Source organism: Diadema antillarum, unplaced genomic scaffold (assembly GCF_040938485.1).
Source record: "Diadema antillarum isolate AM-2024a unplaced genomic scaffold, OU_Dant_1.0 seq00000488_RagTag, whole genome shotgun sequence".
NCBI classification, from domain to species: domain Eukaryota; kingdom Metazoa; phylum Echinodermata; class Echinoidea; order Diadematoida; family Diadematidae; genus Diadema; species Diadema antillarum.
Window position 1 is genome coordinate 775001 of NW_027271450.1, and position 405000 is coordinate 1180000.

Consider the following 405000-nt stretch of genomic DNA (forward strand, 5'->3'; position numbering starts at 1 on the left):
GCCCACTTTGATAGTCTTTTAGACGTGTGTCTCTGTGCGTCTCCGTGTATTTCAGATATTAATATTTTCATATTTTGGCTTTTATCTGGATTCCGATGAACATTCTAACAAGCTTTGGTTTCCCAGAATGTGTTATCCCATTAGTCCTCAATGGTCCTTATAATATTCTAACCAGTAATATTCTTTGTCCCTTCTTTAACTTCCGTCTGGTGCACAGCATGGTCATTTTGTTCCTAATGATATGAAAACATTGTTTACACTCGCAAACAATGTGAAAGTGAAATACATTGTTCTATATACATCAGACCAATAACAACAAAAGGATGAAAGAGAAAACTGCTTTATTTATAGAAAGAGAAAGAAATTAGCTTAAAACAATCAAAGCAGAAAGAAATGAGGGAGGGGGGGGGGAGTAGGCAAAAAGAGCGAGCAAACGACAATTTTGTATTCTCGTCCTTGTCATCTCGGAACACAGTGAAGACATGTCATGACATTTGTGATCGGACGAGCGCTTCAGAGAGAGATCGAAATCCATTTTCAAAAGCACTTGAGCAGCTGAATTTGGCCCGACTTCCCCTCGTCACTTCTGTCACTTTTTCCACCGTTCCGTCGGGAAAATGCGCCGTACTTTTTTTTTTTTCCAGGCGAGGACGGTGAATCAAGCCCTAAGCGAAAACGTATCGGTGACGGGTTACTTTGCGGTCCCGTAATGAATATGCACAATTTGACCTTGAATTTATTCTTAGGTTCTTTTTTTTTTCCAATTTCCACTTCACAGCATACAAGGCTATACTATATGCTCGCACTTAACATGCTAAACGCTAAGTTGTCTCTTTATATCAAGCCGCCCCCATCACTGCTAATATATCTGTATCATTCACTCCGCTCCTTTCTTTCCAAACCCTCCCGTCCCCCCCCCTCTCGTATTTCCTTCTCCATCTATTTGTTAAATGGCGGTTCTCATTTGCCTGTCGCAACGAGGCTTTGGAGTAGATTTTGTTCCCTGCATTTCATTCACTCATTCGACATCTCATGCACATCGTACTGCGCTAGGGATGTGATCGGTGACCAAAATGAAATACTTTCATAAAAACACACATCGGTTGTGTTTTTAACGTAAACGGTAGACGTGTCATGTCGGTTCCAAATTATAAGAGAGTTGACATGGTTGCCAAGCTTCTCTCTCTCTTAAAGCTGTTGAATGTCGCAAACTCGTGAGATGTAGAAAGTGGGAAACTTTGGAAAGTGAGAGCTGTGAAATCAACAAAGTTTAACCAAAAACACGGTGATATTTCTCTCATAATAGTGAAATGTCTGAATGTATTTTTCCGCACTTCCTGACTGAAGTTGCCAGGAGGCTTTAAATCCTTCAACAAGTTGTCATTTTGTTGCCACTTTATTTGTTGTTCCTACGAATGCATTTCTCGAAAATGTACTTGAAACCATGCGGAAGTTACTGACATATATACACTGATAAGTCAGGCACAGTAAATCTTGTACCCTGCGAAAACAAGTCTGCTGGGTAATAGACGGAGGAGAATGATCAAACATAACACATTTTCCACTTTCCACCTGTTGCTTCACGGACACCATACATGCTTTCAGCCGATCGATATTGATGGCTCGCTTCCGTCACGCATCCACGCTTGGTACGATCATCCGGGTCATTAACGCTAAGAGACTACAGGTAATTCAAAACGCTGATGTACAATGCATGCTGGCGTAGCATTCGAAATTTTCGTTGAATTGTTAAATCTCCCGTATTTTTCTTTGTACGCCAAATATTTACTTCCAAGATAAGCTTACCTACTTGTCCCTTTTTTCCAGAGGCACGGTGAATAATTGTTCATTGCCCGCAAGCTTTAACAGGACGTTGACATCTCACGTTTCACAAAATTAAGAAAATTTACCAGCTCCGTTCAGCAATGCTACGTGTCACACTGTGACTACAACAATCACCCGAGTTCAACGACGGACGTAAAAAGACACAAATACAAAGTTGCCTGCTGAGATGATTTTATCTCTGGTAAGACAAAATATCTCTGAGCAAGTCCGATCAAAGACACACAAACACAAGCACACACACACGCACACACACACAAGCAAATAAACAGCAGCATAGAATCTGCAATTAATGATTGTAAGCTGTTAAGAATCAAATGAATATTCCAATCGTAGGTAGGTGGGGAAATTAGTATTCTTCAACTTATTAATGCCATTGAACTTCTCTTGTCGAAAAGGATAAAATCGGGGGTGTAGGTGTGTTTGTGTGAGAGAGAGAGAGAGAGAGAGAGAGAGAGAGAGAATGTGTGTGTGTATGCTCGCGCGCGACAGTGTATGTACGTGTGTTAAGGCAAACTGCTTTTAATGATAACTTCTCATTTTACACCTTGTGATGCAATATACCCCGTGTTCTTCTCACCCCTTACCCTTTTTTAAATTTATTTTTGTGTGTCTTTTTTGTAATTACATACATGCCCTCATATTCAATGAGTGAAATTCAGAGCATATTTTCAATATCATGATTGCAAAATCATTTCCATCGTGCTCTCAGTCACCCTCTCAGGGTACTATGACATCACAATGTGTGAATTGTCGATTCCTTTCTCGAGTTTGATTCAGGCTTTCCACCTACCTATCATGTTTATCATGTAATCACTCAGTATCCCCCGCCTCTGCATGCCAGTAGAGTTTAATTTTGAACCGATCCAATCTATCTACCTCATCCTGTGCACGAGACTCACCATTCCCTAAGAGGTCGAACCAGCATCTATCCAATGATACTACATTCACGAGGATAGAATCAACACGGCCAGACATTTTCAGCAGATATATCACCGCTCTCGCCGCGTAACGTCAATTTATAGCGTTCAAGGCTGGCACTCGAGATTGATAAACATACGTTTCGAACGGAAACACGAATGAGAAAGCCGATAGTAGTTTAATGATTAAAAGAAAAGTAGCCCGAAGAGCGGGAGACCAAGGGAGTGGGGATGTCAGGTTTACGACATTCTTTACGCAATGTTGGTGTAGCTAAAAGATCCCTGAGAGAATAAACAAGGATTTCTCATCCTATCGTAAGTTTACTTTCAAGAGCTGTCGATCTTCTCGCTCTGGAGTATTGCGGCAGCCTGATGAACAGCAAAGTAATTTTCTGGTTACTTCTGAGTTGTTCCAGAAAGGAAGTCACATTTATATCGGGCCATTGTCCTGTGACTCGAACCTCTCGCGACAGCTTCCCTAGCAAGGTGGGAGTCTCATATTTCAAGACGGTCGTAGCGATGTCCACTCGTCACAAGACTGTGGCAATGTGTTCGGTGACGGTCACTTGGGTGTGACCAAGTGGCTGAAACTCCGCCTCAATGTCCTTTTCAGAGGAGGTGTTTTGGGGGGGAGAATGCGTTTGAAAGTAACATACACCTGAAGAAATGTAATGTTAAAGGAGATATTGCCGTTATTCTGACTGAAGTTCATGGAATAAATGTCACATCTACGTTGATGTTACACTGACATTAAAACGGGCGAACAATCTGTTGTCTAAGTATTTGATTCCGCTAAAATGACAGTAGATCTATCTTCTTTCACATTGCTAACTTACATGTATTTAAGATGCAATTCCGGTCACAGCCAATCTTCTCAGCAAGTCGCTAAAAAGGAGATATCACTAGGTGAATTCTAATATATATAACTATATACTGAGGATAAAGCTAAAGATGATGACATTGAAAACGCCAGGAAATGGTACTTTATTATGGTGGTCGCTGAAATATTTTGATCTTTGTTTCTGGTTAGATCGATAACTTCAAGCGCAGTCTTACTGAGCATTTTACACAGGCAGGGTTATCAGTTATCTATATGTTTTAAAATTCATCCTTTACAAGAGGTTAGTGGGAAACATTGAATTGCTAGGACCTATTTAACAAAGTAATGATAAGACAGCCGCATGTGGATCCCGTATTCCTATTGTGTACGTCTATCAAGAAATTAATTGTTCTGCCATGAGTTTAGGCATGTTTACCCTTTAATATTACCAATCTCTTTAGACCAAGCATCTTCTTATGATTTAATGTGACAATATTCGATTCGACCATTATGTGCATTCAAGTTTTCTCGAGAACATCGTCACTTTAGGTCTGTGAATCAAGCTTAAAGGGGAAGGCTAGTAACTGATCAGTGGGAATCAGTGGAAATGCTGGGAGATGATTGTTCCAATCCTTATAGAATTCATTCAAGAGTTCATTGTGTATCTATTGTTGTGTGAAAATGATTTGCTTCAGAATGGTCTCATATTCAAGTAATGTGCAGTTTAATGCTTCCAGGTTAGCGTCCCTGGTCAGTGACGGGGCATTAATCTGCACATTACTTGAATATGAGACCGTTCTGAAGCAAATCATTTTCACACAACAATAGATATACAATGAACTCTTGAATGAATTCCATAAGGATTGGAACAATCATCTCCCAGCATTTCCACTGATTCCCACTGATCAGTTACTAGCCTTCCCCTTTAAAAACATGTCACAAGCTCTCCCCACAGGGAATGATACGATCGTGATTTTGTCCTCTATTCTTATTGACCCGATCTAGTTGTCTAATTTCGATGTCTTATTTCGTGACACTTTGACTTTCAAGTAACCCCCTGACATCGATAACCTTTCATGGGGATGGGTCAATTTTCGCACACGACTAAAGTTCGCCGCCTATCACGTCCTTTTTGGGCACGGCGGACGAGGAGACGCCATACTGACCTGGTAACGTGCTATCGATCCACGCCCAGAAAATGCCTCCTGTTCGTCCGGGCGAGACTCGAGTCGTTAAAAGTGACAGGTTAAGAGGATGTATATAATATTTCAAGATTGTTGACATTTCCGATTGGACAAGATTTTTTTCTCTTTACCTGTCTTCATGCATGACTTCGGTAGACCTGGGCGGCCAGGCGAATTAGATGCATAACCGCAAATGACAGTATGCGTAAATGAGGAAAATTACTGGCAGTTTGAATCACACTGTGGTTCGTCACCCTGACGCGAGGTTGTAGGGAAATGAAAAGGTGTGTATCGGGCACACTAAACTTTTTTGGAAAGCGTAATCATTTAGAGCATGGATACCCGGATATCATTTCCGCAGTAAAAGTAATGGAGAGGAAGTGGGAAATGCCATACACTGCTGGATAAGAAACATATAGTCGTTCTGTTGATCAGCTTTTCTTGCTTAGATAGTTTTGGGCCTCGAAGTGAATTGGAAGAAGCTGCACGAAACTCCATGAGAATACCTCATGAACACCCCTAACTAGTGAAAGTTTTTTTTTTTTAAAGTTCACTAGATCTAGTCATCATTTTATCATCAAAGCCATTTACAAGTATGCATGTGTATGTGCGTGTGTGCGTTTACTAAGTATATTATTATGATGCTTATCAGTGGCACAATTTACTGAGTGGGCCACATGAGACGTGCAGGGGCGGTCTTGAGTCTTGAGTGTCTCGCTCATTCACTGCGAATGGCTGTACAAGTTTTGGTGTCGAAGTGTTTATTAACCTGTTGAATTCGTGAAAATAATACGGTCGTAATAGAGCGGCGATACTTCATCTTCTCTTCAAACCATGCCGAAGTTCTTAACTTTCAACTCATTTCTCATGGCCCAAGCCTCTTTCTTGACGTCAAGTGTATCCAAGGTGCGTTTAAGAAGGAATACCTAACAGCATTAACCAACACGAACCCCTCTTCTCGCTGTCGGAGGCATCCTTTGTCTGTCATTTAACGGGCTTGTTTACTCCCAAAGAGTGAGACTTTCCGGGCGTTACGGTAAAAAATGCGCTAAACTTTTCTCTCCATGTCACACCGCCTAACGCGTTCACGCTGTCGAAAGTCAATCAGAAAAGTTATACATTAACAGAAACTGAGGTGTAGTGTGAGGGGAAAATATTATAAAAACTTACCAGCGGAACTCCTTCCGGGAGAAACATTTTCCACTATTCGCTGAATCTCATCGAAAGGTGTCATTTTCCTGTATAGCCTCGAGCTCATTCGAGCTCATAATACCTCTAGATAATGACATACTTTATTATACTACTGGATGATTCTCACATGGTCCGATGCACTCACTACATTAGTTGAAACAAGTGGATGGACTTTAACAAGAAAAATGAGCAGAGATGACACAAAAGAAGTGATTGTAGGTTAGTACAACATCTCAAGAGCTACACTACAATGTGTTGCGATATGGTAATAAGGATATGAGCGTGAACAAACAAGATTAGAAGGTACGTTCAGACTTTTCACGTGTTTTGATTCTAATTCAAATCAATTCAAATGAAACTGATAAATGTGGTGTATGGTGGCCACCTGCCATAAATTTTAACGCGTGGTCGCTATTTGATTGCGCATTACTAGTATACTGCAACCAATTCATTTCAGTGCCAGCAAGAAACAAAAAAAAAACAACAATAACAACAACAGCAACAACCAAACAGCAACAACACATCATCATCAACAACGATAACAACAGAAATTGCTTATTTCAATCACCATTTTTATAAATGAACATTAAGTATTAAAAAGAGCTGTTAATCAACATTAAAAGTTTATCCTTACATGAATAAACTTTATACGTATGATAGATTATTTTAGCCGTGCAATAGACTTTACCCGTACATGAATATATGCATTCACACCTATGTAGGGCCTACATATACACCTATATAATATGTCATTGTCTAAACTTTCAAGGAGCTTTGACTATATGTACCGCCTATCCATGAATTACTGAACAATCATCATTTTGCTTCGTAAGAATCCTTTACATTGTGTTCTTCAGGATAGATTCAAGATTTATTTCTATGATGTCACTCGTTTGTGGCGAAATACAACGCTGCAATCAACTTCTCAACCGCGAAATGACTGTACACGCTGCTCTTAACTTTTGTATGGTGTTATTTTGACATATTCTATAAGTTATCAGAAGCAGTGGCGTATCGGGGGGGGGGGGGGGCAAGGGGGACAAGTGCCCCTGGCACCACTCCTTGGGGGCGCCGAAAACGAAAAAAAACGAAAAAAAGAAAACGAAGAAGAAAAAGAAAAAAAAAGAAGGAAAAAAGGAAAAGAAAGAAGAAGAAGAAGAAGAAGAAGAAGAAGAAGAAAAAAAAAAAAAACTTCGCCCGGACCGGAAAGGGGGGAGGGGGGAGAAAACCAAATCAAACTAGATAAAACAAAAAATGACAATGTTTATTGTGTTCACACAAGAATTCCATGTTTTGTAGGCTGAAATTTTCGGAAGTTAGAAGGCAAAAATGTTGCACGGAGCAGCGGCTGCAATTTTATTTCTTTCGTTCTGAAGCGATCGCTCATTGGATCAAACGAGGGCGCCAAAGGTGTCGAACATACGGGGGGTGGGGGCGCAAAAAAAACACAATTAGTCAAACAAGATAAGAACAAAACGTAATGATGACGCGGAAATATACACATTTCGGATCACTCTCGCATACTAATTTAGAGTATTTTTTTCAAGTCCTCAGTTTGTTGGTATAAATCGTTATCTATAAGGCCGTCACTACTATCTTGATTAGAATTGTAAGATTTGATAAGCAAAAAATGACAAGAATTCCATGTTTTGTAAACTGAAAGACAGAAATTTTTGGCTCGCTCGCTGCGCTCGCTCGCCAAAATTTATATAAAAAAGACAGATAAGAACAAAACGTGATGATGGCGCGGAAATATACAAATTTCGGCTCACTCGTGCTACTAATGTGGAGTATTTTTTGTTGGTATAAATCGTTATCTATGATTAGAATTGTAAAATTTCATAAGCAAAAAATGGCAAGAACTCCATGTTTTGTGAACTGAAATACAAAAATTTTCGGCTCGCTAGCTGTGCTCGCCAAAATCTATCCAAAAAAAAGAAGAAGAATAGAACAAAACCTGATGATGACGCGCAAATATACAAAATTTTTCGGCTCGCTCGCTGCGCTCGCTCGCCAAAATATATCTAAATTTATTGCATTTAAATCGCCCTCAAAAGACCACTTTTTTAAGTGCTTGAAAAAGCATAATCACATGTGGACTGTTTTTCTAGTCCCTACCGGGATGGGGTTGGGGTTGAATACTTTTTCAAAAATTAGGGGCGCAATTTTCGCGCTTACCCCGGGCACCGTTTTCCCTAGATACGCCACTGATCAGAAGTTCCCGGTCAAGGGCACCATGTCAGTGATAGACCTCACCCTACCACGCATGTTTCCTTCTTCTTGTCAGACCTGACCAGATTTATGAACCTTCATTTGGTACATGTTTAATCTCATCTTCTATCTCTTGTATTTCACCTATCAACCTTCTACTCAAATCTCCAGAGGAAGGATGGCGTGTCTGTACTATAGCCGCCTCACCAGGGGTGGCTGGGAGACTCCCTCGAAGAGCAGTGGGCAGAACTTCGCGGTAAGTTGCGATAAAATACACTGAGAAAGCTCCGAGTACCATTATCTCTGATTTATTAGTACTAGTGCCGTGTTTGCATCGATGCTATCATGCAAAGGTCCTAACCCGACATTTCTGGGCTCTCTCCTCTCTCTCTCTGCCCTAGAAACCTACATGATGCTGAAATCTAGGCAGCCCTTCTAGGCGCCAATCATTCTCAATTGAAAATCCTCTCTCTTAAAAAGCGTTCAAAAATAAGAAAAGCACACAATCATTATTGAGCAAAATGCAGTTTGAGTGAGGGGAGTTTGAATGTGGGTTTGCTAGCTTTTAAAAGTGTTTGCGTTTCTGTTTGATCAAAGGAACTGATTTTCTGGTCACAAGGTATAACCATTCACTGGCACATGGCAATGAAACAAAATGATTCAAAATGAACATTCTATAGGTGCAATCTGCGGGCAACCAGGCTTTCGCTGAAATTCTTTTCGACTTGAAGGCAGGCAGTAGAAATATCCTGTAAGCGGGAGGTATGTCAGGAGAAACATCTCTTGACAATATTAGCTGCGTTCTGTCAAAATGCCTGCTATGAGTAATAGTAATGACAATAGTACTACCATGTCATGGGCTCTTTAACATGCTTTTCTAATTTTACAGTTTGTAAACATTGAGATGCTTTAGATGTTCATAATTGGCTACATAAATGTATGATATTAGCGCGATAGAGAACAAAGATGCATGCTAGCGTATTGCGATTCGACGTAAACCAATCGTCGAAGTGTGTTGTAAAGGAATGATGAATGATGAATATTGTCATCCTTCCTCGAATGGCGGTTGATCCCTCTCGCTATTATATAAACGGTCTGTCCTTGTTAAAGGCCGTGTCACACCTTTCCGGGCAAGCCTTGCGTGCGACTTGCGAAGAACAATTTTTACTACCTAGAGGTCCCCGCAGATGACCCGCACGTGACAGTACCTAGCACGTATCTCATGCGTAATCGCCTGGAGGTGTGCACGCAAATCCTTTTTCTGCATACCCGCAACCATGTTTAGGCCTTGTTACACCTTTCCGGGCAAGCTACGTGGGCTTGTTGCGTGTGGGGATTTTCCAACATACCGGACAATTTCTGAGTTTTGTATGTGTCTTACTTGCTGGACGTGTTCTACTTAAGTTCTATTTGCGGGTATTCTGTGTGACCAGCGTGCCGGGCGCGTGGGGGCTGACAACTCAATGAAGGAATTCCTAGTGAAGGAATGGCAGAAGTCCCACAGAATGTCATTATCTTGGCCGCATACGGGGACTGCGAAGTACCTGCGTGGGAGTTTCCTGCGAGGTGCTGCCGCTAAGGGCCTCGTACTGGCGTTCTGCGTGGACCTCTGCGGGCAATCCCCGCGACTCACCCGGAAAAAAGTTTTGGTCATGCTCAAAACTTGGCTGCGGGTAAATCGGACTTGCGTGCGCACCTCCGGGCAACTACTGGCAAGATACGCGCCAGGTACTGTCAGGTGCGGACCAACTGCTGGGAGGTCCGGGTAGCAAAAAATTTTCCCCGCAAGTCAACCCGCAAGGCTTCCCCAGACACGGTGTGACAAGGCCTTGAGCTTGCTCAAAACTCGTTCCGAGTGAGTCGCGGGGTTTGCCCGCAGAGGTACACGCAGAACACCAGTAGGAGGCCCTTAGCGGCAACACCTCACAGGCATCTCCCACGCAGGTACTTCGCAGCTGTAACGCAGGTATACTTCGCAGTCCCCGTATGTCGCTCGTAGCTGAAAATGGATCAGTTTCAAAGCTCTCACGCAGGTCACACGGAATACACGCAAGTAGCAGGTAAATAGCACGCCTCTAGCAGTAAGACGCCAGTACGGAATTCGCCAACATCCTTGTTCGCCCGCAGAAAATTCTCCTGCGTGCTGGAAAATCCCTTCTCGCAACAAGCCCGCGTAGCGAACCCGGAAAGGTGTGACAGGGCCTTAACCGACTCTATCTATCAAAGCTGTTATCGGCGCTTCCGCAACGATCGGGACGTGGAGATAAATGATGGCCGTCAACCAAGAGGTAATTATACGGTATACAGATGAATCCATCCTTGTCCTCCTTTAACGCGCTGCTCGTCAAGATGGAAACACTGCTGTCTACACCGAGGGTTCAATGAAATTTGGGACTGCCGATTTTGTTCTCTGTATGAGACAAATATATGATTCTTAATAACGGGACGGGGACAGTTTGTGCTTCTTTTTGTCCTATTCATCACTTTCGGACGAGAATTCACCTAATGGAAGTATCCATTTGTTCACTGAGTTTGGTGCTAACAAGATCCAATATAACTTCATCATCTTTAACACTCTCCTCAGTCAATAGTAAATTCGCTGTGACGCCAAGATGACCATAGTCTGATTGAATAATGGAGAAGAAACGCGATATATGGGAATTACAAAGATTTCTCTCATCGGGACTTATGAACCTAAATCTGACCGTAACCATGGTAACAGACCAAAAAAAAAAGGGGGGGGGGAATCAAACTGAAAGCGCTGCGATGTGAAGATGTCGTGCTTAAGTGGAAAATGAGCCCCTACTTTTAATTTTTGTCTATATCAAATTACCATTTCAAAATAGAAGTTCGGAGAAATTGTGTCTCTATAATTACATTCTGTGTTTTTTTTTCTAATAGGCCTATTTGATCTTAATAGTTTTGAACAAGAATTTTGGTTTTGTATATTGACTTGTTGTTTATTGTTATATACCATTAATGATAGATCGCTATATTAGACAGCATTCTATATTGCATTTGAGACGTCGTAATTTAGACTTGATATACTATATTTCAAACAGAGCAATCAATCTTGCTTATGAAGAGCAACAACAAAGATGATGTATTCTAAATTCACATCTCCCTTCGAAAAATACAATTATATCTAATAATTTAACCTCAACATAGGAAGAATATAATTTTCTAATTTCAGTTTTGATTATTTTCTATCCTTGACACATTGACGGGTAATAACGGTCTTCGGATAGCCTGTATTATTAGTCTAAACAGCGCAAATAGCAAAAGCCATGCCTCCTATACGAAATGTCGTCAGGGAATGAAGGTAATGTAGATCAAAAAGATCCCATAGAGATCTAACGAAACTGTTTCCCATTTCCTCCCTTCAGCACGCCCCGTGAATGGCACCTGGATTCGAGGACAGGGTACACAGATAAAAGAAGAAGACGAACATAAAAAGACAGGGACAACAAAAAAGGAGGGGAAGAAGAGGAGTCGACCTGAACTTATCTTCCCCTTTCCAAGTGGCTGATTACCCGCGAAACGTCACGTTCATTGAACGGAATCTGGAGCGGACAGTTTGCAAAAGTTGATAGACCCTGCCATCCTATCAGCTGAGGTGATGCTGATTGTGGCTTGCCTAAACGCCCCTACAGCTAGGAGCCAGACAGCGGACCCACGTACGAGTTTGCCCACTTTCATTATTTGAATAGCTCTTTGTAAAGGGGAATTCCAATCCATAGCGAGATGGGCTTTGCTGAGAATACTTAAAACGGAACATCTCATCTCGTAGACTTTGTATAATATGACAAATTGAAAAACTCATTGAGTTTTCACGCTGGAAGTTTTTGCTTTTGCGCAGCAGTAATATTGGCCACCGACCATCATGTGCAAGCTATACTCGTCTGTTTTATACACAATAGTAAAATCACTATACATATAATTATATTTCTCTGACTGTAAGCTTTCTCCCGTTGTACGACGTCATCACTGATAAATCGTTGCATTTCTCTGAAGAACTCGCTGCAAATGATGATTTTCTTCTTCTTTAATCTTCTTCAAACAAGAACGAGGAAATTTGTAATGATTTGTGTGCAAGAGCATGACTTGCAAATTACGTGACATAATAAACTCTTTGATTCTTTTGTGCAATTTAGTGCAGGTTTTCACTATTTCATGAAGAAATTATTTTCTTTTTCTCTTCTGTACGATTGTTTAAGGCGAACTTCCCATGTTTTGCTGACTTAAGACTGGTGTATTCTGTTTATCACAGTCAACTTGTCTATGGGGAGATAATGCCCATAGGTGTTTAATAGCATAATGCAATTTGCACGGTCATCTCTGGGGACGCTACAAAGATTTAAGAAGATTTTAGCTCCCTTGATACTCTCTATAATCATGCTCATGGAATTGTTTTCAAATTCGCTCTCTCTAAGTACTTCCGACCATTGTTAATAGGTTTAAAATACGGTGATCCCTGTAATAAGAAGTTGTAGATGGTGTTTTGGTTTCTATCCCCTAGACACACGATCACACGAGTTCTTCAATCGTCTACGGTTCGTCAGTTTGGCCTCAAATCTTCCATCTGAAGCTTCTTTGTTTTCACGCTTTTAAGATTATATATATATATATATATATATATATATATATATATATATATATATATCATTATTATTATTATTATTTATTATTATTTTTTTTTTCGCTGTGAGAAATTGGGAACACACCCCTGCACCACCACACTCGTATCCATTCCTTTTAAACAAGGCCCATTGTTCAATCAACCAGAGAGCTGCTTCGTTTTCATTATTATCCTTGGGACGTTGACGTCCGTTGACTCACTGCGTTTGCATCGCTCTTTAACATGAAACTTTCACAGTAGACCTTCGTACTCTGGCTAGACATATTGATGTCCAACACATAATTTGGAATAAGAATATGTTCAAAGTGTTGTTAAATAATGGAAGAAGCAAAGATACACTCGCCTACATCCACCTAGAGAAAGAGATCTTTGCTATTCCACACCAGAGTTTACTACCGACGAGACCACCATCCTGAGGTGTCATGAACATTGTGTACAATTGCGTTGACAATGGTGATGACAGGGTTACATTCCATGTTTGTTTCGTTGTATGTACTTGTTTGTTTGTTTGTTTGTTTGTTCTGCTTTATCAATGGGTTGGGTAATCGGTCTTTGGAGAACAGGTAATCGCAAAGATCATGACAAATAACCTTTCAGCGCTTGCTTTCGTGAAACAATGCGGATCTCATCTTGATTTCATAGAACTAATTGAACTGATACTTTGAAATGAGTAGATGGGAACACGCTCATAAATTAAAAACCGGAGTATTATGGCACCCGAGACAAGGGTAAAAATACACAAACTGGGTTGCTAAGAAAGTAGACCTTAGATTTCCACCACCAATAATTTCTTGCCCCATACCCCAGAGAAATGGCGAGAACATGGCACGAGACATCCTTGAGGACGTGTTTCTTGATAGTAACTGCATATTCATACACACATTCATAGACACACACAAGGAAGCTTCAGTGTCACCTGGAGTAATTATTTGACCTGTTATGTCGGTTATGCCCCCATTCCACAGAGATTTTCTCTCAGCGGTCACTCATTGGAAGCAAAGTCTGTTGCTTTCGGCCACCCACCGAAGTGTATCGGATCGCAGTCCGATGAATTCAGACATATCGGGCGGTGATCCGATGAGGCAAGATCGTCCGATGAGGATTACGCGGGCGACATGTCCGACACTGACCTGATAGTCGACCAACCAAGTCGGATTCATCAGACTGCGATCGGATACACTTCGGCGGGTGGCCGGAAGCAACATACTTCGCTTCCGACGAGTGACCGATAAGAGAAAATCTCTGTGGAATGGAGGTATTAAGGAGTCGAGAAGTTACATGCAACATTCTTGGTTTGATCGGAAGCTTAACAAGTCTCCATGCCATTCCGCAGCATATCATTTGGGTTAAGTATATGATTTGACTATTCAGAGAGTTCTAATTTCATCTAGGACATCTCTGTTCAATTCAGTTGCCTACTGAGTCTAAATTTCACCTTTGAATTTTCGTTTCCTTGTAGTGCTAATGATCATCATCCAAAGTATAGGCATCTTGAATCATGGCAAAGTGAAATCCTATAAATCAACACATCCAGAGATTCAAAGAAATTTGCAATAATTCTTACGTCAGTCTCATGATCTCAGTTATCGCGTCCCTTGCTAGTTTGGTACGTAAGAGAGTCATCTTTCAGGATTTGCTTTGATTTACAAATTACAAGGAATCTCCGAGTCAACTGTGTTATACTTTACTCGTTTGGAAGCCAAATTGTAGCATCTTTGGGTTCGTTATGTAGGTAGGACATGGCAGTCTCACTGTTATGAGTCGCATTTTGGTTAGTCTAGAATGACAGAGGTAAATTGTCCTTTGCAATATCTGACTGACAGACTTTTGTTTTATTGCTACCGAAGTTCCTTTTAATTGTCAGCGTTTTGTCCGAGTGTAGCATGTGTATAATGAGGATTTTGATTTTCCTGGTCACTTTTTTTTTCTCAACGTCAACATTACCACTTCAATAATGGATCAATTTAGTGTGAATCGGCCCTGGAGGTCCAATATCCATGACTCATATACTGACATTATGACGTCATGTCATTGGGAACAGCATTTAATAATTCAGAACATGATGGAAAGTCATGAATAATAAAGCAGTTTCTGACATGCCAGTATGAATCACGATACATGCAACTATGATAATCATGTATGCGCTGAAAAGGAAATCTAAACATCCGCGAAATATTACCATAAAATCCTTATTTAGTAGCATTAATCATCGTAAAACCATTACATTTTGTGTGAAGGGAGATTAGATTTTATTATTATCTTGACAAAAGCAAACTCGACTTTCGTCCCTTTAATAGCGAGAAGAAATTTTGCTGAACAAGACTTGGATACGTTTGATCGATCAGGTTCAATTGGTCTACGTCTAAACGAATATAATTCTCGTCATTTAGCTATTCTCCCCGATGCGGAAGCGTTATTAACCTCGTTTGCAATGAGTGTCATCGTAGCGATATGTCACATGGCTAGCAGGCGTTGCTTAGTATCCCACTTCGTTCTTCTAGCTGGGCGTTTAATTCACGCACAATGGCCCCGGGCCTTGAATCGGGTCCGACTTCCGCTAGGTCGTTGCCCCTTTGAGACGACCACGGCCATCTTTAGGGATTTCTTCGTTATAGGGTACGATGACCTGGTCGAGTACTTGGTGTTTTGTTTATTACCGGTACAATCTTTTGCGTTCATCATGAATAAGACGTGCATGGAAAAGTGTGTTCAATGAACTTAAACTTGAATACGCTTTGGATTGATATCACTTTTGATGTAAACTACATGACTAAAAAGCTTGTCATGTGATTGCGTAAGTTTCATATATAACAGATGGTAGGTAAAACATGGCACGGGTAATTAAAAGAACAATATTCCGGTATATTTCATGGCAACTTTAGATTACCTGGTAAACAAACGCTAATGAAATTCGTGAATGCAGGTAAAAGGAATGTCTGCAAGATATAGTGCAGCTGTCGTTTGATTATAGTAACTTTATGATCCAGAGTCTGAAGTGTATAGAGAAAATTACGAATAGTAAAGAGCACGTCTTTTGATTCATTGTTTTTCTTTATGTTTATTAGGTTAATTCAGGTTGTTTTACGTCATAGTTCTGTGATTGAATCTGTTACATACCCAATGTGCACTGTACATCACTTATCGTTTTGATTAGGGCTTATTTGTGACCCTGCATCTCAAAACCCACATAAACTATCACTGGTAGGTATTCCAATGTAGGCCGAAAAGAACATTTTGAGTCAAATCTCATCCTTTGAATTTTTATGTTGTTTTATAGAAGTTAACCATAAATAGTTTTTCTGTGTGTGCAGATATCTATACATCCAAAGTCTATCTCAAGTTGGTTTTCGCAGTTTTGCACTCACGATGAGTGTGAAACTGTGAATGAAATCCTCGTGGAAATAAAGAAAACAGAAAGCAATACCACTGACATTGTGTATCAATCATAAACAGGGTGAGGTTGATGAGTGTATGAAGTATTAGTCCCAATCCTTCATAGTTGTTGCCACGCCTTTTTCCTCAACCAGTAAAGGGTGACGTAGTGCACTTAAGCAGACACTATTACTTTCATAACCCTTTTTCTCACAAGTAGCGTTCCCACAGACACTTGACTTTCCACCAGTGATTTTAGTTGTTGATGAACAATCTTGACCAATGATAAAATCATTTGAAAGCTGAGAATCTCTCCTTTAAGAATTTAACCATGAACATAAAGCTTTATCTAGCGGCTTTTAGTTGGTGCGTGATGCAGAATCACATGCCATGATTTAGTGCCAATTAATTGATTTTATGCTTGCAAGGACCCCTGGAGACTATACAAGGCTATCAATTCTATTATACGTGTGGAATCAACTAACTGATTAATAAAATATCTACATTAAAAAGTAGATAGATGGATAGATAGATAGATAGATAGATAGATATAGAGATATCAAGATTAGGTACATAATAATGTATAACTTGATAATGTCTGAATAGGCTGATGAATTCATAAACGAAAAAGAACTAATGAATAAGTAACTATTTCGTCGCTGATTCCGCTTTTGGGGATGTACGTGACGACGCTTCTCAGCTACGCAAGTTTTTGGAAACAATAAAGGCTCAACGTCACATTAGGTTGTCCCATAGAAAGATAAAAAGACACATTTGATTCATAATGATGTACATGTATGTATGGATTTTTCTTTTGTATGTTAATGTGCAATGTTGTTTGATTGTGCACATCAGGCGTGTCAGGGCATCAGTGAAAGGAAGCAGATTTTAGCTGTGTGTATGGGGGGGGGGAGGGGTGTAAGGAATATGTGCAATATGTGTTATAATTTATGGATTATGATGTTGGGGTGGTTTGTATAAAGTAAGGTGTTTCAGAATTTGTGGTTATATACCTTTTGCAGCAATTGACTCTTCCATAGTTTTCTGTGTATGTACACAAATATATTTTCCCCCTCTTTGCACGTTCAACACATGATGCTAGTCTGTGTTGTGACGGATGTTTAGTTCCCTGAATTTTTTGAGTATTCATTTGATGTTTCATATGTAATGTAATTTGTTATTCATCTGTTGTCAATATGTGTTATGAAAGTGTGACAAAATCAAATTTCCATGTCATGTTTTATACATAATTTGGACAATAAAGAAATGAAATGAAATGAAAATGTAGTAAAATGTTTTTTTTTTTTTTTGGTAAGAAAGCGGAATTTCTGACATTGACTTTGTATCACTGTTCTATTTTTATTTAATGATAATCTTACTAAGTTCGTCGAATACGATAGTCCCATTACAATGCTTCATGAAACACCGGATTAATCACCATTAGAGAAATAAGACCAAACATCTATACGTCACATTAAATCATATTTAATGCGACATCACTCGGTGAGTGGAATCTGCGCTATTATGGATGTCACAATTATTTACCCAAGTCTGGGGGCCCAGTGTTCAAGTGAAGTGAAACTATAAAAAAAAAAATATGTCGGAAGCCAGAAGAAATATCTAAATGAAACTTGTTCAGCATCGCTAGACGGGCACCGATTTAGCGAAGCGTTGTTATCCCTCATCCATAGTTCAACAAAATCAGCATCTTATACACGGTCTACGCAGTTTTTTATTCCTTTAGGATTATCCCCGTTTTCCGGTTTTAAAACCGTCTCTACTTCAGTCCTGTGTATCAAGTAACAAATCTAGCCGAATTTGTTTGTGTATTGTCTGTTTTAGGGTAACTCTTTTCAGCAAGTATATAGCACTAGAATTTTCAGAGCAGTTTATACTCTCCGTCTTTCTCATCATGGTCTACATTCTTCTCACAACAATCTGTACTGAGTCCACAAGTCATAAACTCCATTTGCTCTCTTCTCTTTGCAACACAAATTGTCTGGATATTTAAAATTCTTTTGCACATAGACGTAGAATGTGATTCATGTACTGCACATAGTACATCGATGGGGAGGAAGGCCCGAGGCTTATAGTGTGATAGGCCTACATCAAACATTTCTTTATCCTAGCATCAAAGACTGTTGCAAAGTTAAAGTGCACAGATATGCAATCAACATGTGCCTTGGTTTTTATTGAAAATGTAGTCAAACCTGTCTATATCGACTATCCAAGGGAGACGAAAAATGACTGCTTTTTAATGGCCGTCTACGGCAGGTGGTCGCTATAGACAGGAGGCCGCTAAGGCGGAATTGAATGTACTGTATCTGTGTATCACTTGTTGAAGTGCCAAATAAGATGCCGATGGCAGTAATGCTAATTAAAATCCCGATGAGTATAACAAAAAAAAAAATCATTTTAATGATCACGGTAGCAGTGATAGAGGTGGTAGTAGAAGTGTAGTGGAAGTAGTAGAAGTAGAAGTAGTAGTCGTCGTCGTAGTAGTAGTAGTAATGGTAGAAGTATAATTAGAAGTAGTAATCGTAGTAATAGTAGCAATAGTAGTAGTATTAGTAGTAGTATATTTATACGAATAATAACAAAAGTGGGGTTTATTCAAATTACTAGTTCTTGCTCAGAGTTGTTTTTATTACCAATGATTGACATATTTCCCAGCATTGACGTAAACACCAATTATTCAGCGTTTTAATGGTAACCATGATAAAAAAAGGAGAAGAAACCATGGACATATATACTAGGGTTCGGTCTCGAACATCCTGATTGGCTAGACATGCGTTACATTCAAGCTCGGTAGTCTAGTGGACGCTAGGTTATGGGTGAGGCTTGAAACGTGTATTTTACATTTCGTGCCTAATGCCTGCCCTGCCTTGAATGCGGAGCAAATGAATATGGGCAGGAAAGCCTCGTTCCAAACTGTGGCATTCTTTCACAATCCGTATAGAAAACGCAGCTTGCATTATCCATTGTCCACTCCAGTCTTTGGAACTTCAATTCTTCAACCATTACTGTAAGAATACTTGGTGTCAGAGTTCTTTTCAGCGACGGATGAGGTCTACCAACCGGTGTATTGAAACTGCAATCATTATTCACAACTTATTGTATACAGAATTACTGGAACTCTGGGATAGTGGTTTCGATGGGGTTAAATCTTTATTGTGTAGCTCAGGGCGTTGTGGGCACTTGATCCGGACTATAAAGGGCTTTTGTCTCAACGCGCAAGTCTTTTTTCCTCTCACCTCCCTGTTCACATCAACCAACATAATGTGGTTGTGCTGTTTTGGACTTTGTCCTCTCTAGATTTTAGAGAAAACGGCTGGCAACAAAAGACTAGGCTACTCGGAAACCATTCATGCAGAACACCCAAAAGTCAATAAAAGAGATGCAACCCCCGGATGGTTGGGCGGAATTCTCCCTGATGGCCGCCATGAGTGGACGTGCAGCAAAGCCCCTCCCGCAACCATGGACACACCCACCACAGAAACACACATATAACATCCCACCATCATCCACACCCACGCCCACACACACCACCATCACGATCCTAAACAAACTCAATACAAATTCAACGAAACTGCCGAGAAGCGACACGCAAAGGACCCGTAGCCTCAACAAGCACAGCAGATACGCAATATTTCACCCTTCATACATTCACTGTACATTTTGCTATCAATATAACAAAATCAACATGGTCAGCAAAACACATTATAGTCTGAATGTCAAGGCGCCAGATGTGGGCCTAACTTTTTTTTGTGTGTGTATATATTATAATTCTTGCATGGTTTTTCATGAATGGTGAAAAATAAACTAAATCGATATTCACTGTACATTTTGCTATCAATATAACAAAATCAACACGGTCAGCAAAACACATTATAGTCTGAATGTCAAGGCCAGGTGTTGGGCCTAACCTTTTTTTATATATTATACATCATAATTCTTGCATGGTTTTTCATGAATGGTGAAAAATTTACTAAATCGAGGGTGCCATAAAATTTATCTATGTGCCAGACTTTCATCTCTTTAACTATTCCTATCTAATGTCAAACTTTCTCAGGAAACGCGTGAAAACGACCTTTCAAACGTTCATTATTGGGATATCTTAGTATAGATTACCATTGTATAGATTACCATTGGTTCCATAACTCGAAACTACAATACTATGTTCCATAACTCGAACCACTTTACAGTAGAATTACAGTACAATGTTTTTATCATTTGTAAGTATGGACCTAAATGAGCCTCAGATTTGAATATCTCAAAACTTTCAAGGGCACAAGATGTGAATCAACCAGATTCGCATTCAGCACCCCAAAAGGGATAACAACCATTGTGTTTATCTAATTTTCACGATTTATAAAGGAATAGGAAGGAATATCAGATATTGGCGCCATTTTGTATGTCAGTTCATCGGTAATCTTGAATATTGCTAAACATTGAAGCATTGAGGCAACATCATCCAGACTTGTATTCAGAACCCTCGAAATAGGGTTAAAAATCATATTATTTTTAGTCACCGTTTATAAGGAAATATGATATTACGGGAATTTCAGTTTTTAGCGGCCATTTTGGCGGCCATTTTCAAATCTCAAACCCTCAACGATGCAAGAGTTGCATCATCCAGATTCGGATTTAGAACCCTCGAAATGGATATAAACCATTAAAAGACATTGGGCGAAGGGCAAAACAAGGTTCAGCCTCCGGTAACTTCACTTCACTTCCTTTACCAGACCTCTTCCCGTATGACAACGGCGACGATCGAGGGGCGCAGCCCTGTAAGTAATAATCCGTGTCACACAACATCACATGTTATCATGGAAATAATACATGACATGCAGAAGATATCAAGACTCTAAATCTACCATAACGGCCTTAGATCTTTAACTTTCTTGCGTTTGCATACCAGAGTAACAACCATTTTCATATAAATTGAATAAGAACTACACACACAAACACACACACACATACAAACATCTATGAATAAAGAAAATATAGATCTGAGGGTGCCATCCAAACAATAGGCTGATAACACACATTCTGTATAATACCGTGTTGTCACATAAAACAATTTAATGTTGACTATTTTGGAATGTACACGTGGCATAAGCATAGTGACGTGAATAATTCACTCGATATACAAAGGGAATCAATAAAACACTAAAATTTTACATGACATTAATTGTTTGAAAGCCACACAAAGGCACTCCTATTTACAGTAATTGGTAATGACACAACGAAATAATACCACTGACTTTTCTCGAACCCGTACTTTCGTCCATAATAAAGACATGGATGGAATGGAATAACCGCCATTGACACAAACCAACAACAGCATAGGAAAAATCACACATCATGCTTTATATAAACGCATACAAAAATAATACTTTCCTCCAGTAAAACTGAAAAACATTGAGGAACTTTGGTGTGGGTGGTCAGGTTTAACGTAATACATCACTATGACATACAACATCCACTCTACAGATCTGAATGATCTATGTACTTTGGAACAATGGATTTCGGACATTACACTTGACGTACGAATATTTCGGTCCGTGTCATTATGTCAATTTTTTTCTGGTCGCATATTTGGCTCGGCGTTGGATGATGTACCTCTAAATATCTGCATATATTTAAAAAGTCAAGGTAAATGAATGCAAAATCTTGATCATGCAACAATTATTTGTTACATGATTGGCACTAACAATCTTCCAATCGCCTTTTTACGTGACTAAGAGGATTGTGTCCAGATACAAATAATCAAGAATAAAAATATTTGACACGCGTCATGAGAAGCTTCACTCCGTCCAATTCAAAGCAGCTTAAAGGACAAGTCTACCGTGATATACATGTGGACTGAGTGAATGCAGCAATATCAGTAGAATACATCAGTGAAGTTTGGGGAAAATTGGACAATCCGTTCAAAAGTTATGAATCTTTAAAGTATCTAAGCAGTCACTGCTGGATGAGACGACTGCTACAGTGTATGATGTCACATGCGTAGAACGATAGAAGGAAAATATAAAGAGAATTTCACAAATGTTTATTTTTTGAAAAAAAGTGCACATTTCCTAGACTTGTCACTGACGTATGTTAAGGGTATCATTGTTCCCCCTGCCTTCTGAAAGAGGCAAGTCCAGCGTTCTTTTACTATGCGAGAAAAGTGAAAATAATATTTGTTGAATTTTCTTAGTTTTCTTTATACAGTTGTACACATGTGACATCACAAGCTATACTAGTCTTCTCATCCAGCAGTGACTGAGCAAAAACTTCAAAAATTCATAACTTTTGAACGGATTGTCTGATTTTCCTCAAACTCTCAATGATGTGTTCTACTAATATCGCTGCAATCACTCAATTCACATGTCTATGAAGGTGGACTTGTCCTTTAAATAAAAAAAGACGAGACAACGTAAAGAAACAGAATGCGTCATCAAAATCGAACAAGAAGCAAAAAGGTCAAAGGACTTCACACTGCTCTTGAAGCAGGGGTATCGTTCACAATTTCACCTACAAATAAGAAGAGGGTATGACGTCATCACTTCTCAGAGCTGTGATATTTTCCATTCGCGTGTATATATTGACACCCTAAAATCTTCCTTTTCGTATGTCTAATTAACAACTATAAAATGAATTTCCATTACAAGTATCATATTCAATACATAATCACAACTTCAGATCAATTTGACGCGAAGGATATCAGTACATCATTTCATTTTTACTATACACCATCGAATATTACACAGCCTCAATATGACATTTGGAAGCGCACAGCTTAACATGGACGGAAAACTTTCACACAACATTTCGCTACTACAAACAATGTCATTATTAATAGCAAAATAATTGTTTAGAATAACACCGTGCATCAGAGTGAAAAATCACCATAGTACTTTGGCTATACGCAAGTTAAAAATACGTTTATAATCTTCAAACAACAAATGGCAAAACAACGAGAGAAAGTGTATCACAATGACTGCAACATACATACAATAGAACATTTTGGATTAGATAATCTATTTCTTTCAGTTCTGTCAGTATCATGTGAGGTGTTCATGACTAACCTTTGGTGCTTGACTGAACGCACTTTAATACATTAAACTGGATACGACTTACTAGTAGTTTTAAAGCAATACAATCAATTGTAATACATTTCTCACAGAAGACTATGCACATACCTCTCGGGTAGGCACAATTTCCTTATCACATACAACTTGACAAAACACGAGCAAAAAAAATAAAATAAAATAAAGATAAAAAATCGCATGGACAAAGCATATCACGCGTGCATTAATGTCCATTGTGTGAATATCAAAATGTATTATACTATTGAATTCTCTCCTAAATTGTTGAATACATTTCATATATCTACACTATCCTGCGAAGATAAAGGAATACCGACTCCATTTCCATTTTCATTTCATCACAAAAATGGAGGGGCACGGCGTGTTACGAATGTCAAATGCCCGTATAATATGTGTATACTGCTTGGTGAAACTGGAATAGTAAATTATTGTGCCAGTGTGGCCTAAAACGCTCTTAACGCGATAATCAATCAGTCGTACGTGTGGTGAGAAAAACATGGGGACATAACGATATACAAAACGACAAAAAATACCCTACTTTAAATTCAGGGGGAAAGACTCAACTGCGTTTATAATAAATGTCATATATTAATATTCACAAAGTTATGCGCGATTTCTAACAGGGGTTCAACACCTACCAATGGTATGTCTCCTCTTTTGGAGGAGGCAAACTCTTTATACGTCAGGCAACATTTTCCAAAATATGGCTAAAAGGACTAGCTGGCACTCATCAGAGTTGAGAAATAACATTTCTCCGTAGCCAGGACAGGAATTCGACTACCAACGACCTCTTCATCTGTGTGCTGTATTGTTTCGGTTGTCACTTTTTTTTTTTTTTTTTTTTTGCAATCATGGTCGCTTCAAAGTCCCTAACGTCGTGAGTACATAAAGTCGCGTCGCGCTGCTGCATGGAACTTTCGTACAAAATATAAATGTCGGTCGGATGCTCAGAACCCAACAGCGATGCGAGTTCGTAGCATTGCCGAACGCCTCTCTCACATCAATCCGAGGACAACTGCATAATGACTTTTCAGCTCATGAAAACTTTTGAAGAAAAAAAAAAGATAAAGAGAACGAGTTCAGAGAGAGGGACAGAAGGGAAACTTTTGAGGAAAAAAAGATATAAAGAGAGCGAGTTCAGGGAGAGGGACAGACGGAGAAAATGATCCAATATAGAAGAGCGCACGTCTTGGTGTGATAAACAGCTGGCTGCATGTACATGAATACACGCTGGGACTGTTTATCTTCATGAGAGATCGAGGGTCCTACTCAAACCAGAGTGCCTGGAACTCTGCAATCTCTAGCGGTGACGAAGACATGGAAAGAACGATACGATCGTGTATCTCGAGGAATGACTGTGCCTCAACACCTTGCAGTACAGACGAGGCCGCCAACCGACAGCTTTCGATATTAACGAGTTTCTCTCCGGTAGAGATGCGACTGAAAAGCGCTCGCGCACCGCTTCACAGGTATTGCCCCTACTCCATCTTTGTCAATCTGCTTATCTGTCTTCTCGGCTAATTAGCCCCCGTTAACGGCGGTCCGGCGCGGCTAAATGGTCCACACCGTGCCTAACATATTATCACCAATCACATCTGGACCGCGGGATGGATGTGGCAGTTTCAATTATTAGCGGGGTGTCAGGTGACTAACCACGTGATTGATATTAAACTCAATCACCCAAGAGCAATGAATAGCACTCACTTGGCGTGAAGCTTTATGCTCTCATCAACAGAGGATGCCACCCTTGAGTAACATCTATAAACTTACAAGGAAAAAAACAACACCAACAAACAATCAAAAACGACAACTTATACAAAAATGTAAAGTACTACTCGGGTTCACAAGTGTACAATATCTCATGAAACGCCGTATCAGTGACACGTTTCGCGAAATCAGAGACAGCGAGTCGGGTTATGGGCATAATTTCTTCGTTACTGATGCTGCGCGTTATCATTTACAGGTTACGAAGCCTTCCGGGTTAAATAATTGTCATAGTACAAACTGCCTTTATGATATATCGAATCCATCACTCGATACAAAATGCATTTCATGTCGTGTGTGTGAACGTGTCGATACAACGTGATATAATAATATTAAAGGCAGCTTCACATCTGTAGGTCTGTTTTATGTGTGCGTGTCTGTCTGTCTGTCCATGTGTCTCTGTCTCTGTCTCTTCTCTCAAAATATCTTTTTCTCAAAAGCATGTAAAACGCCACAAATTCAACTCTAGCTGAAGCCGAAGGGTTTTCGAATCACACCCTCGTAAGTCACATGCACAGAATGGGCAGTCGTAGCACTATACAAAAGCCTTTTTACTACTCTACGTGCATGCAAAAGGTGAGGCTATGACGGGGAGGAGCACGCCTCTTACGACTCCCAGGTACTGCTCTTTGGTCTGATGTTGGAGGAGTTCGGGCAGTGGGCGACTCGCCCCTTACAGTGGGCCGATCGATACCGCTCAAGAGCTGTCCCAATTTACAACGACGTGAAGGACGACTTTTTTTTTCACTTTCATGACAAGCACTTTCGCTAGGAGTTTCCTCTGATTGACATTTTAGTATCTTACCTTTCGATACCAGCCGATCTCGAGACTCAATACTCGATCCAAAACACGAATACACTGTGTGAAATCAACGAGAAACCATATGGAAGAATTTTGACTCGTGGGTGCACTACAAAAAGAACTGGAACAGAAAGTCATGTTGTCTGACATGTATGTAGGCTGGAAGCTGTTAATTTTTTTTTTTCAGAAATAAACTTTGATATCCTAATTTTCTTTCACGAGGGAAACCAATTATTGGTCTATACTTGATAACATGCAGCACGCAAACATGGAAGCCTTGATCTAGAACGTTATATTTTAACTTACAACAACAACAAAAACAACAACAACACACACTAATTAACATTCTCCATGTCAACAGATATATTGGTTGCTAAGCGACACGCACAGCTGCATGTTGTGCCTTCAGGTTAATTTGTTTTCCTCTTGTCAACACGCCTCTGATACATGCGAATAAACATGTAAGTGTATTTTGAAAATGGAACTGGAATGGCAAGGTTAGCAAACTGATCGCTCGTGAAATTCAAAATATATAGAATATATTATTCAGAGACCGAAATCTTTACATGAAGGTTTTTGATTTTGATTGAATCATTTCCATTGAAGCTACACACAGTGATAGCATCATATTCTCAGAGAGTAAGAGTTTGTATGCGACAGAGTGCCTCTCACCGCCAAATTACGCTCCAACACTCAGGCCAAACTTCACGGCAATGTGGCCAATCAGCAGTAGATACCAGTAGGACATGCGCAGAACATGCTACCTCCTTTGACCAATGCCTGCTTACATTAACATACGCGTTTACTGACCTCTACTCTCATATCGTGCCTTATTATCAAGGACAAAGCAACAAACATGCATGAACAAAGGGGAGTTAAAATATGAGAGAGTTAAACAGATTTGAATATAGCGCCACGTATTAACCAATGACAACACGTTGTGCATCTGTAGCATCAAACTTAATCTACAGTAGATGTGCTGGTCCCCTGCATTTGACAACTGGAATTCGTTGCGTCAAAAATGCACACAAACGCACAGACACACACACACACACACACACACACAAATATACATGTATACACCTCCTTTTGTCTCTCTCTCTCTCTCTCTCTGTTGCTTTACATGGAATACCCTTAGACGTTGATTGGTTGATGAGCTGATAACGTCACGACATACAAGACGACTTCATCTCAATTCACCTAATCAACATACCATCGGGTAACCAACACCGGATTCCAAATTCTTTAATCGTAGCACACTTAACTTGATATGTTACCTCTTAGTGGAGAAGAAAATATGGAATGAATTCGTGGCGTTCCATGATCAAAATAGCAACTTCGTCCCAACTGCTAAATTGACGTCCACAACAGGACGCAGAAATCACACACAAATCTAAATTAGCTATAAAGACTTTTATGGCAACACGCCAGTGAGCGGAAACCTTTCAAAGATAAAATTCTCTAATGTACTGGAAGAGCTGAAATAGGTTCAAAATACCAGCGCAAGCTACATGTTTATATATATATTTTTTTTACTGTATCGGCAAATAAGAGTAATTTTATCTGTTGGTCCACTACTCTGTCTCTCGTTTCTCCTCTTCCTTTTTTGGTGCCGCTGAGTCAGATCTCCACTAAATGATAGTAAACCACCAATTATCAATCAAAACTGTCTAATATCTATTAAAACAGACAAAGTACATGTTCTTACACTGTAAAAACATCGGTGTTAGATTTAACACCACGGGTGCTAAATCTCACAACGATCAAACTTCAATAAAGGACCACACCCACAGGTGTTGAAAATGCACTGTGATGGTGTTAAAAAGTGTTCACCTGACACTTCGTGGTGTTAATTTGACACTGTACTGGTGTTAATTCAAAAATGACACCACATGGTGTTGATTTGATATTTGTTGGTGTTAATATCAATAGTTTAACACCCGTCCGGCTTCAATAAGAGACCACACCAGCTGGTGTTACTGTGGTGTAAATTTATTTTCACATTTTTTTAAAAATCTAGTATTTTAATGTAAAATTCTTGATCGTATTGTTTAAATTAAAGATCAACAAGAAGTACAGTTACTAAGAAACTTTTCAAAAAACAGTTTTATATTTGGAAATGACACCCGGAGGTGTTAATTTAACATCATAAATGAGCACCGAAAATTTAACACCAGCTCGGTGTTCACTATTCAACACCGGACTTTTTGCAGTGTACATATCGTCATTATAACATTACATTGCATTTTCTTCCATGACAAGTGGCAGGTACATCAATATCTTATTAGGACACAACATTATTATTTCTAAAGGAATAAAAATAGGTGGAAACGAATTACTCTCGCACTTTCAGTGCGATCTCGATTAATATTTTATTGTGAAGAAAAAAAATGAAATGAGCAAAACGACTCCACATAGCAATGATATGACCAATGATGCTAACTGGACCACTTTCGGCTGGCTGTTTGAAGGAGGGAATCAGGTACAAACTGGCTAAAAGATACGTCCATCGGCGTAGGCTGGGTGGGCCTTGGCGTACTCGTGCCTTGCTTTGGACGCGGCGAAGCTGGCCTCCAGAAGTACCTTGTGCTCGGCAGCTTCCGCCGCACGCTCCTTCTCTCGCCGTGCCATGTCCTCGCTGGAAACAGGAACAAGAAAAGAGAAAGCAAAGGAGAAAAGGGAGAAGTCAAACTTGGTGAACCATTCCTTGTGGTGTATGAATAATGACATGGACAGTGGAGTATGAAGAGGAAGACGTGTGCATTAGCACACTGACCCATTTTCTATGAAGTTATTCGGGGAAAGTGCACATGCTGGTCGTTAGAATAGGCAAGGAGGGCGGCGACGAAACATTTGATACGCTGTATAAATTATCAATCAATCATTTACTCTCTTGTAGCTTACATTAAGTACACACACACACACACACACACACACACGCAAAAATATATATACACACAGACAGACAAACAAACATACACACACTAGCAAACAAACTAAATAATTATTCTGTTTTGTAGTTCGCCTCTAACAGATTAAAATTCATCACTGCCAGCAAGTGAGCGTGAAGATTAGTGGAAGAAGGAGCAGAAAGCGAAGCGATGTCCAATTATGAGGTCAAAGTATGATGGGAGGAGTGCAATGGTGTGAATAGATGAATAAACTCAACCTTTCAATCACGGCCAGATCACCCCCCCCCCCCCCCCCTCAACCGCAGCTTTCTATAACGCGCTTCCAGTCTACTGCGGGGGAGGGCGCGGGGCATCAGTTCAAAGACAAGGAGCGTTATCAACCAAAACCTATACATCGCAAATTAGAAGTTTGAAATCAAGCCCGATGGGGAGGCTGACATAAATCGTTATCCATGTGACATCACTTGATATGAAATGTGTGCATAGTTGCAAAACAAATGCCACCTATTTCTGTATTTCAAGTTTATACCATGCAACTTCCGCGCGAAAAACAAGCTTTGGCAACATTCATATTATCTCTCTGTAAGCAATAATCTACATTACGACATCAGAATCCGGCCGTCTCGTTTCTTTTATCCAGCAAAGCAAAGTGACATCTAAATGGATCCATTTTTCTTTTCATTCTCCTCCTTTTCCAAGTCTTCGTGTTGTCTTGGTAACTCACGACATGAGGTTTACATGTTATATGTGCGGCAGCAAACGCTGTGAAAAACCTGACAGTGGCTGAGACTTAGGGGAGATATTTTATCTTGGTAAACTGTTGGCGCTTTTGACAAGTATTATGATGTCTGGGTATCGTGTTTTGTGGACAAAGACGGTAACTTGGGCAGGAATCTATGGCTGCATTGTTTCATACTAAAAGCATAAAGCGCGAAAAACTGTACCAGCTTCGCGCGGAGCGGAACGTGTTGGGAAAGAACCGAATAATGACTGTCGAACCCAAGGATGGCGCTCCGTCAAACTTCCTCGCGTATCGGTCGGTAAACATTTCTATGCTCACACGCCTTTTTCCTTAGTAATTCCACAACGTCTATGCACGTGTATAACGAGCAAAATCGTTTAGTCAACTTTTTGTCATTCAAAGGAAACTCTCCATAATTTCTTGTTTGTATTTTGTATTTCATTTTGCTTTGTTTGGTTTTTATAGCCTAATGTGACTGCCTTTGACGCTGGTAATTTTATCAAGAAACAGCAGTATTATGTTTAAACTTGACAGTGTTTGAGGTGTGAATCTTCTTCAACTGGTCTCCCTCTACAAATGAAATTTGTAGCAACTGCTGAACTGTAATTTAACAAACATGTCGGGGTGGGGTGGGGTGGGGTGGGGTGGGGGGGGGGGGGGGGGAACGATGGGACTCGAACCTGTCATCTACTCCTTTCCGGGATGCGACACTACCACCAGGCTTTATCCCCTTGCCGGCAGTGACACAGTGAACTTGAAAGAAACTGATATCCTCTTGCTTTCATCACATTTTTTTTTAAATTCAATACTTACTTAATGACAATTGTTGGAGTAGATGACGACGCATTTCTTCAATGATTATAAAGACAAGCTGGCTCCACAAAGTCTTCATTATGATATATAGGTCTGTTAGACATTTAATCAGAATCTGCTCCACTTTTTTTTTTTTTAAATGGAGGAGGTTCCTGGATCAAGGTTTTAATGTGGGAAGAGATCAAAGTGCATTGAAGAAGGTAACGTTGGTAAATGCTGTGAATTGCAATGTTGTCTATGTTTTTTTTTCTTGAAGAACAAAACATGAGTTCAGTCCTATGGATATAATTATGACTCCGTGATGCTTGATATCTGACACTATGATACACCTACATGAATCAACACTCAACAGTTTAGAGAAAGCATCAACGTTCGTCATGAAAGGCCCTGTTGCCATTATATTTATTATTTCATCTGATGTATCACAATGCTCTTATAAAAGCTATGACCCGAACGCTAGAAGAACAACCACAAAAGAAATGCACAGTTGTCTTGTATATAAGTCATTGGTCTCTGTATTTATACAAGCAGTCTTTGATTCGAAAAGCAAGATATTTCGATGAAAATCGACGAAATTCATGTTTATGTTACCGTAAAAAGAGGCAATTATTCAAAGGTCAAATGTCAGCGGTCATTCCCCATGGCGCCACTGGAGAAGTCGTCGGACCTCGACCTTCGTGTCATCGCCCAGGAAGCTATTATTGTAGTCATTCGTCACGCGGGAAGAAATGGTTTGTGAAATATGGTAGTAAATGAACGCAAAAGCGTTCTACATCCTCAATCTTGGGAATATGTCCTTCCATTTCTTCTGATGCATCATCAGTAAAGGTCGAAATTCATCTTTTAAGATGTAAACAAACTGATATCTAGGGCTCAATACGAGGATGATTATGTCAAAGTCATACAATCACAGCTACTCTTTAATTGGGACGGCCATTTAATTTCCTTTGAGACAACCTATTACTTACAGAATGGTCTTATATTTCTTTACAGATTTCTGGTATCGCTCAACTTTTCAGAAATCAATTGATTTCATTTCATTTTATAGGTTTTGTAGAGGGATTTTTTGGTTCTTTTTCCTTTTTGTTTTTTAGTGTCAAACGGCATCTTTCTCTGTCGTTGCATTTTGGTCCCCGGTCGACGCAACTTCACACACTTCTGCGAAACCCGCGCACCAGGTATATCGCTGGTAATCCATATCTTTCAGCCGTGAGATGGGCGAATCTTGGCAAATACGACATATCCGTGCTATCGCACTCCCCTCTCATGCCAGTGGTGCACGGTTACGCCCGAGTCGGGTCTGGGAAGCTCAGGCACCTTCGCGCCTAGTTCGATTGCACTTCGTCAACAATGGGACGAAAGAAGAGCCCACTTCGCGTTTGCTTTCACTCTCTCTTCACGTCGCAGTCTCGTGGGTTTGGCAGTGAGCATGCACGTGGTTTAATTAGTAGCGAGAAGAAAAGAAAAGTGGGATAGGACCCTCGGTTGGGACGGATAGTTCACACCATGAGCAAGAAAAAAAAAAAGCAGACCAGAGAAATGTCAACGAAAACTTCTCTCCAGAGTGCGGAGAATGATATCGCTACGGTATGTCTAGCTTTGATTGCCGTACAGGTAGACAGCGTGAGATCATTGTTTTCAACATCGCTGCGAAAAAAAAAAAAAAAAAAGGTTCCCGCGATGATCTCCTTGCAATCCCTGAGTCAGCTCATTGAACAGAAGAGTAAAGAAAAGCAAGCCGTGTTGGATTCTTACCAGTCGATTCCTTCACCATGGGATTTACTTTTCAGGGGAAAGAAAGCCTTTAACAGGTCTCGCTCGTATAGAATCGTTCTCGTCTGAACAACAAACCATTATCTAGTTCATTGTAACAGTAATGGCAATCACGTCTAGAAAATGTTTTGTATGTACCGTTAAACACATCTTCATATAAACTAATTTCCTTACTTTCAGAAGTTGCCAGCCTACTCATCGTATGAAACCTTAAACTAGCACAGACGCTTATGAATAAAGAGCGGAATCTTGACAAATCAGAACAGAAGTTTAGTAGCTCAGCGTATAGTAATTAATGTGAAAAACGCAGAAAGGATATGGTTTGAGGGGCTTTCATATCGTGAGATTTTGAAACCACGTGACTACTCCTGATTTTACTTCATGCGGTGAAGACCTAAGCATTAAGACTAATTACCAAATTGCGTCAGTCGATGTTGTATACTGCACTCATTATTAAATGACCAACGGTGATGAATATTTAATTTTCCGCTCGTTTCACCACCGTGTAACATGCATTACACGTTAGTATGATTATCAAACGTCTTTACGTGACATGAACGCAGTATATAACACACACAAACACTCACGTTTATACATATGCACCGAACGGTATAATAATGCTATATCAGTGGCGGCAGTAATGACAATTATAGTTGTACTTAGAACAATATCATAACAATTGATATGATAATGCCTCGGGCGACACTTCGTGGTGGAGGCATAAAAAATAGAATGTTGCTGCCATATAAGAATTAGAGCCTGCTCTTAAAAAAAAAAGGGGGGGGGGGGGTGTTGAAGTTTTCACTGGCGCCAATCGTCCACGTGGGACTTTAATAGCGGGACTCTGTCATCCGGCTAATTGTTTTACCGCTCTTAATTCGTGGCACCAAGTGATTGTGTTGGCAGCAGCTAGACTATACGCAGAAACGACAGCTCGCTAGGATCGTCACCAACGAGTCTAGATGGTTGTGAAATAATCGAGGGTTTAAATGAAACCAAAGACTATTATGAAAGTGGATTGAGCGACGCAGCGATATTAGTAGAAAGTTTGGGGAAAATCAGGCAATCAATTAAAACATTATGAATTTGTAAAGTTTGGGTACCGTTATCGCTGGATAAGGAGATTACCACAATTCACAATGCCATTATGGATAACAATGTAAAGACAACATAAAGAAAATTCAACTTTATTTCACTTTCTAGCATAATGAAAGAGCACTTGGCTTACCTCTTTTGGAAAGCAGGGGGTATAATATACGCTTAACATAATGTGTCAGTAACAAGTCGATGGATAGTGTATTTTTCATAAAAAACTGAAATCTTGTTGAATTCTTATATTTTCTTCATATTGTCAAAAATTTCATCGTGAACTGCAGTAGTCTAATGGCGGCAGAAACTGTAGAAATCGATAACTTTCGCATCGGTTGTTTGATTTTCCTCAAACTTACACTGATGTGTTGTATGATATTGCTGCTTTTACTCAATCCACATTGATATTTGGGCTTTGGTGTCAGAGCACAGCGAGCCACGGCTACGCGAATGACGCGGTAATGAGACATGGATGCTGTCAGTGGAGCGTGGTGTAAGAACGATGATGCCAAAATGATGATGAAAATCTTTAACAGGGTGATGAGAAATTAAAAGTCGATGCCCCCTATCCGTAATGTTCCAGTCTGTGGCGGTAATCTAGCTTGTTAGCTCTTGGTTAGCACCCCTCCCCATGATGAACATTTTAAAAAGGGGAAAAAAGTAGTCAGACAATGAACCTCCCGAGTATCATCTGCAAAGGGAACGCCGCCAAAAATGGTATTCAGTTATCATGGCGTTAAATCCGGCGCTTCACTGGCACCACGTCCGAGAGAAAAAGGCTCATGGGTTCATTGAGGAGTGTTAACGGGCTATGATGCTTGTTTAAGTCACAGGCGGAGATAAAGGCAATTAGCGATAGCGTCTCCAGCGCTCTTCACTGGTTCATTCCTCCGCCAGTCACTGATGATAATAAGCACAGTTTGGATATGATGAATCCTTTCAGGAGCCCAGCACAGATGAGCCTCAAAATAGCATGAGGAAAGTATTTTGTCGCAATTAAAGTCATGAATAATGCTGAATGGCTACCAAAGAACCGTGACTAAGCAGATACGGGGCGTCCCCGTTATTGCCCGTTTCTAAGATGAGGGTACTGAACTTTAAGAAGCAGTGTTCCCCTCCCCCTCCCCCTCTTTCTCTATCTGTTTGCTTTCCATTATTAGCTCTCGTAATGTCGCGAATGTGGGTTGTTTTTGGAAATGTTTATGCCACTGGTCTTAATGTTCTTATGGATTCCTCGTACTGAGCTCATTACTGAAGCTCAGCGACTGGAACATTAACTAAATGTAATGAGGCAATAAATCAACAACATAATCACTGTTGCCGTCTCAGCTAGAGAGGCATGTGTGATGATGTCACTTTCGAATTATCAAGACCAAACCCATTAACATTTTCACCTCTATTTTTTTCTGTGATCTGTAACCCTATACAAAACAAGAACTACAAAACCGTGAGAAAACTTACCACTCACTCTTATCCCTCACCCCAAAACACATCTGACCATTTAGCGAGCAAAATTATACAATTATTCATGTTTTTCCCCTAATCTGGTCCCGAGATGCACAACACTGCACATTATCTTTTTCCTGCAATTCTTGACACCCCTGCACATCTATTCATGTACTGCTACCTTAAAGGGATAATTGCACAAGAAAAAAAAAACCAGCAATAGTGTTTTAAAATAGTTCTGAATTGTGAGTTAGGGATACAAACAACCACTGTAAAAATTTGAATCTGTATAACCGATGTTAAGTATTGTTAAATACACACAATGTGAACAATATTTATAATAAAAATGTTTCCAGACTAAACCGTCTACAGTTATGGTTTAATGAGAAAAATACTGATATCTCCTTATATTTTAGGCTTTATTGCAAAAAAAAAAAAATTATATGGTAGGACGTTTTGTGATACAACAGACCTACACATATGCCTCAAATGTGATATCTTGAACATTTTAAAATCACTGATCCCAAAGGTAAACAGGACCTTTAAAGGGATGGTAAAGTTTTGGTTGATATGTACCTGGCTTCAGGTTTCTGACTTTTTTGATGAGATAATGAGAAACCTCTCATGAAATGAGAAACCTCTTATGAAATATGAAAGAGCATGTAATTCCAAGAGGAAATTCAATGTTTATCTGACAAAAACTGGTTGTGAAATGGCTGAGATATCCAAAACAAAGGGATCCTAAGAAAATGTGGGACCCTCCTTTTATCAGGATCACTTTTTAGTTTTACTTTGTTTTTGGATATCTCAGTCATTCAAAACCCATTTTCATCAAATAAACTTTCAACTGCTCTTGGAATAGTATATGCTCTGCAACATTTCATAGGTGGTTTCTTAGTACACTGTATCCTGCAAAAAGTTACAAGCTCAATCCTCATCTCCATCACTACTATACCATCCCTTTGAACAACCCTCACATTCAATCCCTGTCCCTTGACCATAGACAACCCTCATCGTCCAGTTTTGTCATTTCATCTCACGTGCCCTTGCCACTCAGGATGTGACTACGGAGGAATTAATGTAATCAATTATCATACTGAGCTCTCTTAACAACTGTACAGTATGTCCTTTCAAAAAAATTTACAATCAGATTTCTGCATTGATAACTGTCAATATGATTAAACTGTCTGAATGCTACTTCAGGGTCTAAAAATATAACATCTTACCTATCTGCCGCAGAAAACCTCATTCAGTTTGGTTAAGTGGTCACAGAGAAATGTGAATTGTTGTAAAGCATGTCATAATTCTGTTTCTTCAAAGTTTAGCATTTGGATGCTCTTGGAACTGCATATTAATGTGTGAACACAATGGATAGAACTTGGAGGAAAGGAATTCCTGACATGCTCTACAAAGATCCTCATTTCTCCTTGACCACTGAAACAAATCATATGGGGTTTTCTGTAAGATGTGGGTAATAATTTATAGTTTAATACTGTGAAATTGTATTGGGATTGATTGACTATTTTCAAAGTTATCATTGTGGAGGGTCCCATTGTAATTTTTTTTGACATCTGGTACTATACCATTGTGGCTTGTAAAATGTGGCAGTGACTGTATAATACATACACATAGATTTGTAATTTGAAACTTACCTCTGAATGTAAGAAGGATATACTGTACATATATAATACATATATATGTGTGTGTGTGTATGTGTGTTAATAGGTATATTCCTCTCATTCAGACAGCCGAAAATAGAAAGCTGAACTTGTGTTTCAGCTGAATTCTGTCACCATTCCACTTGTAAGTTTTGTGTTTCTTATTCTGCAAAGTGACCTTGTTCTTAACACTTTCTGCATTATGGTCACAAAATGGAGAAGAATGGAGTTCATAGTCACCTCTTCTTTGTCTAATCCTCCAAAGTGCTTCGAAAGGAAGAATTGTGTATTTTCACTTATTGAGAGTACGAGAGGCACTTAAACGTTCTTAGTTGTAAGTCTGTGGCTGGGATGGGGATGCAGGGAGACTCGTATAGCTGCAGAAATGGAGCTAAGCTTGTAACTGATGCTGCCCCAAGAGCTCCCTCATTTTCCACATTTCTGGAGCACTTTGAGCCCTCTTCTAATTTGGGTTAATGGTCTGTCTAGCTTTACGGCTTACATTCAAGCTTCACTCAGCATGTCAGAGTATTAGAACAGGCTCCTTTGCTTGATGTGTAGATCTTTAATAGAAGTGTGAGACTTGTTGTCGAGGGCCTAGAGACAAGTGCTCCTTGATCTCAAAAGGATCACATAGGACCACCTACTTCAAATCCCTTGGTCTACCGTCTCTCTGTGTCAGCACCTGTGTGTGTGTGTGTGTGTGTGTGTGTGTGTGTGTGTGTGTAGGTGTAGGTGTGTTCTTTCTGTCTTAACCTGACTGTGTGTTTATGAGGAAGTCTGGAAGAGTGTGAACTAAAAAATCAATTGAATTTTGTGCTCTAAGCTCACACTTACACGTGTAAGGCGCAGAAAGAAGTCGGCTCACTGTATTTACTAAGCTCCAAAGGGGGTGTGGAGCAAGAGTACAGTTAATGCCTCCTGAGCTGACAATTCAAGCAAATGATGTTTTGAGGATTATTTACAACAATGAATGACTGATGCCGAGAAAGCCCATCAAAGATGGAGATGTCTTATACATGCAAGAAAATATGTATTCTTGTCTGTGTCTGGGTTTCATAAAGTCTTGCATTACAATATGTCAAAAAATCTGAAGACTGTAGTATCAGGTTAGAAAGGAAACAACCTGACGTGCATTAATGCATGCATTAAAGTCACAGATGGGTCTGTTTGTCCTGCTACTGTCATTTCACTCCTGCTAAAACAAGACACCTATTGCTCTGACAATTTTGTTTCAAGTATACATTATCTGGTATTATGGTGCAATAACCTTTACATTCTGTAAACAAAGTCTGCTCTTTCTCTGCAGCCATCTGGCAAATGACCATCTATCAACCATTAGTCAGCTATCCATCCGAGGGTCACACAGAACGCTGTAAACACGGCACAAAGTTTAATGGGCCAGTGGTGGTGGTGGAAATAAACCCTCGCCTGATGCATAGCATCGTCAGAATGCGTTATGATGCGGGCGATTTACGGCAGGAGGAGGGACTGCCCAGTGTCTAGCAAGGCACACTACCAGTAATTGGGTGATTAGTCCATGTACACAGATAAGAACAACCCATCTCTACACACATACTCACCCTACCAATCCATCCATCCATGTACAAACACATACACACATACACACACACACACACACACACACACATGCAAAGACACAAATTGCCGGCAAACATTGTCGTTTCTTCACCCAAGCCAGTTATGATTTATTCTCCCAGCACATTGACATACACGCATTACCCCCCCCCCCCCCACACACACACACACTACCATACTGACAGATAGCATAAATGCCACGTTCATTTTATGATCCATTACAGTCACACCAATCCATGACATATCACCTGGCAGTCAAAGTTGAAGTCAACTTCATATTGGTATCAGTTACAAATGATGTCTCCACAAATCACTCGATACTTCTGCCAAAGACACAATGTTAGTCTGGCAGTCATTAATCATAAAACACTGAACAGCTACTGTATTAATTTAATGATAGATAACCTGAACTGACAGGCACGTATGACAACACACGCCAGGCAACTGTGCGGTATATATGCAACATCTACGCATGAAGCTGGTAATACACCATGTATCTGAGTACAATTGTGCGGTCTATCAAAACTTATTGTTGCACATACAATATGTCTTAATCTACCCATTAATCACTCAAAATTACTCTATCGTGCACATTATCTCATAATTTTTGCAAATGATAACTAACAAAAAACATGTCTCTTGATGTGCACATTTTAAACACATGATCTTTGACTATGATTATATATCATGATGTATCTTTGAGTAACGGTATCTAATAAAATGATGGAGGAAATTTCAAAAGAGATATCACCTCCAGTTCAATCATCAAAACTTTTCATTTGGTTATTTCAGACTTTGTGGGAAGAATTATAGTTTCACAGCTACTTCTTTTATTTCTATTGTCATGAAATGAGAGTTTGAAAGGAATTTTCAAATATTAATTCTTACATCTGCTCTGATCACTCGGCTTTTAGAACTAGCTTTACTGCCTTGCTGCAAATAGCCTTAAGCTGATAGAATACATGTGAGTAGAAGGAAGACATTTTCAGTTTTCATGGGATTTTTATAAAGAGGAAAAGCTGAGGAATCTTTTTTTTTTTTTGTGGTGGCATTATAGATTCAGTAGTCGGCAGTGAAATTTTGCATGATTCTTGGATGCTGATAGAATTCTCTGTCGATGAGCTTATGTTGATGCCTGTTGACTGGTGTGTCTGCTATATAATATTCCAGGTATTGCAATACATGTCCTATTCTTTTCTCCCTCTTTACTTCCTAACTTATCAATGATCCATTTTTCTCAGTTTGTTTCGTAATTACCCTAGGAGTTGGCATTTCATTTGTTATTAAGAATTTTAGACTTTTAATGCATTAATGTAGCACGTGCAGTCTTTCTTCTTTTATATATTTCATTATTTCACATGCCCCATTTACTGTATTCAATTTGATCACATTCCAATCGAGGCTAATTTTCTGTGTATTTCTGTAATAGTGATTAATAAATGAAATGAAATCAAGTTAAATGAAGTAAAATAAAATGAAGTGAAATGAAATGAAGTGAAATGAAATGAATTGAAATGAAATATACGGATGCCCAGTTTTCTGTGATGAATACACGGAATAAGAAGACAGCAGACAGCAGATATTGTGTGTTAAACAGACAATGATTGGTCTCATTCATTCTCTATGTATCTCGGTCACAGTCTCATGTGAGTCAGTTGGATATCTCCATCATCACCAGCCTGACTACCTGCTCACTTTATCATGGTTCAATTCATGTCATTTGTAGTTCAAGACATCCATTCTCCCAAAAACTACAAACTATGCATCCCTTGTAAACACTCTGACATATTTCTGTGAACATTTTGTGTGTGAATGTATGTTTCTTCATGTTGCACTGGTTTCTAGACCTTGCATCTCAAGACTTATTTACTTGTCCTCATTCTAAACATATGATGTATAAGAGATGATCTAAGATTTGCAGAACAAGGATTGGGCAAGCAAGCCAAATTCTGACCCACTTACATGATATCTCTTATGGTGTGGTATATTAAGAGGTGAGCCAACTAAAGTCATATTAGCTGAGCTTTAACCCCTGGCAAGTATCTCATTGATCCAGCTCTAAAACACTTTGTATCAAATTTGATGACTTGCACTTCTCACAAATCGTTAAAACAATATAATTTGTCAAATGCATACTTTGTATTATGTACTACCTTTTTGTTGAATGGAAATATAATTGCCACTCGTATCTGAATCTCCAATTACTTAAACGGCATTGAAACCATACCAGTGTCTAGGATTTTGCCAAACGCAAACTTTGCTCCGTACAGATAATGCCTGTTATCATTATGTTTAGAATGTTGAAGATCACACAATATGGTAATAAGCAAAACCCAGTATACACAAACTATTCCTAAGTAGCTTTAAAGTACCACTTTCTCAATTCCTCTGACCGTGTTGGGAGTGAAGAATGGGGGTGCCTAAGCTGAAGTAAGTAACTACTACTATCTACCGCCTGTACATCCAATTATATTCCATGACATTATATAGGAGAGATGATTTAAGCCAACAAGAGATAGCCACGAACCAATATGACTCTGTTCATAGATGCATTTAGTAACAAACATTTTGCCCACACACAGAAGACGTGTTCTTCATTGGACTCCCCTTGGGAACAAATGACCCATTACTCCCCATTCCACACTGGAGTGGGTGGACTATCCTCCTGACATTCACTCCAATCACAAGTAGGGCAATGGAAACCTATTTCCTCTAATCTCGACGATCACTTTCCAAAGATTGCCAGTGAGCTCAACTAATATTCATGATTAACTGAGATTACTAAGTACTCAATTCGCCATCAAGCTTTCTTATGATCGCAGGTAAGATGCGGGGCTGGCCAGCACCCAGGAGCATTACCTGTGGCTGTGGAGAGTCTGCCATGCGTGCAGCATGCTTGGAGTAATCTCATCATGCCAACAATTAATGGAAATGAATGAAGTCAGGCACAAAATTAAATTGATAGATCTGAGAAGCTCTCCATCCACTTGAGTGAAGGATTAGAGAGGGTCATCCAATCAGTAATCACTCCAAGGCTTGAAGTATTACACATTGGAGTGGATCGACAGAAATCTTAAGTACCCTTTGTGACATTTTCTTCTCGGTATCACATTAACTGAATTATTTCAAGCTATTATCAGGTTTAAAGGACAATTTTTATATCTGAATAAATGTTTGTTAACAGGAGATAATCTCTGTCATGGCTCTACCATGTATTTCATATTATGTTATAAAATGTTGGCAGATGTATCACACTGACCCGACATCTAAATGTCAATGGTTTTACAGGAAATCCTACATCAAATGTGAAAACAAGAACTTCTTTGACATTTTAGCACTTTATGTGATACAAACTCATACAGTGAGGTTAGATACTTGGGTAGAATTTATGAAGACCAAGAGACAGATACACAGACGGACAGAACACACAGACAGATTGATAGAGAGACAGACTGATAGAAAGATGGACAGGTACACTGAGAGATAGATTGAGACTAATAGATAGACAGACTGATAGAGTGAAAGACAGACTAGTAGAAAGCCTGACAGTTACAATGTATACTGACAGACGGACAAACTGACTGACTAGAATAAGGACAGATAGACTAACAGATAGACAGTGACATTTAGACAGACTGACACACTGATAGAATGAAAGACAGACTGATGGACAGCCTGACAGATACACTCACAGATAGAGTGAAAGACAGACTGGCAGACTGGATAGACAGACTGACATACTGACAGATAGACTGACAGATAGAAAGAGTAATACATAGACTGAAAGACATACTGACAAATAGACCAACTGTCAGACAAATTGACAGATAGATAGTAGACTGACAGACAGACAGATAAACACACTGATGGTAAGAGAGATTGACAGATTGACTGACAGACAGACAAACTGACAGATCATGAGGCTGAGACACAGGAGGTAGCTGCAAAGAAATCCTAGACAGCAAGAAAACAGCAAAAGGCAAGCAGACTGCTGGGAGAGGAGGGCAAACTTACCTGATGCTTTCAGCCGTGTCATCCCCTTGGGCCAGGTCTAGCAGCTTCAGAGAGACGGTGGAGATTAAATACGGCTGACTGAACATCAGGGCCTGTAGTGGTAATGAGAAGACAGCAGGATTGTTGAGAATATAATCATATCACTCAGAAGGGATGAACACAGGGATACAGCACAAAATGAATAATATACTAATATGGGTGACAGGAGAAATTATTCAAGGGCAAGGACAGACAGAGAATGGGAGATAATGGGATAGATCAAGAGAAAAAAATGAATGACACATACAAATGGTATGGTTGGCAATGAAAGGAAGGCATGATAGATGTACAATACCAAAGAGGAATTATGTACACCTAATGTATTTTAAACAATTTTAGTTGGTTGTATGAAATATTTACTCACATATGAGGAATGTGTTATGTAGGGATTTTACATTTTTGATAGCACATTATTTGTTTTCATGATCCAATCAAGACCTTAGCATACTATCATTTGCACTAGAGCAATATTCACTCAGTATAAACATAATGCATGGAATACAATACATCAAACTTAAACAAATTCTTGGTATTGGTGCTAAATCTGACAAATCTAACACCAATACATTCACTAAACACTACCAATTAAAAGAAATGCCCCACACGTACTATGCATGTGAATGATAAACAGAAACCTTGAGTAATTGAAAATCAAACGTCTCTACAGTTTGACTGACACAGATGACATTCATTTCTGATTTCCAGTGCTCCACGCAGTGCTGAGTCATATCTGTTTTCTTGTAAGCCCTCAGCTGCACAGACATTTAAAGCAGAATCTTTTCCACATCTTACGCACCCTAAGTGCTACATCTTTCACAATTATACTAATAATTCAACAACATAAAAAACATTGGTTTCTGTCACTTAAGGCATGTGTTCGACACATCCCACCACACACAAACACACAAACAAACAAACAAACTGAAAGACAGTAAAAAAATCCCGCTCCTGGAGCAATGCCAAGTCTCAGACATCCATCTGGCACTGACTGTAAGAGGCTGTGATAATCCGAAGCCACGAGCTGTTTCTCTTTTGCCGCCACAGGTCCCGGCTGATGACAGCGGCGTCAACGCCGGCCCCAGAAAATAACCCCCACGTATTGTTAAAAGGTCAATGACAAACAAAGGCCCAGGGAAAAAGACGAGGAGAGCAAGAAGAGAAAGATACAGTCTCGGCTCATTCAATCAATATATCTTAATCAAAGATTTGTCATTGGGGTCTCGTGAGTAGAGCACCGGAGATCCTAAGTAGTCTATCATTGGGATGTGAGAAGAAATTTGGGCAAGTGTGCTCTGACTTGTGCTTAACCCTTTTACACTCATCTGTATTATCGCTAGTGGTAGACATTTAAACATGCAGTTTAATTACTGCTCAATGCTGTGTAGCTTAGGAAGTTCAAAGGTATGAGATTGCAATATATCTACCATCACAGTCTCAGGCTTTCAACAGGAGAACTTATACCAAACAGATTCTAAATGGGAGCAAAAATGGGATTGCCGTCCTAGAATATTCTTTCAGTGTTACTTTGAAAAGATCTACTGATTGATCCTGATTTACCCGATTTTAACCCTTTATGTTCTTTTATTTCACAGATACAGTGTAGGGAGAACTATAAAACAACGTTTAGGCCTACGCAAGCCATGCCATCAATCCAAACTTCTCACATTTACCAAGGGGGTGAGAGCACCTATGACAGTTTCAGAAAAGAAAGGTTAACCCATTGAGGATGGTTTGATTTTGCTACAACACACATTTCCCATAGACACTTGCCCGCGTATACTTGGGACTCGTCCTCAATGGGTTAAGATACAAGTATTCCACAGCATGGACTGCACAGAAACAAGCTATACTTTCAAACAGTGCAGCGGGGTCCTGATGTATTTGGCAACAATCCCACTAAACTTTTCCCTAAACCTAGCTATCAAATGCTTGAAGATTCTTACAAATATATTTCACACTTTCTCTCACCAGAGATACTTGCTAGACAGATAAAAACAAACAGCACTTAACATTGATTATGTACTGTTTATTCTTCCTGTTTGTTTGAAAGCCAAATATGAACAAGTAAATCCATGACAGCTATATTTCTGTTCAATCCCTTCCTCTTTTAAGGTAAGCAAGATTTCCTCTTGTTAAAATATGATAAAGAAATTGGTCACTAAGCTCAAACTCCTGGGGGGTGTTTCATCAACGTTTGTCAGCGCTGAAAATTTCAGCAAAATCCTTGGTTTTGATTGGCTGAGATGCTCTGGTCACTGACTGTTTCTATGGTGATTCAAGTTGTCAGCGCTGACAAACGTTGATGAAACACCCCCCTGTTCTTGTTCTCTGCCTCTTGAGTCTCCCTCCCTAAGCTACCAATTTCAAGAAGACTAGAAGCGACACAAACAAATTTCAATTGCAAGTAGACCGACTTAATATCCTCCAGGATGAAACACAAAGATCAATTTTAGTCTGAAAAAATATCTGCACTGAAATCCCCACCCCAAAAAAACTCTTAGTGTCAGTATTAGCAAAGGTAGACTGATTATCAAGATGCATTCCTTTCTGTAAGTATGTGTATGTGTGAATGCCTCAGTGTGTGCATGTGTGTATGTGTGTATGTGTGAGTGTGTGTGTGAGTGTGTGTGTGTGTGTGTGTGTGCGTGTGTGTGCTTGTGTGTGTATGTTTGTATGTGTGTTGTGCGTGATGGTATGTCTCCTTCCACTTGATATGTGTGCGTGTTTCAGTTGTCACACATTAGGCGGATCAGAATACTTTCACATCTAACGCTGACGAATCAGGCTGGCGGATTTAGGCATCTGACGAGATGTCTAGCTCGATTGGCATCGCCCAATAAACATGGCCTGATCACTGAGTGTGTTCACACCATTGCCCCCAAAAAGCATGGTGGTGTTAATGCTGATATTGTAGTTAACTCATAACAGTTATCTATTTCAAGGCCAGTAAAAGAAAATGAACTCTGTAATTATGAGTACCGGTATGTATGTTGGTTTTTTTTTCCACACCCAGAATGATGTAGTTTTCAAGTACCTCATAATTTGCATCTATGGACTCTGCTTTCATAAAGTCAAACACGTTTACTCTGTACAAATTTCATTATATGATAATTATATTATGATTTGAATGAAATCTTGATAAAAAGATAAGAAAAAAGCATGATATACGGCAACCCTTGTTACTCAAGTTGATTGGACGTTTGAGCCATTACCCTCAAGGAAGGCAATCTGCTAAAGAAGAGAATGTACTTAGCATGCATGAAAGAAATGATGGGAAGAGAATACCAGAAATTCTGATTTCCTTGACCAAATTTGCAGAAGAGAAGAAACTCCTTTCAACCTACTAAACATAACAAGTCATCAAAGTGTTTCAGTATTGACCAGGCACTCCAACTCAAGCTTTGTCTCAGGAATGATTCAGAAGAAAACATCTCACAGTGTTCCTAATGAATGCATTATCTTTAGATTCCCAATTCTTTTGTCTGATAATAAGGAAAAAAATATGTGACACAAGTACAGCTTCACAGACAGTGTTCACATGATTCAACAATGTACTATATTAATATCAAAGACCTTCTTACACAGTAGCCACAATCATTACCCCGTTGAGGACAAGTCCCCAGTATACTCAGGCAGGAGTCTATGAGAAACGCGTGTTGTCGCAAAATCAGCCCGTCCTCAATGGGTTAACAATCATCATGGGGAAAAAGTGCTAGAGAGAGAAAGAAAAGAAGTCCTCACTTGTTTACAACCCATCCCACGTGAAGTCAGTACCAAAGCTATTGACATCATCTCCACTGGGTAAGTGCCCACATATCACTCCTACAATGACCCATTTGTCACCATCAATCAAAAAGACACCCACTGCCTCTATGGGAACGGGATTGCACAGGTGTATGTAGGTATGCAGGTTGCAGCAGGGAGCACCTACTGTATACGCTATATATTTCGCGGGGGTTTTATTTTCGCGAATTTCGCGAGTCGGGAGCAATTCGCGAAATTAACAACACGCGAAAATATTACCTTCCAAAATGAATCCCTTGCCTTGATGATACGAACATTTCAGTACTAGAATACCATGTCACGGCTTACCGAACAGACCATACTGGCTAAGCTTGTTTACGCACGTCCACGTCTACTTACGAATACTGTAGAGAGCCAATCCATTATCGCAAGGGGACCACTCGTCAGAAATCTAGCGCGATGGACTTAACCACTTCAAAAATGTTGAATTCTAACTTACTAGTTCGCAGAGTTTGGCAAGTCTTTTTAATGCAGTGTATAACTAGTATCATTCTTATATGCTAGTAAGTTGAAATTCACACTTTCTTTGCCACTTCATATTTTCTCTGGTCCCCCAATCGCGAATTTAACCACTCGCGAAAATGTGTGACATTGGCAATTCGCGAAAATTTATGTACGCGAAAATTATAGCGTATACAGTATCACTCTCTACAAGGTAGGCAGGTATTCCCTATGACATCAGGCAAACAGGCATTCTTTTGTAGTGCTTTTATGCATCACTATATTCTTAAACTAAAGGAAATTTGTGATGACAGATAGAACAAGTTTAGAGCTATCTTCACATTTTATTTTTTTATCAACTTTACATGAACATTCATGAATCTGTATCCGTAACCTTATCATATCTATTGCTATCTTTCAATCTGCATAAGGTGTTAACGATATATATGACATAATATTCCTTTACATGCCTAATTTTCATTCTAAGCAGCATGCTATGGTATCATCAAATGAAACGGCTTTTCTACATTCGACAATTATCCACTACTGTGGTTCTTCCGCTGGATGACAAATTAATTCTCTTTGGTGAAAACACACTTGAATTTTGGACCCCTTTCCAGGCAAAGTTAGACAGTTTAGAGTGAGCGTGGCATGTTTGAATACATCAACCGATACACACCAGGTAGATTTATAAACAAATTACAGACACAGCCTTGAACGCGCAAGAATGCGGGACTTAACGAAGTGTGCGGTTGGGTAAGGGGGGGGGGGTGAGGAAGGGAGATACATGATTACAGATCAAATCCTGTCAGATTGGAAGGGATTTTGGAGCTGAGATTGGGAGCATGACACAGAACGGAGCAGAGAAGTGGCGGAAGAAGAAGGACGAGACTCGAGACGGCGTGAGGGACGTCATAAGAGAGTTCAGAAAACGAGAACAGATTTAGTCATCTCTGTCATCTCCCTCTTTGGAATGAAATTGGAACGTCGCAAAACGCTTCTCACTGGTGATGAAAATATTTTGGATGGCTACACAACCACATTACGATGTAACGTGATGTGTTCAATGTCTGACCCATCTACAGTCCATAAAAAAACCATGCACGATGCTTGAATGGGCACACACAAAAAAAAAAGAAGAAAAGAAATGAAAAACAAGAGAGAAAATAGATATGAACATAAGCTGACTAGTACTAATTTTGCTTTTGTATAGCTATTGTCATAATGAAGAAGTGGTCATCAAAAAATATTATGGTGTTCTGAATATCACTCATAACTCTAACAAGATATGCTTAGTGAAATTCCTGGCTGATGCAAACACCTGGACATAATGTTTTACTCACAATTTCCCCCTTGTTCATGGTGTAAACAAAATAGTAACAGTAAATATATTTTGGACTTACCATGCCACGCTCACAGGGTTGTAAACTGCTATGCATAAGACTTTGATGCATTACCCTCACCCTTCCTTACTAGCAGTGTAGTGTATAGGAAAATGCAAGAGTGTACCCCATTATTCAGCTTCTGATGGTGAGGTGGTCAATGATTGCACATATTAATGCCACTATATTCTCAAACCTGGATTTTGGAGGTTATTACCAGCAGAAAATCTGGCATAATTTGGAAGCTGCAGATTTATTTGTATTTAAGAGACATCAACCTATGGATGCAGAACCTTCTTAGCACATGTCCACATTCTATGTGATGCACTGCATATAAAGTCATTTGATTTGACTTAAGGATGGTTACAAGATTTTTTTTTAGCTCAAGTACTTGACTCATCAAGTGATGCATCAAGTTTAAATTCTTTCTTCATTCAAACACAGTGATACATACAATCACTGAGAAGTTCTCACTTCATTTTCCTTCGATAATCCTCATTCATAAAAAAAAAATGCATTGCACAGTACATATGATACAGTGGAAAATAAAGAGTGGCAATGCTGCATGCACTCTTGAGCACTCTATGTCTATATCCATAAAATGCATAATGTGGTACACAGGGTTTTCAACGAGAGAGTTGACGTGGATTTGTAATGGATATGATCTCTACAGTGAACATGAAAATTTCAGCATTGAACTCAAAGTTCACCACTCATAGTTGACAGGTTTCTCAGTCAGCCATGCAGACACGCTTTTGCACATCCATCGTAATTGCTTTTATCATATCTAATTAATTTCAATTAGCGCTGTCCTAACAAAACCTTGATAATCCTGTATAGTTTGTGGATAATAATCCAAGCTATCTTAAACCCCTACATAATTTCCTCTGCTGGCTACTAGCCACTGTATTTCCCGACAAACCACTTGTCTAACTGGTTCTCAGCATTTGTAAAATGAAGAGTACAGTAAACTCTACCTTTCAATAGGGGTGGGGGTATGAGGGACCAACAAGCTTTCTGCGATGAATACAATACAATAAATTAACCTCGAGGCCTAAGAAGCTATCAGTTATAACAGTAAGCCCTATATTTTCATGGAGAATGCATATTGGTCACAAACTTTACTCTCTTGTGTATGCTAAACATTCATGTTTAACATACACAAGAGTATGTTAAACATTTTCTTGAATAAACAAATTATTAAATCAAAACCTTAGAAGCTGAAGAAATTCCAACCTCAGAAACATCAGTTAGCTGGGTATTTTAACTGATACTTCTGTTGCCAAAACTTCCCACTTATCTTGACAGAATCCCTGTAAGTAGCTGGAATGCTTTTTGGCTAGAATGAGTTGTCTGTTGATATGTATATAACCTTTTCTTATCAGTTAATTGGAATAAGATGAATTCTATACATGTACAGGCAATGAGACTATTCTTTCACTCTTCAGCCATGTTTCGCAGTGAGCTAGGACTGATAGACTCACCTCTCCCTTGGAATGGAAGGGATCATGCTCTGTTTAAAGGGATCGTACAGTTTTGGTTGAGACCTAATTTCAGGTTTCCAACATTTTTTGGTGAGATAATGAGAAACCTCTTATGAAATATGAAAGAGCGTGTAATTCTATGAGTAATTCAACGTTTATTTGATGAAAATTGGTTTTGAAATGGCTGAGATATCCAAAAAGAGCGATTCTACTAAAGTGTGGGACCCACACTTTATCACGATCGCTTTGTTTTACTTTGTTTTTGGATGTTTCTGTCATTCCAAACCCGATTTTCATCAAATAAACTTTGAATTCCTCTTAAAATGGTATGCTCTGTACTATATCATAAGTGTTTTCTTGGTATCTCGCAAAAAGTTAAAAGCCCAATTCTCATCTCCACCAATACTGTACTATCCCTTTAAAGTGTTTGCTCATCTTGTGCCAATTAAACAGGGATTTAGGAGTCGTTGGTTTGTCTTTCCCCATCAGCAGCTCACGTCCCCTGTCTATTCACCAGGGTAGTAGGGGCAGGAGGGGGAGGGCGTAGTTGTGACTGACAGCTGCCCTGGGTCACACCGGTGCCGGCTGCACCTGTCTGCTTGAGTCAACCTGGACGTGTCAGCCGCTCTGTCTCGTGATGCTACAATGTCCTGGGACAGACACCTACAGGTACTAGCCCCATTATCCCCCACACCTCCCCCATTATTTCATCACAGATTATATTATGTAGGGAGTTTAGACTTTAGACCGGATTAACTTCCAGGCTGGTGAAGAAAACACCCTACATGAAAACAGATTTTGAAATGTTGTTGGAGCTCCAAAGCATATCAAAGCATTATTCATCAATTTCATTTCCAGCTTTTTTTTTTTTTCATACAGGTCAATTTGTACAGTGAGTGTTATCCTTGCCAAATTATGAGGCTACAAGCTGCCTACCAAAATGTCCGTATCAGTCTTTAAGACATAGCATAGTAACACAGCAGCTCACAGGAGACACACCCACAGTAGTCTACATGTAGTGTCCACTTGTGAATTGCATAATTAGGCAATGTAGTAAACCAGCTCATATTTTGTATATATGACAAATCTAATGATTAGATTAGCATGCCTTATCTAATCACATACTACAATGTAGCTCTTGTACGCTACACTGGTTCAAAATGTGTGTATTGATGAAATTGCAAGGTGATTATCTATCCCATGTGAAGTGGGCACTCCAGACAAGTACGTAACTTCGCAGAAACGTGTTGTCAAACCAAACGGCAAGGAGATACGTCCCCCGTGACTTCCTTCAATCCTCACCTATTCTGCGTCACATTTCTCCGTACTCTTCAATCACCACAGTGTCCGGTTTCAAAGGGCTCTTTATATTGGCTCGGTTATCCCACCACCTCGGGTGAGAGCTGCCTGATGGTGGCTGGTGGAATGACCACTGCCCAAAGGGGGGAATAACTTTGGAAAACCAGCAAATAATGGAGTAAAACTATCTCCTTATCTAATTCCAAAACAGATGACTGGGATTATCTCAACTGCAAAAGGCCTGTGTCTCATTGCCTGCTTTCCTGGAATGCTTCTGCTCAAAAGATACTGAGGGAAAAATGAGAGTTATCCGGATGGCGCATTATTCCGATTTCTCCGAGCCATCCATCTCACATTTACGTGACGTCATGGAGACGGCGATGATTGCGCACGGCGAGCGGAGAGTCAGTGGAATGTCCGAAGATGCTGGGAAGCTGCCCGGTAAATGTTTGATTGCCAGACCGATTAATCTTCATGCAGCATTCATGTCTCACAAATAAATGATGCTCTCTCATGCTTACTGGTGACGTGCAACGACCATCTTTGACTGAAGGAGGCTCAGTCTAATGTCGTCATACGGTTGACATCACAGTATGACTGAACACTAACCAAATGATATCATATGTAGTTGGGTTTTTTTTTTCTTTTCTGTTTGTTATATATTTGAAGATCGAAAGCATGTCTTGCTTATTAAAGTTGATAATATGGCAATAAGATAACATTGCGCCATGGTCTATACTTCACCAGAAAGAGAAAGGAAAGTGGGAGATAACCAGAATAAAAGTATGATGTCACACTTATCATCATTCTTCTGCTATTCCAAACTTTCAAGGTTTTAAGTTCTTTGTTTAAATATCTCCTTCTAAATGAAAACTATAACTATACCCTACAGTCTGTCAACTCATACTGAATTCAAGCCAGTATTGCCTCCCCCCCCCCCCCCCCACATACAATTCTTCTTAAATTCACCCTAGGATGCAACTTGCACTGAGACAGTACATTGGATCAATCATACAGTGGTCTGAAACCTTCTTAAAGGTGTTTGCAGCAACTGATGATTATTCTGTGTACATCCTGACAGTAGCAAATGTCTCAATTTATTTATAACCAGTGCAATTGATTGAAAACAATGTGCAGTAAAGAAGGGTGTGTAGCAAGAAGTGGACATTGTCTGCAACAATTTTAACAGCAGTCTATGGCAATGTAAACAAGTCAGCTTACATGGCATTCTACTTTGGGGGGACTTCAAAATGACCTTTTCCTACTATGTGACAATCATGCTACTTATATAGAAGTTATGATTTTTTTCACTGAAAGTGACCACAACTTGATTGTTTTTGCATTTGTACAATGGTAGCAAGTTTCTCTGTCTTGAAAGGGGTATAATTATTTCACATCCTCGATATATGTCGATATTTTGACATGTAACAATAACAAAATTGGGAAGCTGTGTTCATTTACTTACTGGTATTTAGATGGTCACAACTTCGCTTATAATTGCTATTACAAAATGAAAACTTTGCAAACTTTTGCTATTTTCTTTTTCTCTAAAAAACTTTCATGAAAATCATATCTAAGAAAACTAACTGTGCATTTCCCTCCCTATCTCCCTCACCTACAGAGAGACAAACAAACAGACAGACAAAGATTCAAACTAAGATCCAAACAAACAAAGAAACCAAGAGCACACAGCCCAATGAAGTTTTGGCCTCTGACTCATGGTTGCAGGTGGTTGCAATAAACATTCGTGACTGCCCAGCTCACAACTCATTATAAGTAGGCCAAAATGAACTTCCATTTGTCTAAATACAGTGTAGTTTGAAAGAGTAAGCTCTAATCTATAAATTTATAACTTATTAAAAACTGGACCATCCTATGAAATATGAAAGAGTTAGTAGGTGCAGTTTCTCAGAAATGGGAGCAAAGAAGATTTCAATATTAGAGTCACTCTGGTGAGTTGTATAGAAGTACAAATAAAAAAAGAATAGAGTCCATAAAAAAAAAAAACAGCTCACGTGTTGATTTCAGTTTTGTTTTAAAACTGCAAAATTTTGACAGCAGGGAGAGAAAAGTTTACTCTCGTGGTTATAAAGACAAACTTTACAAATTGGAGTTGGTCAATCCGAATGACATATTTTGGTCCACTACAGAGAATTCTAATCTGCAACTTTTTTTGTGGGTTTTGATCTGGGCGGTCACATTATCACTTAGACAGAAATCTTGCATGCAAGGCAAGTACCCAAGAATTATGGCAAGCCTTCCAATGTGGCCAGAGTGTCTCGTGTCTCAGAGAAGGAGAGAGCAAGAAAGAGAATAGTTGGTGTTTGGGATTAGGGGCGTAGAGAGCCCTATTTCTCCCTTGTTGAAGTTGAAGACATCTCAGCAACTTCATTATACATTCACCAAGCACGATGCCAAGTCATGAATCAATTGACATTTTTGGCATTAAGAGTTTTAATCACAACACACAGTATATCATGATGCCTCCCAAGTATTCTTTATTTCCTGCTTTGGCGTCACAGCAGAGTCGACAGCTAAAAATTGAAAACAATCGAAATCAACTTTCAGAGGGCTACACAAACAAACACCAATTCCAAGAAATGACCTGCATTCTTAAAGAGATTGGAAAGGGGGACAGGAGGTAAAAGTATGCCAAGCTTTTCAACCCACCCTCTTTTTCCACATCTCATCCTAATAGCTGTAGACAAATGACAAGTCCAGTGTAGACTATTAGTATTAAGGCAAATGTCCTTGCAATTTGTTTTACCTTCTCACTTGTTTTATTTTGAGGAATTCCTTAAAACATCACCTACTATCCAGCTTTAAAATCCCCAAATCATGTCTTGAATATCAATTCACTGTGGTCATCATGTGTATAAAAGATAATATTACTTGGCTGAAACTTATAAAGAACTTTGATCAACAAAGTTTTCTGTATAAAATGAATGTCATTAAACTGAAATGAACTGTTCCTCAAATTGTGCAGTTGCCCTGGCTTGCCAGCTTGCTACAAGTAGGCAATCAAATAGATATATTTTGCATGACTGTGGAAAGCCATGGGTCATTATGTCAAGTTCTGTTACATCTGGGCCCAATTTCATAAAACTTGCTATCAATAGTAAGTTACAATAAATGCTGTAAGCTACTGAAATCCTTGAATATGATTGGCTGAGAGCAAATTTGTCACAAAAATGTGGCAGTTGTTACTGATAACAAGTTTTATGAAACGGGACCCTGGAAAGAAAATAAAATGGTGAACGTACTTTGTTCTGGAATGTGTCTACTTAATCAATGTGGTCAACATGGCGACAACTTGTCAGACAGCACACACTCATAATACATATATTTGCAACTTAACCCGTTTAGGACGGTTTGATTTTGCTACAACACGCATTCCTCATAGATGCTTGCCTGAGCATACTCAGGACTCGTCCTCAACGGGTTAACATTCAAGTGTCACATCATATGTTTTGATCTATTACAATGTCTAATAAGCTGTGAAAGTAGTTTGCTCCATGAAAGAACTAACACATAAAAGCAGCACAAAACTTGCTCACCTGGCCAGAGTGGTAGAAGTCCATGGCCTTTTGGACAGACTCCTGGTCAGCCATCAGCACCCATGCCAGACCATTGGGCTTTCTCTGCACAGGGTCCTGTATTTGGGGGACCAGAAGGGGGTGGGAAGGAAAGAAATACTAAATTCAATCACAGATGTATAAGATTCATCAATGGCATCCATACCTGGTAAGTACACATGTGTACACATACATACATACACAGACTTTAGAAGGGATTGAACAGATCTGACTACTATGAGATGTACTACTATGAGATAAGACCTTTTCTTCATATTACATGTCTCTATTAATGCTTTCATTGCTCATTTATACTTACATTTATCATAAAAATACCTGAACTTGATCTGATTGCTTCCATATCATCTGTACATGGTATCCCCCTGCATTAGATCTGAATGCCTCCCCTGTGATTGCTTTAGCAGAAGAATTAATCCTCCTGAACAAAGATTAAGTACTTCGGACCAATCTCTGCATATATACACGAACACATCTCTGCACACATGTACACATTAGAAAAACATCAGTGAGCAAATGAAACAATATTACTTAGCTACACAGCACCTCAAGGCAATTGAAGTGTTCAAATATTGGTATGGGAGGGGAAGGGGTGAACAGAAAGGACACAATCACCCTATGCTCTCTTCACTGAATGTTTGTGTTAGCTCATGGACTGGTCAAAAGCCTTATTAAAATCCCTTGCATGATGTTATTCTCTGTCATGTAAAAAAGAAAACAATTACAGTTAGCTTTGCAAGTGATTGTTATATCTGAAGCATAAGACATTTCAAATTGTGATAATACTGGCGAGATTGAATACAGTCTTCTTGTTTCAGAGAATACAACTTGAAGAAGAAGAAGAGATGGGCAAACACACAGACCTGTCTTCTTAAGTTAGCCTCAGAAAATTACAGATACTGAAGATGGGAACATTGACAAACTAGGTAAAATGTGAGAAATGTGATACTTGTCACAAAAATTGAAAGTTGATGTCTTTGAGTACATTTGACTTTAATCTTATAAGTCTAAAAATGTTTATAAATTTGGAATTTGTTTGGCTACTTGGGCAAGCTTTTGGAGTGACATGTATGAAGAGATCATTGACAGTGTGAACAGAAAAAGTACTATGTCACATTCATATCAGAATGAGAGTTAACATTTTGCATGTTGGCAAATTCCAAAAGTCATGAAAGATAAAACCCGGAAAATACATGGCTTATACAGTGAAAAAAGAAAAGAAAAGATGGTAATGCTATGGTAATGATGATGATGATGATGGATATGACTGTAAAGATGACGGATATAGTTAAGAATGAGATGGCATTCTGAGTGAGCTGGTCGTGGTGGTAATGATGGTGGTGGCGGTGGTGGTGGTAGAGATGATTGTTGTTGTGGTAAATATTTATGATGATAGTGGTGGTGGTGATAGAAGTGGTAGTGGTGATGGTGGTGGCAGTGGTGGTTATAGGGGTTGATTGTTGTTGTGGTAAATAGTGATGGTGGTGGTGGTAGTGATGGAGATGGTGATGGTGATGGTGATGGTGATGGTGATGGTGATGGTGATGGTGATGGTGATGGTGATGGTGATGGTGATGGTGATGGTGATGGTGATGGTGATGGTGATGGTGATGGTGATGGTGATGGTGATGGTGATGGTGATGGTGATGGTGATGGTGATGGTGATGGTGATGGTGATGGTGATGGTGATGGTGATGGTGATGGTGATGGTGATGGTGATGGTGATGGTGATGGTGATGGTGATGGTGATGGTGATGGTGATGGTGATGGTGATGGTGATGGTGATGGTGATGGTGATGGTGATAGTGGTGGTGGTTGTGGTGGTGGTGGTTGTGGTGGTGGTGGTGGTTGTAACGGTGGTGGGATGATGGTAATAGTGATGGTGGTGATAGTGATGGTGTTGGTGGTGGTGATAATGGTGATGGTTGAGGTGTTAGGGTGTAGGTGGCAGGGAGTGATGTAAATGACGATAATGTAAAATATGGCTACAGTCATACTACAATCATATCACCTTTAAAAAGATAATGGCTGGACAGCCTCTACCACTGTCATGATCCTCTGAAATAATTAATCACCCTACTTCCAGTAGATGTCTCTCAAAGAATTTCCTGCAATGTCTCTTTAAACATCAAAATAACTCTGGGCACAGTTGTCCCATGCAATAAAGATGATTGTGTGGCTACAATATGGCAAAGTATGATTGACCAAATCAGTTAGGCCTGAATGCATCACGTATCACAAGAGAGGGGGAGTTATTGGGATTCGTAAAACGTGAGTTGAGTACTCAATATACCAAACTGCTAGGCCACTATTCATGACAGAGTGTCGAACAGACAAACAGCTGCTGCTTTTCTGGGCCTCATAGTTATTCTGTCCTACATTGTTTGCTTCTTTCACCAGGATTCATGTCTCCACCATCCAGTGCTGTGTTTTATCATTTCATCTCATTCTCAAATGCTATTGTTTGTATTATCTATATCTTATTATGCTACACGTGAACGATCTAAATCTCTTCTCATCCCGTCTCTTCTCGTTTCGAAGGAATTCCCATCACATTATTTGGTGGTCATTTCCTGCTAACACCATATCTCTTTCCGTGATATACGTCAATGCATACAGATATCTCATATTTTTGTTCTGCATCATTAATCTCCTCTTTCCACTTGTGCTCAGCTGTGAGAATTCCTGCTACAACTGATTTCAAAGCTCTATTTCACACCATTATGCTAACCTTTGACCAATGGAAAGACACACACAGACACAGAAATAGACACACACACACACACACACACACACACACACACCCACATACCCACACACACACACTAATAATGGGAGTTTGATGTGTCAGAGCAGCTCTCTAATCATTTTTTTCAAAATATGAATTTGGCAATCACCCCCCCCCCCCAATTTAAAAAAAAAAAAAAAGGATATCTGGAGATATATGAACCTTAATTTCCCTAAAAGTGATTAAAACTCAAGAATACACTCAGACATTAAAAAAAATAGAAAACCTTCACAATTTTCCACTGGCCTCTTTCAATATCAAAGCAACAAATTATTTGGGTTTTGAAATGGCTTGGCTACTTCTGACTTCAAGAAGAATATCTGAGAAGAGAAAGATGGTGAGATGCTGAGGACTGGCCCAAACCCGATGGAGATCACTCCTCCGGAGAGACCGCCCATTGACATGTCGATAGTCTCATGATCAAACGAGAGTTGTATCTATCATCGTCCCAGTACGCCAGTGATGTGTGCTCGCCCCAAGGTGTTCAAACATTGATGTCATGGATGACCGATGGGGATGACATCCCACGACTCCCTCACACGCCCCACCGGTCACAGCTGCAATTGATTCCGCTAAAGCTACCTAAACATCCTCCCCCTCCTCTCCCTTCTTCCTAATAATCCAGAACGATGTAGAAATTGTCTGCAACTTTCAATATCACCCAGGGCAGTATGATCAAACAAAGCGGAAAAGAAACAAAGCCATACAGAGTACAGAAGACAAACATAACTTTGTATTTTACACCATACAAGAGAGAAAACTTGTACAGTAATGACCAAAAATACTCTCCTCATCTCAAAATCAAATCATGGTTTAATCACTTAGCTGCTGATTAGGGATATCATTTAAAGTGCTGCATATCCCTTTAATTGAAATTGTCACAGACTATCCAATCCTGGATGCAACCGACAGGGTTTAATGCCCCCATCATGCCAACGTAGATACTGACCACAGATCAGAGTTTGCGTTTGGTACACGTACATGCACATACACATTCAATATAGGTTAGGGTCCATTAGACATCGACTCTCATGGAATATAAATTGATAGGAGATCACACGAAGCCCGCCATCTTTCTTCTCTTTCTGAGTTTTCCTCCTCCTTCCATTTCATGTAAATTTACACTAAATTCTCTAACTCTCCTTCATTTTGATATTCCATCCAATGTATATCCTCCACATTTGCAGTTTCCTTCCTCACCCCTCTTTTTTGTGCATTACTTTCCATCTTATCCTAACCCAAGTTTATCTTTTCAAAATCAAATTTCTACTTTAAGATGGCAGTAGTCACTCTTTATTCAATATTCTTGTTTACATTACCCTTCCATGATCTTGTCTTTCTCCCCCCCCCCCCCCCTCGTCTTCTCCTCTATGTACAATACAAATGGAGAAAAAAAAAAACTCAGGTGATATGACCACAAAAACAAACATGTAGGCATATTCACCGATATTGAATTGTCTGGTCTGCAGGGTTCATTTCTGATTTACCGCAAAGTTGCTTCCTTCATATTTCTGCCATTATTCACGGGGAAACTTGCCTCGAGCACTGATTTGTCTGCAAGGTGACAAGTTCCTTACATGTTGCCATGTTGTTGGCTCACCCCCTGAATGTCATCAACACTTAAGCTTCAAACCAAAGGTTACTGCCTCCAGGGTTGTGATCTTTTTTTTCTTTTTCTTTTTTTTTTAATAAAAAGACTAATACTTCAGCCTTTACTGTCCTCCTACCTAATCAACTCCAAAGGTCAATTATTGACAGTCTTAAATAAAAGGAGAACATTTTATACATTGACAAATCCGAAATATCCTAGCCTGTTTCCCGTCAACAGCTAATCATCTGTCAGTCTTTCTACTTGTGTATGATTCCATCACTCATCCTTTCCACCAATCTCTTTTCCTTTCTTCCTTTCACCCAAAGCATTTCTGTTTATCATGGAATATTTCCTTGACAATCATATCTGAACCTCCTGTATTCTGTCACCATAATTGCTGTGCATGTCCCCCTTCAAAAAAAAAAATCTTGTTTCCATCATTTGAGTTTTTTTCTCCTCCCTCTATTCTACCCATAATTCCACACAAACATTCCCCCCCCCCCCCAGCTGTATACATATATTTACACTGAGCACTGGATTATCAGTAACTGTACTGAATTCTTCTTCCTTTTTTCCCCATGTCTCTGGTCTTCATTTACCTTTCTGTTTGATAAGCTTGTTTCTCGGGAGGGAGGAAAATGACATCTTCTACTTCTGACACCAATCTTATACTAAAAGTGTTCTGCAGTTTCAAAACAAATGCTTGCTTCATTTTGTGTACTTTTATTCATTCCATATTGGAGAGAAGGCTAACAAATACAATGTACATGCAAAATGCTTTATATCAAATGGGTTAGTCAAATACTGGTTAGTGACTAGCTAAACACAGTCACGTGATGGAGGCATATTCGTTATGTTCGCTCATGGGCGAACATTTTTGTAATGTTCTCCCATGGGAAAGCATCTTCACGTAACAAATGACAGAAGGCCTAGGATCGACCGCGCGAACAGTGAATTTGGCTCTGCAACATGCGAGCGAGCGATCGAGTGCGTTGTGCTGGTGGTTGATGCTGACGTATTTGACTAACCCATATAATATAACAGATGATGACTTTTGTTGTCGGGAACATGTACCAAACGTTCCACCCTCAGGGTTTGAAATACTATTTCGGGAGGCTATAAGTCCCTCGAACATAACCTCCCTCAATAGCATTTCAAACCCTTCGGGTGGAACATTCGGTATGTTCCCTCCCCCGCCAGTCATCATCTACATAATCATCACTTTCTAACAGTCTGACAAAACAAAATGAAATCAAGCCAACGCTTGAAATTAATGTGAAGTGAATCATTTGTGTGAGAAAGAGTTTTCATACCTAGACAATTTCTTTTCCTTTATCATACTCACATACCTACACAATTTATTTCTTTTCCTTTATCACACTCACATACTTAGACATTTTTTTTTCTTCATCATAGTCAATGATCTCTTTTTCATGTATCTTCTTATTTGTTTGCTTTGTTTGTTTTTTTTACGTTGAAGTTCATGCATGGTATGGTGATGGTGTGGTGGTGGGGGAGGGGGTCAAGTTTTGGGAAGAGCTAGGCAACATGCTGTTCTAAAATGATCATACACCCCACATTCCTGGCTGGAATTATCACGTCTATAGTCAGCTGGCCACTGGAGTAACTGATGGGGCAAAATGCCAATGTCATGGTGAGTACATAGAAATACAGCCACGCACAGTGGACTGTCCAAAGTAATGATAGATTGTGCCCATCTGTACCATGGGGCAGAAGTTCAACAGCAGCTTCATATTTTTTTCTTCAAATAGATTGTTTGTGAGGGTAGATGTCCTTTGCATGCCTCCCTTGATATCCACATGATCAAGGTAGTAAAGTGAATCTGCTAAAGATCAGCAAATATTTGAGGCAAAAATTTGCTTATAATGCAGGTATTTTCTTTTTCGTTAGGCACCACAAAGTATAATTCTTCATGATAAATTTCCAAAGCACTGCCCACAAGTCTGACTGATGGCTTTTGATAAAGGGTCTAGGGAGTTACTCAACCCTGCCCTATCATCATTTGGAAAAAGAAATCTTATAGGAAAAATAAAAAGAGCATTAAAGAACATCAATACTCAAATGTTTGTCACATCTATAGCTTCCAAACAACTCATCCATGCATGTGTCTGACATAAAGATTTAAAGTCAACAGTTTATATGACCTCTGAGATATGTTGGTATGCATGACATACGGAGCAAATCTTGAATTATTTAACGCAAGATACGGAGAAGGAGGAAGAGAAGGGGTGGAAGTTTTATAGAGAAATGGGAGGCGACGTCTCCTTACCTTCATAATGCAGACCTCTTTAACCTGACAGTCAGCCTCGCCATCCAGGTCGCCTTCAAGCTTGTTGGCCGAGACGTTTCCTGGCAGGTTGCTGACATAAACGGCACAATCACGCATTGATTCAACCTGTTTGTCGGGTGGAACACACGAACGAGGTTTATCATTACACACGGCGGTAATTGTGAACTCCGGATTCTACGAAAATCATTTATACATGTTGCTAGGAAACCAATTCATGAGCAAGCTAATGAGGAGATGTTTTGAGACACTACAGAAGACATGTTTCGTAACTGGCACGCAAAAATCTAGTAAAAAGGCAGTAAATTTGATGTCATCACTTATTGGCATCATGCTCTGTTTCCAACATAGGATACAAGGGAGTTTATACTTGAATGACTCTGCTCCTTTTCCCCTTGCTCCTAATTCTTTGTCTAACACTTGTACTGTCTTCACCTGCAAAATTTTTATTCACTGCACTGTGGAGTGGAGGGATTTGTGAATTTCCTCCTGACATATTCTGAATCAAACTCGAGGCCAATACTATCCAATATGGTTACAGTAAGAAAAGGAATTTGGGGCATCTTTACATGATTTTGTGGCAAATTGTCAAAATTGAGAACACATTGCATTATGCAATATCCAAAAAAAAAATAAATTAACACTTCGTAAAGTTTGCCTACAAATTTTATTCATTTTACTTCCACAAGTTTCCAGAACATCTAGAATTAAGAAACCTAGATGATTAAACAAATTGATGAAATTCTTGCATCCAGTTATTTTTACTGCAACTGATTGACATCACAAACTGCCCTACATCAATGTAAATAAGCACAGAATTGACCAGTGTTTCAGTAGTAGCCATGACAAAAAAAAAAAAAATCATGATAGTTATGACTATTGTCAAACTAGTGAAGTTATCAAAAAGGATCGCTTGTAAAATAAATTGTAGTCAACACTTTCTTTTAATCTGCTCTAAGGATAAGCAAATGTAAAATATGCAGTTGTTCGAGCTGTTCAATTGCCAATATCTCAAATACCAACAGGAATTGTGCATTCATTCACAGGTATGACTTATAAAAACTGTGATTCAATGCTCCTTGGAATTTCATGTACAAAACAGTCAAAGTACAGTGTAAAGTAGAATTAAAATGGGGTTGGGGAAGTATAGAATGATAGCTATACAGCAGTGCTATTGGTTGTATCTTTTTCAATTATAAAATATATGCTTCTTTCCTTATCTCTTCATCACACTACTGTAGGTACATACATCTGACGGAAATTAATATGATCTCATACACAATGCATGTGAATAGCTCACTTTCCTGTACTAAAGAGGAACTTCTCTGTATTTTGTGTGGAACCCTCTTTTGCAAAGAAACATTTCTATTTCCTCACACTACGCAAAATCTGTTTTGGATAGTGAAATTGACGTTGATGCTGCCATTTGCTAGTTCCTGATTTTCAATCAAAACAAAGTATATTATCACAATTTCTCACAATTTACTGATGATAAAGACTTGATTTACAATTTACTGCTAGGCAACACAGAATAGCAAAATAGAGAGGGAGAGAGGAAGAAAAACCCAAGAAGTTGCAGCTTTAATGCAGGGGTTTGGTGCAACTAATAAGTAGTTCTCAGAAAAACAAATGTAACAAAACCTGCAGATATCATCAATCTGGTTAGAACAGTATCAGAATTATAAAAATAGTTCCTCAAAGAAGTAGAAGGGGGAAGGGGGGGGGGGGGCTGAGAGAGGAAACAGGAAAAAGTCACCTTGCTTAGCATATAATTATATACATTTAACACACTCAAGATCATCCTGGTAGTTAACCCGTTGAGGACAGACTGATTTTGCTACAACATGCATTTCCCATGGACACCAGCCCAAGTATACTCTGGACTCATCCTTAACAGGTTAACACGCCAGGAGGGTAAAGCAGACAATGCAGCTCAAAACTGGGAGAAAGGGTATGGGCAAACATATTCAAATACATCGCGATAGTGATGAGTTATCTACATTTGATGTGAAGATAACAGGACATAACCATAGAAGCATCTTGAGGAAGATTTATATACATTAAAAAAACCTACTAAAATTATGATAATATGGTAGACATAATTTTGGCAGTAACCCTAACCTCACATTTTATTCAAATGCTGATAATGAAGTCTAATTGCAAATTTGTACACACAAAGATTCTAAACATCTACAACAAAATACCAAATATGTCTAAGACTCACATTTCTTTTTCCAGATTACATTAATGAGAGTTCTTATTCTGTTTTTAATTTTGTTAGTTCATCATCCTCGTTCACTCTAATTCAAGCCACATGATATGCCCTGCACATTGTAGTAACTTTTCTCTCTCTCATGAATAATTTCAAGCAGACAAATTTGCAGAGTCAGTCGGGTTAAGTCAGTATGTATCTCGGCAAATTACCACTCAGCAACTAATCCCCTACTTCTGGATGCCACCAGGAAAAGTGTTAAAATCTGGGCTCTGAGGGGAATATTTTCTTCCAATTTTACAAGAGTGGTAGAAGAATATGAGATTATCCTGAATCTCATTAGGATTTCAGCAAAGTGCTCTTAGAGCATGGAAGCCTCTAATCTTATCAGAGAGATTTATTGGCTTTTCAACTACAAAACGACTCAAACTAACTCACAACTTTACTTGAGTCAGAATTTACTCCATGACCATACTCCATGCATATGAAAACCAGACCTAAAACTACATCAAGAGTGAAGTCATACTGAAATTAAAAATAAGACAACAGACACACCACTGAAGAAAAGAAGAGTGTAATATGGATAGTTCTTGTTTCATGGCTGACATTTAGTTCCGAGATGAGAACTAATATGCACACCTTGGGATTTATTTTCTCCTATACAACATGACCCTTAGAGACACAGCACAAAACATTCCTGCTGTACTGAATGTGTTAACATGGAGGCTACTTTCTTCAGGTGTGTCTGGCTGAATATCACAGTCGACATTATCATTCATTCCTAAGCACTCTCTTTCCCAGGTGACAACTTCAATTGCAAAACCTCTTAACTACTGCCCAAATGTTATGCGTAAAAAGATATGATGAATTCGACATGAATTTCAAGGAAGCTTGTAGCCAGAATGCACAAATGATATTCTGTTCCACCTCACAGTGCAGGTATATGGGTACATGTATCATGAGCTAGATTTTTGGGGAAAAAAAAGAAAAGTGTGGTGAAATGTAAGTATCACGAGGCAGTTTGCCTTTTTGACCTCTGAAGTGTGGCAGAGATTTACATTTCAGTCTGAAGTGGATGTGGTATATTTTTAACGGTATGGTCTTACTTTGGAGGTCATGAGGTGCTGTTGCCGGTCTCGCAAAGAAGATTGGATTTGTCGGCAGTATTGGGTTTCCCATTAGCTTCATTTTCTAAATAAACACTCATCCTACATCTAATCCCCACAACCCGAACTAATTGGGTTGTAGTAATTAATTTAATGTTGTATCAACACGCCACATTGTCTGTGCCAAACACAAGCATTCAATACTTCACACTCTTCTACTCGGAGTGGCTAATTCGACTTGTCTGATTAGTTTGCTGGGCAAAAGATAGGCCTACTGCTGCTTTACGATGCTTTTATGCTTCTTTACATGTTGGAATACTTTCATCTTTGGGACAATAGGCATGAGGCAAGAAAGCAGGAGATATTTTATCATGCATTTCAAGAATATGAATGGAGTAGTTGGTTACTTGAAACAAAATATCGAAGAAAGTACTGATTTCTGTAAGTCATATGTATATGACCATAGGCACGAATAAGATGCCATGTAACAGTGCTCTGCTGGTTGCATGAAGTGAAGAATTTCAATACAAAGTATTGCCAAAACATTGAATAGGAGAATAAGAAAAAAAAAGATTTTTAAACAGTTAGCATATAGAAAAAATCGAAGAAAGTTAAAAAATGTTCTTCCCTGTGCATTTGTGGCTTGAATAATGGTTTGGCGCATGAGACTGCATGAATTCAATTTTGAAAAGTCATTAATTGATGAAAACTGAAGAGGCTTGGAAAGGGTAGATGCTATATGAAACATACAAACTTAATATTCTCAGTAAACCCCCACTGTTAGAATTAAACATGAATGTCATGACGTCGAGATTGGAAAGTTAAGTTCTCTCCCTGGCATATCTCACCTTCTCGACACCTTATGAAACTAATTGTTTCTGTGAAAGCAACCAAATTCCCATACTCTTCATCCAGCACCACATGGTTGCTAATCAATCTACAAAGTCGTCAATAATATTGAAGCTGCTTTGCTCAGAGCATTCTCGATGAGATGCGTGACAGAGACTGTCTAAGAACCCAGGCTGACAAGTTTTCACATCAGCTACGAATGAAAGAATCCCTATTCCATAGGAATAATGCCAGTGGTTTAAAGGAAGTGTGGAAAGGGGGAAATCAGGGATGATGAATACCTTCAGCCATGATGGGACGCTTGGATCCTTCTTGATACCAATGACTGCTTCCCAGGAGGCTGCCGAGAGCTCGGGTTGACCTGGAAGAGTAGGGAACGTGAGATGAGAAAACTGTGAGGAGGAAAGAAAGTAACCCGTTCCATACTGAATTTTGAAATCCCCATAGACTTAATACACAGGCCACCAGGCTCCCGTATGGAAAGGGTTAAGATACAAATTTATATGCATCAAGAAACCAGGGTGTGGCTACTGGAACAAGGCTGATTGAAAACGTTTGATGCACCCCTTAATCTCCTTAGTATTCAATCCCTCAACCATAATTCACAAAGTGTCTTCACTGATCTCTTGCATAGAACATAAACTAACAAATCATATCCATGTCCTCCTCACCACTCCCACACATTCCTATAAATATGATTTATTATATTATCATCTTTTATTACTATTTTGTTAGGGTTGTGACAAGAAAAACAACTAAGGAGAGGTAGTATGTCAATTAGTTTACATATGTATGATACATTTTTGTCAGCTTTCTTTTTCTTCCCAGCAAGATATCATTTCACGACCTTTGTCTAAAGGCATTGACATTTGTGCCAAGGGCAACAGGAAAGAATCTAGAACTGACTTTTGGCCTTGATATGATCAGAGTGATTTTCTTTCCACAAATCCTGTCAAGTTCTATGTCTATGTCATGATGACATCAAACTTGATGAAAATCTTAATACAATCTAAGACACATCACCTGTGACGTGGGTCAGGGATAGCATGATAGATTTGGTGGGCAAACAAAAGACAGACTTTAACACTTATGCCCTTCTTGAGAAGGCAGATAGGAACAATTCAATCCCCTCATCTAAAATCAAAGCATGTCTCAACATCAATCCATTCATCACTATCTCCTTCATGCACCATCATCTCGCCAGCCCGATTTTTTTTTTTTTACTCTCTCTTTTCAAAATCTGCCTTGTATCCATCCATTCACCCATCTCATTTATCATGTATGTAACAAGATACCACAGCTTGGAAACTAACTGTATGTTGACTCCACTGTCAAGTGCTGTGACTTATTGATAGCAATGACTGTATCACAGTATCAATTCTATTGAGACACTCATTCTTCTTGGTTGTTGTTGTTGTTTTTCTATTTTCTTTGTGAAGACAAAGAACATCACCAGGCAGAACCTGTTATTTATATTTCGTTTAAATATAAGGCACTGATTCAATCTGTTTGTGGGCGAGGTAAGAGTGTAAATGTGACCGGCTGGCTCAAAACCCACACAAAGAAGGCCAAAATCAATTTTCATTGTTCTATTTAGTTTGAAAGAGTATTCTCTAAGTTTTAAAATGATATATAACTTGTTCAAATTGGACCATCCTAACTCATGTAAAAAAAAAAAGGTGGTTAAAATAAGAGAGAGTTAGGAGGTGCAATTTCACAGAAATGGGAGATACAATTGTAATAGGATTTACAGATGAGGGTCACTCAGGAGTGCTATGCAGAAGTATCAATAAAAATCAGCACGGAAGCAGTGCCTGTCCCAGAAAAGATGGTCCAGAAAAACTGCTAATATCTACATTTTGGTTTTGTTTTAATGTGCCAAATGCTGACAATACATAGAAAAGAGATTACTCTCCCAGGTAACACAAGCTTTAAAGCCAAAACATAGTTCTGGTATGCCAGCAAAAGTTGTCAAATTTCACTCCCAAATGTGCACGTATGCCTAAGAAATGTGTGGAATAACACTGTAATAACAAGATATTCGATGGGTTACGACGAAAATGCGAAATAATAACCAAAAAGGTTCGCCGGAGTTGCAGTCTCAAAACTTACCCGATCGGGGTCAGGCCAAACTCGGACTCGGGGACAACTTGGCCTCGCTTTGACGGTGGGACGAGTTGTCCCTCTGTATTGTATAGTGTTGTACATGTACTATGGGAGCGCCCTGAAGCGCTTCCTCACTTTCTGGCTAATCACAGTTATGGTCCGAGTTGATACCAAAGACGCTTAACTGAAAAGACAGGAAAGTGCGCGCTAATCCTGTACAAAACAAATGGACAGCACGCGGTCCTCAAGCGTATTACGCACATCATCTGAGACGCGCTGTCTTTGAAGTTGTTGTTTATCAAGCGTCTTTGATTGTCTTTTCAGTATGGCGATCACGAACTGCGTGTAAATTGTCTGAAATAGGGCCGAGTTTTCCCTGAGACTGAGTTAGTCTGGATCCTTCAGGAATAAAAGTCGGTTTACCAACTCTTATTTTTTATCTCGAAATACTCCAAAACAACTCCTCATCCCGGCAAATCGCGTCAGCCAGGGAAGTTTCTCGGTAGACTCTTTTGATATATTGCAAGCTACTATGAAATGGTGCCAGACGGGTTCTCAAACCCTTACCAAAACTATGTTTTCACTTTAAAGATTTAGGTCAGTCAACCCCAATGACTATTTTGGTCCATTACTGAGAATACTAATATGTGACATTTTGTGGGTTTTGAGCAGGGCTGCCACAAACATTAAAGAGAACATTGTGCTATTTAACATGTTTTTTTTTGCATGCTCATTATAGAAAGCCAATATCAGATGATTGCACCCAATCGCTATGATTACCACTTGATTGCCGTGCTTCATGCTACGATGCCCAAAGAAGCCTACGATACTTCCAACAATGCTTCGTATGGTTTCATTTGACTGATTTCACGCATGGTGTCTGAATCATTGCTCCATTGGGATACAGTCTACATTATGTTCTGATTACACAATTTACTATTACTTCAACAACTATACAAAAGACATTCCAATATAATCTAGGTAGACTATAGATTATAGTTAGGTAGCTAGATGTGCATACACGTCTATGTCTAGTTTCTTGAAATGTGTTTGATTGTAACAATGATGTTAGTGGAAATAATCATAAAAATGAAGTAAATAATCATAAATTATTGAAATGCAGACCAAAAGGACATACAATATTGAAAGAGATATGATTGCTGTTTCAACAAATTCAACAACTTCAAAGTGCCATTTAATATCAAATTTCTTTTTTATTAAAATTATTAAAAGAGGCAACATTCTACAAATAGATCAGTTGTTGTAGTGAGGCTAAATGAAAGGGGGCTTCATTAAGACGATGTCATGGCAGAGTGTCTTGAACAATTATTACAGTGTAAAATTGCCTAGTATGCTATAGCATACGTGACACTGATCCAAACTTAATTTTAAAAAAAATCTAAAATATTTGATATACAGGGTGGCCCAAAAAGAACGGAACACCTTTCTCTTTAATTACAGCAATATTGTTGCAAATATGTCATTACTTTGCATACTGTTGAAAAGGCCATTCTTTTTCCAATAGAATGACACCAAATTCTTTGATTTTGGTTAATGCGTTATGATTTTAGGACCATTTTTGTGAACCCTTGCAATTTTCAAAATGTGATCATTTTGCACTCTCAGAGATACCGAAATCAGTGATAATTCCGCTTATCGTAGAACCAGTAGCGTTCACAATGTGCGGAATGTGGGGCGGACGGTGTGATTGTCGTCAGGTCGTCTCATTCACAATGGTAACGGACAATGACAGCCACATTCCACACATTGTGAACGTTACTGGTTCTACGGTAAGCCGAATTATCACTGATTTCGGTGTCTCTGAGAGTTGAAAATGATCACATTTTGAAAATTGCAAGGGTTGAAAAAAATGGGAATAAAATCGTAATGCATGAACCAATATTAAAGAACTTGGTGTCATTCTATTGGAAAAAGAATGGCCTTTCCAATAGTATGCAAAATAATGACATATTGCAACGATATTGCTGAAATTAAAGATCTTAGGTGTTCCGTTCTTTCTGGGCCACCCTGTATATAACCATCTTTAATATCATCAACAGTGTGCACTATCTCAAACAATATACATAAATCTAACTTGAAGTGAAGCCAGGATGATATCGCTTCATTTGGCAATGTATTACTCTGTGTGACATCTCCAGCCTATGATATGCATGCATGCATGCACATGAGCCCGCTGAGGCTTTTTCTGTTTATTCAGCAAGAAATTCCTTCAGCTACATCAAGACATCTCTTTTTACCATGGTGATGCTTTTTATCAACCTCATCAAAATGCATCCTCAGTCATATATCAGCGCTGCCTGACAGACAGCCGGTGCTGCAGAGCAGCTGAGGCACGCAGTGTACCGTCCCGTCCAGCGTTAACTAGCTTCCTCAGTGTCTAATTACAGCTGGGCGGAGGATCGCCTCTGTGACAGCGAGAAGACACTTCATGACACCTTCATCCCCGAGCCCACCTAGACCCCACAGTCTCCGCCCGCAGCCCCTTCTTGCGCTCAGAAAGGTATCAACATGATCACACAACAACTCTCTATTCTCCTTGCTATGTGACACACACACACAAAAATGAAGCTGGTACCGGTACTTTAAGATGATCAGTAAAAGGTGTATTCACATCATGCAAGCTCCTGCATTCATACACATTATTGTCTCCGTGTTGTTTGGTTTGGTTCTGGTTCTGATATTCTCTATTGGCCACGTCTGAGATAAAGTTTTGGGAGGACAGAGTGAAGATGAAAAGAGAGAGCCCCTGGAAAAAATGATGATTGATGACACCCTGGCAGAAGACACTTGATAGATTGGGGCAGAAAGACGAGGGAGTGATATCGGGAGTAAACAGAGGCCACAAACACTCCCTTCCTCTCCTTCTCTTTCTCTTGGCATCTTTTTTTCAAAGATTGCCATTTGTACTTAAAGAAAACCTTCCTATATAAATAGAAAAACATATCATTCTACAAAGGCTGATGGAAATGAAATCAACAACTACACACTGCGATGGACATGCTTGGCATATTTATCAACTGAGTGTAAAAATTATGCCACGTGGATAAGAAAGTAAAATTTTCCTTTGACAGCTAACAACTGCATATTGTAAAATTAATCACACAAAATGGACAAATAATGGACCACAGCTAGAGGAAACAGATCAACATCCTGTTTAGCGAACTCTTCACTTACAAGTTTATGCAGAACTGCACCACATCTTTAAACAAGACAGGTTGACTTATATATAAAAAATCATTTACATGAAGTTGCTCATAACTGTGTGGGATTGCACAGTGTCTCTCGAATGCAGTAAGAGTACAGCATGCCATAAGCAACTCCTGGATACCTGACTATGAAGCCAATCTTGTGGTGTATCTACAACATATCATCAAGCTGTGCTACGAGAACAAAATATCTCATGTATTGATGCACTAATGGGTCTGCAGACAGACTAATGCCATGTTCACTGTCTCACAGGTGCTCACATCTGCTAAACTGACAGCAATCTGTCACATAGAACAGTTTAACTTCATGAGCACTGTCATCTACAATATGTAAGTCTTACCTTGCCGGGCTAAACTTGCTGACAATGATGTCAAACAAATGACAATCAACAATCCCTATTGTTGTGAATGTGACTACACTTGGGCCTAATGGACTCTGGAAGCTGTCATGCAGCAGTGTTACAGCTACCTCTGACATTAAAACTACCAGGGTAGAGCACAGAATGGACAGAAATCTAAAGATGTTAAATATCCACTCAATTAATGTACGGTACACTAAAACTCTGTCATAAGAGTAACAATGTCACTGGGACCACCCGATTCCTGCTCCTTATAACCGGCATCTCATTATGAATGAATTTAAAAAGAGACAAGCCAATTAAATACAATGGTGGAATATCAGGACTGGAGAATTCACCTCGTTAAAAACTCCTTTGAATTGCAAGCAAGCTCGTTAAAAGAGGTTTCCCTGCACAAACATTAAAACTTTGAAAGCATCATCCACTCAAGAGCCTGAAAGTAAATAAGGCCTCTTTATCATCAGACGTCTTTTTACTTCCTACTTACATGAATGCAGCATCTATGAATATGAAATGAAAGAGTAGATGTGGCAGCATGCTTCAGTTTGACCCACCATTCTCGGTGCAAGAGCGAACCCTCATGCTACAGCAATCACACGATGTATAACAGGGAACAACTTAATGATCTCATAGCAGCTCTCTACGTTTGTGAAAGGTTTATATTTCTGCATATCACTCAAGATTCAGTCTCTACTGCAAGAGCTGGTGGGGAAAAAAAAAAGAATCATTTACTACATGTGTGCATGGGTGAATCACTTCTCTAGCACTCCCAAAAGCCTGCATGCATTTCAAGCATCATACACACCAAGTGCACCGTACATAAATAACCACAGGCATGCATGCTGGGAACTAGGCAGGGCAAGTTCAATAAACTCTTGGTCGATCACCACCCCTCACTCGGATAGCCCTTTAAATCACGCACAGTTCTATTAAGGAGAAGCCAGACTATTCAAACTGTCTTCATCGGATCAAATGCTGAAATGAAATCTCTTGATTGCTTTATTTCTATGTGTAATATGTGACCCTGGATTTAAAATGTGCATACTCTAAAACCAGCAATGCTTGCATGCATTTTAATTTTTTGAATTTTGCAAGTGCCAAGATTCGCGAAATTAACCCGTTGAGGACGAGTCCCGAGTATACTCGGGCAGGGGTCTATGGGAAATGCGTGTTGTAGCAAAATCAGTCCATCCTCAATGGGTTAAAATGCATGTGAAAATTCTTGTCTACACTGTACATGTATGCATTGAATGTGAGAAACAATTTGCAAAAAAAAAAATTCGTGCCGTGATAAAGACCATTGACTCCAATTCGTGAAAATTTCATGCCACAAAAATATCTTGCCTCACAGTACTACTGTGTAGTAAATGCTGTGGTGGTATTTGATATGATTCCTATTTATCAGTGAAAAGGGAATGGTCAGCCTTGTCTTGTGGAATCCAAATTACAGGACTCTGATGAAGCATAAATCATATCCACAGGGAATCATTATAATATCTTGGAAGTAAAGGGTTGATATATGACTGGATGCATAATAACTTTGAATTAGCAGATTGAGCACCTATATTTCATATGCCTAATTCAGATACCGGGTATATACAGATCTAGTTTGTTTGAAACATAGCTGGTTGGTAAGATAGATAGCTAGATTGATTGACTGAATGAGTGATATATAGTTACATCTAAAGGATGGATATGACCAATGAGCACAAATTATTTGAATCCCTTATGATTTATACACCTGCATGGCTTGCATTTAATTGTCACCCTAATCTAGCATTTTAGCAAACTTACAGATACACTTTGAATAGATGTCACTAGAACGAAGTCCAAATGAAATGCTCTAAATGACTAAAAAACATTGTAATAGGCACATACTTGATCCATCACCACTAGGTCAGAGAGTGTTGTATGCATGCCGTTCAAACACTGTAAATCTGGTGCTGAATTTGAGACTGTTATGAATGATACCACCCACAGCGACGGCCTCTCTACGTGATAGATAAAAGTGAAAATACATATTGTATTTCCACAGTGGAAATTGAACATCTTCTGTTTCTTAGACAACTGAGCACATTTTATGGCGTTGTCCTTTTTTTTCATCCTCATTCTTTCCAAAACCCCATCCCCCCATGTTTTCATTTAACTATACGCACAGCATCTCACACTTAAGTGCCCACAGAAGCAAAACTGCGGGACATAAGGGCTTGATGATGGAAACCGAACATCAAAACCGATGTTCTCATGAATGCAAATGGGCCTTTCAAATCCAATATCTTACTCACTGCATAACCAGAATGTATTTCCTCGGGCACCAATCAGTCGGTTCAACCACACTGACAAGGCGCTGAATTCATATTTCGATCTCTGTAGAACAGCCAGCGTTGCAGAAGCAAATACAAAAGCACACAGTTTATAGCTCTCAGATGAAATTCAATAACCCAATATCAGTTCATGGACAACACAAACCATATTACGCCACAGACAACGGGCTATGCAGACACTGAAGTTTAAGCAAACATACTGATTTTGCATCTGTTGTTTGTGCACAAGACTATTAATCAATGCAAATAGACTTACCCCTCCCTACACGGCCTTCTCTTATCTTAAAGATGGCATTTCACAAATGAGGCAAATGCTCACAAGGGGAACATATCTCTAGAGCGGAGAGCCATCTGTTATTTGAGGAAACAAATACACGGCGGGGCCCATTCAATCTAATCTCAACTAAATTCAATTTGATTTCATCATGCCAGTATCTTCAGGTCCCAGAATGGGAATGCTAGGGACCCTACAGGAACCTGTAAGATGTCCACAATAAGTGGCTCATTATACTCTGCAGTCAGAAGTCACCTGCCACTGGTTTTAATGACGACATCAAAAAGATTATTTAAGGAAATAAAAAAAGGCACTAGGGTCCTGCTTTTTACACAAGTTGTACCAGCACAAGACCTCCATCTGTTTGCTTGAAAAAAAAAAGCTAAGAAATGAAAACCTGCAATCGATGATTCAAGCTGTGAGTATTTTCTATGAACTCTACACAATGGAAGAAAGTGAGGTCCTCAAAAAAACAGAGGGAAATTTCAGTGCTGTTGGCATTTTAAAGTAAATTGTTGTGTAATCATTAAAAGTAGGGCATGGAAAAATAAAGTTGTCTGTAATGCTTATATGGGTATGAACCATACAATATCCATACGAGTATCATCCTGTACAATATATTTATCCCTTTTTAAATCAGAAATTAAATTTTGTCCCTGCTTTTCTAGCATGAGACTTTGCAGAGCTATCCTTTGATGCAATTAACAAAGTATATAAGGATAGGTATTACATTCTGCTCCCAAACTTTGCACAGGTACTGTTCTTGATGATTGATACTTTTTTTAAATATAATTTGCCAATGCCTCCTTGTTCACTGTGAACTGCATTCCAAGGCAGTAGTCCTGAGTTAATTCCATTTAATCCTTATGTGCCAAGACAATCAGCTTAACTTGCAAAGCTTTTTCATCAGAATTCAGTAATTCATCAAATCTTGACCTAGTTGTAAAGTTAGTAAGCTCACTCAGATGTAGTAATATGTCTCAGTCTAAGAGGAATGCCAAGGTGGCACATTAGGGATCACAGGGATTAAATAATCTCTATTCATTGAGAACTAGACAAGCACTCTGAGAGCACAGACCTCCACCAAGCAACAACTCATTTCCACCACTAATCTTGTTCTTCTGTAGTGATCAGTGATTTCTACCCATACGTATGCATGCTCAAAATCGTCCAATTTCCCAATAATATGTACATACAAGTAGAAACCTTTTGTTATGTCATCAATGCCAGCTGCGCGGCGCACCTTGCCCTGGACCAGAAACTAGAGCATGCACTCTAATGCGCGTATGAAACCTCAAAAATATGCTGCTTGAACTCCCAAGTTCATTGACCCAAGCTGCCATAATATCGAAAATCCTTTATAAAATCCATACAAATTCATGGATCACCATCAAAATCTAATCATCATTTCTTGTGTCATTCTCAACCTTCCAGGGCTGCAAGTTTCATCCAAATCCGTCCTCAACTTTTTGAGTTATTTTGCACACGGAGTAACAAACCAACGGTAATGAAAACATAACCTCCTCTCTTGGCGGAGGTTATTAGTTTCATCGGTGCCAAAGTTTAACTGATGTCACACATTCATCTTTGAATAAATATTTTGAAGAAACATATGATGTGCTAACACGAAGACTTAGCACTTACTACAATAAGGCAACATGGCCACCCAAAAAAAAAGCCTGTCGGTTTGGGATGCTATAAGCATGTTTACTTTGTAATTCACACTGTTTTGCCATTTGAAGTGCACTTCAGAGGCACAAGGAGTGTTGGATGGTAATAGAGATGACAGAGCTTGGAAATAGCTCCATGAATTGGTCTCGACAATGTAATTTTCGCATACCCCGCTTCTCTCCTCCCCCTCTGTCAACCGCACACTGCCCTGATCACATTGTGACAACAGATAGACTCGTGGGATGGTTGTTCTTCTAACCAATCAGAGTTAGCAGCTTACCGTGCCATGCATACCATTGTGACTGCCCCTAACCAGCCTGTGTGATGTGGTGTGGATGGAACATTTGATCTGCTAGGAATTCACCCACTCCACATACTTTCAATCTACTTGTTCTCTAGCTGCACTCTTCCTTACCATTCATGTCTCTTTTTTACTTTTAATCTTTAATCAAATCTATTTCATTTTACCAAAATCTTCATTACTGCATCAGTTACATCATCAATTCTGAGAAACTTATATGTTGTGGCAATCATCTATTCTCTTTGTAAAATTCAGAAGACTTTAGCATACAGTACCTCAACAATAGAATTTGTGGTAGAGTGTATTTCATTGTGACAACGATATAACACAAAAATACACAAAGTTGCAAATTTAACAATGTGAAAACAATACCTTTGACATGTATCACAAAAGGGGGAGGCATATGTGTAAACTGAAGGATCTAATATGCTGTATATTTTGCAGGGTTTTTATTCTTGCGAATTTTTTGAGTCAGGTGCTAGTCTTAGTATTCGCATATTTAAGAACATGCAAAAATATAAAATCTGATCCCAAGATGAATGCGATGCACACATACATATCCGTGTGCAGTACATGAGAAGGTGCATGATGATACTGTACTCCACGATCGCATATTCAACCACTCGCGAAGTTGTCGGGTAGTCACGTTTCACAAACAATTGAACTTGCTAAATGTATGATACATACAGTATACTACCCGATGCACTACAACACCTCCTAACATGATATTACAAGAGACTATTTGTGTGTCAAAGTTGGGCCCATTGCTCCTGGATGGGATTAAGAGATCTGCATATCTTTCACCTCCACTTCAGGCAAAGGCATTGCTGAAATTCCCCAAGTTCATATATCTTGTACGCAACATCTGATATACTAGTTATTTCATATCAGTCTTTTTCTCTAAGCTACATCTAATGCCTTTACAAATTCTATTAGTAGGTGAAATATATATATACACACATATAAAGGAATGTTAATGGTTCACTGCAAGCCAAGTATCTGGAATGCTAATTGCGCTCAAAGCAGTGACATAGGGGGATGAACTTGGACTAACAAATGTCTCACCCTGCACTGATATTCTACTACATTTGATAAGAAAGAAGGAAGTATCCTTCTAAGGAGCAAACCTCCAAGGCTTAAGGAATTGATGACAAGGTAAGGGGAGCTGTAGGGAGTATCTATTAGTGACAGTGAAATTGAACGTTGATGTGACATCTCGAAAAGAGCTCCAAGTGTACTTCTGCTCCCACTTAAATATATCAGGAATATATTCCATCACTATCAACATATATACACAAGTGATACAGATGATGTTGTTTTAGAAGGATTCAAGTAAAAAGATAGTGTATGAGTGTAAACACCAAGACAAAACCACACATTTCTCTTTCATTATTTTCTCTTCCTTTGGCAGATCTTTAGTAGATATGAAAGTAGCCAAGCTCTTTTCTATCTATTCATAAAAAAATACATAGTAGATTCACTAGATTCACTCAGTATAGGTTCATTTTCTACAACAATGACTACCTTACTTTGTTCCACGCTCTTTCTTTCTCTACCTGATCTTTTTCTACATCTTTTTACAATTTCCTCGTTCCGGCTTTCATCTTACTTAACTCCATTTAAAAGAAGTAAGTGCTATTCCTTGTTTAATACTAGCATGTACCTTCACAAAGTGTCTGGCTAACATCGAAAAAGTTCTTAACTTAAAAAATTCCTGTGAATAATTTTGCGATGCAATCATACAATGAATGTATAAGACTGACTCCCCCTGCCCCCCCCCAAAAAAAAAGTATGTTCTATCAAATTGAATATTAAATAACAACTAATGAATAAATGAATAACATTTTTTTCATTTTATAAATAATTTCTTACTACTGGCAAAAAAACCCACAAAGAATTAAATGGTGTTCACATCAAAGGAGACAATTAAATCAGACAAATATTATTTGTTCATTGTCAATGACTAAAAGAAAAAAAAAAAACCAAGAATACATCCTCACTCAATTTACCTACATCAATAGGGCCTACCAGAGAAAAAATGCACAAAGTAGGTTACTCACAACTGAAGTTGGAGCATCTTCCACACACACATTCACATTCAGACAATCAAACGCTCTATAGATGTAGTTGCACTAAGCCACTTTGATTGGACATGACTAATTTGAAGGAAATGAAAAATGTCAACTGGGGATTTTTTATACTGTTTGCTGCTAACACCCATAAGATTAGAATGACAAGATCTATAAACTGTGGCATGTGAGGCTGTGCACACACTGTTGCAGATGTCATCCAGTCTTTTGAATTCAATGTATAGTGTGCAGAAATCCTGCCGGGATTATACAGTTATCACATGAGGGAACACTTTGCTTTCTCATCATACCCCCTGGGACGAGAGAGAGAGAGAAGGCCAACAATGTCCAACTTTCTAAAGTGACTAGTAAGTTGCATATCCTGTGGCTGGGAATACATTGCATGTTCTCAACATCGGCAATCCTTCACACAACTCTCTGAGTCTGCCACAGCTGGAGGTAACAGGTGATTCCACCGACATGTCACAGACTTCACTCAGAGAAAGGGGGATACAAGATGACAGTGTGTTTTTGGTTACTGTCAGACATGTCTGCAAGGCGCAGTGGCACCCTATCATCTACATTCTGGGAAACGGGCCGTGAATTTGGCGTTTCCTAATGAAAGGGTTTGGGGACACTGGAGATATCTAGATGCCTCTAATCACAAATTAACTCAGTAGAGGACAATCACCCGTAGCCTTGCTTCTCTTTTTAACTATAAGACCATCAAGGAAACAGACATTGGCTGAGCCACAATAAAGTCAGTGCTGCCATATATTCCTCACGTAAGCGTTGTTATTATCGCAATTTACCTTGATATTCATAGCAATGAACAACAACAAAGAACATCACACGTATGTGTATTTTCTCAAGAAGCAACCCAAAGGGAGATTGAATACAATGTGATTTGATTGAATCGTCAAGTTACGATCCTTCTTTTCAGCCTATTTCTTGTGTATGCCATGTGCACTTGAATTACTCAACTCATACAACATGCCATATTACATATATCCACTTTCAGTCAAATACTAGGACTGAAAACCAATCACCCATTGCCAGGCTTCGCTCTATACTGTAAAACATGATATATTCGCGGCATGAATTTTTCGTGAATTGGAGCCGACGGCCTTTTTTGCGGCATGAAATTATTGCAAACTGCCACTGGCATTCAATGCATACAGCGTAAACAAGAACTTTTGCGTGCATTTTAATTTCGTGAATCTTGGCGCTCGCGAAATTCGCGAAATTAAAATGCACGCGAAAATTCCTCGTTTTACAGTAACCCTAAGTCCATACATCATACATTTTATGATTTCTGTGCTTCTACTGCATGTATAAATCAAGATTTACATGAATGGACAGTCGTGTATCTCACAGATAGGATAAATGGACAATTCTAGAGCTTTGTGAATGCAGTAACACTATACTAGAGAGCCTCCCCCCCCCCCCCCCACCAAGAAGAAGAAGGAGGAAAAATGAAACAAGATCCTCAGTGACTTCCCCACGATCTGACCACCGTACCAGCCACAAGCTGGGAAGCAGGGGAACGCTGGGTAAATTCCCTCGGAAACAGGTTGATAAATCACCACATGCATCATTACCCACACCCTTAAATACCAGGAGAGGTGAGAAAACATGTATGCCTGCGTGGGAATCCCTCTCTACAAAGCACTGATTCGCACATAATGCCTCTCAGCGCTGCCAGTGCTCTTTACCCTTCTAATCACACAATTTGCAATTTTGCATGTGCGTGTTCACTAACCGTCCTACTTTCGACACCTTTGGATTGCACCATCTATGATGCACTTACATGTGGATGGTGAATGCACTGAATTTCATTTGAGTCGATCTTTCCATTTTTGTCCCAACATTCTTTACCTTTTTATCCTGCTGCATTGTATTCACAGCCAGAGTTTGAAGTCTCAAAAATATACGTTAGGTTTCATGACTTCTACTTAATAACAGCAGCACAAGAGTACACAGCGTTAGGAGAGATGTCACCATCAATTGCAATGTACTTCGTCGGTTGAGAATGAGAGGGGCGTTAACCCATTGAGGATGGTATGATTTTGCTACAACACACATTGCCCGTAGACAGCTGCCTGAGTATACTCAGGACTCATCCTCAATGGGTTAAGTTGTCTCGAACACTATGGGTTTAGTGGCAACTTAACGCCCTTATCATCTCACCCGACCATTATGATTGCCATGAACACAAAAACCTGTGCAGCATATACATTCATTGCCGGGACTTTGCCACAGTGCTCTGGGTTGATCACAAAGTATCGATTCATGCTTTTAAAATGAAATTCTTTGTATCAGAATGGCCAGAGTCACAACTGCAAGATTTTTCACAGAAACCTAGCATTTAAAGACGATTCTACACACTTCAAGAGCATACACATCATCATCAGAAGAAGAAATTAATAATGAATAATTGTCATACCTTCCATACAGTCTCCTTACCTCACAGAAGAAACATACACAAACGTATGCACAGAAAGAATAATAGCAGCAGTAGTAGTAGTAGTAGTCGGGGTTGCAGTGGTAAAAGTGGTAGTAGTGAAACAAGAGCAGCAGCTTGTTGGAAAAGTTAAGGTTTGTACTGTAGTACAGTAGCTATGGCAGTGATGCTATGTAGTCCATGTAGTTTTATTCTGTTCCATAACAAACTCCAGCAATCAAAGAAGATTTGTTAACTCCTCTCCCAAATGCAGGCCAGGACATTAATCTATGTCAGTGCCAAACATAAATATTTGAGCATTAAAACTTTTTTTGTTTTTGTTGTAGCAATTACTACAAAGATGAAAAATGTATAGAAAATAAGAACAACTTCCAGACAATTCACATTCATTTCTTCCACATAACCATTAATGACAGCTTTCATTATTTTTTGTACAAGTGTGGCCAAGTTTAACATTTCTGTAGACATCCTATTTTGGCAAAAGGGAAATTGCTAATGTTCAAATGATGGGCTGTACAAGAACACGACTGCCACAAAAAGATTTCTACATTTATGTCTGGACTTTGAAATTGCTCCATCATCATTAAGTTTATCAACATGGAGCCAGACAGATAATTTATGATTTTCCGTTTGTCTACCCCTGAGTCCTCCCTCCATGTGATGGTATTAGCCTCTAGATAGCAAAACTCTGAGCGCCTTGCTGAACTTCCGTCCTGATTTATTCCAGTGACCAGTGACGGCTGGGCATCACTGATTGGAAAATGGAATCGGGAGATGAAACCATAAACCGTAGGATTGATACGCAGCACTAGTTCATCGCCTCCAAGGACACATTTCGCGACAGCCACACATGCAATCACTTCTTACCCTTGTGTCAGGGGAGAGGAACCGAGAACGCTAAAATGCATTAATTTTGCTCTGTCACTGGCAGCAGTCATTGTGTCAATGTCACTGGTTTGATGCCAAGGCTGAGGAGCCGTGAGGTTGTCTCAAGGGGTGATGAAAGTTATCTTTCTAGCTGTGATTTTCATTATTCCCCCCCCCCTCTTTTCTTTCCCCTTGGCACACTTTCTAAGTCCATAAAAATGCAAAACAAGTTACCTCAAGAAATATAGAATGTCTGGGGTTTACTGAGTTAGCTTACAATTTCTATATTCTCCCCTCCCCCCCTTTCATTTAATCATACCATACTCTCTTTATGGCACAATCAAGCAGATTGACTGCCTGATTTACTTAATGCATCGAACAGTTTCATCAGCACTGCAGAAATCTGAGAGTGACAGTTTAATATTTAATGACCTCTCCCATCACTCTCGAGATAACAGGAAATTAATTCCGGGAGTGAAAGCAGAAAGGGAAATGTAGAAGCATACTAGCACTTTGAATGCATTTGCTACTGCCATGCCAAAGGGAGGCAATGAACTTAAAAGTAAAACTTGAGAATATGGGAGGGACTGCAGCTCACTTGATTTCAGCCAGCTATGAATCTGCCTTTAATCAAATTCCCTACACATTTTTGGCATTGCTATCAGCAGTCCAGAGAGGTTTAATTCTTGTTTCACATAAACCAGAAGTGTCCTTCATGTTTCATCTCCACAGGGGTGTGAAGGTTTCTGCTGTGAAAATCACATAACAATTTGTCAGCAGTTTAATCTTTCATAATGATTTTCAGTTGATAGCCACGTCATGAAGATTTTTGCAATATGAACATTTCAACTTCACTGATACAGCTGTAGTTTAGGATCTAATGTTAAATCATACTTATTTCTGATGTGCATGATATCACATTGCTATTTCAATTGAAAAAGGAAATAACAGTTGTCCTTATTCATCCATGAGGGCATCTTTTGCTGGTATTCAAACAGTAAAATGTAAAATACATTGTCAACATCAGATTTCAGTTATATTTATGCCTCTTTGGTTACCTACACTCTTTCCTTACTTTAGAGGGCAGTCATTCATAGCACTCATATACTTAACATGCTATATGCTGTGAAATGAATGTTTTATCACCAAGACTGAAAGGTTAAAAAATATAAGACTCAATAATCTCATCAGCTACAACTACAAGTTCTAGTGGGAATTTTGTTTTTGTTTTTAAATCAAAAGTTTATATCTCATCTGTGGAAACAAACACTAGTGATTTCCAACCACAAAATGTAACTGTACACCCTTTTGTTTTCTGTAATTACATAGGCCAAGTATCAATTGCATGCTATTCACCACATCTGAACCATCACATTTTTAGCATACATCCATGAATACAGAGAATAAACAGTATTACTACATTACTATTTTTTTTTTTTTTGCTGCACATTTTTCCTGAAGTCTGTCAGTGTTTGCCTAAAACTCATGCTATGCCAACCCCACGCAAAGTCAGAAGACTTTTAGCAGTCAAGTGGAGCAAATTTGTACATGCACCCCTGGCACTTTGGAGAGCTTGGCATCCCGTCCGATGTCTTCAGCCTCAATTAGAGTCCACTCTGGACATCGATTGAGACAGGAAGTGAGCAGTCCATCGCTGTGCTACCCCAAATACTGAATTCACGTCACCTTGCAATCAGACACCAACAGCCATCACTTACTGGAGTATCAGGGATTCACACTTCAAGCAGTGTAGTGTTATCTTGACAAAGCCCTCAATCCATCCAGTAATTGGCCTGACTAGTGTGCTTAATAACTCAATCCATCACATCCGTTCAAGACTGCCAAGTGTGTTTGACGTGAACCCATAATAGAGTTCTAAAACACCGTCTTGTTAAAAGCTATCATTGATTCATGCTCATCATACACTGTAAATGACAGCAGTGATTTTACTTCTCCCTGCATTTAGATGTTTCTTTCTCCTTTCTGTCACTGCTCGTATTTGAAAATTACACCTAAAACAAATTTATTTTAATGCACTCTGGTAATATCTAAAGCACAACGCCACTGATATTTTGGAAATGCAGGGCTGACGGATAGGTACTGTACAATCACTGCTGAGAAATTGTCACATTACATAAAAATATCTTTATTCTACTAACCAACTGCTTTCATGCAGACTGCCACAAACTTTTCTCTTTTTTTTCTTTGGAACACAAAACAATTAACTACAATATGAGACAGACTACCTCTGTTGGGTCTTTATCTATTTGATGGTTTTTTTTTTTCTCCTCATTGTTTGTTTGATTTTTCCCCCTGTATGACAGCATGTTTAATTCACTATGACTGTTACATGTAAGTGCTATTTCATGTACAGATTTTGACATAGTTGATAGGGTGTGGGGTAGAAGAAATGCGGGTCATGGTAATTGAGTTTACCTTTTCTTGCCCCCGGCAGCCCTTTTTTTTTCTACGTAGGTCACAATCAACATCTGTTTTTCCATTTGTGCTTTGTTGCTGTGTTATAATTTATCTTATTCTTTGTTATACTGAATCAAATTTGTTTTGTGTTTGTCTACGTATACATGTCTGAAATACCAAATAGATAATAATGATAATAATTGTTTTGTTATAAACCTTACATTTTATCCTATTCCATTTATCATCATCATTATCCTAATTATCATTATCATTATCATTGTCATTATCATCATCATTATCTTTATCATCATTATCGTCATCATTAAACTTTCTCTTATCATTATCATCATCATCATCATCACCACCACCCTCACTACAATCATCAGCACTACTACTCCTTTGATTTCTATTTGAAATTCTGAAAGTCATTATGTCATGTCAACTGTAATATGTTAGCTGTTTAATAGCCAATAAAGATACTCATGTGCTTGTCAAAAAAAAATAAAAATAAAACTCAGAATATAGCTGTATTTCAAACACAGAAGTGGCTCTCAATAGCACCCTGTGCCTAACTCATACATTGTGAATGTGAGACAAATGACAAGATTGACAAAAAAAGTTACTCCCTCATGGCACTTTTAACAGAAATGAATAGGCGTGGGGAAAAGACATGTAGGATATAAATGTCATATTTTTATTCCTGGTTTTGGTCTAATTGTGTGGACCAGAATGCCTCTTTGATTATCAGGGACCCTGGGCAATTTGCTTTTTTATTAGCCTCACTTTTGGCTTCCAAACCCCTCCCTCATCACACACACACACACACACACTCACACACACTTTTTTTATGATACACACACACACACACACACACACACAAACCACAGTGATATTCAAGACTTTAAGTAACATGCATAGAGTAGGGTCTTTTGTGGAAGGAAAAAGTTGAATGTGGCTTAATAAAAATGTTAAATGCGGATCAGTGTGATTGCATGGACGATAACCAAAGACGGAGAATGGTAATGCACTAATTAAGTTGCCTGAGAAGAACAAGGAGTAAGCAATTTAGCGCGTGGGTAGTTATGTGGAACGTGTGAATTTCTCTGCATCGGATGAAAAGGTTGACTGGGCGCATTTCATTATCACCGAGCCATCCCACTTCGCCCAAAATGAAATTACCAGATGAATGAATGAGAGACCCGCAGGGGGCTGAGAGATTTGTTTGAACAGATGTGTCTGGAATGTTGTTTTAAGCCACTTATCACCAGCTTGCTTTACAAATATTATCTATATGAATTGAGTAACTTATATTAGCTAACATTGTTTGCAGCATTTTTCGCTACACCATTTTGCTTGTGGCAATGTCATATAGCGGGGAAAAAAATATGTAGGAGTAAGTTCAAATTAGTCCTATGCTTGTTGTTAGCTGTCGTGAAGGATAAAGGTAGCGTGCCAAGAGCTTTTTCATCCATACATCAAATCAGTTCACTTAGTTCATTTGGACATTTGTAATCCTTTAGCAACTGCGAATATGACAGCACAGCAATTAACTTTTGGCAAACAATGTTTTCATTTTCTCAAACTGTCAACAGTAGTGACACCCTACACTGCAGTTGTATGAATGTTGCTGTATCTCTGATGTGAGAAATCAATATGTTTATCTCATTTTCTATTTTAAAAAAAAAAAAAATACATGTTTAGTACAAAAATTAGAAACATAAAGACAGATGGTGTTTGCAATGATGTAAGATAATACTGTATCATGATGATATGATAGCAATAAATGAAACACATGAGTGAAAATTAATTCTTTATCTGAAACCTTTTCTTTTCTTTCATTTTTGGTTCACATAAAGTAAACAAATACTAGAAGTTCACAATGTAATGTTAATGGAGTGAAATTAAGAAACTCTGAATTAACTTCACAAACTCTTACTTGTGGTAAAAGTGCAGTAACTTTGGTATTTGATAGTTAATGTACCATTCAACTGTTGGAAATGGATTGCATTCCTGGACTGCTGCTAAGTGGTATGTTACCAGGATGTCTTAATACTGTGGAAGAGGTTACTGATGGATGGCACATTTGTGACTCGCCGCAACAAAAGGATCCTTACGTCACTGACGGCTGAGCCACAAAAATTGAGTTTGAAGTCAGATCATCAAAATCAGTCAAAACCATCAAATATCTGTTTTTGACATAACTTTGTAGTCTGATGTTTCATATGTCATATGCTGAAATTTTGAAGCTAAATGATCAAAGAAAGAGCAAGAAATTATCAATTTTCTGAGCCATGATTTTCCAACTTTCAATAGAACGGAAACGTGCCCGAAGATTTGGATTTAGTGCCGCACATATACTCCGCCCCTAGCAAAGAGGGAGTAATCTTATTGGCCAGTGCGTGGCATCCTGGTTACTAATTGGTCGTGCGTAGACCGCTGGTGCTAAGCTTGAATGAACATCGCGTAGGTTGCTAGGAGCATACCTTCTATTGTCAAGAGGTGAAAATTGTTTTACCTCCCCTTCATCACGATTGTGTCAGAAAGAAATCTCTGAAGGCGGTTTTCTCAAAACACTGATTTCCTACACCACTTGACATGGTCTCATAAAATCACCAATATCTCCGCAACCGAGTAATTTTATGAGTTGTGTTATACATGAAATTAAAGTGGAGGAGAGGGGGAATAATATCATGTCATTTTCAGAAAATCGTCTTCCCCCACTTTCGGATCCTTTTGTTGTGGCAGGTCACATTTTTACTCTGTGGGTCTCATATCCCTACGCCAGTCCTTTTCCATTCTCCCACAGCAAAACACAAAGCGACGCAGCAAAGATGCACTGGATACAGTCCCCCCCCCCTCCTCCCCCCCCCCAAAAAAAAAATCTCCTCCCCATTCAACTCCTTCCCCCCCCCCCCCCCTTGCCCTGATACAATACAACACTATACCCTCCACACAAACACACTTATGACACATGGACCACTAGAGGGGGTACATCCACTCTGCTTGGAACTTACATGGAGTTTGGGGGTTGGACATTTCAGTGTAATCCACATTAATTCTATGCAAGAAGATTTCATCAACGTAACTTCTCCCTAATTTCTCTGGAATCAGCAAACGTATCAATAGTGCACTTACCATGATGAGGTGACCAACTTTCCAAGAAAAACATTTGAATTTGGCTTTAAAAATGCCCAGTGCATACACTTACCAGAAAAAAAAACAAACAAATGTACAGGAAGTCAAAACCTTGACATTCAATGCATGCCTCATCTATTCATCTGTGTTTTCACCGTTCTTTTTTAGTCTTCATTTATTCATCTTTGTCTATCAACACACAATTTTACTGGTATGAAAATGTGCATACAAAGAACACACAGTAAATGAAATGGTGGTTGCAGGCATGGCAATGCTTTGTCATTTGTATAAGCACACATTCTAATTCTCCCTATCACACTTGAATGGAAACATTTTGTTGCTAGTGGTCAGGTCCATACACTGGCCATATGCTACATTCAAGTTAAAGAGGTGCTCTTACGCATCCATGCACAACATGCAGAGGTCAAGTGGGGTCATGCTTTCAGTTTTGACTTCTGCACTTCCGGTAATGTGGAGTTTACCTGTACAGCAGGCATGGGCAGCACATACATGCGGTAATCACGCACAATTTTTTCCTTTATATCATGACTAAAACACTGTCTCAAACATAGAAATGCATTTTCAGAGCTTATAACTCGATATAATCTTTTTTTTTCACAACATGTAAGAATTGCTAGGAATATCTACAAAACTCTGTTACATGTAGTTTGGAGATAGAGATATCGATCATGCTCCATGTGTGTGTGTGTGTGTGTGTGTGTGATGAAATAAAGCTCTCACTGTGCACCGGCACAGATTTTCCAGTTATTTGCACTAGGGAAAATTGATGCTGGTACTTACATATCACAGAAACTCAGTATTGATCACTTCAAGTCAGATTTGACATAAAACCAAGGTGTAACATACTCTGATTAGAAGACTCTCAATCAAACACAAAACCAAGGTCTAACATACTCTGATTAGAAGACTCTCGATCAAACACAAAGACTGCTATTCACCATTCTTTCAAACAACATACTTAAGATATGTATATGCCATATCGTGAATCCTATTTTTTGCAAATCGGAGCTTCCCGACAATTTCACAAGTGATTAAATTCTCCATCGTGGAATACAGTAAACGAACAGAGAAATATATGTGTGCACCTCGCATTCAGAATCAGAATTTATATTTTTGCATATTGTTAAATTTGTGAATAGCATCCTACTCACTAAATTTGCGAAAATAAAAACCTCATGTGATATATGGTGTATACAGTAGGTAAAACACGACTCTACCCGCATCGTTAAGGTGGGAAAATACCATCACTTGAATGACCAAATTGATATCAACGATACTTTATGTACACCAGCTCCAGACACCCCCATCCAATCACACCCCACCAAGTTTTAACTGATGGTACTCACTCATTGGATCCTGTTCAGACAGCCATGCTCCAAGGTGTAGAGTGTGTTGTAGACCCAAGGACCGTGGGTGTTTGGCCCCATAATCAGTCTTGACCACAGCGCTGTCCAGCGCCCGACCCACTTCACCAATGTCCGCCCCAAGGCCGGTCAGAAGGATCGTCAGGTCTGAAGACTGAGCTGGCAGGGGTCCATGCCCAAGCCGCACTGCTCCATACTCATCCTGTTCCACTACAAATCCTGGGGCCAAAATAGAAGTTATTCAAAATGCACATGAGCGGGTATGAAAGTAACTATCTCTACAACATATGATGTCGCCACATTTACTCCTTTGGCTCATTTACATTTCGTAATTCTCTTTATCAATCAGATGAATGGACAGGCAGACAGACAAAAAGATAAACAGAGACAGACAGAAATAACTTGGAAGAGCTATAGATGAACACGGGAGCTGAACTTTGGCCTCCGATAAACCTTCTTCATATTGTCAGCATTCTGATTTCTTGTTTGACAGATGATTGCATTTCATGTTAACGATATTTAATTATATATTAAATTAAATATCACACAGTAATTTTCCTGCAATCTGCCTTCTCCTAAATGACAAGTGAGATAATCTTGCTACTGAGTTAGAGCTTAAAAAAGGTGAATTCCACTCTGATTATTGAAGTGATCTTCACTGAGGTAGGTATGAGTCATTGGCGTGTCTTTGGCAATAAGTTTTATTGATGCAACTTCAATATCTTGTGATCTAACCTTTACTAAGCTTTGTTCAAAAAGCACAAACAAAAGAGATCACTCAATCTTCTTTATCAATTTTGAATTACCAGATGGCTTCCAGGAGTACTGTCATATTGCTCCACCTGAGCAGATTTGTCCAACTCTAATTACAGCCAAGTTTAGGAAAACTACTTGTATAGATTGCCAATCATACAGCTCTGGCATATAATGCCTACATGTATGGAAGCATAGAGGGTGAGTGTCTTCAAAATTTACCTAACTTTGTGGCCAGATCCTTCATGAGCTCTTCCATGTCCTCATCGTCCAAGGATCTGTCCTGGTTCCGAAGGTCCAACATCCTGAGACTAGACGCTGGCTGTAGAGACTGCATCATGGCCTTTAGAGTCTCACAGCCAAGGCTATTTCTGTTCACTGAAAGGGTGTGTAGTTTGGGAGATCTTGCCAAGAGAAGACCTAATGCATTCTGACTCTCATCACAAATCTGAGGAAATACAAAGTTGATGAGACAGTTGACAATTTCAAACCAGGTCTGATGACGGAAGCATAGATGTGCCTCTGTTTGCCCCAAAAATGACAATTCATATCATTTCACTGAGGCTAAACATGTTTAGTTGGCTGCATCACTCTGTGAGCATATCACATGGAAAGTTTTATTATACAATCATATTTGAGATACCTGTGAGAAACTATGAAGTACACTAAACACTTGCATTTCTTGGTGTGTGAGGTAAAGTACCATTTTCAATTTCAAAAATGTTTATTGGATAATGATGCGCTTTGAACCAACTTTCCTTGTATTGAAAGAATGGCATCACCACCCTCTCAATTTCATCATTATACGAAGGACAAAAAAGCTTCACACTTCATTCCAATCACATTCAACATTAATCATACTCTCTCAAGTATGGTAACTACATTTCCCCTGTTTTTATGTTTTCACAGTCGTTCATGCTCGTTGTATTGGGTTTATACCTTTTAGTTTTGTTGCTTGCATGACAGTGTGTGTGTGTGGGGGGGGGGGGGGTGGAGAGAGAGAGAGAGAAAGTACTGTTTACACCATATATTTCGCGAGTCTAAATTTTAGCGAATCAGGAATTACAGACAATTTCGCGAGTAGTTAAATTCGCGATCATGGAGTCCTGTACTGAACGGAGAAATGTACACGCGTACGTCACATCCACATCGGGATCAGAGTCAATATTTTCGTGTGTCTTTAATTTTGCCAATTGCACCTGACTCACGAAATTCGTGAAAATAGAAACCTTGTGAAATGTTCAGCATATACAGTATACCCATTGTTTGGCGTACAAGAATCCTCAGAACTGAATACTGTTTTAATTTACCTCATTTGAGTTGAGATTAAGGAGCTCAATTGTTGGCTCTTCTGGTTTGAGCATGGCCTCCAGAAGTTCATTGACCCCTGAAGATGTTAGTCTGTTGTTAGCCAGGGTCAGGGAGGTCACACACCAATTGCTAGCCAAGGCAGAGGTCAGGGGTTGAAGGTCAGAGTCATTGAGAGTGCATCCAGCCAAGGACAGGTTGGTAAGACTAAGAGAATCTCCTAAAATACAAGATATGAAGTGAAAAATGGTTTATACATGAGTTGTAGCATGTTATTAACAGCTAAATGATTGATGCATCAATATGAACTGTTCATTCCAAACAAGTAATCATTCTTTCCATCAAACTACACAGAAATTCATCGTCTTATAGAGCAAACCGCCTTATATTTCCATGACAGCTGCTGACATTTCAAATATTCTGAGAGATGTTCATATCTCAGTTACACATAACTGATGAGCATACACAGCTGTTCTTGTACTATCTGAAAACATGCCCATGAACAAAAATCTGAAATTCTTTTCTCATTAACCCAGTCACATTCAACACCTGAAAATAGATTGACATTGTGTAGAAACAGGTCACTGACAATGATGCCAGCATTACAATGGAATCCTCAAAATCACATGGACAGAGATTCTTACTCTAAATTGTCATGGATAACATTCACTAAGTCTGTGAAACACATCCTTTTCATGGAGTTGTGCTTCCAGGCCATCCTGGGATGAAACATTTGAATACAAAATATCAATACTTTCTTGGCACCACGTAAAATAAATGTACTGACACGAGACGATAATAGCATGCATATGACATCTTTAATACCAGAACCTCCCCCCCCCCCCACAAAAAAAAGAAGAAAATGCTAGTTTCTCACCGGCACTCAATAACTGGGTAAGAGCTTCCGTCTCTGATAATTTCAATCCACTTAAGCAAAGTTCGGTGAGACCAGCTGGACCTCGCAGACAGTCTCCCAACCTGCCCACACTTGTTGACGACATTCGGGCTTTGCACAGACTGAGCATTCTGAGCCCAGAGAGGGCACTGTTGTTGGTCAATTGGTCAGACAGGTCATCCAGTGACTGCTGGTCGAGATGAATGTTGGTAAGATTTGATGCCGAACCTGCAGCATGATATAAATGGTAAATTCGATTATCAGTTACATTCAGCAATCTACTTTGTACTAAAATTAGAAATAACAACAACAATAAAACAGGCAGCATTTGTCAGTGATTTGTTTGCAAGGCAAATCATCACACTCTGAAGACATTGATAGTCATATGACCTAATGAGTCACTTTGACCAGTCTGAAAACAGAAGCTATTTGACTCACTTAAATTGTGAACCTGTCGGATCAATTTGTAAGGAGCAGATCACACTGTATACATAATTTTCCAAGCATTCATGGTATGCAACACTTTTGCACTTTAAGGCTATAAAAATTAGATGAAGTAACCAGTGCACATTTGATCACACGTGGTCATCTCCACATATCATACTAACATGCATCATAAAATATGAATAAAGTTGAATTCCAAGCATTCTCACATGTCATAATTCTGAAGGGAAGTAGTAAAGATATCAAACTTCTTGTGTTTTGTTTTGTTGTGTGTGTGTGTGTGTGTATTTTTGTTTTTGTTTTGGGGTTTTTTTTTTGGTCATCTTCTGTCATACCTATTTGGCTTAAATGTTTCCATCTTTATCAGGGTATTGTGGTGACACGTCACAAATATAAAATGCTGCAGTAAATGCAGTGATACCTACTCTAGGAGCAATTACTCCAGTATTTGAAATTGACACATATTTCTATTCATCAGAAGAGATACAATATCCAATTATTCATGCTACATTAATATGTTATGGACATTGCCCTGCAGCTGTTGTGCTGTAGAATATGAGATGCCCTAACATACATTCCATATTCTACCAAGCCATGTTCTAGGGGCTTTTATAACCCCATTCCAGAGATTTTTTCTCATCGGTCACTCATTGGAAGCAAAGATTGTTGCTTCCAGCCACCCATCGAAGTGTAACAGATCGCAGTCTGATGAAACCGACTTGGTAGGTCGACTATCAGGTGAGTGTGGTGCGTGATCCTCATCAGACGATCTTGCCTCTTCGGATCACCGCCTGACATGTTTGACACTGACCTGATAGTTGACCAACACAAGATGGATTCATTGGACTGTGATCCGGTACACTTCGATGGGTGGCCGGAAGCGATGAAATTTGCTTCCGGTGTGTGACCGATGAGAGAAAATCTCTGTGAAACGGGGGTATTAGACATAACAGAATACCTGTGCTTGTCATCTGCACTAGTGATTGTAGTGAGGCCACAGTCAGCTCTGTATTTCCTGACAAGCTGAACTCAGTCAGGTGTGGCAGACATCCTGGAAGATGATTGGCCAGTGCCTTCATGATGTCATCTGTCAGTGCACAGTTTGCAAGGTACAGGGCTGTGAGGGTGCTTTCCTTTTTCTCTGCTGCAGCATCGAAAGCTATCAAGGCACAGGGGAGAAAAACATTTTTTTTGATACAAATTATCTCACAATCATATTTTAAACTATTAGGGAATACTTTAATAATTACAAACTACTTGCTTCCCATTTAATTGTTATCTTTCTCCTATGCATACTTTCACATATTGGTGATAAAATTGATAAAAAGTTGAAGAAAACATGGGCGTCACCAGGGGGGGTGCGTTGGGTGCGAACGCACCCCCCTTCAGACCCTTAAAAAAACAAAAAACAAAAAACAAAAAAAAAACAAAAAACAACTTCAGTCTGCGAGCGACCTCAACGCCGGACACTGAATGATTATTATTTTTTATATATTTTTTTTTTTTTTGAAATTTTGCATCGGGAACAAAAATTAAAAAAAGAAAAAATCGTGGGCAAAAGCAATTCGCACCCCTGGTTCAATTCGCACTTCGACGCCACCTCGCTGGTCATACCTCCCCCAGTCATGAACTTAAACCGACACCCTTGACTACCAGTGGCGGATCCAGGGGGAGGGGCGCAGCGGGCGTCCCACCCCCCCCCTGCCCCATCTTAATTTTCAAAGCCAAAAAGTATAGCTACAAACGGCAGTTTTTGGACTGTAAAATGTCAAAATTTTCAAGCTCGCTCGCTGGCATTTAGTCGTAATGCCATTCTCCTGAAGTTGCTGCCAGTAATTGCCGGCAGTTCCACCCGGTGCGCCCCCCCCCCCCCTTACTGCAAAAAATATAACTACAAACGGCAGTTTTGGTACTGTAAAATGTCACAATTTTCAAGCTCGCTCGCTCCGCTCGCTCGCATTTAAATTCTCCTAATATTGATGCCAGTAATTGCCAGCAGTTGCGCCCGGTGCGCCCCCTCAATTTCGAAAACAAAAAAAGATATAGCATCAAACGGCAGTTTTGGGACTGTAAAATGTCAAAATTTTCAAGCTCGCTCGCATTTAATCTTTATGCAATTCTCCTGATGTTACTGCCAGTAATTGTCTGCAGTTGCGCCCGGTGCGCCCCCCCCCTTAATTTCCAAACCAAAACAAGGAAAAGTAGAAATTACGTGGTGCGTAATGTATGTCCCCGCCGGAAGTAGCATTTTGTAACAAAATGTGCAATATAGGTAAAAAATCAAGGTCAAAGGTCAAAGAAGTCAAAGGTCAAAATTCTGTGTAGAAGTTTTGAAGCCCTCACCTAGTGCCATCACAAAGCAAATGGAATCGAAATTGGGTTAGAAATGGCGAAGGAGTAGCATTTTGTAGCCAATGTACAATATAGGTCAAAAATCAAGGTCAAAGGTCAAAGAAGACAAAGGTCAAAATTCTGTGTAGAGGTTTTGAAGCCCTCACCTAGTGCTATCACATAAGGCAAACGGAATCGAAATCGGGTTAGAAATGGCGAAGGAGTAGCATTTTGTAGCAAAATGCACAATATAGGTCAAAAATCAAGGTCAAAGGTCAAAGAAGTCAAAGGTCAAAATTCTGTGTAGGAGTTTTGAAGCCCTCACCTAGTGCCATCACATAAAGCAAACGGAATCGAAATCGGGTTAGAAATGGCGAAGGAGTAGCATTTTGTAGCCAATGTACAATATAGGTCAAAAATCAAGGTCAAAGGTCAAAGAAGTCAAAGGTCAAAATTCTGTGTAGAAGTTTTGAAGCCCTCAACTAGTGCCATCACATAAAGCAAACGGAATCGAAATCGGGTTAGAAATGGCGAAGGAGTAGCATTTTGTAGCAAAATGTACAATATAGGTCAAAAATCAAGGTCAAAGGTCAAAGAAGTCAAAGGTCAAAATTCTGTGTAGAAGTTTTGAAGCCCTCAACTAGTGCCATCATATAAAGCAAATGGAATCGAAATCGGGTTAGAAATGGCGAAGGAGTAGCATTTTGTAGCAAAATGTACAATATAGGTCAAAAATCAAGGTCAAAGGTCAAAGAAGTCAAAGGTCAAAATTCTGTGTAGAAGTTTTGAAGCCCTCACCTAGTGCCATCACATAAAGCAAACGGAATCGAAATCGGGTTAGAAATGGCGAAGGAGTAGCATTTTGTAGCCAATGTACAATAAAGGTCAAAAATCAAGGTCAAAGGTCAAAGAAGTCAAAGGTCAAAATTCTGTGTAGAAGTTTTGAAGCCCTCAACTAGTGCCATCATATAAAGCAAATGGAATCGAAATCGGGTTAGAAATGGCGAAGGAGTAGCATTTTGTAGCAAAATGTACAATATAGGTCAAAAATCAAGGTCAAAGGTCAAAGAAGTCAAAGGTCAAAATTCTGTGTAGGAGTTTTGAAGCCCTCACCTAGTGCCATCACATAAAGCAAACGGAATCGAAATCGGGTTAGAAATGGCGAAGGAGTAGCATTTTGTAGCCAATGTACAATATAGGTCAAAAATCAAGGTCAAAGGTCAAAGAAGTCAAAGGTCAAAATTCTGTGTAGAAGTTTTGAAGCCCTCAACTAGTGCCATCATATAAAGCAAACAGAATCGAAATCGGGTTAGAAATGGCGAAGGAGTAGCATTTTGTAGCAAAATGTACAATATAGGTCAAAAATCAAGGTCAAAGGTCAAAGAAGTCAAAGGTCAAAATTCTGTGTAGAAGTTTTGAAGCCCTCAACTAGTGCCATCATATAAAGCAAACAGAATCGAAATCGGGTTAGAAATGGCGAAGGAGTAGCATTTTGTAGCAAAATGTACAATATAGGTCAAAGGTCAAGGTCAAAGGTCACAACTGAAATTCTGTGTAGAAGTTTTAAAGCTCCCATGTAGTGCTATCATATAAAGCAAACAGAATCAAAATTGGCTCATAAATGACAGAGAAGTAGCAAATTGAACATTTTGATCACACACGGACGCACACACGGACGCACGGACGGACGGACACACGGACGGACGCACAGACACACACACGTACGGAGCCCGTTTCATAGTCCTCTGCTCGAACTCGTTCAGCGGGGACAAAAATATAGCTACAAACGGCAGTTTTTCTACTGTAAAATTTTCAAGCTCGCTCTCTTCGCTCGCTCGCATTGAATCGTTATGCAATTCACCTGATGTTGCTGCCAGTATAATCGCCAGCAGTTGCGCCCGGTGCGCCCCCTCCCTTTATTTCCAAAGCGAAAAAATATAGCAACAAACGGCTGGGGTTTTTTTTTTACTGTAAAATGTCAAAATATTCAAGCTCGCTCGCTCCGCTCGCTCGCATTTAATTGTTATGCCTTTCTCCTGATGTTGCTGCCAGTAGTTGCCGGCAGTTGCGCCCGGTGCGCCTTTCCCCCTTTATTTCCAAAGTGAAAAAATATAGCTCCAGATGGTAGTTTTTTTACTGTAAAAGATGAAATCCTATCTACGCCGGTGCCCTTTCCCCGCTTGGTTTCCCTTAACAACAGTAAAAGTCTAGGGGTTGAGAGCTTCCTATATTCCAAATGTCTGTCCAAAAAAAAAATCTCGTTACATTAGGGTCAAAACGCACCCCCCTTGAAAAAAAGCTGGTGACCCCCCTGAGGAAACGATACTGACATGATCAGGTTTGAAGTGCTCTCATATGTGATGTATCAAAGAAAATAAATTAAAGAATACCAGGCTAGTAATCTTTGCATGACTAGTAGAGTTATTATTATCATACTCTGGACTGAGCTGTGATCTACATGTTCCCAATATGCAAAACATTATGTCCTGATGTACAACAAAATAATGCACTGACCACACAAATAAGTGCATTACAGAGTACATGAACACATCAAGGAAACCTTTATGAAACACAGATCGTGCAGTACGACTCAGCAGAGCTCACATACACAGCAATTTTCATGAACCATGCATGTGTCATTGCAGGAAATCTGGTTTTCCATGATAAATTTGAGTGGGTAGGTGTTTTGATAACTTGTGTGAGTTTGTGTTTATTTTCTCATCTATTTATATTTCAAAAGAGAGAACAATCACTATGCAGAATACCCACCTAGCTCTGGTGCATCAGTCGTGGATGGTCTGGTATCGTTCATGTTCAGTAGTTCCAGGGAGGGATGCTGCATGCAGCTAACGAGCATCTGGCTGAACACATCAAGGTTAGTTACCTTTGGGGGGAAAATAGATATGTGCACTTTAAGGATGAAGCATCACTTTGATGTTTAAGAGATTATTGACTAATTTCTCTCGTACAGAATGTTGAAAAAAATTGTATGTAAACAACATGGTGCTGGAATACAGAGTGATTATACACATTATTTTTCCCATGGTACATAGGCTTAACCTGTTCCATTTGGGAACCTGGTGGCCCGTGAATTAAGTATATGGGCATTTCAGAATTCAGTATGGAATGGGTTAACATGTGCAGGATACATCATGATACAAATTATGGACTTTTAAACATATTGCACACACATCAACAATGCTTAGTCCCCAGTATACTCGGGCAAGCGTCTATGGGAAATGCGTGTTGAAGCAAAATCAGCCCGTCCTCAACGGGTTAAATTTTGGTGGGAAATTCATAGCTACAGAGAATAAATAGGAAGAGAAGGTGGGCCATCATATCTTTATGTTATCTATACCACAAATTTCTCTTCACAAATGTCACTTGCAACTAATAGAATGAAAAATAAACATGTGGACACATAGAGAGAAGAGAAGAAATGATGTGGACACAGCCATCTTACCTCATTGCCCCCAGCATGAAGCTTTATCAAAGAAGTGTTTTCTCTAAGGCTTCCACCAAGAGTCTGCAGTCCTGAGTCCTTAATACCACAGTTCCGCACATTTAATTCCTTTATTGCACATGTTGATTTCTACAAAAATGCAGAGAATAAGATAGGTGGAGTTGGTAATCCTCAAATGAGTGCTCTTGCCTTATTTCTGCTTAGTTTGCTTTACATTCTTGGAGTGTATGGATAATAACTTGCTAACTCTGTAACACCAATTCTACAGATTTAGTTCAATTTTCTGGCAGCCCAGAAAACAAGAGCTACGCACCATTTCTCAGGATCTATGTTAATGTTTTGGTTGACGAGTGCCAAAAATGAAACTCCTTGTCTCACACAATAAGCCACAAGTGTGCTTACTCTCTTCACAGTTAAAACTCAGAGACAAAAGGAGTTCTTATAATGATGGAAAAACTAGAAGCTCTACTCAAAATAAGCATGAGGAGCAGATCTACACATCAAGTGGTAGTAAAAATCCCACATTATAAAAGGGCATCATCATTACCATCATCATCTCTTTCTGTAGATGCTCTATGATATCACAACCTTGAATTGCTACATTTTGCTCCTAAAGAAAAACATTCCTGCACGGCCAATATCTACACGAGACTAGGAAATGTTTACTCACTTTGAGGATGGTAGCCAGGCCTTCTATAAAGGCGCTACTATCTGAGATCTGGTTGTGACTGAGGTCCAGACTGGTCAGGGTTGAATTCTCTTGCAAACCTTCCATTAAGGCCTTCAGGTCTGTGGCCCCACAGCTAGAGATGCTGTCAGGAATTTAAAGGAGAAATAAATTTCAGAGTAAGTAGAATGGTAAATATAAATTTTCAGTGATAGCACCTGGTCTCATCATTTAACTTCATGACTTCCTCCAGCAAGTGAAATTGATTACTGGAAGTGCATGTGATTGGACTACAATAAGGTCCTTTGCATGCAATCCCTTTTCGTCTTTTTGTAATATCTTACTTGCCAGAAACAAACTTATGGAACACACATTCTGCATGCTCAGAACCAACAATCAGTCACAAATACTCCTACTGAATTGCAAGAGAAACATGCCCTCAGATTGATAAGTAGATAGGAAAACAGGTAAACATGGCGTTTCTGGATTGACAGAATCTCTAATACGAATGAAAAACACATTGACTTGACAACAACAAGAGACCCGCGGGTCTAGCGCTCACCTGAGTATCGCAAGTTCACCTTTTACGCAGTCACTAATCTAAATTATTCACAGCTCTACCAAAATTTGACGAGGCATTCTGAAGTGGAAGATGAAAATGTACAATAAGGGCCCAATTTTTTCAAGATTCCTTAATTTGGGGGAATTGGGGCCCCCTGGGGCCCTCTGGGTGGGGCATGGTGCCCAGTTTGATAAATTGAGATCCTGACCACCTAGGGATGCTACCTGCCAAGTTTGACAAAAATCCATCATGAGGTTTTCAGGAAGAAGATGAAAATGTACAATTCAGGCCCCCATTTGGACCCTTCCAACCACCCCCCCCCCTACCCCCAAGAGGGGCACCCCTGGATCTCCTATGAACAAACTTGAAACTACAGTCATTAATGTACTCACTCATAGTATTATCTCAGCTCTATAACTTCTGATTCTAGAGAAGATTCTTAAAGATTCCTTCATTTGGGGGGTTTGGGCCCCCTGGGGGCCCCCTGGGCGGGTCATGGTGCCCATTTTAACAAATTGAGATCCTAACCCCCTAGGGATGCTACCTGCCAAGTTTGGTGAAAATGGGTCATGGGGTTCTCAAGAAGAAGATAAAAATGTACAATTTAGGCCCCATTAGGACCCCTCCTCACCCCCCCCCCCCTGGGTCCCAAGGGGGGCACCCCTGATTCTGCCATGAACAAACTTGAAACTACAGTCATCAATGTGCTAACTCATAGTATTAACCTAGCTCTATCACTTCTGGTTCTAGAGAAGAAGATTTTTGCGGATTCCTTAATTTTGGGGGGTTTGGGCCCCCTGGGGGCCCCCTGGGTGGGTCATGGTGCCCATTTTAACAAATGGAGTTCCTAACCCCCTAGGGATGTTACCTGCCAAGTTTGGTGAAAATGGGTCATGGAGTTCTCAAGAAGAAGATGAAAATGTACAATTTAGGCCCCATTAGAACCCTTCCCCACCCCCCTCCCCTGGGTCCCAAGGGGGGCACCCCTGATTCTGCCATGAACAAACTTGAAACTACAGTCATCAATGTACTAACTCATAGTATTAACTTAGCTCTATCACTTCTGGTTCTAGAGAAGAAGATTTTTACAGATTCCTTAATTTTGGGGGGTTTGGGCCCCCCTGGGGGCCCCCTGGGTGGGGCATGGTGCCCATTTTAACAAATTGAGTTCCTAACCCCCTAGGGATGCTACCTGCCAAGTTTGATGAAAATCGGTCATGGGGTTTTCAAGAAGAAGATGAAAATGTAAAAAGTTTACGCACGACGCACGACGGACGACGGACGACGGACGACGGACGACGGACGACGCACGACGCACGACGGACGCCGGACGCCGGACGAAGGGCGATCGCAATAGCTCACTTGAGCCTTTGGCTCAGGTGAGCTAAAAAGCTGGCAAAGTTCCAATCACTGACATCAGCCAAAAAAGGTCAATTTGGATTTATTGTGGCATTCCTTGGTAATTCATGAATATGGAATTTAAAGTATTATAATTCATGAGACTACTTTCTACAATGCTACTGTGAAAGTCCACAGCTTTAATTTTCTTTCTTCTTCATATCAGGAAAGACTAAATTTAAGTTTTCACGTAGCATATTGGAAACCAAAAGTGAATTTGGGAGTTTCCTACATTCCACATTAAGAAAATAGAGATGAACCAATCAAAAGTCATGAAGATCACAGATTAACACTGCTAACCCAATATAGCTTACCCTAGTACTGAGTTTCCCATTTGTGACTATTTGACAGTTTCTCGCAAATGGCCTCATGTATTATCATGCAAGTCTTTGATGGTACTGTTGCTGCCACACAACATAACTTACTTCAGACACGTCAGAGACTCGTTGGTGCTCACAGCGGGACCAATACATCGGGAGAGGAAGTCCTTTCCTAGCTGATTATTGGAGAGGTCTAGACTCCTTAGTGTTTGGTTGCTGGTTAGCATTACCCCAACAGTCTCCTGCAATAAAAAAAGTCCCAGCAGGGTGGATCAAATCTCATTCACCTCTCACACACTCGTCTTTGTATCACATGACCTCTACCACATGGTGCATCAAAAACCTTAAATTTCAGCAACTTTAGCATTAGAATGCATCTTCATATAAATCAAGAAATGTTTTCTTACAGAATTTAAAGCCGCATATCATAATGATTTCTCTTTATTTCATTACCCTGGTACACAGATCAAGTAATATTGCTTTCTGCTGAGGGCACTGCATATAGAAATGAAAGTGCAAATCAAAACCATTCCTCTCAATCAGAATACCTACATTTCTACTGTGATCACCTCCACTGGCACAAAATTAAATAGGAATGAAATTGTATACAGGTGAATATACTCCAGTATAAAACAATAACAAAGAGTATTTTGGAGAATTATTCTACCAAGGACCAAGTATATGTAAACATGTTATCACACAATGTGTAGAATACCCTCCGGCAGGGTGTTTCATGAAGCTTTTTGTTGGATAATTTTTCTGACAAACTGTTATAAGCTACTGATATCCTCACATCTGATTGGGTGTGAGCAAATTTGTGCAACAAATTTGTCAGACAAAACACTGCATGAAATGTACAACGTGTAGCCCTGGTCATCCTACTTACAGCAGAGTCGGTGTCGGTCTTGTTGTTGGCAATGGAAAGAGTTTTGAGGGATGTGTTAGCTGACATGGCCCTCATGATGACTCGGAAGGCTTGGGGTCCCATCTGATTGTTGGCCAGGTTTAACTCCTTTGGGTGGGTATGAAGACAAAACAAAGAATGATGTCACAACCGCATCATGCTATGTCCCTTTTGATGTATACAATGTCAGTTTGATTTGTGATTAAATGTTATTCTTGGTATGACATATTGCTTAAGCAAGTAGCAGGTTCAGAAATGTTACACACACAAAAAAAAAAACCCACACATACATTCTCCTGCCTCTAATTTCATAACAGATAGACACACTTACTTGATCACTATGCATTCTTTGTATTCACAGACAAATTTACAAGGTAACTTGCAGCAGCTGATATACATGACCTCAGGAAATGGTATGAGAGAGGCAATGCAAGACAGGGGTAATTCCCTAAAAATGTGTCTTATATGGTGTTTAATGAGTAATTTTGGTATTTCCTAAGCACAGACTTGAAAATCTATGAAATCCTCGATTACAAGACAAACAAACACAAAACAAATGCCTCAACTACAGCAGCGACAATAATAGAAGTGCATTTACCTCAACTGTAGTGAGCTTGGTTAGTAACTCGGTGAAGGGAAACTTGGCTCCTGCTGGAGCATGTTCCAGTTGGAGACTATTGATGCCTGGACAGGCAAGATCCAGTACGTGTGAAGGATCGGCCAGGAGACACATGGAGCGAAGTGCCCTCTTAAGCCGCTCCTGTGCTTCCGGGTTCGGCTCACATTTAGGAGAAGAATCTATGACTGGCTGACAAGAGGGCAGGGCTTCAGCAGCATGATTTTCTGCATCTGTGACAGGTTTGGGTGCATCATTGACCTCCACGCTCTCAGGAGGGGCATCGCCTCCTGCGACAGCTGCAGGATGAATAGTAGGAGCCACATTACTGTGACCATGAGCATTGTCCAATGTTTCAACTGTAGCTGGAGCCGCTGATTGGTCAGTGGAAGAAGTGTTTACCATGGCCGCACCCTCAGGAGGAGGAGCATCAGAGGGTGGGTCACATGAAGACACTGTAACGTCTACTGGAGTACCTGGAGCATCTAGTGTACCACTGCTGGGCTCATTGGTCACACTGTCAGACACTTGTAAAGAGTCACTGGGCTCTCCATTCACCTGTTTTAAAAAAAAAAAAAAAAAAAATCAGCATATACAAGGAGTTAGTATAAACTTGATGATTATATCATCTTTGACCCTAAGGCACTCAAAACAAGATGACAATATCGTTAAATCATTGTGAAGCTAGGCAAAGTTTGTTGATGCCCATGACGTTTGTTCAGACTCAATGCATAAACAGAGAGTGCAGTTTGACTCCTGGCATTTTACGATACCATGGATGCTTTAATTCCTCTTTAAATCCGTTATGTACAGTTTTGTATTCAACTTCAAGGATAAAGATGGACAAACACTGCAAACCATTTTTGTAAACTGTCTATGGATATAAAATCAAAAGCTCTGCAGAATGTCAAGATTTTATCACTAGTAAAGAAATAAACAAACAAACAAAAACAACAACAAAACAAGAGGCATGCTGTCAACAAATGATGTTAATAATTACTCAATACACATAGACACATGAGAGAAAGAAACTGTTAAGAAGTTTGGTGTTTTGGACAACACCTGACCCACAAATTGTGATTTCAAATACCTTCAACTCAAAGCACACGTCACTTCCTCAACCTACAAGTAAATAGCTAGATAGCTACGACTAGTGTTTCTATGATGAAGCAATACGTGCAGTTTACACACCCTATGCAGAGGCCTTTAGAATCAGATTTCATTTAGAATTTCATGTAATTTCATGCACAAAAAAAAGGACAGATGACTGGAAATGCAACATCTGTAATTTCTTGTTTTTAAACCAATCATCACTATGATCCAAACACATTCTCATGCCTGTCTTGATTATATCCTGTGATAAAAAAATTCATTTCATGTATGCACACCTAACCAAGACTTCTGCAGCACACTGTCCTTGTTTCTCTGTTCTCCCCCTATTCTTCCTCCTCCCACTCACTCTCTCTCACTCTATCTATCTCTCCTCCATCACAAGATGTGTATTCCCTGAATTATGTCTAAATGGGTTGAGAATGAAGTGATCCACTGAAGAGCAACAATGAAATGAGTGATTCAACGGTTAAATATCTAAGACAAATACCAAATGTTGTTCAAACTGTTAGAAGCAATGAACAGTGTTATTTCAACAAGGACAGGAACATATCAGAGCACTGCAAAGGCACAAGCAATACCTCAGAACCCTCCTGCTTGCCAATCTCATGATCTTCAGGTCGAGCTTCTTTAGACTGAGTTTCATGGGCTGACAAAGACAGTGGGCCATCAACACTCTTCCCTGGCTCAGCTAGACTTGTGCTATGTGCATTAGCCTCAGACTCTGACTCAACAGCCTTTGTGATGGTCTCTGTATTGTCTTGTTTACCAGGATCAGTGCCCTCATCTAGGACATTCCTTGCCTGTTCCTCAACAACACCATTGTCTTTGGGGATGTCATTATCTTCAGCAGGAGTCTTGACCTCTGCTGGATCCTCGCCAGGCTTTGTTTGAATAGGAGTGCTGTCTGGATTCTCTTCCAGCCCTGTTGCAACCTTTTTGATAGTATCAGCAACAAAAACACGAACAGCAAAGCTGTCTACTGAGGACACGGCACTTGGAGGACGATTCAGACCACTTGGCGGACGGTCTTTGCATGGAATGTCATTAACTCCGGCAACTGTAGAGTCAGAGATAGGGGCACTGGCCCCTGGATTTTCTGTGAGTCCTGCAACAGCTCTGTTTATCGTGTCAGCAACAAGACCTCGAACAGCAACACTGTCAACCGATGAGACGGCACTCCACGGACGTGAATCTCCATTGACTGGATGTCCCTGGGAAGGAACCCCACCACTAAGAGGGAGAGAAGAGGTTTTCCCATCACCTACCTTTGTAACCTCTGCCTCATTTTCCTGGAGGGAAGATATGTGTGGGATGGGTACATTAGTGTTGTAGTCATCACTCTACTCCTTTCCATCCAAACACACACAGGCTTACACTTGCTGATTACATTCCATCTCACATGACATTAAGAGACTGAATCTGAAATTGAAATATGTTACTTCATTCCATGAGCGCATCACTCAGACTCTGCTCTGTGAATGTGATACACTGTCCTTCTCTGAAAAATGAACCTTTCACATAAAACTTCTCATGTCCAATGAAATCTTTGTCCTGAATGCTTTAATGTCTCTTGAGTTTGTCTGCATTTTTCTCTTATTCTCCAGTTCTTGTCAATTATTACCAGAGAGAACTGAAATTTTCTCAATTCCATCCTCCAGCTGTCAGAATGGGAAGACTTCAAAGGGTGCCCATTATGACAAATGCCAAAACATGTTTTAGTCAGTGCCTACTTTACAATTTCTTTAAATCAAAACATGAAAGGTATAAACATTCTTATTACTTTCTGTATTCCCTTTCCATGCAACATTACCAGATATCAAGACACAAGATTCCATGTTGCATTTCCAGACTCTGTGCATTTCAGCTTTATGAATTGGACACATACAGCCAAATTAAGGCCTAGCTAAATCTGGTTGGATTGCTTTCCATCATTAATGACATGGTGTGTCAATAACTGCACAACTACAACGGGGGTGGTATTGGTGCATTCCACACTTGATGTGGGAAATATATGTACCACTAAGGAAATGTCTGTATTGTTCTATACATGTCCTGCCATGTACACTGAAACAGGTTGCTCTTGGCAAATACCACTCATCTCATCACATTACTCAATGACATTCAATTTATATAATGCCATTGGCAAGTACAATATTGGCAATTAGGGACTTGTTAAAGACAATTGTGAGAGTGATTTTAAGTCATGGTTGATAATGACACTGGCATACAATGTAAGGAGAAAGAATGATTAACCTTGTTTTTTGTTGTTTTTTTCAAAAGAAAATTTTAAACATACACTGTATATGCTTAGGCAATGTTCACACAAGTTGATGATTTTGCTACACTGCATATTTCAATACTTAATGTATGTTGCTGGCTATGATATCCTACATACTGATACATGTACATTAAAAAATTATAGATTTCTGGACCATGCCTTCGTCTCAGACTCACTCATTCATACTCACCTTGCTGTTCTCTCTATTCTTTCTCTCTGCGTGGTCCTGGGGATCTTCACTATAGGTAAACTTCTCGACAGGTGTCTCCTCGACTACTTCACTGCTGGATGGCTTCATGCCTTGACTGTCGCTTCCCCCAGGCACAGCCTCGGTAGGCTCCCCTCCTGCCTGGTCCGATGGCTGACCATCTCCCTTGTCTGTCACTGCCTCTGCTCTCCCATCATTGGCTAGGTCGTGGCCACGGATGTCTTCTACAGGTGTTTCAAACTGCTGAGGTTCGTCTGGAGGTGGTGATGGCTGAGGTGGCTGGGGTGGCTGTGGTGGCTCACTTGCCACAGATTTCGAACCTCCGCATCCCATTATGTCTTCATCTAGATGTAGAACAATCACAAAACCACAAAGTTTACATAATTGTGATCTACTTTCACATCAATATCAGGGCATCCAAAAAGGACAACAGTAACAAATTTCAAGAATTTACAGTTATTTCAGAAACTTCATTGCTCTAAAATAGGCCTACTGACTGTATATGACTAACATTTTTTCATCTTTTATTTTTGTCAAAAACAAACAGCAACACATTCAGGGCAATGTCAAAACAAGTCCAAAAAGAATTAATGTATTCTGGGAAGTTTCATGCATTGCTATGCAGAATGTGACAGAGCCAATCTTGAAGTTTGGGTATCAGTGAATAATCCTAGCAAGATCCACTATTTGACAAATGGAGAGAATACACTGTATGTACAGGACCTAACCAAATCATCCTTTCATGGCATACATTGTAGAAAACCTTACCAATACAAAATAAATGAGAACAAACCAAACAAGAATTTATTAAACGATTTGAAATACTGTACGAGCTGAAATTTTCACGGTGGTTTTATTTTCGCGAATTTCGCGAGTCGCCTTTGAAGCGCGAAAATAACAAAATAATAAAATAATAACCCGTGAATAAGCAAGTTCAGTTAGACCCTCGCAACTGCGAAATTAACAACAGGCAGAAATGTCCTCCAAGTACCAATTCGTGAAAATATCTGTACGCAAAAATTTCAGCTCGTACAGTAATTCATTTGACATATTTGTTTGAAGCTTTCCAAAGGGTGTAACAAACACTACATACTGCACTACACAAGGTATGCAATGCAAAACCGTCTCACTTCCGTCTTGAATCAACTTTTAATCTGCTGCTCTGAGATGAGATGCTGTTGTATACAAGTTGTTGTTCATTAATAGTCTAGACAGGGGTCGCACTTAACTTTTTTTTTTGACTAGCCAGGCGGACTACTTGGAATCAATTTTGACACTGAAGCAATATTTGGCTAGCCAGACGGACTAGTAACTTCAGAATTTTATGATTTTTGGCTAGTCCGACGTGATTTTGGGTGGCCAATGGCCAACGGACCATCGCCAATTTCGAACCCTGCTAGAAATCTTTGGTTTCCAACTATTCTCTTGTGGTTTGGCATTGCCTGCAATGAACGACGTAGGAAATTATAATTCAGCATTAGCTATGCAGCAACTCTCTGGCTTGTTAATAAGACTATTATTTCTCATTTTAATCTTTTCAGAAATTCTACACCTGGGGAGAATTTTAAATGTCTCTAGCTAACGTTAGAGGGCATTTATATCGCGAAATAGGTCCCCACTCTATTTACCGCCATTCATTTCGTCATGGACACATAGCCGGGGAACTTCTTTCAACCTCCATAAACTTTCTTCTTTAGACTTTGGACATAATGGAGATGCTCACGCAGAACGAGAAGGGACCGATATCAAAATTTGGCCGCTAACGTTAGAGGCCTAGTTACGCATAAATATTTAGTAAGTTTTTAGGCCATAGAGTGTAGCACTAGTAGTAACACCTTAACACTATATACAGCTTGGCCTAGCGTTAGATGTCTAAAGTTTTACTGCGAATTTTGACCGCGTCCCACACCAGAGGCTGCTCTTGAAACTCCAACACTATGGTATACGGGGCTCCTTGCTGAAGTGGTTCCAGAATTTTCTCACCAAGCAGTCACAACGAGTTGTTGTGGATGGTCAGGCCTCAGAGTGGACTGACGTCCATTCAGGTGTGCCTCAAGGCACAGTTCTGGGACCCCTGCTCTTCCTCTCATTTATAAATGATATTGCAGACTCCATCCAATCACCCATACGCTTGTTTGCCGATGATTGTCTCATCTATCGGTCAGTTACGACAACTGAGGACAGCATAGCACTACAGAAGGACCTTGACATGTTACACTCATGGGCAACAAAATGGCAAATGAAATTCAACACCAGCAAGTGCCATCTCATGCGAGTATCTCATCGTCAAAACATCATCAATCACATGTATCACCTTGGTGAAGATGTCATAGAGTCTGTCAACAAATACCCATACCTAGGCCTCACTCTCACATCCAAACTCTCCTGGAAAACACACATTTCTAATGCCACCCTGAAAGCCAACCGAATGCTAGGACTCATCAAGAGAAACCTGAAACACTGCCACCCAAACCTCAAAGAAAAAGCATACATATCCCTTGTCAGACCCCACCTGGAATACTTCTCACCTGTCTGGAACCCCCATCATACAACTACCATCAACCAGGTGGAAGCAATCCAGAGGAGAGCTGCCAGGTTTGTGCAGAATGTATACCAACGCACAGAGAGTGTAACAGCTATGCTGCAGAAAATGCATTGGGCCACACTACAATCCAGGAGGGAAGCTGCCATCGATCAAGATAATGATGTACAAAATCACTAACAATCTCATAGCCATCAACAAGGACACCTATCTGAAACCAATGACCGACATCAGATTGCGGAATTACCATCCTTCCAAATATCAACCTCTCACAACTCACTCCACTAAAGATGTATATAGGTACTCCTTCATGCCAACAGCAGTAAGGCTATGGAATGCACTCCCTGCAGATGCCCTCACCGCCACATCACAGTGCTGGGCGTCTTCAGGACTCGCATATCCGCATGTTAGCTCCACACTGGAGCTTTTTGTTTTTAACTCGCACCATGTATAATATTTGCACAACCGTCCACCGGCATCACATGGTACTCAAGTTTCATCCTTAGCATCATATCCAGAATTGGACTTTGCTGAGTACCGACGTAAACGTAAACGTAAACGAATCTCGGTTTTCTTGTCACTCGAATTGCTGACGCACTTTAACATACACGGGACTGAGCTCCTACACTTGCTGCCACACGGGCTTCGGATCAAATATTGGCCACCCATTCAAGTTTCATACTGACACGATACAGAGTCTCATGCAGAAATTGAAAATAACATTGACCTGATCATTTTTTCAAAAGTATCAAAGTCTATTTACCTCAAATATGATAGGATAAACCAAAACTCCAAGCTCGATTTCAGCTACAGCGGCCCATCATCGCACAGTCTAGCCGCGAGTCGTTGGTTGCTAGGATAGCACAAGCTTTCGCAACGCCTCGTTCGCCCTTTTGAGGGCACTCTCCCACCACTAGAACACGTTTGTCGTCAATGAAATCAATCAATAATAGACGTACATGTAGAAAGATGTCAAGAACGGGCTTTAAAATGTTACTTCACCCAATATCTGTTGAATAATAGAATTGAAAGGCAGTTGTCTGACCTTGTTTTGCTGAAGAAGTACCGTGTTGTGGGCCTGTGTTATAACTGTGTGCAAGTGAACTGATAATAATTATGGCGTTTTCTGCTTTGAAAGTTGGTCGTTCAATCTGTGATATGGAGCAGATCAAATTCCTTCAAAAATTGGAGGGGTCAAAGAATGGCCAAAGGGCGAATGAATGAATGAATGAATGAATGAATGAATGAATGAATGAATGAATGAATGAATGAATGAATGAATGAATGAATGAATGAATGAACAAAGGAACGGACGAATGAATGAATGAATGAATGAATGAATGAATGAATGAATGAACGAATTGATAAATGATAGACTTAACGCATAAATAACGTGGTAGACGGATAGATAGATACATGATGACAGACATATTTATAAATAAGCGATCGAGGAAGATAAAAATCATAAATGAAAATTAGTTTTTGGGCTTGTCATTGTTTTATGTAAACATTTTACTCTTTTACTCTTTCTTTCCATGGGAGGGGGGGGGGGAGGTTGGCTGGTTGGGCAGTTCGGTAAAGCATGGAGGTTCCTATTATTTGTGCTTGTGTATGTTATGTGCATAGTCAACTGACCACGCAGCCACTGAATATCCGTCAAATTTTCGCTTTAATTTCAATGATTGAGGAAAATAATAGTTTTGTTGATTGACTGTTTGTTTGTTTGTTTGTTTAATTGTTTTGTGGGATTTTTTTTTCACAAAATAACAACATGAGTACTGTTTTTTGGTTTCCATTTTTGATGATATTTATATTTATGTTTATATTTATATTTATATTTATATTTATATTTATATTTATATTTATATATATATTTGTCTGTTTTACTGCATGGAGGATGCACGAGTATGCTAGTTGATTGATATATCTAGAATTGGCTTATTCATTATTGTCATTAAATCATATCTACTCCCTAATCAAGTATTACTTAAAATCGTTCAAGCCATATGTTGCAGTTGTGCAAGAACTAATAACAATATCACAATATTCGGCCTCTGTTGAAACATTGACGCTGATATGCATTTTGTGTGATAAACTTTGTTGAAACATTTATATTCATTTCAAATATTTTTCTTTCTTCTATATAGCACCATTTCTTTACGATATCACAAAAGCTGAAGCGTTTAACATAATGCATCTCAGATTCTCAAATTAGAAACTTTCCTTTTGGAAAATGTACTTTTATGATTGTATACACACATGTATATTTTCTCACACTTCTCTGATATCTTCTGTTGTTTAATTTTTTTTTTTTATCAAAGTGTCCCGAAAAAGTCAGTTGCAAGGCGCATGCATGCGAAACTTCAAATTAAAGGGATAATAGAATAGTGGTTGAGATGATGATTGAGCTCTTATTTTTTCGCGAGATACTAAGGACATGAAGAAACCACGTATGTTACAGAGCATACAATTCTATGATAGGAATTCAAAGTTTATTTGATGAAAATCTGTTTTGAAATGCCTGAGGTATACAAAAGCAAAGTAAAACAAAGCGACCCTAATGAAAGCTGGGTCCCACCTTTTATTAGGATTTCTTTGTTTTGGATGCCTCAGCCATTTCAACACCAAGAAGTATTTTCTTCAAAACTTTGAATCCTTATTATAAATTACATGCTCTTTCATAAGAGGGTAAAATCATGGTAATGTAAATGAATAATACAAACGAATGCATGTACTTGTGTACCAGTTATGTATATATATATATATATATACTGTATATACATCAATGTCACTTATTCAAATTCATATAGTCTCATCCTGAACGTGCGCAGCGTCTCATGTTTGTGTACGTGTAAAAGAAAGGGGTTGTTTATAGGATAGATGGACGTTGCTCTTGAAAAAATAAACACACACACACACACACACACACATAGGACACACACAAACACGCACACTCAGATACACTCACACATACTCACATAAATCATATCATTGATACATATACTACAGTATATGTTCCTGATCATACAGTGGTGTGGAGTAGTGTAATAAGATATTAAGACATGCATTTGATCCTTCTTAATTCAAAGTCAACTATAATACAATAAGCCTCATTTTCACTTCATGCATGCCTTTTCGTGTTGTTCACAATCACTCACCATCAACTGCCAGGAATGGTAACTAATCTGTTCTAAACCGGTGGTGTTCGTTATTCCAAAAATGGAATAAGGATAGTTTTTGCTTTTTGTTTTTCGAAGGTTCGTTGTTCCGAAACATACAAATTCCAGTGGTATAGATACAATCGTTAACCCGACAATGAAACAGGGTTTGTTAAGGAGAACATTTATATTTTGTCGTTATTCCGAAAGTCTTTTTATCCGAAAAAAATAATGCACACTCACTGGCGAAATTATTGTATTTTCTGATTTACGAACTTTTGGATAGCGAACTTTTTTTTCTTGACCATTTTCGAATTAAAGAACCTTCGGAATGACAACCCTTCTCTTTTGGGGGGAATAAAAACCTTTGGAATAACATATACACTTTGGAATAATGAACTGTAATCGTTCCAAACAGCAATCACGAGTCATGACGAGATATAAACGACACATGCAACTGTCAATTTGATGCGAAAAAGAACTTTTATCTTATCCTTTGCTGTCCTTCCAAAAATTAATCCAAGGAACATTTTTCATTGGTCTGCTTCCATAAGACTTTCTTTTTGGTATTCCAAAAGAAATTCCTTTTAATGATGCTTACTACCAAGTGAGTAAATCTTCCAGAGTATGACAAGTGTAGTAAAAAAAAAAGCTGCTGAAAACTGCTTATCCAATAGTGGTGAGCCAATGGAGTAAAATGGAGTCAAAAGGGGCCTGAGCTTTCGATCCTAGCAGAATCTTCGTCAGAGGCAAAATATTTTCATTTTGCCTCTGACAAAGATTCTGTAATAGGATCGAAAGCTCAGGCCTCTTTTGACTGTCTGAGTTTGATAACCAATATCGACATTCTAACGCATATTATTATTCACACAGTTATGTTAAGACCGAACGTGGAGTAAAATCATGTATTGGACAGAAAATGATGAATGCTGAGTACAAACAACATACAAAGCATGTTAATCCATTCTATCATTGCGCTTCGACCAAGAAAGAATTATTTACAGAGAGACTCTATAACATTATTGACTAACTGAACTAAAAGACTGTCTGACATTTCATGACCTAATAGTTACTGCTAACACATGATCATAAATTGCTGAAATCATTTTACTGCTTGCTTATAATGAGACTTAGGGGGTGTTGCAAGAAAGTTGCAATTGATTGCAACTCTCCTTTCTTGCAACACCCCCTTAGAGTCATTGGATACAAGACGAAGAAAAAACCAGCTTGTGTGTATACTTTGTCTTCGTGATCTGAAAGAACATGCGCTTATATACACGAAGTTATATATAATGTTTACGCATTGCAAATAAGTATACTCTTTGTTCAAATTAAAACATTTCCGAAATAAAAAAAAAATCAGAAATGCGCCTCATATTGTGGTACATACACTGTATATGTATCGAAAAATTACCTGTTAGAGCTTGAACGATTAGCTCCCGGACCCACATCTTGTTCAAGCTTACATGTTTTTGATACGCTGATGTTATGATATAATTTTAAATTCTGTATACCCATTTCATATACACTATACTTTACATGTTTCTCATATCTTAGCTTTCTCAGTGTGTGGTCGAGGGTTATTAATAGAAGCAAAGCCGTTTTAGTAGCTTGTGGCTGTTGTCTAGAACTAAATCGACAAATTCATGTCGCTCAAAATAGACCCTTTTCAGGACGGACTGATTTTTCTGATTTTGTCCTCCTGGTCATTGAAATAACATCGTTCTACATATTTTAAACTTGTTGTGGAAATCTCGGAAAATCTGTTGATGCCCTGTGGATTACCAATCAGTGTTTCTGAGTATTCCATTGTGTCTGTCATAATTTTGTTGTGTGTGTGTTTTTATACTCAAGTTTAAACAAAAGGAAGTGCACACGTAAGAATTATTCCATCTTCAATTGATGTTTCAGCAAGCTAAACCATTAAAACGTCAATGTGATGCTCCGGTCGAAAATCCGGCACTCTTTGCAGTGTCAACATCGGGGTATATCAATCCATCACAGGGTAGCTGGCGTCAGTGGCGATACCACACTGGTTGTTCTTGTTTCTGGACATCCAAATGTACCCCTCCATCCCCCAGATAGTGCCCCAACTGTATAGACAACACGCGAAGACGTTAACAGTATCATTTTATTAATGGTATTTTGCTTCATTAGAAATTTAATGCTGTGCGTCTATTCTAGCAGGCTTTAGATCTGCAAACGGGAGCTTTAAGACGACGCTAATTAGGCCAAAAATGCTTGGGTTATAGGGTTAAGGATAGAATTTGATGTATGGTTAGGGTTAAATATAGAGACACTATATGTTCCCATTGTCGAACAAGGGAGGCTATTTTTACGTCCGCACAGTTTGCAACGTAGAGAACTACTTCATACACCGATCGATGGGGGCGCGATTTTATTCTTCATAAAAATACGTTGCGTCCCAGCGTAATCTAAAGTTACTTTTCAACACGACGCAGGGAGAGGAGAACGTCCAGCGCACTCGCCGTCTCAAACGTCCGCGCGTTTAAATTCAAAGCTCCCGATATACTGTCACATTTGGGAAGACGAGAGTTTAAAGGCTTTGATTCACATAAAACCGTTCATGCAAGTTTATCTTTAACTGGAATTACTTTTTGACAGTGACTCACTTAAATTCTTGAAAGGTTAGTCTACGTTTAAACATGTTTGACCCGTCATCTGGAATTTAAAATAGGAGTTACTTCTTAATAGGGCTGCCGCGTAATGTTTATTTCTCTCGGGTGAGGGAGGGGCAAATATATATATATATACATATATATATATATATATATATATATATAACACATTTATTTATTTATATATTTACTTATATACACAAATAAAAAGGGGTTTGCAACTCCAACCCCGCCATCGTTAATTTGAACATGAAATAAATTACAAAATGTGAAGTCATTTGTCAACCTGAAGGGAGTACGGTTGGCAAAGGTTCTGGAAGCCAAACTATGTAAGGAGTGAAAAGAAAAAAAAAAGAACAAATAAATAAACAAACAACACTGGGAATATGCCTCACCTGTTCTTCACGATCCAATAGTCGTCACCCGAGGAAGTTGTATTATAACCAACGGCCAAGACTCCATGATCAAGCTCCTGCGTAGAGCATTTAGGTTCATCATATACACCTGTAGAGAAGACATGGCATTTTGGACGTTTCGTGCTCGGAAAAAAAAATGTTTCATGATTGAATAACTGAAGTGATAAAAAGTGTCATTTTTGTGGCTATTTCATACGTACAATAATAAATGTCTCTATTTAGCTTTAGTCATTATATTACTACTACAATGATATCCCCTCACTCCCGACCTAAATTACTGTATTACTCTCTTTTTCCAGTTGTTGCAACTGGAGGTTATCTTTTTTAAATGTGGGAGGGAGCAGTTTGTGGGAACAGGGATATTGATTCATTTTGAGATATGGAGGGGGAAAGACATTTTGGATAACATTATATAGCAAAGAATTACTACCAGAGTTATTTAGTCCATTATTTGTGAAGAATATTGATATTGATAATCACAATACAGGATTAAAATTTCATATTCTATTTTCATATGGACGAACTAAATTTTCACATTCATTTATAACCCATCAAGGACAGAAAGTGTGGATTGATTTACCAAGTAGTATAAAAGATTGTGTAACATTGAATTCATTGAAAAGAAAATTGAAAAATAATCTGTCGACAAAAATTTCATAGAACGTGTAGAGCTTTCTGCATCTGTAATGATATTTTAATTTGTTTGATTTTTTTAAGTATGTATGGTTAAATGACATCAAGATAATCCCCCACACACAGTAATACTCTCTCTAATTTCTGTACCCTTTGGGGATCATACTTATAAGTTTTATGGAATCTCAATAAAAACTTCTCATGATCCCTCCACAAATTATCCATCATGTTATTTATTATTTCCTTTCTTTGTTATTCACTTTGTGTTTGTTGAAACACCTTTTTGGTGAGCATGGTGTCTTATGTGTATTGTCCTTTTAGTTTGTATATCCCAATTGATGTTCATTATATTACATTTTATGTATCCTTTGTATCCTTTAATGATTATATGGAAATAAAGTTGAATTGAATAAATTTCTGACACCAATTCTGGTGTTATTCGGCTGACAAGAGAAAAAAAGGCTTAACTGCAATTGTCTGGTGCCACGTCCTGGTAAAAAACAAACGAAAACAACAACAACAACAAAACGTGAAGGGGGGTAGTGGTAAGACTATATGTATTCCGCAAAAAAAAAAAAGATGGGGTGGCCCTGTCTACATTTACTTTCAATCAGATATAAAAATCACATTTTCAGAGGATCAGAGTGAAATATTGGTCTTACCCGAGATGTAGAATTGGAAGGATAGATGGCTGGCGTCTATAGAAACTGAAATGGGTCCAACGTGAGCTACGGCTTTCTGCAGGGCTCTCTCTTTGGGAGGTGAGACCACTGTGAAGTCACTGCAGGTCGCTCCTACGCAGTCTTCTTTGAAGCGGCAATATCCATCCTTTATTTATGTGTCGTTGTTGTTTTGTTTTTTGTAGGTGAAACAGTGAAAGTGTTTATACTACGAAGCAATAATAAACATCATTCCAGAAACACGTATTGCGTGTAATGCAGTGACATACAAAATTACGACGATCATTTTTGCCTTATTTTTGGTCTCACGTGCAAGTTAATAAAGTGTAGGACGGGCTGTTTCGGTTAGGCAGTTCTTTCCGTAGACAGTTATGTCCGTTGTATTTAATTCCACCGGTTTATGATCACGCAACAGCCCATGTATAAAAACGTAATGGTAAAAGAATCAACATTAGCCATCTGTGTGTATACAAAATATGCCCAAGAGTTATGTTGAAGGATAGAGCTTAGAGTGTGCAGAAAAGAAGATGACACTTTTTTTTAATGAAATAGTTACAGAATTAGTGATTTGTAGACCTTTTCACGACAGCAGAAGTCAACATGAAATTGGACGCTGGGGAAATAATATGAAAACGAATAAATAGATAAATAAAGAGCTTCTGGCACTGAAGAAAGGAAGACATTGAATGACATTAATGCAAATTAAATGAAAACGTGAAAACCATAGTTAGAGAACATAATGTATGCCCAAACACGCACACACGCACACACACACACACACACACACGCACTACACTGTCAACTTCCAGACTGCATTTTCGTGACATTCGCGTGTTTCTGCTGAATTTCATAAAGGCCTATTCTTTGATTTAATTTTGATTTGATATGATGTGACTTGATTTTTAGTAACAACTGTATATTGATATCATTTAAATGTCGGTGTATCCCTGGGGTCGTCCCACTAGGCCGACACCCACGAGTCATACAGCCCACGAGTTCGACATTGAAAACAAGTTCATTTGTCATTACTCATACATGCAGCTCACGAGTCATACAGCCCACGAGTTCGACACTAGGTAAAACAGCCCTCGAGTTCGACAGATACAAAACGGGGCCTAATATGTCGTTCTTGTGGGCCTCGTTAGCTTAGTGTCGAAGTAATTAGCTGTGTGACTCGTGGGCTGTTTAACTCATGGGCTGTATGACTTGTCAGCTGTATGACTAGTGGGCTGCATGACTCGTGGGCTGCATGACTCGTGGCCTTTATGACTTGTGGGTGTACGTCTCGTGACGTGCACCCTATCCCTGACTCACCTTTCCTTCATACTCGTAACAGTCTTCAGTATCGATACCATCGTTATCGATAACGTACTGGAAGGCTTGCTCCATCAAACCGCCATTGCAGCCTTCGTTGCCCTCATCGTCGGAGCAGTCCACCAGGTTCTGCTCGCTGAGGCTAACCAGCTTTCCAGTTTTGGCGAAGTTCTGTCCCTCCAGGGAGCCCGTGGCACTGAAAGCCCAGCAGGACCCGCATAGCCCCTACGTGGAAACATTGCGCAGGATCGTATTGTATGCGAGAGACCAAGGCTTACCAATAATAAAGCTGACAACACCGTTTCTTTTCTTATATTTTCTTCTTTTTCGTTATTCCTGTAACTCGTATATAGCTTCTGTCAATATCGTGTATGATTTTGTCATTATCATTTTCTCGGGAATGGTATGGAAATACATTAAAATCAAAACGACGAAGAAACATCAGTTCATAGTGCCGAAAAAAAAAGGCTTTGCAGCAAAAGACGAAATGAGGTCAGAGGTTACCTGATCTTTGACCCTTGTGACGTATCCCTTGGTCCTCCAATCAACGGCATCGGGAAGATCGATGTTGGGCTCCATGGAGATGGTGGCGTTCGTAGTTTTTGCGGTCTTTCGTGTCCTTCGGAAACCATTCATCCTGGCTACAAACTCGTGGTTCTCCTGTGATAATGCCCCATCAGACACAAACGCATAGCTAGGCATGAGAGAGAAGGCAATAGTACACGAATTCGTGGAGAATCTGTTAAAGTCTAATTGTAATCAACAATACTTCTCCAGAATAATATGTATCTAGTATAACGATATTCATGTAGTCCTACATACCGAGATTAAGAAAACGACTAATGCAAAGGTTTTTGTTTGCTTGTTTGTTTGTTTGGTTGGTTGGTTGATTGTTTGTTTCTCTTCAAGCAGCCTTGTGATTCACAGATATTATTCACAGCTGTTGGTTATTGTATTTTTTCCCTTCAGGAGAATCTCTCTAGAAATACTAAGACGTCTCTAAGAAAAACTGTTCTAACGCTTTATATGTGGCAGAGCTGCAAGTTATTAGAATGGACTGTCCCAAACCTAGATACCCATTTTGTCTTGTACTGAAATAAATCGGAGAGCCTGACTAAAAGAAAATGCATCAACAACAGCATGATTAATACTGAGAACTTAATAGCTGTGTTTGATGCTGGTGAATCCTTGACAAATTACACCATCAATCTGGAAGTTAGACACTTTAATTTGTTTCGACGAAGATTCAGAAAACAAGTATAATTTTTTCTTAGCAGTAAAACATAGCAGACTTTCGATGAGGACCCCTGAGCTGAGTTTGAGTGAAAAAAAAATACATTTTAGGGCTGTCATGAAACAAGTTGATTCAACCAGGGAGGTGAGACGTGATTATCGAGACAAATTTAAGCATAAGACATTGAATCTTTTGTGTAATTTCCAGAATATTGTGTTCTTCTTTAGTGGGTAAATTTCAAAAGTGACCCATAAAAGTTTGTACACGGAGAAATGCTGGTGAACCACCGAAAAGAAATTTGAATGCGTGTGGAAAATAATATGTTGATAATGAATGATGCTTATGAAGAGCAAATTAAATGAATGACAATTTCCCCCAAAATTTAAAGCTCTTATAGAGAGATATACAGAGGAAGATAGAATTGAAACAGTATCTCAAACATCATAAATTAGTTATTGGTTTAAAAACAATATGCATGTTTTTGTTATTAAAATACAACTTTATCTGTTTAAGATGGTTCACATTTAATTCTCTTTTATCATCGAATTCGATATGTTTCGTTTTCCGTTATCACAGGACGTGAAGAGCCAAAATTAATATGAAATGTGAGTATCTTACTGTGGACATGAGTTTTCTCAGCACTGAATCTGAAATAGGTGGTAATGATATGTAAATCACATATCTATTCTGACTTTTCAAATTACTTTCCAATATTCTAATTAATTGGTGTGCAACATTAAGCAAGAAAGTCCACAAATTCTAACTAGCACATTAAAGTACCATGGATCGGACGTCGATTTCCTTACCTGACGACAATGAATGATACTTAATCAATTTATTTATTGATTTATTTATTTCAAACGCAGTTTAGGTATATTGATGTTTAACCAATACATGACTGACGATTTGAACATGTCGTTACTTATTCGATTGCTTCCCCTAACTATTCACTTTTATCATTCAGAAATGGACCAGGGCCCTGTTGCATAAAACCCTTACCGCTGGACTTACCGCTCCTTTATAGCGGTAAGTCTTCAAATTAGCGGTAAATTTTACAATCCTTGATGCTGATTGGCTGTGACACCTAATTTTGACGGTAGTTACCATTGAAATTCAATGGTAAGTTTTATGCAACGGGCCCCAGAACTTTGCGTATAGAACAAATATATTTGTTTAGATATCAGTTTAGATATATTAATGTTTAACCAATACATGACTGACGATTAGAACATGTTGCTGATATTATTCGATTGCTACCCCTTACCATTCACTTTTATCATTTATTAAAGGAAATGGCCCAGAACTTTGCGTATAGAACAAATATGACTGTACAACATGCATTATCTATCACATAAGCACAACTCACCACACAAACCCTACACTTTTTGCACTATGCACAACTGCGATTTTTTTCATATATCATTATTGATAATTTATTATCATTATCATTATCATTATCATCACCATCACTACTATCATTATTGTTAAGAATGTCATAAATGTCTATTGTGATTATCATTTAAAAGTTATCATTAATGATATCTTTAATGCTTCGTCGCACAGAATCATTCATTGCGGCCCGAGGCTGAATTACAAATGATTTTGCAAAGCATTATGTACACAGTATATTCATAATAAAAAATATTATACAAAACAAATCTAAGTTATCATGATATCAAACGATTCAGCATATTTATATGACATGTCATCTTTTAACCATTCTCAATCTTGTGTATGGTGCTTTGGATTTGTCGAGCTCACCAAGTCTCCAAACTTGTTCATCCCCAATCGGTAAGTAGACTCGCCCAAATCGAAACGGGCGTTGTGCCTGTTGATGAAGTGGTGATTTCGCTGCCAGATTGACCTCCTCATGGCTTCCTCGACGTCGTCCTGGTACTGCTTGCCGTGCCTCACCTTCCACTCTCGCCATTCCTCGTTCAGAGACGCGAGAGCCCCCACGAGACAGACGGAGAGAATTACAACGCGCAGGTTCATCATGATGACAGAGTACGTCGAATCCTGTAAGAGTAAGAAGGAATGTTAGCGCCTCTTACGCCAACAACTGTTAAGAACATACAGAAAATTGATAAAGGAGTAGGTGACCCATATATCATAGCCTCTTGGTAGGAACCCATACTGTTCGAAGTTTCAATAGCCTGTGCCAAACGTCCCCCTCTCTATAGTGAATGCAATAGGAGCGAGCAGAGGTATAGGTTCCGCGAAACCATGCAAGCCAACATCGAGAGTCAGCTGACCAAGGTAATGGGTAGCGGATAGCGAGAGCCGCCCCAACGAGACTCCCATACCCGCTTCTGCTCTCTTATGTTCTTCGCCCTCGATCATCAGTGCTATGCACTGCTAGAGTGCTACCGACATCATTACTCAGTTCCATTCAGTTCTATTCCACTGAATCAATTTCTTTCATCCTTGTGTATTCCAACTTTTTACATTTAGATGATCCCATCACTGCAATCCCTTGAGGCTTTTAAAGTACACCTTTTCTTTCACTTTACTTAATTTCTCTTTCCTTGTTCTTTTAAAAAAAAAATCTGATTTGTTATCGTTTTGTTGTGATGACCTGTGTCATTCCTCTATTGTGTATAAGTGTGAATTATGTTGCATTTTTTCTTTTTTAATGGTATATATTGTAAACGTTGAAAGACATTAAGGAGAGTTTTATGTTATAAATCGTATGAATATCATAACAAAAATTATCTTACATCCATCCAACGAAAAATAAGTATACATTATACAGATTTGGACAATTTATATCGTATAATAATTTAAGAAGTACAAATCATAAAATATAATACAATTAAATAGATACGATTGACAGATAATGGGAGAGAGAGAAGGACGGAGTGCTTACTTTGCGATGATGACAACAATCTCTCTAGGTCTAAAGAGCGATGGAAAAAAAGTGAGCTACTGAAAACGGGAGCTTGTGATGTTCGGATCACTCCCAAACATTATTAGGCCATATGTATTTCTACAACTTATCCATCTACATTTAATTTTCTCATGTGATAACTACAGGTGATATAAAATATATTCTGTAGGCAGCACAATACAGACAAAAATACAAATTTGAAAAGAGATCAATATGCCTGAGGATCTTTGTATAAGAACTAACTTGAAGGTTACTTCTTGCGTCAATTTTTATACCTCAGTCTATCTATACATAACTAATGCTTATAAAATTCTCGCAAGTCATGAAGAAATACTGTAAGGTAATTCTAGCCCAGACGCTTGGCTGTTCATAATAATCTCTAATCTTCAGATACATAATGATAGTCTTCGTGTTAGACGTTGTTCTTGCACTAGAAATGTAAAGGACTTTCATAAGCTTTACACATTCTATTGACCTTTTGCAATAATATTTGAAGGCAAAATGATTCTCCGCATCTTCCGGAGGAGCACTGTCAAATATCAAATTTCATAGAATTGTAATTTTGGGGTAAAATTCTGTTTATTTTGGCATCATTTTCTATATATCGTATTAGTTCTGTGACATCTCAGTAAAGTTTGCATATATAAAAGAGGTTGGCACATGAAACCAATACATTATAGTTAAGAGAATGTAGAATTTTCCTCTTTCAGCGTGTTCAGCGTTTTACCTTCTACCTAATCTAAGTTTGGAACAAGTATTATGTTTTGTTAATAGAACAACACCTTCTTTTCCTTGTTGTAATACATTAATTGAATGTGGCTTTAATCGCCGCTTGCCATGATTGGAATAGATTGTGTTTAAGCACAATAATGATGTTATGAATTTAAAAAAAATGAGCAAAGAAAATGTGATTCCATCAGTTTATGTTCGTCAACAATAGACATACTGATCTACATGCTACAATGTTATACTGCACTGACTGATTCGATTTCCTAGGAATCAAGAAAATAATAATTGACTTGAGTGAAAACAAAAACACTCTGAGTGCGACCAGGATGTTTAACAAGATAGTACAATAGTTTAACTCCATGCAGTGTAACCTGGTGAAGAAAAAAAATACAATAGATATCAGAAATAATTTCGAACCAAACAAAACTTCAAAATTGTTGTAAATTACAAAACTGGAATTGAAACTTGGAGTTTACACTTCGGCTGGGTGAATGATAATCACATCACTCAAACCACGACCTCTTGCTCAGCTTCTCTATCATTAGCACACATTTTGATTTATAACGAAGCATTTTCTTTTTACACGATGAAGAAGACGATATGAACAATCATTACAGTCTTTAGCTTTCCATTTCTTCTTCGATTATTTCCTGTTGGCATAGCCAGTTTGGTTGAAATAAAAGGCAGAGACTGTCCAACCAGGGAGGTAGAAGTCTTTGACTGAAAAATAATTCTGAGCGCGACCAGGATGTTTAACAAGATCAATGGTTCAACTCAATGCAGTGTAAACGGGTGAAGAAAAAAAAAACACACCTAATACACATCATAAATAATTTCGAACTAAACGACGACTTCTGCTCAAATTCTCTATCATTAGCGCAGATTTGATTCATAGCGAAGCATTTTCTTTTTACACGATGAAGAAGGCGATGCGATAATCATTACAGTCTTTAGCTTTCATATTCTTATACGATTGTTTCCTGTCAATATGGCCAGTTTGGCTGAAATAGAAGAAAGAGACTGTCCAACAAAGTGAATTCACTTACCTTGCCTGGACACTGGTCTCTGGCTCCGAGCAGATCAGCACTGTAGTGGGAAATGAACCGATGTGAAGATTTCACGTGCTTATCATAAGGAGCCGTAGGGGAAACCGTATATAGGCCTACCTATACATACAGGCAAAGACAACTAGACGTGAACGCGCGCGCACATACACACACATGCACACACACACCTCCATGCATGGATGCATACATTCTTATGATGCACAAGAAGAAAGTAATCATTTTGAAGAGATTATCACTAATCGAAGCATAATCATTATTATGATCTGTATTTAATGAACATGATTTCTATAAACAAACCTAAAGACGTCATTACTGATTTGAGACTCACATTAAAACCAGACTTTTTATCGTCTAAAATACCCTTGATGAGCAATAACAATTACAAGATTTGGTTTCGCATTCTTATTCGTAAGTACACCTTGGCAACCTAGCTCGAATTTCTGTACAGAAAGGTTCAGCTATTAATGACCACTTAGCATGAATTATTCTCCCCAAAACAAAACCAAAAACAAAACCATCCTGTCTATAGCTCTCACGTTGGTTTTGCTTACTTTTTCATTTTTCCCCAAGTTTTATTTTTGTTTCCTTTCTTTCATCTTTTCTCTCTTCACTGACACTTAAAAGATTCGCATGACACGTGACTATCAATATGCGCGTACCTACAAAGAGCAACGGATTAACGAACCTTCAGAGTAACGAACATCACCCGATGTATCAGATGTTTGGTAGATACGAAATATTCCCCTGAAGTGTCAATCTCTGATTTGATGTAATATGTTAAAGGTAAAATTTACCAAATATAAGATAGAGTATGTAAGATTACCTCAGCTATACGCAATTCCCCCACAATGATCGATTTGTTGTGTCAATAATAACAGCAAATTGTGGCTGTACGAAGGAACAGCTGATCACGGCGATAGCGCATCTTGAGCTGATTACGGTAGTTTTTGTGCTTTTCTAACGTCGTATTTCCGTAAATTCATGGGTGTAAAAATGATTTCCAATCAATTACAGCTCTTTGACTTAATATTATCCTTCATGAGTATGTAAGATTACCTCAGCTGTACGCAATTCCCCCACAATGATCGATTTGTTGTGTCAATAATAACAGCAAATTGTGGCTGTATGAAGGAACAGCTGATCACGGCCATCGTGAATCTTGAGCTGACGATAGGTTTTGTGCTTTTAAAACTTTAAATTTATGGGTGTAAAAAATGATTCCAATGAACACAATTTCACGACGTGAATATATAGATTTGGCGGACGATTTATTCTAGATTGCCAACAAATTACACAACAATTTTCTGAAAAGTGTACACAGTTTGCCTATAGATACGTAAATCCCACTGGGTTGCATACACATTTGGTGACGTCACAGATTTGGCACTTTTCGTAGCCGCATCAAACTTTTTCCAGTGCTCAAATTTGGTAAAAATAAAAATTCTTATATTCAAAGAAGAGACAACTTTATTGCATGATTTATGTCAGAAATTAATCAAAATAACATTAAATGATGGAAAACAGTGAATTTATATATCATTTCCTATAAATTTCAACTTTAAAGCTTCCTTTGTATACTTTGTTGAGTTTTTATATGCTGGGGAGCCCAGCGTCTTCTCGCCTTAGCTTTTATATTACTTTGTGAACTTGCAAAGGGTTCTGCATCGGGGTCTTTCCCATGTATTTTGTTAAGAGTATTTGAGAGCGTGTTATATGTAATGTATATATAGAGAGTAAATTAAGTCAATTGTACAAAAATGAAGTTTGAGTTAATGGGAATTAGTAAGTGTAATAACACATCTGGTGATAGAGTAACACGTAGTTATAAGTACTGAAGGGTAGTTTAGATATTATATTGTATGTAGTATGTCAGTGTACATAGTGTATGTGAAAATTGTGATTGTTGCGTTTTTGTAAACTGAAAGTATTACGTATCATGTTGAATGTGAATAAAGACTTTGCAGAACTGTGTTAATCAAGCCAGATGACTGTGTTCTCCCCCTACTCTCTGACAGGTGTCATATCTCGCAAGGTCAGGGACCTGTTCTTGCATTGTCACCCTTTTTTTGTTGAATGAACGCCCCCTGCATCCCCTTACCCACAAGCAGGCTACGACTATACACATAGGTGAGCAAGTGCGCTTTTAGCTGTCGCGCTTGCAACGAAACACGGGCATTACTTTTATATATATATATATATATATATATATATATATATATATATGTGGGCAAGCCCACATATTGCTAAGATATTAGCAAGAGGTAACTCCTCCAGAGATTGACCCTGGTACCCCATCTTCGAATGGAAGAGTCCAACGCTTTCTTTGGGGTTGTTATCTCCTCTGCGGGGTGAAAGCATTCAAGACTTGCTTTTCACCACAAGAAGTCCGCCATCTCTCTCTCTCCATCTAAGGTGAGTTCAAACATTTCATGGTATATTTGCTACAGTTACTTGGTAAAGATTTGAATAGTGGGCAACTAATATCATCAGAAGTAGACATTTTATCCTGAGTAGATGCTATTGAAGATAAAAGAATGGATTCCAAGAGAGCACTCTACACAGGTTACAAAAGTTGAGACATAAATGGCAAGCCTGAGAAATTCTACAAGTTCGATAAATGCAGCCGAGCTGGCCATTACCAATATAGTTTCATCGTGAATAGCCAGTAGCTTAATTGCTTTTAAAATGGACCACTTGGTCAGTTAAGCTCTACGTGTCTTGCGATTGTTTCATGAAAATAATGTACTTGGTTATGTATACTCTGTAAATTGACGGAGGAAACGGGATAATTATGTCAGTTATCAAATATGTTTCACAAACTATCCTATAACTCAGTAAAACTGAAACTTTACAGGGTATATAGTGTTGCATATTGTCATAAAAATGCAGTACTCCATGAGGCGTACAGGAAGGTATATAATGTGGGCCTGTCTGCCTGTTCAATAATTATTCTAGAAAATATTGCGAGTTGTTTTGTGTGTCTGTGCATGCAGTGATGGTATGCATGTGGCTAGTGTAATAATGTGGCTCAATGTGCATTGCAATGTCAGGGCATATAAGATTGTAGAATTAGACACTGCAGTGAAGAAAAGTCAGTGTACGCTTCAACAAACTCCGTCAAGACAAAGAAACCTCAGTGGTCTCCAAAGAAAGATACGCAGTGGAAAAGATAACAGTTTGATGGGCTAGGGGTACTTTCACACGGGAAGACTAACACACCACATGAGACAGCGTATGCGGAATGTCCCTCGAGGGAATACGTTGAGACTGGTGTTGAATGTTATAATTGTGTGTAGTGTAGATACCGTGTGCCATAATTTGACAGTCCAGGTTGAGGGATGAGTAATAGATGACTGTCTCACACAATTCTAAGTTAGATACCCCTCCTCTTAAAGTTTTGAAGTGTTACAGTATATGATAATACAGGATTGTATTTTCGCTAATGAAATTAAGTTGTGTGTTGTGGGTGTCAGCAGAAATAAGTAGGGTTATTATTAGGTATACAAGTTTGATGGGGGAGACGGAACTAGAATTAGAGTGTGAACACTCCTCCCACTGCCGGAGTGAAAACCACCGGTATGCACACCAGCGAGCCAGTGGTTCTCGCTCCAGCCCTGTGGTCGGATGTTGATGTGATGTGGTCACTCCTCTCCTGCCTCTCGCCAAGGTTGAGATAACTCTGTACCTCGGCAGTGTAGATAGCTTGCTACTTTCTTCCCCCTGCCTAAACAAAGTCTCTGTTTTAAGTTTTGGACACCACTTGGGAAAGTGAGAGAGTTTATCTCCTCTTTTGAGGAGCCATCTCGAAGAGTGCTGGGGAAAAGAGAGGAGGTGTTTTATTTTATTTTAGTTCAGGAAGACAAGTTAGAAAAGAACCAGTCAGTGCAGATTGGTAGTAGAAATATACAACAAATGTCAGTGTTATTATATGTAGCCTGAGAGAATCCAATCATTTGAGTCATCGAATTGTTTTGAAGTGAGAAGGAATAAGTTTAAGGGCTTTTTCCATATTGATTTTCATTTGTTTTGGAACAGAATGGCTTAGATAAACGAACAAACATTTTCTCAATTAGTTACATAATGAGTTGGCAGAATAAATTGGAATAATGTTTGAAGTTAGATTAAGTGCGTTGTAATTTTATGACTAATTATGATTTGTGTATTTGTAGCACCAATGAATTATAGGCATTGATATGGGTGTGACATAGAACTGCATTCTTACCTATCGCACAGCTCTATGGGATGTAATCGATAGTAGAGATAGGAAAGGGATCAGTGAGAGATCGTGTTATAACTCATATACCTAATGAGTAACCGCTTTACAGCTAAATAAAGAAGGGTGTATTAATTTAGTTGTTTACAGCTGGGGATAGGGTAGGCAGACAAATAACACAGTATATCACATGTTGTTTTGTTTCACACAGAGTGAGCAGTTCTCATTCGTAATTACAGGCTTGTAGCACTAAGCAGATGTTGTGTAAACACGGTGTGCTGACATAGAGGCCGTAATTGTTGTACATGATTTTGTTTATAAGTTGTTTTGTGTTTTATCATTTGAGTATTGCTAATATATAGTGAGAACTTTGAGCAAAAAAAAATGGGTTTTCATCGGGATTCGATATATATATATATAAACATATATATATATATATATATATATATATATATATATATATATCCGTTGGGTATATATCCGTCGGGAATATTATAGTTTGTTGAGGATTGAAAAGTGCTCAATGCTGTAAAGCAGAGCATAGATTATTAGGCGTACCTGTGTTTTGGTGTCTTGTCTGCTACCGGCGGTTTCACGCTGTCGCGATCTTCAGTCTGCCTGAAGATCGCGACAGCGTGAAACCGCCGCAGACAAGGCACCAAAAACACAGGTTAGCCTATATATATATATATATATATATATATATATATATATAAACATTTATATATATACATATATATATATATATATATATATATAAACATTTATATATATACATATATATATATATATATATACATATATATATATATATATATATATATTTATTCATCTATTCATTTATTTATTTATCAGTGTCACTTATTCAAATTCGTACTACTACTAGTCTCATTCTGAACGTGCAAAGCGTCTCATGTTTATTGTGTTTGTAAAAAAAAAAGGATTTGTTTAAAGGATAGATGTATTTACGTTGTTCCTTGAATAAAAAGCTTTAATGAAAACAGCAAATTTTGAGAGCTATATACGTGTGACTCACACCTATTATCACTGGTATTTCTTACACACACAGAAAAAAAACACACACACATAAACACAAACGCACGCACACATCGTTCATATACTGCAGTATTTTCCTGATTATGCAGTGGTGTGGAGTAGTGTAACGAGATATACTAAAGACATGCATCAGATCCTTCTTAATTAAAAGCCGATTACAATAATAAGCCTCATTTTCACTTCATGCCTTCTCGTGTCGTTCACAATCACTCGCCATCAACTCCCTCGTTATGGTACACAAGTCTGTTTTTAACTGGTGATGTTCATTATTCCGAAGGTTTCGTTAATCTAAAAATTAAACAGGGTTAGTTTTTTTTTCGAAGGTTTGTTATTCCGAAACACACAAATTTTAAAGGTATAGATACAATCGTTAATCCGACAATGAAACAGGTTTCGTTAATCAGAACAACTATATTGTGGCATTATAGGCCAGTTCACAGTTCCATTCTGAGCATGTGCAGATAAAGGTGATTTGGGACCTTCTCTTGAAATGAATTTACAACTGAGGTATTCAAAACCTAGATAGGGCTTCATAACATCTGTGTTAAAAATGAACCAGGTGCAGATTGGCATTTACAGGTGAATGTACATTCTTTTCAGCAAAATCTAACAAAAGCCATTAATGCAGCACTGACATGTAAATTACCACTTCCTGCATGGCTGTTTTCAACTGCTCTTCATGAAGACTATTCCATGTTTTGCAAAGTCTGTGGTTGGAGAGGTCATTTGAAACTAGTGCTAACTGTGAACTGGCTTATTCCGAAAGTTCTTTTATCCGGAAAAAAATTGCACACTCATGAACCTTCGGAATCATAATCCTTCTCTTTTGGGGGAATTAGAAGCCTTTGGAATAACAGACACACTTTGGAAAAATGAACTGTAATCGTTCCAAACAGCAATCACGAGTCACGACGAGGTATGCAACACTTGCAACTGTCAATTTGGTGCAAAATTTATTAATCATGACCCCTTTGCTGCCCCCCATTAATCCGATGATAAAGTTTTATTTGATTTTCTTCCATGAGACTTCATATACTAAATTTGTATTTCAAACAGAAACTCCTGTATGATTAATGCTTATACTACCAAGTGAGTAGATCTGCCTGAGTATATACATCTTAATGCATACTATTATTCATATAATATTATTAAAGGGGTGGTACAGTATTGGTGGGGATGAAAATTGGGCTTTAACGTTATGCGAGATACCAGGAAAACACTTATGACATAGTACAGAAATACCATTATAAAAGGAATTCAAAGTTTATTTAATAAAAATCGGGTTTGGAATAGCTGAAACATCCAAAAACAAAGTTAAATAAATCAATCGTAATAAATTTAATGTGGGTCCCACACTTTATTAGGATCGCTCTGTTTTGGATATCTCCGCCATTTCAAAACCAATTTTCATCAAATAAACATTGAATCCCTCTTCGAATTACATGCTCTTTCATATTTCATAAAAGGTTTCTCACTATCTCACCAAAAGAAAAATGATAAAAATCTGAAGTTAAGGCTCAATCAAAACTATACGATCCCTTTAACATTAAACGTGGGGTAAAAGCATGTATTAGACAGAAATGGTGAATGCTGAGTATACAACAATAACATAGCATGTTAATCCAATCTATCATTGCGCTTCGACCAAGAAAGAATTATTTACAGAGAGACACTATACATCACCCACTACTAAGAAACTGAACTAAAACACTGTCTGACTAATGACCTATCGTTATTGCTGGCACGTGATCACAGCTGAAATCATTTTACTGCTTTGGAGTCGTTGGATACAAGACGAAAAAACAAAACAAAAACAAAACCATTTTGTGTACTTTGTCTTCATGATTCGAAAGATCATAGTATTACACTTATATGTAAAGTTTTGTATAATGTTTACGTTTTACTATGACTATACTCTTTATTCAAATTAAAACTTTTCCGAAATCAAAATTCAGAAATGCGCCTGATATTGTGGTACACACACTGACTATGATAATGTAGGCCTACTGGAAAATTACGCGTTTAAGCTTGTACAATTTGCACCCTTGTTCAAGCTTGCTCGTTTTTAATACGCTGTTATGATATAATTTAAATTCTGTATACCCATTTCATAAACACTACGTGCTTCTCATTTAGCTCGGTTACTTATATCTTGATAAGCTTCCTCAGTGTGTGGGCGAGGGTTATTAATAGAGGCATATCCGTTTTAGTAGCTTGTGGCTGTTGTCTAGAACCAAATCGATAAATTCATGTCGCTCATAATACTGTATACGCTTTTATTTTCGCGTACAGATATTTTCGTGAATGAGGGGGACACAGACATTTTCGCGAGATGTTGTTTTCGAAAACTGACACACACAAAGGCCTTCATAAGTACAATATTACCAAAATATAGTAGAAGTGTCTTTGCACCTTAGCGCATAGTGACATTTTCGCGTGTTGTCAAAATCGCGGTCCAACCGCTATTCGCGAAATTCGCGATAATTTAACCCTCACAAAAATAACAGCTTATACAGTACACCCTGTTGAGGACGGACTGATTTTGCTAAAACACGCATAAAACAGACAGTTGCCCGAGTATACTCGGGACTCGTCCTCAACTTGTCATTGAAATAACATCGTTATACATTTAAACTTGTGGAAATCTCGGAAAATCTGTTGATGCCCTGTGGGTTACCCAGAAATGTTCTGAGTACCCCATTGTGTCTGTAATATTTTTTTTTGGTTGTTTTTTTACACTCAGGTTTAAACGAAAGGAAGTGCACGCGTAAGAATTCTTCCATCTTCAGTTGCTTCTTTCATTAAGACGTCAACGTGATGCTCCTGTCGAAAATCCGTAACCCTCTCAAGTGTCCACTTTATTCAATATCAATTCATCAAAGGGTAGCTGGCCTCAGTGGCGATACCACACTGGTTGTTCTTGTTTCTGGACATCCAAATGTACCCCTCCATCCCCCAGTCAGTGCCCCAACTGATAGACAAAATGCACAGATGTTAACAGTATCATTTTGATGTTGACATCCTGCTTCATTAGAATGTACATAAATGTATCAAACGCTGTGCGTCTACTCTAGCAGGCTTTAGATCTGCGACGGGAACGCTAAGACAACGCTAATTACGCCAAAAATGCAAGCGTTAAGGTTAAGGTTGAAATTTAATGTACGGTTAGGGTTAAATTTAGAGACACTTGTTCCCATTGTCCAACAGGGGAGGTTGCGTCATCTTAGCGTCCGCGTCGCAAGCTCGATACTAGGGAGCTTTAGATTTTAGACGCGCGGAAGTTGACCCACGCTTCTGCGCACGCTCAGAACATTTTTTTTTTCCTCTGAACGTCCGCGCGTCTAAAATCTAAAGCTCCTTATTGTCACATCAAGGAAGACGAGAGTTTAAAGGCTTAAACCACATAACATCGTTCATGCACGTTTATCTTCTACTGGAATCGCTTGTGACAGTGACTCACTTCGTGAAAGGCTCGTATACGTTTATACATGTTTGACACTTACTGGGAGTTAATTCTATTATATAGGGTGGTGGCGTAACGTACTTCTGTCGGGTGAGGGAGAGGCATATATGTAATATATGTATATATATTAATATATAACATTTATTCATTTAATATTTACTTATACACATACGTATATACATAAACAGCTAGTTACCCGAAGATTCGTCATTCCGAAAATGAAACGGGGTTTGCAGCCCGAACCCCGCCATCATAATTTGAACATGAAATAGATTGCAAAATGTGAAGTCAACCAAATTGAACTATAACTTCAAAAATAAAATGAGAAAAGAAGCGATTTGGGATAATCTCAGTTTGCCATGGCATTTATGATAAAGATATCGTGGAATACTTAACTACCTTTAAGAAAGGGACACTTTCTGTATGTTGGAAATTTTCGAGTGGGCGTACAAACTACAGTGAGAAGTCAGTGCCCTTTTTCGGCATATTATGACATGCTCCTGTATTGATGGTTGATTTAACAAATTTCTGTAATGCCTATAATTACTTGCCACATTTGGAAAAAAAGAGAGATGAAATAAAATCATTTCAGGTAAATCAATTCCAGGCACACAATTCAATTCAATTCAATTCAATTCAATTCAATTCAATTCAATTCAATTCAGTTCAATTCAATTCAATTCAATTCAATTTTTATTTTCCACTCATGGGGGGGGGGGGGGGGACACCCTCGTCAGGCAAAGGCTGTCTTGCAGAGGGGTCCGCACAGGTTAGAATACAAGCATTATACATACAGTATTACAAGCATAATATTCAAAGAACATGCAGAAAAATATAAACACCGTGGTAAGCCTGGTTTAGACAAAAAAAAAGAAGAAATAGGAAAGGAAAAAATAAACAAGGCCCTGGAATACGACATAAATAGAAACAAGAGCATGTGAGAATGAATTTCAAATACGGAAGAAAATCGGTATTGCTGATAATATATTTTGACTGTGGATTGATGAGTGCCAAAAAAAAATGGTCGCTATAATATATTCTCTCTCCATATCTTTCATACACAAATTATGAAAGACACAAAACGCAACTTTAATCAAAATGGACGTAATGACGTAATGATACATCGTGAATTCGTGGAGTGAACTCATTCATTCTATAATGTAAATCAAAATACCAGTCAACTATGTAGTGAATTACAAATTGACGTTCAAAATATTAATGGTCTAGATTGATATCTTGAGCAGCAATAAATCGTGGAAAGATTAGGCTGGCATCCGGACCGTCTGCTCGTAATGATTTTCTTCCCAGAATATTAACACCCTCTAACGACAAAAGAAGTAGCAGGCCCTTCGGCAAAGGTCGAGGGCGCATTTTGTGGAAGGGAGTATCACATTTGGCAAAGGGTCTGGAACCAGACTGTGGAAAGATTGAACAGAAGCAAACGAACAAACAAACAAACAACACTGGGACTAGGTCTCACCTGTTCTTCACGATCCAGTAGTCGTCACCCCAGAAAGTACTGTCATAGCCAACAGCCAAGACTCCATGATCAAGAACCTGCGTAGAGCAGTCAGGTTCATCATATACACCTGTAGAGAAGATAGAGCATTGGGCGTTTCGTGCTTGCAAATAACCGTTTCATGATTGAACAATGAAGTGATATTCAGTGCGCCTTTTGTTGTGGCCATTTATGCAATATACTTCTATTTAGTAGGCCTATTATAAATTACACAGATATCACAATGATATCCCCTCACTCACAATTTAAGTACTGTATGCACAACTCAAAATATGGCAATAGCCAACAGGCTGTTTTTTGGTTTTCTAGTTATTGCCACTGTATCTAACCAAGGCCGGCGATACGTTTTTGAAAGTGAGGGGGCCCAGTTTATGAGAACAGGGACCTCGATTCATTTTGAGGACGGAGGGGGAAAGACATTTTGGATAACATCCTTATTTCTGGTGCCAATTCCGGGGTTAATCGGCTGACAAGCAAAGAAAAAAAGACTTAACCCCAATTTTATAATGCCAATTTCGGGGTTAGTAGCAAGACCCTATGTATTCGGCAAAAAAAAGGGAAAAAGTGGAAGGCCTTTTGAGCCGGCCCTGTCTACATTTACTTTCAGTCAGATATAAAAATCACTTTTTTAGGGGATCAGAGTGAAATATTGGTCTTACCAGAGGAGTAGAGCTGGAAGGATAGATTACTGGCGTCAATACCAACTGAAATGGGTCCAATGTTAGCTACGGCTTTCTGCAGGGCTCTCTCTTTGGGAGGGGAGACTATTGTGTAGTCACTGCAGGTCGCTCCAACGCAGTCTGGTCTGAAGCGGCAATTTCCATCCTTTATTTGTGTGTTGTTGTCATTGTTTTTTGTAGGCGAAACAATGAAAGTGTTTACTTTGAAGCAATATTAAACGTCATTCTAGAAACATGTATTGCGTGTAATGCAGTGACATACAAAATTACGACGATCATATTTGCCTTATTTTTGGTCTTATGTGCAAGTTAATAAAGTGTAGGACGGGCGGTTTGAGTTAGGCAGTTCTTTCCGTGGACATTTATGGCCGTTGTATTTAATTCCACCGGATTATGATCACGCAGTAGCCCATGTATAAAAACGTACTGGTAAACGAATCAACATTAGCCATATGCGTGTGTTACAAAATATATCCAAGAGTTATGTTGAAGGATAGAGCTTAGAGTGTGCAGAAAAGAAGATGACACTTCTTTGTTAAATAGTTACAGATTTGGTGATTTGTAGGCCTAGACCTTTTCACGTCAGCAGAAGTCAACATGAAATTGGATGCTGGGGAAATAATATGAAAACGAATAAATAGATAAATAAAGAGCTTATGGCATTGAAGAAAGGAAGACATTGAATGAAATGCAAATTGAACTAGACTTAGAATTTGTCAACACTGACAAATTAGGTGATCCGATCTGTTTGGAAATCAATGATGTGAGTCCTGATCCAAATAGGCATGACCATACATGTTTTATCGGTGTTGAGGGGACATTGGCTGTGTGATGTTTGGATTCTCATTTAGAAAAGGGAGTCAGACCTGCCATCTTTGGTACCGAATTTCGTATACAGTAACGAAGATACAGAATGAAGTACAGTATACAATATGACCTTTGACCCCACTTTGCACACCCAAGATGACATCTGAGCAAAAAGTGGTTATTTTGTGAAATGATTCTTGTAACATGGTCTTTGCGTGTGCAAAATGTGGAAAAAGATAGGACATGTATTCACCAAGATACAGGATGAAACATTTTTTATCTTTGACCCTAATTTACATAACCAAGATGGTGTCCGATAAAGTAGCTGTTATTTTTTTGAAATAATGTATGTGACATGAACTAAACATGTGCAAAATATGGGGGTAATAGGGAATGTCTTTCTTGAGTTATTGCAAAGAAAGTTGCAAAAAGAAAGAAATATGAAAAAAATACATCGAAGCTAAGCTTTAATTTTAGCAAAGTGTTATGACGTGATTTCGATGTCGTATGAGTAAACGAAGGACACATAACGATAGCGCAAAGTCTCAGCTACAACATATTAAAATCTAGGAGAAACTCACCGAAGGGTCAGTGAGCTAGTGCTCAATAAAGACAATCATGTCAATTTTCACATCTAGAAAAATTCCCTCCCATAGAGATAACACGTCATTACGAAGATACAGAAAGAAGTACATATGACCTTTGACCCCACTTTGCACAGACAAGATGGCATCTGAGCAATAAGTGGTTATTTTGTAAAATTCAATACATCAAAGATAAGCTTATTTCAACCACGTTTTTTGACATGATTTCGTCTTCGTATGAAGAACAAAAGGCACACTAGCAATAGCGCAAAGTCTCAGCTACAACATATTAAAATCTGGGAGGAATTCACAGAAGGGTAAGTGAGCTAGTGCTCGATAAAGACAATCATGTCAATTTTCGCATCTAGAAAAATTCCCTTCCATAGAGATAACACGTCATATAGAGAAAAAGGTACATATGACCTTTGACCCCAATTTACACAGACAAGATGACATCTGAACAAAAAGTGGTTATTTTGTGAACTGATCCTTGTAACATGGTCTTTGCGCGTGCAAAATATTGGAAAGATAGGATATGTATTCGCCAAGATACTGGATGAAACATTTATGACCTTTGACCCTAATTTACATACCCAAGATGGTGTCCGATCAAGTAGTTGTTATTTTATGAAATAATGTACGTGACATGAACTAAACATGTGCTAAGTATGGGGCTGATAGTCATTGTTGTTGTTCATCTATTGCACAGAAAGTAGTAGAAAGAAAGAAAAATAAAGAAAAAATTATATTATTTTATAGAAATTTAAAGGAGAAGCATAAAAAAATCAGAGAAAGATGAAGCTAGGAAAGGAGATTCAGACGAACTAAAGAAAAAGAAGAAAAAAGTGTTTAAAAAATATAAAAAAAAAATATTGGCAGGAGTGAGCTTCGAACCAGGGACCTTAGGATTACGAGTCGGATGCGCTATGCAATGACCTATTTCATGCTCCATAGGCCCTGTGTATTAAGCAAAATGACGCTGCATCGAAACTACGTGCCATTTTCAACCAAGTTTTTCGACGTGATGCCGACGTCATATGAAAAAATGAAGGTCACATTAACGATAGCCCAAAGTCTCAGCTATAACATACTAAAATCTGGGGAAAATTCACCGAAGCATAAGTGAGCTAGTGCTCGAAAAAGATAGTAATGTCAATTTTCACTGCCAGAAAAACTGCTCTCCCATAGAGATAACACGTAAACTGGTCAAATTTTACAAGGATACTTTCAATCCATTTTTACGAGGTGATGACGTTATCCAATCAAAATGTTTTTATTACATTAATGAAAGAACATTTCGTAAGCTACAACATACTGAAATCTGGGTGAAAATTGGCGAAATTTAAGTGAGATACGCTCGAGTGAATTTGAAATTTGATGACGTCATTTTGAAAATTTACTTTTTTTACTTTATTAAGAAATTTGATATCTTTTCATCATTTTTTCAGTATCGCCAACCCATGAAATGACATGTACAACTCACCAGCTTTTAAAATATGTAAAGAAAATGGGGGGTCACCGTTCATCCTGACGAGTAAAATCAGATTTAAATTTGGCGGTTTTTTGGCATAGTTGCACTGTATATCGCCATTGACGCGCGCGCGGAATTTCAACTTTGACGGGCCCGTATGACGTCATATTGAGTCGGATTGACTTGAAATTTGATAGAAATATACCTTGGCATTTCAGACATGCGATGCGTGTGAAAAAACGGGAAATTTCTGTTGCATTTGAGCTGTGCGTGCGTATATATGCGCGCGCGTACGCGTCCGTCCGATTTTTTCAATTTTTCAAAAAATGCTCCAAATGGTCTGAAACGTGTGCAAAAAAAATTTGAGCTCGATTTGAGCATACAAATATTTCAACGCGCGCGTACGCGCACGTTTTAAGGCATAGATGAATTTTGAGAATATGAGTAGAATGCGCTTGACTTGAAATATATGTGACGTAAATTTCATTGAAAAACTCCATTCCATTAATGAGATATGATTGAAAATGTGTTTTCATATAATGACGTCATAGTGACGTCACGGTTGACTGATCACTATGATTTTACTTGCGCTGCCGTCTTTGCGATATGATACATATATGGTATAAGTTTGACATTGATAGGCAATGCACTTTCTGAGCTAACCTCTGCACAACTTTTGTCCAGAAATAAAGAAAGAAAGAAAGAAAGAAAGAACTAGAGATTGTAATTTGTCATCACTGACAAATTAAGGTGATCCGATCTTTTTTTTAATCAATGATTCGAGTCCTGATACTGCAAAGTCTCAGCTACAACATATTAAAATCTGAGAGAAATTCACCGAAGCATAAGTAAGATAGTGCTCGATAAAGAGAGTCATGTCAATCTTCACATCTAAAAAATTCCCTCCCATAGAGATAACACGTCATAGCGAAGATAGAAAAAGAAGTACATATGACCTTTGACCCCACTTTGCACAGACAAGATGGCATCTGAGCAAAAAGTGGTTATTTTATGAAATGATCCCTATAACATGGTCTTTACGTGTGCAAAATATGGGAAAGATAGGACATGTATTCACCAAGATACAGGATGAAACATTAATGACCTTTGACCCTAATTTACATACCCAAGATGGCGTCTGATCAAGTAGTTGTAATTTTATGAAATTATTTTCGTGACATGAACTAAACATGTGCAAAATATGAAGGTGATAGGGGCTGTTTTTCTTGAGTTATTGCAAAGAAAGTTGCAAAAAGAAAGAAATATTTCAATACATCAAAGATAAATTTTAATTTCAACCAAGTTTTTTCACGTGATCCCGACAACGTATGAAAAAACAAAGGGCACATTTACGATAGCCCTACATCTCAGCTACAACATATTAAAATCTTAGAGAAATTCACCGAAGCATAAGTGAGCTAGTGCTCGATAAAGATAGTCATGTCAATTTTCATTTCCATAAAAATTGCACTCCCATAGAGATTACACGTAAACTGGTCAAATTTGACAAGGTTACCTTCAATCCATTTTTTCAAGGTAATGTCGTCATCAAATCAAAATTGTTTAATAACATTAATGAAAGAGTATTTCATAAGCTATAACATATTGAAATTTGGGTGAAAATTGGCAAAGGATTAGTGAGATACGCTCGAGTAAACTTGAAATTTGATGACGTCATTTTGAAAATTTACTTTTTTTACTTTATTAAGAAATTTGATATCTTTTAGTCATTTTATCAGCATAGCCAGCCCATGAAATGACATGTACAACTCATCAGCTTTCAGAATATGTAAAGAAAATGGGGGGTCACCGTCCATCCTGACGAGTAAAATCCGATTTAAAATTGGCGTTTTTTTGGCATAGTTGCACTGTGTATCCCCATTGACGCACGCGCGGAATTTTGAATTTGACGGGCCCGTATGACGTCATATTGAGTCGGATCGACTTGAAACTTGGTAGAAATATTCCTTGACATTTCGGACATCCGATCCGTGTGAAAAAATTGAAAATTTCTATTGCATATGAGCTGTGCGTGCGTATATGTGCGCGCGCGTACGCGTCCGTCCAATTTTTTCAATTTTTCAAAAAATGCTCCAAATGGTCTGAAACGTGTGCAAAAAAAATTTGAGCTGGATTTGAGCATACAAATATTTCAACGCGCGCGTACGCGCGCGTTTTAAGAGAAAAAATGAATTTTGAGAATATGAGTAAAATGCGCATAACTTGAAATATATGTGACGTAAATTTCATTGAAATATTTCATTCCATTAATGAGATATGCATGAAAATGTGTTTTCATATAATGACGTCATAGTGACGTCACGGTCGACTGATCACTATGATTTTACTTGCGCTGTCGTCTTTGGGACATGATACATATATGGTATGAGTTTGACATTGAGAGGCAATGCACTTTCTGAGCTAACCTCTGCACAACTTTTGAGGAGAAATAAAGAAGAAGAAGAAGAAGAAGAAGAACTAGAGATTGTAATTTGTCATTACTGACAAATTAAGGTGATCCGATTTTTTTTTAATCAATGATTAGAATCATGATCACAATAGGCATGACCATACACGTTTCATCTGTGTTTAGAGACATTGGCCGTGTCATGTTTGGATTCTCATTTAGAAAAGGGAGTCATGTCTGCCATCTTTGGTACTAATTCTGTATACACTAGATAACGAAGATACAGCAACAAATACATATGACCTTTGACCCACCTTTACACTCCCAAGATGACATCTGAGGAAAAAGTGGTTATTCTGTGAAATGATTCTCACAATATTGTCTTTGCGTGTGCAGAATATGGGAAAGATAGGACATGTATTCACCAAGATACAAAATGAAACATTTATGACCTTTGACCCTATTTTACATACCCAAGATGGTGTCCGATCAAGTAGTTGTGATTTTATGAAATAATGTACGTGACATGAACTAAACAGGTGCAAAACATGGAGGTGGTAGGGGCTGTTTTTTTTTAGTTATTGCAAAGAAAGTTGCACAAAGAAAGAAATATCTCAATACATCGAAGATAAGCTTTAATTTCAACCACGTTTTTAACATGATTCCGACATTGTATGAAAAATTGAAGGCTGTCTTTCGATAGCGTAAAGTCTCAGCTACAACATATTAAAATCTGGGAGAAATTCACTGAAGGGTAAGTGAGCTAGTGCTCGATAAAGACAATCATGTCAATTGTCACATTTAAAAAAATTCCCTCCCATATAGATAACACATCATAACGAAGATAAAGAAAGAAGTACATATGACCTTTGACCCCAATTTGCAAAGACAAGATGGCATCTGAGCAAAAAGTGGTTATTTTGTGAAATGATTCTTATAACATGGTCTTTGCGTGTGCAAGATATTGGAGAGATAAAACATGTATTCACTAAGATACAGGATGAAACATTTATGACCTTTGACCCTAATTTACATACCCAAGATGGTGTCCGATCAAGTAGTTGTTATTTTATGAAATAATGTACGTGACATGAACTAAACATGTGCAAAATATGGGATTAATAAGCATTGTTGTTGTTCATCTATTGCACAGAAAGTAGTAGAAAGAAAGAAAAATAAAGAAAAAAATATGTTATTTTTATAGAAATTTGAAGGAGAAGCATGAAAAAATCAGAAAAAGATAAAGTTAGGAAAGGAGATTAAGACTAACTAAAGAAAAAGAAGAAAAAAAGTGTTCAAAAAAAAAAACTGGCAGGGGTGAGCATCGAACCAGGGACCTTAGGATTACGAGTCGGATGCGCTATGCAATGACCTATTTCATGCTCCATAGGCCCTGTGTATTAAGCAAAATGACGCTGCATCGAAGCCACATGCAATTTTTCAACCAAGTTTTTCGATGTGATACCAACGTTGTATGAAAAAATGGAGGGCACACTTACGATAGCCCAAAGTCTCAGCTACAACACACTAAAATCTGGGAGAAATTCACCGAAGCATAAGTGAGCTAGTGCTCGAAAAAGAGAGTCATGTCAATTTTCACTGCCAGAAAAACTGCACTCCCATAGAGATAACACGTAAACTGGTGAAATTTTACAAGGAAACTTTCAATCCATTTTTACGAGGTGATGACGTTATCCAATCAAAATGTTGTTATCACATTGATGAAAGAACATTTCATAAGCTACAACATACTGAAATCTGGGTGAAAATTGGCGAAATTTAAGTGAGATACGCTCGAGTGAATTTGAAATTTGATGACGTCATTTGGAAAATTTACTTTGTTTACTTTATTAAGAAATTTGATATCTTTTAATCATTTTTTCAGTATCGCCAACCCATGAAATGACATGTACAACTCATCAGCTTTTAGAATATGTCAAGAAAATGGGGGGTCATCGTCCATCCTGACGAGTAAAATCCGATTTAAAATTGGCGGTTTTTTGGCATAGTTGCACAGTGTATCCCCATTGACGCACGCGCGGAATTTTGAATTTGACGGGCCCGTATGATGTCATATTGAGTCGGATCGACTTGAAACTTGATAGAAATATTCCTTGACATTGTGGACATCCGATCCGTGTGAAAAAACTGAAAATTTCTATTGCATATGAGCTGTGCGTGCGTATATGCGCGCGCGCGTACGCGTCCGTCCGATTTTTTCAATTTTTCAAAAAATGCTCTAAATGGTCTGAAACGTGTGCAAAAAAAATTTGAGCTCGATTTGAGCATACAAATATTTCAACGCGCGCGTACGCGCACGTACCAAGAGAAAATGTGAATTTTGAGAATATGAGTAGAATGCGCATAACTTGAAATAAATGTGACGTGAATTTCATTGAAAAACTTCATTCCATTAATGAGATATGATTGAGAATGTGTTTTCATATAATGACGTCATAGTGACGTCACGGTCGACTGATCACTTTGATTTTAGTTTGATTGCCGTCTTTGGGACACGATACATACATGGTATAAGTTTGAACTTGATAGGCATAGTACTTTCTGAGCTAACCTCTGCACAACTTTTGGGGAGAAATAAAGAAAGAAGAAGAAGAAGAAGAAGAAGAAGAAGAAAGAATCCGTACAGATACAATAGGTGATCCGAGAGGATACTCGGATCACCTAACTAGAGATTGTAATTTGTCATCACTGACAAATTAAGGTGATCCGATTTTTTTTTAATCAATGATTCGAGTCCTGATCGTAATAGGCATGACAATACAAGTTTCATCTGTGTTTAGAGACATTGGCCGTGTGAGGTTTGGATTCTCATTTAGAAAAGGGAGTCATATCTGCCATCTTTGGTACCAATTCTGTATACACTGAATAACGAAGATACAGCAACGAATACATATGACCTTTGACCCACCTTTACACTCCCAAGATGGCATCTGAGGAAAAAGTGGTTATTTTGTGAAATGATTCTTGCGACATCGTCTATGTTCGTGTGCAAAATATGGCAAAGATAGGACAGGTATTCACCAAGATGCAAAATGCAAAGTCTTAGGTACAACATAAAATCTGGGAGAAATTCACCGAAGGGTAAGTGAGAGCTAGTGCTCGATAAAGAAAAGCATGTCGATTTTCACATTAAAAAAAAATCCCTCCCATAGAGATAACACGTCATAACGAAAATACAGAAAGAAGTACATATGACCTTTGACCTCACTTTGCACACCCAAGATGGCGTCTGAGCAAAAAGTGGTTATTTTGTGAAATGATCCTTGTTACATGGTCTTTGTGTGTGCAAAATATGGGAAAGATAGGACATGTATTCACCAAGATACAGGATGAAACATTTATGACCTTTGACCCTAATTTACATACCCAAGATGGTGTCTGATCAAGTAGTTGTTATTTTATGAAATAATGTACGTGACATGAACTAAACATGTGCAAAATATGGGATTGATAGCCATTGTTGTTCATCTATTGCACAGAAAGTAGTAGAAAGAAAGAAAAATAAAGAAAAAAATATGTTATTTTATAGAAATTTGAAGGAGAAGCATAAAAAAATCAGAAAAAGATAAAGTTAGGAAGGGAGATTAAGAATAACTAAAGAAAAAGAAGAAAAAAAGTGTTTAAAAAAATGAAAAAAAAAATTGGCAGGGGTGAGCCTCGAACCAGGGACCTTAGGATTACGAGTCGGATGCGCTATGCAATGACCTATTTCATGCTCCATAGGCCCTGTGTATTAAGCAAAATGACGCTGCATCGAAGCCACGTGCCATTTTCAACCAAGTTTTTCGACGTGATGCCGACGTCGTATGAAAAAATGAAGGGCACACTTACGATAGCCCAAAGTCTCAGCTACAACATACTAAAATCTGGGAAAAATTCACCGAAGCAAAAGTGAGCTAGTGCTCGAAAAAGAGAGTCATGTCAATTTTCACTGCCAGAAAAACTGCTCTCCCATAGAGATAACACGTAAACTGGTCAAATTCTACAAGGATACATTCAATCCATTTTTACGAGGCGATGACGTCATCCAATCAAAATGTTGTTTTTACATTAATGAAAGAACATTTCATAAGCTACAACATACTGAAATATGGGAGAAAATTGGCAGAGGATAAGTGAGATACGCTCGAGTAAACTTGTAATTTGATGACGTCATTTTGAAAATTTACTTTTTTTACTTTATTAAGAAATTTGATATCTTTTAATCATTTTGTCAGCATTGCCTACCCATGAAATGACATGTACAACTCATCAGCTTTCAATATATGTAAAGAAAATGGGGGGTCACCGTCCATCCTGACGAGTAAAATCGGATTTAAAATTGGCAGTTTTTTGGCATAGTTGCACTGTATATCGCCATTGACGCGCGCGCGGAATTTCAACTTTGACGGCCCCGTATGACGTCATATTGAGTCGGATTGACTTGAAACGTGGTATAAATATTCCTTGACATTTCAGACATGCGATCAAAGTGAAAAAACTGGAAATTTCAATTGCATATGAGCTGTGCGTGCGTATATGCGCGCGCGCGTACGCGTCCGTCCGATTTTTTCAATTTTTCAAAAAATGCTCCAAATGGTCTGAAACGTGTGCAAAAAAATTTTGAGCTCGATTGGAGCATACAAATATTTCAACGCGCGCGTACGCGCACGTTTTAAGAGAAAATATGAATTTTGAGAACATGAGTAGAATGCGCATAACTTTAAATATATGTGACGTAAATTTCATTGAAAAATTCTATTTCATTAATGAGATATGATTGAGAATGTGTTTTCATATAATGACGTCATAGTGACGTCACGGTCGACTGATCACAATGATACATTAGATTTGCCGTCTTTGGGACATGATGCATACATGATATAATTTTGAAATTGACAGGCAGCGGACTTTCTGAGCTAACCTCTGCACAACTTTTGAGGAGAAATAAAGAAGAAGAAGAAGAAGAACTAGAGATTGTAATTTGTCATCACTGACAAATTAAGGTGATCCGATTTTTTTTTATCAATGATTCGAGTCCTGATCGTAATAGGCATGACAATACAAGTTTCATCTGTGTTTAGAGACATTGGCCGTGTGAGGTTTGGATTCTCATTTAGAAAAGGGAGTCATATCTGCCATCTTTGGTACCAATTCTGTATACACTGAATAACGAAGATACAGCAACGAATACATATGACCTTTGACCCACCTTTACACTCCCAAGATGGCATCTGAGGAAAAAGTGGTTATTTTGTGAAATGATTCTTGCGACATCGTCTATATTCGTGTGCAAAATATGGCAAAGATAGGACAGGTATTCACCAAGATGCAAAATGCAAAGTCTTAGGTACAACATAAAATCTGGGAGAAATTCACCGAAGGGTAAGTGAGAGCTAGTGCTCGATAAAGAAAAGCATGTCGATTTTCACATTTAAAAAAAATCCCTCCCATAGAGATAACACGTCATAACGAAAATACAGAAAGAAGTACATATGACCTTTGACCTCACTTTGCACACCCAAGATGGCGTCTGAGCAAAAAGTGGTTATTTTGTGAAATGATCCTTGTTACATGGTCTTTGTGTGTGCAAAATATGGGAAAGATAGGACATGTATTCACCAAGATACAGGATGAAACATTTATGACCTTTGACCCTAATTTACATACCCAAGATGGTGTCTGATCAAGTAGTTGTTATTTTATGAAATAATGTACGTGACATGAACTAAACATGTGCAAAATATGGGATTGATAGCCATTGTTGTTGTTCATCTATTGCACAGAAAGTAGTAGAAAGAAAGAAAAATAAAGAAAAAAATATGTTATTTTATAGAAATTTGAAGGAGAAGCATAAAAAAATCAGAAAAAGATAAAGTTAGGAAGGGAGATTAAGACTAACTAAAGAAAAAGAAGAAAAAAAGTGTTTAAAAAAATGAAAAAAAAAATATTGGCAGGGGTGAGCCTCGAACCAGGGACCTTAGGATTACGAGTCGGATGCGCTATGCAATGACCTATTTCATGCTCCATAGGCCCTGTGTATTAAGCAAAATGACGCTGCATCGAAGCCACGTGCCATTTTCAACCAAGTTTTTCGACGTGATGCCGACGTCGTATGAAAAAATGAAGGGCACACTCACGATAGCCCAAAGTCTCAGCTACAACATACTAAAATCTGGGAAAAATTCACCGAAGCATAAGTGAGCTAGTGCTCGAAAAAGAGAGTCATGTCAATTTTCACTGCCAGAAAAACTGCTCTCCCATAGAGATAACACGTAAACTGGTCAAATTCTACAAGGATACATTCAATCCATTTTTACGAGGCGATGACGTCATCCAATCAAAATGTTGTTTTTACATTAATGAAAGAGCATTTCATAAGCTACAACATACTGAAATATGGGAGAAAATTGGCAGAGGATAAGTGAGATACGCTCGAGTAAACTTGTAATTTGATGACGTCATTTTGAAAATTTACTTTTTTTACTTTATTAAGAAATTTGATATCTTTTAATCATTTTGTCAGCATTGCCTACCCATGAAATGACATGTACAACTCATCAGCTTTCAATATATGTAAAGAAAATGGGGGGTCACCGTCCATCCTGACGAGTAAAATCGGATTTAAAATTGGCAGTTTTTTGGCATAGTTGCACTGTATATCGCCATTGACGCGCGCGCGGAATTTCAACTTTGACGGCCCCGTATGACGTCATATTGATTCGGATTGACTTGAAACGTGGTATAAATATTCCTTGACATTTCAGACATGCGATCAAAGTGAAAAAACTGGAAATTTCAATTGCATATGAGCTGTGCGTGCGTATATGCGCGCGCGCGTACGCGTCCGTCCGATTTTTTCAATTTTTCAAAAAATGCTCCAAATGGTCTGAAACGTGTGCAAAAAAATTTTGAGCTCGATTGGAGCATACAAATATTTCAACGCGCGCGTACGCGCACGTTTTAAGAGAAAATATGAATTTTGAGAACATGAGTAGAATGTGCATAACTTTAAATATATGTGACGTAAATTTCATTGAAAAATTCTATTTCATTAATGAGATATGATTGAGAATGTGTTTTCATATAATGACGTCATAGTGACGTCACGGTCGACTGATCACAATGATACATTAGATTTGCCGTCTTTGGGACATGATGCATACATGATATAATTTTGAAATTGACAGGCAGCGGACTTTCTGAGCTAACCTCTGCACAACTTTTGAGGAGAAATAAAGAAGAAAAACAAAGAATCCGTACAGATACAGAAGGTGATCCGAGAGGATACTCGGATCACCTAACTAGAGATTGTAATTTGTCATTACTGACAAATTAAGGTGATCCGATTTTTTTTAATCAATGATTCGAGGTCTGATCGCAATAGGCATGACTATACAGGTTTCATCTGTGTTTAGAGACATTGGCCGTGTGATGTTTGGATTCTCATTTAAAAAGGGAGTCATATCTGTCATCTTTGGTACCAAATTCTGTATACACTAGATAACGAAGATTCAGCAACAAATACATAATTTAGGCATGACCATACAGGTTTCATGTGTGTTTAGGGACATTCGCCGTGTGATATTTGGAATCTCATTTACAAAAGCGAGTCAGACCTGCCATCTTTGGTACCAAATTCCGTATACACTGTAACGAAGATACAGAATGAAGTATATTTGACCATTGACCCCACTTTGCACAGCCAGGATGGCATCTAAGCAAAAAGTGGTTATTTCGTAAAATGATTCTTGTAACATGGTCTTTGCGTGTGCAAAATATGGAAGAGATAGGACATGTATTCACTAAGATACAGAATGAAACATTTATGACCTTTGACCCTAATTTACATACCCAAGATGGTGTCTGACTAAGAAGTTGTTATTTTATGAAATAATGTACGTGACATGAACTAAACATGTGCAAACTTTGAGGGTGATAGACGCTGTTTTCTTGAGTTATTGCAAAGAAAGTTGCAGAAAGAAAGACATATCTCAATACATTGAAGATAAGCTTTAATTTCAACCAAGTTTTTTAACGTGATCCCGACATCGTATGAAAAAACGAAGGGTAAAATACGATAGCCCAAAGTCTCAGCTACATCATATTAAGATCTGGGAGCAATTCACCGAAGCATAAGTGAGCTAGTGCTCGAAAAAGATAGTCATGTCAAATTTCATTTGCAGAAAAACTGCACTCCCATAGAGATAACACGTCATAATGAAGATACAGAAAGAAGAATATATGACCTTTGACCCCACTTTGCACAGACATGATGGCATCTGAGCAAAAAGTCGTTATTTTGTGAAATGATTCTTGTAACATGGTCTTTGCGTGTGCAAAATATGGGAGAGATAGGACATGTATTCACCAAGATACAGGATGGAACATTTATGACCTTTGACCCTAATTTACATACCCAAGATGGTGTCCGATCAAGTAATTGTTATTTTATGAAATGATATACGTGACATGAACAAAAAATGTGCAAAATATGGGATTAATAGCCATTGTTATTGTTCATCTATTGCACAGAAAGTAGTAGAAAGAAAGAAAAATAAAGAAAAAATTATGTTATTTTTATAGAAATTTGAAGGAGAAGCATGAAAAAATCAGAAAAAGATAAAGTTAGGAAAGGAGATTCAGACTAACTAAAGAAAAAGAAGAAAAAAAAGTGTTTAAAAAAATTTAAAAAAAAAACTGGCAGGGGTGAGCATCGAACCAGGGACCTTAGGATTACGAGTCGGATGCGCTATGCAATGACCTATTTCATGCTCCATAGGCCCTGTGTATTAAGCAAAATGACGCTGCATCGAAGCCACATGCAATTTTTCAACCAAGTTTTTCGACGTGATGCCGACGTCGTATGAAAAAATGGAGGGCACACTAACGATAGCTCAAAGTCTCAGCTACAACATACTAAAATCTGGGAAAAATTCACCGAAGCATAAGTGAGCTAGTGCTCGAAAAAGATAGTCATGTCAATTTTCTCTGCCAGAAAAACTGCTCTCCCATAGAGATAACACGTAAACTGGTCAAATTTTACAAGGATACTTTCAATCCATTTTTACGAGGTGATGACGTTATCCAATCAAAATGTTGTAACAATATTAATGAAAGAACATTTCATAAGCTACAACATACTGAAATCTGGGTGAAAATTGACGAAATTTAAGTGAGATACGCTCGAGTGAATTTGAAATTTGATGACGTCATTTTGAAAATTTACTTTGTTTATTTTATTAAGAAATTTGATATCTTGTAATCATTTTTTCAGTATCGCCAACCTATGAAATGACATGTACAACTCATCAGCTTTTAGAATATATCAAGAAAATGGGGGGTCACCGTCCATCCTGACGAGTAAAATCCGATTTAAATTTGGCGGTTTTTTGGCATAGTTGCACTGTGTATCCCCATTGACGCACGCGCGGAATTTTGAATTTGACGGGCCCGTATGACGTCATTTTGAGTCGGATCGACTTGAAACTTGATAGAAATATTCCTTGACATTTCGGACATCCGATCCGTGTGAAAAAACTGAAAATTTCTATTGCATATGAGCTCTGCGTGCGCATATGTGCGCGCGCGTACGCGTCCGTCCGATTTTATCAATTTTTCAAAAAATGCTCCAAATGGTCTGAAACGTATGCAAAAAAAATTTGAGCTCGATTTGAGCATACAAATATTTCAACGCGCGCGTACGCGCACGTATCAAGAGAAAATGTGAATTTTGAGAATATGAGTAGAATGCGCATAACTTGAAATAAATGTGACGTGAATTTCATTGAAAAACTTCATTCCATTAGTGAGATATGATTGAGAATGTGTTTTCATATAATGACGTCATAGTGACGTCAAGGTCGACTGATCACTTTGATTTTAGTTCGATTGCCGTCTTTGGGACACGATACATACATGGTATAAGTTTGAACTTGATAGGCATAGCACTTTCTGAGCTAACCTCTGCACAACTTTTGGGGAGAAATAAAGAAAGAAGAAGAAGAAGAAAGAATCCGTACAGATACAGAAGGTGATCCGAGAGGATACTCGGATCACCTAACTAGAGATTGTAATTTGTCATTACTGACAAATTAAGGTGATCCGATTTTTTTTTTCATCAATGATTCCAGTCCTGATTGCAATAGGCATGACCATACAGGTTTCGTCTGTTGTTAAAAACGTTGGCCGTGTGATGTTTGAATTCTCGTTTAGAAAAGGGAGTCATATCTGCCATCTTTGGTACCAAATTCCGTATACACTAGATAACGAAGATACAACAAATACATATGACCTTTGACCCACCTTTACACTCGCAAGATTGCATCTGAGGAAAAAGTAGTTATTTTGTGAAATGATTCTTGCGACATCGTCTATACGTGTGCAAAATATGGGAAAGATAGGACAGGTATTCGCCAAGATACAAGATGAAACATTTATGACCTTTGACCCTAATTTACATACCCAAGATGGTGTCCGATCAAGTAGTTGTTATTTTATGAAGTAATGTACGTGACATGAACTAAACATGTGCAGAATATGGGGGTGATAGGGCGTGTTTTTCTTGAGTTATTGCAAAGAAAGTTGCAGAAAGAAAGAAATATCTCAATACATAGAAGATAAGCTTTAATTTCAACCAAGTTTTTTATCGTGATCCCGACCTCGTATGAAAAAACGAAGGGCAAATTGACGGTAGCGTAAAGTCTCAGCTACAACATATCAAAATCTGGGAGAAATTCACCGAAGGGTAAGTGAGCTAGTGCTCGATAAAGACAATCAAGTCAATTTTCACATTTAAAAAAATTCCCTCCCATAGAGATAACACGTCATAACGAAGAAGTACATATGACCTTTGACCTCAATTTGCACAGACAAGATGGCATCTGAGTAAAAAGTGGTTATTTTGTGAAATGATCCTTATAACATGGTCTTTGTGTTTGCAAAATATGGGAAAGATAGGACATGTATTCACTAAGATACAGGATGAAACACTTATGACCTTTGACCCTAATTTACATACCCAAGATGGTGTCCGATCAAGTAGTTGTTATTTTATGAAGTAATGTACGTGACATGAACTAAACATGTGCAAAATATGGAAGTGATAGAGTCCGTTTTTCTTCAGTTATTGCAAAGAAAGTTGCAGAGAGAAAGAAATATCTCAATACATCGAAGATAAGCCTGAATTTCAACCCAATTTTTTGACGTGATTCTGACATCGTATGAAAAAACAAAGGGCACATTTACGGTAGCGTAAAGTCTCAGCTACAACATATCAAAATCTGGGAGAAATTTACCGAAGCTTAAGTGAGCTTGTGCTCGATAAAGATAGTCATGTCAATTTTCATTTCCAGAAAAACTGCACTCCCATAGAGATAACACGTAAACTGGTCAAATTTGACTAGGTTACTTTCAATCCATTTTTACGAGGTGATACCGTTATCCAATCAAAATTTTGTAATTTTATGTTTGAAAGAACATTAAATAAGCTACATCATACTGAAATCTGGGTGAAAATTGACAAAGGACTAGTGAGATACGCTCGAATGAACTTGAAATTTGATGACGTCATTTTGAAAATTAACTTTTTTTACTTTATTAAGAAATTCGCTATCTTTTAATCATTTTGTCAGCATTGCCACCCCATGAAATGACATGTACAACTCATCAGGTTTTAAAATATGTAAAGAAAATGGGGGGTCACCGTCCATCCTGACGTGTAAAATCAAATTTAAAATTAGCAGTTTTTTGGCATAGTTGCACTGTATATCGCCATTGACGCGCGCGCGGAATTTCAACTTTGACGGGCCCGTATGACGTCATATTGAGTCGGATTGACTTGAAACTTCGTAGAAATATTCCTTGACATTTCAGGCAGCCGATAAGTGTGAAAAAACGGGAAATTTCTATTGCATATGAGCTGTGCTTGCGTATATGCGCGCGCGCGTACGCGTCCGTCCGATTTTTTCAATTTTTCAAAAAATGCTCCACATGGTCTGAAACGTGTCCAAAAAAATTTTGAGCTCGATTGGAGCATACAAATATTTCAACGCGTGCGTACGCGCACGTTTGAAGAGTACAGATGAATTTTGAGAACATGAGTAGAATCAACTTGATTCGAACTATATGTGAGGTAAATTTCATAGAAAAATTCCATTCCATTAATGAGATATGAATGAGAATGTGTTTTCATATAATGACGTCATAGTGACGTCACTTTCGACTGATCACTATGATTTTATTAGATCTGTCGTCTTTGGGACATGATACATATATGGTATAATTTTGACATTGATAGGATGAGGACTTTCTGAGCTAGCCTCTACACAACATTTGAGGAGAAAGAACTTTTTTGTGACAACGGGAAGTTTAACACTAGAACCGGAATTTGTCAACACTGACAAATTAGGTGATCCGATCTCTTCGAAAATCAATGATTTGAGTCCTGATCCCAATAGGCATGACCATACCGGTTTCATTTGTGTCGAGGAGACATTGGCCATGTGATGTTTGGATTCTCATTTAGAAAAGGAAGTCAGACTTGCCATCTTTGGTACCGAATTCCGTATCCACTAACAAAGATACAGAATTAAGTATATTTGACATTTGACCCCACTTTGCACACCCAAGATGGCATCTGAGCAAAAAGTGGTTATTTAGTGAAGTGATTATTGTAACATGCCCTTTGCGTGTGCAAAATATGGGAAAGACAGGACATGTATTCACCAAGATACAGGATGAACAATTTGTGACCTTTGACCCTAATTTACCTACCCAAGATGGTGTCCGATCAAGTAGTTGTTATTTTATGAAATAATGTACGTGACATGAACTAAACATGTGCAAAATATGGGGGTGATAAAGGCTGTTTTTCTTGAGTTATTGCAAAGAAAGTTTCAGAAAAAAATATCACAAAACATCGAAGATAAGCTTTTATTTCAACCAAGTTTTTGACATGATGCCGACGTTGTATGAAAAAACAAATTGCATAATACGATAGCCCAAACTCTCAGCTACAACATATTAAAATCTGGGAGAAATTCACTGAAGGATAAGTGAGCTAGTTCTCGATAAAGACAACCATGTCAATTTTCACATCTAGAAAAATTCCCTCCCATAGAGATAACACGTCATAACGAAGATAGACGAAAAAAGTACATATGACCTTTGACCCCACTTTGCACAGACAAGATGGCATCTGAGCAAAAAGTGGTTATTTTGTTAAATGATTCTTGTAACATGGTCTTTGCGTGTGCAAAATATGGGAAAGATAGGACATGTATTCACCAAGATACAAGATAAAACATTTATGACCTTTGACCCTAATTTACATACCCAAGATGGTGTCTGATCAAGTAGTTGTTATTTTATGAAATAATGTACGTGACATGAACTAAACATGTGCAAAATATTATGCTTATAGAGCTTGTTTTTCTCGAGTTATTGCAAAGAAAGATGCAAAAAGAAAGGAATATCTCAATACATCGAAGATAAGCTTTAATTTCAACCAAGTTTTTGGACGTGATCCCGACATCAAATGAAAAAATGGAGGGCACATTACCGATAGCCCAAAGTCTCAGCTACAACATATTAAAATCTGGGAGAAATTCACCGAAGCAAAAGGGAGCTAGTGCTCGATAAAGATAGTCATGTCAATTTTCATTTCCAGAAAAACTGCACTCCCATAGAGATAACACGTAAACTGGTCAAATTTGACAAGATTACTTTCAATCCATTTTTACGAGGTGATGCCGTCATCCAATCAAAATGTTGTTATTACATTAATGAAAGAGTATTTAATAAGCTACATCATACTGAAATCTGGGTGAAAATTGGCAAAGGATTAGTGTGATACGCTCGAGTGAACTTGAAACTTGATGACGTCATATTGAAAATTTACTTTTTTTATTTTATTAAGAAATTTGATATCTTTTAATCATTTTTTCAGCATCGCCAACCCATGAAATGACATGTACAACTCATCAGCTTTCAGAATATGAAAAGAAAATGGGGGGTCACCGTCCATCCTGACGAGTAATATCGGATTTAAAATTGGCGGTTTTTTGGCATTGTTGCACTGTATATCGCCATTGACGCGCGCGCGGAATTTCAACTTTGACGGGCCCGTATGACGTCATATTGAGTCGGATTGACTTGAAACTTGGTAGAAATATTCCTTGACATTTCAGGCATCCGATAAACGTAAAAAAACAAGAAATTTCAGTTGCATATGAGCTGTGCATGCGTATATGTGCGCGCGCGTACGCGTCCGTCCGATTTTTTCAATTTTTCAAAAAATGCTCGAAATGGTCTGAAACGTGTGCAAAAAAAATTTGAGCTCGATTTGAGCATACAAATATTTCAACGCGCGCGTACGCGCGCGTTTTAAGAGAAAATGTGAATTTTGAGAATATGAGTAGAATGCGCATAACTTGAAATATATGTGACGTAAATTTCATTGAAAAATTCCATTCCATTGATGAGATATGATTGAGAATGTGTTTTCATATAATGACGTCATAGTGACGTCACGGTCGACTGATCACTATGATTTTATTAGACCCGTCGTCTTTGGGACATGATACATATATGGTATAAGTTTGAAATTGATAAGAAGAACACTTTCTGAGCTAATCGATACACAAATTTTGTCCAGAAATAAAGAAAGAAGAAGAAGAAGAAGAACCACCAACAAAGAATCCGTACAGATACAGAAGGTGATCCGAGAGGATACTCGGATCACCTAACTAGAGATTGTAATTTGTCATCACTGACAAATTAAGGTGATCCGATTTTTTTTTTAATCAATGATTCGAGTCCTGATCGCAATAGGCATGACCATACAAGTTTCATCTGTGTTTAGAGACATTGGCCGTGTGATGTTTGCATTCTCATTTAGAAAAGGGAGTCATATCTGCCATCTTTGGTACCAAATTCTGTATACACTGAATAACGAAGATACAGCAATGAATACATATGACCTTTGACCCACCTTTGCACTCCCAAGATTGCATCTGATGAAATAGTGGTTATTTTGTGAAATGATTCTCGCGACATCGTCTATACGTGTGGAAAATATGGGAAAGATAGGACAGGTATTCACTAAGATACAAGATGAAACATTTATGACCTTTGACCCTAATTTACATACCCAAGATGTTGTCTGATCTAGTAGTTGTTATTTTATGAAATAATGTACGAGACATGAACTAAACATGTGCAAAATATGGGGGTGATAGGGCGTGTTTTTCTTGAGTTATTGCAAAGAGAGTTGCAGAAAGAAAGAAATATCTCAATACATAGAAGATAAGCTTTAATTTCAACCAATTTTTTATCGTTATCCCGACATCGTATGAAAAAACAAAATGAAACATGACGATAGCGCAAAGTCTCAGCTACAACATATTAAAATCTGGGAGAAATTCACCGAAGGGTAAGTGAGCTAGTGCTCGATAAAGACAATCATGTCAATTTTCACATTAAAGAAAATTCCCTCCCATAGAGATAACACGTCATAACGAAGATACAAAAAGAAGTACATATGACCTTTGACCTCAATTTGCAACGACAAGATGGCATCTGAGTAAAAAGTGGTTATTTTGTGAAATGATTCTTGTAACATGGTCTTTGCGTGTGCAAAATATGGGAAAGATAGGACATGTATTCACTAAGATACAGGGTGAAACACTTATGACCTTTGACCCTACTTTACATACCCAAGATGGCGTCCGATCAAGTAGTTGTTATTTTATGAAATAATGTACGTGACATGAACTAAACATGTGCAAAATATCGAAGTGATAGAGGCCGTTTTTCTTGAGTTATTGCAAAGAAAGTTGCAGAAAGAAAGAAATATCTCAATACATCGAAGATAAGCCTGAATTTCAACCCAATTTTTTGACGTGATTCCGACATCGTATGAAAAAACAAAGGGCACACTTACGGTAGGGTAAAGTCTCAGCTACAACATATTAAAATCTGGGAGAAATTTACCGAAGCTTAAGTGAGCTAGTGCTCGATAAAGATAGTCATGTCAATTTTCATTTCCAGAAAAACTGCACTCCCATAGAGATAACACGTAAACTGGTCAAATTTGACAAGATTACTTTTAATCCATTTTTACGAGGTGATACCGTTATCCAATCAAAATATTGTTAATTTATGTTTGAAAGAACATTAAATAAGCTACATCATACTGAAATCTGGGTGAAAATTGACAAAGGACTAGTGAGATACGCTCGAATGAACTTGAAATTTGATGACGTAATTTTGAAAATTTACTTTTTTTACTTTATTAAGAAATTTGATATCTTTTAATCATTTTGTCAGCATTGCCACCCCATGAAATGACATGTACAACTCATCAGCTTTCAAAATATGTACAGAAAATGGAGGGTCACCGTCCATCCTGACGAGTAAAATCGGATTTAAAATTGGCGGTTTTTTGGCACAGTTGCACTGTGTATCCCCATTGACGCACGCGCGGAATTTTGATTTTGACGGGCCCGTATGACGTCATATTGAGTCGGATCGACTTGAAACTTGGTAGAAATATTCCTTGACAATTTGGACATCCGATCCGTGTGAAAAAACTGAAAATTTCTATTGCATATGAGCTGTGCATGGGAATATGTGCGCGCGCGTACGCGTCCGTCCAATTTTTTTCAATTTTTCAAAAATGCTCCAAATGGTCTGAAACGTGTGCAAAAAAATTTTGAGGTCGATTTGAGCATACAAATATTTTAACGCGCGCGTACGCGCGCGTTTTGAGATAAAAATGAATTTTGAGAATATGATTAGAATCCACTTAACTTGAAATATATGTGACGTAAATTTCATTCAAATATTCTATTCCATTAATGAGATATGAATGAAAATGTGTTTTCATATAATGACGTCATAGTGACGTCACGGTCGACTGATCACAATGATACATTAGATTTGTCGTCTTTAGGACATGATGGATACATGGTATAAGTTTGAACTTCATAGGCATAGCACTTTCTGAGCTAACCTCTGCACAAATTTTGGGGAGAAATAAAGAAAACTAGAGATTGTAATTTGTCATTACTGACAAATTAAGGTGATCCGATTTTTTTTTTTTCATCAATGATTCGAGTCCTGATCGCAATAGGCATGACCATACAGGTTTCGTCTGTTGTTAAAAACGTTGGCCGTGTGATGTTTGAATTCTCGTTTAGAAAAGGGAGTCATATCTGCCATCTTTGGTACCAAATTCCGTATACACTAGATAACGAAGATACAACAACAAATACACCTGACCTTTGACCCACCTTTACACTCCCAAGATGGCATCTGAGGAAAAAGTGGTTATTTTGTGAAATGATTCTTGCGACATCGTCTATACGTGTGCAAAATATGGGAAAGATAGGACAGGTATTCGCCAAGATACAAGATGAAACATTTATGACCTTTGACCCTAATTTACATACCCAAGATGTTGTCCGATCAAGTAGTTATTTTATGAAATAATGTACGTGACATGAACTAAACATGTGCAGAATATGGGGGTGATAGGGCGTGTTTTTCTTGAGTTATTGCAAAGAAAGTTGTAGAAAGAAAGAAATATCTCAATACATAGAAGATAATCTTTAATTTCAAACAAGTTTTTTATCGTGATCCCGACATCGTATGAAAAAACAAAATCAAATTTTACGATAGCGCAAAGTCTCAGCTACAACATATTAAAATCTGGGAGAAATTCACCGAAGGGTAAGTGAGCTAGTGCTCGATAAAGACAATCATGTCAATTTTCACATTTAAAAAAATTCCCTCCGATAGAGATAACACGTCATAACGAAGATACAAAAAGAGGTACATATGACCTTTGACCTCAATTTGCACAGACAAGATGGCATCTGAGTAAAAAGTAGTTATTTTGTGAAATGATCCTTGTAACATGGTCTTTGCGTTTGCAAAATATGGGAAAGATAGGACATGTATTCACTAAGATACAGGATGAAACACTTATGACCTTTGACCCTAATTTACATACCCAAGATGTTGTCCGATCAAGTAGTTGTTATTTTATGAAATAATGTACGTGACATGAACTAAACATGTGCAAAATATAGAAGTGATAGGGCGTGTTTTTCTTGAGTTATTGCAAAGAAAGTTGCAGAAAGAAAGAAATATCTCAATACATCGAAGATAAGCCTGAATTTCAACCAAAATTTTTGACGTGATCCCGACATCGTATGAAAAAACGAAGGGCACACTTACGGTAGCGTAAAGTTTCAGCTACAACATATCGAAATCTGGGAGAAATTTACCGAAGGGTAAGTGAGCTAGTGTTCGATAAAGATAGTCATGTCAATTTTCATTTCCAGAAAAACTGCACTCCCATAGAGATAACACGTAAACTGGTCAAATTTGACAAGGTTACTTTCAATCCATTTTTACGAGGTGATACCGTTATCCAATCAAAATTTTGTAATTTTATGTTTGAAAAAACATTAAATAAACTACAACATACTGAAATTTGGGTGAAAATTGACAAAGGACTAGTGAGATACGCTCGAATGAACTTGAAATTTGATGACGTCATTTTGAAAATTTACTTTTTTTACTTTATTAAGAAATTTGCTATCTTTTAATCATTTTGTCAGCATTGCCACCCCATGAAATGACATGTACAACTCATCAGGTTTTAAAATATGTAAAGAAAATTGGGGGTCACCGTCCATCCTGACGAGTAAAATCGAATTTAAAATTAGCAGTTTTTTGGCATAGTTGCACTGTATATCGCCATTGACGCGCGCGCGGAATTTCAACTTTGACGGGCCCGTATGACGTCATATTGAGTCGCATTGATTTGAAACTTGGTATAAATATTCCTTAACATTTCAGACATCCGATCAAAGTGAAAAAACTGGAAATTTCAATTGCACATGAGCTGTGCGTGCGTATATGCGCGCGCGCGTACGCGTCCGTCCGATTTTTTCAATTTTTCAAAAAATGCTCCAAATGGTCTGAAACGTGTGCAAAAAAATTTTGAGCTCGATTGGAGCATACAAATATTTCAACGCGCGCGTACGCGCACGTTTTAAGAGAAAATATGAATTTTGAGAACATGAGTAGAATGCGCATAATTTGAAATATATGTGACGTAAATTTCATTGAAAAATTTCATTCTATTAATGAGATATGATTGAGAATGTGTTTTCATATAATGACGTCATAGTGACGTCACGGTCGACTGATCACAATGATACATTAGATTTGTCGTCTTTGGGACATGATGCATACATGGTATAATTATGAAATTGATAGGCAGCGGACTTTCTGAGCTAACCTCTGCACAACTTTTGCGGAGAAATAAAGAAACAAAGAAGAAGAAAGAATCCGTACAGATACAAGAGGTGATCCGAAGGATACTCGGATCACCTAAAAAAGAAGAAAGAATCCGTACAGATACAGAAGGTGATCCGAGAGGATACTCGGATCACCTAACTAGAGATTGTAATTTGTCATCACTGACAAATTAAGGTGATCCGATTTTTGTTTAATCAATGATTCGAGTCCTCATTGCAATAGGCATGACCATACAAGTTCCATCTGTGTTTAGAGACATTGGCCGTGTGGTGTTTGCATTCTCATTTAGCAAAGGGAGTCATATCTGCCATGTTTGGTACCAAATTCTGCATACACTATAACAAAGAAACAGCAACAAGTACATATGACTTTTGACCCACCTTTGCACTCCCAAGATTGCATCTGATGAAATAGTGGTTATTTTGGGAAATGATTCTCGCGACATCGTCTATACGTGTGAAAAATATGGGAAAGATATAAGGACAGGTATTCACCAAGATACAAGATGAAACATTTATGACCTTTGACCCTAATTTACATATCCAAGATGTCCGATCTAGTAGTTGTTATCTCATTAAATAATGTACGTGACATGAACTAAACATGTGGGGTGATAGGGCGTGTTTTTCTTGAGTTATTGCAAAGGAAGTTGCAGAAAGAAAGAAATATCTCAATACATAGAAGATAAGCTTTAATTTCGACCAAGTTTTTTTTTATCGTGATGCCGACAACGTATGAAAAAACGAAGGGCACAGTCATGGTAGCGTAAAGTCTCAGCTACAACATATTAAAATCTGGGAGAAATTCACCGAAGGGTAAGTGAGCTAGTGCTCGATAAAGACAATCATGTCAATTTTCACATTAAAAAAAATTCCCTCCCATAGAGATAACACGTCATAACGAAGATACAAAAGAAGTACATATGACCTTTGACCTCAATTTGCACAGACAAGATGGCATCTGAGTAAAAAGTAGTTATTTTGTGAAATGATCCTTGTAACATGGTCTTTGCGTGTGCAAAATATGGGAAAGATAGTACAGGTATTCACTAAGATACAGGATGAAACACTTATGACCTTTGACCCTAATTTACATACCCAAGATGGTGTCTGATCAAGTAGTTGTTATTTTATGAAATAATTTACGTGACATGAACTTAACATGTGCAAAATATGGAAGTGATAGAGGCCGTTTTTCTTGAGTTATTGCAAAGAAAGTTGCATAAAGAAAGAAATATCTCAATACATCGAAGATAAGCTTGAATTTCAACCAAAATCTTTGACGTGATCCCGACAGCGTATGAAAAAATGAAGGGCACACTTACGGTAGCGTAAAGTCTAAGCTACAACATATTAAAATCTGGGAGAAATTTACCGAAGGGTAAGTGAGCTAGTGCTCGATAAAGATAGTCATGTCAATTTTCATTTCCAGAAAAACTGCACTCCCGTAGAGATAACACGTAAACTGGTCAAATTTGACAAGATTACTTTCAATCCATTTTTACGAGGTGATACCGTTATCCAATCAAAACTTTGTAATTTTGTGTTTGTAAGAACATTAAATAAGCTACAATATACTGAAATCTGGGTGAAAATTGACAAAGGACTAGTGAGATATGCTCGAATAAACTTGAAATTTGATGACGTCATTTTGAAAATTCACTTTTTTTACTTTATTAAGAAATTTGATATCTTTTGATCATTTTGTAAGCATTACCACCCCATGAAATGACATGTACAACTCATCAGCTTTCAAAATATGTAAAGAAAATGGGGGGTCACCGTCCATCCTGACGAGTAAAATCGGATTTAAAATTGGCGGTTTTTTGGCATAGTTGCACTGTATATCGCCATTGACGCGCGCGCGGAATTTAAACTTTGATTGGCCCGTATGACGTCATATTGAGTCGGATCGACTTGAAACTTGGTAGAAATATTCCTTGACATTTCAGACATTCGATCCGTGCGATAAAACGGGAAATTTCTATTGCATATGAGCTGTGCGTGCGTATATGCGCGCGCGCGTACGCGTCCGTCGATTTTTTTTGAAATGCTATAAATGACCTGAAACGTGTGCAAAACAATTTTGAGGTTGATTGGAGCATGTTTAAATTTCAACGCGCGCGTACGCGCTCGTTTAGTATGAACGTGACCAAATTTTATGAAATATATCAATAGACCTTGACTTGAACTATATGATATCTTAATTTCATTCAAAAATTCCGTTCCATTAATGAGATATTGATGTAAACGTGATTTCAGATAATGACGTCATAATGACGTCACGGTCAACTGATCACATTGATACACTAGATCTGTCGTCCTTAGGACATGATACATACATGGTATAAGTTTGAAAGTGATAGGTGGGGGACTTTTTGAGTTAACCGCTGCACAAGATTTGAGGAGAAAGAAATAAAGAAGAAGAAGAAGAAGAAAGAATCCGTACAGATACAATAGGTGATCCGAGAGGATACTCGGATCACCTAACTAGACTTGGAATTTGTCAAGACTGACAAATTAGGTGATCCGATTTTTTTTAATCAATGATTCGAGTCCTGATCGCAATAGGCATGACCATATAGGTTTCATCTGTGTTTAGAGACATTGGACGTGTGATATTTGGATTCTCATTTAGAAAAGAGAGTTAGGTCTGCTATCTCTGTTACCAAATTCGGTATACACTATAAAGAAGATACAGAATGAAGTATATTTGACCATTGACCCAACTTTGCACAGCCAAGATGGCATCTGACCAAAAAGTGGTTATTTTGTGAAATGATTCTTGTAACATGGCCTTTGCGTGTGTAAAATATGGGAAAGATAGGACATGTATTCACCAAGATACAGGTTAAAACATTTATGACCTTTGACCCTAATTTACATACCCAAGATGGTGTCTGATCAAGTAGTTGTTATTTTATGAAATAATGTACGTGACATAAACTAAACATGTGCCAAATATGGGGATGATAGGGGCTGTTTTTCTTGAGTTATTGCAAAGAAAGTTGCAGAGAGAAAGAAATATCTCAATACATCGAATATAAGTTTGATGTCAACCAAGTTTTTACGTGATCTCGGCATCGTATGAAAAAATGAAGAATCACTGATGATAGCCCAAAGTCTCAGCTACATCATATTAAAATCTGGGAGAAATTTACAGAAGAGTAAGTGAGGTAGTGCTCGATAAAGAAAGTCATGTCAATTTTCATTTCCAGAAAAATTCCCTCCCATAGAGATAACACGTAAACTGGTTAAATTTGACAAGGTTACATTATATCCATTTTCACGTGGTGAAGACATCATCCGATTAAAACTTTGATTAACAAAACTTAAAGAGTATTACATTGGCTACAACATACTAACATCTGGAAGAAATTCACCGAAGGGTAATTGAGCTAGTCGTCGATAAAGACAATCATGTCAATTTTCACATCTAGAAAAATTCCCTCCCATAGAGATAACACGTCATAATAAAGATAAAGAAAGAAGTACATATGACCTTTGACCCTACTTTGCACAGACAAGATGGCGTCTGAGCAAAAAGTGGTTATTTTGTGAAATGATTCTTGTAACATGGTCTTTACGTATGCAAAATATGGGAAAGATAAGACATGTATTAACCAAGATACAGGATGAAACATTTTTGACCTTTGACCCTAATTTACATACCCAAGAAGGTGCCCGATCAAGTAGTTGTTATTTTATGAAATAATGTACGTGACATAAACTAAACATGTGCAAAATATTGGGCTGATAGAGCTTGTTTTTCTTGAGTTATTGCAAAGAAAGTTGCAGAAAGAAAGGAATATGAAAATACATGGAAGATAAGCTTTAATTTCAACCAAGTTTTTGGGCATGATGCCGACTCCGTATGAAAAAACGAAGGGCACATTAACGATAGCCCAAAGTCTCAGCTACAACATACTAAAATATGGGAGAAATTCACCGAAGCATAAGTGAGCTAGTGCTCGATAAAGATAGTCATGTCAGTTTTCATTTCCAGAAAAACTGCACTCCCATAGAGATAACACGTAAACTGGTCAAATTTGACAAGATTACTTTAAATCCATTTTTACGAAGTGATGCCGTCATCCAATCAAATTGTTGTTATTATATATCTGAAAGACCATTTAATAAGCTACAACATATTGAAATTTGGACGTAAATCAATTAAAGAAAAAGTGAGATATGCTTGAATGAACTTGAAATTTGATGACGTCATTTTGAAAATTTACTTTTTTAACTTTATTAAGAAATTTGATATCTTTGAATGACTTTTTCAGTATCGCCAACCCATAAACTGACATGTACAACTCATCAGCTTTCAGAATATGTAAAGAAAATGGGGGGTCACCGTCCATCCTGACGAGTAAAATCGGATTTAAAATTGGCGGTTTTAGGGCATTGTTGTACTGTATATCGCTATTGACGCGCGCGCGGAATTTCAACTTTGACAGTCCCGTATGACGTCATATTGAGTCGGATTGACTTGAAACTTGCTAGAAATATTCCTTGACTTTTCAGACATCCGATAAATGTAAAAAATCGGGAAATTTCTGTTGCATATGAGCTGTACGTGCGTATATGTGCGCGCGCGTACGCGTCCGTCCAATTTTTTCAATTTTTCAAAAAATGCTCCAAATGGTCTGAAACGTATGCAAAAAAAATTTGAGCTTGATTGGAGCATACAAATATTTCAACGCGCGCGTACGCGCACGTCTTTACGATGCGAGGAATTCTGAAAATATGGGTAGAATTCCCTTGAATTGAAATTTATGTGACGTAAATTTCATTGAGAAATTCCACTCCATTAATGAGATATGATTGAAAATGTGTTTTCATATAATGACGTCATAGTGACGTCACGGTCGACTGATCACTACGATTTTACTTGACATGTCGTCTTTGGGACATGATACACATATGGTATAAGTTTGACATTCATAGGCAATGCACTTTCTGAGCTTATCTCTACACAACTTTTGCGGAGAAATAAAGAAGAAGAAGAAGAAGAAGAAGAACAAAGAATCAGTACAGATACAGAAGGTGATCCGAGAGGATTCTCGGATCACCTAACTAGAGATTGTAATTTGTCATCACTGACAAATTAAGGTGATCCGATTTTTTTTTTTATCAATGATTCGAGTCCTGATCGCAATAGGCATGACCATACAAGTTTCATCTGTGTTTAGAGACATTGGCCGTGTGATGTTTGCATTCTCATTTAGAAAAGGGAGTCATATCTGCCATCTTTGGTACCAAATTCTGTATACACTGAATAACGACGATACAGCAATGAATACATATGACCTTTGACCCACCTTTGCACTCCCAAGATTGCATCTGATGAAATAGTGTTTATTTTGTGAAATGATTCTCGCGACATCGTCTATACGTGTGGAAAATATGGGAAAGATAGGACAGGTATTCACTCAGATACAAGACGAAACATTTATGACCTTTGACCCTAATTTACATACCCAAGATGTTGTCTGATCTAGTAGTTGTTATTTTATGAAATAATGTACGAGACATGAACTAAACATGTGCAAAATATGGGGGTGATAAGGCGTGTTTTTCTTGAGTTATTGCAAAGAGAGTTGCAGAAAGAAAGAAATATCTCAATACATAGAAGATAAGCTTTAATTTCAACCAATTTTTTTATCATAATCCCGACATCGTATGAAAAAACAAAGGAAATGAAACGATAGCGCAAAGTCTCAGCTACAACATATTAAAATCTGGGAGAAATTCACCGAAGGGTAAGTGAGCTAGTGCTCGATAAAGACAATCATGTCAATTTTCACATTAAAGAAAATTCCCTCCCATAGAGATAACACGTCATAACGAAGATACAAAAAGAAGTACATATGACCTTTGACCTCAATTTGCAACGACAAGATGGCATTTGAGTAAAAAGTGGTTATTTTGTGAAATGATTCTTGTAACATGGTCTTTGCGTGTGCAAAATATGGGAAAGATAGGACATGTATTCACTAAGATACAGGGTGAAACGCTTATGACCTTTGACCCTACTTTACATACCCAAGATGGTGTCCGATCAAGTAGTTGTTATTTTATGAAATAATGTACGTGACATGAACTAAACATGTGCAAAATATAGAAGTGATAGAGGCCGTTTTTCTTGAGTTATTGCAAAGAAAGTTGCAGAAAGAAAGAAATATCTCAATACATCGAAGATAAGCCTGAATTTCAACCCAATTTTTTGACGTGATTCCGACATCGTATGAAAAAACAAAGGGCACACTTACGGTAGGGTAAAGTCTCAGCTACAACATATTAAAATCTGGGAGAAATTTACCGAAGCTTAAGTGAGCTAGTGCTCGATAAAGATAGTCATGTCAATTTTCATTTCCAGAAAAACTGCACTCCCATAGAGATAACACGTAAACTGGTCAAATTTGACAAGATTACTTTTAATCCATTTTTACGAGGTGATACCGTTATCCAATCAAAATATTGTAATTTCATGTTTGAAAGAACATTAAATAAGCTACCTCATACTGAAATCTGGGTGAAAATTGACAAAGGACTAGTGAGATACGCTCGAATGAACTTGAAATTTGATGACGTCATTTTGAAAATTTACTTTTTTTACTTTATTAAGAAATTTGATATCTTTTAATCATTTTGTCAGCATTGCCACCCCATGAAATGACATGTACAACTCATCAGCTTTCAAAATATGTACAGAAAATGGGGGGTCACCGTCCATCCTGACGAGTAAAATCGGATTTAAGATTGTCATTTTTTTGGCATAGTTGCACTGTATATCGCCATTGACGCGCGCGCGGAATTTCAACTTTGACGGCCCCGTATGACGTCATATTGAGTCGGATTGACTTGAAACTTGGTAGACATATTCCTTGACATTTCAGGCAGCCGATAAGTGTGAAAAAACGGGAAATTTCTATTGCATATGAGCTGTGCGTGCGTATATGAGCGCGCGCGTACGCGTCCGTCCAAATTTTTCAATTTTTCAAAAAATGCTCCAAATGGTCTGAAACGTGTGCAAAAAAAATTTGAGCTCGATTTGAGCATACAAATATTTCAACGCGCGCGTACGCGCACGTTTTAAGGTATAGATGAATTTTGAGAATATGAGTAGAATGCACCTGACCTGAAATATATGTGACGTAAATTTCATTGAAAAAATCCATTCCATTAATGAGATATGATTGAGAATGTGTTTTCATATAATGACGTCATAGTGACGTCACGGTCGACTGATCACCATGATTTTAGTTCGATTGCCGTCTTTGGGAGACGATACATATATGGTATAAGTTTGACATTGAAAGGCAATGCACTTTCTGAGCTAACCTCTGCACAAATTTTGTCCAGAAACAAAGAAAGAAAGATTCCGTACAGATACAGAAGGTGATCCGAGAGGATACTCGGATCACCTAACTAGAGATTGTAATTTGTCATTACTGACAAATTAAGGTGATCCGATTTTTTTTTTCATCAATGATTCGAGTCCTGATCGCAATAGGCATGACCATACAGGTTTCGTCTGTTGTTAAAAACGTTGGCCGTGTGATGTTTGAATTCTCGTTTAGAAAAGGGAGTCATATCTGCCATCTTTGGTACCAAATTCCGTATACACTAGATAACGAAGATACAGCAACAAATACATATGACCTTTGACCCACCTTTACACTCCCAAGATGGCATCTGAGGAAAAAGTGGTTATTTTGTGAAATAATTCTTGCGACATCGTCTATACGTGTGCAAAATATGGAAAAGATAGGACAGGTATTCGCCAAGATACAAGATGAAACATTTATGACCTTTGACCCTAATTTACATACCCAAGATGTTGTCCGATCAAGTAGTTGTTATTTTATGAAATAATGTACGTGACATGAACTAAACATGTGCAGAATATGGGGGTGATAGGGCGTGTTTTTCTTGAGTTATTGCAAAGAAAGTTGCAGAAAGAAAGAAATATCTCAATACATAGAAGATAAGCTTTAATTTCAACCAAGTTTTTTATCGTGATCCCGACATCGTATGAAAAAACGAAATCAAAGTTATCGATAGCGCAAAGTCTCAGCTACAACATATTAAAATCTAAGAGAAATTCACCGAAGGATAAGTGAACTAGTGCTCGATAAAGACAATCATGTCAATTTTCACATTTAAAAAAATTCCCTCCCATAGAGATAACACGTCATAACGAAGATACAAAAAGAGGTACATATGACCTTTGACCTCAATTTGCACAGACAAGATGGTATCTGAGTAAAAAGTGGTTATTTTGTGAAATGATCCTTGTAACATGGTCTTTCCCTTACAAAAAATAACCATGAAATCTAAGGTATTACCATGGTAAAACCTCAATTACCATAGTAAAACCATGGTATCGATGGTATTACTAAGAGTACCACAGAAAAACCATGGTGATGCATGGTGATACCACAGAAAAACCATGGTAAAACCTCAATTGCCATAGTACAACGATGGTATCGATGGTATTACTATGAGTACCACAGAAAAACCATGGTGATGCATGGTGATACCACAGAAAAACCATGGTAAACTATCATTACCATGACACAACCATGGTACTGATACGTATACCATAGAATAACCGTGAAGTCTATGGTATTTCCATGGTCTTACCATAGGCGCCACAAAATAACCATAGTAATAGTATGTTATAATTTTTATACCATAGCACTACCATGGTATTACTACCAGTACCATGGAAAAACCATGCCATCTACTGCATTTGCCTGGTATAACTACACAGGTACAATAAAATAACTATGGTGATGCCGGGTTATGGCCATCATACCATGGCGTCACCACGGTATTACCACTTGTACCATAAAATAACCATGGTATATAGGGCATTTCCTCAGTATTGCTGCACTAATTAACCATGGATATACCATGTAATAACCATCATACCATAGCACGGTTATGGCACTACTAGGCCTACTTGTACCATAGAATAACCATGGAGATACCATATAACAACCATCATACCATGTACTACAACCACAGGGTCTTTAATCGTACCGCAGCATATATAATCATAGTCTTTATGTTATCTTCTGTATTTCTAAAGGTACACAAAAATACCCATGGTGATACCGTGGTTCAACAACAAAATATCAATTATGATATTCTTATAGCTGAAAGGGATTGTACAGTAGGTACTGGTTGAGATGAGGATTCAGATTTATAACTTTTTTTTTTCATTCAGATGATAAACCTCTTATGAAATATGAAAGAGCATGTACAGCTGTAATTTCAAGAAGGATTCAACGTTTTGAAGAAAATTCGTCTTGAAATGGCTGAGATTACCAATCCCTTCCCCCCCCCTCCCAAATTAAAAAAATCAAAATGAAATTGACAGGCCCCATCTTTCACTAGGAGCTCTTTGTTTTAATTTGTTTTTAGATATCTCAGTCATTTCTCAGCCTGTTTTCATTAAATAAACGTTTGAGTCCTCTTCTGCTCTTTACCATTTCAAAGAGTGGTTTCTAAATATCTCGCAAAACGTTACAAGCTGAATCCTCATCTCGTCCAGTATTGTATACTCCCTTTAAATGTCAAATAATGACAAAAAAGGTACATTCTCTACTGGTATCACAAGGAAAAAATGGTCCCATTATAGCTATCCGTTTGACCCAACTTGTTCAAATAGTTGCAAACTGGAAGTAGGCCGATACTCGTTCACATTACCATGGTGTGAATTACCATACAGTTAAAGATGAAAATTAATAACAACTCACACCATTCCAGCTGACACTGAATTGAATGAGCTGGCACACTCTGAAAAACACCAATCAATTCCAGCTGAATATATGGCCTGGCTCTAAATCATTGATTATGAAGTTTTATTTGTACCAACTGGAAAACATGCCGCTCAACTGGCAGATTCACTAGTTGACTCCACTTAGACAAGTTGACTCCAAACTAACATTTCATTCCAACTGACAGACTGAAACAAATGAAATAAACTGCGCAATTGTCTACCAATTAGAATTTATTGACATAACCTACAGATTCACCACTGGATTCCAATTGCAAGAAACGGAATAAAGTGTCATACTGAAATATCAACTACCCGATTCCTGTATAGATACAGCTGGACATAAACGGGCCCTTAATAATTGTATTGAAATTGACTATAAGACACAACTGGCAGATTTACCAGTTGATTCCACTTGAAAGCGATGGAATGGACTGGTACACTGAGAAAACAGCTGACTCCAGTTTGAACAAATGGATCAAACTGTGATGAGTGAGTTAATAATAACACACATAATAGTAGTAGCATAGTAGTACTGGTGATAATAATAATGATGATGATAATAATAATAATAATAATAATAATAATAAGGTCTTATCCAGGAGAGCCTCTCCACTGTTGCCACTGCTCTATACCACAGGGCCCTGCCATACCACTAACAGTCGAACTGTTCTAATGAAAATGACAGATTAAAAAAATTAGATCTATTGAGTGAACTGGAATATTAAAGCCTATTGGTTGATTCCAGTAGGAAGAGATAGACCAAAGTATGCCCTTTGACAAAGTGGGATCAACTGGACACAACAAGCAGATTTTTCAGTAGATGATCCACTTGAAAGAAATTGTGTGAAATGGCATACAACAACCAGTTGATTCCAGTAGAAACAATGAGTGCACATTCGAGTTCAACACCCACAAATCATACAGCCAACAAATCAAACAACCCATAAATTTGACGCCTAGCGAACAAGGCCCATATGACTGCGACACTATAAGGCCCACGACACTTTTACAATAACGTAAGCCCCATGATGCAATGTCGAGCTTGTGGGCCTTATGACTTGTGGGATGACCCCGAAAAATTGGACCAATTCGGTGCAGGTCGAATCGACTGGACACAACTGGCAGATTTACCAGTAAAAACTGGCATACTAAAACATCAACTCCATGATTCCAGCAGATTCAGCTTTTTTGAACCAGGCTCTTGTATACCTGTTGCAAATGACTTGACACAACTGATAGATTTATTCAACTTGAAAGCAATGCAGATTTAACCTACATATGCACTTTGATAAAGTTTAGGCCGTAACAGTTAGTAGAACCAAGCCGGGATAAATGGACCAAACTGGCATGACTGGGGAAGTTCATACCCAGAGACTCCAACTCTCCCGTTTTCGACAGGAGATCTCCCGCTGAAAGCCTATTTTTACACAATCTCCCGTTCTCCCGTTTGAGATTTGATTTCTCCCGCCCTGGCTCTGTGTCTCCCGGTGGAAAGGATTTCTTACTTATTTTCATCGTATGTTGAAAAAATAAGCCTTAGATAGCACCAGAGAACATCTAGAATCCTAGGAACTTTGCGCTTCGCACACATCAACTTGGAATCTCCCGTTTGCTAGGGGTTTCGGGCGGGAGAATCTCCAGATCAGCAGGTGCTTGGGGTTGGAGTCTCTGCATACCAGTTCATCAAATCTGGCAGTTTTACCAGTTGATTCCACTTTTTAAACGATTATAAACGTACCAATACATTACAGTCAAAACTATTGGACCATTATGAGTATACTTGCAACAAATGGGAAAAATCAAAATATATATCAACTGATTCTTAAGGTAAACCCCTTAAACTCTAAGGGACGTGGCAGGAGAGGGAAGGGCGGAATCCACCCTCGACATTTCGAGTCTGCGATGGAAGAGACCCTGTTATGAGACATTTTGACTTTTTTTCAAGTTCAACTTCAAATTCATTGTTGTTTTTTCCACAGCAAAATAATATATTTGGTGAACATAAATCTCGCTTTCTTCAATGAAAGTATAATGCATGTAATTTGTACAGAGAAAGCAATAATTGAAAACCTAAAGTAGGGGTACAATACAATGGTTGCTGAGGTAACATAAGTGAAATAAATGAAATATGCATTGTATGAAAAAGGGAGGGACCCACTAAAAAGACAAAGCTTGTGAAGTGCGGTCCCTTCTCCGATTGAAAAAAAAAATCGATGGCAAAGATTGATTGAAAACAGCAACAAAGAAACTCTTGAAAAATCTGACTATTCTTTAGCGGAGCGGATCCAGGAATTCCGTAAATGGGGGGGGGGGGGGGAGGGATCTGTCATGGTGCCACTTCCGGAATTAAAGGGGGCACACACGCCCATTTTCATTTTGTTTTCTTGTTATTTATTTATTTTTATCTTATCAAAAATTAAAGAAGGGGCCCCCTGGAGCTATCACTGCTGTAACATTAATCACTGCGATTGATTGATCTTATGCTAATTATGGTATAAAAGTGGTCAATGAGAATCTCCAATAAGAACACAAAGGAAAAAATTAAAAAACAAAGAAATACATTTGAAACTCCAAAAGCAATCATATACATTAAAAAAATGGCTTTTGGAAGTCCTTTAATGTGTGATGCATACAGTCTTTAAACATGTAAAAACAGACTTACAAATAATTAAGAAATAGACTCTTAATGCTTTTAATTGGGCTAAAATAAGATGTTGGGCCTAATTTGCACAAATAATTAATTGATGAATTAAAATTAGAAATTGACAATCAAAAAAATTCTTAAGACATATAAGACATAATTTTGTAGATTACACTGTAGTTGTAACACGTGCCAAATTTCGCTATAACGATCGTAATACTAATGGTCAAGATCTTGTGGGGGGGGGGGGGGGGGTGAGGCAAAATTCCCTCCCAAAATGCAAATTTTAGCATTTATAGCCAAATAAGCCCGGCACGTTAAAAATAAGCAAACTAATTAATTCTTTATATATAACAGTTCATTTGTTTTGGAACTAATTCACATTGTGTGTTATCTCATACAAATTCCAAGTACGACCCAAAATATTATACCGGTACGTTCATGTAATAAATGTACAGCCTGTATTTAGTATATATGTGTGAATGTGTGTATGCGTGTATGTGTGTATGTGTGTGCTTGTGTGTGTGTGGGTGTGGGTGAGTGCAAACACCCGGTTAGTACTAATATATCCACGAACACAACTGACTTCTTCCCATGCAGTTTAAACCTCATCTACCCAACTGGAAAATGTAACACAAGTTGATTCAAGTTGCACGAACCATGTTTTGACTTGGTTTCTGTATCGCTCATGAATATTCATGAGAGAGCATCTAACATGCAAAAGGAGAGAAAATTGAAAGAAGACATAAAAACCCAAAGTATATAGTCTGGGTTTAAACTTTGAAGTATGTTGGGAAATTTCTCTTTTGTTACCAACTATTTTAACTTGTGTTATAACAATGCATATTCATATTTTGATAGGACTAATATTATGTATGACATGTAGTTAGTAACCATGCCTTAAACCTTTTCAGATATCAGCCCATATATAAAGAACTGATACACTAGCAATGTATCTAGGAATAGGAAGTATACTCTAGGTATACAGATAGGTAGATCTGTGTAGAGTAGGATGTATGGTCTTGTGCAATAGTGTAAAAACAGGTGTATGCAATTTGAGGCCATGTCAAGTAGGTAACATACTAGTACTGCATGTTGGAAATACACAATCATTAATATTATTTTTCTTTTCAAATTGTAATATCATGGTAATTTTACCATGGTAATACCATGGTAATACCATGGTAAAACCATGGTCAAATCACCACAGTACATGGTAAATTCACCTCAGAAATACCATGGTATTGTACCATGGTACCGGTACCATGGTATTTGGTAAGCACAGTAATACCATGGTAATATACCATGGTACATGGTAAGAGCAGTAATACCATGGTATTTTGCCATGGTAATACCATGGTAATGTACCATGGTTTTACTAGGGCAAAATTACCAGGTTTCCATGGTTCATTACCATACCATGGTATTACCATGGTAAAGCCATGGTTCTTTTTTGTAAGGGTTGCGTTTGCAAAATATGGGAAAGATAGGACAGGTATTCACTAAGATACAGGATGAAACACTTATGACCTTTGACCCTAATTTACATACCCAAGATGGTGTCTGATCAAGTAGTTGTTATTTTATGAAATAATGTACGTGACATGAACTAAACATGTGCAAAATATAGAAGTGATAGGGCGTGTTTTTCTTGAGTTATTGCAAAGAAAGTTGCAGAAAGAAAGAAATATCTCAATACATCGAAGATAAGCCTGAATTTCAACCAAAATTTGTGACGTGATTCCGACATCGTATGAAAAAACGAAGGGCACACTTACGGTGGCGTAAAGTCTCAGCTACAACATATTTAAATCTGGGAGAAATTTACCGAAGGGTAAGTGAGCTAGTGCTCGATAAAGATAGTCATGTCAATTTTCATTTCCAGAAAAACTGCACTCCCATAGAGATAACACGTAAACTAGTCAAATTTGACAAGATTACTTTCAATCCATTTTTACGAGGTGATACCGTCATCCAATCAAAATTTTGTAAATATATGCTTGTAAGAACATTAAATAAGCTACAACATACCGAAATCTGGGTGAAAATTGACAAAGGACTAGTGAGATATGGTCGAGTGAACTTCAAATTTGATGACGTCATTTTGAAAATTCACTTTTTTTACTTTATTAAGAAATTTGATATCTTTTAATCATTTTGTCAGCATTGCCATCCAATGAAATGACATGTACAACTCATCAGCTTTCAAAATATGTAAAGAAAATGCGGGGTCACCGTCCATCCTGACGAGTAAAATCGGATTTAAAATTGGCAGTTTTTTGGCATAGTTGTACTGTATATCGCCATTGACGCGCGCGCGGAATTTCAACTTTGACGGGCCCGTATGACGTCATATTGAGTCGGATCGACTTGGAACTTGGTACAAATATTCCTTGACATTTCGAAATTCGATCCGTGCGATAAAATGGGAAATTTATATTGCATATGAGCTGTGCGTGCGTATATGCGCGCGCGCGTACGCGTCCGTCGATTTTTTTTGAAATGCTGTAAATGACCTGAAACGTGTGCAAAACAATTTTGAGGTTGATTAGAGCATGTTAAAATTTCAACGCGCGCGTACGCGCTCGTTTACTATGAACGTGACTAAATTTTATGAATTATATAAATAGACCTTGACTTGAACTATATGATGTCTTAATTTCATTCAAAAATTCCGTTCCATTAATGAGATATTGATGTAAACGTGATTTCAGATAATGACGTCATAATGACGTCACGGTTAACTGATCACATTGATACACTAGATCTGTCGTCCTTAGGACATGATACATATATGGTATAAGTTTGAAAGTGATAGGTAGGGGACTTTTTGAGTTAACCGCTGCACAAGATTTGAGGAGAAAGAAATAAAGAAGAAGAAGAAGAAGAAGAAGAAAGAATCCGTACAGATACAATAGGTGATCCGAGAGGATACTCGGATCACCTAACAAAGAATCAGTACAGATACAGAAGGTGATCCGAGAGGATACTCGGATCACCTAACTAGAGATTGTAATTTGTCATCACTGACAAATTAAGGTGATCCGATTTTTTTTTATCAATGATTCGAGTCCTGATCGCAATAGGCATGACCATACAAGTTTCATCTGTGTTTAGAGACATTGGCCGTGTGATGTTTGCATTCTCATTTAGCAAAGGGAGTCATATCTGCCATGTTAGGTACCAAATTCTGTATACACTATAACGAAGAAACAGCAACAAGTACATATGACCTTTGACCCACCTTTGCACTCCCAAGATTGCATCTGATGAAATAGTGGTTATTTTGTGAAATGATTCTCGCGACATCGTCTATACGTGTGAAAAATATGGGAAAGATAGGACAGGTATTCACTAAGATACAAGATGAAACATTTATGACCTTTGACCCTAATTTACATACCCAAGATGTTGTCCGATCTAGTAGTTGTTATTTTATGAAATAATGTACGAGCCATGAACTAAACATGTGCAAAATATGGGGGTGATAGGGCGTGTTTTTCTTGAGTTATTGCAAAGAAAGTTGCAGAAAGAAAGAAATATCTCAATACATAGAAGATAAGCTTTAATTTCAACCAAGTTTTTTATCGTAATTCCGACATCGTATGAAAAAAACGAAGGGCACATAACGATAGCGCAAAGTCTCAGCTACAACATATTAAAATCTGGGAGAACTTCACCGAAGGGTAAGTGAGCTAGTGCTCGATAAAGACAATCATGTCAATTTTCACATTTAAAAAAATTCCCTCCCATAGAGATAACACGTCATAAAGAAGATACAAAAAGAAGTACATATGACCTTTGACCTCAATTTGCACAGACAAGATGGCATCTGAGTAAAAAGTGGTTATTTTGTGAAATGATCCTTGTAACATGGTCTTTGCGTGTGCAAAATATGGGAAAGATAGGACATGTATTCACTAAGATACAGGGTGAAACACTTATGACCTTTGACCCTAATTTACATACCCAAGATGGTGTCCGATCAAGTAGTTGTTATTTTATGAAATAATTCACGTGACATGAACTAAACATGTGCAAAATATGGAAGTGATAGAGGCCGTTTTTCTTGAGTTATTGCAAAGAAAGTTGCAGAAAGAAAGAAATATCTCAGTACATCGAAGATAAGCCTGAATTTCAACCCAATTTTTTGACGTGATTCTGACATCGTATGAAAAAACAAAGGGCACACTTACGGTAGTGTAAAGTCTCAGCTACAACATATTAAAATCTGGGAGAAATTTACCGAAGCTTAAGTGAGCTAGTGCTCGATAAAGATAGTCATGTCAATTTTCATTTCCAGAAAAACTGCACTCCCATAGAGATAACACGTAAACTGGTCAAATTTGACAAGATTACATTCAATCAATTTTTACGAGGTGATACCGTTGTCCAATCAAAATTTTGTTATCTTATGTTTGAAAGAACATTAGATGAGCTACATCATACTGAAATCTGGGTGGAAATTGACAAAGGACTAGTGAGATACGCTCGAATGAACTTGAAATTTGATGACGTCATTTTGAAAATTTACTTTTTTTACTTTATTAAGAAATTTGATATCTTTTAATCATTTTGTCAGCATTGCCACCCCATGAAATGACATGTACAACTCATCAGCTTTCGAAATATGTAAAGAAAATGGGGGGTCACCGTCCATCCTGACGAGTAAAATCGGATTTAAAATTGGCAGTTTTTTTGGCATAGTTGTACTGTATATCGCCATTGACGCGCGCGCGGAATTTCAACTTTGACGAGCCCGTATGACGTCATATTGAGTCGGATTGACTTGAAACTTGGTAGAAATATTCCTTGACATTTCAGGCAGCCGATAAGTGTGAAAAAACGGGAAATTTCTATTGCATATGAGCTGTGCGTGCGTATATGCGCGCGCGCGTACGCGTCCGTCGATTTTTTCTGAAATACTCCAAATGACCTGAAACGTGTGCAAAACAATTTTGAGCTCGATTGGAACATATTAAAATTTCAACGCACCCGTACGCGCTCGTTTACCAGGGTCGTGATGAAATTTTATTAAATATATCGATAGAACTTGACTTGAACTATATGATATGTAAATTTCATTGAGAAATTCCATTCCATTAATGAGATACGAATGTGAACGTGATTTCAGATAATGACGTCATAGTGACGTCATGGTTGTCTGATCACAAAGATACATTAGATCTGTCGTTCTTATGACGTGATACATATATGGTATAAGTTTAAAAGTCATAGGTGAATGACTTTTTGAGTTAATCGCTGCACAACATTTGAGGAGAAAGAAATAAAGAAGAAAGATTCAGTACAGATACAATAGGTGATCCGAGAGGATACTCGGATCACCTAACTAGAGATTGTAATTTGTCATCACTGACAAATTAAGGTGATCCGATTTTTTTTTAATCAATGATTCGAGTCTTGATAGTGCAAAGTCTCAGCTACAACATAAAATCTGAGAGAAATTCACCGAAGCATAAGTAAGATAGTGCTCGATAAAGAGAGTCATGTCAATTTTCACATCTAAAAAATTCCCTCCCATAGAGATAATACGTCATAGCGAAGATAGAAAAAGAAGTACATATGACCTTTGACCCCACTTTGCACAGACAAGATGGCATCTGAGCAAAAAGTGATTATTTTATGAAATGATCCCTGTAACATGGTCTTTACGTGTGCAAAATATGGGAAAGATAAGACATGTATTCACCAAGATACAGGATGAAACATCTATGACCTTTGACCCTAATTTACATACCCAAGATGGCGTCTGATCAAGTAGTTGTTATCTTATGAAATAATGTACGTGACATGAACTAAACATGTGCAAAATATGGGGGTGATAGGGCGTGTTTGTCTTGAGTTATTGCAAAGAAAGTTGCACAAAGAAAGAAATATCTCAATACATAGAAGATAAGCTTTAATTTCGACCAAGTTTTTTATCGTAATCCCGACATCGTATGAAAAAACGAAGGTTGACGTAACGATAGCGCAAAGTCTCAGCTACAACATATAAAAATCTGGGAGAAATTCACTGAAGGGTAAGTGAGCTAGCGCTCGATAAAGACAATCATGTCAATTTTCACGTTAGAAAAAATTCCCCCCAATAGAGATAACACGTCATAACGAAGATACAAAAAGAAGTACATATGACCTTTGACCTCAATTTGCACAGACAAGATGGCAACTGAGTAAAAAGTAGTTATTTTGTGAAATGATCCTTGTAACATGGTCTTTGCGTGTGCAAAATGTGGGAAAGATAGGACATGTATTCACTAAGATACAGGGTGAAACACTTATGACCTTTGACCCTAGTTCACATACCCAAGATGGCGTCCGATCAAGTAGTTGTTATTTTATGAAATAATGTACGTGACATGAACTAAACATGTGCAAAATATGGGGGTGATAGGGTGTGTTTGTCTTGAGTTATTGCAAAGAAAGTTGCAGAAAGAAAGAAATATCTCATTACATAGAAGATAAGCTTTAATTTCAACCAAGTTTTTTTATCGTAATCCCGACATCGTATGAAAAAAAAAAAGGTAAACGTAAAGATAGCGCAAAGTCTCGGCTACAACATATTAAAATCTGGGAGAAATTCACCGAAGGGTAAGTGAGCTAGTGCTCGATAAAGACAATCATGTCAATTCTCACATTAAAAAAAATTCCCTCCCATAGAGATTACACGTCATAACGAAGATACAAAAAGAAGTACATATGACCTTTGACCTCAATTTGCACAGACAAGATGGCATCTGAGTAAAAAGTAGTTATTTTGTGAAATGATCCTTGTAACATGGTCTTTGCGTGTGCAAAATGTGGGAAAGATAGGACATGTATTCACTAAGATACAGGGTGAAACACTTGTGACCTTTGACCCTAGTTTACATACCCAAGACGGTGTCCGATCAAGTAGTTATTTTATGAAATAATGTACGTGACATGAACTAAACATGTGCAAAATATGGGGGTGATAGGGCGTGTTTGTCTTGAGTTATTGCAAAGAAAGTTGCACAAAGAAAGAAATATCTCAATACATAGAAGATAAGCTTTAATTTCAACCAAGTTTTTTATCGTAATCCCGACATCGTATGAAAAAACGAAGGTTAACGTAACGATAGCGCAAAGTCTCAGCTACAACATATAAAAATCTGGGAGAAATTCACTGAAGGGTAAGTGAGCTAGCGCTCGATAAAGACAATCATGTCAATTTTCACGTTAGAAAAAATTCCCCCCAATAGAGATAACACGTCATAACGAAGATACAAAAAGAAGTACATATGACCTTTGACCTCAATTTGCACAGACAAGATGGCAACTGAGTAAAAAGTAGTTATTTTGTGAAATGATCCTTGTAACATGGTCTTTGCGTGTGCAAAATGTGGGAAAGATAGGACATGTATTCACTAAGATACATGGTGAAACACTTATGACCTTTGACCCTAGTTCACATACCCAAGATGGCGTCCGATCAAGTAGTTGTTATTTTATGAAATAATGTACGTGACATGAACTAAACATGTGCAAAATATGGGGGTGATAGGGTGTGTTTGTCTTGAGTTACTGCAAAGAAAGTTGCAGAAAGAAAGAAATATCTCAATACATAGAAGATAAGCTTTAATTTCAACCAAGTTTTTTATCGTAATCCCGACATTGTATGAAATAACGAAGGTTAACGTAACGATAGCGCAAAGTCTCAGCTACAACATATTAAAATCTGGGAGAAATTCACCAAAGGGTAAGTGAGCTAGTGCTCGATAAAGACAATCATGTCAATTTTCACATTTAAAAAAATTCCCTCCCATAGAGATTACACGTCATAACGAAGACACAAAAAGAAGTACATATGACCTTTGACCTAAATTTGCACAGACAAGATGGCAACTGAGTAAAAAGTAGTTATTTTGTGAAATGATCCTTGTAACATGGTCTTTGCGTGTGCAAAATGTGGGAAAGATAGGACATGTATTCACTAAGATACAGGGTGAAACACTTATGACCTTTGACCCTAATTTACATACCCAAGATGGTGTCCGATCAAGTAGTTGTTATTTTATGAAATAATTCACATGACATGAACTAAACATGTGCAAAATATGGAAGTGATAGAGGCCGTTTTTCTTGAGTTATTGCAAAGAAAGTTGCAGAAAGAAAGATATATCTCAATACATCAGAGATGAGCCTGAATTTCAACCCAATTTTTTGACGTGATTCTGACATCGTATGAAAAAAGAAGGGGAACACTTACGGTAGCCTAAAGTCTCAGCTACAACATATTAAAATCTGGGAGAAATTTACCGAAGCTTAAGTGAGCTAGTGCTCGATAAAGATAGTCATGTCAATTTTCATTTCCAGAAAAACTGCACTCCCATAGAGATAACACGTAAACTGGTCAAATTTGGCAAGATTACTTTCAATCCATTTTTACGAGGTGATACCGTTATCCAATCAAAATGTTGTAATTTTATGTTTGAAAGAACATTAAATAAGATACATCATACTGAAATCTGGGTGAAAATTGACAGAAGACTCGTGAGATACGCTCGAATGAACTTGAAATATGATGACGTCATTTGGAAAATTTACTTTTTTTACTTTATTAAGAAATTTGATATCTTTTAATCATTTTGTCAGCATTGCCACCCCATGAAATGACATGTACAACTCATCAGCTTTCAAAATGTGTACAGAAAATGGGGGGTCACCGTCCATCCTGACGAGTAAAATCGGATTTAAAATTGTCATTTTTTTGGCATAGTTGCACTGTATATCGCCATTGACGCGCGCGCGGAATTTCAACTTTGACGGGCCCGTATGACGTCATATTGAGTCGGATTGACTTGAAACTTGGTAGAAATATTCCTTGACATTTCAGGCAGCCGATAAATGTGAAAAAACGGGAAATTTCTATTGCATATGAGCTGTGCGTGCGCATATGAGTGCGCGCGTACGCGTCCGCCCAAATTTTTCAATTTTTCAAAAAATGCTCCAAATGGTCTGAAACATGTGCAAAAAAAATTTGAGCTCGATTTGAGCATACAAATATTTCAACGCGCGCGTACGCGCACGTTTTAAGGTATAGATGAATTTTGAGAATATGAGTAGAATGCACTTGACGTGAAATATATGTGACGTAAATTTCATTGAAAAACTCGATTCCATTAATGAGATATGATTGAGAATGTGTTTTCACATAATGACGTCATAGTGACGTCACGGTCGACTGATCACCATGATATTAGTTCGATTGCCGTCTTTGGGAGACGATACATATATGGTATAAGTTTGACATTGAAAGGCAACGCACTTTCTGAGCTAATCTCTGCACAAATTTTGTCCAGAAACAAAGAAAGAAAGATTCCGTACAGATACAGGTGATCCGAGAGGATACTCGGATCACCTAATAACTAGAGATTGTAATTTGTCATTACTGACAAATTAAGGTGATCCGATTTTTTTTTTAATCAATGATTCGAGTCCTGATCGCAATAGGCATGACCATACAGGTTTCATCTGTGTTTAGAGACATTGGCCGTGTGATGTTTGGATTCTCATTTAGAAAAGGGAGTCATGTCTGCCATCTTTGGTACTAATTCTGTATACACTAGATAACGATAATACAGAAACAAATACATGTGGCCTTTAACCCACCTTTACACTCCCAAAATAACATCTGAGGAAAAAAGTGGTTATTTTGTGAAATGATTCTCGCGACATCGTCTATACGTGTGCAAAATATGGGAAAGATAGGACAGGTATTCACCAAGATACAAGATGAAACATTTTTGACCTTTGACCCTAAATTACATACCCAAGATGGTGTCCGATCAAGTAGTTGTTATTTTATGAAATAATGTACGTGACATGAACTTAACATGTGCAAAATATGGGGGTGATAGGGGCTGTTTTTCTTAAGTTATAGCAAAGAAAGTTGCAGAATGAAAGCAATATCTCAATACATAGAAGATAAGCTTTAATTTCAACCAAGTTTTTTAACGTGATCGCGACATTGTATGAAAAAAGGAAGGCACACTGGCGATAGCGCAAAGTCTTAGCTACAACATATGACAATCTGGGAGAAATTCACCGAAGGGTAGGAGAGCTAGTGCTCGATAAAGACAACCATGTCAATTTTCACATTAAAAAAAAAATTTCCCTCCCATAGAGATAACACGTCATAACGAAGATACAGAAAAAAGTACATATGACCTTTGACCCCAATTTGCACAGACAAGATGGCATCTGAGCAAAAAGTTGTTATTTTGTGAAATGATTCTTGTAACTTGGTCTTTGCGTGTGCAAAATATCGGAAAGATAGGACATGTATTCACCAAGACACAGGATGAAACATCTATGACCTTTGACCCTAATTTACATACCCAAGATGGTGTCCGATCAAGTAGTTGTTATTTTATGAAATAATGCACGTGACATGAACTAAACATGTGCAAAATATCGAGGTGATAGAGGCTATTTTTCCTAAGTTATTGCAAAGAAAGTTGCAGAAAGAAAGAAATATCTCAATACATCAAAGATAAGCTTTAATTTCAACCAAAATTTTTGACGTGATCCTGACATCGTATGAAAAAACGAAGGGCACATAACGGTAGCGTAAAATCTCAGCTACAACATATTAAAATCTGGGAGAAATTCACCGAAGGGTAAGGGAGCTAGTGCTCGATAAAGATAGTCATGTCAATTTTCATTTCCAGAAAAACTGCATTCCCATAGAGATAACACGTAAACTGGTCAAATTTGACAAGATTACTTTCAATCCATTTTTACGAGGTGATGCTGTCATTCAATCAAAATGTTGTTGTCACATTAATGAAAGAGCATTTCATAAGCTACAACATACTGAAATCTCGGTGAAAATTAGCTAAGGGTTAGTGAGATACGCTCGAATGAACTTGAAATTTGATGATGTCATTTTGAAAATTTGCTTTTTTAACTTTTTAAAGAAATTTGATATCTTTTCATCATTTTGCCAGCATTGCCACCGCATGAGATGACATGTACAACTCATTAGCTTTCAGAATATGTAAAGAAAATCGGGGGTCACCGTTCATTCTGACAAGTAAATTCGGATTTATAATTGGCGGTTTTTTGGCATAGTTGCACTGTATATCGCCTTTGACGCGCGCGCGGAATTTCAACTTTGACTGGCCCGTATGACGTCATATTGAGTCGGATTGACTTGAAACTTGGTAGAATTATTCCTTGACATTTTAAACATCCGATCCGTGTGAAAAACTGAGAAATTTATATTGCATATGAGCTGTGCGTGCGTATATGCGCGCGCGCGTACGCGTCCGTCCAATTTTTTCAATTTTTCAAAAAATGCTGCAAATGGTCTGAAACGGATGCAAAAAAATTTTGAGCTCGATTTGAGCATACAAATATTTCAACGCGCGCGTACGCGCACGTCTTAAGGTGTAGATGATTTTTGAGAATATGGGTAGAATCCGCTTGACATGAAATATATGTGACGTAAATTTCATTCAAAAGTTCCGTTCCATTAATGAGATATTAATGAGAATGTGTTTTCATATAATGACGTCATAGTGACGTCACGGTCGACTGATCACTATGATTTTATTAGATCTGTCGTCTTTGTGACATGATACATATATGATATAATTTTGAAATTGATAGGTGCAGCACTTTCTGAGCTAATCGCTGCACAACTTTTGTCCAGAAATAAATAAAGAATCCGTACAGATACAATAGGTGATCCGAAGGATACTCGGATCACCTAACTAGAACCGGAATTTGTCAACACTGACAAATTAGGTGATCCGATCTCTTCGAAAATCAATGATTTGAGTCCTGATCCAAATATTCATGACCATACAGGTTTCATCTGTGTTGACGGGACATTGGCCGTGTGATGTTTGGATTCTCATTTAGAAAAGGGAGTGAGACCTGCCATCTTTGGTACCGAATTCCGTATACACTAACGGAAATACAGAATGAAGTATATTTGACCTTTGACCTCACTTTGCACACCCAAGATGGCGTCTAAGCAAAAAGTGATTATCTTATGAAATGATTCTTGTAACATGGTCTTTGCGTGTGCAAAATATGGGAAAGATAGGACATGTATTCACCAAGATACAGGATGAAACATTTATGACCTTTGACCCTAATTTACATACCCAAGATGGTGTCCAATCAAGTAGTTGTTATTTTATGAAATAATGTACGTGACATGTACTAAACATGTGCAAAATATGGGATTGATAGCCATTGTTGTTGTTCATCTATTGCACAGAAAGTAGTAGAAAGAAAGAAAAATAAAGAAAAAATTGTTATTTTATAGAAATTTGAAGGAGAAGCATAAAAAAATCAGAAAAAGATAAAGTAAGGAAAGGGAGATTAAGATTAACTAAAGAAAAAGAAGAAAAAAAAGTGTTTAAAAAAATTTAAAAAAATATATTGGCAGGAGTGAGCCTCGAACCAGGGACCTTGGGATTACGAGTCGGATGCGCTACGCAATGACCTATTTCATTCTCCATAGGCCCTGTGTATTAAGCAAAATGACGCTGCATCGAAGCCTCGTGCCATTTTCAACCAAGTTTTTCGACGTGATGCCGACATCGTATGAAAAAATATAGGGCACACTTACGATAGCCCAAAGTCTCAGCTACAACATACTAAAATCTGGGAGAAATTCACCGAAGCATTAGTGAGCTAGTGCTCGAAAAAGAGAGTCATGTCAATTTTCACTGCCAGAAAAACTGCTCTCCCATAGAGATAACACGTAAACTGGTCAAATTTGACAATATTACTTTCAATCCATTTTTACGAGGTGATGCCGTCCTCCAATCAAAATGTTGTAATAATATTAATGAAAGATCATTTAATAAGCTACAACATACTGAAATTTGGGTGTAAATTGGCAAAGGATAAGTGAGATACGCTCGAGTGAACTTGAAATTTGATGACGTCATTTTGAAAATTTACTTTTTTTACTTTATTAAGAAATTTGATATCTTTTAATCATTTTGCCAGCATCGCCAACCCATGAAATAACATATCCAACTCATCAGCTTTCAGAATATGTAAAGAAAATGGGAGGTTACCGTCCATCCTGATGAGTAAAATCGGATTTAAAATTGGCGTTTTTTTGGCATCGTTGCACTGTATATCGCCATTGACGCGCGCGCGGAATTTCAACTTTGACGGGCCCGTATGACGTCATATTGAGTCGGATTGACTTGAAACTTGGTAGAAATATTCCTTGACATGTTAGGCATCCGATAAATGTAAAAAAACGGGAAATTTCCATTGCATATGAGCTGTGTGTGCGAATATGTGCGCGCGCGTACGCGTCCGTCCAATTTTTTCAATTTTTCAAAAAATGCTCTAAATGGTCTGAAACGTGTGCAAAAAAAATTTGAGCTCGATTTGAGCATACAAATATTTCAATGCGCGCGTACGCGCACGTTTTAAGAGAAAATATGAATTTTGAGAATATGAGTAAAATGCCCATAACTTGAAATGTATGTGACGTAAATTTCATTGCAAAATTCCATTCCACTAATGAGATATGAATGAAAATGTGTTTTCATATAATGACGTCATAGTGACGTCACGGTCGACTGATCACTATGATTTTACTTGATCTGCCGTCTTTGGGACATGATACATATATGGTATAAGTTTGACATTGAATGGCAATGCACTTTCTGAGCTAACCGCTGCACAAATTTTGGTTAGAAATAAAGGAAAATAAAAAGAAGAACTAGAACCGGAATTTGTCAACACTGACAAATTAGGTGATCCGATCTCTTCGAAAATCAATGATTTGAGTCCTGATCCAAATATTCATGACCATACAGGTTTCATCTGTGTTGACGGGACATTGGCCGTGTGATGTTTGGATTCTCATTTAGAAAAGGGAGTGAGACCTGCCATCTTTGGTACCGAATTCCGTATACACTAACGGAAATACAGAATGAAGTATATTTGACCTTTGACCTCACTTTGCACACCCAAGATGGCGTCTAAGCAAAAAGTGATTATCTTATGAAATGATTCTTGTAACATGGTCTTTGCGTGTGCAAAATATGGGAAAGATAGGACATGTATTCACCAAGATACAGGATAAAACATTTATGACCTTTGACCCTAATTTACATACCCAAGATGGTGTCCAATCAAGTAGTTGTTATTTTATGAAATAATGTACGTGACATGTACTAAACATGTGCAAAATATGGGATTGATAGCCATTGTTGTTGTTCATCTATTGCACAGAAAGTAGTAGAAAGAAAGAAAAATAAAGAAAAAATTATGTTATTTTATAGAAATTTGAAGGAGAAGCATAAAAAAATCAGAAAAAGATAAAGTAAGGAAAGGGAGATTAAGATTAACTAAAGAAAAAGAAGAAAAAAAGTGTTTAAAAAAATTTAAAAAAATATATTGGCAGGAGTGAGCCTCGAACCAGGGACCTTGGGATTACGAGTCGGATGCGCTACGCAATGACCTATTTCATTCTCCATAGGCCCTGTGTATTAAGCAAAATGACGCTGCATCGAAGCCTCGTGCCATTTTCAACCAAGTTTTTCGACGTGATGCCGACATCGTATGAAAAAATGGAGGGCACACTTACGATAGCCCAACGTCTCAGCTACAACATACTAAAATCTGGGAGAAATTCACCGAAGCAAAAGTGAGCTAGTGCTCGAAAAAGAGAGTCATGTCAATTTTCACTGCCAGAAAAACTGCTCTCCCATAGAGATAACACGTAAACTGGTCAAATTTGACAATATTACTTTCAATCCATTTTTACGAGGTGATGCCGTCCTCCAATCAAAATGTTGTAAGGATATTAATGAAAGATCATTTAATAAGCTACAACATACTGAAATTTGGGTGTAAATTGGCAAAGGATAAGTGAGATACGCTCGAGTGAACTTGAAATTTGATGACGTCATTTTGAAAATTTACTTTTTTTACTTTATTAAGAAATTTGATATCTTTTAATCATTTTGCCAGCATCGCCAACCCATGAAATAACATATCCAACTCATCAGCTTTCAGAATATGTAAAGAAAATGGGAGGTTACCGTCCATCCTGATGAGTAAAATCGGATTTAAAATTGGCGTTTTTTTGGCATCGTTGCACTGTATATCGCCATTGACGCGCGCGCGGAATTTCAACTTTGACGGGCCCGTATGACGTCATATTGAGTCGGATTGACTTGAAACTTGGTAGAAATATTCCTTGACATGTTAGACATCCGATAAATGTAAAAAAACGGGAAATTTCCATTGCATATGAGCTGTGTGTGCGAATATGTGCGCGCGCGTACGCGTCCGTCCAATTTTTTCAATTTTTCAAAAAATGCTCTAAATGGTCTGAAACGTGTGCAAAAAAAATTTGAGCTCGATTTGAGCATACAAATATTTCAACGCGCGCGTACGCGCACGTTTTAAGAGAAAATATGAATTTTGAGAATATGAGTAAAATGCCCATAACTTGAAATGTATGTGACGTAAATTTCATTGCAAAATTCCATTCCACTAATGAGATATGAATGAAAATGTGTTTTCATATAATGACGTCATAGTGACGTCACGGTCGACTGATCACTATGATTTTACTTGATCTGCCGTCTTTGGGACATGATACATATATGGTATAAGTTTGACATTGAATGGCAATGCACTTTCTGAGCTAACCGCTGCACAAATTTTGGTTAGAAATAAAGGAAAATAAAAAGAAGAACTAGAACCGGAATTTGTCAAGACTGACAAATTAGGTGATCCGATTTTTTTTGTTAATCAATGATTCGAGTCCTGATCGCAATAGGCATGACCATATAGGTTTTATCTGTGTTTACAGACATTGGCCGTGTGATATTTGGATTCTCATTTAGAAAAGAGAGTCAGGTCTGCCATCTTTGGTACCAAATTCGGTGTACACTATAACGAAGATACAGAATGAAGTATATTTGACCATTGACCCAACTTTGCACAGCCAAGATGGCATCACATTCTGAGCAAAAAGTGGTTATTTTGTGAACCAAGTTTTTTAACGTGGTCCAGACATCGTATGAAAAAATGAAGAGGAACATTATCGATAGCGTAAAGTCTCAGCTACAACATATGAAAATCTGGGAAAAATTCACCGAAGGGTAAGTGAGCTATAGTGCTCGATAAAGACAATTATATCAATTTTCACATCTAGAAAAATTCCCTCCCATAGAGATAACACGTCATAGCAAAGATACAGAAAGAACTACATATGACCTTTGACCCCACTTTGCACAAACAAGACGGCATCTGAGTAAAAAGTGGCTATTTTGTGAAATAATTCTTGTAACATGGTCTTTGCATGTGCAAAATATGGGAAAGATAGGACATGCATTTATCAAGATACAGGATAAAACATTTATGACCTTTGACTGTAATTTACATACACAAGATGGTGTCCAATTCAAGTAGTTACAGTGTATTTTATGAAATAATGTACGTGACATGAACTAAACATGTGCAAAATATGGGGGTGATAGGGGCTATTTTATTTGAGTTGTTGCGAAGAAAGTTGTAGAAAGAAAGAAATATCTTGATATTACACATCGAAGATAAGCCTTAATTTCAGCCAAAATTTTTAACGTGATCCTGACATTGCATGAAAAAACGGAGGACACTCACAAGATAGCGCAGTCTCAGCTACAAAATATTAAAATGTGGGAGAAATTTTGTTTATTTCCATCATTCCACAAGGATAAAAAAAACACATGACATATAAAAAACAAAACAACGTTAACACAAGGTTTTGTTACATTCATATGCTACATGTATACAAATCAGCACAAAGTACACAACTGTAATGATGAAAAATGGAATGCACATAAGAAAGCCTTTAATATGGCTTGTAAGACTGTGCATACATGTACCTAATAATGTATAGAAACAGATTTGAATTGAGAAAACAAACAAGCAAAAACATACAGAAACAAACAAACAAACAAATTAACATGGTCAAAATACATAAGGATATCACCCAAAATCTAAAAACGATACTTTCACATAGAACTTCAGTATAAACTCAGAAGAATCTTTTTATACTGTTTTTAAAAAATATTATGAAATTGTACATTAAAAACATGGTTCACGTTCAAATCCTTCCACAATACAGGTCCAGTATACCTTAATGAATATTTGGACCTATCATTTGAGAAAGACCATCGGTGAATCTGGTAACATGATCTAGTATAATGAGTGTGAAGATGTAGTTGATTCTTCCTGAAAAACAGATGTTAAGGGAGAAACCCTCACATCATCATGCACTATTAATGGAGTATCTGTATATAAAGTATCTGAGGTTCCGTTGTCTTCGACCACTTGAGTAATCAAACTATTACAAGGCTCAAACATTTGGGGAAAAAAAAAGAAAAAAGAAAAGAAGTGCAGAAGTTATACAGAAAATCAGAGATATACAAGTGTGTACATATAATTCAAAAAGAAAAAAAAAATACAATGTATACAAAATTCAACAAGTTACCCAATATCTGAGTGCCTATTTGGGATCAATTTAGGCCCATGTCAAAGCTTTCCAAGTCACATTTACTAAGGATGGTCTTCTTTATTGTCTTTCTGTTTGTTGCTGGCAACAAAGTTTGACGGCTGGGATGTCGCGATGTCGTTGCGGGGGGCAACACGATGCGATCTGTCAAGATCATTGAGAATAATGGGCACATTGAGCTGGTCGGAACAGAGCTGGCGGATGAGTTGGTCTGTGTCTTCTAGTCTGCTCTCTTTGACACCATGGAACTTCAGGGAATTGCGGCGGGAATATTGCTCTGCTTCATTCATCGTCAGTTTGAGATTGTTGACAGCTGTTGCTTGATCATCAAGAGCGGTGGTGAGACGTTTTATTTCAGCATCTTTTGCTTTGAGGGATGCTTCCAGGTCAAAGATGCAGCCATCATGTTGATCGGACTTCTCCTTGAGACTGGTGCACTTTTGCTCCACTAGGTCAAGGCGCTGGACAAACTTTGTCGTTTGTTTATTCATGGCTTTCTCAACAGCTTCTTCGATGGCTTTAAGGAAATCAGGACTCTGGATATACTCTCCAAAAGCCTGAATGATTACTTCAGTACTTGTGGCTTTCCCTTTGCGGGTCTCCATATTGGGGTATCAGGTGCGACAGACAGTGTGACAGTAGTACTGGAATCTGGAGTGATGGCTATTACGGTGCTTATGATACTCAGTGACGAACAGAAATGGCGAGGTCAGGCATACTGACTGCAGAGAAGCAGCCAGTGGACTGTAGCTGTAATCCACATTGGCACTCTGAGACTATGATTGTAGAGCATAAGTCAATTCATCTTCACTTCGAGGTAGGTCTAATACTCTTATATACCGTCACGTGAAGAACACTTGTGATAGTCATTTGGTGATAATCACGGGAGGTTTTGAGTTCTGAGAAGATGAGGCTTAACTTCAGATGTCACATGAGATACTCAGTAGTCTACAAGCAGTACACTGTGTAGCTAGGCGACTGAAGTACGTACAACTTGCTTGCACATAGCATTCAGCACCGCTACAGATACACGTATGCACAGTACACAGTTCAGTAGCCGTAGGACATGTACTATAACTAACAGTAACACTCAGTATCAGTTTATCCAAGCACACTGTGCATTGACATTGATTAAGTTCAGGGTTTCCACGGATATAAGGCTGAGAGACACAGGTCACTGTAGCAAGAGGGCATGTAATATTGGTCCTGTGGTGTATGCAATATCAGAAAAAAACTTACAGCAGATCGTCATTGTCACTGCAATTTCTGCATGATGAACTGGTGGTCCATGACACGAAGATGAATGTGTGGGACTATAGCGCGAAAGACTTGTTTGCAGCGGTGTTTGCAGCAGGGACAGAACCACAAAATTCATGTTCAGCAGGTCCAGATGCATGAAATCACAGATAAATCAGTTGCATTATGTCTTTAGCTCTCAGAATGTGAGGCAGAGGCACAGCGATGGCATGTCCATCCGTGAGATTTCTTGTGATTTTCTGGCATACATAGGCATACACAGGCATACATAGGCACACATACGGTTAATATGGTGATACGGTGAAATTCACCGAGAAGGTATATGTACGGACGTGAGCTACTGCTCGATAAAGACAATCTGTCCTCCGTAGACAGACGGAAGGTACCAGTACCCATTGCTGTGTGGATATTCTTAACCACTGTCTCTATGGAAAATTGGGTGAGGTACCTCACCCTTCTCGATAGCGTCTCATTCCCTGCCCTAGGTCGGCAAATTTAAGCTTGTACAGTTAAATCAACTATTCAAGAATAGACTTCACACACCACATTAATGAATAATCCAACATTTCGGTCGAATTTTCATCGTAAAACACACATCAACCGCATCAACCAGCCTGTTGCGTCGTCACGTTCAAACTTGTTTGAATGTAAAAAAGCTGTCAGAAATTTGGTTTACAACGACGTTTGATCTGTGCGCGATGCTCCACACAGGAGCCGGGATCATTGACTTCGGTCTGTATACGGAGGGGATCCGTGATACAGACCGATCTTTCGGTCAAGTATTCACCAAGATACAGGATGAAACACTAATTTACATACCCAAGACGGTGTCCGATCAAGTAGTTGTTTTTTTATGAAATAATGTACGTGACATGAACTAAACATGTGCAAAATATGGGGGCGATAGGAGCTGTGTTTTTTTAGTTATTGCAAAGAAAGTTCCAGAAAGAAAGAAATATCTCAATACATCGAAGATAAGATTTAATTTCAACCAAGTTTTTTGACGTGATCCCGACATCGTATGAAAAAACAAAGGACACACTTACGATAGCCCAAAGTCTCAGCTACAACATATTAAAATTTGGGAGAAATTCACCGAAGTATAAGTGAGCTAGTGCTCGATAAAGATAGTCATATCAATTTTCATTTCCAGAAAAACTGCACTCCCATAGAGATAATACGTAAACTGGTCAAATTTGACAAGGTGACTTTCAATCCATTTTTACGAGGTGATGCCGTCATCCAATCAAAATGTCGTTAATATATTAATGAAAGATCATTTAATAAGCTACAACATACTGAAATCTGGGTGTAAATTGGCAAAGGATAAGTGAGATAGGCTCGAGTAAACTTGAAATTTGATGACGTCATTTTGAAAATTTACTTTTTCTACTTTATTAAGAAATTTGATATCTTTTAATCATTTTGCCAGCATCACCAACACATGAAATAACATGTCCAACTCATCAGCTTTCAGAATATGTAAAGAAAATGGGGGGTTACCGTCCATCCTGACGAGTAAAATCGGATTTAAAATTGGCGTTTTTTTGGCATAGTTGCACTGTATATCGCCATTGACGCGCGCGCAGAATTTCAACTTTGACGGGCCCGTATGACGTCATATTGAGTCGGATTGACTTGAAACTTGGTAGAAATATTTCTTGACATTTCAGACATCCGATGAAAGTGAAAAAACTGGAAATTTCTATTGCGTATGAGCTGTGCGTGCGTATATGCGCGCGCGCGTACGCGTCCGTCCGAATTTTTCAATTTTTCAAAAAATGTTCTAAATGGTCTGAAACGTGTGCAAAAAAAATTTGAGCTCGATTTGAGCATACAAATATTTCAACGCGCACGTACGCGCACGTTTTAAGGGTATAGAAGAATTTTGAAAACACAAGTAGAATTAACTTGATTTGAACTATATGTGACGTAAATTTCATTGAAAAATTCCATTCCATTAATGAGATATGAATGAGAATGTGATTTCATATAATGACGTCATAGTGACGTCACGGTCGACTGATCACTATGATTTTATAAAATCTGTCGTCTTTGGGACATGATACATATATGGTATGATTTTGAAATTGATAGGATGAGCACTTTCTGAGCTAATCGATGCACAACTTTTGAGGAGAAATAAAGAAGAAGAAGAAGAAGAAGAACCAAAGAATCCGTACAGATACAGAAGGTGATCCGAGAGGATTCTCGGATCACCTAACAAAGAATCAGTACAGATACAGAAGGTGATCCGAGAGGATACTCGGATCACCTAAAGAAAGAAAGAATCCGTACAGATACAATAGGTGATCCGAGAGGATACTCGGATCACCTAATGATAACGTGAAAACCATAGTTAGCGAACATAATGTATGTCCAAACACGCACACACACACACACACACACACACACACTCACACACACATACACACATACACACATCATACTGTCAACTTCCAGATTGCGTTTTCATGACATTCGCGTGTTTCTGCTGAATTTCATAAAGGCGCATTCTTTTATTTGATTTGATTTGATTTGATTTGATTTGATTTGATTTGATTTGATTGGACTTGATTTTTAGCAACAACTGTATATTGATAATCTTTTAAATGTCGGTGTATCCCTAGGGTCATCCCACTAGACCCACACCCACGAGTCATACAGCCCACGAGTTCGACATTGAAAACAAGTTCATAAGTCATACAGCTCACGAGTCATATAGCCCATGAGTTCGACACTAGGCAAATAAAGCCCATGACTTCGACACTAGGTAAAAACAGCCCTCGAGTTCGACAGATACAATACGGGGCTTAATGTGTCGTTCTTGTGGGCCTTGTTAGCTTAGTGTTGAAGTAATTGGCTGTGTGACTCGTGGGCTGTATAACTCATGGGCTGTATGACTTGTGAGCTGCATGACTCGTGGGCTGCATGACTCGTGGGTGTACGTCTCGTGACGTACACCCGTATCCCTGACTCACCTCTCCTTCATACTCGTAACAGTCTTCAGTATCGATACCATTGTTATTGATAACGTACTGAAAGGCTTGCTCCATCAAACCGCCATCGCAGCCTTCGTTGCCCTCGTCGCCGGAGCAGTCCACCAGGTTCTGCTCGCTGAGACTAACCAGCTTTCCAGTTTTGGCGAAGTTCTGTCCCTCCAGGGAGCCCGTGGCGCTAAAAGCCCAGCAGGACCCGCATTGCTCCTACGTGGAAACATTGCGCAGGATCGTATTGTATGCGAGAGACCAAGGTTTACCAATAATAAAGCTGACAACACCGTTTCTTTTCTTATATTTTCTTCTTTTTCGTTAATCCTGTAACTCGTATATAGCTTCTGTCAATATCGTGTATGATTATGTCATTATCATTTTCTCGGGAATGGTATGGAAATACATTAGAATCAAAACGACGAAGAAACATCAGTTCATAGTGCCGAAAAAAGCTTGCCAACAAAAGACGATATGAGGTCAGAGGTTACCTGATCTTTAACCCTTGTGACGTATCCCTTGGTCCTCCAATCAACGGCATTGGGAATATCGATGTTGGGCTCCATGGAGATAGTGGCATTCGTAGTCTTGACGGTCTTTTGTGTCCTCCGGAAACCATTCATCCTGGCTACAAACTCGCGGTTCTCCTGTGATAATACCCCATCAGATACAAACGCATAGTTATGCATGAGAGAGAAGGCAACAGTACACAAATTCGTGGAGAATGTGTTAAAGTCTGATTGTAATCAACAATAATTCTCCAGAATAATATGTATCCAGTATAGCGATATTCATGTAGGGCTACATACCGAGATCAAGAAAAAAAAGGCTAATACAAATGTTTTTGTTTGTTTGTTTGTTTGGTTGTTTGTTTCTCTTCAAGCAGCCTTGTGATTCACATATATATTATTCGTGAGCTGTTGGTTATTATATTTTTTTCCTTCAAGAGTATCTCTCTCGAAATGCTAAGACGTCCCTAATAAAAACTTTTGAAAAGTTTGATAGGTGGCAGACCTGCAAGTAGAATGGGCTGTCCCAAACCTATACCCATTTTGTCTTCTATACAGGTACTGAAATAAATCGGGGAACCTGACTAAAAGAGAATGCATCAACAACAGCATGATTAATATGAATAGCTGTGTTTGATGCTGGTGAATTCCGTGACAAATTACAACGTCAATCTGGAAGTTACTTTATTTTGTTTCGGCGAAGATTCAGAAAACAAGTACATTTTTTTCTTAGCAGTAAAACATAGCAGACTTTCGGTGAGGACCCCTGAGCTGAGTTTAAGTGGGGGGGGGGGGGGGGGGGATACATTTGAGGGCTGTAATGAAACAAGTTGATTTAACCAGGGAGGTGAGACATGATTAACGAGACATCGAAAGCATCTATAAGACGTTTAATCTTTTGAATAATTTCCAGAATATTGTGTTTTTCTTTAGTGGGTAAATTTCAAAAGTGACACATAAAAGTTTGTACCCGCAGAAATGCTGGCGAAACACCAAAAAGAAATTTGAATGTGTGAGGAAAATAATATGTTGATAATGAATGCTGCTTATGAAGAGCAAATTAAATGAATGGCAATTTCCTCAAAATCTCATAGAGAGACATACAGAGGAAGATAGAATTGAAACAGTATCTCAAACATCATAAATTAGTTATTGGTTTAAAAACAATATGCATGTTTTTTGTTATTAAAATACAACTTTATCTGTTTAAGATGGTTCACAGATTCTCTTTTATCATCGAATTCCATATGTTTCATTTTCCGTTATCACAGGACGTGAAGAGCCAAAATTTATATGAAATGTGAGTATCTTACTATGGACATGAGTTTTCACAGCACTGAATCTGAAATAGGTGGTAATGATATGTAAATCACATATCTATTCTGACTTTTCAAATTACTTTCCAATATTTTGATTAATTGGTGTGCAACATCAAGCAAGAAAGTCCACAAATGCTAACTAGCACATTAAAGTACCATGGATCGGACGTCGATTTCCTTACTTGACGACAATGAATGATGCTAAATCAATTTACTTATTTATTCGTTTCAAAAGTAGTTTAGATATATCAATGTTTAACCAATACATGGCTGACGATTAGAACATGTCCCTAATTTATTCGATTGCTTCCCCTTACTACAAGTATTCACTTTTATCATTTAAAATTTTGCTTAGAACTTTCGTATATAACATACATATTTGTTTAGATATATTGATGTTTAACCAATACATGGCTGACGATAGAACATAATCGCTAATTATTCGATTGCTTCCCCTTACTATTCACTTTTATCATTTAAGAAATAATCAAGAACTTTGCGTATGGCCGCACAACATACATTCTTTATTACATAAAAACAACTCACCACACAAACTTTCTACACTTTTTGCACTATGCTCGCTCTTTTTCATATATCGTTATTATCATTATCATTATCATCATTACTATTGCGTCATTATCATCACCATCACTATTATCATTATTGTTAAAAATGTCTTAAATGTATCTATTTTGATTATTATTTGGAAGTTATTATTAGTTTTTATATCTTATATCTTCATTGCTTCGTTGAACAGAATCATTCATTGAGGCCCGAGGCTGAATTATGAATGATTTCGCAAAGCATTACGTACACAGTATATTTATAATAAAAATATTATACAACCTACCCCCCCCCCCCCCGAGTTATCATGATATCAAACGATTCAGCATATGATGACATGCCATTTTTAACCATTCTCAAGCTTGTGTATGGTGCTTTGGGTTTGTCAAGCTCACCAAGTCTCCAAACTTGTTCATCCCCAATCGGTAAGTAGACTCGCCCAACTCGAAACGGGCGTTGTGCCTGTTGACGAAGTGGTGATTTCGCTGCCAGATTGACCTCCTCATCGCTTCCTCGACGTCGTCCTGGTACTGCTTGCCGTGCCTGACCTTCCACTCTCGCCATTCCTCGTTCAGAGACGCGAGAGCCCCCACGAGACAGACGGAGAGAATTACAACGCGCAGGTTCATCATGATGACAGAATACGCTGAGTCCTGTGAGGGAAAGAAGGAATGTTAGCGCCTCTTACGCCAGTAACTGGTAGGAACATAGAACATTTATACATCCATTCATTCTTTCTTTCATTCATGCATTCATGCTTTCTTCCCATTTCTAATCAATATACATATAGGTAATACATACGTCAAATGATAACATATCTTGTAACATGCATCTTGTTTTAGAAACATAAATTGAGGGGCTGCCAAAAAGCTGACTTGTATGGTGCAGTCCCTTCACTTACTCCGTGTACTCACGTTATATTACCAGGGGCCGCGGAACGTTTTTCAGTTTGGGGGGGGGGGGGGGGGGGGGGCTGCGCAGCCCGGGAGGGGGGTATCAAGGTCAAACCCCCCGCTTAGACGCACCGGTGTAGCCTGACATGGATAATGATCTTCTGATCTTGGGAGGGCGGCGGTTAGGCCTACTATGCGAGGGAGCCAAGTGACCGAGCCCGAGCGAGCGGAGGGAAGGGGGGGGGGGGGGGTGTTCCCCCTCCCACGGTGAGAACTTTTTGCATTTTTATGTTGTAAATGGTGCAATTTGATGCATGTTTTCCGTCTTTATCGACTTGAAACGGCCCCACTTGTTTAAGGTAGCAGGATATTTTGATGTGGATTATTATTGAACAATTTGCCTATAAAGTCTTGAACCCCCGCTTACACGTACCACCTTTTAGACCGGGGGCCCAGAGCATTTATTCAGCTGAAAAGGGTCACACTTTTTGATGGTCTCATCATGTAAGGATGTGGCCAAGGGTCAATAAAATGAATTGCTGGCAAGTCACATCCTGTACCGTAAGCCTAGGGACCACAAAAAGGGACCCCGAAAAATGGATTTATTCAGCCGAAGGGGGTCACGGACAAAAGTTGGTGGATATTGTTCCTTTGGGTGTACTTATCATGAAAACAGCAATGCCAGCCATTTTATCCTGTACGGGGCCCCAGACAGTAGCCCTAAAGGGCCCCAGAAATATGGTGTTATTCAGCTGAAAAGGGTCACGGCTAATTTCTTTTGCAATGGAAGTAGTTCCCATCAGAGATATCCAAAACACCAATGCCAGCTATTTTATCCTGTACGGGGCCCTAGACAGTAGCCCCAAAGGGCCCCACCCCCCCCCCCATAGGCCTACGTATAAACACACACAAACATTGATTTTATTCAATTAAAAAGATTCAGGGCTAATTTCTTTTGCAATGGAAGGAGTACCAATCAGAGATATCCAAAACACCAAAGCCAGCTATTTTATCCTGCACGGGACCCCAGACAGTAGCCCCAAAGTGCCCCACCCCCTATACGCCCTATACGTACAAACACACACACACACACACATTGACTTTATTCAGCTGATAAGAGTAACGGCTAATTTCATTTGCAATGGAAGTAGTACCCATCAGAGACATACAAAACACCAAAGCCAGTTATTTTGTCCTCTACGGGGCCCTAGACAGTAGCCCCAAAGTGCCCCCCCCCCCAACACACATACTCACACAATAGTTTCATTCAGCTGAAAAAGGGTCACGGCTAATTTCTTTTGCAATGGAAGTAGTACCCATCAGAGAAATCCAAAATACCAAAGCCAGTTATTTTATCCTGCATGGGGCCCCAGACAGTAGCCCCAGACAGTAGCCCCAAATTGTCCCCTTACCCCCTCCCCCTCTCCCCCCCCCCCCCCCCCACACACACACATTGATTTTATTCAGCTGAAAAGGGTCACGGCTACTTGCTTTTGCAATCGGAAGTAGTACTCATCAGAGATATCCAAAGCACTAAAGCCAGTTATTTCATCCTGTACGGGGCCCCAGACATGCAGTAGCCCCAAAGTGCCCCCTACACACACACACACACACACACACACACACACACACACACACACACACATATATATATATATATATATATACATTGTATATTGGTTTCATTCAGCCGAAAAGGGTCACGGCTAATTTCTTTTGCAATGGAAGTAGTATCCATCGGATATCAAAATACCAAAGTCAGATATCTTATCCGGCACAGGGTCCCGTCAGTAGCTCCAAAGTGTTTTGCTTTATTCTCTTTATTGTTTGCATCTCTTCTTCTTAAATATGCGCTCCTTCGTCTTCATTTTCGCGACAACGACAACGCGTCCTCCTCATCATCATCAGTTTTGCTGTTCTGGCAAACGCATTGACTTTATTCAGCTGATAAGAGTAACGGCTAATTCCATTTGCAATGGAAGTAGTACCCATCAGAGACATACAAAACACCAAAGCCAGTTATTTTGTCCTGTACGGGGCCCCAGACAATAGCCCCAAAGTGCCCCCCCCCCCCCAACACACATACTCACACAATAGTTTCATTCAGCTGAAAAAGGGTCACGGCTAATTTCTTTTGCAATGGAATTAGTACCCATCAGAGAAATCCAAAATACCAAAGCCAGTTATTTTATCCTGCATGGGGCCCCAGACAGTAGCCCCAAATTGTCCCGTTACCCCCTCCCCCTCCCCCCCCCCCCCCCCCCCACACACACACACATTGATTTTATTCAGCTGAAAATGGTCACGGCTACTTTCTTTGCAATCGGAAGTAGTACTCATCAGAGATATCCAAAGCACTAAAGCCAGTTATGTTATCCTGTACGGGGCCCCAGACAGTAGCCCCAAAGTGCCCCCTACACACACACACACACACACACACACACACACACAGAAGATTGGTTTCATTCAGCCGAAAAGGGTCACGGCTAATTTCTTTTGCAATGGAAGTAGTATCCATCGGATATCAAAAATACCAAAGTCAGATATCTTATCCTGCACGGGGTCCCGTACAGTAGCTCCAAAGTGTTTTGCTTTATTCTCTTTATTGTGTGCATCTCTTCTTCTTAAATATGCGCTCCTTCGTCTTCATATTCGCGACAACGACAACGCGCCCTCCTCATCATCATCAGTTTTGCTGTTCTGGCAAACATTTTCCAGCGTATCGGCTACGTTCGATTTTAGAGCGGCGAGAGCGGAAGACGTGCATAATTGAGTCTGGGAAAGCGTAGGAACAGCGTAGCTAAAGCGGCCAACAGCGTTATCGAAGCAGGAATGAAGCGTCGTAGGAACAGGCCTTGATTTTATACGAGAGTAGAGAACTTAGTGAGAGCGTCGTTAAAGCGGGAAGGTCGTGCTTTGATCAAGAAAGCGGCGCAGCAGCGGGACCATGTCGTCGGTGTCTAGTTTAGACTATATTTCCCGTTCTTGTGCCGCTGTTACTACGGTCAGAAAAACCTGGAATTGTTACGCTCATCCTGCGGTATTTACACTGTCACTGCTCTCTCCCCGTTTGAGCTACGATTCAAAATAGGTCAATCTTGATGGGGAGATGAGGAAGAAATTTTGAACCAGTTCAAAATTTCTTCCCGATCTGTAAAATTGCCAGATCTAACCCCATCACCCAAACGCTGCTGCTACGATGCTCCCGGTCCCCGTACACTTTTGCCGCTCTCTCCCGATCTGACAGATTGAATAGATCGGGATGCAGATCTTGATAGTGGAATTACATGTGGGGACACTTTAGAAACACTCCGTGGGGCCCCGTACAGCTATATAACTGGTTTCGGTGTTTTTGATACCTCCTTGAGTACTACTTCCATTGCAAAAGAAATTATAGCAGTGATTCTTTTACACACGCATTGACTTTATTCAGCTGATAAGAGTAACGGCTAATTCCATTTGCAATGGAAGTAGTACCCATCAGAGACATACAAAACACCAAAGCCAGTTATTTTGTCCTGTACGGGGCCCCAGACAATAGCCCCAAAGTGCCCCCCCCCCCCCCCCCCAACACACATACTCACACAATAGTTTCATTCAGCTGAAAAAGGGTCACGGCTAATTTCTTTTGCAATGGAATTAGTACCCATCAGAGAAATCCAAAATACCAAAGCCAGTTATTTTATCCTGCATGGGGCCCCAGACAGTAGCCCCAAATTGTCCCGTTACCCCCCCCCCCCCCTCCCCCCCCCCCCCCCCACACACACACATTGATTTTATTCAGCTGAAAAGGGTCACGGCTACTTTCTTTGCAATCGGAAGTAGTACTCATCAGAGATATCCAAAGCACTAAAGCCAGTTATGTTATCCTGTACGGGGCCCCAGACAGTAGCCCCAAAGTGCCCCCTACACACACACACACACACACACACACACACACACAGAAGATTGGTTTCATTCAGCCGAAAAGGGTCACGGCTAATTTCTTTTGCAATGGAAGTAGTATCCATCGGATATCAAAAATACCAAAGTCAGATATCTTATCCTGCACGGGGTCCCGTACAGTAGCTCCAAAGTGTTTTGCTTTATTCTCTTTATTGTGTGCATCTCTTCTTCTTAAATATGCGCTCCTTCGTCTTCATATTCGCGACAACGACAACGCGCCCTCCTCATCATCATCAGTTTTGCTGTTCTGGCAAACATTTTCCAGCGTATCGGCTACGTTCGATTTTAGAGCGGCGAGAGCGGAAGACGTGCATAATTGAGTCTGGGAAAGCGTAGGAACAGCGTAGCTAAAGCGGCCAACAGCGTTATCGAAGCAGGAATGAAGCGTCGTAGGAACAGGCCTTGATTTTATACGAGAGTAGAGAACTTAGTGAGAGCGTCGTTAAAGCGGGAAGGTCGTGCTTTGATCAAGAAAGCGGCGCAGCAGCGGGACCATGTCGTCGGTGTCTAGTTTAGACTATATTTCCCGTTCTTGTGCCGCTGTTACTACGGTCAGAAAAACCTGGAATTGTTACGCTCATCCTGCGGTATTTACACTGTCACTGCTCTCTCCCCGTTTGAGCTACGATTCAAAATAGGTCAATCTTGATGGGGAGATGAGGAAGAAATTTTGAACCAGTTCAAAATTTCTTCCCGATCTGTAAAATTGCCAGATCTAACCCCATCACCCAAACGCTGCTGCTACGATGCTCCCGGTCCCCGTACACTTTTGCCGCTCTCTCCCGATCTGACAGATTGAATAGATCGGGATGCAGATCTTGATAGTGGAATTACATGTGGGGACACTTTAGAAACACTCCGTGGGGCCCCGTACAGCTATATAACTGGTTTCGGTGTTTTTGATACCTCCTTGAGTACTACTTCCAATGCAAAAGAAATTATAGCAATGATTCTTTTCACTTAGAATATAATAATACGGGAGCACTTTCCAGCTACTGGCTGGGGGCCCCTTAACTGGATGGGTTTGTGTTTTACGTATCTCAGCTGTTAATTCCACTGCCAAGGAAAATAGGCATACATGACTGTTTTCACCTAAAAACAATTAATTCATATGGGGTGGGAATACCTTGGGGCTATACCTGTCAAGGGCCCTGCATCCGGGCCAATATCGCACCTCTTTTAATCGAATTCTTTAATGTTGAATTAAATTTAGCAAAAACTTCGCCTAGATGACATGGTAGTTCAATGTCATATTAATCTCTTCATTCAAATTTATTTTGAAACATTCACATTACCTCTAACCTTATTCTAAATAACACTTTTTCAACTGAAATCCATATAATACAAGTACCATTCTACTATCCGTTCATTCATAAATTCATAATGATATAGTCACGTGATTACATGCTGCGCTCGTTCATTCAAATTGATTTCTGGCCATCTAATTTAACATGTTCTGCAGTCTGTTAAACAGATATGTTCATGCTTGGCCTCTTTCCTTATTTTCTTTCGTCGTAGTTATTGTTTTGTAAGCATCATAGCATTTCATGTTTTCGTATTCGTTTAAGAGACTTTGACACCATTTTTTAACGTGCCTTTTGAATCCAAAGAAGTAAGAAGCCACAAATTATCTGGCCGTTACGAGCGCTTTATTCCGAGCGGTCGGCCAGTTACAAGAAGTCAAGGTTATGATCCTCATTTTTTTTTTAAATAATTCTTTCTATGTCTTCTAGAGATATACGTCTGTATATATTGTGCTGTCATGACTATAAAAAATGAAGTTAAGCTGCATTACAGGTACACGTATATGCCTATAATGACATGTATATGAAAGAGAAGGAGCGTTACCAGTCTGGTTACAGAACAACCAAATCCAGTTATACTAGATAAGAAATATGACACTTTCACTGCTTTATAACAGTAATTCATAGATGAAACGAAAACACACATAGAAACACATGTTTCAGAAGATGGCGGACTAGACGGACGTCAGTAACGTGAGCTCCCGGTATTTTTTTCCTAACCACCTTACTCCCACCATATCTCAAAGTTCTGTATTGATGAAGTTAATGCTTGAACCTTCGAATGTCATCCTGCTAGAAAGGACAAACTACCAACATGAATACCCGCGCAAAAACTGGAAACAAAACGTCGAAATCTGTCGGGAAAAATACGCCCATGTGTGAAACTTCGCTAGACACAACCAACGACAGCGAAGCCGCTCCGAATCCAGAACCAGCCCACGTGTCTCCAGTTTTGGACACGCCCGCGGCGCCATCGAATGCCGACCTAGCTGTATTGATAACTAGCATGAAAACGGCAACTGAGGCTAACTACTCGCAGCTGAACTCGAAGTTGGACACCCTTCTTTCTGACGTTTGCTCCCTAAAAACTGAACTTTCAGGTGTCAAGCAGTCTGTGAATGAGCTAGAGAACTTTGCTACCGATGCTTCTGACCGGATTGGCGATATTGAAAATACCCAAATCCCTGATTTGATAAAGAAAATGGAGAAGGTGAAAAGTGAACTGGATGAAAAGCTCACTCTCTTCGAGATTCATGAGCGCAAGTTGAATCTTCTAATCTACGGGAGACCTAAAACTACAAACGAGGATGTGTACGGTGAATGTTTCTCCATTTTCTCCATCTTACTGAGAATTTCAACGGAAGAGGCCAAGCACACTATTCCCCTGGTCAACGCCCACAGGCTTCCTAGAAGGGTCCCGGCAGGGAGCACCGGGTCTGATGTACAGTCCGACCCCATTATCGTCCGTTTTGGCCGTATGCTGGATCGCGATAGGATTCTACGCGCTTCTCAACAACGCCCGCGTCAGCCACCCTCCACAACAGCGACAACAAACCCCGGCATCACTATTCGTACCGACTTACCACCAGCCATGAAGCGGGAACGTGGCAGGCTTGCTACCATTGCCTACAACCTAAGGAAGGAGCGCGCCAACATAGCAACTAGGATAATAGTCAATGGTACGAGGGTCATTCTGCAGACCAGAGCCGTCACTAGTCCCAACGGGCCGCCGTCGGCTTGGACTGCATGGCAGGAAACGCCCCAATGATCTCTTTGCAAGTAAGCTATCGGATTGAAGCTTCATTGATTTTGATTTTGTTTTAATTATACTATAAAAGCCCCTATTCATTAACAGAGATCGTTTGTGTTGCTGAAATCAATCGTTCCAGACGGAACAGTGCAGTTCCTACTTCTTTTCTATTTGTTCTTGTTTGTCCAAAAGCGGTCACCAGAGTGAATGATATGATGTTATAATCTTGGTCAATATTAGATTCCCCACAATTTAAGTTACATACATGTCTGAATATATTTAATCCACTTTATTTTATCTTCATTAACATAACCTATCTTGTGACCGTCAATGTCGATCTAAAGATATTAAATTTATTAGCACTTTAATGTTATCAAGTACAGGTTCCACAGGTTCTACTAGCATTTTAATGCTATCAAGTACATGCTCTACATGCACTTTCTTTTTCAATATTCAGCAATCTGTAGTATCAATAACGGTGTCATTGTGAAATATTTCCAAAACCGTCAAACAAAACACCGGCTTGTATACCGATGTATTAACTTTTCCTTTTTTGTGGGGTCTTAATATAGTCCTGAAATTTTGGTATGTGTCAGGGGCGTAACAGTAAAAATGAGTCTCTATATAATAAGTATAATAATAAGTTGCTGGTAATTATTTTGTATTTCCCCATATATGGATTTACTTTACATTATTCGCTTTGGGAGTACACCCAGATTACAATGTGTTGCAAATGATAAAGCCAAGGTCTGCTGAAAGTGTATACTAAATGTATGGAGGATATACGCTGAGACGTTACACTAATTCAGCCCAAGATTTTTTATTCAACGGTCATTTTGTTCCTCCTTTAAAAGTTTAATACATTCACATTATGCGGCACTTCTAAAGTTATGCCTGATACCTGGTAATGATTTCATTTATGTGCACAAACAAGTACTATGAAACCTCTTTTGGTCTCCCTTTTTCTGTAAATGAGCTTGGTGTACTAATGATGAAATTGGACACATTTTGGCATGTGTCAAGGGCAAAGCAGAATAAGGTATAAGAAAGCGCGCTACAAATAATAAGCCATTGGTTTATTTATTCAATTTTTTTAGTACAACTTATACAGTGTTGTAAATGACAAGGGTTTGTGGAAAGTGTATCATAAATGTATGGAAGATGTACGCCGAGGCGTCACATGAACTCGATTTCAGATGTTTATTCCTTGCTCCTTTTTGTTCCTCTCTACTGTCACACAGTGCACGCGGTATCTGAGTTATGCCTGTTACCAGGCAACCATCCCGAATATGTGCACAAACAAGTATTATGTAACCCGATTTTCCTTCTTTTTTTTTCTCTGTAAAAGAACTTTGCGGCTGAGGGTCAACCGCAGCATGTACGAATGATGAACCCCCGTTTCTTATATTATTATGTTTTTTGGTGGCGTCATCAGCTTATCATCATGATGGGGCCGCGGCGTTTTACTCAAAGCAACTTACTGAAAGCTGATCACTTGTCGCTGGAGTAACTATGAGTTCGTTAATGATAAGCCGTCGGTTGAATTTTCTTGTTTTCCCCAAATAAGAAAAGAGTTTGCATTATTTGTTTTGGGAGCACAAATTATACAGTGTTGTAAATGATAAAGATTTGTGGAAATGGTTTCGTAAATGAATGGAAGACGTACACTGAGGCGTCACATGAACTCGGTTTCAGATGTTTGTACTCCTTACTCTTTTTTGTTCCTCTCTACTGTCACACAGTGCACGCGGTATCTGAGTTATGCCTGTTACCAGGCAACCATCCCGAATATGTGCACAAACAAGTATTATGTAACCCGATTTTCGTTTTTTTTCTCTGTAAATGAACTTGGCGGCTGAGGATCAACCGCAGCATGTACGAATGATGAAACCCGTCATTGCCTGTTTTTTATGTTATTGTTCTGTTTGCGGTGGCGTCATCAGCTTATCATGATGGAGCTGCGGTGTTCTACTCAAAGTAACTTACTGACAGCTGATTATTTCTCGCTGGAATAACTATGAGTTCGTTAATGATGTGCACAAATAAGTATTATGTAACCCGATTTTCGTTTTTTTTTTTCCTCCTGTAAATGAACTTGGGGGCTGAGGATCAACCGCAGCATGTACGAATGATGAACCCTGTTTGTTATATTATGTTATTTTTTTGGTGGCGTCATCAGCTTATCATGATGGGGCTGCGGCGTTTTACTTAAAGCAACTTACTGAAAGCTGATTATTTGCCGCTGGAGTAACTACAAGTTCCTTAATGATAAGCCGCCGGTTGAATGCTCTTGTTTTCCCCAAATAAGAAAAGAGTTTGTATTATTTGTTTCGGGAGTACAAATGATACAGTGTTGTAAATGACAAGGGTTTGTGGAAAGTGTACCATAAATGTATGGAAGATGTACGCTGAGGCGTCACGTGAACCCAAATTCAGATGTTTATTCCTTGGTCCTTTTGTTCCTCTCTACCCTCACACAGTACACGCGATATCTAAGTTATGCCTTGTACCAGATAACCATATACCAATTATGTGCACAAACAAGTTTTGTGTAACCCGATTTTTGTCTTTTTCTCTGTGAATGAACTTGGCGGCTGAGGGTCAACCGCAACGTGGTTGAATGATGAACCTGGGCTTGTTTTTTCTTATTGTTGTGTTCTTGTCGGAGTCATCTGCTTATCATGATGAACGGCTGCGGTGTATGACCCAAAGCAACTTAATTGTTGCTAGAGTAACTATACGAGTAGAAATTTGATCCTGGTTTTTTGTTAGCTTTTCCAGGAATGATATGGGACCTTTTTGTAATTCGCTATTTTCTTTCTTCTTCTTTTTTTTTCTTGTCGTCACTTTGTTCCTCTCTTATGTAATTGAATACCAAGTCAAACTGTTAAACCGATGGACACTGTGACCTAATCCTGGTTAATAATGTATTTCAGCAGCTGGTCTTCAATCTGATTTATCAAATTTACCTCGCTGCATCTTTACTTTTGATAATTATGGTATGCAATTTTATAAGACCGCTGCACTGGTCATGACACTATGGCAACATTATAGAACGATGCTATTTGATGTATTAAGCCATTTTTCACTTTTATCCGTTCACATACCCGTCATTTGCAGCATCACTAACAATCGACGTTGCCATGGTTGCCGAATCATTCATTTATTTCCAATAGGTCAATACGATCTTTTTTCTTTCCTTTTGCATTTATTTCTGCAGTATCAATTTCCCCCTCTTTTGTATAATCATAGAAATGTCATGCACCGATATGTCAAAATTGATACTCTCTAATTTGTGTCAAGAAGGACGATAGCAAGAGGAAGAGGAAAAGTGTATTAACCATCTTATTTCTTTTTCTGTGTATCACTGTAAAAAAAAAAGTAACCCGACATGAATTATTTTTTTGTGATATTATTATCATGAAGTACCAAAAGTGTTGTAATATATGGGTTTAATTAATGTGTATTGGAAAATGTGTGCAGGGTCCGTCGAGTATGACGCTATACTGTACATTTTGAATGTATTCAGTGACAGTTTAGCATCTTTCAATGTCCTGTTCATTGTTATTATCCACTGCTCTCTCCACACGGCATTCCATTTTTTTTGTGGTAATATTGTCTCTTATAATACATAAAACTGAGATCTAAACTGATGTTGATTATTAGCTGGTTTAACCGCAGTTGTCTGCGATTACTATGGCGTTGTTGGTCTATCTTATACGTAAGCCATAGATCTATACCATTCATGAGTGGTTTTTTTTTTTTTTTTTTACTCGTGTGTTTTCAAGCACGCCGGGAGCTCCGCCTTGCTTGATGTCTATCAGGTTTAGTTATGTTCTGAGCAATACGTGTGCTTTTGTTGTTTTGTTTATGTTTTGTTGTTTATGTTTACTTGTTTATGTTGTCGCTTGTCATGCTATCTCTCGTGTTCACAATCAGCTGTTAATCTATTTCCAATCCATGGTTGGGTCGCGCTCGGCTTATGTAAAGTTTGCTATTCTCCAATTAGGAGCTTACGCTCCATATCTAATACTTAATTTTGGTTGTTAGTGATGGCGCAGATAGATAGTTTTGCTTTTCATTCTCTAGGGAATGAAGATTTGATTAACCTTTTTGGAATCAATCAAAAGGATCAACAAAGTGAAAATAACCCATTTAGATATGAATACCGTGCAGCAGATACCATTAATTCTATCTTCGATAATTTGAATGTGAATGAGGAAAATATATTACATCAAGGTTCTGATTATCTAACGATTAATCAATTTCAGTCTTTAGAGATATCGAATGATAGTTTTTCATTGATGCATCTAAATGTCCGAAGTTTAAATAGCAACTTCGAACATTTACAATCTTTACTAGAAAATCCTACCCAGAATTCATTTTCTGTTATTGGGCTCACTGAGACGTGGCTTACTAAATATTCCCCTAATTCTTTTGCATTTCCTGGTTATGATTTTATTACGAATAATAGAACTAACAAGGTAGGAGGAGGGGTTGCATTATATATTAAACAACATTTTGATTATTTTGTACACACCGAACTTAACTCCATGAATGAAATTTTAGAATCTTTGGTTGTTGAAATAAATATCCCAAAGTCTAGGAATATTTTGATTACATTGATATATAGACCTCCAAACTCCAGCAGTGCATTATTTCTAGAAGCCTTACAGGATCTCATCCATAACCCAATTTTTGTTAATAAAAAATGCTTTGTTATGGGCGATTTCAATATAGATATATTGAAATGCCACACAGTAAATGCCTCTCAGAATTTACTTGATAGTATGTTTTCAGCTTCTTTTTTACCACTTATTACTAAACCCACCCGAGTGACAGATAATACAGCTTCACTTATTGATAATATATTTTGTAATATTACGCCTACTCCTAAATCGAATATCATTTTAGCAGATATATCGGACCACTTTCCAATTTTCACATCCATCCCAGTCACCACGAAACCAATTAGTCCCACTAGAGAAGTATTTAGAAAAGTCACACCGGATAACTTACAGAATTTGAAGAATAGTCTGAATGAAGAAACTTGGAGAGAAGTATATAGCACTCATGATACGGATTTATCATTTGATGTTTTTATGAATATTTTGAATTCTCATTTAGAGAAATATGTTCCTTTGGTAGAAGTTAAACGTGATTACAAAAAGTATCCTAGATCACCATGGATAACAAAATCTCTTCTACGATCTATAAACCGGAAAAACAATTTGTATTATGCAGACAAAATTAAACGTACTAAACAATCTCATCGTAAATATATTATGTATAAAAACACTCTTACAAGAATATTGCGTTATGAAAAAAAGAAGTATTACGCGGATCAGATATCCTTTTGTAAGCATGACATGAGTAAAACTTGGAAAATAATAAACAGTGCTATAAATAAAGAAAATGATAAGTTTTGTGTTACAAGAGTTGTTTCTGGTGACAAGGAAATAACAGACCCTGTGATGATTGCAGATGCATTTAACCTTTACTTTTCGCAGATTGGACATGATCTTGCTAATAAAACTCCTGCTTGTCAAAAAAATTTCTATGAATTTCTTAAATTACCCAACTCAAATTCATTCTTTTTTGATCCGATTATTAGTTATGAAGTAAAAGATATCATTATGAGTTTGGACAGTAAAAGAAGCTCGGGACATGATTGTATTGATAACGTTATTTTGAAAAATATAGCTGAGAATATTGTTGAACCTTTAACTTACATTTTTAATTTGTCATTAAGCAGTGGTGTTGTTCCGCTACGAATGAAAATTGCTAAAGTAATCCCAATTTATAAGAAAGGTAATAAGGAAGATATTAGTAATTATAGACCAATTTCATTGTTGTCATCGTTTTCAAAACTGTTAGAAAAAGTTGTTTATTCTAGACTCCTTAAATTTCTTGATTTCTATGATATCATTTCTGATTCACAATTTGGTTTCCGCAAAGGACATAGCACTTCTCAAGCAATTCTCTCCTTTATTGAAAAAGTAGCCAAAGCAGTAGATAGGGCTCATCACACAGTGGGTGTCTTCCTGGACCTCTCCAAGGCCTTCGATACCATTGATCATAAAATATTACTTCATAAATTATGTCACTATGGTATACGTGGCAAGGCCTTGGAGTGGTTCAGGAGTTACCTCTCTGATCGTAAACAGTATGTTTTTCTATCTGGTCAAAACTCCTGCAACCAATCTGTCACCTGTGGTGTACCTCAGGGTAGTTTACTGGGACCTCTTTTATTTATTTTGTATATAAATGATATAATAAATGCTTCTAATATTTTATCTTTTGTACTTTTTGCTGATGACTCTAATGTTTTTCTTTCTCATTCAGATCCTCATATTTTGGTGGATTTGTTAAATTCTGAATTAAAGAGATTGTTATGTTGGATAAGGTCAAATAAGTTGTCTATAAATCTTCTTAAAACTAAATGTATATTATTTAGTAATACTTTAAATAATCTTCCTAATAATATAAAAATAGATGATATAGTTATAGATGAAGTTGCATCAATGAAGTTTTTAGGTTTGGTTATTGACAATAAACTTTCATGGAAGTTACATATTGATAGTATTTGTCACACAATATCTCGAAATATTGGTGTTATTAATAGAGTTAAATATTATTTTTCTATTCCCACCCTTTTAATGTTATATTCAGCTTTGATTTTACCTTATTTGAGTTATGGCATCATAGCTTGGGGGAACACACATCCATCATATCTCGACAGACTGTCCCGTCTCCAGAAAAAAGCTCTTCGAATAATTTGTCATGTTTCTTGGAGAGCCCACACCGATGTTTTATTTTCTGAAAACAAAATTTTAAAGATAACTGATATTTATTATTATTGTCTTGGCCAATTTATGTATAAACTTTCTAATAATTTGTTGCCGTCTGTCTTCACAAGCATGTTTGCGAGAAACCGCTCGTTCCATAAATATCCAACTCGTCACTCAGATGAATTCCATCTGCCTTTAACTAGAACAATGTTTACACATTCTATATTTACATTTGCTGGACCTAAATATTGGAACAACCTTTCTAACGGGAGACCTAAAACTACAAACGAGGATGTGTACGGTGAATGTTTCTCCATTTTCTCCATCTTACTGAGAATTTCAACGGAAGAGGCCAAGCACACTATTCCCCTGGTCAACGCCCACAGGCTTCCTAGAAGGGTCCCGGCAGGGAGCACCGGGTCTGATGTACAGTCCGACCCCATTATCGTCCGTTTTGGCCGTATGCTGGATCGCGATAGGATTCTACGCGCTTCTCAACAACGCCCGCGTCAGCCACCCTCCACAACAGCGACAACAAACCCCGGCATCACTATTCGTACCGACTTACCACCAGCCATGAAGCGGGAACGTGGCAGGCTTGCTACCATTGCCTACAACCTAAGGAAGGAGCGCGCCAACATAGCAACTAGGATAATAGTCAATGGTACGAGGGTCATTCTGCAGACCAGAGCCGTCACTAGTCCCAACGGGCCGCCGTCGGCTTGGACTGCATGGCAGGAAACGCCCCAATGATCTCTTTGCAAGTAAGCTATCGGATTGAAGCTTCATTGATTTTGATTTTGTTTTAATTATACTATAAAAGCCCCTATTCATTAACAGAGATCGTTTGTGTTGCTGAAATCAATCGTTCCAGACGGAACAGTGCAGTTCCTACTTCTTTTCTATTTGTTCTTGTTTGTCCAAAAGCGGTCACCAGAGTGAATGATATGATGTTATAATCTTGGTCAATATTAGATTCCCCACAATTTAAGTTACATACATGTCTGAATATATTTAATCCACTTTATTTTATCTTCATTAACATAACCTATCTTGTGACCGTCAATGTCGATCTAAAGATATTAAATTTATTAGCACTTTAATGTTATCAAGTACAGGTTCCACAGGTTCTACTAGCATTTTAATGCTATCAAGTACATGCTCTACATGCACTTTCTTTTTCAATATTCAGCAATCTGTAGTATCAATAACGGTGTCATTGTGAAATATTTCCAAAACCGTCAAACAAAACACCGGCTTGTATACCGATGTATTAACTTTTCCTTTTTTGTGGGGTCTTAATATAGTCCTGAAATTTTGGTATGTGTCAGGGGCGTAACAGTAAAAATGAGTCTCTATATAATAAGTATAATAATAAGTTGCTGGTAATTATTTTGTATTTCCCCATATATGGATTTACTTTACATTATTCGCTTTGGGAGTACACCCAGATTACAATGTGTTGCAAATGATAAAGCCAAGGTCTGCTGAAAGTGTATACTAAATGTATGGAGGATATACGCTGAGACGTTACACTAATTCAGCCCAAGATTTTTTATTCAACGGTCATTTTGTTCCTCCTTTAAAAGTTTAATACATTCACATTATGCGGCACTTCTAAAGTTATGCCTGATACCTGGTAATGATTTCATTTATGTGCACAAACAAGTACTATGAAACCTCTTTTGGTCTCCCTTTTTCTGTAAATGAGCTTGGTGTACTAATGATGAAATTGGACACATTTTGGCATGTGTCAAGGGCAAAGCAGAATAAGGTATAAGAAAGCGCGCTACAAATAATAAGCCATTGGTTTATTTATTCAATTTTTTTAGTACAACTTATACAGTGTTGTAAATGACAAGGGTTTGTGGAAAGTGTATCATAAATGTATGGAAGATGTACGCCGAGGCGTCACATGAACTCGATTTCAGATGTTTATTCCTTGCTCCTTTTTGTTCCTCTCTACTGTCACACAGTGCACGCGGTATCTGAGTTATGCCTGTTACCAGGCAACCATCCCGAATATGTGCACAAACAAGTATTATGTAACCCGATTTTCCTTCTTTTTTTTTCTCTGTAAAAGAACTTTGCGGCTGAGGGTCAACCGCAGCATGTACGAATGATGAACCCCCGTTTCTTATATTATTATGTTTTTTGGTGGCGTCATCAGCTTATCATCATGATGGGGCCGCGGCGTTTTACTCAAAGCAACTTACTGAAAGCTGATCACTTGTCGCTGGAGTAACTATGAGTTCGTTAATGATAAGCCGTCGGTTGAATTTTCTTGTTTTCCCCAAATAAGAAAAGAGTTTGCATTATTTGTTTTGGGAGCACAAATTATACAGTGTTGTAAATGATAAAGATTTGTGGAAATGGTTTCGTAAATGAATGGAAGACGTACACTGAGGCGTCACATGAACTCGGTTTCAGATGTTTGTACTCCTTACTCTTTTTTGTTCCTCTCTACTGTCACACAGTGCACGCGGTATCTGAGTTATGCCTGTTACCAGGCAACCATCCCGAATATGTGCACAAACAAGTATTATGTAACCCGATTTTCGTTTTTTTTCTCTGTAAATGAACTTGGCGGCTGAGGATCAACCGCAGCATGTACGAATGATGAAACCCGTCATTGCCTGTTTTTTATGTTATTGTTCTGTTTGCGGTGGCGTCATCAGCTTATCATGATGGAGCTGCGGTGTTCTACTCAAAGTAACTTACTGACAGCTGATTATTTCTCGCTGGAATAACTATGAGTTCGTTAATGATGTGCACAAATAAGTATTATGTAACCCGATTTTCGTTTTTTTTTTCCTCCTGTAAATGAACTTGGGGGCTGAGGATCAACCGCAGCATGTACGAATGATGAACCCTGTTTGTTATATTATGTTATTTTTTTGGTGGCGTCATCAGCTTATCATGATGGGGCTGCGGCGTTTTACTTAAAGCAACTTACTGAAAGCTGATTATTTGCCGCTGGAGTAACTACAAGTTCCTTAATGATAAGCCGCCGGTTGAATGCTCTTGTTTTCCCCAAATAAGAAAAGAGTTTGTATTATTTGTTTCGGGAGTACAAATGATACAGTGTTGTAAATGACAAGGGTTTGTGGAAAGTGTACCATAAATGTATGGAAGATGTACGCTGAGGCGTCACGTGAACCCAAATTCAGATGTTTATTCCTTGGTCCTTTTGTTCCTCTCTACCCTCACACAGTACACGCGATATCTAAGTTATGCCTTGTACCAGATAACCATATACCAATTATGTGCACAAACAAGTTTTGTGTAACCCGATTTTTGTCTTTTTCTCTGTGAATGAACTTGGCGGCTGAGGGTCAACCGCAACGTGGTTGAATGATGAACCTGGGCTTGTTTTTTCTTATTGTTGTGTTCTTGTCGGAGTCATCTGCTTATCATGATGAACGGCTGCGGTGTATGACCCAAAGCAACTTAATTGTTGCTAGAGTAACTATACGAGTAGAAATTTGATCCTGGTTTTTTGTTAGCTTTTCCAGGAATGATATGGGACCTTTTTGTAATTCGCTATTTTCTTTCTTCTTCTTTTTTTTTCTTGTCGTCACTTTGTTCCTCTCTTATGTAATTGAATACCAAGTCAAACTGTTAAACCGATGGACACTGTGACCTAATCCTGGTTAATAATGTATTTCAGCAGCTGGTCTTCAATCTGATTTATCAAATTTACCTCGCTGCATCTTTACTTTTGATAATTATGGTATGCAATTTTATAAGACCGCTGCACTGGTCATGACACTATGGCAACATTATAGAACGATGCTATTTGATGTATTAAGCCATTTTTCACTTTTATCCGTTCACATACCCGTCATTTGCAGCATCACTAACAATCGACGTTGCCATGGTTGCCGAATCATTCATTTATTTCCAATAGGTCAATACGATCTTTTTTCTTTCCTTTTGCATTTATTTCTGCAGTATCAATTTCCCCCTCTTTTGTATAATCATAGAAATGTCATGCACCGATATGTCAAAATTGATACTCTCTAATTTGTGTCAAGAAGGACGATAGCAAGAGGAAGAGGAAAAGTGTATTAACCATCTTATTTCTTTTTCTGTGTATCACTGTAAAAAAAAAAGTAACCCGACATGAATTATTTTTTTGTGATATTATTATCATGAAGTACCAAAAGTGTTGTAATATATGGGTTTAATTAATGTGTATTGGAAAATGTGTGCAGGGTCCGTCGAGTATGACGCTATACTGTACATTTTGAATGTATTCAGTGACAGTTTAGCATCTTTCAATGTCCTGTTCATTGTTATTATCCACTGCTCTCTCCACACGGCATTCCATTTTTTTTGTGGTAATATTGTCTCTTATAATACATAAAACTGAGATCTAAACTGATGTTGATTATTAGCTGGTTTAACCGCAGTTGTCTGCGATTACTATGGCGTTGTTGGTCTATCTTATACGTAAGCCATAGATCTATACCATTCATGAGTGGTTTTTTTTTTTTTTTTTACTCGTGTGTTTTCAAGCACGCCGGGAGCTCCGCCTTGCTTGATGTCTATCAGGTTTAGTTATGTTCTGAGCAATACGTGTGCTTTTGTTGTTTTGTTTATGTTTTGTTGTTTATGTTTACTTGTTTATGTTGTCGCTTGTCATGCTATCTCTCGTGTTCACAATCAGCTGTTAATCTATTTCCAATCCATGGTTGGGTCGCGCTCGGCTTATGTAAAGTTTGCTATTCTCCAATTAGGAGCTTACGCTCCATATCTAATACTTAATTTTGGTTGTTAGTGATGGCGCAGATAGATAGTTTTGCTTTTCATTCTCTAGGGAATGAAGATTTGATTAACCTTTTTGGAATCAATCAAAAGGATCAACAAAGTGAAAATAACCCATTTAGATATGAATACCGTGCAGCAGATACCATTAATTCTATCTTCGATAATTTGAATGTGAATGAGGAAAATATATTACATCAAGGTTCTGATTATCTAACGATTAATCAATTTCAGTCTTTAGAGATATCGAATGATAGTTTTTCATTGATGCATCTAAATGTCCGAAGTTTAAATAGCAACTTCGAACATTTACAATCTTTACTAGAAAATCCTACCCAGAATTCATTTTCTGTTATTGGGCTCACTGAGACGTGGCTTACTAAATATTCCCCTAATTCTTTTGCATTTCCTGGTTATGATTTTATTACGAATAATAGAACTAACAAGGTAGGAGGAGGGGTTGCATTATATATTAAACAACATTTTGATTATTTTGTACACACCGAACTTAACTCCATGAATGAAATTTTAGAATCTTTGGTTGTTGAAATAAATATCCCAAAGTCTAGGAATATTTTGATTACATTGATATATAGACCTCCAAACTCCAGCAGTGCATTATTTCTAGAAGCCTTACAGGATCTCATCCATAACCCAATTTTTGTTAATAAAAAATGCTTTGTTATGGGCGATTTCAATATAGATATATTGAAATGCCACACAGTAAATGCCTCTCAGAATTTACTTGATAGTATGTTTTCAGCTTCTTTTTTACCACTTATTACTAAACCCACCCGAGTGACAGATAATACAGCTTCACTTATTGATAATATATTTTGTAATATTACGCCTACTCCTAAATCGAATATCATTTTAGCAGATATATCGGACCACTTTCCAATTTTCACATCCATCCCAGTCACCACGAAACCAATTAGTCCCACTAGAGAAGTATTTAGAAAAGTCACACCGGATAACTTACAGAATTTGAAGAATAGTCTGAATGAAGAAACTTGGAGAGAAGTATATAGCACTCATGATACGGATTTATCATTTGATGTTTTTATGAATATTTTGAATTCTCATTTAGAGAAATATGTTCCTTTGGTAGAAGTTAAACGTGATTACAAAAAGTATCCTAGATCACCATGGATAACAAAATCTCTTCTACGATCTATAAACCGGAAAAACAATTTGTATTATGCAGACAAAATTAAACGTACTGAACAATCTCATCGTAAATATATTATGTATAAAAACACTCTTACAAGAATATTGCGTTATGAAAAAAAGAAGTATTACGCGGATCAGATATCCTTTTGTAAGCATGACATGAGTAAAACTTGGAAAATAATAAACAGTGCTATAAATAAAGAAAATGATAAGTTTTGTGTTACAAGAGTTGTTTCTGGTGACAAGGAAATAACAGACCCTGTGATGATTGCAGATGCATTTAACCTTTACTTTTCGCAGATTGGACATGATCTTGCTAATAAAACTCCTGCTTGTCAAAAAAATTTCTATGAATTTCTTAAATTACCCAACTCAAATTCATTCTTTTTTGATCCGATTATTAGTTATGAAGTAAAAGATATCATTATGAGTTTGGACAGTAAAAGAAGCTCGGGACATGATTGTATTGATAACGTTATTTTGAAAAATATAGCTGAGAATATTGTTGAACCTTTAACTTACATTTTTAATTTGTCATTAAGCAGTGGTGTTGTTCCGCTACGAATGAAAATTGCTAAAGTAATCCCAATTTATAAGAAAGGTAATAAGGAAGATATTAGTAATTATAGACCAATTTCATTGTTGTCATCGTTTTCAAAACTGTTAGAAAAAGTTGTTTATTCTAGACTCCTTAAATTTCTTGATTTCTATGATATCATTTCTGATTCACAATTTGGTTTCCGCAAAGGACATAGCACTTCTCAAGCAATTCTCTCCTTTATTGAAAAAGTAGCCAAAGCAGTAGATAGGGCTCATCACACAGTGGGTGTCTTCCTGGACCTCTCCAAGGCCTTCGATACCATTGATCATAAAATATTACTTCATAAATTATGTCACTATGGTATACGTGGCAAGGCCTTGGAGTGGTTCAGGAGTTACCTCTCTGATCGTAAACAGTATGTTTTTCTATCTGGTCAAAACTCCTGCAACCAATCTGTCACCTGTGGTGTACCTCAGGGTAGTTTACTGGGACCTCTTTTATTTATTTTGTATATAAATGATATAATAAATGCTTCTAATATTTTATCTTTTGTACTTTTTGCTGATGACTCTAATGTTTTTCTTTCTCATTCAGATCCTCATATTTTGGTGGATTTGTTAAATTCTGAATTAAAGAGATTGTTATGTTGGATAAGGTCAAATAAGTTGTCTATAAATCTTCTTAAAACTAAATGTATATTATTTAGTAATACTTTAAATAATCTTCCTAATAATATAAAAATAGATGATATAGTTATAGATGAAGTTGCATCAATGAAGTTTTTAGGTTTGGTTATTGACAATAAACTTTCATGGAAGTTACATATTGATAGTATTTGTCACACAATATCTCGAAATATTGGTGTTATTAATAGAGTTAAATATTATTTTTCTATTCCCACCCTTTTAATGTTATATTCAGCTTTGATTTTACCTTATTTGAGTTATGGCATCATAGCTTGGGGGAACACACATCCATCATATCTCGACAGACTGTCCCGTCTCCAGAAAAAAGCTCTTCGAATAATTTGTCATGTTTCTTGGAGAGCCCACACCGATGTTTTATTTTCTGAAAACAAAATTTTAAAGATAACTGATATTTATTATTATTGTCTTGGCCAATTTATGTATAAACTTTCTAATAATTTGTTGCCGTCTGTCTTCACAAGCATGTTTGCGAGAAACCGCTCGTTCCATAAATATCCAACTCGTCACTCAGATGAATTCCATCTGCCTTTAACTAGAACAATGTTTACACATTCTATATTTACATTTGCTGGACCTAAATATTGGAACAACCTTTCTAACAGTTTGAGGACATCTCCAAGTTTAAGTTCCTTTAAGAGTAATCTGAAGAAAAATATTTTGAACAGTTATAAGAATTGTTGATTCTTTATTGGTTGCAAAGAAGTGTAAAATCCAACCTTATATTCTATTGGAATTACAGCTAAGCGGCTCCATCCATCCACTACCTCTCGTGTCCTTCTATTTTTTTTTGTCTCTTATCTTCACACCACGCATTAAGCTGCTTTCTCCCCCCCCCCTCTCTCTCATACACACACACACACACACTCACACACACACACACACACACACACACACACATACTATTTTGTTTCTCTCCTCTCTTTTCCGGCATGACAGCGACTTAGTGTAGTGTAGGGATTTGTTCAGGGTTTTTGTTTCGGATAAGTTAGGTTATAGGTCTTTTTGTCTTAGTTTCTTTGTTTCATCCATTTTCAATGCTTATCAGTCTATCGATCATATAATTTCTTGTATTACGTGTGGGGGGAATGCAGCCTACAAGCTCAGCTTTTTAGCATTCCTCCCCATTTCCAACATTTTCCTATACCTACAAGTTTTCTGTAAATTTATCCTTTACTTTGTATGATGAAATTTATGCACTGTATTCAATTTTTGTAATATATTTATATGTTTTTGTTGGAAATGAAAAATAAATGAATGAATGAATGAATGAATGAATGAATGTTAAAAAGATCTGAAACAAAGAAATAGCATGATTTGAATTTGAATGAACACGTTTGGAATTTGACTGTCTTTCGCGAAATTTAATGACTGAAATACACTTTTCGGCAAGTCAAGGCGAATTTGAATGAACGTAGGGTACCAGCCAATTTGAATACCCATTTTACGAATTCGAACCTTCTATCAAAATTAATGAACGGACAAAAGTGCAAAATTGGCTGGGAAAACCTAACTGGCTTTGATGTTTTGGGTATCTATGATGTAAACTAAGGCCTACTTCGATTGTAAAAGAAAAACAACTATGACTCTTTTCAGCTAAATGATGTCATAATAATTATGTGGGGGGGGGGGGCACTTTATGGCTACTGTAACCTGGGCCCAGTACAAGATGAAATGACTGGTTGTCGTAATATATGGTCATCTTGGTTGTGCACTATACAGAAGTATGCTTCCGTTTGCAAATTTCTTGAGTGTTTTGCTACTGTAACCTATGGGACCCCGTATACAGGATAAGATGACTTGCATTAGTGTTTGTGATATCTCTGTTCAGTAGGCCCTGATATTAACGTTACAAAAGAATTTGTAAGACCATTTTCAGCTGATTCACAGTACATGACCGATGCAGGGCTGCCAACTCTCACGCAATCAGCGTGAGACTCACGCAATTCAACCAATTTTGACTGTCTCACTCTGATAAACGAAATCTCACGCTAAACCCCCAAAATGGAATGTAAAAAAAATAAATATATCTCTAAATTCTCTGATATTCCGAATATCGATATGCCCAAGCCCAAAGTTTCGAGATTTTCCCGATCGTTTTCGGTTCGCGCGCAAAGACGAGCTATTGGATTACGATTGGTTTCTACCATACCGCGTGAGCGTAGCTTGTACTTATGGCAAATTACAGTATGTATAGCAATGACGTGTGCTTTACATCGCTTGACGTACTGTGTACATACTAGTAGTACGTACGTTCGTACGGCCGCACAGCAGGCCGCCATGCGCTAGCCAGGAGGTCGCTCCGCTCCCTCATGCAGTGTCTCACGCCAAACTCTCACTCAAGGTTGGCAGCCCTGCCGATGGGACACTGTGGAGCTACTGTCTAGGGCTCTGTGCAGGATGAAATAACTAGCCTTGGTGTGTTGAATATCTCTGATAGGTACTTCTTCCAGTGCAAAAGAAATTACCCGTGTTTGGGGCTATACTGTGCGGGGCCCCATACAGAATAAAATAACTGGCTTTGGTATTTTGGATATCTCTGATGGGTACTACTTCCATTGCAAAAGAAATTAGCCGCGACCCTTTTCAGCTGAATGAAACTAGTGTGTGTGTGTGTGTGTGTGTGTGTGTGTGTGTGTATGTGTATGTGTGTGTATGTGGAGGGGGGGGGCACTTTGGGGCTACTGTCTGGGGCCCCGTTCAGGATAAAATAACTGGCTTTGGTGCTTTGGATATCTCTGATGGGTATACTTCCATTGCAAAAGAAATTAGCCGTGACCCATTTTGGCTGAATGAAACTAATGTGTGTGTGTGTGTGTGTGTGTGTGTGTGTGTGTGTGTGTGTGTGTGTGTGTTGGGGGTGCACTTCGGGGCTACTGTCTGGGACCCCGTACAGGATAAAATAACTGGCTTTAGTGTTTTGGATATCTCTGATGAGTATGCCTACTACCAATTGTAAAAGAAAGTAGCCATGACCCTTTTCAGCTGAACAAAATCAATGTGTGTGTGTGTGGGGGGGGGGGGGGGGGGAGGGAGCAATTTGGGGCTACTGACTGGGGCCCCGTGCAGGATAAAATAGCTGGCTTTGGTATTTTGGATATCTCTGATGGGTACTACTTCCATTGCAAAAGAAATTAGCCGTGACTCTTCTCAGCTGAATGAAACTAGTGTGGATGTGTGTGTTGGGGGGGGGGGGGGGGGGGGGAGCTCCTTTGGGGCTACTGTCCGGGGCCCCGTACTGGATAACATAGCTGACTTTGGTGTTTTTGATATCTCTGATGGGTACTCCTTCCAATGCAAATGAAATTAGCCGTGACTCTTCTCAGCTGCACGAATGAAATCAATGTTTGTGTGTGTTTGTACGTATGGCCTATGGTGTGTGTGTGGGGGGGGGGAGGGGGAGGGGGTAAGGGGACAATTTGGGGCTACTGTCTGGGGCTACTGTCTGGGGCCCCATGCAGGATAAAATAACTGGCTTTGGTATTTTGGATTTCTCTGATGGGTACTAATTCCATTGCAAAAGAAATTAGCCGTGACCCTTTTTCAGCTGAATGAAACTATTGTGTGAGTATGTGTGTTGGGGGGGGGGGGGCACTTTGGGGCTACTGTCTAGGGCCCCGTACAGGACAAAATAACTGGCTTTGGTGTTTTGTATGTCTCTGATGGGTACTACTTCCATTGCAAATGAAATTAGCCGTTATACTCTTATCAGCTGAATAAAGTCAATGTGTGTGTGTGTGTTTGTACGTATAGGGCGTATAGGGGGTGGGGCACTTTGGGGCTACTGTCTGGGGCCCCGTGCAGGATAAAATAGCTGGCTTTGGTGTTTTGGATATCTCTGATTGGTACTCCTTCCATTGCAAAAGAAATTAGCCCTGAATCTTTTTAATTGAATAAAATCAATGTTTGTGTGTGTTTATACGTAGGCCTATGGGGGGTGGGGCCCTTTGGGGCTACTGTCTAGGGCCCCGTACAGGATAAAATAGCTGGCATTGGTGTTTTGGATATCTCTGATGGGAACTACTTCCATTGCAAAAGAAATTAGCCGTGACCCTTTTCAGCTGAATAACACCATATTTCTGGGGCCCTTTGGGGCTACTGTCTGGGGCCCCGTACAGGATAAAATAGCTGGCATTGCTGTTTTCATGATAAGTACACCCAAAGGAACAATATCCACCAAATTTTGTCCGTGACCCCCTTCGGCTGAATAAATCCATTTTTCGGGGTCCCTTTTTGTGGTCCCTAGGCTTACGGTACAGGATGTGACTTGCCAGCAATGCATTTTATTGACCCTTGGACACATCCCTATATGATGAGACCAATAAAAAGTGTGACCCTTTTCAGCTGAATAAATCTTCTGGGCCCCCGGTCTATTTTGGCGTAATCTGGATAATGACCTTGTGATATTGGGAGGGCGGTGGTTACTTTGGCAGGGAGCGAAGCGACCGAGTACGAGCGAGCTTAGGGAACGGGGGGGGGGGAGGGTGTGGGAGGGGGTGTTCCCCCTCCCACGGTGAGAACATTTTGCATTTTTATGTTGTAAATGGTGAAATTTGATGCATGTTTTCCGTCTTATATCGACTTGAAACGGCCCCACATGTTTAAGGTATAGCAGGATATTTTGGTGTGGATTATTATTGAATAATTTGCCTATAAAGTGGTAGCATATGAATAAACTTCTTGTATAAATTTATTGTTACAATTGATTACATGAATGTTGTCTGTTAAGCAATCAAACAGAAAAGGCAGGCTCACGAGGGTGTATATACAAAAGGGATATTATTTTCTCCTCCTACACGAAGGTGATTTTATATTTTCAGACCTGAAATTCAGCGATCTGGTGCAAACTTTTGGTGCAATACTTGGATTTTTTTCTAGCTCCCCCAGCCCCCCCCCCCAAAAAAAATATATATATTTATGGAAATAATTTAGATTTTTTCAGGAAAGTGTTAATACTAAATAGCAAAATCACGGCATTTAGCTCTTATTCCGCGTGTGCATCATCTGTGTTAATGTACAAAGTCTAATGAGGTAGAGGGGGAGGGTGTGGGAGGGGGATGCCCCCTCCCAATCGACGGAGCTTTTGCGTTTTGAAATCAAGATAAAGCGATCTGAAGCACACTTTTTGTGAGAAATTCGGGTAATGTGATTTTCCCCCGATTTTTCCCCTTTCTTTTTTTTCTTTGATTTTTTTTTCACGATCAAAAAGTGTGTGTGTGTGTGTAGGGGGGGGGGGGGGCTACAGCCCCCCAGCCCCCCCCCCCCCCGCTTCCACGGCCCCTGATTACTACAATTCATTAATACATTATTATCTTACAATTACAATACATGTACCAAACAAGTTAATCATTGGAAGTACAATGTATACACTTTTCATTTCATCGATGGTAACATGAGGCATACAATAAGTAGTACTGTATATTCATAATCATAGCCTCTTTGGTAGGAGCCCATATTGCTCGAAGTTTTAATAGCCTGTGCCAAACGTCCACCCTCTCTAGTGAATGTAAGAGGAGCGAGCAGAGGTATAGGTTCTGCGAAACCAGGCAAGCCAACATCGAGAGTCAGCTGACCAAGGTAACGGGTAGCGGATAGCGAGAGCCGCACAGCGAGGCACCCGGTTTCTGCTCTCTATGTTCTTCGCCCTAGACCATCAGTGCTACCGACAATATTATTCAGTTCCATTCGGTTCAATTCCACCGAATCAATTTCTTTCATCCTTCTGTATTCCAACTCTTTACATTCAGATGACCCCATCACTGCATGCCTCTGAGGCTTTAATGTTTAAGGTACACCTTTTTCTTTTAAATTACTTAAAATTCTCTTTTCTTGTGTTTTTTTTTAATCTGGTTTGTTACCGTTTTGTTATGATGACCTATTTCATTCCTCTATTGTTTATAAGTGTGAATTATATTGCATTTCCCCTTTTAAATGATATTGTACTCTCTAAAAAAATCGAGTGAAAATATATTCACTCTTAAAGGAGTGAATACAAAAAAGAGTGAATTTAGAGTGAAATTGGAGTGAATTTTGAGTGAAAATGTTCATTTTCACTCGTTTTGGAGTGACCTCAGGGATCACTCGAAGATTTAGGAGTGATCCCTGACGTCACTCCAAAACGAGTGAAAATGAACATTTTCACTCAAAATTTATTTTATATCCATCCAACGAAAAATAATTATATAAAATACATATTTTGACAAATCATATCGTATAAAAATTTGTAAGAAATATACAAGTCATAAACTACAATACAATCAAATAGATACCAATGAATATAACAGATACTGAGAGAGAGAGAGAGAATGCTTACTTTGCAATGATGACAACTGTCTCTATAGACTATAGACTAAACGGGAGCTTGTAATATTCGGATCACTCACAAACATTATATGCCATATATGTCTCAAAAATTTATCCATATCTCGCACCCCCTCACACGCCTTACCTCGCCAAGAATTATTGGGAGTTCAGACTCACGGTATGTGGCTAAGTTTAGGTCTGTTAGCTCGCCACTACCGAGGTGAGGGTCGAGTTAACAAATAAACCACCAAAAAAAAAGAGAGAATAATTTAGAAAATGAATTAGTTAAATACAGTCAAATAAAACAGTTTGAGGAAATTAATTTGGGATCACAATAATCAACTTTATTCACCCGCCACCCAGGCGTGAAATATCAATGACAGACAGGTTGGTATAAGTTATTTAACAAAATGTGATCATTTCAATACAATAACCAAACGGCAGCTTATCAATTCTCACACACATCACACTCTCAAACACACTGACCTTTTAGTTGTTTCTATTCGGGGAAGGGATAGGGAAAGTTAGTGGGGAAATGAAGTTAATATGTGTGGCCACTTACTTATTATTTTTGTTTGACGCGAGTGTCCGAATGTCCGAAGAAATGTGCACACAAAACATGAACGCGAAGGTCCTCCTTTGACGAAGCGGGTGACAGCAGGGATGGGGTGTCTCGACTCCGGGGATGGTGCGTCTGCTGCAGGGATGGGGCGTCTCCAGGGATGGGGCGGCTCTGGGAGTGGGGCATCTCAGGAACAAGGCATCTGTTCGGCTGGATCTCCTCTGCTCGTTGTGCAAAGGTTTAACACGGGCATTGCCGATTGGGGTTCTTGTTCTTTGAAGAGATGTCTTAAATTGATGAAGGCGCGGAGTTTCGATGAAATAGTCCCGTTGACAAGACTGGTATTATTTTGTTGTTCCGAATGAAATTACTGGCGTTCACAAGAGTCCGATTTTCGTTGCTTAGGTTTCGAACGAAGTTACTGATGTCGATAATTACAAGTTCAATTTCCAGTCAAAACTTGGACTATATTTCAAAGATGTGCAGCTTCGGAAAAATTAGTAAGTTACAGATGAATAGTGGAGATGAACGGGAACTGGAATACGGGAGCCGAAATAGGGTTGGAGTTGGGGCTGGGACTGGGACTTCGGCCGGGGCGGCTCTGGGACTGGTCTCTCTGCTTCTCGACTCGACTCGACTCCACACTTCTTCACTTACTCCACTTACTCCACTTAGGATTTTGGGGTAAAGGCTGGGGATATATAGGTCATTACACATTCATTAACACACCCACTAAGACATCTCACTTCACACCCACATCACTCCTCATCTTAATCTTACTCTTTATATTTCCATCCCATAATGATTACTTTTTTGGGGAGGTCCCTGAGATTAGCTAAAATGATTGTCATCTTGGATAAGTCATCTCATTGGTCCTAAGTATCACGATCCGCCTACAAGGGATGACAGATTAATACAAGAAATGTTCCAGGAATTAACCAAGTTGTCTTGGACATTTAAACCACGAGTCATTAGAGGGCTCCATTGGGATAGTGGTCAAGACAGATGTGTGGCAGGTTGGGTGGATGACTCACAATGACTCTTTCTGGCTAATGTTATGATCACTCCGGCCAGTCCATCTGAGCTGCCTGTCTATAAATCAAAAGGGTCTTTGTTTTGGGGAGTTACGTATAAAAAGGGCAATGACTGTCGAGGGTCAAGAACCTGCTGGCAGAAACTTTAACCTTGCACGTAACAGCATTGGGGGACTAGTCTACAAATTCAGACACAAGAGGGGGTAGATGTCTGTCGCCTTACACATATACAATTTGCTCATCTGATAACTACAGGTATAATATAAAGATATATTTTGTAGGCAGCACAGTACAGACAAAAATACAGATATGAAATGAGATTTGACGCTTGAGGATCTTAGTAAAGGAGCTAACTTGAAGGCTGCTTCTTGCGTCAATTTTTATGCCTCAGTCTATAAGCCTATAATAGCTCATGCTTGTAAAATTCTTGCAAGTCATGAAAGGAATAAGGTAATTCTAGCCCATACGCTTGACTGTTTATAATAATTTCTAATATTCAGATTCTTAATGCCAGTCTTCATGTTAGACGTTGTTCTTGCACTAGAAATGTTAGACTTTCATAAGCTTTACACATTTAATTGACCTTTTGCAATAATAAAATTGGAGGCAAAATAATTCTCCGCATCTTCTGGAGGAGCACTGTCAAATATCCAAAGTCGTAGAATTGTTATTTTTGGGTTAAATTCTGTTTATTTTGGCATCATTTTCTTTATATCGTATTAGTTCTGTGACATCACAGTAAAGTTTGCATATATAAAGAGGTTGGCACGTGAAACCAACACATATAGTTAAGAGAATGTCGAATTTTCCTCTTTCCGCGTGTTCAACGTTTTGCTTTCTATCTATCTAAGTTTGGAACAAGTATTATGTTTTGTTAATAGAAAAACACCTTCTATTCCTTGTTGTAATACATTACATTATTTAATGAAGTATGTTGATGATGTTTGCCGACTATTCTATATTAATCAATATTACATCATTTTGACGAGATATGTATAAAGCTTGCAGGTGAACGTAGATCCTCATTCGTTTTTTTTTTTCATTAATCTATTTCCATCTTAGTTTATCTTACTACCCACGCATACACACAAGCACGTCACACATAGTTTATTACTACAGTACTTGTCGTTCATTTTGATACACGTTACGACACGTGATCGATTCAGATTGTAGTTATGATGTGTTTGCTCGCCTTAATTACTCTCTATATGCCATGTTCATTCTAGACACGGATATCATGTTGCGCTATCTATGCAAAATGTATTTATCATTTGAAAATGTGGCTTTAGTCGCCGCTCGCCAGAGATTGGAACAGATTGTGTTTAAGCACAATAATTATGTTATGAATTAAAAAAAAAATGAGCAAAGAAAATGGGATTCCATCAGTTTATGTTCGTCAACAATAGACAAACTGATCTACGTGCTACAATGTTATACTGCACTGACTGATTCGATTTCCTAGTAATAAAGAAAATGATAAACGAATTGACTAAAAAATCATTCTGAGTGCGACCAGGATGTTTAACAAGATAGTACAATGGTTTAACTCAATGCAGTGTAACCGGGTGAAGAAAAAAAGAACACAATAGACATCAGAAATAATTTCGAACCAAATAAAATTTTAAAATTATTGTAAATTACAAAAGACGATGAAGAAGACGATATGACAATCATTACAGTCTTTAGCTTTCACTTTCTTCTTCGATTATTTCCTGTTAGTATAGCCAGTTTGGCTGAAATATAAGGAAGAGACTGTTCAACCAGGGAGGTATAGAAGCCTTTGACTGAAAAAATCATTCTGAGCGCGATCAGGATGTTTAACAAGATCAATGCTTCGACTCAGTGCAGTGTAAACGGGTGAAGAAAAAAGAAACAATACACATCAGAAATAATTTCGAACTACTAGTAAACCACGACTTCCTGTTCAAAAACTCTATCACTAACACAGAGTTGATTCATAGCGAAGCATTTTCTTTTTACACGATGAAGAAGACAATGCGATAATTATTACAGTCTTTAGCGTTCATATTCTTCTACGGTTGTTTCCTGTGAGTATGGCCAGTTTGACTGAGATACAATGTACTTAGTAGAAGGAAGAGATCGTCCAACGAAGTGAGTTCACTTACCTTGCCTAGACACTGGTCGCTCCCAGCCAAAGAGATTTTGGGAGGAGAAAATCTCTTTGCTCCCAGCAAATCAGCACTGTAGAGGGAAATGAATCGATGGGAAGATTTCACATGCTTATAACAATAAGGAGCCGTGGGGAAAGCCCTTCAGGCCTACCTACATACAGCCAAAGACAACCAGACGTGAATGCGCGCGCACACACACACAGACACACACACACGCACACACACACACACACACACTCGTGGGTACTTTTTTTGTTTTTCAACAATGTTTATTCTGTTCCATTCAAAGTAATAAAAAAATAACAATTTTCATTTGCTACAATTGAAATGACACACACATTTGCTACAATTGAAATACACACACAAGCACGCGCACACACACACCTTCATGCATGGATGCATACATTCTTATGATGCACAAGAAGAAAGTAATCATTTAGAAGAGATTATCACTAATCCCAGCATCTATACGATTTGTTTTTATTTAACATGATTTTTTATAAACAAACCTAAAGACGTCATGACTGATTTGCGACTCACATTAAAACCAGGCTCTTTATCGTCTAAAATACCCTCGATGAGCAATAACAATTACAAGATTTGGTTTCGCATTCTTATTCGTAAGTACACCTTGGCAACCTAGCTCGAATTTCTGTACAGAGAGGTTCAGGTATTAATGACCACTTAGCATGAACCTATTCTCCCAAAATAAAAACAAAAACCAAACCATCCTGTGTATAGCTCTCACCTTGGTTTTGTTTCCTTTTTCATTTTCCCCGAGCTTTATTTTTGTTTCCTTTCTTTCATCCTTTCTCTCTTTCGCATGACACGTGACTATCAAAATGCGCATATCTACAAAGAGCAACGAATGAACGAACCTTCAGAATAACGAACATCACCCAATGTATCTACAATGTAGTTGGTAGACACGAATTATCCACTTGAAGTGTCAATCTCTGATTTGGTGTAATATGTTTAAGGTAAAATAATTATACCAAAGATAAAATACATCTATGTCAGAAGCAGAAAGGGGTAAAACATTGCACGTTATTATAATCAATGGAAGCAAATGAAATGAAATCGGAAAAAAACACACCTCATTAATTTAAATGCAACATTTGGATTGATACCTTTATAGCTCAAATCTCGAGTACCTAAACTCTACTACATTTCCCTTTGATATTATTTTCTCTTAATTTGCAAGCAGTACAACACCTGCTACATGGCAATTGATTCATTCATAATGATAGAACCACCCACAAGGCCCCACTGCTCCTGGCATTTGCACTTATGATCATTGACCCACTTGTAATATTAATGTCATATGTATTCTATAACGTTTATAAAGAACAGGTATCCATTTTCTCTACACGAACATTAAAAGCATTTTCGTTTAGCCGAGTTACTACTAAATTTTAAAAGTTCACTGCTGGAACGATGTTCTAAAGACAACAACGCAGCAAACAAATTGGATGATTGCATAATTTCATCGTTAATGTACACTGAAGCTTTCTCAGCGATAGTGGAAAAGATGCACGAAGTGTTCAATATAAAACCATCCATCCCCAGGTACAATGTGACCAATATTTACCACATTACCCTATAAAGCCAGGGCCCTATTTCATTAACAAAAAAAAAAAATGTTTATGATAGCAACTCTTGCTGGAATGACGATTGTCACAGTAACGACAAGAATCCAGCTTCCTGATTGGCTGTTGCCATTGGAAGTCGCCATTCCAGCAAGAGTTGCTATCCTATAACATCTTTTGTGACAAGGGGATGGAACTCATTGTATGAGGTTCTATAGACGCAGTGTCTCTCTTCGCAGTTTTCAGTCATCTTAAAAAAAACACCACTTTTTATTTTTTACAAAGTACCATTTGAATTATAATCCCACTAGTTAATTCACTGCAAAAGGCCCCTATTTCAATAATATCTCCTCTATCGTTGCCCATTTAATTATTCACGCTCGAAGGCACAATATCTGGAATTCCAACAGGTAACAATTCTTTTTTTTATACGGTTAGAAGATAGCTCCAATCATGACGTAAGCACTATACATTGTAGTAATATTTCTTTCTCTCTATTTTAGGTATACCCTAAAGTTGCAGGGGGCAGAATCTACCCCCACCCCCCCCCCCACCGACGTTTCGCGCTATAATTCTGTAACGCGAGGCTTATTGACTTTCTTTGTTCAAGTCTCGCGGAACTTTTGAGACCAAATTTGCAATGTCTGCGCATATTTTCACTAAGCCACGCCCATTTTTGTAACGGCATGTCGCCCCAAAACGGGCAAAATTGTGTGATTTTGTGTACATTTCCTATGGAAAACAGTGCTCTGTCATGAAAGTCATAACAACCTGATTATTTTTAAAATTGATCGCTTTTTGCTAATTATGGTAGAAAAGTGGTCAGTGACAATTTCCAATAAAAAACAAAGAAAAAAAAGTTGAAAAACAGAAATACATAAGAAATTCTGAAAACAATAAAATACATAAGAATAGAAAAGACTTTTGGAAGGTTTTGTGATGAACAATTGTTGAATATGCCAAAACAGATTTGCAGGCCCAAAGGTAGGCTCTCAGTGCTTTTTATTAGGCTAAAATATGATCTTGAGCTTAATTTACATAATTGATCAATTAAGATAAAAAAAATTATTGTTTCAAAAAATATCATGGCACAATCTTGTAGATTATGACGTGGGTGTCACGCATGCCAAATTTCGTGGCGATTGCACCTCTGATGGCCGAGATCTCGGGGGTGGGGGGCAGCATCCGCCCCCTCCGGTCTTAAGGGCTTTTTACACTTGTAAATTTTTGCTTAGCCCCGGACCAACGGTGGGGCTAAGGGGGGGGGGGGGGGGGCCTTAGCCCCACCGTTGGTACGGGACTATCCTTAGCCCACTTTCTGTTTACACTCGTTTTTGCCAAAGTGGGCTAGCCCCACCGATAGTACGGTACTATCTGGCCCTGCAAATTTGCAGGGGTTAGCACCGCAATTGCGGTGCCAAGCAAGTGAGTGTAAACAGAACGAAAAAATAATCCTGGGCTAAGCGAAGGAGGCGAAGTCCGACCCTCACTGACCAATCAGAAACGAGGTAATCAAGTGCTGCCGGTGCATGCGTGTACGTGTACAGTACACAGCGTAATTATGAATATTCATGTGGTTTGGAAAGTCCGGGGCTAAGAAATACGAGTGTAAAAAGGTAAGTTTTCTCCTTAGCCCCGGACAAGAGATAGTACGGGACTAATTGGCGAGTGTAAAAAGCTGAAAAAATTGGTACGGGACTAACGATAGTCCTGGGTCAGAGAAAGTCCGGGGTTAAGAAACACAAGTGTAAAAAGCCCTTTAGTATAGCCAAAAAAAAAAAAAAAAAAAAGCTCGGCCTGATTTGGGTCAATGCACGTGTAAAACCACAGGTTAAGACGTATTTCTTTTTTTTTTTCTTTCTGCCGTTCCTCTTTCAGTTCCAATTAAGAACTCTGATTTTTTCGATGTAACCCGAGGCCATCATCCCAGTCAAGCACACTTCTTATGGATGACGGTCTCTTCCAATGTCTTGTACCTCGAAATAATGATTACGTAAATTTTTATTCATAAGAATGTAATTTCCTTTTATGTAATGTCTATATCATGTTACGAGTAAGATTATAGAAGTCTCTACTTGTGTCATTTTCGTTGTTAATTTGGTGTTAATCTATTGTTTTCTGTGTATTTCTATACATGTGGGCTTATAGAATTAAACAGAAACTGAAAACTGAAACTGAAGTCTCAGACATACAAGGCCTTAGATGTCGTTATGTGAAAGCAAATGCTTCGTTTACAAGCGATTATCGAAGTTGAGTTGTTTGGATGTCATTTCAAAAAAGGTTTTAACAGGCATCATTATAGGCAGGCATAGAATGGGGTGATCAGTGATGCGTCCATTATTTAACGATAGAGAGTTTAAAAACCACTTTTGAGGAAAATGAATTTTGTTCTCTTCATCCCACGTGATACAGCTCTCTTGATCGTCAAATATTATCAATACAATGAGCCTTGTATAGTATTATAATCACTTTCATTATTCTATTGATCACGCTCGTTAATAGCCATTGACCTTCGAAACAAACTGAAGTGTATGGCGTAATCTAAAATTTAAAAAAAAAAGGTGGGAAGTCCCTGATCAATTTCCCCTACCACAACGGTAAGAAGACATCTTTAAAAAACACATGACGTTGACAAGTCAAGGGGATTATCTTCCTGTTTGTTTGTTTGTTTTTTTCTGTCTGTCGGTTTCTTCGTTTGTCCGTTTGGACGTCTGTTAGCGGCACCTTTTTGCCTGTAACGGATTTGGACGAAATCTGCGGGGACAGCCATAAAATAAATGATTAGTTGCTTTGGTCATTTTGGTCATTTGGCGCTTGTCTAAAAAAGAGCGAATGATTTATCATAATTATAGGGGGTTTGCTTCAACTCTTTATGACGTAGCTCCTCAGAGCATACATAAAGCTTGATCTCAAATGCTGGTCATAACCTCTGCTACACCATAGGATAAGATCCGCCTATTTGGCGATACTCTGGGTCTGAAAACACATAGAAGATATTGCTTGCATCTATTTCACTCGTGATAAAATGCTAACATTTCTGCAAGACATTTGGGAGGAAATGACACTTTCAACTTTATGGCTAAAAAAATAAACTTTATTTCGTGTTTGTCCCTGGCTGACGTCAAGGTATGTAGTATGGCAGCTGCTCTGATTGCTCCAGCGAGAAAATACCAGAGTAGCCTATAACTACGAAATGGTGAAAAATCACAACGTTTAAGATGGAAATCTCCTGATCTGATGATCACTTCACGATGAGAAGCTGAAGGTAGCTATCTAGCCGAAAAATATCGAAACAGCAGACTCTCCACACAATACTGACACATTGAACACCACTGAGGATTATTGATCACTCCGGCCACTCAACGTAAAGACGTGAATAGTAACAACTCACGTTTAGCAGAAATCAATAAGATAAATTGTTGGGACCTTCCAGGGTAACAATCGGAAAATAACGTATCTTTTGAAGTGCTACCAACCCGTATTAGTCTCTTTCTTCTCTCTTTTATACTGAATCCTTCTTCTCTGAGTTTAAAACACATCTGAGAACACCTCTTTAGGAACTTACCAGAATCTCTCTCACCATGCCTCACTGGCATTTAGGAGGAGTAGACTTCACAATGCCATACAAGGTGATATCAAAGCGGTCTACATGAATACGTGTCGGTGATTGGTCATAGTGCCATCACGTGGCTAATGCAGCGAGGATCAAAATCGTTACACGACCTGACGTCACGTCAGACATGTCAGGTAATGATAATGTGATTCCAGAATATGACTGGCTGCCAACGGAACTGGAAGAAAAAAAAAACGGTTGGTGGGGCATTTTTATGTAGACCATAATAATATATATCGCAATATACCGTGTCTATCGTTGTAATGTTATCAACACTTAAAAGTCCCCTGGGAGTTACATTTTCCCCACGAAACAACATGTACCTCAGTGCTGAGCGTTTCTAAAAATTGTTATTATACTCTCTTGGAGAAATTCCGACTCCCGTGGTAATGTCAAGACAGTGTCAACACATAATCTTCTTAAAGTTGAATATTCCTTTATCATACGTGTGCATAAAATACGCCCAAGCTGTGCGTACTACCTCCATACGTTATTGTACAAACTTCATACACCCACATCATCTCTTTCTTTACATGAAATTCAAACTTTGATATCTATATATATATATATATAAATTATATATATTTATAATAATTGATACACAATCTATTTAACACGCTGAGTTTCCGACTTGTGTAATGTATTTTACACGCTGTGACATAAAACAATTTGTCAAAAGCTTGTAACATCATTTCAGAATTGTATTTACTAAAGTATTGAAGGGTTGGTATAGTTTTGATTAAAAGTGGGCTTCAGGTTTTCAACGTTTTTGATGAGGATTTTTATTTTAGATAATGAGAAACATCTTATGAAATATGAAAGAGCATATAATTCTAAGAAAAAATCAAAGTTTATTTGATTAAAAATGGTTTTGAACTGGCTGAGATATCAAAAACAAAGAGATTCTAGGTGGAACCCATTAGGATCGCTTTGTTTGACTTTGTTTCTTGAGATCTCAGCCATTTCAAAACCGATTTTCATCAAAAATAAACTTTGGGTTCCTCTTAGAATGACATGCTCTTTAGCATTTCATAAAATGGTTTCTAAGTATCTCGCAAAAAAAAAAAATTAAAAGCTGAATCCCCATCTCAACCAATACTAGACCATCCCTTTAACCTTTAGAAGGGAAACAAGGATTCCAAATTACAGTTGGTACATTACTGGTGTAACAGTGTGCTGAGTGGTTTGAATGTGTTTCTGAAACAGAAGAACAAAGAGTTTTACAGTATAGTTCTACAGTTCTACATTCCTAGCATGTAACACGTATACTTTGGCACTATACCAAATCACTAATTATTGTCTCTTTTTAAGACGTCAAGCTATAAAGCCGTAATCATCGTCTCCTTCGGTCAAAACGAGCAAACTCTGAAAATCTCTCGCGTTTGACTTTTTGGTCCAGTGGTAACACATGTCAATGCAATTTTGTCTCCTTGAATCATATGTCGGGATGACAAAAAAAATGAACCTGCGGATAGCATGTCAGGCTGTCCTCCTATTTCTCAACCCCGAATTTTCATCTCCGTCCTCATGAGGCCGTAGTTGTGTCCGTGCAGGTGATACCACACGGCCGCGTTGGCGTAGCCACTGGTTGTTCCCCCGTTGATATAGTAGCCATTCAGGTTGCTGGAGTGGCATGAGGTGTACCACCAGGCCCCGTGGTAAGAGTAAGCGCAATTTCCGCCCCACCCGTCGTGGTCAGCATCGTAGGTGGAGAACTGATAGCCGTTGTGACCGGACAAGGAGTCCCCAGCGGTACCAGAGTAGCTCCAAAAATAACCGCGATAGCTGTTTGAACAAACCAACAAAAATGGGCATTATCTTGTCTGGTATACTTGTATGTATGAACTTTACCATAAATGCAGGTTTGTGTTTATACTAATCGTATCTTTATTTTCGGCATGCGTTATTCCTCACACCATTTGGCAATGTAACATTTCACTTCTGTGATTCTGATCATTATGAATTAAATCGGCTACAGAGGAAAATATAAATGTGCACCGTGTATACAAAAGTCCGATGCACACGCACTCCATTCATCCGGTATTTTAAGCTGTACGTTTTGTATCTTCATCCAAGATTTCAGATGATGGTATCAGATGCATAAGCTACAGCCTACAACCTTGTGATCTTTTTTCTCTGTCGCTACATTGGAGTCTATGTCTACTTGTCTTTCTTAATGCAGGCTTCTCATTTTCGGCTTTTATTTGTAGTTATCTGAACTCTGCCGGTTTAGTAAATGCCACGTGTCACTGCAGCAGTGTGCAGTGAGAATTTGGTGTAATTCTGTTCTATAAAATGGGTCTAGGATTGAAAACTAGTAAGTGTTAAACAGGTCTAAATTTGCAGACTACATGTGCTCCAATGAAAGATAAGACCCCTACCCCAGGAGGCAAGTGTAAACATTGAACAATTACCCCCTTGTTTTAGAGAAAGTATTAAGAATCCGCCATTCACTTCGTACAGCAATAGGGCTTTGTGTGTTGTACATGTATGCAGTATTATGGGTGGACGTGGCAAGCTGTTTAGTGACAGTATTCACAGTTCCAGTGAAAGCTTGCGAAGTTGCAGCAGTCTAACAAGTTTGTTCAAGTTTTGTGGGAAAACAACAGGCCCGAATTTGGTAAGAAACTAACTTCTTTACAATGTTTTATAGCTTATGATGATGTGTGTGATCATGTTAGTAAATGAGTAGATTGTAAGAAATATTTACAGAGCAGGATTTGATTTGTCAAATCTTTGTAGACAAATGGGAGTAGACAAAGAAGAAGCCAGCGATGCCCCATGCACACTGGTCTCTCTCTCTCCCCTCTTTCTCTCCTCTCTATCCCCTCTCTCTTCTTCCTCTCATTACGTAAGCAGTACAGTGTATGTGCTTGTGCCTTAGAAGTATGGATGTATAGCGGAATGGTAGGGATGTACAATGTATTATACCTTTTTGCTGTTGCTGTAGGTAGTTGTGGTTAATGAGTTATATTCTCACAAGTGTTGTTAGAGAAGTACAATGTACTGATACTGTCAAGCATTAGATTGTGTAACATGATTTCTGTGTGAAAGTAGTGGATGTTTAGTAGAAACAAATTGACACACATTCATAATGAGTTGAGATCACAACTTAACGCAATCGAACTAGTTTTGGCTTTAGTTGACAAGTTGTTAGCTGGTGTATAGTGTTTATAATAGTTAGGCTTTTATGTGATGGTCTTACGAAGTTATATTTCAGGTTTTAATGCAGAAATTAGTTATAGTTGATAATTTTGAGTTAATAGAATAAGTTTATTTTGTGTATTTTATTATAGACAGTGATATATAAAGAAAAGTTTGAGAATATATTTCAGTGTTGATTAAGGCAACAATAACTTTAATAATAAGTTAAAATATGGTTGAAGTTATGAAAGTTTAAAAGTGAATTAGGTTTTGGATAATATTGGAAGTAGATTTTAATAAAGTATATAAATAATATAAATAGTTGAGGAATTAGTTGATTACAGAACAGTTAATTCAGAAAACCATAAAGTATGGATAAGTTTGGTTTATGATTGGTGAGTAAAGTGAACGATAACATGTATCATTACATTAGTGATATAGATTATTGGTAGATTATGTTATTACACTTTAAATGAGCTAAAATGGTGTTAAATCATGTAATGTTTCATGAAGCCATTCATGTACACTTCAAACGTAAGTTTAAAAACCTTGATTTTGTGTATTATATTTCAGATTGTTATCTGAAGGTCAGTATGAACTGAAGGTCCGTATGACTGAAGGTGCATATGAATCGAAGGTCGTTATCTAAAGTGAAGCTCAGTAACTGGAAGTCCATAACTGAAGAATTGACTGGAATTTCATATTGGAAACATCAGTGTGTTAGCGTAATAAACAAGTATTTGTCACGGTAACCGGATGTCACCTTGCTTCATGTTTGACCTTGTGAATAACAACTAAGGAGGGTTGCTTGAATGAACAGTGGAAACTCCTCCGTGGTACGAGTTGTCCCGGAGGCAGTCACAATAACAATCAAAAGTGGACTGTCGTCCAACAAATAGAGCGGATTGTAATCCAACGAGCGATGAGCATCGCGTCACTGTCATCAATTGGAACAGTTTCCAACGTCGATGGGATTTGGAAAGTTCTGAATTCCTTTGAATTGTGTGATCTGTAGTTTCAACAGAACAAGTATTGGAGTACTAATACAACGAGTAACATTATGGCTGCCGCAAATGTTTCCAGTACTCTTGATCAGGCCAAGGTGGACAGTAAGGCTGAGAGTTCAGCTGGTCACGATCACTCATCCGTGAAGGGTGAAATCTTGTCTAAATTACTGCCGGAAATGATGATTGGAGATGAGAAAGAGTTAACTTCAAGGAGGAGTGTATCAAGCAAAGGAAAATCAGTCAAGAGTGAAAGGCTAATGAAAGCATTTCAAGCGGAATTAGATGTGATGGACAAAGAGGATCAGATCGAGATTCTGCAGAGGGAACATGAGCATGCCATAAAGATGCAAAAGGCCAAGATGGAATTGAAGCGATTGAGGATAAAGAAAGAGCTTGAGCAGAAATTATCTGAGTTAGACGAGTCAGATGAAGATGATAATCTTACAGAAACGTCTAGATCCAGCAACATCTCATTACCACGGGAGAGCAGGGAAGAATCAGTGCAGAGATTCTTTAATTCGCAGCCAGTAGATGATGTGGAAGTTAAAGACGCAAATCCCGTAGTTCCTGAAGTTGGTCAAGCAAAACCTGTGACACAGGAGACAGCCACCTCATCTGGGATGGAAAAGGTTGCAGAATCCCTCACTCATGTGGCAAATATGATCATGCAACAAAATGCCACCAGTCAACAAGTTGCTGCAGCAAGTCAGCTCCCCAAGATAGATGTCCCTGTGTTTGATGGTGACCCTCTAAGATACCCACTGTGGAGGAATGCCTTTTCAAGCTTTGTGGATTCTAAACCTCTTGACGCAGCTACGAAGCTTAACCTGTTGAATAACCATGTTACTGGAGAGCCGAAGACGGTGGTAGAGCACTATCTCCTACTGGGTACAGATGAGGCGTATTTGAAGGCAAGGGAGTCTCTCGCCAACAGATATGGCAATACCAGCATCGTGTCTTCAGCGTTCATGAAGAAACTCAATTCTTGGCCGAGGATATCAGACAGGAACCCAGGTGGATTGCGATCATTTGCAGACTTCTTGCAACAAGTCAGTGTTGCTAAAAAGACGGTTGACTCTCTTGGTATACTTGACTATCCACAAGAGAATGTCAAGTTGGTGATGAAGCTGCCTTTCTACCTGGAACGCAAGTGGAGAGACGAAGTCGATAAATGGCAACGGTGTGGGTATGGCACGTATCCAACATTCGTAAGATTCACAGAGTTTGTGAGAAGCGCTGCAGAGAAAGCGAATATTCCAGAGTTGGAACATTCTAGACCGGATGAATCCAAGCTGAAGTCAGTCCCATCAAAGTCCAAGACCTTCCAAGGAAGGTCATTTGCTACATCTGCAGAAGCAAACAAACGGATAGAGTACTCATCCTGCCCATGTTGCAAACAAGACCACCACCTTGATGACTGCCCATCATTTCAGAAGAAGTCCTACCATGCCAAGAAAGCCTTCTTTTTCCAGAAGTACTTGTGCATGGGATGCGGTGAGAGTAGTTCTCACCTTGTGAAAGAATGTACCAAGAAACGCAAGTGCAAGAAGTGTGGCGAAGCACACTTGACGTGTCTTCACCGGGAAAAGACAGAACAGTCATCAGGAAGTTCAAAGTGTACAAGTGTCTGCTCTCTACCAGATCAAGATGGCAAGGACCATTGTATGATTGTGCCAGTGTGGGTTCGACATGCTGATAATCCATCAAGAGAGTATCTGGAGTATGCCATACTTGACGATCAGTCCAACGTTGGATTTGTATCTAAGGATCTGTGTACCAAAATGGAAGTACAAGGACAGGAAACAGATCTCATGCTGACGACAATGCATCAGAGCACTCACGTGAAATGTCAAAAGATCAGTGGTCTAGAGGTTCTAGACTTCCACAAGAAACAAATCATCCAGCTTCCCCCCTGCTTCTCAAGAGAAGAAGTCCCTGCCAAGCGTTCCCAAATACCCAAGGCTGATGTTCTGAGGAGATGGCCACATCTAGCCCCAATTGCTGATCAACTGATGCCATACAACTCAGCTATCAAAGTTTCTTTGTTGATAGGAAACAACTGCCCAAGAGCCATCAGACCGAGAGAAGTCATAGCTGGTGGAGAAGATGACCCTTACGGCATGAGGACGTCGCTCGGCTGGGGTGTAGTGGGCAGAGTGTGCCAGACTCCTTCTCAACCTGAAGATGGTGTTGTATGTCACAGGATCCAAGTAAAACAAGAATATCCCCACTTTGTACATTCCACCAAAGTGAAGGAAGTGTTCTCGCCTGAGACAGTTCTCAAGATCCTGGAACAAGACTTCCAAATGACAAGTCCGAAAGGAGCACCACTATCAGTTCAAGAGGCTAGATTTATGTCCATCCTGGAAGACGGCATCAGGCAGAGAAGTGATGGCCATTACGAAATGCCCCTGCCCCTGAAGTCAGATGAGGCCAGCTTTCCGGACAACAAGATCCTAGCCCTGAAAAGATGGAGACAGCTGTCTGCCAGATTCCGCAAGAACCCGAAGTTTCTGGCTGACTACAAGACCTTCATGGAGGATGTAGTGACGAATTATGCTGAAAGAGTGCCAGCTGACTGCTTGGATGTCCGAGACGGTAGAGTGAACTATGTCCCTCATACTGGTGTGTATCACCCGCGGAAGCCCGACCAGATTAGAGTAGTCTTTGACTGCTCTGCCAAGTACCAAGGCGTGTCCCTGAATGATCATCTTCTACAGGGTCCCGACCTGATGAATGGGCTTCTAGGTGTACTCTGCAGATTCCGGAAAGAAGCTGTTGCTTTCATGGCTGATGTGAAAGGCATGTTTCTTCAATTCTATGTGAAAGAGGAAGACAGAAATCTGCTTCGGTTCCTGTGGTACAAGGATGGAGATGAAACCAACGAGGTTGTGGAATACCGGATGAAAGTCCATTTGTTCGGAGCAGCCAGCTCACCAGGATGCAGCAACTTCGGGTTGATGAGAGCTGCGGATGATGGTGAGGAAGAGTATGGATCAGATGCAGCAGATTTCATTCGCAATGACTTTTATGTGGATGATGGGCTGAGCTCCAGACCTACACCAGAAGAAGCCATCAAAGTGCTGAAGAACAGCCAAGCCATATGTGCAAAAGCAGGTCTCAAGCTCCACAAATTTGTATCAAACAGCAGAGAAGTTCTGAGAGGTTTCCCTGTAGAAGAGCGTGCCAAGAGCCTTCAAGACGTGGACCTGGACATTGACAAGCTTGTACTGGAAAGAGCTCTGGGAGTATCTTGGAATGTGGAGAATGATACCTTCAGTTTCAGAGTTCAGGTGAAGAAAAACCCCTTCTCAAGACGAGGTGTGCTTTCCACCATCAGTTCAATCTATGATCCGAGTGGATTTCTGGGTCCTGTAATCCTGAAAGGCAAACGTATCCTGCAATCGATGTGCAAACAGAACCTAGACTGGGATGCACCCATGCCGGATGAACTGCGTCCTGAATGGGAGAAGTGGCTTCATGACCTCCAGCATCTGAATGACTTGCAGTTTATGAGGTGCTATAAACCAAGTGGTTTCGGAGACATCAAGCAAGTAGAACTTCACCACTTCTCGGATGCCAGTCAAGATGGTTATGGACAGTGCTCATATCTACGGCTTATCAACCAGGAAGACAAGGCACACTGCTCTTTTGTGATTGGAAAAGCCCGAGTAACTCCACTGAGACAAGTCACCATTCCAAGGTTGGAACTGACCGCAGCAACGTTGTCAGCCAAGAGCAGTGCATTCCTCAAGTCAGAGCTGAGGTATGAGTCGGTAGTAGAATTCTTCTGGACTGACAGTCAGGTGGTTCTGGGGTATGTGAAGAATGAAGCACGCAGATTCCATGTCTTTGTGGCAAACAGAGTCCAGCTCATCCGAGACCTTACTGAGCCCGATTCCTGGTTCTACATAGACACGTCCAATAATCCTGCTGATGAGGCTTCAAGAGGTATCACAGCTCAGCACCTCGTCCAAGGCAGTTCCTGGCTGACGGGACCCAAGTTCCTGTGGGAGAATGGAATTTTCAAACCCAAACAAGAGACCACGAGTGCGAACCCCACAGTAGAGGAGGACGATCCTGAAGTGAGGAGAGCCACAGTCATGGCTACAGGTGCAGAGAGGAAGACCCCGCCTGAAAACTTTGAGGTCGACAGATTCCAGAGATTTTCAAGCTGGCAAAAAGCACATAAGGCTGTTGCCCGTTGCCTGCAGTTGAAGAAACGTCTTCAAAGAAGGGAAGTCAAGCCCTGTGCTCCTGTACAGGACAGCACAGTCAAGCCATCACTATTGCCACTAACGGTGTCAATGTTGAAAGATGCCGAGAAGGCAATACTGAAGAGCGTTCAGCAAGACTGCTACCCGGAGGAAATGCGAGAACTCCAAGAACTTAGCAACACAACACAGTTTGCTGACAGACAAGCTGCAAGGTTGAGAAATGTTTCTCTAAAGAAGACCAGCGCCTTGTACAGACTTGACCCCTATCTGGACGATGACGGGATTATCCGTGTAGGAGGACGCATCGATAGAGCCAACATCTCACGTGAGGTTAGGCATCCTATCATTTTGCCCCGCAGGAGTCACATCAGCAAGTTGCTTATACTGCACCATCATCAAAGAACACACCACATGGGTCGAGGAATGACTCATAATGAGCTGCGTCAAGCTGGATACTGGGTCATCGGAGGGTCTTCAGCAGTATCTCAGTGCATCTCTTCCTGTGTGACGTGTAGGAGACGCCGTGGTCCAATGGTGCAGCAGAAGATGGCAGAGCTCCCGGATGATCGAGTCGAGCCCTCAGCTCCATTCACATACTGTGGTGTCGATTACTTCGGCCCTTTCTTGGTCAAAGAAAGACGCAGCCAAGTGAAGCGTTATGGAGTTATCTTCACCTGTATGGCTTCCCGAAGTGTCCACCTGGAGACTGCGAGCAGCTTAACTTCAAGCTCCTTCATAAATGCACTCCGACGTTTTATGAACAGGAGAGGAGCTGTTAGACAACTGCGCTCCGACCAAGGTACAATGTTCGTGGGAGCTCGCAGTGAACTGAGGGAAGCTCTAGCTGAAATGGACCAGAGTGAGGTGCAAGAGTACCTACTGCAGAATGGATGCGACTGGATTCCATTCAAAATGAACGTTCCACATGCATCTCATATGGGCGGTGTATGGGAACGACAGATCCAGACAGTTCGCCGTGTCCTAGAGCCGCTAATGAAGTCTGCAGGAAGCCAGCTAGATGATGAGGCCTTTCGTACCTTCATGACAGAGGCAGAGGCCATCATCAATTCCAGACCCCTGACCACGTCCGGTTTAAGTGACCATGAAACACCGGAGCCGCTGACACCGCTTCATCTTCTAACCATGAAGCCGAAGGTCGTTCTACCCCCTCCAGGACAGTTCCAGCGGGAGGATATGTATGCACGGAAGTGGTGGCGAAGGGTACAGTATTTGACTAATCAGTTCTGGCTACGGTGGAGAAGAGAGTATCTTCAGCAACTGCAGAACCGCCAGAAATGGGTCAGCCCAAGCAGACAACTCGCAGTTGGAGATGTGGTGATAGCGAAGGAGAACGACGATGCTCGTGGCAGGTGGCCCCTCGCGCGTGTCATCGAGGTCTACCCCAGCAAGGACGGCTTGATCAGGAAGGTGAAGGTGCTGATGGCCGACGGCTTGCTGGACAATGAGGGAAAGCGTCAACGCCCCCCTAGTGAACTGGAAAGACCTGTCCACAAGTTGGTACTGTTATTACCAGCAGAACAATAACTAGACTGTCACTAAAGAAGACCAGTTTCGAATCCCCATCAAGGAGCCTTTGAGCTATTTGTTTGAACGAATATGCTGTGTTTCCAATTGCATCAGAAGAAACGAAAATGCAAACATTCATTCCTGTATGTTGTATGGTGTTTAATTTTACCTACATGTCACTTTTGTGTGATACCATGTACCTAAATTGGGATCAAATGGATATGTTATGTGTTAATGAATGGTAAATGAATGGGTTCATTTAAAGGAGCCATGTCACTGCAGCAGTGTGCAGTGAGAATTTGGTGTAATTCTGTTCTATAAAATGGGTCTAGGATTGAAAACTAGTAAGTGTTAAACAGGTCTAAATTTGCAGACTACATGTGCTCCAATGAAAGATAAGACCCCTACCCCAGGAGGCAAGTGTAAACATTGAACAATTACCCCCTTGTTTTAGAGAAAGTATTAAGAATCCGCCATTCACTTCGTACAGCAATAGGGCTTTGTGTGTTGTACATGTATGCAGTATTATGGGTGGACGTGGCAAGCTGTTTAGTGACAGTATTCACAGTTCCAGTGAAAGCTTGCGAAGTTGCAGCAGTCTAACAAGTTTGTTCAAGTTTTGTGGGAAAACAACAGGCCCGAATTTGGTAAGAAACTAACTTCTTTACAATGTTTTATAGCTTATGATGATGTGTGTGATCATGTTAGTAAATGAGTAGATTGTAAGAAATATTTACAGAGCAGGATTTGATTTGTCAAATCTTTGTAGACAAATGGGAGTAGACAAAGAAGAAGCCAGCGATGCCCCATGCACACTGGTCTCTCTCTCTCCCCTCTTTCTCTCCTCTCTATCCCCTCTCTCTTCTTCCTCTCATTACGTAAGCAGTACAGTGTATGTGCTTGTGCCTTAGAAGTATGGATGTATAGCGGAATGGTAGGGATGTACAATGTATTATACCTTTTTGCTGTTGCTGTAGGTAGTTGTGGTTAATGAGTTATATTCTCACAAGTGTTGTTAGAGAAGTACAATGTACTGATACTGTCAAGCATTAGATTGTGTAACATGATTTCTGTGTGAAAGTAGTGGATGTTTAGTAGAAACAAATTGACACACATTCATAATGAGTTGAGATCACAACTTAACGCAATCGAACTAGTTTTGGCTTTAGTTGACAAGTTGTTAGCTGGTGTATAGTGTTTATAATAGTTAGGCTTTTATGTGATGGTCTTACGAAGTTATATTTCAGGTTTTAATGCAGAAATTAGTTATAGTTGATAATTTTGAGTTAATAGAATAAGTTTATTTTGTGTATTTTATTATAGACAGTGATATATAAAGAAAAGTTTGAGAATATATTTCAGTGTTGATTAAGGCAACAATAACTTTAATAATAAGTTAAAATATGGTTGAAGTTATGAAAGTTTAAAAGTGAATTAGGTTTTGGATAATATTGGAAGTAGATTTTAATAAAGTATATAAATAATATAAATAGTTGAGGAATTAGTTGATTACAGAACAGTTAATTCAGAAAACCATAAAGTATGGATAAGTTTGGTTTATGATTGGTGAGTAAAGTGAACGATAACATGTATCATTACATTAGTGATATAGATTATTGGTAGATTATGTTATTACACTTTAAATGAGCTAAAATGGTGTTAAATCATGTAATGTTTCATGAAGCCATTCATGTACACTTCAAACGTAAGTTTAAAAACCTTGATTTTGTGTATTATATTTCAGATTGTTATCTGAAGGTCAGTATGAACTGAAGGTCCGTATGACTGAAGGTGCATATGAATCGAAGGTCGTTATCTAAAGTGAAGCTCAGTAACTGGAAGTCCATAACTGAAGAATTGACTGGAATTTCATATTGGAAACATCAGTGTGTTAGCGTAATAAACAAGTATTTGTCACGGTAACCGGATGTCACCTTGCTTCATGTTTGACCTTGTGAATAACAACTAAGGAGGGTTGTTTGAATGAACAGTGGAAACTCCTCCGTGGTACGAGTTGTCCCGGAGGCAGTCACACCACGCACCTTTCAAAAAGAAAAAAAAAGACTTGGAAAGAGTTCTAGATTAACGCTGCGATGAGTTAAATTGATGTGAAATCTGCGAAGCAAACAACAAGAAACTTACTAGTCATTACTTGCGTGTGAGTAGAAGTAGTACTGAGCGTAGTACCAGTTGTAGTTCCAGTCCTGTAGATCTACCCGTAGGACCACAGTACTAGACGCCAGGCGATAGAGCCTCTCGAGTCCGAGCCAGTACTCGCCACTTACAGTCCCGAAACCATTTACGTAATCTGACCATCCCAGGTAAAACTCTTGGGAACCGTCTTGGCGTTTCTGCAGTATGATAAAAGAATAAGGTCCCATGTCCCTTCGATTTCAGAATTCAGTATGGAGCGGGTTAACGTATAATCTTATTGAAGCAAAATATACTGGCATTCATATTTTCGATGTTAACCGGATTTATAGAGATTCAAGGAAGTGAAAGAAATTTCTACGATTTGCCACTCAGAGTGATATAGAATGCCATGGCCAATAAATTGAGGAGAATTTAATTTTGTTTTGTTTGTTGCCTTTTGATAATACAAGTAATTCAACGGTGTTATAATCGCACTATTTAGTTGTTTGCCAGGGGTGCGGCATTACAGCTATGTTGGTTTTTTTTTCAATAAAATAATGTTGCTCTTATACCATACAGCTACACACACGCACGCACGCACACACATACATATAATTATATAGTTTTCATATCTACAGTTTTAATATTTCATCTCATACATGGTAAGCCTGTTTTACCTGAAATTGGCTTTGTCATATTCATATCAAACTGACCTGGAAAATGGTCCAACCCCCTCCGTCCGTGTCCATATCGCAGTAGACGTCGAACGCCCCGGAGCCGCCTGGATTAATCTGCAGCACTCCGCTGGTGGTGTGCCCAGCGTTGTAATAATCCTTGCAGTTTGAGGCAATGCCATCATAATGGACGGCTTGCATGTTGTGGGAACACGAGATTATTATGACAGATGTCCTTTGCTTGTGAAATAGTTCGTAAACAAACAATAATTACTTGTTCTGCGCATCTTAGAAAAAGTGCCGTAATTCAGATAATGGTAAAACCCACAAAACCCAATATGGAAATCGTAAAATAATAACAGTGATAGTACTACATGTTATACAATGAAAATTAAAATAAATGATAGCAGCTCTTCTTTAACTAGAGTAGCATCTCATGTGTACAGAAAGTTTCCACATGCCTCACATGTATATTTTATCACTCTATTATGTTCATTTACCCATCTATACACATGGGTCAAGAGGGACAACGAGAATAAAATATCTTATCCAAGGGTAATAATAATAGCTAGTTTTCAAATAGCTCATTTCAGACTTGTAAAGAATTTCAATCCACTTTACAGACTATTACTACCCCATGCAGTCACTGTGTGGTTTTAGGACACGTACCCGTAAGTTACCCCCTGGACAACTGGACCACTACCCCTTCCCCTTCCCCTAATCCTAATCCTGAACATAATCCTAGCCCTAACCCAAACTCTAACCCTAAACCTAACCTAAACCTAACCCTAATCTTTTTAATTACTCTAACCTTATTATTAACCAGTATTTTGCCGGGGTAATTGCCCTGATACGAACAGGATCACTTTTCACTGCCTTGCAAGGGTCATGTTTCTCAATGACGTGTGAAGAAGCAAGCCTTTGAAAGCTTAATCGTCATTTTGCCATTATCTTGAGAGGTTGTCCATTTTTCTCGTCAAGTGAATGGTTTCCTGCACAAAATTAGCATTATTGATGAAAAGAGCCTATTGAAACTTTTCGTCGTGCTTTGCGCAGCGATTACGGGGGAATAATAATATCGTCACATTTTTTAAGGGAAACTGCTTTCAAAATCGGAGAGCTGAGAAAGTGATATCCAAACTGGTTTAATGTGAATACCTTTTCAACGATTGAATAGGTTCACTTCCTAGATTAGTTTTTAAGTTAACGTTACGCCTACATACTGAGAGTAATGAAATACATCTTTCCACGACAATCCAATCTGTACTTACACAGCGTGCAGTGTTGTCCCTTAAAGTTGCTGGGACAGTCGCACTTGAACCACGGCGGGTGGCAATATTCGGTGCAAGTGGCCGAGTTGTAGCAAGACGTGTCGTCAGAGCACAGGGCCTGGTCGTCCTGTTAAAGAAAAAACATAATGAACAGCAAATTCCTTGACGGAGGACACCCCCCCCCCCCACAACAACAACAACAAAAAAGAAAAAAAGAGATAAAATTAAAGGTGAATCCAGTTGGTGTTCGAGTTAGCTTAGATAACAGGACAGTAAACTAAATGGAAACGAACAGAATAGTGAAATCATCATTAATATCAGACCAATTTACAGATGAATGGATAGAAAGGTAGATAGATAAACTATTGAATAATTAGGCCTAAGTAAGAAGGTGGTAGTTTGACCTACCAATCCCAGTCGTGAACGGATACGTACGTGTCAGCTTGTCTTAAGACAATTAGCTATATTGTTCTGGAGTACGTGTTCAGTATGATATTCAAATACAAGGAGTTATTTCTTAACTACAGGTCGACCGTGATAAAAGTCTATGACACTCCCACTGATTTAATATTGAGGATATAAATGTTCTTCGTCAGATTTTTGCAACTTGTACCTATAACTAGGATACCATTGCACTGACACGTTTGCGGCATTATGAAAGATTGGAATTATCATTGTTTTTTTTTTCATCCTTTTCAACGAGAGGGACTTTGTTTTGTTTGTGTTTCTTTGATATTACCCTTATTCTTTTTATGCAATAAAATTGGTGAACATGAACATTAATACTCATGCCATCGTTTCACGGTAAGTTTTTCTGCTCTGGACAGTGTTACCAATGGAATGGGACACTTTATACCAGCCAATGTGACGATGATGGGCCGTAGTAGTTGAAATCGCTGTCGGACACGAAGTCGTTTGGGTGATCCGATTTAGTGCCGTCATTGACATGACAGACACGGAGACTTGAGGCGAAGTTGAAGGACTGACTGTTAGCACCCTGACGAAGACAAATCGCCAGGCACTCCCCGATCGACCTCACTCCGGTGACATTTCTTACGAGATGACCGGAAAGCATCTTACCTCGGTCCGAGCTCGTACTGCTATCCATGTAGGCATACGATGATTCGCACTCGCTTCCATCGACGACCTCGAACCAAGAGGCAACGACAAGGACAGCCAAGATCCTTACCAACATGCATCTCATCACAGCCATTGTAGACACAGTCTGGAAGTACGCTTGCCTTCTGGAAGTACACCTTCCTTTTTGACCTTGTTTGAGATCTCGGTGTAGGACTATTTTGGAGCACCCACCCCTTTGTTAATCGACTATGCTTTTAAAGATGAGGAGTTTTCTTTTATTTTCGGGACCTACGCGTTGCGTTAAATCGATGCTTAAGAGCAAAGATAAGTACCCTCTTTCTCCCGAATAGCATCTATATACGATACATAGATGTTGCGTCTTCCCAACAGACAGGGACTATCTATGGAACAGGTGTTCATTGATATTGTATTCCAGTATAAAGAAAAACGTTTATCAGGGAATTGTAATGAGCAATTATCAACAAATAAATGTAGGCGCCTACAAAGAGCCACCGGAAACAACAGAAAAACGGAACGAACATTGAATTTCTACAATGTTTTACTGTTTTATGCCTCACACACCGTCGTAAAAATCAAAACTATAGTAAATAGACGGGATTTGTTTCCCTGAATATCATGTGCAAGGCTAACTGCACATAATATGCCTACTGGTGCCCCATTATGAATACAATGCATAAAAACGACGCCTTCGTTGGTTAAGGGAATGGTCGGTGTTGCTTTTGCTAAAGTTTCCATATTTTTGGTACAGACCTCACCAAAAAAGGAAAAAAAAATGAATTGACGCTCAATCTTTCGCGATATATACCATCCCGCTTGTCTCGTGCAATGGTAAATAACACAATGCCCTTGATTAATCTTGTATAGGCTGAAGGGTAAATGTTTCTTTAAAAGTGTGAATTCAATGTTTTAAACAAGAGGTCTATTACGCATCAACTTCAGGAGGGTTTGATATCACTTGCGAAGTATAAAGCTGTACCGTCACTCTTAGGAACACGTCACTACATCTGTAGACAGGTGGCGATGCCAATGTGCAAGTCGCGAGCTCGAAACGCATGAGTCATACATCCCAGGATCAGTCATACTGCCCATGAGTCATACTACCCACGAGTCATACAGCCCAGAAGTCACACTGCCCACGACCCATACAACCAATAAGTTAGGCCAATACAACTCACGAGTCACACTTCCCACGAGCTCGACATCGATTAAAATAGGCCAATCATATTGAGCTATACGGTCCATGAGGTAGACACTGAGTAATAGCTGGACGCTAGGCACTCTCGAGGCTAACGAACTCAACACCAGGCAAAAAGGGCTCACGAGTTCGATATTATATCACGGGGCTTAATTTACGCAGTGTCGAACTCATGGACCCTTTTTGCCTAGTGTCAAACTCGTGGGCCTTATTTGCCAAGTGTCTAGCTTGTGGACCTGTTTTACTTTGTGTCTAGCTAGGGTGTGGACTGTTTGATTCGTGGGCTGTATGACTCTCGGGGATCATGGACTTTCTTTTCCAAAGTCTATCTCGTAGGCCGTATGACTCACGGATGTCTACATGTAGCTAGTGGGATGACCCGCGAAGCCCTATATATAGCTCCCCATTTTGTCAGCTCTCTACTTCTACTTTGCTGCTATCAGACCAAATAGGGCCTACCTGTCTCATCAAACTAAATTCTCTTTCAAACCCAGCTCTTGATATCATTTATTGAATTTATAAATTTTTGTATGAGGCAAGAACTGTTTCATTCTTTCCGATTTCATTCTAGAAATTTGAAAAGTTGGTTGAAGGTACTATATATAAAATCACGTAATTAGATGATATATTTATGTCCCACATGTACCCAAATTTGTGCATGTACAGTTTGTACCTTCAGCCAACTTTTGAAATATATATAATATATATATATATATATATATATATATATATATATATATATATATATATACTCCACTTAAAGCATTTTACTACAGTTGTAGTCCGATTTTCATGGAAGTTTTACCTTCTGTCTGTCAGACTGTAACCATGCAATCATGAAAGTCTAACCCGGGTGGCGTTTCACTTTATTGTTTGATAAGTGACATTTCATAAAGTTGATGACATTTTGTTAAAATGCATGAGCACTTTTGAGGTTACTTCCAGGAAAAGTTTCAAAATTAAGACGAACTCTTCAAGAAACCATGAGTGTGATGAGGCCTACTGTGTGAGTCGCCGATGTATATGTCGCGTTAGTGTGTGTGTGTGTGTGTGTGTGTGTGTGTGTGTGTGTGTGTGTGTGTGTGTGTGTGTGCAATGCATGAGAAAGGGAGTGAGACCCCCCCCCCCCCCCCCCGTGTCTATCGTTCACCTGAGCAAAGCACTTTGCCTTTATGGCACTCCATATATGAGGCAAATTACATGTATTTCAACAAATCTTAAGATTCGGGAATTATCGCATGCCCGTTGGGCAACACCATCCTAAATAAGGGGTGTATCAGGCCCTTGTCCTAGCTAGGGCTCCTGGAGCATCGCCACCATTCATACAAGCTGTACTCCCCTCCCTCATTGATGATTTCTGCCAAGTTTTATCAAAATCCCGTCACCGCTTTTTCAGATGAAAATGGCAAAATTATGAAAATTAGCTAATTTGGGGTACATACATGTATGTGGGATCCGCCCTATCTAGACCCCCTAATGGGAATCATCATGATTTGTACCCCCCAAACCCACCCCGTGATGATTCCTGTCAAGATTGGGTAAAATTGCAGCCTCTAGTTTTCAAGAGGACGATGATAAATGTTTCATGTTAACGCAAGATGTACACCGCATTTCGCATGACTGTAGTTCGCAGGACGGCAAACGGCCGCAATACATTGGGGAGTTCACTTGAGCTAGAGTCATTCTAATAAAACATATAGGTATATGATTTAAATATGAAATACTAATAAGAATTTACAGTTAAGGCATATAAATCAAAGAGAGAACAAATATTCAAGCATAATCACACTTCTTAATTCTTTCCAATATCAGAATAAAATATTGTTTATTCTGCAAAGGAAAATATAATACAGATAATAGCTAGAATTTATCATGAGTTATAATATGTTATCTCTTTTTTTTTTGTCACACTATGAAACATCACATGACTGTGGGAACTCTTCAGTAAGTACTCTTTTGCTAATATACAGATAGCAATAATTGTCAGATATTACATTATATGTACTGTCCCACAGCAGCACATTATCTAGAGTAAACCATAAAACAAACCATGATAATACAAGGGTACACAGAATTTTCAAGGTGTCTGTTTTCACTTGCAATAATGTAATCATAACAAGTAGAATGTCATAGTTCCAGAAAACACATACACTGTAAATGTACAGGCCTATTAATTTGAATACCACTCTTTCACTTTATGAAAATCAGAATGATTACTCTTTGCCTAGTCTTTTTGACTGAAACAAAGACAAATTCAATTGAAAAGGTAGAATCACAAGAAATGTAGCACTGATGGATGTAACTCAAAGAATACAAGTGTTCATAATACATAGTACAAGATAAGAATCTACCTTGTCTACTTATTAGTGAATATCAGGTGTTTATCAAGAGTGTAAATACAAAAACACACAAAAAGTACTGTATATCCCTTTAATTCAATTTGAGATATTTGATACAACTTGTATTAAAACTGCTGAAAAAAAAGAGAGAAAAGGATTAAAGTATGTGTGTATGTGATAAGTATTCTTCAAATCTAATCTTCAAAAATATTTCTTATGTAACAAGTGCAGTACCATTGAATAGAGTTCATTTTTCTTTTGATGTGATGATGTCACCTTAACAAATTTAAAAATGACATTTATCTGTTTATGCATGTCCAATTTGTTACTTGTACTTCCTCTCCAAGGTGCAAGCTATACGTGATGAGCAGTACATGTACATTGTTCCTGCCTTCTGAAATATGCAGTTATACTGGCAATATTTACACTGGCAATCTTTATAAACACAATACTCTCACAAAAATATTCCACTAGGTATCAATTCACATGATCTACATGTATGCAAGGTCAGACTGACTAGTGGCAGTACTGAGTTATACCAAGTCACACCTCTTGATATCACTCTTTCATAACACACATAAATATGTTAACACTACACAATGTAATTATAAATATTTCTGTGCCTCAAATACCAGCATGTGAGAGTAAAACAAAAAAGACTTGGCACACAACCATTTTGGATACAAAGCTGAAAAACAAACAAAAAAGACAATGGTAACAATGTCCGGCTGATTCATCTTACTTTCGATGATCACTGAGTGAAAAGTGAAAGGAAGGTGATTAATTCTGTCCCCAAATTGTTAGAGTGGATATCTCATTTCCTTAAATGTGCCATTTTCATTCAAGTACAAAGGGAAAGAACAAATATGAAACTTTCTAATTTTGACATGTTACCACTTGCCAATAGGTAACAAAGCCTTGCTCATTTAAAGTTATTCTGGATCATGCAAATGTAATACACTGCATTAATGGGAATTAGCTTTTGCACTTTTAAGTTTGGATCAGCTTTCCATACATTTTTTGTACAATCTTTTTTATTTATTATTATTATTTTTTCAAGCCCATGGTAGCCTAGTAATGATATGATTGATGCAGAGTGATTTCCATGCATCACACCTTTCCAGGGAAGGCCCTACAGTAACAAGCTCAAGTAGGATTCAATCACTTTTGGACTCTCAAAAACACATTCTCAATAATCTTCTCTATCATATCAGTCATTATCAGTAATCATACAGAAGTGGCATACTCTCTTAAAGGGATTGTATAGTTTTGGTTGAGACCTAATTTCAGGTTTCTAACATTTTTTGGTGAGATAATGAGAAACCTCTTATGAAATATGAAAGAGCATGTAAATCCATGAAGAATTCAATGTTCATTTGATGAAATTTGGTTTTAAAATGGCTGAGATATCCAAAACAGAGCGATTCTAATAAGTGTGGGACCCACACTTTATTACGATCGCTTTGTTTTACTTTGTTTTGGGATGTTTCAGTCATTTCAAACCCGATTTTCATCAAATAAACTCTGAATTCCTCTTAAAATGGTATGCTCTGTACTATTTCATAAGTGTTTTCTTGGTATCTCGCAAAAAGTTAAAAGCCCAATTCTCATATCCACCAATACTGTACTATCCCTTTAAGCTACAAGAGGCTCAGTTGCTTGGGACATTACAACAAATCATTTTCTTCCATGTAAATGAATACGTAGTTTCTAAAGTGTACATGTTCAATGCACTAGAAACAAAGTGAGAAGCCAATGTTTATTACATACTGAAACAATCTGCACAGCTGCCTTAAACACAGGCAGCATACGTTACTTGACATTACAACACAATTTCGCTTTCCTAGTCCGTTATCAAATATCTATAGAATCTAAAATATTTCCAGACTTAACCCGTACAGACTGATTTTGCTACAATACGCATTTCCCATAGACACCTGCCCGAGTATACTTGGGACTCGTCCTCAACGGGTTAATATGACCTTTGTCAGAATGCATACAAGCATTCACACATATTAGACTAACAAACATGTACAAAGACATTCTGATTATTCTATTAGCCTAACATTAATAACTGCTCAACTTCTGGCTAAATGGTTTCCAAATAGTATACAATTTTCATTTTTTAACATTAGTTCCTGTACTGCAAAGTTCACAGTGGCCTCATTATTGTCTTTGATGCTGCTACAATGTAATTCTGAACACACACCTCTGCTTAAAAAGTACTCACTCTGCCATTGGCTGATGAGATGACTGGATCACAGAAGACAAAAATCACACAATTAGAATATTCTGAGGGGTTGTTATAAATCATCTGCTATTTGAGGCTACATAAACCATTATATACACACTAACTATTAGCCTACATGTCATAACTAATGCACACAAAGAAAGAAGTCTGTGGTTTGCGGTTGTTTCCCACATAAAGAGTTGCAATCGCAAGTTACTTCTATACATGGCTAGATATTGATTTATGATTATTGGTAGTATCAAAGGGTGCGTTCGAGTGCTCTATAAAGTGAACCAAAGTGAACCGAACCAAAGCGTACCATACTGAACTGTGCCAGTTTTATGAGCATTCAAACACTTTGTTGAAAAAGCGTACCTCACAATTAATTTTTAGAAAAGGTCACACATTTTTGTTGCAAGAATGTCATTCACCTGGTGCTTGAACTACTTACAGCTGTCCTGAACAAAGAGAATGATGTCTTTGCATTGTGACGTATGTGCATAATACGCACATGCTTTACAAGGAACTTTTGGTACGCTTTGGTACGCTTTTGGAGCACATCGGGAAGTGGTCCACTTTTGGCTCGGTACAGTATGGTACGGTACGCTTTAGGAGCGTTCGAGCGCTCCTCTGGCGCTGGTACGGTACAGTACAGTTCACTTTACAAGAGCGCTCGAACGCACCCCATTGTTGCAGTAAACTGCAATTACTGCAACTCTATAGATGGCTCACATTAAATAGTAAGTATGCTGTGATCACACAACATGCAGTCTCAATGAGAGCTTGATTGCCAATACTTATGGACCTTATACACAATTCTCTTACCTCCACTGACAAGCTTGCAAAAATACAACAAATTGATGGCACTTCGCAGTGCTCACTCTCAAAAGCCATGAGAGGGAATCAAGACATCTTCACTCTCAACAGACGATATAAATATTTCATATTTTACTTTCTCCCTCATTCTCCTTATGACAGGCTGCACGTACAGGGTGGTTGACATGCTAAGGGTTTTCTGCTTCAAACATGGATGAAACTAAAACTGACAATGCATCATAATGTTAATGTTGACATGCTAACCACCCTTGAAGACCTGGGCGCATGGGAATACATACCATAGAGTGGGGAGGCTGGCCTGGCTCGGACATATTCGAGAATGATAATAATGAATTGTGTACAGCTTTATCACTGATGTGATGATCTCTATGTAAGTACACACACAGCCAAAGAATCTTGACTGGAGTCAGCCATTACCGATGAGCGTGTGCTTTGATGCAGATATTCGCTGACCATTACTAATACTATTTGTGGTTTTTCAACAATATGAATCCCCAACGATATGAATTTCAACTCATGAATCCCCTCCTACTTGTTTGTTAATGCTTGACCATGACCACAGATTCCTTCTATTGAGTAATGGGTTACTTTTTCAAAGTAAGAGTGTAAACACACACACACAGACAGACACGGACACACACAAATAGGGAAAAGATGTGATGAAGACAGATCTCCATCAACCGTAACGAATTCACATAAGCGCTGTTAAAGCCCTGTGTGTCTGAAATTTTGTCATCCAATAGGGTTGTACGCACAGAATGAACAAAAAATAAATACACTACCAGTGCCACCACCAGAGGTATTTACACCTTCCGGTGACTTAAATGCCATGACAGAAATTCTGATTGTATTTGCACATTTACAAGACATGTAAAGAGCAGTCAAATAATAAAGCTGTTTACCTCTCTATAACACCAAAAAATATATTTCCAATGTATTTTTAGCTTTGCCGTCTCTCTAGAATCTCTTTGGCAGTCCTACACCACACAGACAGCATGGGGCACTAGTCATCATCCTCGTATTTACGCAGCCGCATCCTCAGTTCCTTGATCTGATCATTCTTCTTGGACAGCATTGACTTCAGGTTTTTGTAAGCCCCAGTTTGACTGAACTTCTTTTCAAGCTCCTGACAGGCACATGACAAACAAAGTTAAGAAAAGGGTTAAAGTTGTACATGAGGAGAAGCATGCAATTACAAAATCTCTAGACAAATCAGACAGGATGGTTTTCGGTGATTCCTTCTGAGAGTGACCTTTGAGCTGCGATATCATTATGTTAAACAATAAGCTACTGTTTCTCTTTATGGGGGGGGGGGGGAAGGTGAAGTCTTGTTGATTTGATATAATGACAGTCAAATTTCAAATGTAATACATCAATGCTTAATATCGAAATGTGAAATGGTGGTGGAAGGTACAATTACTTCTTGAGTTGACAATGATACTTGACTATCAATTACAATAATCATCATGTATATCTTCATATGCTGTTTAACTCAAAAAGACAAGTCCTAGATAAAGAAAGCAGAGAAATACAATGCAACTTTGCAAGAGTGGGATTTACACAAAACAATACCATGAATTTGATACTTACTGCACAATTTGACGACACAACACTGCAAACAGGTATGTAAGCATGTATTTTAAACAGGAATTGTTTGTTCTTGATATCAACGATGACTGGTCATAATAATAAAAAATATAATAATGGCAATGAATAATCAATATATATTTTCCTCTTAATTTCAACCTTCAGTTTCGTCGGGTGCCCATGCATTGGCCGTTAACGCAATACAAACTGTATTGCATTAACGGCCAATGCACGGGCACCCGACGGTTTGAAGTAAATGCAGAAATCAAACAGAGAGTCCATTAATAAGAACTGTTTTGACAGTTCAATCTTTACATATACCAGAAAGAATAGTAAATTGTGATGACAGAATGAGAATGACATCTGGAATAGAAATACCTTTTCTTTCATTTCTAGTTGCTCCTGGATCTCCAGTAACCTATGCTTGGATGATATCAGGTCCCCTTCTAGTGCATCAGCTCTATCTGCACTCAGCTTCAGATTCTGTGAGGAGGATTTACGTACATCATTTTTTGTTTTTGTTTTTTAAGAATCAAAATTAGTGATTTCTCTCCTTGCCATGAAGATGATATACATTGCATTTGTGTATTAACAGGAGGCAATATTTCAGCATTTTTTTCAATTTTGCAACTATCAATTGATTTGCAAAATTTGAACAAAAAAAAAAAGTAGTGATATATGGCCGATACAGTATTCAGTCTATAAACTTGTCTCCACAATCCATTAGTTACCTCCTCAATATTCTCACTGAAATGTATCAATTGGTGTCACCAGAATAAAACAAAAACCAAAACAAAGACAAGAGTATGAATTTGCACTGAATTTTGCACATCATTACTGCTTGAAGCGTGAATTTCAGGAACCGACTGGATAATATCCATCCCAAAAAATAACAAAAAATAAAAACAAAAATTATAACTGGGATTTGCCATAAACAAATATTTCAAACACAAATATTTCAAACACCATGTACTTATTAAGCTATTGACACTTCACTAATCCCTACTGGCGACCTTACATTTTAATACATCCAAAAAAAGAGAGCATTACATTACAACAGGTTCTCTTTGCTACCCTTAGATGTCAAAATTCATACACTATGCTAAACTAAGTGTTATTCTGAATCACATCTCCGTACCAAACTTACCTTTTCCATTTCAGACCTGACAGAAGCCATTTTATTCTCCATCTCGTCCATGTTAGCCCCACCAGTTGGGAGTTTTCTATTCTTAGCATCCCCTAACTCCTCTTGAGTTCGCCTAAGGTCAGCCTCCAGCTTGCTCCTGTCCTGCAGGGCCCCTGAAGCCTGTCGACATGGACACAGACATTCTTGCATTACACTACACTTTACAGAGTATCTGCTTGTGCTGCAATTACACCATGTTCCTGGAGGCCATGGCAGTCACATTTCAGACCACCGTGGACGTACCGGGATGGATGTGAGACAATGGGGTGAGATGGGATAGGTTAACTTGACATGACGTGATTGCCGTGGATGCCGTGTCAGATTTTTAAACTGTCAAAAAATTTACCAAGGCAGTCCCAGTGCTAATGAGGAACCTTGTAGGCCTTAATAAAACGGGGTAAACACAACCAAACACGACGCCACGTAGTAGGCCATAACAAAACTTGGAGGGGGTCCGTAGTGGGACGCGATGGAAAATATTGATGATCTAGCCTGACCAGCCTCTGTGAGAACAGCACCTGATAGCTATGTATTCACTGGAGCAAGGACTGGAACAATCGAGACTAGTATACTGCAGCGGGAAAACAGGAGAATGTCTCATCTACCGACGACACACTGCGTTTTGGGCAAATGGGGCTGCTGTGGCTGCCGGGAACATGGTGTAAACACAGCATTACATCTGGACTCCATTTCACAGAAAGTTGTTATGGCAGCAGCTCTTCCCGCAAATGGCAAGTGTCATGGTTATGACAAGGATCCTGCTTCCAGATTGATTGCTGCTACAAGAAGTCGCTATACTTGAATTGAATTGAAATTGAATTGTAAAGGTGTTTTATTCATCAATATCCATTGCAGCCCAGAGGCTGAATTACAGACATTGTTAACAAAGGAGCATGAATACATTAAAAATACACACAAGATACAGCGTAGCAATGAAAAAAAAATGCATAGAACAAAAATCAATCTTATTCATCTTAACCATTGCACAATGAGATCAACCTATAATACAAAACAAAAAACAAATATTACAATTACAATATCTAATATCACTATTCTCAATTATTATTAAAAATAGATTGAGTTTATGTTAATTATGTATGCTGGTCACTTATACTTATTGATACTGATGTTGTTATACAGCTCAAATCAACACATTTTACACAGCAAAAATAATCAGTTTCATTAAAAAATGTACTATTTTCTCACAATCTTCTCTTCCTAAACATTAACTCTCATATCAAAATATATTCAATCTACACACAGCAAATTACATCCAGCAAGAATCACCATGGCAATGTCTGTTATAAAATGAGACCCTGTATTATGATATATACAGGGATGGTGCAGCTAACCAGAAAGCTCTCTGGAGCAAAAATGTCTGTAAATTCAAGCGGCATCAGCATATACACTTGAAGCTGCAGACATTTTTGCACACTAGAGCACAGATTAAAAATTGTATTTCATAAGTTTCTGTAAAATTTAAATTTGACACATCATAGTGCCAATGAATAAATCAGAACATTACGTAACTCATGTCGCACAAAAAGGCAACCTTTGACAAACTTGATGCCAGCTTCTTGAGCATGGATGACCTAACACACCCCTATGCTTAGATTTAGCTGTTTACACACATGCCCTCTCAGTGCTCTTCTTTGACAAGACTTAGGTATGTACAAGATGCTACAATCTTTTGGAATGATTATGATGCAGTGTAAAAGTTTGACAGCCTAACCTCATTTTCTGCTAATACAAAGTAAAAGTTGGCAAGCCCTACAGAGTACTAGGGGTGTACAGACAAGGAACTGACTTTAATTTGCCTTTATAATCATCATGCATTTTACATAACACCCAGGTTTATCACTTTTACCTGGGTGTGGCCTACTTCAATCATACATAATATAATGGCACACCCATGCAATGCTGAACAACTATGAATTTGGCACACAATATGCTAATTTCAGTTTACTGACAGAATTTGTTAACAAACTTCTTGGATATTTACCTTTGATTCAATTTGTGTGAGCCGCTCTTTGAGTTTGTTATTCTCCTCATTCAGCCGTTCAATCTCATTCTGTAGCAGCTGGACTCCACCTGCCTCCATGGGGTCCAGGCGTTTCAGTTCAAAGGTTGGCTTGGAGGAAGACTGATTGAGGATGGCAAAAAGACATTGAGAAATACTAGATGATAACATCATGCAGAAAAGGAATAACAAATGACAACAGTCATCTATCAATCAAATAATAATTACACAACAGTAATACTCCTAATGTATCATACCATACATAATTACAGTACAATGCATATCACATGAAAGTAAATTGCAGTGTTCATATATATAGTTTGTTTAATTCTGAATATTTTGCCCTCTCCATCCCCCCGTTTCCTTCCAGTTCCCTTTGTGACTGTCATTACATACTGGTAGCTACAGGTCATGGTAATTACATACGGTTTTACCTTCTTCTTTTTTTTTTTGCCCCTGGCGGACCTGTTAACCATGTCACAATCTACTTTTTTCTTCTCCTTTGTTTTAGTCTGTACATTTTGTTTTGTTTCTTCCCTCTGTTGAATTGAAAGTGCTTGGTGACTTCCTATGCAGAAACATTTGAAATGCCGAACAAATAATATTAGTGTTCTTTAAAACAAAACAGCACAGAGCAAGAAACTAAGTTAAGTGAGCTTTGTGCTGGACAACTCACGATTCATCTGATATGAAGTGTTGTCAAACTATGGGAGAAGGAAGAAGGTCACAGAAATTAGAAGCTAAATTTACAAAATTGTTGAGCTTTGCAGTGCATTGACAGCAAAACCCTAACTAACTGATGACATTCAAAATCATCTCATGATAAGTTCCTTTATATCTTATTGAAACAAATCCTGATGTATGAATGCCCAGAGCAAAGATAACTTGGCAGATGCAATCCTGTCATACATATGATACTGAATTTAGATGTGAAATAATTTGCTTTAAAGATTTGAAATGAACTTACAGCAGATCCTGAGAACTGCCTCTCTTCAAACTTGGCAATCATTTCAATCAGCTCCCTGCAGAAAATGGAGAGAATGAGGTTAAAAAATAGATACAATGAGACCCTAAAATTAGAGAATAGAGGAGTTTACTATATACATGTACATGTATTTCATGAAAACTGCTACTATTTTCTTCAAATTAATTGTGTGCAGTGTCATCATACATTGCAATAGCTTTGCAAGTAGTGCTAACTGCACACTATCTAAGGGGCCAAATGTAAAATCATCACATCTAGTAAGTTGGATACTTTGCTACAATGATGACGATTTGCATTGTCAATGGTAGATATTATCATCATGACTAAATGGTGGCTGCTGAAGTGCTGCAATTTCAATTCCTACATCGAAATTAATACCATTCATGCCATAGACCATCATCTCCTGGTCTGGAAGTGAGATGCACAAGGGTACATCATCCTCTAGTCCGAAGAACTCAGACTGCCCACAAGTAGCCAGCGGTTTAATGACCATGACATTCATTTCTAATCCCTACGTCTATGTGTGGCTATCACTCGATATATAACTGGATGTTGACATTCTGACTGTCTAAACTTGTTAACATAGACCCAACAATGAGATGCACTCTCTCAGGTCACACATCTACTGGTGATAAACCCCAAAAAGGGCATGGTAGGGGCAGGGCACCTGTTCTCCAGTTCTGAGATGTCAGCCTGGAGCTTGAGATGCCACTTCTCTGCCTGTTGGAAGAGTTGCCTCAGGAGGAGCACATTGGTGTGGGAGGTGTTGATGAGCTCCGATTCGACCTCCCCTCGGACCACTGCCTCCAGCCCGTCCAGTAGGTCGGTCACTTCATCCACGGTGAAGGTCTCATCTGTTAGTCTACATTGGGATGCGTTGGAATTCATTTATGTTCACAAGAATTCAGCAGACAATTACAACATTCTGCACTCTTTTAACTATTAACTACATTCACAGTCAACCCTATTCTTCAAAGCATGCAGCTCTCTCCAATCTGGGTGCACAAGATGAGGGGCATTTTTAGGTATGTGCAACTTCAGAGTAGCCTCCAGCTTCTAAATTAACGTGACAGTGTGGAGCTGGCTGACGCATGCATGAAATATCTGACGATACACATGTTGGGATAACACTCAGTGAATCAATACAAATCCTAGGTGTAAGGGGCTCTTAGTTATGTTGCATGCTTTCTACACCATGATCATTCCGGTGTCATATAACTGTTTCACTATCGAAGAAAATACCTACCAGTAATCTTAACATATATATCTTTTTTAATATTTGTACGGAGAAGATAATTACATCTCTTTTCCTAGATGAATGTGATTTTAGTGCTACCGTTGAAGGGATAGAAGGCGGACATCACTGAAGCGTCTTACCTGCTGTCTTTTACATCCTCAAAGCATGCCTCCACACTGCGCAGGTTCTGTATACGTTTGTAGTTGGCAAACCTCATGTAATTTACCACAGTGGTGTGGTGATGCTCATTCAGACCCAGCTCACCTGCCTGTGATACAATAGCAAACAAGATTTCACATATCATATACAGTGTATACAGTAATTTATATTATTTAGGTACCGGTATCATCGAAATTTGGGAGTATACAGCGTACAAAATTACATTTCATTCTACATCATTAACTTTTTCTTTCCCCTTCACCCACCTTTCCCAACCTTTAAAGGTGGCACATATCACACATGTAGGAGAGTGGATCGTATCACCGGGTGCTTTTTTTTCATGGCTCTGAACTCCATGCTCAGAGGATAAAATTTCGGCCAAAAATAGCACCAGTTATTCACAAAGTCCTGAAAATTACGAATTCTACAAAATCATGAAAATTATTCACTCCGATTTTTTTTTATAATTCTGGACACAATTTTCGTAATGGAATAGGCCCTAATCAATGTCTTTCGCACATTGTCCTTGCACCAGAATCACAATTCATACCCACAACTCACCTTATACATTCTTACCGAGCAGGCAACAAAGAAAAAACTGGCAAATGGGGCTCAAATTTCATATTTTACAGTAAAATGTCAAACTTGACGTTTTTTGACCAGTTCACGCGATAAAACCTTGTGATAAATCAACATCTTCTTCTAAATCTGAGGTGAAATGTGAATTTCTTAGCATTTTTACGTCACATTTTTGTGTTTTGGTCCATACAACAGTCAACACTCTGTGAGGCTAATCCACAAAGTCCCGTGCGTAATGAATACGTCTAGAGGCTTCTATCATTAGTATGCAAAAATGTGCACGTCTGGAATTTTTGAATACCAAGGTCCATACTGTCCAGTAGAGCATGTCATCATTTCAGCTTCTATAGACCTCTAGTCTGTGTTTATGGTTTAGAATTTCTAGTCTTACGACTTAGAGTCTCATAAGTACCGGTAGAATCTATATTACGGATTCGTTTTGTTTTATTGAAATTTAGAATAGATAATACCTAGGATCTATAACCCAAACTAGACCCCTAAATAACAAGGAAAAGTAGAAATTACGCGGTGCGTAATATATGTCCCCGCCGGAAGTAGCATTTTGTAACAAAATGTGCAATATAGGTAAAAAATCAAGGTCAAAGGTCAAAGAAGTCAAAGGTCAAAATTCTGTGTAGAAGTTTTGAAGCCCTCACCTAGTGCCATCACATAAAGCAAATGGAATCGAAATTGGGTTAGAAATGGCGAAGGAGTAGCATTTTGTAGCCAATGTACAATATAGGTCAAAAATCAAGGTCAAAGGTCAAAGAAGACAAAGGTCGAAATTCTGTGTAGAAGTTTTGAAGCCCTCACCTAGTGCTATCACATAAAGCAAACGGAATCGAAATCGGGTTAGAAATGGCGAAGGAGTAGCATTTTGTAGCAAAATGCACAATATAGGTCAAAAATCAAGGTCAAAGGTCAAAGAAGTCAAAGGTCAAAATTCTGTGTAGAAGTTTTGAAGCCCTCAACTAGTGCCATCATATAAAGCAAACGGAATCGAAATCGGGTTAGAAATGGCGAAGGAGTAGCATTTTGTAGCAAAATGTACAATATAGGTCAAAAATCAAGGTCAAAGGTCAAAGAAGTCAAAGGTCAAAATTCTGTGTAGAAGTTCTGAAGCCCTCACCTAGTGCCATCACATAAAGCAAACGGAATCGAAATCGGGTTAGAAATGGCGAAGGAGTAGCGTTTTGAAGCAAAATGTACAATATAGGTCAAAGGTCAAGGTCAAAGGTCACGACTGAAATTCTGTGTAGAAGTTTCAAAGCTCCCATGTAGTGCTATCATATAAAGCAAACAGAATCAAAATTGGCTCATAAATGACAGAGAAGTAGCAAATTGAAGATTTTGATCACACACGGACGCACACACGGACGCACACACGGACGGACGGACGGACGGACGGACGGACGGACGGACGGACGGACGGACACACGGACACACACACGTACGGAGCCCGTTTCATAGTCCCCTGCTCGAACTCGTTCGGCGGGGACAATTAACAATACATAAAACCTAGTGAAGAAGGCGCCTTTTAAATACTAGATACTCTAGACCTACTTTGTCTTTGTTAGTCGATTTATTAATATTATTTCATTGTCATTGCGAATGTCACTGACAATGAACAGAAATAAATTTAGAAATAGAAATTGAATTGAATTATGGAATCTGCAGACTTCTGCATGCACGCAGAATGCAGTACAGTCAAAACGGGTAGGTACAAAACGCCTATCACTACACAGTTGCTAGTTGTGTGGCTAGCCAGCTGTAACGTTTAGGGTCTAGACTCGACTCTACCTAACTACAGTTGTATACACAGCCCTGTCTCACTAACCAGTTCCATGAATTCGCATAATAATTTGTTGTTTTCCATCTTGCTAGATGGGCTCCTGTAGATGCATCCCACCAGAAGCTTGTCACTTCCTGTGAGTTGGATAGTACACCAAATGTTTTCTGTGTAGTTCAAGTCAAACAAAATTTCTTGAGCTTTGAGATTTGTACTGACGTAAATCGCTAGGCCTCGGTGCTTATTTTCCTTGTCTGTATTTGTAAATACATCATATCCTTCAACTTTAATCAGTTCATGCGATACATTAAGGGTGCCCGATTTCGGGATAACTTCACATATCATAATTACTTCTGGGTTGTGTTCTCCACAAGTACTTGCAGTTCATCCATTTTGTTTATAAGAGAGTCTGCATTTGTATATAATACCTTGAATTTGTTCTGATGATTGTGCTCGACACATGTAAGCTCTAGTCCTCCCATGGGTCCTCCATTATTATGGCCGAGCCATTGGGTCTTTGGAGACCCGCCTACTGCTCCAAATACTCCATCTACTTGAATGTCATTATCATCGTCTATGTAGTGTGGCTTATGTAGAGCTGAATCCTGAGTGCTTTCCGGCAAAAAGCTCAATTTTAGGTGCCAATTTTTGGGGTGCCTACAGCAAAGTTCAAGGCCAGGCCAGTGCCCAGGTCAGGGTACTCCCGGCCGTTCAACCAGGCATGCGTACTTCATAGCTTACAGGCAAGTTGCACGCGACTGACAAGGTTACACAGAGGTCATGCAACCCAAAGGAATCAGGAATAGTGGAGAAGCCTGAATAATGGATACACTTCAGAAAACTCTTTCTAGGTTATCACCTTTCAGCAAAGATAAAAATCCTAGCATTCAGGATGGGAATGTAAATGATTCTGAATTTGATGATGACACCTCATCAGAAGTTGTATTGAAAGAGCCTACAACAAGCCATCACCCGGATGTTAATAAAGGGCCTGAACGTACGCATGCATCTAAACGTACCGGAACCAAGAAACAAGCCAGTCCTAAAGCAAAACGAACTGTAACCTTTGCCGACTCAAGCAACCATGGCCGCGATCAGGAGAAAAGAAAGGACTTAGGTCGTGCACGTGGTAAGAAGGGATCAAGCAAAAAGGACATATATATCTGTGAGTACTGTAACGAAGAGGGCATGACCCATATGATTGAGTGTGAAGCATGCGAGAGGTGGTCGTGCCTGGATTGTCACCATGTGACACTAGACATGTATCATTTCTTCACTGACGATAAGAACAGAGCCCACTGGTTCTGCAGAGATTCAATTGCAATTGAAGCAGCAAAAATCAGAATAAGTAGCAAAAATGTAACAAAAAACCTGTAACAATGTAGAAAGTGAAATGAAGGAAACCGTAGAGAAGATACTGAAAAATGCACAGGAAACAATGAAAGAGATGGTGAATGATGGAGTTAAAAAGCTCAGAAAATCTTATGCTAATGTGTGTAGAGATCAAGCTGAAGTGGATGCTAAGGTCAAAGGAGGATTACCAAACCCTGCAATTACTGTACTACAACGACCTAAGCCCAAGGGAAAAGCAAACAGCACAACTGATACTGATAGAGACAGTTCTGATGAAGGTAACTTGGACTCGAAATATGAAGTCGGGAATGTTGTGACTATGACTACAATGGAGGAGATCATGGACAGAGAAAAGAGAAAGAATAATGTTGTTTTCTACAACATACCTGAGTCCCAACAAGAACAACTGCACGACAGGGTTGCGGAAGACAAGAAAGCAGTCCTAGACATCACCAAAAATGGCCTTAAAGTACACAACATCCAAATAGTTAAAGCCATTCGCCTTGGAAGTAAACGGCAGAGTAAGACGTCAAAACCCAGAGCCCTTCTGATCCATTTGGAGAGCCCACACATGAAAAGCGAAGTACTGTCTGCATCTAGGAGGCTGCGACAAACAGACAAATGGAAGGACACATACATATCCCCTGATATGACAAGACAACAAAGGGAGGAAAGCTGGAAATTAAGACAAGAACTCAAGCAGAGGAGAGAAAACGGGGAACAGGACCTTATGATACGTCAGGGAAAAATTGTGACAAGATGGAGGAAAAATCAGCCAAAGAAGGTGAAGGGCAACAGAGACAAAGGAAAGCCAAGTGAAGCGAATCTTGAACAGCTTAAATGGGAAAGTCTGGAGAGAAGAAATGCTGTTATAAGATGGCTAAGTAATTTCCAGCTTGCTGATTGGTCAAAGCGTACTACGTGATCATTCGCGAAAAGTGTCTATCCCTGCACGCCCGTGGGATTTTCGCGCACCCAAATTGTTTAATGCACGATTATTCAGCACAAGCTGGGATAATCTCGGAGAAAGCCTACTCTGGACCATTTTCCAACGGTAAGTACAATTTCAAAATCTTTGATATTTGATTTATTTCATTATTTCTTTCTCATACAAGGTATATTCACCTCGCATTTGAAATTACTTAACTTAGCCATCTTATAAAAGGAATAACGCATTTTCCCGTCGTTGTTCAGCGATATGCAGTGCACTCAAGGTTTCTTCTTCGCATGCACACTCCACACTCACCTCTGGCTCATGTGGAGTGCGCATGCTCAGAAGAAACCTCTCGTGCACTGCATACCTGGTACTCACTAAACAACTCCGCGGAATGCGTTATTCCTATACAAGCCTCTTCCTCATGAGCAAAAAATTCAGCACAACATGGCAGCCATCAATGCACAGCACTACACATCACCCACGATTGTTAGCAACACACGACAGTACCATCCAAACAAGTTGCTGGCAATTCCTACCAGGACCCAACTCTATCGGAACTCATTTTTTCCACGCACCGCAAGGTGTAACTGCTTGGAATGGGCTTCCTAAAAACGCCCCTGAAGCCACTTCATCTGTTCATTGGAGGCCTTCAAGGGAGCTCTTCCACTCAGCATCTAGACTGAGGAACTGGATTTTTACTCGAACCATTTTTAATGCACCAACAAGCATGAACTGCAAATGAGCACCGAAGTTCAACTCCTTGGCACTACATCCCGACTTATGGATCCTGCTGAGTATCTTCGTAGAAGTAGATTACAATGCCTCCAGTCGGTACAGCCCTGTCGGTGTACATCGACAGGGCCGGGCTGTGTATAGACTCTAACGTTCGACTCTACCGAGACTATAGTATGTAGAGCCTAGAGAGGGCATCCGGCAGGCAGGGCAGGGCAAACCACGGCACCCACCGGCAGCACAAGCAGCTAGCACTAGCACTATTTAGCAGGGAAGAAGAAGGGCATAGAAGAAGGTCGTCAACACATGGGTGAAACGTCACACAAAATCAACATCATAACAACTAAACGTATCTATTTTAGCATACAAAAAAAAATAGACAACGATAGCAACATGATACCTACCATTATGTCTGAAAATAAGCCTAGATCAGATTCGATGGTGTACAGGAATGATTAGAACGATTAGCTCCCCGGAGCACAGTTTACGCAGAGGCCTGGTAACGAATGTTGACCTCTAGGGTCAATCATAAATCTAAATGGAAGTAATGCCAGTAATTTTGGTTTTGAGACTTAAAATTCAAAGGATTTTTCACGCTAAAATAATTGTGAAAATTTTTTATTTATTTTTATAAAATTAGAAAATGCATTGGTAAGGAGTGATACTGGTCTCTTTGGAATGCAAAAGCATCTCTTGCTGAAACTTGTTCAGCTCGCACACGCAGCCACTAAAGCAACATGGCGTCATCTGGTAAGTTAACCACGAAAACTCCCATATCGATCAAATCTAACTATTTCACATGCTCAGATATTGGAAAATGCCGTAGGTTTTACTAAAATACTCCAATTTGAACGATAGTCAGTTAGCATGATAATGTTTTTGTTGTAACATGCTTCATTAGTATTTCAACAAGTTCATTTACGACGCTAGCAATGAATGGGAAGCCGATCTCGCGCGCTGTTGTGCGAGCATATGCGAGGAACATTTCGCGCAAAAACGTGGGGAGGTCCGTGTTTCCTTCCCTCGCTCACACACCGTGTGCACAGCTAGCTACAGCGAAGCAACCTCCGGAGAGCTAACGTTGGAGTTGTCTAGCGTGTAATTGTGGTGCCCTCGTGTACATTCACGTGAAAATCGCACCCACATCGCGTCGCGCCCGCCCTTGATCGGCATTTTATCCATATGCCCCATGTTTGTGAACAATAGAAAATGTCTAAAATTCAAACAGCTTCATATTGTTTGCCAAAAGTTTCTGTAATCTTAAGTATTGCTCTGGACATGGACCTCAGGTGATTATTACTGTGCTTTTGATATAATAGACCCCTAAATCAGTGAGTAAATGACATTCATTCGCATTTCATGTTTTCAACAACATGCAACAGCAGACATCCTGCTGCGGGCTGCTTACCATACCACACAGTCTTGGCAGGAGATTCCTCGCTTCAGATAAGATAACCTGAAATGATCATGCAAAATTTCTGATTTCCTGCCATAAATATTTTTAAGTAACTAATCTAGCTGCTTGACCTAAAAATGATAGTCATTTTTGTGTGATCAGACTTCAGAGTGGCTACTGGCGCTGGCTAGTTTGCTAGCAGGGATTCAATCAACAAAGCATCTCCACCAGTTTACTGTTGTAAGAGGTGCATCAGGTTGGTTGAAGTCTCTGCAACATTGAGAGAAGCAGTAGCAATTGCCATTGCAATATTAAAGCAAGAGACAGAAAAATCTGTCTGTTCGGAGGAGTTTATAACATTTTAAATAATTTTGACTCTGACCGGACAGACGAAAGCTTCTGGTACTAATTAGCCATAGATGCTGCTTTTGGAGATGCGTAACTACTGTTATGTGCCTATACGTGCTGGGTGAGATACCTCACCCTCCACGATTATGTCTAATTTTAGTCCCTAGATTGACATATGTTAAAACTTTAGAAAAACAGTGTAAAAAAATAACATTAAATATTAAAAATAGAAAAAAACAAGTAAAAGTCCAGCCTCTAGTCATCTCTATGGATCTGTGAATGCCTTTCTTGTCTGTTTTTCTTAGTTTGAAATGAAAAACTTAATGCAGCACTATGTGACTTTCTGGTCTGTTGTTTTCTGTAGCGAAAAAGAAGGGAAAGATCAAGGGAACCAAGGTCAACCTGACCGAGTTCCTGTCCAAAGGCGATGACTCTCCGGCTCCTGGCACCAAAATGGTTTACTCCTCCAAGTCCTCTTGGGCTGATGAAGCACCAGACTTGGGAGATGACTGTAAGTATGAAGCCATCTGTAGCATGTTGTTCTACCCTGCATAGAATATTATGATATTCTTGCTGGGTATATGGCATGAATGTCATTTTTAGAGTGTTGTATCAAAATACATTTACCTAAGACCATCCTTGTCCTTCAACAGGGGGAGGATGTTTCAAACAATGTGACATATTGTATACTTGTATACATGAGAGATTTGTATTGAAGTGCTTGAAACTATTGGAATATCAATAATTTCTGACAGTTTGTGTTATTCTCACTTCCTAATATATGCTATTGTGTGCCTATATTTATCTTGTTTGGAGTTCTTTAAAGATATTTCCACTTTGGATTACTGTCATGCAGATTTTTTTAAAGACATTTTCTTCTCTAGGTCCCATACCATCCAACCATCGACCCTTCTTTTTGTAACCTCTTTCATTGACTCATGCTATGTCAATACTTGGGATCTCCTTTGCCCTCAGATGTCAGTCCTTGGCCCGATTCCAGTGCCGAGGCCATTGCGCTGCCCACGGCCCCCAAGAGTGCCCAGGCCATCGACATTGACAGGAGCAAGCTGCCTGAGCACCCTCCATACACCATTTACCTGGGCAACCTGCCGTTTGACTGTTCTGCAGAAGAAATCAAGAAGTTTCTTACTGGGTCCAATTGCAACGTAAGGGTGCATGCCTTCCCTTCCTAGCTGCAGTTATTTGTGGGGATGAGGAATTGGGAGTGGAAAAAGTCCTCTAAACAAGGAATTGTGAACAAAAAAATATTTTGTAAATCCAATGTGCTTCAGGGATGTACATGTAGTATCTGAAATTTCAAAGAAGATGGGAGGATTCTTAAAGGACAAGTTCACCTTCATATACATGAGGGTTTAGTGAATGCAGCAATATTTGTAGAACACATTAGTGAAAGTTTGAGGAAAATCGGACAATCTGTTCAAAAGTTATGAATTTTTGAAGTTTCTGCTCACTCAAGGCTGGATAAGAAGACTACTATAGCTTGTGATGTCACATGAGTACAACGATATAAAGAAAGAATAAAGAAAATTCAACATATTTTAACTTTTCTCGTGTAACAAAAGAACACTTGACTTCTCTCTTTCATAAGGCAGGGGGAATAATATTACCCTTAACATATGTCAGTAACAAGTCGAAGAAATGTGCACTTTATTCAAAAAGTAAAGTTTTGTGAAATTCTCTTTTTATTTCCTTTATATGGTTGTACGCATATGACATCATACACTGTGGTAGTCTTCTCATCCAGCAGTGACTACGCACATACTTTAAAAATTCATAACTTTTGAACAGATTGTGCGATTGTCCCCAAACTTTCACTGAAGTGTTCTACTAATATTGCTGCATTCACTCAATCCACATGTATATGAGGGTGGACTTGTCCTTTAACTTCGTAATCTAATTTCTCAGTATAGCAGTGTTGAATTTACTAAGGCAGACACAAAAATAATCTCTGTGCTTCAGAGGTTGCAGTGTTAACAGCTCCCTTACTACCACAGGTATCAGCTTTTGGCTTCATTTTATGCCCGATGCAGAGTTTCTCCTGTTAATCATCAATCAATGCTTAAATTCCAAATCACAGATGCAAATATGCCTCCTGGCTAATGCAATGTACAGTAAGCTCATGGCCATATTGCAGAACTGCTATTTCAGATCAGAAATGAGCTGCTTTATGTCTCCTGTTGTCCTTTCTGATTTATGTCAGTCTTCATTTCAAAAGTAATGCTCAAAATCACTAGTGAACACAGTGAACTAAGAACTTACTATGGTTCCTACCAGTACTATGCAAGCCTCCTTCCTAAGTTGTGTTTCATTCTCTTTGTCTTCAAAATCTGCTCCTTGTATAATTTGTTGGGTTGTTGTTTTTTTTTTTTTTATTTGGCATAACATGATATCCACATTAGACCTGAAATAGGAGAATCTTGATGTGCTGCTCTTCTCTGCACAATGAATTAGATTATGATATGATGAATATGATACCAATATGTTGCAGTACTGATAAGCCCTGTGGTCATTTCACAATAGGTGAAAATCTTCTTGTGTAAGAATTTAGAAGATTTGCTCATGTTTTCTGTCTGATTTGTGTCATTATCCTCACAATTTTGCTCTTCGTGTGAACCCTGCCTGCAGGTGAGTGACGTGAGATTGCCTCGCGATGGAGACCAGAGGATGAAAGGATTTGGCTACGCTGAGATCGATGACATCGAGTCTCTCTACAAAGCGCTCTCCCTGAACCATGCTGTAAGTTTGTCCCTCTTACATATTGTAGCCTGTTCTGCAATTCATCCGTAGTTTCAGTCATGGTTCACATTTGCTCAGTGTTGCAATAGGTCAAAGGTGAAGGACCTTACTTTTAAAGGCTTCTTTCTGAAGCAAACATGCGTAGCCCACATTCATGATACTGTTCAAACATGTTTTTAAAATGTTGGGGTTTTTTTTATATGCAAATAAATTTGTATCATACAAAGTGTTAAAATAAAAAGTCTCATAGTGTTGTTAATACCAACTAGAAGCAGTCTTAAATGCACAATGTGGCAATGTCTTTCTGTCCCCAAACTTTTCATCTCCTGTCATAATTAAATTGCTTTCTGGCTGCAACCATTAGGATATTTTCTCTAGTATCCTGTGATTGTACAGTGTACAAGTATTTGAGATCTGTTATGGCAGGGAGGTAGGAAGGACCTCTTCCCATCTCCCAGGTTGTGGTTAGCATAGGCTCATGTGATTGCTGAAACGAATGTTTATCATTGTCTGTATTTTGTGTCTTTGTATTGCAGCAACTGAAGTCGAGGAGGATACGTGTGGATCTTGCCAGTCAAGCCCAGACAGGTTTGTGGCAGCATTTTTCACCCTTAGTCATTCCCTTGTGAATGCCATATGATTTAGCGTATATTGTAGAACACAAAGATTATATTCATTCATTTGAGAAGTTAATCATTTTACTTATTGATGTGTTGAAATTTGCTTATTTCTGTGCCTGTTAGTTTTTGTGATAACTGATTTCAAAATCTTGATGCATTTATTTTTGTGGGTTTTAGGGGCAACTTTTCTCAGTTCAATTATTTGCATGGTAGTCATGTGCATGATTGGTATATAAGTGTAATACTGTACGCGCCGAATATTTCGTGAATTTTGGGAGTTAGGTGCTATTCGCGAAATTAAAGACTCGCGAAAATATTGACTCTGATCCCGATGTGGATGTGACGTATGCATGTATACATTTCTCAGTTCAGTACAGGACTTCATGATCGCGAATTTAACACTCGCGAAATCGTCTGGAATTCCTGATTCGCGAAAATTTATAGACTCGTGAAATATATGGCGTATACACTACTTTTGTTCTATTTCTTCAGGCTGAAATGACATCTGACCATTGTACACATTAATCAACCTGTTTGAATTTGCATTGCATGATGAGACATTCCCCCTTCAACATAATCCATGCCATGCTCTTTATCCTTTGCAGATGGCAAAATGGACAAGTTTGACAAGACAGCTGGTGACTGGAGGCGTTCTGATGAATCCCGTAGTGAGTGGAATCAGGGTAAGAGGAACTTCCTTTCATTTTATGCCTTTACACCAAAGGATACCAGAGGTATCTTGTCAGGTTGTCCATCCATTTGGCCTGGTTGTCCTTCTAGGAACATCCCAGTGGTAATGGAATGTGGCAGGAAAGGTAGAAATAACAAGACAACTATGTAGATGAAGTGATTTTTTTTGTCAGAGGTCTAGGCCAAATGTCACTGTACTGTTGCCTCAAATTTGTTATTTGAAGCAATAGATGAACAATTATAATATTATCATCATTTCGTGTGATCCCAACTTATTGAAGAAAATGGAAGGCTCAACTAAGTGGAAATTTTCATGGTGTGGAAATTTTTGCGCAACCAGGAACCCGCGCAGAAAATCAAAGCAAGCAATCAAAGCAAGCAATCAAAGCAAGCAAAAGAATATTTGCTTGCCATAGGTTCCAGTAATTTATGTCTTGATTCAGCGGAATTAAAACTTGTGAAATTCATCTTACCTGATCAAGCGCGAAATATTACTCAAGCGAAAACATCCACTTTTACAGTAGTGCATTGTTCATTATAAGCATTAAAGACATCAATTGTGTAAATGTATGTGTGTGTTCATGAGCAATCTCTTCCAAAATCCATACAAAGATAGCATTTTCTAAAAAGAAAGGCTAAAAAGAACTTCAGATTCCTGTCATAGTCATCCCCATTTGAACAGTTTCTTTCAGTCAGAAAAGTCATTGTTTTCTATGGTTGGATATACTGACTAAACTGCTTTTCTTGATGCTTAGCAAGCTAGACTGTGACTCTACTTGTGTAATTCCTCAAGAAGAGTCTATTGTGTTGGTCAAGATGTTGCAAGCGAATAAGCATGCATATCTTGGGACGATGCTTTGCCTGTGGTACTAAATTTCTCTGGTGTAGAAAAACGCCATAACAAAGTATTCTATCAAGATAATGATTGCTAATGGCGTGACTGAAAAGAAGAAAGTACTTGCGTATAGAAAGCATGAATTTTAACACTGATTTTAGTACTTTTGCTTGGTCATCTTTAGTGCTTTCTTCTTTTCTTTGTTATGACAAAATTCTCGAGGGTATAGTGCAGACTGCTGTGTTTGTAAGATTTTGTTCAGTAAATTTGGGGCCACCAGCCTAAAATCCTATTGACACTGTATGTGAACATGTTGTCTATGGGTCCTATTAAAGGAGTTAAGCACTTTAAAAACATACGAGCATACACATGTATAGGTAGAAATATAGGAGGATAGACTTGTAATCATATGAATAACAGGTGAATTATTTAATCCCTCTCAGAGCGAGATGGGTTCAAGCACTATCATAATAAAGAGTAAACATTTTCTTCTGTAATACATTTATCAACCTGTTATTACTGCACATTTTGATTCACTCTGCATATGATGTCAAACTATTCAATTGTTTGTAAGTTGTGACAGTTGCTTCATGGGCTGCATTGTATATGGTAACACTCTTACCTTGTGATGTAACTTTCTGTGTGTGAATAATATAGGTGGTTACAACAATGCCAGCAGATACAGCAGTGACAGCGACAGAAATGACAGATGGCGTGACCGAGGGGGACAGGACAGCCGAGATTCCTTCGGAGGTGGACGAGATAGGGGCGGCTATGGCAGTAGAGACCGAGGTGGATTTGACCGAGACCGCGGAGGATTTGATAGGGATCGTGGTTATGACCGAGACCGCGGATTTGATCGCGACCGGGGCTTCGACCGTGGCTACGATCGCGGTTCCGACCGTGGATTTGATCGTGGATATGACCGTGGATACAATCGTGACCGTGGTTACGATGATGACAGAGGATACAGCAGAGGAGGTGGAGGAGGAGGAGGCAGCTTTGACAGGAACTATGATCGTGGTGGTGGTGGTGGCGGTGGCGGCGGCTATGAAGGCAACTATGAGAAAGGAGGCGGCTCGGACGGTCGCGGCTTTGGCCGGGAGTGGGATCGTGACCAGGGATCAGCAGACTATGGGGGATATTCGGCTGCTCCTGATCGCGGCCAAGACTATGGCTATGACAAGGGAGGAGACAGGGGAGGTTACTCCCGCAGGGGAGGGGATAGGGGTTATGACCGACGGAATGACAGAGGGTCAGACTATGACAGAGGATACAGCAACAGCCGAGGAGGTTTCGACAGAGATGATGGACAAGGTACGTTAGAAAATCCTACAAATTGCACCAAATGGAAGCTATGAATGATACAATTGTTAAATATCACGTCAGCTAGTAACACCATGACAGGGAATATGTTTAGACAGTATGGGACCTAATGATATCAGCAAACTGAAAGTGATGATTGATTCTTTTTTTTTTTAAATAAACATGTCTGTAGACAGTGGTCATCCTTATAAAGGGGATACAATTTAACTTGTGAGATTTGTGAAAAATGAGCTGGCACATACTTGTGTGCGAAAATATTATGAATGGGAGCAATAGGAATTCTGTTTTGTGTTGAAACATTTCATTTTATTTCCTTTCCACTAGTTTAAATGTCACAAGTTGCGATGAGAATTAGCATGTAGATGTCAGATCCTGTTTGTGGAAGATGCATGCATAATGATTTAGTCTGATGCCAGTCACATATCACATGATAATGCCACACCCTGATTTTCTTCCACCAGATGGTTGGAGGAGAAATGATGATAGTGGACCTCCAAGGAGAGGCAGAGATGAAGAGGACTATGGACCGCCAAGAGATAGAGGTGAGTTCATTCATTCATTCATTCATTCATTCATTCATTCATTCATTCATTCATTCATTCATTCATTCATTCATTCATTCATTCATTATTTCCATATAATGAATGAACACAACTGCCTTTCCATGTCAAAACATAATATTTAAAAAAATCAAAACACAATTGCCTTGGTACAATTTATATATTTTCAGGCTTTCAAGTGGCCCTACTTTTCCTACTTTTTCCTACTTTTTTACTGCTGTCCCTATTTTTCCTACTTTTTCCTGCTTTTTTGGTGAAAAATCCCGCAAAAAAAAAAAAAAAAAAAAATGTGCAAGGCTACCCGGTACTTGAATAGTTTATATTCAGAAATGATGAGTAGACTCTAGTTGCAGATTCTTACTGGTGGGGAGAGCCTCTTCAGAATGAAAGAGGGATAACACAGACCAATCAACCACAAGACTGCTGCCAGCCTCAGCTTTTGCTCCTGTGCAGATGTGATTGATCCCACTGATATTGCAGCCTAGGACTTGGAGCAGTGCTCAACCAGCTCTCATCATCGCTCAAAATTACCAGGTAAGCTTGCCATATACCTAAAAATAGAATTTGACATGTGACTTCCAAAGAATACAACTGAGGTGAAAATGCTGCCTACAGCCAGTTTTAATGGATGTAGAGTTCAAGCATATCATGTCTAATGCATGTGCTGGAATGCAAATCCTCAGAAAACAGAAATTTCCTTTGCTAAAATATGGTTTACTACGTAAATCGTAAAGGTCATGTCAAAACAAGAAATGACACCTTCAGATCCCCTTTGCCTGAAATCCTTCAATAATATATGTTTTGATAATAATAATTAACAATGATTGCAATATGAAAAACTTAATATAAAAGTAAGTTTTTCACCACAGAAACTAGATCTGGTTGATGTGAGGATGAGTTATTCCCAAGAAAGCATGGATTGGTAGGGACCCATTTGCATGAAACTTGCATATTACTGGGGCTAAATCAAAAGCACTGCTCCCAAAGGTAAACTGGACCTTTAACATGAGACATATGACTTGTGATATCTATTTGAATCATGGTCAGGTGGTAGATATGACTACCAGAAACCTTAATTCATCTGAAGGTAAACAGCTGAGGAAAGTTAGTTGCTGAAAAATCAGATGAACAAGAAGAAATGTTTAATTAACAGATCCCACACATTGTTGACAAGGAGTGAGAACAACAGTAATTAGCCATCGTGAAAGATAAAGACTAATAGAGCAGAAACCTCTTTATGGACAATCTTAAAAGTTGATGGCTTGTATACATCTTACAAGTATTGTCTAAGAGGTTGAATTGCATCATAGGTAAGACATACATTACCTCGAAGAACTTAAAAGAAAGTAGGAAATGGAGGAACTTCACAGAAAACAAACACAAAAATAATATTTCAGTAACATTTAAAGATTGATTGAAGTTTAAACCATGAGACGTTGAAGTTCACTTCCTGACAAAACTTACAAACTATCAGGAATATGTAGAGAGAAAAGCCATCTAAAGCATTACCTGAGAAAAAACCCTAACATTCAAGAAAGATAATGAATGCATATTCCACAAATAAGAGCAAGTGTGTGGATGTTTTAAGTTGGACCGCCAAGAACAGTTTGTTAAGTTTAGAGGAAACAACTTGCAGAAAAATTAGAAGCCATGATGTCTTTTTATTCCACAGATCTTGCAAATTTTAGTTAAGGCTGAACATCTTTTTATTACCCAGCTAGTTTGAACAAGATGTGAGAAAATGGTAGAACAGAAATATCGTGATGAAAGTGGTCAAAGTGTCATGAGTCGTTTGAAGTGACATATCCAAAATATTGAACCATCTGAAAGAGTCTTGGTAAAATGTGAGACAGGGAAACTTCTTAAAGAAGAAAAAAGTGAATGGATGGATGTGTATGCCAATTGTGTCAACATACAAAACTGTAAGTTGAAGGTGAAAACCAACAGAACAATGGAGAGTATCGAAATTGAAAGGGCACAAATACACTGTATTTAAGTGCGGGGGGGGGGGGGGATGGGAACAGTGGCGTATCTAGGGGGGGCAAGGGGGGGCACGTGCCCTGGGCGCCACTCCTTGGGGGCGCCGAAAATGAAAAAATGAAGAAAAAAAAGAAGAAGAAAAAGAAAAAAAAGAAGAAAAAAAAAAGAATGAAAGAAGAAGAAGAAGAAGAAAAAAAAAACCTCGCCCGGACCGGGAAGAAGGGGGGGGGGGGGGGGGGGGGGGAAGAAAACCAAATCAAACAAGACAAAAACAAAAAATGACAATGTTTATTGTGTTCACACAAGAATTCCATGTTTTGTAAGCTGAAATTTTGGCTCACTCGCTGCGCTCGCTCGCCAAAATTTTTATATATAAAAAAGAAGATAAGAACAAAACGTGATAATGATGCGGACGAAATGACAATGTATATTGTGTTCACACATGCCATCGTTAGAAGGCAAAATGCTACACGGAGCAGCGGCTGCAATTTTATTTCTTTCGTTCTGAAGCGATCGCCCATTGGATCGAACGAGGGCGCCAAAGGTGTCGAACATACGGGGGTGGGGGGGCGCAAAAAACCAACTCAAACAAGATAAGAACAAAACGCAATGATGATGGGGAAATACACAAATACTATATCTTGATTAGAATTGTAAGATTTGATAAGCAAAAAATGACAAGAATTCCATGTTTTGTAGGCTGAAACAGAAATTTTCGGCTCGCTCTCTGCGCTCGCTCGCCAAAATTTATCAAAAAAAAAAGGCAAGAACAAAACGTGATGATGGCGCTGAAATATACATTTTGTACAAAATTCGGCTCACTCGTGCGTACTAATTTGGAGTATTTTTTCAAGTCCTCAGTTTGTTGGTATAAATCATTATCTATAAGGCCGTCACTATATCTTGATTAGAATTGTAAGATTTGATAAGCAAAAAATGACAAGAATTCCATGTTTTGTAGGCTGAAATACAAAATTTTTTTTTATCCAAAAAAAAAAAGAGATAAGAAAGGAACATGATGATTACGCGGAAATATACAAAAATTTTCGGTTTGCTCGCTGCGCTCGCTGGCCAAAATTTATCTAAATTTATTACATTTAAATCACTCTCAAAAGACCCCTTTTAAGTGCTTGAAAAAGCATATCATGTGGACTTTTTTAAAATTCCCTACTGGGATGGGGTTGGGGTTGAACACTTTTCAGAAATTAGGGGCGCAATTTTCGCGCTTGCCCCGGGCGCCATTTTCCCTAGATACGCCACTGGATGGGAACTGCATGGTAAATATACAGATCTTCTAGAGTGTATTTGCTCTCAAACAACCAGAGAAATCAGAGAAGCTAGCAAGGACTAAAATGATAATGACAGTCACTGTTTATTTATTCTCCAGATCTTGCAAAGAGTAGTCTATAAGATTAACATGCTGAAATACTGAGCCAGTAGAATATCTGTAGAATGAAAAACAGAATCTCAACCATGTAAAATTTCAAAGGCGGAAGGATGTAATATTCTCAAAATATATGAAGAAGTTTGATTTCAAGAACATTGAATGAACTTAAAAGTGCCTGGAATGATTGCAAAATGGAGAATCTTCTTGAAAAGGTCAAATAGCTGTATGTGTATTCAACAAAAAGGGTCATGATGAGCTGAAAAAAAGTTGAATGTAAAGAACTATTAACTATCTCCAGTAAATGTGGCAAATATTGCAAACAGTAGTAAGTCATTGGAAAGTACAGAATGATTATTTTCTACAACTCTTTCTAAATTAACAAATGTAAGTTGATTCAAGAATTGATGAAATCTAGCATCAACAGGAACACCAAAGAAATGAAAACTTATTTATTTGTTATCTACAGAAAATTATCAAAAAACAGAGTCATTTTTTGCTACCTATAAAGTCGGTAAGACTACAGACAGTGAGAAATGATAAAAGCAGATGTACATGTATGCTCCTCACATCTTGTAAAGTGGAGTCATTTGGTTATATTACAGTCTTATGTTACTCTACATGCAAAAATACTACATTTCCCTGATGCTGAAATGTAAAGTATAAATGATGTCCTTTTTTTTCTCTCTCTCTTTGGATGTTTTGTGTTCTATTGGTTTAAGTGTTTCAAATTGAGCTTGCCTTGTGTTTCCATCTATATCATATGATTATAAAGATAATCTATATCACTGGAAATTCAGTTGTGGACACTGTGCCATAAACTCACAGTATCTGAGTGTGTAGATTTGTAGTGGGCCAGGATTTGCAAAATAAAGATGTCAATGCATTGGTAGATATAATTTCACTTCGTAAGGCCTCACTGTCATGAGACAACCCATTCTTCACGCATGTCTTGCTAGAAATGTAATATGATAGCACATGCTCTCAGAGACTAATACTGAGTGCTACGTATAAGTAGTTTAAATTATCCTGTTATTTTGAAATATTTGAACACATGTTAAGTGCTTACATGTATTTGAAATTGAAAGTCTCTTGGAAAGATATAATTTCACTTCGTAAGGCCTCACTGTCATGAGACAACCCATACTTCATGCATGTCTTGCTAGAAATGTAATATGATAGCACATGTTCTCAGAGACTAATACTGAGCGCTACATATAAGTAGTTTAAATTATCCTGTTATTTTGAAATGTTTGAACACATGTTAAGTGCGTACATGTATTTGAAATTGAAAGTCTCTTGGAAAGTAAGTATATTGCTTACATCTCATGGTCATTCAGCTGGAAGTTGAAAGCATACTAAGTTGTTGTGAGCATCACTTGAATAGCTTTGTCAAACATCCTTATATCCAGTCTTCTTCACACTTTTAAATGAAACATATCTCCACAACTTCAAATGAATGTAGATAAAAGTGTAATTTTTTTTAAATTGCTTTTGTCAAATATCCTTATTTCCAATCTTTTTTACATTTTGGAATGAACCACATATCTTCACAACTTCAAAACATTCAAATGAATGTAGATAAAAGATGCCATCTTTTAATTATGGAAGTGTATAACATACCTTTGGCATAGGTGTATAACTTACACATCATGGAATGTTTATGTCATATTTTGTGGGATGATATGTGACCGTCCATCACAAAACCAACAAAAAGTCGCATGCACTGATTTTGTATTAGGACTGAAAATAGATGATATGGGCCAATCCAGCCAATCGTATGTTTTTCATATTTTCTGAAAGAGCAAGTCCTCTTCTATATTATACTAAAGTTTAGGATCATAAAACGAAAAGGAAATTGTGTTTTTTAGCAGTTTTTTCTGGAACACTGTTTGGTAGAATAGTGTGATTAGGTGTTTCTCATAGAGTCATCTGTTCATTTCTTAAAAACCCTGTCCATACTTTTAACTTTCAACTCCAATAACTTTAGAAAGGACGATGCTTCTGCTTTGAAAGTTGGCATTGATCACCTACAGAATGTGTTAATAAAGCATGCGCAGCTTAATCTGATAATCTCTTCATTGTTGTAGCTCCAGTGGTTAACATTCTGTTATTTGTTCCATTCATTGCACAGCTAGCACGGCTTGATAAAGATTGAGCGCTTGAATAAACGCTATACTTCAGGAGCCCCTTTTTTCAGTTCACATTTTCCGGAGTGTGTGCTTTCATTCCAATATTAGGATAGGTTAGGAGAGACCATTTGAATCAAGTTATACATCATTTTTCATCTTTAAGTTTGCTCTTTCAGAATCTGCTCTTAATTAAAAATCCATGTTTGGCAACTTTTTGTTGGTGTTGCGATGCAGGATCACATATATGGTAGGTGTTCATGTCAATCACAAAATTATGTCTTTTCTATGTAAGTATTGTAATAAGTGATCAAGATTCATATTGACTGTACGGTTGAACATGCATTTGTGCTTGTTACCAGACATTGTTGTAACGAACGTCTGCCTTTGTTGTATTTTTCAGGCTCTCCCAGGAGCAAAAGTGAGGCTGAGGCAGCAGGGTTGTGAGTACAAATTAATATTTACATGTAACGTCAAGAGTTCTGGTGAGTATCGACGAAAACTACTCCAAAAAGCCTGCACATGTCCTGATTTATTCCTACTTTTTTTCTTTAATGCCCTACTTTTTCCCTCTCCTGTCCTACTTTTTCCTACTTTTTTAGAGATTTTGTTCCTACTTTATTCCTACTTTTTTACATTATCCTGCTTGAAAGCCTGCATTTTGAATGGAGGGATCATAGAAAGCACACAAGAGGCTTGTTGGAAATGATCCCCTACAAACAATTATCAATACATTTCAACTATTAAACAATTATCATACAAATTCATTTGATAAAACAAAGGTGGAAGATTCAATGAAAAGAGAAGGAAAGAGACAGAGGTGGAAACAATGCATACTTATACTTATAGTTTCAAGTACATTTCATCAAAAATATATATTTTTTAAATTTTTTTGTTTATTTCTGCCGAGTGTCAAACACTCTGTGTCTTTTCCTCATTACCACCTTATCTCACACTTATGTGAATTGGATAAAACAAGGAATTAGAAAGAGAGAGTGAGAGAAGTAGGGAGGTCAGTGTTTTGGAGATAAATGGAGCTGTGTGTGTATGTTGCTGAGTCAAGGTTTTTATGCCTCCACCACAAAGTGTCGCCGGAGGCATTATGTGTTCGGGTTGTCAGTCCATCCGTCCATTATCAATTTTGTGAACAGCGTAACTTAAGAACCGTTTGAGTTATCCAAATGAAACTTGGCATATGTATGTATGAGTGCACAAAGTACTGCCTATCAGTTGATTTTTTTTTGGTTGATGTTGTTGTTGTTGTGCACTCTCAAGGTCAGAGTCAAAGTTCAAGGTCAAATTCTTAGAATTTCACTATTTTTCCCATACAACAATGTATCTCTGTAATGCCTGAAGGTATTTTCATGAAACTAAGCATATACATATACTACCATGCCAGCATTCTTTAAGCAAAGTTTTGCACCATGGAGTCAAAGTTCAAAGGTCAGAGATCAAGTCAAAATACTCAAATTCCTGAATACTTGCTCTTTGAAACAATTTAACCATCCAAATGAAATCTGGTTCAAGAAATGTATAAACACTGAACAAATTTGGGCTTATGCCATCAAACTTTCAAACATATCATTTAAACTTTTACCAATCATGTGAAACTGTTATCTGCCACTGTCAAGGTGTATAAAAGACTTACAGGAGAATGATGCAATATGGTGGAGGCATACTCACTTGCCATGGCAACATTTCTAGTATATGCTGGAATTGGCAGTGACCTACCTCGTGGACATATTTGAGACCATATTGCATAAAGAAAGAAATGTTCTTAGTAGAGCTACTTGAATCCAGATGAGAGTCAATGAATTTAAGCCATCCTTTGATAAGTTCAGAATTCATATATTGATGTCTAATTGCTGCTGAAGTACTATCTCTGCTGATTGATAACAGCCATGTTATATAGGTATGCAGTGTGCATATACACCATACCATAATGACCTTTAATACAACAAAGGAGGCAAATCCTTGGAGTGGTATTTAGAATGAGACCACTGTTTGAGTCATACATTGCTTTCATGGAAGTTTGTGCACTTTACCTTACGCATGTGGTTTCATAGAGCGCTTGTGATGTTATATTTAGAATCAGATAGCCTAAATGAATGTTGTTTATCAGAATCTAAAAGCCGAGATGAATGTATGTGTTCTTCTATGTGTCTGTACCTGTAATTAGATTTATTGTAGGACATGAAATGTTTTAGCAAGAGTGGCACTTAGTATTCCTGTGTTTGTCATCAGAGCCTCCACGTGAGAGAAAGAAGCTGGTTCTGCAAAAGAGGACCCAGCCCCGAGACACGAGCTCTGCCGTATCCAACTCGGCCATCTTTGGCGGAGCGAAACCGGTTGACACGGCAACCAGGGAGCGGCAGATTGAGGAGAAGCTGGAGAGAGAGAGGAGGGAGAAGGAGCAGATTACCAAGCCACCTGTGGTGGAGCGGGAACCTCCCAGGAAAGAGGGGTAAGTCACAGGACTGCCAGCCTGTGGCAGATATGAGGCCTCCACGTAAATCTCACAAGTTATACGAGCTTTCAAAATGCGTCAGTTTTAGTTGTCTATGAAAAATCCTTTGAATATATGATGAACTTAAATTTTTGAAATATAGCTCTTGAAAGATATTTCCACATTGTAGGCAACATGTTGAAGAAATTCTGAGCTGTAAGTCTGCCAGGTTTTATGGCATTTTTTTTTTTTCTGTGTTTACTACTGTGTTTCTGTATACTGATAGATTTGGGACATGAAACTTGATCCTTGGATAGTCATTTGAAAGTCTTTGAAATTAAAATATCCGAGTTTGCACAATCCCTGAATCTGTGAGGTACCACATTATTTTAAGAATGGTGTAGAGTCTTTGAAGAAATGTGCTTTGTTTTGTGTGTGTTTGCTGTTGTAGGGATATGTAACATTGTAGGGATATTTTGATAAAGTTTATATTTTCCAAAACTTTGAAAAGGGTCTTGAAAATTATTTCTACTTTTTTTTCCTCCATATTTTTCAAGCAGTCTTTGGAGTGACCTTGCTGTTATATCTGTTATATGTTCACATTTGTCTTGAGAGCTGAGACAGGTAAAAATACTTCTAGAAATATTCATTCCATTTTTAGAACAGACATTTTTTTGTTCTGCAGATACATAAATATATTTGTGCTCTATCTTAATACAGCAAAAATGGTGATGTTAAAGGACAAGTTCACCTTCATAAACACAAGGATTGAGAGAATGCAACAATATTAGTAGAACACATCAGTGAAAGTTTGAGGAAAATTGGACAGTCGATGCAAAACTAATGAATTTTAAAATTTTTGTGTTGGAACCGCTGGATGAGGAGACTACTACAGCTTGTGAGTCATATGCGTACAACAGTATAAAGAAAATGTAAAAGAAAATTCAACATATTTTCCCTTTTTTTCGCATAATAAAAGAGCTCTCGACTTGCCTCTATCTAAAGGCAGGGGGAATAATATTACCCGTAACATTTGTCGGTAACGAGTCAGGGGAATGTGTACTTTTTTCAAAAGATGGCATTTTGTGAAATTCTCTTTATATTTTCCTTATATTGTTGTACGCATGTGACATCTAAGTTATTCATACACTGCAGTAGTCTTCTCATCCAGCGGTTACTGTACAAAAACTTCAAAAATTCATAACTTTTGAACGGATTGTCTGATTTTCCTCAAACTTTCAATGATGTGTTCTACTAATATTGCTACATTCTCTCAATCCTTATGTTTATGAAGGTGAACTTGTCCTTTAACATGTCACATATATTTTTAAATTTTTTATATTTTTGAATTAGAACGTGACAGATATAGGTAAGGGACTTCAACAGTTTTATGTATTGTTCTTTTGAAAACAGGGGTTTGCCTTCATAATTTGTTCAGTATAGATTTTTGATGTTCTTTGGATTTGCAAGAAAATGAAATGCCATTGATGTCTGCTAACTCTTCTTTATGCAGTGGGGGACAGGAGCACGGTCGTGTGAGACGGGATAGTGAGAGGTCAGAAGGTCGTGAGGGGCGGACTCGTCATAGTAGCTCTGGTTCCGGGAGAGGAGGCCCTAGACCAGGTAAGGCTGCTAAGTAGGGTAACTGCTAAGATGCCTCCCTATCATCTTATATATTGTGATAAGAGTTCTCCCACAATAAAATTTTAAGGACTAACAACGGCTTACATCTGAGGGTAATTGAATGAGATGAATGGGTTGCCAGTTTTACTTCTAAGCAGCTTTGAAGTAATCTCTCTTCAAATATATCTCTAGTAGTTTGTATGTTTATTTACATAAATTTGTTCTGCTGTCTGTGTATTTTCACTTTCACAATTTGCAATTCTGATTGCAATTCTGTGTAATTCATTCCTCTTCTACTTTGTCTCCTTGAAAGTGATCATGAGGAGAGAGAGTGAGCGTTCAAATGATGAAGAGGTGTTCCACAAGGAAGAACAGGCCCCTGTGTCCCCCACTCCCACCTCCCCTCCCCCTCCCAAGACGCCTACCTCCCCCCGCCAGGACGATGTCAAGATGGTTCCTGCCCCACCTCCAAAGGTCAGTGATCTTACACTACAACTATGTTGTGGCCCTTGCATGTTCCTTACTTTCATGTTTCTGTGTTACTGATATGATTTAAAGAAAGGCATTACAGGAAAACATTCAAGTTAGGCTCAGTGTAGGGGAAGGTTCATTGTATTGTTTTTTATGCAAGTAATCTGAAGAAAAGTAGCATGAACTCGGCCAATGTGTGTGTGTGGTTTTGACCAATATTACTGTTTGTTTGATCAAAAATATTTGAACCTTGAAATTCCATAACTTTCTGTAATTTGAGGTCTGATTCTGATGCTGTTTTATTGTTCCAATTATCAAATTTTACTCACTTATTGAAGACACCTTGAACATAGTGTTGGATTGCCTTGTATGACTTCACAACAGTTAGGCAACAATAAGTTAACGAGGAAACTGACAGGCAGATATTGATTTATACCTCTGTTGCAATGTACCAAGGTGTGTTAGAGGGTTGGTCTAGAGAACTTTCGGAGAGAATGATTCAATCTCGACACTTTCCCTGACAGGAAAATGCTTGGGCAAAAAGGAGTGAGACAGTAGCAGCCCCAGCAGGGAGTGGAGGGCAGTCCCAGCCACCCGTACGCCCCGCCCAGAGTGACCGACCCCCCAGCGAGTCGGCTCCCAGAAGGGACAGTGGTGGGAGTGACAGACCCAGGGGACGAGGAGGAGCCACTTCGGGGGCAGGGAGAGGCCGCGGCGGGCCTGGCAGTCAAGGTGCGTGGTCGAGAGGCCAAGGACCAAGATCAGGTCAGTCTCCTGACTGCCGATGAAGAACCTTTTCCTTTTTGGCTCAGTGCTCACAGAGAAGTCTTTCAGTGTCTTTGAGATGGTCATCTCTTTTCATCAGTTGCTTTTAATATTTTCTTCTATTTTAACAAATTTTGTTGGGAAAAAGTTGTCAATTTCATTTCTGTGGGGAAAATTTAAACTGTCCTTTTAGCACGGCAAAGTTAATGCTTTTATATATGTTGGTTTTTATCAGTATCATCATCGACTAGTATCGTCATTGAAATGTCAAGTGCTCAGGATAATGATATCAGTAACAGTCGTATGAATTGAAAGATAATGGTGGTGTTAAAGTAAGGTTCTATGATAATTGAAGCAAATTAATATCCTGGGGAAATTGAAATGCTATATTTCACTGAAGTTGCTCTACCCCCTTCAAGTTAACCCTGTGAAGACTAGTCCCCGAGTATACTCGACAGATGTCCGTTGGAAATGCATGTTATGGCAAGATCTGCTTATCCTTAACGGGTTAGTAAAACTGAAAAGAAGAGGAAGGACACAAAACTGTAGCTTTTAGGTATCAAATAGTAATGGGAGTGTGGAATGTGTGATAAGTGCTTCAGTGTGGATTATTTTATAAAGCCCATTATGTATAACCTTTTTCTATTGTCTTTGTAACAGATGGTGGCCAGAGGCGTGATAGTGACCGGAGAGATGGTCCCCCCAAAACTAAACCCTCTCCCTCCATGCCCAAGTATGAAGAGCCCAAACCAAAGGTATGGAAAGCTTGCAACATTTGTTTGTTTTGTTCATAGTACTCGCGCTTCAATTTCACACTTTGTGTGTGAAAATGTTTTTGTCGATTTCCGGAGTTTTAGCCATGTTTTGATTCTGCACTTTTCTTGAAGTGGTAATCAAGTATGGACATGAGATTTTGATTCATGCTGCTAGATCCCTCAATGTAGGCATATAATTACGTAACTGGGTTATGGAGAATAGAAATCAAATACTTCAGATATTTACATAGATGAAGGGCAATTTGTCAATCAGTTGCAAGACTTCTGACAGGTTGGTGTAAAATTACAAATCGTTGTCTTACTCTATGGGTGCCATGTTCGCACACCTAACTCAGTCAACGGCTTGCCATCTTTCTAATATATTTTGCTCAAGCGCATAACCACACACAAACCCATTTGTTTTGAATACTGGCCATTTGCAAGAAAGATAGCCATAGAATAGATTAGTTGGATAATTTACGTCACAGGAAAGCTTGCAATTTTCTCTATGATTTCTGCTGTGCTGCATTCCTGACATAAACACTTTTATGAAAAGGTACATGGCTTTGAAAAACAGAATGTTTTCCTAAAGTGCTCATGCATTACAGTCTCAGAATAATGCTACACACAGGGGGTTTACACCATGGTGCACAAGCGTTAAACAAACCAACCTGTAGTACTCTATTGTTAATGTTTACGTTGCATTATTTCCTGTTTAGTAATGACACGCTGTGCTTTGTTAACGGATGGCATAGCAGATAAGACAGATGTAGGGCTGTACAAAGATGTTGTGATGATATACTTTTTCAGACATTACTACAACTCATATACATCTCAAGAGGTGGGGAATAGTATGTGAACTTTGTAATGAATGAGTAAGACTCATAACAACTCTTCAGCTACAGTTAGTACTAAAGCTAAGGGAATCCTGCTCCGGGTAATTACAGAAAATGCTACAAAACCTGTCAATGGCTAGCCATCCATCCGTATGTGAGAGTTTGATTGTAATTTCATGGTCCTGTATTATGCTTTCACTGGTTTCCTTCTCCCGTGCAGGAATGGGCTGACTCCAACAAGTTTTCATCACTCCTTGAGGACGAGCTGGGCAACGCGTCGGACTAGATGTCTCGGGTGATGCATCCTCATGCCTCTTGAGTTGGTCTTCAATTTCTCTCCCATATCCCATAGATTAAAGTAGTCAGCTTCTTTGTCAGGAGAAAGGCAAATATTTTCAAGGAGCTGTTTCCATTCTTACTTTAAGATTTAATGATTTTATTTGCTGTACAAAAGGTAAAGAAGCCAGCTACTAATTGTAAGATATACATTTACCATTGGGAGAGTACCTCATATTTTTTATGAAAGCTGTCAAGTTTTTGTCCGTGTTTAGTCAGAGAATTAAAGGTGTTTTGTTCTGTAACTTTAAGCTGGACATTTTGGACAGATGTTGGGAATTTTGCTTCTGTTTGTGCATGGCTGTTTTTGTGTAGTCAGTGCCGCGATATGAGCTGTATTCTGGTGTTGGTTTGGAAACGGACATTTGCCTGTAGCAGTGGACTTTCTCAGAATATGAGAGAACGATAGGAAAGATGATGGTGTCGTGGGGAAAGGCATCTGGGGCACGGCTGTCTGTATTCCACACTGTGCTACTCCCATTGCTTTTACAAAATGCATCACTGATCATCTTTTGGCTATCTACGCATACACAGGCACTAAGGGGCTAAACCTGCAGATATAAAAATACAGAAGAATAAACAAAAGTAAACTAAACCATTTCTTCTGTAAAACACTCTAGTAGTTTGAACATGATATAAATATAGTATATGCATTAGACTTGTTATGTAATAGTAGGCAGCTAATTAAGATGGCTCTGTCTTTCTCCTCTAAAATCAAAGTTCATTACATTTAGTTTCTGCTTCTCTATTTCTTTTTGCGGTGGGGGGGGGGGGGGAAGTATCCTATAAATTTGTGTTTATTTTGTTCAGTTTTAACACCAATGCATCCTATATCAGGAATGTACAATTTGTTGGTTAACAGATTCTATAAACGATTTACTGTGTTCAGCAGATCTGTAATCAGCAAGGTTTGTGGCATGTTTCAGTCTCCAATTTACCTTGCATTTGCAGGGGTCGCACTTAACTTTTTTTTAAAACTAGCCAGGCGGACTACTTAGAATCAATTTTGACACTGAAGCAATATTTTGGCTCGCCAGACGGACTAGTTACTTCAGAATTTTATGATTTTTAGCTAGTCCGACATGATTTTGGGTGGCCAATGGCCAGCGGACCATCGCCAATTTCGAACCCTGATTTGTTGATTTTTTGTACCAAAGTGATGATCAATATCACATAAAAGTTGGAACAATAATGGAAAAAATTGATTCTGTGGAGAGGTTGGGCATAAGTCAATTTCTGCAGTATTTGTTATTATCGTACCAGCGTGTTTTAAAGCCTGATCTGTGGCTGTCAATAGTGTTGCAGAATGTTGAAACTACATTCTTTTCAACCATGCATAGTATTAACAACTTTGTGAGAACTGTACAGATGAATGAGGCGAAGAAATGACATATCATTTCTGTGACATATCATTTTTCTTGATGATTACAAATGTGATACCAGTTTGTATAAAAGGAAGGACATACCAGTAATTGACAGTTTTTGTGTTTATTCTGTCACTTTTGACACCCGTAGGTTGTGTACAATTTTATGTGCATATTATATTTGAAATATTTCATGTATAGATAACAACGCATCTGAGGTTAATCACCGAAACTGCCCCATTATTTCTTCATCTTACTATAGTTAGAGTGTTCACACGTAGAACCAGATGTAGGATATACTTTGCCTTTTTGTTTTTCAAAGAATATTTTTTTTGCTTGCTTACGCATCAAGAGATTGGGAAGACCTCTGTATCAGAGACTTGATTTCAAATTTCAGCATTTTGAAGCGTGTCCTGAATCCTGCATTTGCATTCAGGCAAAAAGTATTTATTGCAGTGCAAGTGTATAGAGTGTTATTAATTGTACTTCCATCAGATGTTTCAAGTATAGGGTGTGGAGACACGATGAGTGAGAAATTTAAGACATGACCAAATTTTACTCATTTCTGTGAGTGTTTGATTTTGATTGTGATTTTACTCCCACTGAATTTGAATGTGCAGATTAACTTAAATATGGAATGCCTGCTTAATTTTCTTCTTTCTTTCCAGTGGCACTTTTCCCCAATCAAATCTCTATTAAGAGTGGGATAGTGAGTAATCTCTTCAGTCAGTGCACTCATATGCCAAGATGCCAGGGAGAGTTTTGGTGTATCACTGCGTCAGAGCAGTTAACGTGTTATTCACAAGTATTTGTTCTTATATTTAGTAGATGATAGATACACTAATCTAATGTCAGGCCAGTCATAGGGGAAACTCATGTATCGATGCCACCACCACATTTGTCATTTTCTAGGTAGAGAGGTAGCAATACAGTCAACTCCTGTTAAAACGATTCTCGGGACCTGAAGTTTTCTTTTGTTATATCAAAATGTTGTTTTAACAGAAAAAATTAAACAGTAAAAGATACAGAGCCACACTCGTCTTTTTCTAGTCGGAGAAGTAGCAATACAGTTGACTCCTGTTATAACAAAGTCCTTGGGACTGGAAGTTTTCTTTCGTCATGATCAGAATTTCGTTATAATGGAATCAAGAAACAGTAAAAGATATTGAGCTGATAATGTTGAGGCCTGAATTTTTACTTTGTAAGCTTCATTTCATTATCGCCGTGTTTGTTATAACTGGAGTGCACTGTACTGATTTATTATGTTGCTTGCCATTGGTTTGCATGTGATTAAATTCAGCCCAAATGAAATACATGTATACCTTTTGAAAGAAACTCTCACATATGATACAAAAAAGATGAGTGTGATGCTGCATTGAACCAGGTAATCTGAAATTGTGATCCAATGTTGTGGAACTCATTTTGCAAAAGTGAGTGCCAGTGGATGGACCATGATGTTTACACAGACACTGAGAAGCCAGCCTATCAGTGGTGAATTCTCACCACCGGGCACACTTACACAGATATTGTATGACGTTTCAATGCAATCAGTGTCAACTGACATCTTGTAGATGGAGCCAGGTGACGTCTCATGCTATTCCAAGAACGATTTCTGAGAGAAAATGAGAGTAATAGTATTGTGCTCTCATTTATCTGCTATAAGGTTGATTTGAAGCGTATGTATTTCTTTCTGATATGCATTGTGTTGCAGTTGGCAAGAAAGAAAAACTCAACAATTTACTCTATGTCAATTACCTTCAATTTTGTATTGTAACATCAAGTACATGTACTGCAAGTCTGACAGCCATGCAGTTTCATAGTGATGTAGAAACCATCTATCTTACATACATGTATGTACTGACTGTTAATTTCACATGTATATTAGTGTACATTTTTGACAGGTTTGACAGGTTTGTTTTTCCAATCAGATGATTCATTTGTCATATATTTGGGGGCATTGCTTAGGATTCTGTTGTTTTTGTGCAAACTCGTGGCGTATCCCAATGCTTGTCAAAAGTAGTTTCTAGAACTTCTGAATCACATCCATATACACTTGTACATGTACTTCATTGAGTTCAAAGCCAAGTCCCAAGGTGATAGGGAATGTCCTGATGTGACTTACGAGGCAGGAGCCTTCTTCCAAACTCCCACATTTCTTACCACCTGTTGTCTTTATGTTAATGGAAGTTTGTTCGGGCATCCTACTGGCAAGATTTGAATTTGGGACATAGTGCCTATATACCATGCTTTCAGAGATGTGTAACTATTCATGGAACTTCCTTTAAATATCCTTGTGTACTTATGCCTGGTGTTGCATGCATGAGGTATAAAACAAAGAGGACTTCTCATTGTTTGCTTAAATGAGGGAGGTCAAAAGAAGATTTTTTTTTTCTTTTTAACCTCTTCCTTGCATATATATTTCACACATTTGGTTGTAGCGAGCGCTTAGCTCACAGTTTGGGGGTACAAACTGTCATTTTATGCTACAGCGAGTGCTCCGCTTTGCTTTCTGCTGACCTCGGTGATTATAGGGAATAGAAACCTGTTGGTAATTCAAAGGTGTGAAGCAGGTTAGAAGCCATGAAATATGTAAACGAATAATGAAAGTGTTTCATAAAGCTGCATCTCTGATCTGGGTGTAACTGCATGTTAGAATCAAGTCTTTTTTTGTGATATATGTGTACATGCTTCTCCGCTTAGTTATTTGAAAACTCATTACTGTGCATTGCACAACAGCAGAAAGATTGGTTCATTGGACGTTATGCAGTTCTGCAAATTTGTAGGTTTTGAGAAGTCGAACTACTGAGCGTATCACATTTTTACCTTTTTTGGTGTCTGGATGCGATATTTTGTTTCCCCTTGATGTGACAAGGTTTTTCTCTTCATTTTCATGATGCTTGCTGCAATCTTCTTTTCTCTACGGACTTCAGATGTGGTGTCTCATTTACAAACCACATCAAACTGATTAGCTTCAGTTGTATAGTCTCCTTTGAGACTCTTGTGCATTTTTCTCCCTTGCATTTAGCTGACATCATTGACAAACTGGGGGACGTTTCATGAAGGAACTTGTCGGATAAAATGTCCGACAAGTCAATAATATCCGACAAGTTCAGAGAAATCAGCCAATCAGACTAAAGAACTTCTCAAAACTTGTCGGATATAATTGACTTGTCAGATATTTTATCCGACAAGTTCCTTCATGAAATGGTCCCCAGGACGGACATTTGTTACCGATAAAGAAATTATGTATTTCCGTATTGTAATTCTTTAAATGCCAATGCTATTATCATTGTCAGTTTAATAAACTGATAACGATTCTATGTAGAGCGGAACGTCTAGAATTTTGATTGAAAATAAAATGTATGATATGAACTCATCTGTCTGAGCTACCTCTTTGTGTTTTGTATTTTGAATATATACTGACAGGAAATGTTGAACGAAGGATAAATGCAGAGGACATGATTGATAGAGGACGTGCCTGCTGCATGAGTAGTCAGCTGGGTGATTTGGTTCCAATGGACAGGCATCATTCTTTACATGGTTTAGAATGTACATTGACGACGCTTCATCATCTCTTTTTGGGTTGGAGCGAAATACCACTTCACTTCAGTTTTCTAGGGATGCACAAAATACTTCCACAGGTGCATTTGTGCCTTTTGATGGTAGGGTTTCGGTGCTGCCATCTTTCTGAGCAACCTAAAGATTCATCTCTAAATGAACTCTGACATAATGTTGGATATAATTTACTTCTTCTTTTTTTTCATTGAATGAAATGAATTTTCACCTCTGCATCCATTGAAAAAACAGACATGTAAAATATAAGCCATAGAAATATGTTCTTCTTTCACAATCACAAAAATTATTTTGTACACATGTACCTTAGTATTTTCGCCTCCTACTAGTGGCATCTTCAGACTGCGTCGTAGATGGCGGTATGACGCTGGACGTGAGAGAATGGCATCATACATGACAAAGTGAGAGAAGAAGCCACAAGTAGGAGGCGAAAATACTCATTAAGGTACAAACTAATTTTCGTGATTGTGAAAGAAGAAAATATTTCTACAAAAGTCTTTAATCAGATGAACTTCATTCAGGAAAACATTTACAGCCAGTTCCGTCAAAAAATATGTACAAAGGTGTTGATCAGAGCCGTGTGTTGTGAAAGTGTTTGAAATTGTACTTCGACAATGTTATCAATTCTGGCAAATAAAACTGATATGGTGTAATCTTCAAGTGTTTCATCAATCTTTGCGCATTCCACGTCTTAACCATTGTGCATCAATTACCTTGTAGAGTACATGTACATTATATAAGGATGGCGAAAAGTAAATACAATGTATAACAAAGGAAGTTTTCCATAAAGAGTGGCTGGTCACGCAATGAGACAAGAATCCATTGTCTTCCTTCTAGCTGTGTTGCAGAGCCAGTTTGACATAATACTTCTACTATTTTGAAGCGGCGGCATCAAACATTGATTCAGAGGGAATTTAACTATTGTGACTTCATCTCTTAAACATCCTTGGTCTGATTGAAATCCTCTTAATCAGCTGAATGACGTTGTAATTTATAAAGTCAATTTGAGTGTAGAGTGGTATTTCATTTAATGCTCACATTGCTTTAGATATACACGTAGTGGTTTCATTCCATTCGCCCTTGAGACTTGGAAAAAGGCAAGTACCAGTAGACAGTGTTCAGTCTTTGAAATATCTGTTGGTTTATATCTTTTTTATTTTCTCCCCATACACGTGACGTTACAGGCCAAACCAATCGTTATTGTTCTGTCAACACATGATTAGTTTTGATACCAGGCTCTGATTACATGTTTTTAATGTGCATGATTCGTACAAAAAAAAAAAAATTTTGGATCAACATGTACACTGTACAAGTAAAACATCTAATAAATTGCAGTAAAATGAATGGCGTTGTGACAAAGACAGAGAGGATAACAAAAAAAAAAAAAAAACTAGACAAGATATTCAGCTGCATTTAAATGAATATGTGTAGGAACGGGGAAATTCATACATTTGTTACAAATAGGGAGAGTCCTGTGCACATGTACAGTGAAAATTTCATGACAGAATACGGACACATCTTCCTGTCTGTAAGAAACTTTTTTGTCCTTTGTACAGAAAAACAAACAAACATGAAAATAACACACACTGATACTAAAAAAAAAAATTGTAAGAATGTGGCGAATGTTTTCTTTCAATAGAATAAAAAATGGCTATTAGGACCAAAATTCTTTGAACAAAGAATGACCATGCTAATTAAATGAAATCAAATTCTATCCTTATTATGAACACGAGGAAAGACATGCTTTAATGAGAAGGCCACACACACATACACAAATAATTTATACGGTGTCGTGACGTATACTTCTCTTGAAGTCCTTTTCTTCTTTGTGGTGAGGAAAAAAAACCAGTATTTCAAAAACGCTTTGTTCCATATATGGCTGAAAAAAACGATGTAGTTTGTTTTTGGTGGTAAACAACATAATTTCATTGGCGGACATTCTTTATTTGCATGTTTATTTCATCGCCTCACCAATTACGAACGTAATCTTGCAGAGAGATTATCAAACTTCACCGTGTCACATAATTGCCAACCGCGAAATGCTGTTCTTTGAATACCATACACGGCACCTGGTAGTTGTCTCATCGAGGGACACTATACAATTTTGTAATTGACAACCACAATAACGAGCTCATATAACTTGCTTCGTGGCTGTTTCAGCACCTTTTATAGTATACGTGCAATTTGGATACAGAATCAGGATTCACTAAATAAGTTTCAAGTTGGTTTCATGTGCTGTGAAAAAGACATTCCACCTTACATTTTGTACGTTGTTGGACAGTACAACACACATTCACCTGTAGACTGGACCAAGCCAAGTGTATAGGCATTCTACATAACGACGTTGACTGTATCGGTTCTAAGTAGGCAAATGCACATCTCGAAAGGGATGCACTGTATAAAGTATTTCAAATTAACAGAAGAATTAACGACGAGGCCAGTGTATATCTGCAATTTCCCGTTAGTACAGAAAGAGGCACCAATCAAATGTATAGTAATTTTTCACAATACAACGAGGTCCTGCTGTGCATTATGGCTTCTTCTTTATAGCGACACGCTCAAAACGCGGCAAGCACAAAATAACATTATTTTGTCTTCACAGCTTGTTGTTTTGGCAATAAAGTTCCTTTCGGAGGATTTCAAGTGCGGGGGAATTTCCAGAACGGCATTACACGGTTGACCACACTCTGCAAACTGATTGTCTGTCCCATTATCTAGCTGTGACAAGATGTTACGTACGAACTGGCACGAAGCAGACGATAAATTTGGCTATTTCTATTCATCATAATTATATTTTTATAAAATCCGCATTCAAAGAATGACTGTTCTCGCCTTGAAAGAAAATCCAAATGACTGCACATGCAAGCGATAACTTGCACATTTAGAGCAATATAATTTCGTCTTTTTGAAAAGACTTCACGAAAGGGAAAGGTTTACATTAATGTGGATTATCACTTGCGGACGAGGGAAAATGAAGCTTTCATGCGACTAAATATGGCGCCTCATTAACCCTAAAAAGGCCGGGGGGGGGGGGGGGGTTGAATCAACCCCACTCGACATTTTTCGCGACTACTCCGCCGCGCAAAATTTTTTGACCGCGCCGTTCGCTGACTTTTTACTTTCAAGTCTCGCGCATCTTTTGACATCATTTTCGCGAAAATCACGCATACCGTTACGACGCTGCATAACATTTTATACATGCCAGTCAGACCGAAAATGGCTCAAAAACGTGATTTTGTGTGTAAAATCTGTGCAAATGGAGTTTTCTCTTCTTATTCATAAAGATATTATTATTTTTACTTTCATAGGCTGAAACTAATTAATTTAAGCATAATTATGCCTGAAATAAGTTCTGTCATAAATTTTGCGGAAAACAATGATGAAACAAAAGATCGAAAAACAGAGAAATACATAAGAAATTCATAAAACAATAAAATACATAAGAAATTGTTTCTGATACCAATATTTTTTCAAGTGCATGGTTAGGAATGCTACAAAGAATGTCTTCACCAAAAATTAGGATTCTAGGAGCTTTAATTTCTGGTTTAGAGCAAAATGTATGATTTTATGCATATATGTTAGCGCGTATCCGGGCAATTACCCCGAAAGGGCAATTACCCCCCGGCTAAATACTGGTTAGTGGTAAGCTTAGAGTAACGATTAGGGTTATGGTTAGGGTTAGGAGTTTGAGTTAGGGATAGGATTAGGTTCAGGATTAGGATTAGGATTAGGGCCAGGTGAAGGGTGCGGCGTAATTGCCCAGGGGGTAATTGCCCTAGACCCATGTTAGCGTAATTAATTATTATGACGAAATTTTCCATTTTTTTTTTGTATAGCTTGGTAGATTACGCCACAGGTAATGCACGTGCCAAATTTCATGGCGATTGCGCGATCGACGGCCGAGATCTCAAGGGGGGGGGGGGGGGGGTTGAATCAACCCCTCCCCGGCCACAGAACACCCAAAAAAGCCCGGCCTGGTTAGGGTTAATAAGTTTGCACTAGCCAATCATTTTTTTCTGTTACAGGGTGTCTCATTATACATTACACATTTCCAACTTTGCACCATATCACTAATCATCATAACTCTGGATCCTAAGAATGCTATGGAGTTATTTTCACCGGATGAACATGGAATGCCTCCAGTCTCTTTGAGTCCGAATAAAGGGGGGAAAACGTCAGTAGACTGCTGAAAAAAACGAACTTCACTAAAAATCAGAACCACGTGTACCTCAAGGTATCAATAATCGTAATGATACTAAAACGTTCCAGTGAGAAATAAGAATGAGAAAAAGAGTATGAGCGGGGAATGATAGCAAATGATAAAATCATAAGGTAATAAAATGTAATAAGAACAATATAAATTAGAATAAGAAAAAGGATAAGAACAAAATCTGCTTGTGTGGTCTGAGTAAATCAACAGGTAAATTCATCGAACATAATTCAATTCGAATACAAATCTTACGACCATTGTCTTCGTCGTAGTCATACGCGTTCACACATACTTGACTGAAGTAAGTCTTTAGTGAAGGCTTTGTACACAGTAAGTATAACTTATTTCATACTGATATATTATTTCCATACCCGCATCATTTACGTAGAATGTTCGCCATTCATCAATATTCACATTTTTTCGTTGAGTCATTTACGTGGCAAAATTTTCTCTTTGTGAACACACTCAACAACGTATAAGAGATCACAATAGCACACAAAATAAAAATTGACAGCGCACAAACATGAAGACATCGTTAACAGTCGGTCACGGCAACATTTCTACACAAATGGGATTCGGTTGATCCTTAGTGATGCTATCAAAACAGGTTTATATTTTATATTACATAATTACTAACATGACATCTTTGGCATCTGGGCTGTGGGTTCGGGCGCATCTCACTATAACAGCACTGATGCCAGCTTTTGAGCAATGCCCCAAACTGAAGAATGCCCCATGATAGCAATCGATTCAGTCTCGCGTGCGTCTTGTATAAGGCATTATTATGATCACACACATATGCGCCAGTTATAAATATAGGACTTGGAGGAAGGAATTTGGTTTTTACGGATTTAAAGGTACCATACTATATACACCTATAAATGAGCCTTATTGGGTAGTATGAAACACGTTCTGGTTTCTCTCCTCACTGAACATACTTGTTCACACGTTCTCCTCGGGTTGGTGTTACAATACGCTCACATCCATGTGCCATAAGATATCATAAAGGCGTAAAAACTGAAATCATAAATCTGACGGATCAAAGGGGGTGGGATACCACTGATTACGTCATTGCAATGTGTCTAGCTATTACATGTACTCGCACATTGCTCCCTCTACCAAACATTAGACCTACTGCACTTGACAACAACTCTTGGACATACAAAGATGTCTCAATATGATGTATCACTGTCTAGAGTTACAGAGAAAAGTCTAGTTTGGTATATAGTTCATGTAAAGTTCAAGTCACATGACTACCCACAATGCACTGTGATCGGTGTAAGACATCATCGCTTAGATCTGACAAAAGAGAGGAACAAGAAGGCTGCCAACATGACCTTTAACCTTCCCAACCTTCCACATGACCGATTTTTTACAGATTAAATCTTCACCATAGTATAATGCCAACCATCCATTATCTTGCAGGACTGAAAAAACAAGACAAATTATCTCGAACAAAGCGATGAAACGTAAATTGAAAAATTACTTCCCACTGAGAGGGTGTCCCATACAACATGAAAGTATCATGTCAAGATCGCAACTAACCTTCGAATGGAATTTCTTTGGTCATGAAAAAGAGACAAAATACAAACCTGATCCTCGAGGTTTGAACCGTATACCACAGAGAAAAATATATGACATGTAACTCATCTCTTCTCAGTTCGTCGATGTCAATAGCTCTAGTCATATCACAGTACGACATGTACTACTCTTTACGGTTTTTTAGTTTTATGGATGCCATTTTGGCAAAATCAATTTGAAATCTAGAATGGTTCTGTTTAATCCCAGTTCTTTGACTGAATAACTAAGAACGATGCCCGGATCTTTCACATAGGCGATGGTCCCGATGGAGGCATTTGAGCGACAGGTGGCCGCTGAGCCAACAACAGTCTTAACGAGTTCGCCTCATCCCGGAGAGTGTTCAACTGCGCGCGCAAAATCTCGTTCTCCTTCTCCAGGTAGTTGGCGCGCTGACCAACCTGCTCTTCCCGCGTCTTTCTCGCGTCTCGTGATCGTTTGGCCGCCTGGTTATTCCGTTTCCTGCGCTCAAAGTACCTCTCGTCTTTCTCCTCGACAGGGATGGTCCTCTTGTTCCCCCGCCGCTTCGTCGTTTGTCCCGGTCTCCGCGCTATGGAGGGTCCTGTCCAGCGGGAGAAAGAACAAACTTCCGCCAATAACAAACATGGATGAGGAACAAAGGGACAACTAAAAAATTATAATATTAAACGAAAAATAACTCACGTCCGACAGGTCATATCAATGACACCTATAATCATAGTTATGAAAAAAAAAAATCTATTGAAAAAAAAAACAGTAACAATTACGATTATAGTGATAATTGCACCATTTCATGGGGAAGAAAAAGTGGGTCCGAAACTGTTCAAGGATATTTGACATTCTATAAGGGTTTTGCCATGTATGGGAGCATCTACATAATTATGTGTCATACCTGAGCCAAACATGAAATCCACATGATGTATTTCTAAATTCTTGCTAACGAATTCTCTGGAGTGTAGATACACAAACGGACCATGCATCGTATATTTTCTTCAGGTAATAGCTGCGTTCAGACGGAGGCAGTTTTGGTCGGAGTAACTTCGGAGGAAGGGTCGGAGGAAGCTTGGTCGGAGTAACTTCGGAGGATAGGTCGGAGTAGTGCCCGTCTGAACAAGGTCGTGGTAACTTCCTCCGATCGGAGGAACTTACCACGACCTCTTCCTCCGAACGAGATACTACGACTAGCCGGTCGGAGTAAATTACCCGTGCGGACAAGCCCTCGGAGTATCTATAAACTTACAAACCTTACGACCTAGGTAAAACTTCCGGGGTCAAATCGCAATGTTGACATTTTGCAAGTACACGTGCGCGTGTAGTGCAATTCTAACCTAATCGATCGCGAGGAAGAAGCTGCCGCTCTTGCCAAAATTTCCATCAACAAGAATGGAGAAGACAAATGCCACTGGTAAAAAACAATCGCATGGTCGACGTGCGCTGCGCTGCCACTTCCGGAAGTTACACCGACCCTCGCACATAAATTGGTCGGAGTTTCTTCCCACGACCGTCGTGTGGACACCAGGGTCGTGGTAAGATATGCATTAATTTGAATTTTAATTGCCGAGCCATAAATTCTTACTCCGACTAGAAATACGTCTGAACATGGCTAAAATTAGGTACGGAGGCGTGAAAATAGATTCTGGTTTCATTCGCATCTTAAAAAAAATACGCAAAAATATGCTGTTTCAATACGAGATGAAATTGGTCAACCGCTTTCAATCCAGTCGTCTTGCACCGGTATAGGTCAAGACAGATGTAGTCCATGGGCCAAGACCCGAAAAATGGGTTGTTGGTACCATCTGAGGTGGCACAACCTTGTTGGTGTCATTTTGTTTGTCGGGCATAGATATGCTTATCAAGCTATGATAGCATTTCCAAATGAGTAGCTTAGTCATAATAAATGCATTTTTAACCAATTTGGTCTCGTATTTATATTCCTATACTTCTGAATCGAAACTAAACCGCTATACAAAGAAGAGCACTGCCTTCTGTATGTCCACAGGCGTTCTGTTGTAAACGCGGTGCGCTTATTCTTTATTCAAGGCAGCGAAGGGAATATCCAAAGGGTTATGATGTCCACAGCTGTCACGCGGTGCGCTTAGTTCTTTATCTAGACCAATGTACCGTTATCATATCTAAAGTTCCTCATAAAAGGGATTATCTATACTGTTTTTATACTACCCTATCAACAAATACATCAGTTTTAAACAAAAATCACTCTGTTCATTTACAATATCATTCATTATAATGTATCGTAGTGTACCGGTACATTGTTTTTGCATTATCTTATATTGTTGGAGGGAAATAAAGCGACATTGGCGTGATATTAGCGTTTCCACCGTAGCGTTTTCACCGGAAAATGATAAATGATTGAAAAATACGGTAAAATTCATTAGGAATTGCTTTTGTTGTTGTTGTTTTTAGATAAAAGGATATACACTGTATCATACGCTTTGGATATTCCCTTCGCCGTCTAGAATATAGACTAAGCGCTGTGGACATCATAACCTTTGGATATTCCCTTCGCTGCCTTGAATAAAGACTAAGCGCACCGCGTTTACAACAGAACACCTGTGAACATACCATAGAGCTGCATTTTACAGCTCTATGGAACATACAGAAGACAGTGCTCTTCTTTGTATGGCGGTTAGTTTCGATTCAGAAGTATAGGGATATAACAACGAGACCAAATTGGTTAAAAATTCATTTACTATGACTAAGCTACTCATTTGGAAATGCTATCATAGCTTGATAAGCATATCTATGCCCGACAAACAAAATGACACCAAAAAGGTTTTGCCACCTCAGATGGTACCAATATCTGGCCTGGCCCATGGACTAATGGTCGTCTGGGACGCTAACGTGCATTTCAGGTGTGAAACATTCTTATTATAAGTCTTAATTTCCTTCGCAAAGCTGATCACAGGTGTACGTGTGCAACGTGAGGTGTCAGCTGGAGTGGCAAGATCTAGGATTTTTGTTTGGACTATGGACTTAAGAACATGAATTCACGGCAGTCTTTCTTTGATGTAATGATCGTCACCAACACATGATTATGTACATCTTAATGAGTACATTCAGGTGTCTTGATAGTAACGATTGTGTAATCATGTATCGTCACTAACAAAAGAATTGTTTCCCTCACTTCAGTCTTGTTTCGCTGATGTGCCTTTTTCAGACGGGAATGTCTTTGAATAAACACAGATGATGAGGAGCGGCAAAATCTGAAATCATGACAAATTTTGTGTCAAAAGATGGGCAATTGCTGATTCGCACATTTTCGCACACGCATAAGACCTTGCCTAATGGCAAGATATACCTGTTCTCTACCATTAGCATCCTTTATTTTTTTTTTGCTCTGGAATAAGCTGCGGGAAAGTGAAATATCGAGATCACAAATGACAATCATTCTGCCAAAATGTTAGCTTCCTTTTAAAAACTGCCTGCTTCTCCCAAGCGAAATTGTTTGAGGCATATTTGCTAACATACACTACAACTGCACATTCACTTTACTTGATTTTTGTGAGTTATTTTCTTCTGCGCATATAGTTTTAGATTTCTCGAATATCCGTCTTGTTCTTCTCCCGACTGGTGGTGACGATCATGGGATCAAAGCATTGGAGCATGCTAAAAATATCTTTGTGGGGCTTTTGAGATGTACAGGTGCATGAATTAATCAACGACATGATGAATGTCCTTGTATATTAGGTCCATGTTTAGACTATACGTGACCCGCTACAACAAAAGGATCCGAAAGTCAGGGGAGGGCAATTTTCTGAAAATGGCACGACATCATTCCCTCACTCTTCTACTTTAATTTCATATATACCACAACTCATAAAAGTACTCGGTTGCGAAGATATCGATGATCTTATTAGCGCATGTAAAGAGGTTGAGGAAATCAGAGTTTCGAGAAAAACACCTTCAAAGTTTTCCTTCCGACGCTATCATGATCAAGGGGAGGCGAGACAGTTTTACCACTTGACAATAGAATGCATGCTCCTAGCGACTACCGCGATGTTCATTCAAGCTTAGCGCCAGCGGTCTACGCACGACCAATCAGCAATCAGGATGCCACGCACTGACCAATAAGATCACTCCCTCGTTGCTAGGGGCGGAGTCTAGCTGCGGCGCTAAATCCAAATCTTCGGACACGTTTCTCTCACGATGAAAGTCGGAAAATGATGGCCCAGAAAAACACCGATTCCTTGCCTTTCCTTTATTTCGCTTCGAAATTTCAGCAGATGATAGACAAAACATTAGACTACAAATTTGTGCAAAGAACAGAAATCCGATTGTTATGACCAATTTTGATGATGCAACTTTTAAATGAAACAGAATAAAGGTCAAGTCTAAGTTCAAGTTCAATTTTCTCGGCTCGGTCGTCAGCGACTTTAGGATTCTTTTGTTGTAGCGGGTCACAGACAGTTTGCTCGTACGTGACCTTCTCGGAGAGTCCTATTGGACCCTATCTAGTGACCTCAAGTAATCTTCTCCGATCCATTGTAATCACCATCATTCAACAATATTCTATTACCCACCGAACATTGTTGAAGTAAATCGCATAAACCTTTTGTATTAAACTTATATTTCATGCGAATATTGTAATCATTTACTTGAATAAAGCACGCCATGAAAAAAAAAGGGAAGAACATGTGTCCAAAATACAGCATCGAAATCAATCCAACTACATGCCCTCCCCCCCCCCCCCCATGATGACATACTAAAAATCCTATTGTACGGCACAATCTAACTTGGACATGCATGACGTTGTTTAGAAAGAACTCGGTGAACACAATGAGAGGTCTATCGTCCACTGCAGCACTCACCTGGGACGTGATGCTCGCCTCCTACGGCTGTCTGCATGTCCATGCCGCCCGGCCCGGGAGGCATCATCATCTGGTTTGGTTGATCCCCAAGCACGGCTTGCTGCGGAGCCACGGGTTGCGCCATCGTGCCTGGTGGACCTTGGAGGGGTGACACCACTTGTATGTTGCCGTAGGTGCCCGGGGCAATGAGCCCTGGTGTGGGCACGGGACCGTGGGCGAAGTTGGCTTGAGCTGGACCTCCGTACGGTGCGGGCTGCGATGGGTTGTACTGGACGAGGTGTGCTGGCAGACCCGGGCGAACCGTGGCAGAGGTGGCTTGGATGGGTTGAGGGTTGAGGTGTGACGGAGGAGGGAGGAGATTGGCAAGATTTTTCCGTCTTTCGCTGTCTTCATCGTCTTTTTCATCTGAAGATACTAAACAAGAGATCGCGTGACACTTTCGTGTCTCGGAAGTACCGGGTGCACGTCACGAGACCGACACCCACGAGTCATACAGCCCACGAGTCATACAGCTCACGAGTCAAACACTAAGCTAACAAGACCCACGGAAACGACTCATTAAGCCTCGTGTTGTATCTGTCGAACTCTTGGGCTGTTTTTACCTAGTGTCGAACTCACGGGCTTTATTTGCCTAGCGTCGAACTCATGGGTTGTGTGACTCGTGAGCGGTATGACTCATGGATCTGTTTTTAATGTCGAACTCACGGGCTGTGTGACTCGTGAGCGGTATGACTCATGGATCTGTTTTTAATGTCGAACTCGTGGGCTGTATGACTCGGGACCTGTATGACTCGTGGGTGTCGGCCTTGCGGGATGACCCCACTGTGGAGGGTGGTTGGATACATCAGTTAAGGGACATATATCTGTATCTTCTCGATACAGGTCATTCTGGAAGTAGTCTTCAAAACATCTCTTCCTACAATCGCTCCAATTCAGTTCTGATTTTAACATCTTCCAAAAAGGCATTGAATATGTTTGTTTAAATATTGGAAAGTCCATGAATATTTTGACTTAACATTTTTCTCATAAACATAATTAACATGACTAGTGATTTTAGTTTTTGTAATGAAAATTGATGTGATTTTTATGAAAATTCTATGAAAATTAAAAGTAACAAACTGTTCACTGATGAACATTATTGTAAAATCCGGATTCTCTTTGATATACCTCCTCGTGACAATCTCACTCTTCATCACCAAAAATATCCATAAATTCAAATGAATTTTAGCTGGAGCCTGTCGCTAAAAATGCGTTTTGCTTACCAGCAAGAAGGCGAGCCTCACCTGGCGGTGTGGGCGGCAGCTCCTTGCCGTTCTTCAAGCCGTGTTGCTGCAGATGTTGCTGAATGTGTTGCTGTAAGTTGACGTTGTGTGGGAGTATGGTAGGATTCATCGTCTCGTTAACCTGAATCACGCTGGACTGTGCCGCTGAAGCTGCCCTACTCGTCATGGTCGTCTGGCCACCCGCTGCCATGGCAGCTAGCTGCACAGCCGTAGATGGGTACTGCATCATTTGATCGGGCGCGTGAGACAGCACACCTACATCAAGAACCCAAAGCAAACAGAATACAGAAATACTAGCAAGATCATTTTAGAGTACTCTTCATATAAGGTGCAAGTGAATCACTACACCAACGTTTTCATCGTCAATGATATTCGTCACGATATACTTTCCAGAACAAGACTGTCGTTCTTTTATCATTTTCCAGATTGTGTAGGAACATCAATATAATAAATCATTTTGTTGTCGTGTTCCTTCTAGTAAGACGTTCATACGGTTTTTTTTTTTTTTTTTTTTGTCCGGCACATCTTTTAAATCTGTATTTTACAAAGGTATAAAAGTAACCGAATCTTCCTTTACTCGTAACACACACAATTTGTACTTTTGTGCTAATCAATAGCGTACTAGTAAGTCTTAACATTTCATCTGGCATAAAGAACTGTGACACCGTGGAGCTAAAACACTTTGTCCCTTATGTTATAGTTCCATGGTGAGATAATTAAGTGCTTCTGTTTTTCTAAAATATTGTCAAAACTCGCCGAGAAGATAGAGAACGTACTTTGTGTTTGCGGCGCCGTCGTGCCGTTGGATGAGATGAAAGGAATGAGGTGTCCCTGCATGGGCATTCCGCCGTGGATCGCCGACGTCGGCACGGTGACGCCTGGCATTACCTGCGACGTCAAAACGCCGTTACCGGGAGCCGTGGCGGTGACTAACACCTGGTGATTTGCGTGCTGGAGAGCGGCCATAGATGCGTTGTACTGCTGCAACTGTTGTTGCTGTTGCTGTTGTTGTTGTAGCACAATGTCTTGTGGCTGCTGTTGCTGCAACTGTGAATGAGCACGTTGCAGCAAAATCACGGTCTCCCCCTCCGTCTGGTCTGGCCTGGTGGTGCTGGTAGTATCATCTGTTTGAGTTACAGGGGTCAGCTCTTCGGGACTGTTGCCATTACTGTTGTTGTTGTCTTCTACTTGAGACATCCCCTGACCATTACTCTCCGATCTGTAGAATCTGGACGGTGGCGAAGGAAACTCTTCTGTGATAAACGTTAAGAAAAACAAGAATAATCACACAAATGAAGTTAACGAAGTAGGCCTTGTACATTGCACGCATAGAATGACGACAGCATGATGAATCCAGCTCCCAGTAACAGTCACAATTATGGTTTCCCTCTCGATCTTCCAGGTCACCATAAACACGACAGTGACTATCATGATATTATGCACGGCCACTCACGATACTCGCATTCTTTTGCAACTATTCGAATGCAGGTGTTGGTTCCACGGACAAATTGCAGAGCTGAAGTCCTGATCATTCATAAATATGGTGACAACGAGTGGGGAGAAATGCAAAGTAACGAGAACAAAGATATTCCCCATCGATTAACAGAAAAAAGGAATAAGGACTAATGAAGGTTGGCGTTGTGTGTATATGAAAACCAATCACGGCAAGTTCATTTTCATACAACGCAATGATTATTGGTCCGCACATGTGGGGCAAGCGTAACAGCCACGTGTTACTGAACATTAATGTTTACCCATCTTCGAAATGGGTAAGGTTGTATATACGTCCCAAGTTTTTGCAATTAAATTGTTCCACTAAACCTGAATTTTTCAGTCAACATAGTCTCCTTTACTGTTATCGTCGTAAAACCATTACACTGTACACATCTCTTTGACAAATGAATATACTTTCACTTTCTGCATGCAGCGATAATTCCTCATGCACAGTATACCACCCAGATGAAACGGTCCTAATGGAGTTACGATACTACATTTTGTTATTTGCGAGAAAGAATGATTATTGTTCGACATATAGGCGCATGTGCACTATTTGTGGTTTTAAATGTACATTTTGAAAATTTCACTGCATGTGCGTGATTGGAATGAAGAAAAAAACCCAACAACAACGTGCTGGTCAGTACATTGTAATGCATGACGTACAAATGTAGATGATATTGACATTATGACTTTCGAAATAGTGGCATTTTTTTTTTGAGCTGAACATCTCATATTGATCTTGAAATTTGTTTTTGATCAATGGTTTGAATTCACGATATCACGACAAATGGAATTACATTGGAAGTATTCAAGTGTTGACATTAGTTCAGAGATTGACGTCACGCATATACACTTACAAAGTATGTACGTATAGTATGTACAGTATATACACACATTACATTGTAGGATCGCCTTAGTGAAAAAAAAGCCCATCGCTACCACCAGCGAATAAGAAATAACTCTCTCCTTTGTACCCATGCTCCTTGCAGGGGAGAATTCATGCGATCTACAATATATGTATCACAGGTGGTAATGACTGCTTAGACAAAATACAGCATTTCTGTTTAGGTATACATCATTCTTCAATCACAACAAATCTACCAATTTTGAGAGCAACAGTTCGCTGTCCCTTTCAATATTTTCGGCAGCAATAACATTTTGCGTGGAACCGGAGAATAGGACACCCGAACAATATACATGTACTAGGCCTACTGTCAAGCACACGGAAGCATGCATTTACAGCAATTTTAATCGGAAGGATATTCAAATGCCTAAACCCGATGAACCAAAATCATGCTTAAATGTGTGCAAGATGGTTAAATGTTAAGTTTTTTTGGAGGTTACATGTGATAATATGATATATGCGCCCTTATAGTCCTGATGAGGTGTAAGAAGATTTGAAGAACAAGTGAAAAGCAAACAGACATTTACATGGATTGGTCTGATGACAACAGACATCGCCTGAATAATTCAATATTCTCATTCAAGATTGATTTTTTTCTTTCGTTCTTTATTCCTATGTCCCTCACTGGACTGACCCTCTCAGCTCCCGAGGCAATAATTCCATACCAGAAGATTATATTCATACGCGGCACCATCAAACCCATCCTGGTGGGAGGGGGCGGGGGTGAAGACTTCCTGTCTACGGCCTTTCATCATCACAACCTGCTCAAAATGTGTTCGTCTCAGATAAAGGCAAAAATGTCCAGATTTGCTGTTTACATTATGTTTATTACTTAAGCCTCTGAGGTCAATTCCACAACGGACGTTCTATGTACAAGGTCAGGGGTCTACTTCCCCCTGGATTCTTCGAAGTGGACATCCACGTGTGGATCGTATAACCTGCTATTTGCATCAGCACAATGCATCGAACTGCCAGAAGGAAGTATTGTAACGGGATTTGGACGTAGGCGTGAAGGTGTATTATCGATACAACTTTTATCATCTGAATTGAGCGGGAGAAATCCTGCATAATAACATTCGAAGTGGGTTAGCGCTGATAAGAAATACAATGCCAGAGATTTGCAACAGACGGACCAAGAGATTGATAATGTTTGGCCTTCAGTCTGTTTGTAGGCGGACCGTAGGCGGCTGATGTTTTATGGTCAGGCTGACCCTGATGTACTGCTGGACTATGAATCGATATGGCAATGTAGGGCCTAAGACAGAAGTGTGGAATGAGCGTATTCTCTAGGATAAAAAAAAATGGGGAAGAGATGTACATGGGCAAGTCCAAGCTATTTGATCACACAAGACTGAAAATTCAAAATGGGTCAATCTACATAAACTTGGTATCATTTGAAAGCTAAGAAGTTAAAATACATGAATTTCAAAAAGAAAAAGTAAAAATCCGTCCGCATAACCAGCAATAAATTAATTAATCTGCATAAATCAAAATTTAGAGTAATGCGTGGGACATTTAAAAATTCTGCAGTTTAAAATGTATCTTTTAATTTTTAAAAGTTTTTATGAAAATAAGTATGGTGACCTTAAGTCTGACTAACAAGTTATCATGACTGTGATTTTCAGTTTCTCAACTGATTAAATATGCAAATGAGGGATGGGCCAAAATTAGCATGTCCCACGCGTTACTTTTTTAGGTCATTATTTCTCATTTGCATAAAATTTAATGATTTGATTGACCTGAAACTTTCAAAAGACCAAATTCACAATGGACCTAATCATATCCAAGAGATAAAAAGTTTGTCTGATAAATCTCATACTTGCAATTTTCAATTAAATTTAGTAACGCGTGGGACATTTTAGTAACGCGTGGGACGATTTGTGTACAAGTCAATGGAAGTGTACTAAATCTTAGTCTTCTATGGGAAATGTGTACATTATTGAGGGATTTTTTGTAATTTTCTGAATTCTGACTTGAAATTTGGTGAAAAGTTCCAATTTGGATAAATAATTCACAAAAGATCATTACATGCTATTTTCAAGGTCACATTCAAAGGCAAATGTCAAAAAATAAAGGATAACACAGGCATTGCATATTTTTCATTATATCTGTTGTTCTGGTGGGTCTAAATCAGTTGAATTTGCAAGAATGTATTAGAATTACATCTATTTAGATAATTAGTACCCCATATTAAAGTTTCTGTGAGCAAATGTGCAATTCACATCACAATATTCATAGTGACAAAAATGTCCCACGCGTTACTTGTCCCATACGCGTTACTATACCTATCTTTCTATAATTAACCTTGAGAGAAAACAGTTTCATGATTTTTTCTGAAATGTTTTGTTTCAGGTACAGTTATTGTTGTAGAAAAAGATGTTTGTAATGATTTTATAGTATACCAAGTATTTTCACAATAATTGAGATAAAAGTAAAAGAAGAAAAAAAAAGAATTTTTGTGGTTCCACGCGTTACTGGAGAATAAATTTGCATAAATTACATATTGAACGCGTGATTCTCATATTTTCTATTGTTTTGAATGAAGATACCTACTAGCTATCAAAAGCAGCCCAACATATGAAGTTTCAATCTTAACAGTGCAATATAGGGCTAAATCTTCTTGTGATGTCCCACGCGTTACTGGTGCAAAATAGCTTGGACTTGCCCACATACACTGTAATATCTAGCATAAAGTACACGATAACTTACGTTTACGTGTATTTCAGATCTTCGAATATCCAGTCATCAAACAGGGAAATTGAAAGAGATTATCAGGGATATAGACCTACCTGTGTATAATAGTGCAGTCTACTGTAACATGGATCACAGTTGGTAAAATGCTTCCCTAGTCGGAGAGGCTTTTACATTCTTTGGTCTGGAAAAAAGTTATGATATCAGAGAGCCTTCGGCAAAGTCAGGGATAATTTGTACTCCTGTGTCTAGTGTGCATGCAAGATAAAATGAAACTACAGTGTTGTACCTTGATTTAGACCGAAACGCATCATTGTTCATATACATGTCTACATGCCAAATTCTTTGAGAGAGAGAATAATAATAAAATTAGATCAAAACAAGTCAGGAAAGTTTATTTTTCCCCTCGGCCCTGTGATGTCGTTTATACCTTTGAATTGAAGTACCGAAGGTTCCAAAAGCTAGAATACGTATTTCTTTATGCATATTCATCGCAATCAGTATTCCTATTATCTTCATTGCAGCACTATCCTTTAATGATGAATATTCACTGTGTCATGGAAGAACTGAAAGAATAATACAGAAAAGCAGTGCAGCGAGATCCCGAGATACCAAGGGGGTTCAAGCCAGGACGAAGGAGGAAGCTAATACAGTGTACCTCCTTGGTTCAAGCATATACACGCCTGTAGGTCCATGGTTCAAGAGATGAAGTTCCAACCGGTTGTAATTACATGTACTCACACACTAATTGTAAGATATCTATGGATGGACAAGAGAATTACACAGGTGCATTTGTGTATTTGATGATTGAGGTTCATTGCCTCCGTCTTTCTGAGCAATTTGAAGTTTAATCTTGAACGTTAAGATAATATTGGCTATGGATTTTTTTCTGTTGGTACACTTTGTATAAAAAAAAATCTTATTGCAGTATAAAATAAAGTGAAATTTCACTCGATGATAAAGCATATGACACTGAAGTAAATCTCGCCCAGTAAAATGTGCAAAAGCGTAAGTTTAAGCTGTATGTTGCGAAAGAGTGTGAAACTGTACCTTCCCTGAAAAACCGATTTCATTTTTTCTTATCACTTTTGACAAATGAAACTGATATGGTATAATCTTCAAGTATAGTTCTTTTTTTATTCATACATGTATGTCAGAGTTATAGTGTATGTAAAGACATGAGAACTCGAGAAATTTTTGTTTGTATTTCATCAATCTTTGCACAATATTCGCGCATCCCCATGTCTACAAGTAGGCACCCTACACTGTATATACATGTAAATATGCACCGCTCATCTTTTATAAAAAGGAATAGTATACAAATGCCATTACAGTCTGTACCATTATGCAGACATAAGAAATTATCTCCCTTAGTGAGAAGCTGGTCATTATGAAATGACACGTGTCGTCCTATCTGTGGGACAGCTCCAGTTTAGCACATGCTACAAAGACATTTTAGTGTTGGCGTCAAACATGGGACTGATGTGACTCCATCTCTTAACTGAGCCTCGTTTTACACACTTAGGAAGGTACAGTTTGTACATGTATCATGTATGCATGTCGTATGGTCAATGGAATGTCAGTGAGTCAGCTAATATGACGTCCCACGAGGACCACAATGACCAGTCATGGTCACACGAGTGTGACATAAACGTGTAGCTAATTGCGTTGTTTGTAAATGTGATTCTTTTGCGCTGAAAAAAAAAGTCGGTTTCACAGAAATAAACACACACACAAAGACAAGCACGCACATACAGGTGTATGTACACATTTGTACAACACACCAGGGAGGTGCTCACCTCCCTGAGCACACACAACACAACACAACACACACACACAGCTTCTGTTATTATGATAACAGAATCATACCTTTTCTAGTGCAGGGATACTCGTGATCATGAAAATCAAATATCTTGTAGAAGATAAACTGCATTATTAAATCAGGAATTTGTGGTGAGTGTGTGTGTGTGTGTGTGTGTGTGTGTGTGTGTGTGTGTGTGTGTGTGTGTGTGTGTGGTCGGGAAAATGATTGTTGTATGTTTTGTTAGGCAAATGTTGTATCTGCCATGTAAAATATAATCATTCCTAAGTGCAAAACGGTACTACGTCAATACGTCATACATTGGTGTACTGACATCCAAGCAATCTGAACGATCAAATCAATTCTCCAATATTTCACTGTCTGTCTATATCTTCACAAAATGTGATGCCACCCGTCCTATACTTTGTCTACAAACTGCGAGTATAAATGGGCATAGGGCTTATTATTCTATCCGAATATCGAATGTATTGTCGTGTTGGCCCTATACACAGTCATGAACATTGTTATGGACTTCAAAATATATCTTCACTGACTTTTTACATACATGATTTATTCATATTATAAAGGCCATCGTCACAAGTCTTCATGCAAACCCGGAACAACATTTGAATCACTCCGACAATCATCCTGTAAGATCCTTGAAAACGTTGATCTCCACGTGTACGGCTCGCCAGATATCATCTTGTACATTATGTAGGCCTACCTACATGTACTTCGGATCATCGTCTAAGTTGACGAACTGTTCAAGAGTCCAGTCTTGTAAGTTGTCATACTACTAACGAACATTGTATGACGCTCAGTAATATACATAATGCAAATAACAGAAATCACTGTAGTTTAATTCAATAAAATTTCATATCCTTGGCAATACCACGCAAGTCTGTATCATTTGTACAGCGTACAATTGTATTAGTATTCTTATTCTGTAGAATATATTAATTGTAATTGTATGCTATTTTTATCATAATCTTATCAATTTTATCAATACAAGCATTATCTTCAAATCTGCTCTTACATATTATCGTTATCCTAATTAAGACTATCACTCAGATACAATTTTTATTTCGTGCAGTGTGATTGCATGTCTTATAGTTATTTCTCATATTGATGCCTCTCACTTACATATGTAACTTGTTATTTCATCTACGTTTTACGTTATTTTTATCTTACGATCGTATTTCAGAATCTTGATAAATTAGTAAATGACAACGGCATATTATTGTATGCGCACGTAGAGTATTTATACTGTGGGCCTACATGTACAATGTACCTGCTACATGTTCAGATACGGTATCTTTATATTGATCATTATGCCACTCTTCTCTACTCAAATGTAGTAAACGTATCCAAAAGTCCCAAGTTTCATGCAAGATTCTGTATGCACATCCTGTTGAAACATTAATATAATATATCTTTGTAATATCATTCGATATAGGCATTTACATTTGATACGGAAAATGGTTTTATTCAATAGCGTCAATAATTTTCGCATTCAGTATAAATTATCGTGGCTATGCTAGTACTAAGGAAATCTGACTGAAAATCAAGGACAATTTTACCATGATTTCGTTCTTGCAAAAATATCGCTTGGTAGTAGGCCTTCAGTGTATAGGGTCAATCCACGTCAAATCATCCAATTTTCAGAAAAGTTGTCACCCGACCCCCTCCGATTTTCTTTAAAATTGCACCAAATGTTCCCCAAAGTGTCTGACGGAAAATCCCAAAATATTTTGCCCCAAGGTCATTTGGTTGCTAAGATACAGCCTCACATAGCAACCGGTGCGCATTCAGAAAAATTAGTTAAAAGAAAATTAGGCATTTTTGATTGATTGTGGTGGCATGGATATTTATGCAAAAGTGTTTATTTTCAGGAAATTGAGAGAACTTTATAGTCTTTGCAAGAAAAACTGACTGTGACGCGAAATTGACTTTTCGTTAACGTGCACGAGGTCACCGAAAATGGTGTTAAATGTTAATTTCCAAAATTTTGATGCATATTTAGAGGCTAATATCTTCCACATTTCATCACCTTAGGTTCTAAAATATTATGCTATTGAAGGCTTTGACTTGCTCAGTAATTTTGAAAAAAGTTGGCGCATTCATGCCCACAGTTTTTACGTAGAGCGCCCTCAAAGTTGACAAAAATGAAAAATGTGCCAAATTCAAGGTCATGGATCACCCTTCGTCCCACCTAGGAATGGCACCAATTTTTGTGTATTGATAGACATTTACCTATATTATCTTGGGTTACCAAAGAAATTTTGCTCCCGAAATGTTCAATGGTAAAATTTACCCTACCGAAAATGGTCGTAAATGGCCAAATTCCCATGTAATATCACATATTGGGTTTAGAGGACATTTCAAATGTCCAGGCTTTCAAGATAAAAAGGCCTAGCCCTGTGATATTTGCAGTAGGGATAGTCTGTTATACATATTTTAGTAATATATACCACAAAACACTTTCATTAGATAATAATGACCATGAAATTTAATCCAAATTTTGATAAAAACAATAAATTGCTCCATTTTCCTCATTGCCCTGCATACAATATTATGTAATACGTGTTTTGTAACACTTTTCACAGAGCAATATTTCAAGAATTATGAAAGCTGACAGCCTACCACATTAAGGTTCTAAAGTATTTGTGCTCTTCTTTCAGATTTTGTGTCAATTTGATCATGAATGTTATACCCTTGACCTTGAAGTGCTTCTAAAAATAGCTGTAAATTTGTTTACTACAAACCTACACACGTGACAGGTGTATAATGGCATGCTATACTTGTGATTCTTTCACAAACACAAAAGCTTTTTATGGTGTAAATGTATATACTGGAATTAATCTATACATGCTTGCAAGATATGTTACAATCAATTACTTTGTTCTGATAATGACCCTCGATTTATGACCTTCAAAATCATGAGAAATGCCTATTCCTCTCCATAAAGACCTGTATTTGAGTACGTAATAATAGTTGATAATTATGGACATTGTGCCCAACATAATAAGACTCTTATTCTAGCCTGTGAAACGCACATTAAAAGGACTGAGAGTCTTCTTTTTCGTGGGATTTGTTCTGTACCTTATGAAAACTTCCAAAATCATTTCAATTCTTATGTATTTTCTTGTTTTTGGAATTTCTTATGTATTTCTTTGTTTTTCTATTTTCTACATCATAACCATGTTTTTTTTTATTTGAAATTGTCACAGCCCACTTTTCTATTATAGAATTAATCAATCAAAGTGATAGATAGTAAAAATGGTCAAGTTTTTATGAGTTTCACCACAAAGCACTGTTTTCCATAGGAAATGCACACAAAATCAAAAAATATTACTGTCACCTTTTTTGATTGAAATTGAGGGTCATTGTTAGAACAAAGTAATTAATTGTAACATATCTTGCAAGTATGTATAGATTAATTCCAGTATATACATTTACACCATAAAAAGCTTTTGTGTTTGTGAAAGAATCACAAGTATAGCATGCCATAATACACCTGTCATGTGTGTAGGTTTGTAGTTAACAAATTTACAGCTATTTTTAGAAGCACTTCAAGGTCAAGGGTATAACATTCATGATCAAATTGACACAAAATCTGAAAGAAGAGCACAAATACTTTAGAACCTTAATGTGGTAGGCTGTCAGCTTTCATAATTCTTGAAATATTGCTCTGTGAAAAATGTTACAAAACACGTATTACATAGTATTGTATGCAGTGCAATGAGGAAAATGGAGCAATTTATTGTTTTTATCAAAATTTGGATTAAATTTCAAGGTCATTATTATGTAATGAAAGTGTTATGTGGTATATATTACTAAAATATGTATAACAGACTATCCCTACTGCAAATATCACAGGGCTAGGCCTTTTTATCTTGAAAGTGTGGACATTTGAAATGTCCTCTAAACCCAATATGTGATATTACATGGGAATTTGGTCGTTTACGACCATTTTCGGTAGGGTAAATTTGCCATTGAACATTTCGGGAGCAAAATTTCTTTGGTAACCCAAGATAATATAGGTAAATGTCTATCAATACACAAAAATTGATGCCATTCCTAGGTGGGACGAAGGGTGATCCGTGACCTTAAATTCGGCACATTTTTCATTTTTGTCAACTTTGAGGGCGCTCTCCATAAAAACTGTGGGCATGAATGCGCCAACTTTTTTCAAAATTACTGAGCAAGTCAAAGCCTTCAACAGCATAATATTTTAGAACCTAAGGTGATGAAATGTGGAAGATATTAGCCTCTAAATTGGCATCAAAATTTTGGAAATTAACATTTAACACCATTTTCGGTGACCTCGTGCACGTTAACGAAAAGTCAATTTTGCGTCACAGTCAGTTTTTCTTGCAAAGACTATAAAGTTCTCTCAATTTCCAGAAAATGAGCGCTTTTGCATAAATATCCATGCCACCACAATCAATCAAAAATGCCTAATTTTCTTTTAACTAATTTTTCTGAATGCGCACTGGTTGCTATGTGAGGCTGTATCTTAGCAACCAATTGACCTTGGGGCAAAATATTTTGGGATTTTCCGTCAGACACTTTGGGGAACATTTGGTGCGATTTTAAAGAAAATCGGAGGGGGTTGGGTGACAAGCACTGGATGATTTGACATGGATTGACCCTATATGGAATAGTATTATAAGAATGAAAATTTTATCGTACATGTACAATATCATGTTTGCTTGACTGACAAAGTTTTTGCTGTGTCTATTGAATAGCGGGTAGGCCCTAAAGCTTATTATCACAAATAAATTTCTTTTGTTTAGTTGCTAGAACTCAACGCAGTGCATTTGGTACTCTCGTCCAATTAAATACTGAAGTACAGTGTACGATAATGAAATGATTAAAAAAATGAATAATGACTGAAATTATGGTTCCATTTTGTACACTTTAATGTTTTGAAAGATTCATTTTATTAGCAATAATGAATACTCTTAAAGGGGAAGTCCCGTCCAAAAACTAAGTTAGTCTAATTAAAAAAAAAAAAGTAAATTCTCACGAGTTCGACGGTAAAAATTTGACTGAAATCGGATGAAAAATAAGGAAGTTATGAAATTTTGAAGTTTTGCTAATTTCTGCAAAACAGTTCTTGTACAGTGGATATGAATATACAAATGAGTGAGCTGGCCATGTCATAACCTCACAAGTTTCTATTGATCGCGTACAAAAAATGACGAAAATCCAATGTTTTAGTCATTGAAGTCTGAAACATGATGTTGTTCCTGGTTGAATAGCTCTTCAGAATAGTGATCAGTTAGATATATCAGGATTTGAGCCTGGAAATTTGAAAGCTGGAAATTTCAAAATATTACAGCTTTATGTACAAACTATACAGGTGTACATGTATATGGCAAGTTGTGAGGGAATGACATGCTCACTTCGCTATTTGCATATTCATATTGACCGTTCAAGAACTGTTTCCTCAGAAATTAGCGAGACTTCAAAATGTCATAACTTCCTTATTTTGCATCCGACTTCGATCAAAATTTTACCATTGAACTCGTAATATTTTACTCTTTCTCATTAGACCAACTTTTATTTGGACTGGATTTCCCCTTAGAATAATGATTAATATAATCTAAACATTAATAATAATAATAACAACGACAATAATAAAAATAGTAATAATGATAACAATGATGATAATAACAATAATAACATGGCGAATTAAACTGTAAATGCAATTTTTTACGTAGTGTACTTTTTGATGATCTGTTTGCTATCACAAGAATCATTTGCATACTTTGAAAGACAGTAAGAAATTATAATTTTATTTAAACGATCATATTAATGTCCGAATTTCTTTTTTCTAGCCTGAATCTTACTCTAGTAGGTTTTCCACTGGGTTATCTTTCATGCTTCAGCTCGAGAATTCACTTCGTAATTGGTTTTCGTTAAAAAAAAGGGGGGAGATATTTTTAAGGGAAGCAAAATTATCGGCAATCACTGTGTAGTCGTTATTTAACATCCTTATAAGAGATGTATGCCTTGAACCTAAATGTGTGATTTCTATTTCTGATAAACGCACACAATGCAACATGGGATCTATAATCATATACACTTCCATACATCACATAGATCAATACAGGCAGCATTGGCTTCTACTCTAGCCCGCAGAGCTGATATACTGTACAAACGTACATGTACGCATGATCATGGCCACGCCTTTGGGCAGACAGCCCAAGGAATTGCCAAGACATACCCGTTTTTTCTCAAAAAGTCTGACAAGACTTTATCTAACACTTCATCAGAATTAGACTTTTTCACCACTAGCAAAGAAAGTGGGGGAGGCAAAAGTTGTGTTTGACAGACCTGCTTTACTACCACGCGCTCTCCAGACACAATAACATGAATGTTACACAACCTTACGCAATGGGCTCACTGGGGCTCAACATGGCGACTTCGTTGTTTGCATACGTAATCACGCTCTCCGCTACCACCCCACACCGCTATAGAACGGACCGCGAAGAAATTACGCCAACTTACGTAACTTTGACTGCCAAAAACACCATGCAACATTCGCTCTCACAGGCCAGGGTCACAGCCTAACCACGTGCTGAATCAAAACAAATCTTCTCCGCGAATGTTTTAGGGTGCCAAAGCAAGCAGTTTTAGAGCGAAAGGAACGCATATTGGACGAGTTTTAGGCGCCGAACATTTCGTTGATTTCTACCTCGAGAATGTAAGTTGCCGTAGGAGCGCATTTACACGGGTGGTCATTTCGAGCTAGGCTAGTGGTCAGTGTAGTTGGCTTCATACACTCGTGGATTCTGGACCGAGCGTTGCGGTGCAGTGGCAGTGCGGGCGTAATGATCACGACTTTGCAAAAGTGAGCTGGTTTCAGCACTTCAAAAGATTGGCCAGCGCCAGTTTACAAACTGCTCCGCCTCTGAAAGGTCGCGTCAAAAGTAAGAGTGGATGGGGAAAGCAAGAACATCCTCCTTCACAGCCTACACAAACATCTGAAAATGTAATTAGAGAAAAGTGATAATTCACTTACCATTCCCGCTACCGCTCCTCTTGGCGAATGTGCTTATTGGGGGAATAGCCTGAGAATCTTTTTCGTCATTCTCCTCCTCAACTTCGTAATTAGGGACAAGATCATAAAATCGTCGCTCTTCAGTCATTTTTATGATTTAGACCAATTCAACTGCAGGAAAAAGAGATTTCCCCACCTGAAATTCCGCATCAGCATTTATCGCTGAGCCATCCAGAGCGTTGCCGTACTATTAGTATTACATGGCACACGAAACGAACGACCTAGATAGAACATACATGTATCTTTCTAAACGCACTGTACCCTCCCTGTATTTTCCTGGTGTACCAGCGAATGCGGAGGTTCACACACAATCCTTTACTGGACACACACACACACACACACACACGCATACACACAAAGGATAGAGACACTCACATACAATGGACGAGCGCTACATGGGGGCCTTGAAGACTTGATAAGCCCGTTGGTTCGTTCCTTCTATACCCTCTCTTTAATTTGCATAGAGCTCATTAACGCATATTACGTAATCTTACGCAACTACTTACCACCGTATCGTCTTCTCTTCTTTTTTTTTTTCCGGGCTATGAGCTGGGCGCGCGAGCTGAACACGCACCATGGAGCTACCAAACTGTAGCTCCATGCACGCACCGTGGTGAACCCCTCCGTTTCGCATGCGCGGGCAGCTAGATCATCGGATGCGGCTCTCAAGTGACAGCACTCGGTCAACAACTGACCAATGCCGATTGAGGACTAAGCGAAGACGAGCCATCACGCACACACTCCAATGGAAGTCGGTACGTGTACTTGAGTGTTGTTGGGTTTTTTAGCCGAAAATGGAAAAAATATGGTTTGGTCGTTTTCGGGGAAATCTCTCACGGAAATGGAATTTACTCCAGCCGCATGCATGCAGGAGAATGGTCAGCGGACAATGCTGGTCGTTCACGATCGGTCTTTGCGGACCACGGCCGTGTCCGTGAGTCGCTGGATCTTTTACACATTCATGAATAGATGTCATGAGTCAGAGAGAAATCCCCATCGGTCGTAAAATACTGAACTGAGGTCAGATTTTTCACGTCTGCATAGATTCGTGATGTCATCGACCTGTAGTAGCTCCATAACATCATCAAACATGGTGATAGATAATTATCTTCAACAATCTAGGCCGAACCTTCATTTTGGTGTAAAGAGTATTCGTGTAGTATCTAAAAGAAAATAAATAAATTGCCAGCAAAGGCACATCTTTTTGTGTATGCATATGCACGTGTTCTTCTTTTTATCAAGCACGGGAGAAAGTGCGAAGCTGACAGTCGGGTTGGTTTTTCGGTATGATTTTGAGCTGCATGCATCCAAACCTTCAGGGGTTGCAGAGGGAAATAATGCTTTGGACCTCCATCGATTGAAAGAGAGCTCGAATGGTACGTCTTCTTTCCAGTATGTCTTCCGAGATGAGCGTTTAGCAGCAAACCATATACCATATACCATATATATACCATATACCATATACCATATATATACCATATACCACACACCATATACCATATACATACCATATACCATATACCATATACCATGGTCTTGAGTTTTCACTGGGAGGTAGAACTTACCTATATCCCTGGCTTCTGTGAGCACACATGCACCAACTAGGGAGGTGAAAGAGAAATACCTCTTCCGCTTCCCTGTCTAATCTAACCTCCAATCCAACACATAGTCGATCAACTTACAGCGAAAATACCCCATATGCATGTTCAACTTTTTTCTGTTTGATTCAGTTATATTCTTCAAATATATGAATATATAAATCACATAATAATAATTGGACAAAATGGAATTAAGTTATAAGACTGGCATGAGCTTCAATGAAATGGGACATAATCCTAAAATCAAACAAAATAAAAGAATTATGAGGTTTTTAAATGTTTTCATAACAAAATAAAAATCATTTAGGTCGCAGACCAAATATTTATGCAAATAAGATGATTCTTGGAAAACAATCAACTTGTGCATGAGTGAATCATGGTGTAAGCCTGTTTGTATTGTTTGATGAAAATAATCTAACTATTTATTTCATTAAGTCTATTATCTGGTGAGACTGCATGATACTATGATAAGTTTCATTATTCTTATAAACCTTCCAAAGAGTGGAATATGATTAGTTACTTCTGTTATGATAATCATTATCATTATTTTGACTATGATTATGATTACTATCAAATATCAATGATTATGGCTTTTCATTGCTGTTGTTTCTTTAATTAGGCACTATTATTCTTACTATTATTCTTGGTGTCATTGTAACTATCATTATATCAACAAGGAAAGGGGTCTTACAATAGGTTACACTGCACTTTGCACATTCAATTAAAAAGTTTCTTTTTTCGTTGTTGCGAACAATCTGAAATACTGACGTACTTACATAGATCGTTTGATGAGAATCATCATCAATTAAAAAAAAATAAGAATCAAGTATAAACGCACAGGAGATATGAAAAACGAAATAATAAATGAAGGTTCAATATATGTTTAATATCAATAGTTAACTATTTTTTTCAAAATGACTATATCAGTTTCCTGTCTGCAGATGAATGACATAGGCAAGCCTACATGGGGAGAACAGTGTTAAGATGTTGGATTTAGGCAACTTTGGTCAGTTAAAAGAAGAAAAACGAAAGGCAACGACACAAGGTGAAACAGGGCTATTAAAAGAAAAACACTTAGAAAGAATGGACAGGAAGACTAAGATGATGAAGATAACGGATGAGGAGGAGGAGATAAAAAATGGAGGAGAAACAAGAAGGTTTGAGGGAAGATTACGAGCAGAAAATATTTTTACAAATAAAATTATGAACAAATCATGTCCCATAAGGATTATAAAGATGATATTACACTTGTGTTTATTCCTGAGGACATGTCGTGTTGATCGGATGCGTGTTAGATTACAATATCAGTGTCAATTGTTAAAAAGAACACTGTTGGCTGATCTATAAACTCATTTAAACAATGAATGCTACCTGTTGGTATTTCACTTGATATCATTAAAGGTCAGTGCCTGGACATAGGAATTTTGGACAAGCTTCGTGTTCCATGTTTTAGGAAAGTGATACTCACAACTCTATCATGATTGCTGAAGAAACAATACCCATTTATCTTTATATCTTTTTTTAACTTATAAACAGTCCCTTTTCATCAAATATAGATCTATAAATGTGACGTCTTGAGTCCAATAAGGCGAAAATCAGGGGAAATCGTTAAAAAATGCAAGTTGGTAGAGACTGAATAGATGTGGTTAATGAGGGTATACCTACTTTGGAGGCTGGACATGCTTTCATTTATATGCAGAAAGTTATTTTTCAATGTCTTTATTCTGAAGACATGTGCAATTTTGACGTGGTGAAACTGTAGTTTTCCGTTAAAATCAGAGATAAATTTGGGATGAAAAGAAATGATGAATATCAGAACTGAAGTGAAGACAATAGTTCATTTACATATGAAACTCGAAATAGTACATTGTTGTTGTTTTTTCGTGTATTCTCTGCACTTTCTGTTTAATATTTTGTATACCTAACAAGTGAGTCTTGGATATAATACTAAGAATTAATCACAGGTGCGGGACTATTCACGTATATGTTGTCTCCCTCGTGTCCCTAAAGGGCACCTACTTTCGTCCAGCATCAGTTTGCTTAACGATAATGAAAGAGGAAAAAATGAGTTTTGATTGAGTTTGCCTGACATGTGAAATATGAGACGCCGGATATGTCTGGTCTGCCACCGACACTTCCTATTCTTACCTTCGAAGGTCCATTCTAATTCCTTTCCATTCTCAACCGGACATCAACACTTACTCAATATTTCTAGAATTACAGTGATATGACGGCTCTCACTCTCTCCCAAAATACTTTTCCTTGTTCATGGAGTTTTCATTCATTTTTAGATAATCATTTTGTTCATGTACACTTGTTCTCTATGAAAGATAGTAAATCAAAGTTTTTGTTTGTTTGTTTGTTTGTTTGTTTGTTTTGATTGAACATGAAGTGAAAGACCTTATCTTAATAACCACATCGTTTCACCTCGAAGTCATGTCGTTCACGATTATTACCATGCATGCAATTGAGAAGGTTGATGATGTCTATCACTTTATATACAGTATAGATATTTCCCATGGATATGCACGAAAATTGTTATATTATAACCTGGGCACGTTCAATATACTCTAAATCCGCGCTTCTAAATCCTTTCTCACCCGAGACCCATTCTGGCTCCTACAAAGTATTTGATGCCCAGTTACATGTGTAGATCGACTTCATTTTTTGCTCTCTTTTTGAAGACATCGCGGCCCACTGAATGCATTGAGAATCACTGCTCTGTATCCATCAGCAGTGTACTGTATAGGAACACAATATGGGAATACATTAATTTGTTATATACTTCAGATATACATGCAGATTAATAGGTTAAAATGAGATTGTTACTGTGTGTTTTATCTCTTTCTATCTCGTTTATTCTCAAAGAATCTGCAAGTATTTAGGGCGTCATTATTGACGAAAATTGTTAGAGGGAGAAAAATTTTAATTTCATCTGCTAATATTAGTTATAGAACAAAATAAAAAGCAACTAACGCTTGAGTAATGAACGCATCAAAGTCTCTTCATATAAACCTGAAAATTATGTCCTACATTATGCAATCATAATTATTATAAGAACGGAATTTTTGTTTCATGCATATGCTGCCTTTTCTTGCCAGTCCGTTTCCTCACACTGTAACAATAATGGATTCTTGGAACTAGCTTACCTTTAAAAATATACGTTTGTTGAAAGTATCGTTACTGTATTCTTTTCATTAATGACATGATAAATTACTTCAAGGCCCTTATCTGGGATTATTATGACTTTTTTGTTTGTTTGTTTGTTTGTGTGTTTGATCGTTTCTTTGTTTCTTTGTTTGTTAATGCGCACTCAATGATACCAGAATGTCCTTGAACTTCTATTGCCCACTATTCGCAGTTAAAGGTGTATTGAAGTACTAGTGAAGGAAAGAATTCACTCAATGTTAAAACCGATTAAACTTTTAACGTATACAGTATATCTTTACAGGGATTATACTATTGCACTCATTACATTAGTTAAACGTAAACATCGTGTCTTGTTTGTTTAGTTTCTTTCATGTCTTGCACCACTTTGTTCCGTCTGATGAGAAATATTTGTCTAAACAAGATGACCAGCGTCAGACTAACCTGAGGTTACACACTTTCCTTCCCGTTTGCTGTTTATTTCAGTAATAATATTATGTCTTATTTCCAGATGTATAATTATCCAGAATCAATTTCTATAAATGTGTTTATAATTAATCGTATTGTAGTGCTTTTATTGATTAAATAAGGGAAAAATATGCAAGTCATGCACGCTCAATTCAACTCTATTGAAAATTCTTGTTTGCCTTTATTTTGTCTAGGGGCAAAATTATTGTTCCAATATCTGACAATGAAGGAGCTATATAGGTATACCTACTGTGGATAGCAATTCTTTGTGTAAGATGAAACCTTTGAATTCAAAGTGAAATTAAAGCTATATCAGTCAGCGGCTTCCTTCATGACCAATTCAAATCATAATATGTGACAAGAGACGGAAAGTAGAGAACGTGGATTGTTGACCACCGAACGACCTTATCGTCAGCCCGGGAAGAACTGCATGCACAAGATTGGAGTCGCAAGACCAAAACCACAATTAATTCAAAATCTAAACATCCACGCAAAAATGTGTGTGTCTCTGTGTGTGAGCTATATAAAAAAGGTTTGTGTAAGTGTGTATTGATATGTTTATCCTTACATGCATTGATATAAACAAAAAGTCAACAAAAGCTTTGGTAAGAGTGCCTTGGTGATTTTCCCATATATCAATTCATTTTGTTATTGCCTCATTAATCTACACTCAGACACACAAAAATACACCCTCATTCACGAACGCGCACATACAAATACATACACAAAAACAACAACAATAACACATACCTTAATTAAACCATCCAACAAAGAACAGGTAAAAATGATTGATCTAGTACACTTTGTGTGATTAGTTTATTGTCCATTACTCTGAATACGTATCTGGGGAAAATACATACAAGTCAAGCATCCGACACCGTATTGTTGACGTTGTAGTATTTCAAGCTATTGACAGTAAGACGAGACATGAAGACTGAATGTATTAGTATGGCAACCACCACCTGACGTCACAATGATAATTAGTTACAGTCTCTTTATCCCACACTCCCATTCTTTGGCACCATTGACATCTTACGAATAACATACTCTTTATCACATTACAGTTCACACATTGTCTCATCCCTTTCTCTCCTCCTCTTGGAAGTGGGGATGGTCATTAATCATTCATCAATTACGTCATCGATTCATCTTTTCACTGGTCCATTGACATCGAACTCACTCATTCACACCGATATTGTTATACAACTGTACTCATTTCGTCTTTTGATGACACCATCGATAAAAACTGAATATATTTACAAGACCATTGAAGTTACTTTCTTTTTTCTAGTATAACTTCAGAATTACCAGAATTACCGTGGGCCGCTTGTGACGAAATAGTGACATGATATCGCCGATAAAATGAAGAAAACGTCCACGATGGATATTTAATTTCCACAGACTGTGAACGAATTTAACGTGCTTGATTCATCAAAATGAAGAAGCGTCGACCTCGGTCGAGTTGATATCGCGGAACACTATAGACGGTGACATAATCACGTAATAAATAGATCGAAAAATAATTATGAAAGAACTATTTACAACCTCGGCCTTCTGTTAAAAATCATCGTTACGACTATCGATTCACGAACCATCGAATCCAACTGTTGCAACCCGCTTTTTCCCCTCATCCCTCATCTGGAACATACCTCTCTGTTACCATGGTTACTCTAGTCTTATGTACACGTCACTCTTGTGCTGTCAAATCCATTCTATACACATGTACATTTTTAAAAAAGTTTGACAGATCTGTAAGGCACAGTTTGTTATATATATATATATCATCCCTTTAGCAAGATGCTTCAAAGACCCCTTTTTACACTCATTACACAATCAATCAATTAATGTATTAAATTGGTAACGATCTAGTCTAAGTCCAGTACAGTGTTTGGAGTATCACGCTGTCACAACACTGATATTGGTTCGTGCAGTTAAAATCCTTAACGCATATTACTTCAAGGGAAAAGAATGGCAAAAAACATTTCAAAAGCTCATATCTCAAATGGTATTAAATTACATTTTCCAATACCTATAAGTTCGGCCGCACACCAAGTAATTATTAGGATGAAGTATAGTTTATTTCAGGTCATAAAACCAAAGGCATAGAAAGAAATGACTCGGATAAACCTTGTCTATCACCACTCATAGTCGTAAGAGGAAATAAAGGTACATACCGCATGAACTAATGGTCTATATGTAGTTCACTCGAAATACTGAGAGAAGGAACAAAAAAATGGACTTGACCACTTAGGGCTGCACATTGTACAAATGGTTCATGCACAAAATGGTGGATTCATTCTCAACAAGAGTTGTGAAAATTCCCTCACGTTCTCTCCCAAATTCAATGTCTGACCATAAACATACATCAGGAACCAAATGGAATGAAGATGTATACATTGCCTACATAATGTTTAACTTCATTGCAGATAGTACAACACACTTCTAAAATATACAATCACTATGGTACATCATATTAAACAAGCCTGAAAATAGTAGGCCTGTATAGCCTAACAGCGCTACAATACAGCAAGACTGCAGAATCTGAATCTGGATTCTATCACATTCTATATGTTAATGTTTTCAAGTACTAATATACATACATGTAAAATATTATCAAGAAAACACAATAAATGTTAACACCAATCTACTTGACATTGCGTGTTACAATAACTTGAATTATTTCAACAATACATGCTCAAAACATCACGATTAAGTACTGTCCATAACTCAAACAGAATTGAATTGAATTGAAACTCACTGAGCGATTCGTGAAATCATTATGTTGAATAATAATTATGTAAGTTACTTTCAATACAGTTTTGCAAGATAAGAATGGAGGTTATTCTCGACATAAATAAACGCGTCATTACCGATACATGTTGTAAAGGAATCTCACTTTTCAAATGTGAATTCATCTCTGTATATAAATTATTATGATTTGCCAAAACCACAAATATATAGCACGCAGTTTAGTGGCGGGGAAAAAGATAGACCGTACACCGTCGTTACAAAAAGGGAAAAGACGATAAATTGGAGGTGCTACACAAGAAAAAAAATATGATAGCACAATCACAAATCGCAACTGCATTTTACAGTTGGTTCATATCTTCAACGTTTTGACGGACATCAGAGATAGTGTTATAGAAAGAGGATGAGAAGAATAAAAACACAATGATAATAGAGTGAGGGACTCGACACTGCGCAGAATATTACCACTCCACTCCAAGGCATCCGCCCTGAGATCAGAAGCCGCTGCTTACATGTGCTCATGTTAGAGGGCGTGCTTCAGAAAGTAGCAAATTTTTCATGTCGGACTCGGCGAAGGAACTGGTCAATACCTTTGTTTGTCAAACATCCAAACATCACACAACGACCACATCGGCCTAGTAACCGTACAGGGGAACCATCTTATAATCCATTATAACAATGCAAAATAAAGAGAAATGTGACGGTATATCAATGACCAGAGATTGGCACCTTAACATCAAGACATGAACTACTGATGCATCTTTCTTTGTTTTGTTCGTTTTATCCGTACGAAACACACCCTTCGGCGTGATTGCGAGTCCACATGGGGAACTGAACCGCAAAAATGCAACAGGGCGAAATTTTTTTTTTCGCCTGTGACCTAGAAAGGTCGAACTGACTACCTAAGACTAGTCACACACACAATGGATCACTCTGCGTTGACTACTTAGTCGTCAGTACACATCCTCTTCAGTGCTGTAGCCGCTCTCGTGGCTGTAGGCCCTCTGGTAGTTATAGTCCACCTGTTCTGCTGCCCGGTCATCGATTCCCTTGATGAAGGCAATTTCGTCTACGTGACCAGCCTTGTGCCAGTCGCCACTAATAACGCTCGATAGGATAGAATCTCCGCCGTACATGTAGAGGCTCTCCTGGAAGGCTGGATTCAACACTGAGTCCTCGTCGGGGACGACTGCCGTATCATCGTAATACGACGATGTCATTGGGGGAACTCTGCCGAACATCACCGGGGCGATGGGTGGAGTCCTGGTCGGTTTGGCATCAGCTGGGACCATAGCAACTTCCTCGGTATAAGGATGGACATTGGACCCCTGGTTGCTCGCGAAGCCGTGGTTGGCAGGCGACTTGTTCAACTCACTCTCGGGCACACTGGAGGACTTATCTCCGCAGCTAACTGTGTCGTAGTCTTCCCAGCAGGATGCCATGAGAAAACTGGCTGCTTCGAAGGGCTGGAGGAACCACAAGAACTGCTGGTAGTCATCTAGACACACCTCCTCGTCATTTAGTGATTCAAAGGCCTGTTTAGCATACAAAGAAATAGGAAGCATGATTTATCAATCCTCAGTATCATACTTTGGAGGTGGTTAGAAGCCTACTGAAATAGGATTTACTCAATACAAGCTTTCCGAATAACATGTTTATCTATTTATCCACACAACATCGGTTATTTGAGAAAGAGAGATGGTCTATATCAGCACTATAATTTATAGTCAGTGCCTTTAGGACATCTTTAGCAGTTCGTGAATTTACTGAAATCATGCATTGACTTCGAAACACGACAGAAATGCTTCTATCTAAACTTGCATATCATATTGTCTTTGTTTGATTGTTTGTTGTTTTAGAATATGAAAGCCAGAGTTAATTGACTTGAAATTTAGTAAGAAAAAAAATCACCATGTATCCACTCGCCGCCTTCTCGAACTCCTCCAGGGCCAAGTTCAGGTAGTCTTGGAGCTGTTAATAGACAAGGAAGAGAGAAATTTAATTAACAGAGTATTCAACATACATGGAGAACTGTTTATAATAATCTTCATCGTGACAAATTCAATAACCAAACAGATGAATACAAGCTGAGACAAGGAAACGAAACGAAAGTTATAAAACGCAGAAGACGATTTTTGTCATCTGCTGCGATCAGGCGAGAGCTCTGTCAAACGCAAACTAATCTGTTGAGTGAATTATGACCAAAATGAATTTCACCTAAGTTGTAGAGAGCACCAAACAGCAAAAGAAGTATGCTTTGTGACGGGCATATAAACATCAGATTGCATATTAAGGCGAAATAGAAATCCGATATAAGTTTAAGCAATGTCCCCCTCTACGGTCAACACGGATATAAAACGCGACGCCGTCACAGAGATCAGTGCCATAATGATCATCAAACTGACGACCAACCTGCAGTGGCTGCTTCTTGTGAGATGACGTGACGGAGGTATTAGCGCCCTCAAACTGGAACAGACCCGTCCTGTAGCTGATATCGAAAAGACTGAGATAGCCTGGGCCGCTGCCCTTGCACGCAGAGCGATGAGTCCAAGACCCGGTCTTTACGTCATGGTGGTACTATAAAAGAGGATCAAGAAGTAGGACTAGGAGTTAGTACTGAATTACTCGTGGAAAGTCTGAATTCATACAAAAGGAACAAACAGTAGGAACTCTAAGGAGAGTGGAATAGCTGTTATCGGGGACCACATCTACACATGCGTACATTATTATTAGAACCAAATATGGAACCTCATCAAGATACTGAGTATATTACTGAAAGCAAGCCATTCTAAACGCTTTGCTTAAGAGTTCTTCATGCTAAAACATAAGTGAGTTTTGATCTACTACAGGAGAAGTGGATTTGTTTGGTTATTTTGTTTTGTTTTGATTTTTTTTTTTTTTTTTTTTTTGGGGGGGGGGGTTAAGCTATTACAATGTACCTGAGGTGAGATAATGTGTGAATCATTAAATATATATTTTACTTGCAACAATTCTCATGATTGCATCAGTTGCTATGTTTTCTCTCTCTAGAAGTCATGAATGACGGGGTCTTTTGAACGTTCGTATTTCTTCCAAGATGAAAGATGATGTGCTTACTTCCACCAAGAAATGCATCGCTACTTCAAATCCGCACTCCAGCCACACACTGAACTCTAAAATGCAGGAATAATATTATGATTTACCAACCTGCGTGAGCATCTTCCATCCATGGGTAGCCACGAGGTCAACAGCTGTTAACACGTAATCAATGACGTCATCGGGTGCGAAGTACGGCAAGTTAATCCTGACGAATCCAGGTCTGTGATGGAGGAGGGGAAAAGGGGGAGGGGAGAGTTAGTACAGGAGGGGAAAACTTGCCGCGAGAGGGCTAGAGTTCTTGATCAGAGGGAGACAGTGAGATAGAGAACTAGAAAAAATGAGGTAGATATGAGTCACGGGGTGACTCACTGAATCATAGCAACAACTTGGGAGCACAACATTCTGGGGCAACTTTAGGCACTTTTGATGATGGAATAACCTTAATCGCGCAAATCGCAGGAACAGTTGCACGGATAACCGTCATGAAATCAAATATTTCGACCTTCTGTCAGATCTCTGTGTGTTCCTGTGTCAAGACCGCGAGATATAGCAAGACTTGTGGGGTGTAAGCCTGGATTCTATTGCTGAAATCCTCCTCCCCCTACCCCCTTGTTTGAAAGGATTCGTATCTCGTAGATGGAAATATAGATTCAACTCTTCACCTTTTCTGGCAGATTGCACCGAAACACAATCAACTGAATAATATTCAGTTGAATGTGTTAGCTCTTCAACTTAATGTTATTAAGTTGAAGAGTTAACCTAAAACCCCTAAGACGTGTGGAATGAGGTAAATAAATTAATGTCTTGATGGAAACTTGGCGAATGCACCAGGTGTTTGGATTGTGATCACTAGGACGTACCGTACTCCCTCGACCGGCTCCTCGTTACAAGTGTTCTTTCGGTCTTCGCGGATCAGCTCGAAGAATTTCATGGCATTCTCCTCCGAGATCCCCAGCAGATCCTGCGTGAAAGGAGAAAATTGGAGGCAAATTTGGAAAGAATTACTCAGACATCACACCGCTATTACATGTGTTCTCAACATTTGATACTCATAGTCTTCATAGAACGTGTTTGATTTAGAAAGAAAGTGGAAAATACTCTCAGACGGAAAAAGAAAAAAAAGGAAGAGAGAGAAAGTGAGGGGGAAAGTGAGAGATGTCGTAACTCCTAAGTTCTCTCGGCTCTGAAAGATTAGGATATCTCCGATGATCAGGCGTATCATCGCCCTAAAGATCCATCTTCCGCTTGTAATCCCACGATGGGGCGTTTGCTAGTCCAACAAGCCCATCAAGAGGGGTAGGCCGATGACAGATGAGCTTTAAAGTACACCTCGATACATGCCACGGCCTACCTCAAAACTTACGATAAGAGCGAAGAGGAAAAATACTAATTCATCTTGAGCCTCCCGTGAACTCCTCTTGACTTTTTTTTTTTCTATTTCTTGTCTTGCTTTCCACTCTCAGCCAATTGCAATAAATGTGCAATGATTTCAACAGGCGTAATTTCAAAGCCTGTGACGTTTGTTTTGAAGGGTTCACAGCAAGAACTTGTGTTTCATAGTGATGTTATATGAGTGTCACCTTGGAACTGTCAAAAGCAGAGTATTGTTTGCTTGTTTGTTCTTTTGTGCTGCAATGTATCATCCATTTTCTTAACCATTATGGTTAGATCATATGCAACAGATCTATGCCCTTAACATGCACAGTAACTTTGTCAGATAATGTTAGGGCATGAATGAAGCAGAACTCACGTGTGCATAAGGGCCTGCGCAGGCACAACCTCCTCTGGCCTGAATACCAAAGAGATCGTTGAGTAGTACAGCGATGAAGTTGTGATGTAACAGCTTGTCCGTCTGTGGATGACGAACAAGGAAGGAGAATATCGGCAAGCGCGCCACCTCGTGACTGCCCAAGACGATGAGATTCTCGTTGTGTTGCCACCGTGCGAACGCTCGCCTGTAATGTTAAAGGGAGCAAAACATCAACAGTTTCAGTAATGTTTTATTTTCCTTTTTCTTTAACACGTTCACTTAACATCTGTCTGGTAAGTACTTCCCTTTGGAGTTCGGCGGATAGTTGCAATCTTATAGAAGGAAGTATATATCCACGCCAACGGTGGAATTCGGTTTCATTCCAAATCTGGTGATACCGTATGCTTATGATTAAAACAGCACACGAGTGATGTTTAATGTTCCAGTGTCTGTAATTATCATGCTGCTGCACATTCGTAACACGTCGGATCATAAATCACCTTTGATTACATTTCTCTGCCATCTATCTCTCGGCAATTACAGGGAAAAAAAAAGACATTTCAGTCACTGTCTCTCACACTCAGCACCTCTCGTCACTAAATTGAAGCTGTCAGGATTTGACGGTTGGTCGAAAACTTCATGAAGCCGAAAAGTATGTCAACTATTTTTTTTTCTCCTTGACGTACATTAGTTCTGGGAGGAAAGGGGGGATATGTTGAGGGGATATCTAATTATATCCCCAAACCGAGCTCTCAAACATAGGGTGAGTTCACTCCGAGTCGTGCAAAGCGATGTCTCTGACATGGTGTTTTAAGTACATTACTTATTTCCCCGCTATTGCTAGAAACTCGATCTCCAACACTTGACGTTCATTTCTGATTTATGTTGCACTGTAGATTCTTATGTTTTTGTTTGTTTTTCTGTGTGTGTGTGTGTGTGTGTGTGTGTGTGTGTATGTATGTGTGTGTGTGTGTGTATGTGTGTGAATGTGAGTGAACGGACTCCCATCATGACATGAACTCGTCCTCTACGTTGCTGAGAAAAAGTGAAAAGTATGGTTCTTTCGCTACGAATTCTGATGCCATGACGGTACTTACAAAGAATAATTATTCTAAATCAATGCAATTTCCATACATAGAAGAAGTACTCAAAATAAACATATCAAAGAGCCACAAGAAAGATCCATGGTTTTGTATTTATACTCGCCATTTATCAGTTAGAATTAATCAATTTCCGGAGAAGCTTGTAAGTGTGTATATTTTTAGCGCTTCATTGAAGTCATGGAGCTAATAATAATATCGAGATGTATAAACTTTTGAATCATTCATTAAAGTGAAAGTACGTTGGTGTTCATCCTGTTGACTAAAACCTTTCCTCATGTCCCGGCCATTGCCAAGGAGAGAAAAGCAAACCGATTTTCTCCTGTGGCAGTTGACTCGAGGCATGCCAAGAAATTGTTCTATGACTTGGGTGACATCACAAACAAGGGATTAAGTCTACACGGAAATCTCTTACTCACCTTGCAAGTTCGTTTTCTCTGTCCTCTATGAATTTTGGTCCCACAGCCTGCAAAGATCAATCAAAAGAGGAGGGAGGTTAGATAAATGGAGAAATGAATAGATAGATAAACCGATAGAAAGACAAACGATAGATAGACAGATAGATAGAAGATAGATAGACAGATAGATAGACAGATAGACAGGTAAATAGACAGATAGACAGATAGATAAACAGATAGATAGATAGATAGATAGATAGATAGATAGATGATAAACCGATAGAAAGACAAAAAAGATAGATAGATAGATAGATAGATAGACAGATAGATATACAGATAGATAGATAGATAGATAGATAGATAGACAGATAGATAGACAGATAGACAGGTAAATAGAAAGATAGACAGATAGATAAACAGATAGATAGATAGATAGATAGATAGATAGGTAGATATACAGATAGATATATCAATAGATAGATAAATAGATAGATAAATAGATAGACAGACAGATAGATAGATAGATGGATAGATAGGTAGGTAGATAGACAGGTATATTGACAGGTAGATAGATAGATAGATTGATAGATTGATAGATATATAAAGCAGGCATTACAGATTAATATGATAGATTGACAGATAGATACACACCATGTACATAAGTTAGACAAAGGACTGGATAGACTACATGGATAGATAGACAGAAAGACAGACATACAGATACATAGATTTGTAGATATACAGTAGTAGATAGATAGATAGATAGATAGATAGATAGATATTGATTGATAGATAAACACATAGATAGATAGATGAATAGAGAGGGAATGTAAAGCCGCTAGAATCGTATACTGTAATACACATATCTCATTCTATTTGAAATCATTGCGGTATATTACCTACAGAGTTGCGAAACATAATACATCAGTAGCATGCTCACATCTGGTGCTCACTTCGATAGGTGTCACATAACGCATGAAAATATCTCTCTGATTTAAACCATCTTCTAAAGGCACAGCACATTTTTATCATTTTGCGATGTGGAAGCATATGACACGGCGGACATAACAGAACATTTTTTTTAGACTATCCTCTTGCCGAAAATCGGTAAAGAAAGAGGACTCGCAGGCTACAACATGTCCCGGTGAAATGACGCTTTACCTACGTGAGTCATCAACGCTTAGTTCGAGTCAGTCTTCTGTTCGTAATTGAGTTTGACATTTCGCAAGGTCAAAAGCAGATTGATCCGGCAAAAAACAGTAGATTCTGGGTATTATCAAAAGTTGACACCAGTGTACGCTGGAGGTCTCTTTTTTTGTGTGTAATTTTAAAACAGGCAAGAGGACAAAGTATACTTAGTGTGCCGAATATCAATACCAGATGTATGGCTCTTCGAAGGGGTTGCTCTTGTTGTGATCAACAGTTACTGGAACTAATGTACGTAAGACATCACGGTATCTTGTACTCTAAATTATACATTTGAATACACGTCCAGACACTGAAAATGTGATCATGTTTCGCTATTTACCCTTCTCAAAACCTATCAAAATTAGAGTCTGAACAACTCAGTCAGCAAAAACAGATGACTGTCCATTTTGTACCTGTTTAACCTGAAAGGCCAGTCCGGCGCGGATGGACTCAACGATGGCTGGTGTCCCACCCTCCTCACGTGCTTCAATGTCCTTCAGGTAATGGTGCATGTTTCTTGACACCTGGAATGGTAACAAGAGCTATTTACAATACTCTCTTTCATCACATCATGCTTTCACACATATAAGACGGAGGGAAGCAGAAGAAATTCTTAAGATAGTAGGCTTCTTCTAAAGTATAACACTTGACACAGGCGAAGAGTACGTACGAAGGAGATGTCTACAGTCAACAAAAGCAAACCCTTCCGTCCCAACAGGCGATAGAAAATTGGTGCCAGAGTCTACTTTGCTTCATACCTACTGGCTCTTTACAGAAACATGTGGGCTTTTACAGCAGTGACACGTGTCAGCTGTGTATTCGTTCATTTTCACCACATCGTACTCATTGCCATTTTATGTGGCTTGCAGAACGTCCCCCAACGGATGCAAACTTATCCTGACATTGCTAGGACCAACATGTCTTCGGGATAGACACACGGAATGACGAAGCATCGTTCCCCATCATTTGGTGTATTCGTGTTCTCCTTCTTTCAGCAATAAGGAAATTCGATTTTCATTTGAGTGGATAACAGCCATAATCACAACAACCTTGCAAGATTGTCCTCATAGAAATGTTCACGAAAGAGAGTCCTCACCACTTTCCCCTCCCAAGTAATCAAAAAATACTAGGAGAGTTTTACATTCAATGCACGATCAATTTACATTACAAACTACCTTTCTGTAGTTAATGCCATTGCAGAACACTGCGCCAGATCTCACGTGTGCACATATGCCATGAAAAGGATGATTACGAGAAAAGTGAATAGGATGTGAGGATGGAGTTAATTTTAGACGCCAAGGACGTGGCAAGCTATTCTCATCCCATGTGTACTTACGTAATGCACCGTGCCTCCTCCCAGGGCGTGGGGCACGCTGTTTACAAAGAGCTTCTTCTTGGCAATTAGGATACCTGCAGTCAAAACAAGCAGATACAGACTGAAAACAAAAACATAATTTCTCATGGTCTTTCTGTCCGTATTATTAACCTTTAAGAGAGAGATTCATGTGGTATGTAATGAGCAATTACAACTCAACATACAGTTACATAACTCTTTCAGTTACATTGGGGAGGAGCGTGTAATACTCTTACCAGAGTCTACACTGGACACTACAGTGACCATGGTCAAGAGAAAACAGGACTTCCTGGTGGGAGTGAAAGTCTGATGGACTGATCCAAAAACCATTTCTCAAATGAATGACCGGAATCTCAGTGAGTTGCCGGAAAAGCACCGGCTGTTCTTTGATATCATCACAGGAAGAAAGATGACTTTTTCTTTCGTATTACATCATGATTTGGAGAAGCCATGACAGCAACATGACTTGGCACCTTGGGCCATCGAGGTACATGGTCGTCCGTCAGTCGCAGAGGGGCAGACAAAGCCTCTTCTTCAACCCACACATGGCGACTGATCCCCTGGATTAGGCTCGACTGGGCTTGTCGCCTTTTTGCAAACTTGATATTTTGGCCGGATCATCTCGCTTACTCCCGTTCCATCCCATGTCCTCCCCGGCCCGATTAGGGTCAAACCGCAGAAAGGGTGAAGGCACATCAGGAAGGAAGCAATTCGCTGCTCCCTACGCTCTCTTTCTCCCCCCCCCCCCCTCCCCCTGACAAAAGCTGTTATAACAAACACAAAGTAACAACTAACCTACCCCTCCCTCCTCAATTCTTCGAAATTTTCACCAAGATTTATGCGTCACCAATACATGGATAAAGTCAGTGAGACAACCATTTGGGTATCTTGAACATAAAGGAGGAGTATAGGTAGGTGAACAATGATTCTTTCACGTACCAGGCGTTCCGACTCCTCCAACGAACTTGTGTGTGGATACGAAGACTGCATCTTTCGAACAGTCTGTACCATGCCTGTAAATAGACAACGCAGAACAAACGATACATCTAGTTAATCTTCCACAGTTCATGAATGTACTAAATGTATATCATTTTACTATCAACGTTACTCGTTGACTTTAGGAAACAGAAGTGAAATCATGGACGTCGATGAATACACTGTACTACAAATTTTAACATTAGTTATCAACAAGTGAAGATGTACGTGTACAATCACTGTTTGTATACAGCTGAATACTCCTGTGAGGTTGTACTGACGCAAAGATATTACGTAATTCCTGATGAACGAATCACATAGCTTTCCATTAGATCACTTTATAATCCGATAATAATTATATCGACGTCTGCGATCTCATTTACTTGTCCTCCCCATGGCTAGTGGTTATGCCTCAATCTTCCTTTCTTTTCGTGTCAAACTCATGGAAAGCATATGCCACGCTCAGTAGGCGTGATGAGCAACAAATGGCATGAATTCATGTAACAGCGTCTTGATTTGAAGTTTTGATAAGTGCAAAAGTAAATGAAATCTGTGCATTACTTCTCATGTACTATTAATCACCGTAAGATTACCAATGATCCCCTAGCGAGCTTAAATGCGGTTCACTGATTGACTGACACAATAGCGTCAGGCGAACACTAGGATTAATGCTACACAGCTGCAGCCAGTAGGCGCACGGGTCCTTTTGGCACGGTTCTCAGAAACAGTCCCGCTCTACGTGGCATATGCTTACATCTGCCAGTCGGGAACAAAATTTAACATGAACAGATGACCAAAAGTTCATGCGACTTCAATGTTTACTCACTCGAAACCCGATGGATTCATGTCGATATCAAGGTATGGAGCTGAAAAATAACGGGAATAACAAAACGGGAAAACAATAAATTCTCATTGTCGTAGCTGAGAATATTAATCGTGGCTACAGTCATTAGAGTATCATCGCACCATTCAAAGGTTAAATTGCTATTTGAAAACAATGTTATGTGATTCAGCCATTCATATCGAGTGATTTACGGTTAATTATCCTGTCAAAGTTGATGAGCAAGGACATTCATAATATGTACAGGAAATGATCTTTACTAATAAGCAGTTTTATGGGGAGGGGTTGCTCGAAAACGAGGCCGATGACTAAACTTCAATAGACACTCGATTATTCTATAATGCAATAATCATAATTATGTAGCATTTTATGAATGGTTTCGAGATGACGTTTTAATCCCCTGACGTGGCGTATACACACGCCTTTGTACAACTTCGAACAGATTACATTTACATTACATTACGTTTACATCATTCTCGAGTTATAAAACAAACGACCAATATAAAACGCATACTCCTCCCCTCCTTGTTTTTGCTGCTGCTACCATAGATTTTTTTGTGTTGCTATTGTTTGTTATTATTATTATTATTATTATTATTATTATTATTGTTATTATTATTATTATTATTATTATTATTATTATTATCATCATCATCATCATCATCATCATCATCATTAGAAGTAGTGGTAGTAGTAGTGGCAGTAGTATCATTATTATCATCATTACTACTACTACTTCTACAACATGTACTATTAATATTATCATAATCCTAATCATTATCATTATCAATATTGGCATTATTTTTATCATTATAATTACTGCTATATCATCCATTATTAACAATAATAGTAAAAGTTAACTGTTACTACCAGTATTACCACTATAGTAAAAGCAGTAGCACCATACCCCCCCCCCCCCCCCCCCCCCCCCCCCGAGGCGCTGCTGTCCCGGCACATAAAACCCAGGTGTGATGACCTCACCTGCCGTAGCGTAGTCCCAGAAGGAGAGAGCGTTGTATCTATGAAGGAGTGCCGAGACAGCGTGGGTGTCGGTGATGATGCCCGTCACATTGGACGCCGCGGAGAAGCAGCCCAGCACGTGCGCGTGCGTCTGCGTAAAGATCTGCTCCGTAGAGATCAAAGGAGATACAATGAAGTGTATTAGTGACGACACATCGAAGGGGAAGTCAAAAAGATTATGATGTGGTGGAGGGAGGGATGGGGATGAAGCAGAAATATAGAAAGTGATCACAGACAAGGAAAAGAAAAGGAGTTCAAGATACCGGGGAAAATATAATAACTTGGGATTAGGACCGGTGGGAAATTTTGTGTTAAGCAGCGCGTCCAGCAGACATGTTTCATGGAAATCCGAACTGTAACCACGAAAGCATATATCACGTTTTCTACATCTTTTGTTGGTGTCGTGGGCTAATAGTCGTGGCCAATAGTCTCACAAAGTGAACTAGAACTTCCTGATTTTGTTTGCTCACTTTCTTCTCTTTCACAAAGACTCAACTCGTTTCTATACTCGGTCAGTTTATCCAGACCATTATGTTGTATGCAGATATAAAGATTCAACGGTTATTCAATCTGGACAAAAGCAATAAACATCACTTTCAAAGAATTGTGACGTCATAAATGTCTAATGTAACACAATGTAATCGCTTGGCAACCACATTAAACAAAGGATGCACAATGATCTCGTTCATAGGGGAACTATCAATCAAACTACGTCAACCTGGGAGACATTTGTCAATCAATTAACCGAATCGCAAATATAAGTCGCCCGTGCAAAGTGGATATTTGTTTGCAAATCGCCGTCTATATTCACTATCATTCTTTTCTCTCGTTCACATCATGCGTTGTAAAAGTTTCAAGCGTGTCATCCCCTCCTCTACGTCACACAGCCAATCAATCAATCTACTCGCCAGTATTTGATGTCTTCTCTTCATAAGCATTCATACAGACGTCATAGCAACTTGTGTTACAGTGTAGAAAGGAAATGAAACAAAGGTGTCGACCAAATAATGGTAACGATGTACTGTTGTGTGCTATATCAGCCTAGCGATTAGCAAACATGACAGATTGGCTACTAATGCGAGCCATGGGTGTATGGAAGGATTTTAAAGAGTGTAATCGTCCAATTATTACATCAAACATGGCTATTTTGAAGGAGGGTCATTATTGATAAATTGCATTAAATCCGGTGAGTAGCGACATCGCATTTCCAATAGTACTGCTTGGCGAAGAAGTGTCGGCTCAATGCATTTCGTTCCTCACACTGTACCTTCCTTGACTCACTCAGTCTGAAATAGGCCGCCTTTACGCCATGACATGTAATCAATTCCGTTCTTTCTCACTTCAAGATGTCTACCCTGATAGTGGCCAATAGATAACCCGAAACGCCGTGTTTCTTCCTCCTCTTCCGCCTGTAGTCAATCGATGCCTCCCCGGGGTCTGTGCTTCATACCAAGCTAGATTCGTTCCAGACTAGACGCTACTGCCGAAATTATTACGAGTCATGCTCCTCCTCTCAATGAAGACACACGCACACACACACACAAACACGCACACACACATACAATCTTGCCCTATCGCACTCGGAGACAACCTTACCCTTTCAAGAAATGTCCCCTAACGTCTCTGAAGTTGTCACATATACATACAATGTAAATTGGTCATTGAGATCCGTGTGACTAGGAGTATTTATCATCATGATAAAGATTAGAATCAAATGCAACTGCAAGTCGTGTCATATACGTAATACTGTCATCTTTCAGATCTCATGCCATATTTCGTGCATTACAGCCAGCGGATAACAGAATAATGATACCTAGGCAAGCAAAAGAATATACTATAATAGCCTTAATGCCAGCTTTTGTGTTCACCACTGTAGCTTTAAAGAAGAACACGCTCATATTTATAAAATACTTCGAAAGCTTTGTATCAATGCTATAACAGTCGAACGCACACGCGGCATGCAACATTGAACTGTGTCAGACATTTACCTTCAATTTGTTCTCAATGTCTTCCAGGTCCACGAGTCCTTCACTTGTTTGCTGAACTCTGACCACCTGAAAAAAATATTTAAAAAAAACCAATCAATTTCAAGTGGAAATATCGTGGATACAAACAAGGCAGAAACGTCATTGGGACTGCCTTTAGACTTTGCACAGAATATAATTTCATCACTTAGAATTGGGACGGTCAATCATGTAAGAGGGTTTGTTATATCACAGTTAGTTAATCAGTATGGTGATCATTGATATAACCCACAATATTACATTCCCATATCTAGCAAAACAATAAGCAGCGACTAAAACAGCGATGTGCGCTGCTTAACAACTTCAACCGCTTTCCCTCCCATCCTCCTATTGACCATAACTTTGCATTAAATGTGTCCGTGTATGTTGATTATTTAGATTTATCTGTTCACATGAAAATCAAGATTCTGTATGCTCATTCCGCTCGCTTGCCATTTCATCGCGACAAATGTGTATGGCCCAGACGATCACATCGAGAAAGACTAATTGCTACACACAAACACCAGATATTGGGCTGATACATAGATAGATAGATAGACAGAGAGATACACAGATAGATAGATAGGTAGATAGATAGATAGATAGATAGATTGACAGAGAGATAGACAGATAGATAGATAGATAGATTGACAGAGAGATAGACAGATAGATAGATAGATAGATAAATGGACAGAGAGATAGAAAGATAGGTAGACAGATAGATAGATAGATAGATAGATACATACATACATACATACATACATACATACATAGGTAGACAGACAGATAGATAGATAGATACATAGATACATAAATAGATATCTACATATTATCATAATAGATAGGTACATAGACAGACAAACAAACATATTGCTTGGTCGGTGGTGGATGGATAATATTCTAGAAATGAGAGAGAGATAAAGGGACAGGGAGGAGAGAGAGACAAAGAGATGGAGAGAGGGAGAGAGAAGAGCGGCAGGGACGCATGAACTATCGCTTGCTGTTTGCTGCAAACTTTTTGTCGTGGCACTGTATTTGTCGCCCAGTCGTAGGGATGAGTAAACTACCGTTACCATAGAAACGGCGAGCTTACAGAGTTGTCACCCTGGCGCAACAGTTGCGCTCCGCGGACGAGGAGGCGAATTAGAGCTGACAAATTTCCAGCAAATCAGGTTTGTGTCGGAGGAAAAAAAAAGAAGGAAGCTAGGAAACAATTCGACTGACAAAACGACACTCTGATGTTTGTCATCTAGTCACCCCCTTCAAAACCCTCTTTCATGTGGGGAGAAAAAAAAAAGATGAAAAATAACAAGTACGTCGTGTTCTTCACGCCATCTGCCGCGGGACTCTCTCTGATGCAGTCTCTCAGCTGTTCAGACAGTGTCTCTTCGCTGCAGTGTAGGGGACGAGCTGAGAGGTGGACTAAAGAAGACTCACGAGGTCGTAGATATAAAAATGACAGTCCTGGATGATCATTGACTGATTTCTCTGCAATATCTCCTCGCTTGGGTTGTTTCTGACTGTTGGCATATCCAAGTTTTTTTCTTTCTCCTTCCCAAATTGACTTTTGGCTGACTTAATTGTTTCGATGATACAGACCTGCCCGTGTCTTGCTTGGCTGCATACACAATGCTAGCAAAGGTCGTATTCAGGTCATTATGACGTCATTGACAAAGTAACTCATACCCGCTCAAAGCTGCCACGCTGCCATATACTGTTGCAGTATAAACAGGAGGTATAGTTTGATTGGTTTAATTGCTGTTACTTAACCAAACAAGTTAGTTGGTCTGGTGCGTATGCATGTATGTACTTCAAAAATCATGTGGGAAATCAACAACAGCCTGAAATACTTAGTGATTTTGTTCTTGGAATATTCGCCTACTACATACAGGTATACCGCCAACCTCAGATTGCAATCTCTGCGGCAAATGAATACAACACTTTACTGTGTCTTCCTAGCTTGTGTTTCTGCCTGTGAGGACAAAATAGTTCTTTGCACGATTAATTGCGTATTGTGTGGTGCCAGCAGGCTCCCATGTTCGGCCACATGCTTCATTGCTCATACTTCAGTAGTGACAAAATATCTTTTCTCAGCTTCTATGCCTTTAACCTAGATTCGTAGCTCCGGAATCATGCCTGCTTTGCTCAAAAGCATGCCAGAAAGTAAATGGGGACACACACACGCACACAAAAAGAGGAAAGATAAACAAGATGTAGTATGCACGCCATGTATATCAAAAGGAAGCTCATAATTATGAAGGCTCAAGACGGGCAAACGCATTTGCATCACCTTTTGATATAATACTGGCATAATCTAACAAAAAGAGTGCTGATAACACAGACCGCTGCACAAACACAGACCATTCGACGAACGCACGGATGGAACAACGCTCTCTCGCTTCTCACTCTATACTGCGGAGCGGACTCGTCGGGTGTCGGTTGGAGCCAAGTGTTGTGGCGTAATGAACCTTTAGCCTTGTCGCCACGCTTTCGATATGTCTTTGTCAAGGCCAGCCAATCGAAACATCATATTGATATTTCAACTCTGCGCTTCTCTCACTCCAATCTATTCCTCTCGAATATGAGGGGGAAAAACTAACAGACAGAGAAAGGGCAAAATGCGACGAGAGAAAAGAAATAATGCATACTATTTTTAAATCTATCATTTCTCGGATCAATTTTCCACCCAATCTAGAACTATTCTTGGCCAAAATTGTTGCAATTGCAAAAAAGAAAAATGCTCTTGAAGTTACCATCTGGCACACTTCTGCGTTTGTCTTTCTCATTTTGTGCCTTTGTGTGTGTGATCATGTTTGAAAAAAAAATAATGAAAAGGAACTGAACTTGTTTTATAGCATCGTGTGTAAGTCCTGCAGATATGAATACTGAAAATGGGGTTGAAAGTGTAGGAGGCCTAGAATTGAGACATGAATGTTTAGACGCTAAAGTGACCCCTGCTTCACGGCTGTCAGTGCATAAGTTTCTCTAGGGGAGACAAGTCACTAAGTTAATCATCCATATTTTTGTGCTTTGTGTTGTATATTTGAATGTGCAATCAACTTGTAATTCAAACCATTTTATGAGAATAATAATATTTGTGGTAATGTGCTACTTCGTCTGTATTCACACTGTCAACTAAATGCAGCCATAAACGCCTTTTGTATCTCCGTTACAAAATATTTCTGTACATTATTTACCTGTACATCAAATGTTGTGCTACTAAGTCTGCCCACACACCTGACTGGTACATTCACATGCTACTAATGTTTCTTTCAGATTACAATACAGGAAGTAACATTCATAATTCCTCTACGAGATTTCATAATGTTACTCCCTACTTACTAATTAAACTCTGTGGTGTATTAAATACGGTAGGCTAATTGAGGTGTAATTAATCCTCCATTTTCAATTTAGCACTTCCGCGGCAAAGGAGCGAATGAGTGGCATTTTTATCTCTAAATCCGTCATGGAGTGTTTATTTTGTACATTTAATTTTCTTCTCGTTCCTTCGCCCCTTTGCATCGTCATCGTGCATGTATCCTGTACTGATCGCCAGGTATAGGAAAGCTCTACAGAGGGTCTTGAGTTAAAGCATTTGGCAGACGACAGGCGCAGAAGGGAAGTTCGAATTTATGCTTAGTTACAAGACGATATCTCGCGCGGCCGAACCAGCAGCCGTGGCCATAAAACGTGCCATTACTTTAGGCCATGCCTGTGAACATTAATGATTGAAACGGGCAAGATAAGACTTTTAACATGTACATTAAATTTCACATTATGATATTATGTGGGTGTGTGGATACTATTCAACATAATATAATTGTTAATTTGATGTTGTGTTCACTTATGTAACAGCACTGCGTGTGTGTTTGTGGGGGGGGGGGATAAGTTGGTGAGTGCTTGTGACGTTAAAGACGGGCTACAATGGGTGAGACGGTGTTTAATTGGGTCTGTGTGTTTGTGGATATCTATGTGAGTCAATGGCGAGGTTTAGATCTCAGACGCAAACGCTGAGACGACGCTAATTAGGCAAAAATGGCGTTCTACACATGCGCGATACAGCTGTTTCCATTGTCCAACCCTAGAAGCTGCGTCGTCTTAGCGTTCGCATTGTAGATCTAAAGCTCGTTATTGTGTAAACGTCGGAAAACAAGTCATCTAAAGAAGACTCACCTGTGCACCGATCTCCTTCCAGGGTAGAATGTTTGAATGATGCTCGAAAGGACCGACTAAAACAACCTGCAGAGAAGAGGATGATACACAAGCCAAAGAGAGTCAGTGATCTGTAGCTCCCAATCTTTTTACCTCTCTAATCAATTGTGTCAGAAAATGGTCAGAAGACACAAATACGATTAAATTATTCGATTTAGTGTATCAGTATTAAACGATGACGATAAGTGCAAAACAGCAACATCAAAGCTACAAACCAAGACAAAAAGAGAGATATACAGTTAACTCTAAAACCCCAAAACGCAAATAACCAACCCTCGCATCAATGGAAAAAATCTGATAAAAGGAATAAAGGGATCATTAAGCCCCACGTTCAGTAGCCATTAATCCATGAATATTTTTTTTAAACTAGTAATAGGTTGTCAAACAAAAGTAAACCTCTGCAAAAGCACCGGGCTATTTACAAACATTAAGCGCATTATTACTCTTATTGAGGCTCAAAACACCTTTCCCTATATAATAGTAGTAGTATCTAAGGAATGACATTTTACAACCACATTATTTCTTTTATATGTGTAATCACAGGTGGCCTTTGTGAAAGACCCTTATCAACAGTCAGTGTTTACGGCAAAAAATCATGTTTCTTTTAATTAAAATCTGCCATGATAATGTAATGATAAAAACGCGTCTTATTAAACCATACTATATAGGCCTATAGATAAAGCAGTAGATAGCTGATGTGCCATACCCCGCAGGTATAGTGCTTTTTAGACCAGCGCAACGGCCCTCACAACCAACATTTATCCATGGTGCAATGTAACATGCATTATACCGCTAACTGGAAAGAACACTAAATTGTCTACAAAACAACAACAACAACAACAACAAAATACACACAAATGCACATCTATCCGACACATAGCAAAGACCTATACAAATGCGATAAAACTTGCAACACTGAGTGAGCTATATAGACGTGCAATCAAGCCTTAAACGCTAATCTTTGTCTGATCCACCGCACATTTGCATCGGAAAGCCGCCTTTTCCTGCGACTAACACACAGAAGTAATAACTCGATACGGAGAGAGGCGAAATCAAACGCCGAGAGGGGGAAGACTAAAAGCCAAGCGTGTCATCGCTTGTAATCAGCAGCCAATTTATTTTACCAGATTCAACCCAGAACTGACCTGATGAGAACGACCAAATTACACACTCACACAAAATAATCTAACTTTATATGTATGTATATATCAAATGGGCGACAGTACGTATTTGATAGCGACGCCTGTCATTTTTGCCAAGAGTTTCCTAACGGTTTTGATTACAAGCGACAAAGTGAATGCAGTGCGCTGTAAATGTTTGGTTCATGACAGAGACACGGAAGAGTTGAAGTGGAGTGATTGCACGTCAGGAAGGCTTGTTATTGTTGTAATCAATAGTAAAACCTCGAAGCTTCTTCGTGTTTCTCAAAGTTTTATTTCATTTCTTGATTATAAACTTTCTGTTTCGAACAGACATCGTCCTTTACGAGATGAATTCTGAACTCGATTTAGTGTCTTTTAACAAATATTCAAATATCAATGTTCACATAGAACGTAATTTGCTTCAGCTGTAATTTTCATATTAAATTGTTCCACATATTTGGAATTGCTTTTATCATCTTCGCTTTTTCATTTTTATTCCTTATAATCATATAGCAAACGCTACGTGCAGAGATTTAGTTAGAAATCAGAAGAAGTGATCCCTCTTTATCTAATTTTTTTTTCTCACACTCTTCCTATTTCCCTCTCGTTCTCTCGCTCTCTTTTCATCACACTCTACTCCTCTCTCTCTGTGCGGTCCGCTTTCAGCTACAAATGTAATGACAATTTGGTAATTGGAAAAATGTTTCGGCATTTGAAATTGTTAGCGAGACAGGAAGTGGTACAAACCACTACATGGCAACGAGTTCTATTTCATTACGATGGCTAATACCCCTGAGTCAGACTTTCACTGTCAACACAACAACACGTCAACCAACGCCTTGTGCTACGGGGACATCGTTCAAGCAGTGAACGAAAGGTGACCACGGCAGTACGATGTAATATTCTATTCAAAAAAATTCTCAACTTTGTATATTCATTTTTTTTTTTGGGGGGGGGGGGGGGGAACAACGGCGTAACGATGTAATACTTTGTTCAGAACGAATGCTCAATTTGTTATATATTTTTCTTTAGTATCTCCTTTTTTTTGGAAGGGGATATTGTATCAAATGACATGGCATGCAAAATTGATGTCTTTGGATGGTATTCAAGAGGAATAGAATAGCATAAAAATTCTGCTTATTTTTGCTTCTGAGCTCTGAAATTTTGAACTATTCCACAGCTTTGGCCGAGTCCATAACCAGTTGGGAAAAATGGTAGGTGCACGGTAGATATATTATTAAGTGAACTCCATGCAAAAACTTACATCAACATCTTATCAAAACGTAAGTACTGGATTAATCCTTTGTGACTGTTAATGTTAGAGGCGAGGTGAATACATGTACGAGCCTCTCTCGGCACGTGACCTACTCGTGGTGTCACGTGAGAGCCAATACTTTACCGTGTTCCTCGCCCGCTCTCCCTTCATCTCCATCACGTTGATGAGTTTGTGGATGGCTCCTGTCGATCCACTGCCTGTGAAGATGACCGCATCATCTTCCCCACAGTTCGTACATTGCTTGATGATGTCCCTGCAATGACAGAAAGAACAAATAAAGATGAAAGAGAGTAAGTGAACGTATAATATTTGGGTGTTTTGTGTGTGTTTTTGTTGTTGTTGTTGGTTTATTTTTTGGGTTTTTTTGTTGTTGTTGTTGTTGTTTTTTTTTTTGAGGGGGGGGGGGGTTGTGTGGCATGTTTTAATCATCAGTGTACCGGTTATTGTTTAAGTGATTTACATTCGCTCACTTGAAACATTGGAAACTTGTATATATATATATATATATATATATATATATATATATATATATTAAGATTCAAAGACTTCATTAAAAACCTTCTCATCCATCATACAATGCATTTAGAATGGAAATATGAACACTGTTTCCGAGCTCGGCTCTTAGCAATCGGCCCCATATGCGGAATTACGAGCATGAATGGAAACTATTCACATTGTTGACTGTCGTAGCCAACCAAAGACAATTTCTTTAGGAAGGATGGAGGAAAGTATTCATACAATGAAGACAATAGGTAAAAGAATTGTGGTATATATGGAAATATTTTAAATGAGAGAAAAAAAATACCGACAGATATTACGATATGCACTAAAATCTCTGGATGGATTCCCCCTCTATAAAATGCACTAATCCTACGCAGTTATATTCCTGCTGTTTTTATTTCTTTAAAATGAAATTATAACTATTATCCTTCGTAACATCGAAAAGCCCTCCATACACAGCAAACAGAGCACTGCACAACCAAGGTTTGTATAATGAAATCACTCGCAATGCGAGTTGGATCTCTTAACAAACCATATTCTAGCCTAATCCGTAAATTGGTTTGTGTATTGAGCTGGCAAGCTTTATTTTTCCCTAGTCAGTGTTCTGGGCAGACGCAGTGCAGTATAAAAAGGGAACTAGATTAAAGATGATTGTTCGTCTGCATTACATAATGCATGATTATGTCTTAAGACTGTTGATATTAATCTCTCGTTTAATACTGCGCCATTATGGATTTTATGGTTATTTTGGCAACACCAAGGCCTCTCTTCAGGGGTCTTAGGCGCAGTTAGTTGATTCTGCTGAAGAGGTCTATCTTTATTTTTCTCCTCTTCGGAGGATTTAATGTCTTGCCAGTATGTAGAAAAGAAATGTTCTTATCTTCATCGCGTCTTCTCTCTGTTTGTAAGGTCTCCGCCACTCTCCCTCTCACTCTCCGGGCGCAGACATAACACTGTGATCCTTGAGACGCCCAAGGTTAACAAGGGATTTACTAGGCATACGCGGCAGGCGCGCTACCAATACACTACCACCAGAATTGTTCGAAAATAGCCAGCAAGTCAGAAGTGATTCAGAAACTAACAGAGGGGAGAGGGAGAGATAGGAGGGGACTCAGGGTGGCGTATGCGAGGAAACAGAGAGAGAAACAGAGGGAGAGAGAGGATAGAGGGAGAGAAACGTCATGTAAGAAAACATGAGGACAAAAAGTGGCAGCTGTCTTCGGGTAATTCCCTTTCGAGTGCCAGTGGTTTGTGCGGGTTCGAAGTTGTCAAGTGAGTCAGCACCGTCAGGGTAGCACACACCCGGCCCTTCCACGCGGCTGGACTAGGGGACTTGGCCCATGATCAACCACCCTCTGCAAACACACCCCTTCCTAAGTCCCCTCTCTCTTCTCTCTCCTCCTCCTCTCTCATCAGTGCCTTCTCTTCCCTTTCTTCTCTCTTTCTCTGCCTTTTCTCACTGATTTTAGTTATAGTTTTCTCGACTCCCCCCCCCCCCCCAGCAACAATCAGTTTTATAGGCAACATTCATTGTTCCCAGATACCAGTAGGCGTTGCATGAGGTGCTAACCCATCCATGAATACCGCAAGACGACACCTACTGTTTGGGAGTGTCTTTTGTTTGACCTGTAAAATCCTCATCCATATCAAAAAGATAGCCTCAATAGTCGAAATGCAATAGCAACTATCAGTCGACAGATTAATGATGGTACAATCATGTAAAAAAATTGACAGCGGACAGGTCAATGAAATGATTAATATAATTATTATGCAGAAACTACAAGTGATGGTAATTGATATGACAAATAATGGATAATGTTAACTGCTGATGACGGTTATAATAAAGAGAACATTAACAAGAGGAAAACCTTAACACACTAGCGATAATGAAGATACTAATGAAGGCAGCAATCATGGCAATGTTACAGTATATATGTTGCATTGTGAGGAAAGCAAACATTGCAGGTCGTGACAATATTTATCGTTCTTAACGTGAAAACTGCTACCGCTATTTTCAACGCAATTTCACGATTTCACTATAACAGTAGGGTTACACTGTCGGCATTGAAGGAAGAATGATGGAGAACAACAAAAAAAGAAAAAAACCGCATAATTTTAAAATTTTAGAAAATAAAGAGTACAGAAAAATGGGCGTCATATCCCAGAAGGCGTAGGTCAGCGCCATGGTATAACCTCGAAGCCGAAGTACTTTAAGAGCTATTCCAGCGGCCCGTACAAGCCACGGATCTGTCATAAATGTTCTGCCGTGCAAAAATATGATGTGATCTATAACTCCATGACCGATACAGCTGGCTCAGCTGCAGCCTGCTAATTGGAGCAAACTTGTAGCCAAAGTAGGTCAAAGCTTGCCCCTCCTCTTCGTTATCTCAACATCGGCCCAATTTTGGCAACCGATTTTCCCGCATGTTCACAAAACCTGTCGGTCTTAATTCTTATTTAGCCTGGCATCCGCTACCAATCGGACGCTTAGATTTTTGTTAATTGCTGAAGGAACTTTACCAACATATCGCTATTCAGTCATAAATTCAAATATAAAGCAAAAAACAAAAAACAAACAAACACCAAACAGCGCGTCCTAGAGTCAGGATAGAAATCAGTAATACTAGATGTATTTGACATCACTATTTCTTGATAATTCGAATAATTTGCTTATATGGAAACGCAAAATGTTCGTCATCATATCATATAGGATGCAATACTGCAAAAAAAAGTAAACAAGTGGATCCATTAAAAACTAGGATCTTGAAAATAATATCTGGAAAATATGTTATTAGTGAAAGATATATATATCTTTTAAACACGGCTCGCTGTATTCAGGAGGTCGCCTATTCGTTAGATTTTTCTGAAGAGATTATCGACTGATTTTTGTTTGAAATCACTTAACAAGATTTTTGACAAGACGGAATATAGAGCATGGAATTAAAGGGCGTTACCCTAAACAATTTTGATCTCTATGTTTGTTCACATTATCAAATGGAATAAATCGAAGATAAAGCAATGTCGAAGCTCCGCAAGGAACTACTTTCTTATGGATATGTCATCACATGTTTCATACTTGTGGTTGATTCTAGAAGCTGCTATATTATCTGACGGGCGCATTAGGAAACAAATATAGCGAGAGAGAAACGCTTTCTCATCTTCTGCTTGCTCTACAAGTGGTCATTCAAGAGTTCATCAGGACTTTCAAAAGCACTGCCGGTATTTGCGAGAACTGACGGGCGGATGACGCAGCAAACAGGGAGCCTCGCACTGCCCCCTGCCCCTGGCCTTACCGGTCACCTCTAGTAATAGAAGATGACAGCCTCAATGCGAGATTAAACTTGCCACTTGGCCCTCCCGGACCAAATGTGGATGGCAAGAGCAACCATAGAGACCATAAATTTCCACAACAAAGTACATAGCACAACTTTTACTAGCTCCTTTTTGCTCAATTAGTAGTCGCTACTGTCTCTTTTTCCACTATGCCGTTGCAGCGAGGGAACAAAGCTCTTACATTCAGCATTTTACTCTCGATTTCATTCATAGTTTACTATGTTTACTATAGTTTTGCTACAAAAAAAAGCCAAACTCATGGTTCAATATCACAAATGTGACGACCCTAACAGCAAGTTGAGGGGGGTACCCTTCTCCCATACTCATTTAACTGTCATTATGATTTTGAATCTACGAGTCTGTGATGGTTTTGTATGGCGGCTGCCAAGTACTCACCTTGCCTCGTGTCTGTATTGTGTAGTTTGTCTGGATGTAATGGTAGTCGTGGTGTGTGTGTTGGCGTAAAGTGGTAATACGTGCCGCGTGAGAAAATCTTCGATGAATCTGAGCTGTCTGGAAAACCAAAAAGAAAAACATAAGGAAAACAGAACCATTATTAAGCTTTTGTCAAAAAATACAGGACTCTGCATAAGTATACCATATCTGGCATGACCATTAAAGGATATTCAAGGACCTCTTAGAATCGTTATGGATTATACGAAGACATACAGAGTCATGATTTGACTCTTTCTTACCACCGTCATAACAAAATCAAAACCTGTTTGATCCTTCATCTGTTTGGATAATGTACATGGCTTCAAGTTCATGACGTTGGACATAGTTTCATAAATGGTAACTTATTTTGGCTTATTATTCCTCTATACTGACAATTTTTGCAACAAACAAAAATTCAGTCAAAACAGGCATATTTTTGTGGGTTTTTTTTAGGTTTTATGTTCCTTATGTTTCTCATCGCCATAAGGTTTGCGAAATACATGTATGTGATATTTTTCATGATTGAAAACAGGTTCGAGGTACATTTTATTTCCTCAGTAATATCGAATATTTATCACATTTAGAAGAAGCATTTCAATATATCGTTTGGGGTTTTTCTGTGACATAGGTAAAGGACTTAACGGACAAAAAGGTATAACAAAATGGGCCTTCTAAACAACTGTTAAATTGTCATATTGCCGCAAATGACAGTGCCTTATCGCCTTCAGTAGTCATGACTACATAAATCAAATGAATGTCGAGAATGACCAAGAATACTGAACTTACTTTCCAGATGCGGTGTAGTCACAGTAGAACACTGGGGAAAGACAAAAACAAACAATAATGATCCCTGATTAAGATTAGATTTAATATGATTCACATACATGTAGGCTACATCACTTCCTATGCTGCTGCAGTTTTACGTTTAAAAAAAAAATCGGTGAAGTTAAAGTGTATAGGCTTAAACAGGTCTGTCATAAAACCATAATGTCCAAAAATTTAACCAGAGAGATGGAATGTTGTCAAATTCAAAGCATAATATTATTAACATTTGCATGTTGAAATGGGGGAAGCGCAAATTTATGAACTTAATGCCACGCTGTCTCTGGATTATAGAACTTATATCTCATGTTTGTTTGGACGGTCTCCACGACTCATTGTGTTCGTGATGATGAAGGCGGGGGACCCTTAAAATGAGATAAGTTCCCTTTTTATTGTCTTTTTGTCTTTTTCTATTATGTTGATATTGTTCACTGAACATGACAGAGCAAACACTGTTGTGTAAACCCACGTTTGATTTGTGCACTCGTACCTATGTTTGAAATAGATCATTCGATGAATAGACCAAGAGAAAAGGCATGCCATGTTCCCCTCCATTACTTTGTTAAAGCTACCCGTGACTACAGGCAAGATATTTGTATGTCGTCGATAAGATCTTTGCACAAAAAGTGGCTGAAGTATGTTACGTCTAACAACAAACAAAATGAGAGGAAGGAAATATTATATAAAGGGCAGCGAGAGGACACATAGATGCTGAACACTACATTATGACAAGCGAAATGTGAAATATGTAGGAAACATTCAAGTCTATCACAGAAATATAGTAAAAGCCTATAATTCGACAAAATGAGTGACTAATGCCATCTGATAAATTTGCTGGATGAGGAAGATGTTATTGCAACATCTAATCTGCAACTTCTTTGTGTATACCAGCGAAGTCTTCACAAAATATCTGAATTGTGAACCTTACACTGTCTTGCCTATACATCAGAATGGAAGTACATCAGGACCTTGCGATTAATCACAAAAGGGACAATCTGATCAACACGTCTAATCTTTCTCGTGTCTATAGTTTGTTTATAGGCTCGTTCAAGAGTTGTCATATTCTATTGCGACAGAAGCTACTTTCGCACTTTTTGGTGTATGAATGAGCACAAAGAGGTAGCATCGAGTCCAGATTAAACAGTACTGCTATCATTGATTGTCAAATCAAAGGTCGTCACCTATTCGATTGCAAATATCTACATTTCTATTTGAAGACAATGGCTTGTTGACATAAGAACTTCTCTGAAAAACAGCAACATCGCCGACGATCTAGCACCTTCCCGCACTAGCGATCACGTCAATCAGATTGTTTTAATTTGTCCCTTTCACATGTAAAGCTTCGTCTAGACTAGACATTTCGTATTTACGCGTCTTCTGTAAACGAAAGGCCCTGGAGCGAGTTGTCGGAGAAGCATAAGTGCGCCGACCTTGTCTAGGGACACGGCTGGACTGGGCAGAGGAGGTTTACGCATGGGCTTCTTGTTCTTCACCTGTGAACTCTTTACCGTCAAGTATCATGGGGGAATAACGTCTTGTGTCAACCCATATGGACGTCTTAACATTCTAGATAGAACCCCTCAAGTGTGCACATTCAAATCATCAAATAAAAAAAGTCACATTTCCACTAAACTTCAGCTGTAATGACCGATTAAAATTTCCCATCGTTATTAAGTTTTCTCTAAAATTTTCTCTAATATTTCTCTAAAAGAATGATAAATTTTAGGATAACCGATAAGTAGGGTCTACATGTCAAAGTTATTGTTTGTCAGAGTTTAATTGTTTTCTGGAATGACACTTATGTCTGCTTGCCTAACTTTCGAATGAGAGGCTACATCTGTATCTGATAAGGTCTGTGCAAATAGTGACAACATATCAATCAGGCACGAGGCAGCCTGGTGAAGAAAACGATCAAAATAAAACAGAAGTGTTTGCTACCATGCTAGTCCATACGCATACGCTTACTTAACGAATGGTCCCATTTGAGCAAGCACCGGACATTGCCAACCACAACATCATATGCGAAAAGTCCCTGGATCTAGACCTGGACCTGCAACGAGTGGAGGTGGTACTCCTGACGACCTGAGCCCTGTGTTGATTGTCCGCATCATACGTTTTGCATTGGCATTATCGACACCTGCGTATAGCCAGACTGACCTCTCTACTTGTGCTTGTAATTGCCCACAGATCATAACAGACTCTCAGGAGGTTCGATCCATACACGACAACGGGCATCATGGATTTTTTCGATTTACTTGGCGATGTCTCTTCACCCTTTTCTTTCAACATAGTACTATTTCTTGGAGTTGTTTTGATTGTATGGTGTTTTCTAGTCACACTTTGATTTTCGACGTCGATATATCAGTTAACACTGTCTTGTTAACTGGACTTTCCTGGAAAACAGCAAATGCTATGATGGAAGTAGACCTACAAACCCTACTTTCTCAGTTTGGGCAATGCGTGGCCCTCCTATACCAGCTACCACTCGGGGTGGAGCTTCAACATATTTCACAAGTATTGTTCTTCTTCTTTTCAAATAGGAAAATATATTTCAAGCAGGATCAGCCGAACATTGACAAGGGCAACACGATTTTTTTACGACTTTAAAGCAAACCATAACTTATTTTTAGTTCATTTTGATTGCGAGAGTTTTGGGACCGAGATAGTGGCTAGTTTTATTTTTCCTGCAGGCAGAGATTATTGATTGATTTCTGACGATTGAAGAAGACATACAAGCTCGCCCATTCATTTTCCTGTCTGACATTCCGACAGGACGCTTAGCAAAGTCGTCTACAAATTTCAGCCAGCATTCACTGCAAAGACTGCCTCTAGTAAGAACTTCGTCTCCAATGGCCTTGCGCTTGCCGTTAATTTAGACTTAGCACTCTCTGATACAATAGCGACACACTCAGCGAGATTAATGTTTATCAGACGTAGTATTGTAGAAATAAAAGCCGTGGATTTGTATGGTCGTATAATATAATTGTTGTTACAAAGGCCGCAGTTAAATAATGATACGACGTAATCGCACAACAGAGCGGTGACCTTACCCCGTCTGGACAGCCGGACTGATACACTTTCTAACAATCTTCGCTGCAGGTTTGCATTTTTTTAAACTTCTTGAGCCAAACTGTCTTGTCGATGGAAAGAGAGAGAGAAAGAGACAGACAGACAGACAGACAGACAGAGACAGACAGAGAGGGGAGAGAGAGAAAAAAAGAGGAGGGAGTTTGAGTTTACAGGGGAGAGAACATGATCTCGAAGAACTAGAGCTTGAGATAGATAGATGGATAAATACATAAAAAGATAGATAGACAGATAGATTAATTGACACATAAAGCGAGAAGAAGAACAAGAACAACACGAAGAAGAAGAACAGGGGGGGGGGGAGGGGAGAGAACGTTTGATCATTATGTAATAATGCTCGTCTGATTCCAGACGGTCATCAAGGTTACAGGTCGTCTGCTCGGACGAAGAGTCACTGGTATACTGTCTAGCCTCCCCTCGGTGGGATTTGAGAACGCCACAAGGGACCAACTCCGCATTTTATGGGGTAAAATTTAGACAGACTATTTTAGCAAAGTTTTCGTCTCAAAAGTTTTAAATCATGTTTATCTCCATTCTTCCCGGTAATTTGGTGCGTTTCTTTCCTCGTCATAATAGGACATTCAATTTCTTTTCTTTTTCTTCTCATTTAACATTTTGACAAGCGAATACACAAACAAACCCTTCAATATACATGTCCAGAAATGTCTTTCCAATTTTTCTCACTACTGCACGAATATGCGGTACGGTGACATCGGTTGAAGATGATGCTGTAAGACACCTAGTAATGAAATCTTTCTTCACCACCTTCTGCTGCAATACGGACTGAGGGGCGAGAACCGTGACGACCTGCTCAAAAACATTGTCACTCACTAGCGACAGCTACAAGGTTATCGTCTTCACAGCTGATCAGTAGCTGGGATCTGTGTATTTAATGTCAGAGATCATGCTTATTAGCACAACAAACAGTGTCGTCTGCGCATCGTGGCTTCTTCTATCACTGAATGTTACGCAGGCCAGGGGCAGGCGAGTTATTGACCCACAGGCGTCGGGTCGGGGTAAGACGGGTCTTCTGCCTACGCAGCCAAAACTAGTAGATCGAGACTTCGGCAGCCTGACGACACCTAAAATCACCAATTTTCTATTATCATCGAATATGGGTGGCAGCAGTGGCGGGAACTATTGTTTATCAGTCATCCGATTACTTTTGCATTGTATTTCTGATGCACGCAAGAACGGCTTGACGCTATTTGTTACACAAAGTGGTATGTGAACGAGGTACAAGAGATCACAGAACCCAGCCAGAAAATTATAACATACATGTTGGGGATTTTTCAGCGAGGAAAAACAGCATGGAGCCAGCTTTGCCCACCAGACACCTTGACTGTTTCCCGGTTTAAAGCACATTTCTCTCCAGAAATATTGCATTGAACCCCTCAAAACCTCTAAGCAACAAGAAGCAGAAATGTATTGAACCATACTATGATGATCAAAACTGATTGTTGCAGTAGTTAAGTTGAACAACATTCAACATAGTAACCGACATTTCATTGTGATGACTATGCAGAAAAGATTATGATGCTAAAAACAGCAGTTGTTAATGTCGTGTCACTCCGTGGTTTATAGAATTAAAGGAAAATCAATATCTCCTGCTGCATGCAATGTGATCTAAGTAAATACAATCGGTGGAATTTTCTGGTTAATCTAGGTAGGCCTACTTGCTATATTTTTTTAAAAAGTAGATAGGAACAGGAGTGCGAGATAAAGAGATAAAGGGACGGGGTATTAATTTGTCTGAACCCTCCAGATGTTACATTACGATGGAATATCATGTACCGCACTTAGGCTGCATGATTACAATGTTTGTAAGAATTTGTGTTTCTTTCTATGCGTATATTACTTCAGTTGACTAACGTGAAACTACACAGTCCCTGTTTCTCGGAAATAGATGTATTCATTAAATCCTAAACGTATTTATACACGTATAATAGCATTCGAATGTGAATTTCCGGTGGACTCTCTCAAAGATCTCTTCGTCTCATTGTCTACGTCCTTCAATGACCACATCCCTGGACACGACCGTTGAACTTACATGAAGAACTTGCAGTTGTCTGGTTTTGTCCTTGGGGCTCACAGTTCGGCCATAGAAGAATTACGTATAAGAGGGAGGTGCGAGAGCACGGCACTCACAGCGGAGTTCGAGGTCGACAGCCATGCTGAGTCTGTACAGGTAGTGGAGGTCCCTCCCACTATGTAGGTTCGTATACAACTCTAGCTTAATCATAACACATGGAAAATGCCTACGCTATCGATGGTATTATACATGAAATATTTTTTCAATCGAGAACTTTCTCTAGGTATTGGCGCTTTCTTGCCATGTGTTTAAAGTGGCCACCAGTAAACGAGACAGACATTGAGTCATGTCGCCGACTGTGTTACTGTAGTGGAGGGAGATGGGAGGTGAAAAACAGCTGGGGCGTCACGTTCTTCCCATTCATGCACGTCGAAGCCGGTAGCTCCCTACCGTGCAGAACACGATACACGCGACGGAAACTGCGCGGCGTTTGGCAGTCCCGTGAAACCTGCAACACAATCCGATTAGGAAATGTGTATTGTGCTCGTGCCTCCGCTTTCATTTGTCAAAAAATGAGCACTTCTCGTGCCCAATTTGCACAAGCAAAAGCGGGCTTGCAGGTGCTCATTTACTCTTTAAGGGGAAAAATTCCATTCTTGCTATGCGTCGATTCGTGCAGGTATTACATACAGGAGAGTAATAACGACTGATTTCCATTCATGAACCTATTCATAGCCAACCCATGTCACGATTGACTGCCAGATAGCAGGCATCATGGAAACAAGGACGAGTGTCTGTACGCTCCTTCTCCTCACGGACAATATCATAAAATAATTCTGGCATTCTACAAAGTCTTCCTTCCAAATGACTTTGGGACAACCAAGTTTGCCTGAAATACACCTGGCTTTGCCTGACATATCAACAAAATAATATGGAGTAGATCTTACGGAAAAAAGAACTTTATTGTTACAACCATGGGAACGAATCATGCATTGTCTTCAGGTAGTGTCTTATACCTTAAAATATAATTGGGGTATATGAGACAGTTTAATCTGAGCTCCATGAATTTCTGCAATAGAAATCGCAATGGTGTTAGCTTCTGCTCATTACATACTTTCACTGCAGTCTGTGTCGAGTTCCGTGTTTGTTTAGAGGCAACGAACGTCCTGTAGCCTCACAGCTGATCTCAGTACTTTTATCTTTTGTGTTCATAAGATTAAGCACACATTACCACATTTTCAAGTACGTAAAAATATATCACGGTATAGGCCAAGGCTATTTCATATGCGTGAAGAAACATGTTTTCGTTAAATCTTTCTCATTTTTCACTTTATCTATCACTTCTCTCTTTATTTCTTTTACAGGTGTGTGAGGTGGGGGAGGGGTTAATACCAGAGAGATTTCCTACCTTGCTTTTCTCCAAAAGGTCCTGTAAATGTTGCATCGCCTCCAATAACATTATCACTGATATGCTGCAGCAAGGACCATCGGCTGGTATCCTGCATCTCTCCGCCTGTTGCGGCCAAGTTGTGGGGTGTGTGCTCGGGCAACATATCTAGTGACGCGTTCAGCTACAGGTGATCACTAAAACGTGCCTCAAACTCTAACCAGGCTCGCCTTCTGGAGGAAAAATGTGTTCTTTCCTCAGCTCGTTTTTTCTCCCACTTCTCACGTATGGCAAAAGATTGACTGAAAACACAGCGTCTGGCTTGGGACTGAATCACAAGAAGCTTGTCAGGAACTCGTAAGGTCGTTTGGCAGCAACAGACTTTCACTCTGGTGGATCCGATGAGCTCGGGAGGCCTTGATGCTGATGAGCGAATATCCTCCTGTATCATTCACAAGTCACCGATACCGATCCAACCTCCTCAATCAGTTTGCTCTCTTCTGACCCTCGACAGTGAAAGATCGTATTTATATCGTGTAAGATCCCACAAGCTTGAAGCAGAACCAGCACAACGTTGGGCTTTTGCGCAGCGCCGCATGTGCGCGAAAAGTAGAGGAGGTGGACTCGTCGATAGTGCCAAGTAGGGGTGATCGTAGCAGCGTATCGTAAATGGGGTTGATAATACGAGTGACTGGGGCCCAGGTAAGTAAGAAAGGAGTCGGACGAGTCCACAACCCACTTCGTGCCCTCCTCCTCTACTCTACCGTGCCTCAGTTTTGAAACTGTTGGATTTGCCTAAAAACAGACAGCGAACTACACGGCATGTTTCCGTGCCACTCCGCACATTTTTCTTGATCTTCTGTTAAATTTGTCAACCCCAAATGCCCTAGGACTGCTACCCGCAGTATTTTGCTAAATCTGCCACAGATCACTGATCAGACTCCAGCCGCAATTCGTGGTAATACCAAAAAAAAAAAAAAGAATAAAAAATAAAAAAGATACACACCCGGAACTGCACTTTCCACTGTACTTTTAAACGGCGTGCTTTTAACGTTTATATCTATACTACACGTAGTTATCACTTTGTCGTGGACGTGAGGGGAAAGCTTTTATCAGATAACGCAACAGTTTTAACTGCATTATGATTTAAAGTACAAGATTTTTATCAAATATTTTAGACTGACCATGACGGTTCTTTTCTAAATGAAGTGAAGATACCAAGCTACTACATTGAAGATGTTAGCATTATGTTTTCATATACAAATCCCAATTTTCATTTATGAGCAGTTATCGTCATGGAGGTTAAATTATGTTCTTTTTGCAGTACGTTGCCGCTGAAATTGTAAGCAATTATTGGAGTCAGAGTGACCAGACATGTCAGTTCGTGTTGGAACGTCAAACGTTAAAGGCATAATTTACCATTTGCAGACGAAACAAAAACCCAGCTTTAGTGCTTCAAAATGGTTCTTAGATATGAGTTAGGGATAGAAACAACCAATGTAAAAATTTGAATCAGTATAATCAATGTTAAGTATGGTTGAATATACAACATGTGAACAATAATTATAACAAAAAATTCTAGACTAAAACCGTCTACAGTTATGGTTTATTGAGAAAAATAGTGATATCTCCTTATATTTTAGGATTTATTGCAAATTTTTTTCATGGTAGGATGTTTTGTGATACGACTGACCTACACATATGCAAATGTGATATCTCGATTTTTTTTAAATCACTGCTCCCAATGGTAAACGGTACCTTTAAACATTACCTGCCCTGTACATTATCTGCCCCATTGTATATCTTGCTTCCGTGTTTACTTTCTGCCTCCATAGGCATAAATTCCAATGTATTGTACAGGTCCTGATATTGAGTTATAGTAGTAAATAATTTCAATGCAAATAGTACGGCTGGTCATGCATGGCATTGCTTAATTGTCCTCATATCCCACCAAAATAAGTTGTTTTGTTTGTTTGTTCGTTCGTAAAAGTAAAAATAAGCTCCTCTCGGTTTATCAGATGTTAGAAATAGTTTTATGCCCAGGTGATCATGACAGTATTTTTAAAGCTTACTGAATTACTGATGATGCCTTGCATGTACTCAGTCAAATGTTATTATTACACGAGAAATTACAACAATCCTTATAAAAATCGCGAGACAGTGTGATCATGATTAATGTAAGTTTATGATTAAGGAGATTCAACGATTACAAAACATGCAGCAGTAAGTCTTCGATAACGTTTCAATCATTAAGTTCACTACGATTACACTGTTTTATCTGTTCTGATGATACAAACTATTAATGAGGATGATGATAAGTTTAGGATTTCATACAATCATTATCAGTATACATGTGCTGCTTTTTGGTTAGTTTTTGTAACTATCTTCATCAATATTCACAAGAAAATCGTTATAATCAGAAAAAGGACGGCAACGATAATGACCTCTTACACACACATGACATTTAAAAATCGTGATATTCACACGTCTCTTCCCATTGTGTGATACTAATTGTCATTAACACTTTCTTGGAATGTATCATGTGAACTTTCCTTTATCTAACACTAACACAAAACTAATATTTCACAGCACTTTTGTTATTTCAGCGCATAGCTAGACAGAAGTATAAATGTCAACACCTTGTATTAAAGTGGTATGGTATTGGTGTGAAAGTTTTTGAACATACATAATCGTAAGAAGCTCCGACTCGCACAAGGAGCTCGTCTAGCTCTTAAGTGTTTACGTCCAATGTTGAATGGATGATGACTAGATATTTGTTGCGGTCAAACAAGAATAAACTGGTCAGGTTTACAGTGTCCATGTGTTATGTAGCTGTTTATCCGCTGGAGACTCGATCCAACTCCACCAACATTGATCAGCTGCTGACCTCGCTTCAGTCACGTGGTTCAGGATAAACAGACCATGGACTCATTCTGGTTATCAACCTGTGAAAGGTACTGCAATGACAACATATTGGTTTGAAGGGAAAAAAAAAGAATGCAAAGCGATTCGGAAGCCTCCTTACCACCTCTTCCGGCTAGGCGGAGTCAAGGTGTCACAGAAAAGATGTTGTCAGAACATGACTTTAAAGTTACTTTTGCAGCTGTAGCTGAAATTTTACCAGACGTTTTTGGAAGATTCGGTACTCCACCAACCAGCATCATGCACCGTACGTAATTGCGATGGCATGAGGACGCCAAACATTAAAGGGATGATATAGTTTTGGTTGAGATGGAGCTTCAGGTGTCAGATAATAGAACACCTCTTTTGAAATATGAAAGAGCATACAATTCTAAAAGGAATTTAAAGTTTATTTGATGAAAATTGGTTTTGAAATGGCTAAGATATCCAAAACAAAGTGGTCCTAACAAAAGGTGGGATCCAGCTTTTTTCTTTGTCTTATTTTGTTTTTAGATGTCTCATCCATTTCAAACCCAATTTTCTTCAAGTAAACTTTAAATTACTCTTAGAATAATTATTTTATGCTCTTTGATATTTTCATAGGGGGTTTCTAATCATCTCACTAAAAGTTGATATCTGAACCCCTATCTAAACCAAAACTATATCATCGCTTTAATCCTTTGTGTTAGACAAGATTTTCAACACGATTGTATGTTTTTATTTCAATCAAAATGTCCTCGCTTAACGTTGTTATCATTTTACTCAAGTTCATAGCTGGCTTTACCATTGGTTATTTTTCCCCAACGCCTAACAGAAAGGCCAATTTCTCCATTTAGACTGATTTGATTGATTTGATTCAGGATTTTTTTTTTCTTTAGCTATCTCACGCTATTGCAGAAGTGGTGATAAGTCAGTTCTACTTAAAATGTTAGCACTGAGTTGAGAATTTAATTGAATTTATGTGACAACGCACTGAAAAAAGTAAAGATAAGGAATTTGACGATGATACAGCAGAAATATTTGAAGACAAACACTTGGCAAAATCAATAAGATTGATTTCATCATTCGTGCAATCATAGTCGCTGTAATTGCTAATATATCTATAATTACCAATATTATGATAGTCGTCTTATTGTATTCGGTTAGCATTACTATATCATCGTCGATCTATTTGCTCTGGTCAGTATTTCCTTTTTCATTGAGTTGACTTGAGTTGAGTTTATTTATTTAACCACAGTAGAAAACAAAACAAAAATAACTTGCTATCAGCTTGTGTTTTTCAGCAAGGTCGTGAGACTTTTTCCATCGTAAGAAACTTGATGGATTTTAGTATAAGCTGCATAACGCTGAAGAAAAGACTATGATTATAAGATGGCATTCGTTTATTGATATGCTTATTTAATCTACTTTGGATTGCAAGTCTGAAATAGTATTCTATGATTATTGATGGGTTGCTTTTCTTTTTATTCAGTGTTAAGATGGTCTCGCCTTGGCGAGTGTCTATTCATCTATTAATGCTTTGACCGGAAGAGATTACTTCCTGAGCAAAAACTACAAAATGCAAAAAGAGGCCCTGGTATTGGAATGTCTCAAGTCCAATGAATGCAGCAGCCCTGAAGGATGTCAAGCTCCTCTCGTGAAAACGGTTTATAGTCTTGTCCTTTTGGATACCAGTGTGACGTCACAATGAAGACAACATTGTCCCCATGTTGTTGATGTTTACGCCTGGACGATCTACGAGTGAAGCAGTGGTCCCTCTCCCCTCTCCCCCTCTCTCTCCCTCTCTCCCTCTCTCTCTCTCTTTACTCGGCCCCTGACAGTTTGACCCTGCTTAATAAATAGCTAAGTGTTTGGTGAAGAGTTTGAAGAACCCTTGCGCACCCATGTCAACAAAAGAGATTGAATGGGGAAGGGATAGTACTGTACAAAAACATACTGCAGTATTAATTTAATCCTTAGACCAAGGATTTTTGCATGTATGTGTTGTATGTGTTTGTTCAAAGGGACACTGTACTTTTGGTTGATCTTGTTTTGTTTGCGTACGTTCATGTGAAAGGAATCAGTGATTATCAAACACAACAAAAACAAAAAAGCGATGAAGTTTGAAAGCAAGACAACACTTCTTTATTTGAATACTCCCTTTAAACTATCATTTGTTCGTGACTAGTTTAAATGGCTAATTTGAGAGTGTACTGAGAGAAAAGTCGAGTAGGTAAAGTGTACTTTCCTTATTGATATTAAGTTTCATTTATCGAGGGCTGTACCTTATAAGAGGTCATGCACCAATTCCCTTGTCGGTCCTGTGTTCACTCGCTCAACCATTACATGATTAAACAAAGATGAATGCTACAAAATCATCGAAAACGTGTCATAACATGATTATCTGTAATTTTATAGAATGTAATATATCTTTACAAGTTATAATTTTTAATATGCGTCACGATCAGTACTGATAGAAGTGTTATATTTAAAAAAAAAAAACCTAAAAAACTTACAAAACTTTGAGCATACAGGAGCTGGTGCTGATTGATCAGCCAGTGTGAATGCTCTCCATGTAGGCATTGCTGACAAATATCACTGAATCAAACAATATGCCTAGGCAAAGTATTGTCAGTGATTGACGTTAGTAGTAAGTCTATTTCTACGACTGATATTAACCTCATCGTCTCTTGCATTATTTTGTAAATAGGGAAAGTGTAGAAGAGGTTTAGGTCTTAAGTTCTAATCTAAAGATTCATGGCTGACACGGGGCTACCGCTCACACATTTACGAATCGCACAAAACGGCGCGCACACACACACTTCTGCAAACACACGATGCACAAACACACGCACGCGACCTACACATACGCACAGTTGCAAACACATACACACACACTATACACACAATTATCAAGGGACGATCACTGTTGCTGATTCTTCCTTGAGTGGAGTGTCAGTAGTTGAATCACGGTTAACAGGTACACAGGCCGTTGTTTGCTCGAGTGCGGTTTGTAGCCCTTGAAATCAACGTGATATTGGCATGAACTTTTTGTCCCTCTCTCCCTCTCTTTCCCTCTCTCCCTCGCTCTCTTCCTTATATCGCTCTGATAAACGGAGACTCCATTCTAAGTGTATCAGGGAAAACTACTTTTGAAACAATTCAACCGTCGCATCGATCAGTGCTCATCGTGTTGAGAACGCCACTCATCCCGCGTGCCCAGATTGTGGCGGGAAGTTCGTTGATGCACCGTGCAGGTGCTTCTTTGACAGCGATCATAACGATGATTATGGCGACATTGATGATGATAATTTATAATGATGATGATAATGATGAAAATGATGATGATGATGATGATGATGATGAAGATGATGATGATGATGATGATGATGATGATAATGATGATGAAGGTGATACCAAGAAAACATTTTAAAAAAATGAAAAATTGCATCATATCGTACTACGTTGTGTGTGTAGACGCTGATATATGCTGTCACAATTCCACGTGTCATTTCCAAGTAATTATACGAATTTATGCAATCACTGAAAGCTCACTGAGAACTCACCGAGAGTTCTCATACCAGTTTATGTCATGGAGGCCGCCTGAGCCGTACACTATCTCTAAAATCAACAACATAGTTGCTTTCCTTTCAGAAATCCAAGGTTAATGAATGCACCTGACTTTCTCCCAACTAAGTTATCGCTTTCAGGACAACAAGAGAAAATAACAGGATGCCCATATTTCCTCGCGCTATCTGACAGTACAGGAAGGAGGTGACGACACGAGATACCCATAACAGTAGCATTCATGTTCCCAACTTTCCCTCATCCTCTAAACAACCATACACTCCCCTCCTTTCCGTCATACACTCCCCTCCTTTCCGTCACCCTCCCCCTCCCCAACCCCCCTTTCCTGGGAGAACAAAAGGAATGCCACTCATGTGAAAATGTGTTATCCGTTGCTGGCGATCGGTTGTATGGTTCCAATTAGCAATACTGGTGGAAGATATATCAATTAATTTTACATTTGGCAAGATGATACTCTGAACGACTCCCACTTATCGGATCTGCTGATTATTTAAGATAACACGAACTCAGTGACACCGGCGTCCTTCGCGTGCGACAGGAGCAGGTTGTTTACGATTTTATTATCTTTTTATCTGTTGCGAAAGAAGTGATGCAACTTATTTTTTTTCCCCTTTGTTACACTTTTTATTTCCGCATCACATGCAAAATTCAGTTTCTATAAAGCAGTTAAGATTGTTATGCATATTCTAAAATAAGTGAATTTCGATATTTTCTGCTTATTAGTCTTATAAAAACATTCGGCAATTAACACCCTGTTACTCCAGTCATTAAATCATGTTAATTTATGGTTTCCGTTTTGCGATATGTACTAATGAAATCAGGAAAAATATACGGCACGCTGATATTGATCAAAAGTTAGACATTATCATGCTAGTATGATTATTGTGCTATTATGCTATAGTGTTTTAGTTTGTCATTGTTCTACAGTCTTTTTTTTTCATAATTGTTTTTGATGCCCGGAAATCATTTCATAGCCCTTACTTGATAGCGAGAGAAGATCGGGTACTTGCCTTGTATATGTATGCTAGCTCTATCATCCTTGTAAAGTTTACCTTTAAACATATACAAAAATATATCAACACGAGCACATTCGTTGTTTGTGGTGCTCACCGAACACGTCTTATCAGCGAAAGTCCACTATCTGGTGTGTCCGTCAGTTGTTCTTCAAGTTTTTTTCCTCACATTTTCCTCCCATTATCATTCCTCTAGAGATATCACCTTCCATACAAATTAAAATGTGACATTCACTTCGAAAGTGAGCTTCCTTCCTTCTCCTAATCAACATGAAGATTGCTGACAAAGATTAAAATGACATATTACCCCATTTTGACTCATCGCGGTCCCACACAATGCTGCACAATTCCAGCCGGGGGAACAACTATGCATGACACGATCAGGTTAGATAATTTTCGATACCATTTACCCGAGGATTGGGTCATAGCAACATTTTGATTCCACTCACCCAGTATCGAACGCGCAAATCGAATCCATGACAACTGACTACGATTTAATTGATGATATGATAAAATGATGATGATGATGATGATGATGATGACGATGATGATATTGATGATATCAAACTGTTTTTTTTTCTCTATTTTGATTTGATTTTTATTCTATATCTGCGTTCTTTTTTTAATTCAAGAATATAACTCGAAGCCAGTTAAACAAAGTTATTGAGTAATATTTGAACAGTTAAAATGCATGGAAGCAGGTAAATGATTGACTTAAAGGTACAGCGCTGTTTATCTTTAAAAAAATACATAATAAAGACGAATAGGTGTCATTTTACAAAGACACACATCAAAAAAAAAAAGAAAGAAAGAAAATGAAGATTTCACGTACCTGCTGATGTTACCATGGTAGAAACAGTGTGACAAAGGTCGAGGAAAAGTGTATGATTGGCGCAGCAATGAATGTATCAATGGAAGAAGGAAGAGGACACAAGGTATCGAAGCCAGTGAGAACGAGGGGTTAGAAGCAGAGGCAATACTACTGCCTACCTATAGAGACAGGTGTATTTGATTTCCGTGCACCCCTGCAGACGTTCGCGAGAGGAAAGCGGCGCGTAGGCGACTCTTTTCTCGCGATCCTCATAGCTGCTCAAGATCCGTTGGTTGAATCCATAAGCACGCTGACTCCTTGGGGAGAAGGAAATCAAGTTGTGGAGACGGTTCTTGCAGACAACCGATAGGTCATGACATACTCACAAAAACATTGATACAAATATTTTCCTTCAGAGTACCATAAGTTGATCTAGCGTTTCTTATCAGATCAGTAACAGCGAATTAATCATATCCATTGTAACCATGGCAGGAGAATTTCACTTTCAAGGATTGCTACATGCTGTACCAGTTGGTTATTACCTCACCCAGGGAGGCAAGACGAAAACCTTAATATACTGTGCAAATCTCATGTCTAATTTCATGTAAGATTGTTGCCTATATGAATTTCTTAAAAATAGACTTATTAATATTATTGGCCTATCTCTCTTCGTTTCTTTTTGAATGCAACCATCCACTGTAGCGAAGCCTATCTACTAAGTATCCCTCTGTCGCCACACATTGACGCTCATTGAGTGTATGTTTGAACCTTTGCTCGGGTAAAAGGGAGACTAAAGTAATGGACAATTTTAAATGCCAGAAAGTCATAGTCCAATCCCAACCCATGTTGCACGTCATACAAATCCATGTGCCACATGAAGGAAAATTAAGCATTTGCTATAATTCTCGAAGAGCGCTAATTACGCGTACAGTGTTTCACTGCGCTATAGACTGTTATACGTCAAAGAAAGGTGAGTTTAATGAATTTTGTCCTCAACCCGCCCCCCCCCCCCCTACACACACACTTCCAGACCTGAAAGTGAAATATTAAAGGAAGTAAAAATAAACCAACAAAGAAGAAACGCTTCCGAGGAAGACACACACATACAATGTACACACATCCAGGCGCGTTTCCCATGTTGCTGACATTTTTATGTAACCACATGTATTTCTCTTCGAGTTCCACTGAGTATAAGTATACCTTGATTGATTACTGATGGATTAATGACCTATGTAATCGGTAGGTGATCGGTCATAATGCACCAATTGGCTAACTCGGCGATGATTGTTATATTGCCTGAGTGACGTCACGCCAAGTAATAAAATTCCAGAATTTTACTGGCCGCCGACAGGGGTAGAATGAAATGATGAGTATTTTCATACAGGGAATGTGGTATGATAGATATTGCCTTGCCTATTTTTGTAATTTCGCACTAAAGTCTTGACAGTCTCGTGGTCCCTTCGAGATAATGTTTTCTCTTTGGAAAAATTCAACTTTCGCGGGGATGTCAAGCGTTATACTGTATGATATCTGACTTATGAAAAGAGGGACACACATCATACTCTAACTGAATTGCGGATAACTGGATGAAAACCCACCAAGATTGACAAAATTACCTGTCTTTTAACATACATGTATAATAACATAATATATAGATAATTGAAATGTATTGTATGACGTACTGAAACATTCCTGTAGTTATTCTATTTTCTTCAGTTTTTTCTTCTTTAAAGTTACTAACAGTATTGTCGAGAATACGCTGCAATATGAAAAAATATTTCTTACCATTGTTCTCCTAATAACGTGTGTTTGGGTATACACGATATACTATAGTTGATTTCAGAGTTCTTACCGTAGAAAGCTGATTAATCACAATGCGTTTTCTTTTCTCAGCCAGAAAACAGGAAGTGTGCTCTGAAAGAGATTTATTCTTGCATTAAGACGCGTAGCCGTCCAAAATGCATCTAAAATTAGCGCACTTCACCGCCGCTTCGATTATGATATCGACATACCATAATTGCTTTCGGCATTTTACACGATCGAATTTGGGTGAGGGTAATCGTAACATTTCAGAAACTTGTTGAATGCTTGCAGTAGAAATCATTTTTCACACATGATGCCAAGAAAGTACCCTCTACTATCAATCATGTCGAAAATGATATCCTGTTCACCTATAACGGACAGGGAACAGCACACACATGTGTAACTCATATTACTACATAGGAAGCCGAATGTTCACAGATTACTGCGTGCACGTGAGAAACTACGCTTGTTTCTCGTAATGAAAGCTTGAGCCTCCTGGAATGAATTCATATTTTGACCCAATCAATGAAGAAGTGTTTTATATAGCAATGATGGTGTAGGCGCTGTATGAATATCATTCTATGTTAAAGTATACTTAGAAAGTTGAGGGCCAGGAAAATTTCATGGTATGTACATTTCTATTCATATTCTATTAGATGCTATGGTGATAATCATTATAGACATAAATCTATGTTCTTTGGACATATAGATAGAAGCAGAGGGCTCAAAAACTTTGACTGGATTGCGGAAATCACATGATGCTGATAGACAGCAATGGCAACTGCGTGAAGTGCTCTAACTGAAATTATCAACATCTTAATTATGTACATCATATACTATATACATCGTAGTATATAAACATTGATTTGTAGTGGCTTCGATCAACCTTCATTGATCAGCATTTACCATGGTCATCGCCGACTATTTTGTCCTTTATGATAGACGGTATTATATCTATCATCTACTGAAATAACGAATGCATCAAAGTTTAACAATTTGATTGTTTAGGGGTACTCTGTTTCTTTGATGCACGCGTTGTAAAATGACCCCTAGGAAGAATGAATCTCACAACACTAGTCCCATGCTCTTGCGGCTAGAAACGATTTCAAGGGAGAAGGTTTAATGGCTTGTGACTTTGTGCTATGATTCAGAGAGGCACGACAGCTTTTGGGTATTAACAAGAAAGACGGCCATCGCCACTTTTGTCACGTGTGTAATGCACAATTTAGCTTCAGACTGAGATGGCTCAATCCCAACTCTCAAGTTCCTTTCAACCTCCCAGAACATCTCAGAAGGGTGCTGAAAACAAATTTCCCTTTTCCCGAATACCCTTTGAAAAAAAAAATTAAGTTAATTCTCCTCCGACTATGTCTCAATTTGCCATGGTCAATGCCTTTGAAACAATAAATTATGCGCTTCGCATTACTCTGCTGTATTAATGCTCCGAGGTATGTGTTCGTTTGTTTGTTTGCTTGTTTGTTTGGCTGGTTGTTTTTTTTTTGAAGAACCTCTCCTAGCCAGGGAAGTCAAGTCCCCGCACCTGAGCGAAATGCCAATAGGAAACTCCTTCCCCCGTGATATTAGAGTGGGGATAAGGTGGGAGCATGAAATCGCAAATCTTCCCATCAGGATCGGTGTGGTGCAAATGATTCAAAACCTTCTTATCCTTCCACTCCTTCCGCCAGCACCTGCAGCTTTCCACGTACAGTTGCCATGGCAACCTAGGATACAGAGACACTTTTCCATGATGCCTCTTAATTGCCTAGCCCCGAAGCATCATATGTCCATTAGGGAGCAGACTATTAACACTTGCCTATAAACAAGCGAGATCATGAAGATAAACAAGCAGTTACTATGCCCGGAAAACAAAACAAAACAAACCAACACGAAAACCAAGTGTTGGGTTTCTCTGCATGGGTCTGAATACTAAACCTATTTTTCCGAATAACGATTATTTGATATTAAAGAGAAGCCCGTAATTGTCCCTTGGTGTGGAGTAAACATCACTGCCATAACTGTAGCATTTATATCAACTTATGATATGAAGTTTGTTAACTGACTGTTTGCGCAATTCAAATAATAAGACAAACTCTGAAGTGGTGCAATGCACAATCTTTTGGGTTTTTTTTTTTCTGAAATCCCCCCAAACAACTCAACTTTCGTGCATAACTTAACCTACCCATTGCCTTTTAATGACCTTTATTTTTGTACTGTATTGTGAGGAAGTCAGTGTTGGCAAAATGCTTATCGAAAGGGGCTGGGTCGCCATCCATTTCTGGATCAAAAAACGCATCTCCTTTTCTACTGAAAATTAAAGCCGGATTACGAGATTTGAAAACGAGCCCAAGGTTGTTTTATTGTTCATCGCTCAAAATGTCTCAAGTACTCCCGCGCTTACAGTATTTGGTCACGCAGAATAATGCAAATCTGCCAATTACGTCAAGGGAATTGTCATTAATTGATTAATCTCGGGTGCACGGAATATCCGCAAGTTCCTTCTTTTATAATCACGATTTCAGCGTGTATTGTACATCCTGTCATAAACCTGACAAGCTCCGAAATTCGCTATTCAGTCTTTCATATATCGTGTTTGGTATAATGGGTGACGATTTCTTGCGTAATATCTAAGCAAGGCCATGTACAAGCCAGTCAATCATTACGTAAACAAGTAAACAAATAAATAAACTAAAACAAAACAGCCGCGAAATGGAGGCATTATCCGCTGATACTATGTCAGAGCGTGTAATTACAGGGGAATGGAAAACATCTTATCAACAACAACAACAACAAGAACAAAATGATATGTATCTTTTATTCATTGTTTTATTATCGTTTATTGTGAATAATGTAGGCCTACGTCAGTCTGATTAGAACGCCCAGCCCCGATCAAGCTAAGAGCCGAAATATGAAAAGAACAAATCTTGACACACAAAGATGAGAAAGTGTTAAAAAACAAACAAAAAATTGAAATACACGTTTTGTAATATTTCGTATTTCTTTCTCTTTATCACGTGGGATTTAATTGAAATGTACAATCACGTGGTCGATGAAATTAACACCCAACATCTTATTGCCCGGAAAAGCCTAGTGTAGATATTTTTTCACGTGATGAACACAACGATAGAAACTTAGATATCTCCCCATTGCTTTCATGTGAGCTTATTTATTCTTTATGACAGGACTCTGGCGTTCATTTATTGACCTGTTATCCTCACACGTCTCCCGTAACGATACGTCTACACTCCGCTGATGTGTTGGGATAGTGTTACGTTCTTATGGCGGTGATGCAATCATAATTACCGCGTGATATTGCGAGCCCGCTTTTTTTTTTTTTGTCTGGTAGGGTCTCATTATGCCATAACGCACCGCCGCACAATTTTACGCAGGCTGTAGCAAGAGGGGAGGGGAATCGGCGGACTCATTACGTCTCATTTACGAGTATTATGACGTCACTGTTATGGCGATGTTTGTGCCTAGTGAAGCGTGATGACATTTCACGCTTCAGTGAACAATAGTTGCCCGCTGCGCCGGGACAGCACCGACAATGTTCATATCTTCCTATGACGTCATATCTCAGGCGGAAATTTTGTATTTCGCAGGTTTCTAGGAAAGTGGCATAATTATGTCTTTTTTCTATCAGAGAGCAAGAAACGAATGTGTTGTTTATAGTATAAAGGGCAAGTTCGTTGAAAGCAACAAAATTGTCACCCTTGTATTTCATTCAGCGTTGATACTTTCAATTTCAATTTTAATTCATTTCATACTTAACGTCACAAGTTCTTTTACCTAGTCAAGTGCGTGTGAATCTAACTGCAAAGACGGGGGAAAGTTTGATGGGACCAAAGGGAAAAAAAAAGAGGAAAAAGAAAAAGGGTTTTGCAAGAGAACAGAGCAAAATAATTACAAAGGAACACATTGTCTGCAAGCTACTAAAATGAGTGATAGCTATCATTTTGACTTATTTCAGTAGTTCATTTCCCTGTCAATCGAAACATAGAGTACTGACAAGCTATGTTCGACGTGCAATTAAATTCATCAATGTTATTTATTCTTGAAAAAGAAAGAAAAAAAAAAAGAACTCAACACGAAGAGCATTTGGTGACGTGTACCAGCCTTCCAATGTCTGGACCATTGCCCAAACCAAGCATAGACAATGTGATTATGTCATCATCATTATACACCGCGCGTAGGGCTTTCTTTTGTTTTGTTTTGTTTTGTTTTGAAGTCTCTTTCAAAGCTATAAAAGCTTCCTTAAGTTTCACGGTAGCGGCTACTCCTCTTTCTCTCTCCCTCTCCTTTTCTACTCTAATACTGATGTACCTGACGATATTTTTTTTTCTTCCAGCATGTGACAAATATTATGCTGACTCACTGTGCTTGCTGTGACATGAATAATTGCTCTAATCCTGCAAACCTTAGATTCAGAGATTTAAAGCTCTCTGTAGGTTGTCAGGTTTCGAAGAGTTACTTACACACAACGCACAATAGACCTTGTCTATCAAATGGCTCACGAAGGACCAAGCAACGCACGCACCAGACTCTTCTACGACATCAAGGACTGGAATTATTTCCCCCACCCCAAACAAACAACTCAATGAATCGATATACCCGTAGCGCTGGATCATATTCAATCTTCTGTGTAGAATGAATAGACTTCAGTTGTTTCGTTAAACGAAAAAAATAAGGATCATCATAATGATGACGTGGTATCGATAATAATGATGTGGATGACTGCAACTCTTTATAAGCCTATCAACTCTTACACATTTAACCGTTAATCAAATTTTTCGTCCGACATGATTATCATCATTGTCACCACAATAACCTTTGTAACTGTCATTTTCATGAAGGTTGTGATATGAAATATAATGGCGTCCACCATTGTAGCCTCAAGCCATGTTTAGCCGGTTGACGGTAGACCCGCGAACAATGTGTAACGGAACGAAAGTAATACCCGCTGACATCTGAAGCATGGAGTGTGACGCCACTGAAGATTGGACTACAAGAGATAAAGGTTTCTTGTGCCGGGTATAGTAGCAACTTAAGGAGCGAAGGGAGGGAAATAACTTCCAGTCTTACAGCTTATTTGAGAACCTTTCATCTCTTCATGTGCTAAAAACACTTTTTAAAAAGCAATTGCATCAAGTTATTTGAATGGAATCTATATGTGTCAAATCTGAATGCAAGCATGTTTATGTCATGTGTTCATCATTCGACTTGGTTCCCAAATTTTCCCATTCATATTGATTCATCAATTGAATTCAATGTTTATTTCATTTTTCAACAAAATTATCGTAATTGTTAGGTCGTCCATACGAGTTTGGAGTGTGGGGAAATACATGTAAGGGATAACAATAAATTTGACAAAATGAATACAAGACATCGAAATGTTCTATATAGCGAAAAACAACAACAATGTGTTAAGAATTTTATTTTTGGTTCCTTTTCTTTTCGCAAATCTTCGAAAGATTCGATTGATGAGTTCTGATTTTAATCTCGGTTCATGCAAACCAGATATGTGCCAAAAATGTTTTTCATAAAGGGTTGATAGACGAAACATGTACCATGGACTAAAAAAAAAATAGTATAGTTTATAGCTTATAGTTAAGAATATGATTGAAGTCAAGAATTTAATTCATTTTAGGCAAGATCTTAAGAGATACGAGAGTCATCCAAAAGAAAAACGGTTTCGCACAATTTTTCATAGCATTTCTGCTCCACGATTCTCTGTTTCTCCACAGCATGTAAGTATATAGACCAACCCCACCTAAATTGTCAGAGCTCCATCGCCGCGGCCAAACAGGGACTACACCGCGCCAGGAGAGGTGACGACACTTGGCTTACTCAAGACCTGCTGACGTCGAATCGCCACTCCGCTTCGGTCCCTTTGTCTGCTAAACCATGCTCCAGTTTCCACGGCTCAAACTGGCTTTGCCATATCCAGGAAAAGCCGAAGTTTTATTTTTCAAAAGGTTGGCGAGTGAAAACTCGTCAGTAAAAATTGGTGTAGAAACTCGTCCGCCGATGACTGATGCGATTGGCTGGACACACCTCGCCTTAAGTCCGCGGGATTCTATCGGCCAAACCCAACTCGAGTGACTGCAATTCGGAGAAACCCACCCAACACGAAGATGAGAGTTAGAGCTATCTACTTACTTGTAGGTAGGAGAGTTCGTCGTTCTCTCGTTCAGCTTGATTCACTCTTTATTCTGCCATTGTGGAAACTTGTTGATAGATGTAGATAGTGAAGCTGGCAGCACGGCATTTGAATTCAGCCAATATTCGACACGAGAACAATCTTCCACAGATCATATTAAGTAGAATCATGTATGTTACTTGAATCATGATATCATTTGATAATGGCTCATGACTCGACACACCTTTTAAAATGTGAAGGTTTCGACTTTTGCTAAAACTTAAGAGGTCGAAGTTATAAAGAAGTAAACAGATGAGCCACATCGAAGACAGTTCAGAGAAAAAAAGAAAAAAAAAGATCTCAGACAACAAAACATTTGGAATTGAAGAATTTTAATTAATATGATTAATGAAACTTGAATACAAACAATGCATAATAATTCATTGGGTGACTTTTACTTTCGATATCTGTAAGTCTGTAATGCATTGATTATTTGATTACTTCGTGAGCTCGGTTTAAACAGAGCATAGAGCTAAAAGTTATGTGTTGGTGATCAGTGATTGTGTGAAGAGAACAAAACTTTGTTTGGCTCCCTTCAAGTAAACTTTGGTGTTCTGCAGTGTTTGTCCTTGTCCTGCCTTGCCTTAGACCTATCCTATCGTTTGTTGTTATCCACCACACCACTGACTAAAACCAATGGTAATCAAACATATTGAGGCAATAAGGCTGTCTAATAATGAATTTTGCCTGTTTTAAAGAACATCTTAATGAAGTACACAGATCCAATCTGTAAGAGGAAATGAGCTCCTCCTCGGCTTCGGGGACGGTGACTTGCCAGTAAAAATTACTGCCCTAAGGAGTGGTAGAGACAGAAAGAGGAACAGAGAGAAAAGGGGAGAGATATACGATAAAGCTTTAAAAAAAAAGATATTAAAATCTAGGTAGTATATAAGATCATGCGAAAGAAAATACATCGTCTAGGAACACATATGAAATCATAATAACAAAAACCCAATGATCATTTGAAACAGAGCACATTGGACAAAATGGGTTTGAAGTAGGAACAATAGCCAAGGCATATTCGAAATATCCGAATTCACGTACAATTCACTGATTTGTTTGACTCGTACAAACATCCAGACAAATATGACAGATATGCAAAGTTGATATTTCACAGAAGCTTCGATAAGTGAGATGGATGGAATTTATATTAAATTGAATATGCAGTGAGTGCAGGAGCACATTGTGGTCATTTGTGTGCGTGTGTGTGTGTGTGTGTGTGTGTGTGTGGCAGAGAGACATACAGAAGAATAATAGAGGGAGAGTGAGAGAGTGAGAGGACGGGTGAAAAAAAGAAAGCAATGGATAATAATTTATTTAGTAATCCTGCATCATCCTATACCAAAAAGACGCCATTACCTACCTTAACCGCTATATAATCGCTTGCCATACACATTGCTTCATTCACACTCTTCTAGCGGCGGGAGTTGACACAGATTTTACTTGCGAGTGTCCAGAGTGATTTGGGATGAAATAAGAGGGGAAACATCTCCCCTTAGGCCAATTTGGACCAGATACTACCACGACCGCGCTACACTTCCTCCTTCTCATTCTCCGTAATGAATTTGATTTCCCTTTCCAACGCTTTTGCGAGAGCTCTCTATTGCCGGTAAGCAAATGCCTATCTCTTCCTATTTATCAATTCTGCTTCTGTTTTGTTCTTGTCCGGTAATCACATCAAGCCATTTCAGTGTCAGTCACACCAGAACACGGCGATGATGACAGAAAGTTGCTGCTCAATGGGGGAAGGGCAAATATTACTTGTTTTCGTCGTTGGTTATGACAAGTGAGTGAAGCCCTCAATATCAAGTACAAGTTGTTCATCATCGCTAATATATGTTAGATGTCAGTACGGAAAAGTCCATCCAACATGTTTAGATGTCCGAGGCGATTGCAATTATCACGGAGCGCTGGAAAGTAGGTGATAATTTCATTAACGGTATCTCTACCTGTCAAGAGAACGACAATTTCATTTTGCAGAATTTAATTTTGTACGAGTGTATTTAGCAGAGGGCAAGAGTTCTATGGCACAGTGCAAAGTATTTTTTCTGAACTATTGTTAAAGTCGCTGTTATTGATATAAGGAAATAATTAAAGCTGGTATTTTGTAATTGTATTCCTGTGTTTTAACTATAAGTATATTCATGTTCGATAATCAGTGTCGTAGTATGCTATCTACAAACAATAATCGTGTCTATTTCATGCAAGCTACTTTCTATTTTCTATACTCTGTTAGAATTAATGACAACTAATTTTCATTTTTCTCTCTAATATGCCAAAGCATGATTTCTCGATTAAAGAGATTGTCAATATCATCACATCTATTGCGTAATTGTTATCACAATAAATTACCACTTTCTCTCCTTTGTCTTTCGTGGAAATTTCACGTTATCATCATCATCAATTTTACATTTTTGTTCGTACTTCAATCTAGGATTACCCTCTCTGCGTAAATCATCAAAAAGCGTAGGATGTGTCATCCAAAAGGACGAATTTCGAGATTTCACTTGATTTTCTAGTGTTTATCAATAGGTCTTCCATCACCGTGCGAACTATTTCACCAATATCTCCTTATCTAATACCCTCATCATCACAAAAGCGTGCGTCGGTGTAATTTCCAAACTCTCGGTGATTTCAAATGGTCTTTTCATACTTTATTCAGTGACACGATTGATGATGATAATCATATATCAATAAAGAAATGCTGTAACTGAAGTATGAGGTATACTCTCCTTGACTGACCTACTCTTCAGCCCCTAAGCCTCCACACATCGGAGTCTGCTTTGGGTTACCTGCACTTCCCTTGATGCTTACGTGAGACGTTTGCTAACTTTCAGTAGGAGAGCTAGGCATTTCCCTTCATTTTGCTTGTCATATAAAATATAGGAGTTTGATATTTTCCCTGTGTAATACACAAACACACACACATGTCATATACATATCATAGTTTAATTATGTGTATTTGTGAGTGTGCGTGCGTGTGTGTGCGTGCGTGCATGTTTAATACAACAAAATAATCCTGTCCATTCCCTGGATATCTCTTCTACAAACCTGATAAAGCGGATAGGAAAGAGAAAACGAAATCGTGGAAATCTTCACACGTCAGACTAGGGTGAAATAAGACGAATTTAGTTACAAGCACAGGCGTGGACAAGGAGAATATTCTCCCCTTTACTCATAACCCCCTCCCATCCTCCTCACCTGTTTGACACAAAAGAATGGTATGGCAACCATGGCAAACTCTCCACGCTCCCGGACTTTAATCCTGTCCTCCTGCGCCATGCATACACTCGAGCCATGTGTCACTCTGCTCTCTCTCCCCGCCCGCCGTGCCGACACCTTTCCCTGGATCGCGACCACATCCTGAGTTAAATAAAGTTGACGCCGATTTCGTCTAGCCATGACGGGGTTTGTATTACCCAGAAATAATGCTTAAAGACTGACTTAAGACCATACTACCCCAGAGAATATTATGTATAGATACAACCCGTTCCACTGGTGTGCTTTATCTTACTATCAAAATGCTGTATTACTGTCAAAAGAGGCTTCTAATTTTGCGGTAAAGCGTTTGAGGTTACTGATAGATAGATACGTGACACTTTTATAAAGGCCTGAAAACAAACGCACAGGATGGGTAATTTACTGTAAATAGCACTTTTGAATATTAATGCGACGAATACCCCCGAATAAACTGGGATAAATAAACATAAGTATACGATGCATTCATTGCCTCATTTTTTTTTCTGATTTCTATAAAAAACAAACCAACAAATGAATCGGTGGAGATTGCTGGATATCACTCATCTTCAATACGGTAATGAGATGAACAAGAGTGTACATACTGTTGTACTAATATTGACTTTCGCTAATGGCTTGTCAGTAGAAGATTATACTTGGCGACAAAATAAAATATTAAGGTCAATGCACTATCTTTACAACGAAAATAGATATAATAGATTCTTTTGTCTCGTATTCCTTTCGCGCGCGCGTAGCTTTATCATGGACTCACAGTTAAGAGCGCATACCACTCTACCGTCTGCTTCTCTGAGTGAGAATTAGACTAATTTAGTTATCACATTATTGGATACAATTGGAAATCATGACAAAACTTGATGAGATAAAAACTGATGCAGACCTCTCCGCACTGAGTCAGTGTGTGTGTGAGGGGACTGATGAGCTCCATGTCTCCAGTCGACAATATTACATCTGTCATCCAGCCTCCAGGAGCACATGATCCATCCTCAACAACCAAAATCAGGTTTGTATCGTATGTTACTTGAATCAGTTTCTTCCCACCTCCTTGACTGAATGCCTTACTACCTTTGACTGGACGCATGTGAGATTTTGATCGCAAAACGGTTTAGGGCCATCATTGCTTTCTAAACATTTTAAAGTATACAGGTGCATCATCAGAGAGAACAAAATAAAACCTTTCCGATTATACCTCAGTTATTGCGCAACCAATATTCTTTATAGATAGTGATAAAAAAAACCCCATGGTTTCTTATGATTTTCTCCTTATTTTTGGTAGATTAAAGAGAAATTACAGTCCAGTTATAACTAGATATTCTGATAAGAAAGAGCAAAATCTTATATGAGTACAACGGTGAAAATTTGATCAAAGTCGGATGAAAATTAAGAAAGCTATAAAAATATAGTAAAGTTTCACCTTACAATTTTCCATTGATCGTGTACAATAAATGAGAAAAATTAATTGTTTCTGTTGTCAAAGTGTAAAACATGATGTCATTCCAGGTTGAATAACTTCAGAATATAATGATCAGTACAGATTTATCAGGACCTGGGACTTGGGCGTAGGTTGCGTTTAAATGAAAAAATTGAAAATGATATTGAACACTAGTGTACAAACTATATAATAGAAAGTTGTGAGAGGAACGAAATAAACTTTTCTTGGTTCTTGCTATTATAGTACAACGTCTACCAACTACTTTTAAACATATTTAAATTAAGTCACAGGAAACAGGAATTCGGATGAGGAATGCGAGTAGAAATCACGGGAAGTAAGGTTCGCAATCAGTGCGCCAACTCAAGTTGAGATATGATTGCAAATGTCAGTTTAGGTGTTGCAATTCACCTGTGTTGCCGTTGGTTGTCAGGCAAACAAATTTTATTCTCCTTAATGAGAAATAGCTCACAGACATGGAGGCACGTGCTGTAGGCACGGTACGTCAACAAAGTTACATCAGTGAGAGTTGGAATGGGAGCTCTTTTTTTTCTTCTATATACATGTATCTCCGCAACTGAGACGGAGAACCCTGACACAGAAAAACAAGCGAAGCAAAATTCACTCGTCTCTGCGTCTACAGGCAAGGAGCCGGATGTTTGAATGTTGTCGTGTGTGTGTGGGAGGGGGAGAGGGGAGGGAGGTTGTTATTGTTATTATTGAAAATATAACTAGATTAGGTGAAACTAATATTTCCGGAAGTACATGATAAGATGACGATGATATTACTAAAAGCAATGCTCAGAGAATGGAGGTGGTTATTTAACCTTAAAGTGATAGTGACAATGGTAAAGATTTGACAGGGCGATGAGTTGGCTCAGTCGGCTCGGTGTCTCGAGATCTGAAGGACCCGGGTTCGATTCCCGAGTCTCACTGAGCAATGTTGTGTGTAATCATACCGTCCCATCCAGCAAGAGGCAAAACACTCTACCCCTCGGATATGATATTAAACGGAGGTCCCGTGTGCAGTGTGTGGGAGAGTCAAAACTCATGCACGTAAAAGATCCCGCTTCATTTATTCATCGCAAAGAGCAGGGTGTTTAACCCGGTGAAGTGGTTCAGCCTCACATACAACTGGACCCCATGGAAGATCAGCTTAGCATAGCTGAATATGGGCTGTCCAGCCATCTTCTCAGATGGAAATGAAACACACAAACAAACAAACAAAATGAGGGTAACATTGAACGCGGGTATCAAACGATGATGGTACAATAGTATGTAAAATTTGTATTTAAAAGCGTAGGCCTATCTGTATAGCGCCTATTACTAATATTTCCGTAAGCGCCGTATATGCATTTCAAAATAATAACACCTAGTGAATATTAACAATTAATAGATGAAATAAACATGTAAATCAATTAGAAATTCAAATAATCCATGAATTAGAAAAGTATCGATATTATTCTTCAAGTAGAATTAAGGGTCTTGAGTTTGTTGTTGTTTTGTTCGGAGTATCATAGCAATAGTCTGTTGAGGTTTGAATGAAATCATGTCAGGTTGGTGTTTTAACACTTTTATTGTCTTATTTCTTATTTCTTATTTGACTTCTCCCCGGTGTGTTTACTGTGCTTTAAATTCACCTCACCTACAAAGTAGGTAGGCTATGTTGCTTTCATAAACTGCGTACAGTTTTGAGTTTACAAATTGTAATACCTACAGAAGTCTCAAATATTTTGCGAAAATTCATGATAGCTATTTTCGAGACCTTCAAAAAGACAAAACAGGGAGAGATGATAGTTTATTATTGCTAAGGCATCTGCATAACGAACTTCACTCAGAACACTGATTATCATCTAAGTTTGGCATGAGGACGTAAAGAAAAGCAGGTGATAAGATATATGGGAATCCCCCTCTACTTCTCAGCTCAAATTGTGCGTCATGTCTTGGAAGTGTATGATACTCATCAAAATATCAAAATATCACATCCACCAGCGATCCGTCAATTTTGGCACTTTGAGGTAACTTTCGCTCAGCTAATTACACATCATCCATTTCATACTCCCCTTCACAATAATTTAAACATCTATTCCCAGATGAATCTTATCGTCCCGATCTTGTCCACAGCAAAGTTGAAGACCAATATTCAGACGTCGACACGTATTTCATTATCGCTTCTGATTCCCGCCAAGTATTGACACATTCCGGACAAGAAGTCAGCCCTCTGTCAGAAGGGCGAGATTCCATCGAAGGCTTTCCATCCTACCGCTATTTCCTACCCCGCTGTCAAGGGTATAGGAGTGATGGCGACGAGTCAAAAAAATAATGCGACCGATTACATTTTCAACTTATTTTCCACATAGCCAATTTCCTGCGTTCGCTGTCACTCATACCAATGGGGGCTCATGTGGGAAAGCTATGCCTCCCCTTTATCTTGCCCTTACCCATTGAGAGATCTCGGTGATTCTTTTAGCTATGTACAGCACATATCGGGTTTTTATTTGAGTTTGTAGTGACTTCCTGTGATTTGTAGTTTCAATTCGGCATAATTCAGTTACGGTCAGCAAACAAATTTTGGATGATGGCTGCTGAGATGTATCAGGAGGAGGGGCAGAGAAATATACTTTGAAATAGAATCCTGAATTCACACTCAAAATTCAATTTCAAAAGTGATTTCCTCATGCTCCTTATAGTAAGATAACAAAATCGTTCCGATGAAAGGTATGTACGCCATACAGAAGGAGTCAGATTCTGACCATGACTGGTTTCATGTTCGCAGTTAGTGAGATTTTGTTGATACAAACTACAGAGATCAGCTCTCTTCAGTTAGTTGTCAGCGAGCTGGAATCTTCATATGATATTCAGTGCATCATTAGTCACTTGTTAGTGCTTAGACGTACAACATAAGACTTACACATTATTTGATCGATGATAAAAACAAACAAACAAACAAAAAATCAAACAAAAAAAGTCTTTCGTAAGAAGTATCTTTTTCATAATATTTTTTCATTTTTCACGTTAAAAAACACACACATCAATTAATATAAGAAAATAGAATGATATAATAAAGTATTCAGCTTGGAAGCACAATAATACAATATCACTAACGTATATGTGACGGTAATTTATCAAAATTTGAATCTATTAGTGAACTTGATAGAAAAACAGACTCTACTTTTCAAAAACAATTATAGGAGAACACTAAATAAACCACATACTTCTAATAAATTAAAGGTTGTTATCATGGCAATGTTTGAAGGTCTAGATTGAGACATTTGTAATACTCTACATTAGGGTCCTCGGAAGATATACGGAAAATATTTGAAAAATGAATAAGTGGGTGATGATAGAAGATTCTCATGTGGGAAGTGAGGGAGGCTTCTGATTCGTTGTCAAAAAAAAAAACTCATTTGGTTGTCAGATTGATTTCTTTTCATTCTTAATGCTTTGATTAATCACATGAGAAAATGCTGGGCACAAATCACATTTCGAACATATCATATGATATCTCCCTCGTATTTGTTTATAGGGCCCGATTTTTTTTTCTCTCTTCTTTCTTCAAAACAGAACAACAACATTTAGAAAAAGGAGCAGAAATATATTTGTATTGATTTCTCAGTTCATAAAGACGTCTGACTATCTCTCCCCACCTGAGGTAACAATGAAGAGGTGCCATGGAAGGCATTTGCCCTTCTTCATTCAAAATGTGTACAAAATGGATTGTATGTAAATGGATTTTGTGTCATGAAATGAGCCGCCACAACACCAACCACGCATTACTGTATAATCTTCGCTATCGTTCCAATCTTGTCAGCACGCATTACACTATCGCCTGTGAATCTCCTCAAACCTAGACGTTTTTCGCACAAACAGTCAGCCTTTTAAAAGAAAAAACGAGAGAAAAAAATAACGACCCCCCCCCCCCAAAAAAAAAAAAAAAAAACTCCCTCAAAAGATAGAAAACTGTTCTGGATTAGTAAAGTACTATATATATATAAACACACAAAGAAAATAATGTTTACATACTTTAAGATTTCACTCAAAAACTGGTTATTTAGGACGTTTTTGTAAATATTTCCTTCATCCCTTTTCTGATATATCTCTTTATGGATATTTTCTATCTAAATTTCTCTACACAATGGGCATCTATTTATAATGAATACCGGGGCATCCAACTGTTTATATTATTGTACTGTGATGATGATGACGATTATCTTTATAATCATTATTATATATTCTACTTACATACGTAAATATTCTTATGCCAACATACGTACGTATCCATAAGATGTACATGTGTGTGTGTGTGTGTGTGTGACAATGTGAGGGTGTATTCATTAAAAAACAAACAAACAAACAAACGAAAAAGATGTACAAATACCCAAACGGTCTTGTACAGATGAAATGTTGACGATATGAATCACGAGTTCTGGAGGGTTATCTCGAAATAAAGAAAAGTAAAAACTTTTGATCTAGAATATGAAACAAACGCTTCAGAATTTAGCAGCCATGACCTGACAGATAAACGAAATATACAGTTGATACTTAATAGTAAGTGCGTACATGTAATATTGAGAGTGCAAATTAGAGGAGAGTAGGATAGACACACTAATTAAATTGAGATGATAATTAATTCTTCATATCATATCATATTATATCAAATATCATATCATATCATATCATATCATGTCATATCATATCACATCACATCACATCATATCGTCATATCATATCATATCATATCATATATTATCAATCATATATGATATCATTTCATATTACATTATCATGATTGTCATATCATGTCATGCCATATTATATCATATCATACATCATATCATATCATATCATATCATATCATATCAATCATATATATCATTTCATATTACATTATCATGTCATGTCATGTCATATCATATCATATATCATATAATACCATATCATTTCATATCATGTCATGTATCATATGTCATATTATATCATATCATATCATATATCATACCACATCATATATCATATATCATATCATATCATATCATATCATATCATATCTCAATGTAAGATCAGAAAATAGTATTGGTAGATAAGTAAATGAGACTTGTAAATCGCGACATGTTTTTGACATCTTGGCATTTCTTCTTGATGCTTTGAAGGGAGAGTGGTGACTATGTCTCGAGAGTAGAGTTTATAAAACAGGTGACACAAAGCCCCACGTATCACGTGTCCCTATGGATTATCTTCATGGTCGCTCGGTAGGCGCCACGGAATCGAACGTGGATAGCCTTACCCACTTAAAGCTTCAAGCAAGTACGATTGTACATACTTGTAACTAGTGCTCATTCTGTGCTTTGCCATAATTTTCAGGCAAATCTTCCGTTATCAAAGTACCAGGGACACTTGTAACCTAGTAATGGCCAGTTTGAGTAGTTTAATACAGGACGGTTTGAGTTCTCTCTTGGTAGGCATATAAGATTATATAAGAGATCCATATATTGCTCGCAACAAGGGTTTGGTGGAAAGTGTCTACACCTTAGCATATGTACGTGTTAGTCAACCCTTTCTATCCCTGGCAGGACATCACGTTCACTTCTTGTTGCCACTTAGAATAACATTACATTGATGGGTACAGTGTGCGACCTCATCTTGACACAAGGTTTGGAGTGTGCTACTTTCCATCACAATGGAAGTATGATAAGATTTGATTAGGAGTGATTTGTAGCAGCACGGGAGCTGGCTGTAAAGTGAGAGTACGTGACATTGTCGTGTTGTAGAAGGGCCAAGACGTGTTTCACATGACAGGTAGGCGGTAACGATACAGGGAGGTACGTGGCGTTACCAAGTCATTTCATGGAAGTATAGGCTGACCCATGGTGGCTCACAGCTGCATTTTACGAGGTGTTGATGTAGTTTGGTTCGTGGCGATATCATAGATTACCAAAAGTTTGTGATTCCTTAAGGCGTCTAAGAACTAAATTCAACAAATTCCCAAGTTCCCTTCGGTTCTCCCTTGCTTGTACGTGTTACATCATTCCTTAAAGGCATAATTTACTATTTGTAAAATGTGAGTTAGGGATAGAAACAACCACTGTAAAAATTTGAATCGATAAAATCAACTTATCAAATATACAAAATGTTAACAATTGTTATAATAAAATGTTTCCAGACTAAACGGTCCACAGTTAAGGTTTATTGGGAAAAATACAGATATCTCCTTATATTTTAGGCTTTATCGCGAAAATTTTATGTAAGAATGTTTTGTGGTACATCAGACCTACACATATGCATTAAATGTCATATCTTTATAATTTTTTTTTTATCACTGTTCCCAAAGGTAAACAAGACTTAATGACAGAATTATGTACATGAAGACACGACTTCGTTTCGATAATGGGGTGTTAAATGTGAGGGAAAGAATAACAATCGCGTGAACTGGATTGCGCGCTGCCGGAAAACCCATGGCGTCAGTTTGAAACAGAGTCAGCCAAGCTCTTTATATGGAGGTCTTCTCGTAATTCCTCCAAAAACAAGCAATAATCATGTTATGATAGGATTTACTTGTGATCCGATTATAGGATATTCCAACAATACCATAAAAAGAACGCACGCGACTGGATTTAGAAAACATTCAATAGATGGCTTAAAATTCTGGTTATTTCTGCTTTTATCATTCTCAGTTAATTCTTTTCTTAGCTGAAGACGGGGTAGTTGGGTTCACTCAGGGCTTTGCTATGTCCAGGATCCAGTTCATTTGATGTTTGGAGTCAAGGGCGTAGATAAAAGCACCAACAGCTGATAGGGACAAATCCTCAATGCTTCCAGATCCTAACACTAACAAAAGCATCCTCCATGTCGGTTTGCTCATTAAAAAAACATATGTCCAGACGATTGTACTTTCATGTAACCTCTACAATAATGATATGACGCCTGGAGTGTTCAAGTATCTTTTAAGTGTTGTTTTTGTTAGAGTGTTTATCTTTATAGAGCACGACCTCCATATTTTCGTTTGTAGGATAAAATGGCATTATCTTATTTTCAGGTAGATTAAAGTTTGTTATGAATCTTATACTAGAGTATTATATTGTTGTATTAGATAAGGAAATAACCGTCAAATGTAAAGATCACCGATCTTACGCTGTTCGTACAGTAAAGAGACAAAGGACCAAGTCCTTAAGCACAGAAGTGGAGCTTCAGGTTTAAGAGGGAACAAAACTGATTGGTCTCTTATCTATTCTATTCCTAATTGTGTAAAAATGTGGTTGATACTTTTCTAACCAGATTGAGTTATAGCTCACTGTCATATCATCTTTTATGGTATGCATTCATTGGTTTCTGAGAAACACTTGAAATTTAGGTACTAAATTAAAGGCAAAGAATGACCCCTTTTTGCGCAAATTTGAATAATTTGAAACACCTATAGGGCCTACATAAAACATTTTCATTCCCATTGACGTAAGAGGTGTACACGCAACTCACTAGAGGCCCAAAGTAAACCCATGCCGTCTTTTACCAATGTCTCCTCTTGTTGGAGTGTGCTGCCGGATCAGATGTGGTTTGTCGGGTAATCTCTTGCCGCGAAAACCGAATGCAGGTCAGCAGTGGAAACCGAATATTCAATTTGAAATCTTGGCATACAGCGGGGACTGCGAAACCGACGGAAAAGTTAGTGGAGCGAGGCTTTAGACAAAATCCTCTTTGACCTCGTGTGGGTTAGGTTAGAAAGTACAAGAGTGACGTAACAAGTGTTGTCTTTTCGGTAAGAGTGTAAAGAAACGTATTGCTTTCTTCATTGGCATTTACAATGAAGTGATGAATTGAAAACTAACACTATAAATAATCTTAATGCAGCTCCCGTGTGTACCATGTTTAAGTCCATGCTAGGAGGTTCTTGTTGACCACTTCGACCCCTACGCTAAATGCGGATGACATTTCTACCCACAGTGCTTGCAGTAGGCCTATATTACAGGAGTTGTTTTCCCTCCTTGAACATGAATAAACATCTGTCTCTCCGTGTCAACATGAATGGTATCACAACCAAACAATTTAGTTTATCTAAGGTTCGATAGCAGATTTTATCAGTGCTCGATAAAAGTCAACGTTTAAGTTCAGCGATACTTAAGGCATACTTATGGCACTCACTGACACTTACGGCTCCCCCTCCTCTCTTTCCCTCTTGAAAACTGCCCCCTTTCCTGATGCTTCTCGCTGTTTTGTCCTGTCTCTGTTTCCTCGATCGCTGTCTGTGTGTGTGCTTCTGTGTGGTCCCATCATTATCATTACTTTTTGCCTTGTACTTCCAAGCTCATTGGTACTTCCAATTAATTGAGTGGCCCACATCTCTACGAATAATTGTCTTTCTCGTGGGCTTCTCTTTTGCAATGACACAATGAATTTGTTTACACAATTTTAGAAGAGGTAATGTCCATGCTTATTCCTATTTTACGCTTTCAAATGTGTGCTCAAATGATTACACTGTATTACTTTGACTTATTGAAGCAATTGTATTTGAAATGATTTAGGTGATATTGGAAATAAAATCTTAATTGAACTGAGTTGGATGTATAAGTTGTATTTTCGCAATCTCCTCTTTCCCGCATAATTTCAGCGTAATGAGTCAAATAACGAGAATTAATCATCGGCCTGCCCGCTTTACCGCACGATGTATATCGCTGGATCGACCGTCTCTCAACACGATTGCTTAATACTCGCCCGTTGGGATGCCAAGTAATATGATATTTGAAACTCGAAAGGTATAATATCTCAAATCGCAAGGGCGAGTCTCACGTAGCAGGCAAGAGTGGCATTATCGACTGAGTAGGCACAGTAGAGGGCTGCACATAGTAGCACAAAAAGCGATGTTGTAATAGTACATGTAATGTCTCTGCATGAGCGAATAACGGTATATTGAAACTCCTTCACTCATTCATGTTTCAGCTTTACCATGTCAAGAGTAATCAAAATTTCATCTCGAACTTTGCTGAACAGAATCAAGTGGAGTTCGTATATATTCATTTTGGTTTAAAGGAAACAATGTTGACGTTTCATACTCTCGTGTACACTCTTCCAAGTGTAAAGATGAAAATGTCTGAAAATAAATGGATAGATGAATAGATAAATGAGGATAACCAAACGAATGCCTGAATATAAAAACGACCCAAGTCCAAATTTGGCTATCGTCTTTGTAGACCCTTTACAAAGTCATGCAAAGATAGATAATCAGTCAAAAAATGAATGCTTTACATTTAAATTTGTATAAATAACATTCCACTTACTGAAAAAACTAAAAACATTATGAAACTACTGGATGATTTCTATTTTTTCTACATTTTCTGTAATGGGTATTCAAACACATATCAGGTATTCAAACACATTTGGCTCTGGGCCCATTAAGGAGCTTCTCCCGTCTCCTTTTTCTGCAGAGTTTTGCAACGTTTGCTCTGAGGTTACGGCACTAACTAAGCTATTGTACAATCATAATGAGAATAGTAAGGCATTTGAACTGTCACGGAGTCATTTAAACTTAGCGTCATATCTAAATTCAGAGAAAGTAGTATTAGTTATATGACCATGACGTCGTCTGCGGACAAAACCAAAAGTATTTGTATATACACTCTATCGTGGGTAATGTGTGAATCCCCCAACATCTTTGATAGATATGTCAGTATCGACCGTTAGGAAAATGTGACGTGAAAGAATGTATCATATCATGACATATCTATAACAATATTTAGCGAGGGCATGATCGTGGGTAAAAGGCAAGTATCTTCACGGTCACGTGATTATGACAGGTCTGTCGAAGTGTTCTTAAATCGTCTCCCTGTCAAGTAACACATCGGCACCAAGCTTTGCGAGAATTAATTTTCATTCACGCGTCCATTTTTTTTCACTGCATACACGGACTGTACTTGAGTGTTTTCTTGTGACACTCTCTCTGTGGAGATATTCTAGATCTTAAAAAAGCAAACCTACTATTACACATCTAATGAAAGCAGCATAATGCAATGTCCTTGTGGCATGACGAACTTGCGTATCTAAGTTTTGCCAAGCTGTACATGAAGAAACTTCGCTGTCTGCAAATAGCTGCTAAACGTTTGGGCATAGTGTGTTAATACATTCAGCTGTTATGGGGGTCATGACCGCCGAACAGCCGGGGTACTACTCCCTACAGAAGTGGATATCGGCAAATCAATCATTTTCACAATATCCGTCCGCATTTTTCATCATTTTGCCATTTCCAGCGGAAATTTTCCCCTTTTCGACAACGAGGGGAAAAAACCCTCCTCAAATTGTCAAGCCCTCAAATCCGGTTCTCAGCAGACGATGAAGGATGATAAAGTCAGCCCTCGCCATTCTGTAATAACTACCTTTCTTGCTCTGAGTTAAAAAATCTAGATTAAACATTTATTCAGGAGGGTTTATCATTTCTTGGGATTTCGCAGAGACGCAGATAAGAGAAAGTCGAGCATGACGAGTAAGCTTTCAGACGCTCTACTGATGGATGTGTCAATTTGATGGCGGGTCCATCCGGGCCTTTGCTTTGAGGTAGTTCTCGGATGTTTTCAATCCGAGAATAACTGACCAGAAAGGGGGCTGCAGGTCCAGATGACAGCTCCGAGGAGGGCAGGAGCCAAACACATGACCGGAGCTATACACAGAGGTCATAGCTCAGAATAGCAAACGCTCTTTGAAGTATAATCCCCCCTGTAATGCAACGGCAGAATTTTACAGACGCAATTTGAGACAACTTCGCGCCTTCGCCGCCTTATACCATTAACGTTAGTGACTCCTCAAACCAATGTTCTCAGTATATCGAGGATTATTATGCGTAGGCTATAGAGTCTGTTGAATATGCGCCTATCAGTTTTGTCGATAGAAAGTACAGTTTACAAGTCACTTTACTTTATTTCATATTGTCCTTGTCATTTAACTCTAAATTAGCAGACCTGATGGATGACATCAACTCATCTGAAATTCAACCAAGAAGAAGCCCTGAGTATAATTTCCGTGTGGTTTCACTCTAGTTAGAGGAACATCAACGTTTGGCTAAAAAGAATACGTTAGATGCCTGACTGTAGAATAAAGAAACGAAGAGGGGTAAGAGTAGCCGAGATTTAACACATTCTGTAAAATCGTCCTCGCCCAACTCCAACCAAGCTTGCCCCGCCCATTTTTGCTTCACCCTAATGACGTCCAACGACTCGATGGTCAGTAAAATAACCATCTGAGAAGACGTGGTTAGGCAATCACAAAAACGCTGACATGACGCATGTCGGCAGGTTGGATTGTCTGTTGCGTCATTCATCACATCATCATTCTTTCCATTTCATAATGACATTTTCAACAGATTCAGAACAAAAATTTCAGATGTATTAACGTTCATGTGGCCAAACTCCTTCTACAAGGGGTCTCCGTAGATTCAACACTTTTCAAAAAAGCAGGCATACTACAAACCGTCATACTGTTAATTATTAATGGTTTGATTACGTATTATGACATCAGTGTTACCTTCGATTGAATTTCACAAGAAACCTTGTCCCCGATTGATTCAACAATAAAAAGATATATAAACATACAGAAACACTACGATGCCCTACAAATCGATAGCCGTGGAGGGTAATGTCAAGCCTAGTCTCTTCTTGTTATTAAAGGAAAGGACTCAGAGATGTACAATGATATCCACATCTATATGAGATTGCGAGAATTTGGACCAGTGACGTAGGATAAGTTACTGGACATTGTCCAGAAAGCGGACATCGCAGACAGGATCATTTCGAACTGTTTCCCGGGGACCTTTTGGTATCAACATTATAATGAATGATAATATGGGAAGTTGTATACATTTCTCAAAAAAAGTGAACTCTAAGCGATTTTGAAGTTATGTTTACAAAACTTTTTTCAATCGCTTTTGTACTTAAAATGACATGATAATCTGGTGATGAACTGAAATGACAGCGTCTAAACAGAAGTACCCACGTTATGCATAATGACTAAGTATACTTAGTGTTTTGTTTGTGTGTTTGTTTGCTAAGATATCAAAGCAGAGTGGGCGAAAGAGAGGGTAGAGGATGGGGCAGTAAAGGGGGTAAGAGATTAGACGGGGTGTCTCATGGTTTAGGCCAAGGGAATCAGTTGCGGGCGTATCATATTACAGAGAGCCTACAAGGGCGGAGAACGCACCAGATTTGGATGCACAGACGAAAAACCCCGCGGAAGGAACAGTACCCTCCTCGTCCTCCCCTATCTCTCTCCGATCTCTATACCCTAATTTGCCTTCCCATAACGTCTTACATCAAAGCTCCTCCTGACATGATAAATAATACATCATAGAAATAATGTAGAGATTGAAAGAATGTGGTGTGAGTGGACATAGAGTTGTGCCCCTTGCCAACCATTGGGACTAATATGATACCCATGCTGCATGCAGGTTAAGATGTCAATTGCGGATATTATGCGCTTGAACAAAGGTGTGTGTGCCGCGCCGAGATTCGTGGATCGTAGCTAACTAGACAAGCTCTACATATCAATGATTACCCCCATCCGTGTCAACATCTTCTAGGAAGACCAATGAAGTAATCTTCGAGCTAGAGCGTCCTCCACATATCTCCTAGAATTGCTTAATTTACTGTTAGAAATGATTTAAACATTCATAATAATCAGTATTAAATCAAATCACGATCTAATTGCTCGTAAAGAACATGGCGGATTTTTCCAAGTATCATGACAATATCAACAAGTAATGTTCTCTGCCAGATAATTTTCATTTTTACAAATGGTGTATTAGGTCATTAAAAGCAGACGAGGAGAAAACTTTATTAGTGCAAATGAGAAATTAAAGAAAATGACTATCCGCCTAAAGAACGCAGTGAAATCAATTCAGATTATTTAGGCTCATTTGCCGTGGCAAAACCCGCAACAAACGTACCTAAACATAAATTCAAAACAAGCAATTAGTCTTTAACGTAGGAGGTCATTGCTCTTTGGGAGGTGCCGAAACAATGAGTTTGTAGTAATTTCACCAATAGGACTCTAGGAATAGTAGTAGTAGTGGTGGTGGTGGTGGTGGTGGTATTATTATTATTATTATTATTATTAGTAGTAGTAGTAGTAGTAGTGGTAGAAGTAGTAGTAGTAGTAGTAGTAGTAGTAGTAGTAGTAGTGGTAGTAGTACTCTACGAGTAGTAGTAGTAGTAGCAGTAGTAGTGAGTTCAGTATTGTTGGTGGTAGAATTACTGGCCGCGCAATATGTAATTGTAGTAGTATTAGTACGTCGGGTGAGAATGAGAAGGGCGTTAAGTTGCCACTAAACCCAGTGTTCGCGACAACTTAACGCCCTTCTTATTCTCAACCGATACTGTAGTAATCTAATCATTATTAGTACATCGTAATAGAAGTATTAGTATAGTGGTGGTGGGTGTAGAAATAGAAGTAACTATATGATGTTGATGATGTTGAAAACAAAATGTTAATTAAATAGAGAATAATGGGCTATACTGTGACCACTGACTGCTAACCGTGAATGTCGTCATAATAATGCGGTTGATCGATTTCTTTTTCCGTCGATAGCGTAAAGTGTTATCGCTATCGGTCTCATAGACCAATCTAAATTTTTTTAGATTATAAACAAAAAATGATGAATTTTGTTGATTTAGTTAAATCACAGCGAGTTATTTGGATTAAGAAACCTCTTAATAAAGATGAAAATATGAAATGGAAGCAATATTTTAATTTTGTTACGAGAGACATAGGAGAATTTATATTTTTGTGTGATTATCTACCAGTGTTGTTGAAAGTGAGAGCTCCACAATTTAATAGGGATTTATTAGAAGTGTGGGTAAATACGAGACGAATAAGAAGTAATGTAAGTAATAGTTTGCATACTGATAATGTTATAATATTTAATAATAAATATATACGATTAAATAGAAATTGTATATATGGTGAAAATATGCATAAAAGGGAGTTTATAGATTAAAACAGATATTAGGAAATAATGGTGAATTGAAATGTGATAAATATTTTAGAGATTTAGGGTTAGGAGTAAAAGATATTTTTTTGTTAAGATGTATCGATGGTTTGGAGGAGAATTATGAGAGAAAAAGAAAAAGATATTTTGGAAACTGATTTTATCATAGGAGGGAAAACAAATGACATTAGCAATTTAAGATCGAAACAAATGTATTTGCAATTTGAAATTGATAGAATTAAACGAAATTATGGGTTTTCTGTCAAGGAGATCGAAAATATATTTCTAAGGCCAAGACAATGCACATTGAATAGCCGATTACGAGAGTTTCAATCTTAACTGGTGCATGGTATTGTTTACACAAATCATCATCTTTTCAGGTTCGGTTTTGCTGCAAGTAACTTAAGCTCTTTTTGTGAAACAGAAGAAGAAACATACAAACATTTATTTTACACTTGTGAGCATGTGAAATTAATCTGGGAATTATGTGAGACAATGATAGAGGATGTTGATTTAAAAAATTGTACTTGGGTAGAAATTCTGTTCGGGAGGAAGGAGGGCAATAGAGGAAAACACCAATTACTAAATCATATTCTAATTTTGATTAAATATTTGATTTTTAAAACTAGAGAATATGGAAAGCCGCCTACATATAATGAAATACAAAATAATATTTTAGTGGATAGTTTTGAGGAAAAGAAATTAGCATCAATGAGGGGAACTTTAACCATTCATTTCAGTAAATGGAAAATTTTTAAAGTAATTATGGAAGGACCCGGAGCCAGATGTCCACGGGGAAGGGGGAAGGGAGGGGAAGGGTAGTTGGGAGGGGAGGAGGGGGGGGGTGATTAAAGGGAATATCGATTCCATTTGGGTGTATGGAAAGATTGATGACGTGATAAGTAGTTTTCTTTTTTTTTTTAGTGATTGTACTGTCATTCTGAAAGTACAGCTCGATCTGATTTTAATGAAAGTAAGTAAGCAGTGTATGTTGTTTTCTTTCTCTGGTGCATTGTATATTCTTTACGAATGTACTGTTTCTACTGAAGGTACAGCTTGGTTTGACTTCATTATAATTGTGTCATGATAAATCGTGGATTTTGTAACACATGTGATTTGATTTGTTACGAAATTGTTTTGAATATGGAATCAATAAAAGATTATGGAAAAACAAAGAAATGTGTAAATCGCATTGTGGTACACTTATTGTTTGAGCTGCGATACGTAAACATTTTCATTTTACAATTTCATTTTTTTTTTCAAAATTGTGCTATTTGTTCAAAATTGTAAAGAATTAAAAATAACAGTTTTAATAATACTGCCATAATTAACCTCTTCACCAATTTTTTGACGACGATAGATTATTTTTGACACCATCTTATATAACATTATTACAAAACCTGAGCCTATATAGCTACGGTACCGATGCCGAGAAACTCGCTCTCGATGGACTGCTGAATTTGACAACGTCGTCAGTTAAACGGAAATGTCCTACATCCGGTTCAACACCCTAGTCCGAGTTCGTGTGTTTCGCCAGACGCCGTAGAGGGAGAAGGTGTGTGCGTGTGTGTGTGTGTGGGCGTGTGGGCTAGGGTTAACCCGAGCAGGATATGATGGGAAAGTGACGAAAGAGTTAGCATACAAAACCACGCTTTATTCACCACATCCACAATTCCAGCGAAATTGTGGTAATCACTTGCTAAACTGATCCACTCGTAAAAACGGAAAAATATTTTTAAAAAGCGTCGACCACGTATACCTTTTTTTTTGGGGGGGGGGGGGAGGGGGTTCCACCTTGATATTTCTGACTGACAAGGATAACAGATTATGTTTGATAGGCATACTAATGATTTTATTTTCATGGACGACTTAAGTTGTAATCCCCACAAAATTGCACATATCACGTAATAGCCTAACCGGAGCATCATTAAGATAGTAAATCAGTGAACTAGTCCAACACACTGTAGCATCAAGAATTATGGGTGTGATCACTCCAACCAATCTTAATCGTCCTCTCCCACCTTTTATATATTCCATATATGAAAGCTTGTAACCAAAAGGAGCTAAATCCATTGAAAAATGATGGATTTAGCGCCTTTTAAAAGCAAGCTCTTCATAGATGTCCTGTCGTATTTCGGTTTTTGCTCTTGTGTTTGATTGTTGCCTTTTTTACTTGTTCAGTAACACCTGTGTACGAATTTGGCGTGAGCATATCATAGTTTCATATGCTTAAACTGCTGACAGTATTTTTCTGTTAGGTGTATTCCTAATCATATGATTATTAATTGTATATCAAGACTTTCATATCCAATCTTTTTTTTTTTACGTGATGCACCTTGAGGCAAGCTGTGCTCCAGGATCATGTAATTCGATGTCACAGTTATTTTTTTAGATTGCTCTCAAATTTGATTGAGATTGTTGTGGAAATAAATATGAATTACATCTTTGATAAGTAAGCGGAATGACATGTGCAAGAAAGAGTGAAGAAAAAGAAAACCTGTCTGTAATTCAATACGCTTTATAAACTACATCTTTAACTGGAATTATACTACAATATGTTTATCATGACATATTGACTCAACCCTTGTCAATGTTGTCTGAAAGAACAGCGCAATTTATTGTCATTTTGTTATTCCAACCGGAATACTACAAAATGATAATAATAGATAGATAATACATAAAGACTTGAAGTTTATTTTAAGAGTGTAGGGATGGCTAACATGTACTTGCACATTTTGATCCAGAAGCAAAACTCGAGCAATATGATAATAGCGTCTATTTTGTACAGGTAAAACAGGAAAGATCTTTGGGGAAAATACGATTGTTGCAGCTGAAGGGAAATCTTGGCATGATGACGGTTTGATCAAGCTGCGAATAGTGAAAGTGTATACCTATCAACTATGCGTTTGGTACGTTCACCACATTATATTGCGGCGTTATTTTCTGGCCGATATTTACATTTTGACAGGGTGTGCTTCCGTTTGTTTAACCCGATCAGCCTGGCGAAATATTGCCAACTCACTGAACTGTCGTCTGCGTGCATGATATTAGCCCGCCCTTTTTTTCTTTGAAAACATCGCCAAAATACCCTCTTTTCGCTGCCTGCTGAGGAATGGGCCCGAAGTGTTCCAACTATATGCCAGTTTTCTATTTCAAGCCGCTCCATATTAATGAAACTGATATTCCTCCAGCAAAATATTGATAACAATAGAATGTTTCTTGGAAAAGAGAAGCAAAACGTGGGAATTACCCAAGAGGAGAGTTGGCATGTCACTTTCAATTTTAGTTATCCATCGAGCCCTTAGGTAAATGATTCATATTTTCAACGCGAGGGAATGGTGTGCTCTTTGGACAGTTTGTGTAACTCTTCACCTGTTCCTCGATTCTTTATGAAGATAAAAACCACCTTAAACACAACTTACTGAGAGTGCACTCGACTTGGCAAAAGTTTGTTGACAAGGTTAAAGCTGTATCTGTTCAGTTCTGTACAGATGAGAACATGACAGCACATGACAACAACATACATGTGTGTGTAATATAGAGTAATAATCCATTTTTAATAGGTTTAAAAAGCGTTTTGCAACGTCTTTGAGTGTCCTGCGATTACTCCCTGTCATTGTCATCTCTTGGTGGTTTTGCCTAGAATGACAGTCGCTCTACTCAGTTGGTTACCTCTCTGTTTTCCTTGTAAAGATTTCATTCAGATTTATGAACCAAATATGCAAACTAAACATGGAAGGGGTACAAGTCTTAATCTACGTGTTCACTGTGAAATTATCATCCATCTGTAGTGGACGTATTTCTTCTGTTCTTCTTCTATTCTATTCTGCAGTTCACTTCCGTGACATTAGCTTTTACACAAGTATTAGTGATTAGACATGTGTTCATTATCATTAATGACAGTCATTTCATCTCCAGATTTCATCATTCTTGTTATCAACGTTATCATCAAAATCATCCACATCGTGATTTCATACTTGTATAAAACTTAATCATGTTTGGAATTGCAAACATCTCTGCGTCTAAGGATTTGTCAACATTGGTAGATTTTAGCAGATTGTTTCTAACAAGCGTTACTCTTCTGTGTCGGATGAGAAGAGATCATCAATTGACGGCGAATCAACCTAAAAATGATGCATCTCTTTCTCCAACAGATTGATCCCATGAGTCACGAGCCATTCTTAATACTGTTCAAAATACTCGGGGAAAATGGTGTAAACCTAACGACTGGATGAAAGGCCAGCCGGGCATGTGTGTTGGCGCAGGCAAGTCCAGGCCGAACTTATCGGCAAGGTGCAGTTCCCCCAAGGTAAAATCAGCATCAATTTCGGTAATGGCGGAGGAAGATGACACAGCACGACCTTGATTTGATCGATGCACTGATAGTAATTGTCCCCGGCAGGCTCGATTTAAAGGTAGTTCCCAGGAGCTACACGTGTATTCAAAAGAAAAGACATTATATATAGCTTTCCTTTCAATTTTCCGTCAGAGCGAAACCGTGCGTTGTAGTCCTCCGTGCCACGTGGATCCTACTAACCACAAACTTGGCTTTGTGTTGTGTCGACATTATTCAGTTTTCGCTAGATACATGAAACCATGAACAACAATTCTCTAGATCCCGGAGGATGCAGAAATCCCTTATGAAATTATGTCTCGTGAGCGACATCGTTTTTTGAACTCACTGTAATGCGCTGGGTCTTCTCATTTTTGTTAATTCAGGAAGACAAAAACATTAAACACATTTTGTGACTTCCATGTTCAAATGATATTGCGTTGCTAATAAAACTGTAGAATAATGATGCCGATGATATAATGGTTTTATTTTTTTAATCCTAATTATTGTTATCTTTTAATTAAACCATTTTCACTATATATAGCCTGTTTGAAAGGGGAGGGAGAATCAATTAACTTTGTTTACAGAACTCTATCATTTTATTGATAGAGTAATCATTATTGATTTGATTTATTTTAGTCATTCATAGTACATTCGTCATGGGTTAATCATTAAATTCAAAAAAGTGAAAGGAAGACATTATACCCGGTGTGTCCGGCGGAAGAAGTGTCGACCATGTAGTTGACCGTACAGAAGTATACAACAAAGGGTGAATATCATGATACAGGTCAATAATCAGCAATCTTTCGAGGAGTGCAATATGATATAATGTTGCCATACACAATGTCATCATCAACAACGGGATCAGAGGAGCGAGAGGGCAGTGCTAAGTATAATACTTAAATAACATAGACAACATATCACTTTCGATGTAAAAAAAAAAAGGAACAGGATGAAAATAATTGAAAGAGCCATAATATAGTAAGTCAACCTGTTGAAAATAGTAGCCAGAACACTTTATAATCACACATGCTTGCACACTATACAATACTACTCCCAGTTTACATCAGTTTATCTTGTACAGACAGGCTATATTGGAGCTTTCTTGTTCAGTGATGAACAACTTTTATAATTTCATCTATTCGTTCCAATGGCTACCTTGCAAACCTACAATCATTTAAACGGCAGAAAGGACCTTTACCTGCCAATCATACGTTCTTTCACGCAGAGACATAGTGTCATTAGAAAGACGTGTTTGTTTTCCCAAATTAGATAGCTGTGAGCTAAATACAGCAGAAACTTTCCTGACAGCTTGACATACGTCTAGATGCTGTAGACCCTATTGTACTACATCATCTTTAGAAGATTGTTCCGCGTATAAAAGAGCAGCTTTGGTCTAGTGACATTTTCCTATTACTCACAGACAAACACAGAAACCGTACGCTGCTGTATTAAACGATGTCAACAAAACATTAGGATAATTACGTTGCCCATGCCCCCGAGTGTATCACACCGGTTTGATAAAATCTTTCCATCTTTAGCTGATGGCTATATTTTGATCATTTGGTGTACGAAATGAAGTGTCACAGTGTTATACTTGGAATCGACTGACTGCGAGCATATACTTTGTTTTTCCTCAAGACTGAGCGCGTCACTCACAGCTCTACTGCTAACATATCAATTTCAAATTCTGGGAAGGTAGCCAAAAAAAAAAAAAAAAGGTAGACAATTAATAAGAAAAAACGTAAAAATAAAAACGACAAGTTGGTACATTTCGCTATGACTTTGTGTGGTCTGGTATAAAAAAAGGGGAGGCGAAAAATACATTTCCGTGTTTGATTTGAAGTTTGTTGACAATAGCCCTGGTCACGCTGAACAACCTTCAAATTGGCAGTGGACAATGACCTCTGGTCTAGTCACCCCTGGTGCTGGGGGTTGTGATTGTGATGGTCTGAATCTCGCGATGTAAAGTCACTCATATCAACTTCACTTGTCAGTAACATATACGATATTGTGTCGCTCTCTAGTGGAGCTTAATTGGTTTACATTATTTCATCGTATCTTACCGTTATCATTTCATCTATTATTTCATGACTGGTATTCTCAACAAGATTAAACGTTATCCTAAAAAGAACCTATCTTTAATGTGACTACAAATTAGTGAGGATGCAAAAACAACAAACAAACAAACAACAAGGGTAACAACTTTCAAGAAGAGTATTTTTTGTGAGAAGGAAAAAAATGAATATTGTTATTTTTTCATGATTCGTTTAGAAGTTTTTGTTTGTTATCATCTGATAGATAATAAGAGTTTGAAAAAGCAGTGTTTTATCACTAATCCAGTTTGATTGTTACGAGATGTACTGCTCATTTTCATTGTGGCATCAAGAATCGAAGCTATCTACATAATTTGTAACGGAGTAGATCTGCAGGGGGCATTTCATGAAGAGTTTTGTCAGACATTTTTTTTCTGACAAACTGTTACAAGCTACTGAAATCCTTGCATCTGATTGGCTAAGAGCAAATTTGTCCGACAAAGTTGTCGGACAAAGTACTTCATGAAATGCCCCCTGCTCTCGTTTGTGTCAAAGGGGGATATCAAGAAAATGAATGATTTGGATGGTCCAGGAAGAATTCTTCATTCATTCAAACTACACTCACTGCATTATTCACCCGTGTGTGTCTTTTATTTAATTTTAGAAATGTGATTTCCCCTTTTTTCACTTTTTCGCCTTCCCATCACGATGAGAACCGAGATTTTAATAGCTTAAAAATTTACATATAGGTTTTCTTGCGGTTTTTTTTTTTTAGCCCATAAGATTTTCTTGAACGTAGATTATCATTATGCATCATGCTCATATAAACAGAAACTTCGAGTATTTGTCAAAGGTAATTTAATCGAGTAGGCCTACACATATGTAACAACCGCAGAAAACGAAAATATAGATGAATAAATTTTATTTTGTGAATTTCGGGTATACCTCTTCCCGATCCCTCCGTCCATTAATCTCAATAACAAGTGACTATATGTTTGATCTGACTCACATCTCGCTGTTTGCTCTGGTTCGTCTCTGGATTAACTTTGTCATAAATCAGTGGTTACTAGCGCCAAACATGATTGTATTTGCTGGTACATTGCGTGTGTGCATTGTGTGTGGTGACAATAACAAGACATCAACGTGATAATAACGACTACTTTTATATTCCGGTCTTATCACGTTGTACTATGACAATCTGTCACGGTCGGGTTAATCAAACTAAGATTGACAGACCGTTTGTTTGCGCGACCGATGGGGTGTGTGTGGGGGGGGGGGGAGGGGGAGGGGTAATATCAACAAGTGTGTAGCATGTGAAGGTGAGACTGACTCGGATCTTCTGGCATTACTGGACGTCTCGAAAAACATAAAATATCATGTGACTGAAGTCATCACTGTCATTTCAAGACGGCTAACATTTTCACAATTTACAAGAGAAATGTGGAACAACTAAAGAACTTAACAGACAAACACATGTAAGTACAGCATTAATATATCATCTTATAATCCACAGGACGTACAATCAAGGAGGCTCGCATCAGATGCTTCCATGTGTGTAGAAAATGTAGTGACAGAAAATCTCGAGCCGGAAGCAAACGTAAACGACATCATGTTTGTATTTTTGCATTTTATTCACCTTCACTCAAAAACCAATCCATAGAAAAAGTACAAAATAGATTCCCTCCTTAAAACTTGTCTCTGCATGAAAAAAAAACAAAACAACTTGGACACTTTACTTTGTTGTTCCTGAATTCCTGTTAAGTGAACCTACCACAGTCTGTATTTCAGGTAGATAGGTAATTTAATAATGTGTAAGGTGCCAGAAAATGTTGAATGCTAACGAGATATTACGACCAATAATTTCGCTTTATTTGCGTTATGTACCACACGGACAGCCTCTACACCTTCGCTGATTCACATTGCAATTCAAAACCCCACACAATTCATTCCAAATGTGTCAAAGTCTCTGCTAACTAGACGTTACAGAGCACTAATTCAAGAAAAAGAAAGAGTCACCACTCCGGAGCTTAATCTGAGCCTCCACACCAACCACCCAGGAGTAGATGTCTAGACTGTCAGAAACAGTTATCCCCCCTTCTTCGTCATTAATGATACCTAAACGTGACAATCTACACCCCCATAAAATGCTGTCATTTACAAAGAAGGAAAAGAACAGAAGGCGAAACCAACACACCGCACTAACCAGATCACGTCCGTCGTTCCCCTCCCTATTAAAGACAGAAACATATGGACAAAACGTTAAAGTTAACATTGTAACATTTTGCCCAGGTCAAGTCAGCGTTAACCCCCTGGATATCGGGAATATAGATTGTCTAGTTGGAAAATTAATTCAACCATGGCTTCGAAGGCAAATGTTCATCCTTTAATTCGTTGCTTTGGTCAAAGGCAACAACCAAGGTAGCCTAGCACGACACTGAATCTGACCATTGTTATCCTGGTTATGGTCAGTTTAACAACAGCAAAACAACCCGAAATCATACCACTACAATGAACATGATGTATTGCATGTACCCTACACAGAGGGGCGAGTAGTGATGAAGCTTCGCATAAGTCATTCCCTCCGCATTTGCTTCTCTTGCATATCTTGCATAACCTTGTTTAATTATTTCTTTCTTCATTTTCTTTTAATCATATCATCTTGTAGACATAATATCCGTCTTTTGCAGCTAAGGGCATCATCCTTTGGGATAATTTGTTCCTCTTTAATATGTAGTTTTATGATGATTTGTGTGAATTTTTGATAACTTGAGTTTCATCAAATAAAGGTCAGTTTCTATTTATTTCCAAATCTCCCTCCTCCCATTCCCTCTCAAACGTCTGAAAACGGTCTTTGTCAAGGGGTGTGGAGTTTATACGGTTTCACTATCATGGTTAAGTTTTCGTTGACTAAATTCAGATTCTTTCTTTCACAAACAGTTTCGAGATTAAAACAAAATCAATACAAAGGCGAAGAAATTTGGCAGTATTGAACCTACGACATGTACCTTCCCCATCCCCTCACTTAAACAAAAGAAAGATAAAGATAATAGGAAAAACTAACCAACATGTTCCTCCAATAAGACGGACAGGTGAACGGTATGTTATGATGTAATTGACGAGTAACGACAGCGTGACATTTGTAGGACAATTCAAACGCGGAAAAACTGATCAACTGTAATTGTCTTTCATTAGAAAAAATCCTTTGTCACCATCCCAGGGTTGCCTGAAAGAAGAAGAAATGTTGTTATTGTTTTTGCGCTGCTTTTTTCTCTTTTCAAGAGGCAAAGATAGAGAGAAAGAGAAGGAAAGAAGGAAATAGGATAACAAGATATCAATGCAATGGACTGTGAGATGATTAACCATGAAAACTTTGTCATCACGTTGCGATCGATAAATCGAGCGAAAGAGAGAGGGTGTGTGTGTGTGTGTGTGTGTGTGTGTGTGTGAGGGAGAGAGAGAGAGAAAGAGTGAGAAAGAAAAGATTTTGAGGGGTTGTAATGATTGGTTGATTAATAAAGAAAGAATATATCCGAATAAGTCAATCACAGTCGTAAAAAGTGGGCAAAAGTCGTGAAAGTAGAACTCAAAAAGGAGGGGCAAGTAATACTAAATGAAGGGGACATGAAGGAAGATGGGGGGGGGGGGAGGGGTTGTGACCAGAAAAGAGCGAAAGAGAAAACTATGATTACAAAAAGAAGCCGAGATCATCACACGAAGATTGTGAGACTATGAGGAAATATTTACCAAAATGACTACAGACATCTGGGAAGAAAAGAAGACACAACGCAGTGAATGAATAGTTGCTGTAATCTGATTTTTGCTGAGTGGGGTGAAGTAGAGCGTTCGGAACGTAGACAGTTCAGCAAAAGTAATGGGGAGCGAGCACTATCACATGGTGCATGTTGGGGGAATTCTCTCCATTTCATCAAGGAGCTTGAAGCTCCTTTTAACCGTTTGTATATCATGCGTCATTTTTTTTTTCAGGTTTTAGCTGATTGTTGTCTTCTTACATTTTCAGCATAGCTTTCTTGGGGAGAGGGAAAGGAGTGGAGGAGGGGGTGTGGTAGGACAGGGCAGGCAGGGCAGAGGAAAGGTAATCCACATTGGAAGTGTGACAGTAAAGTTGAGACCAAATTGGGGCGAACGCCCATAATGGTAAACAAAATGACGTGATAATGATAAGAACAAGGGGAGTAACAGATTTGTAGCTTAGCGTCGACAGAGTTTAGGCTGCCGAAACAGGAAAACCTTTTGCCACAGTTTTCCTGTCCGGAGCTGACCGATTTGAAAATAAAATGTCATTGATTGATTATCGTTAAGACACAGCAAGAGGGCGCTTCATCCGCGAGAATGGTGACGTCTGGAATCACCATGTCCAGGGTAGTAGCCAAGCCCTGTGGGGAAAGGAAAGGGAGAGACGGGGATGGAGAAGGTTAGACTGAGGGAGAGAGGTTGAAAACAGATAGACATCAAGGTATGTGTCATCTATGACTTGCTCTCTGGAATGCTACACCATCAAACTTTGCCACTTCACCGTGATATGGTGAAATGAACACACATGTACTTTTACTTTAAAAGTTTAAAACTTATATCCATGTAAACATGAGATCATAAACTTTGATTGCATGATCAAGAGAAGAAAACAAAATAGTCATCTGGTCTTGTGGGATGATTTCCTGTTTGATTCGTGAAAGAAAATACACTTCGAAGGGAAACAATGACAGTATGAACAAATGGAACTGAGCTTTACACAATATGTAACAATAACACAACTGCCTTGTTTATACTGTCACAAGATAACCAAGTTTGTTTTTCTTGATTCGTCGTGTAGTATGGATTTTGATTAGGCAATTATCTTTAAGGAAACACTCTAAGGCAATTATCTTCAACTCTTCAGCCACAGAAGGCAAAAAATGTTATCTTCTACAGCAATGCTTTTAAACTCTTCATAATATCCATTCCCACTTATGATTCGGATGATAAGTCAAAACTGTACAGTCAAATCCAATAGTCTGCATTTGTTCAGTCTTCTGAGAACTTGGTAAGAACTCAAAATATATGGTATTAGTATGATACTCCCATAAAATCGTCAATACAGGAAGAAAGAATGGAATGAAGAGATAGAGAGTTAGAGAGAGAAAGAGAACGAAAATGACAACTACCATACATGGATTTCTACCTCATCATGCGGTACTCACAGCATGATGCCACATACACATGAGGCGTTGTCGGCAGTTTGTACCCTGATAAGGTGTGATTAGTGTTTAGTTCAAACTGAATTAAGGAAGTTTAGAGCCTTGGTGAAGCTGTGAGTGAGGCAGTTAGAAAGAAATGCAGTTAGAATTTCCCGTTGACGTGTCAGGAAGAGAAACAGTTTTAGTTTGATAATGAATTAATTTGATGATTTACTTTCCTGGATGACGAGGAACCGACAGTCACAATGTTTTGCTCGTTTCCATCAACCACGCGTTGAAAGCAGTGCAATCGAGTGGGGATTCCCGTGATTGCGTTGCCTTGAAGTTGTTTCCCTAAACACTTTAGCATAGTGGATAAGACTCTTGACTCCTAATCGGAGGACCCGAGATCGAATTCAGTCCAGTGCTTACAAGATGTTTTTATCCATCATGTCCTTCTCGCCCCCTCTCGTGAATAGATGGGTACCTGGCAATGCTGGGGTAATAGTAATGGAAGGGCCCTCTGGTGGAGCAGTGGAAACACTGAAGAGGCTACCCTGGGTAAAGAAGGCCATAATATTATTATAAACACAAGACAATAAGATGACAAATAACGTACACAAAAGAAAAAAGAGCAGAGGACGAAAGTATGTTGCAGGTCAAAAGTGTCAGGTAAGTTTGCTATTTGCATATTTCATTATTGTTTTATTTTTCCCCTTTCACTGAAAGAATGATGTTATCATCGAGGATGCGATATAAATTCAGAGAAAGAAAGCTTCTCGATAAACACATCCAAACAACTCAGCCCATATATGAAGATTCTGAGAATCACGAATCAATTGATTGTACTTAATCGATTAGGTTTTAAGACACGTGCTTCCCTGTCGCCATAAGGCATGTCTCGGGTCAGTAAACATTGATAGAAAGGAATAAACTATACCTCAGAAACAACGCACGTAATTCACAAGGCACACTACCCCGTTCCCGGAATGAAATCATTGGGATGTGGGTTTCCATGGCAACCGACTAAACGCCTTAGGTTTGGTTGCCACACTAGAGCCCAGCTTCGGAAACCACCGTGTTGGCAGACGGTACGAGGGAATTACACATCGCAAAATATGTGACGTCACCACCTACACATTCGACGCGATTTTCCA

At 38.7% G+C, this 405000-nt stretch overlaps 7 protein-coding genes and 1 pseudogene across 7 annotated transcripts; 2 read left to right on the forward strand and 6 right to left on the reverse strand.

Moving 5' to 3' along the window:
• Positions 1–28335: 28335 nt before the first annotated feature.
• LOC139733738 (uncharacterized) lies at positions 28336–104977 on the reverse strand. Its single transcript, XM_071644548.1, has 18 exons — positions 104627–104977; positions 102737–103447; positions 101028–101603; positions 100412–100537; positions 99631–99767; positions 97249–97390; positions 96579–96707; positions 95885–95999; positions 91743–91943; positions 90323–90568; positions 89448–89665; positions 88360–88585; positions 87367–87603; positions 65066–65145; positions 60600–60725; positions 53895–53990; positions 41889–41980; positions 28336–28480 (listed from the first exon to the last, which is right to left on the reverse strand). Exons 1-18 carry the CDS (start codon positions 104975–104977, stop codon positions 28336–28338), a joined length of 3954 nt encoding a protein of 1317 aa, XP_071500649.1.
• A 6990-nt stretch (positions 104978–111967) lies between these two features.
• Positions 111968–119258, reverse strand: LOC139733718 (cathepsin L-like peptidase). The gene is made up of 6 exons (XM_071644530.1): positions 119022–119258; positions 116531–116686; positions 116027–116251; positions 114695–114860; positions 113379–113487; positions 111968–112437 (listed from the first exon to the last, which is right to left on the reverse strand). The coding sequence occupies exons 1-6, from the start codon at positions 119256–119258 to the stop codon at positions 112335–112337; spliced, it is 996 nt and encodes a 331-aa protein (XP_071500631.1). The 3' UTR covers positions 111968–112334.
• An 8929-nt stretch (positions 119259–128187) lies between these two features.
• LOC139733744 (cathepsin L-like peptidase) lies at positions 128188–226059 on the reverse strand. Its single transcript, XM_071644554.1, has 7 exons — positions 225992–226059; positions 194491–194748; positions 192195–192350; positions 191695–191919; positions 132857–133022; positions 132159–132267; positions 128188–130186 (listed from the first exon to the last, which is right to left on the reverse strand). The coding sequence occupies exons 2-7, from the start codon at positions 194725–194727 to the stop codon at positions 130084–130086; spliced, it is 996 nt and encodes a 331-aa protein (XP_071500655.1). The 5' UTR covers positions 194728–194748; positions 225992–226059; the 3' UTR covers positions 128188–130083.
• Positions 226060–232698: 6639 nt separating this feature from the next.
• LOC139733739 (microfibril-associated glycoprotein 4-like) lies at positions 232699–246385 on the reverse strand. The gene is made up of 5 exons (XM_071644549.1): positions 246029–246385; positions 245173–245299; positions 243941–244095; positions 243237–243445; positions 232699–232984 (listed from the first exon to the last, which is right to left on the reverse strand). The coding sequence occupies exons 1-5, from the start codon at positions 246383–246385 to the stop codon at positions 232699–232701; spliced, it is 1134 nt and encodes a 377-aa protein (XP_071500650.1).
• On the forward strand, positions 235404–241112 carry LOC139733745 (uncharacterized). The gene is made up of 2 exons (XM_071644556.1): positions 235404–237874; positions 240314–241112. The coding sequence occupies exons 1-2, from the start codon at positions 235404–235406 to the stop codon at positions 241110–241112; spliced, it is 3270 nt and encodes a 1089-aa protein (XP_071500657.1).
• A 5942-nt stretch (positions 246386–252327) lies between the features above and the next one.
• On the reverse strand, positions 252328–265871 carry LOC139733719 (leucine zipper transcription factor-like protein 1). Its single transcript, XM_071644531.1, has 8 exons — positions 265843–265871; positions 260030–260157; positions 259320–259514; positions 258635–258689; positions 257650–257790; positions 255609–255767; positions 254840–254944; positions 252328–254000 (listed from the first exon to the last, which is right to left on the reverse strand). Exons 1-8 carry the CDS (start codon positions 265843–265845, stop codon positions 253878–253880), a joined length of 909 nt encoding a protein of 302 aa, XP_071500632.1. The 5' UTR covers positions 265846–265871; the 3' UTR covers positions 252328–253877.
• Positions 265872–266169: 298 nt separating this feature from the next.
• LOC139733721 (uncharacterized) lies at positions 266170–287375 on the forward strand (annotated as a pseudogene).
• A 39012-nt stretch (positions 287376–326387) lies between these two features.
• LOC139733722 (uncharacterized) lies at positions 326388–357534 on the reverse strand. The gene is made up of 18 exons (XM_071644532.1): positions 357390–357534; positions 350827–350857; positions 350002–350118; positions 345895–346024; positions 343315–343380; positions 339127–339192; positions 337100–337241; positions 336104–336143; positions 335242–335315; positions 334285–334358; positions 333362–333472; positions 331782–331828; positions 330263–330467; positions 329373–329473; positions 328621–328732; positions 327847–328011; positions 327346–327405; positions 326388–326969 (listed from the first exon to the last, which is right to left on the reverse strand). Exons 1-18 carry the CDS (start codon positions 357532–357534, stop codon positions 326388–326390), a joined length of 2268 nt encoding a protein of 755 aa, XP_071500633.1.
• Positions 357535–405000: the final 47466 nt, after the last annotated feature.

Excerpts from the sequence above, each read along its gene's own strand:
- LOC139733738 (XM_071644548.1), bottom strand. The coding sequence starts at position 104,977 with ATGGGATGCGGAGGTTCGAAATCTGTGGCAAGTGAGCCACCACAGCCA. Across the intron at positions 90,569-91,742 it reads AGTGCAGATGACAAGCACAG|GTTCGGCATCAAATCTTACC; the intron begins GTATTCTGTTAT and ends ATCATGCTGCAG. Across the intron at positions 87,604-88,359 it reads GGATCTGGCCACAAAGTTAG|GATTTGTAGTGGAACAGGAT; the intron begins GTAAATTTTGAA and ends TTTTGGCCCCAG.
- LOC139733718 (XM_071644530.1), bottom strand. The coding sequence starts at position 119,258 with ATGATGAACCTGCGCGTTGTAATTCTCTCCGTCTGTCTCGTGGGGGCT. Across the intron at positions 113,488-114,694 it reads CTTCCAATTCTACATCTCGG|GTGTATATGATGAACCTAAA; the intron begins GTAAGACCAATA and ends TCTTCTCTACAG. Across the intron at positions 112,438-113,378 it reads TATTGGATCGTGAAGAACAG|TTGGGGCACTATCTGGGGGA; the intron begins GTGAGGCATATT and ends TTGTCTATACAG.
- LOC139733744 (XM_071644554.1), bottom strand. The coding sequence starts at position 194,727 with ATGATGAACCTGCGCGTTGTAATTCTCTCCGTCTGTCTCGTGGGGGCT. Across the intron at positions 192,351-194,490 it reads TGAACAAGTTTGGAGACTTG|GAGAACCGCGAGTTTGTAGC; the intron begins GTGAGCTTGACA and ends GTATTATCACAG. Across the intron at positions 191,920-192,194 it reads TCACAAGGGTTAAAGATCAG|GAGCAATGCGGGTCCTGCTG; the intron begins GTAACCTCTGAC and ends GTTTCCACGTAG.
- LOC139733745 (XM_071644556.1), top strand. The coding sequence starts at position 235,404 with ATGGCTGCCGCAAATGTTTCCAGTACTCTTGATCAGGCCAAGGTGGAC. Across the intron at positions 237,875-240,313 it reads CCGAAGTTTCTGGCTGACTA|CCGACGTTTTATGAACAGGA; the intron begins CAAGACCTTCAT and ends CATAAATGCACT.
- LOC139733739 (XM_071644549.1), bottom strand. The coding sequence starts at position 246,385 with ATGGCTGTGATGAGATGCATGTTGGTAAGGATCTTGGCTGTCCTTGTC. Across the intron at positions 245,300-246,028 it reads CATCATCGTCACATTGGCTG|GACGACCAGGCCCTGTGCTC; the intron begins GTATAAAGTGTC and ends TTTCTTTAACAG. Across the intron at positions 232,985-243,236 it reads TCACACGCAAGTAATGACTA|CTATCGCGGTTATTTTTGGA; the intron begins GTAAGTTTCTTG and ends TTGTTCAAACAG.
- LOC139733719 (XM_071644531.1), bottom strand. Across the intron at positions 259,515-260,029 it reads GAGGATGTAAAAGACAGCAG|ACTAACAGATGAGACCTTCA; the intron begins GTAAGACGCTTC and ends ATCCCAATGTAG. Across the intron at positions 257,791-258,634 it reads GGCAGTTCTCAGGATCTGCT|TCTTCCTCCAAGCCAACCTT; the intron begins GTAAGTTCATTT and ends ATCCTCAATCAG.
- LOC139733722 (XM_071644532.1), bottom strand. The coding sequence starts at position 357,534 with ATGTTGCCCGAGCACACACCCCACAACTTGGCCGCAACAGGCGGAGAG. Across the intron at positions 331,829-333,361 it reads TGGCCTTTCAGGTTAAACAG|GCTGTGGGACCAAAATTCAT; the intron begins GTACAAAATGGA and ends TGATCTTTGCAG. Across the intron at positions 329,474-330,262 it reads GCGCAGGCCCTTATGCACAC|GATCTGCTGGGGATCTCGGA; the intron begins GTGAGTTCTGCT and ends CCTTTCACGCAG.